Raw genomic sequence first — 545,000 nt, forward strand, 5'->3', positions numbered from 1 at the left:
AGCAGACACCTCACAGACAGTGGAACTTTCAAAGGCACACCTCTAGTGACCTTCTTCTACACTCTATGCCCTATATCTTACAGATTCCAACAGTCTTCAAAGTGGTACCCCAACCTGAGCACCAAGCTCTCACATCATGAGCCTGTGGGGAACCTTCAAGATACAAACCAAAATGCTCTCTCACTGTCAACAGCACCCACAACTGAAGACCTTTACTAAATGTTTCTATTAGACCCAGTCTTACAGAAGCCCTCTCTGCTGAGAACGAAGCCAAACTAATGAACTATTTCCTATCTGATTGTAGTATCCATAAAACATCAATGATAAATCCTCAGTAGGAAAGTTTCATGATTCTGAAGGCAGATATGGAAAAATCTAGTGGCAATCCTGCTTAAATTAAGCATAATAAAGTTGTTTTTAGAAGTGAATTATACTGAAATACCATTCATTTCCATTCTTCCACCTGGCCAAGTAAATAAATGAAATGAAATTTTATAATTAACTTTATAAACCCTTGAACATAAGTAACCACCCCCTGTTTTCTAAATTTAAGCACCACCCAAAATGAAATGGCAGGAAGAAATTTAAAATTATAAAATATATTGCAAATTGTATTAACTCTCTGAGCTGAAAAGGATAGTTTTTTTTAATGTCTCATATAATTCTTAGTATGCTTATTTTGCTTCCTGGACTTGTGAAGTCAGAACTGAGTCAATGCAGAAAATTACCAATGTCAATAGCCTGGGTCTCTGATCTGATTTTCTAGAAACTTCTTTTTCTTCTTTACTAGCTTCTTATCCATGACTTCCAAACTTAAGTTCTTTCATTAATTTTTATATTTTCTAAGATGCTCTAGTAAAGTGAGTGAGGAAGATGGCTGCACTCTATCTGCTCTACATTTATGTGTCAAAGCTGGAATCTTTACCTCCTCAAAAAAAAAAAAAAGGACTGGTTTTGGAGATGGGAACGCTATAGAGATAATTAAATTAAAGGAGAGCATTAGTGTAAGATCTTACATGGTTGCATCCTTGTAAGTAGAGGTCATTAAAACACCATGCTACACACAGGGGCAGGCACTTGAGAGCACAGAGAAGGGAGCCATCCACAGGCCAAGAGGCAAAGTCTCCAAAGAAAGTGGCTCCTAAAATAATGAAAAAATAAATGTGTCTGTGTCAGTCATCTACAGTACTTTGTTATGAGACAGTCACATACAAATAAAGGTGGATTCTTATACTAAGGGGCTCATAATTTAATAGGCACAAGAAGAGAACAGGAATGTATAGTGTGATGACTTCACTGACCTGTGAAAGTATGAGGGGGAAAATACACAGGTTGAGGTTGAGTAGGAGGCATCAGAGAAATCTTCCTGAAGAAGGAGCAATTACCAAGTCTTCCAGACCAAAGAAAGAACATCTCCCTTCATCACATCTGTGACAGTGACAGACAGAGGCTACGCACACAGGGTATTTGAGAACATGTAAGAGGCTGTGTAAGCAAATGTGGATCAGAGGAGCTGGGCAGTGGAATAGAGAAAAGAGCAAGGGTACAATAAGAGGCTGACATGACCTGCTGAGGCTTTTAAGTCTTGTTCCAGAGGGTAAGGAAAACCATAGAAAGATAAAAGGAACAGAGGGAGAGTCAACATCGAGGACATAAACTCTGGTAATCCTGAAAACAAAACGACCTGTTGCAGGGCTGTAAAACAACCCAGAGGAGGCATTCAGAGGTATGAATGAACCAGGGGTACCAGAGAAAGACAGGGATTCATCAGCCAATTTGGATTCCATCACTAAGGAAGGTGTAACCGAGCATCACTGGCTAAGAACGGGGATCCTTAGATTGTGTTTGGGAGTTGAAAGGCCAAGTTCAGTGGTACCTAAGCAGCGTGACAGTTAAGCAGGCCAATGAAACAAGTGGTTGAAGAGATAAGCCTCTAGTGTAAGATGAGCCTCACAGGCCAAAAAGATTCGAATGGAAAGAATCCAGACACTGAAGGTCACGTGATCCCATTGATAAGAAACATCCAGAAGCTTTATGAAGACCTCATCTAACTATTTTACCTTATCTATGTGTAGAATCATATCTATCTGTTACCCCTAAGATGTAAATCCTTGTGATAAAAATAGACTGGTGATTTACATGGCCGTGATTTGATCAGCTAACAATTAGCTTGTATAATTTGCTATCCTAAACAGCCTGCAGTAGCACTTTCAAAGCATTGGAGGTAAACCTTGTATTCTATTTGAGTTGTATGGGTACAATACTTATTAGAGTATATATATATATATATATATATATATATATATATATATATATATAATGTGTATGAGGAATAATCTTAAATTTGAATTCTAGATGAATGTATCAAAATTAAATTTATTTTTGCATCAATATCCAAAATACCAATTAATTAAAAATAACCTTGTGAGCAACAATTAAGCCCTTAAGATGAAGAGTATACTCAATAATCTACTTTTTGTCCTATCATCCCTATATATTTCTATATTCCCCTTCTTTATATTCAACCTCTATCTCCAAACCTAAAAAAGAAATATAAAGGAAAAAAGATACATCCCTGAGTCCAACCTTGTTTTCTCTCTGAATTAGACCAGTAGTAGCTTATAACCAACTTCCAATGAAAATAAACATCTATAGCCCAAGAAAGCAACCAAAAACCCACTCAACCCCCTTAAGGAAAATGGAGTGGCCTTCTCTCAAGGTTTCTTCCACTGATTTGGGATGAGTGATACCTTTGTAGGGGCCCATGTAAAATTGGGGAAATTTGTTAAACAAGTTAGGAATAGCATTTGTGGTCCAGTTTCTAAATGCTGAGAAATGCCAAGTTGGAATGCTGGACCAATTGGTATTGGAAGCTTTCTTTGAAGCTGTCTTAAGAGCTGTCCTGTTCTGATAGGGAACAGCAACTGAAGCACTTGCTGCTGGAACATGAAGGATGCAGGATGTCAGTGTCCAGCATGCTGAGAGGAATAAAACCTGTCAGGTCTGATCCAACTTCAATGCTGGTTCTTTTGTTCTGAAAGCATATAATTTCTCACAAGCATTATACAATCCTAAAATTCTAAATGTATAAGGTGTGTAGGGTGTACACAATAATTAAGGCTAGTTTTCTGCTCTTTGTATGAGCAGAAGAAAGACATCTGGAAATCTTCATTCATGTCATACGAAGAATGGCATCTAATCCTAAGTCACAGGGATTCTGTAACCAACAAGAAGCATTGTCTACGCATTCATGTCTCAGCCAGTCTCAGAGCTATTCCCATGTAGTGGGGTTAGCAATATAAGTTACCTGCTTGTTCTGCAGTTTAAACTCTTTATATCCTGATTATAGCCCCCTCCCTCATCGCTTCCCAATCCCACTCTCCCTCCCTCATGCCCTCTCCCTCCTTCCCTAGGCCTCAGAAAGGGGAGCCCTCCTCCCTTAACATCTGACCAGAGACCATCAAGTCTCACCTGCACTACCTGTATCCCCTTCCTCTGTGGTCTGGTAAGACCGCCCAGCCATGGGGAAGTGATCAACACTGGGGTGCCAGAGTCCATGTCAGAAGTAGAATATGGCATTTAAAGATTTTTTTTATTGCTTTAAGGATTCTTTGACAATAAGACAGGTTAACTCCTGGCCACACCCAGCCTATCTCAAAGAAAATGATGAACATCCAAGAACCTCCTTATGGAGATGGCTTCAAATGTGGCAAGCCAGCCACTGGGCAAAATGTCCTCGTTTTGGCTACAGGCAGAATTCTGCCTAAATATAGGCAAGATTGGATGCAGGCAGAATTGAAGGCCAAACTCTGCCAAGAGATGGTAAGCAAGTCCTCAATAGCTCCTGCATCACAAATATGCCTGTCAGATAGACTGGGCCAGAAGGCTGAAGATGATGCTCCAACATTATAGAGAGATTTGGGTGACTGCTCAGGCAGCAAACTGTCTCTGTCATTTTTTTTTTTCACTTTGGAAACTGCTAAGCTGCACTTCCTGTTTACTCAGGTAATTAATTTTATTCCTTCTCAAGTCTCTGGTGGGGTTTAAGACCACATAGTTTAGTCTTACAATTTACCTTAGTTATTTAGGAGTTAAGATGTTTTTAGGTCTAGATAGATGTGTTAAGTTGATAAAGATGAGACTTGATAGATATTGGTTTACATTCAGAATTTTAGACTCCCCAAGATGGGAAATATGTTTTCTTCAAGCTTGTCAAATGCAAATAGCCAAAACATTATGAATGTAACATTAACATAATTCCTGATTGTTTTGTGATTCTTCTTGCTGTATATAGTTTATTTTATATACATGTAATAATATAAATGTATATGTAAAAAAATATAATTTTTAAAAATCCATAAGAGGCAACTTCATGGTGATGTTAGGAACTTGAGGGATGGGGGCTGAGAGGGATTGCTAACCATTTCTTTCTAGAATGGGACATGTTCCTGAAATCACACAGAGTAATGATTGTACAACCATTGTGAGTAATTCTGTGCTTTAACAGAAGATGATTTATGTTTGTGAATTCATATACAGTTAGTGCTATTGAATTATATTTCAATAAAAATGGAATTATGGATACATAAAAATCAATAGTGACACAGAAGTGATTATTGAATTCATGGACTTCAATGAGTCATCCCAAAGGAAGTGTGGGTGGGTACGATTTTCCTATAAAAGCCTCAAGATGATCTTAAAAGAAGCCAACATAGAAACAAATAAGTCAGCATCCACCCTTCCCTTATCTTTTCGAAATATGAAGAGCCAAAATAATTTTTAAGCATTTCATAGCTTCTTATAATAATCTTGGATGACATGAGAGAGAGAGCAGCACACAGAAGCAGGCTTGCAGCATCCAGCCCTCACTCTGCCTACAGGCTTTGCCCTGGTGCTTTTTGGGATACACTGTTCAGCTCAATGTGCCATGCCCACATGTTGTTGGTAAATTGTAACTTCGTGTGCATCCTATTTTGATGAGTTAAAATATCATTTGATCATTAGTTAGTAACTCCTCATACTAGGGGCTGTTATCAGACTCAAAGATGCGTTATTGAGCATCCTGAATGTTTAGAAAGACCCTCTAGATCCTTAAAAGAAGGGCGTGTGGTACTGACACAATACGGACTTAGAAATTGTGTGGACAGACTTAAGGCTATAATTCTGTTTAGCAAGTGTTCATTAACTATAATATACATTAAAACAGTGGAATTTTCCTCACCTTCCATGCCTGGATGTTAGAAAATGTCTAGAGACAATTTTAATTGACAAAGACCAGGGAAGTGACCGTTCCATGGAGTGATAGAAGCCAGAGATGCTGTTACAGATCCCACCGTACAAAGCACGGCTACTCTCCATGAATTATTCAACTGACTGTATCCACAACGGCAAAGTGGAGAAATCTGACTTAATGTTGGCACATAACAGCTGTAAAACGGAGACTGTGGGTGTTTCAGGGCATTTTGTGAGTTAATCTAATGTAATGGTTTGTGGCAGTAAGATAAAAATTGAGTCAGGACTTCCTCAAACCCTAAACCACCCTTCCTACGCTTCTTCATGAAAATGTCACAGCGTTCATTATTAATACCCCAGACGGTGACGTCTGGCCACTTGTGCCGCATCATCCGCTGTTATGTCTGTGTGATCTTGCTCTCATGTTCTCTCCCCCTCATATCACAGAAAACACCATGGTTGGAGTGTGGAAGAACTTAGAGAGCAGCCCCTCCACTTCAGGTCAGTGCAAGGTCCTTCAACCTGGGCAGCCTAGTCAGCACAGAGAAAACAGACAGTGGCAGCCCTGGGACTTTCCCCCCTCTGCTTGTTTAAATTTAGAAAGGAAAGAAGTTGGTTAAATGAATGTGTGGCTTGTCAAAGTTTGGCACATCCATAAAAATGTCACCTCATAATGTGAGTTTTACATGAACATGAAATCAGCCTAATTAATCTAGACCATCTGACCTATAAAACTTCTTCCCAACAGGACTACCTATAAACCCTGGGGCGGATGCAGGCAGCTTAGCTGCTTCGCTGCCTTCCTCCTAGGGCCTCTGGCTTTCTGGTTATTACCTCCTTGTTGGTGAAGAAGAGAGCAAACATTTAGGCCATCTGGAGGCATAAGCAGTTAGATGACAAAAAAAATGATCCCAGTTTCTTGTTCTGTGAAAAGAATCCATTCCCCATGGTTTCTCCTCTTTGGGAAGAGGCAGCTTTTCTGACTTCCAGCTCCGAGCCCAAGGGGGTTTGAAAACATAGGTCCAATTTTCTATCAACTGACATCAGCTGTGGAGTGAATGTTGACAGTTGAAGACTGACGTCAACCCCATCTTCATGAGCGAGCTGCATTCCTGAGCTTCCCTTCCCCTCAAGAATCATGTGACCAGAACCTTGCTGCCTTGAGGATGGAGTAACAAAACCATAAGATGCCAGCATTTTCCAAGGAAGGAGCACATGCTTACTATGAGTGTTAGGCTCTAAGTTTTAATAAGTGAGATGATTCTCTCTCTCTCTCTCTCTCTCTCTCTCTCTCTCTCTCTCTCTCTCTCTCTCTCCCTTTTGTTTTATCATTGCCCACACAACCATGAGTTATTTAGCACATTGCTTTGGAAATAAAATGAAAATTAAAACAAAGAATAGATGATCCTGCTCACAACAGGCATCATCAGAGGCCAAAGAAACTGGAAGCCAGTTGCTTACACACATAAGCACACATGCACACATACGTATTTAAAAAGTTAGTTGCTATATATATATTTTAAGTTAACCCAAACCCCCATGCCAGCCTACTTAAAAGAACCAACAAATATGAATACCTTTAGATGAGAAAAACCCTAACATACTTTTTACAGTATTCATTCACCAACACAAAGCAGTTTTAGAAAATCTGCCAGCTACATATATTTCGGTGAATTCTAAAAAAACAAAAGATAAAACAATGAAAATCCTGTCCATGAACAGGATATCATTTTTTGTTTGGAAAAGACATATAAAATAAATAATTACAGTTGTCCCTCTGTATCTGTGGATTCATTATTCATGCACTCCAATCCACTGCACATAAAAAATATTTGAAAAAGAAAATTGCACCTGTGCTTACCAGACACAGGCTTCTGTTTTCCTTGTGACTGTGCATTTAAAAATTACATATATATATATATATATATATATATATATATATATATATATATCACAATATCACACCATGCACTTGTGTTTACATTGCATTATGTAAAATACACATGTCTAGAGATGATCTGAAACATACAGTATTGCATGGGCTCTATGAAAGTATCACTCTTTACCTAAGAGACTTAAGCATCTGTGGATCTTTGTGTCTTGGAGTAGGATCCTGGAAACAATTCCCATGGTTACTGGGAAACAAATGTATGGAGTGAAGTAAGAAAAAAAAGTAGAAAGTGAAACAAAATCTTTCTGCTACCCTCCCTGCTCATAGAATGGAGCTTACAGCACATCACCCAGAGCCATTTATGGTTTGGCTGGTGTCACTGCCTGATGCTTTCCAACAGGATCCATTTCCTTCTGCCAGAATGATCTGTTGTCACTGCTGTGGCTAATAACTCTACCCCGGAGCTGGAATTTGTTTGCCTTGTTTCCCTCATCAACAGCTGGCCTTTAAAATCCATCCAAGCATTATTTTTATAGAAAAAAAATCATGGATACTGTTTTTGATGATACCTATACATCCTTATAGCCCAGGCTTCACATGTTATATACACATTTGTCTTAGTCACTGCTCTATTGCTGTGAAGAGACATAATGACCAGGATAATTCATATAAAAACAAATAAGCAAAAACACTTTCATCACAGGCTTGCTTATAGTCTCAGAGGTGTGGTCCATCATCATGACGCTGAGAAGCATGGTGAGATGCAGGCAGATATGGTGATGGAGAAGTGGCTCAGAGCTACATCCTGATCCACTGACCAAGAGGAAGATTCTGGGCTTGACATGAGCTTTTAAAGGCGCAAAGCCCACCCCTAGTGACGCACTTCCTCCAACGAGGCCACACCTCCTAATCCTTTCAAACAATGCCACTCCATGGTGACCAAACATTCTAATCTACGAGCCCATAGAGGCCGTTCGTATTCAAACCATCACTGCGCTGTACAATTCCATTTCACTGGTCTCTCCAACTAAGTCCTGAATACCTAACATAGACTATGAGCAGTGCGTGGATTCAGAAAATAAGGAAAGGTGGTTAGATTATAAGCATCATTAAAGTTCTCTCTACAAAGTAGCATGGTGCTGTGGAACACTTGCCTAACAGTTCTCCAGCTCTGGGTTCAAGCTTTAGCACAGGAAGGAAGAAGGTTGGAAGAGAGAGAAAGGGAAGGAGGAAGTGTTGAAGGCAGGTATGGGGTGGGGCATCTACCTAGAAATCGAGCTTCTCAGAAGGATAAGGCATGAGGATACCTATTCAATATACAAAGATCCTATCCAAAGAAATGTCTAAAACACGGTAGGGTTTGTCCACCAGGATGTCAGGGAAGCATTCTTTCTCCTATTCTCAGATGGAAGGAACAAGAGGAAGAGCTTCCAAGCGACGTAGATGCAGTATGAAGCAGACCCTGCACTTGGAAACCTTTGCTAAATGCAACGCATTGTACAGGCGGCGTTGCTAATATCTCGTGAGTATGCACAACAGCAAAGGGCAAAGGGCTTCCATGGGATATAGCACTCTTCTGATGGAACCAAGGAAGTGTGGGTGGGAAAGTAAATCGGGTTGGGTGACATATTCTGGACAGATGGTTCTGATTAGAAACGTTTCCAACCGTTGAGGAGTATTTGGAAATGACACTATGACATGGAGCCAACGGCCCCTAAGCACACTAACACTGCAGTGCGATCCTTCAGTGGAAAACATTGCCTTGCTGGGACGCCATGGTGAATCAGTGAGGTTCCTCGGGCATTCAGAGTCAGGGTAAGGGTTTGGAACGTTAGTCTATTGTGAATGGGAAATACGATCCTCGCTTCTCACTTCTTTCCACAGTGCTGCGGGAAACTGGATCCCGAGGAGCCACAGAAACAGAATTCTCACTTCTACAGCAGGAGTGAGGATCAGAGAATGCTGGCCAAGAACCCCTTCGGAAATTTGTAGCGTGATATTCCCGCTGCTCCAGAGCTGCTGTGTGAGCACGTTGGAAGCCCCACAGAAGGCATCCTTCAGTCTCCTTAAGCTTTTCCGAAAGATGGAACTTGCCTTTGAAGGGAAAAGGGTAAAAAAAAACCACAAACAAACAAACCCTGCTTGACTCCGAGTTGAGATTAAAACGGGAAGACTTCATTATGTTCAGAAAAGCTACGGTTCAAAACGAGGGCATCATAAGACAGGTGTTAGAAGTCGAGCCCACTTTCAGGGGCGTCATGCAATGATACGATCGTTTTTTGCCTTTGCTGTCAGTCCCATGTGTCCTGCCAGGAAATGCAGTCCTAAGCCTTCAAGGGAAAAACCCAACAGGCTTCTGCCTGACAACAAGCAGAGCTCTAACGATGCTTCTGCAGGAACTGCAGGCTGAGCTTTGGCTGGAGGCAAAGCACTGAGTGTTTTGGGACTTGAGATTTAATGGTGGGAACTTGCATAGTTATAGCTTTATTCCTCTAACTTATGACTCAGAAAATGGGTCTGAACATAAAAAGCAAGATGATTATTTAGTAATTTGACCATTTTTGTAGACAAATTTATACCTCCAAATGGCCCTGATGTCCCATTTTTGGTGATGCTGGGAGGCAATATAAACCTCACACATCTGCACTCTGCAGATACCTAACGTCCCACCTGGGGACCAGTGAATGGCAGGCATCCATTCTGGACCTCAACCACAGAGGCAAGTTTACATTTGCGTTTGCCTAGATGATGGAATTCTGTTTTCAGCTCTGTTCTTTTCTTCTTTTACGTCACCTGCTGGTGCATATTTATTTACCTGAGCTTGAAAAAGAACTTTGAAAATTTGTAAATGTCCTTTTATCCCCACCTGGATCCTAGAAAGAGCAGCTGGCTTAGCCAGCTGCAAAATATCATGCATTAATGACTTGCATTGCGGCAAGTAGGAAAAGATTATCTGATAAGCCATATTTCCTTTTCAGGCCTCTGTCAATTACAGGCTTCTAATCTATTTGAAATAGATATATCTCATATATCTATTTATATTTCTATATATAACCAATATATTATCTATATATTTCTTATATCTATTTCAAATAGATATTAAAATATACCTATTTTATATATAACCAACATAACATTACATTTCTGAGACTCTGAGTGTAACACACTGAGGACTCACTTCTTTGTTGAGAAGTTTAGAACCAGAAAAGAATGTAGAGAGATAAAAGTAGACACAGGTTTGGATCCAATTACTTAGTTACATTAAAATAAGCAAGAAAAATGTAGTTACATTTGAATTTCAGATACACAGCATTTTAGCATCAAATATTCCCTATGCAATGTTTGTCTAAGTGCTGCATGGCACCTACTTAGACTCCAAAAATTATTCATTGTACATCTGCAATTCAAATGGAGCAGATAGCTTGTATCTTTGTTTACTAAATCTGGTGACCCTTTTCATGATGGAAAATGGATGAGCAGAGAGAGCCATTCAATTCTCAAATTCTACACATTACAAATGAACAGTCATGCTGAGACTAATGACAGCAAAGTCACAGTGTTTCCAAATTTATATTTAGCTTGGAGGTAAATTTGGTTATTTATGCTTGAACACGTGGAATTCACATCACTAAAAATTGTCATGTGGCTAACGAAAACATTGCAAGTTTTGCCCTATGGCTCTACCTCAGATCCGACTCTCTTCCAGTTATCCCTGCAATAAATAAATACAACCTCCTTCTCAAGCTAAGAGGAAGCGGAAACCTAAGCTGGAGGTGCCTGATCACCAGCTTTTCCAGAATTTATAGATGAATAAAATTCTTAAGTCATCAATGGGAATTTTCTCCACCTAAAGTCCGGTCCAAGCAGACAAGTAGATTGTGCGTAGTTTGGGCATCAATCAGGATGGAGCACCACAATTGCCTGTATGATTTTAGAAGCAAGAGAATAAAAGATATCCTACGGGTACTTTGAAATTTCAATATCTTGCAGAAATGAAGTGTTAGCTTTGGTCTCCAGTGATGCACCAAGTAGCTTTGTGCTTCTAAATAGAGCAGCAGTAAAAATTCTATCACCTGCTGGAGACTTGATGCGGTTTCCTCTTTTATTATGTGCTAGTTGGTTTGTAAGGAATCACAAAACAGCATTCATGAAAAGCAGCAAGCACTGTTTTTAAATCTTTCCTGAAAATTCTGAAGATGGACATGAATACTGAGATGCTAGGCTCCTGAAGCAAGCCTGTATTACCACAAGCTCTGCCTCCTGAGTGTGGAAACACTAGAATTGTTTATGTGTCCATAGTGCTGTGATGTGCATCCAAGCCAATTAAATAGGATTAGGTCCACAAAGCTACCTAGACAGTGTTTACCAGCCACAGCCCTTCAGGACGTGCAGGGCCAAACCATGCCTGTGGCCCTGACAGAAGTGGAGGGAAGCTGAACTAAAAGCCGGAAATGTTAGCGTGAAGTTAGGTACAAAACTGGATCCTGGGGATTTTGTGAAGAATATGCTAGAGAGGCCACATTTCTGGAAACAGCCAGATACCTGAAATGAGCCTGGAAAGCAAGTGATTGGAACCAATTGGACTAACACGCTCAATAAATGCAAGGATGCCGTCACCATCCCAGAGCGCTGATTGGCACCTTACCAGGCATGGAGGAGACTGGAAAAATACAATGCTTTAAAAATCCATCAAAACAGAGTAGGGAGTCAAAACGAAGTTACAATTATTTGAATACATACCTCATCTTACTGGAATTTGTGAATTTACGAAGATTTTGGTGAATTAGTGTACCAATTATGAATTCCTTTCTGAGAGATTGGCACAGACACAAGGGACCCCACCTTCTGCTTTCAGTCCTTCAGTTTGAAGGAGAAAGCCTGCCATTTGAAAATTTGAGATACAGCTTAAAAGTGGATTTAAAAAGAATCCTGTCAGAAAAGGGACAGGGAGTTAAATTAGGAAGTTTGCTAATCTTCGCTTTGTCTGGGAAAATAAGGACAAATAGGTCCTCCAGGCTAATCCTCCGGATTTCTCAGCAGGAGGGTCATACTGGGTCTCCAATAGCCTGCGAGCAGAGAACACCTCAGAAAGTTTAAAGGTAAAGTGATTTTACACTTTGACTTTCAACATTTAAAAATACAACTATAGAGGATCCAAGATAGTGGCACCAAACACACACCATGTCTGATCAGCAGGACAGTAGTGACTGCAAAGAGACCGAAAGACCAAACTGAGAACTACAAAACATCAGTGCTGATGATTCCCAGTTGAGAGAGTTCCACACTGTGTGGAGCATGAGGTGGCTATGGCCTCTGGCCACCTGGCTAATCCACAGAAAATTATCTGGGTCCCTGCAGGCATGTGAGCAGTCTTACAATAATAGCCATTTGTAAGCAGGTGTTCAGCAAAGCACTCTGGGTATCAGACTGAACTGGAGACTACAAAACACCAGTGTCTGGGTTTTCCAGCCCAGAGGACATCCCATGGTCTGGAGCACAAATGGAACCAACATCAGGTTTCATAGACAATGTATGGAAAATTCCCGGGTCCACACAGGCACAGACTTGGGCTCCAAGATCTAGCCACACACCTGGTGGGGTGCACATCACCCGCATTATGTGTCTCAGAAGGAACTTTTGGGCTACAAAACACCAGTGTCTGAGTCTCCCTGCCAAGAGGAGAAGTACAGTATGGAACACGGGTAGATCTGACCTCAGGTCACCCAGCTGCTCCACAGAAAGTTCCCAGGTCTGATCTCATGTCACCAGCCTGATCCACCTGATGTGTGCCCTGATCCCTGAAGGTGAGGGGTCTCAACCTATAGCCACTCACCTACAAGCTGCTCTCAACAGCCAGTGAAGAACACCAGAAACTACCACCCAACTCCAGAGACAGCAAGATGGCTAAAGGCCAGTATAAAAAACACAAACAACAAAAGCCAGTATGGCATCTCCAAAACCCAGTTATCCCAAAGCAATCATTCCTAGAAACCCTAACAACTGAAACACACACACACACACACACACACACACACACATACACACACACACACACACACACACACACACACACACACACACACAAAATGACCTCAAATCTTTCCTTATGAAGATGATAATGGGGGAAATGAATAAAATTCATAAACAAATACAGGAAAATACAGCCAAACAGATTAAGGCTCTTAGAGAGGCTAAGACAGAGGCCTATAGAGAAGAAATGAAGAAATTACTGGAAGAAATTCAGGAAATGCAAACAATCAGGTGAAGGAAATCAATAAAACAGTTCAAGATCTGAAGATGAAAATGGAAATCATAATAAAAGCACAAATGAGGAAATTCTGGAAAGAGAGAACTTAGAGAAGAAAACAGGAGCTACAGTGGTAAGCATCTCCAACAAAACAGAGAGAGAGGAAATAATCTCAGGTGTAGAATATATAATGGAAGATTTGATGCACCCATCAAAGAAAATGCTAAATCTAAAAAATTCCTGACATAAAATATCCAAGAAATCAAAGACACCAGGAAAAGTCAAAGCCTAAAGATAATACGAGTGAGGGAAGAGAAGATGCCAGGCTACAGGGCCCAGAAAATATTTTAAACAAAATCGTAAAAGAAAATTTCCCCAATTTAAAGAAAGATGTATATAAACATAGAAGAGGCCTACAGAACACCAAATAGAGTAGACTAGTAAAGAAAATGCTTCTGCCACATAATAATCAAAACACAAAATGTACAGAACAAAGAAAAATATTAAAAGCAATAAGGGAAAAAGGCCAGTGACATACAATGACAAATCTATTAGAATCACATCTAACTTTTCAGCAGAGACCATAAAATCCAGAAGGGCCTGGACAGATATCTTGCAAACCCTGAGAGATCACAGATGCCAATCCAGACTACTATACTCAACAACACCTTCAATCATCATAGATGAAGAAAACAAGATATTCCATGACAAAAACAAATTTAAACAGTGCCTATCCACAAATGCAGAAGATAGTAGAAGGAAAATTCCAACCTAGGGAGGCTAACTACACCCAAAAAACAGGGAATAGATAACTTCACTTTAGCAAAACAAAAACCAGATAAACACACAAACACTACCACAAATGGGCTGAAAAGAAATTAGGTAGGCTACACCTTTCATAATAGCCACAAATAATATAAAGTATCTTGGTGTAACTCTAACCATGCACTAAGACTTGTATGAAAAGAAAATCAACAACTTCAAGTCTCTGAAGAAAGAAACTGAAAAAGATAACAGAAGATGGAAATATCTCCCATGCTCATGGATCAGGAGAATCAATATAGTAAAAAAGGCCATATTACCAAAAGCAATTTAGGGATTCAATGTGATCCTTATCAAAGTACCTACATACTTCTTTACAGACCTTGAAAGATCAATTCTCAACTTTATATGGAAAAAACAGAATGCTAAAACAATCCTGTATAATTAAAGATCTGCTGGAGGAATCTCCATTCTGGAACTCAAGCTGTATAATACAGCAACAGGAATAAAAAATCACATGGTAAAGGCATAGAAATAGCTGGTTGATCAACGGAATCACATCAAAGACTCAGAAAACCCCACACACCTATGGGCACGCAATTTTTTACAAAGAAACCAAATCCATACAGTGGAAATAAGATAGCATCTTCAACAAATGATACTAGTCTAAGTGGATGTCTACACGTAGAAAAGTGCAAGTGGACCCATATTTATCACCCTGCACAAAACTACAGTCCAAGTGGATTAAAGACCTCAACATAAAACCTGACACACTAAATCTCTTAGGAGAAAAAGTGAGGAAGAGCTTTGAACTCATTGACACAGGAGACAACTTCCTAAACAGAATACCAATAGCTCAGGCTCTAAGATCAACAATTAATAAATGGGGCCTCATGAAACTGACAGCTTCTGTAAGGCAAAGGACACTGTCAACAGAACAAAGCAACAGCCTACAGACTAGGAAAAGATCGTCACCAACCCCATATCCAATCAAGGGCTAATATCCAAAATATATAAGGAACTCAAGAAATTAAATACCACCAAACCAAATTATCCAATTAAAAATGGAATACAGAGCTAAACAGAGAATTCTCAACAGAGTAACATTGAGTAGCTGAAAAACACCTAAGGAAATGCTCAGCATCCTTGGTTATCAGGGAAATGTGAATCAAAATGGCTCTGAGATTCTATCTTACACCTACAAAAATGGCTAAGATCAAAAATTCAAGTGACAGCAAATGCTGGCTAGGATGTGGAGAAAGAGGAACACTCCTCTATTGCTGATGGAAGTACAAATTTATACAACCACTGTGGAAATCAATCTGGTGCTTTCTCAGAAAATTGGGAATAGTACTAATAAAAGACCCAGCACATACCTGAAAGATACAACAAGGACATTTGCTCAACTATGTTCATGGCAGCTTTATTCATAATAGCCAGAATTTGAATATAACCTATATGTCCCTCAATTGAAGAATGAATAAAGAAAATGTGATACATTTACACAATGAAATACTACTTAGCTATTAAAAACAAGGAAATCAAGAAATTTGCAGGCAGATGGATGAAATTAGAAAAGATCATCCTGAGTGAGGTAACTCAGACTCAGAAAGGCATGCATGGTATATATTCACTTATAAGTAGATATTAGCCCAATATAAATATTCTCTGAGAGACTCCACCCAGCAGGGGATCAGGACAGATGTTGGGACTCACTGCTGGACTCTGGGTGGAATGCTGACATTGGTATGAAAGAATGGGTGGATGGAAGGACCCAAAGGGTTCAGGAGCTCCAAAAGGAGACCATGAAGGCTGGTGGATCTAGACCCAGGAGGCCTGCATACATTCTTGCACCAAGCAAGGACAATGCATGCAGTGAACCTAGACCCCCTCCCTGTTCAGATCTAGCCAATGGACAGCTCGTTCTCCATGGTTCTGGGTAAGATCAGTGGCTGTATCTGACAGAACTCTGGTGCCCTCAATGTGCTCTCTTCTCCTTTGTGGCAAGGCCCAGTGGCATACAAAGGAAGGGGAAGTGGGCTATCTGGATGAGACCTGATAGGCTGTGGTCATAAGATGGGGGAGGAGGTCCCCTTCTGTCAGAGGTCTAGGGGAGGAGAATAGGGTAGAAGAGGGAGGGAGGGTGGGAACAGAAAGATACAAGCAAGGGGATAGCAATCTGAATGTAATCTGAATAAATTAAAAATTAAAAAAATAAATAAAAATAAAACTGTAGGACCCAAAACTACATAAGAAAGTTTTGAAAATTATAAATGGCATGTGAGACTGTAATAAAGTCCTACAACCAAGATCAGCTTTGCTCAGCTTAGCAGGATATATACAAAGCATAGAGACACTCTTTGCCTGGCATGGTCCGAAGTGAGAACTTTTGTGAAATAAACTATCTTGATCAATTTCCATGTGATGTTTGCATTTGTTGAAAGCAGATTCTGGGAGTGGGGGAGGGCTCTGCTGTCACAGACTAAAGAATGATTATTTCAAGTGTCCTCTAAAACTCTCTGTTGTGAGCCAGGCTGCCTCCCTCCCGCCCTCACCCCCTACCCCTGGCTTTATAGCCAGTAGTGGGGGGGGGGGGGGGTTGGGAGGGTGAAGGGAAATAAAGAGTTAAGGGTAGTAAAAGGCACTATGCCCTTGGGAAGAGAGGAAGTTACTGCTGTTTATCTCATAATGTAAAGTGCCTGTGGTGAGAACCAGGAGCTGGGAGCTCATCCACAGAGAGAAAGCTAGGAGCCCAGATGGATGTTATTAGCTGGGCTTCCCTGGCTGTTTCTGTTACATGTTATGAGCACCCAATTTGATAATGTTCTGCTATGAGCGCCCCCCCCCCTTTTTTAAGCCTCTCCTAAGGGGACCTTGCTCCATGCAGGACTTTCAGCTGCAAACTCCAGCTGGTGGCCTTTACAACCAGGAGCTTCCCTAATCAACTTTTGCTTGTTGTTGTAAGTGCCTGACTTAATGTTTGCCTTCCTATCTGCCCTTCTATCCATCTCCTGCCTGTTCCCTGCTCATCATTCTTTTTATTTTTGCTTGTTGTACACTTAATGAATGCACTCATTCAAAACTGGAAATATAACTATTGATCATTCTCCATGCATAATATCTCCAAGATTGGAAAGATGGCCTAGTCTGTAAAGGGGCTTGCCATGCATGCAAGAGGATCAGAATTCAGTCCCCAGAACTCACATAAAGAGCCAAGCACAGTAGTACACACATATAATTCCAGTGCTGGGGAGTCTGGGATAGGTGGATGCCTGTGCCTTACAGGCTGACCAGCAAGCATAACCCTCTTGGTGACCTTCTAGGCTATATCAAGAGACCCTGTCCTGAAGATCAACAGAGGAAGCTGAGCTCTGACAATCATACACCTACACCTATGTGCACACAGATGCCAGTGCACCCCATACATATATATGAACATATACATACATGTGCACATATACCACACACACACACACACATACACACACACACACACACACACACACACACACACTATGGCCTTCATCTAAGGAAACCACTGATAAACTAATCTGCTGATATGTTAGCACTCAGTGTATGATATCTAAATCTTGGGCCAATAATACATCAAGGCAACAGGGGAGTGACCAGTGAAACTTAAAGGTGCCAGTGGGAAGCCAGATGTAAAAGGAAGACATGTGACAGCAGAATGAAATGACCTTAGATAACCAACTCTCTACCAAATGGATCCCAAGGCACATAGAGACCTGGGGCATGTTCCTCAAAGCTCAGCTCATGGATAACAGCGCCTCCCGACCTGTGACTCTAAGTAAAGAAAACTGGGAGTCTTGAAAGGCAATGAAAGTAAGTGGCAGTGGCCAAAAGAGAATTGAGTGGGTAGTAAAACGTGATTGTGGTTTGAGAGAGAGTAGCTGCAGTTCAGCCTATGATGCCATTTGCGAGTCATAGAACTCCCTGACACATGTGGCCATAAGGACTTTACAAGTTGCCAGCATCATTCTCCCTCTCCCAGGGTGAGACTGGATTCAGATATCGAGACCCATGCAGCCATACTTACTTACTCCATTAATAAATATTCGTAAAGTGCCTTATCATAAGCCTTCTAAGCTCTCACACTGAGGGGTAACACAATCAAACTACCCCTCAAGCTTTCTTCCCTAAAATGTGCTATAATGCACAGTTTATATCCTGTATGCTTTGTAGCTGGATTTCTTACTTCTTATGTTTTTAGCTTGACTCTAAAAGGAAGTGTTGCCTCCCACTTGAGAGCAAGATTGAATATCGAGTGATAAAGGAGGCTTGGACTTCTTGCAGGAGATATATCAATAAGCCACCACCTCAAGAGATCCACAGCCTTTCATGGGCGCTTCTCCCCTTCTGATCTGGACTCAAGAGCTGCCTAATTGACTCTCCACCTGGTAGGCACAGAAAGGAATTCTTAATCCAATACAAGCCTCTATAGCCATTTCACATAACTTTGGCAAGCCAAGGAATGGCATTTGACTTATATTTATAAAGGGTAAAATATATTCAAGAATTTAATATCATTAAAAAAAATTTTTTCTTCCCACGCACAAGAATTCACCAGCAAAGAATGTGCAAAGTGAGGCATATTCTAAACCTACACTTTCTTGAATTACTCATCTGCTTTTTTTTTTTTCTTCTTTTCTTTGAATCATTCTCACTGGCACTCAGTTCTTTCTCTGGCATCTGGTTGTGCATTAGTGCTCACCTGGAGGTGAGAAAGTCCTCCAGTCCCCTATCTCTCTTTTCAGAATTGCTCTGAGGGCACCACATAGTCTCTGTGCCAAGTTTATTGATTGAGGTGTGCGTTTATGGTTGCCAGTTGTGTTGAGTGCCTGTTTTCTTCATGGTTCATAAAGAGCATTTCATCCCCACAGCCCTCTGTATCTTCCTGGCTCTACTTCAACTGCAACACATTTGCTCACTGCCATGAGGGATGCAATTCCAAACCGGTAAGCAGGAGGCATTAAATTAGGACCCTTTACATTTATTTTCAAGTTCCATTTTTGTGCTTCATTAGTCAAAGGTTTCCAGGCAGTTCTGCAGAACACATTAGTTGTCAGTGTTATCTAATGGAATTCTGGCAAGGTGAAGATTCTTCTCTGCCCCCTCAAAAACAACAGAAGGCAAAACTAGTGCTCTCACTTCTCAGCAAGGAGAAGAGTAAAACTGGAAAATACTGGCTCGTCGTGTTCATTTCTTCACACTATTTCCTTTAGCTCATGGTGAGAGAAGTTCTAGTCTTGCCACTACCTCCACCTGTGTGGCCCAGGTGCTGCTTTCCCCTCGGTGTGTCCAGGCCCCATTGTGCACCCGACCGGACTGGCAGGGATGAAGCTTATGGGGCAGATGAGTTACATGGGCTCTCAGCTGGCTTTGAGTGCAGAAGAAACAGCCTTCTTCCAGGCAGTTTTCAGTGAAACAACTCTGTTTATTGGGGGTGAATAGGGGCTATATAAACCTTGGGGAGTGGGGAGTGGTTTTCAGGGGTGAGTATACATCATTGGCCGGGGCCAAGGTGCTGGGAAGTCTGCGTTTGCATGAAGAGGAATTCTAGGTGCTATCTGGACATAAGTAGATAGGAAGTTTAACCAGAAACTTGCCCACCAGTGACTGTCTCAAGGGTTTGGGGGGGGGAGGGGAAGGGGATTGTACAGGTTGAGACATGCAGGCTCAGAGCGTGGAGCAAACAGTGCTACTCCTGACTGTCTCAGGAGGAGATTTTCAGGGTGTGGACACTTTGAACTTGACTTTTACTCTGGACTGGCTCCTCTACTCACAAGACTTTCCGGTCCCGCAGACCTCCGCCTACTCTGATCCCAGCTGTCCATTTGGCAGGCTTCAGATAAATGTACTCACACTTCCATTACTTAAGAATGAAGTGTCACTTCAGAATATTTCCTCCTAGTGGGAAATACTGAAAAATACTCATTAATCAAATGTAATGGCTCTCTAATGGAAGGAGTTTAGGTATTGCTGACAAGTATGAAGGAAAACTATTTTGGAGCAAAAGGAAGGTCCATTGAGCCTTTCAAATTATTGATGTTTCTTAATGTTTGATGTTTATTGATGATTTAATGTTTCTTTTATGTATCTATCCTTTCCCCTTTAAAAAATGAATGTGAGGTATATCATAAAATATACCATGTAACAAAAATAGATGATTAAAACCTGAAGGTGAGGCCAGCCTGGTCTACAAAGAGATTCCAGGACAGCCAAGGCTACACAGGGAAACCCTGTCTTGAAAAACAAATTGCACAATTCTTATTATTTAAACCCTCTAAACTGACCACTGAACATCCTAAGACAAAAATCAAAGGGAAAAATATAATTAGCCACAGATTGAATGAGTTTATTAGGCATAAAACACTTGTTCAAAAGGAGCTGCATTCGGAAGTTTCTGGTTTAGCTTCACATGGCATTTATATGCATAAAAGTCATAAGAAATTAAATTCTTAAACCCACACAGATTTAGATCCTCAGCAATTCTCCACAGCTGCTCCAAATGGGAAACAGCTCAAATGTCCATTAAACTGGAAAGCAAACTGTGGCCTATGCGTTCAGTGGATCACTGCCCTGTAGTAAAGTAAAAGGGATGACAGATGAGAGCCCCAAACTGGCAACCTTAAGGTTATTATGATAATAAAAAGACAAATGTGAAAGCAAGCACAAAAAATAGTTCATAGTCACATAGAATTCTAGAAGACTGTAGTGTAGAAGTCTAATCTATAATGACAAAAAGAGATTAACAGATGAGTGTAGACAGGGATGCATGAAGAAGTGGGCCGTGAAGGGTCAGGAGGAAGCCTTGAGAGTGACAGATATGGCCTGTATTTTAATTAAGGCTATGGTTTCCTGGGTATATACATAGCTGTCAAAACTCATTGAATTAGACACATTGAGTATTTTGATTTTTTTTTTAAGAAATTAACTTCCAGGAACATTTTTCTAAGAACCAAAAACTGGAAGCAGTTCAACTGTCCACCATCACATGAATGAATGCACAAGTGGTGATGTACTCACACACAGTAACGCCGCAGCCCTCAGCAGCAAATGGTAACAGAGCAGCTGTCTGTGTGGCACTGGTGACTCTTAAAAGAACTATGCCAAGGAAAGTCCTCCTCATAACACCAGCCACAGTGACAGAATGTCCTGGGGAATAGAGAGCTTCAAAGATCAAGAGCGATAGGTTCATGGGTGTAGACTATGCCCAAATTTATGAAACTGTACACTTACATACTACACCCTCTAGTTAGGGTCACTGTGATAATGGTGCACACTAGTGATTCTGGTTTCAATACAGGTTCTGGAGATCCAAACTATGAGCCTCACAGCACTGTGGCAAGCACTTTTCCAATTGCAAAATCCTATGTGAAAAGTGTGGTGCTATATCACTCTCTACCATTGAGCAGGAAAGGAATTGTGACACTTTATATGTGCACCTGTTGGAGCATGCCCTGGCTTGTGAATAGCACTTGAATATTATTGCAGTCCCTGCTAGTAATAATTGGCATTTCTGGTGTCTACTAACCATTGTATGTTGTTCCCATCTGAGCACTTTGGGGTTGCTATAACAAGTAGTAAATTCTGGGTACCTTATAGACACCAAAATTTATTTCTTACCAGTCCACAGGTCTGAGGGTAGCTTCCCAGCACCCACTTGGCTTGGCACAAGCATCTGCAAAACTGGTCTTAGAGGATATAGCATTCATTGTCTTGTGGCCTCTGCAGTCACTGCACACATCCAGTACACGTGCATACATGCAGGCAAACACTCATATACATAAAGGTAAATAGACACAACAAAAATTTAGATGATGGCTTTATCTGTAAAACAGACAATGGTGTCTTTATTAGGCACAACTATTTCTTCAGGCATTATTTACCAAAAAAAGTTCCAAAAGAAAATAAAAAGGCCATTGCCTGCATGGAAAACACTGGTGAACTAAGAGTTGAGACTTTATCTCAAAATTTTTCCTAACATGCAAATGTTTTCTGGTTTAAAATGTTAGACTCTATTTGGTTGATCCTGAGATACATATAAGGATAAAAGCCGTGCGCGCTAGTGAATTAATGCAGTTTTTCAAGTCACAAGACCTGGGTGAAAATGCTGGCTTGACCATGTATTCATTACATGAACCTTTATTCTGTAGCACCTTTCCCCGTAAAATAAAGCAACAACAGTGAGAATAGCGTATTCCACCACTGTGCATATGGGAAAGAAAACACTGTGCAAATGAGAGTTAATTAGATTATGAAAACATTCACACTGGCCTAGGCCTGTTAATCTTTCACCAAATAATTCAGTGAGGAGTCAGGAAACATTTCACTAATTTTTTTCAGTTTCTAAACCCTTATACTAATTTAAAAGTCATTTTTTTACATTTATTTATTTACTGATTTGTTTTGTATGAGTGTGTATATATACATGTGGAGGTTGGACAATACCCCGGGAGGATTAGTTCTGTCCCTTCCACCATGTAGGTTCTAGGAATTGAACTCAGGCTGTCCAGCCTTCACCTGCTGAGCCATCGGGCTGGTCCCCATTATACTAATTTAAAAGCTATTTACTGTAGCTAAAACAAATAGAAAGAGGGCAAATGTGCTCATTTTGGGTGGCTCAGTCCACAGGCAGCATGAAATCAAGCAAAAGGCCTGGGAACTTAAGTCAGGCTCAGCAACTGGAAAAGTAATGACTTAGAGAATGCTATTTTTTGCTCTCTACCTCCCATCAGACTCCAACCTGTACCTGCTCAAATGCTCCCCTTTCTCACTTGTAATCAGACCCAAACATCAGTGACACATAAAGCAATATTTTATTTTTTAAAAATGTTTTAAGGACAAACGTGTTCAGCAGTGATTTAAATATTATACTTAATGGCGTAAGAACAACTCCAAATATAATGAGTTACTTTTAATATTTAGCCCCACTATATTAAATCAGTACTTCTATCAATATTTCTACACAAACATATTTGCATAGATAAATACATCCTCTCCCAACATTAAAAATATATGAAGAGAAATAGAGAAATCTCATTCACTATTGATGGTTTTGGTTGTCAGAACACACTCGTGATTGCAAGCCCAGAAATCTCCTTTATTCCAAAGCCAAAGAAAAAGCCATCTGGATTTTAACCATACTCAGCTCTCAGCCATGGTGAGAAACAAAAGAAAACCCAATACCTATTATTGGGATCCGAAAAAGATAACAAAGAAGTACTGAGTGCCGGCCTTTTCCTGCCTGCTGTGTTTTATACATGTAGCCTATCCAAGTTTAAACAACTAAATTCAACTCAACAAACCGAGATGCCCCCCACCACCACCCTTACTTTGCTGATTATGACTAAACTGTCCCCAAATGGATGGTAGCTGCCTATGGCAGCAAAGGATGGATTTGTTTTTTAAATACAGAATCATGTGATAAGTAATCAAGAGGTACTTTTCAACTGGCTAATTGATGGTTTGATTTTTGTCCCACGAACAGATGACTGACTTAAACTAGGAAAACATTAATAATAAAATAAACCCAAAAGATAAATGTTATAAAATAATTTTTGGTTGAACATCATCTATGCCAACAGACTTACAAAATAGTTTTATTTTAAAAACTAAAATTACTTCTAAAAACATTATTTTTCCAATTTTAATGGCCCCGTTACTCGGAGGCAAAGGTAGACAAATTTCTGTGAGTTCAAGGCTAGCCTGACCTAAATATAGAGTTCAAGGTCACTCAGGGAATCACAGTGAAACCTGTCTCACAGCAAATAAAACAATAAAAAAATTTGGTGGTTCAGTGAGATGACTCAGTGGGTAAAGGCAGCTGCAGCCAGGCCTAATATCAGTTCAGTTCCCAGGACCCATGTGATAGAAGGAGAAAAACAGCTCCCCAAAGTTTTTCCCTCACCTCCTAACATATACTGGACCACCTGCGTGCACATGCAAACACACACACACACACACACACACACACACACACACACACACACACACACAGAGAGAGAGAGAGAGAGAGAGAGAGAGAGAGAGAGAGAGAGAGGGAGAGGGAGAGGGAGAGAGGAGAGAGAGACAGACAGACAGACAGACAGAGACAGAGAGTCAGAGAAAGAGGCAGAATCAGAGAGAGACAGAGACAGACAAAGAGAGACAAAGAGAGAGAGGCAGAGATAGAGAGCTAGAGAGAGACAAAGAGACCCAGAGACAGAGAGACACAGAGAAAGAGAGACAGAGAGAAAAAGACAAAGAGAGACAGATAGACAGAGAAATGTTATTAATTTTTTAAAGTTAATGCTTCCTATATTATTAGCTGAGTGTTTTAAAACAAGCCGTTCTTTGTATACATTTACCAATTTCATTTTAAGATTGACCTTTTTAAAGAGGTGATGTACATGCAGTATGGTGTGGTGTGGTGTCTGTGTGTGTGTGTGTGTGTGTGTGTGTGTGTGTGTGTGTGTGTGTGTGTGTGTTTATGAATGCCATGTGTTCCCAAGAGGCCAGAAGAGGGTGATCTATCCCCAGGAGCAAGTTATAAAAGGGGTTGAGCTGCTGGTGTGAGTGCTAGGAACCAAACTTGAGTACTCTAGAAGAGGATGTTAAATGCTCTTAACATCTGAGCCATAGCTTCAGGCACAGCAGTTTCATTACCACACTTGCATTAGGTGTTATTTATTGGCAATTTTAATAAATACATTTTATACAGACTCATTATTTACAAGACCCTCTATAAATTGCTCAAAGTTTTATCTTAAGGTTTATAAATTTGAATCCGTTCCTACTTCAACTGACTCTGACGAAATGCCAAAGTACATCATGAGCACAGAGGAAAGTCAGTTAGTAGGGACACAGTCTTGGTATTATTTTCTTATATAAAAACATGTAAATATTTAAACATCCATAATCTCCAAGGTGATGACTTTTATCTCCTTTTAAATTTTGTAAGCTGAAACTTACCTAATAAATTGCCTAGATTTATTGACTCTTTTAAATATTTGCCAAAGTTAGACCTTGTGCAATCCTTCTAAGTTTACTTCATTTTTACAAAGAATGCAAATTTACCCAATTAAAAGCAAAAGCTATTTACAAATTGTCTACCAGACGTCTACAACTTAGACTATTTCAAAAACAGTGATGAAAATTTAAAGCTGGTAACATAAGCTCTTATCTTTTAAGTTATAGCTCTCTTGTTTTCTCAAAGACAGATTTAATGTCTCTTTGCAAACTTTCCTTCAACAGTTAAAATCAACTAAGATATTTGGAACTTGGGTTTCTTAATATCTACTCAAGAACTGCTTTCATTGAGGACTTACAACTATTTTAAATACGTCCACAGTTAAGGACTACAAGCATCTTTCTGAAGAACCAAATTTGTTACCATTATAAAACATCTTCCTGGATCTCCAACAACACACAGTATCTTTGAACCAGCCTGTCTGATATAATTTTTGTCACATCAGTTAATAATCATTATTGTTTGTAAATCTGCATGTTTCCATCATTCTATTTTCACCTGGTATTTATGGTCATATTTAAAATAAACCCTAGGCACTTAGTGTGCATTTAGATTTTGTTTTTTACCTAGTCTAATCACTTCAAGAAATAATTGTAGTTTTAGATTTTTTACATTTAATTTAACTATTGATATGGTTGGGCTTAATTTTGTACTTATCTACTGCCAATATTATATTTTTCTACTATTCTCCTTCACTCTTACTGTCTTGTATTAGATGACTTTCAGTTGAAGCTATCTATCGGGGTTTTTAGCTACATTATTTTCAATTACTGTTAGTATATTCACTTGGTATTATAATATAAATGCTTGGTTTACAACAATCTGGATATACACACACGTGAAGTTTCATATAACTGTGTGTGTAAGTTATATGTAATATATATTTCTATATAATATATAGTTTATATAATATGCATAATTCTCCTTGGTTAGTGGTTCAGTCTCTGTGAGCCCCATGGTCCCAGGTTAATTGACTCTGTAGCTCTTCTTGTGGTGGATTGACCCCTCCAATTCATTGGCCCACCCAATCCTTCCCCTCACTCTTCCACAAGACTCCCTGAGCTCTGCCTGTTGTTTGTCTGTGGGTCTCTGCATCTGTTTCCATCAGATGCTGGATGAAGCTGCTCAGAAAACAGTTATTTTAGGATCCTGTCAGCAAACACAGCAGATTATCATTAATAGTGTCAGGAGCTGGCTCTCTCCCATGGCCTGGGTCTCAAGTTCGGCCTGTCATTGGTTTACTATTCCCTTAATCTCCCTGCATCATTATCCCTGAACATCTTGTAGCATTATTGGAGGAGAGTCTAGTTCACTGTGTTTTCAGATACTGATTTCAGTGCCCTGATATTTGGTTGCAGCTCAGAAGAGCACAGTCTCACATACACCTGTCTTTGTTATGTAATTGTGTGCTGATTGGTTAATAAAAATGCTGCAGATTGTGACTTGGAAAAAGACAAGTAGGAGGAGTTTACATTCCTGGGCTTGAGGCATGAGGCAGGGAGAGGAGGCCAAAGGACCAGAAGATGGAGAAAGAGAACATGGCCTGGTAGAGCAGATCCACCCCAAAAAAGGGACAACTTAATGGTACGTAACATGGCTTGTGTAGCTGAGAGATAGCTAAATTTTGTTTAGAGGGTTGATATCTGCCCAGCTCCAGTGCTTTAAGCTTGTAAAATAAATCATAATCCATCTGTGTCAATTATTTTGGAAGCTAGTGGGGTTAAAGAAAACTTGTTTTATTTATTAAGACATATTCAACAAGGCAGGACAAATTTGGGGTTAGAGGTTTTGTGGGTGGGTTGGCATCTTCCTCCCTCCACTGAAAGTCCATCCTGGCTACAGGAGGTGGCCACTTTGGGCTCCATCTCTCCCCGCTGCTAAGCATCTCAGCAAGGGTCACCCCCCATAGATTCCTGGGAACCTCCTACATTCCAGAGACACCCCTGCCAATTTCTGTTCTTTCTCCCAGCAGCCCCCTGCTCTCCTCACATCTTATTCCCACCCTCATTCCTTTCCCCACCATCCCTCCCTCCAAGTATCCTCCCTCCATCCACCTCCAATGCCTATTTTATTTCCCGTTCTAAGTGAGATTCAAGCATCCTCCCCTGGGCTGTCTTTGATACTTAGCTTCTTTAGGTCTGTGGATTGTAGCATAGTTATCCTGTACTTTATAGCTATCGACTTATAAGTGAGTACATACCATGCATGTCTTGCTGGATCTGGGTTACCTCCCTCAGGATATTTTCTAGTTTCCTCCACTTGCCCGCAAATTTCATGATGTTCTTCTTCTTAATAGTTGAGTAGTATTCCATTGTATAGATGTACCACATTTTCTTTATCCATTCTTCAGTTGAGGGACATCTAGTTTGTTTCCAGTTTGCAGCTTCTGGTCTACACACACACACACACACACACACACACACACACACACACACATGCATGCACAGGAAGTTATGTGTATGTAAGTTATATATAATATTATATATAAAATAATACATATTATATATATAAAGACCAATGAATCTCTCTTCTACAACATATACATATGTGTGGGTACATGTGTGGGTATGTTTGCATGTGGAAGAAGGAGAGATTAAGCCAGGCATGGTGGGACATGCCTTTAATCTCAGAACTCAGGAGGCAGAGGCAGCTGGATCAATGTGAGTTCGAGGCCAACCTGGCCTACAAAGCAAGTCCAGAACAGGCAAGGCTACACAGAGAAACCTTGTCTTGAAAAAAAAAAAGAACATTCTCCACAGTAAAGTGGAGAGTGGGATATTACTTTCTCACATACTCTGGTGCCTCACCTTTGACCATGTCCCCTGGAGGGGGAGACCTGGTGGCACTCAGAAGAAGGACAGCAGGTTACCAAGAAGAGACTTGATACCCTATGAACATATACAGGGGGAGGTAATCCCCCTCAGGAACAGTCATAGGGGAGAGGAGTAAGGGGAAAATGGGAGGGAGGGAAGAATGGGAGGATACAAGGGATGGGATAACCATTGAGATGTAACAAGAATAAATTAATAAAGGGGAAAAAAAGAAAAAAGAAAAAAAGAAGGAAAGAAAGAAAAAGAAAAGAAAAGAAAAAGAAAGAGAAATTCATTTTTCTTTACCCAATACTTGCTATTCTCAAGGGTTGTTCTAATCAGAACACGTTTTCCATTTCTTACAACACCAATGGCCTTCTCTGCTTTGTTTTTGGCTAACTCAGTACTGAAGACTTGGTGAATGAATTGTGTGGGCTTCATTAAATGTGCACTGATTGGAAGCAGCAGTTAAGTTCTGAGTGACTCATCAAGTAATTATATTTACTTTTGGTATAATGAAGCTAGCAGTGGTATTAGCCACTTTCTGAGCTGTAGATGTCTAAGTTGACGATAACCATCCCTTGACTCCTTGCCAGGCCCCACTACTAAACTTGGACCTGGTAGGTAGCTCTGATCACTGGGTTGGATCCTAACAAAGAATAGTGCTCTACCCCCAGGACAGGGATGTGAGGATGATGACTATAAGGAAGTGGGGATGCATCAATTCTTAAGCATTTCCTTCTAATTCTGAAATCACCACCACAAACCACAAAAGCAAGGAGAACTGTCCTTTAGCTCTGCCTCTGGTTCCAGACAGCATTTGCTCAGTCTCACCATGTCCCAACTAGCTAGATCTTCACAATGCCTTCATGATATGACAAAAATGCACAGCCATTTATCTTCCCTCTGCAGCAGCAAATGCATGGTTAAATGAGATTATGGATTTCACCTTCAAGGTCAGAAAACAAATGGCTCCATTTCTAGATTTTAGCCACAGCTGTGTCCCAGTGCTGGTTCTAAAATGAGCATACCGGAGGCAGTGTTGTTCTCACCAAGTTCTGTGAGTATTAACAGGGCATGAGTTAGCCAGTGGATTCTGATAACAATTTTTAAAAATGAAACAGAATTTAAAATATAAGAAAATACACTTGTGTTAAGTATAAGTTTTGGTTCCTGAAACATTTATTTAATCAGTGCGTGTGTGTGTGTGTGTGTGTGTGTGTGTGTGTGTGTGTGTGTGTGTGTGTGTGTAATGTAGACTATAATATAAAGAGTATTTTACATGATTAACAAAAATCGGTAAGCTAATATATGGAATATGAGATATTTATTGGGACAAAGTAAGCCTATTTAATGGTCTGAGTAATAGAATTAAAGCAGAATGCATAAGTTGCAAAGAAGACATGTTGGCCCAATGAAAGAACAAATCTTTTTCAATAACGAAATGAAGAAATGGGTTTTCACAACAGAAGTAGCTAGGCAGGTGAGTCTGTGTGAGCCTGGGGAACAAGCATTCTTCTTCTGGAAGCAGTTGGGGATGACCTTTTTCAGATATCATCTTAGTGATTAGTGTCCTTCAATAACCCTCAAATCCCCAAGCTGCTGATTTCTACTATTGAGCTATCAAATTTTAATCTATTATACATGTGGCTTAAAAGAACAATTTTTATAACAGGGAAATTTTCCTTCACTTTTGTATAATGTCTCTTGTTTTAGAATAGTACTTTGAGGGTTTGAGACTGAGGAATTTTGAAATGGCAAAAAGTAATGGTTTTAAATGAAGCATAGTCCAGTCTATTTTATTTCCCAAAATGAACAAAACTAAATAAAATAATGCCAATCATGGTGAAAAATAGTTATAACAATACCCTCACTTTTCCGTGGATTCTTTTAGCTCAGTATATTTTAAAATAAGAAACATTTCAGATCCAGACCTGGACCTAGTATCTAATTAACAAAATTTGAACAATCAGATATAAACAAACAAACAAACAAACAAACAAAAAGCTTTGAATAGGACAAAATTCCAACCTGGGGCTGGCACGACCATTTTGGTAAAGAGATACAAGCTATAACGCTCAGGGCAGTACAACTTGAACACTACCACTTGCTTCTATGTGAAGGAGACTCCGGAAGAATAGTTGATTGTAAAGCACACAGGGAGGAAACACTGGTCATCTGGTCTACCTCCTTTTTAATTCTCTCTTCATTTCTTTTCTCTTTAAGTGCATGGTCCCTAACTGCCAAGAAAATTCAAATCACTCATCATCTACAGAGAACCATATATGACACTAGCTTATCTGCAAAACAGATAGGAACAAGTTGTAGCATTCCATGAAAAGCCGTGGAAGATGTTCTAATGATCAGGCTTTTAAAGGTCACTATTCCTTTTATATTTTAAAAATGTGTAAGCTAAAGTGCAGAAATAAGCCATGTCATTTAATTCTATAGCCAGACAAAACAGATAGTCTCCTGTATGTTTAGTCCTTGGTGTTAGAAAAAAAAGTACTCACTAATTTATTCCGGCGTGGATGCCTATGTATGTTCCTGGTGGAGAAGCCCAAACAGCTTATTTACTCCAGCTTAACATCTGCAATGAGATTTTCTTTGTATTTTAAAAGGCAATTAAGTGACATAAGGATATATATAATCTAGAATAGTCTCAGTTCTTTTTAACTGGTCAGGGATATAGAGAAGCTTGTGCTCCTGTCACATCAAAAAACAGTATTGGTCTAAAAGCAAAGATTCCATGTAATGGAAGTTTTGGTTTTCTTATGTTTTCATTTTAATCCCAAGTGCAGGATTTTAGTTTGGGCTTTAGTTTGTCCGCAGCTGATAATTTTCTCATGTAGGGCGTGGCCTCTGACAGCTGTTAATGCTCCGCTTCGTGTAGTGTGGGGAGGGGCACGGTCTAGGATGCTGAGGACGATAAATAGGAGGGTGTGGAGAGAGAAAGTGTGCCGTGGGGTGGTGGCGTGAGGTGTGTAGAGGTTTGGAGAGACCAGAGACCAGTGTGGTGGATGGAGAGAAAGATCTCAATGCAGCGGCTCAGAAGAGACTGCTTACTGTGTTTGCTGGTGACAGAGATTGGCATTGTCCCAAAAGAACCCAATTGACTCTAAGCAGCCCATCCGGGAGAAGTAAAGAGGTCTGTGCCCCCTATACCCAGGATTAAGGGGTGGTGGAAGGGAGGTAGAGACTTCAATACCTCAAATAAAATAGAGCTTAGAAACAAGCGTTGACAGTTCCAGATTGCTAGGGTGTAGGAATCCTGTTAACTAACACTAAGCTATTTTCTCCATGGATATATGTCATCAATCACTTGTCTTTGCAAACAGGTACAGGGGCTTTCAAGCCTTGCAGACCATTGTTCCTTGCTGTCACAACATCTCATTATTTTTGTGATTCTATTTTATCTTGACTATTTCATATGTGTGTGTGTATATATATATATATACATATATATAATGTATTTTGATCATATTCACCTCCTAACCCACATTAGCTTCCATGATTCCCCTCCTACTGATCCCTTTCCTCTTCCCAACTAGTCTTCCTACCACTTCTATCTTCCACGTCTTTTTTTTTTTTTTAACGTATTGAGTTTTGTGGGCATGAGGACATGGCCATTGACCTTATGAACTTGGAACATCTGTGTGTTGGCATAGTTTTAAACAACTACTTTTATTTTAGGTTGTTCAAATCTCTTTCTCCCTTCTTCACCCTAATCCCTTCCAACACCCCAACATCAGGTAAGAAAGAAAGAAGGTGAGTGGGGATAGGACATGGTTTTCTTTATCTGCTTCCTGCTGTTCGGGGTTGTTGGGTTCCTTGGGGCAAGTCCAATCCTCATTTTAGCATATCTGCAAGTTCTTTTTGTCCAACTGTATCAACAGCAACCAGGAGCAGCAGGAAGGAAGTGCCAGCAGTCTTATTCTTTCTCAGAGGTTGCCCTCAGTCTCTCTCTGAGTCTGGCTTTTATCCCCACTGACAAACACCACACCCTTGCACAAAGTAGTTTATAGCTGACAAACATCACACGCCCTCTCAGGAGGCAACTATCAGTTGTGGATAAACTGGAAGAGCCCCAATACCCCTGATACCTGGAATTAAAACAAAAACATGTTTATATATAAAACCAAAACTTCCACAACAGCTGTGACTATCTGCACAAGCCTGGGGCCTTCAACTCTCTCTAATGTAAAGGACAGATACCCACTAGGCCCATCCTGCCATGAGAAAGATACGTTTAGAAGTGGAATCTTGCTGTTAAAAACAAGGAAATCTTGAAATTTACAGGCAAATGGATGGAACTAGAAATGATCAATCATCCTGATGGAGTTAACCCAGACCCAGAAAGATACACATGGTGTATACTCACTTGTAATTGGACACTAGCCCAACATGGAGAGTCTTCACTCAGCAGGGGATTGGGACAGATTCTGAGACTTGCTATTAGGACTCCAAGTGAGAGAGGTATAGGACAATGGGGAGACAGAAGGACCCAGAGGGTCCTAGAAACCTATAAGAAGACCATCAAGGCTGATAGATCTGGACCCACGGGGCCCTGCACAAACTACTGTTTCAACCAAGGACAATGCATGCAGACAATGCATGAACAGACTGCTATTCAGATCTAGCCAATGGACAGCGCATTCTCCACAGTTGTGTGGGGAGCAGGGACTGACTCTGACATGAACTCTGGTGCCGTGTATTTGACCGCTTCTCCTTGGTGGAGAGGCCCAGCAGGCACACAGAGGAAGAAGAAGCATCCTATCTGGATGAGACCTGATAGGCTGTGATCATATGGTGGGGAGGAGGTCCTCCTCTGTCACAGGCCTCGGGGAGGGGAATAGGGTGAAAGAGAGAGGAAGGGGGAACAGGAAGATACAAGTCAGGGGATAACAATCAGCATGTAATCTGAATAAATTATTTAAATAAATAAAAAAAGGAATCAGCTTAATGCATTGGCTGTTAAAGTTTACTGGTGTAAGCGATGTCATTTTCTCTTGTGATGCAGCCACTGTTAAATTGTATGTCAGTCATCCAGTGTGTCCATGGTTTTTCTATTTTCTCATCTATGCACTTGGCTCTTTCTCCTAGTAAGAAAAACACTATTAGTTTAGTGGAACTTTATGTCCTTGTGCTCCACATGTCTCCCTGAAACCTCTGCTAATTGAAAGACACCTCTGATGGCTCCCTGCAGTCATGATTTGTTTCATAGCACTTGGCTTTTTTTTTTTTTTTTTTTTTTTTTTTGACAGCTCTTAAACTTTCTGGTATCTTTTCAGCAAAAAAAAAGTCATTTTAATTTCTTTAAATCCCACACTCAGCTCTTTGGGTCATGAGCGCATTTTACTCTGGTTGCTCCCTCACTAATGAATCTTTCCAGGCCCCTGACTCTCTAATCTCTTAGGCCTCTATAGGATTTTCCACGGTTCAGCCTGAAGCGATGCAGGCCTGCCCGCCTGTCTTTTCTTCTTGGTCAGAGGAAGGGAGTGTGCTGCGCTGAGTTTTGCCATCTCTTAGGGTCCTCCCACGTTCCTCCTTCACTCAAGAATTTTAACTCGGTGTCCCAGTGCAACAAGCCCATTCCACTTTCAGAGCTCATTTCCAAGAGAAGGTCTCCTTCCTATAACAGCTTTACACTCCTGCTACCCGCAAAAGCATGTTTATGGAGCTGTTTATGAGCTCTGGGGTTTTGTTTTTTTTCTATTCCTCTTCATTATAATCAGGATTTTTCAAGCCTCTCTCAAATATACCCACTAGTCTTAACCTGACTAACTGCCAGTATTCAGTGGCTGACATCATTAATCCCATGTGCTTACTTCATATATGCCTTGCCAGAAGGCAAGGAGCAGGCATGATGGGATAGGCCCTAGTCCTAGACCTCTGGCCTGCTGCTGGGAAGAACAGACATAAGCAGAGGTCCCTCTCTTAGGCGCTAACTCCGATTCCAGGACCTTAATGATACTGTGTTCTAACAGTGACACAATATTAGAGGGCAGTTTTGAGTCAGAGGTTTGTAGGTTACATCCCAGCTCCACCCAACCTATATGCTTTTCAGGTTCTCACTTCTGTTAGGATGAAAAGATGCTATAGACAAAGATGTCTCTGTCCTGTCCTGCACAATTAGCTGCTATTACTTGCATCATCGGGATATTAGTAACTATTTTATTGCATCTCATGCATTTATGGGAGGATCTTAATGTTTTAGACACATTCTGAGTAAGAGTAACATTCCCGAGTTTTCCAATAGGGAACTTTATATTTCTGATGCTTACTATGAAGTAGGTCACTTGAAAGAGAGTAATATAATTCACGATCACTCAGAGGAGCAAAAGTTTTGGTTTCTGCAAATTCAAAATTCAATAATTATTGTGGTTGGTACAGTGAAAATTCTGAAGAAGGCGTACTAGTCTCTGATTCTGTGAGGCCCATGACAATTCAACACACACCACACACACACACACACACACACACACACACAGGATCAGTTTGTAGGATGGACTATAACTAAGGACCTGCAGAGTGCAGCCTGACAATGAACAGGACTGTAGTTTCAGGCAATGGGCACTGCCTGTGTTCATTAACTCAAATCAATAACAATATCACTAACAACAGTATAAATTGTATGACTGGCACCTAAGACAATAATGCTCAGAAGATAAAAGTGGATCATCCTTTCCACCCAATGAGAAAATTACTTCAGGAAAGAGCTAGAGTGAGAGTGCAGTGAGGAGTACCTTTCCCCTCCCCCACCCCAACAATGGGATGACTACACAATCAAGACCTTGTGTCAAGACCTTGTGACACTCTGACTTTACTTGCCAGAGAGCAATCTTACCTGAAAGATGCCTTCTAAGCCTTTCACATCATTCATCTCTACCAATACTCTGCCTTCCCTTAGATTCTTGTCACCTCTCCTACTAATTGATTTTAAGAGACCATTAGTCCAGTGCTCAGAGTATCTGCTGGGAACAGAAGACCAACTGGAAGGTGCAGAAAATACAATTCCTTCTTCTCTGATAAGCACCTCTCCTTTGTTGCCATGTCTTGAGGTCTAAGAAAGTCTATAGCTTGAAAAAGAAACCCTCTTTAAAATCTCCATGTGAAAGAGAATGAGAAAACTGTACCATTCACCAACCTGGAGCAATATATTCAGCTATTATGGTACAAAGACAGAGAAAATCTGCATTGAGTTGAAATTTCATTATCCTACCGGATATTAAAATCCTGATATCAAGGTTGTCAACATTGTGATAACAAATACAGGCCTAAGAGCGATTGCTTCTTGGAACCCATCTTTAAAGATCATTTATAATTCAGTAATATCCCTACTACCCTGGCTGCTAATATTGATTAGCAGCCAACTGCATTAATCAACTGCATATAACAAAAAACTCAGAAGGAATCACAAACACAAGGAGAAGCCCAGAGCAACCTCAGCAGAACAGCTGTGCCAAAGGGGGGGGGGGGGGAAATTGCTTTGTTTTATTTTTATTTTTGCAACTTCTGTTCTCAGTAATAATAATAATATCAATAATAGGATGGTATCATTTCAATAGAATGGAGGCTTTTTTTTTCCTTATACCTTAGTGAGAAGCCCCTGTGACAAGATTCAAGCTGTAAGGCAGAAACTGTCTCAAAGACTTCAGCATGCATTTTCCATGCTACAGAAGGTGAAAGCCATCATGCCTAAAGCCTGAACGATGATGACACACATTGTCTCAGGCTCAATGATGGGCCAAACATGGGCTAGTTGCTTGGGTGTTGCTTTGTTTGCATTTCTCCAAAATAACACATAAATAAATAAATAAATAAATAAATAAATAAATAAATAAATAAAATCTAAGCGAGGCACAGTGGCACAGGCCTATAATCCCAGCACTCAGGGAGGAAGAGGCAGATGAGTTTCTGTGAGTTTGAGGCCAGCCTGGTTGACAAAGCAAGTCCAGGACAGCCAAAGCTACACAGCGAAACTCAGTCTCGAAACAAACAAGCAAACAAAAAAGTCTAAATATACGTTCTTCCATTTGTGCAAAGGGGCTAAGCATGTCCCCAGTATGTCTTCTACTGGATACCAGACAATAATAGTTCAGTAAACCCAAGATATAAATGTGTAGAAAAGCTGGAAATTTTTATTGGCCAGTTTTATGACTTTACAATAGCCCCAGCTATTGTCTCCAAACTTTAGACTCCAAATTTGGAGTCTATATATGGCTCCAAAAATACAGGTCAGAAATATATCATTTACATTTTTATTGTTATAATTTTTAATTGCATGCATGTGTACGTGTCCACGTGTAGGTACATACCTATAAATGCAGGTACCTGCGGAGGCCAGAGCATCAGGCCCTACTAGTACTGGAACTACAGGCGGTTGAAAACATTCCAACATGGGGTTCAGGAACCAAACTCGAGTCTTCTGCAGAGGCAGTTAAGTACAGGTAACCACTATCTCTCTCCAGCCTCAAGAATGAAGTCATTAAATCAACAGCGGTTGACTCGCCAGAATTCAAGGATGGCTAGCGTCTAAGCGTTACTTGTTCCTGTCACCAGGCTGGGTTGTGTTTTGCCTAGAAATAATCCTTGTGTTTTCTAACTGCCCCCTTATGTGCCTTCCGGAGTGAGGGGAGCTGCTATTTTAGCCAGCAAGTACTGTCTACTTTCCACCTGAACAAATGATGAACAATGGAGTAAAAAGCCTATTTGAGAGGAACTGATGAGATGCAGGAAGAACATTGGAATACATAGCATGTGGCACACAGTTGATTCAGCCTAGTGGGACTTAGGGTCAAGAAGGAACCCTTTTCCATGACTCCTTTTACTTCTAAACTCCTAAGGATTAGTCTGCTCTCTTCCGACCTCAGGGTGCATGGAGTCTTTTGTAATTTCCTAATCCTGTAATTTGATGATTTCTGAAGGCTCTGCGGGAAAATGAAGTTAATAGCATTTTTTTTTTAAGTTACGAAGTAGATTCTTTTCCTTAGGATCACTGTGAAATTTATTTGCAATCTTTTCTTTAAAAGCAACAACTTCGGTGCTGGAGAAATGGCTCAGCAGTCAAGAGCACTGGCTGCTGCATTCCCAGCACCCACATGACAGCCCACAGCCATCTGTAACTCCAGTCCCAGGGAATCTGATAACTTCTGGCTTCCATGAGCACCAGGTCCACAGACTTATACACACACATAACACCTCTATCCATAAAATAAATAAAGGTTTTGAAAGTCAATGACAAAGAGACAGCAGAAGGATCAGAAGAGCTGGCAGATGAGGGTGGGGTGGGGCGCTGTGAAATGCTGGCTTCTGGATCTGCACACATCAATGCAAAGCAGCTGAGGTTGTTACTTGCACAAGACCAAGCCAGCCAAAATTCCAGTATGGATGGGTTCCCTTGAATTTCATACCTTGGATACTGGTTACTGACACTGGAGGAAGACAATAGATTGGTAACTTGCTAGTGTCATCCTAACAGAAACAGAGGGAGACAGATAAGAGCCTTTCTATGTATGTACTTATCTGTGAAAAAGAACACTTTGGGCTAAATTTACCTTGAAAGGGACACTGTCCTAGGGCTTGCTAAAGATTTAGGTGATTCTGACAGGAAAAAAGTATGATGTCCACACTTCACAGGAGTTTTTTTTAAAAACCCTTAGTAGAAATATATCAGGAAATTTCAAGTCAGAAATCCCAGCAAAAGAGTCTAAAGAAATCTGTAGTCATTAATAGCTGTCTGTTGTTATGCAAAGTAAGTGCTATCAAGTTTTCAGAACAACACAGGCTTATTTTTCTCACAGTTTTATGAGACAGGAATCTAGATGTGGCTTACCTGGGTCACAAATGAGGAGGCTACGATTGATGGATTGATTGATGGATTGGTTTGGGTTTTGGTGCCATTCAACTGGGGAAGGAAGAGTGCAATTCTAGTGTCCTGGTTGACACCACCAGCAGTGCTTAGTTTCTTGTGTCTTGCTGAGGTTCTCAGCATCTAGCTGCCTGTCACACTCTCTCATCTCTGCCACAAGGCTCTCACCACAGTCGGGTCACTCTGAGAATCTAATACTAAGACTCCTGATGATGTTCATACCACAATGCTTTGTGGCAGCTCTACCCTTTCACATCACTGCTAGGCACACCACACTGAGATGTTGTCTGTGAGTTCTTAACTGACACACTCCCAGTCCCAGCATCTCTCACCTGGGAAGTGAGTTTACATCAGATACTAGTGATCACATCCTGTTCCCCACCCCTTCTCTGGCCCCCTTGCCTGGGAATACAAGAGCTTGGCTGTAGGTGTGTGCTGTAAGAACCTTCTCATCCTCATAAGACTATCAGAGTAGACCCGACTTCTGCTATATGATGACCTCTTCAGGGACCTCACTATGCTATGCCTCCTCCTGGGTCAGGACTTCCCTCTGAGGCCCCGCCATGCCCTTGCCTCCCCATCAGTCTGTCCATGGTGTTTACAACTCTTCTGACAAATGCCTTATCCACAGTAGTGCATCTCATGGTCCTCTCAAACCCCAGCCCTCTGAAGTCATCAGTCACAGCATAGCCATTTGTTTTGATGCCATTTGAGAACCAGGGAGGAGCTGGAAACCCAGTAAGCTGCCCGAGGCCTCTTCCTATTCCCATCCCACCCTTCTCTCTCATAGACAATCCTACAGGAACCAGAAGCAACATGGTGAAGGACAAACAGTATAAGATCTGAGAGAAACAGCTGGAATGTGTAACCATAGTCTCTTCCTTACTGTATCACACTGAGACTTAGAGGTTGTGAAGAAGAACCATCAAGAAGAAAAAAAGGAATTGAGCTAAAAATGTATAGAAATTATCTCTCAGGGTCAAGCCTTTTGTTCTTTTCCACTTTTATGTATTTTAGGGTTTTCCAACAAGCGTAAGCATTTTCCAAAATGGAAAAGGAAGAATAAAATTAAACGATATGAATTTTAGTCCAGCCACTGCTTAATTTTGCTCTTCAGGCAACTTTGAATTTTTTTTCTTAGAATCAGGGCTCTCATTCTTCACTGTGAGTCTGTGAGTTAGCTGTGAGGATTCAATGGGTGAGAGTATATACTGTATACATAGTGAACATTAGTCATCTCTATACCTAGCGTACATCGAAGATCTGGTGGACCCCATGAATTCCCATCACTTTCATGCCCATCATTAGTGGTAATGACCAGCCGGGCTGAGGAGGGGTGGGCTAGCCCAAACGTGTGAGAGATAATTACTCCTCCTTCTAACAACTCATAGCTGAGAAAGCATGGCAGTTCTCAGGAAAGCATGTACCACAGGACTAGGAAATACATGTTACAACTTCCTCAGAAAGACTGACTGTTCCAGGTGGCCAGTAAACACACGTTCATTGGAAAGTTTCATGTTTTTAAAGATAAAATACCCTGCCACAGACGATGTGTACACTCCAGATTTTCCTCATCAAAAGCAATTATTAACATCAAGTTTAGTGTCAGACCAAATAGATGTTCTTGGTCATGATGCAAACATTAATGATTATTATTCAGGATTTTTTTTTTTAAAGTCCAAGATATCACTTTTAAGATAACCAGTGTGCTCTGTGTTTCTGAAGGGGGATAGTATTACTAACGGATGAGTTAGACTTGAAGGTAAACAGTGTTAGGAATAAAAATGATTCAATATGATAAAAGAAAAACATGTAACAAAAGACCCCGTAGATCACGAACTATATGCCTAGTCCCATGTCGTGCTTAAATGGATAAAATAAACACGTACACAATGACATGCACGCAGCAGCCATCTGTGCCCTCTGACTCCCACAATCAGTAGTTAACCCTACACCCATGTTCATATGAAAAACAATAATTGGACTTAATAAGATAAGATATACTTGAGCGGGGATATGGAGTATGCCACAGGAACAGAGTGGAAGGAGAGAGCAGCGGATGGATTGAAGTGCAGTATACTTATATATGATATTCTCAAAATAAACTAATTTTTAAAGCCCTTTCCTGAGCGCACACATGCTATCTGATACAAAAGAGGGCATTTAGATCACGAAACATCACTCTTCCTATCACACACGTTTCTATGGACTATCTATATGCCCAGTCCCTCACAGATCCACAGATTTTGTTTTTATTGTTTATTATAAATAATCTTTTTTTTGGTTTGTTTCATTTTGGGAGTTTTGTTGGGGCTGGATTTGAGACAGGAGTTCTCAGGTGGGGAGCCCTGGCTGTTGTGTAACTCACTTTGTAGACCAGGTTAGCCCTGAACTCAGAGATCTCCTGCCTTTGCCTCCCAGAGTGCTGGGCTAAAAGGTGTGTGCCACTGTGCCTGGGTCATAAGCAATCTTAAGCCAGAGACACTGCTAAGAGCACTTTGGAATTAAAGTCTCCCCACACACTAAATACTTTGTTTACTGGGATATATAGTAATTAGTGCATTTAATGCGACTTACCAGGATGGGGTCTTCTGTCTTAGCCTGGAGGAAGAATGGCAGCTAGCTGCCTGCTTTGACAAGCTATCACTGCCACTCATTTGATGAGACTGATACAGCTGAACAGAGTAGGCAAAAGACCAGGGCATCAAGAGCAAACTCTTTGAGGTTAAAAGAACAAACAAACAAACAAACAAACTCCAAATAAAATGTCAACACCTGGATGCAGTAATCTTTTTAGAGGTTGTTAGGATAATTCAACGTTAACGAATCACATTTACAATCTAAGGGGAAATGGGTTATCTAAATAGATTCAGAAAGAGCACCCACTACAATTCAGCGTACACCAAACATAACTAATAAACCCCTGGTGATGAGAGATACAGAACCAGGCCAGAAAGGCGGGGAAATCACGAGAAGGGACAAGTGGGAAAGACGCTCCCCAGTCAGGAGTGTGGTTGACTCCAGCAACAGCAGAGCAGGAATTCTCTGATCTTTCACAATTACCAACTGCTCCAGGCCTTTCTCTTCTCCCAGATGAAATCCGTAATTCTCAAAGAATCACACCGGAAAGTCCATTTACAGAGAAAAGACGTGCGCTAAACTCCTTGTGGAAGCCCATGGCTCCTGGGTTTATCTTCTAGGATTATAATTCCATCCCCAGGGCCATCTAAAGCCATCTGAAGAGATGGGATGGGTGGCGGGGGATGTTTCTTATCAAGCCTCGGAGACATAACTCTGTGGTTACCAAAATGTTGTGCCATACAAGTGTTAAGAGTATTAATTGCTTACTTCCTCTTGAGGAGCCTGCATTCACACTTTCTTTACCCCCATGATCCTTTGAGAAGCACACACTTGGTTATGCCAAACTTTCTTCGGGAAGCCTGTCTTTGTCTTAAGCTTCTACTATTAGCCTGTGTTAAACCATTTTCAATAAAATTGCCAACTCCACTTCACTATAGCATCTTGCTCCGAAGTTCTCTTAAGCCTCAAAGTGACAAATCCTGGGTTAGCCTGAATTAGGGTTTCCAAAACACAGAGGAGTGACTCCACCTGCTCAGAGTGACAGCATGGGGCTATATACGATCCCTTCATCAGTGACAATATTGCTATCATTTCTATACATGTTGCTATTTACACCAGTACTATACTTTACAGTATGCTTATACTACCTAAATTTATTTCACACTTATTAAAATATTTTTCAAATCCATATACCTATAATGAAAAGAAAATAAGCTATAGAAATTAATAAATTATATAAGAGTTCACACTGTTTGAATTTGCAGAAAAGTTTAATTTTCTTTTTTAAATTTTGGTGGTGAGAATGGAACCCAGGATCTAGCTTTACATTTTATCTATTTATGTGTATATATGTGTATCTGTATGAGAATATGTGCACAGGAGTGAAAATACACTCAGAGACCACAAGAGGGCATAAAGACCCTGAGCTGAAGTTATGGGCAGTTGTGACTCTTCTGACATGGCTTCTGGGAACCAAAGTCAGGTACTTTGGAAGAGCAGCCAAACACTCTAACTACCACGTCGGGCAGATGATATTGAAATGTGTGTGTGTGTGTGTGTGTGTGTGTGTGTGTGTGTGTGTGTGTTTTCAATGTGCAGTCTTACCAACAACAGGAGAAGTGAAAAATAATTAACAGTGAAACCTTTAATTGTGTCCATCTCATTGTCAAATAGAAGAAGCAGCCTGCCTGCTCAGCATCTTCAGTAGAATTATTAATGTGTACACTTGGAATCAGCAATTTCCCCTCTACATGGAGTCTTAAGCTAATGACTTTGTATTTTCACAAATGTATCTGGATAAGAATAGTCATTGCACCATTGGTAAAAATATTAAAAAAATAAAATAAAAAGAAAGCATTGGAGAAAGTATATATTTTGATATATCCAAAAATAACCAATTATATTAACTGTGTCTCAATAAATTATCTAAATATACTGAATGAAGAAAAGTACATAGCAGATTTTGGGCAATTGATAAAAATGTGAAAAGATGGAAATATTTATTTTGCTGTTGATACATTAACACCTATTAATAGCAATAGAAAATGAAAAATGAGCCTAGGAGATGGTGCAGTAGCTAACGGTGCTTGCCATGCAGAAGTGAAGGCCTCAGTTCAAATCCTAATAACCCACATAAAAGCCAGCTGTATACCTTGAGTGTCTCTAATTCCAGGCCTTCTATGTCAAGATGGGGGTGGAAGGGGATAGAGACGGGGTCCCCAGAAGCCCCAGGGCTAACCTTCTGCAGCAGGCAAACAAGAGACGCCCTGTCTCCGGCAAGAAGGAAAGCAGAGGCCTTAGCAACCTCTGTCCCCTGACTTCTATCATGCAGACTGTAGTGTACCACACCACATTCACACACACACACACACACACACACACACACACACACATACACACACACACACACACACACACACACACGCACACACGCAGGGGCCTTAGCAACCACTATCTGCTGACCTCTTCCATACAGACTGTGGTATACCATACCACATTCACATACACACACACACACACACACACACACACACACACACACACACACACACCACATGCACAAGACACACATCTACAACACGTACATGAGTGCCCTACAACACACCACAACAGAACATATACAAGTGCGCTTACCAAACACACACACACACACACACACACACACACACACACACAGAGGGGGGGGGAATCTTTTTTTAAAGGTTCAAGGTACAAATTAAAACTAAATTGGGGTAGGAAGATAGGAAGATGATTTGAATGGCCTCTAGGGTGTGAAAAGAAAGAAAGAGAGAAAGAAAGAGAGAAAGAAAGAAAGAAAGAAAGAAAGAAAGAGAGAAAGAAAGAGAGAAAGAAAGAAAGAAAGAAAGAAAGAAAGAAAGAAAGAAAGAAAGAAAGAAAGAAGCTTGGGTTTCCTTTGGGCTTCCTTTGGGCTCCTAGGGTGAACTGTTTCCTCCTCAGGAAACATGGCTAAATATTTGGGAAAGCTGGCTCAGGGCTGCTCTGATGGTCAGTTGCTCACTTCCCTCTTTCCTATTAAGGGTTAATCAGCAGGCCTGTGTCTGGATTTAGGGCTTGCTGGTTGCTGGACATCATCAAAGGGTGTGAGAATTAGGAGCGGCGTCTCTGGTGCGGAGAGATTTCCAGATAACAAGCTTCTGGTTCTGCCCTGGCCTAGACCGACACTGTGACGAAGAAGCTTCAAGCTGTTGGAACACAGTGGAGCTGCCGCCCCCTCATCTCCTGGTGGCTTTCTAGTCTAGTGCCATAGGGTAGGGGTGCCAGTGGGACAAACAGAAGCTACTAGTCCCTCTCTTCATTGCACCCACCCCAAGAGTCAGTAACTTTGACTTCGGCCTACCATTGCCACACCCTTCAATCAGCTTTCCATCCCTACACAGGTTTTTAAGTCACTCAGCTATCCCGTGGCTCCATTTGTCCTTGTGAGCTTCTCCTCTCCCTGTCCCTGTACTAGCATTTCTGTGAAGTTTCAGAGAAGGAAAACAATTATCTGTGCCTGGTCTGACATCCTTAAACTGTAGAGATAAATATGTGCTTTTCAAACCTCAAATGTGTTGTTTTCCAGCCACCCAAGCAAACTTAAACAGAGAGTAAAACACTCCTTTGGCATCTCCCAGGTAAGTAGGCTTTTATGTGGTAGCTTGCAGATTCTACAGGATATGGCCCAGTGAGCAAAACGACACAGAAACATGAATGAGAGTTTCCCTTTAAAATGTGTGCAAAGATTTTCCCTTGGCTAGCCCCTGCCCTGCGTCCATTAACACAGGTATTTTAGATCTTGGGTTCCTAAGATATCCCTCCTGCTAAGAAGCAAAAAGGGTCCCCAGCACTTGGGAGGCAGAGGCAGATGGATCTCTGTGAGTTCAAGGCCAGCCTGGTTTACAAAGTGTGTCCAGGCCCACCAGGGCTACACAGAGAGACCCTGCCTCAAAATTTCAAAATAAAAATTTAAAAAATCAAGTGCCTCAGTAATTAACATCCTAGTCAACTAACTATCTCTCACTCCACTAATCACATTGTGCCAAAAACAAACACCAAATATTGGTGGATATTTTGTAAAATTCCACTAGAATATCTTAGCAGCAAAAATAAAGCCAAACTAATAGTTTATAGTGATAAAAGTCACTATGGCAATGATTCAAATGTCATAGGCATGTGATGACGTACACCTGTGGTCCTAGCAGTCAGTGGGCAGATGCAGGAGGATCATAGGTTTGAGGTCGGATTGGGCTACAGATCAAGAGCCTGGGTCAAAAAACATATTAATCAAAAGAGGCCTGAATCAGAAATACAAACAGTGTATGTCTCCTCTAAATATATATATGACCTCAACTTAAAAAAAAAAAAAGAAGTAGTTTTGAAAAGAGAGGAAGAAGGCCAGTGAGAAGAGAAAAGAGAAATAAGTGATGGTAACAGGAAGGTGTATATGATCAGAGTCTATCACATGTATAAAAATAACTAAAAAAACATGACTTTATAAAATAAGTTTACTTATGCTGAGCTTCTAATCTAACATCATAATATACTTATTAGAAAGACATTAAGGACAAAAAAAAAAAATGAAAACCGATAAAGAGATCTTGCTTAATACACTGGCCTGGCCATAGGCAGGAACTTGACTAAGATAAATAACCCCAGACAGTTTTTTTTTTTTAATTTGTGAAATATTTTCATTGGTTGTTGGGGATTCTTCCACAGAAACCTCTGTGCCAAGAGCTAAATGGGATAAGGTTTGGAATTTTAGGAGGCTTGGCATCCAAAATATGAAATTAACAGTCTTTAGTGATGTCCTATCCACACACCTCTCCCATATGCACAAACAAGAGAAGCTAATTATCAAAGAAAGAGCTCCCGAATGCAAGTGTGTGGGGGTTTGTTCCGTACAGAGGCAAGGGGAGCCAAGCCATCCTAGTGCTGCCCAATCATCTGGGGGAAAAAAATAACACAACAGAAGTCCTTTACATCTCAGCTTAAATAATGCAAGCCCTCTCGTCCAGAGATGACAAATGGTTTATGAACATTGTCTCCAATAAACACTACACAATTACTCCCTGTTTGAATATGAAAAAATACATGCTGCACATGGGTCAATAGCCTTCTCACCATCAGTAAAAATGAGCAGAGCTAATTGCCATCCCACAGCATGGATCTCTTCCGATAGTCACTGTGTAACTGCCATGTCCTGGTTCTGTGTGTTTGCTGCCCTTGCAAATTGCAAGGCAATGCAATTCCACAAACAGATTAGATTTCAAATTATTTATGCTTGGCCTCATTTTCTGTTCATGCCTTTCTCAGATACCTTCATTTTTTTAATTCTGAAGATCCTCTAAGGTCTCTCAGCATATATCTGTCCACCTCCACACATAGCACAAGCCTTCTATATAAAGAGATGCTTGTGAAGGAATCATTATCAACCTTTCAACACTTTCTAAGCCAGCCATCTTGCATCCTAATGCCACACGCAGGAAAATGAAAGGTTTGTGCTTATTGCTCTGGTCCCAAAGTTTGGCATCACAGCATCTTCTGGCATCCACCACAGCAGGGATAGGGGCTGCTACTCTTTACTGTTCCCCATCCTCACTACCCCACATTCTTTCATGGAATCCTCCATATTCAGGACAAAGTCAAAAACCTGGCAACCTATTATTTAGGAAGCTGAGCATCTGTATTGAATTTTGCCTCGCAGTGGGAGCTAGAAAAGAGCTAGATCTCAAATCCTTTCATATTAGTGAAGAATCTCCTGGGAAGATAGCAATGCCACGATAGAAAGAAGAGGCACTTATTTTATAGATTTTTCTGATACAACTACTGAAGCCAACAATTTCCAAACCTGTAGCCAGCAAACAAGCTGCAGCTGATGATGTAAGGAGCAATCTGAGACTAGAGTTGATGTTTCCATTCTAATGGATGACTAGATCGTTAACCCAGCTCACACCATCAGGCAAAAAGAGTTTGTCTTACTCTCAAGATTATCCTTTTAGATGAGCAATAAATGCTACTCATGTGTTGGTAGCAACCAACAGTGGTCTAATTGGACTTGAGACCCATTTAACAGAAGGGAAACCGTGCCTGGGACTGGAAACATAGCCAGCATCCCTGCGCTACTGAGGTCATGCACATTAGCAAAGAATGCTACTTTGCTAGACCAGACTAATCCCTCACTACATTCTACATCTCATCCTCCCATAGAGTTTAAGTATCACCACCCCCTCATCAGAGAAGCCTCTCTGTACAGCCACCGGAACCCATCGATTACAGTCCACCCAAGCTGGACACAATACAGTGATCAACAGATGGTGGGGAACTCAGTCACAATGGCAATGGCCACATCTACCTCATAGCTCAGGTGTCCCTGGCTCAGGGAACACCAAAGAAGAGGGGACAGAAAGATGGTAAGAGCCAGAATGTCAGGACGTCTGCTGTGAAACAGGCTCTCCTAGAAATGGCTGCACAAATAAGACTGGAACAATGGCAATATTAACAGACATATTAACGTGGATTCAGGAGAGTTTCTTGGGATCCTACACCTGGACGAAAGGGAGGAGAATTAGCTTCTCCTAATAATGAGAACTCTTATTGGCTATCTAATGCAGAATTGTCATTCTTGAAACCATATATACATAGACAATCAAAGATGGATCAGCAGGTTGTATTTATATATTTGTTTATACAAATATATATATATATAATAAAAATGTGACTATCAACTTGAGAGTGGTGGGCCATTGGAGGGTTATGAGGAAGAGTAGCTGGTTGGAGGGACTGGAAGGAAGAAAGATGAGGGGATGGTGATTTTGTATATGCAATTCTATTTCAATTTAAAGCATACTTTAAAAAAGATTAGCTTTTAATTCAAGCCATATTCGGATTTTATGAGACCCATGTATTTAAGGAAGGCAACCAGCATTGCCCATAGATATCTGTTAGTCTAATATAAAATGCCCACCACAGATAGAAGAATATGTGATTCAATAACCGGGTGCTCGCTAACAAAATAAGTTGACACATAATTAAATACACTTTGATTCAGAGTCTAGACTGTAATTTAAAATCACTTGAGAGTTGGCTTATTTGTTTTTTGGTTTTGGTCAAATTTGTATGCCAAGACAATTAAATTAAAATGTATTTAAACCAGTCAAAACTATTTTTGAAGTACACATGCAATTGTAATGTAAGTTCAAGGTTAAGAATCATGGCCCCAAAAGATAAGCCAAAGTAGAATGAGCACATGCTCTATATGGTATATCATTTGTACCTGTGTGTGGTGGGACAGGGATGGGTACAAGAGCTGCTGTAAATTGTAGATGACAAGAGAGGTAGCCAGGTTCAGAAGTTGGAGGAACTGAAAAGGAAAGCTCACAACAGAAAAGTACATGTTGCCAGCAATAGAAGCGGCTGCAGTAGAAGCAAAGCTGCATCATTGCTGGTTTCCTTGGATGACCGGTTCTTTAGTGTTGCTCTTTGGAAAGTGCCTCACCTGTTGTCTCAGCCCTCATAACAACCAGAAAATCAGTATCTTCAAATAAAGCTGTTTTTCTTTTTCAGCCAAACGTCCTGACCAACCCTTTATGAATCCTGTATTAAGATCAGTATCCCTTCTGTCTGTCCCTAACTTCCTCTTGTCCATGTTCCTAATGTAGCAATCATCTGCTATGTTATGCTAACAAGATATATCTTTAAATGAATTTGCTCTTTATTGTTTAGCTATGGACTATTCCATTTTGCCGAGATAGATCAGGGTGCTCTGACTTGGAATGTAAGCCAGAGAGAGAGAGAGAGAGAGAGAGAGAGAGAGAGAGAGAGAGAGAGAGAGAGAGAAATAGCCACATACAGCACCCCATATGCACATCTTCTGGCCACCAGTCCCATAGGGAACCTCAGCTGTGCCAAACACCAGTCTTCAAAGTAAATGAACTTTTATGTAATTCCAGTTTCTCAGCCTCAGATTCCTTCAAGTGAAATACAGACAGTGAGGAACATAACAATGTCACGATGACCCTTTCCAAAATCTAAACCTGCAAAATGTATAAACTATATGCATCTCTAAGTTTTCAAGGATTTTTATATTCTAGGAGTAACTGGAACCTGAGGCCAGACTATCATTTTCCTTATTGATTTTCATCCATTAGATGCTGTCATCATTTGTCAAATCACTGTTAAGATATTTTGAGTGGGAAGACAGCTCCCAGCAATATGCTCTATGGCATAGTTCTGAAGAGGCTGTGTCCACACAAATTTCATCAATGGGGACATGGTGAGTTCAGTATCTTGATAACATAGGAAACACAGGAATAGAAACCAAACTTTAGGGCTGGGCAAGATTGCTTGGTGGTACTTGCTATAAAACCTGACACCATGAGTTCTATCCCAAGGACCTACCTGGTAAAAGGAGGAAACCTACTCTAGACAACTGTCCTCTGATCCCCACACAGAAGCTGTGGCCCATGCATGCACACATGCACACACACTACAAATAAATAAAATGTAGCAAGAATTCAAAACCACATTGTTTTAACAATCTCTGAAATGAATACATTAGTGAATCTCAGGCCTGTTAGGTCATAAGAACATTTTTATTACTAGCGATATTTTAATGGCTACCATGAAATTGAAAATGGAGAAAGCAAGTAATAAAGAGAATCAACACCCTAGATTTCTGTGAGGTATAACATTTTACAGAAATATAATTTTATTGGTCTGAAATATTTTCTTTTTTTATATATATTTTATTCCAGCTTCAAAATAATAACAACAGTGCTTCCTGTTCCAGGCTCAGTTTTGTGGGAAATGCATAGGTGTCACTTGGGTTTCCTTGCTAACTCACCCAGAACATGAAGCCATGATTCTCCAACTCTACTCAAGATAACCTTATTGAACACCTACTAGAAATAGAGCAACAAGCTGATTCCATTTCCTTGGCTCTTCATTTCTCCACGCAGTCAACTTTCTATGGAAATGAGAACATTAAAAACAGATCTCCTGAAACAAATAGGGTGGCCCAGCCACTGGGCCATTACTAAGGCATGGTCATCTTCCTGGGAGCAACCCAACCCAGACAAACAACGCAACTCATGAGAGGAGACCGGCATGTTCATCCAAATCAACCTTTTGGGCTCATGGCTTTTCAAGGTTTCCTCACTGCTTCTTTAAACTGATAGAAATGACTGGCTACTTGGGTATTGAACAAATCCATTCACTGCATCCCTATCATGCCATGAGATATAATGGTTCTGTGTTCATTTACAGTCTTCCCAAACTAACAAAAAAGAGCATCACAATTCTTGAAACTATCTATGCTCAGAAGCACAACAAATGGTTAATCTTGATTGACAAGTTGACTAGACCAAGAATGCCCAGATTAGTAAGATTATGTGGCTATGTTTGTGAGTGTGTTTCTGGAGGGCATTTGACCACAAGGACTGATCAATGATTTATCCCATGGATGAATTCCAAAGTTTGATAGACTGTCGGGAGATAGTGGAATTGTGGAATGTAAGGCCTAATTGGAGAAAGTGAATCATGGCGGATACACTTTTGGAGATATATCCATTGGTGCTGTGTGCTCAAAAGTAAAATGGCAGTGTCTTGCCTAAAAGATGGTATTTTGCAACCTTTCTCCTCATCTTCCCATTCTCACATTCTTTCCACCCCCTTCTTCCATAAAGTTCCCTGAGCCTTAGAGACTTTCCTGCTTAGTTGCATTTTTAACTGGACATACCTGGGAAGACGAAACCTTATCTGAAAAAATGCTTTGATCTGATTGGCCTGCGCATATATACCCATAAGACATTTTCTTGAATGATGCAGAGGAGCTATGTCATCTATGGGCAGTGTCATTCCTGAGTGGGAGGAGATGTCTCTCCCTGGGATGTATGGGAGAGACAGCTGAATGTGAGCATAGGAGCAAGCCAGTGAGCAGTGTCTCTTCATAGGGGACCCTGCTGCTGCATGAGTCCTTGTCTTGACTTCCCTCAGTGATGGATTGTGATGTGGATGTTAAAGCCATATAAACCCTGTTCTCTCCAAGCTGGTTTTGGTTGGTGTTTTATTACAGGAACAGAAAGCAAGCTAGGGTTTAGAGGATGGTTAAAGTGTCTAGTTGAAGGCTCATCTCTCATTGGTTCTCAATGCCAGTGCAGCAACAAGTTTCTCTATTAACCAACATTCACTGGAAAATAGCTTCTCTGATTAGGGCTGAGAAGAGCATTTGTCTGTGGGTATACCTATAAATGTTTAGAAGGCAGTTTGCTGCTCTGTTAATTTAGCTAAACAACAGTATTCAGTCCCCCTGTAAAGCCTATGAACACTGTGCCATGAGTTTTTGATGAGGTTTTAGTGCCAGGCATGTATTTCCTCCTGTGAAGTAGTGGACCTCAAATCCAGCAAAAGAGTGGTTGGATACCTCCCATACCAGTAGTTGCACTATTGCACTAGTGAGTACCTCATGACTGGTAGGTTTGTCTCATAGTTCATAGGGTTCATAGGCATCAACTCTCTTTCTCCCATAGAGGAACGCATAGCACCTTCTGGGACCTTGGAAGCTTCCAGGGCTTGTTTTTGCTCTATTCGCCACTCAAACAAATGGCTGCTATCACGTCTAGCTGTTGTGGTTCTTCACTATTTAGAGTTGTGTTTCTCGGTTTTCATGACTTGGCTTATGAGATAAATATAGAAAGTACTATTTATCAAATTAATGATATCTGTCAAGAAGCTAATCTCATCCTGAAAGGAAAAAGAATTTGTTTCAATTTTTCAACTTATTCCTTGGGACAAAGATGACTTTCTTAGGGCATGCATGTTATAAAACAATAAGTGAACCTGGGCCTCTGCCAAGGCCACAGAGTTCATTTTTCTACTCTGAGATATGAAATGGCACTAGCAAACTATTAAAAGAAACATTAACCTTAATACAGCGTTCATGCTTAACGATATCTCAACAGGCTCATTTGTGTCATCATATATTCTACATTATTGACATGATTGATTGATCATATCATTTAGTTGGTGTGGTATACAGATTCTCATTAAAATGATCATTACTGGCAATAGACTGGCTCAGCAACAGAGTTTGTAAGAGAAGCCCTAGGTTCGATCCTTACCACTACCAAGAAAAAAATTCAATAAAATTCTAATTGCTAAAGGGAACACAGAAAGCAACTGAGTATTACTTTTCATTTCATCTTTGGACATTAATTATATTTTCGGGTGCACTTTTCAGTAAATGTACAAGTAAAAACGTTGGGAATAAGACACATATTTACTAAGCAATAAGCTCCTGAGCAATAAGAGCACACCGTCTAGGATGTACTGACAGAAACAAACCACCTCCTTGCAACTGTTCAGAAGTAAATCACTCTAAGTGAAGAAAAGAAGCATAGAAGAAGGTAAACCGAATGTCCCACTAGCTGACCGCAGTGGTCATGGGAGAACAGTGACAGATGATGGATGTGGTCAGGTGTCTCATGAAGAGAAAATAAGACTGAAAGAATAGAATTTATACTTCAACCTCCCAGTTTTAAAAAGAAATGTACTCTCTCAAATTGGGTATTTTGATACAGGGATAAGTGTAACAAATAGGCAGATGCAGGAAGCAATAACGAGCACTAATGTGCCCAGCAGTGTGTTACCATCCCTAGACCTGAAGCGATGAAGAGGAGTGGCCGTGGACCACGCAAGGGGAGAAAGCTGTGAACAGGCCTTAGACAGAGCCACTCTTGATGGCTGCACTCGAAAGGGAAGCATACACTCAGCATGTGCCTCCCTGCAACAACCTTGAAGGATTTTCCATTGGCCACACCCAACCAGAAGCCAGAGGTCAAAAGAACCAGGTGACACCTTTGAACAATCCAACATCCTAGCATAGGAAAAAAAAATCCATAACGATATTGAATGGGCAGGTGGAAACAGACAGAAAAGGGGGAACTTTTTTTTATGTACCTCCTTTATAAATTCACCACAGACATAATGAGGAGTAGGACAGTGCCTTGGGTAGCAAAGCTGGTGCATAAGCCATGTGAAGCCGTTTGTCAAATCAAAAGACCATAAGAAAGGCCATAGAGCTTTTGACTGTAGTAGATATCCTTATCTGCAGAGCTCATAGAAAGGCTTCATTTTTTTTTTTTTTGAGAAACAATGTAGAGGAAATGATAACCCATTCCTGCTTGGAGACAGAACAATGATGTATTTTAAGCCCTTTTATAGAACAGAGAGAGAACAATTCATCAGAAAGCCAATGTCCCCACCATCTACATTCACACATGAAGAAAAGCTTCCAGCCAGATTACCAGAGCTGAAAGGAATTTGTGCAATCATGCATTTTAAAATATAAAAACACACTTTCCCCAGAAACTAAAAATAACAATTGGGGGAAATTTTAAAGCAAAAAATCAGACTTCAGAGATGGCACCACTTTCAATCAACCTTTAAGCAATGTCAAATTTTAAAGGCTTTATTATTTCATAGAATTTAACTAGAATCTATTGGCACCCGTATTTCCCTCCCTCCCTCCCTCCCTCCTCCCTCTATCTCTCAGCTTGCTCTGCTGGGCCATCTTTCCTCACACTCCTTGTACTAACTTCTAACTCATACTTCCTTGTACGAACCTCTCAGCCATCTACTAGCAAGCCTTGTCAGTAGAGGTATTAGGACCTTCTCTAAAGTTATGCTTTTCTCATGTAAAAAATACATTAGATGATGATGATAGATAGATAGATAGATAGATAGATAGATGATACATACATACATACATACATACATACATACATACATACATACATACATTATAGATAGCATGTTATTCTTGCCTAAAAATTAAAAGAGGCCCTGTTAACAGTTGGTCATACCATCATTAAAAGTGCCTGATTATTGGTGAGGTTGGCAAGTAAAAACTGCTTTTGTTAAAATGTGTTGAGTCCTCACTTTGGACCCACAGGAGAACAAAGATAGGGTAAAAGCCTGACATTTCTGCCTTCATTCTGTGCCTGTCTTGTCTTGTCTGTCTGTCTGTCTGTCTGTCTGTCTGTCTCCTTTACTTCGGCTGAAGGTGCAGCCATAAATCACGATCCTTACCCTTTCTTCTTCAAGCACCTTGGAGTGAATGAATAGCAGAGCCTGGCAAGGCAGACACTTCCTACGCCAGACAAGCATCATCATCCAAAATGGTAGAAGCAAAACCTTGGAGAAGTGATCACCTTGAAAGAACCAGGTGTGTCACCTCAAATGATGACGAGTGTTAAGGACTTCTGCTTCTCCTGTTTTAGCCTAAACATCATGATAGGACACCAGAGCCATACTTGGAGTCACTGAAGCAATCTCTTCCTGCATCTTTACCATTACTAATGAGTAATGGTTTGCACACTGGGAATAGGACAGGTGGCCAAGCCTAACCCATCTGGGCTTTTACCTTAACTGCAGTGGTAACACCAAGAGGGACAAAAAGGAATCTATGCCTGGAATGGCTTCTGGCTGCATTGCATGGCCAAGTAATTGACTTACCAAGGCTGTAGTCACTTTGTTGTTAAGTATTTGCATAGCTAAGGAGCTCTTAATAATTTTCCTTATTTTGTTCTGATACTGGTACTCACAGTATTCTTATATCCAAAGCATTGGGAACTTTTCAGCCTATGCAACAGGACAGCCCCACTCAGTATTCCTCAGCACACCAAAACAGATGTCCTAGAAGATGCAGAACATCTTGTTTGGTTTTAAAGCCCCTCTTCCTATCACATCACATCACAGTTTTATCACTCAGATTTTTTCCCATGTTCTGTCATATTTACATGGATTTCTTTTTTTGTATTTTTTATTTAATGAATTTATTCAGATTACATCTTAATTGTTATCCCATCCCTTGTTTCCTCCCATTCCCCCCTCCCTCCCGCTTTCACCCTACTCCCCTCCCCTGCGTCTGTGACTGAAGGGGACCTCCCCCACATTATATGATCACAGCCTATCAAGTCTCATTTTGGTAGCCTGCTTATCCTTTTCCTGAGTGCCACCAGGCCTCCCCACCAAGGGGAAGTGGTCAAATATGGAGCACCAGAGTTCATGTCAGAGTCAGTCCCCGCTCTCCACACAACTGTGGAGAATGTCCTGTCCATTGGCTAGATCTGAGTAAGGGTTCAACGTATACTGCATGTATTGTCCTTGGTTGGTGCAGTAGTTTGAGCTGAGACCCTGGGCCCAGATCTGCCGATCATGAAGTTCTTATTGTAGGTTTCTAGGACCCTCTGGATCATTCTATTTCCCCATCTCCTATATTTGTCTTACCTAGAGTCCCAGTAGGATGTCTTCACATCCATCCCAATCTCCTGGTAAGCAAAGACTTTCATGAGACATGCCTCTTGGGCTAGTGCCCAATTATAAGTGAGTATATACCATGTAAGTCTTTCTGCTTCTGGGTTAACTCACTCATTATGATCATTTCTAGTTCCATCCATTTGTCCACAAATTTTGAGATTTCATTGTTTTTAATAGCTGAGTAGTATTCCATACTGTAAATGTACCACCACTTCTTTATCTATTTTTCAACTGAGGGACATTTAGGCTGTTTCCAGGTTATGGCTATTATGAATAAGGCTGCTATGAACATGGTTGAGCATACGTCCTTGTTGTGTGGTGGAGCAATTTCTGGGTATATTCCAAGGAGTGGAATAGCTGGGTCTTGACAAAACCCTGTCCCCAGTTTTCTGAGAAAGTGCCAGAGAGATTTTCAAAGTGGTTGTACAAGTTTGCATTCCCACCAGCAGTGAAGTCACTTGAACTTTTGATCTTAGCCATTGCGATGGGTGTAAGACGGAATCTCAGAGTCATTTTGATTTGCATTTCTCTGATGAGTAAAGACGTTGAACATTTCTTTAAGTGTTTCTCAGCCATTCAATATTCCTCTGTTGAGAATTCTCTGTTTAGTTCTGAGCCCCATTTCTCAATTGGGTTAATTGGTTTGGTGGTGTATAATTTCTTGAGTTCCTTATGTATTTTGGATATTAGACCTTTGTCAGATGTAGGGTTGGTGGCTCACTGGAATCTCTGCAAGAACTCTCCCAGAGCTTCTATCTTGGTTCTAGCTTTATTTTTCATTGATGTAGCCACAGAGCCCAAAGCATTTATAAACACTTAGCTGAAGTGCCTATTTCAGGAGCTGGAGAAATGGCTCGGTGTTTAATAATATTAGATGAGCCAGGTTTGATGTACAGCACCTGAAGGGCAGCTCACAACTTTCTCTAAGGCAGATCTTAAGGGAGGATGCCCTCTTCTGGCCATTGTGGGCACTGCATGAATGTGTGCATATTTTGATATATCCAAAAATAACCAATTATATTAACTGTGTCTCAATAAATTGTATAAATATACTGAATGAAGAAAAGTACATATCAGATTTTGGGCAGTTGATAAAAATGTGAAAAGATGGAACTATTTATTTTGCTGTCAATGTATGCATATCTATTAATAGCAGTAGAAGATGAAAACTGGGCCTAAGAGATGGCCATTCTTCGACTGAAGGATAGAGCCAGAACTTGAAAACAGTCTCACTGTCCCTCAGTTGAAGAATGGATTTACATGGATTTCTATCTGGTCCTTTTTCCAAAGTAAAAATTTCAAAGCATGCTCCAAGTGGATTCAGAACCTGAAAATTTCTCATGCACTTGGCATCCCAGAAAATATAAAATTTGGCAATGTTCAAACGCCAATGTTCTCTGACCCCAAAATGTCAGTCAGTTCTTGCTCACTTGATTCCATGGCCAATTCTTCTTGTATCCAAACATAATTCATTATCTATCAAAACAAAATTTGACTTTTGAAGGATTGCTTCGATTGCTAGCTTAAGTTCATAACAGAAATTAAAATCTCAGGTAAAGAGAACACTATAGAGATAAAATTGCCAGTGTGGATGGTTTTTTTAATTATTAAAAACTAGCTTACATGGCTATGTACTGTTTGTGGGAAATGCCTGTTATTAAGTCTTAATACTTCTCTGTCATGAGCTAGGTACCGACATATTAAAATTTCTTCCAGGAACATCACTTCGAAGACATTCTATATGAGAAAAAGATAAATTCAGCAAAGTACTGTCAAGGGACATACATGGGTAGTGGAAACCATTCCACACTACCAGATCACCAATCTCAGTCAACTGTGTGACCTGTATGACAGCATTTCCCTTCACTGGCCCTTGTTCATTACTTTTTCAAGCATTCCTTCATCTTATATGCTATGCCCCGCCACGCTGTACCTTTCCTCATTGGGGATCACTGATACTTCTGTCAATGTCAATCAACCCCAAAATAGAGGACTCTAGATTTTCTTCTGTTCTGTCATTTATGTTAAGCCTCATAATGTCATTATCTTTGCCTATACATTTACTGTTCAACAAGGTTATTTTGATCGGTTTGGATTCTTTGTGTTTCCATTCAAATTTTATGACCAGCTTGTCAGCTTCTGCTCACAGAATGTTATATGTGGATTGGACTTTGTACCACATCTAAGAATAATTTCCATAGAATTGATAGCTTGACAGAATTAAGAAGCACAAATCCTTGAGCGAAAATATTTTATTGTTTGCATTAACAAAACTTTGAGTGTCTTTTATTAGATTTATTCCCAAGAATTTAAAGTTTTTAGACCACTAAAAATGACTGTTGCAATTTTGTTAATTTTTTCTGTTCACACATTTCTGTATCACACGATTTCATCACTTGGGACTCTCTTCCCTACTTCCATAAAATAAGTTCACCAGTTCTCTAGACTGTAGGTCCTTTTTAACAAGGGCCAGCCTTCCTCCCAAGAAGAGGTAATAGGATGTAACTGGTCCCATCTTCTAAACTCCCACAACCACATACTTCCTGTAACACTGCCCACAACCTATCTGTAAGTACATGTGGCCTCCCCTGTTGGAGAAATGACTTATCTGATTAAAATAATCTTTTCCTAATTTACCTATATTGTCTCAGAGTCTAGGCTATAGTTGGCATATAATACATGATAAGCCAAAGCAACCTTTTTATCTCCTCAAGATAGTGAACATATCTGTTCTATATCTGATTACAATTCTCTAACCCTAGGTTCTATATCAAGTCAACATTTTTCATTTCACGACAAGCCTTTAATCTCAATACAGACCATCCTAATCTCAACCGCAAAGGTATTAACTGCTCTGACTGGGCTCTCTAAATCGCTTCTCTTCAAAGAAGGTTCTAAAATCCATTTGACTGAACTTACACCAAAAACATTTGACAACATTTCCAGTTACGACACACTTGTTGAATTACGTTTTTCATAAATCTAACACAATCCAATGCTTATTTGTGGTGCCTATATATCAATAGATCCATATTTTATTAGAATCTGAAACAAAGAGTGTTTGGGGTTTTTTTTTTTAACCTTAATGTACTAAATCCAAATTAATTGGATTTAGTGGTGTTTCAAAGTCTTATGATAGCCTGAAGCTCAGAAAAAGAGCAAGATGATTATAAAATGAACCATGCTGCAGGAAGCTTGGCTTGATGCATGGCATCTGTCTCCTAAGCACGAGGTGGCCAGAATGGGCTGCAGGGAGTGGAAATAGATGTTAAAAGCTTAACATTACATCATCCAAGATGAGATGTGCTGAGATTATTTGAAAACACAACTGAAGATAACTCAAAATAATTCTCTTAGGAAATGGTGTGTTAGCCAGGGAACTAGAATTGGCATTGAGGTTCATTCTCCATAGACTTGTTCAGTTTCTACCCTGTCCACACAAGATGGCCATGATCTGAAAAGGTGGCTACATCTTCTAAACAATGCATTGTTTTGAATATATCAGTGATGAATTCAGTGGCATTTATAATGCACTGGTGTTGAATTAACAAAACTGAATTAGAGAACGCTTCCCTCTGGAGTACTTTAATCAAGTGTGAGCCCAGATTTGAATTCTCTATTTTTCCTCCCCTCACCCTATTTTCTGTGACCCCTGTCTGTTGTATGAGTCTGAATCTGTGCCTTCCCGAATGGTGCCTTGTAAATCTGTCCCTGTGTCGATCTGTGTGTGTATATGAGTGTGTGTCTAACAAAGAGGAATTTCTCTGTATTTATTAAACAGCACAGAAAGCATCACATGGAGAAGGAATGAGGGGCATGTCACAGAAATCTTTATCACAGTTTACAAGAGCTTTTTACGGCACTGACTCCAGCTGCCCCAGATAACAACAGTACTGTAAACATCATTACAAACAGGCTTTGTTAGACTATATCCATGTCATATCCAACCCTATAGTGGATATCTGTTCTATAAATCTGCTTTCAACTTATTTACTGTTTCCATAATTTATTACCATAATATACATCCACACACATGTTACTCTGGGTCAGGGGCATGGAAGAGTGTGTAATTTAAGATTACAACAATGCTTTAGATTAGATTGAGAAACTGCATGAGAACTCCAAGAAAAGGAAGGTTGGCTGTTACACTGTTCTAAAGGTATGTAAGTCAAGCAGACTGGGTACATAACAGTATAGCAGTATTCAGTGACCCATGGAGTAGTACTGCTAACTCTGGCTGTGACATCCAGCAAAAGTTTGAGTCTTTCTGGCAGTGAGGGTTAAGGAGTCTGAAGTTGCCACCTCCTGTAGCCAGGTAGGACTTCCAGTGAATAGAGGGGGACACCAACCCACCCATAAGACCTTCGACCAAAAATTTACCCTGTCTACAAGAAATGTAAGGATGAAGATGGAGCAGAGATTGAGGGAATGGCAAACCAATGGCTGGCCCAATTTGAGATTCACCCCATGGGAGAGAGCCAACCGCTGACACCGTTAATGATATTCTGCTATGGTTGAAGACAGGAGCCTAGCATAACTGTCTTCTGAGAGGCGTTATGCAGCAGCTGAAAGAAACAGACCTGAGACTCACAGCCAAACAAGAGGCCAAACTCAGGGAGTTTTGTAGAAGAGTGGGAGGAAGGATTGAGGAATCTGGAGGGGTCAAGAACTCCACAAGAAGACCTACAGCGTCAACTAACCTGGGCCCATGGGGGCTCACAGAGACTGAACCGTCAACCAAAGAGCTAAAATGTGCTACACCTAGACGTCCACATATATGTAGCAGATATGCAGCTTGGTCAGCATATGGGTCCCCTAACAATGGGAGTAGGGGCTGCCTCTGACTCTGTTGCTGCCATTGGACCCTTTTCCCCTTGTAAGGCCTTGTAAGGCCTCAGTAGGAGAGGATGTTCTTCATCCTACTTGAACTTGAGGTGCCAGGGTGGGTTGGTACTCCTTGGGGGCCGCCCCCTCTCTGAGAAGGAAGAGAAGAGGGGAAGAATATGAGAGGATGGAACTGGGAGGAGAGGAGGGGGCACCGAATCAGGTGAGAGAGAGAGGGGGGAGGGAGAGAGGGAGAGGGAGAGAGAGAGATTTTCATAAGTGTATTATACCAACCATAAAATTGGCAGCCAGGACCTGGGCATAGGGTGGCCTGATCTGTATGAATAGCTGCAGTGGCAGTCACAGAATGAGTTCTAGCCACTTTGTCACTCATCAGGTATTTCATCTTGAGACAAATAAGTACAATCTTTGTTGAACAGTTCTCATGGCATAAATAGATCTTCGAGATCTATGGAAGAAGTTTTATATTCATATACTCTCTTATAGTCAGATATACAGTTATAGTGAGATACTAGCCAGAATAATGAGCAGAAATATTTCATCAGACATGATTTTTCCTCCGTTTTTATTTGATATAACCATTCCTTAGGAAACTGGCTTAAGAAACACCCACCTATTCAGGTGCCCCAGTCAAACAATACACCTGAGTTATCAGTTATGCAACTGTTATAAGATTAATATTCATAAAGCAAATGAATATTCATGAAGCAAAGTTGGATCACAAAGGGCTCAGGATGCCATACTTTCAAGGGATTGGTTATTGTCTTTGTAATTTGCAAATCAAAGAGAGAATTTTGTGAATACTAACATTCTAGATATTTTTAGAAACTGAAGTTACTGCCGGTAAGAGCAAGCAGAAGAAAGCGTAACTGCTAAATAGTGATGTGGATGAGAGTTAGTGTGGCCAGTGACATACAACAGAAGAAAAGGTAAAGATTCAAAGAAGCAAAAAATTGAAGTGGAAGTTTCTGATATCTTTGAAGACTGTTGCGTCACATAGTGTTTTGTTGAAAGCTGTCTTTTGAAGAGAAAGATTCCAGAGAACTTCTCATGCTACTCCAGCTGATTCAGGCTGCTTCCATGGACTCGTGCAGATTCCGTGGAGTCTTTCAGTTTCTGCTGGATTGTGCTAACTCTACGGATTTGTGTGACTATTTAGTGTTGGCTATTGGACTGGACTGCTGGCATCCTAACAACGCAGAATGGAACTTGCCCAAGGAACTATGTCTAAACAGGCCCACACATCCTTTTTTCTATTAATATTCTTTCTCTCCTTCCTCTGATCAGTGTGTTAGAAGTGAGGTTAAGTATTTAAGAACACTGAATAAAGTAGTTTCTTTCTTTTTTTTTCTTTTTATTTTTTTCCTCCTTTATTAATTTATTCTTGTTACATCTTAATGGTTATCCCATCCCTTGTATCCTCCCATTCTTCCCTCCCTCCCATTTTCCCTTTATTCCCCTCCCCTATGACTGTTCCTGAGGGGGATTACCTCCCCCTGTATATGTTCATAGGGTATCAAGTCTCTTCTTGGTAACCTGCTGTCCTTCCTCTGAGTGCCTTCTAAAAAAATCTAAGGGTACAACAATTAGATCATCTTCTTATGCCAAGTTCTCTATACGACAAAGGCCAAGTCTATATACTCTTTTGGCAAGACAGAAAAACATGGCAGGTGAAACGGACATGAAGTCAATGTGCACCTAGGCTAAAGCTGAGCTTTACTATTTGTGATGGTTGTGAAAAGGGGCTTATTTCTGTGCTGGGATAGTGTGAAAGCAGCCCTCTAGACAAAGGCAACAGCTAAACCAAAGTGTGAAAGATTTGTAGAGGTTAGCCAAAAATAGAAAGAGAGGAAGTTCTAGACAGAAGGATCAAAGTCCTTAGAGACCTAAATATATGGCATGTCGGAGACCCTGGGAACCACTTCTGGCAGGAACGCAGAGCTGAGGTGAGACAGTAGGAACAAAGAGGCTAGAAATGTAAGCCAGATCTATGAAGACTGGCTTCACCACCCTGTATGAAACTGTAACTTTGGCCTAAACTTGTCTCTATACCTGAGTGCTAAAGTTTGGCCCAAAGCAGCCTCCATACAGGGCAAACTGGGCTGGATGCTATCTGTTATATAACCAGATTATAACCTAACTAATAGTATCACTTTTAAACAGCAACTGGGTGTCAGTAATCAGCTGCTAAATCTCCAGCCAATAAGAAATCAAAAGCTGCCAAAACATGACCATATTAATAAGTAAAGGTTGGTCATGGCCAATCAGATCATTTATTTCACTGGCTATACATATAACCTGTACATGGGGTTATGGGTAGGGAATTGCAAATGAACTTGACTTGTGGCTTTCTGGAATGATTTGCTTGTTTCAGTGATCTTTGTTAAAATTTAACTTATCTCAGGTTTTTCTTGGTCAATGGAAAGGTCAAGAGCTTCCTAGCAGAAGGAAATGGAGCCACCAGGATGTGATCAAAGAAATGCTACGTTTTGCCTGAGGACGATTAGACAGGAGAGCAGGGAGAGGGAGGAGCCAAAAATGGGGTCCACTCTTCTGGATGACACAACCAAAGGAGTGGGAGAAAAATGCTGAAATGCAGACAAAGCACCCAACAGGCAAAGTCAGAAAGAGAGTCCCACACCACTCTCAGATTCCCAAGTCACAGCTGCAGTGGCAAGGCAGGCAGAGAGCATCACGGCGAGGCAACTTCTCCTACGCAGCTCATCAACAACCTCAAGGAGGAAAACTGCTGGCACCAACACTCTATGGCGTGCCACTAAAATTAAGCTGCGGTCCTAAAAGGCTCCGGTGCAGGCATCTAGAGACTATTTACAGCATTAAGGACTATTTCATAAGCCAAATGTCTACTCTGCCCTTTTAACATAACAGAAGGAGCCTGGAAAACTTTAGTTTCACCACAGAGTGTTGCAATACCCAAAGGGTGGAAGTCATTGGAGGTAAAAGGAAAGCTTCGGCCGTGTAGGCTCAGCATCAGTAGTGCAACGAACACTCCAGAAACCTTCCAAACAGCGCTGTCATGGTCTAGAGAGACTACAGTTTCCATGGGTGATTGGTTTTTAAGGAAACGGTATTTCTTAAAGCTTGTGTATTGCTTTTCTTTTCTTTCCCATAACTGATTTTAGTTTTATGGTTGAGACTATAGAAGCCGCCCACCTGCAAGACGCTCACTGCTGCCCTGGTTATGTGTTTCAGAAACAAATTATTATTTTTGAAAAGTTACGAAGAATGAAAGGGGAGCTAAGTTGCCATTATTGGCTGTTTTGAATGACTGTTTTGCAATGGACCCAAGGCAGAGCTTCAGACTAGAAAGCTCCCGGTCCAGCCTCAGGCACAGCCCTGAACAATTTCTGAGCAGCATGGCTTTCTCCCAAGGTGCTGCTCACATTTCCACTGTATGCTTTGCATTCAGATGCTCTTCCAGCTCGCTTATGCTTCTTATTTATCACACTCAGGAGTGTGCGGCGCCACCAGGGTGCTTAGATGCGGGCCCCTTTCATCAAGGTGCCTTATCGTGAAGCCAGATGCAGGCTTTCTTCTTTCCCTGGTTCTGTGCACTTCTCTCCTCTCTCTCTCTGTCTCTCTCTGTCTCTCTGTCTCTCTGTCTCTCTCTGTCTCTCTGTCTCTCTCTCTCTCTCTCTCTCTCTCTCTCTCTCTCTCTCTCTCTCTCTCTCTCTCTCCTCTCCTCTCTTTTCCTCTCCTCTCCTCTCCTCTCCTCTCCTCTCTTCTCCTCTCCCACAGCCACTCGTTTGGCTGTGGCCTCCAGCTATAGTCACACCAGATAACACAAACTGAAAAGAGTAAAGGCAAGTCAGTCTTCAGTCGTCAGCACACTTTTGGCAAAGATGTTTGGGTGCATTAGTAAGCATTTATTTGTGCTTACATCTATGCAGGTGATTCACATGTTTATACAGGTTCCTGTGCACATTTATACATGTGTGTGTGTGTGAGGAGCAGAAGCCATTTCTCCAGAGCCTTCCACTTGTTTTTTTGATACGGGCTCTATCATCGGGACCTGGGGCTTGCCAGTTAGGCTAGGATGACTGGCAAGCAATCTCCAAGGATCAGCAGGTACCACCCACCACCACTTCCTGTCCCAGCCCCATGCTGGGATTCTGGGTGCCTATTATCATATGCAGCTTTTTATACGGGTGTTTGGAATTGAACTCAGGTCCTTATGCTCTCACAGCAAATATTTGCTCACAGGGCCACTTTCCCAAACCTAAGTTAATGTTTATAAAGCATTAAGTAATACTGAAGAAAGCATTAGGTTTTATATTAATGAGTTGGGAGAGAGATGAGTTCAAACTTCACTGCTGTTTAAATTAAATTAGGTTACAACCTAATTAGAGGTAATATTCGAGTATGTATTTTGAACTCCATATAATAACTTTTATCAGTGATTTCCACAGTTTCTTCCCCTCACTTCTCATGCCCAGATGGGCTATCTCTATTACATCTAATAATAAGACCCACAAAGAAGCCTCAAACCATGGGACATGAGGACACAAAATTATTTCTCATCCCTCAGCAGTAAACCCCAACCGAGCAATCAGCTCTTTAGTGAGGCTCATTCCCTGACAACACGGAGTCCACAATAAATCTACGGGCAAGGACAGATCTACATTAGCAAAATGAAGCAGAGAATTAAAGCAATTATCTGCATAATTTATCATGAACCCCAGGGTAGGTAGCTGAGTGGCTTAAATGAATATTTCAAGGGGGATAAACACATTTTTGGAAAAAGTCCTTTGAAGATTCTGTGTCTTGGCTCACCGCACATAGAACAAGAAAATCGCTGTGATGATGAAGTCCGTGTAGACATGGAAGCTGCCTTTGGTTGCTATGCTGTGAAAACAGAAACTGCTCAAAAGGGATACCGTGACTTAGAATTTCGGGGATTTCGTCGGGAAAGGGAGGCAGACCAAACAACTGATCGGCTAGGCATTCTCACACTCATCAGCCCTTCTTCCCTGAATGTCCCATGGGAAAGATGGAAGAGACTTCAAGTGTGGCTCATTCCCCTGCATTCATCTCAAGAGGAGGGAGACAGGGAGGATTTAAAGTGGCTAAGGGGGAGGACATATCCATTTCCTTCCATGTGAAACAAAAGCCTCAGGGTGGGGGGGAGTTTTTTATGGTTCTAGTTTACTACTGATCTATAATTGTTCCAAAGGAGGTGGAGGGATCCAGGTCTTCTAAACAAGTCAGAAGAGCAAATGGCACAAAGTGAGACTCTTCGCAAGGAGATTCTTAGTAATAGTAACTCTGAGGCTCATGCCATGAACCCACAGCACTAGCACTTTCTAAGCATGTTAGATGGCATATACCTGACGCAGCACTCACCAGCTACATCAGGATCTAAACCAACCCCACCACCAATCTGACCACGTGTGAGGCACAGGTATCGAGAACACATGGCTTAGAAGAACAAGGAAGGAGGTTTTAGCAACTCAGCAAGGTAGATGAGAGAGGAATCTCTAGCTCCACAGAGGCCTTCAGAATGGCTGTGAGAAGAAACAAAAGCCGTGCCAACAAACTGCAGCATTGACTTGCGAGCACAGAACCTGGAGCTCAGCATCTGATGTTTCCAGCCATGTGACAGCCTGGGCCATAAGTGTGACTTGTCATAGCGAAATGTTCAAAGGCCTTGCCATTGTTCCATCACCTTAAGAGGAATGCCTGGATCCATGTCGATAACTTTCCAAGAGCTCTTCTTCTCCTGCAGTCAGGCAATTTATACAGAGGACGATGAGCACCTCATTAGAATCTGGGTAGGAGGACTGGGGTGAATTGAGGATAGATGAGAATGCCCTACTTTAAAACATTTCCTCTCCCAAGTTGAGCATGATGAAAACATGCTGTTTCCACAGTGAATATCATGTTAGCTTTGATTTAAGTGTGCTATTGCTGTCATTAATTTGATTATTTTATTGATTGATCTCTCAGACTTTGCATCCTAAGGGTACATTTTTTTTTATGAATAGAAAGCTCACTTCAAATGAATGTACAGATTCCACACATGCCTGCCTGAAACCTATTTCCTCTTGTTTTGTCCTCAGAAAGGATGGAAAACAGCTGGCTGGCTTCTCACACTTCGCCTCAGAGGGCATGACTAGGTCAGATGAATACACTTATTTTTAGCTGTACAGTACCAGGGCCAATGTTTCTTGCAGGTGATGTTAATAAACAGCCTTCTTGAGTGTGAGCTCGTGCAAAGTACAATACTCTCGATACTGCATCATAATTCCATAACAGTTCAAATTCCCACTGGATTTTACTCTCCATCCCAAGTGTCTTACCATTAAATTGTCCATACCTTAACTTACCCAGATGTAGAAAGATGAACAAACTACCTGTAAGAGTTTTGCTGAGGGTTTTATCTGAGGATTAAATGACAGAACCTATGTGGGAGCAGCACCCAGTTGGGGCATTCAGATTCCTGTAGAACTTTTATTGTTAGCTCACCATTTTCATGGCCTTCACACCATTTTCATGTGTCCAGGAACTAGAAGCAGTCATGTGACTTATACTGCAAAGCAAGGGGTCTGTTCTGACAACTTTCTATGGTAGCTCGGGCCACTGAAGAAATGCAGACCATACCAAGACTGGGCTATCAATCCATTTCCTTGTCTGCTGTTTACACCCCAACTTAGGCTATGTAGGCTATAGTTTTTACTGCCTAGATGAATTGCACTCTTGGTCAATTTTAAACTTGTCAACGCGTAAATTTAATTCCAGCCTTATTCATCACAGTGTTGGTCATGTGCCTTTAGAAAGGTTTTGGAAAGACCTCTCCAGAGCCTGAGTGGTCATGTCACCCCAATGCCTGCAGGTACCTATTCACTCATCAGCAACATGAAGGTCTCATTTGAATATTACTGTTCTGTGAAGTTTAACTGCACTTTCACACACTTAATTAATGCTTCTAATGCTCTAGGATAAAATTCTAGACACTAGATGTGGTGTTTTGAATAAGAACAGTCCCTACAGGCCTATATATTCTAAGTCATCAGGGAATGGCACTATTTGAAAGGATTAGAAGGATTAGGAGGTGTGGCTTTGTTGGAGAAAGTGTGTCACTGGCAGTGGGCTTAAGGTTTCAAATGCCCATGCCAAACCTAATGTCTTTATCTTGGGCTTCGGATTAGGATGGAATTCTCAGATACTGTCCCAGCACTATCAGTGCCACCATGCTCCCCACCATTAGGATAAAGGCCTAAATCTCTGAAACTATAAGCAAGCCCCTCATTAAATGCTTTCCTTATAAGAGTTGCCTTACTTATGGTGCCCCTTCGCAGCAATAGAACAGTGACTAAGGCACGAGTTGGTACCAAGGAACAAGATATTGCTGTGAGAAGCATGACCATGCTTTTGTTTGGAAAAATTTGGATGACTTTAGGTCTTTGGACAAGAAAACTGATTGAATGCTTTAAGCTGGGTTTAATGCGACAGTGTAATAAGATCATGGAAGACAGTAGTACTGAGAACAATGTAAATTACAATGGCCCAGCTCAAGAGGTTGGGGGAGGTGATATTTGTTAGTGGCACAGAAACCATTCTTGTGATATTTTGGCAGGGTGTGGCCACTTCTTTGTCCTTGTCCTCCAACTCTGCCTAAAGCTAAATTGAAGAGTTTTGGATTAATAGCCTTGGCAGAGATTTTTAAGACAACCTTGTATTGACACTGTCATGTGGTTATTAGTAATCACTCTTATGCAGGTCACTAAATGAAAAGGAAAAAGCTGACAAAGAGAAATACAAAATGTACAGTTTGAGGAGAAAGGGAGCACCAGGAAAAGTGATGTGGCGCCAAGTCCTCTACTCAAGGAAACAAAAGAAAAAGCCTGAGACTAATTGGAATAAGGGGAGTGGTGACCACAGGGCAAGACCCTATCCAGCTAAGCTTCCAACTTGTAAGAAGGATTTATAAAACTAGTTTAGTTTAGCTTAGTTTATTGGCTTTTTGAAACAAGCTTTTTCTGTGTAGCCTTGGCTGCCCTGGAACTCACTCTGTCAATTGAATAGGCTGATCTTGAACTCACAGAGATCCAAGATCCACCTGCCTCTGTCTCCTTTGCGCTGGGACCAAAGACCACTCAACAGCCCCACCACTCAGTTAAAGAATATTTTAATCAGTTAAGGAAACTATCGCAACAGAAAGATGATTTAATTGAAGAAGAGGACCAAGGTCCAGCTCCACTCCATAAAATAGCAGAACTTGGCATCTCAGGCAACCTGTTCAGGTATTAGTGTCAAGGATACAAGAAAAGGATTGTGGAATCTCCCTCCACGGCTAAGGAAATCTGATGAGGCCAGGCTTGTGTCAGGGGTGTTCCTTCATGGAAGCCCAGATGTCATTGCTTATAGCTGTGTAGGTGAAGCCTGTATTCTGTTGGAGACCCCAAGATGTTGGAGATGCCAGAGTTGTCGGATACCTGCCAAAGAAAGCTGTTGACTGGGTGGGGAACCATCCCAAGAGAGAGAACTATGTTGCAATCAATGGAGCTGAAAGGACTAGAGATCTGAAGAGTGGTTTGACATCAGAAATGGAGATACAACATTTGGAGTTTGCCTTGCTGGATTTTTGGCTTGCTTTAGTCCAGTATTTCCTCACTAAGCTCCCTTCCATCCCCTTTGGAATGGTAATGTATATTCTGTGGCATTGTATATTGGGAGTGTGTGATCTGATTTTTTTATTTTTATATTATAAAGGATTCAATTAACAGATTACCATAAGTCTCGGAAGAGACATTGAACTTTAGACAGTGTTAATACTGATGGACTATGGGGACTTTTGAACTTGTACTGAATGCATTTTTTTTATTATGAAATGACTACAAGCCTATGGGAGATCAAGAGTGGAATGTGGTTGATAAAAATAGCCCCTATTGGCTCATATATTTCAATGCTTGATCACCAGGGAGTAGCACTATTTCAAAAGATTAAAGGGACTAGAAGTATTGCCTTATTGGAGGAAGGTTATCACTGGAGGTAGAATTTGAGGGCTGAAAAGCTCATGCCATGCCTAGTGTCTCTCTTGGCCTATGGATCATGAAATAGCCCTCAGCCTTGCTCCAGTGCCATGCATCCCACCATGCTCCCTACTACTATGATAATTACTAAACTCTGAAACTGTAAGCAAAGCCCCAACTAAATTCTTTCTTTTATAAGAGTTGCCTTGGTCAAGAGTCACTAGAATGTTTATTAAATAAAAGATTGTCACCATTGAGCATAAGCCGTGCCCCAAATCATGGCATATTAGATGATCTCATGTTTATAATAACTTTAGGAAATCAATGCTAATATTCCATTTCTATAGTTAAGGAGGGTCAGGGAGGCTAAATGACTTACCCAGAATCATGGAAATACTTTAAAAATTGAAATTCAATTCTAAAACTCCTTCTTTGATGTACGGAAATTGTTTCACAGTGTTACAGTTACCATCAAGAGTAATATGGAAGAAAGGTTTACAGACTCTAGAGGGCAAGTATTACCTTCATTGTATCTCAGAGCTTTGCAAAAGTACCTTGAGATGTTTAAGGGGAAATGGCACTCATTTGACTTAACTGAATGTAGTTTACTACCACTACTTCATAGTAGAACAAAACACAGGCAAGCTTGCAGGCTCTGCTTTACAGTGCTCATTGAAAGTGACTAAGTGGTACCCACTTCACCATCACATATACTAAAATTGGAATGATACAGAAAAAATTATGATGGTCCTTGTGCAAGGAAGACACAAAAATTCTGAAGCAGCCCATATTTTTCAGAGGGGACCCTAGCACAGCTGTCCTCTGATTGGCTCCACCCAGTGGCAGATCGAAACAGATGCTGAGGCTGACAGCCAAACATTGGGCAGAGCACAAGGAGTCTTGCAGAAGAGAGGGGGAAGGACAGAAGGATCTGAGGGGACAGGAGCTCCACAAGAAGACCAAAAGGGCAAACTAGCTAGAGTCCAGGGGCACTTGTGGAGACTGAAGCACTAACCAAGGACCATGCATAGACTGAATCTATGCTTCCTACATGATGTAGCTGGTGGTCAGCTCAGGATTCATGTGGATCCCCTAGTAAGGAGAGCAGGGACTATCTCTAAAATGGACTCTGTTGCCTGCTATTTGATCACTTCTCCCTGGCAGGGATGCCTCACCAGGCCATAGGGGAAGAGGCCACTTTGTCTTGATGCCACTTAATGTGCTGGGGTGGGTTAGGGAGGCGCTCCCTTTTTCTGAGGAATAGGGAAAGAGGGAGGGAGAATGGGACCATGAGGAGAAGAGTGAAGGGGTTATGATCAGCATGTAAAACAAATAAATGAATAGAAAGGAAGGGAGGGAGGATGCATGGGAAGAAAGTGACCAAGTGTTATTTCATATTTGGCAAGAATTAGTACATTTTGGTAAGCTAAAAAAAAAAAAAGTGGCTAACAGGTTCTCTTCATATCCACAGTTGCTAACTGTTAAAAGTATTTGGGGAGGGAAATTGAAGTGGGTAAGTAGAAATACGTAATTGATGTCTGGGGTCAATAAATACTGAGAATCTCCAGTTTCTACAATGACACTAGTGGCCAAAAGTACATGAGAATTTCATTTTTGCCTCACTGAAATACATGGCATGTATTTCTGCTTACGGATTAGCCCTTTCTATTCTCTATGTGCAATGTCATTTTGCAGAGCTGGATTCTCTTTAATCATTTACATCATCTAAATTAGTTGTTCCATTCAGAAACTTCCTTGAGCCTCTGGCAACAAAGATGAGCAATAACAGTGACTTCTTTTCTTTTCTTTTTCACATAAAGGAAATCTGGAGGTGGAGTAATTAGGGCTTGGGTGACAACTCTCCCATGTCAACCCAAGTGCCCTCTGTCTGTCTGCCCACCTACCTTCCTGTGTATCTTTTGTTGTTAATATAGTTTAGAGTTCACTGTGGTTACTGGACTTCCAACCCTACATTTCCACATCATATGAAAGAAGGAGGAAGAAGCCAAGAATATATCTTTTGGCTCCTATATAGTAAAACCTGAGTTTCTTACATTAGAAAGAGTGAGTGGGTACTGAATAGTGGACCCACAGACTTTGTCAGTTGCTAAGACTCAAAAGGCTCCCTGTGAGTCTGTAACCTCCTTCAGTGATTAACAGTGATGGATTCGTAACCTTTTACCTGGAGAATGGATGAAAGCTCTCCCTGCCCCATATGTGTATTTTAAAGCTGAAGAATCTGACAGCCTAAAAAGCCATAGGACATGGTCGAGATTGACAGGTTCTTGAGCTATAGAGTTTATACTGGACATAGAGCCTCAGTAGTTCCAACCTGGAGTAGCAGTAATGTGTAGCACAGCACCCCACATGCCCTTCTAAAGCTCACTTCACAACCATCATGCCTCCTGTAGCTGGAGTTCGGGGATGTCTGTACTTAGGATTTCTTTCTTCTCATCCTATTGAAATATAAGAGGAGTTTGTGTGGCATGAGGTCAAATGCTGACTTGTCATTGGTAATGTGACTAGGCAGCGTTGTTATAAAGCAGACGTCCCTTTAATCAGTCAAACTACCAAACTATGGGTCAAGTGGCTTTAGCTGACTTGGGTGGGCTTCCAACACAAGGCAGGCTTTTGGAATTGGAATGAGAGAATGATACAGGAGAGCACACCAGAACTCGTGTTCCCCCCCAGGAACAGTGGCCCAAAAGGAGGAGGCTAGGCTGAGCATCCTTGCTCTGTCCGTTCGCTTCATCATTGGAACCTCTTCCCAGGGCTGGAGAGATTGCTCAGTGATTAAGAACACTGGCTGCTCTTCCAGACAGTTCAATTCCTAGCACCCACATGGCAGCTTACAGGTGTCTGTGACTTCAGTTCCAGGGGATTTAACACCCTCACACAGATGCACACAGGCAAAACACCAATGCGTAATAAATATAAATAAATAAATAAATAAATAAATAAATAAATCCTCTCCTCACCCTGTAACGTACACATGGAGGCAAGAAAGGACCAGAAGTCATTAGCTAATGGATTCTCCTGAGTAAAACGTGCTCACTTCAGGTCTAGGGAAGGACAAGTCCCTCAACACCTACACTATGCTTACCTGAGTCCTTCTTATTTCCTTTCACAGTATTCTATACAGAAAGTCAGGTGTGCTCAGTCCCTGACTTATTATGGTTCTGTGGCTTGCTCAAAGTCACTCAAAGTTGTGTAAGGCAAGATGGAGACAAAGTTAAAACTAGGGCTCAAGTGTCTGTAGCTACTTTCCTGGATACCTTCTCTACACACACCTGCAAGTGATAATCAGAGGCTTCCCAGAACACTTGCCGCCTTTATTAAATTAATGCAGTACTCCTATTGTGACAAGTGTCTTTGAATAGAAGGGTTAACTTAGCCTTACAAAGCAGCTAACAGTCTAGAAGGTAAAGCCAACAAATTAAGGATTGTGTTTAACTTCTTTTGGGTGCCAGACTATTATCAGGACAAAGCTACCAACTGAAAGCTGGCATGGCCTCATTACCAAGCATCCAAGAACAGACAAGCCTGTGTGGCAGACGTGTGAACAGGGTGCTACAACAGGGAGGGGTGGCTTTCTAAGAAGAAAAGGCCCAAAGGTAAAAGAGTACATCTCTTCCTGATAATTGCAGGTCATTTAGCATGGGTGTTTCACAGGGTGACAGTGACAGTGGTACGCGCCATAGAAGAAAATAACCTTTCCCAGGGTCACAGTGCAGGCTGATGTCGTACCTACATTAGGCAAGCATTAAATGCTTCTCAATGTGATGAGGTCACTATAGGTGCCCCAGGGGCATTTGTCACCCGAATAAGATTAAATATAGAAACAATCTGTTTGAAAATTATTTTCCTTTGATAATAATTAAACTATTCAACAGAAGAAGTACTGCAGAATTACAATCATAGTCAATTGTGGGGCCCATAGGCTGGGTGACAGGGACAACAAAGTGAGGTCAGAGATGTGTCCAATCTCCCCAAATCTCAAACCTGATATCTAAAATCTCATCCTGAGACTAGTAGGAGTAGGACTGCTTCCTCTCTGCTTCCATGCCTGCATGTCCATGGGCAGGGAGGCTGGCCACCCTCAACTCTCAAAGCAGTCACAGGTAGTCACATAGCTGACACCTACCTAGATGCCAATAGAGCATCACCAGCATGCCAGCCACAACCAATAGGATGCATTCACTCTAAGCCCCTCCCCACTCCCCAAGGTTCATATAGGGCTTGTTCACCATGGAGTAGACAGGCATAAACTGTTCCACTAATAAACGGACACTAAAGCTGAGTCACTAAAGATCATCTAAAAGTAGCTGTTTCACTGAGCTGTAACACTTGAAGGGCTGTTCCAGAGAGGGCCTTTTTCTTTCTCTGGATACTCACTACTGGATCCTGGGATCTGCCCACCCAGTGGCCTTGTTGATGGGACCGAGCTCCCTCTGTTGTCACCATCCAACTGCTCCTCTTGGCAAAGGGCTTTAGTAGCCAGAAGAGCTGTAACACCCCTCGAAAAAGCATCTCTCTCTCTCTTTCTCTCTCTCTCTCTCTCTCTCTCTCTCTCTCTCTCTCTCTCTCTCTCTTTCTCACACACACACAGACACACACACACACACAACCTGTTCCAGATTCTGCTTCATTTGTCCTGAGCTCGGTGTGCAGAGGCGCCTGTGCGGGGACACCCCAGGGATGGAATGGAACGTAGGACCACAGCTGAACCACAGTCAACAGACTTGTTTAGACTGATGCTTACTGCATTTTTCAGACTATGAGACACACCTGACCATAAGACGTACCCAGTTTTTAAAGCTATGAGATGTCCATAGTCTGACCATAAGACATACCCGGTTTTAAAAGCAGTAAAACAAGAAAAACAGTAAAAACAGCCATCGGACCCTAAGGTGTACCCTAAATGCCCCCCACTTTGGGGGGAGGGGCAAAGTATGTCTTATGGTCCAAAAAATACAGTATATTGCTGAGGGCTCTCTAGAGGAATAGGAATGATTAAATGCATGTACATACATATGTATATGTGCATATATGTATGCATACATATATGTATAAATGAAAGTTTATAGGTTGACTTTCACGATGTTGTCTGGATAACCCAGAGATGGTTGCCTTCACCCAGAGAGGCTGCAAGTCAGGTAGCTGCTCAATCCACAAGGCTGGATGTCTCAGGAGTCCTAGTTGAGCACTGAAAGGCTAAATGGTCTTCAACTAGTTGTCAGTCCATGTTGGAAGGCTTGAGAAAGCAAAGGACTGGATCAGTAGCAATAGTCCCTCATTATCAAATGGCAAAAGCAAGTAATCAAGCAACAAGCAGAAGCTTTCCCTTCAACCTCTGTATGCATTGGGCCCTGGTGGAATGTGCCACCCACAGTTGGGCTGGACTTTCCAACTTCTATAAACTTACAGTATTTTTCAGACCATAAGATACAATAAAATCAATAAACCAGTAAAATCACTTGTCAGCATGTCTCATGGGTGATTCTAGATGCTGCCAGGTTGACAATATCAACCATCGCCATGGCCTACCCAATGTTTCCCTTTACATACATATGTATATGCACTAGGGAGAAGAGCTTATTTGGTTTCTTCACAGGGACTCTTCTGTTGAGTTTTAAGCATTTTGACCTTTGTTTAGGGCACTGACTCACTTCTAAAGGAGGCCAGCCAGAGTCTGAAAGGAAGTCCAACAGTTTTGGCTCATACGAATGCAGGAAACAAGACAAGTTGAATTAGCATCAGTATCACCTCATTCTTGGTCTCTCTTCTAGGTTTAGCGTTCCCAAGATGGCCCTGTACTTTCTGTCCTAAAACATTTAAGCCATAGTTGTGTTTTCAGAGACTACAGAAGCAGGTAGTGTCTGGTTTTTTGTTTTGTTTGTGTGTTTATTTCTGCTCCCAACCCTTTCTGACCTTTCTCTGGAGACCTGGAGACAACATAATGACCCACAACCATCCTGGGAAAACACAGTAAAAGCCACTGGCACAAACTACTTGGAGCACTGTCACTGTTCCAGAAGCTAAAGAGTGCCTCTCTAATGGTCCTTCTGGAACCTTCTGTCTGCCAAGGCTGTGGGAGTGTAAGACCAATGCCCAGGCACCATGACTCCCCCCAGCCCCGCAATTCCTCGGGTTCATTTGGGCAAATCCTCAGGCAGGTACAGCACTGCAGTTGATAATTCAGCTCCAAATCCACCACACTAGGCAGAATGGCAGGTCCGTACATTCCTGGCATTCCCTTGAGTCAAGGGCATGCTTATTTTACCAACAGGAAATACAACACAACTCCTTTAACTGTTCCTCGTATAACATGGCTTCTAGGCTTGCTCATATCTGCTTGGATAGATTCCACTTTGCCACATCCTATTCTAAGAAAAACAAAAATGTAAAAATCCAATTTGTTTCTCCATTACTAGAGGGCAGAATTAGGGGGACCTTTTCTTTTTAATGGAAGAACCACATTAAGTGTTGTGCTGGGCGATTCACATGGGTAACAACTTCTAATCTCCATGTAGCCACTAAAAGGAGACTACACTGTGCACAACAACCAAATCATTCTCTTGAAAAAAAAAAAGAATCGTATGGAAGCCCAGGCTACCTATTACATTCCTCCAGGATCGGTCCTTCAGAGCTCTTTATTATTCTGCCACACCTGGTAGGTGGCATCATATTAAAAATCTGAGGAGGCATGTGTAGCATTTCCTTCTAGGTGGCAACACTGAAGACAACAAGGAAAAAGATAGGGGCCAAAGACAAGCTGCCAGCCATCTCCCATGGGAGCATGTCAGAAACTGTCACATTGGTCATACAGCCTATTGATCAGTGTCATCGTCCCACATCTACACTTAATTGTGACTATGTAGGAAACGCCCCCTTCTGTTGATGCTCATTGGATCAAGCAAAACTATTTTGCTCTGAAAGGAGAGGATATATTTGGAAGCCACTGCTGGTATCTACCATGCCTGCTGTGAGCAGGCTTGTTTGACTTAAAGGTCACAGTCCAGCATCAAGAGAAGCCAACGCAGGAGCTTAAGCAGGAGTCTGGAGGCAAGAACTGAAGCAGGAACCTTGAGACAGGATCTTAAGGATGAACCTGGAGACAGGAACTGAAACAGGTTCATGGATAAACAGCACTTCCTGGCTTTTATCCCCTGGCGTGCTCAATTATCTTTCATACACAGCCCAGGCCCAACTGCCTAGGGATGGTACTGCCCAGAGTGCACTAAAAAGTAGTGAAAATGCAAAATATTTAATGAAGCTGCTAAAAAATATTAGGTAACTCATACAGTGCTAGAGGGAATATAAAATGGTATTAAAGCCATGCACAAAACTACTTGTAAATATTCTTAAAATTAAATTTATAACTATCACATAGTCTACCAATTATATTTTTAGGCATTTAGCTTATAAAAAGCTTTTATTTGTAATAACTAAAACCCAGAAACATCTCAAACACCTTTCAATGGGGAAATTTTTACAACTTGGTAAATCCAGATCATAGACTACTACTCAATCATAAAAAGGACATACATCATGATTTGATGAATCTCCAGTAAATCACACTGAATGGAAATACACAATTACAGAGGCTATTGAATGAATGCTTTATATATATCACTGTTGTGATTAAAAAATTAATAGAGGAAAGATGAGCTATTATCAAGCGTTAAAGAGAGAAAAAAGAAGGAAGGAGCAAAGGAAGGGCATCTTTGTGATTGTGACATACATGATACAGTGACTGAGTCCATCTAGGCATCCTGGTTAGTTACTCTATTGCTGTTCTGCAAGAGTGTGGTGAACCAAATTAAATTAACTCAAATCTACAATTACTCTAAAACTAAGGTTTAAATTAAAAATATTTCAAAATAAAGTCAATATTATAACCAATAGCCCTTTTCCTGCATTTGGGGACTGAGTTCATTCAAGTAAGCTTGGCAATTCTTCATTCCAACATCTTCAAATACTTGTCTTATTCTCTTTATTTTGGACATTCAAATATTTATGCTTTGTTCTGATGCTTAGTCCAGTGAATAGAATTTAAAATTTTTCTAGCTTGATTCTTTCAGAATTAAATGTTTTAAAATTAACTTTTTATCCATTTATCCACCTATTTTCTGTTAGTTTACACTACCTTTATAACTACTAACTTAGATATACAGGCAACAACTTTCTGTTTTTGCTTATGTTTCTAGATTCCCTTAGAATCTATTTTGTTAGGTTCAGAGAACAATTCTTCATGATCTGTTCAGGGCCTACTAAACTTGTAATCAAGTATGGAGAAATTATGATATTTGCTATGCTTAATCCCCCTCCCTATTCAGGACAAGGTTCTCCACTTCTCCATAGCCTCTTTTGTTGCTTAGAAAAACCTTGTAATTTATCTACTGGACTTACACTTAGACAACTCTTGTCACTAAATCCATCTGTCCCTATGCAGATGGTGTATCCCCTCTCATAGTTTCACAGATTCTGTTTCTAGATGAAGTACTAAATAATCAGGAATAAAAAGTGGGAGCGAGGAGAGCTCAAGCTGGCAAGATGGCTCAGTTGGTAAAAATACTTGCCACCAAGCCCAATGGCCCAGGTTCAATCTCTGGGTTCCATATAGTGAAAAGAAAGTATATATTCGGGCAAGTCATCCTACACACACACACACACACACACCACACACACACACACACACACACACACACACACACACACACACACACATAAATAAAATGATAATCATTTTCTTCAGCTTTGAAATTGGTGGAAACCACTCCACGCACCTATACCTGCGTGCTGGTCAGCCCTAATTTCAGTTTCATGTTATTCCTTGTCTTCCTAGACACTGTAGTATCTAGAAGAGGCAAGATGGGCCCTTCCCAAATGTCACTGTCAACTGACTGTCTTTCTTCCACTCTGAGTATAGAGTTTCCTAATGGTTCTCGGCCGTACAAGAATTCCTTCATTAAATGTGTGTTTAGTTCCCTTTTCCATGGCAATATTGTGACATGGGATACTTTGCCCCACATTTATACAACACGTTAGCTGTGAATCCCACCCCGTGCTCTGCCAGCTCACTAACATCCTTTCACAAAAGATGAGGTTGCTTTGGAATGTTTTTCCCAGCAGTCAACACATTCCTTTCAATGTGCTCATGAGCCATCTGCTCAGGATTCCTTCCACAACCGGACCAAACTCTGACCAAACGCATTTGTCCCTAGTTGCTGTGGTCCTCTCCTCCTGAAACCTTATGACTTTCACTTGTCATCAGTGCTCACATCCCCTTGTAGTACATGATGTTTCAAACATTACCAGTGGTCACTCACTGATTACATATCTGCATTCCTTCAACACCCAGGGATGAAACTTGGCTGCCCGTGAAGACATGACCTCAGACACGAGTTAAAGCTGACCCTCCTTTTCCATTAATCTTCGGCAACAATTCATGCTTTGGTGTTAGAATTCTGAGACTTGAGGGAAACAGAAGCTGTAAAATTCCTTGCCATTACCAGGAAGATTGCTTTAATCCAGCACACACACAAAAAAACCAAACTACTTCTTGGAACGTGGTTACCAATGGTGTCCAGATTCAGGGTAGCATTTTCTCTGGTCTGGATGTTTTCCTGGTTCCCCTGTGTCAGCGCTTTGGCACCTGTCTGTTCTCTCTCGTCAGATGACCCCATATCCTCTGCTGTTTGGAACGACCCACCATTCTGAATCCCCAGCTAAAGAATCTGAACATATGCTATCTGAACATGAGCTTCTGATTCCCGCCCCCCCTGCCCCCCAGCACTTGAATTGGAACTAACCCTCAGACCTAAGGACATACTCTTTTGTCCCATTGTTTCTGGATGAATGGTCCCACACTCAGCTCTTGAATTACTAAGCCACTCCATCTTCCAGTCTGCATTGTCCTTGCTTCCAGCATTGGTTCCACTGTCTTTTCTCACTCTGACGTCTCCCACGCTGTATGCCACAATCCTGACTTCCCTCCAGAGTCTATTCCCAGCTCTGCTGGGGTCAGTATGAACTTGTCAAATCAGCATGTTAAACTGTTGGCCAAAGGAGCTGTTTCCTAGGGACATATGGGGTCCTACCCCTAGGTAGGCCCTTAGACCATAACCCATCCCATACCACTCTACCCTGGTGAATTGGGACTTGACAAAAAAAAAAAAAAAACACCCCATACGCTTGTTTGTACCCATCATAAACAGAAATGGATCACATTGAGGTAATAAATGCTTATGGAAATGTAGTGCATAACAACAATCTAACTACAATACTTTGGAGAAGGCTCTATAAGGTCAATTGGCTGCCCATTCCTAAAAAACTTATGCATCTTGCCCAAGCCAATACTATCCTTGCTGAAGCATGTGGACACATCACAGCTCCATTCTTGGTCTGTCTTAAAGTAGGACTCGTCTTCCTAGGTTGCTGCTATACTATACAGCCACTTAAACTGGATGTGATTCAGGCTTGGAGCATGTTAGGGATCCCTTGTTCAGGCTGTATTGCCTTAGCATCTTGGATCTGCCTGGTCATTGGATTGCCATCAATGGTATCATAAAGTTAAAAACTTGATAGCCTATGAGCATATACAGGGGGAGGAAGTCCCCTTCAGTCACAGTCATAGGGAGGGGAGTAAGGGGAAAATGGGAGGGAGGGAGGATACAAGGGAGGGGATAACCATTGAGATGTAATATGAATAAATTAATAAAATTTTTAAAAAACCCTTCTAGGATACATGATACGGCCCAGCAGCTAAAAGAAAACTGTCTGATTCTACAGTATTGCTGAGTTCTGCACAGAATATTCATTTTGGTGGAATGTTTATATAACCCCAAGGGTACCAGACTATTCAATACTTTATGAGTATCTCCGTCTAATCCCCAGCTCCCCTTTCAAGTAAGTCAAGTGACATCCAAGCCATTGGTAGACAGTTCTATGTAAATGCAGGCACTACTGCAAGGCTAATCAGTAGGGTATTAATTTTATTATTGCCTGTCAACCATTGTCAGTAAGGATTTGAGGGTATAAAGCAAAATTAACTGGGCTCTAATTAAATAATTTTATTACATCCATATAATAAGAAATTTCTTTGTAATCAGAATTTATCATTCTAATTATGCACACATTCAATTTGCTCCTAATATGCTACAGCAAACAGTGCTCAGGAGTAGAACACAGCTGCCCTCTTGTGTCACTTTCAGATAATTAAAGCTATTCATGTTTAACTATCAGTGATCCGATTAGCTATGCATCTTTTAAAGGTCGACATGTACCACAAATCTTCCCCTTCCAATATTCATGGTACCTAAATGGTAATTTACAAAGTTTAATTTGTTAAAAATCTACCAGGTCTCCTTATCAGTTTAAACTGAACACGCTACTATATATTACACTGTGATATAATCCACTATGTTCTGGTCCTTCTCCCACCTAAATGTTCAGAGGCCTTAAGATGCTTCTGTGCCATCTCATTATACTTAGCTAACAATTAATATTTAATCTGTTCTTAATGAATGTGTGGGTTTTTAGTAACCCTTCCCTACTGGCCAATTAATGATTCCATAAAGGATGAAATGGGAGCATGCTCTCTTTCATAGCATGAGTACCCTTCACAGAGGACCATTTGTGGTCTCTCTATTTGTTTGGAATCTCTCAAATTGAACACATGTAATTACAAACACAAATTTATTAGCTTGGTTTACACAGTTGGAGGCTACATAGGCCCACAATGGCTGTGCATATAAGAGCCAGCGAACACTGTAGCTGTTCAGACCATGAAGCTGGAAAGACTCGAAGCAAGAGAAAGAAACGATGCAACCCCAGGCCAAAGTTGAATGCCTAGAAACCCCTGGACAATTGCTACTGTGAGTCCATTTTGAAATTATGAAGAAGCGCCAGTCTGGTGACCACAGACAATGGCCACAAAATAGACAAACTTGATCATGAAAAATAAAATGGAGCTGGCTTGTGCCCACTGATTTCCTCCTTATTCCATTTTGTTCCATGCAAGAACTCAAGTCTGCTGGACAGTACTGCCCTTATTCAGGGTGGGTCTTTTCCCCTCGTTGCTGTTCCACATGCTAATCATCCTCCAAACACCCTTACCAACACAACTAGGCATATACATCACTGATCTCCTAAATGTCTCTCCATCCAGTCAAGTTGGTGATCAAGATAACCATCACAGTATTTGTGGCCCACTGTGGGCAGGGACATCTCTAGGGCTAAGAAAAGTAATTGAGCAAACCGTAGAGAGCAAGCCAGTAAGGAGTGTTCCTCTGTGTTCTCTGCTTCCATTCCTGCCTCCAGGTTCCTGTCTGAACTGAAGCTTTGGGTGTCTCCCAAGATGGACTGTAACATGAAAGTGAAAGCCAAATAAATGTGTTCTCCCTAAGTCACTTTTGGTGGTGGTGTTTATCACAGCAATGAGAAACAAATGAAGACAGCATCCCTACACCATCCATCAATGTATAGTAAAGCAGTCATCCAGCATAAGGGATAGAACTCTATATGCTATCTCATTAAAGCTTAGATGACGAAGATAGTTTCTCACCAGCATTGATACAAAGGAAGGCACTGTTTCTTTACAGCATTGTTGCAGCATGTACAACCTGAGCACTCTTAATCCAAAATGTTCCCAAATTCAAAACTTTTTAAGTATCAACAAGATACCCCACATAGGCAGTAGGAGTAAACAACTCCATATTTGATCCCATGACAGGTCACTGTTAAAACACAAGTTTACTAAAAGCATTATTTAAAACTTTTATTATGTATAAGGTATGTGTGGAAAATGTGCTTAGTCTTGGATCCAATTCTAATATTTTATTATATACACATATACACTCCAAAGTCTTTAAAGTTCTGAAACACTTCGGGCCCTAAGCATTTTGAGTAATAGATATTCAACTTATACAGATCTGAGTATGTAGTAGAGAGAAGAGCAAGCCTACAGCAGGTGTTGGTGGAAATCCAATTCTCTGGGAGACATAGCTTAGCTGCAGCAACATAGCTGGCTGTTAGGAGAAGGCCTGGCTCAATTCCACTGCTAAGGGTTGGCACTAGAAGAGGAGAGATACAAGAGTGAAGCAGGGCTCTCTGGAAGGGTAGGACAAAAGGAAGTTCTTGAGAGTAGAAACCCTATGTCCTGACACCGAGTCTTGGCTCTCTGATCTGTGTGACCCTGCATACCTAGGTATTGATACTGAACTTGGGGACCACCCATCCTCAATAAGCCAATTAAAAGAGCCAACACATTAGTGAGACACAGAAAAGGGAGATGTAGTCAATGTGACTAACCTGGAAAGAGGGAAAAGATCCAGGAACATCTCAGCTTCGGGGCACTGAAGTGTAATTAAAATGAGAGAGATCCAGGAACATGAACACCTAAATAGTCCTAGTCAAAGTGTAGTTCCCCTTCCCATTGACCCATCTTTGCCTGGCTTTAGTCTGACCCTGTAAAGTTGTCTGAAAAGTTGTTCATCTCTTCCTGGGAGGACACATTCCCTCTCTGAGTGGTGCTTTTTCTTTCTCCCAACAGGAAATTCTCGTTTCTCTGGGAGTCCATCGTTTCAATAGACTGGTAGTCAGATCAAAAGACACAAGTGTCTTTTTAGAATATCTTCATTTTTGCCAGGGCCAGGTTACAATAATTAAGGCAAAATGAGATCATGAGAGAAGATTCTCCTCCAGTGCAACTGTGTCCTTACAAAGAGAGATTAGGATCCGGACAGGTCCAGGGAGAAGACCGCGAGAACACGGAGAAGGAATGGACACCAACACCTAAGGAGTAAAACGGGTCTCGGGAACAGCCAGTTCTGCAGATACCCAGGTCTAAGACTCCTGGAACTGAGAGCTCTGAAAAATCTATTTGCTTTAACCCTCAATCTGTCCTCTTTCTGCTCCAGGTTTTCCTATGCATGCTGTCACTCATGTAGCCATTTTGCACACGTGAGCACCAAATCCTCACTGCACCCTCTCCTCCCATAAAAAAAAATTCCCTTCTGTTCTGCTAATTCCTGATTTTAACCAATGATAGTTTTATATGCAAAAACAACAATATTAAATGCACTGCACACACAGAGTTTCTGTGATTAAAAGGGATATTAGTGAAAATCAAAATGAACAGTGGTATTTGATGCCAAAAATAGCCTTGTTGAGTGAGACCTGGAGAGATAGTCCACTAAGTACAGTGCTCGCCCCACAAACATGAGAGTCTGAGCTGATCTCCAGAATCCCCCCAAAATCCAGGTGGCTATAACAGCAGGCATTTGAAATTCCTGGGGAGACTGAGACAGGAGGATTCCTGGGGCTTGTTGGCTAGCTAGTCTATCAGAGTGGGTGAGCTGTACCTAGATTCAGTGAGAGACTGTCTCAAAAGACAAGGGACAGTGACTAAGGATGATATCCAGCATTAACCAATATACATACATACACAAGTGAAGAACACACACACACATTTTCTGGGGAATAATTAGTATATACATAAAAACCTTTCTTAAAAACTCATGGTCAAGTGCTACTATTTCAGGCAACAAAGTCTAACACTGGGAAGTTAGAAGGAGGGAAAATGGACCAAAAATAAAAAAATAAAAAGCCACCATCCTCGCAATCCATAAGAGGTCCTGTTTCTCTAAGTTGGTGAATCTCGCTAAACGACAAATGAACAGTGTTTTATTAAGTGACTTAAGAGTTATAGCATCATTCTGCCTTAAAAGTCTTTTTAACTATTTAAGGAATTTACCCTAATCAAATAATAAAAACATTACAAAAATACTCACTTCAACATTTCAAATGTTATTAGTTTTTTTTTAATTTAACTTTGTGGGGCATGAGGTCATAATCAGATTCTTGTAAACAATACGACCAGGGTCTAAGTAGAGAAATAAAGTGCTCTCTCAAAAAGCAGAAGGGATATCCAGAAAGGAGTGAAAGTAAAAGGACCAAACCATACCACAAACAATTGGGAATGGTGCAATCGACTGCATCTGGCCTCAAGTGTACTGTATGGATACATGGGAGCACTGCTAACTTCACATATGAGGTATGCATAGCTGTTTAAGAGCATGCGTGAAAATGATGCCAAGACAAACTGGCATGAAGCTGCTGCGTGGGTAATCCACAAAGTACACAGGTTTGATCTTCTATGGGATGGGAGCTTTGTCTGCTCTGCTGAACCCTTTCTGAGAGAAGAAAACACAATGGGGGTAAAAACTGCACCCCAAGAAATACCCTGGAATCAACTCAGATGTCAGACATGTAGCTCTGCTGGGACAGAGCCATGGTCCCTTCATAGTGAATCTCCAGGAAAAGAGAGAAAGAAAACAAAAGGCTAAGTAAATGTCCTAGCTTCCCTTGCTCTGACTTGACTTAAAAGCCATTCATTTGGGGACCACAGCCCTGGGTGCTGCATCATTAGCTTCCCACTGGCTTTCTAATAGACAACAGCCTCTGCGTGTAACTGATGACAGTAACTGTCTAGGTTACTTTACAGAAACTTAAAGATCCCTCTTGCTAAAACCACTGAACCTATACTTGGACATGCTAAAGTCTGGCCGGTGACTAAAATTGGATGAAGAAGAGGTTTGGTATCTCTGCCTTCATATTGTGTCTGTCCCCACTGCTGCTTTCACCTTTGGGTCAGAGTTGACTGAACTCTGTATGTACTTATGCTGATGTAAGTAGGAACTGACTTGCTGCCCATTGCAGCTGGCATGTATTTCCCTGCCCTCATTCTTGTGCCTTTTCTGCACCTGAAGAACCTAACATCCCTCAACCTTATCATAAGTCTCAGACTGAACCAGAAAGCCAGGTTGTTTGTTCAAGATGATGACATCATCAGGAGGAGGAACTCAGCCATTCTTAGGCTAGGCTGACTTCCCACAGACCTACAGAGCCAAGGCAAAAATAGTAGCACACAAGAAGAAAAACATCTTCCATGGTCACGGCCAACAGAAAATTAACAAACTTCAGACACATCAGACAGAGATTAAAAGGGGAGTTCTACGGCCCCTTCTTCCACCAGTACTGAATCTTACAGACTCCCCCTGATAATTATGGCTTTGCCTATATGCCCATGACACTTGACTGGGTCCCATTTCCGTCTTATGACATTCCCCCTCTATGCTAAACAGGAAAACATTATCCAACCACCTGTCAGTATCCGGAAGATTTTGTGTTATCTCAACTTGCAGTGAGATGCCTAGTTTTTAACGAAATGAGACCCTGACTTTCTAACTATGCTCCGAGTGCCTGCATACCATCAAAACTTCTGCTTTAACTGTCTTCACTGAGATTCAGCTGATTAAAGACAGTTGGCTTCCAGGAATCTCTCCTGTTGCCAATGACAGCTGTGTCACTGCAGAGCACTTCAAGGGACAAGAACAGCCTCTGGAGGTGAGCAATTACTCTCCTCCCTGTTTAAAGTGGGCCTCATTGTAAAAAGGTAGGGAGTTAGAGAGGATCTGAGAGGAGTTGGGGAGGAGAAATCATAATCAAAATATATTTTATGACTTTCTCACATACTCTGGTGCCTCACATTTGACCATGTCCCCTGGAGGGGGAGATCTGGTGGCACTCCGAGGAAGGACAGCAGGTTACCGAGAAGAGACTTGATACCCTATGAGCATATACGGGGGAGGCAGTCCCCCTCAGGAACAGTCATAGGGGAGGGGAATAAAGGGAAAATGGGAGGGAGGGAGGGAAGAATGGGAGGATACAAGGGATGGGATAACCATTGAGATGTAACAAGAATAAATTAATAAAAAAATAAATTAAATTAAATAAATCAATGACTGAATAATATGCGACATGATAGCAAAAAAAATTAATGTAATTCTATTTCAGTTTCAAAACTTTTTAAAAACTTAAATGGAATTGGCCATTCCAATACAAACAGGGACATTTCAAAATTAGAGCTACTTTTCCATCAATGCCATAGGTATAGAGTCCCATAAATTATTTTTATGTTACACAGTCTTTGAAGCCAATTTTTTTTTCCTAAAAGAAAAATGTACATACTAGGAAATGCCTGTAAATGCCCATGGGGCTTTCCAACAGGCATTGATTAAGGGAATCAAATATGGCCAATCAATTATTTCAGATGTAAAGACCTATAACCTGTAAGCACAATGTCAGGCTTTTAAAGAAGATGCAGAGTCAACACTCTTGCTAAAATTTAAAAAGAATGCTATGGCCTACCTGAGACGAAGGTGATAGTCTAAATACACACCAACAACTTTCTTGCACTGTGAATAAATTTCCCCTGTACTGCCCAGTTAATGTGCCATACCTAATTCATACTGTACATTAGATAAAAATGACCATCCTAGAAGTTGTGAATTCTAAAGCAAGGCAGAAGTGCATGTTAATCAATGCTTGTACTGCAGACAGTACTAGATGAGGTTCAGTCAACACACTTTTTCCAAAACCATCCTGGGAAGTGATAGAAACACAGGAAAACCCACGTAACAACCAATTACACTAAGAAGATAGACCACATCTGTGAAACTTTGTTTATATAATTAACCCAAAAGCTTTCTGAGTCTTTTATTAATAGAAGTCATAATTAGAGTGATAAAGAGTGTATGAACACACAAGTTCATTTACTACGTCTTCTTTCCACCAAAGATTTAATTTTTATTAAATGTGAAAATGATGTGCCACTACTACTTAAAAATTGAGAGAAAGCTGGTATATTTCTGCTCCTGCCCAGGGTGACTGAATTTTCCACGTGTCCAGTGCTGTAAACGACTTCAACTATCAGCTCTTCACACAGCTCTCAGAGCTCAGTTCAAACACTCCCTGCTTGGATGTTTTCCAAGCCCTCCATGCAGTTGACACCTTATCCTTGACAACTCAAAGATTCCTGGACTCCCTCCCATTGTCTCTTAAACCGTAAGTAAGTAGTCAATTACAGAAATATGTAGTTAGTTGTATGGTATCAGTCTCCTGCTACCAACCTGAAAGGTTCTTTGTTCTGTGTTTTGAATACAATAAACTCAGAAAAAAATAAATGCTGAATGAATAAATTATAGTTAGTACCTCCCCTTTAATCAAGAGTTGTTACTATGTAGTTATGGAAGAATTATTTAATAAGTGTCTGAAAACAGTTCTATCCTATAGCTGACCCCAGCTATTCCTCACTTTGTCAAGCATTTAGAAATCAATGATAATGGTACAGCTGTTATGGAGGTAATCAATTACCTTTGCACTTGGATTATGGGAGAATACATACCTGGTACTGTATAATTAGTCAAATCTCATGGCTGTAGAGGACCTTGTTGCTGCTGGTTAGATAAATTCATATGGCACCAAACTATAGTTTAAGTTTTTCTTACCAATAGACAAATGCTGCTGTAAACCTTAATCAAAGAAGCCTCTATGTGTGGTGAAGTGAGCTGAGTGAAGAAACTCATGGCTAATTAAGATGCTTAGATGGTAAGCCCTAAATAGGACTTTTATACAATCCTATCTAAGTGTCAGAGAATATCTCATCTTGTGGAAGAGAGAACGGAAGGATATGGAGAAATGCTGTCTATAGGGCATGAATCAACTATTAAAAAATGTGATTTCACAGTAGTCACAATTGCCTGCCCTGGAACTTGTAAAAACTGTACCTGTCAATAATCAATCATGGATATGGGAAGATCTCAGGGGGTCCTAATCCCTTCCTGCTGAACTACTGGTAACTAAGGAATTCTGGGGAAGTCATTGTGTTCAGTTGTATGCCAAGCAGTGAGCCTACCAGTCTCCAATGGACAGTTTCAAATATCTTACTACACAGAATACCATCATGGTTAAAAATCAAATCAATACCATGATCTTGGTTAAAATCAGTGAGCCACAAAACAAAACAAAACAAAAAGGTATGTCTGTAGGGAAAAGACCTGAAGAGAGGCAGAAGGGATGACCAGAGTAAAAGGAAGATAAGAGGGCTGAGGCTAAGAGTAAATCAAATGTACCATATACATATATGAAATTTTCAAAACAAAATTAATCAATAAAAAAACAAAGAACAGAACAAATAAAGAAAACAATGACCAACATTCTCTAACTCTCCCAAATCTTATTTTAGCTTACATCTACTACTGATAAAGTTAAATTCCTACAGTTTTCAGTAATATAACCAGTTAACAGCCTTCTCTATATTTGTGATATTTAAGCAGATGGCCACTCTTATCCTTGATAGACAAGGTTTTTGGGAAGCCCTCCCGGATCACCTGGGTCTAGTCAGCTGCAGGAAGAGACATGAGTTCACGTGAGACAGAACCCACATAGAATGAGCAACAGTCTAGAACATATTTCCTTTAGTTAGCAACCACCCTGGAAAAAGGCAAAAATGTGTGACTAATGCGTGTCAAGAAAGAGCAATCTCAAAACTAATGTGAGGATGCCGGAACAGCCCCTTTCCTCAAGTAAAGTAACAATCAGATTCCACTCATTTCTCTATTTTAGTCTACTATTTATCTTTCATGTTCACTATTCCAAAAATAAAGGAAAGGCTACAAAGATCAAAACGTCATGACATAAACCCAAAGTAGCAACCAGGACCTTTGTTCTAATATTGACTTTCATCTGAGTCTGTCCTCTTACTCTCCCCTTTTCATCAGACTTCAACTGCTCAGAAATAAAAATATAATGGACAAAGGCCAAAGAATTGTGCTTAGAACTACAGAAAAAAACTTGAAGCTCACCCTTGAACTTGATCCAGTTTTCTGCCATTACACAATACTTTGTGTAGGAGAAGCAGATTACAGAAAGAAAATAATAAGATTTTTCTCTCATCTATTTTCCAGTATGTTGTATCTAGAGACATCTGTAGACATTTGTTTTGGTAAGCATCCCATGCTCAGCCACATCTCAATTCTTCAACTGACTTCACAAATTTTAAAATTAGAACAATAAAATCATAAGCATAAGATGATTGAAACCTAAATTATTACAAGATTGTTATTCATTTCCTCCATGGCCCAGATTTCAAAGAGTACAACTATAGTCATGACACTGAAAAAATTAAAAAATTAAAATCATAAAGAGGAAGGAAGGGATGGAAAAATCTTCAAGTAAAGATACCTGTGTTGTTCATGGGTATGTTTGGTTCATGATACCACAGACATTCAACCCAAACTTACAGAATATGAAAAACAGATCATTCAAGAGTAGGTAGAAGTGTTTGCTCTATTAGAAAATACTGTTTGCACAGGGGCCATGCTAATCTGCTCTGTATCGTTCCAATTTTAGTATATGTACTTGGGGGACTGACTTTCACACAAACTCTGGTGCCCCATATTTGACCACATCCCCTGGATGGGGAGGCCTGGTGGCACTCAGAGGAAAAATAGCAGACTACCAAGAAGAGACTTGATACCCTATAAGCATATACAGAGAGAAGAGGTCCCCCTCATATACAGTCATAGGGGAGGGGATTAAAGGGGAAATGGGAGGGAGGGATGAATGAGAGGATACAAGGGATGGGATAGCCATTGAGATGTAATATGAATAAATTAATAAAATATATTTTTAAAAAAGAAAATACTGTTTGCAAAGCTTCTTGATTGACCTGTTCTAAATGCACCAGCTTACACGGTTTATCAGTTTACTGTTTGAAATGATTATGCCAAAGATTTATAAAAAAAATCACACAATAAAGCCAAGATCCAATTTATTGAAATATAGATGAGGGTAAAAATAGGAGCTAGCTTGCTGTTCAATTATGAGAAAAGAAGCAATTATTGTCTATGATAAAAAGACACTCTTAGATGAAAGATCAGAGTATCAATCGATGCACTTTCCCTCCTCCAAGTCACGTCTTTCATGTTCTAAATACATGAAAACTAACGTTGGACCAGTGAAGACTTGAGTTTTGAAAAAGTTAACAATCAGGATGCATCACAGCAATACTTGTGCATAAAAAGAAAATCAGAGAGTGTGGGATTAAAAACTATATTATTATTACTTAAAATTGTGTTAGCTTCAGGGAGGAAAACACATTCTGCACAGCTTGTCAGAATCAATGCACTACTCTGTCATACATCTTTCTATGCTGCCATACATCTTTGATGCGACTGGCTGTGAGCCGCCAGGAAGAGCTCACAGAGTACTGCCTGCACCCGGTGACCTGCACTCCAAGAAACCACGGTGACAGCCAAGAAGTAGAACCATTTTGTTACATCCTGTATTTATTTAAGCAAACCAAATGTGTTGATAGGAAATTAATTCATCATAAGGGTTTACAAATACAGATAGAAGACACAGAATACCAAGACCCGGAACAGGGAATATGTGAGAACATAGTTCTATGAAAGCCACAGCCAACATGCCTCTCTAGCGTTTCCCTCCCACTGTCATCCAAGTAGTTTCAATAGACTCCAATCTGGTTTACACAATTGCTAATGATTTGGTAGCCTTGAAGGGATTGTGAGTGTCTACAGTGTAATGCATGGGAGGCCGGGCTTCCTGTGTTATTTCAATACTGCTGTACTTTATGAGGAGAAATAATGTCTTATCGCATGTTTACTGTGACATCAATAAGATGTGAACTCATTTGCATAGGTTAGTCCTTTGGACATCACAATGTGTCTCTGGTCCATCAAGGCTTAAGATTCACAGTGTAGAGAAAAAAACATGAATTAAAGCATTTCTACTAAAATATATTTTAATAGCTGGTGTTAATAACTTGCATAACAAAAGCCAAATTATACTAATAACCTTGTATCATTCCGTGATCCTCTTCCTTTGGGGGGAAAAAAACATTTAATGCTTCTTTCAAAAATCATTATGTTCTCAAAGTTAGTGCAATTTTACAAATTAGTCACAAACCACAATTGTGCATATTTCAAATACATCATTCAAATTTGCATTTTTATCACAGGTCAAAAGCCAACAGTTCCACAAATATCATGCCTGTTACACACTTGTTGCTACTTCCAAAATGCTCAGCAATTCGTTGTATGGACATGAAAGAAGGAGGCTGCAATGCAGTTTTCTCTCTTTCCTTAAAAGAAATCATTTTAACAATAATTGACAACAGTGACGTGTACTCTATGCAAACATGATACAATATATCAGACACGACCAGCATGTGGAGTTCCTATGGATATACTGAAGTTACAGATGATTGAGAAGGGACATTTGCGCAGGAAGCTGTCCAGGCTGGGGATTCTAATAGTCTTACACATCCTGGAATGATGACCCAGACATTTCAGACAACATCCTGACTTTCCTGGTCATCAGTTACTAACAGCTACCCATCTAGAACAGGGTCCTTGGGGTCATGGAATACTTCAGAGAGACTTTCATTCTTAGCATCTTTAAAATTAGCTCACATAGCTTCTTACTTAACTGACCCTTCATCATCATGTTGTATTACCCCACACAAATGCAATGAAAATTCAGATTATCAGAAGCAAACAGTTAAAATATAATCAAGTCATAAACCTCATCTTAGGCGGTGAATTTAGCTTCATAATACAACTAATCTATCTACTGTAAGTATTTTAAACCCCAAACCTAAACTTAACGCTTATATATCTCAACTATATATAAATCCACACACACACAAAAAAAACCTGACTTCTCAGAAAATTGAAGAAGTCAGCATTTTCTAAAGTTCTAAACTTTTAGAAGGAAAATACAACCAGCCACCACCTGTAACATCAGGGACATCCGACTTCCCATCACAAAAATATCAATTATGTATCATAAAATAGTTATAGAATATGCAGAAGCTGGCTGGCTTGCTAGGTTTCCTTTCCAAGACCACAATGATAAACAAGCATAATAAAAAAAGGCACCTATTTTGTATATATCTATAACATTAGTATAAACTATATCCACTGTATATAGGGCTGTGTTATTAAAGATCACACTTATTTTCCTTTTCATTTCACTGAAAGCATTCCACTGGAGGAGGGTGAACCTGGAAACCAGGTGTGTCACTTGCCCTCATTTATGGAAAAGGTTTTCTCCTAATTCTTGGAGTGCTGTGAACCCAGCACAGAATGGGTCTGGAGTGAAATGCTACAGGAAAACTGGCCAACAACATCTTCAACATCTTCAAGCAAAGGGCCAAGTGGCAAGAGGGAGAATGGGGTAGCCTCACCCACCCACACACAAGGTGCTTGGAAACTGTGCTTGGACATTCTGGGGTCCCCTGTGAAGGCTGGGAGACATGGAAAGATGCTGGGCCACCATGAAGAATGACAACCAGATCGAAACTCCAAACTGGGCGTGTGCCACAGATATGCACACAAAATGAAAGCATGGAAGTATTCATTTTGTCACGGGGTTAGAAATAGAAAGCTTTCTAAAGAACAAGAGATGTCTTTTTAAACCTACTACAAAAGCTTACAGAAAAAAAAAACCATTATATTCTGTTGCTCAGCTTTTCTCAAGAGGACTATGAACCAAAAACATTTGTCTTCAGAGCCCTTGAGGGGTGTATCAAGCGGCTGCTTGTGCTTCGGTCAAGCTTGAGAAACCATCACACTTAGGAACAGGTGCATGCTCCATGTGATTGGCATTCGGTCCTTTAACTTGATTTCTAAGGGGCTTGTTTTAAGTTCTTCTATAGCTGCCAGTGTTACATGTGAGATACTGGCTGCCAAACTGCAAGTGGGAGGGAGGCATGTGGAAAGAGGGTGTTAAGAATATAGTATCTTTTAAAACGATGCTGCAAAAGATGGTGCCTGCATGTGACACATCTATGCTTCTGTTTTCTGCTGAGATGGGTAACATCCTTACGTGTGCAAGTAACAATGCCAAGATTATCAACGCATATCTTTGAAAGCATGCAATGCCTTGTTCCACCTCCATCTGTATTAAAAAGTAACTGCCTTTTGAACGTTGAATTCTTAATTCTGAAAGGTTTTAAACATAAGTATCTTGCAAAGCTAACATTATGTGAAGCTCTACATTTAGGACACCCATTTCCTAAATATGTACTGACTTTCCCACTCATCATGTCTGACTTTGAAACTAATACGTGGCTAAAACAAGGGCTGTCGAGCTGCTACTTTATTGGGACCAGCTGATGTTAAGCATCATTTTAAAGCCAACTGGCTTCTGCTGAACTTCCTGCACACATGCTGTTACCAAAAATCATACCTGTCTGCATTTATCCTGAAGTTTTCATTAATAACTACTCTTTTTTAAAAAAAAAATAATCAGAAGCACACACACACAAATGGTCTGGCTGGGGAAGCATAAAAGACATATAGCATAAATCACCCTTACTCTTAATGTATAGATTTTTGAAAAATTATTGCAAGTGCAGTTTGTCTTTGTAGGTGTGTGTTCAAGACATTAAAACAATTAAGAAGGCTAATCATGACTGGCTATTGAAATGATAAGATATTAGGTGAGCTGTTTATTTATGAGTCTATTTTAAAAATCCAGAAAAATCTCTAGTTATTTGCAGAAGTTTTCAACTTTCTATCAGCATCACAGAAATATAGCTCATGGAAATAAAACTTCTCTTTAAGGCAATTCTAAAGAAATTAATAATTTTCAAAAGTATGGGCTCACTTTTCAAGGGTTTAAATAAACCAACTTTGGGCTTTGGCCTCATAAACATTTCATTCAAATATTTTTCATTGGTGGATGCTTCATTTATTTTCTTGAGCATCTTGCATAAGGTAGATCTTCCAAGAGTCCCAGTGTCTTCTTACATATGTGTGGACTTGCTCTCTTCAGTCTCAAATCCTCCATGAATCTGCCTTTTTGAACGCAGCCACACTGCTGACTTTAATAACAAGGATGGGCAAGCAGCTCCCATGTCACAGAAGCTTAAGTCACAGTAAGAGGCATCATGAAAAAAATGAGTTGCGAAAAATGTTGACATCCAGGTGACCGCAACTGCGGACTCCAGCTCAAATTTAAGACACAAGAGTACTGGTTGTCCTTGGGGCTGTGAACCTATGAAAACCCTGCACACTCATGCAAAAGAAGACACTGGTTTCTTTCTTAGTAAATTCTCTGTTGAACCTACCCCCAAATCACTGACACCTTTCTTATCTAATCCTGAAGATGATTTAGAAAGCAAAAAATCAAAAGGAAGCCTTTTTATGATCATACTTAGTGGCTAGATTTCCACCTTAGAATCTGAAGACTGGTTGCTAAATTCTAAGACTGAATCATCTACTTGTGGAGCAAACTTCTGCCAACTGTTTTATGCCTTGGTTTTCCCCCAGTATACTTTATAGTCATTTCCCTTTCCAGGGGCTGCTGGTCAATGCACTTCACTTTTATCAATGGTGGCATTAAGTGAATAGAACCTATCTAGTAAATACATAAATCTCTTATTTACTAGAGTATATGTGCATTTCCTAAGGCATGGGTCTTTCAAAATTAGAGTGTAATACAGAAAGAAAGTCTCAAGCAACTTTTCAAAAATGTTTTCTGATGAGCAAGCAGCTAGAAGAAAAGATAGGGAGAGATTGGCCACACTGTCGACTTTAATAACAAGGATGGGCAAGCAGCTGCCATGTCACAGAAGCTTAAGCCCATGGAGACATGCAACAGGATAGAAGCTTCTGGAAAAATAATACAGATGACATTGAACTTTGCCCTATACAGAGTAGCTGTGAAGTTACCTGGTCCTGACATTCTGGGGGCCTGAGCAGATGCTCAGAACACAGATATAGATAGTCTACACCATGGAACACATGAGAAATCACAAGCTCCTGGTCAGCCCAGGGGAAGAGGAAGTGTCTTGCCAGCTCCCTAAGGCTACGGTCAACCCGTTCTGCCACTGCTTCCATTTATTATATCAGGTGATTCTCACTTGAATTGAAAACTACCCAATGATTCAAAAGCTGAACAGATTTCAAATTAATGGCTGTGTTGCTGGACTATGAGAATTGGCTTTGGATGATTCCAAGTGACATCTAAGAAGTTTCATACGTTTGTTACATTTACGGGACAATCAACATCTCTATTAAAGTCTACAAAAATACATTTCCCAGAAGGGTTGACTAGCCAATCAAATGAAACCACAAACACAATTAGCAGCACCAGGTCTCCAGACCTAATGATTTTGCTTACAGGAATTACTGAGGATACTGCCTGTTCCAGCCCTAAGGCCATTCCTTTCTTCCTGGTACCTGTGTGTCTAATTGTCAAAGTAAGGATACATTATTGTAAAATAATTGCCAAGTTATCTGAAAAGTATCTTCTATCTTTTAAAAAGAGTGGGATTCGAGTACATCAGAATAAAGCTCAAAGGGCAAGGAGAAAGAATTAATTCACAAACTCAATGTAATTTGCTGGGAGCATGCCCGTTCTCCCGGTTCTCTGCACGGTGCCATACATCCAGCCGTCATCAATGGGCTGCACGTTGACAATGTAGTCACCATCTCGGAAGGAGACTTCATCCTCATCCTGGGCACTGTAATCGTACATGGCTCGGTAGGTCCTCTGAGAAAGGAAGAAGTGATTGCATGTTGTATTCCAAAGCAGTCACAGGTAGAAACAACAAGGGTCCCAACAAACTACCACATGCATGAAGAATATGAATGTTTTACAGGCGCCACCATCTTTGGGGAGCTGTAAATCAGGTATATCACTTAATTCTATAGAGCTTAACTTTGTCTAGAGAAAACACATTAAAGGTCAAAGCAAAGATATAGAAAGATAGCACAATAGCTTAATGTGAAAAGACAATAAATAAAATAGTGCACTTGTCTAAAAGTAGCCTTTGAAAGAGTATCACCTGGTCCCTTGGATGCCTTAGATGATGTAGATTTTCTCCTGTTCCCCTCATCCTTCAGGAGATTAACTCCTATAACAGTGGGCCCATAGTCAACTGGCTCCCTGACAATGGCTCCCCCTTGCATAGAAAGCATAATTTTCCTAATTTAAATGCTAAAAAATTGTATTGCCCCTTAAAAATATATGAAAGAAATATTTACCTTACTTAAATTTTACATATTTCAGATCATAGTGTCATAAACTTCCTATATAAATGTTCTGATTTTTGAAGTATATGTAATGACAATTGTGTTATAGTGAAAAAAATTAAATTGTGTTTATACATTTGTTTTAGTTCAAGGCTGAGTTCATTAATTATCAGTTAATCTCAAATCTAAGACTATTATAGACTAAAGAGACTGAGGAAACTAGCTGGAACACAATGGACCTTAAAGAACAGTCACCTGCATATGTCCCTGTTGTGTGGCGGAGCATTTTCTGGGTATATTCCATAGAGTGGAATAGCTGGGTCTTGTGGAAGCCCTATTCCCATTTTTCTGAGAAAGTGCCAGATAGATTTCCAAAGTGGTTGTACCAGTTTGCATTCCCATCAGCAATGAAGGAGTGTTCCTCTTTCTCCCCATCCTCGTCAGCATGCGGTGTCACTTGAATTTTTTATCTTAGCCATTTTGATGGGTGTAAGATGGAATCTCAGGGTCATTTTGATTTGCATTTCTCTGATGACTAACGATGTTGAGCATTTCTTTAAGTGTTATTCAGCCATTCGATATTCCTCTGTTGAGAATTCTCTATTCAGTTCTGAGCCCAATTTCTTAATTGGCTTATTTGATTTGGTGGTATATAATTTCTTGAATGCTTTATATATTTTGGAAATTAGATCTTTGTCAGATGTAGGGTTAGTGAAGATCTTTTCCCAGCCTGTAGGCTGTCATTTGTTCTGTTGAGAGTTTCTCCTGCCTTACAGAAGCTTCTCAGCCTCATGAGGTCCCATTTGTTAATTGTTGACCTTAAAACCAAGTTCATAATGGCCTTATTCACAATAGCCAGAACATGGAAACAGCCTAAATGTCCCTCAGTAGAAGAATGGATAAAGAAACTGGGGTACATTTACACTATGGAATACTACTCAGCTATTAAAAACAAGGAATTCCCGAAATTTGTGGACAAATGGATTGAACTTGAAATGATAATGAGTGAGTTCATCCAGAAGCAGAAAGAGTCAAATGGTATATACTCACTTATATCTGGACACTAGCCCAAGGGGCATGTCCCATGAAAGTCTTCACTTACCAGGAAAGTGGGACAGAGGGGAGAATATCCTATTGGGACTTTAGGTGAGAGAAGCATGGGAGAATAGGGAAATAGAAGGATCCAGAGGGTCCTAGAAACCTACAAGATGAAGATTATGATGGGCAGATCTGGGCCCAGGGGTCCTGCTCAAACTATGGCACCAGCTAAAGACAATACATGCAGTAAACATCGAACCCCTACTCAGATCTAGCCAATGGACAGGACATTATCCACAGTTGAGTGGAGAATGGGGACTGACTTTCGCATGAACTCTGGTGCCCCATATTTGACCACGTTCCCTGGAAAGGAAGGCCTGGTGACACTCAGAGGAAGGATAGCAGGCTACCAAGAAGAGACTTGATACCCTATGAGTATATACAGGGGGAGGAGGCCCCGCTCAGTCACAGTCATAGGGAAGGGGAGTAGGGGGAAAGTGGGAGAGAGGGAGGAATGGGACGGTACAAGGGATGGGATGACAATTTAGGTGTAATATGAATAAATTAATAAAATGTTTTTTAAAAAGAACAGTCACCTGCTTCTAAGTATTGAAGCAATTTCACCATGAGACACTGAGTATGACTACAAAGCAAGCATCTCTTCTGAACTTCAAGGTAAATGATGAGTATTTCAAGACTTCTTACAGGGATGCTTGAAGGACACTTCTATTCATTAATTTTTAACTGACATACAGTAATTGAACATATTTGGGGTGTAGCATGGCATTTCAATACCTGGATACAGTATCTATCAGGTCAGAGTCACTGGAATATTTATTTACTATTTCTTTGTGCTGAGAACATTTACAGCAATGTTAGCTGTTTTTCCTTTGTCCGTTAGACTACTGATACCATAATGGTGAAATGAAGGTTAACTCTTTAACATGACTATCACATACCTGTACTTTCTTAGGCCTGGGTGAAGATCTTAACTGGATCTTTCCGATCATGAAGTAACAATTGGGATAGTGTGGTGGTTTAAAAGATAAATGATCTTTGTAGGTTAAGGTGTTTGAATATTTGATCTCCCATTGTGAGAAGGTTTAGGAAGTGTTGCCCTGCTAGAGAACGTATGTCACTGTGGGATGACGTTGGGAGAATATAGCCTTGCCCTAGTCTCCAGGTTATTCTGTCTGCTTTGGGTTTACAACTGAGATGCGACCTCTTAACTTCCTGTTCTGGCCCCCATGCCTCCTTGCCCTGATAGGCTCTTATACAACATAAGCCCATATAAACCCTGCCTTCTGTAAGTTGCTATTGATCATGGTGTTTTATCACAGCAATAGAAAAGTAACTAAAAGGGATCTCATAATTGTAGACTTGTTTGTTTTGTTGTTTCATGTGATACTTATTAATGCTATTTTCTCTCATTTTACCTCTGTAATTGTTCTACTTCCACGGAAAGAGCTATATAGATAGTAATATGTTAATTTTTTTTCTCCAGTGCTTTGAGTTGAGCTAAGAACCTTACATTGTATGTAAGCACTCTACCACCAAGCTATACTCCCAGATTGTAGGATTGTTTGAAATTAGCACTTACTAGATTTGGTGAATGCTGCATTGACCTCATGGATGACACGCTGGTCTGGTGCATGTACCCATAGCCCTGGGAATGGCTCTGCTGGTAAGCTCCAGGAAGAACAGGTGCTGGACATGGACACACAGAGATTGCTCAGGTTAGCCTTCAAATAGTCTGCCCAAACCAAAGTGACTTCACATCACCAGTAAAAGAAAACTTCAGTGTCTTATGAAATTTGAGGACAGGCAGTCTCTAGATTAGTTTAAATCTTAGTAATTAAGAAAATTAATTACAAAATAAGTTTATCATGCAACTGTTTCTTTAAAGAATATTTTATTCTTTTAAAAATCTGTACAATTTATCTTGATCATATTCACACATACTTTTCCCCAATTCTCCCTCCCTCCCAGCTTTGAACTGTCCTCTGCTTTTGTTTTTTGTTTGTTTTAGCCCATCAAATCCGATTGTGCTGCCCAACCATTCTTGAGAGTGGGATGTACCTACTGGGAGCCACACCATTAAAGGAAATTGTTTCCCCCTCTCCCAGGAGCTATCAAGATGTCAGTCAATTTTGTTTTTTAACATTTCTATTACTCTGTTGTAGATGCTAGGCTAAAACAAAATAAATGAAACAAAAAATTATATACCCTTAACAAAAAAATTATGCTTAATTGGCCATTTAATCCAATGGGTGTTTTTCCTAACCAACAACAACAATAAAACAGAACAAAAACCATGAGGATATAAAAAGAATTTAATCTGACTGCCAATCATGACAGTGCATCCCTGTTCTCACAGGGCTGCTCATGATCGGTACGTAGAGTAGATAATTAGAGACATGCAACTTAACAAAGCTGGTGAGCCCAACATGCTTAGCAATACATGCTTCTTCAGCACTTACTATAGCCAATACTCTTTAAATAAACCTGTTATTGCTCTTTCTTACTTCTCGCTCTTACTTCTTCTCTCCCTCCTCCTTTCTCTTCCTCTCTTTCTCTGTCTCTCTCTCTCTCTCTCTCTGTTTCTCTCTGGGATACACCTCTCCCCTCCTCCTTCTCTCCCCATGCTCATACAATAAACCTCATATAATAAAAAAAAAAAGAAACCTTTTAGTTAGAACATATGGATTCTTTTAATTTTGATATAAATCAAGACTGAATAAGTCAGTTGAATTTTGATTTTTTACTGAAGATTGGGAAACCAAAGCATTTAAGTGAGGGTGGAATACTTGACCCTATAGTTATATCATCCGCTCCAATGCTAAGGGAACATTGTGGAAGATGCGGCAGAAAGGATGTAAGAGCAGGAAGACAGGAGATGTGCTGTATAAACAGGCTGTGGGGGGCCTGGCCTCATTTAGCATGTCTATAATACAACCCCTATACCTAAGGCTCAGGGAACACTCCAGAAGAGGGGCAGAACAACCCTAAGAGCCAAAAGACCAAGACATAGATTGCTACATGGTGTCTTCTAGACATGCCAGGGAAGCTGACCTATAAAACAATGTAGTTGTCTAAAGAAGTCCTCCAAAGTTATGATTCTAGCTCCCCAATGCATACGGGGAAATTTCACAAGGCCCTGCCCCTGGACGAAGACCTATAGGCCATCAATGGCATTTGAAAGGAGGAGAACAATTTTCAGAGACAAGCCCTCTGGTAGGTTATATAATTCTGTGGTTATCCCTAAACATGTGCACATATCAGCAACTCAAAATGGGTTCAGTGTGTGTGTGTGTGTGTGTGTGTGTGTGTGTGTGTGTGTGTGTGTGTATGTGTGTGTGTGTGTGTGTGTGTGAGAGAGAGAGAGAGAGAGAGAGAGAGAGAGAGAGAGAGAGAGAGAGAGAGAGAGAGAGAGAGAATAATAACTATAAATTGGAAAGGGAGTGGTGTTGGGGGCTAGGCCAATACCAAGCTTTCTTAGAGGCCCTGATGAAATGATTAAGGAATGCTAGTTGTGTGTCCTTGCTCAGGAACAGACGTGGCAAGCTATGGTCTGGAGTTGGGTCCAAGGCCCAGAGGAATTAAAGTTTTTTGTACCTGGGAAAATGAACCCACACACCCACACATCTGAAGGGCTGTTGCTATCAGTCCCAAGGTTGCTGAGTACTTGGCATATGACACACTTGAGATATCTTGTGATCCCTTTGTGCAACATTACTTGATTAGGTTTCCTGCTGGCTCCATCCCATTGTGTGATAGCTTTCTGCTGTCTCTGTCTCATTTCCCCCCTGCAAACAGTATGCAAAATGCTCTACTTTTTAATATGCTTCCTGGTAGGAGTCATCTGCTTGTGTACACCTCTTGATTCTGGCTTTCTGTTTTCTTTATTTTCTCCTCCTTGGTCTTCCCCTTCAACACCTCACCGCTCAGGACCCTTATTCTTACAGGGTTGGGCCAGAGTGGAGCAGGGGCAGAGGAGGCATCAGAGGGCACTAAGGGAGGGACTAAAATAACTACAGTGGTCACAAATGCAATTCTCCAAAAAATTAAAATTTCAGTGATAAAAGATGCCACCTGAGCATGGCATGGTCATTGCACTCAGGAATTCACTGCAGCTGTAGTTATTTGCATAAGACCTGAACAAGAGTTGGCCAGTCCACATGGATGAGAGGAGCTCTTAAGGCCCCATCCCTTCCTGAGAGATTATTGGCAGCTAATGGTTGCTTAGGGCAGTACTGCCATTTCCTCCCCAGTGGTATAACACTGATAAGTCGCCCATACTCCAGTAAATAACCCAGACCCTTGTTTATGCAGCAACGATAATCAAATTCAGGTATGCCCAGTGAGTCACACACACATAAACACACACACACACACACACACACACACACACAGAGAGAGAGAGAGAGAGAGAGAGAGAGAGAGAGAGAGAGAGAAGCACACATATGCATGCACACACACATGTGTGCACACATATATACACACACATACACACGGCATGAAAACAGGAGACTTGTCAGGAATAAAAGGTTTCAGTGGGAGGTGGGAGAAGCTAGTGAGTGCTGCAAACAACTGAAATTCATTATAAACACGAGAAACTATCTAAAAATAAGAGAAAAAATGAATTTTTAAAAGTTTTATAAGTATCATTCTCCCATGTTAAAAATACATCAAAATGACATTCGCTGGATTGTTACCATCTTCAACAATAATTATGGCAACAAAAGACAGTTTCTGAGCCAACCATGGTGACACACACCTGTGACCCCATCACTCAGAAGGCTGAGGTGGGAGGGTGACGAGGTTAAGGCCAAGCTAATCTATACAGATTGTTTTAGGGAAGCTTGAGGTACAAAGCAAGAGTCAGACTCACCAAAACAAAACACCCAAACCAAAACAAATAAGACATAATTTCTTTTTTTTGTTGTTTTGTTTTGTTTTTTATTTATTTTTTTTTTTACTTTATTAATTTATTCTTGTTACATCTCAATGGTTATCCTATCCCTTGTATCCTCCCATTCTTCCCTCCCTCCCATTTTCCCCTTATTCCCCTCCCCTATGACTGTTCCTGAGGGGGATTACCTCCCCCTGTATATGCTCATAGGGTATCAAGTCTCTTCTTGGTAACCTGCTAAGACATAATTTCTTTTCTGATGGAATCTAATTTATAGACAAACTATCCAACATTGAAGCTATTTTTAAAAAGCCCACAAACAAAAGACATGTGCTTGTATGTGGATTCCTCTATGTCTGTATATCTATAGCATTTGTAAGCAGATGAGCTAGGAGTGAAGGCATGTCAATAGCATGGCCTTCACTCTGCTTTGAATATTATATAATTCATTAGAAAAAGATGTACAGTACATTTGCTTATTAAACCCATAATAGTTTGCCATTTTAGCTTAATCAGGTTAAGCATTTGCCTATAATAGGTTTATTTATTCAGGTCCATTTTTATGATAAAAAAGAATGAGCAGATATAATTCTTGGATATTGTGAGTTTAATAATTTATAAATGGCAAATGCATTCTAATGGTGCATGAAATCAATACTTTAAAGACGTTTAATGACTGGCAGATTTAGAACTGTAATATGTTCTCTATAATAATATTAGTTTGAGTGGGGAATTCTTTTTAATAGTTCTTGAGTGAATTTATATTATTATATTATTACAAATTGCACACAGTGTCCAGATACGGCATCACAGAGAGATTGCCAAAATCTTTATTTGGATTACAATTGCTATAAACTCACCAAACTATGATTAAATATCAAATCCTTCCAGAAAACAGCCCTGGTTAAGATTATCAACTCAATTTACATATTTGACATGAAAGGTTGTCAGGAATATTATAAAAATCTACCCATGAGGACAAAATAATGAAATCAGCCTAAATATCCAGGCTCCTGCTGTTGCAAGGTGCTGCCTTGTGAGGAGCAGAGGAAGCTGGAAGAATGGTCACTTACCTCTTCAGCTCCCAGCAAATACTCCTCAGGAAATGTGCCGCTTACTGCCTTGCCTGCCATGTAGTAAGTCTTGGCAGCTATTAGAAATTATTATGACTGTCTGCTAAGTTACAGGCAGGCCAAGCATAGAGAAATGACACAACTATTGCTCTTGAGGAGCCATGATGACCCTGGGCAGCCAGCCCTTCAGTCAATTAGGGAGATGGTGCCGGGCATGTATGTAGGGCATGTCCAATTAAATACATAAATTAAGGATGTAGAGTAAAAAAATACCCCAAGGATGTTTTTCACCATTTAGTCTGGTAATTTCTTCATTAATTATTATTTGAACCTGTTCATACAGTTTAAGGATTATTTGAACAGTTTTACTCACTTACCTGAAAGAAACAGACAAAAAAACCTATATTCAAATCTACTGTTACACTGTTACAGGACTGCCCTTCAAAGGAAGCCAGTGGCTACTGTTAATACAGGAAGTAAGTAAAGGCATCCAATTTAGTCCTGAGTGTGTGTGGGTTGGTAAACAGAGACAAGATTCAGGAAGAGCCACTGCAGGGTAAGTTTCTCCCCACACCTACGTTGATTATCCTCATCTCCCTGAATTATTTAGTAGTTTTGGTGGAGTCATAAGGTTTGCTATCTGCCTTATAAGAAGTGCACTAAATAGATTAGGAATTCTCCTAGGACTGTGCAAACATCACTGAAAGCCCAGGGGAATCAACTAAGTAAAAACAAATGCCAAGCTTTTAAAAGAGGCATGAGTACTCATTCTGCATTGCTCTCACACCATTGAATACTTTCCTTGAAACTTAGAAAAATGAACAAAAAATATTAAAGGGCTGGCTTTAAAACTCAGCTTAAGAACTCAGTGCAGTACCTGGACAATGACAACATGTGCTCACGTCCCAAGGTGGATGAGGGAAATCTCACAAGGCCCCACCCCTGGATGAAGAGTTTCTGCTATTAATGGCTAATAAGAATGGGGGACCAGATAGTTTAGTTTCACAATGAAGCTTAGTTGTTTAGGGGTTAAGATGTTTTTAGGCCTAGATAGATGTTTAAAGTTGACAGAGATGATATGTGATAGATGTTGATTTATAGTCAGAATTTTAGACTCACCAAGATAGGAAAATGTTTTCTTCAAGGTTGCCAAATACAAATAGCCAAAACACTATGAATGTAACAGTAATATACTTCTTGATTGTTTTGTGGTTCTTCTTGCTGTATGTAGTTTATTTTATATATGTGAAATAATATAAATCTATATGTAAAAAATAAAAATATTACTTAAAAAAAAAGAAAAGGAGACTCAGTCTTCTGCAGGGACAAGTACACTAATAATTATCCAAACCCAAGTGGTCATCCCTAAACATATACCCACATCAGTAACACTAAACAGACTCAGAGGGGCGAATGTCTGCATGCATGTGTATATGTATGTGTGTAATAATGAACTTAGAAGGGTGTGGCATGTGACAGTGTGTGTGTATATACATATATATGTAACAATAATAATAAAAGATGAGATCATGAAGTTGAGAGGGAGTGGGGGGGTGTGGGAAGAATTGGAGGGAAGAAACTGTGGGATAGAAACAATGTAAATACAATACTCCTGTATAAAGTTTTTTTTTTAAAAAATGGTAAAAAGAAAAGAGCCCAGTGAATGATAGCTATTCTTTGTGTGATACGCCTTGCATGGACCTGCTGTTATCATAGCAAGATACCTGGCTAACTGTGACAAGCAAGGACAATTCACAAAAGCGGGAGGCAGCACGGTGGCCTTTTATGTGGCGAATGGTCAGAGTCCATGGCATGAGTACAGACGGTCATACCATGCAGTGCTTTTTAAACTCAAGAACACTTAGTCTGGGGGGCTTCCACTTCTATAACAGTAATGCCACAAAACAAAAGCTTTCCCTTCCTAAGGCAGCAACAAAACACAGCAGAGTGAATCACCTTTATTTCACATTGGTAAGATTTATTGGTCAGAGATCTGGAAGCTGGAAGCTGACCAAAGGACCAGTTCACACTCAGTTTGGAACACAACGCAATATTTAGAAAGCCAAAATGTCTCTTCCTCTGTCCCAGAAAATTCTTCCACTGGTCTGAATAATTTCTAGCTAAATGTTAATTTTTTAATTTTTAGATTTATTCATTCACATGAATACATTGCCTAAACATATATCTGTGCACCACTTGTGTATCTGGTACCTAAGGAGATCATACAAGGGCATTGGATTCGCCTGGAACTGTAGTTACAGATGGGTGTGAGCTACCATGTGGCTGCCACGTATTCAACCCAGGTCCTCTTCAAGAGCACTGAATGCTCTTGACCACTGAGATATCTCTCCAGCACCTAAATATTAACTATAAAAACTAAACAATAAGTGACTGAAATTTTAAAAGTGAGTAGATGAAAAGATCTTAAAATCTAAAAGTGAAAAGGGAGAAAAAGAACTGGAAAAAAAAGGAGGGAAGTTGATAAAGCTGTACAAAGATCAAAGCAAAGAAACGCATTCAAAACAATGGGGAAAATTAACCCCAGATGAGCCCTATTCAGGGGACGCGCCCACCTTTAGGATGCAGTAAGAGAATGAGCAAAGTTAAACACCTCGGCATGCACACTGTGCCATAGGTTGCTATTAATTATCACATCTAAAGTAAGCACTGTTGTCATGTCAATATTAAAACTGAAGGCTGGAGGCTTAGCAGGAAGGCTGGAGAAGAGTCACCTTCTGTGGAGGGGAACACAGGACAGGGGTCAAGACGGCAAAGACAAACTGGAGACTGTGAAGACCTCCCTGGATCAAAGGTTAGTGAATGGACAAAGGCCCACGGCTAAAGAAAAAAGGGGCTTCACTGGCTTCTGACATGATGTGAATTGAGAACATAATTTGGGTTTTTTTTTTCCTCAGAGGCTCACTATTTTGTACATCCACAGCAAACAGGAAACCGTCCTTCAGAAATTTCCCAATAATGAGTTCAGGACACAACAGAATGAAATTATTGTCATTATTTCCCAAGACTTCAGATTTATCAGCTAATGCGTGCTGAAGAAGTTAATGAGATTGTGTTTTGGTTTTGGTTTTAGAACAATGAATCTCTCTTTTTGACAACAAGAAAGCATTTCCAAGAAGAAAAAAGAATGAAGGTGCTCCTGGTTATTTGAAAGTGGATATTAATTAATGAGGTAAGCCCTATCTCGATCCCCTTGTGCAGGAGAAAGGTGGCTGAGACACTGGGACAGATTTTTTTTTTTTTTTTTTAAATCCCCCTTCCAAAATAAATGTAGTTCCATCATGGGGCCCATTTGTTCAAATAACTTTTAATTTATTATGTTTACTTATTAGGTAGTTGTACACCATGCCATACTTACAGAGGTCGGAGGAGAACTTGTGGGAAGCAGTTATCTCTTCCTACTATGTGGGACTCAGATATTAAACTCAGGCCATCAGGCTTGGTGGCAAACACCTTTACCTATGGTGCCATCTCTCCAGCTCTCTAATAGCTTTTAAACATATCTTTTATTTTTGAGTTTCACTTCAGAATCTCAAGGCCTGACGATACATGAGCCCCCATAAAACACAAGTGGCACCTAAATCCACAAAGACTATGCTTCATCCAGCAGCATGGTACTTTGTGATCTAAGGGAACCCTTTGCACTATGGGAAATTCTTTGCTTCTTTAGAAGAAGTCAGAATCATTACAGATAACCCCAAGGCTTTAGTTTGCTTGTTTTTGATGATGATCTCTGAACAGACAACTACTTAAAAAACAGACTTTTCACCTAGTAAACCAGGGGTTAATAGACCTTACTACAAAAAGCCATAATCTAGAATCTAGTTAAAATTGTGACATTTTGAAAGCATACCCAACCATCACTGTGGTAGAGAATAATTGTGTAAACTTGGAAATCATGTGCAGATGTGCACCCAGGAATGGAGCCGCTGCCAGCACTTGACTTTCATCCGCTCAGCCTCCCCTTCTTTCATCACACCTGCTAGGGCTAAAAGTCTGCACACAAAATAAACAACCACAAGCTTTGGGGCCTGTTGGGTAAGTCCAGAGCCCAATCTGACTGTCATAACACAAAAATAATCACAGAAGATACAAGACTGTGAGGTCAATTTCCGAACAATCACTTTGAGTAACCAGAGCCATTTTAGACTCTGACAGGGAGAGATGGAGGGAGAGGAAGAAAGCAAAGAAGACAGGGAGGAAAAAAAAAACAGGGAGAGGAAAGGGGAGAGGGAGATGGGGGAAGGGGAGAAAGGGAGACGGGAGGTAAGAAGAGAGAAAAAAATATTTTGTTTTTCATTCAGATTGCAATATCATCCTATTTTACCCAGAGAAGTTATCAGTCTAATATGTACTTGTCTACTTGATAAGCTATGCATAATGATTAAATATAATGATGTGTCAATCAGTATACTGGCTGGATTTTACATTATAAGAGAAAAGCAATCCATTTTCTATCAAGTAATTTCACAACAAAATTCCATCTATTAGTGATCAATTCTTAAAAGTTTCCTAGAAAATACTGAAGTATCACTTTGCCAGGTGTGACAACACATGCCTAGAATACCAGCATGTAGGAGTCTGAGGCAGGAGCATCCTGAGTTCCAGGTCAGCATGAGCTCCTCAGATACTGTCTCAAAATGCAAAAGGCACAAAGCATCATGACCGAAATAAGCAAGATTTTCAAATTCAGTTTTAGAAATAACACCCAAATTCAGTTGGGAAATAACCAATGAGAGTCTATAGTTGAAGTCGTTTTCTTTATACGATTCCAGTAAGAAAGAAATTAGATTGAAGAGGATGAGATTGGCATCATGAAATTAAAATATGGTTGAAAATAGACATAAGTTTATTTTTAAAATGAAGGTCAATATTTCTAGATCAGAAGTTTTCTTTTAAAAGCATTTTTATATCTGAAGTCTAAAAATATAGAAATAAAATGATTATCATAAAAGAGGGATTAACATATCCTTCATCTCACATTCTTTGTCCACTTCTGTGACAGAATCCTAAGGTCTGGCTCGTGATGTGCACTGGGTCTCTAGCAGTGTTCTTCTTGCATATCTGCTGCGTTGCACACTCTAACCGTCACCATTTTTCTTTTCTTCTTCCTTCCCTAATTACCACAGTGACCACTACTTTCTTCCCTGTCTGTATATATTTGATCTCTTTTTACCTTATAAGTCAAACAGAAATGAGATCACATGATATTCTTTCACAATGTTGGGTTTATTTTACTTGATGAGGTGTCTTCTGGCTCCCTTCATGTTGTACCAAATGACAGCATCCCCTATTAAAGGCTGAATAATATTTCTATTGTGCTTTGTTTTTCATTTTCTTTATGCATCCATCAATGGATATTAAGGTTGCTAGCCAAGCTGGAAAGAATGCTGCATTGTACGTGGGAATGCTCTATAGGATCTTATTTTGTCTCTTGTGGGTATATACATAGAAAAGAGACTACTGGATTATAAAGTATCTGTTTATCCTTTTTCAGGAACTTCCAAATTGTTTTCTGTAATTTCTGTAATACTCTACACACACACACACACACACACACACACACACACACACACACACACACACAAAGACTATACCATTGTTTCATTTTCCAAATGATTGCTTTCTTTCTTTTTGGGGTCTTTTTAGTTTTGGTTTTTAATATGGTTTTGGAGAGACAGGGTTTCTCTACATAAGCCTGCACGTCCTGGAACTTACTTTGTAGACCAGGCTGGCCTCAACTCAGAGATTTGCCTGCCTCTGCCTCCTAAGTGCTGGGATTAAAGGTGTGTGCCACCACACCCATCCAGAGGATTATTTTCTAATAGAATGGACCTGTCTAATTTAAAAACTATGCTAATGAATAGAAGACAATAGCCCTGAAATAGGGCACAGAATGTCATCTGTAAGTTTAAGACATATTCAACTGATATCATGCAAAGGCTTGGGGGCCTCCAGGTACTACTCACATTAAAAGATATTTGGAAATGCCGCAAAGTGGATGCATATCTACTGTTTGCATATATTTTTAGCTTATTATTACTATGCACTGTGTTTGATACTTCTGCTCCAAGTTTAATGGGGAGTAGATTAATGACACTGCACTGGGAAATGTATGACCCACCTGAAAGATCTTTCTTCTCTTGTGTTCGGTCTCTGCCCAGCTCCCTTCTCTCCATACTCACTATTCTTGAAGATAACTAAATGTCATACCCACGCCTCTATTGACCTCCAGAGTTCATGACCTCACAATAAACCAGAAAATAATAAGGGAAATCTAATGGGCACTTCTACGTTTTGAGTTCCTATGAAGAACAAATGTCATGAGGAAAATAAAACCCTGAGTCCTGTAATGGAAGTTTTAGTTTCTTTGTAAAATTAGTTATGTTACGCATGTTGTATAGGTATGTATGTTATGGAAGTATGTTTTTGTTTTAATCCCAGGTATGGGATTTTAGTTAGCCTTTAGTGTGTCCGTAGCTGATCATTGCCTTCTGCAGGACATGGTCTTTGCCAGCTGGTAACGGCCTATGCGCAGCATGGAGAGGGGTATGGTCTAGGACTCAATGAAAGATAAATAGGGGAGCCCCGAGAGAGAGGGAGAAAGGGTGGCATGTGTTAGGTAGGGTGTAGCAGTTTAGAGAGACCAGAGACAAATGGCGTGGAGACAGATGGAGAGAATGTTTCAATGCAGTGGCTCAGAGGAGATTGCTTGCTGTGTTTGCTGTTCATGGAAACCGGTGTTGCCCCCAATTGACCCTAAAAAGCCAGGAGAAGTAAAGGGGTCTGTGCTCCATCTCTCCACTAACATTTTTTCCCTCCTTCCTTTCTTATATAGCCCTAAAGGCTTAAGTGGTTGGTGGGAGGGATGTAGAGGCTTCAATGCCCCAAGTAAAATAGAGTTTAAAAACAAGCATCAACAAAGTTCGGAAGTAGTTACATAAAAGCAGAGGGTTAATGCAGGAACTATTCACCAGTTCTTCGGTTATAGAAGGTCATGACTTGAGATGTTTTAATAAACATAGCTTCCAATGATATGTCCCAATGATCTATCTTAATATTCTTAAACCATAAATAGTAGTGTTGTCTTCCAATTCAAGTAAGCTTTAATAAGAGAGTAATAAATTAAAAACTAATGTCGATTTTAATTGATTTAACACATGTAGAGAAGCTGCTTCTTTATATTCCAAGTTAAACTTTAATTTGATCATATTTATATACCCAGTGATATTTATTGGATGTGTGTGTGTGTGTGTGTGTGTGTGTGTGTGTGTGTGTGTGTGTGTGTTGGATCCCAATATATATTCCAGGTGACAGTCCTAGGCTAGAGATCAAACAAATAGTAACAAGACAAAAAATACTATGCTCTAATTGGACTCTGGGAGAGACAGTATGCAAACTTGCTAATAAAATGTCAATAAGTAGGACTGGAAAGATGTCTCAGTCATTGAGAACCCCAGCTATTCTTGCAGAGGACCAGAATCAATCCCTAAAACCCACATGGCAGTTGACAACTCCAGTCAAAGGCTATCCAATACCCTCTTTTCACCTTTCCTTTTCTGGCCTCCAGGAGCACCGGGCAGGCAGTAGTATACAGATGTCCAAAGGCAAGGAAATAAAGAGTTGTGGAGTATATGTGGGACACATGACCAAACAAAGTCTTCCTGATTAACTGACATTTAATCAGAGTCCTGAAGGAAGTAAGCAAACCACAAAATCATGGAAGGAAAGAGTGTTCTAGGAAAGAGGGCCAGTAATTGGAAAGGCCAGATGCGGAAATACATCAGGCAGGCTGACATGGCCAGGAGGGCTGCACGATCAGGGTAAAGAGACTCACGGAGCTGAAGGCAGAACCAGTGGGCAGACCACGCAATGCCTTGTGGACTATGGTTTCCCACTTTTAGTATAAGTCAGATTGAGAACCTTCAGAGTATTGAGAACAAAAAGATACTGAGATCAAATACAGCTTTTGAAAGGGTGTCTCTGACTGGGGCATGAGGCCAGGGCAGAGCAATGTGGCTAAGGATGGAATTAGAAGAAGCAGGAGCTACTTGGTCAGTTCTAGTCAGAGGAAATGTTCCATCACAATGTCTGCAAGAGCACAATGTATCTCATTCACCATCCAGAGAATGGTAAAGTCACTGAAGACAATAAGTGTATCTTTTATTTGTGTGTTTCAGCATCTCACCCATCTAGAAGATGCTAAATAAAAGCAACAGGCAGGCAAAGTTACCATAACACTAAACTGCAAGGGTAACTGTTCTCTTAATTGGTGCAGTGCTTTGTTGACACCTGTGGACAAGTGGGTGAGAATTTCAGAAAATACTGAAACCTCCTTTACAATCTACTCTCCTTTGAAAACACATAAACGGTACTGTACGTGCAGCTTGGCCAGGCTGGGTTAAACTCCACAAAACTCAGACATTTGCTTTGAGTCAGGAAAAGGAGGAAGGAGCTGGGGAAAGTTCACGAGGTTGGAAAGCTAAAATGTCTGTTTTGAAAAGTGCACCTGCTTTTCATTCACTGCCACACCCCTATGTCCCTCTGATGCTCCACAGAAGAAACAGAAACAAGGAAAATACCTGAAGCCAAACTGAACACACGTTCAAACTGAGGGCAGCAAAGAATAACTGCAATTGAAAACCCATTAAAAACCTTCGCAACGACAGAGGACTGCAAGTGAAGGGAAGCCAAAAAAACACAAAGCAGTACCAGGAGGCAGATACACTAGACAAGTGAAATAAAGACAAACATAAAATCAAAGGAGACCTCAGCAAAATGAGCAGAGAGCATACGGAACATGTCCACCAGACGACACATGTGTCAGGCTAAGAGCAAGCAAAACACAACCCGGGAAGGCAATAAAGATGACTTCAGCTATTCAAGAATCAAAATAAAATTGGATGAAGTTTAAATAAAATCCTCTGTTATTGAATCAAAATAGCACAATAGAGACATTCAAAGAAAACCCTCCAGTAACTTAATCCATTGAAGAGCAGCCTGGAGAGCAAAGCAAGCTCTAGATAATCACATAAGAAATGAAAATATTCAGCAATCAAAGCAAGATGGGCAACTGGCATGAGAGACATGGAGACCAAGCAATGAGAAAACTGAAAACTCAGAGAATTCTTCTAGGTTAACACTCACAGGAGGCAAACGCTGCCCCTTTCTCCAAGGAAACAAGATGACCACCTAACCCTCTGTCCTAACAGTCAGCTTTTCCTCTCAGTCATAGGAAGGACCCCAAGAACTGAACCTCACAGCTGCCTAGCCACCTCATTTGTAAAGCCAAACAGATGGATTTTAGAGCATAAACACATTGTCACAGAGACAAGAAAAAGAGAGGAAAGGAGTTCACTGAAGTTTATGGCACTTAGCTAAGGAAGCATAAAATATCTCGGAACACTCCTGAGCCTCCAGTCCTGCCTGTCGTGCACAGGAAATCAGAGCCAGGAACTGTCAGGACCCCCGGCCCAGCATCCTGATATTCAGCATAGCTTTGCCACACATGTCCGCTCTGCAGCAGGAGATGACTGAATTACATAAAAGGGCCATTTTCTAGGATGCAACACTTTTTAATCATATACAAATTCTACACATCTAAACTTAATGGGATCAAGAAAATCTTGAAGGAAAAAAAAATAACATTTGAAATACATAAGAACGTTTTCCATTTTCTTGTCCTCTACCAAGTATTGTGACACGAGTCTCAGTTTCTAGGGCTGGAAGTTTAAACAAAGGCACATGATTGACTGCTGCTGCTGAGGGCACTCATTATTTTCAGCAAACACTTGTCATCACCATAAAATCCTGTCTTGTCATCAGTCAGCTCCTCCTTACCAGAGCCCAGCACGGCAAGCATTGCAAAGGGATCCTATGTTTCAAAGCCTCCAAGTCCTTGCCAAGAAAAGAAAAAAGCAGCCCTCATCGGATTGTTTTCAGCTTTGCTTCAATGTCATCAAAATATCAAGACATTGAAACAAAGTATAAGTGTAAAAATTTTCCTTCAAGGGCTTCCACAAGAGATGTTTATTTCAAAAGATATTTCTAGGTGTGCACGGGAACACATGGAGGCCCGATGCAATGCCAGGTGTCTTCTTCAGTTGCTTTTCACTCTATTTATTGACACAAGGCCTCTCATTGAACAAGGAACTTATCAAGTGATTTCAATGGTTGCCGAGCAAACCCACGGGGTCCTGCAGGCATGCCTTCCCACCACTGAGATTACAGGAATGCTTTCTCACACCTGGATTTTTACATGGGTGCTGGGATTTGAGCTCAGCTCCTCATATTTCATGCTTACCCACTGAGGAATCCCCCCAGTGTTAGCATACTGCCCCTAGTCTGCCTAGCAACCTATGATGTCATTACTTGCCTGCATCTAGATGGGCTAGCTTCCCAGGATATAAAAAGAACAAACCCATCTCTCTCTCTCTCTCTCTCTCTCTCTCTCTCTCTCTCTCTCTCTCTCTCTCTCTCTCTCTCTCTCCCTCTCTCTCTCTCTCTCTCCTCTTCTCTTCTCTTGTTCCTCTCTTCCTCTCTGTCTCTGTCTCTCTGTCTGTCTCTGTCCCTGTCTCTCTTGTTCTTTTGTTCCTCTCTGCTGTCTCTCTGTCTCTGTCTGTCTGTCTGTCTGTCTGTCTGTCTGTCTCTCTCTCTCTCTCTCTCTCTCTCTCTCCTCTTCTCTTCTCTTGTTCCTCTCTTCCTCTCTGTCTCTGTCCCTCTCTCTCTTGTTCTTTTGTTCCTCTCTGCTGTCTCTCTGTGTCTGTCTGTCTGTCTGTCTGTCTGTCTGTCTGTCTCTCTCTCTCTCTCTCTCTCTCTCTCTCTCTCTCTCTCTCTCCTGGGATGCCTTTCTTTCCTTCTCTCCCCATGCGTCTACAATAAATCTTATACCATGTATTTTGTGTGGTGCATATTGCATATTTAACACCCAGCCCTGTGGCTTTTACTTTTTGGTGCTGCTTTAGGTTAGGGAACCTTTGGGAAACAGGACCTCCATGCAGAATGGTTCCAAAGAGGTTGGCTCTGGAACCGAAAAGCTATAGCTGACATTTAGCAAGTTATAAGCCCTGGGAAGCAGAGATTTGCAAGATGATAAAGTGTGATGGCTAGTGTTGTGTTTTAAGTTTAAATTACTGTGCTTAAGAGAGCTCATGCCTTTAATCCCAGCACTCAGAAGGCAGAAGCAGGCAGATCTCTGTGAGTTCAAGGCCACCCTGGCCTACAGAATGAGTTCCAGGACAGCCAGGACTACACAGAGAAAACCTGCCTCAAAAAACCAGAGAGAGACAAAAAGACAGAGAGAGAGAGAGAGAGAGAGAGAGAGAGAGAGAGAGAGAGAGAGAGAGAGATCTATAAAACAAAAATTTCTCTAACCTGTAAGCCCCACTTGCCCACAGACAGATAACTTCCTGGGATGCTGGGGCTTGTGGTTCACGTAAGATAACAAGGCACGTAGTTTTGTTTCTGTAAAGTTTGGTTACCCCAAATGCACAGAATGCGTGCTTCATCAGCTGTAGAGAGGAAGTTCATAGGCAGGATCTACTTCAGGATGTATGCTTGCCTCTGATTGCAAAACTGCATGAAGGGCATGGTCTTGTGAGTTTTGCCTTTATTCTAAGCTCCTGACTAGTGTGATTCAGAGCCATACACATTCAGAGCATGAGTCTTGGGTATGGACTAGCCAGTATCCATGGTCTGGCCTCTTATTTATTAAAATGTATTCATGTCGGACTGGTATATCTCTGAATGACCTCAGACCCATAACAGCAGTTTGGTAGTTGGGTGGGTGGGGGTGGAGGTGCGGTTAGTTTGAATGTATGAAGTTTGTATGTCTCTATTCATTTGAACAGACAAAGTAGGTCTCATTGATAATGCTTTGCATGCCCTAAAATGAATGAATTTAGGGGAATATTCGCATGGATCTTAAAGACTACTCTGAGGAGCATAGACACGTCCTGGTGTGGAGTCATCTGATTTGATGTCACCAAACTTAATTGTACATTTTGAGTCCTGCTCCATATCTCTATATCTACCTGCAAAACTAAGAGGTGTTCCTAAAGAAAAAGTGTATTAGGCTGGTGATGGGTGCCTACAAATGGCAGAAACTTACAAATATCTCCAAAGAGTCAATTTGACATCACAAGGCTGCCTTCAACCCCGTGAGCCATCACTGCCTGCTAAAAATCTACTTCCTGCTACCTTGCTCAGAGTAGAAAGTACCTTCATTTTAATTAGTGTTTCTGAGCTTGGCGTGTGGTAGAGTACCTGCCTAGCTGCACAACCTGCTCCCCGAATTCTGTGTCTCTGCTTTCTCAGGCTGGAATTACAAAGGGGCCACTGTACGCACTGGGCATGGATATGGTCTCTGGGAGTCCAAACTTCACTCTTCTAACTAGAATGGTAAGTGGCTCATCCACAGCACACTCTCTAGACTATCGTTCTTCCTGCACGGGCATGGTGCATGCCTGTAATCTCAGTAAATAGGAGGCCGAGGCATGAAGATGGCGAGTTACTTTAAGCTCTAGTCTTCAACAGCTAATGTAGGTGAAAGGATATCTGCTTGTACTTTTTCTCAATGGAGACATCTTCTCATTCCATTTAGCTTCACATAGGAATGGATCCTCCTTTTGAAATAATTGGAATTAACACAGAACAGTGGTTTGAAAAAGCAAGAGGAGATAATACACAATTACCAGCATCAGTGAGTTTTACAGCCTTGGGAAAGAAAAAGCAGTGACCCAAGTCAACTGGGTTATCTCTCACTACCAAAGATGGGGAGCTGAGGCCTCTGAAGTGGACCGTTCTGAATTTCCTGCATCTAAGTGGAGTCGTCCAAGATTGTAGACTTGGGAGAAGACTGCAAAGTACACCTCCAGCACAGCCTCTGAACTTTAGTGGTCTATACACTTGAATGAGTCCGTATCACAGCCTTGCAGAACTCAGTTCATTCAAGCCACTTTTCATCCTTGCAGAAGGCTTTTCTGACATCAAGGCTAAACAAAATTGCCTCTCAACTCCTGACCCCATCCCATTTGCTCGTTCCCCTGGTTCTATTTATAATTAGTAGTATCACTTTGTGACTGTTCAATATCAGAGTCCCGTCAGCAGAGTCTATGTCCCTATGGCAGATCCCTGTCTCTTGTGTTCAATGTATTACAGATCCAAGTTCTTGGCTGTTGCTGATGTACATCTAATGAGTAGGTGAGTGAATGGCAGATGCTGTGCTGTTGTGCACACAGGAGATACAAGAGCCACCACGGAAGCAAATGCCCCCATCCTAGGAAGACAGTAACTGCAGGATGCTTAGCTGAGGGATAGGCAATGCCACTGGCCAGTAGTTCTTACATCTGCTTCCTGCACTTCTCTTAGCAAGCATCAGCACTAGTATGTACACCCAGAACCTTAAAAAGCACTAAAGGAAAGTCAATATCTCCCACTCAAAAAGAAGAAAAATAATTGAAGAAGTTCTGGAAGCCTCCATGAATGGGCCAGACCCAGATAAAAGAGACCAATGTGCATTTTATCTATAATTAAAAACAAAACTTGTTTGTTCTTGTTTCTTTGGAATTGCCTAAAAGAAGATGACTGGGCATGATCTCACAGGGAGCTGCCATCTTAGTACTTGAGAGGCTACACAGGAGGACTCAAGACTGAGGCCTGACTAGGCTTAAATATAGCAAGATTCTGTCTTGGGGAAAAAAAAGGTATAAACAGGAGTCTCCCACATCCCTAGAAATCTCAGGCCAGACAGCGTTTACAGTTCAAGTATAAAAAGCATGATTGATTTTATATTCATCAGTGCATTACTGTGAGGGGCACAATGATTTGATTACAGGAGCTGTCCTTGGAAATGATACTTGTCTTCCTCAGGTATTAAACTGCTTAACTTCAAACTCCTGCCCAGCGACTTCAGCGATCTCATCTTGGAAACTCAGAGTGTGTGTGTTGTCCCCTTGCCCTCCCAGTGTACTGAGTCTTGCCTTTAATGACAGCTTCATCAGCAGCCATCATTTAACACCCCAATGGAATTCAGTGAAAGTTCTGAAAAGGATCTACCTACTTGGATGCATAAAAGAAACAGCACAGGAAAAGAAGCACAGATCACAGTAAAGTAATGATTGTTAATATCAACAATGTTTTCTACTTAAGAAAAAGAATGGTACATCCCAAGCAGCCCATGCCAGTTCTTTCTGACAAGCTCTCATTCAATAAATTTACATCAGTATTTATACACACACCAATTTATAGCAATAGCTTAACCACCCAAATGTTGATGTAAGATTGGCTTTCTCCCTTTAATAGAAACCATATAGAAATGACACAGAACTCTGATGGGCCCCTAAGACTGTGCAGACCCACAACATACCCTCCAGTCATAGATTCATGTAGCAAATCTGAGCACACTTTCGTTGTTATGGTACACTACACAGACAATAGTAAAGCATGCAAAACCACAAGTTAGTAGCTTTAAGTAAAAGATCCTTAAGTTTCAAAACATAGAATTAAAATTTCAAACACACCCAGGCTGTTTGTGCAAAGGTGAAAGCGTATAAAACACACTCCGGTGCCCATCTGAGAAGTGAGTTAATCATGAATGGCTGCAGTTTGGTACCTCCTTCATCAGATGGTCTCGTTAGCTCACTGCAGCATGAAAAGCTAGGGTAGAGCTCTGAGATCTCTGACTTGTCATCTCCCAGACCTGTACCAAAAGTGCTGCCGGAATGAGAGCAAGACAGGCGTCTCCGGTACTGACTCGCCTTTTCTACAGCAGAGAAGAATATTCAGACACATGAACAGGTGGCTTATACAACAGACAGATTCCTTAAAAGCTTCATGGGAAAGGAAAAGCAATCCCTAATTAGATAATAATCCTAATCTCTGCTATGACAAGGTTCTAGTAAACTATCCCAGACTTAGCATGGGCTGCAACACATGCATACAGGACCTAAAAGGCATTTACTCTCATTTAATCTGGCTTTACTAGGAGACATAAGGGCGAGGAGGTGGACAATATCTAAGAAAACACTGGAAAACTAAGAAATATCTTTGAAAGCAAACATTTGCTTTAAACACTGGCTTTCAAGTAGCCCTGAGTATATACTACTTGGATTTTGTTTCTTTTGAAACTAGGAAATTGCATAATAATTTTCAGACCACATTTGCTAAGCATGGCTTTAAAGCCTAAATGTGCAGCCATGTTGTTACTATACCAAATCATTCATTTCCCCCCTTTTAATGACATATATGTCACCCAAACTCAGTTGAGTAAGTCCCGATGAGAACTATTCATCTTATATTGTATGAAAATTTGGAGATGAATGCTAAATACCTGCAGGTTTAATTTGAAAGCATACATGATGCTTTAGAGAAACCATTCCATTGTTCTATGTATAATTTTTGAAACCTGATTCTAAAATACTATCACGCTGTGTTTTATGAAGCAGATCTTCTTTTTGTTCCAGAAGCTCTTTGCAATCCAAATAACTAGATCTGCAGACCCAAAAAGCCTATAGAATCATATTTGCCAATGAAAGGCAAATGTAAGTATACTCTAGACACCATTTTTAAATGAATCTAGGACAAATTAGTGTAGGATTTATTTCCAAGCTCCTTTGTAAGTTTGGTTTTCATAAATAACTAATGTTATTTTAAAGTGACATAGTGCATTTCCTGGGTTTTCTGACTGCTCAACTTTAAATTGACAGAGCATGTTTGCCACAGTGAAAGTCTATAACTCATCATCATTAACTTTCAGGACAAAGCCCAGGGAAACAGAGAGGAATGCAAAAGATACCAGAGAGCATATGGAGACTTCTAGACTGAATATTGTCCTCCAGGGGGTCAATGTCGAAGATGGAGCCAGGATCTGTGCGCCACACTTTGAGGTCTTTCACCAAAAGGAAGAAATCAAGAGATCAAGAGGGAACTTTGGAAAGCCAGCGTGGAAGTCAGTCAAGCAAGGGCAACACATTAAGAGCATCCCAGTAGAACACTGTAGAGCCCAGAGAATGGTGCAGTTGGGGACAATGGGGGGAAGGACATGTGTAGCTGCTAAAAAAAAAAGTTTGTCATCACATTTGAGCAACTCAGTTCCTTCACTGCCCAGCATGGAAGTCACCATGAAGTACCCATGACTCTCCCAAAGGCAGGTTGACACAAGGCTGCTGTACTTGGTACTACTGCATGCCCAAATACCAACACTCCTTGCTCCACCCAAGGCCAGTCAACATCTGCTTAAAATTTCTGACTGAGGACACCTGAGTATTCATTGGAAATGAGGGAAAAGTTTTTGTTTAAAACCCTTCTCTCCCTGGAACAGGAAAGAACGCTGGAAATGTAGACTAGTGGCAGGACCAGTTTTCATTCCAAGTCTGGGTCTATGGCAACAAATCAAGCCATAGAGGACACGAGTATCACCAATTCTGCAGAAAGTTTTCTTCTAACAAGGAACTACGGCAGGTGAGGGGCAGAGGTATGAGTAAAAATATACTTCTGTGTTCAGTTGGCATGCTATTGTCATAGCTTATTCTGAAGGGTCCCCCCAAAGACCCATGTATTGCAGACCTCTTCACTAGCCTATGACATTATCCAAAGTTGTGGAAACTTCAAGAGGTGATCACTGATGAGATAAAGTTAGATAACTGGGGACGCTCCCTCTAAGAATATCTTGGGACAAGTCTACCCAGGTCTCCTTTGTTTCCCAGTAGCTGTCTCCCTTTGTCACATACTCTGACTGTTATGACTGCACTGCACTGCCACAGAGCCAAAACAATAGAGCCAAATGACCTTGGGCTAAAACCTCATGCTGTCAGCCACATTAACACGTTTCTCTTTTAAGTTGGCTTCTTGAGTATTTTGTCACAATGACTGACGTCCACCAACAGACATGGAGGCCAATGTACCCTTGTTTTATTGTAGCTACAGGCAAAATTCAAACTTAATAATTTCTGAGTGTATCTGTTGTTACAATTGATGGATCTAAGAGGGCTGTGTAGCGATAAATAACTGGAAAATAAGTACTTGGCTATGACAGAAATGAGTTGAGGTTAAACTAACATAGTTAATGGCTAAAAGCAAATGCTTTCTTACCAATTATCTACTGTTGACCATATGCCAAGCACTATTCCCTGTTACGCTCTAACTCATTAAGCATCATATATACTTCTATGGACACTGATGTTGACATTGTTTCCTAAGTGATGAACCTGAGGCTCAGACAGACTGAGTAGCTTTGCCAAGCTCATCTAACTAGTGAGCAGCAGAGCCCCACAACAAAAATAGGAGCAGCACCAGCTGTCTTGGTCTTCACTGACTAGCAAATCTGCAAACATATGCTTCCATGCGTGGTATAGACCCTGGCTCAGTAGGAAGTATGGTGTTGGTTAAATGTGCTTCACTTTATGATTTCATAAGCGAGCCTTCCCAGACACTGATTTTCCCCATATGAAGAAATAAACTGACTTCTAGATTGCCCACCGAATAAATAAATTTTAGTTATACATCTTGTGTTTAAAAAATACTGATAACTGCTATTGCAAACTCTATAAACACTGGCCCTGAGAGCCCTGTCTAGATGCTTCCAACATTTTTAGCAATGATTTCACCATCATTCCTGGTCCTTGAGCTTTGTAAGACCTCAGGGTGAGATGAATCACACCACTCTCTCTGATGAGTTATTAACACAAATCAATGGACTCTTCCATTTCTGCATTACTTTGACTGAAAACATCACAATTCATCCATCCATCTTACTATGGCCCCTGTAAGTAATCAAGCTGGAAGGAGGAGTAAAGCCATCAGTAGCCTACAAATCGGTCTGGACTGGTTCCTTGGAAAATACTGTTTCACTTCAGAAATGGTCTAAGTCACTCGGAGCTTGGATGTTGGCGCTCTTGCTTTCTGCTAAACTGTTACTTTGTCAAGTACATGCCTCCCCACCTAACTCACCGTCCCATGCCCTCTCACTGCTTTGGTTCTCAAGCAGAAGCTCTTCCTCTCTAAGAGGAAGGTACCCTAACAGTGAGGTTACCAAGAAATCTGTGCCACATGTGGTTTGAATAGGAATGTCCCCCTACGCTCTTGTATTTGATGGTTGCCCCATACAGAGTGGCACTTCTAGGAGGTGTAGCCTTGATGGAGGAAGCGTGTCATTGAGGATAGGAGAGCTTTGAGGTCTTCTATGGCGGAGTTATGCTCCGTGTGGCAGTCAGTCTCTCCCTGCTGCCTGCTGATCCAGATGTAGAGCTCTCAGCTCCTTCTCCAGCACCATGTCTGCCTGCACGCTGCCGTGCTTCCCGCCATGATGATAAAATGGACTAAACCTCTGAAACTGAAAGCCAACCGCAATTAAATGTTTTTGATTTTTTTTTTTAAATAAGAGTTGCCATGGCCATGGCCAGTTAGAGTTTCACAGCAATGAAACCCTAACTGAGACCCCGCAGTTGCCAAAATCTCTCTGACCTTGATGGCTTGCAAAGTCAATCGGACGGTATCTAAAATCTCAGTGGAGACAAATCTCTGGGCACACCTGTGAGGGATTATCCTGAGTAGGTTGACTGAGGTAGGAAGACGCACCCTAAATGCAAGGGGCACCGTTCTACGAGTTGTGGCCCTGGACTGTGTAGAAGGGAGAAAGTGGGCTGAACCCAAGGACTCATCGCTCCTCATTTCCTAGCAGGGGCACAACGTGGCCAGCCACCTCAGCTACTCTCACCGTAACTTCGTGGGATAGGCTGTGCCCTTGAACTGTGGACCAAAATAAATTCCAAAATAACAAGTAAAATAAGGGGAGTGTGTGTGTGTGTGTGTGTGTGTGTGTGTGTGTGTGTGTGTGTGTGTGTGTATCACAGAGATGCTAAAAGGAACTGCATAGTGAGCTACACAGCTGGAGTAAATATAGAAACTCAGAGGCTAACTGCGCCAAAGGATGTAGGACTCAGGGTTTTGATCTGTACTGAGATAGAGTGATTTTCCTTTCTAGCCTGCTTATATTTCAATCTGATTTCCATTGATATTTCAAGCCACATTCCCTAGGATTTCCCTGGAGTGAACATAAGGAAAAGACACAGTGAAAAATGGGTTCCTGTCTAAATTACCCGGCTTTTGCGTGGCCCTTAAATATCCCAATTCAGAAACACTATTCAAAAAATGCTAATAATTCCTATTACAGAACACCCTCAGACTCTATATTTAATGATGAAAGGACATAAGCAGGAAGTGACTAAGTCTGTCACCCAGGTACCCAATGTCTACAGTGTAACACTTTCACCAAGCAAACCCACAAGCTAAAGGAAGCAAAATGGTCAACCAGTTCTCTCTGGAATGCTTCTGTTTAACAAGTAGATACTAAACAGAACTTTCTTTTTTTTCTTTTTTTCTTTTTTTTTTTTTTTTGGTTTTAGGAGACAGGGTTTCTCTGTGTAGCCTTGGCCGTCCTGGACTCACTTTGTAGACCAGGCTGGCCTCGAACTCACAGCAATCCGCCTGCCTCTGCCTCCCGAGTGCTGGGATTAAAGGCGTGCACCACCAACTTTCAAGAATAATATTGCCAATGCTATTCTCTGAAAGCCCTGGATGCCTTTCATCATGGTACGAAAGCATTCTGCCTGCGATCTAGTAAAAATTTACATCAAACCTGGGAGGTCAGATGAACACGGAAGGTAGTTCTAGCTCGGGCTAGGTCCTCTGACCATGCACACCCAAGAGAAGAGCACAGGCTCACCAACAATGATCCCCGGTCTTCGATCCATCTCCACAACATGAGGCTGGACACCCTTGTAGGCAGCATCGCTCACGACCTGGGTGTTCTTCCTCACCCGCTCCGTCACAGGGTCATCCACAACAGGAGTGAAGCCCCTTCCCTTTGTTTTCTCAAAATCTTCATGATATTTCACCTGAAAAAGAAAAACTATTATTAATGTAAGCCTGAAATTCCTGATGGTCTCACAAAGCTTTTATAAAATGATAGGTCACATAAAGTGCATGTGGATTATTACATATAATAAATATAGTATGATATAATATATTTCCTGAACTAGTCCAAAAATAATGTCAGAAATCAAGTGCTAATAATTTTACATTTTTAAACACTATAAATAGTATCTCCTTTAAATGGTATATAAACCTATATATCAGTAGGATATAAAAGACAATTACATTAAAACATCAGTTACTTCCTAAAACACAAAATTTGACTACAGATTGATTTCCTATCTTTTCATCTTCAATAGTGACAAGTTATTTGGGCATAATTCTTCAAGTGCTGTTTAAAATTAGATTAAGAGAGTTCTATAAAATTTTATATACAGTTACAGAACAGCTGTGTATATTATAAAACATACATTCTTTTCACGTTCTGAAATTCAAAGAGGGCAATAATTGAACCACTCTGAAACTATACAGATTGAACAAAACACCTTAAGTGGGTGAACTTCATGATTAAAAAAAAATTACAACATGAAACTGTTTTCAAAACACACTAAAAATATTTTTATAATGCACAAATATACCAAAATGTGTCTTAAAATTATGTAAAAAAAAAACAAAATATAGGCAAATAACACTCACAAAACATATTTGCAGTAGTCAAGTTAGAAATAAAAACACACCAAAAGTCACTGAGGGGAAGTTATTTTATTAGAATAAGTATTTTCATTACATTTCAGTGGAACTAGAGCCCCGGTGTCCCCACGGGCTCATTCACACCCACATGCGTTGTTAGCTGTCCAGATTAATAGAGAACTAAAGCCATCCAAACACAGCTCTTGCCATTCCTTAGTATGTTTTAGTCATGGAGGCAGTGTTCTGGCACATCCTACCATGGAAACATGATTTTGTGCTTCTTTAACATGTCTCAAAGCAGGTGTATCTAAGATCAGACATGGTCTACCTCTCATTTGTTTGTGGTCCTGAGTGTATTTCACCTGCAAGAGAGACAGGAGGTATCCACATAATTGGATAATTATAATCTAAAGATTGCATCACTTTTTAAAGCTTTACTCAGAATTATTTCCCAGGTAACTTTGCCTTCGGTGGATGACATTTTGTTCCACAATCGTCACCTAAAATGACACTCTTGATGCTCCCCCTTAGAAGTTAATACATAAATGACTTAAGTCTGTCAACAGGAAACAAACACGCCGACCAACAGCCAGTGAATGCCCGCCATGAAACTGCTTAACACATTTAAACAGTGCAAATTAAACGTGAGGCAGAACCTGAATGCACTGTGCCTAAGTACTTTTCTCCTGTAAGAGTGTTGAGGGAAACACAACTGATTTCCTTTATTTTTTTTTCCCCTCCCTAAAGAATGAGGGAGAACCAGGACAAATCTGTTTTCTTCTGAGCAGCTACACCTTAAAGACAATTGATGCTGAACACACCCAATATCTCTGGGTAGGAATGTGGTGAGAGACCTGCCAATTATGAATCCAAATCTCAAATGCTGAGCCTGAGGTCCAGAGGTCCTGCAGGTGTGCTGTGAGCAGAGCCTGAGGTCCAGAGGTCCTGCAGGTGTGCTGTGAGCAGAGCCTGAGGTCCAGAGGTCCTGCAGGTGTGCTGTGAGCAGAGCCTGAGGTCCAGAGGTCCTGCAGGTGTGCTGTGAGCAGAGCCTGACACGCAGATCTGCAGGCATCTGAGGTCCAGAGGTCCTGCAGGTGTGCTGTGAGCAGAGCCTGAGGTCCAGAGGTCCTGCAGGTGTGCTGTGAGCAGAGCCTGAGGTCCAGAGGTCCTGCAGGTGTGCTGTGAGCAGAGCCTGACACGCAGATCTGCAGGCATCTGAGGTCCAGAGGTCCTGCAGGTGTGCTGTGAGCAGAGCCTGAGGTCCAGAGGTCCTGCAGGTGTGCTGTGAGCAGAGCCTGAGGTCCAGAGGTCCTGCAGGTGTGCTGTGAGCAGAGCCTGACACGCAGATCTGCAGGCAGCCTGAGGTCCAGAGGTCCTGCAGGTGTGCTGTGAGCAGAGCCTGACACGCAGATCTGCAAGCATCTAAGGGAGTCCTGCAGTGGATTCTGGGACCCACCATGGACAGCTTCCTTGACTGGCTGAATCCTATATTAAATGCACTAAATGGTTTATCTTTTCTATTCTTATTTTGAATTACTCATTTTTAACTTCATCTCTGCAGAAAGCATTTACTAACTAACTCATGTTCAGTGAAGTACATCAATAAAATGTCAATTTTTAAAAACATATACATCAAAGACTTAGTTTCAAAGATACTGGTTAAAATAACATGAGTCATTGTTTAAATGAACTATACATGTAATTATATCAGTCATATCTGATATTAATGAGGGACTGCATATTAATGTTAATGCACATGTTGAGGGCTTTTGGGATTCATCTGAGATAGCATATGCATTCATTGGAAATAAACTTTACTCTCAAGGCAATAAGCAACGCAAGTAAATTATAAAGGATACATCCATTGCAATGGTCCAAAATGAATTAAAGCCACTTGCCGAGCTAATATTTTCTTGATTCTTCTTTACTCGTTCCATTTCAGGAGTTACACTTAAGGCCGTAGCCCTTCCCAGTTGACCTTTATAATAAACCTAGCATTTCAGAGAAGAAAATAGAGGATTGTGAATCACTTCAGAAGTAACAACAGCAACAAAAAGAATCAAATCATATTTAATGTTAAAGGGCTAGCCAAGGAAGAGAAACTCATTAAAACAAAGGAGAAAGCATGGAGAAGGAGGAAGAGGAGACTTAAAATGCTTTCAACTTTAAGCATCTATTTCATTTTGGCATAGCAGTGTACCTCTTCTCAACCGCTGTGGATAGGCTCGAATATATTTCCAGTAAGCCTGGAGTGAGCCTTTAAGCACACATGGGTATGAGAAGAAATGCTTTGTAGATATTACAAGTCGTCTTTGAATAGTGTGGTATTACATAGTTGTATTTTTTCAGAAATTAACTACAACAGGGGCCTCGGCAGTATGTATTTCAGCAGGTGACCATGGCAAGCCATGTAAAGACAGCATGCTTCCCTCCATGCCAGTCTTCCTTCTCCCTGACATATACTTTCTTAGAGTAATAGAGTCCCATCAGGTCTGCCTGGGAAGGAAAGAATGCTCCTCCTCTAAAAGACAGAGAGACACCTGTTAGAAATCGTATCTCATGCTAACCTGACTTTGGTTCATAAACTGGCCCAATGGCTTTATGAGTTGGAAGAATAAATGATTTGTTTGACGATAATAGAGTTCTGGCTTTCCTCTTCCAAACAACCCATTCTGTACGCTAATGGATTCCCAAGAGGATGCTCTCAGTCAGTTGTAGGTGGGATTTATACACAGAGGGATGTAGAGTGGTCCATGAGTCTAATTAAAAATGCTGCCTTGGCCATTGTTGAGTGGAGAGTGGGGACTGACTTTCACACAAACTCTGGTGCCCCATATTTGACCATGTTCCCTTGATGGGGACACCTGGTTGGTGGCACTCAGAGGAAGGATAGCAGGCTACCAAGAAGAGACTTGACACTCTATGATCATATAGAGGTGGAGGAGGTCTCCCTCAGTCATAGTCATAGGGGAGGGGAGTAGAAGGAAAATGGGAGGGAGGGAGGAATGGGAGGATACAAGGGATAGGATAACAATTGAGATGTGATATGAATAAATTAATTTTTAAAATGCTGCCTTGGGCCAAGTGCCCATTAACAGGTCCATTTCACACGATATATTTAGTCAACCACACAGACCTCACTCTTTCCCCCCAGAAGCAAAGGAATAATCATCAAGAATGAGAGAAAGGGCCCAGAGGGGCATGAAAAACAAGAACTCCAGCAGGTAGGAAAAAGCAAGAGAGCTGGACCAAGATCCCAAGAACTACCTGCCTTCCTAAGGGAGCCACAGCAATCATCAGCACAAAGACAAGATGGGCAGGACACGGCACCAATTGGAGGGCAGTCATCACAGAGCACACTGCAAGCCCTGCAGCACCTACCACCCTGACACTGTCCTCTGAAGCAACTGCCAAGACAGTGGTTCTCAACCCTCCTAGAGCGGCAACCCTTTAATACAGTTCCTCATGTGGTACCCCCCCTCCCCCCACCATACATTATTTCGCTACTACTCCAAAACTCATTTTGCTACTGTTATGAGCTGTAGTGTAAACATCTGATATGCAGGATATGCAACTTTTGTGGGAGTTGTACGAACAGGTTGAGAACCACTGCTCTACTATAATCCTCTTATCTGAATATTGAAATGTTTGCTATCATTAAATACAGACGATAAATACTAAGATGGTCACACGTTGCTGATATTCTTCTGGTTTTCTTTTACTCTCTTGAGCTCCAGCAAATCCGAAATGGAGGTTGCTGGTTTTAGCTCTCCTTTGTATTTGACCTACAGAGGATATATAGGAATTTTAATAAATACTGTAAAGGGCTCTAAATGACTACAAAAAGGCTGGAGCTTAAACCCATTCTTGATTTTTTAATAATAATTTTTCTTCTATTTAAAATATTTTATTGTGCTACAATACACATGGCATAAAATCCATCATCTTAATAATTTTAAATGCACAGCTTAGTGGTAATAAATAAATTTATAGTGCACAAATATCACTGCTCTATCTCTTCTTGGGCTGTAAAACCGAAGTTTTATGCATTACTTCTCACACATGGGCTTTCGCAGTGGCCTCCTGTTAACTGAACTCAAGTGATCAAGAAGTGTTGATTAAGCTGCTTACAGTGGCTCTTCAGTTGGGTGCTGGCGCATTCATTTAATCCCAGAACTTGAGAGGCAGAGGCAGGCAAATCTGTGGGTTAGAGTCCAGCCTGGTCTACAGAGCAAGTTGTAGGACAGGCAGAGCTGCACATAGAAACCCTGTCTTGGAAAAACTAAAAAAAAAAGTGGGGGTGAGGGGATCCTCAATAAGTGAGCTGTTCCACGCCAAAACTAATCGCAAACTCTACAGATCAAAACAATGGAAATAAGGGAGAACCCTTAAATAAAGAAACCCCAGAATGATGCCCTGGCAATAAATTGGAACAAAGTCCATGTGGCAGGCTGGCAAGGTGCTTTAGCTTGCTTCTGGCCTCGAGTCTCCACCTTTAATTGACCTTGATTTTCCTCCTCCACCTGGGAGAACTTACTCTTAAATTTTAAGGTCTTCCAAAATGCCAGTCTTGCAAGAAAGAGGCTATTCTCACATTCTCACTATTGAGGAACATTCTATAAAAGGGTTGTAAAAAAATGGTAAAAGGTAACTACTTGTAATTAGCCTAAGGAGATTTCTAAATTCCAAGGGTCCTGAGTTCAAGTCCCAGTTTTGCCCTGACTTGCCATGGCTACTTTTCCACATCCATCAGTCAAAGAAATGAGTAACGCTGAGCTCAGGTGTTGACATATATAATAAGAGAGGGACTGGCTCAGAGTAGACTTCCCTCTCCATTGTCAACTAACAGCTCTCACCACAGTCGGTTAAGGGACTGGCCGATGACTTCCATTTCATTGTATGGTGCTCGCCTTGGTTCTGCATCCTAGAGGACAGGCAAGCAAAGCTTCCCCTATCCTATCTCCAATACTGTTTTCCTTTCCAATGCATACGCCACTCTACTTCCCAGCTCCTTACCTAGATGCAATTTTAGAGATTTAGTTCTAAACTGAAAGGTTCACAAGTAAAGATGTGGCTCTTATGGATCCCTGTGTCCTGGGTGCTTAATGAAGACCTTTTGAGTAAGAAAACATGACGCAAACTTGCTTCAGTGGGCAGATGTGGCAAAGAACACCCAAAGACATCGAGGAGTCACTGATTCACAGAGAGTACTTTTTTTTTTTTAATGAAAATACTTCACGTTAGATAAAACATCAAAGAGAGCAGAATGACTTGCCGCACTCAGCTGCTCCTGGTTCTTCCTCACTCTCTCTATCTCTGGGGTCATGGTTACCGGAGTGGCCTTGTAGTTTTGATCTTTGTACTGGAACTGGGGAACAAAGCATAACAAAGTTTTGAATCATGGGAAATAAATGTGTACCACTGGAACATACTAAAGGAAATTATCATATGGCGCAGACCACTCATACTTTACCCTTTCTCCCAGGATACCAATATCATTTTTTAAACATTAATTTAATTTCTTTTCATACAGTGTGTTTTGTTCATATTCTTCCCCTCCTCCAATGCCTCCCAAATATTCCCCACCTTCCTACATATCCAGCTTTATTTCTCTCAAAAAGAAAAAAAGAAAGAAAAGAAAAAAAAAGAAAGACAAAAAAAGACTAAAGCTATCAAACCAAATACAAAACCAAATACACACACAAAAAGCAACAACATGGAGTCCATCTTGAATTGGACAACTGCTTGCAGTAACAGAGTCTGCCCTGGAGTGTGGCTGATACTTCATCAGACGAAGCTGAGTTTCTTTTTCAGCATGCATCAATCAGAAACAGCTTGTGGGGTAGCGGTGGGACTTTGTGTCCACTTCTTCCAGACTTCATCTTCATGAGACAGACACTAGTCCACAAACTTTTCCACGTTGAACGTTCCTTTCACTGTTAACTTTTACACTATAAAATTTATTGGTGACTTTCTAGTTTTTTATTTCATCCGTAATAAGGAATTAGAGTGGTGTTTACTAAATTATCATCTTAAGTTTAAAATGACTTATCCTCATTGTCCTCACATTAAATGTAAAAGAGACTCTTGCTGTCACTCGCAGCATCGAGAGCAAAGGTCACAAAAATCTTAGGCCTGCTCTTCAGTGGGATGCAGTCTCTACTAACCTTCCTCACAGGGTCTCCGTCTCCTTCCTTACCAAGTTCTAAGGTTAGAAGGCCCTGACTCCTGACCTAACACTACAGACGATGCCCTCACCTACTGCATAGAGATCTTCTTTATTAGCTGGGGGCAGAGAAGGAAGATGACTGCATAATCCAGCAATTCTGCAACATCTCCAAACACCAAGGAGCAGCAAACCCAGAGCACAGGGATGGCATATCTGTTGAGAGTTTCTGACAGCTGCAGTAAAGGCGGGAGAGAAAATCCTTTTGCAAGAAACTATACAGCGATAGTCAGTGAGTTTTTAGAGTTGAAATTCAGCCTTAGGGCCTTGCACAGGCCTCGCTCTTGAAGTGCACGCTCTTATGAATGAGCATGAAATGAAGAAAAATTTGAGAAGCCTGCAAAATAAGTGGCAAGGGTTGGCGTTCTGCCAGTGTGCCCTCTCCCTCAGGAGCAGCAGCCTTTGTACTATTACCTGTGAGAGTTTAGGCAAGTTCTCAGGACTAAAATGATAGAGTTACAGCGGGGAGCATTTCATTTAATCATTATTGGTAGAAATATCCTTCACGTTAGAGCTTGAGCTAAAGATTTGTGGGCCAGCGTTGCTGATAGGGAGAAACTACAATTCCTAGTGAACGTAAACCCAGACATCACTTCAATGAGAGACTCTTGCCCTGATTCTCCTATTCATCAATCTGTCATGCGCTTTAAAGGCAATACCTCTTTAATACTATGAGCTCTGCTTTATAGCAGAGGAAATCCCATAGGTGACAGTCTGTGAAGAGGATATAATACATGAAGTCCCGAGCTGGAGTCAAACCTATCAGCACACCAGTAAGAACCGGAAGTGCACACAGAAATTTAGACAAGACTTAAATGGACACCAAATAGGTGTTAGAAATCACCCAGTAATGCTTCAAATCATCAAAGCTCAAGCATAGGCTGGCGTGAAGCACTACTCCCTCAGGCAGCATCTGTTTTAGTGTCTGTGGGTTGAACGTGAGGAAAGGTGCCAGTATCAACTCAGACCTGAAACAGTTAATGGTAGAGTTCACTGAGACATGTTTCTCTAATGAAATTCAAAAAACAGGTCTTAGCACAGAAAGCTAATAGCAAAAAGGCTTGTCCTGGGAGGTGGAAAATGTCGGCGTGTTTAAATGTTAGTGAATGGCCTCTTGGTTTGACAGATCAGGCTAATCTTGAAAGGCCAAGTCTCCATTTGAATATTAAGCAGGGGGTTATGGCCCAATCTCAGAAATACAGAACTGCACAGTTATCGCTTGCTAGAAAAGACTGAGGGAAACAAAGTTGACAAACTGTGTTGTTTTATATGTTTTGTTAGGGTGAAAAGCCCAATGCTATTAGAGATAAAAGTTTTAACTTTTCAAGACTCAAGCCAACCATGATGGCTCACGTCTTTAATTTCAGCACTCAGGGAGGCAGAGTCAGGCAGATTGATGTAGGTTCGAGGACAGCCTGGTCTACAAATTGAATCCAGGACAGCCAAGGCTACACAGAGAAACCCTGTCTCGAAAAACTGAAAAAGAAAAAAAAAGAAAAAAAATACTTCATTAAAAAAAAAGCACAGTCATTCCCTGTAGGAGAATGACTAGACAGTATACATAATATAGTTGATTACATTAATAGGTGCATTTGAAACACTATCAATGCATAATTAACATTTTACACTTCTTTCCCGAACTATCTTCTCTGTCAGATTCAACTGGCACCTGATTCTAACTCCCATAGAACAAAACAAAATGCCATTTACTCTCATCCAGGCCTTAGCCACCAGGTTCTCTCTCTAGATGCTGTCCTCAGGACAGGGCTTTTGTCGTGGCACAGGGATTTGACTACACTGGCACTCTGTGCAGTTTTTATAACTGTGTGTTAAAATAGGCATCGCCTTGCCTCTCCTGGAATTCCAACAGACACCACCACCCGGCCGCATGCTTCGGATACCACCTAACTCTGAATTAGCACCGACACGTGCCCTGAAAGCAGTTTTATTTGGTTGGCTTAAAGGAAAGTTCAGGAAGGTTGTGTCTCCAAAACTAGAGGTGAAAAGATGGGTCAGGGAAGAAACGTTGAGGAAAGAATCATTGTCCTGCCCACAACAGGAAAATACATAGCTCAACCCCACTCCTGGAAGGACAAGAAGTATTTGCTGTTCGTGTCAACCAGTAAATGGGAGACATTTTTCCTACAGCATTAAATACCTCTCCTATCATTTCCCACTGGCAGAAGCACCACAGGGTAAGATTTTTTACAATTTATACTCAACTGATACAGTTTTTTGTTTGTTTATTTGAGGGTTTTTTTTTTAGTAAAGTAGAATGAAAATACAGCCAGAAAACAGAAATATGTGCACAGAGCTATGTCTGGGAAAGGCTCAGAAATATGATTGACACAGGACGAAAGTGACTTGGTGCTACATTAAAAAACAAATCTATGCCTTCACTTCAGCTACCAAATAAGCGTACTAAGCCCTTTGATCATTTTTCTTGAGGTAAAATTCCTTTGCTCCAAGAGGTGGGACAATATTCAACAAACCCTTTCCACGTAAAATATAACACAGCCCAAATTCTGTTCCAAAAGATGAAATGTAATCCTGGATTTTATTAAAATGGCCCGGGTCATCTTTACTCTGCTCTGCGTGAAATGAAATGGAGCTTCAGGTTTGAGGGGAACAAAGCTGTGAGTTTCACTCTGGAAGGTAGACCTTTGATGGCCGATGACATCATTTTTCAAGAAAGCGAAGAAGATAAAAAGTATCCTACTGAGAAAAGAACTGAAAACACTCGTGAAGACCCTGTCTGCCTGCGGAAGGATAATTAATGCTGGGGAGAACTTACGGAACTAATATTGTGCTGGTTTTTCTTCACTCGTTCCATCTCCGGAGTGTTCCTGACGGCGGTGCCGGCTCCCACATCTTCCTTGTAGGACACCTTCATAGTGAGGAAAGGAAAAATGAGAACTGTAAGCTTATTACAATTCAATAGATCTGGTACACAAGCAAGGCTATTTCTCGGGTTTTCCAGTAGCGAGAATACCGGTCTCATTTACGAGAAGCAATATTACATGAAGCAATGAGATAGTCCATTACGATAATAAATGCTGTCTTTGGTTTCAGATCTTATAACCTCTTAGCCCAGGTAATCCAGGCACAGTGAGTACCTTAGCTGGGGGGCACATTATTTGCCTTAAGAATGTAAGTGGCAATCCATGGTTTCCTGCTTCAAATATAGATCTATGGCACGTGCGGTTTTTGTTGTTGTTTGTTTGTTTGTTTTGTTTTTTTTACAAAAACCAAAGCACTCAGCAGTTAGCATCTAATCCCCCAAAATGGAGGCTTCAGGCCACTGCTAATCTTCCAAAGACAGAAGTCGCTCCGTGTCTCCTGGGAAAACACTGACTATATCACCAGTACCAGCCTTGACTGCGTCATCGTTCTTACCTTGCCCTTTCGCTCCACCCCTGACATCTACTCCTTCCAAACAAAAAGAAAAACAAAAGTTTGCTGCAAAAACACAGGAAAGACACATGAGAACAGAGTGATTCCCCCTACAGACACTGGCTACTCCGGTGTGCCCCAGGGGTGGGGATGATGTAAGACATAAGCTGAAAGAGATGAAAATTGGGGATCAACCCTCTCCCCAATCCTTCTGGTGAGAACTGCCATCTCGTGGCACAGCCTGGCCTGTCTCAGGGAGATCCTAGCCTTACCAGACAGCTGTCTGTCCTGAGAGTGAGTCAGCCAATTCATTAGGAAGCGGAAAGCATTTCCAAAGCCCTCCAACTTAACAGCACTTGTTTTATTATTCCCTTTGATTAGATATGTGCTTAAGTACTAAATGGCTGAGATAATTCTACATTATAATATTTGACTGTGTGGTCCATTTGATAATTTCATAAAAAAACTAAAGTTTATGGACGCATCAATTAGCAGAAGCCTACTTTCTTAACAGTAGGCGGGCAACTCCTGTTCCTCAATATAAAAACAGGAAAGTTGATGAGTTGGTTTTGAACTTGTAAGTCTGGATGTATGCCATCTGTGCAAATGAAGTGAAAACCACTTTCATCTTCACAGTAAAATCAGTGTGGAAGATTGAGACTCCTCTTGAGCTAAAATCAAGTCAACATTTGTCATTTGTACCTAATACAAAATTTGGATTTGAAACTTCAAAACAATTCTAACAGTCAGAATTTATGAGAAAAGGAAGTAGAGGCAGGTGGATTTCTGTAAGTTCAAGGCCAACCTGGTCTAAAAGCAAGTCTAGGATAGCCAAGGCTACACAGAGAAACCCTGTAATAAAATGAATTTTACTTATTTTATTTAAATTAACTAATTAATTTATCAGTTATGAGAATTAATTATTTTTATCTTGAAGAAATAAACTCATCTGATGGAATAATGAAAATTATATAGGAAAAAGTTCAGGCAATGAAGGAAAAGACACTCTTACAAAATATAATATTTTAGAAGTGGGGGTTGTTGGGATATATTTCAATGACAGAGCATTGGTTAGCATGAACAAGATCCTGGATATAATCCCCAGAACCACAACAAATAAATAAATAAAAATATAAACAAGCAAACAAACAAATAAGCAAGCAAGCACACAAACCATTAATTTAAACTGGGGGGGGGGGGAATACAAATTGAGCATCTCTAACCAAAACATCTGAAATTTAGACTTTCTGCCAACTGACCTGACTCCTGTGGTGAATTTAAGTCATAGCCCAAGTGCACTAAAAACAATACATGGAATTCACTCAGAATGTGCGCATAAAGGGTATATGAAGCACAAGTGGCTTTTATGTTTAGACCTACATCTCCTCCCCACTATAAATTATTATATATATGCAAACTTTGCAAACTCCCCATGAAACCCAAAGTGAGCCTCGCCCCAAGCTTTGCATGCCACAGCTACTCACGTTGCTAATGTTCTGTTGGGTCGTCTTGATTCTCTGGATTTCGGGAGTATCTGCCACTGTGGAGTAGCTGGAAAGCATTTTCTCAGCTTCATCTTTATACTTCCTCTGGAAATATAAAATTATCCCAAATTGAAAGCTGTGTGCGGTGGGAGGAGAAGAGGATACAGTGCCACCTACAGCCTTACCATACCACATGGCTATGACTCCTAATTCAAGATTCAACCAACTGGTGACACAGACACTAAAATGAAGGGTGTTAGTAAACAGTCTGTCACAGCAGCCCTGCTTCTGTGCAGGCCATCATACTCCAGTCCATTCAGACACCTCAGGGAGATGAGCTTCTATGTCTTTCCTAAACTGGGGACCGACTCTTCTATGTGCGAACAAACTCAGACTGCCCCAGTGTCTCCAGCACCTCTGCGTTGACGCAACTCTCTACTCTACCTTGTTGTAAGCTTCTAGATTGCTGCTTAGTTTCCTGCTTTTGGTAGAAATCAGTGGCTAAGGAAAACATGCTACTTTTTTTCAACATTTAGTTGAATATATTTATTTATTTTTAATTTTTTAAAGAATTTATTCAGATTACATCCTGATTGTTATCCCTTCACTTGTATCTTCCCTTTCTCCCTTACCTTTTTCACCCTATTCCCCTACTGTAGGCCTGTGACAGAAGGGGACCTCCTCTCCCACCATATGATCACAGCCTATCAGGTCTCATCTTGGTAGCCTGCTTCCCCTTCCTCTGAGTGCCACCAGGCCTCCCCGCCAAGGGGGAGTGGTCAAATAGGGGGCACCAGAGTCCATGTCAGAGGCAGTCCCTGCTCTGCCCACAACCATGGAGAATGAGCTGTCCATTGGCTAGAACTGAACAGGGGGGTCTAAGTTTACTGCATTCATTGTCCTTGGTTGGTACAGCAGTTTGTGCAGGTCCCCCTGGGTCCAGATCCATCAGCCCTGATGGTCTTCTTGTGGGGCTCCTGAGCCCTCTGTGTCCTTGTAGTTAAGATTATTAAACATCTCAAGTTCCTCTCCAGTAAGTAAGCTACAACGAGCTCCTTTAATAAAACCTGGGTTTATGTTATGATACCATTGACATCGTATTAAATACCCAACACATTTACTTATTCCATCAATCCCACAAACAGATATCTTTATCCAATGGGGAAGCTGAGGCACCAACCAGTGAGCACGGGAAGTGAGACTCAACTCAGGCACTCTAGAGAGTGCAGGCAACTGTGAAGCACACACTCACTTATCAAGCAGTGAGGAAGGGCGCAAAGGCAGCTGCGTTTCACTACTGACTTGTGTTTCCATTTGCGTGTTTCATGGACTTCCTTAAGACTTGCACTCAGTTTATGTAGATACAGCCAGTGTCCCCAAGTTCACTGTCTCCATGCAGCATGAAGAACGGGGGCTCTTTAATGACCTTTAAGACCATTCTAACTGCTGCACCGTCTTAGGCAGCTGAGGAGCGAACAGATCCCCCCACGTTCCCACTCCACCACCCTGACAACTCCCACCACAAACCAACTCACACCAACACTGCTTTGCCTTAGCCAGAATTTGAACAAATGTGCCCAGTTTGGGTTGAAATTACTTTCATCACTTCTAGAACGATTTCATGTTTTTCATTCAGGTAATTTTACAGCAAGGATATGATTAAATCATATATGTTTTCATCCAAATCAGATTTCGTAAGCCATCCTGTTCCTCTATAAATACATTCTCTTGAGATATTATCTTTCTCATATTTATGTTTTTCAAAAGAAGCAGTATATATCTTTCATTCATCATTATTGCCCACTGAGTTCTTCTTCCTCTTTCATTCAGTTCTTTCTTCTACACACAGCTTCCCTTTCCTGTGTGTGTGTCTATGTGTCTGTGTGTCTGTGTGTCTGTGTGTGTGTGTGTGTGTGTGTGTGTGTGTGTGTTTAAATCCAGATTCTTTATATGTGAGAAAACATGTAATATCCATCCTTCTGAGAATACAACCACCCTTATTCACACCCAGTTTTTAAAATTTTTGCAGAATATGTGACAGGTATATTTATTTGGCAATAAGTTTTACCATGAAAACTTAGAGCTTCTCATTTTTAGTTACTTTGCTTCACTGAGAGCTATTTAAAATGTTGCTCCTTGTAAAATAAAAATAAAAGATTTTTAGATTTATTTTTCTGTCCTATGGACAAATATACAATGCAAATATGCAGTGGATTTAAAAACAAAAATAAGGTCAAAATGTTCTTGGCCTCAAAAGAGGGGAACCCATGAGGGACTTTGGCACTTCATAATGGCTACTAAATTGAATCTATAGCCACTGTCCTAATTAGACATGCAAGTCAAGTTTGGTCGAGGGGGGTCTTAATAAAAGTGCACTAACTTTGAAGGCAATGTCTTCAGAAGATGGAAGGGAAAACACCCTCTAGAAGCACATAGTGACAGAATTAGAGTACATTAGTACATTACTGCAAAGTGGCATCATCCTCTACCAACCTGGCTGTAGATTTCAGATGCTCTCTTGGCTCGAAGCATGTCTGGGATGTCCATATTCACTTGCATTCCTCTCCCCTTAATTTCATTCTCCAAGTCTTTCTTATATTGCTTCTAAAAGAACAGAAAATAACCTCAGTTCTGCTTCACCCTTGGGGGCCACGTTGCCATGTATGCACTGCTTTAACAGCAAAGGGGCATTTGCACTCTTGCCAGAGCCTCGGTGCTCACACCAGCCTTACCTGGCTGGCCATCTCAGATGCCCTCTTGGCTCTCTGAACATCCAGGGTGTCCGTGCTGACCTGCATTCCTTTCCCTTTAATTTCCGTCTCCAGATCTCGTTTATAGTCTTTCTGTAGAAAATGAAACACACAGTGCTCTGCAATCATTTCAAAATGGTGCCAAGAAAACTTGGTGTCATTCTGACATCAGGACTACCCCGTTCTAAAGCTGGATTAGACCTTATTCTTTTATTTATATATAACAAGATAGAAGTCTGATGTACAGTAACACATGTATACATAACCAGAAGGTTTTGTCTACTAAGCTGCACTAAGGAAAAGTACAGAACTACATTGGGGAAATTTTTGTATTCCAATGATAAACTTGAAAATTTACTGGAGACTATATAGTTTAGTTGGTGATCAATACTGTGACTATAAGACTGTGCTATTCTCAATTATTGCAACTTGCTACATTTCCATTCTCAACCACTAGGTTTATATAATATTGGCCTAAGTGTCTGGACCCTTTGGGGCTTAAGCAAACCATTCTGTCCCATCCTTGGGTCTATGTGGTTAGTTCAGGGATGGGTGCACTTCCTTTATCATGGAGGTATCAGTAGAATCTTTCCTTTTCTTCCTGGATATAAATGACCACAGACACACCCTGTCTGGAAACTAGGTCAGGAAGGGAAACTGAGCCATACAACCTTTTAGAATGACAGGGCTCATTCTGAAAACAGTGTCACTAGGCAACTTCATCACTGTATGAACAAAACACCTGCAGACTTGGAGGGTTTAAAACAGCACATGATAACAGCTTCATTCAAAGAAAACACATGTGCTTCATTTCAAGGACACACATGTATCAGGAGAGCCTTTGTCCAATTTGCTGATATCTTGTTGGCTATAGAAAGTCACACAGTTAAGCCACAGAAATGGTACAAGTTTAACTATTGGAGGACACTGACATAACAACACATCAGATTCACATTATTTTTAAACCCTGCTTTGTATATTAAAAGTCAATAGCAAAATCTCAAATTTTACCTGCAAAGGATTTAAGAGCCTGTCAATTTGACAAGATGGACCAACAGTAATTAAGATAATATGTAAATGAGTTACCTAGAGTACAAAGATGATAGCATCTCCACACTCTCCCTGGGTCATGTAGAACATAGCTGACTCCTTAAGCCTATTGTCCCCTCAGCTGTCACTAACTAAATTCATACTATTATCCTAGTATATATTTTTTTAAAAAACCTAGTCAGTGTACAAATATGAGTAATTAAATATTTAAGCCTACTACTAGGCAGATGGATGAAATTCTAAGTTTCTATACATTCCATATTCCTTGCTCTAGAAGGATGCTTTCAGTTGGCTTGACCAGTCACTCCAATGATAATAATTTCAAAAGCTCCTTTTCTCCTTTTTCTAGCCCTGGATCCCCACCCTGCTGCAATACACTCTAATCTGCTAAAGTGAGCTAATAGTGGATGCAGTTTCTGGCTCACCATTTTAAAAGTTCATAAAAGTATAGCTGTTGTGGCAAAAAGCAAACAAACAAACAAACAAAAAGATGCACCTTATAGGTCAAGAATTGAAACGGAATCCAGGTTAGGAATTTACTGTAACTGTTGAAATTATGCTTTGCCCTACTCTAAGCAACTCCACATTTTATAAAACTGGCTTTTGGGGCTCTGGCTCATCCTCAGACATTCCATTCTACAAGAAGTTGTTGAGTATGTTCTGACTGTGGCCCCTCGGTGGACCCCAAAACCACACCCTTTATGAGGCATCACTCATCCAGCACACACTGAACAATGGCTTATTCCAGAGACTGGAAAGGGAGTCAGCCTACTAGTGGCATGCATGTGCGTGTGTGTGTGTGTGTGTGTGTGTGTGTGTGTGTGTGTGTGTGTGTGTGTTAAAATTATACCAGTGAAAATCAAGAAGTAATGGACACACCAGCTTGAGCAAAGCTGTCATGCTCTCACCTGGACTTGATAAGTGATAGATAGCTAACTCTGTGGGGAAACGGCCCCACCCAGTTCATAATTTCATACCTGGTATGCATCTGTGATCAAGGACTCCCTCCAATGGCTCAGCTCCTGGCTGCTTGACACAGCTACCCAACTGCCTCTTCATCTACCTGTTAACCCCATCTGGACCTGAACCTGACCAGCTGTTTCCTGCTCCTGACCCTTTTTCCACTCCTGACCCAGTTTTGCCTTTTACCCCTCTGATTTCTGTAGCTTTGCTCTCAAATCTCACTTCAACTCTACCAACAGCTTCACCAGCAGCTGCCTCTCTACACTGATCTGGTTTATTTTTCACCTACACAGACTCTTAGTCCACTTCTAAAACCTTTTGAACTTTGAACTCTGCTGTAGTCTTTTTTTACTTGTATTCATTTATATATATATATATATATATATATATATATATATATAATTTTATCTATATATACATGTATGTATACATATATACACAAATACATATGCACACATATACTGTGTGTGTGTGGTATATGAAAGTTAGCAGGAATTAACATTTGAATAAAGGACTTTCATTCACCTTGTCCAAGCTATCAAGATGGGTGGATTTTATTATAAATTATTGCCATTGAAACTGCTCAACCTTATGAATTTATAATTCAATATATGCTGACATTGTAGAAAGACTTAAACATGTCCACCTAAGTCTCTGTCATAGTTCCCAAGATCAAACATGATCTTATATATACAGAGACTTAAGTAAACCTTAAATGCAGTTTGAGTGAATGAATGAATGCATGGATGAATGAACAAACGAACATGGCCATTCAAGACATATCTTATCCCAAGAGCTGATTCTAGAAATCTCAAGCACAGACATAAAGCCAACAAAGGATGTCTTCTAAACACAATCACACAGAAACAAAGATTATACTCACATTAAAACTGCAATATTTGTATGTTTTCCTCAAAATGTTGGAAACACAAATATGCCAAGCAGAGTATGAGCTATCCTATAGAAAATAGACTATAAAAGAATTTATCAACCCTAGATTAACATGGAATGTGTTGTTTTATAGTAATAAAATGTGCCTCGGTATGTGTCTGTGCGTGAGTGCATGTGTGTGCGATCTATTAGAATGCCTTTTTCCAAGCTTCCTTTGATGTGTTTAAAGGCTATGAGCGAAGTAGGAACTATAAATTTCCAAATAATCATCATGACTTGAAACACACTCCATTCCAAGCTGTCAAACCGGCCCACAGAGCTCTGCGAGCTTCCACGCACTGATCCAGCTGCTGATATGACTCACTGAATACAAAGACGGGGTTTGGAGGTCTGTGTGACCCTCCCCACTCACCTCACTGGCGATCTTGGCAGCTTTTTTCGCACGTTGTATTTCAAGGGTATCGGCGTCGATTTGCATTCCCCTCCCTTTAATTTCCACCTCCAAGTCCTTCTTGTATTCTTTCTGTTAAAGCAACATTCAACACAACTTAGTCAGTCTGTGGGCAACATGGACCAACAAAACAAAACAAACAACAAAAAAAACCCTAAGCATTATTAAGTGATCGAGAGAGGGCTGCGGCGAGATGGCTCAGTGGATAATGTTATATCCAACAGAGCTTGCCATAGAAGCATCAGGATCAGAGTTTAGATCTTCCAGAACTACATGGACTAGTCTAGACAAATCAGTAAGCACTTGTTCAGCAGAGACCCTCAGTTAATAAAGCAGAACAGCAGACGCTCAACATCAACCTCCGGCCATGTACCATACACATGTACACTCACACATATGTAAACACAATACACATACATAAAGGCACACACTACCCCACCACGCCCCCCACATACTTATGAAGAAAGAAAACTATAAAGGACTAATCTCCAAGAGAATGCAATGCTTTTTACCATGTGTGATCACCCAGATCTAAGTGTTTGGTGGGGGTGGGGGAAGACACGATTAGAACTGCTATTCTCACTAGAGATGATTTTATACTGATAGGAAGGCAATTGTCCAGTGAGAGTGTTCATGGAGTGCTGTCTTAGAGGCTGAGAGACAGGCAAAAGGATGCAGATTGGTTCATACTATCAGAAGAACAACCGATAATGAGGTCAGAGCACTCAACAACTGAGCCAGCGACACTACAGCTGATTCCTACCATCCCCACCTGTCTGTGAAATAGGGATAAGCATTGCCCCCCATGAGATCCACACTGAAGGGAATGAGGCAGCAACACAGCCCAGCATCAATGGAGCTTAGGAGCAGGGGGTTGGCATTCTCTGCTCTTGCCCTCCACCCTCGCCAAGGCCTGCTCTGTTGCTTTTCCTAGTGCCATCTTGTCACTCAATTTTCCAACTGGACCTGCCATTGTAAGTATAAAGTAAACTTCCCAGATGTAACTGACACGAAATAACAAGACTGACCCCTCAATGAAGACTGCGCACAATGCTGCAACTAAAGCAGATTGTGCAGACACTAGCAGTCTTGACTGTTTGCCTGTGAATTTCAAGATTTTTTTCTATTTCTGTAAAGAATGCAAACAGGAATATTTTGACTTCTTTACTTATGTGCATCCCCTTTATTTCCTGCTCTCGTCCTATCTTTCTAGCCAACTTTCAAGTGCAGTATTGAACTCGGAAGGAGACAGTGGCCTGTCTTGCTTCTGATTTTAGTAGAATTGCTTTGAGGTTTTCTCTATTTAGCAGAAATGCTATGCTTTTGACGCATATAGCAACCTTCACAATGTCGAGATATATTCTCTCAATCCTGTTGTCTCTAGGTCTTTACTATGAAGGGATGTTAGATTTTGTCAAAAGAATTTTTCTCTATCTACAAAGATGATCAGGCATTTCATGTTTAAGTCCATTTTCATGTTTTATTACATTTATCAATTTGCATATGTTAAACCATCCTTGCATCTCTGGGATAAAGCCACCTTGGTCATAGTGAATGCTTTTTGCCATGTGTGCCTCTCTTCAGTTTGTTGTAATGTCTCCTTATCATCTCTAATTTTATTAATTTGGATCTTTTCTTTCTTTTAGGTAATTTGACTCAGGTTTGGCCATCTTGTTTATCTTTTCAAAGAATGTACTCCTCCTTGTGTCATTGGTTCTTTGTGTTGGCTTGTTTGCATATTTGTCTCCACTTCTTCAATTTCCGCCCTGGTTTCAATTATTTTTTTCCATCTACTGCTTTCAGTTTGGTTTGTTCTGTTTTCCCAGACCTTTTGAGTGCATTATTAAATTATCTCTTTGAAGTACATCTCATTTTTAATGTAAGTGCCCAGAACAATACATTAACTTCCATAGGACTTTGGTTTTTTCATTTTATCTAAGAGATTTTAGTAAGCAATATTTTCATTTTTTTATCTAATTCCAAGAACTTTTCTGTTTCTTCCTTAATTTTATCAATAGTTCAAATACCTGACAGTTGAGTAGTTTAATCTCTATGAGTTTTTATATATTCTGGTATTTCTTTTGTTTTTATTGATTAAGCTTTACTTGATTGTGGTCAGATAGAACACATGGGGTTATTTCAGTTTTCCTAAATTTGTTGAAATTTCCTTTCTGGGTCAATATATTCTCTGTTTTACAGAAACCTGTGTGGTATAATGGGTGGGGAGGGGTATGTATGTTATGCAGTGTTTGGGCAAAATGTTCTGTAAGTATGTATCCATTAGCTCCAATGTTTCCCTGATTATATTCTGTCCATTGGTGAAAGTATATATTGAAGTCACCTATTTATTGGAGTTAATCTGTGGCTTACTGCCTAATACTGTTTGCTTTATGAAGTTGGGTGCAGCCAGCTTTGGTGGACTCATGTTTAGAATCAATGTCCCTTGGTGGATTGAAATGAAGTGGCCTTCTTTGTCTCTCCTGATTAGTTTTGGCTTGAAGTCTTTTTTGCCTTAGTTCAGAACAGCTGTGCCTGCTTGTAGAATACTTTTCTCTATCTTTCATTCTAAGGTAGTACCTAGTCAAGAAAGTGAGGTTTCTTCCTTGTAGAAAACAAAAAGTTAGGCACTGTTGCTAATTCAGTGGGCTAGTCGGTGTCTTTTGATTTCGGAATTCAACCAGAGTGGACAGGCCTGAGGCTGGGTTTCTTACCAGCTGTTGGAGGCCATATTGGTCAGGCACCTGTAGTAAGGATCTTAGGTCAGAGTAGGTGCGGTCAAAGCCGAGGAAGCCAGGCTCTAACTAGGTGCCTGAGGCCAGCTGGGTGTTGGACTCCTGAGGAGCCAGGTGTATATATAGCTTTTTAAACACTACGGATGTCAAAGCCACTGTGTGACACCACAGTAATGACAGTATAAGGAATGGGAGACTGACACTGGACATTTAATTTCTTCTTATAAAGTGCATATGAAGTGAGAAGCAACGACTTTCCTCCATCCGGAGGTTTATCACTCTTAGCAACCAGATGAAAACCAGAGATGTGTGCTGCTTAAAGAACAAGACACACAAGCTTCTCAGCTGCAGCTGCTGCCAGGACACAAGGCCACACCGCCTGCCCCATCGTTTTCCCTCTCCTTGCTTTCAAATCATCAGGTCACATCTCATAGGAATATTTTGCTGATGACCCGTATTTCTCTAAAGTGACCATTTTTCTCCACAGCCTATCAAAAGATTGTGAGGATGAGATTATCTTTTCATGTTAAGACATGGCTGTTTATTACCATCTACACACATGAGCTGTGCCACACAGAACCCTTGGAAAAGCGATGTCAGGTGAGGAAAGCAGCTGACCTGCTCTCATTCTGAGCTGCTGGATGAAGTCACTCACCTCGCTGGCCATTTCAGATGCTCGCTTTGCTCTCTGAATATCAAGAACTTCTGAGCTAAGTTCCATTCCTTTCCCTTTTATTTCATTTTCCAAATCTTTTTTATATTCTTTCTATAAGACAAGAACAGAATATTTCATTTTGAAGGTATCGCAGCAATTACTTTAGCTCAAATGCCAGTGTACATGTCTTCTGGAGACCACAGACAGGAGAAAATATTGCTAGGGAGGAAAAAATTAGACACTGAACATTCTCGCCTATTTTTTCATTGACATTTCATTTTCTCCTTTACCAAACTCAAAGTGGCATCCACTATTACCCCTGTTTCAGCCTTTCTCCCAGTGTCTTTTGGCATCATACTGAACTTAAAAAAAAAAAAAGATATCTTCCCTTTAAAAGTTGGGGAAAAATCTTAAATATATATATATATATATATATATATATATATATATATATATATATATATTTCTTATTATTTGAAGTGATTTACAAAATGACTATTTGATGTGAACTTCTAACAGAACGTACTGGAAAGAATTACAAAGCCAAAGCTTGCTTTAGCCAGAGGTGGTTTTAAGATTGTATTTTATTCAAATATCTTTTAAATTTTTTTCCTTGAAATTCATAATGAAGACTTTGAATGTATGTCTTTTTTTTTCTCATTCACTCATTTTATTTTTAAAACGATTAGTGTAGTATTTGTATGTCAATATGGGCCATTTTATATCAGAGTACAAAATATACAATGCTTTTTTCATTACACTTTTCTCCTATAACTCTACATGGAAGATCAATCTTATAATGCAGATACATAAACACAGGTAAAGAAATGCACATAATCAGATTAGCAATTGAATGTATGTCTTCATATCATATTTTTAAAGTTTTAGATAGAGTCTCACACACCCTAGGCTGGCCTAGAAATCACAAGTCGACAAATACAGCCTTGACAGTCGGACCTCTCTCCCCTACTTCAGAGTGCTGGGATTATGGGTGCGGACTTCCAACCTCATCTTATGTGGTGCTGGAATGGCCACCAGGCCTTTGTGCATGCTAATCAAGCATTCTGCCAGCTGATCCCAATGTTCGATACTATATTTTAAGTAAACACAGCTGCTTTATACAGACGCTTGTATATTACTTACTTTCTACTGATGAATTATTTATTTCCTTAATTCCTTGCACTGTAAAAAAACAATACTTTGTTCCATCAAATCAAGTTTTATTTTATGACTGTTTTGCTAAACAGCAGATATAATTCCCTTTAATGATAAGAAATCAGGTTTCAGTTAATTCTGGAGTTCATGTCATGCCAACACCCACCCCCTGTGTTTTTAAATCATGTATCTTTAAATTAGCCTGACTTCTGATCAAGCAATAGCTTTAGGAGACATTGTGGAGCTTACCAGTGATTTTATAAATAGTTCTCAGTCAGATGACCTTGAATGAAAGTCACAACCTTTCTACTAATTTGGTCTTGTGACCTTTAGGAAGCCTTTGAGTAACTTAGCCTCCATTTCCAATGGGGCGGAAATCAGGCCAAATATTGCAGCAGCCAAAGGCCTTACATCAAGCATGAGTCTTAAATGAGATTTGGGAGACCCTACATAGCAATATAAAACCATAAAGTAAGGAACATAGACTCCATTTACAGCTAGGGGCTAAGATGCAGAAATGTATAATTGTGTTAAGCAACCAAGAGGCTTTTCAATTAGCTATCTCTATGTAACTAAGTAAAAGATTAGCCACAGCCATTATGAACGAAATACTTGTGTCCCTCCCAAACTCCACGTGTTGAAGGCCCAGCTCCCTCGGGAAGTAACTGGGTTTCGATGCAGTTATGAAGGTAGGGCCCACAGTGAGGTTAAAGGCGCTATAGGAAAAGAGACCATTTTTCCTTTGTTCCTCTAGTCTAGTGACAGAGAAAGCAGCCATCGTTAAGCAGAACTGGCCTCTCACCTGGAGCCAAGTCCACCAGCACCTTGATTTGGAGCTTCTTTGTTTTCAGAACCAGAACTGTTTGATTTGAAACCACTCAGTCTACTGAGTATACACAGTCTATATTTGTTAAAGTAGCCTCAAGCTGCCTGCTCCAATGAATGGTTTTGTGGGCCTTTCCCTATCCTCTTCAGACATTCAGAACCCAAAGGCCAAAATGTTTCCAACTATGTTTTAGTTATAAGAAACTCATAGCATTATTGTTCTGAAAACTTCCTTTGAAAGAATTTGCATTGTATTTTTTCCCATTAAGAAAGAAAAAAGCAATAAAGGGAAACAGTCAAAGACTAACCTCACTTTGTCACCTGTATGCAAATGATTGGAAGGTCCTGCTTTGACATGCAGACAAATGGAGACCAATAACAAGGCAATGCCATTTACTTGTTCTCAGTTTCAAAGAAAATTTACAAGAATGAGAAGTGAAAGGAAAAAAAAAAAAAAAGGAAAAGAGACATCGTATAGAAGCTATATTGCTATTCCAGGAAGTCACAGTAATTTCTTATGTCACTTAGATGGCAAAAGCCAGCTGTCATTTGCTTATTAAGAGTTCACAATGAGACGCCTCCAGATGGAAATCAGGCTTCAACTCATTCCACTGGTCTAAGAGTAAGACTTCACTTTTCTTTTCATAGGCATATTTTACTTATACATTATATTCTAGATTGCATTAACATATAATCATTTAAATGAACATGTCACAGTAGAGTTAGCTTTGAGCCACTTGGGGGAAATGGATTAAGTTTTTAAAGTGTTTAAGCACAAGTATAATATGTTGACTTATTAAAGTTAAAAAATTTAATGTTCAACAATTTTAATATATTGCGAACCAAATTTTAATTAAATTATCAAGAAAATTTCTATGGAGATAAGAGCAAAAAATAGTAATGAGTTATTCTGGTCTATATGCTAACTCTATAATTTTCCCTATTCAGAACTGAAAGAACTTTTGAATAAATCATATATTCAGACTTTCTTTCCCATATGAAAACTTCATTTCTGATATCAAATGTCATGATGCTACAAGGAAAACTGCCCAAAAAGCTGGAGGGATGATTCAGCAGTTAAGAATATGTACTGCTCATCCAGAGGACTTGAGTTAGCAGCTTCCCAGTTGAGTGGTCACACCTTCAGTTCTGGGGGACCTGATGCCCTCCTCAGGCCTCCATAGACACTGCACTCATGTCCACAAACCCACACATGTACACATAATTAAAAATTAAGATTAAAAATTCAAAGCTTAAAGCTTCTTATAGGATATGTTTTATGATAACAAAGAAAACCTAGCTTTCAAGAAAGTGGTTTTCTCAGCTGGGCAGTGGTGTCACATGCCTTTAATCCCAGCACTGGGAGGCAGAAGCAGGTGGATCTCTGTGAGTTCAAGGCCAGCCTGGTCTAAACAGCGAGTTCCAGGACATACAGAGTTGTGGCTACACAGAGAAACGTTCTCTTGAAAAATAAACAAAAAAAATCTTTTTTAAATGTGGTTCTCTCAGGACAAGGCTTATCCATTGTGCTGCAGATCCCTGAGACTGTGTGTGTGTGTGTGTGTGTGTGTGTGTGTGTGTGTGTGTGTGTGTGTGTGTAACATTTTATTTCAGAAATATAATATATTGTATAAATATATTATATATTATATGCATGGATGATAAGAGAGAATCAAGCTTTCTTTTTTTTTTTTTTGTAAAATCCAGCTGCTTCTAAGTATTCACAGACCTTCTGAGCTAGAATCACAATGCAAAAGTAGAATATCTTCCAGGTTTTCCCAGAAAATCTGAATAATTTCTTCCTTCAACAGTAAATAGACATATTAACTTACACTTTTCTATGTTAAGAAAATGCAAGGCCTTGATAGTGATGGCCAGAATAAGGAGTTCATATCTCAAATATACAACTAGTAGAGGATTGCTAAGCAGATGTTTCTGGGGTCACTTCTTCAGTTTCCCTCTTCTGTGACATCTGACGTGAACTTGCAAAGCCATACCTCCCTCATCAGGTTGGTAATGTACTTCACGTGTAGAAATGCAGGCGTCTTGTCCAGATCTAGTGAGGACCTTCCCTTAATCTCCTTCTCAAAATCTTCTTTGTAAACTTTCTGTGAAATAAGACCACATCATATTCAATGCAGGGAATTCTAGTGGGTAGAGGAAAGCAACAAGAACAACCATTCGTTCTCAGGACAAAAGTGGTGTTTTCTCATATAATTCTACCATCTCAATCTTCTTTATTATTTTTATAAACTTTATTATTAAAACACTTAAAAACAGAAAACCTCTCATAGTAAAATAAACTCGTTTTCTTAACAACAGAACAGTAATTCCAACTTTGTCAGTTACAGGGTCCTACTGAAGAGGAACAGTCACCAAACAGGACCTCCCACACTGAGCGAAGGCCTGGACATCTTAGGTAATTAATGCCACTCTATCTTACAGGAAGAATAAGACAGGCTGCTGACTGGATCCGCTGATGAATTCACTCAAAATGAAGTACATGTGGCTCATCCTCTGGAAGAAGATCTGGTGTAGAAACCAATTCTAACTCTATAGTTGTATAAATGCTCAGGACCCCGTCATCCTCAAACACAGAAAATTGATGTTCTGTTGCTTCATAACTTGAGCACTGAGAATATTTCTTTTGCTTCTCTCTCTCTCTCTCTCTCTCTCTCTCTCTCTCTCTCTCTCTCTCTCTCTCTTTCTCTTTCTGTGTAGGGTTTCTCTGTTTCAGCCTTGGTTGTCATGGAACTCACTCTATGGACCTGGCTGGCCTCAAACTCAGAGAGATCTGCCTGCCTCTGCCTCCCAAGTGTTGGAATTAAAACCATGTGCCACTGCCTCCTGGTGAGAATATTTCTTTACTACTCATAGATGTTCATATGGATAAAGCTACACTGTAGGATAGACTTGCGTAATATGATGGGTCCTTCTCTGAGAGTTCACAGCAGCAGCTGGGAGGCAGCCCATGATTAAGCACTTATCCATTATGCGTGAGGCCGGGAATCCACATGAGAAATGAACGAGAGGTGCCTATGGTGCGCCTGTTGATAAGGAGCTAAATCTATAGCAAACCTTGCCTTTTAGACCTGCTTTGACATCTTTGGCTAAAACTATAAATTCTAACACTTGAGTTACACAGTTGAAAATCAATGATAACCCATATTTTGTTTTCAAAGATTTATATATTTTCATTTTATGAGCATAAGTATTTTGGCTGCATGTATATATGGACACTATATTTTGTACACATGGAGAGCAGAAGCAAGCACTGGAGTCCCTGTATCTGGAGTAGCATAGGTTATTTGATGCCATATGGGTATTGGATACTGAACCTATGTCTTCTACAAGAGCAGCAAGTCCTCATAACCACTAAGCAACCTCTCCAACCCTAATAACCCATATTTTACAATTATAAAGATATTCTTTTCAGAGAGCAAAGTATCTATTCACTTGAATATTCACTAAACAGGAGTCATATTTTAACAAGTAATTTATTCAAAATACATCATATGGAAGATAAAAATAAATAAATTGTGCTTAAGATTGCTATTCGTGCATAGAAATAGGCTGGCTGATCAGTAGAATCAAATCAAAGACCCAGAAATAAACTCACATACCTATGGACACTTAATTTTTTTTTTTACAAAGAAGCCAAATCCATACAATGGGAAAAAACCAGCATCTTCAACAAATGGTGCTGATCTAACTGGATGGCTAATAGATCCATATATATCACCCTGCACAAAACTAAAGTCCAAATGGATTAAAGGCCTCAATATAAAACCAGACACACTAACTCTATTAGAGGAAAAAATGGGAGGAGCCTTGAACTCATTGGTACAGGAGACAACTTCCTGAACAGAACACCAACAGCTCAGGCTCTAAGATCAACAATTAATAAATGGGACCTCATGAAATGGAAAAGATTCTATAAGGCAAAGGACACTAGGATAGCAAGTTACCAAGAAGAGACTTGATACCCTATGAGCATATACAAGGGGAGGAGGTCCCCCTCAGTCACAGACATAGGGGAGAGGAGTAGGGGGAAAGCGGGAAGGAGGGAGGAATGGGAGGATACCAGGGATGGGCTAACAATTTAGATGTAATATGAATAAATTAATAAAATATTTTTTAAAAAAGCAAAGGACACTGTCAACAGAACAAAATGGCAGGCTACAGACTGAGAAAAGATCTTCACCAACCCTACATCAAACCAAGGGCTAATATCCAAAATAAATGAAGAACTCAAGAAATTAAATACCACCAAACCAATTAACCCAATTAAGAAATGGTGTACAGAGCTAAACAGAGAATTCTAAACAGAAGAATAAAGAGTGGCTGAGAAACACTTAAAGAAATGCTCACCATCCTTAGTCATCAGAGAAAACAAATCAAAATGACTCTGAGATTCCATCTTACCCCTAACCAAACGGCTAAGATCAAAAACTTAAGTGACAGCACATGCTGGTAAAGATGTGGGAAAAGGGGAACATTTCTCCATTACTGGTGGGGGTGCAAACTTGTACAGCTAGTTTGGAAATCAATGTGGCCCTTTCTCAGAAAACTGGGAATAATTCTACCTCAAGACCTAGCCATACCACTCCTAGGCATATACCCAAAAGATGCTCCACCATACAATAAGGACATTTGCTCGACTATGTTCATAGTAACTTTACTCAAAGTAGCCAGAATCTGGAAACAACCTAGATGTCCCTCAACCGAAGAATGGATTAAGAAACTGTGGTGCATTTATACAATGGTATACTACTCAGTTATTAAAAACAAGGAACTCTTGAAATTTGCAGGCAAATGGATGGAACTAGAAAAGATCATCCTGATTGAGGTAACACAGACCCAGAAAGACACACACGACATATATTCACTCATAACCAGATGTTAGCCACTGAATTCAGGATAACCACACTACAATACACAGACTGATACACCAACCAAGGACCATGGGTGATGTGGACGTAGACCCTCTTCTCAGATGTAGTAAATAAGCAGCAAAGTCTCTGTGCTGTGGGTCCCACAATATGGGGCGTAGGGACTACTTCTGACATAGACTCTCGACCCCCAATGTTGATCACTTCCTCCCCTGGCAGGGCAGCCTTACCAGGCCACAGAGGAAGAGGATACAGGTAGTACAGATGAGATTTGATTTGCTGAGGTCAGATGTTAGGGGAGGGGGGCTTCCATTTCTGAGGATTAGGGTAGGGAGTGAGAGGGGATGAGAGAAGTAGGGGGGAAGGAGGTGATGAGGATGAGGTAGGGGGCTACAATCATAATGTGAATGATTCAGTCTGCAGAGCAAGCAGGTAATTTATACTGCTAATCCCACTACATAGGAATAGCTCTGAGACTGGCGGAGACACCAATGTTAGACAATGTTTCTTGTTGGTTACAGAATCCCTGTAATTCATTATTAGATGACATTCTTCATGTGGTATGAATGAAATTTTACAGATGTCTTTCTTCTACTCATACAAAGAGCAGAGAAGCAGCCTTAATTGTTCTGTGCATCACACACACCTCATATATTTTTCTAATTTTGGGACTGTATAATACTAGTGAGAACTTATATGTTTTCAGAACAAAAGAACGAGACACTGTCATGGCATCAGACCTGGCAGGATTCATTCCTCTCAGCATGCTGGACACTGACATCCTGCATCCTTGCTCCAGCACCAAGTGCTTCACTTGCTGTTCCTAATTGGAACAGGACAGCATCGAAGAGACCTTCTGAGTCTAATTGGTCCAGCAATTCAGACTGTCCCCCACAGGACTTTAATTAAGCCTGGCATTTCTCAACATTTAGAAACTGGACCACAAAATGCTATTCCTAGCTTTTTAAGCCATTTCCCCAATTTTATTGGAGTCTCCACAAAGCTATTATTCATCTCAAGTAAGCTGGGAGAAACCTTAAGAGAATGGCACTCCATTTCCCTTTAAGGGGTGTTGGGTAGGTTTGTCATTGCTTTCTTGGGCTATAGATGTTTACTTTCATTGGGAGTTGGTTATAAATTAGTATTATTCTTATTCAGAGTAAAAACAAGGTTGGACTCAGGGATGTCTCTCTTTCCCTTTTTCTTTCTTAGGTTTGGAGATAAGGGCTAATAAGAAAGAAGGGGAAATACAGAAATATATAGGAATAATAGGACAAAAAGTAGATTATTGAATCTACTCCTCAACTTAAGGCCTTGTTATTTACAAGGTAATTTTTAATTCACTGGTATAGGATTTTGAATATTGATGCAAAACAAGTTTAATTTTTATACATTGGTATAGAATTCAAATTTAAGATTATTCTTTATACGTGTGTGTGTGTGTGTGTGTGTGTGTGTGTGTGTGTGCGTGCGTGTGAAAATATTTATTTCTCTAGCCTTGAGAAGTCGATCTGGCACAAAGAGATTCCCTAATGGAAATCCTTACTATCATCATACCTTGCCGAATGCAGGCAAAACTGGAAAAAAAAACTGAAGGGAAATAAAAGAATCAATCTAATCATCAGAGGCTATAATTAAAGGGGGAACGCATCACTGATGGGAGGGAAGGAGCAAATAGGGTGTAGAAAACAAGAGAGACTATCATGAGAGATGAGGCACTAAAATCGCAACTCTCCAAATTACCATTGTTTCTAATTCAGAAACAAGGTCTCAAAACATATTAGCCATGAATGATGAGGTAAGTGCAGGTTTGCTGGTGAGAGGATCGTTAAACAGTTCATGCTCAAAGAAATTAAGACAACCACAGCAGCAACACGATGAAGGCTTTTTCATCAAGAGTCTCTGGTTCTGGCTGAAGATACCAGGAGAGATGACCAGATTCAGAGAGCTGACCAGCTAAGGAGGCATGAGGATGCAGTCAAGGTACTCCGGGGAGTCTGTGAGGGACCATGGGAGGCTAAGGAGAGACAATAGGAAGATTAAGGGAAACATTGTGGTGAGGCCATGGAGTTGCCAAAAGGAAATTATGGAGAGGCTGTGGAGAAGCTGGGAGAGCATGTTAATGATGGGGCTGAAGCCACTCTCCAGGTGTTGCTTTCATTAAAAGGAGGGGAGGAGCTTTTGTTCTGTCTTTAGATCTTTTAGTGAACACAGGTATTACAGTTTTACAATGTTAAACTCTCAGAGAACTGGGCAAGTTAAAATCTCTCCCTGGGCTATAGGCTGCCACAGTGGCCACACACTTCCTGTAAAATGGGAAGTGCCCTTAAAAGCTCAATGCTAGCTCACATGGAAGGTAGCACTTCCGTGGAAAACAATCACAATGTCAAGGATATCCAGAAATGGTTTTTACACTAATAAAAGAGAGACACAGGATTTTGTGTCCTCTTTAAGGTGACCTCTTTGTGGGCTTTCAAACTTGGCCTGAGTTTATCAGCTCTACCAAGTCAGCTAAAACAGACAACTTGGTACCCACAGCTACTGACAGTTCTTTATCAAATTCACTAGAAGACTTAGGAAGATGTGACTGGAGAATGTAAACAATGTCTCTCTCTTCTTTGACTTCCAGAAGAACTTAACCATTGGGTCTAGTCTCAAATCATCTCAGGGGCCTTTTCCCAAAAGGATGGAAAATAGCATCTCAACAAAACAGATGACAAACAAAACCATAGCACTAATTTATAACGGTCTGGTATAACGGGCCATTTGTCCCTCAAGAGTAATAGTCCACTGGTGACCATAAAAGGTACACGCTGCCTATAGACGAAACTGTGTGCCTGGTGTCCTGAACGGAAAGACAGGAAGGCATCACCCGGTCAGAAAAAACATAATCTAAAGGGTTGCTCCCTGTGTCAGGAATATCTTCTCTTAGAAGAGAAGTAAACAAACAAAACACATTCAATATTTACTGGAGGTGGAAGGACCAGTTAAGTAAACTTACAGAAAAAGAAAGGGGGGAACGATCACAATTGTTACCAGATTCTAAAACACTGGTGACATTTGCCAGATATGTGATTTTATTTAAGATAGCTAATTTCAGTGCATTATAAATGTATGGCGTATATTCTCCTCAAGCCATTGCCTTAAGGATTAAATGAGCAGATATAGGTGAGGCTCTTAGCAAGGCAGGAGGCACCACAAAATAAGGATTTAACTATTTAAATGTTGGTTCTATACCATTATGTGGGAGGAGAATAAAAGCACCCTGGTATTCATTAGTTTTAGATACTTACAGTTTTACATTGATACAATTTGAAAGTGTTGACTTATAATCACAGATAATCTGAAAAGGACCCAGTGCTTTTCCCATGGGACGTGAGAGCATGCAGAGCACATCTGCTTGATAGCTATAGTTGTTGGTCAATAAAACTGAAAAGCAGACAAATTCAGTGACCTGTGGCGGTGAGGGGCTGGACCTAGAACAGGGATGCTGCCCTGCGGAGCTGTGCAGAGTTGAGAACAAGGTCCTTCAGCCCACCCTGCAGAGCAATGCTGGGTGTAAAATAGGGCTCCCCAAGCCTGCCCTGCAGATCAGTGCTCTTGTCTCTAGACCCCACTTATCACTGGCTGACTCTTTTCAAACGAGAAAACTTCAAGCATTCATTGAACAATCGGCAACATGCCCAGTCCCCTACCTCACTCTGCATCTTCTGAGCCTCCTTTGAAGAATGATATGATGGTGTCTCAACAAACTCAAGCATGGACTTCCCCTTATTTTTCTCATACTCTTCTTTGTATTTTACCTGTGTTGAAAAAAATATTAAAATCAAATAAAAATTGGGGTTGTGTACAGCTCAGTGTCTGAGAACATTCTTGGCAAGGGCAATGTCTTTGGGCTCAATTCCCAAAAATAATGATAACAACAACAACCAAAAGCTTATGTAGAGAGCAAAACACAATAAATGTACACAAAATTAATCATCCTGTTTTGTGATACCAAGTTATTCTGGCAGTTTAGGGTAATTAATGGGTTCCCCAGAGTTAGTGACAGACAAGAAAAGTAAATGGGCCATATATAAAAACTTTTAAGGATAAAAATTCATTTTAGCCTAACCAAAAAGTATGTAGTGTCATGACACATTAAATAATATGTTCCATCGAACACAAATAAAATATTTTTAAAAAATAAAAAAATATTTTGTCAAATAGGTAGAACATGTAGATCATTATTAAATGCATGAAATTACTTAAATATGTACTTGCATCACATATATGGGGCAGAGAAGAATGGAAGAAGAATGAAAAGGTAGAGGGATCTCAGTGATGTCTATCAATACACCATGAATAAGGATATAAAGTATATATAGTTATCTTTTGGTCAAAAGGGGGAAATGTTCCCTGAACTTTGAGTTTTTCCATAGATAATAACTAAAACATTATTTCCATTTCACTATGCATTATTTAATAATATCATATTATAGTTTACTTGTTTCAATTAAAATTAGCTTTATCTCCTTTCTGTTTATAAAGGGAAGGACATTTCCTGTTGCTTCAGGTTTTGTTTTTCCATTTTCTTTATGTATATATGCATATGTGCACATGTCTTTGGTGTATGTGTGTGGTGTGTGCACATAAGTGTGTGTGCAGGTGTGTGTACCTCTGCTTGGGCCACAAAGGCCAGAAGAGGATGCTTGGTGTCCTGTTCTGTTATTTTCTGTCTTACTTCCTTGGGAAAGAGCATTCTGGATGTGGAGTTAGGCTGGGAGCCAAGAGACCCCAGCAACCCTTCTGTCTCCATTGGCCCCAACACACACTGTTACAGTCACAGGTGCAGGCAACCATTCCCAGCCGTTGCTCGTGGTTCTAGGGCACGAGCTTGGGTCCTTGATACTTTCACAGCAAGCTCTCTTACTCACTGAGCTCTCTCACCAGCCTGGTGTCCTCTATTTCTTAAAACAAAAGCCAAAATTGTACATAAGCCATCCAAATCATTGGATTTTAACAATATTTTTAACTGAGTTCATAGAAAAGCTTTGATCATGACTCACTTCATTCAGAAACACATTTTCACCAATTCTGGGGCTTCATAATTCCTTGGGAGATTGTTTAAGCTGTATAATGATAATGATAGCTCGCTCAAACCAAAAGAAACTTTCTTGTCAGGCATGGTGGCTCATGCCTGTAATCCCAGCACTCAAGGAGGCAGAGGCAGATAGATCTCTGTGAGTTCGAGGCCAGCCTGGTCTATAAAGTAAGTCTAAGACAGCCAGGGATATACAGAGGAACCCTGCCTTGGGGGGAAAAAAGAAAGAAAGAAAATGTAATGGAGTTTTGGTTTCTTTGTAAAATCAATTATGTTATGTTAATATGATTATGTTTTAATCCAAAGCATGGAATTTCAGTTCGGGCTGTAGTTTGTCCATAGCTGATAATTGCCTCCTGTGGGGCATGATCTTTGCCAGCTGGCACAGAGAGGGGTGTGGCATAGGACTCTGAAGGAAACAAAAAGGGTTGGAGGGAGAGAAAGGGCTGCATGTGGTGGATTGGAGAAACCAGAGACAGATGATGCAGTGCTTGGAGAGGATGGAGAGAGGCATTTTAAGGTGGCAGTTTGGAGAAGAGAGGGGGGGGCCAGGAGAAACAGACAGACAGTGAGTGAGAGAGAAGCAGAGACAGAGACAGAGAGAGACAGACAGAAAGACAAGAGACAGAGTCAGAGAGATAAGAGACAGAGTCAAAGAGACAAACAAAGACAATGAATGAATGAATGAATGAATGAATGAATTTAAAGACAAAACTTGTGCTTCCCACCATTGCGGGTAGGGGAGTACTGAAGTGTCAACTGGTTACTCTCTAGACTCCCCCAGGACAGAAGCTCAATGAAGTTCTAGACCAGGCTGGCCTATGGCCATGCCTGTAGGGAAAATTTTCCTTTATGTTCATTAATGTGGAAACAGTTCATTAATGTGGGTGACATCATTCCTTAGATTTTTGTCCTGCACTGTATGAAGAAAGAGAAACGAGCTGGGCACAAGAATATGTGCATTAATTAATTCACCTCCCTTTGCTCTTCACTGTGTAACCAGCTGCTTCCAGTTCCCAACATCTTGGCATCTCACAGTGATGGACGGTAGCGTGGGAACCCAAAAAACCCTTCCTCTTCCTCGCTTGACTTGAGTGTTGGAGTACTTTGTCACAACAACAGAAAAGAAAACTCACACAGGGAGGAACTTATTTTCAAATAACCATAGGATTTATGTTCCATGGGAGGCATTAAAAAGAGTCATGTAAACGTTTACCTTAGATGCTAGAAATGGCATCATTAGCAACTATTTAAACCTGAAACGATAACTTAAAAACAGATACTGACTTTACAGTGTGCTAGGAAGAAAAAAAAAATTAAGTTCTTCTACAGAATATATTGGGTTTCATAGTTAGCAGAAACATTAATTTAAAGTACATTAGTAAGGATGTTTTCCCTTTTCAATAACACTTATAATTAAACTAGATAAATTATAATAAACCTTACGCCCAGAAAATTAACTTTGTAGCTCAAAAATGTCAAATCCACACACTGTAAAATTTTAAATCATCGTGAGATTTGATCAAAGTTTAATTAGTTCCTAGATTTAAACTTTTTAATTATATGAAGAACTTATTTTTACGTTGAAACAGTTCCAGCTGACCCAAAAGATAGACAATAGGGCCTGAGATTTTTTTTTTCCTGAAGCAGCATTAATGTTCTTGAGCACCATTCTTGAAAGAACATAGCAGTGAGCGGTGGGGAACCCAGGGGCCATGTCGGTCTGAGGAGTGGGCAGGGCCCACAGCGCACCTGACTCTGGAGGGTAGCATTGCCTTTATGGTGCAGGTGTTCAGAGGCCTCTGCGTCAAAGTGATACAATCCTTTGTTTTCTTCAAAATTCTTTTTATATTCCCACTAAAAAAAGAAAGGAAAATAAGTGAAGAATAAGAGAGATTGGTAAGCAAAATTAAGACTTAGGAAGGCAACTGGGTGTAGTGGCTCTGATCTATGCTCCCAACACTTGGGTGACTGAGACAGGAAGACTACTGTGAGTTCCAGGCAACCCTGGGCTACAAGACTGAGACTTGTAGCACAACAGTCCTTAGTAAAGCAATACAAGGCAGTGGGAGGGAGCTCAGTGCTGCTGTACTAGAGCGTGTCGTGGTAACAGCTGGCAAGGAGAAAGCTCTGGAACAAAGATAAATGGACAGTGCAAAATGGTCTCACTCTAGGTGGCCACACGAAGCGCAAAAGAAACCTTCAGTGATTAATTGTAACCGTGATATGGAGCACAGTCACAGGGTGGCGACGAAAAGTCATTAGATGGGATCCCATGGGTCATGAGTGGTGGGCAAGGTGGGGTGAAATACAGATGTTGCTTCTTATTGTAGGACAGAAATAGCATTTGACAGGGTCCTTCAGACAAGCTAGAAACAAAGAGAAAGAACAAAGTAAAAGGAAGCTGCATCTAGGAAGGCGGCTGGAGAGAAAAGCTCAGCCGTGAGCAAGAACAGAAGTGATGAAGACAAAGAGGAGCTGAGAAACAACTGAGCCAATTTTCTAAATTTTAAGGAAAGGATGGGGAGACACCAAGAAGAGGACCTGAGGAATCTGGGGACAATCCATTGGATGTTTAAGCTGAAGAAGTTGGAATAGGCCCTCTGCTATTTACACAGATATAAGAGGGTAAATTTGAAGGACACTAGAACAGTTACAGATGGCATTTTCCTCTCAATCGGCGGCAGGAAAACCAGACTTCTAGCACTAGAGACAGACGTGTGGGAACTAGTCCTCCTTGGAAAAGACTTCTACAAGCAAACAGTAGCCTTGGAGATACAAAGGTAAAAATCCAATTGTCCATGGGTTCCAGAAAAAAAAAATGGGTTTGTGTAGAGTGAAGGGAAGTGCATGCACCTTTTGAGGTGCAGCCTAAAAGAAATGGCCATAGAGACATCCATGTGGCTTTAGGAGATGCTCCAAGGACAGAGCTGTGTGAGGGGGAAGAACACGCAGCAGCAGGAACAGGAAGATGCACAGAGCCGCTGCTCCATAGGGACAAAGTCCCAGAGGGAGCCTGGCTTCCAGTGCCCCCTGTCACTTAGGGAGCAAGGGTATGTGTCACCCGATTCTAACTAGAATGAAATGAATTTGCCTAGTACCACAGGAAAGTCATGATAAAATTCACACATTACATCCAGACCAAAAACAACAAATAAATTTGGGATCCTCTGTGGGTTTTAAGTTAAATCTAATTCAAACAAAAGGCAAAGCCTAAGCCTGAAATGATATATTAAGAAATGTTATACTTTGTTTCGATTTTAAAAAATAATATCTACTTATAAAATAACTACAACTTGGCAGTTGTTAAGGCAGAACATAGTCTACTATGGAATCAAAATCCATAACTATTGAAGTCTAGGGAATTATACTCGGAGTAATGGATAAATAGGCTAAAACCAGTTCCTTTGGACTCCAATCTGCAAGACATTCCTAATGCAGGGGCCTGTTTCCCTTATTAAATAGTCTCTGTTGCCCCCTTGTGTAAGCTACATAGAATAACACAGTCTATGTTTTTAAAATTTATAAAAAGTTATAAGGAAATCGAAAGCTCCATTTTTCACAGAAAACTATTTCTTCTTCACATACTTAGTTGGTTCTGGACAGGCTTTTAAATTGGTCACTATGCTCTAGACATGACACCTTAAAAATCTGATACAGACACATTAAAATTCTGATATAGACCAATATATTTAGAGATGTTTAATAAAATAGCCATTTATAGCAACCAAGCGCTGGAGTTCAGCAAAATATCTAACATGTAATTTCTTCTTAAATGTTTTAATAAAATCTAGACACTTTTATACATCAGGTAAATTTCTTTTCTCTTTATACAAACATTTAAAACAAGGCTATTTTAACTTATGGCAAATTTAAGACAATATAATGTCATACAGTGATTCAGAGGATGTCACACTCTGGCCCAGGTGAGTGATGTAATCATTTCTGTGATACAGACTCAGGCAGAGGGGCGGTCTAAGCTCTGTGAATAATGTATAAATGGGTAGCAGGCCTTCGTCGGGCTTTCTGTTGGAGAGATGGCAGAAACTGTGTAGATTCAATTTTGGTTCTTTTCCTCTGTTGTAAAACAAACATCAAGTTGCTTGTGAAAAGCAGAAATTCTTGCTCATTTACGCATGAATCCCCATGTCCCTAGGAGAGCTAGCCTGAGTATGGGTAGGGGACAGCCCAGGGCGAACATTACCAGAAGACATAAGCCAGACTCTGGAGACTAAAGAAAGAAAAGAATGCAGGGGACAGAAAGATGAGTGTATGAGTCACAGAGAAAAGCACGGAACTGGAAGAGAAGTGCAGGGTGGCTGGGATGTATGTGTTGGTGGAGGAATGTGCACGGGTAAAGAAGGACAACGTAACCTAAGGGCCCTGACACCAACGGCCAAGTCCAAGCCAGTCAACATGGCTCTTGACCCAAAGGCCAATAGTTTTAAAATAAACTTAAAACTAACCTCTGCAAGTCTGAGCCACTTACATGCAGTACACACCTCGAGAAGGCTGGCTGTGGTGACATGCGACAGCGTAGACATAAAAATAGCAAATGGCGTTTTGCCCATGCTAAGAACCGAAGTTCCCTTAAGACTAAGGTTTAGGGACCTACCCTTGGAGAGGCTTAATGCTGAGGACAGTGCGCTCAGCTACTAAAAAGACTACCTTCACTTTTCCACACAATCTTACCCTACATGTATTTCTTCATCTGATCTGGATCTATTCTGTTAAGATAGGATGCTTTTAAGCGAATGGGTGGTCATTATTAAAATGGACATAGACCTTTGATGTGTGCCACGTAGTGAAAGTGCAAATCCTCAGTCTCCCACCACTTTGGTTTCCTATTTCTAGACTTAACAATGTCGTGAATAGCACAGCCAAGAGAAATTGATACCTGCATAGCCCATAGGAAGTAAACTGTAGAGCTCCATATTCTGGTATTGTGATTATATTGTTTTATATTTTTAAAAGAAGAAAATAATTTTTTATTTTATTTTCCCCATCTTACAAAGTATAGTGACCCCTGTTTGCATTAAATTTGAATAGACTATTTTTGCTTGACAAAAATAAATAAATAAATAAATAAATAAATAAATAAATGAAATGGGCATGGAAATAACTCGAGGCCAAACTAGAGTCACTCACTACCATGTGGCACCTGGGTATGTATAGAGTGTAGCCACCAGTGACTGAGAGTCATCAGTTATGAGAACTAGTGAAGCCAGCATCCAGATGGATGGTGGAGAGAACACAGCATCCCAGAAGGCTAGAGTTCTGAGGGATTGACCACGTGAAGAATAAACACAGATATTTCCATCAGGACATAAAGCTCTGCTTGCTGACTGGAGAGACAAACATAACATGGACTCCACCTCAAGTCTGAACTCATAGTGGCCCGTGCAATATAAGCACCTTCATGATTTCTTATCAGAAAAAAAAATAGTTTAAACTATGACTGCATTTTTACATGTGCTTACATGTAATATGTACACAAAAATGCTTGCTACTGAAGATGTACATATATGCTATGCTGGTATGGCTTTGGTAAAAGAAGACCCCTGACTGCAGGGCATGAATATTGCGTGGCTTCATCCTGACACCGATGAAGAAACGGAAAAGAAGGAAGGCAGGACGGATGCTCGCTTATACCAGCAGCCGTGAGTGCGTCTATACTCAGGAGATGTGAGGAGCTAGCAAGACCCTCTGTGGGCATCACTTTCCTCAGTGGGATAGCTCTGCCCATGCTCCAGCAAATAACCTCCAAGCCACGTTCCTGCAGGCAACCCTCAATAAAGTCAGTGTGTCAAACACACACAACGATATGAAAGTAGAAGGGGTACATGCTGGCAAGAAGGACGGGTTTGAGCAGAAGGGTGGGGAACAGGACAGGCAATATGGATTGAACAGAGTAAAACTTATCCCATACATGTATGAAACAGGTAAAGAGTGCATTAAGAAAAAGAGCTCAGCCGGGCATGGTGGCGCACACCTTCAATCCCAGCACTCGGGAGGCAGAGGCAGGCGGATCGCTGTGAGTTCAAGGCCAGCCTGGTCTACAAAGCGAGTCCAGGACAGCCAAGGCTACACAGAGAAACCCTGTCTCAAAAAACCAAAAAAAAAGAAAGAAAGAAAAAAGAAAAAAACTCTTTTATAAAGAGGCAACGGCCATGGGATTTGCACAAGCAGGCGGCTACTTTTCAGTGAGTTAGTTTTGGGGAAGGACGGGCACACAGGCACATCTAAGAAAGCACATAAGGCCAGGAGCAAATGGGAACACCGGCCTCTCAGAACTACACACTTCTACTCTACGGTGGCCACAAGACAGCCCACTTACTCCGCTGAGCATTTTGCTGGCCTTCAGGGCATGGTCTAAAAACAACAGATTCGGGAGATCTATAACTGGCTCATGCATGGTTCGAACATCTGTCTTGTACTTCACCTACAATAATAGCATGGAATAAGATAGCGTCTAGCAGAAGAGAACAGGCAGGCATTGGCATCGTTGCCTTTCTTTTTCTTTCTTTTCTTTACTTTTCTTTTTTTGTTCCTCCCCTCAGGCAGCGTCCTGGTTAGTGACAGGAGGATTTACCAGTAGCCGCTAGATGGTGCTAATTCACTACTGAATGAGTAGAACGGCTATTTATGGACTTGCAAACATTTAAATCTCTTTTACTGTTTACGTATTCCAAAACGGTGGTGTTAACACACTTAAGTAATTATAGCAGAAACTCTACTTTTGGAAAACAAGGAGAATCATCGCTTTATTCTTTCCACGATGCTATAGAGTTATTTCAATTTTACTTTGCTGTAATTTAAAACTTCTGCAGCTTTGCATTCTGTAGCCACGTAATTCTATTCCGATTGTGTTAAAGCAACTGCTTTGGAATTTAATAGTAGTAATAAGAACCAAGCATATTAAACGCTAACTGTATGCCCAACACTTACATATGTGAAGCAATCTTTGCAACTACCCTAATTGTTGAGCATTTTACTCCCATTTGACAGATGAGGGGATGGACAGCGTAACAGTAAGTGGCTGGACAGGACCACATCCCACATCTGGGCAATCTGGTCCTCAGCCTTCAGCATCAGAAACTCGATTCTAGAGTCCTTTATAATTAGCTCATTTCTAGCCCCATCTCTGTACACATTCAAAAATTATCAAACAGTAAAAAAAAAAAAAAAAAAAAAAGATTCTGATATCCCCAGAGGTTCTGAATGATAAAAAATACCCACTTTAACTTCCAGAGACAAATCAAGACTTGTTATTGAACATAAATGCCTTCTAAATATTAGTGAAAGGAAAGTAAAGTCAGTCCCAAGGAGACAAAGGGGGCTGAGCAGATGCCTCAGCAGAGCAACATTTTCATGATGCTTAATTTTTGTGATTGGAAAGGGTCTGTACACATTTTAAACCACCACAAAATGATCCGTTTGACATTGGTTTTGTTTTTATACAATACCTCCTTATAGTAAAATTTTTGGATATTATTTCTTGTCAAATAAATCCTTCTTAATTTTAAAAACATAAAAATAAATCTACAAAGACAGAATTTAGCATAATAAAAATGAAAGAAAATTTAAACCTTTAGCAGCACAATTCATGACCATGTCTTTTTGCTAAACCCTCATATAACAGGTAGTAGTTTGTAATAAACTCAATTTTGTGGGCATAATTATAAGTTAATTGTTGTCCTACCTACTAATTTGTGATAATACACATTTCTTTCCTGCAAAACTCTATAATCTATTTCTACTCCTGATCAAAGACAATCATTTTATTCATACTACTGTTCCTACTTATTAACTAATTAGTAATCAGTAACCATTAATAGCAAATTATAATAATATACTTTTCTGGGAAAAAAAGCTTCAGGAAAATATGCTTCAGTGTTTTCAACTACAAATTACTTGGAAATTACATGATCTTGATTAAATATCAGTAATTACAACACAGTTAGTTCTAGCAAAACAAGACTCTAAAGATATGGAGAGCAATTTCTGTCGATTACAACTTACATCACTTGCCAGGACAGTAGCGAGCTGGTGCTGCCTAAAAGAGGCGCTTTCCAGAGGGTTGTAATGGTGGCTTTTCCCCTTCATCTCATTATCAAATTTTTCTTTATATTTAACCTATCATAAAGAAAACAGACAGACTACATGAAATCACATATTTTGGTGGAAAAGTAACACATTAGTTTTTTTTTTTTAAGAGATCAAATAAAAGCTACCTTTCAAATGAATACTTGCAGAATTTAAATTCCTGATATTCATTCCTCCTCCATAAAGCTTAATGAGGCATTTAGAAAAATTTAATGTGCCACTTGAATATTGGTCATGAATGTCATTAGGCATGAACTCAAATTCTCTGCTCATGAGAATTATGCATTTAAAATATAATTTTTTTTACATGTCCAATTCCTTTTCTGTACTGCTGTAAACAGGATCAGTGAGAACTGAGACCATTTCTTAAGGTCTGTCATACTTAGAATATGGGTCCTTGGAACCAGAAATTGAGTGGGTTTTCCTAGACGAATTATTCCAAATAAAGAATACAGTTGTATCCACATTTTATTTGTTCAAATGTTCATTTTTAAATTGTATTTTCTGCAACATCCATATCTCAATTGTTCAAAGCCTAATTTTTAGGAAATAGATTTTGTACAATGTTCTATGCCTGCTTCCTAACATTTTTAGTTGTTTTTTTTTGTTTTTTTTTTTTTTTGGCTTTATATCCTCAACTTACTTAGCAGAAAGAAATGTTAATACTCAGTCTAAATTTTTTCTTTCTTTAGTCATAAAACAAAAAGAAAAGGACTATCAACATAGAGTTATTTATTCTTGGTTAAATAAAGATAGAAATGCGTGTTATAGACTAAAATACAAATTCTCTCCTTAAACACACAAATGAATAATACCTTAGCTACACCCAACTCACATCCCTGATGAACGCTGCCAGAAAGTGACGTCCATATTTCAGAAGCAAAAATAAACTGGTTTTGTCCATCATACTCTTTCTATAATCTTACAATATTTTGCCATGTTGTAAAATTTATTTTATTATAATATCTGATAAGGCACATTAATCCGCATGCCTTAAGGCTCTGTCTTACAGTAGTCTGTATTAAATCGAATTTAAATGGCTGCTTTCCCGGCCATGCTTGGGGTGATGGTCTTCTCTGGGGAGACCTGCCAGGTGTGTATGAGAGTGAGCTAGTGAAGCTTCGGTGGGAATACAGTATTGAAGAAGTATCTTCTGTGTGTTCTATTTGAAAACAGTTTTCTGATATCCATGCTGCCGGATACATTCGTTTTAAGTAGTTGGTAGAGAGTTTCCAAAATTAAAAAAAAAAAAAAAAAAGATTTTAAAGTATTATTTTTACCTTGAAATCAGAGACAACAGCACCAATAGAAAATGTTTAGATTTCCTTTACTGCTTTAATTGGCGTCACTTAAGGATAATTTTTACTCAGCCAAGGCCACGCTTGCCCTCCCCTTTCTGAGATGAGACTCCTTCCGCTCATTCACTTTACAGGAATTGCTCGTGGGCAGTGGCTACGCAACTAATCAGCTGGCTGGCTGTGCCACGCTGACTGGCACCAAGTGTCCAATCAATTATCCTCATTCTTTGACGTCAGCCAGCCTCTGTGTCTCCATTACATAAGAGAAAAAGTAGGTTCTTTGGCTTTTGCCCCAGAGAGTCTATCTGAATTCCTTTTGTTACTAGGATGAGCTACAGCAACAACCAAGGCAGCTTGGGGGAAGGAAGGCTTTATTTTGGCTCACAGTTCCAAGCCACAGTCCATCACTGCAAGGAGGCCACATGATTCTAGACCCTGCCATGTTGACAGTTAGCAATAACCTCCACAGCACACTTTCTACTGTTTCTGTATACCTAGGAGCTGCTAGCACAATTACACCAGACACAAAGAAAGACAATGTGTAGTTTGGTGCAAGAAAGAAAAATAGTAGCTTATCTGTTACTAAACCTGGCATTACCCACTTCCAATTAAATACATATTTCTGAGAAATAAGTATCAATCTCTTGCCCACAGCACTCCAATAATTATATTGAATGTAATAATAATAAGAAAAGCTCTCTAAACTTGCGTTTATTCTAAACTTTGGCTGCCTAAGTGATGCGGTTTCAAAAGATGTGCATGAAACAAAACCTACGAGTTTTCATCATTAATTTCCTAACACAAAATGACTTCATATGTAACGATACATTCATCAAACACTGACAGATGACTGGATCCTGCCTCATACTTTCCCTGACTGAGATTCGCACATACATGAATAAAGAGACTCAAATGGCTGGTGTGGGTCAAGTCTCTCACCTCCCACTGTCTCCCTCACTAACGGAACAGACATGTTCAACATTCTGTTCCATTTTCAGTCCACAGTTCACAACCCAACTGTCTGCTTCCCTAGTCACACTCACATCTCCCAAGAGGTCCCTGACTGTCACTGCTTACCCAAGCATAGAGCAAAGCATATACCTGCCAGTTATAAGATCACCAGGGAAAGGACGAGCTAAGTGTTGATGCTAAGGTAAAATGTCACTCCTTATACCTAGGCCCATTGTCTTAGAAAGAAATGGAGTTCAATGACTTAGTCATGAAGTCACTTTATTTACATTATGAGCGTCGCTCAAGCTGGCTCTGATATCCATCACTTTCTAATAAATATATAGAATGGTTATATAAAATCAAACTTGTATGTTCTAAAGAAATTTGACTCTAACTGGGCTTTAAGAAGTCCCTGCTGTGACTGTTAAGCTACAAAGACAGAATTTAAATGAATTCTCTAAAGTGCCTCTAGACAGAGCAAAATGGCGCCAGGAAGTGAGTCCTAAACACTACCAGTCAGGTGCCTGGCTGCCCCCACAGTATCACCTTTGCTCAGGCTCCCCTAAAAAGCCAGCAAGGAGACAAAAACAGACCTTCAGCACAGCCATAAAAACGAATGCTAGGGAAAAAATTGAAAATTTGAAGAGTGGATCTTAGTTATCACCATGAAACATATCCAGTCTTGCTGATCTTTGCAAGTGAGCTAGGAAAATAGTAGAAAACTTTACATAGAAGTCACCACAGAAAGGATCGGATTTTACATTGACTGTTACACAGAAAGCGTCTGTGCCCTTCTTTTTCCTTCCCTCCTTGCCTCCCTCCATTCCTCTTTTCCTTCCTTTCTTCTCTCTTCTATTTCCTTTTCTTTTCTTTCTTTCTTTTTTTTTTTTTTTTTTTTTTTTTTTTGTGTGTGTGTGTGTGTGTGTGTGTGTGTGTGTGTGTGTGTGTCTGGGAACTAAACCCAGAGACTTATGTGCCCTTATTTTCTTTACAAAATAATATCGCCACACCTTTGTATCAAATGTTAAGAACCAAAAGAAATTTTGCTTAGGACATCCACATACTTATCAATAACCCAGTCTATTTTATTTTATAATCCTAAAAGCTCTGGACTGTGGGGCTTGCCATAGGGTAAGTCACTCAAGTCAGTTTTAAAAACACATGCACACATGCACACACACATACATATATATGTATATATACATATATATGACTAATACAAATCATACCAAGAACTACACAGAAGTGAACAGAGATCCATTCACATTGGCAACTTGGGATATGACATTTAAGCTCATGCTTGGCAGTGTAGGGAAACTGGCAGAGTGTGTGCTTGCCAGAAAGGAAAATGGGAGCATATCCAAGCCAATTAATACCCTCTACAGTTTAAGGACACTATTTACTACTAAAATTTTACAGCAATCCATATTGGATCTTTTAAGTTTTAAACTCATTCTTATCAATTCAATAAATACAATTTTGTAACAAGTACTAAGTATTATATGTACATTATTTCTCTGTTGTTATAAGACTAGAATTTAATCCCTTCATTCTGCAGACAAGTTCCAAATATTAAATTCAGATAATATAAGGACACAGTAACAAATTAACCTCACTAGGAACCTTTAAGTTGCTGCTTCTGACTGCATGTGCATTTGAGATGCATATAAACTAGTATCTCTGTCTTGGGGCATGAAATTTTACTTTATTAAGTTGTTTAAACTACTACAACATAATAACAGGTATATCTTCCCATTTTTATATGAGAAAGTTGGGACTGGACAGATGGCTCATTTAGGAGTAAGTACTGCTCTTATCAAGGGCTAGAGTTTGGTTCCCAGCAACCATGTTAGATGGCTTACAACTCTCTCTCTCTCTCTCTCTCTCTCTCTCTCTCTCTCTCTCTCTCTCTCTCTGCCTTTCTCTCTCTCTCTCTCTCACACACACACACACCACATACACACAACATGCACACATACCACACACACACCACACACACCACACACACACACTCATACACACACACACACACAACGTACACAGTTAAAATAAATCCTAAAAATAATATTTAAAAGGGCAAGCTTACATCTGTAAGATTAAAGCAAATGCTCAAACTAGTATAAGAATAGTTTGGTACACGTAAAATCCCACGGACCTCAGCGTAGGGGTAAAATGCGAGTGAGTATCTCGCCCATTCACAGTCTGTTGTCACATCCCCACCATGCGTGCCTTGCCACTACCCAGCAGCCCACTGTCTTTCTTTACCTTCTCTCATACACTCCCTTCACCTCTTCTCCCTGCTTCCTGAATTCCTAAGCCATAGTGTATGTCTATTCCATGCCTTAGTCACTGGCTTAGGAACCAGGAAGTGCATGACCTTCAAAGTTACTGGTGGCGTGGCTGGCCTTGGTTTTGAGTCGATGCGTCTGAAAACACACATTAAATAAGCCATCTGGGACTCCTGTTCAATCTTCTGTCCATCTTTTCTCTTTCAGAAATTTATACATCAACAGAAAGTAAAGCTGATGGGTAAAGAAAAGTTGCAAATTGTAGCCTGTAGAAGTATCTGATCACTTAGTAGCTATATAATATGAGGTTGAAATATATATATATATATTAGAATTTTGAAATATATATATATATATATATTTCAAAAAACCTAAGCAGGAATCACTTGGTAGGACTCTTGTGGACTGATTTGAAATGTGAAAGTAAATATTCAGATTGAAGGTTTCTTCTAAGGACTCTCAGGAAGGGTTGGATGGAGTGAATTAAGGCTGGCGTCTATCAGGACTGCCTGCATCCTCTTCCCTGGTAAGGCACTCTGCCAGGGGAAGTGATCAAAGAGCAGGCAACAGCATCCATGGCAGGGACAGCCCCTGCTCCCCTTACTAGGGAGGCAGGGGTCAGTTGATAGGGGAGAAGACCTCCCCCTCTCTGAGGACTACAGGAGGGGCAGAGGGGGGAAGAGGGAGGGACAGAGGGAGGGACAGAGAGAGAGAGAGAGAGAGAGAGAGAGAGAGAGAGAGAGAGAGAGAGAGAGAGAGAGACTGACTGGAGTCGAAGGGCAAGTTCTGTTGCCATTGCTCTGCCTTGTATGCAAATTCATCTAAAGAAATATAGATGAGAAAATGCTTCATGTATCTATATTTGAAAATGATTCTTATGGAGTTTTGTGATCTGTAGGCCAGGTGACAATTTTAACAGCACACCCTTGACAACTCTAACAGGCAGCTACATCTGCCATCAGATCAAGCTTACAGAAATACAGAAACAAATCAACATGGCCAGGGTCACTCAGCAAGCAAGCCACAGAACCAGTAGTGTAGCCCGGGAGTCTTACTCCACTGCCAAGTTTCCCTTAGCACCAAAAGGGACCAGACTGCTTCTGTAAAATCTGCTGCATGGCGGGTGGGAACAGTCCATGCACAGCAAAGGATTTGGGGTGGTGGCGTATGCATTGCAAGTCAGGAAGAGAAATGGTGAAATGGGTAGAGGTATAGTCTGCCAAGCTATAATGACCGGAGCTTGATCCCTGGGATGCACATTATGGAATTTGTTCTCTAACCTCTACATAGGCTCCATGGCACCCACCTATGTGCGCACAGAACCCAAAGCCATCTCAAGCTCTCCTGCCTTCTTAACAAGCATTATTAGGGATGCTCACAGCTTCAATATCTACGTTAGGCCTCTCCTAGGAGTGTTGTCCAAGCATAGCCTCAGTCTGGCAAGCCTTAGAAGCCTTCTAGGCCACAGTTGTTTTCTAAGTGAAAGTGTCTGGTAAACTGTAAAACAATTAACACAAGTCACAAGTGCGTTCCTGCACCTCTCCTACACATCCCTTCCCTCTGTCTCCCTCTTCCACTATAACCATGGCGACCTCTAAGGGGTGGACCATTTCCTGTGTGATGCCTGCAATCATTCTCAGCTGGCCCATGGGATTTTCGTCTCTCACAAAGGCCAACCTTTCATGTAGAGTGTTGACATCTTAATCTGCCCGGAGTAATGGCTACATAAGCCATCTCACATGAAATTTTTCTGTGATTACTTATTTCTCACCTGAAAGTGGAAGTTAACTGATTTGTTCTTTTTTTAATTTAACTCAAAGACATGTACACACACACACACACACACACACACACACACACACACACACTGTAGCTACGTGTAAGAATTACTTTCTCTTTTCACTACTTTCATGACAGAGCACATCATTCCTGTAACAGTTGGGTTGGGAGTCAGGATTCAACAGCCACAAAGTTGAATTTTACAGAATGAAGAGTTGGACGGGTGGTGAGGGTCTGTACATTATGAATTCATTTGATACCGGTGACCTTCAAATGCTTAAGACAGCAAACAGAACGGTTGCTGTGAAAAACACCGAGACTAAATGTAACCCGGGAAGGAACGGGGTTTACTTAAACGTCCTACAGCTCCATCACTCAGGGAAGCCGGGTAATAAACTGAAGTGGAAGAGACGATGCGCTGTGTCTCTTCTAACTTGTTTCACTGCCTTTCCTATACAGCCCAGAACAACCTGCCCAGGGACAGGTCATGCCCACAGGACTTGGGGAAAATGCCCCCACAGACATGCCCACAGGCCAATCCTCTGTTGAGGCGAGTCCTCTGTTGAGAGTCCTTCTTCCCAGACACATCTACATTTCTGTCCATCTGAGAAAGTCTATTAATACATGAAATATAAGATTATGTGTTATTATATCATATAAAAGTAGCACGTTGTTTCTATTCTTCTCTGTAAGTAGTGCCAGATAGTCAAAATTAATACAACACTGACCCTTATCTCATTAAAAAGTCTCTCAAATTCTTTTTTGTGGACATAACCAAAAACCCCTTGACTCGGAAGTCGCACGGCTGTCCTCAGTCACCTTCCTGCATTCCTTTGGGACTTTCCTCTTATGCAGATTTCTCTCCCTTTAAGCCCAGCCTAGCTCAAAAACTACCTCCTACACAAAACCTTCCTAATGGAGTGTCCTTCTCCCCCACACTAGCAAGAGACAGAGTGCTGATGGGTACAAATGACATGTCACTTTAGTTCTGCTGGTACTTCTTTTTCTACTAATAAATCTGAGCATATTTGTTGCTCATTTATATTTCATCTCTGTAGAATCCTATTTACTTCACTCATCACCTTTCCTGCTGAGCTGTTGGTCATTTTTACTACTACCTTAAAGAACATATGAGGGTACTGGAGAGATAGCTCAGGAGTTAAGACCACTTGCTGCTCTTGAAGAGGACTCATATTTGATTCTTCACATGGCAGAACCCAACCACTCCACGGCCAAGTCATCCAACATGATCCTCTGACCTGCATGGGCTTTTTTATGTGGATGCACACTAGGCACGCACACACACACACACACACACACACACACACACACACACACACACACACACATACACAACAAAAATAGATTTCTAAAAAAGATCTTAGGGCAAAAATACACATTAATATATTTTATCACGTGTTTTATAGATTTTTTGTTCAAATATTTTGAGATAACTGCTCTTCCTTTTACTACTTGAAAAACTATTTTCGTTTTTTATCTGTCTGTACAAAATCCAAAATTGCGTAATTTATTCCATTATTTAATTTGATCCTCATTTGTGAAAGGACTTTGGATTTGAATCAGAATTACAAAGAGACTTTCAAATTAATTTTGGAAGAAGTAGCATTATGGTGGTGCAGAATATCAAGGATCTCAAGCCAAGACTCTAGCATGTCTTTCTAGGCTCAGGATTTATTCTATATTCCTCAGTCCTAGTTTAGACTTGTATCTATTTACGTTGCTCCATCTTGAAATATAACACAGAAAATGGATTTTTCCACAATTGAAAACTATAGACGCATTTTGAAAAACACAACACTTTGTTAATTTTATTGTTGACTCCCTGAGCCACCCCATGGAAGTGACCCAGCTTCTGACACTGTTAACAACAGTCTGCTGTGCTTGCAGACGGGAGCCTAGCATAGCTGTCCTCTGAGAGGCTCCACCCATCAACAGATCTAAACAGATGCTGAGACTCACAGCCATACATTGGGTGAAGCACAAGGAGTCTTGTGGGAAAGTGGGCAGATGGATAGATTGCCATGGAGGTGACAGGAGCTCCAAAAGAAGACCAACAGAGACAACAAGTCAGGGCCCAGGGGGCTTGTGGAGACTGAAACATCAAGGACCATGCATGGACTGGACCTAGGCCCCCTACACAGATGCAGCCAATGTGCAGCTCAGGCTTTATGTGGGTCCCCTGGTAAGGGGAGCAAGAACTGTCTCTGGCATGGATTCTGTTGCCTGCTTTTTGATCGCCTCTCCCTGGTGGGCCTGCCTCAGCCACAGGAGAAGAGGATGCACTCAGTCCTCATGTGACTTTGATGCAGTGGGGTGAACTGGGGGTTCCCATTTTCTGAGGAGCAGGGGAGAAGGGAGGGGGAAAATGGATGACACCAGGAGGAAAGGAGGGAGAGAGCTACAATCAGGATGTAAAGTGAATGAATAGATAGACAGAAAGATAGATAGATGATAGATAGATGATAGATAGATGATAGATAGATAGATAGATAGATAGATAGATAGATAGATAGAAAAAAATTATTGTTCCTTCTGAACAAGCTTCCTTGTATACTTATTTCCTTACCTCAGGTTTTTGAGACAGGATCTCAGTATATAGCCCAGTACATGGCTTTTGAGTCACGCTTCTCCTTCCTCATTTGTTGAAATGACAAGCACGGCGCATGACGTGCAGCAGTGATTTTAATTGTTGTGTAGTCGTTGTGTTTTACCTCCCGTAAGAGCCTCTGAACCTTTGGCCTTGTTAAAGTTTAAGCCTTGTGTGCTATATAATGACTCCTAAGTGTTATTTTTAATATTTTAGTTATTATATTGATATTTTTGGGTTGTTCAGTGGCATTGGTTTATTTGGCTTTGGCTTTGCTTTGTTTTGAGAATGGGGTCTCATCTGTAGTACAAGCTGACCTCTAACCTTCTGCCTCAGCCTCCTGAGTGCTGGGCTTACAGGAAGGTAGCATCACACTTGGCTTGCGATCATATTATTAATCTAGCCAAGATTCATTTTTGTATAGGGTTAAAGATGCAGACCCACTTTTCTTCCGCCACAATGGGTGACCCGTACCATTGGCACAATGTATTAACTAGCCTAACTTTCCCCCCTGGCTTGAATCAATACTTTTGCCATATGTTAAATTCTCAGACATACTAGAGTCTATTTCAGGAATGCCTGTTCTATCCCGTTGATGGCTTTACCTCTCACTATATACTGACTTATTCCATTGGTTTCCTATTACTTCCCCTTCACCAGTCTCCGTTCTCACACTGTTAAAGGCGCTTTCAAGGCAACGTCTGTCCATAGAAACTTTAAAATTATTTCAGCCATATTCTTAAAAATCCTTTTGGATATCATTGAAATTGGATGACATTTATATGATAATTCTGGAAAAAATTGAAAATTTAACCAGTCAACTCTCAATCTATTTACTTTCCAGGTTTGTAGACTCCTGGGGTCTTATATTCTGAAATCAGATTTCAAAGTGTTCTGCATTTTATCTTGTCTGCTATATTGTCTAATTAAGAAAAAAATGATTTTAAATTGAGAAGATATTTCATTATTAAGTTAAAATTGTATGTGTGCCTACCTTGTGTATACGTGCATAAACATATGACCTTTGGTATTGGCTTTTACTGATCTCTGGAAATACAACATGGCCGAACTCACTGAAGCAGGTTTGGACTGAGCCTGGAGGAAAGAAGGCTATGCTTTGTTCTGAGAATTGGCCTTTTTTTTTTCCTTTGCTGAAATTTGTAATTATTGCAATCCTAGCTGAAGTAGCTTCTGAAACGTTACCTCGGTTTATTCTTGCAATTAAAGATAGTATCTAAGATGAAATATTTTCTGTGCTCCTTGAAATAAAACCTCTGAATAAAGCCATTGAAGAGTCATTGTGCTTGCGTCTCACCTGACTAGAAAGTTTAGAAGCTTCCACAGCGTGTTCAAAATCTGGTCTTCCAATTACAGAAGGCTCTTTATTCACTGTGCCTTGCCCTTTCTTGTATTCTGCCTGAAGTGAATAATGAGAAAATTTTAATATTCCTACTTTACATTACATTAACATTAATCAAAATAAAATATAATAGTCCCTTAGCTCATTAAAAATACTTCATACTACATACCAAGTACTAAAATAGTGACTGCTAAAGCAGAAATGTATTTTATAGATACTTAAATAAATCCAAGTTTTAACAGTAAAACAATAACTTATTTTAATCTAAGTAGCCAGTCGTTATCATCTTTATAGTGATTTCTAAAAAACTAGTAGATTTTCTGCATAATTGAGAGTGCATTCTCTATATAGATAACATTTATTATTTTGTCCATGCGTATCCCAGAAAAGGGAAGACACAGCCATGGCATGCAGAAGTCAGTGCTGGTAGGAAAGAAGAGGCAAAGCCCCAGCAACAGACAGGAAGAAGCCAAGCGGAGCTGCCTGGGTGGGAATAAGAGGAGAGATGAACCGAGATAAGAAGACTGACAATCTGGCTGCCAAGCTGAGTCATCTGAATGTGATTATGTACCCAACAGTGGGTATTCCTTGTAAATTATGCTAATATTAGGTATAGTCAAGCTGAACATGCACATCCTCAATAATTGACCATAATCAAATGGATAATTCAGGACAAAATTGAGATGTTATTAATTCAAATGAATTGATTATGTTAGTTGGGTTAGCCATCCAACCACCAACGGTTGCTCCATCTCCCTCCAAAATAAAAAGAAATCACATCTGCACAAGATTAAGAGAGATAGGTTACATTGCTTATGATCTTGGAGATCTGAGTTGCCTTCTTGATATCCGGTCTGTCAAGCTCCGCTGTGTACATGTGAGTGTCCTGCGCATCTTTTCTGTAAGAAATCTGATTAAAGAGACAATTATTATAAGAAAATAGAATAAATCAACCATTTCATTTAGATACCTTCACTCCTATAGAAGTTTTTATCCTTGCCATGATAGCTTTAAGAATACACTGAACTTGGCTTTTTTTTCCATGGGTTTTGGGCAGATTATTCATTTCCATTGATATATTAACTCTTCATATTATTCCATGTCTCATCAATGTATCTAAAATAGATATATACTATTAAATACAAGAGCAACAACATGGCACAAAACAATCTGAAAGGATATTTGTATAAAGCACTCTATATAGTCTAAATGTGTCTGCCTATTGTCTCTGATACACACAGCGTCCTTGGTCCCATCCACCGCACATCCATCCATCCATCCAGGGAATGCATGGCAACCCCCTGACATACAAATACATAGTATTCCTCTCCTGGGGAAGGCAGAGGGTTTAGATGGTAACTGTATCCTCTATCCCCAGCAACTATACCTTTCTCTTCCTTCCCAACTGAACTCCTCAGATGTTCATGCCGAGGGGACACTTGTCTCCTAATAGATTAGGTCATTACTATGATCTAATTCTACCAAAGAAAAAGAGCTATGCTAAGGAGTCTTGACCCTCTGAATGGATATTAGTTCTAAACCAGTCACAGGATGAGAAGTACAGATTTAGAGAGAGAGAGAAAAAAAAAACAGACAAGTGCTAACAAAACGCGAAGTACTTTTGAGAATGTGGCATGTTTCCATTACCTTGACTGACAAATGAGTGGAAAGATCAGAACAGAACTAATACAGTCACGATGGCCAACAGCCCCTCATCCATCTGCTTCTCGGTGTCATGAAATGTGTCATCAGCTGCAGTCATAGCTGTCAGGCACAGTTCTATCTGGTAGTGTTACCAGAAGCAGTCTGACTTCTCTATTGGAATATATTCTGCTAAAGTTATAGTGCAAAGTATATGGTCATTTTAAAAATATATCTTTAATTTAAGATAGAGTGCAGACCCACAAACCACTGGACACCTGCACAAAGGACACACCATACTCATAATGCTGCCCACAAACTTTCTGCAATGGCACCATATGGTCTATTGGTTAAAAATGTACATCTATCTGGGCTCCACTTAGAGTCCTCAGTAGCAGAATCTTGGTAAGTGAGCTCTAAGAATCTGATTCTAATGAGTTCAAAACCAATCACTATGACCCAGTCTTGGTAGCATTGACCTACTTGTTATTTTCCTTTCATTTTCCAGAGTTTAAAAAAGTCCCCACTATATTTCCCACTCTTTTCAATGTCAATAACTGGGAGTAAGAACAATAGGACATTACTGCTTCAGTAGGTCTCCAAGACCTTGTGTGACTTTATTTCAGGGAAATGCAGAGAGAGCTTCTGCCGCATCCTTCTTGAGCTTGCATTTGCCTTCGTGCCAAGACTATTTTTTTTTAAACTACATTTATAATCATGAACTGGTCTGACAAGTGAAGGCAGCTTAGAGACAATTAGTATAATTTCATCAAGAACATCTGTTTTCTTTGGCCCTTAGATCACCATAAGCTGTGCCTTAACCACAAAACTTTAGGTAGGTTTTGTGCATACAAGCAGTAAAAGAAATACAAAAATTAACTGAGTTGATTTGTGCGGTAGATTTTAAATGTGTGGGACTCTTTAAAGAAGGCAATTCCATCAGCTACAAAGAGCAACACACTCTTCTCCCAACGAAAGCAACTCGGTTCCAGTCCTCACTGAGTTAAACACAAGCTGTGTAAACAAAAACCAGTTCTCAGGTGAAAACAAACCAAAATTATTACCCACCTCTGAGATTACATTCATGTGAAAGCAACCAAGGCGGGAGGGGGGAGAGAGAATGGCTTTTTGTCTAGAGAAGAATGGGGGGGGGGGAAAGATGGAAACCCACACTTTTTGAAAAGAACCACAACCTTTCAGAATCCTCAGCTTTACACGGGTTACCTAATTATATGCTGTTCCGCCTAATGACTGTGTGAAGAGAGGTGAACAGCACAAAAGCGCAGGAGCAGGATTTTGAATAGGGCCCCATCATCCATGTAAATTGCAAATTAGAGGCCATCATATGCAACTCAAAACAAATATTAAGATTGACGTGAGCTGTACATTCAAACAGGAGGACACCACAGAGCCACGCAGGAGAAAAGTGCAGGAGCTGGCTCCTCATCTTCTATAGCAGCACTGAAGGGGAAATGCCACAGGAAAGGAAGGCTGCCATCCAGGCCACTCTCAGGTAGCAAGCTCCCCATGACACCCTCTGTTAGGATAACTGTAGGGTGGCAGCATAACCTCCTGAATGGATTACTTCTCTCTCTCTCTCTCTCTCCCTCTCTCTCTCTCTCTCTCTCTCTCTCTCTCTCTCTCTCTCTCTCTCTGTGTGTGTGTGTGTGTGTGTGTGTGTGTGTGTGTAGGCTTACAAGGAGAACAACCTCAAGTGTTGGTCCTCAGGTACCTTCTGTCTTTTACTCTAGACACGTTGGCATAAAAGTTCACCACATAGGCCAGACTAACTGGCTTGTGAACCTCTAGGCATCTGTTTCCACCTCTCAGCTCTCCACTTTTAGGACTGTAGGTGTGAGCCACTATGCTGGCTTTGTGCGTGTGTGTGTGGGGGGGGGGGTTCTGGGTATCTAAACTCTGGTCTTTATTAATGAGAGGCAAGTGCTTTACTGAATATGTCATGGCCACAGCCGCTAGTGTTTGTCTTTCTGATGTCCGGGCTATCCAATCAAGTAGCATGCCCATTTAGAAAGCATGATTAGGGCCTAACCAGGATGAGACTCATCCAAAGGACCCAAAGAAGAGGGATAAAGTATCCTCTTTCTTTCTTCTAGGGTCCGCTACTATAAACACGGCTTAAGTTGGAGACAACAGCTGATTCTGAGTCCTCACAGACACCCCGTGAGTCAGAACTGACACTGGACAGGACTGAACAGAGCCAAACTATGGGACAGAAGAGGGCTTCTGGTGGGAATCTGAAGGGGTCTGTGTCCATCCAGCTCACCTGGAGGAAACCTGAGCTTTCTATTCCAGGGGGGCCTCCAACTGTAATTGGAACCATGCGCTCTGCACCTTGGATTTGGCTGTAGGCTAGAATATTTGCAAAAGAAAACTGCATTGCTACTCCCTGATTAACACAACCATTATTAGCCCAGCCATTTAAACTCAGAATTAAGTGCTCTGAATAATCCGGAGGTGGCTTAAAATAGGGGAGCAGATATTATATAAAACGTCTGAGTAACCACGAATTTTTATATGTACAAAAATCCTAAGCCCACTCCCCCGTGGATACTAATGCAAGACCATAATGAGCCAATGAACTCTCCATTTTTACGCAAGGCACACAGAGATGGATCTCTGTCACTGGCGTTAGGGACACCCATTCACGGTTTTCTGCAGAGTCACATCCATCCTTTATGACTGCCAGGAAAGAGGCGGATTCCACCAAGAGTTTGGCTCTGGATTTTGCCCCTATCGCACCATGTTCAGCTCTACCCTGGCCTCGTACTTTTAGGTTCATCAATTGTCTCCAAGTCTCCATGTACTGTTTCCATCTGGTATTTCTGCCTCTGCTGCATACAGACCATATCCTTTGTGGCTTTCTTTATCCATGTCAGTGTGTCGAGTACTGGGCATTAACTCTTTAAATCCCTACCCCATCCCTGCTGAGGATTGTCTAGACTCAACTGGAACTACATCCCTCTCCTCTTCTAGTTATGGGAGAGAAAGGGTTGATAATTGCAATGCTCACAGGATTTGAAAAGTAGAAGGAAAATGGACATTTTGCTCACTGACTAGAGGCAGACACAGATGCAGGGGTTCACTGCAAGCTCTTCTGGGTTATATAATAGTCACGTGAGACTCATTGTTTGGGGAATTCATAAACTGGTCAAAAGTAAGGCCTGTATAGATGGTCCTTGAAGGGAAAGTAATGTTGCTTGCATAGATGGTTCCAGAAGGGAAAGTGCTGCATTTGGAGAGCTGAGAAAGGCTCAGGCAGATGATGCCAAGTGCTATGCAAGCAAGCAGGAATTCCTGACGGGACAGAAACTTAGCCGCTGACACATTTTTATTAATCTTGGGAGCGTGCATACATCATGCGTGGGAAAAGCATCAAGTCTCTGGCTTCCCACGCTGAGCATTGTAATGCACGCTGAATGTACTAGCAATGCAAACTTAGAAAAGCTGACCACGCCAGTCCTACTATAACCTATAAAACTAAAACTGGCTCCTTGAGTTCCACGTGACTTACCGCAGGCTGACTGGCTGCTCTCTGTCTATGCAAGATGGATGAGAAGTAATAATGGAACTGAGGTTTTCATTACAAGCCCATCTTTTGGGGGAAATCACAGGAGAAAAATACTTCCAGTTTCTCTAATTATGTTAGAAAAATGTGCCAGGGGCACATCCCTTAAAATATGAAAGGATTTAGATCGGCTGACTTGAACAATTTTTTTTATGATAATATCAACAAGAGAGAGGTTTGGGGACATTTTTAAATTTGCCTTTCTGACCTAATGCCATCTTCCTATTTATTTCATAGCAATTTGACCCTCTGAACAATTGAATTTCTTTTTATTGGCCCTAGCTAACTGTCATGTCATCCTAAACTTTCAAATCATTTCTCATAGCTGGAGGAAGGCCAGATAGGCCTACGATTTCATGAAGAAAGGAGAACTTCTGTGGAGCTCTTCGCGGCTGTAGCCTCATTTAAAACTTGAGTGACCCCCTGGAGCTAAGTACCTCTGCTGCTCCCACTTGAGAGATATGGAAGCTGTGTTCTTTGCACGGGCAACTTGTGCACCATCACCCATGCTATTTGACAAAGCAAGCATTTTTCATTTGCAGTCTAATGCCAAATTATTTTTCTAATGTGTATCCTAGTAGAGCCCATCATGTGAATGGCCACTTGTCCCCTCCTGTAATCTCTCATTGAATTTTTGGGTTATGCAAGAGGTCACTGCCACCAACCCCTCCCCAAATACTGTTTGCCTGAGAGCTTCAAGTTCTCTGAAGGTGAGAATCTTGTTAGGCCACCAGAATAATTTTTTTCCTCATAAATATTTAGAAAAAAGAAAAGGAAAACTGTAAAAAAGAAATGATACTCTTTGGCCCACTGAAGAGCATCCTAGTGAGAGACGAGGACAGAAAAGCAGGAGCAAGAAGGTTCCAGAACACAACTGCCCAGCCTCTTTGCTAAAAGATTTTAGACAACTGATTTGATTTTTATGGATGTACCAAAAGCTAGCAAGTTGATTTTCACTGTTTATAGGATGCTCCAATTCACTATACTCATTTATTATTACAGCGTGTGTGGGCACACACATACATGCATACACGTACCTATGCCATAGCACACCTGTGGGGATAACAGACAGTTCTCTCCTTTCCACCACATGGGTCCCAGGGATATAACTCAAGTTATCAAGCTTGACAATAAGTATCTTTAGCCATAATGCCATCTTCCTAGCACCCAGCTTTTATTCCATATTAAGGCATTTATGCCCAAACATTAAAGTGGCATTCTCCATTGCAAAAGAGTAATTCTACTAAGTTCTACTGAGAAATTCTGTATCACAGTGATTTGGGATGAAGTTTCCCTGAGAATAATGTTTTGTGTTTTATAACTGGTACAAAAGCAGGAAGTGTACGCCACAGCTTCCAAGGCCTGTGTTAAACTTCACACTATAAGGACAGTGAATGCATTATCCTATGAAGTTTGGCTTGGGAAGAATATAAACTCTACCTCAAGGTAGAATTCAAATATCACTTTCACTTTAAATCTGAGTAAATAATCTTAAACAGTTTCTAAATCCTATTATATGTACAAACTTTGCATGTAAAGGTTGAGCCAAGTCGGCAGCGGAACGTAAGTAAATACATCCTTTTCCCATAAGTACACAGTATTGAGTGGAGGAGAAAGAGGCTTTATGCTCTAGTCCCTTAGTCTCTCAATGACAGACCTTTAAAAGGAAAGGACAGAGTTAAAATAATAAGCCTGGGTCTTGTGATAAGGAACATCAGTATTTGAGTTTCAGTAAGCTACAGAGTTAGGCCAGGCTTCTGCAGATCCAAAGAACGCTAGCCCCAGCCCGAGCCTACCAGCCCACCTTTGGATTCCCAGTCTTGCGTTTGAAGCCATGGTCTCTTCAGCGCCCAACAGTGAGAACACCAAGGTCTGAATTACTTTTTCCTGCACAGTACCTGAACTTAGACAGTACCTTATATTGCTCCCACCCTGTTAATTCCCATTTAAAAGCCTTGACTCATTGTCAGTGGCCTTTCAGAGGGAGCCAAGGAGTGGTGTAATGGAAAAAGAATGAAGAGTTCGATTCCTTTGGTCTGATTTCATTTGTCAGATGGGACTCACCACGGCATCCCTCTAAGAACTGGAAATGGCCATTCTTGGCAGGGTGCCCGGTATGTGGCTGAGCCGGGTAAGTGATAGCTATGAATATTATAGTCCTTCTATAAGCAAACAATACCTGCAAACCGTTCCCTTAAAATAATAGCCCTGTGGACAGTTTCAGACACTTAGCTTCTTTAGCTCCCACCATCACTAAGGCATCCATGAGAATGTTTTGGAATGAGTGGCTTCCGTGTTTGGATCATAATGGCAAGCCTCACTCTGATTCTCGCTTAAACACTGACCTGATGCAATTTAATATTCAGTAGCCATGTATACCCCACACAGAAATTGCCACAGTTTTCAAGCCTGAAATGTCCCCACAGATTCTGTCTTGGATGCTCAGTGACCAGTGTGGGGCATGATTTCCAGGGCTATGGGGTGTTTAGGAAATGGGGCCTGGCCAACAGAAGTAGATGGCTTGGCGTAGGATTTTGGATGCTATTTCTGTCCCTGAATACAGTCTAGATTTCTCTGCCTCTTAGTCTGAGACCATGTAAACAGTTACACCTTATGCTCCTGGCACTTCTGAACCGTTCCAGCGTGGCCGCAACTCCTCTACAACCATGATCCAAATACCTCTTTACTCCCAAAAGCTGCTTCTGTCGACTAGCCACAGTGATGAGAATGACAACTAAAACATAGATTCTCTATCAGACTAGGTCCTGAATGCAGACAGCAGGAAAACACTGTTTATTTTAAAAAGGAATTTCTGGATTTATATAGACCTCACAAAGAAGGCCATACAGTAGGGCAGATTCTATATCAGATGACAAAAAAAAAAAAAAAGCACCAAGAATGCTTCTAAGAAGGGGTGGGGGACTTCATAACTCACCCAGGACAGATGTATCAGTACTGATAGTAAGGCATCAAGAACCTAACCAACAGTTCATACTCTTTATGGAGACCAGAAAATTTACAATTCTGCCATAATTTCAGGAGAAAATATGTGTCTAGGCCACAATAATAATGATAATTGGTAAAAATGCATGGAAGCTTTAAAGGACTGGGCCCTTGAAAACTAAAGAAGGAAAGTGGTGTCTTTAATTAGCTTCTTCCCCCTTGGCTCCTGCTTCTAAGCCATGAGGTACCTACAGGAGTAGTTCGTATCTGTGGGGGCTAACATGTAGCAATTTGAACCCTACCAACATTCCAAAAGAAAGCACAGTAGGGGACCCCAAATGCAGTGAGAATTTTGGCTTCTTTAAAAAAACATAGAAATGTTATGTGAATGTGCTTTTGTTTTAAGCCCAGGCGTGGGGTACGGGGCTGCTTCGGATTGTCCACAGCGGGTAACTGTGATTTGTCTTACGCTCTGGCTGGGGTGTGATTTTTTTTCCAGCTGCAGATAGTTACATTTGAAGTTCTGGGGACTCTTCAGAGGTTATAGAAATGCCAGAGCCCCCCCCAAAAAGGCTGTGGTTGCTGCTCCCCTTGCTGCTGCTGCTGCTGCTGCTGCTGCTGCTGCTGCTGCTGCTGCTGCCCCTGCGGCCCCTGCGGCCCTTGTTGCTGTTTCCTGATGTTACTGGTTGCTGGATTACTGGTTGCTGGTTGGAGATACCCAGACAATGAAGATCAAACTAGCCCCCAAGGACCTCAATGCCCCAAATCAGCTGTCTAATGATATGGATGCCTCCTTTCCCCTCTGACCTTCTTCCTCTTCTGCTTAGTGTTGGGGGTTGGAAGGGACAGAGGTGGTGTAGGGAGGAGGGAAAAAGAATCCAATAAAGTAGATGAACGTTTGGCTACACCCAAAACTAGAATTTGTAATTCCTCTGAGACCACTGATGGCAGCTGGGCTCTTTTCCAGTGACCCTGCACTCTGGAGTAGAGAGCACAGCGTCTACATAATATCAAGGAAGTTCAGTAAAATGCTGATAACCAAACTGGTCACAGAATCCACATACGTCTTAATTCAGAGCAAATTTTACAGTGCCAGAACACCTCACCATTGAACTGTGTTCCACAGAGTCAATGACGGTTCGCATAGTGATCCAAATAAAAACGTGAAAGTCCTCGTGAATCGAGTGTCGTAGTATTTTAATCTCAACAAAATAATACTAAACCCGTTCGTTTTTTTTTTTCCAGAAAAAAAAAATTGTAAAGAAAGACTTGCTTACATTACTCTGGTGTCTGTTGACCTCCATGGCATGTCTGACCTCCGGTGGTTCCTTCATGTGGGCGTAATCGGAGAAGCCTTTCTCAGCATCATGCTTCTGTTTGTAGGCAACCTTCAAACACACATACAGAGCAGACCCACTTAGAAGTGTGTTACACTCCCCTGCTTTAAATTCCTATATTTTGCTGGCTGACAGTTAAATTTGCCTGAGAGTCTGTAGCAAGATAACACCCATAGTGCTCTCATCTCCTCACTGCAGTTTAGATTCACAACTCAAAACTTGCAGCTTACTTAAAAAAAAAGATCCCTTGAACAAAAGATTACAAACTTCAATCGTATTCACCTGTCTTAAATCCTGGCTGCAGTTTGGGGAAATCCCCAACAATTGAGAGCTTGCAAGGTTACAAACGACCAAGGTTTAAAATTTGAGGGAACAACTGACCAAGTGGGGAAGGGGGGGCAATAAAAACGTGTCAATATGAATTATTTACTTTTGAATATATTTTAATTATTTTTACCTATGTGTATGTGTGCCTGTGTGAGTGCAGATGCCCAAGGAGGCCGGAAGCATCAGACACCTCTGGAGCTAGAGTTACAAGTGGTTGTGGGTGCTGGGAATCAAACCCCATATGCACTCTTAGCCACTGAGCCGTCTCTTCAGTGCCATGGATTATTTACTTTTAAATGAAAGGTTCTGATTTTATATATACACAGATGATTGGCTGGTATGATATGGCAGATGATCTGGTAATCCACATTAAATTCCGCAGTTAGGGAGAGCATTTAACACACAAGCCAAGTTCTCAGATAGGCCAAGCCTTGTCCTCTATAAGGGATGCAATCATCCCAATACTGTCACTGCCAGCCTTGTCCTCTATAAGGGATGCCATCATCCCAATACTGTCATTGCCAGCCTTGTCCTCTATAAGGAACCCCATCATCCCAATACTGTCACTGCCAGCCCTGTCCTCTATAAGGGATGCCATCATCCCAATACTGTCACTGCCACCATTCTAGTTTGCTCTTCACTGGGCTAAAGAGGGGATGTGATAAAGATGCCTCAAGGGATGACACACACAAACCTGACAACCAAACTAGGAATGGAAGAAAGTCATACAGGAAATCTTCCCTTGCTCTCAGCTTTGACCATTACCTTATTTATTTCCTCCACAATTATTATTTGGTATTTAATTTTCATGTAATCACCTATTATTTGTCTTCTCTTACTGAAGCCCACAGCTGTTCAGCTCCCTAAATGAACCCACAATAGCATCTGGAACAAAAATCCACATCAACAAATATCTGGCCAACAAATTAACAAATGAATACATGAATACAGGAATAAATGAGAATAATGATAGCTGGATAAAGAAAAGCAAAAATCCATTTTGATATACACTAAGAGTCCAACTATGACAAGTGTGTTAAGTGAACCTAAAATTGCTTGGTACGAGGAAATAAAAGCAAACAAAAATAAATACCAGGATAGTATTCAGCAAGAACAAAACAGAGTCTATGCTCAGTGAAAAGAATATAGCTAAACTTACGGAAGAATTTGTCACCTATATGGAGCCCCTTTGGAAGCCAACTTTGATATCTTACACATCTTTTAATATCCTGTGCTTATCAGAGTAAATAACACAGAGTAGAAGTGCAATAAACTTTAGTAAATGAATGAATAAGTGAGTTTATTCAGTAGCCTCATAAAGTTACACTCCTCATAGAACTTTGTAAACATAACTGGCTACCCATTTAACATTAATACAGCAGCCAATAGATTAAAGTGGTAAGAATAGGGCTATTTTTCATAAAGTCATTGAATCCTACCATCTTTAAGAGCTATGAGTACAGCACCTCCATGGCCTCTCTGGCTCCACATTTAAGTGTTCTTGAAAACTTCTACTACTAAAAAGAGTGCTCGCCCTGGGACGCCACATGCTCTGAATATTGTAAGCTCTGTTCAATGTTCATCCTTTAATCAAACCCCAAGCCCGTGTCCCCAGAGGTGGATCTGTATAGACTCAGGGAGAGAAACTAGAGCTTCCAATGTGGGGATGCAACCTCCACTGGCTTCCAAGCCTCCAGACTGTCCAAACAGACTCAATGGCTGAACGTGTGCACTCCGCAGGGTGCTTGCAAAATCCGAGTGCCAATTGGCTCACCTCTTTCCTAAAGTACTGGTATTGATCTGACTTTATCTCATGAGAATTATGTCATTAAATCCTGGTTATAATCTTCGAGCAGCCAGATGATACTAACACATCTCTGGGTCATTTTCCTTTTGCTGGCTGTGTGGGAGTTCCTGGTAATTAACATACTTAAGTCTGATTCAGTCCTATCTAGTCAAGTTCCTGTATCCAATGCTGTACATTTGGTTGATTACCAAGACTCAAGGCAGCACTTCATATATTCCAGGTATAATTCATCTTGCTATGGTGTGTCCCTCCGTTAATTCTAAAGATATGCATAATTATGATGAACATCTTTACGTTCTCAGCAATTACTTAAGCAAGAAACCTCCCCACAGGGTGACAGTTCATTATCACAGTTGCCATGTTTTATATTGTGCCTCTGAGGAAATGGAGAAGTTTAATGGGTGGCCAAGTCAATAAAACCATGAAAAACTTCTATGAGATTTGTTCTTTCCTCTTAAATAAAAAGAGCCAGCATGTGTCTATCTCCTCCTTTGATGAATGCTTGCTATATTCTGCATTTTAGGCTGAATGCCACACTTGTGACTTCATAAACATAACTAACACAGCCCATCATTTTGTCAGTTATCATTGAAATTGTGACTCATCCAGAAACAATTTGAAAAAAAAAAGCACTCTTTCTTAAAGAGGATACATAATTTTCTATTCTCAGCTTTAAAATAGTCATTTCATTTATAGCTGCGGCTAAGCACTACTTTAAAACTGAGTCTGTACCAAGTTGTAGGCAGCTGAGCTTTAATTTATCATAGCAATTTTCTTCCTCTAAATAGCTAATGGAAATGACATCACACCGATATGTTTTCTGGTAAACTTAATTTTTAAAGGGTTTGTCATTTTGTAATATTTCCCTAACTTCAAACTATTTCCCTCACACTTTGAGGCCACTCACAGCGTTGTGGAGCTGCCCAGCCAAATCAGAGTACACTGCCAACAGTTTCATGGGCTCTAAATAAACATGTTTGTTTGGGTAATATTTTTACATTTATCTCATGTATTTTGTCTTTTAATAGATTTTTTTTTTGAGACAGGGCTCTATGTATCCAAGGCTAAGGTAGAACTTACCACATATTGCTAACATGATGGTGAACTTTGGTCCTCCTGTTTCTTTCCTGAGTGCTAGGGTTTTACTTCTAATAGATTTTTTTGCATCACATACAAACACACACACACACACACACACACACACACACACACACACACACACACACATGATGTGTATGAACTGCAGACACAGAAGCCTATGGCCACCACTGACACAAAGACAGACTCTCATACGTGTACACAGCTCCAGAACAGAGTGACCTGTTATCCCTGCTGTGGCACAAGAGTATACAGTCCTTGCCTGGAAACAGCCATGTAAGCAGGAACCCCAGCACTGTAAGAAACACTCCATTCCATTCTTGGGTTTCCTTATAATCTCTATTTTTATATAGCTCATAAATTGGTCTCCCATAAGCATCACGACCCTCTTTCTCGCATTTCTCCCTACCGACCACCTTCTACAAGGAAGCACAAACCTAGCTCAGCTTCCCTTTCAAGCTAGTTGCCATGGAAATGGCTGCTCTAGTGATTCTGAGTTACAAACATGCAGAAGCATCATCATCAGAAGAACTTGCCTTCACTTCAGAAGTGTTGGGGAAACTTCTCCCTTAAAGTGAGCCAACTTGTGAGGCATTCTGAATCGGCTCCTTCTCCCAGACTCCTTATAGCAGATTCCAAACTAGAACACACTGCTGCTTTTTGACTGGGCACTTTGTTTTTTTCATAACGCAGATGAAAAACTGACAAACTTGGGTTAAGCATTCAAGAGAATATGCAGGGGCTAGAGAGATGTCTCAGGGGTTAAGAGCATTGGCTGTTCTTCCAGAGGTCCTGAGTTCAAATCCCAGAAACCACAGGGTGGCTTACAACTATCTATAATGAGATTTGCTGCTCTCTTCTGGCTTACAGGCATATATGCAGGCAGAACGCTATGTATAATAAATAAATCTTTTTTAAAGTATATGCAACTTGAGTTCAAAGAAGAGTTTATGAAGGGTTAGGAGACAGTGGGCTATAAAAGTAACAAGTGAGACACTGACTATTCAAATCTGAGGATATCACGATTTTGATCCTACATAGCCAAATGTAATTATTACACACAGACACTTGCAGGTAATACATCTGCTTTCTTGCCATTTACTTCTAGGTAAACTCAGTGTCGCTATATAAACAGTAATAACAGTAATTGGCTCATATAACTCTAAAGAAACATTGTAACAGTTGTGTCAGCCTTTGAAACAGACACCTTATGGAGAATCAGATGTTCTGTCATAGAGAAAGTCACAAGTTAGTCACAGGGGAAGTGTTCATATCTTGTGGTGCATACAGGTCCGCCCATGGTGTCTATCATAGGAGAACATGGTAATAATGTACATGGTAACTTATTCTGACAAAAACATGACAGATTCTAATATACCTACCATGAATTATTTTTCATGTTATTTTTCAAGTGCTGCACTGCAAGGTTTGATGAACTATACTTACTACGTTTGCTAAGAAGGTGAGAAAGTCTCTATACTTAAAAAAAAAATCTTAGAATTCAAGCATCCTGTCTTAGTTTGAGTTTCTATGCCTCCTTTAAAACACCATGATCAAAGCAACTTGAGGAGGAAAAGGTTTATCTGGGATATACTTCCACAGTACCGTTTATCATCAAAGGAAATCAAGACAGGAACTCAAACAGGACAGGAGCATGGAGACAGGAGGTGATTCAGAGGCCATAGAGGGTGATGCTTGCTCATCATGGCTTGCTCAGACTGCTTTTTCATAGAAGCCAGGACTATCAGTGCAGGGATGGCCCCACCCACAAAGAGCTCGGTCCTCCCTCATCAATCACTAATTAAGAAAGCTCCCTGTGGCTTTGCTTACAGCCCCAACTTATGGAAGGATTTTCTCAACTGAGACTCCTTTTTTCAGATAACTTTAGTTTGTGTGTAGTTGACATAAAACTAGCCAGCACATATCCCAAACTATCACCTCACCACACACAAACATAAGAATGCATCCTTTTTCTCTCTTGCATAATTGTTACTTGTCCCACATCAAATGTTGTGCTGTAATTAAGTGCTTTGTTAAGTAGCCCATATGATCAACAAACAGCTAAGTGACCAGATGTTGGCAGGGCAAGTAGAGGACATACACATCACAGTCAGCCATGCAGAGCCTCGCCATCGTATATTTTTAGACTCGCCTTGCATAGTTGAGATAAAGTCACTGCCAAGCTGAGGACATGGTGGATGCTTAAATTTATAATAATTAATTAGTTAAAGATGTTCTAAGAAGGGTTCTATGCTTAGTATTTTTCCAGAGTAATTCATTTGGGAATTATTTGAAATCCGAGGCAGCCTCTATTGAAAATTTAAAAAAAGGAATCTAAAGAAGAAAGAAAATTTGCTTCAACAAGGCAGGTGACACATGGCTTTGTAATGCCAGCACTTGGGAGGCTACAGTGGGAGGGTTACGAGTTCAAGTTCTACTCAAGCTATATAGTGAGCGTGAGGCCAGCCTGGGCTACATTTGAGGCTGCCTCAAAAGAAAATTTGAAAATGTATTTTAAAACCGAAATGAATTTGATTAATAAGAAAGCAAGGAGTAGAAACGGCAGGAGAGATGAGGTGCAGTGTGTGCTGAGAACTGTGATTTGGAGTCCTCCTCAGGACAGATTAGCTAGCTATGTTTGTGTTCTGGCTCTGGTTTTTCCTGGATATGTAGCCTTGAGAAAGCCCTTACTCACTCCACTCCTATTTCTACACTCCTACAATGGGGATGCCTTGTGGAGTTGTTGAGAGGATCAAATGTATAAAAGTGCGAAGTCCACAGGACAGCCCCTGACCCAGCTGCTGCATGTGTGTTATCAGAGACCTACATTACATATGAAGAACATGAACTGTGTAGAAGGAAGTTTATCCTCAGGAAGGAAATCAACATATTCAACTGAACTTATAGTCCATATGTGATGAGGATTGCTCCTAGTACAGAGTAGGGAATGAGTCAGATGAGACTCTTTCACGAAGTACGAGGGGTAAATAACAGAGTACAGACTACCACCAGCATCAGTATCATCTTCATCATCATCACTACCACCACCATCATCACCACCACCACCACCACCACCATCACCACCACCATCACCATCATCATCATCACCACCACCATCACCATCATCATCATCATTATCATCATCAACAACAACAACAACAACATCATATTGTGTTGTGAAGAAAGCAGTGAGCCAGAAAGCATCAAAATATTCTAGTTTGAAGTTCTGTAGCTAGAAATTCAGGAGATGGAAGAAATTCAGAAAGCCTTGCCTGTCAATCCTCTTTAAGGAAAAAAATCAGCCCCCTACACTCCTGGGCTCAAAATGAGTTTTCATGATGACAGCTCACCCACTTGTCTGCAGTTTAGAGTCACTATCATAACAACCTTCACCTGCTGGAACCCCTGGGTAGCGGGGCTGTAGCTCACCTAACGGAAAACACATGCCACAGAAGAGGGCGCTCCTGGAGCACTGGCTGAGCAGAAGGAACATGGGCCTGTGCATGTCCCAAATCTGACTGTCACCTGCTTCCCTAACTTTGTAAATTCTACTGAAATGTTCTTGGCTTTTGGACCATACATGCAATCAGAGACTCACTTGAGAGTAGCCATCTAAAGTCCACCTATGAGACTGTCTGGATGATATTGGAATCGGGTCACTAAAGAACAACAAACGGGACATGGATAAACGGACTGGTGACTGACATAGTCTCGACACCTGGAGGTTATTTTCATTTTTTGCCGTTTCATCTCTGGTAATTGGCAGTACAGCCCAGTTTCTTCCAACTTTGGCTTAGTAAATGATAACCAGGATAAACAATGCTCACAAAATGACAAATAACTTCCACACGGTTACAAATTTGAGCTGTACCTCACTCTGAAGCTGGGACACCTCTCTTGCAAAGACACTGTCAATGGTGGCCGGCATGTGCTTATACAGACAGTTGGAAAGATCAGCTTTAATAGTGCCTTTGTATTTTGCCTAAGAGAAAAAGAGGGAAAAAATATAAGCATCCTTTTTTGCTATTGTGACTATAAAAGAAAGCTTGCTTTAGAGACATAATTGGTTTTTAAAAAAACCTTCAGGCTATTTAAATTTATGTCAATAAGTCTGATGAGCATATTCTGAAAGACAGAAATAAATCTAACTTATTAATGGGAGAGTTTTAAAGGCAATATGGAAGGACAGGAGACAGTTTCTGTTTCGATCTGTGCATTGCGGAAGTCTGTGTGTTGAGGGTTTCATGCATTTGGCCAGTGAACAAATGGTCTGAGAACAATGAGACCTTTTGAGCCACATAACATAAGTCATTAGAATTTACTGTCTAGAGTCTCAAGGCAAACAATAGTGATAAGTAGACACTGATGGTCTGTGACGTTGGATAATAGGAATCCAGACAATTAGGTACAATAAATATGTTCCAGTGTTCTGCAGAGCTGAGGGGATGGCCATAGTTCACAAGAGAGTATTGTTTATTTTATGAAAACCTAAAAAGAGGAGTCAAAGGCTGCAGACCCAAAATAAGGACAAGGAGAAAGAAACATTACCTCCCTGCATTTGCTCAGTGCCTGTCACGTGTGTTCTGAAACATCATACTCACCCCCAGATGTATGGACAATTTTTATCTGCTAGTGAAAAGTTGTTTTAGAAGATAAAAATGTTAACTACCTGTTAAATAAGAATACACTGTATACACATATAGAATTGTCATATGAAATCCTCTAAACATGTATAATATAATATAATAATTAATAATAATAATAATAATAATAATAATAATAATAATAATAAACAGGAGGAGGAGGAAAAAGAAGAGTGTTTCTTTATTAAAGCTTTCTTGGCTTCCTTTGGTCACAGTAGAATGTTGAGGCTCACTTACTCCGAGTGTATGTGTGTGTGTGTGTGTGTGTGTTGCATGTGTGTGTGTCCTCAGCCTGCACTGACTATGAACAAGCTCTATCATTACTTAAAAAGACAAACACTCAGTCACAGTTTCCTCTTGGGAAAATTAGGTTCTCGGGAACACAATAGGGCACCACTTGTAATTTTTGCTCTCCAGTTAACTCCTTCAGGAAAATTAATCAATCACAAACTGAGAACACAAAGAATTTCTCTACACAGGACAAATAATGTAGGTAACACAAGAAAAAAAATCATGTTTTTCATGCTCTGTGGATAAGGCTTCTGTAACCCTCCCTGCTCAGAGCTGATTTGGGTGTTGACTGATGGAGCATATCCTCCAAAGGCCTTTTGTCCTGACAGCTAAAGATGCTGCTAATAATAACAGAAAATGGACTGCTTTCTCAAAATTGTTTCACATTACTAGATAAACCTGAGCGTGTCGCATTTATCTCTTTCCAACATAGGTTACAAAGCACCAGAGGTCAGTCATTTACAACGCTGCTTTATTCGTTCCATTTTCCAAACCTTCAGCACGCAGTGCTACAGGAGCCACTGTGGACTTTGGCCCTGAGCACCATGTGGCTTTGCAACCAGAAAGAGAGTGTTTCCCTTGCTCTGGCTTCCGAAGCAGAGCCTCCCTCCAGCTGAGTCTTAATCCCACTCAAAAAGAGTTGATTAAAAATTATTTACCACAAACTCTGGTGCCCCATATTTGACCACATCCCCTGGATGGGGAGGCCTGGTAGCACTCAGAGGAAGGATAGCAGGCTACCAAGAAGAGGCTTGATACCCCATGAGCATATACAGGGGGAGGAAGTCCCCCTCAGTCACAGTCATAGAGGAGGGGAGGAGGGGAAAATGGGAGGAAGGGAGGAATGGGAGGATACAAGGGATGGAATAACAATTTAGATGTAATATGAATAAAATATATAAAAAATAAAAACTAAAGTTATTTATCAATGATGGTATATTTGATGAATTTAGCTGACAAACTTCACTTATTTCCAATATGGCACTTCATTATCTACCTCTAAAATGCATCCATTAGGAGATGAATAACTTGAAACTTCTAAAATTATGCTGCCAGAACTTTCTCCTACATTGATGAAAATGTTTATTTTTCAAGAGTAATTGTACATAAAGAAGGGATAATTATACATACACATATAGAGTATAACATATACAATCAAAATACACATATACAGTATATAACACCAATGAAATATAGTCAAATCAGTTTACATGTATTAACTTGGCTCATCATTAGATAATTTAAATATGACAAATATTGAGTGTTACTTTCAAAACTATTCTCCAACTTTAATGTACAGTTTTAGCTACATAAACACAAGAAAGAACCAGCAGTCCATTTTACAGCTGTTCAGACCTTACCTCAGAAATAAAAGAACCAATATTTTTTACATGGTTCAGCATAGGAGTATCAGTCACGAATGTACACTTGTCCTTAGACTTTTTATAGTCTTCTTTATAATGGATCTGAAAAAGAAAATAATTAACATGGGGGGGGGGACCCAGCTGTAGTGCACTTTTTCTTAACAGAAAGCTAAGCTACTCAATTCCATTTGCTGAAGTAAAGATTGAAATACAGGATGCCCCTCAAAACAGCCAAGTCAGAGATCTGCCTTACCACCCCCATCCTACAACCTTCACCTCCCTGGGCAGCACAAGACAGAGGAGACACTGTAGGGGGCAACCATGTATTCAATGTGTCAAGTATCAGTCTTCATTAGGGCTCAATGCTGGGGGCCTAGGGCAACAGCTTGGTGGGTGAAGGCTCTACAGGCATGAGGACCAGAGCTCAAGCCTTTGGAACCTACAGAAAAGCCAGATGACTAGCTCAAGCATCCCACATTCCAGCACCCCTGCAAGGAGAGGTGAGAAATCTGGAGAAGCTCATGGGCCTGGGGTGGGCTGGGAGAGACCCTGTCTAAAAACAAGGTAGAAGAGCCTACAATCAAGGTTGACCTCTGACCTCCACACATGTGCAATTGCATATACCTGCCTACACTCTCACTAACAGATATGCACACATACATAACATTCACAGATAATATGTTCTCCACCCCCTAACTCCCTCCTCTCTCTCTCTCTCTCTCTCTCTCTCTCTCTCTCTCTCTCTCTCTCTCTCTCTCTCTCTCTCCATGTAGATATAGATATATAGATATAACACACACACACACAAACACACACCAAACCTTGGCCTATTAGCCATACGATTTGTGGCTTGAGACAGCTGCTTAACTCAAGGTAGGAACCAAGAAGTCCTCAGAAGAGATTCTAAATATTGAGATGAAGGGGCAGAAACTACACAAATATATCACTCTTAGCATTGTTGCCTTTAGAGACTGGATTAGAGAAAGGGGCTTAAACTGTGGTCAGAGCCGGCCTATTAAATTTATCAGCACCCATGGCCTCCCTCCCACCCAGCCCCCTGCCCAGAATCTGCCCAGGATGGTCCCCAGCTGGTACAGATCATTCCAGAACCCCACTGCGCTGTGAGTGGGCAGATTCCTTAGAGCAAGCCTTGTGGAGGCTTAACTGAACACACTCAGTTTTCTCAAACTCATTGGCCAAATGAATCATTAGCAGACACTACTTGGAGAGAGGCCAGAATTATTCTCCTTCCGAGGGAAGATTGCACATGACACATGAGCTCAAAAAGTATCAGGAAGTATGAAGAAGGGCCAAAAATGTCTCACTGTTCCTGGACAGTCTGAGAACTGGGCAGGGCAGACCACAGACGGCAAGAGGATGGCAACAATTTGCTGAAATTTATGTCGTTCTGTAATAAAGTCATGTTTATCCACACAAGACTATAAATACTTAAGCTGGAAAAATGTCTCAATTCACATGATAAATTACATGGTCTTCCTAATTATAATTCAAATGTGATGTTTACTTGTACCCACCACCCAGCTCTTAAGAGGGCATGATTAATATTGATGTAATGGAATAACATTCCATGGAGATTTTCCCATATGCAAATCTTGTTGGAGGGGCCTAACCTGACCTGAGGTGTAAACAGATACAAATACAGTAAGTAATTTCAAAATTCTATATTTTTCGCTGCTGTGTCTCATAGATATTAATCCCTACCCCTTGCTTTATTCATGAAATCAACAGGAGAACATATTTATCTTATCTGAACACTAAATTACATTTTTTCCTTCTTAAAGATTAGCTGTAATTTAAGGTTCCTGCAAATCTCTCTCCTCAGTCACTAGTAATTAAATCGTTAATGGCAGGATGAGAAATACCAGGCTATTTTGATCATAGGGGGAAAAAGTATCCCTGTTATATAATTAAGTGTGAGAAAAAAATAGCCTATCATTAGGCTTAAGTTTGGCTCATTATTTTTATCTTCTGCCACCATCTCTCCCATCAGGACCACATTCTTCACTGCAGTGGTATGTGTTCCTGGCTAGAGCCCTTCTGATAATGCCTGACAGGGGCTAAACGCTGAGGACAGGAGCTGGGGATAAGAGTGAACTATTTACTTCCTTTGTTCTGCAGGCAAATAGTTCAGCCTTGCTCGCTGGGCTCCGTGACCTTCTTTGATCTTTATTAAAAAGGCGGATGCGTTCGTATCTTTAGATTTAAGATGCATTTTAAGATTTAGGGTCACAAAAAAATAATTAATTAATTTAAAAAAGATTTAAGGTCACTTGCTTATTGGTATTCATCTTATAAAATTTGACACAAATCACTCACACACACACACACACACACACACACACACACACACACAAGATTGGTGCTGGGTTTCTAACAAGTTTGTGTGTATGGCTTGCAGTGAATTTGTACACAATTCCTAATTAATTCCACAATATGCATGACAGTAGGTAAACATTAGTAAGATTTTACATAATTAATTCTATTACATATTTGTAGGATTCCTGTGCCAGTGTGATAGCAAATGACAAATGAATGAGAACAACATCAATCAAAGTTTTATTCAGATACAAATCACCAAATAGACGGCTACTTATAACCTTGTCTCCATGTGATGGTCCAAGGTTGGCTCCATGTATTGGCGAGATTTCTAAGGACAGCCCTTCACTCCAAATACACAAGCCTAGATGAGAATCAACCTCAATCCCAAGGGATGAACTGGTCTAAGCCAGGCCCCACTGCACCATTTTCTTTGACCCCAGCCCCCCCATTAGCCTGGGAGGGTATAGGGGCAAGGAGGCAAAAGGTCCACCACAAGAGACTTCATGCAACCTGCCTAGCAGAGTTCCTAATGTTTCTGGGTTAAGGGGAGAAGCTTTGCACAGCCATCTGCCATGGCAAGCTTCTATCCTCCAGTCACGGGGGCAGCAGCAGGGATGTCATGAGGTGATAACTAGGACACTGATGAAGAGCAGGCAGAAGAAAGGGATCCAGAGAGGATGAAAATGGCTACTGTGTGGAGACGGAACCACCTACCTCCAGGCTTTACATGTAGAGAGAAAATATTCTCTGTTGCACCAAGTAAGAGCCTGCTGTTACTTGCAACCATCTGTCTCGCACAAAACACACAATCCAACACATTTTCAAATTAAAGACAAAAGTGGGGCAATGCTGATGGCTTTGTGGTCAATAAGAGGTCCCAAACATTTACTTTAACCCTTTGGCTTCTCTCCCTAATCCCACAATGTCACCACTAAAATTAGAGGAAAATTAGTGCACAGTTTCTTCCTGCTCCTGCCCATGGCTCTTTCAGCGAGATTAGCTAATGGCTCAGGGTGGATGACAGACGTGGAAATGTTTGTGAATATTTCTTCTTACACGCGTGCTTATCTAGAAAGTGTTTGCCCTAATGAAATCATATCCGCTGAACTCAGTAAACCTTGAGAGCAAGGGCTACAGTTTGATCACAGTTTATGAATGAGCAGGTCAGGACCAAGGTCACTCTCCCAGGTTTTCTAATCCAGTCTGGGCTTTCTCTGGAGGAGTAACACGAAATCTAATGTTTTCATCATTGGAAGAATTTTTCCACAGAAAACAAGTTCATTTGCCTGGAAAAAAATTGTCCCAACCTGCATGCAAGTGAACACCCTGCAAAGCTCTGAAATAAAATAGTGAATCAGACAGCCCACTGATGATGCCTCATTAGTCCTACACAAGGCTCATTCAGCTGCGTTTACAGGAAACATACCAAAGATTCCTTTTCACCTACTTTTGTTGTTGTTTTGTTTTGTTTTTCAAGACAGGGTTTCTCTGTGTAGCCATGGCTAATCTGGAACTCACTCTGTCAACCAGGTTGGCTTTGAACTCACAGAGATCTGCCAGTCTCTCCCTCCTGAGTGCTGAGATTAAAGGCGGGCACCACTGCCACCACCACCCAGTTCACTAAGCACTTTTTATGACTACCTGCTAGAATGTCACTAGATCTGTGATTTTAGGATGCTCAATCCAGTAGACAAGCCTAGTTGATACAAGAAATTGATGAGGTGTTTGACAACCATATTGAAGTACCAGAGCACTTAGTTAGGGAAATAAAGTGTTACGTGCTCGAAAGGAAAACTAAAAGGCTGCCTGGAGGCTAGCTGTCCTTTAGGGCAGGGACGTGAGTTTTGTAGAGGAAACACCATAATGTGGGCAGCTCAAACACAAAGCAGAAACTGAATGGAAAATACATGGAAAAAAGAAGAAACAGAAACCTGGGGGGGGCAGGGGTGTTGGGAGGGGGGGCGGAAGAGGTAAGGAGACAAGGAAAAAATGCTTTATCCTGATTCCCAAAGAGAAGCCACTCTACCGGAAAAACTGACATTTCTCTCGGTAGAGAGTTCCACGCAGTGAAGCCTTCCAGGACCGACCCCAAGCCAGTCTAATTTGACATTGTACATACTGACTGGGCTGGGCCTGAATATAGCAGTGCCTCTGGGCTTCCAATGACCCGGTTCCCTCTCTCCCTCCTTCTCTCCATCCTTCTCTCCCTCCCCTCCCCCCACCCCGAGTGAAATGGCAAGTTCAAAGAGATGAGCCCGGGATACTCTCAAAGGTGAGGGGAGAATTCAGGAAAGGGGTTATTCAATCCATCCCTCACAAACTTACAGTCATTCACCCTGCTACAATAAAAGACAACAGGTCCAAGCTATCAGCCACAGGTAGGAAATTCGGACTGAAAATGACTCTTGTCCTCAAGTCTGTAGAGCTCCAAACAGCGTTATGAGGAGCGCTGGAAACAAACGTGAGTCTTATCTCACTCACAGTCCCAAGCGGCCCACAGCTGGACTGCTAAGCACAGTTCTGATTATGATCCTGCTCTGGACACAGATGAGGCTAGAGGGGATCCGAAGAGTAATTGGACCGATGGAGGGCATAGAGAGGTACCCGGTGTAAAGAAACCCATCACCCCCGACACCTGTGTTAGAGATGAAGCAGAGTAGAAGCTGACTGATAGCTAGGCTCTGGCACGTGAACTTTGTCCCCACCAATGCTTGGAGGGTGGTCTCGGACACTCTCTCAACTTCTGGTTGGCACACCTTTGAGTTGGAACGCATGGATCCTACACAGAGGCTTGCTGGATGTGTGTCGCGGTGCCTGGCGCGCAAGCAGCAAAGAGGAAGGGCTATCAGGATGGCTGAGGCTTGAGGGTCACACTGACCTTGTTTCAATGGCAGGGAACTTGCTAGCTCAGTGAGTTGGTGTCCAGCATAGGAGGATTTCCTCAAGCTTTAGGGCACAGGGCTCTGCTAAGTCAGCAGCCCCTCCCATGTCACTCAGCAATATCTCTAAACTCAGTAATGTGAAACAAAACTGCCCTCAAAACACCAAAAAGCAGCAAGGAAGCACAGATGCCCCTCCAGGAAAGGATGAGTGACTGAACCTCACCAAAGCTTTTAAAGGTTCCTGTTTGATTTCGGCATGAGGACTGGTGTTGTAGGTTAGATGTGGGCCACCAATCCAGCCCTGCACATTAGAAACACCATACAGGACAGGCTTAGCCAGAACACGGGTCTAATTCAATGTGACAAAACATCCATTTTATATTTCTCATTTCCCCTCTGTGACTGATGCACTTTAGACAACCAGCTAGCTACGCAACTATACAGCAGAGAAGAAAATTTCAAATTTAGAAATTTTATTGATTTGAAGAAAAAGGAGTTTCAGATTTATGGAGTTGGTTGCTTGCTCCCCATAAAACTACTGATGTCACTGAAGAAGAACAATTAACTTTTACTTAGTCACATTTGACTGGAACGTTTAGGAGCATAAACACTTAATTTAGCTCAGTTTTGTTTGTTTGTTTACTTATTTATTTTGTGGTTGAAGGCCTTGTATATGCTTGATAGAAATGTGGTGCTCATTTTATCCTCAACCTTAACGTTTGGTTTTAAATGATTGTGTAAACCCTTTCTTTAATTTTTATTTGAGAAATCAGTGGGTTTTTTCATAATTTTTATTGATCCATGTAAAAATTCTAGGAGCTAAATGATTATCTTAGTAAGTACAGAATTCTATGATGAGATAAGGTGTAAGCATACACCCAGGCATAAAGTAAGGAACAATAATCATGTTCTAAATATTTAAGTAGTACAGACATTCCGCCAGGAAAATAAATCTATAATAAACAGAAATTTCTCCCATGTGTTTGATTTCACCTAAAAGGGAGAGAAACGGCATGATCCTTGCATCCACAAAGTAATAAAAGCCATTGTGCCTCCCTACAGGAAGGCTCTTAAGTCGCCAGTAAGCAGTCCTCCCCAAAACACTCCAATAAATCACCTGCCTAATTAAAGCTACAGCCCAGCAATAATTACACTTCAATAAAAACATATCAAAGCTTGAAGAGGCACTGCCTCCAGAGCTGGCTTTAAACGATGGCATAGCTGCTCCTGACGTTAGTCCAGAGGCAGTAATAAGCGTTACGTGGATAGCCACTGTGAGAAATAACAGCCGAGTAAAGAGAAAGGGCTTTGTGTTCACCTCCCTGTTTTAATCTCTGCCTGCCTCCATCTTCTTGCTTCTAAAATGGGAGGGGAGGGGGGGAAATAGGAGACCCAACCTCACAACACCTGGCCCACGGTCCTCAATACATCTTAACTGCCACTGGTGTCAGCATCATTGCTATCATTGTTGCTTTCTTATTATCGCAGTTTCCAAAATTAACTCACGTATGTTAAGTAACTTATGCTTATGACTAAGTAATAACACAAGGACATATTAATTTAAAATTTAACTACATCACATATAATTGTAATTATAAACTAAACCCACCAGCCACCAGCATCAATAACACTGTTTAGTTGTCTTAAGTAAGTTGATCTTGGAGAACTGGACAATAAACAACCCGACTGCCCTGGAAACAAACTTTGCATGTTACAAACACCAGTTGCCACTAGTGTTGTGCTCAGCTCCCTGAATGCAGGCACAGACACAGTTCACGTCATAAAGCTCCATGGTTTTCTGTTTTTGTTTGTTGCTTGTTTGTTTTTTCGAGACAGGGTTTCTTTGTGTAGCCTTGGCTGTCCTGGACTCGCTTTGTAGACCAGGCTGGCCTCGAACTTACAAAGATCCTCCTGCCTCTGCCTCCCCAAGCACTGGGAGTAAAGCCATGCAGCATCGTGCCTGGTTCCACGGTTCTTGTCATCAGTTCTCTTACATGGTTTATGGGGATCTGGTGGGTTCTCACCCTAAGTGAGAAACAATCTTCCTTATGCATGTAGAATTCTAGTTTATTTGTTTATCATGTATGTGTACGTGTTTACATTAAATACTTCTAAATTTCCTGGGAATAGCATATAAACTAGCTGTAATTCCTAAAACTAAAAATGTTCCTTTTTAATGATATTATCATGTGAACCAGGGCTTTTAACGTATAGTTCTATCAACACACACACACACACACACACACACACACACACACACACTCACACACACACACCTTATATTGCAAAGAAATGTTGGATGCAGTTAACAGTACGTGAAGTTTCATGATTTGTAAAATTATGGCACTGGACAGAAACTTCAGAATATTAAGCACCAACCATTCATTTAAATAAAGGTCTTCCATGTTGAGAATCGTTCATTTAGATAGACGAATTACATCATTCTGCTAATTTTAAAGTCTCAGGGCTTCTCAAACAACAGGACATGCTTGATAATGCAGCACCATGCAGTTTCAGATGATGGCACAACTTGGAAGAGATGGTACCAGGATTAGGAACGAGGAGACTCACTCCAGCAGAAGTTCCCTGCCTATATGACCTTGGGGAAATCACCTAACATGTCTGGACCTGATTCTGTGATGTAGAAAATGGCTGTGCCCTAACTGATGACCTCAGGGTTTTCTCTCCAGCCCCGTGACCCTACAACACAGCCTCAGTGTGAACAAAGCAAGTAAGACAGAAGGCTTTAAAGCTACTTACATCACTGATGAGTTCAGTGCACTTTCTGGCCAGTTCCATGCTTAGATCTTCAATAACAGGTTTGGGAAACACCTATGTAAAAAATATAAAAAGAGAGAGAGAGAGAGAGAGAAAGTCCATTTTCCCCTTTGGCTGTTACCCGATTGAATTTTGTTCTGTGGGAGGTCCTTCTTGCTCACCTCATGCTCCTGTTTTTCTTCCTCCTCCATACTCTCCTCTGCAGTTTCATCTTTCACAGCCTTGAGCACAGGTGCCTTCATTTTTACCCTATCAAAATATAAACGCTTTAAACCTTGTGTCTTTCCGTGGCCAGCCGCAGCCTTGAGCTCCGACGTCGCTGGGGCACTGGAAGCAACAGGCGTGCCAGACTTGATCCCTGGCTCCTGTCACCTTCCTTATCTCAATTGTGTGTCAGGGACACCAGGATCCTTGGGGTCTGCCAGGTCCAGCCGCACAAGAGAAAAAGCAACGTCTTCTGAGGCAAAGTTCAGTTTTACAAACCTAAAGTCAACATGCTGTGGAAAGCTTAGGAAAGCCAAAACAGAAAATGTTTTTTATCTTTTAATAACTCAATTCACTGCTCCTCCACACCCCAGAAAATGGTTTAAAGGGGACTTGAAGATCCTACAAACCTACTCAGCTATAACACCCAAGATAGCACAGTGTAAAGCCAGCTATCCCAAAGATTTCTCAACTTGGTCTAAATAAAGCTTTCTCTGGAATGTCAGATGTGGCTCTGTTCCCATATAGAGACTCTGTACCATACAAATTCATTTCATTAACTTAAATTAAATGTTTTATGAGATTTTAACAAACTTCTCACATCCCCCAAAACTACTCACTTCATATTAGCTGATTAGAGGCTAATAATTTATTACAAAAAGCCCTTTGAACCACTTCAAAGAATCTATTCTGAGTTAATTATGACTGTTAATCTCAAATTAGGGAATACTGTATCACATTAATTGTAAACATCATTAAACATGAGAAGATGAAGTTAATATATGTTGATATATTATTTAAGACTTCTAGAAACATCACTGCTTCAAAACTAATGATCCTCTTTGCATTTTTCTCATTGTGTGAATTTCACAAATTCACTAGTCATTTTTTATAGTCTTACTGTAATCCACATTTGGAAAATTAAGAGTTTAAGTTATCATATATTCTATGTGGACTATCTTACTAGTTCTATAATTTAAAAAGCACTTCTCACAACAAATACTTTATTGTCAATTTAAGCAATTTTAAGACTCTATCACTCACAATGTGTTAATTTAGCTGATTAAATTTTAGGGCAAATTTGCTTTCTACAAAATTATAGCATATCAGTTATCAGTATAAGAAAAATATCCTATAGTGACTAATTAAACTAATTACATAAAATATATCTTTATCTAAAAAAATACATCATTCCAAATAGACGAATATTTTTATATCATATCTCCTTTTCAATTTATTTTAATAATCAATTACAAAAAAATTTTTTTCAAATTAAAAAACCTTGAGGAGACCTAAAGTTTATATATCCAACTGAACATCTATGGAGGTAGAACACCTGTTCTGAAGCTGTGGCGCATCACATTACATTTTACACTCTAACTACAGAACATATATTTATGTACTTATCCTCATCAAATTTTTTAAGAAAAATGTCTCAGTCTTACCTAAACTAAAAATTCTAATGAATAAGACATTAAAATTCTGCACAACCATTATAAACATACTATATCTTAAATTCTTTTCCAAACTGTTCCCAAAATGGCTGGTAAGAGAAAAAAGACATACTCTAAAACAAACTTTAAGCAACCTGTAAAAGAATTTCTACACCTGCCAGGGCGAGTGCCACATGCCACAGTGACCTGTCAGTAGCACATGCAGGAATCTATGATGCCCATCATTCAAAAGCCTACTCAGCTTACAAAATCTTTCACTTCCCAAACAGGAATCCTCTCCCCCTCATCTCATCCCAGCTACTATTCTGTCTACCACTGTCTCTTAGTGACACCCCATTCCTCCTGTGAAATGTGACGGAGAGCAACATTGTTACATCTGACTAAATGTCTTCTACAAGAGTTGTTGGCTTTCTAGTGCAACGGTTCTGGATAGAGGTCAAATGAAAGGCGTGGCAGACCCCACTTAACTAGAAAAAAAAAATTGCAATAGGAAACTCTCCCCAGAGGGCTAAATTGGGAAACCCTGAGATAACAACCATGTCACAACAGCCCTCTGGACATTTTTTTTTTGTATGTTAAACTTGTGCTATAAGGAGAAGAATGTGTGATCAGTAATAGTTTCTCTCGTGTCCTCTCCCAAGGGCTATTCTGCTATTCCTTAGAATATCCACTATACTACTTTCTAGAAGGAAATGTGTTCTATGAATGGCTAATTTCTATGAACTTTTCTTGTAAACCTCTAGAAGTATATAGAAAAAAAATACAGCCAACCCTGTCCAAGATGCACCTCTTAGCTTCCACTTCAGATGATAGTGCTCGTGTTGCTTCCGTGATGCCCGTTTCCATGGTGAATGACCTGCATGAGGCTTGGGCGGTGTCTCTTCTCATTTCCAGCCAGGCTCTGAGTTCTTATTGGCTCCTCACTGGGCTGCAAGAAGACAATCACTCAAGCCTTAGTGCACAAAAGCCTCAGAGATAGAACCAAAGACCAGACCTAATATGAGCACATGTTTTTTCTTTTGAGAGGTTGGAACCAAAATTTTAAAGTCATGTGGATCCTTAGTAAATCTTTAGGAGCCAGGCCTTATCACAGAAGCTTCCATCTCCAGCTAGTTCAGTAGATGGGAACAAAAGAATCAGGAGGTCAAGGCCAGCTCAAGTTACAGAGTGAGTTTCAAGCCAGCCTGGACAATGGAGTGAGACCATGTCTTAAAATAAACATAAAAAGTAAGAACATGGCTAAGAACATAGGTGGGTCATTATCAAATTTGCTTGATTTCTACAAGCAGACATACAGCTATGCAAAGCCTTCAGTCAGACGCCAGGGCTGAAAAACCAACACAAGCCCCCACTTAGAGTGCCTTCCTTCAGAGAGGACAAGCTAACGGCCAAGAACAGAGGCTATCTGCTTCATTTGCCAAGCGATGCGATAATTACTGTGACAGAGCACTCGTATCAGACATAACTGGGGCCCTGCTTAGTGCACAGTGATACCAGCCTGCTGGTTCTTTGCTTGGTGAAAGAGACACAATGGTAAATAACACATATCCGTGAAGGAAAAAAAGAAAACCTCAAAACTAGCTGAGTGAACTCTTTAATGGACTTTCTGGCAAGCCACATACACCAATACTTTTTATTTAATGCACCTTCTTTTCATTTACACAGGAGTATAATAAAAAAAAATTTCATGTCAAGTTTCCTCTAAGAATTTTAAGCCCTGATTTTGTTTCAGCCATGCTTTTTGGTCAATAGGTCTAAAATCTGACTGGGGAGATGAAAAGAAAGTATTCTTACAGGTAGTTATAATGTTTCAAAATTACCTATCCTTTCTTTTTTTTTTTTTAAATTCTAGTTTAATGTATACTAAGACATACTTTTACCTTAGAGTGTCCCAAAAGGAAGTATCTCTCCAGGTTCTAACTCTTGCCTACTTATATACTCTTCATGTACACTGTCTACATCTCCTCTCTCTTTAAGAGATACAGAGGGAGCTGGGCAGGGTGGTGCATGCCTTTAATCCCAGCACTTGGGAGGCAGAGGTATGTGGATCGCTGTGAGTTCAAGGCCAGCCTGGTCTACAAAGCAAGTCCAAGACAGCCAAAGCTACACAGAGAAACTCTGTCTCAGAAAACCAAGAGAGAGAGGCGGGGGAAGAGAGAGAGACAGAGACAGACAGAGAGACAGAGAGACAGAGAAAGACAGAGAGAGACAGAAGAGATAGAGAGAGACAGAAGAGACAGAGACAAAGAGAGACAAAGAGAGAGAGAGACAAAGAGAGAGTCAGAGAGAAAGAGAGAGAGAGAGACAGAGAGAGAGAGAAAGAGAGAGAGAGAGACAGAGAGAGAGAGAAAGAGAGAGAGAGAGACAGAGAGAGAGAGACAGAGAGAGAGAGAGAGAGAGAGAGAGAGAGAGAGAGAGAGAGAGAGAGAGAGAGAACAACATAGGAGATCACATTCCTCCTGGTGAAACCATGGAATTCCAAACCTGGTTGGGCCACACCTTCTACAGCATACCGTTCATTTAACCTTTCCCTGCCTCTGATCTGGCATGAGTCAGAATGGAGCTTTAATAAAAGGAAATCACTTGAACCTCCAACTACTTTGTACAGGCTAATAGTTACAGGAAAAGCAGTAGTTATCAAGAGGTCTTATTCTTTCAAATGGTGACGAAGGGCATCCCCCCAGCAGCCTCACAGTGGGAAGATAAGAATTGATTTCTCTAATTATAATTCTTAAGACTCCCTGAACTTTTACTATTATGATGTGTACCTATACGCAGGTACATTTCTATAGCAGCTGCCAAGCAAGTAATGACAATACGAAGAGACACAGCCTCTGGCCAAGAAAACACGTCTGTACCACCCTGGTGAGTCACACAGCACTTTCCAGTCCTGAGTTTCCCCAGTGTCACAAGTAACAAAGGTCTTGTTTATTCACAAATGTCCCACACTTATTCTATTCAGCTCTCCTTTCTTTTCCTCCTAATAGAATGTGTTCTTTTCTTCAGCATGGAGACAAATTACTTACATATAAAAATCCCTAATAAAATATTACAATAAATTATGGTTCAGTTCTGAGTTGAGACTGAAGACACCTGAAAATATGGTGGGTGCCTCAAACCACAGGATGTTTTAGATGGCCTGTGCTTGGGGGTGAATCAGCAGCAGCTAGAAATGGCTTTTCTTTGAAAATCCTTTATTTACACAAGAATTGGCTGTACCAAAAAGGGGACATAGTTGTGTCCGCCATGTTATTTCGTCAGCCAAAGAAGAAGAAACCAAACACCCAAAGCCTAAACAAACCTTGTCTGAGCCTATTATATTTCTGAATTCAGTTATCTCCCCTACAAAGTCATGTATTCGTCCCTAAAATTCCCTACATCATGCCTTGCTGCTTTCTCCCCTAGGAAAGGGTACATAAGCCTCTAAAGCCCATTTGTTCATTGGGTCTTCATTGTCCTATAATCTTCAACAAAAGAGGTCAATGGCTTCAATTATTTGAATATGGCATTTAGCCAGAAGCAGAGTCAGGAAGCTTTATTATCACACACAAAAAGAAGACATATGTATGCATGTGTGTATGTTTATGTAGGTACACATGTATATATATGTATACAAACACACAGTGTGAAAGACTGACATAAAAAAATGTTGAGTACTTTACCAAGTGCTTCATCATAACAATATTGTCCTTTGACTGTCTTTAAGCTATTTTGTAATTCTGCAAGCTGCTAAAAATTTATAATAATGCAAAGGATCCTTATCTACAGAAATGTACATTTTGTCTTAGAGAACGCAACTGATTATTGGCTTTGAATCTGTTTATAAATTTATTTCAGCATTCCTTGTTATTTATGTATCCATGGTTCCTCATATTCACCTTGAACCAACTGCAACATCTTACTAGTCCCCTCATTTATTAATACATTAGAATATTTGAAATGTGCTTATTTTGTGTTTTATAAGTCCCCATATTTAGCAACATATCACTTAACAGTTATGAATCTTCTATCCTCATTCCTTTAACATTTATAAAAAATTAAAGAAAAGGGGACTCATTAGAGAAAGTGCTCTGGAAGGGAAGCTGTGAAAATGTTTAGCATGCATTGTAACCAGCCTCTCATTTTGTTTTGTTTTCAAGCCTGACCTTGATTTACTATTGGCAAGTGCTATGTGCCTGCATGCATACATGTATGTGTATTCACACATACCCCAAACAACATATATACACTTAGGCCGAGTTAATTCATCACAGCTGCCAGTTCCTGCCTGAAAAGCATAAAAGGCTCCAATAAGTGCAAAGACTTAATTATTTCTCACATCTGGAAGAACTTGAACATGAGAATGGGTTTACTGAAGAAGCTCTTCGCTGGCTGTCAACACCCCATTCAGAGCCAGAACAGGCTTCATCACTCTTGGCAATTCCTTAGCCCACTCAGAAATAGATGCTCTACCAGTTAATTCATAACACAGTTTGTTTACATGATTTCTGAATTTTATGGAAGTAACTCATGTAAAAGAAACTGTTTTGTCATGTTTGGTCTTGGGGGCTGTTGTATATCAAACTGGGTAAATCTGATGAAGTCCTCCTATTCAAGCAAACAAAGGGGTGGCTTTGAGGGTGGTGTGAAACATTTGAGACCAGCCATTAGAACAATAGGTGACATAAACACTTGAAAAGCACATGAGGTGGCACTTTCTGGGGAAAGTGTAGTGCAGAAAATGGAAGTGGGAAAGCTCTGTGAATGCAGAGCAAGGCGGTTTTGCAGAAACAAGGGGGAAATACCAGGTCCATCCCAGAATAGGCGTATAAGCTGGACCTCAGCAAAGTGGTGCAATAGAGGGGATGCCTCCATAGAGCACTTGCAAAGACCCACAGGCAAGCATTGAAGGGCCACAGAGGTCAATGGCTCTGTTGCCTACAGCAGGAATGAGGGCAGGAAAAGAGCAGCAGCCACAGACCTCAGGCGAGTTCCATGAGGTCACTGTACGGAAATCACTTTATATATGCTACTGTGAGTCACGAACCTTGTATACATGATACAGTTCCTATCAGTTAACCGTGGGAGCAGCAGCTCTTCAGAAACTCTGTTCTCCCTATGTGCCTTGAACTTAACTTCTATCCTGTCTTGGTATCATTAGCCAAGTGAAATTACTCTCTCTGTAGGGAGTGTACAAACTTCTTAGTGTTAATAAGTACTTTCAATCTTATTTGTCTGTAAGAGGAAATATTCACGGAGAATTTGTGTGAATAGAAGTAAATTTGAGAGTGTTTATTACAAAAACTTCGGACATCTGCAATTTTGTGTTGTGGCTGAAATGGACAATGCCACCTACTCTGCTAAAAGTGATCTTTAGGCTTGTACTTTAAACCTTAAGCATCGAGTCATCATAACCATGCTCATGAAGGATTTCTTCTGTCTTGAAGTAATGATTTTTTCATACCCCAAACCAAGAAAATAATTGGACAACTATTATCATGTATTCATAATGTCCGCAATATCAACTCTCAAGTTTTGTGTCAATCTCCATGCAGTGACCTCATTTTGTAACTTAAAACAGAAGACAATATCAAAATCAAAATCTTCTTTTGTTTGTTTGTGTTTTCTGGTTCTGTCAAGGCAGAGTTTCCCTGTACAGCCTGGCTGTCATGGAACTCATTCTGTAGACCAGGTTGTCCTCCAACTTAGAGATCCAGCTGCCTCTGTCTCCCAAGTGCTGGGATTAAAAGTGTGTGCCACCATGGCCTGGCTTCAAAAACAAACAAAATCTTAAAGTAATTCTCTCATTCAAACACTTACCAAGGCTGGCATTAGTGCCACATGCCATTAATCCCAGCACTTGGAGGCAGAGACAGGTGGGTCTTTGAGTTCAAGGCCAGCCTGGTCTACAGAACAGCCAAGACTACACAAAGAAACTCTGTCTGAAAACAAACAAACAAGCAAAACACCCAAAAAACAAAAACAAAACCACTTGCCAAGATGTAAACAAACAAAATAATCAAAACCTAGAAGAGCAAGAGCTAGTTTAACTTACACTGGTGGTGATCTTTCTCTCTGTGTCTCTGTCTCTGTCTCTGCCTCTGCCTCTGCCTCTGCCTCTGCCTCTGCCTCTGCCTCTGCCTCTGCCTCTGCCTCTGCCTCTGCCTCTGCCTCTGCCTCTGCCTCTGCCTCTGCCTCTGCCTCTGCCTCTGCCTCTGCCTCTGCCTCTGCCTCTGCCTCTGCCTCTGCCTCTGCCTCTGCCTCTGCCTCTGCCTCTGCCTCTGCCTCTGCCTCTGCTCTCTCTCTCTCTCTCTCTCTCTCTCTCTCTCTCTCTCTCTCTCTCTCTCTCTCTCTCCTGTTGTTTGTCTCCAGTGTTTATGTGTAAGGAAAAGATTCCTTAGATTTCCTTACACAAAGTGTTATGTGGAAGTATTTCCTGTGTACTTATAAGCCAGGTGTTACCTTAATCTCTTCAATCAATGAAGAAAACTGACAAAATCTAGCCTCATCTTAATGCAGACTAGCCACACTGAAGTACTCAGAGATCACATTAACTCATGGCAGCCATACTGGGTGATGTAGTTCTGTGTATCACTATAAGACTAGAATTCTTAACAATTTTTCAGTTTGATTATGTATGCCTTAATCTAGAAAAATACATTTAATATTAAGCTTTTTAATAATTTTGGCACTCTAAAAGGCAGGCAATAAAATATCCAATTTATGTTAGCTTTCAGAACTATCTAAATCAGAATCCTCTGTAAAGAAATATATTTTTATCAAGTTTTATTATAATGAATCAAAATTTATATGACATTTTAATTAAGTTCGACAAAGGTATGGTTGCATAATTTCTTATTCTTGGTGAGAATGGCATTTAAAATAGAAAATTTCAAGATATTGACTCTTTAATCTCTACCTAAATAGCAAAAAATTCAAATGGTCAAATACCGACTCTTCACTGATGCCTCAACTTTTAATTCATAAGTTTCATTGAAAATACATGAACAATTTATTCCTCAAATAATAAACATCTATATAAACCTTTTTAAAGCCACACTGTAAAGCAAAGTCACGATAAAAATATGAGACTCTGAGAGATGATGATCACCATTTAAAGAACAGAAGTAGGAGGGAGGGAAGAATGGGAGGACACAAGGGATGGGATAACAATTGAGATGTAATATGAATAAATTAATAAAATATAAAAAAAGAACAGAAGCATCTCATAGAAACAAGACCTTCCTTTCAAAAGCTTAGTTCTCAAATGCTTGACAGAGAAGGTCTTGGACCATGAGCATCATTGCTTCACAATGTACCCAGCTTCTCTCAATGAAGCCAAGCAAATGGACGCTTGAAAGCGGCTGTAATCAGGAATAATATTTTTTAAACAACGAAGAACATTGACTCTAAAAATAGCATCACAGAAAATCACACCCAGCATCCTCCAACGCTTTGTGTCAGCCCCTCACCCCAGCTCTGCTGAGGTTCTTGGAAAACATGAGTTCTATGTGAAAATGGAATTGGGCATCGGAGAGTTTCTCAGGCACCCTCTTCCTCGCAGTGTATATAAAATCCCATTTAATCCTCCCAGCACTCATTTCACAGCTGAGGACACTGGAAACTGCAGTGGTAATTCACCCAAATTCTCACAATAAAAGATGCAAACCCAGGTCTTAACTGTTTCAATGTGTGTAAAACCTACTAGACCGGACAGCAGTGAACATTCGGTGACTTTTTATTTCTTTCTGGTAGTGATAGTATTATTTTCTATCCTCTCTTTCAATTTCCCAACTTCAAAGAATTGTCATTACTGATAGGTTATTTTAAGGAGCATACCCTTTGTGGTATGGAGACAATTTGGTCCCTGTGATCTGCGAGAACAAGACTGTAGGAATTAAGAGCAATGGCAAAAGTAGGCAACCATTACAAAGACCCTTGATCTGGAGAGAGCCTAATTTGAGAAACTTTCATGCTTAATGATAAATACACTTCCAGACAGTAGTGGACTGGTAAATGTTTAACATTCATCTCTCCTAGGCTTTAAATTTGTTTCAAAATGAAAGCACATTTTTAATTTAAAAAAAAAAAAAGATGTCCAGTTCATTAGCATAACGGCAGAACAGGAATGAGGTGTGCATGCCAAGCTCACAAGCACACATCACAGCAACTAACAACGAAAGCCAATATCTAGCATTACATGGACCAAGAGATGCCAATCAACCAGAGGCCATTCTTCCAAAGTTTATGTTTTATAGTTTTGGGGTTATGTTTTTTTTTCCTTGCAGTGCTGGGGACTGACTGACCTAAGCAAGCACCTACCGCTACCACTGAGTTGCATCCACAGCCTATTTTGATTTTTTTTTTAAGACAGGACCTCACACAGTTACACAGAGTAGCCTTCAACTTTCTATATGGCTCTCATCAGCTTCAAACTTGTGACTCTCTTGTCTTTAGCTAGGATTGATTAGCTAGGGTTACAGATGTGATAGGGGTATAGATGTGAGCCAGAGCACCTGGCTCAGTCTTCCAGAGGCAACAATGGGCATCTGAAGGTATACAATTATAGCCCATAGCTGGTCTTCTCCTCCGTTGATGAAATCAGTCTGAAGGGCAAGATTTCAAACTAGCTGGGATGGCGCTTTAGCTATTGATAAACTAAGATCAGCAAGCTTGTGTCTGGTACTCTTGCCAACACATTTACAAGCATGCGAGAGTTTGCGCACACAAACCAATCAAGCAGAAACTAATTGAAAGGTGGGTTCCCCTGTATCTGAATAGTGTCTTCCCTTTGCACAGAATCTTATTGAATTTTCTTTAAATGGGTTGCAGTACATAAAAATGAGGGATAAAGAACATGTTTGTCCCCAGCAATGTCGTAGCAGTGACTTTTACTGTACTCTCCAATTTACCCAAACTAATGAATAGAATGGACAATAAAGCTGGACCAGCCCACTGATGGAAGGAGGCTACACTGCTAGCAGGGACTCACTCCAGCATAGCTGAGCCGTGAAAGCTATGTTAAACAAATTCTACTTTCACTTGCTGCTTTTTTTTATATGCCAACATAAAAATGAAAAGTTTATTTAGCTGTATAAATCATTTTTAAATGTTGCCTTCTACTTTTAATAAATCTAACCATTTTAAAGGCAGACAGAAACCACTTTTAGGGTTTCTGTGGCAAATTATCCAAAACGGTTATTGCTTCTTAGAGCACAACTGTAGTCCAAGAAGCTCCGAGATTAATCTTTATATAGGTGTAAGGTCAGCTGCAAAGTTCTTTTCCTTGGCACACAGTGAATCAAAAAGGATTTTGTGGTTCTATATAGTAAACTTTGATGCTAGGCGGGTATTATAATTCTATGCAACATCTTGCCTGTAGACATATTAAAAACTACATGGGCCTTGGAGCAAGGAGCAAGATGGAACTAGATACCTATTTTAGCACTTAAAAAGCATTGTGCATGATCTTTCTTTGGAAGTCTTTAGAGGAAGCACAGGATGCAGCTGAAGAGCTGAAGAGCTGAACTGTATTACCCCTGTGTGTGTGTGTGTGTGTGTGTGTGTGTGTGTGTGTGTGTGTCTGTCTGTCTGTCTGTCTGTCTGTTTGTTTGTTTTTTTGAGACAAGGTTTATTTGTGTATCCTTGGTTATCCTGGACTCACTTTGTAGACCAGTGATCTGCCTGCCTTTGCCTCCAAGTGCTGGGATTAAAGACATGTGTCTCCATGGCCAGCTACCCCAGAGTGTTGTGTTGTGTTGTGTTGTGTTCTGTTCTGTTCTGTTCTGTTTTTCATTCATTCACTTTACACCCCAGTCATAGCCCCCTCCCTCCCACTTCCCCCTATTCCCCTCCCCTACTCCTCAGGAAAGGGGAGACCCCCCCCCCCGTCAACCCAGCCTAGCACATCAAGTCGCCTCAGGACTGAGTGCATCCTCTTCCCCAGCGTATTCTTTAGTGCGTAGACTTGCTGGTTTGTTCTGGCTTGGCTTATTTGGGAGAGGTTCTAGGAAACAGAGGTCAAGAGTCTCACTGCGCAAGGCTAGGCTGATGTCAGCTGCATCCCTGGATCGCGGGAGCATTCTGCTCCAGCCTCTTGAGTGCCAACTGGGGTTACAGAAGGGCACCAGCACACCCAGAAAGTTGGGGCTTTCCGAAATTTATAACAATGTTTATTTCTTTTAAATTTTTACTTTTTTTTTTTTTTTTTTTTTTTTTTTTTTTACAGATTTTCTGACAAGAAAGGCAGGTGTGACCCAGACCTGCAAGCAGAGGCGGAAAAATCAGAAGGTCTCATGGGCTTTTCCAAAGGCATACTATTCTCTTTTAACTAGTTCTTTATGTATTTCTTTACACATTAAGCATTTCTTACTTTATAAGACCATGATAATGGCAAAAGTCCTGTTTAAGTAAAATTTTTTAGCTTAAATATTCATAGATTTGTATGTTTATAAGCACCAAATGCTCTGCGGTGACTGTATTCCAGAAAGAGAAGAGACGTGATTGTATTTGGGAAACATGATTTCCCATCGCAGATTCCTGGCATCCCCAACACACCTAGGTCTCCGCTGCTCCTACACCAATAGCCTTTCTTCAATGACCCTGACCCTGTCTCGCGGGGCCAAGCCTCAGCTTCTCTCCATGACTCCTTTAAATTCTGGGACCTCCACCAAACCTGAAGCAATGTCCTCTTAGCCTCTGAGAACTCAAGGGCTTTTCCATCCCAAATTCCAGACACTTCCATAATCCTCCAAAAAACAGCACAGTCGGGTCAGGTTGGTCACATCAATACTCCACTTTTGGTATCAATTTCTATTCTGGTTTAGTCTCTGTTGCTGTGATGAAAAGCTGTGATCAACAGCAACTTGGGAAGGAAAGAACTTATTTAGCTTACGACTCTCACATTTCATCCCTGAAGCAAGTCAGAGCAATGAACTCAAGGTAGGACCTGGAGGCAGAATTGGAGGAGAAATAATGAAGAACACTGCTTACGGGCTTGCTCCCGTGGCTTCCTCCCATGGCTTGCTCCCGTGGCTTGCTTCCGTGGCTTGCTCCCATGGCTTGCTCCCGTGGCTTCCTCCCGTGGCTTGCTCCCGTGGCTTGCTTCCGTGGCTTCCTCCCATGGCTTGCTCCCGTGGCTTCCTCCCGTGGCTTGCTCCCGTGGCTTGCTCCCGTGGCTTGCTCCCGTGGCTTGCTCCGCTACATTCAGTTCATGCAATACTCATAAATCCTAGAAATTCATACCATGAGGAGTGAAGTCCAAAAGGAGCCTCAAGCCAGCATCTCCTATACGATGATGTATCACTTCACTATGATTATGTATCAACACTGAGAACTTACACTATGGACTTTGTAGAATTTGACTGTAAACCAAACCCTAAGGTTTGTGCATGGCCAAGATTGTTCATACCTGTAATCGCAGCGCTGCAGAAGCAGGGGCAAAACAATGGTGAGTTTCAGGCTACCTAGGCTACTTAGTGGCACTTGGCCTCAAGACACCCAGCCAAAAGCAAACCAAACAAACAATCAAAACACAAAGAAAAATCCACATGTGGCATGTGTGGTTAAATGGATTGTGGACTAAAACAATCATAGACCCTTTTTACCAAACCAGGTGTTTTTGATCTGTAATCTCACACATCTGTGATCCCAGCGTTCAGGACAGTGAGGCAGGAGGACAGAGTTCAATGGCATCCTAAGCTGCACAGTGATTTTGAGGACTGCCAGGGTTACATGAGAGCTGCCTCAAAAACAAAACAAAGCTAAACAAAACAAACATCCACATATATCAAAAAGAGTCCAGCTGCGGTGGAAACACCACTACCAAGACACCACCAGAGTATAGTTTTAGAGGAGCACACTGAACTCAAGCACACGGAAGAGTGTAAGTGGATTTCACACGCAGTTAACAGAGAGATGTGTCCTCAAGACATGGCCATGATCACGGATGTAACTGGGCTTGGTGTGTTCCTGCCTCTGTATTCCAAATCAATATAAATATAATCCACAGGAGATTAAAGTCCGGTAGAATCAAAAGCACTGCCTTGAAAAGCTTCTAAGCGTTTATCTCCACAGAGACTGCATGGGGAGTTCAAGCTTGATTTTCAGAAAAAGACGCTGTCCAAAGTTATAAAGAGCTGATATTTATCATAGCATTCAATCTGTTGCAAAAAAAAAAAATCCTGGCACTTTGACTCAATAGAAGACAATAAAGTTTTTGTGTCTTCAAAAATAAGGAGATAGTTATTCTGTTAGGCATTAATGTCATCTTCCAATTTAATTAACATTGTCTCTCAAGGCTAGCATAATAATAATTTTATTATCCTTCATGTGGTATTTTAGTTAAATGATTTATGTTAGTATAGATGTAAAAACCAAAAATTACTTCATAAAAACAAATAAGATAACGCACACAACTATCTTTTATATGAGCTCAGTTTGATGTTTTCAGTGGTATTAGTGTCCTGCAAAGGAATGTTTAAAAACTCCAGATTACAACATCAATGACATTTATAGGTCTGAAATTAAAAAGGTATATTGGTATTCATTATGTATATGTTATGATCAAATTTTGATTCAAAATATCAATGTGTAAACTATGTAATATAAATACATTATGTTAAACAGTTGCAAAAATAGAAAAACTGAATGAAATTGAGCTTTCCACCAAAGGCTTTATCAGTTGATGACTTCTTCATATTCTTCAGTTGGAATTGTTCTAACTGCCATGCAGTGAGAAAATATAAAGATGTCATGCAAGCACAGAGTGACGTGAGGGCTCAGAGAATGGAGAGAAAACTATTAGTAAAACTATGACATTTCACACACACATTTTGATGATGACTCAGTTTTTCTAAAGAAAGAAAACAGCTCAGGAAGACACCATGCAGACCCAATGACATTACACACTGTGGCCCCATAAGGAGCAAGTTTAGCATGACATGATGGAAATATAGGTGGAAAGAACTCTTGAAAAGCAGGCAAGACAGCTTTAAATGTCAAGCAGCCATTTTTATAAATCATTCCATCAGAAACCTTGACTCATGACATTTTACACAGGGAGCAGCACCCAAGTTCAATACAGAAAAACTAATCTAGCCACCAGGGTAGAAAGGATGTGTTGAAGTAGGAGGAAATCAGCGGGTCCCTGACAAGTGATGCAGGTAAAGGATGGAGACTTAAGGCATGGATGGGCATGAAGGCTGTTGAAGACGAAGATGTAAGATACTTTAAGGATGTTTGAGATGTAAGTAAGGGCTAAGGTACTAAGAGCTGCTCTTGGTGGAAGGGGAAATGGGCGCAGGCACAGGTATGCCAAGGCAGGGATGGACTTTCCTGGAGCACTAGTCACCAAGTAGACATACAAAGAGGATGTCATCACAGCATGGAAGTGGCCGGGAGAACCACTGTCAAGTCTTGAAGCAGGCACGCACAACCATTTTCAGTAGCATTTCCTCAAGAAAAGCAATCCATGCTCAAAAGGAAGTGAGGCCCCTTCACACCAAATGTAAAACAAGGGGTGCCTAAGACAAGATTTCTCCTAAGACAGACATCCTCTGACTCGTCTGTTTCTTAATCACTTCCATTTTTTTTTTAACAGAACGGTTGCTTAAAATATTTCTTGGAAGACTATTATATAAATTACTAGCTTAGAAAATAAAAAAGCATATTATGAGCACAAAGGGCTCTTAAAACATTTCCTATATCCCTGACTGGTTATAAAACTGATTAATGTTCATAATTTACTAGGAAGTAGTGAAAATGCATCAAACTCAAGTGTTACAAAATATTTTAGAGATTTCTGAACTTTGTCAAATGCCTTCCCAGGGTCATACGGTATATTCTATGATTTTTTGATCACTATCAATAGCATATCAACTTTATGGTATTAAACACTTCCTTCTATTAAACTGCCCTTGCATTCTTGGGCTAAATGCTGCTTATGTATGGTAGGTTTTTTTTTCCTGAATGAATCTGAATGCAAGAGTGTTTCAACACAAGCAAATCAATAAACGTAACATGTCACATTAATTGACTTACAGATGACACCAATCATCTGAACAGCTGCAGGAAGGGGTCTCACAAATCTGCCATCTCTTCATAGAGCAAGCTCTAAAGAAACTAGGAGTCAAAGAGATATACCTCAGCATAACAAAGGCCGTGGATGGCAGACCCACAATATAGGAGCTCCTCAAAAAACTAAAGATGGCCAAATATACCACTTTGGGTATAAAAAAGAGACTTCTCTGCATAGAAATAAGGATATTTGGCCTTGCTACTGATGAATGTACTGAGAAATTTACATTATAATGAGGTCCTGTTTTACAACTTTTGAAATAGCAGAAACTCTAAAACTTTGAAGACATGAGACTAGAGGAACAGCCATAGAAAAATTAAATTATGTTATTTGCAAGAAAATAAATACAACTAGTACAACTCATTTGTTATCCACCACTTGTATCTTCTCGTTTTTCCCTCCCTCTTTCACCCTATTCCCCTCCCTAGGTCTATGACCAAGGGGGACCTCCTGCCCCTCTTTATGGTCATAGGCTGTCAAGTCTCATCTTGGTAGCCTGCTTATTCTTTCTTTGAGTGCCACCAGGCCTCCTTACCAAGGGGAGGTGGTCAAATATGGGGCACCAGTGTTCATGTCAGTCAGTCCCCACTCTCCACCTAACTGTGGAGAATGTCCTGTCCATTGGCTAGATCAGAGTAGGGGTTTGATGTTTACTACTTGTATTGTCCTTGGTTAGTATAATAGTTTGAGCAGACTCCCTTAGGCCCTGATCTACCCGTCATGATGTTTCTCTTGTAGGTTTCTAGGACCTCTGGATCCTTCTATTTTCCCTTCTCCTCTATTTCTCTTACCTAGAGTCCCAGGGGGATGTCCTCACATCTATCCCAATCTCCTGGTAAGAGAAGATTTTCATGGGACATGCCTTTTGGCCTAGTGCCCAATTATAAGTGAATATATGCCCTGTTAGTCTTTCTGCTTCTGGGTTAACTCACTCAGTATGATCATTTCTAGTCCCATCCATTTGTCCACAAATTTCGGGATTTCCTTGTTTTTAATGGCTGAGTAGTATTCCATAGTGTATATGTACCACAGTTTCTTTATCCATTCTTCAGCAGAGGGACACTTAGGCTGTTTCCAAGTTCTGGCTATTATGAAAAGGCTGCTCTGAACATGGCTGAACATATGTCCTTTTTGTGTGGTGGAGCATTTTCTGGGTATATTCCAAGGAGTTAAATAGCTGGGTCTTGCGGAAGCCCTATTCCTAGTTTTCTGAGAAAGCGCCACAACTGGCGATCTTATGATGTGAAATAAGTCAAATGCAGAAAGATGAGTGTCTCATATCTTCTCTCATTGTGGGCTCTAGAATTCTTTATAGTCATAAAAGCATAAATACACTTTACGCACACACATATATATATACATATATATATATATGAATAACAATAGAACAAAAGGGAGCCTGGAGAAGAAAGAAAACTATGGAGAGGAGAAAAGAAGAGGAGGATGGACAAAGAGGGAAGAGGAAAATTGGATGTGATCAGACACATGACACATTTGAAACTGTCTACATTATACCTAGTACTGTATGTGATAAAAATATACCAATAAAGTGAAAAATCCATAGTTTTAAAAAAATTAAATGCTGGCAAAACACTGTCCTCTGTAATAATGGAATGTCATACTAGCTGCCACATTCAATTGATTTCTTTCTTCAAAGCGCTCTGCACTATTCCTCTATAGGAGCAAGCCCATGGCAGCAGCGAAGACTCCGTGCTTCCTCATACGCCTACTGAGGTCACACGGTAGCACATGTGCCGTGCATGGCTGAGCAAGGCTACAGGTTGCAGGAACTCCAGCAGCAAGGGTTTTATTTACTTTGGGCTGCACACAGGTCCACACCAGTTACACATCTGCCACTCACTACGATGTATGTCAGGCATCTTGTTGGCAACACGGAATCTAGGACAGAGGTGACCTGAGAAAAGCTCAGTGGGAAATGGAGGGAGCATGCAACACTTTATGTAATTATGTCTACTTCTCTTACAGTGGCTTCCTCCAAGTTGTTCAATTTTATTTCATTTTCAAGAATTGTCTTTGGAGAGAAGCAAAGATCCTATTAATAGCTGAGAAGCATATATTCCTAACTTCTTGAAATCTGATGAGTAACTTAACTATGCTATAACAAAGGCAGCAGCATTATAATGCAAATTGAACATAATAAAAAAATTCAAGAACAGTAGTGGCTGAAGCAGGACTATTGGGAGTCAGAGGCCAGCCTGGGCTACACGGCAAGACCCTATCTCGAAAGCAGAGCACCAAGGAAAGGAGACAGGGAAGAGAAGTGAAGAGAAATGCAAAGAAAAAGGAAAGCTCTGGAGACAAGAAACAAAATCAGCATATTTCCGGCATTAAACTACACGATTCTGGGTCTTCCCTTATATTATTATGATCCAGTTCAAAAGTTCCAAGACTCAGTCAGATGTTGTCATCATTTAAAATAAGTTAAATTGTGTATCATTCTAACTAGTCAAAACTAACCAAATATTGTACAGCAAAAGAAATTATATAGCTTGGGCCAGTTCCTTGCTGGGAGCCTGGTTGCTGGTGGTTTCTGAGAAAATCTTAGCATCTTTAGAAAATCATGCAACACAAGTAAGAAGACAGGCTTTGGTCCCACTGCACACAAGCTGGGGAATCTTAGATCAGTTTGTACAAGCTCCCTGAGCCTTTGTTCATGCCTTGCACAATAGACTCAAAGATGGCCTGTTCATACGACACCTCTAAAAATGCCCATTTAAATTAAATCCTGTAATCATGAGAATTGGGTCATTACTCTTATTTAAAAAAAAAAAAAACAACTTTGCCACACACGGTGTCTCTGTTATCAGTGCCGTATGACACTGAAGCATTCTCAGACAGAATGGATGGACAGTTAGAAACAGGCCAGAGTGTGTGCATTGAAAGCTGAGGAGGAGCAGGCAGATTCCTTAAAATATTATTCTGGAAAACCATCCTAAAGGAAAAGGAATAATAGGGACAGACTTCTTTATGTCCACGTCAACTCTAAATGTAAAATATGAAATGGTGGAAGGAAACCTGGGGGCATTCCTTTATGGCTTGAGAGTGAGACAGTATCCATGGATCAAAACCAAAGCCAAAGGGGGGGGGGTCTTAATATCATCTTGGCTGGAAAAAAGCTGGAGAGTCCATGGGAGCAAACTTTGCAAATGGTCTTCTCAAAAAAAAAATGTGATTTTACCTTTTCAATCATAAGAGCAATGAAAACTGAAGCATAAGGTCCCATTTTACACCTTTTAAAATAGCAGAAACTCTACAACTTCAATGACATATTCTGTTGGTGAGACTGTAGAGGAGCAGGCTAAGTCGTATATTAATGTTGGGAACACAAACAGCTCAAGCCAGCAGAGGGGAGATTTGGCAATATCTACCAACATTGCATATGCATTTACTTTTTAACCCATCAGTCTCTCTCGTAAAAACCAACCCCCAAGGGTACCATCGTGGTAAAAACATGGGATGATAAATGTACATTATTATTCATTGCAACACTAGTAATAGCAAAGGACTGGAAATGGCCCAAATGCCCATCAGCAAGGGACTGGTTGGAAAAACTGCAGCCCAGCCACATAATGGAGCTGTCAAAGGCACAAGGCAGACGGCCACATGCCTCAGGAGTGCTCTCCGGCATCGGGAGGCAGGAAGGAGGAGAGCCATCTACAGAAGACTGCAACCTCCACCAGTCTCACAGCCCAAGGAGAACACATACTATAGAAACACACAGGCCTACACATCAAACACCAAAAAAAAAAAAAAAAAAAAAAAAAAAAGCACATGACCCAAAGCCAATAAAAAAGAAAACAAAGAAAATCTCAAGAAGGGAGCCAACTGGGAAAGAAGAAACAAAGTAACAAAGTCAAGAACTGCCTCTCCCAATGTAGTTCATGTCAAAATTTTGATTCTGGAAATCATGTAAACATTTTATAGATTAAACAATATACATAACACACCCAAATAAAATAACAATAAATCAACATTTAAAATGACCCAAAGCAAGTAGCATGGCTACACCGAGGCAGTGCTTCACAGCACCCGTTGTCCTACAGGCAGCATGTGAGGCACTGGTCGGCCTTTTTCAAAATATTGCCTTTTCCCCCTAGAAAATTGCATGAATACACTGCTCACTGGTGTGTACAGAAGGAATGGCATCTTTCTAGCAGTGGTTCCTAATCTAAATAATAGACAGTCCTTATCTGAGATGGGGGTCTCACTATGGAGCCAAAGTTACCCTCACAAAACAATCTTCCTGCGTGCTGGGATTACAGACACACGCCACCACGGCCAGCACACTACTCTTTAGCCTCGTCTGTAAACACCCTGAGATGATCACTGAGAAGGTGAGTGACTTTTTGTAATACAGGAACCTGGATTTATCAAATCGGTAAGGAAATCCGGAGTAATTCTGTTCCCAAGTGAAATTTTTCTAAATTTTCCAAGGTAGATTTAGAAAAATGAGAAAAACTACACACACACACACACACACACAGGAATAAACCCTGTAATTTTCTATTTGCCTCCAGCCCAGTTCCCCGTCTACTTTGACTACTCTGCCCCATGTCCCAGGAGACGCCCTGACTCCTGTAGCAGCTTTGGTCACTTTCTCTGAAGTCTGGCCCACAGAAGAACAGGAGATGAGGAAAAGGCCAGCGCAGGCGTATTTCCTCCCCACCCTCCACCCGCTTTAGTGTCTGTCCTGAAGCAGCTATATCCTCAGAGAAGTGACTGTCCTGAGTGATCCGTTCCCCGGGAACCCAGTCCCGCACAGGATTCAGCCACAGCTCATGCTGTGGGATCACGCGGCCCTGAACCTACTGGCACAACTGTGCAACGATCTGACGCTTCCCCTTAGGCGAGGCTACGCAGCTTCCAGCTGTACTCTGGACAACACGGAAACACATACACCTGTGCATATATGTAATCAAAAAAGCACACATACCTATACACATGTGCACAAACAAGCACACATCAGCATATACACAGATACATGTACATGCAAAAACATATGCACACATAGCTTAGACACACATAGATGCAGACTTACTTTTTCATATTTATATAAATACACATAAATACAATAATATAAATATACATGACTATATAAAAATGTACATGAGCATGGGGGGGAGGGCTGGAAATAAATCTGACTACAATTTAATTAGAAGCTGTACCTTTCCCGAATATAAAGTAGGTAATAGTTCCCTTAAGCAGGTTCCCAAAATTGTTATGACTCTAAAATTTTATGGCTACAAATCAAATGTCTAGACACAGTAAAAGACCAAAACCCACAAAGAAGCCACAGGGTCAGGAGAAAAAAAAAGCATGTATCAGAAGGCCACCATCTTCTACAGGCTTCTCTTCTCCACTAGAGGAAGGCGTGACCTGAGTCAAGCACTCAGTGGCCTCGCATCCCAAGACTCTCTGTGCTCTCAGGGAGTAAAGGTGCTTAGCACCAAGCACCTAAGCTTGATCCCCAGAACTCACCTGAATAAAAGACAGAATGATTTCTGCAAACAACCACCTGATCTCCACAGGCATGTGCGTGCACACATGCATAGAAAGGAAATAAATATGTAAATCAGGACACAGGATGGAGGGAGTGGGGGACACCTTCCTGGGCCCTAACACCAGAAAGGCTCTGCCTACCTCAGACAACGTGAGGTTCCAGACACAGTAAGTGCTTCCGGAGCATTAAAAGCAGGAGAGGGCCATTCTAGTTAAGAAGGGTGTGTGCAGCAATATATCATCAATCTGTACAGTGGCACTTCACTCCATGATCCCCTCTGCACCAAAAAGCAAAGGCATCCACTTAAGAGCACTCAGGACAGAAATGAACCTTGACAGAAAAATTGGGTCCATTCCTTCTAATCACTGGAACTACATAATAACCATTGTGGACAGGTAGATGGTTTGTTGTATTTTTAAAGACCTCTGAGGAAGGAGATTCTACAGACGCACTCAGCGGCTGACTTGCCAATATTGTGTGTGTGTGTGTGTGTGTGTGTGTGTGTGTGTGTGTGTGTGTGTAGCCTGGCTGTTTGAAGTGGCCAGAACACAGCTGATAGTGAAGCCATCAAATTGGTCCTCAATTCTCATACCTGTTGACAGCTGTTATGAACCCAACCTTGAGCTGCATAGGTGGACTCTGACTTCATGCTAGACCCAAGACCTTACCCTATCCAGGAACCAAGCAGAAATAAAACAAGGAGACCAATGCCGCTCCTCTCTAGTGTACTGGGATATGTTTGCAGCCGTATGAAGACAATATGTAAGCTTACAGGGGGATTTACTTGGCTCCATCAACTCAGTCTTTAGCATTTGAAGAGTAATTCCTTCACATGGATCAATCCTTGGACACGCACTACCTGCAAACCTTAAATTAATTATTTTTTTTACTTTTTATTAATTCATTGTTTCACATTATCCACCCAATCCCACTCATCTCTCTCTCCCTTCATAGCCCCTCCTTACCCTTGTAAGACCCCAAGAGAAAATAGCAAACAAGCTTTTTTAAATTAAACAAACAAAAATGTAGAAAACGTCTCATCTTGGAAGCTGCAGTGTGTCCCACACATCTTTCCTTGCAGATGTTCATCGCGATGACTCATTGGTCTGGTTCAAGGCCTCTGGCATCTGCTACACTGCCAACTCTGGCGCCTCACTGAGACTCCAAATTGCTTCTTGGCCTTTTGGCTAAGACCAAGTGTAGTATCTGTTCTTATTAGTTTAAATCACTTTTTTTTTTTTAACCCAGGCGACTGTGCTCCCAGGAGACATTTAGCAATACCTACAGGTATTTCTGATGACCCCAGCCAGGAATCCGCATGCCACTGGGCGGAGGAGAGGCCCTGTAAGCCATCCCATAGCACGCAGAACAGTAGCCCTTAAAATAAAGAATTATTTGGCCACAGATGCCACTGACTTCAATGTCAAGAAGCCTTAGATTTGAATCCTTTCTCTAATACTTTGTGAGACCATGAAAGTTTTACACATTAAATTTTTAGAAGAAAGATAACCATTTTCCGTCTGTCCTCACCTTGACTTCTAACTCATCAAATATTTACTAAATGCCAATAGCCCTTTACTTGGCACATTAAATAAAGAAAAAACAATGATGCTCCTTATAAAGACATATAAACCAGTTGTACAAAAAGGTATGAAACTAAGGGTATCTTGTTGAAAGGTATCACAGTTCCCACACCACCACCAACAACAACACCATCAACAACAACAACAACAACAACAACAACTAGTACCAAGCACATAACCAGACCTATAATTCTTAGACACTTCTTGCAGAGGAGAGGTGTTCACATCTGTCTGCGTGTGTAAGGGGGGATGGGGTGGGGTGTGCAGAAACCAGAGGTCGAGCTCGGTTGTCACAAGCACTCTCCCCCTTATCCTTCAAGACAGGCTCTCTCACTGAACTGCAGCAGACCAATCCACCTAGACAAGCTGGCTGGGAAACCCCAGGGACCTCTTGTATCCATTTTTCCAGCACGGAGCTTATATGTGTGCACCACCATGTCCAGCTTTTTACAAGGCTCTGGGGACCCGAACTCAAGCCCTTTATACCAAGCCCTTTACCAACTCAACCGTCTCCACAGGACAGTTTTTTTTTTTTTTTAGACATTTCTGATTAAACTGCTCAGACCGAGAATGCACAGAGCCTCCTGGGATAAACCTGAAATCTTTATTAAGTAAGCTGTTTTTAAAGGAATGCGATACAGCGGGACATGTGCAACTGAAAAGGATTGGGTGGGGGCGACTTGGTTTGTATCCTTTCTGGAACACGGCAGCATTTCTCTTACAGGAGATATTATAAGAGTTAGTTCAGTTCTAGGCCAGCCAAGAAGAGCTAAGGGAACTGCGATCCAGCTGACGTAATGAAACTGGAGGTGTGAGAGTCCTAAACTTTATGACTTAAAAAAAAAAAGGGTGTCACAGAGTTCCCCTGACTCCTCCCTTCTTTTCCTAGCTTCCTTCCCCACCTGTGCCACCGATTCTAGGGCCTAGAAACCTTCTATCTGCTTCTTTTTTTAAAAAAAATAATAATAAAATTTAAGTAACGTACATAAAACCTTAAAATACTATCCCAGGCCTGGTCCCCAGGGTCCTTTTGCAGAGGCAGACAATATCACTATGTATCACATGCTTTCTGCAGCTACTCAAACACATACATGCATATGTAAGCTTTCAAATCCCAGGCAGAAATGGAAACATACTATGCAGGCTGCTGTCTGCTTTCGTTTTACTGATCAACTGCCTTTATCTCTTTTTGTGGCTTAGGCATGTACTACAGACCCTTTGTATCAATGTCCACATGGCTCCTAGGAGAACTACGCAAAGCAAATGTTTATTTTCCTCTCTCGCAGTAGCTGGAGCCCTGTCCACCGAGAGCCTTCCCCTGGACCAGCGCTCCTCTGTCCACCCCTGCACATCTGTAATCTAGCAAGGTGGCCTTCTTCCAGAGGGCCTGATCTGGCTTTCCTCCGTTCGCAGAACACAATCTACTTCATGCTAAGTACCTTGTACATACTAGCAATGGCTTGGAAAGAGGGTTTTACGAACTATGTTGAACCTATTACTAGAATTCCAGGGACAGCAATCACAGAAGCGATTTACAGAGTATTGTAGAGGCTGTTGAGACCACAGCGCTCTGAGTCTGCCGTCAGCCATCTTGGTCTTATGGCTCATGTGTGAAAATCCACACCCAGAAAGCTTCTTTGAACTGATGATATTTTTAGCATTTTTTTCTTCTCCTGTAGCTAAAAGCCCAATTAGTCTTTTAAAAGCTCTAAGGTTATTCACAATCCTCTTATTCTGTTGGGAGTCTGGGAAGAGTAAGCCTGCTGTCTATCCATGTGGGTTATTCATAAACAAGTTTTTTTTATAAAACACAGCCTCCCCATTCTGAGACCTGTTAGTAGAAAAATTGAGAGAGATCAGAAAAGAACATTTTTGTTTAACTAAATTCTTCATTATTCCTCCTATGAAATCCTAAGTACCATATTAAATACCAGGATCTCCTCATCAGATGCATAAAAAACTGCCTGAGTGGCCACTGGCATCATTTGCTACATTACAGGCACAAGTGACTATTCCTCTTCTACCAGGGGCAGGACTGACTCAGGCTTACTCTGAAATTATAGCCAGCTTGCAGGCAGAGCTGAAGAAAACGCTAGAATCTTATGGAAACACAGAGCTCTAGGCAAGACTTTCCAAGTGAGGAGGAGCACTTGCAATCCTCTAGGAAACTTGATTAATTTTCCTAAACAGGCTTAAACAAAGTTCTGATTTGATTAGATACAATTCTGTCTTTCACAGCCCCTCCCCCTCCCCGCCCCCCTTGGTTTTGATTGTCTACAGTAAGTTCCAGCACAAAAAGAGTGTGCCAGATGCTCTGCCTATAGCCCTGCATGAAAATGATCGTCAGTTGGTCCCAAGGCAATACGGTATCGCATATTATATCCTACAGATTTCTGTCACATCCTATTCCTAAGAGGCATATTACTATAGGACTTAGCTCAAAGAAAGCAATCTGTGTTTCTTTGGCTAAGGTAACCTGGAAGAGAATTGTGGGTAGAAGCAGGAGAGCTGAGCAGGTACATGGGGGTAGCACAAGGTCTTGCATTTTCAAGAGACTGAAGCATTGCTGCCAACTGGGCACCATTCAGTTGAAAAGCAATGCTGAGCGCCCTGTGAACTGTCTCCAGGATGGAAGAATTCAAATGAAGAATAAGTGCAGATCACCTTCAATTTGTGAGTAAAACAGATACACCACCTATGATTTTTCTGTCCACCCAGTGCAAGCTCCCAGTGACCATTGGGACACACAGCCTCCTCTAGTGAGCAAGCCCACAGTGAGTGAAAAACATGGGTGAAAAGCATCACTGCCAAGGAGCAAAGAGGGAAACTGGAAATGATGTAAGGCGAAAGGGGGCTCTAGCAGTGGCAGAAACACGTTAGAGATTCAGAAAATTGCTTCAACATGACTGATGACCTACCACAGCTGGGGTGGAGGAGTAGAGGTCAGGACCGTGTTTTCTCCTTTGGCACCTGGTTGTCTAGTGTAGACAATGTGATAAGCAATGAAGACGAGTAAGAGGATTGGAAAACGCATTCAAGTTTCAAATACGCTGTCCTTCAGGTACTCATAGGACATGGAAGTTGATTTCAAACTTTAGCCTTTCAAATTTAATATTGAACTTTCAGTTATTTCTATAAGAGCAAATAGATGTGTTCTTGTAAGGATTCTACTGAAAGCTTGACAATGCTGAGAGTAAGGGAGAATATAATCAAACAGGGAGAAAGCTCACAGCAGCCGACAATGTTATTAGATCATGACACAGAGACAGCAGTGATCATCAATTGCTGATAAACAAGAAACATGGGAGAATTGATAGTCCTTTGGTTCCGTGGAAGAGGGGAGCCTTTTAGCCTAACTAAAACTGATGCATCCACCATTCAAACAATGCAAAATCAGTAGCACCACACCAAAGCTGTACCACAAGGGCCAGACAGACGGTTCAGCTATGAAAGGCTAGGCTCACAACCAGCTCATCAAATATCCCAACAGTCATAATCTCAACTGCCTGACTTCAAGGCTCAAGCACATCCATGTAAATGCCCTCTGCTCATGTAAACATACAGTATCTCTAGTGAAAGAAGGCACAGATGGCTTCAGTGTGGTGCCGGAGCCATAGCTCAGCCTAGCCAGTCACAGAGCTGGAACCCGAGTCCCAGTCCTACGCCTTGGGACCTTGTATAAATAATACAAACTCTCAGAGGCTATGTTTCCCAAACTCTCCCAGCTCCTCCTTGGCAGGTATGGTCATTCTGAGATGGGTATGTCTCTCTCTGTGTGTGTGTGTGTGTGTGTGTGTGTGTGTGTGTGTGTGTAAAATGCAAGCTTTTCATCTTGTCAATAAAAATAGAACATGAGGGCTAGGAGTGTAATGTAGTTAATGAAGTGCCTGCCTAGCATGCATAAGAGCCTATGTTCGGCCTGTAGCATGAAATAAGCTGAGCAAAATGACTCACACGTATAATTACAGTACTTGAGAAATAAAGACAAAAAGATCAAAAGCTCAAATTCATCCCTGGCTACATAGCAAGCTTGAGGCCAGCCTGGGCTACCTACAGAGATACTATATTAAAAAACAAAGAAAGAAGAAAGGGAAAATAAAAAGATAGAGAAAAGAAGGATAATGTGATCTGCATGTTAAATTTAACCATGCTAGATGCTACTCTTAGAGAGCAAAAAATTTAAGTCCAGTAAACTTAGCAATAAGTTTAAATTCAATCTGTCCAAATTAATATCCTTCAGTGTGTGATCGATATTAAATCATTAACCGAGTGGCTTTCATGTTTTAAAGATAACTCTGGAAAATCACTGTGCAATACATCCCATCACAGAAATAAAATGTTATCAGCAATACTTGGGGAGGATACAAAATGTATACTTAAGTGATCCATAACAATATTCGTCTAATATCTGACTTGAGTATCAGTCTTTAGTTTAAATTCAGTAAAAGTAAATAGTCAATTCTTTAGTTTCAGTAGCCACATATCAAGCAACACACCATGGCTGGCAACAACAAATCTGAACAGCTTAGTGCTCAGTATTGAAACACAGAAAAGTGAAGGGGCTGGAGATGGTCCTCCATGGCACACATCTTACTTAGAAGGTCCAACTCTTGAGCTCTACCTCAGTACCAAAAAAAAATTGTTTTAAAGAAAGGAGAAACTCTGAGAGGAACTGATACTTGTTATACAAGCATAAAGACCTGAGTTCAAATCTAAAGCACCCATGTAAAAAGCCAAGTGCATCTGTAAGCCCAATGCCATGGGAAACAGGGACAGCAGGATTGCTGGAGCTTGCTAGATATGTGCCAGGTTCTTTAAGAGACCCTTTCTCAAGGAAATAAAGCATAAGGTAATTAAACAGAACACACAATGGTCTCCTCTAGTCTATTTGCATGCATTGATACTCATAGACAGACAGACAGACACAGAGAGAGAGAGAGAGAGAGAGAGAGAGAGAGAGAGAGAGAGAGAGAGAATGCACATACTGTACATACCAAAGGAGAGAGAGACATTTTCTGAGAATTACTCTATGCCAGTCTTATAGACAAGTGATGTCCTTTGCAGCAAAATCTCTCTAACAGGTTGCCCCTATTCATTGCTTCCCACCCAGCACCCCAGCAGCTTCTCTCTTAGCAATCTTAACTCTTGGTCATCTCACAAGACTCAGCTCTATGTGGTCTCTTCCCAGACCTCCTCAGGCTAGAAGAGCCCTTTGCGCCCTGGCTCTGGATCACCTCTCTGTTTACACTGTCACTAGGTGAGTTCATCTCCTTCCAGGGGTTTAAATATCTAGACATTGATGACGTCCAATTCTATACCACCATTTTTGCCTTGCCCCGTGACTTTCAGACTACTAGATAAAAGAGCTTAGTGGCTGTCTCTACTTGGATGTTCATACGTATCCAAATGCAATGTTCTCCTCACTTCTTTTTTGCCCTGCCTGGTGGGGTAATGGGAAATGGACCAACCAATTACCCATTCACTCAAAACAAAACTCTAGGAGTAACTCCCCAACTCCTTCATTACCCACATGTCTTCCTTCTGCATGGTTTTGTTGACTTCACTCACAAAGTCAACCCTCACTCTTCTTTTCTCCATCTCTATTGTTGTTCTGTTGTGGTGCTTGACGTAAGCCACCATGTCACCCTTGTCTCTTTCACTCCACACAACCCATTTTCCCCTAAGTATTAGCCCAAGTAATAGTTTTGACAATGGAACTCGAATTATTCCCCATTTCTACTTGAAAACTTCCCGTGGCTTTTATTGTTGTCAGGAAAGTCACAACTCTACCTCAGCTCTGTCTTGTGTCCTCTCACATTCTATACCACTGCCCTCTCTCTCATTTTGACTTCCATCCATGCCTTCAACAAACCCAAGGACTTCTTGAACCAGAGCTTCTACACTTGCTACTCCTGCTTTGAGCCAAGTGGATGTCTTCCACTTAGAAATGAATTGAGATGGGCATGGTGATGCACGCCTATAATCCTAATAAAGGAAAACCTAAGACAGGGGGTTGTAAATTCAAGGAAGAGTCTGGAATACTGTGGTGAGATCTCACCTCAGAAAAGAGACTCTCCTGCAATCAATCAACCAATAGAATCAAGGAAATCAAGGAAACCAACAAAAGACATACAACTGTCCTTACAAATGACTGTGTGCCTTGAATGGCACTCACAAGCACATGTGGTCAATCCAGGACCCTAATTAGAAACTGCAACTCTAGAATAAAAATATGCAAATCTAGTATAACTAGCATGCACACACATACAAAAAAAAAACCCCACAAACAAACAAACAATGTCTGCAGTATTGGAAGTCAGCCATGTCTGCTGCAAAGACAGTCACATCCAGAAACACAGAAATTAAAATCTGCACCCACAGGTAAATGATGGGAAAGAAGTTCTACTAGGATCTTGAAAAAACAAGCACAATTCTGAGCAAACAATTGCTTTCAAATTCACATCTAAATAATCTATAACTCTCTCAACCTATCTTCTTGAAGAAGAAGAAAAGATGTGCCATCCAGCATCTCAGTTCAAAACGAATGCACCAAATTCCCATGGAAAGATGCTACTTAAGTATGACAAACACACTACGATTCTCAATCCCTTCCCAACAGCTGGTGGATTTTAAATGCCTCAGATGCAGGAGGGAGCAGGGGGTGGGATTTTTCAACACATCTTTGAACTGCAAAAGTGCTATTTCAGAATTGATTTTGTTTATTCTAGTCTGCCATGAACTACTACTAACACAGGAGGCTGGGGATGCATCAGTATATAAATAAACAAGTTTATAAATGAAAAGAAACGCTTTTTTATTGAACCTAATAAATAGACTAGGCAGAATTACAAGTGTAAGAGATCAAAGAGAACCCCCTTTAGACTGCCAATGATATAGACCAGAGTGCTACAGATCAATGGACTGACAAACCTTGTCTTCTGTGACAGTTCTAGGAAGGGGCTAGGTGTCTTAGAAAGAGGGCCCAAGACAAAGACTTAGGAGGCAGGGTTGTTCATCTTGGATAAAATTCTTGTACTACAGGACATAGAATTATTCATACAAAACTTTCATAGCTAATAGTTTGTTATTTATATGGCAGTTTCTTAGAATGAATATTTTAGTGAAAACTTACTTATAGTAATGTTACTAAAAATCCTGTCTTTGATAAAGAGAATCTTCAGTAGACTTGTCTTTTACACCTGTTAGACACAGTTAAATAAAATCATTTCATTTGTCAATATTAATGGCTAGCTGTTTTTCTACATGTCTTTTCTAGCCAAGGAAATTTTTTTTGAAAGGAACAAAAGTTGAAAAGTGTAACCTCAGCAATCACTAACTTTGGGGACTTATCCCCTGGCACAAATGTTCATGCATATGCATATTTTCATCACATATGCAGACAGATGCCTTTGCATTTATTTGAATACTTGCATAAATATTAATGTGTATAAATGCCTGCATGCAGAAACTCCATTTATGAAATATCCAACTGCATAAATTAGGAGCATTAGATACTTGCTGCATTAACACTACATAAAATACATGCAATTTTCAGGACACACACAAAAAAAAGAATACGTACAACCCAGTGCAAGAAACCTTCTCTCAACATGTCTGCCATGTTACAGGCAGCAACTAGATTTTCTGTGAAATATATGGAGTCTTTCAATGACTCACAGATCAACATCTATACAGACCCTCTCGTATAAAAGACAAACAAAAAAATAAGTATTTTTGAAGGGTAAATTTGTAAATTGTTACCTATAACCCTACAAAATTTTGATTTTTTGACTCACTTGATGATGCACAGGAGCTATTCATTTTCATAAAGAATGTGACTCCAAAGTAATTGCTATACACCATCATCTTCAAAATTCTCTGAAAAGTTACCAAATAGAAATCCTAGGGTTGGGTGGAAGATATCACCCCCCCCCAAATTATTGGTTGCCAATGCTCTTGGCTGCCCACCCGAACTTGAAGCTAAGACCCAATTGCTGAAAACACCACACACTCTGGTTATACGACATGGAAAAATCAAAGCAGCACTAACCAGGAAGCTCCCTCCCTGTCAACCAGTTTTCACAATACTGGAAGGTGAGGTGCAGAGTGCTGGGGGAGAAAAGTCAACAGCTTTCTTACAAAGCTGTGGATCTGTGAGCTACGATAATGACCAGCTTGACAAGTATGTCTTGTGAGTGCAATAGTGGTACAAATGTTATGGGGGAAACCTACTGTTCTCTGATTGGATTTAAAGCCCATTCTATATGAAGAAATACATGCCTGGCCCTGAAAATCTGGCTGAGAGTCCAGGGTTGGGAAGTTCATAGGCCCTGGATGAACCTATTACTATTATTTTGCCGAATGATCATGGTATCAAACTATCATCTAAAATTGGTATTTCTCTACCCATAGAATGGTGTAGATCTCAGACCACATCAAGAACAAGTTTATGTAGTGGATGACAGTTGATGTAGAAGCTCATAGGTAAAGGTACAGAGAGAAGAAGTGTCCACATAGGACAGCCACAAGTGAAACAGGTCCTCTCTAGGCTCAGGGACATTTACAAAAGAAATGATAAAAATCACAAAAGCCAGGAATTGGGAGGGATTGCAACAACAACAAAAAATTGTCCGGACATAAGAGGACTCTGGCACCCACAATACCCACCCCTAGCTGAGGAATTATCTATAGTTCTTGGTTTCCCTAGATTAAATTTTCTCTATGAATATGGCTCCTCTTAGGTTGACCCCATAGTGGATGGAGTTGACAGGCAGCCTAAAATGGACTCGGTGAGTTATAAAAAGGAAACAACACAAAAGAATAAAAAATTAGGAAGGGAGGACTGAATCTAAGGGGAGTTATAGGAAGGAATAGGAGATAAATATGATCAAAATCAGCATATGCATATGAAATTCTCAAAGAATTAAGAAATATGTCATATTTTTAAGTTACCTGTACACCCTTATATATCTGACTCATTCTCAAAAGGGATGGGTTAACATAAGCATTAGGTTATAAAGAAGATATTAGTAATCTCCTCTAGGCAAAAGAAATGTTTGTGTAGTCATTTCCTGTGACCATTTGGTGTTTCTCAGTTCAGTAAATATCATAAGTCTTAATATCTCTACTTCTGTGTCTTTCGTTTAAGTACAGTTTGACTTATAAAGTATTTTGGCAGGGGGAAAAAAGAGTGTCTGCATTTCAGATTTGAACATTTTGTATCAAAATCTCACTGTTAGCTATATTCTGCACACCGGTTTCATTTGTGACTCCATACACTGGATGTTAGTCTCATCTGTGACTGATCCAGGCTTAACAGTAGGACTACCACTGAAACCAACAGGAAACAAGAATTCTCCACCTTAACTGTTGTTCCTGTTTGTTCTCCTCAGAAGTCAAACTGAGCTCTGAGAAAAGCCTGGATGGTATCTTAGCACCTTTAAGAATGCACACGCATGCTCTTAGTGCTATTTCTCCCTGGGCAAGAAAGATCTACCCTACTTTCCACACCAGGATGTTGATGCAACATGTGTGCCTTGTTTGTACACACACACACACACACACACACACACACACACACACACACACACACCTACTCTACATCTCTAGTTTGCTGAGGGAGTGAATCCACATAACTAAATTCTAATCAGTGAAACATGCATGGGCATGAAGTATTCAGCTAGCCAGGTCAATCACTGTATTCCTCATAGTTTTCAGTCCTTTGTCTTTTCTTGAATGCATACTGGATGCAGTTCATCCAGTGGACAGCAGAGGCACTAGACTGAAAAGGCCTGAATGACCACATGCAGCAGAGCCCTTTAGCCTCCCTCCCTGCTACCAACTCATCCACCTTTGGGGAAGAAGAAGTAAACCTTTATTGTATTCAGACCTCAGGACCGTCTGTTTTAATAGGTCCCCTCCTAGTTCATAAAGGGCAACTGTTATCATGCACAATACACCTGATGTCTCACTACCAGACTGTATTAGATATTTTTGCATTGATCTGACTAAAATACCTAGCACAACAACCTAAAGGAGAAGCAAGAACCCCACAGCTTCTGAAGAAGGTTCGTTCTGTAGTGGTTTGCCCCCATATGCTTGCACTCAGCATCATGGCAGCAGGAGCATAGGATGAATGGTGTCTGTTCACAGCATAGGAGATAGGAAGTAGAGAGACTCAAGAGGCAGCTGGGATAAAACAAAACAAACCAACCAAACAAACAAAACCCTAAAGCCAAGCCCAGCCAACCACTTTCTCAAACTTAGCCATACCTCCTACATTTCCTGACACCCTCATCTCAAAATAACTACCATTTCTGATACAAATAGTCCAATCGTAAACTATGGGGGACAGTTCAGATCCAGACCATAATATAAACAAATATTTAAGACATTATAAAATTTCTCATTTAGGAGGAAAATGAAAGGCAAGGAGCTCCAGGGTCATGGAAAGTTGGTCAGGGCCTCACAAGAATCTGGTTGGAAATGAATGTGGAATAAACTCACAGGTTGCATTCAATGAAGCAAAGTGTACATACAGTTTTGTTAATCTTTTAAGACACTTATTGACTGCCAATCACACCAGGTATCCTGTCTGATGCTAATGCTAAAAGCACAGCAAGCCACTTCCCCTAAATTCAAAGTACCATTCAAGATCTAAGCAATGCTCACCACTGAGGGAGTGTTTTGAAAGTCTCCTAATGGGAACACCTACCATCTCCTATAAAATGTAGATATGGTATATAATATACAATGCAGGAATCTGTAACAAATCAAAAAACAAGTTCATTTTTGGGTGAACAAAACAATAGAAAATTTGAATATCCCCAAGAATGTGCTAAGCATGACAAAGAGCACCTGTGAGCCAATGCATTAACAGTAGCGTTCACTAATGCTGCACATTGATCTGTATCAAAGTTGCTAAGCACAGCATGGAAAAACACATGACAGACACCAAGAGACACACATAGGAAGAACAAGCCCACCTCGTGGATGCCTAACATATTTACCTTACACGGACTCTGTCAAACCTCTTTCATAACTGTGCTGGCTGCCCAGAGCCTAATCTAGTGTGTCTCCTATGTCTTTTATTGTGTTTATTTGTCTGGGCGCTGCTGGGAGGTGGGGTCAAAGCAGCAAGCCCATGCATGCTAGGCACAGTACTCTACCACTCGGCAACATTTTGGCAAAGAGTAACATAAAATCTATGTGTTGTAAGATAGTAGAACCAGAATTAAAATGCTATCAGTTGCCTTTTAAAAATTAAAATAGAAACTCAAGCAGAAAGGAAGATTCGCTTTGCTCACATCTTGAATGAGTCTGATATTTATTATAATGCTTGGAGGGATACAAAAGCATTGTCAGGGCATTATCTAAAGACAACCTTAGGATCCTGATCACAAGCTCGGAAACAATCGACCTGTGAATTTAAAATAAAACACATTGTACAAAACTGAACTAGCAGGAAGTTTTTCTCACTTAGAAGGCACCAGAAGCATTGGGTCAGCATGCTATTCTCATTAAAAAATACCAACTTCTTTGGCAGTGAGAAGTCTATAATGGATATTAGCCCCCAGGAAAACTTTACAGCATGGCTCAGTGAAGATATTAGATACAGAACCATGATAATCAAAATAACATTGCTCCTAGGAAATCCAAATAAAATAAATGGGTGCAAATGGTAATAAATGCAGAAAACAGAAACACGGCTGCTATTTCTGAAAATATAAAAGTGAAATGACTCCTGAGAATGCTCGCATGCCAAAGTCCTCAATTTTACTTTCTTACATAATAACAAGACCAACCATTACCATGCCAACTTTTTACTTATTTCCTAAGAGTTACTATTTAATTGCCATAAAAATCTTGCAAGGTAAGTATTTTATTTCCATTTTATTTATGGATGTGGAAACCGCCATGATGAAGTAGGTGAAACGGGGTTTGTTCGGAGCTGGCTGTTTTAGGGTGATGGACGTACTTAACAGAGATGGTGGAGGCTTGGGTGGTGGTCCACACTTGCAATTCCAGCTCCCTGGGAGGCTGAGGAAGTGATTCCGAAACTCAGGTCTGGGCAGCTCAGCATGCTCTTGCCTTAAAATGAAGTTCTAAAAGGCTAGGAAGGTTAGGTAAGTGATTGAGGTTTTACCTAAGATATGTGAGGAGCCTGCGGTTCAGTCTCTCACAGAGAGGAAAAGAAGAAAGATGGAACTCAGGTCTGGTCAGTCTCCAGAGTCCGCGCCAATGCCAAGCTGCCCTAGCTAGCAAGTGGTAGGCCATGATGACACAGCTGGGGCAGGCTCTATATGACTTGTGATGAGGGCCCATGTCTCCTTGTCCAGAATCACATAGTTACCTCTGTCTCTTCCCACTTCATTGTACATTTCTTCGTCTGGCCTCACAGCAGCAATTAAGTGTGAGCTTCAATCGGATGGACAGTTTCTTTTCTAGTCTACAAACATTCCAAACAGCAGAAAGCCAGCTGCCTCTCTTTTTGGCAAGTTCCCATTCTATCCAAGTAAATAATGTGGGGCTTCCTGTTTTAATTCTCTTCAGGATTACTGCTCATCATGGCTTCATTTTTGCCCTTCCTACTTATTCCTTTATAACTGACCTTCCAAACGGTCTTATAATTCAATGCTGTCCAATAAACTTGAGCATTCACCTGCCTTATGAATAAGGACAGTTTGGCCCTTTTTCAGCACTGTAGGTCATCTCAAATAGTCTTCCCAAGAACAAAACATTGAGAAGAAAACTGGACCTTCCATAAAACATCGTGGTGGTTGTTTTTTAAAAACCATGTTATTAATCCTCCATTTCTAAAATGTCATTTCGGGAGGCCTGGGAATTATTATCCTCACTTTGCTCTCCATTTATGACCTGGAAGGATTCAAAAGAACAGCTAAGTGCAGACTGATGACATACACGCGGCCTCCCCTCCCCCACCGGGGCCACAGACACTTCCCTGACTCCCTTCAACCAGACTAAATTGCGTGTCTCATGTGTCTCAATTATGTTTTAATACAATTACAAAGGGCTGAAAAGGAGAGCCAATCATCCCTCCACGCTGCTATCTCCACAGAGCAAGCTCAATTTCATTTTTCCAGCAGAGAGCCTTGCATCTGAGTCACGCAAAGGGCTGTTCCATCATGCTCTCATTGATCTTCCAAACTTAAAATAGGCATCAAATATTATCATTCCCATTTGAGATGTGGGGGAAGAACAGGCATAGTGATTGAGATGTAATGCCTGGCTAAAATAGGTCAATTTCAAAGTTGGAGTGGCCTTGCAAACTTATCACATAATCCGCACATTGTAGGAAATTATTTCTGTGTCTTTCCCACAAGGAAAAACTAACTCCCCTTGTTTTTTCACTAGGATTAGGGCCTAACTCCTGCACAGTTTCTTGCACACACAAAATGAAGTTGTTCGGAATTGTTCAATGACCAGGGTTTTATTATTTATACTCTGACTTTAGGAATCCAGAATATAATGGTCGTAAAAGGCTATCTTCATAAACTGTCCCCAAAAAGATATTTCTAGCATCCTCATAACAACAGGGACCTGGGGTCACGTCTTGGAGGATCTCTTTCCGCTGTGCGAACCTCTGCTGACCACTGTCTAGGTGGTCTGTGCGATAAGCAAGGGATGCTTAATGTCTGTGTCGAAGCCAGCTGCACTGTAGTTTGTCATCCAGCATTTGGAAGTCTCATCCATAAGAACAAACGTTCAGCTTAATCTATACACCAGCATAATAATAGGCTCACAAGAACAGGCCACATTTCAGACACTTTAGTGAGCGAGACTTCACTCCACATTTGGATGAGAAGGAACGCAGCCCCTGCATGGGATGTTTAAACGCGTACATATTTATGTGGGTTTACACCCGCAGACCTGCCAACCTGAGACTCTCGCTTGTGCCACAGTCAGAGAGTAAACACATCGCCCTAGTTACACACCATACAGACATCTTACTTCAGTGTTTGTCATTCACTTCTAAACCCGTGCAATGAAATTGTTCACGTCACTTTTTAAATTTTTTTTCCCATGGCTTAAACATACTGAGGTGAAGAAAAATAGGAGAAGTTTCCTCGTAGTTCCCAAAGCGTATACTTACAAATACTGATGCAATAATCACCCCATGCTCAACACCCAGACCTAACGAGTGCCAAGATTCAGTGGTGACAATTACCGCCAAATCCAGCCATAAAGCGTCAAGTTACAAGAGTACTAGGTGGTGGGCTCACAACACTGAAACAAATAGTGATCCTAAAATCTAAATTGTTCCCCTAATAAAACTATGTTCAGTTATCCTTCTAGCTCCTCAGGATTAAATTAGACCTTGCAGCACATATGCATGCCACATGGTCTCACTCTTGACGCCTATTGGTGGCCAGGCCTTTGTTGTCCTCCACTCATCCCAATGCTGCTTCTGCTTAGTCCCTCTCAAGAAGCCATCTGTAAGTGAACTATAGCCATCACCATACTCCAGGTAAAGATGGGTACCTTCTTCATCATCCCTGAACCCTTAAAGCCTCCTCCATCCATCTCCTAGCCCATAGCCCTGGGCTGTGTTCTGTGTGATCTAGGCTATGGACTGGGAAGAGACCCACAGCCCCTCACATGGTGCTAAGCCCAGAGCAGGAACCTTGTGATAAGATGGGTCAGGAAAGGTAATCATCCTGGCAGAGAGAGGTAGGATTAAACCTCTTCATCACATCCCATGATAAAGCTCACTAGAGATGCCTGAGGCAGTGCAAAGCCTTCCCATATCACAGCACGTGCAAGAGCATATCACAAGGAAAGTCAAAATGAATGATAAAAGCCAGTCCCTACTGTTAAGAGATCTGAAACTTTGAAATATGGTCCTAAGGTTCACCATGCAGCCTCCGAAATGCCATTTAGGAATAATTTAATTTCTGCATCAGCAGAAGACATCATCTTTGGTGTTTGCCCTATGGCACAAGACTCCAGGTAAAACATATAACAATGGTCTCAAAATCCTGCAAGAGAAATGCAGCACGAAGATAAATGAAATAACAAACAAAAAAAGCTGTCTAGAACACGGGAATCTTCCCTCCCATCTATCTAAAGCCCAGGGAGAGGATAAAGACACAGAGATTAACAGGCTCATACCTGAATGCTGCACAGCCACGTGAGCAGGAAGAGGGCGATGTTGAAACACCCAGGCTGATCATATATGCCTTGATGGTACAAGAAGCCAATCATGTTTTCTCCAAAAAGCGTACATTGTTCCAAATGTGGGAATTGGATTTTCATTATCTCAAAAGGAAGATCTCTGCTTTTGAGAAGCTGTGGAGACACACATATTAGTGCAGGCCTTTAATCACTGGACTTCAGAAGCTAAGACAAAAAGATGGTGAGTTTGAGGCCGGTATATATTACATAGCAAGACTCTATCTCAAAACAAGAAGATAGATAGATAGATAGATAGATAGATAGATAGATAGATAGATAGATGCAGAGAGATTATTTTATTTTATTTTATTTTATTTTTGGTTTTTTCGAGACAGGGTTTCTCTGTGTAGCCTTGGCCATCCTGGACTCACTTTGTAGACTAGGCTGGCCTCGAACTCACAGCGATCCGCCTGCCTCTGTCTCCCGAGTGCTGGGATTAAAGGCGTGCGCCACCACGCCAGGCTGGAGAGATGGCTCAGCCGTTAAAGGCTAGGCTCACAACCATAAATATAAGAGAGATTATTTTATATAGGTAGATGTTCTAGAAAATGGGTGCATGGATGGATGGATGGATGGATGGAGGGAGGGAGGGAGGGAGGAAGGGAGGGACAGAAGCAAGAAGCTTATGTTGGTAGTAGCTAGTCAAGTGGTGAGCCCTCATGTTTTCCGCAAGAAAAGACTTTTCAAATGTACTAGTTCTTGAGCTGGGTGGTAAGTACAAAGTTTTTCATTTGACCACTTCTCCTTATACCATATACCATTTTGTACGTGTCATACAGTTCCTATTTTAAACAGATATACATTCTTAATACCAGGAGACTGAAACCAAGTATTCTAGGCCCAGAGCTCTTGGTTGCATTTAACTTTAACTGAGATTAACACATTTGGTTTTTTTTGTCCACAAGAAGAGATGCACTTTTCTGAGTTATTGATGATATTCTAAAGAATGTGCAGTACCCTCTGAGTGTATTTCTGAATAACTACAAACTTCAGTAAAAACCTACCCACGAGATTCAGAAGTCATGCATCCAAAACATGGCAAATTAGGCTAGACATCAGAATGTGTCAGTGCTATTCCCTAGTCTTTAATATATCCTAATTGATATTTGTTTTAAGAATATTATTGCCTGGCTGGGAAAATAGCTCAGTGGGTGAGTGGATTTGCCACAAGCCTGGCAATCTAAGTTTGTTCCCTGAGATGTACATGGTAGAAAGAGAGAACTGTCCCCTGCAAGTGGTTGTCTGATATCTACACTTATATACTGTAGCATAGAAGCAGCACATGCAGATACATGCACACAACAATGTGTGCATATGTGCACACACATGTGCATTCACACACATGCGCGCGAACACACTTGGAAAAATGTTAAACTAAAAATATACTTTACAGTCCCAGTAATAGTAATCTGTAGCACCATATGCAAACATTTAAGACAGCACTGATGGATTTAATAGTTGTTTATTATGATGGTGGTGTGCTTGGCCATTTGCAAATCACAGCAGGAGATGATTTTACTAAACCACCCCCCACACAACACCCATACACACACAGAACAGATCCACAAGGTGTCAGGAAACAAATGGAATAATGTGGGAAGCAGATGGGATGACTGCTTCAAGGGCAGACTGAGAACGCGCTCCGTATGTAAGTCAGGAACGGGGTCCCCGAAAGAGTTCACCAAGCCTGCACAGATTACAGACGACCTAGCACACCTTTGGTTTCACATCAGTGTGTGTGCTCCGTGCTTTCGAGCTTGCCACCAGCCTCAGTGGCTTTTTAAAGTTATTCCTCTGCCGAAACACCATCGTCTCTGCAGAACTTAGAATTTTTTATCAGTTTCATTCTGGCCCTTAAAGCACAAATAGTAATGGACTCAAGCTTAAGGATACTGTAAATAACTTCAGCGTGGGCCCTGTCTCCTGCTTGGTATTTCGTATGCTTTTGACCATTGGCAACAAGCCTGTGATCAGAACGTGAGATGTTAGGCCATCCACTCTAAATAAGTGGCTGAGGTGGCTCACTGACTCCTGTCAGTGACACCACAGCCCTTTAGTCTATAAGCTCACAAAAATATGCTTTTCCTCCTTAATGAAAGAGAGTAAAGGAGACTTGCCCCTCAGAGTACTTAGTAATCTAATATCTCAAATGGCCTATCTGGCAGAAAATGAATGTGAAATCAAGTTATGGCCGTGTTTACAGTCAGTGCACAGGGGTGGACTGGTGCAACTTTGGGAGAAAATGGGGGCAATAAATGGTTAACTGCCAGCACGCCAACTCATGCTCAGGACACACAAAGGTTCACAGCGGTTGTTAGATTCATTTAGAGAAACTCAGTTTATTTCTCCAGCAGAGCTCTCGCCAGCCAATCTGTATTACAACCCGCGGGAGCCTTAATATTCTCAGCAGGATCAAGATTCAGGCCACACTGATTCAGCCATTTAATCTTGCAAGCGAACAGTATTTGGCAGGAAAAGACCCCAAAGCACTGGGGGGATGTCCCAGCGGTTCGTTGTCAGCACAGACTGGGCCAACAACACCGAAGGTAGGAACTAAACTGCACAAACCAGTGCTGACACCCCTCACACCAGCTCTCCACTCAAACGCACACGGACACTGTACGCATGCAGAGAAAACACAGCATCTACGCATGGAGAGGACTACACATACTTCAGTTACAGATGTGTCCTTAAAGGGCAAAATGTCCCTTAGCGTTCTCAGTCCTGTTGTGAAAAAACTCAAAACTTAAAAAGTACTGCACTACAGGCAGGAGGAAAAAGGAGACAAACAGAAATTTACATAATTATACCTTTGACTTTTCAACTTTTTCACAGGCACAAATGCAGCAAGAGCATATGCAGAATGCTTATGAAAATATATATTGTTATATTCTTTTAGCCTTCGTTAAATTAGCAAATCAGCCAATAGTTTCTCAAAATTAGGCATTTGTACCATTTTATAGGTAATAGTATGATTTGATTAAATTCTGCATCCTGCTTTGTTGAGGAAATCTGCATTTCCCATTTTATACTTCTGCTAAGCAATTTAGGTGGTTTGATTTAATTTTGAGCATTTTCAGAAACCCGTGCTGACAGGTAAACAGGGAATTGGGAAAAGAGATTCAGAAAAAATAAGAAAACAAAAACAGAATAAACAGCACCTGCTACTTTACCAACAGTGTAAATTACTCAGTGAAATTCCTGCATGTGTTGGGGGTGGGGTGGGTGGGTGACATATATACATGTGTTTGTGGGTGTGCAACCCATGTGCAAGCAGAGAGCAGAGGAGGACTTTGGGCCCCTCCTCTCTCAGTTCCCACTGCAGCCCCTTGAGACAGAGTCTGTCACCAGACCTGGAGCTAGGCTGGCAGCCAGCAAGCCCCAACAGTCCCCCTGTTCTCCACTGCCTAGGTTACTGGAGTTACAGGCATATGAGACTACTCTCAGATTTTATAAGGATTCTGAGGATTTGAACTCAGGTCCTCATTTTTGTACTGCAATACCCTGCTGAGCCATCGCCCCAGCCCCTCAGTAAAATCCTTTAAAAATCATCTTTAAATAGCATTTCCAAAAGATTGACTTCTTTATCACCCAAACATAGAATAGTTATTTGTTTCATATTAACATAGTATCTCTTTCTATACAGCATTAATCACAACTAGGTAACTAGATATGTTATCTAACTTAGTGTAAGTGTTATTATGACAATTACCTCCTAGCATTTCAGAGGCTACTCAAGCTGCCTGAGGGCTAGGGTCCTGCCTATTTTATTTTTCATATTCTTTTTCTCTTAATTTTCCATACACAGGAAATATTTTTAAATGTTTAAGTTAATAAATACGTTTTCAAAGTGGTTTTCTCTTTGGAGTCTTCATTTTGCATTTAAAGATGCCCAAAATAGATGTGCCTGAAAATATAGTGGCTCCTTCAACAATCCTGCCTCAACAGGATCTCTCCTGAACCCTCACATGTATATGTTGAGTGTCCCAACCTTTAGCACCTGCTTCTCTCTTCAAAATACATGAGGCCTGGTGTAATATGTTCACAGCCAGTGTTTACTGAACATACATGTGTGCTCATGCAAGACACTTGGAAAGGCCACCCTTACCTCTACTTTATTCTTTATAGACAGAGCACTTGTTTTAAAAGATTTAAGTATAAAATTTACCCACGCCATGGGAGAGAGCCAATCCTGACACTATTGACAAGACTGCTGTGCCTGCAGACAGGAGCTTAGATAGCTGTCCTCAGAGCAGCTCCATCCAGCAATGGACCGAAACAGATGCTGACACCCACAGCCAAACATTGGGAAAGGCATAGGGAACCTTGTGGAAGAGTGAGGATTAAGACAGAAGGACCTAGATAGGACAAGAACCCCACAAAAAGACAGACAGAGCCAACTACCCAGGACCCAGGGGGGCTTACAGAGACTGAAGCACCAGCCGAGGACTGTGCATGGAATGGACCTACGCCCTCTATACAGGATATAGCCAATGGGCAGTTTGATCTTCACATGGGTCCCTTGGTAAGGGGAGTGGGGACTGTCTCTGACAAGGACTTTCTTGCATGCTTTTTGATCACTTCCTTCTGATTGGGCTGCCTTGCGAGGGCACCATGGTAGAGGATGTGCTCAGTCCTAAGGTGGCTTGATGTGCAGGGATGTGAAAACAGGATCCATCATTCTGCTGCATACAAGGAACACACCTAAGCAACGTTATCTCAGAATAAAGGACTGGAAAAAAGGTTTTCCAAGCAAATGAACCCAAGAAGTAAGCTGGGGTAACCATTCTAGTATCTAATAAAATAGACTTTTAACCAAAATGAATCAAAAGAGATGGAGGAAAGCATTTCATACACATCAAAAAAAATTTTTTTTCACCAAGATAGTGTCTCAATTCTGAGCATCTATGCCCCAAATGCAAAGGCACTATCATTTGTAAAAGAAACATTACTAAAGCTTAAGTCACACATCGAACCCCACACATTAATAGTGGGAGACTTCAACACCCGACTCCCACCAATGGACAGATCATCAAGACAGAAACTAAACAGAGAAATAATTAAACTAACAGGTACCATGAATCAAATGGACCTAAAGGTATCTACAGAAAATTTTACCAAAACACAAAAGAATACTCTTCTCAACACCTCACAAAACCTCCTCCAAAACTGACCATACACTTGGTCACAAAGCAAGCCTCAAGAGGTACAAAACTGAAATAACCCCTTGTATCTTATCAGACCCCCAGGGATTAAAGATGGATTTAAAACAACAACAGAAGCAAGAGAAAACCTACAAACTCATGGAAGCATTTTCAATATAGTTAAACTCTTAAGTAACACAGTAGGGATTCACAGACCACACTTTACTTAGGAAGTATTGCTACAGTTGCTTAATAAAACTAGAGAAGTTGCCATATATTTAGGCAGCACACAACAAAAAGTAGGTGTTATCAAGCAATATAAACAAGAATGAGAACATTCAAAGCAATTCCTAAAGAAGGGTTTTGGTAAGAAAGAAAACACAAAATACATTACCAACTCACAAATTATTCTCTCATTTGCCTATCCAGTACACATTTACTGGGCACGGCCTGCATGCCAAGCACTTGTTGGGCTACTGGCAACCTTGTATTGAAAGAACAGATTAGTCCCTTCCTTTACTGTGGCATTTCTCCTAGGAAAGTTTTATGATGCAAGACTGAGAAAGCCAAAACTGGTCCAAAGAAGATGGGGGGCAGGCGGTGTGGATGTTCAATTCCTTTCTTCTCCAGTTTAGCACTGTGCCGGATCTATTTTCTAAAGTCCAATGTGGGGCAAAGGAGAAAACGTCAGTGACTTATAGAAGCAGATGTCAAGAGCAGCAAGGTAGAGAGCAAGGTCAGGAATGAAAAGGGACCGGTTTGCTAGTTTAGCAGAATATAATTAACAGTGTCAGGGGTGGACTCCCTCTCATGGCAATGAGTCTCAAGCTGGACCAGTCATTGGTAGGCCATTCCCCAAATTTCTACTCCATCTTTATTCCTGCACATCTTGTACGCATGACAAATTAGAGGTTGAGGGTTTTGTGGCTGGGTTGGTGTCCCAATTCCTCCATTGAAAATCTTGACTGGTTATAGGAGATGGACAGTTCATGGTCCATATCTCCTCCCCCCCCCCCCCATTGCTAGGAGTCTTAGCTAGGGTCACCCTCATAGATTCCTGGAAGTTTTCATTGCCCTAGAGTAACTGTCATCAGAGAGGCTTCACCCAGCAACTGATGGAAACAGATGCAGACACAGCCAAACATTATTAGGTGGAGCTTGGGGAATCCTGCGGAAGAGGGGGGAAGGGATTGTGGGAGCCAAGGGAGTCAAGGATGCCACAAGAAACCCTATAGAATAAACTAGCCTGGGCCCATAGGGGCTCACAGAGATTGAACCGCCAACCAGGGAGCAAGTATGGGACTGACGTAGGCCCTTTGCATGTATTTGCATAGTTGTGTAGCTTGGTCTTCAGGTGCGACTCCCAACAGTGCGATTCTGTTGCCTGTCATTTGATCCCTTTCCCCTAACTGGGCTGCCTACTCTATCCTCAGGAGGAGAAAACGTACCTAGCTTTCCTGCAACTTGACATGCCAAGCCTAGTTGATAACCATGGGAGTCCTCCCCCTCCCCTTTCTGAAGAGAAAAAGAGGAGTGGATTGGGAAAAAGGGAGATTGCAGGGAAAGGACCAGGAGGAGAGGAAAGGAGACTGTGGTGGGATGTAAAGTTAATTAGTTAATAAAAAAGAAAGAAGGAAGGAAAGGAAGGAGGGAGGGAGGAAAAAGGAACCGCTGAGCTAGTGTGCACAAGAGGAGAGGCAAAAAGCAGTCTAGCCTGAGGCATAAGCCCATGGTGCTCAGAGACAAGAGGGACCCCAAAGCTCCAAGTTTCCACTCTCAGTAAACCAGGGATAGCCTTATTTTCCACGCAAAGTATTTTATATCTTATCTTAGAGGCAATAAGGAGCCACAGATAGATTCTAAGAGAGACCATGACACAATCAAACGTGCATTTAAAAAAAATTTTTGCAAGAGATCATGTGATAAACAAACTGGTGCAGGGCAAGACTAATCAAGACTCCACTGCAGAAACCCAGGTAAATAACAAGGACATGTCCTGGATTGAGGAGGCATCGTGCTAAGCTGTGCATTCTGGAGATTAAAACATAATTAAATAAAAGAATACACAATCTTCATTTTCTTGAAGGTAAAGAAGTAAAAATATAAGATGCATAAAATATTAATTACAACGAAAACGTGGACACTGACGTGTGAGGTGACTATATTCCCTCCTCCGAGCGCTGTCGCCATTCCAGAGTGAGCTAGAGCCTAGGATCACGAGGTCAGGGCTGCATTTTCCACTGGTGTCAAAGTGGCCTAAATAAGAGGAATGACTCACAGGAAAGTCCGGTGCGGATTAAAAGTCCAGGCCTAAAAGAAACAGGCAAAAAGTGTTGACATGCCGTGGAAGATAAGGCCGGAAATAGTTCGGGGCAATTGTGAAAGGTCATTAGAGTCCGATAAGGGCACAGGAGATTAGGCTTCGTCTGCTCAAAGGGGGAGGTCCAACAGGGGGGTTTTAAATGGGTCACAAGTAAGCTCCTGATGAAGCAAGTACTTTGGAAAGACTCGGCAATGTGTTTAAGATAATGGAAAGAGCAAGAGGTTTTTGAAAGGGGGGGAAAAAAAGACCAATTAAGGAGCTGGCTTAGAAACTGAAGAGAGATGGTGGGCCTGGAAAAAAAAGAAAGAAAGAAACAAAGAAAGAAAGAAATGGGGGGACCAGACTCTCGCAAAAGCAGGACCTCAAGAAATCCTCCCGGCATCCATAATGCCTGTCTGCAAGCGGAAGTCACAGGTGCTAATTCTCACGTTCTGGAGGGGGGTGGGGCAGGGGGCTCTTCTCAAACCTCCTCTGAAGGCAGGGCTAACTTAGCAAGAAGCCCTGTTCTTGCCACGCACAAGTAATTACTGGTCTCAGACGTATTTGTTTCTCTAAGTGACTGTGGCTAAAAAATTGGGGATAAAAAGCAGAGATCAGCCTTTGAAGTTCTGCCCTACATGAAAAAAATAAAGCAAAGCCAGGTGTGCGGGAAACCGCGGATGGGAAAGAAAAGGCCAAAAGGTAATTTTCCATATATTTTTCTCAGGAAAGTCTAAGTATTCCTTATAGAAATCTTTTCCCCAAGGAGAGAGGTTGTTCGGAGGGCCCAATTAAACAGTGTGTCAAAGTGTTCCAAAGCCTAGGAAGTATTCATGAACATGTGTTAGACATTATAAGAAAAACAGGTGCCATCGTCCCATCACATTCTTTGACAGACTTGATCTCTGCCTTCAGAAGGCGCGCTACTGACCCAGTGCTACACTGGGTCACATCAGTCTCTAGGGCAGATGAGCTGGAGGACAACTGCAGGCTCTTAAAGCAGCATGGAGAGTCACGCTAAAAAAAGAAAAAACACGAAAAAAAAAACCCCACACCAAAAAAAAGCCTTCAAGGGCTTTTATCTTAGCCATCAACTTCATAACTAATTGATGATGTTAATAAAACTGCGATGGGTTGTAATAAAATACCATCCCACTCTCCTTACTTATTAACATAGTGTACCGAACTACTTAAAACCAAGAGCTTCCATTTAATATTTTGCTTAACGATGCAAGTTATATTTCTTGTTTGAGGAGGAAAATTAACGAACGCATATCCATTTGTATGCTGCATGGCGTTCCGATTTTCGTCTTTCTCTGCTTTCAAAAACTACTTCTGTGTTTGCTGTGTACAGAAAGCAAGCAAGTTCCCCCACGTCAGTTGTTTGGTTTTGTATAAGACCTAATTGCCTCCTACAGGATCATTTTGCCACCAGTTTACAATTAGCATGCATTTCTCATGCATGACTTGACCCAATTACATAACAAATTTTACCTTTGGGGATTTCTCTTGACTGCTTGTCTTGTGTCCAGCATACAACTCAATTTCACACTGTCAGCAGCCGAACATGGTTACAGTCAGTCTCTGTCAAAATGATTTATTTAAATTACAAACAGAGACCAAATCCCTAGATAATCACCCCACGCCTCTCACACTCACCCTTACATTCAACTTAACTTTGAATCAAATCTCTTAATAGTCCGTAGACATTGTATTCAATTATTTAGTCCCAATAATCCAATATTTCTGGAGCTAACTCATAAAGTCTCGGGGAACTAAATCATCAGTGTCCTTGTGAGTTTATTAATGGGCGTATAATTTATTTTACGCTCTAAGTCAATGAAAATTTATGTGGCTATATCAAAAGAGTTAGAATTAATTACATTTCAGTATCAAATTACAGGCATCTTTTGATCTTAGCTTTCCTTGCAAAGCAAGCAAGCTTTTCTTATGAATGGGTAGGCTAGACTGCAAGGAGTAGCAAAAAAAAGTATAGTTGGGAAACAGGATACATAATCAAAATTATAGGCATTCACTGAGTAAAAGAAACAGTCTGGTAGGCAATGGTGTTAAAAAAAAAAAAAACATATATGTAGGCACACAAAACTCTTCCCACTGTACCACAAGGACGGACACAAACTCAGGCAGATCTGCTAAGGGTACGCTCACTATTTCCATCGGTCTGAGAGAGCCTCGGATCCTCTCATCGGTTTCTTTTCTTTTCCTCTTCACATGACACTTTTCTTCCACCTATGATGAATTAGAAAATAAACACCTAGTTTTTAATCTACATTGTGAAAGGCTGTAAAACCCTCTTGGGGCTTGATTTTTACCATTTTATTTTCCAGTTCATCCCCAGACTGTGTGAGTTAATTGAAAGTGCAGCCCCTATGTGTGCATAAGCAGGCACAAGGAAATACATCAGTCATCTCCGGCAGGCCACACTGAGTCCTTGCAGCAGGTACTGAGCCTGCTGCCTGCCTGCCCTGCCACTCTGCTACAGGTATCCTGAGTGCCCGCCCTGTTCAGGGGTTGGAGGGGTGGGAACAGCCTGAAACTAGAGCTGTACCAAGCTAGAGTTATATGCATGAGGTTGAAGATGTTTTAATGTCCCCCATAGGCACGGTATTCCTCAATTCACGTGCGTGCGCGCGCGCGCGTGTGTGTGTGTGTGTGTGTGTGTGTGTGTGTGTGTGTGTGTGTGTGCTCGCACACACGAGCGCGCATCCATGCGCACACATATACATATATATGGTTAATAAACATACAAAGATGATAAGGATTTGGGGGTAAAAGGAGGCATATGAAAACCGAATGACTTAATTGTGAAAGCCCATAGAACCCAGGGACCCTAAGTCAGTACTTTCCACAAAGCTCCTCAGCTGCTGCAAATAGACTTGAAGCAAAACCCGAACTTGTAAACATTGTCCTACGTGAAAATGTTCATCTCGGCCTCCCATTTAAAAACAATCTCTAAGCCCAACACATATATAACCCATCAAACTCCCTCTGCTCTGACCATCTTGAAGCAAATGGAGACAGCATCCGGAACATCACTGGGAAAATTTAGGACTTTATTTTAAAAGCCGAGTTCTGCTCCTTTGCTGTGGATAAGTACATCCCAAACCCTGCCTCTTCTTGTTCTTTCTGCAGCTACTCTGGATACTGTAGGAGAAGCACTTTAAACACCAGTGCTCCATAAATCTCCTGTGTTCACTCTGTTGTCATCATGGGTACCAAAATAGTGAAAGCAGCGCTAACACACATTTACCTCTTTTATTACACAAAATTTGAAATTTAGGGCTCTGCTTTATCCACACCCCTGTAGCATTTGCAGGCTGAGCGGCTACTTCCAAATGACTTCAGTTCCTTGACAAATGAGCAGGAGAGTGTCTGAAAATTTTTCATAACGGTGACAGACACAGACACAAGCAATCAAAAATGCCCACTCATCCATAACATATTACCCCAAACACCTAGGAGTTATTAAATTCACAGCTTCATGTCTTTATATATTTTTTTCAGTCTAAAGGGGATTAACAGCAGCTTAGAAAGTGCCACTAAACATCCAAAGGTAAAATGAGCTGGAAATATATTTTATAAAGTAGATCAAAAGGAAAAATATAGACTATAATGATCACTCAGCTTCCCCCATCACCTGGGGCCTAAAGTAAGATGCAGCTCTTCAGTCTGATCTCTTCTGTCATCTCTAGCAGGAAGATTCTAGGGTCTTCCCAGTTTAGACCCTTGCTCACTTCTTCCTCTCAAATGATAAACAATCCAGGTCACACTCAAAAAATATCTGCATGGGTTTTTGCCCAGTATTGTCCAGTGGGTTTACATTAAAACAGACTGGAAAGCTAGAAAACCCAACATGGGACTTTTCAAATCAAGTCAGATTTTTAACAGCAAGAGACCCCCAAAGTAATATGGAAAACCTGGTGCAGAATAGGAAAATTCCATGAGGTTGTGGTTTTATAAATGAGTAATAAATTCAGCAGACCTCAGAATGTCTTGCAGCTTCCCTTCTTTGGGAGTAGACACTGAACAGAAATATTGTGAAATCTTTTCTTTACTGTAATCCAAGCATCGATAGGCCTCATTTGAGGCTAACTAAAGTACTGCTGCAGTTACTACAGTTGTTGTGGCCAAGAGAATGTGAAAGGGGTATGGTTTTAAGATGTGGTCTAAACCAGGTGTTTTTCAAGCTGACTCTTTTCTATCTCATAGTCCACATCTCATTGTGGTTTTGTACAGACTACTAGGTATATGATAAATATAGATTAATACATACCTGCATTATAAGGGGTTTGCATAGTTAAGAATGGATCAGCCAACGACCTCTGGCATTGAATATAAAGTATATCCCTGCTAATGATAAAGTTCAATGAAGTGATCAGTTATTTTCTAATTACTTATGAATTTGACTTAATTTGAACACAAATGAAAAGGCCTACCTTTGATTGAACCGCAATCCTGTGTTAGCTGTCACGTGGATGTCTTAAGTAGAGTTGCTCAGTTCTTTGAGAAATACATTCCTATGCTAGTTCAACATTTGAAACAGAACTGTAGTCGGCACAGCATTTTTAAACTGAGTGGAAGAACTATCATTGAAATGCATCTCTGGCTTGTATTTTTGAAGCAAGAACAGATTTTTTGATTTAAGGGAAGAATGAATGAGGAGAAAAATGAAGGTAATTATCTTTATCATTCCTTGCTGGCAGTCCAAAAAGTCATAAAAAAAAAAAAAAAAACACAGGACGGATATCATCAGCTCTTCAGAGTCAACTCTGTCTCTTTAAATGAAAAACTCAACTCTAATGTAAATGTCCACATAAAGAACAAACAACTGGTGAACCTTAGATAAAGGGAAAGGCCTTTCCAGGCCTTGAAATAACACTTTAAAGACCAAATAGTTATGTTCTTGAATTTTTGACAAATAACATTTTCCCAAATTACATGCTAACCTCTGTCTGCAAATACATGTCTACGTATGTATATGTAGACATACATAAATATGCATGTATCTCAGGACCATGGTCCTTTATCAGTAAATTTAAACCCATCCGCTAATGATAAACATTTCCTGGAAGTTAAGGCTACGTTACTTATAGTATCTACATACATACATACATATACACTTGTAATACCTGTGACACACTTGTCACATACTCATGACATCTACAATCCTATGAAGTAGTGGTATGGGCTTCAAATATTTGCTCACAACTATACAATACGCAGCTTTTAATTTCCATTCTGGATATCTAACATTAAACCACTCCTTTGAATAAAAAAATACATTTTGACACATTTCATATAATACATTGGAAAATATACAGTCACACATATGAATTACAAAAAGTAAGAATGAACTGTTTATCCACCTTAAATAAGTAGTAAATTCAATTCTAATGTGCCTTGGACTTCTGCCAGTCCTGATTTTTGTTATTCTAGAAAAAGATGTGGCTTCCAAGTAGAAAGTAACTACACATACAAATGTTTATTTCTAAAATTAGATGTAACAGATATCTAAAGTATGCACATACTTAGAAAAGCCCATACATTTTTTTTTCACTATACTTAAACTATATATTAACTTTATATGGTTTCCTACATGGGAAGAACTATTAGAATTTTTTGTTAAACATTTAATTTTGACCAAATGTGAAGACTGGGGGACATTCAAAGTATATGAAGAGGATACCGAATTATAACTGCTAGGCTGTAGATAACGGTGATGACGTCAGAGAGCAGGCATTTAAGAGGTGACCTTGGCATCTTTTATGAGCAGACCAAATACCATTCAGCAACAGATATGCCTCACACTCACTCACTCTCACATTCCTATCCAGAGACGCACACCAGGGACACCTCATCACCAAGGGAAAGAACACCTACGTTGCTGATTTGCTCCTGGGTCCTCTTCAGCCTCTGCAGCTCAGGAGTGTCTGTGACAATGCTGAACCCCCTCCCTTTGCTTTCTTCAAAATCTCGTTTGTACTTGACCTGAAAAGAAAGAAGAAAACCGATATGTATGTGTATGTATGTTTATGTGCATATATATATGTGTGTGTGTATGTCACACACATATATATATAAATATACATATAGACATATATTCATATAAGCATACATTCATACACACCTACATATGAACAGAAAAGGAAACAGGGGAATTATAGACCCCACTTGGGATAGGCAAGGGCCCCAGAAGCTGCTGAAATTGGTAGCAATGTGTGTAATGCACAGTGCAGCTCTCAGAAAGAATCATCCTGAGAGGCATGGGAGAGGGGGAGGTACTAAGCAGATCGGGTGGTTTGTGTTCCTGAAGCTTTACCTGTGTGCCCGGTGTGATCTTCAGGAGGTGACCTAACTATTCTGAGCCTCTCTGCTTTCATCTGTTAAATGATGACAATAACAGAAGCTACGTAACTGCGTGTAGTGGGGGGGGGGGGGGGAGAAAGCAAATGACCCAGTGAGCATGTGTGGCTAATTGGTACATATAAGTAGTTCACAGTAGTTACTATTAGCACCATGAATACTTCTTTTTAAACTGCCACTGCTGGAGAAGAAAAGAAAGTAGAGAAAGGAAATTTAATATTATATTTAATTTTATAAATATAGTTCAAGGCCCATCTTGTCAATGAAATGGCAAGTCTGGGAGCCTGTGCTGCCCTGGGTAGGGGGACCGTGAAGGAACAGCGATCCCAGGCTGTAAGAAGTTTTCCCCTCTGCGTCATACAGCAAAGCATATGGAGGCAATTACACCGCGCCACACTGACAGATGCCGAGCAGATAAATGCTTATGAAAATATTTATAAAGGAGTCCACACCTCAGGATTAGAAAGCTTCTCACACTGACCCTTGATGGGCTCTGTCCAGAGGTAGATAGATGCTTATGTGAGGGCCCAATCCTGTCATTCCAACAGTCAGAAGGTGAGGCCAGAGGACCAAGATTTCCAGATCAGCCTGACCCACACAGTGAGGTTCTGTCTCTTAGAAGAAGCAGAAGGTGTCAGGGGAGGGGACTAAGATGTAACCTACCCAGCAAGGCTAAACCCTTGGTTGAATGCCAGCACTTACTTACAACTAAGTAAGAGGAATAGACTTCTTTTTAACAAGGCTAATAGTACAGTGACCTAGGGGCTGGAACAACCACAGATAAAGCTTACAAAGTTTATCTCCTGTTCATTGTATAGTGAGGTTTGGAACATCAGCTCAGTACTTGTCTTGTTAATGACTGGATGTTCACAGTATTATGTTCTTGTCATTTTAAAGCCCAAATATCAAGGAGCTATGGAAACACATGACCATAGCCCATATAATCTGCATTTTGCACTCAGAACTAAAATCCTCAAGTTAACAGTTAAATTACCACAGAAGTTGATAAAAAAAAAAAATATATATATATATATATGAGTTTGCTACAAATGAGGATCCTGAGTAGGGTTGAAAGTTCTCTTAGTGGAGTGTATAGAGGCCTTTTCACTGAGTCACATCCATATTTAGAAACTCCGTCCTGTCAAGTATTATTATTCTTGAGGCTACTGGAAGATTTTGTTTGACCAGATGAGCTCGAATTAAAACCCTTGATAAAAACAAATAGATTTAGAAAACTCATCAGTTTCAGCTTAAGACTATCTAATTTTCTCTCCACACAGTCCTTAATATTCTCCATAAATTCCTAAAAGTCTTAAGACCTTTACTTTAGCTATTGCCACAAATAAATGATCCAATAAATGGTTATATTTTTATTGCAGAGAAAATGCTGAGTGAGCTTGGCCTTCTAACCTCACTCTCCCAGAATTCATGAAGGAGTCAGGCACAAGTCTGAAGAAACACAGGCCTGTGGCACAGTCTCAGTATCTCAGTCTGCCCAAGGGAAGCTGCCGGGGGCCAGTACCGGTGATGGCCTTACACAAGCTAACTTTTCCAAGAAAGAAAGCTCTTAATACTTCGTTCTTTTATCATTTACCCATAGCATTTTTTTGTCCAGCCAATCTAATTTTGCTGCTGCACCTTTTCCTCAAGGGGCATACTGTATGTGGCCCCGAATCTTATATGCCACATGATCACCTGAGCGTATAATAGGAAGAGACTTTTAATCTCATCTGCTGTCAACTCCTCTAGCCCACCGCATCTTGTTTGCCTTTTTACGTTTATTTTGTTCCAATTATCTTGTTCCTGAGTAAGCGCAGGGGCAGACGTTCCAAGAATATCTTGGAGTCCGAGGCTCATAAGGATGTCTCTGATGTCTTTATTTGAGTCATAATCTCAGGGTTCAAGGAAGACCTTCAAGTGGGGCCAGATACGTATATCTCCCTGAAAGTGGGAGCAGTATTGTGCTCAGGAATTTCTTAGGGAAGCTTAAAAGAAGTACTCCTCTAAGAGGGCATAAGTGATTCATAAGAATCTCCCCATCATATGCATAAATTAATAAAATATATTTTTAAAAAAAGAATTTCCCTATTAGTCCAATCTCCCCAAGTTGTGCAAATATTAAAAGCCCCTGAGGCATGCAACACGTGGCGATCAAGGCCAGAAGTAGAAGAAGGCATGGTGGTGACAGCGTTGTAACGGCTCCGCTTTGCTGGGTCTTTGACAAGCAGCTGTGCTGCTTTACAAGTTCCGCTGTTCCCATTAGCTATGGCTGTGCCAGGAAGCTGGTCGGCTTAGCTGGTGGTGAGCACACTGAGAGACCGGGTAGTAAAATAATGGAAGTATGAAAAGATCACAAGGCCATGATCACAAAAAAAGCAGGGAGATCTTCCAGGGAGACCAGCGTACCAGTCACATCCGTCCATCTCTCATGGCAGCTTCCGAGAAGGCACTGTAGCTCATTCTTTCTGCTGTTTGTTTTAAGTACTGACTTCCAGAGAGAGACATAAAAAGAGAAAATATACTGAATACTGGAACTGTAAGTTTGGAACTGATTAGCATCCAGCCGTCCTCGCCATATTCACAAGACACCTACGAATAGTTTGGTTTGGGCCTGCCTACTCAAATGACTTGTTTGGAAAGTGTGCAGTCGTCTCTGTAAATGGTTCTCAGTGTTTTAGAAGCTATTTCTTCCTTTGTAATGGTGTGGTACACTCTCAACACCCACTCAAGCGCCGACCACCCAGTATTTGTTTACTATATCCAGGGAGCCATGGAACCATTAGTCAGTGCTGTCTTTTCCACATTCCCACCCACTTGCATCCTATCCAGCTACACAGCACCTGCAGTGGCTCATGGGAGTGGCTCAACAAATGTTTCAGAAAGAGACGAAAGCCAAGGAGGAAAAGAAAGAAGAGGAACCGACAAGCGAGCAGGGACTGCTAATTAAACCTAGAGATCAGAGAGTGGTCTCACAAACGGGAACTAAAAATGGCTCTCCATGGGGCTGTGTCCACCAGAGAGACACAAGGAAGGGTAAAAGCCAGGACACTTGGCTGAACACACAGGTCAGAATTTGAAAATAAATGCTACCACAGTGTGCTTATCGGTTGAAGTATTTATAGAGACTCGTATAAGTTGCCTTCTCCTGGCTCTTCCCCAACAAAACAAGAAACAATAAAAGAAGAAGAGCATGAAGCACCTTTTCTTCCCTTGTGTTCGCCATTAGCTACAAAACTTTCATGTCAGGTGTCTGTCTACACAACTGTTTCTCAAAAACAGTGTTTCACGATGATTCTACACGTAACAATGGCCTCCAAGAAGCAGCAGTCTCTGGACTTTCTCCCTTGAGACTTCATTTATTTAGTCAGTGGCTAATTCAAGCACTGTTCCAGGTGTGGAAGAAACACCTCAAAGAAAAGCCAACAATCCCTACCCTCACCCAGCTTACGTCACAAGGCAGAGATGGGGACGACACGACCTATGCAAGTGAAAGCCCTAAAGGAGATGACGCAAGACAGCGGCATGTGCCAGAAATGCTGACCTAATAGCACAGTCAGAGGAGACCCCAGACAGAAGGTGACTTTTCAGTAAGTCTTACAAGGGGTTGGGAGCAAGAAGAATTCCAGAATGGGACCTGGGGTTATCAGGCCTTCCAACTTTGGAAATGCTGAAAAGGGCTGCTTAGTTATAAGACCAGAAGTGAGGAGAGCAGCTGTAGTGCTCTTTTTTTTTAACTCTACTTTATTTGGGGTGTTAGGCCTTAACCTCCTTTCTAACTGCCCAACCATATGTAATAGAGAGAAGGTTAGTGGGGAGAGGGGAGCCCTTTACTTCTCTCAGCTGTTTAGGGTCAAAGGGTCTTTGGGGCTATACCAATCTCCAACAATAGCAGACAAGCCAGCAGTCTCTTCCAAGCTGCTGAGGCCCCCAAGTGTCTTTCTTCTCCAAACCACCACACTCTCTGTCTCGGATCTCTTCAAAACTACATGACACAGACCAGCACTGCATGCCATGCCACACTACCATCTCTCTGGGTTTTTATTTACCTCCTCAGAGCCCTTAGACCACACCCCTCTCCATGCCATACAAGAAAGGCATGAGACAATTAACAGCTTAGACAAACTGAAGTTCAAACTGAACTACCACACTTGTCATTAAAACAAAAATACATTTACATAATACAACTGAGTTTACAAGGAAGCCAAAACTTCCATTACAAGCAGTGGAAGAAGAGGGTGCAGAGGGTGTGTGTGCATGTTCAAAGAGTGTTGGCTTTTCTTCCACTTGAGACAGGATGCCTATGGAAAAGCATCAGGAGAGATGCATAACAGTTAACTTTCATTAAAACAGCAAGGGGGAAGGCAGGGCTGTCAGTGTGGGGAGCACTTCACCAGTGGTCCTTCATCAGCAAGCAGACTGAGGCCACAGGATGAAGTGCAGTTCTGGGTCCAGTCTCAGGACCTTGCCTTCCTGGAGAGCTAGGAGTCAGTTGTGCAATCTCCTCAAGTGGGTCAGGAAGGCCAAGGAGATAAGAAGGCAAAGTCAAAATGGTGGCCTGGTAATGCAGTCCTGTTTTCCCACAATTTTACCCAACCAACACTAAATAATGATACTTTGAAAAACTGCACTTTTTTTTCCAGACAGTATCTCGGCTATGTAACACAAGCGACCCCTGTGTTGATTCATGATCCTGTCTCAGCCTCTTTAGTACTGGAACTACAGGCATATTCCCACGCCAAACACATACGCACACACTGCAATTTTCATGTCAAACGTAAGAAATCCACACAACTGGCCATTTGAGATTTTAATATTTTTTTTGCAAAGTAACTTAAAGTGTTATTTCAAATATAGGGTGCTATACAATATTGATAATCTGTGTTTGTCCATGTGTTGGCATTGAGTATTTATGTGTATGGATAAATGGATAGAGATACACGCATCCATGTATTCATGGTCATATATGTGCATGTTTGTGTTCCTTACAATGCGTAGCTATGTATACTTTATACCTAGATGTGAAACAAACGTCGTGCATTGAAGAATAAAGGTTGATGAGTGTGGATTCACTCACTAGCAAAAGACGTGATCTAACCAGTGAACAAGCCTCCGCTTACAGTGAGTTGAGTCTGCCATTCTAAGTTTCTTCATCTTCATGGGAATGTTTGACTAACAGCAGAAACTAGAGGCATAAAAGCGGGGTTGGGTGGGGGGGAAGTGATGAAGAGCATGAGAGGGTGTTATATAAAGAAGATTTCAAACATGAGCTAATGAGGAATACCAGATGCTCAAGGGGGCCCATGGGATCTGTCCCAATGGGCCAGGGCAGAAGAGTAAGCAGAAGGAAAGGGCAGTTTAGCCTTGAAGCAGCTCGTCGGAATAGGCTTAATGGAAGCCTAACGCCTATGGGCGTATTTATTACTCATTCTCGCACCTCTGCTTGTGGTCTCGTGTCTGATACAATGAGGCCAATGGCCGATCCTACCACTTTACCAGACAAAATAAACGCATCTCGTTCTGCCCATGGGGAGGTTGTGATGGGGACAGCATCATAAGACTACACATAAAACTCCTGAGTGTGACGTGCAGAATGTCCTCAGCTAGGTACTGACTTGGGCAGCTCAGTAGACTCCAAGATACCAGAGAATGTGAGCCATGTGCTTCCTCAGCTTGGTGCTGTGCACACGTTAATGACCGCTACATGACTGCTTACTATTTGGTCTTGGTCTTGTGTTTTCAAAGCCTAAAATGCTCTATGGGAATTAAGTGTTACAAAGGAAAATCTGATTAAAGGTGAAGTTAATTTTAACAAATACTGAGTCAAAGAATTGAGTTCAAAGGGGAATTTGCTTTTTATAAATTAATCCCATAATTTGTAAATGTATGGTTAATTAAATAAAATTAAAGTTATAATTACCTTTTCTAAACATAATCAAAATTCATTAGAAGTAATTTCCATGAATTCTCAGCTTCAAATTAACCTTTCATAGCATAATAGAGACACTTGGAGATGTTTACAGATTTTTTTTTCAGGTTTCCATGTCCTAACATGCAACTTTATCAGATTCAGGAGTCTCTTTTCAAAAGCGAAGCCTGTATTTTATTACAAAACAAGTAATCTAAATAAATCATGATCTAAATATATATAATGATTTAATTAGTTTTTCTATCAGCTCTATAATGATAAGATACTTGACTCTGTCTGTGGTTAATAGCAGAGAGTCAGCCATGGACAAATTCAACTTGTGTCCCAGCTGAACCTCTTCCTAGCTATGTGGCCTCAGGCAGTAGACTTCACCTATCTGAGACTTTGCTTCTTCAAGTAGAGAACAATTATACTTGGAATAAATACTGACAGCACCTTTGGATGCAAATTAAATGAGATGATGATAATGTCTGGCATCAGTAACTTCTGCTATGTCCCAGACTCTGCACTGGTCAATTCTCTTACTGTGGGAGTACAGACGAGCTAGGTCCTTTGGCAAGTATTTACCCCACCCCAGTCATTAAACACCCAGATGTAGCATGCAGCCATTCAGGGTGGGGGCACCATGCTACTGGTAGCCAACTCCTTCCAGCCTCTTTTTTTTCAAAATAGAAATAAATAAATGCAGGAAATAAAAATTTAAAGGTTCTCTAATATAGCCTCAGGTAAACCCTGGCAGGTATGCATTTTGGCCCATTTCATAGAAAAAGGAAGTTTGATGTCATGAAGTTAGCAAAGGGCAGAAATCCTACCCTTCTGGCAACTTCAGTGACATTATTTTCCAGTTTGTCTGAGAATTCTTAAAAGTGCTGAATTGGAAAACGTTAAATTGAACGCCATGAGGTAAAACAACGAACATTCTGTTCACAGGCAGAGATGGGCGTGAGAGCCACTGAACAGTTATACAGGAAAGATATCAGACAAGCTGTACAGCTTAAAACTTATCTCCTTCATTACCTGTAACAGAACCAGTGGTGTCAGAAAATGACGAGGAGACTCACTCAGAGTCGAGTGTTACCCAGAGTACACTTAAACACAACCATCGTCCTGCTGATCACTGCTGACCGCAACAGTCAGCCACACGTTGAGCGGTACTGGGTGCCAATGCCCAAGGCATGGTATTGTGGCAATAGTGATGCAAAGCACATAAACAAATGAGCAAACGTGCCCACAGAGATGAAGAAAACCTGTGCCTAAATACACACAATTCATATTTTCACCAAGAATTTAATAAGTAGAATTTAATAATTTAGGCAACATTTGAGTTTTGCCTTCTGGACACAATCCTTTTAACTATTCTTTAGACAGCCAGTGTCATCTTAAAGAGCCTCATGATTGTGACTTTAGAATGCCAACAGCTTAACTCACACGCAGCACAGCATATTACTAAAATCATTTGAACTGTAAGGTACGGTGTACAGCTAAATGAAGAACACAACACCGCTTTTGGGTTATAAAGGCCTGGCAGATGAGTAGCTTCAGGCTAGGAAATAGCTAATCAAGAAGTTAGTAACTAAAGACACAAGCTATATTCCAGCGATGGTGAAGAAAGAGGTCAGAGTCAACTAAGAGCCAAGGAGATGTATACAAACAGTCGAAATAACACGAAATACCCTAAGGAAAATAACCTGTCCTTGGTCTCCAAGTGTCACAGCAGATGAAGGTGGCTGGCGATTGCGCTACCTCTTTTACACATGCTTGCTCTTAACATGTCGATACCATCGTTAACAGTGCTCCTAACAACAGCCCAGTGACACCTGCAGTGGCACGCTCCATCAGGCAACCACTGCCTGCCCAGCTATAGGGAAGCATGCTTCTTCCCTGTTTTCAACCCTAAGAGTGAAGATGAAAACTGAGGCAGAGTACAACTGCTTTAAGAGTTACTCTTCCCATGTACAGTGCACATGAGTGCTGCTAGGAATGCTCCCACACTGACAGTCTCCACCTCATGGATGGAGCCCAGCGGCCATGATGATGAATAAAAAAAAAAAAGTAAGACTGCTTTCTTAAAATTGAAATCTATTTACAGTATAAATGTAGAGAATCTGACAGGTGGTTTACAAGGTCTGTGTTACGCTAGAAATATGGTATATGTCCTGTTCTTCCATGGGACAGAAACTATTAACCATACTTGAAATGATGAAGAACTGTAGCCTTTTAGACTGCTGGATTATAGTGAAGGCTTCAGGTTGATTGGTGTTGGGGTGCTAGGGTGAGGTCGCCCTGGCATGTAATAGTGTCTACCATTTATTAAGGGCTTGAAGGTAACAGACATTGTACGAGGTACTTGACAAAAACCTTGTTGCTTGATCTTTGACAAATCACTCTGTAAAAGACCTATTGCACTATATTTTTTTAATACATGAGAAATATATGACCATCTAAATGGAGGTCCACCTAAAACTCGCCTCCTGTGCCTTCACTCCATCCACCCAGGGTTTCGTAGGAATTGCCATTTTCTTCACAGCTTACTTCCTTACCCATAGACTGACCCAACGACCATTGTGCTCACTGAGCTAGTTCAGGTCACCGAGACTGGAAGGCCTGATGATTGAGATGCAGAGCACAGAGGGAGCCTTGCACTCTGGCAGCTAGAACTGTAAGGTATAAAATCTGGATGTGTCTATGTCTATGCTTGCTTCCACCCGAACTCACAGGGCTAGATGAAGCTCCACGGCATGCCTTGATGGCCTCTGATCACCAGTACTGCCAAAACCCTAGAAGGCACGCTGCTGTTCCCAAGCTTGTGACTTGTTATTTCATGTCAATATTTGTTCGTTGTTTGGGTTTTTTTGTTTGTTTGTTTTTTTAAGTAATAAGGATTGAATTTTTTATCACATGCAGCCCAAAATCCTAATATAGGGAACTGAGGTTAACTGGCCACCATCCAAGGCTAGTACGCCACCAAAGAAGTAGAGGAACCACATGTTCCAACTGAGACCTGCTGTCCCTGACATCTTTGCCCTCCCACTCCATCATCTTCAAGACGCACATTTGAAGATCTGTGGACATCGGAGTGTCATTTAAAAGAAAATGAAGCTTTAATGAAAATGTATCAATATTTCTTTCCAAAGACGTACACACACACACACACAAAAAAAAACCCTCAAGTATTCTTTCTTTTAAGATACTTTCAAATATTCTTAAACAGTGCAAACAATATCCTAAGTAATTTTCCTATGCGTCGTAGTTGCTGGTCAGCATTGGCTCTTCAATGGCCATTTACTAGTTAGAAGTCTGAGTTACGCATCAAATGAGTAAGTAGCAGACCAGTCTCAAAATGAAGCCTGGAAGTGACTGCAGCATTGTAAGTCTGTAACATTAACTCGGCATTTCAACAGGGAAAAGTTAGACACCAAATACCTCAAGCAAACTCCAAGGTTCGTTGGGTAATTTTGCGAGAAGAGCTACCACACCAATCTATAGACTGACCGCTAGCTTTTCTCACCTGCCTTCCTGTGAAGGTTCAAATCTCATGACTCAGCGCAGTGCAGAATTCTAGGGATACTTGGAGTCTTCTCTTGTCTCTTAAGAAAGGCCCTGTCTAGGTGGGTGCATGGTGAGGGTCTAGGTAAGTACGTATCTATGTAAATCTCCCAGAAAGGCTTTATTTTCCCTCTAGAATAAACATCTCAAAAAGCAATGTTATTTTTGCCTTATAATGAAAGAGAAAGAAGAAAAATGAGACTGGTAAGAGATCTTAAAATAGAAATGAGGGGTCAGGCTCAGGGTGGCACAGGCATTTTAATTTCACTGAATAATCCTGATTTTGCAGTGCCACTCTGCCTGAGCCCAGGCACATAACACTCAGACATTTCCACATAAGTGAGAATACAGCTATTTGAGACACAGGAATACGTTGGCATTGCCAACAAGCCAGGTGGTCCCACTGTTTGGAAACCATCTGGTCTGAGTTTTCTCTTTGTCAGCACCATCAATACATCAGTAGCAAGAGCTATTATGAGAACTGTGTGTGTTTCAGTCCTTTAAATAAACTCAAACAAAACTACCCTGAATGTAAATTTGTTATTTCTTTGAATTATGCCTTTAGGCTAGAGTGAAACCCATATCTCAACAGACAGATTATACTTGAGAACCTACCTTCACCATGTAACTTCACAAAAGCACATTGCGTAATGCTAGAGATACTTCAAGTCCAACTCCAGCAGCACCCAGAGGCCACCACGTTAACCTCCACTGGGGTCTCTGCCATCTAACCCACCACTTGCAAAATGGGGTCTTTTCTCCTGATATAGCTGCCAAAACAAATCAATATATTTGGTGTGCTCCCTACTGGGGTTCAGATATTGAGAAAGTACAGAGGTGGCACTTAATCAATCAAGGCCAAAGGGGCTTTAGGAAAGTTAGACCTAATCAAAGGTTCGACGGCTCATTGTCCCATGAACGTGACAAACCAGGAATCGGAACTCACCACCCCGGAAGTCCCTGCCCTGACTGCAAAGCAGGGCACCGAGCATTTGCTACAGAGCACCTGGCTTTTCCTTATCCCTAAAATAAAGGAACCTGGCTTACAAAAAATATGCAGGCTCTCCATGGCACACACGTGCGAACAGACATTGGTATTAATAAAGCCCGTGTCCTAAGACCTTAATCTCAGCTTCAGCCAAAGATAAAGTTCCTAGGCCCAGATGTTTTTATCAGAATTCTCAAAGTCAGACCTCCCTAAATGCCAGCATCTTCTCTCCAAGGCAGGCCTCCATCTCGGTGCCCTTTAGATAGAAGCCAGAAGTCACCATGTCACATCCACTTAAGAAGGGACAAATTAAAGAGGTTAAAGTAGTGACCTAAAGTTAAAAGGGAAAGAAAGTGAGGCCATAAGAGACGGTATGTCTTTCCCCCAGCAGGTCACCCTCATCCTCTTTCTTGGTACCACTGTTTGCCTTGTCAAAACTGCCTCTCTTCACCTGCACCTGATGATATCTAAATCATCTGACAGGCACATAACCTTATCAAATTTCTAGTTATCGTGCAAATAGAGGTAACAAACCATAGCCACGGAAATGGGTAATAGCCACATGAAGCACTGGGGCCGCAACAGAGAGGATGGCCACTCCAGGCCTGCTGGCCTGAAAGCCCCTAGCGAAGGGAGGAGGTCTGGGCAAGATAAAAAGCCTCGTCCCACCAAATCCAATCGCTGCTCCGATTCTCCTGACGGAGATCAAATCAACCAAAAGGCTCCGCATCAGGGTTGAAAAGCATTGTGAAATCAATGGTGTTTATCTGCTCCAACAAGCACTTAAGCTTAAAAGGCAAATTTAACTAAAGCACCCAAATGGTACCTTTGAAAGCCCTGGGCCCACGACGGAGCTCAGCAGCTCATAGAGTGATATGACGAACTGCCATTTCCTAGTGTGCTGTTGGTATTCAAGGATCAACACAGCCTCCAATAGCTCCCTGATAGTGTTTGCACAGGACAAATGAGAAAATAGTGTTCTTCAACAAGACCATTTTAGGCAGTGGGTCACATTAAAAAAAAATTATCTTTTCATCAAAATTCACTATGTAAAAGAATGAAAATGACATGATAATAAGCATTTTCATGTATAATTCATGCTAACAAAAAGATTTTTTTTGAAAATTCATCATCTTAGAGATCAGAGGTCAGCTACCACCATTGGTCCCCACAAGCCATTTGTGCTGATTTTGGAATGGGGTCTTTCCTTGGCCTGGAGCTCATGCTGGTCTGTCTCCCAGCACCAGGACTCCAAACACACATCCCCATGCCCACCTAGTATTTTAGGTGGGTTCCTCACGAGCACATGGCAGGCTTGTCACCAGCTCAATCTTCTTCCCAGCTCAACCCCATGTTCCCTTGAGGCATGCAGATAGAGCACACACACACACACACACACACACACACACACACACACACACACACACAAATCTATTATTTGTTGTTTACTTCAAATGTTCTGGCTCACAAAATTTGTAGAAACACTACAAAAAATAGGGAATTAAATAATTTTTTAAAATGTAATGAGGTAGGCACTCATCTAATTAAAGGACAAACCCAAAATTAGATTTAACTTCACCCACGTGTACACCTCTTCCTCCCCTAGTTGAGACCTTTAAATTCTAGTCCCAGAAAAGGCTCAATGAGGCTGAAATATTCTAATCAGTACACCAAACTCTTAGTGATGATGGACCAGTAATATCCAAAAGTACACGGCTTCTGCGGTGAGGGTTCTCAATCTACCTGCCGTATTTCTTAGTAAAAGTGAGAAGCACTTAATCTCAAAAGTACGGAAAGTCTAGGTGTTATGATTGGGTTATAAAGTGGCCCTCAGAAAGTCTTGTTTTTTAAAATTTGTCTGGTCAGCAAATGGCATTATGTGTGTGGGGGTGTGTGTGTGGACCCTTTGGGACATGGTGACCCAGTTCACTGGGGGCATATTATCCCTGACTTTCCCCTTATGCTGTCTGTCCCCTAGCCCAAGCCTGTGAGGACCCATTACCACATGATCCTATCCTGCAGAGGGGCCACACTGCCACCATGCATTTCCCACCACAGTGAACTGGAATAGCTCTGAATCTGTGAGCAAATAATCCTTTCCCTTTTTAAATGGCTTCTGCCATGTGTTTTGTCACAGTGAGGCTGAAGGCCCTTACTGCAATGGGTGCTGCGGTAATCTAGGAAAGCAGTAGTGGAAGGGAAAGCCGAGCAGTTCCCAGGGCGATCTGGGTACCATTTCTCTACAGAAAACTCAGTCACCTGGATTAAAAATGGGATTTTAGCAAGGGCACTCAAATAAACAGGTTTCTGATTTGACTCTGACCTCAATGGACTGGTTCAGCTTAATTCTGAATATCAAATTGTTGCCTGCTAGAAATTAAGATGCACTTAGTTTGTGATTCAATGAGTATTAATACTTAAACAATGCTTATCAAGAACAACAACAACAACAACAAAAACCCACTATGTTACTCTGCAAGTACCATCTCAGATCCCCTGTGTCCCAAGAAGCGCTGACTAGAAAAGATGCAAAGTTCAAATACAGGCCTATTAAACCAAGACATCCTGCTAGAGGGATGTCTGACCAAAGTGACATCAAACGCCATTACATGCTGAAAGGGAGGGAGGGAGGGAAGGAGGGAGGGATGGAGGGAGGGAGGGAGGGAGGGAGGGAAAGAAGACATACAAAGTAATTTTCTTATTGGTTTCAGAAATACAAAAAAGAAAAAGAAATGCAGTCTGTGCTACTTCCTTCTTAACACTAGAGCTTTCAGCCTTTTCATCACTAGAAGTCCAATGCACTATCCATTGCAGCACAGAGCTGCAATGTAAACATTGCAATGTAAAACACTGTAGTTTTTCACAATAAACACAAAACTACTGCTTTTTAAGGTGGTGGACACTCCTTCATTCCCAGCAACCAGCATCTCTTGTTTTTGTGCGTTTACTCTTTCTGTTCAAAGTACTGCTCTTTCCAGAGAGACATAATTTGAAACTAGCTAGGTCACTACATTGGGCATCTCAGTGACAGAAGACTCGGTCAGGGTCAGGAGAACCCAGCAGCACTGCTTCCCAGGAGCCTTTCTTGCACATATCTGACAACTAGAAAAGTGAAGGCTTAAGGTGTAGCAGCCACCTTGTTAATACAAGGCAAAACAGATTGAAAAGAAGACACATCCTTGAAGATGAGACCTATCTGAGCCCTCGTGACGTCCCTGGACTCGGGCATCAGTGACTACAACTCTAATGTTGGCTGAGGTGGAAAGATCTGACGCTAGCAACAAAAAGCCCTAGCGGCTTTGCTACCTGCCACCAGCATACAAACATCTACACAGGCTCTGGAGTCTTCTAAGCATCACTCTTTTGATTTCCCCTTTTCTTTGTGAAACAGCAAGAATTCAGTTTTCTAGAATTTTCTGAGGTGTCACTCTTTGAGCCACTGGTGATGACCACACTTATCAAAGCATTGGGCTTGAAGAGTAGCTGGTGGGAGTGTTGGTGTTGTACCTTTAAGGGCCATGGTTTAAATCCTAATATAAAAGAGGAAATGGGAGGAGGAAGGAGAGCAAAAGGGAGGGAAGAGGAGGAGAGGGGACAGAGAAGAGAGAAGTTCTTATTATTCACTTCCTCTTTTAACAGATTTAGTGTGTCTGGTTGTATGTTGAGGTCTTTAATCCACTTGGACTTTAGTTTTGTGCAGGGTGATAAATATGCCAGAATCTAGAAACAACCTAGATGTCCCTCAGCCGAAGAGTGGGTAAAGAAACTCTGGTGCAGAATGGAATAGTATTCAGCTATCAAAAACAAGGAAATCTTGAAATTTGCAGGCAAATGGCTAGAACTAGAAAAGATCATCCTGAGTGAGGTAACCCAGATCCAGAAAGACAGGCATGGTATATACTCAATTATAAGTGGATGTTAGACCAGCATAGATGTCCTCTGAGAGACACTGCCCAGCAGGGGATGCAGACAGAGTCTGGGACTTGCAGCTGGCCTCTGGGGGAAGAGCTGCGAATTGAATGGTAGATGGAAAGATGGGGGGCGGGGTGTCAGGATCTCCACAAGAAGACTGTCAAGGCTGAGGGATCTGGACCAAGGGGAGCCTTCACAGACTGATACACCAACCAAGGACAGTGCAAACAGAGGCCCTGGACCCCCTGTTTGGGTGTAGCCAATGGACAGCTCATTCTTCACAGGGAAGAAAGGAAAACAGGGGACTGCCTCTGACATGAATTCTGATGCCCTAGATTTGATCACTTCTTGGCAGAGAGGCCCTGTGGGAACGCAGAGGAGGGGGATGCAGACTGTCCAGATGAGACCTGATGGGCTGTGGTCAGACGGTGGGGGAGGAGGACCCTACCGGTGAGAGGCTAAAGAGGAGGGGAATAGGAAGATAAGAATGAGGGGATTACAATCCGGATTTGGGATTTAGGTCAGTGGTAGAGAGCTTGCCAAGCAAGCATAGTCCTCAGCTCTGGAAAAAAAAAAAGACAAAATAACAAAAAGACAAGAAAAAAAAACAAACAAACAAACCAAAATAAATAAATAAATAAGGTAACAATCCGGATGTAATGTGAATGAATTATAACAATAATAAAATAATCTGTGCTCACTCCCTTTGGGTATCTTGCTCTGCAACCTGGTATTTGTTTTTCAACTATAGTTTGCTTTAGGAATGCCCATTCAAAATCCAGGTACAAGCCCTTAATCTCAGCTACTCAGGAAGCCAATACAAGGGACACCCCTGTGCCCAGGAGTCTGAAGCAGGCCTTGGCAACATTTATGTTCTATCTCCAAGGAAAGGAAATAAGAGAAGTGCCGATTTAAAACAATAACAGGTAAGCTCTGATAGCAAGTGGCCGTGCCCAGGTTTCACAGAGGTCTGAACTTAAAGCGGATCGCTGTGGGACCTCAGACGTTCACTATAACGTTCTGATGGAATCCAGTCTCAATGAGGGATAGAGAAAGGTTGAGCTCAGAAGCTGGTGTGGTGGGCAGCGCCCCCCCCCCACACACACACACCTGAGAACATAGACAGCCGCAAAGCAGCTGGTGAACGAAGCTCGGTTCCAAACCCTTCACCAACAAGGTCATAAACTCAAACCAGCCCTTCCCAGAGGGTCTTGAGGAAATCTACCCAAGACCTACCCTCTCGTCTCCTCCACAGGATTATCCAGAGAATTCCAGAAAAGAGATGGTGAGAACAATTGCTCTGAGACTAAGTCTGCGGAAACCAGTGGCTCAGCCTCGCCTGTTGCTTTTTCTTTCTTTGACTGTCTTCAAACATGAGTGGAGAGGTAAAGGGAGCTTTCTGACAACCCTCTAGCAAACAGGAACAGGGAGCCTGGAACCTCGCCTTCCTTCATTTCGACTCTCCACAGCAGCAAACGTACCAGCTGCCGTGAAATTACACGGTTGCACCCAAAATAGCTGCTCCTCTGTATTTTGAGGAACCCAGTGATAAACAGTACAGTCTAAATGTGCATGGGCCGGAGAAAATCTACAGTAATTGCCCTGTCTGGGAACAGAACCCAAAACTTGGCCTCATTAGAATCCAGCTAGGCCACAAACTAATGAGACATAGCCACTCGTGTCAGGTGTTTCAGACCCCAGAAAAATGCTACATGGGACACACACAACACAGCGGGCAGACTATCACTAAATGTATCAGACACAGAAAGACACTTGTGGTTGACTGTAAGTTATACTTTAGTTGATCAATTAAAATAATCATTTAAAATGCCTTGGGGAGCTGGTGCTTAAAATTCCTCTGCAGCAATTACTTTCTTTAAAGAGAAAGTAATTGACCCTAACTTATCTATTTAGTAAATCCATGTAGTTTATCAAGAGGTAAAAATATTAAACAGCCTACTCAGTAATTTACTTTTAATCAAAACCTATAAAAGGGAGAAAGAGCACTTTCTAATAATGAGATTTTCTAGGCAAACATCCAAAAGCCAACAGAAAACTTCGTTGTTTTTTTTTTTAAGGGTTCTTCAAACTTCTAAAAGTCACAATTGTATTAAAAGCAAGTACACAGAGAACATTGAGCTTTAAAACGTTAATATCAAGCATGTGTAAGCTACATTGATTTCTGACCTCTTTTTAAATCAAACCTCTGTGATATTGTTTCAGCTTAATAACAAAGCCATTTTTTCTAAGTTATCTGAAGGATGTAGCTGTCAATTTGTCTGATAGGATCCAAAGTACAAAGCTAAGTAAATTAATGGAATGGAATAGAATGGTTGTGTGTGTGTGTGTGTGTGTGTGTGTGTGTGTGTGTGTGTGTGTGAAACAAGATAAAATGTTGAACAAATACTATGATTTCTAGAACAAAGGCAAACTGCTTAATAAAAAAAAAAAGAAGGAGAAAAAAAACTTGCCAACTTTGAATTTGACTTTTAGGCTAGGAAAAAAAGTGTGTGTGTGTGTGTGTACATATATGTATATGTATGTGTGAGAGAGAAACAGATACACGGAGAGACACAGAGAGCACACAGCATGCCACAGCACACATGTGGAGGTCGGGGACAGCTTGAGATGTTGGTGTTGTTGAGCACTGCACACACCAGTCCAGCTGACTGAGCTTCCATCTGGCCCTGTCCCTGACTCCCATTTCACAAAAGCAAGGCTGGGACTCAGCTGTGTGCTACTGTGTCCGACCTCATGTGAGCTCAGAGAATCCAAACCCAAGTCTGCATGCATGTACAGCATGGCCTTTACCCACTGAACCGTCTCCTCAGGCCCATGTGAGGGCATTCCATAAGCTGGGGTCACTTTCTCATTCTAGGGGTGCTTTCATTGGGCATTGATATCGCAAACACCTGGAGCTAGTAAACTAACAAAGGGGTCTCTTCAGTTCACAATTTGGAGGGCCGTGAGTACGGCTCTGCATGTGTCTGGCTCTGGCGAGGGCCTGATGGCTGTAGCAAAGCACGATGGGCAGCTTCACAGGAGTGGACCGACTTGCAGGAAGTGGTGAGAAGTGCTTTTGGGAAAGTCAGTGACAGAAAGCGCCAGGGTTCACATCTCATTCTGCAGCAAGTAGCCCAGCTGAGAGCTGATCAGCCTAGTCAGCTCTGAGCTCTTCCCACACCAGTGTCCCGTCCCGTCCCGTCCCGTCCCCCCCCCCGTCCCCCCCCCCCCCCCCGGTACCTAGCCATCCTTCTTGCCACTTCTTAAAGTCTCCACCACTTCAATAGCACCACACTGGGAACCAGGCTTTAGCAAATAAACCTCCGTCAAACACACAGAACGCACAGCCAGACTATAACCAATGTATAAAACAAACCCCGAAACACCTTACCCTCAACACTTGCTCACTGCAGCCTGGCTCAATCGTGCCTTGGCACAGCCTTTGTTTTATGCACTTTTTTCAAAACACCCCCACATTTCTACAATTCCTTTTGCCAGAAGTGGATCCCAGCAATTCCATCTCCCTAGGCATGGGCAAGGTAATCAAGGAAGGAAAGCTCTCCCTTCCTGGGGATACTTTGTCCAAACTAAAGCTGAGTACACGTTAATCAGATTATCCTTACATGGAATAGCAGAGCACAGAGCAACTTGAGTAGCAGGAAATCTCAACCTAAGCTGTTGGTGAAATAGCACACTAACTTGCAGGGTTTCCTCTGTGAATCCAGCCTCCTTAGTTAGCCTGGTTAGTTAGAAATGCTTGTCTAGAGTGCGAGCCCCTGAGTCCACACAGCAGCAAGATACAGGGGAAGGAGGGAAAGGAAGGAGTGGAGGAAGGGGAAGAGAGGGAGAGAGAGAGAAAGGGAAAGGGGAGAGAGGGAGGAAAGAAGTGATGGAGGGAGGGAGAGGGAGGCAAGAGAGAAAAGGAGGAAGAAAGAGGGTTTTTTTTTTAAATACTCTACTATTCTGATTGACATAAAAAAGCAAGCAAACAAACAAAAAACACACTTGCCAAACACATTCTACTGCCTACAACCTACAAGTACTCACCCATGCTAAAGGCACAGCATGCAGGATAAGAAACTGTACTGATCATTTAAAGTCTATATAAACTATGATTTTTAAATGACATTCAAAAAAGAAAAGCATATACCCTCATATTAAAGGACCAGGGAGCAAACAAACTCATGAGTCAAGGGGCTCCCCACAGTTTCCTGTCCTTATTTCCTTTATTGCTGTTGCTCAGTTGGGTTGAGGAAAATGGACTCCGTCAGAGGAAGGCCAAGCATGAGACCACCCCACAAAGTCATGAAGTACACTGTGCTTCACTGTGCTCTTGAAAAGATCTGACTCAAATGCAGTTATGTGCCTTCATGTGCTTTTCCCAAGTGAGCATAATATAGCTCTTAGCTATGAGCCCAAATAAGCACATCTGGTATCACATATGTGTGTGCATACATACATATATGTATATACATATATTCCATACAAAGCAATACAACCATTTAAAGATTGGCTCAGCTGTTATCAAGAACCAGGGTAACCCACTAAGGAACAAATAGCAATTGTAAAATAAGACTAACAGTCAGGGAAATGTCACATCTCATCGACTTCAACAAAATAATTAGGCTAAAAGTAATCCAGGAGAATGGTTATTTTCCTCCTATCAGTCCCAGAGGCCACTAGGGCCATGACTTAACTGAGGCATCTTGATACTATTACAAGAAGCCAATTGGTTATCTCTCAGGATTTTTTGGCTTTGTGGTAGCCCTGAAGGATGATGGGTAAAAAGGACAGGACCACATGAGATCTAAAACCACCTTCAAGAGACACATTCTGGACTGGGGATGTAGCTCAGTGATAAAGGGCTTACCTAGCACACAGGTCCCAGGTTTCAGCCCCTGAGCCACAAAAAAATAATATGAATATATGAATGAATGAGGATGAATAAAAATAAATTCTGTGGTTCTCTGGCTATCTCAACATATCAAAACACAGATGTGCGTACTGGTAATTTACACATAGTCCTCGAGACAAAATAGCATCAATTAAATCACAACAAATAAGTCAGCTTCTTCATTTCATATGTTCGGATACTGACTTCAATCTTGTGTCTCTAGAGTATTAGTTTCACAATATTGTCTAACCAGAACTTCCTTGGACTTTAAAGATGAATAAGTGAGACTGATGATGCAGAAGTGTGCTCTTTCCAAGCACTGAAATAAAGATACAGAGCGACGAGCCAAGCACTTGCATCATATCTACAAGAACTTGTCTCATTCAATTGCAAGGATTGTGAACAACTGCCCCCTCTTTAAAACAAAAGAGATACTATTGACTTACTGTCTTTGGAGTCCTCTTTTATCAAACCCAATGTAACACTATGTATTTGTATTTAAAAATCCTTTCCCTAGCCAGGCATGTAATCCAAGCACTTGGCAGGCTGAGGCAGGAGGATTATGAGATTGAGGCCAGGCTGAGCTAGCTAAACAGTTGAGCTCAGTCTGGGTTACATAGTTTAAATCCAGCCTGGGATACATACTGAGACCTTGTTTCAAAAGAAACCAAAGATCTATTTCTGACCATGTATTTCTTAGGCACTGGTTAGACTGAATGCTTGCTAAACAGCTAAAAACTGAGCTACATTTTTTAGGACATTATCTCGCGTTGCCGTGTTATGGATAATTTGTCTAGCAGGTCATTTTTGCTATAGCTATAAGAAAGATAGTTCCTCTCTTGGGTAGGCATCCAAAGTTCACTAAGCCAGGCACAAACTGGGTTTTTTTTAAAGACATGGTTTCTCTTGACGACTTTCCAGTGTGGCAAGTCGGGTAGATATCACCACCTCTGAGCATCGCTGCTTCTAGGCTCCTCTTTCCTGTCCTCTCAGGTTTTGCGGGTACCAGCTGTTGCATCCCAACCTCAGCACACCCCGCCTGTATTCAATGCATCTGTTATAGTTCATTATTGCATTCTAGTTTACCCAAAGCCCTCAATTCCACTCTCTCAGATTCTTAGTGACCTCACCATCGCTGACGTAATGCGGTTCACAGCCCAGCCCCTTGATATTGGCAAGTCCTTCCAAATAGTCTATCCTTCACTCAGCTCAGCCCCCACTCACAGGAGTCACAGTCCAGAGCACATCCTCAACAGCTGTGCTACCTCCCAAATCCACTTCAGGTCTACCAAACAGTACCCTGCTTCTTTTTCAACTTACTCCTTTTACTATTTTGACTCCAACCAGAACGTCCGATGCACTCGCTCTATGTACCCTGTCCACCATTCTCAGTGTCTCTGCCCCCCTCCACTTGGAGTAGCCCCCCTTCACTCCTGGTTTCCTTTTCTGTGGTTTCAGTTAGCTGCAGTCAACAAGGGTTCAAAATATATCAAGTACAAAATTCCAGGAAGGAACAATTCTTAAGGTTGGAATTGTGAACTATTCTGAATAGCATGAGGAAATCTCAAAGCATTTTACTCCATCTCTCCTGAGTCATAATCCACCTTCTGACCTGGAACATCCAGCTCTTATACATTTCCCATCCAATGGGCACTTGGTAGACATCTGCGTTGTCAGAGTGTCTTCCATGGTACTACCAGTACTTATCCTCAAAGTACCCCTTAATTTGCTTAATAATGGCCCCCGATTGCAAGAAACAATATAAGTTATTTTATTATATTAGATTGTTACAGTTGATCTTTTTTTAATGCATGTGAGTCTTTGTTTAATGATGTATTTATTTTATTTTATGCACATTGGTGCTCTGCTTGCTTGTACGTGTGTGTGTGTGTGTGTGTGTGTGTGTGTGTGTGTGTGTGTGTTAGAGAGAGAGAGAGAGAGAGAGAGAGAGAGAGAGAGAGAGAGAGAGAGAGAGAGAGAGATTCCATGGAACTAGAGTTACAGACAGTTATGAGCTACCATGTGGGTGTTCAGAATTGAACCTTGGTCTCCTGGAAGAAGAGCCTGTGCCTCAGCCATCTCTGTGCTGAGCCATCTCTTCAGCCCCAGATCTTTTTGTTATTAGCTATTGCTATTAATATAGTACTTATATAATTTATATAAAAACTTTGTCACATGTATGTATGTATGTATGTATAAGGAAAAAAACACTTAGTATACTTAGGGGTCAGCACCATCTGAGATTTCCAGGATCCACTGGCCGACCTGGGGACTTCCGCATGATTTGCATCCTACATTCCATCATTATGATCACTCAAATACCTTTAAATTATAGCTCTCCTCCTCCCTCCCCTTCTCTCTCGGACTCTCCTAGCAAAACCACAGCCCACATAAGACCTCAGCCCTTAGTGCCTCTGCATTATATCTTAAATGCCCAATATGGTGGGGAAAAGCACACAGCTGGGCTGTCTGATCTTGCTCTAATTTATGATCTTCTCAACTGCACTCTCAGCCTTTTCTAGAGGCCTCACGCTTTATCCAAAATTTATTACTCTCCCACTTCACAGTAAAACTATTTCCACGCTGTCCTTCCTCCTCACTACCCTGCCCATGAAACCTCACTCATTCTCAATAGATAAGTATAACTTTTAACTCCCCCATGGAAAAGGGGATTACTTAAACAAAAAAAATTTTTTTTCACCGTTTTTCCACCGAGAAAAAAAATTGACCAGCCCTTTGCTTTTTATTTTATTTTATTTTATTTTCCTGGCCCACTCTAATGAATTGTCATGAATCCTTAGCTGAGGTCAACTCTTTCACTGTGCACTGGGTCCTGCCCTTCCTCACCCTTCCTGCCCTGTCACAAACTCTGCAGCAAAATTAGCCTCCCCCTTCGCCACATCTTTCTCTAACATCTCTTTTACACACCAGGCACACGTGTCACTTAGAAGCCTATCTCCAACGCTCTTTGTGGCAAACTCCTCCTATGGTTACCTACTCACAGCTTTGATGGCTGCTGCTGCTGCTGCTGACCCCGTTCTGAGCCAACGATGTCCCTCTGCAGCCGCTCTTAGGGAAACATCCACTGAACCCGGTGGTCAATTCTCACTCATCAACATCTCAGAAGCCTTTTTATGGAGTCAGCCTCACCCTCCTGAAATCAATTCCTTCAGGTACCTGCATCCCAGAACCTAGGAGTTCCTGACATACATTGGGAACTCAGTAAATACCCGTAGAGTGAATAAATGAATTGGCTTAATTTAAATTTAGACTGCTCAGATGTTTCATACTAAATAATCTCAGTATGAAATTACAGCAAATGTCAAGGACATGATTGCTTTCAGAATCTTAGCTGCCAGAATCCAGGTTATGAGTTATCTAAATAAATGGCCAATTTTCTAAAGTGATGCATTTCATACAAATGCGCAGATGATTTTTCAGTCGTGGGAGGTGTATGCATAAGAACTACTTGTCCCTTGAGGCAGCCAAAAGTTTGTAATAAGCATTATTTTCCCCCAACTAACCTAGTTCAAAAAAGTATTTCCCTGCTATATTAGTTAGTTTTCTGTTGCTGTGACAAAACACCATGACCAAAAGTAACTTATGAAGGAAAAAAATATATTTTTGAATTACAGTGCTAGAGGGTTAAGAACCCATCGCAGCAAGGAGGTATGGAGTGAAGGGGCACGCAAGGCGTGGCTGGCACGGCCTGCCCTCTACCTAGTGGTGGGGCTTCCCTCACCCAGAGACTCACTACATAAACCAGACATTTTGGTTCCACTGCTTTTGCCCCTTCCCCTTTTCCTACCTCCCTGGCCTCTCTCCTTCCCCCACCCCCAGCACACGCTTTTCCCCACCCAGCCACCCCACCCCACCCCACCCCACCCCACCCCACCCAGCCACCCCACCCCACCCCACCCCACCCCACCCCACCCAGTCTCCCGCACTGTTTCCAATAAACCTACATTTATATAGTACAGCTTCATTGCCATTAGTTCATTATGATTATTTAATCAATCAGCAGTGGGAACAGGAGGCCGGGAGTTCACATCCTCAACCGCAAGCACACAGAAAGGGTGAACTGGAAACAGCAAGGTGAGGCCACACAGCCTCAAAGCCCCACCCTCACCCCCCACCCTGCCCCGTGATGTCCTCCGCCAGCAAGGCTCCACCTGCCAGAGGCTCCACAACCTCCACAGAGCCATCACCTGGGGACCCAAGTGTTCACATCTCTGAGGCATTGGGGGACACCTCTTATTCAAGCCACCATGATTGCCCTAGCTGGCAGGTTAGCAGGGTTTTTTAAGAAAAAGGATTTCAAAAGATGCTCATCCAAACCCCATCTAGTCTTAATGAGCAATATGTGAAAACTAAAAACTATGTTGGCTGAAAACTCAATAAAAGATGAGTTTTTAAAACTAAAATTTATTCATGAATCCAATGCAACAATAAACAACATCCAAAAGGCTTGTTTTCAGAACTTCACAATTTATATGAAAGAACAAAAAGAACAAAAACCCCACATGTAGACTTAAGCATGGGCCATGGAAATGGCTGGGCTTGCAGGCAACAGGATGCTACAGGGAACTAACTAGTGAATCCCTGTCAGAGAAGCAGATAAACAGACCAACAGAAAGAACAGAAAACACAGTAACATGATCCCAGCTGCATGCAGACTGCATGTGCGCCCACTCTCCCTGAGTGATCATCCTTCTGGAAAGAGCACACAGTCAGGGAACGTTCTGTCAGGTTCTTTGGAATAAGGGTCCAAAAGGTTTAGGGATGAACTATGTAGAGAATCTGGAGACTCTAACTGAGATGGTGGGAAGGCCAATATGTTTTTAATTTGTTCTAATAGCATTTATGCCATTCATCAATGAATGGAACCTATGGCATTAACATTCATAAACTCCAGATATTTTCTTACCACATTACAGTTGCCAGCGGTACTTGCAAGGGTCACTCATACTCCTCTAAATTTGCTATTTAGCACTTTAATAAAGAAGCCATATAAACATTTTAACATTTGGATATCCATATTTTAATATAATTTATTTCCATGTGAGTCAGTGCATCTTATGCAATTAAAAACCTTCTCTCGTGGCACTGGCAACCGGCTTGGAAGGCAAAGGAGTTCACTGCACAAGCCTGGTTACCATGTGATCCCTAGAAATGATGTAAAGGTGAAGGTGAAAACTAACCCCACAAAGTTATGCTCTGACACACACACACACACTATTAATAATCATAATAAGAAATCTTAATTACCAATCCAATTAAAAAATGGCAATTTTCACTGTCTATTGTACTCCTAATATAATTCACTCACTAATCTCTAGCCAGGAAAAAACACTTTCTCCTTTTTAACCTCACTTCACACATAACTTCTTGGTTCCAGATCTTTCGTCCTAGCCAGGGCTGGTGGTGGTACACACCTTTCATCCTAATACTTGGGAAGCCAAGGAGAGAGGATCTTTAGTTCAAGATCAGCCTGGACCAAACAGTAACATCCTGTATCAAAAACAGAGGAAGGAAAACCAGATCAACGTTTTCCTCATGCCCTCTGCTCTCTTGCCCTGTTCTATCCTCTGCAGGTTCTGCTCTTTCCCATGCCCCACTCTGCTCCCATGATCCTCTTCTCTATCCATAAACCTGAGTCTTCTATTTTGCATATCTCAAATGTTCTATCCACTGACCAAGCTCAGCTGCACATAGCAAACTAGATGACATAAACATATCTAACACAAACTCTGATGTCTGATAGCGCTTCTCTACGAGGACACAGAGACTCTGATTTAATGTAAAGACTGCATAGAAGGGAGGATATTTCACAGGGATTCATTTAACAGTTCTGTCTGTAGCAGATGAAACTGTCCTCTAGGCTTCATTCCCGTTACCTTAAGAGGAAATTGAATCCCTGACTTAAAGAAGAGTGTATATAGGAGGTTTTTAGAGATGGCCAGCGCAACTGCCAGGCTCTAAAGACAGTCAAACAATGCCACCAGCATGATGGAAAGGATTTTTAAATTGAGTAGAGTTCTTTATAAATAGATAGTTTTAGAGTTTCGAAATTCCTTGGCTTACTATAGTAAACATTTGCATGCTGCAAAACTGAGAAACTGAGTCAAATTTATTATCAAAAAATTTGAGTGCATGGAAATTAAATCAGTGAGATTTTTGTGTAAAAATGAACTTTTTACTTAATATTTCCTTTTAATTAGCTTTAGCAGATGGTTAATTTTAAAGATACCTTGATAAACTACTTCTTTTCATTTTTAAACTACTATACTACTAATAATAGTGAGATATCATAATTTATAGTAGCATTTTCCATGTTTTTTGGCTACCTAATGCCTTTAGAGCACTCTTTCAAGGCATCATCAAATTGGCACATTCAAAGTGTTGTTTGCCCAAGGTCAAAGTTGTAAACCCAGTTTCCCAACCTCCTTTTGCACTTAGACCACATACTTGTGACCTAGGCACTGTTACTTAGGTGTATCTGAGTCCTTATTTCATGAGCAATGGTGGGGAATAGGCCTCATGAATACCCTCTGTTCTGTCGATATGGGTACATGGTCTCCCCATGGAAGAAGTTCCAGGACACAGACCCAATTAAAAGGCAGGAGCCACCTGCATGCACCCATCAGCAGCTTTCATGGTGTCTCTGCGGCTGCAGGAATGCACTTGGAGAGCCTGGCCCGGCTGCTTGTCTTCCAGACTCAATGCGCCTGACGTCATGATGAGAGCTCCCTTCCCAGGGCTACCTGCTTCCCACTAACTGATTTCATTTTCTCCCTAGACTAACAACAAAATCAGCTATATGCAACTTAAAAGTCTTAGAAGATTTTTAAGTAATTTAATTTTTAAAAATATAGTCTAGTGTTTTTTAAATGTATCGAATAAAAATTGAGTAACAATAATAAATAATAAGATAATAATAATAAAGTAGAAATGAAATAACAATATATAATTAGCATTTTAAAAGATATATCCATATAGTCTCCAGTCATGAAATGTTTGTCAGCAAAGGATCTACAGCCAAGAGGGACTGTTAGGTTATAAATAGCACCGATTTCTTGATAAGGTGATACCTCAGTTTACTTTCTGTTGCTGTGGAAAAGCACCATCACTAAAAGCAACTTGGGGAGGAAAGGATTATTTAGAGTTATAGTCATCAGTAGGGAATCAGGGCAGGAACTCTAGTAGGGAAGAAACTAGAAACTTTCAAAGGAGCTCGCACTGGGCTGGACTCTCCCACATCAAACAACAATTAAGAAAAGTACAAATGCACACACATACACACACACACACACACACACACACACACACACACAACCACAATCCAATCTGGTCTGGGCTGTTTCTCAATTGAGACTCCCTCTTCCCAGGTAATTCTTCAATTGGATCATAAAAATTCACCAAAACAGGTAAAATTGGGGCTAGGATTGTAAAAGAAACTTGTTGGACTTAACTGCGAAATGAAACTTTCAGAAGGACATGGAATTTGCTAGCATTCATTTAGCTTATTCTATGATTATGATACAGAAAAAAAAAAAAAACAAAGCCAGTGATGTGACGATGGCCTTCACTTGTTTTTCATGATCATGGGCCTGCAAATTAACCACTGTGTCCACTAGCTTCACACTTCAGCGTAACCTCATTTCTTCCCACCTGATCTTTCTCATTCTCCTAGGAAGGCAGCCACCCAGAATGCAGTCTTACAGTAAGTGGCAGAGGCTCCAGAAGTCATACCATGCACAGAGGAGCATCCAAGAAGACATCTGTTGAGATCATGTCTGCTCCAAATCTATTGGCTGGTATGAGTCGCACAATCATGGCATGGCCAACACCAATGGGATGGTAGTTATCTCAGCCAACAGAACACCCTACAAAGTCATGAGGCCAAGGCATAGGAAGATACGTCTAAAAGAGAGAGGGGATGAATGGAGGAAAGCATTGCACTGGCTTAGAGAAGCCACCCAAGCCATATCCACGGCATGGCACCCTCATTAACTTAAGGAGAAAATACATTGGTTTATTTTGGTATAATGGGCTTCAGCTACCTAGCACGTCCATCCTCATCTTACCCAGTGGTACCTTATATTATATGTCAAGATTAGACAAGGTCCCAAAAATGTCAAATTAGGCTACAGCCACATAAAGAACTACACCGTTTTACAACAAAACCATTTCACACACTTAAATGTTACATTTCTCCAATTACCAAATTCTTCCCACCCAGTAATTTAATCTGCCTTTCAGGCCAGAGAGCTAAATCATGTTTTCTCACATTTTGAATTACACCGTCCTAAATGGAATACACCTTGTCACGGAGTCATTTATTTGATGTCATACTTAATTGCTCTCTTTAGTCCCTGAATGTGTAGTCAATTTATCAGACAAAATGTATTTGAACTTGAAACTGATTCCATGGAAGAGAGGCTAGAGGCAAGGTACAGCTAAGGCATCTCCTGAGGGATCTTGCACTGAATTTAATCTATGGCATCCAAAAAAGAGTAATTGCATCTACTATATACATAAATCTCAGCCCTGGAAATCCCGGCAGTAATTGATGAATATGAAGATGATTCAAATGTAATTAATTTAATGTCTTTTTGCTTTCAAAATTCAGACTAAGACATAATTTGTTTCATTGGCCAGGATCTAAGAAGCCAGGGGTTTTAATGTTACATCAAGCTACCTCAGAAAAGTAATTAGGAGGTGGCCCTGTATATATAATAGCCTCTCCTGCTAGAGTTGGACTAACATTCTTGTGGATTGTGTACAATTCATTCTTGTTCATTCAAATGCTGATTTCTTGACCCCCACCATCTGGTTTCAATCCAGACATTGCATTATAATCTTTATTCTAAGTATCTCCTGTCTCAAGCTTGTGTAAACAGTAAACAGGGCATCATTTGTTCTCTGTGTTGCCAAAAAAGGTCAACTAGCCAATGCTAAGCAATAACAGAAAATAGGGCGTCCTGGTCCAGGGAGGGGAGGAGAAAGAGCAGGAAGGAGAGGAGAATCCATGTAGAGAGGACAAGGAAAGACCAGGAGAAAAGAACCAGATCAGGAATATGAGTAAAAAGCAAGTATAACATGGGAAATCTGAATGAAAAGAAATTATACTAGCTTGGAGGTTTAGGATGGAGCATTGTTCTCTAGTTTGGTTAAATAGATCCTAGTCTCTCTGTGTGGTCATTTTAGTATATGGCTGGTTAAGAGGTAACCGCTGATATACTAAAATAATAAATCAATATTAAATATTAATAAACTTCCAACATGTTAGCAAACATAGATGCCCACACTGAATTGGAAAAAAAAAAACTCTTGGGCAGTCTCCTCACTTTTGATGCAAAGAACCAAGTTCTAAACAGGGGAAAATGAAAAGAGAAATTTGTCTTGGGGGGTGGGGGGGGGAACTTACTCTCCTCTGAAAAACACACAGTACTTCCCAGTAACTTAGAGCAGGGGCCCAAGGCCAGCAAAGCCTGAATAATGGGCTCAGGGGATAAAGATGATCTTGGGTGGTAGGACAGTGGCCAGGGCTAACTTACTGGGACAGGGGTAATCTGTACTTGCATCAGGTGTGAAGACAGCTGCTCTGTCACCCTGTCATTGAGAAGAAGGGGCACAAGGGAGTGGAGGGACCAGACACGAGGGTATGACCACAGCTGCCACTTTTGTGCAGAATTAAGTCTGCCCCATAAAAAGAGAAAATGTTCCTGAGCTTAATCAAGACCTAAAAGTCGAGATTCTCCTGTTCCGTGCAATCTGAGAAGCTTCTCGGCACCACTTAGGAATACCGTTGAGCAGCTCTATGGTAACCAACAAGACAAATACATCAGCAAAAGCAAGTGGGGGGGGGGCCAGGGAGGAGAAGAGAAGGCCCCCAGCTTCACTGTTCTTTATTTCTGTAAACTTCAGCTAATACAAAGCATCCCAGGAGGGGCTCATATTGTTCTGTAATTCACAAAACATACTTTCACGGTTTATTCTTGCGCCATCTTCGCACGTCGGAAGCTGATGCAGCTGTTTCTGAGCTTTCTGCAAACACAGCTTAGTTGGAAAATCACTTCTGAATACAGGAGCTGGTGGTGCTGGGTGCGGTGAGCAGCCGTTCTCACTGCATCCCAAACAACTCCCCTCTGTGGTGCTGATGCTTCTTCCTTTACAGTGGCTGCCAGTGTTGTTTTTTCACTCCACGCTTCCACTTTTTAAGGACTTAACCAGGAAGCTCTCCCCCTTCCAAGGCCAGATTCCCTCACACATCCATCTGATCTCTTCCAGCAAGTACTAGAGAACAGCATGACCTGACTCTTAATTCAAGTGATTCCACACGGAGTCTGGGGTCCCTCATTCTCATCATGAACCTGGAAACATTGGAACTTTCTAGAAGAACGACCAGTCACAGCGATGAAACACCCTAGCTGGGAGCTACAAGGTTGCCAGGAAACACGCAGGTCGTTGAAATCATTGCCTTCCCAACAGGGTCTGCTTTATATAAAAGATGCCGCAAATAACTACATCTTCTCACACAACTGTGACTTGCTCCTTGAAATGTCTTGAAGTATGAATATGTTTTTGCTTGGATTGTTCACCTAATGTGATCTTAAATCTTGCTATTGGTTCCAGTCATTGATCACAGAGAGAGATGCTAACATATCTCAGTCGTCAGTAGAATGCTTTGCAATTTGTCAAAGTTGCCTCGGGTTTTACAAGAACCTTCCTTGCTTGTTTTGTTCACTGCTGCTCTAAAATCCCACTAACTCGGCCATTTGGGTGTGTCTAAGTAAAATAACCAAATCTATACCTCCGTACTTCTTTTTGGGGACAAGGTCTTAGTATGTACCTCTAGCTGGCCTGAAACTTGATGCATAGGCCAGGCTGGCCTTGAACTCAGACAGACCCCTCTGCTTCCCCGGTGCTGGGATTAAAGGTGCATGTTACCATGCCTGGCCTTTAAAGGTTCTCCCAGGTTGGCCTAACCCACAGCAGCCTCCTGCTTCTCTTTGTCCCTTCAGTCTACTGGCATAGTTACTTTTGAATGGCCATGTCCAAAACATCCAACAAGAGGACCCTAAGGAAGGGTTTATTTGGACTCAGTTTTAGAAGGTACAACCCATCCCAGTGTGAAAGGTGTAGTGTATGTAATGGGAATATACTGTGTGGCATTGGGGGCTCACACTACCAAACCAGGACATAGAGAAAGCGCCTGAACCAGAGTCCTGGTTGTAACCTTCAAAGGCGCACCCTTAGCTATCTACATGCAAGCAGCAAGGCTTCCCCTCCTCAGAGTCCCACAGCATCTTAACCAGTGCCACACACTCCAGAGCAAGCACTCAAACATGAGCCTATGGGAGACATTTCATATTCAGCCCCCAACAGCACCGTACTTCCTGGACCACGGTGATCACTCCTGAGTCTGTGTTCAGACTGCCTCCTAAGCTCCTGACCTTCTCCTGTTTCTCCAGCATTTTCCATAATAGGTCAGACTGTTTAATCATCTGCAATATCATCTTCAAATATTATTGTTTTTATAAATCAGAATTTTACCGACATTAAAAGTATCAGCGAGTAACACCTGCCCAGCTTTTACCGTTTTACCTTTGGGAGGAATACCACTGAGACACCTAGCTAGGCCCTGTCAAGTCTAATCCTGGTGCATCGATGTCATTTTAAATGATGTTTCTTTTAGCTCAGTGACAGAATACCTGGCTATTGCACACAAGCCCTTGTTTTCAATCTCCAACACTGAAACAGAAAACAAGAAAGCAAAGCAAAATAAATAAATAAACCAAAGTAATTAAATAAATAAAAACTTTGAACTTCCTCAAGTCAATTCCATCAGATCCTGGACCTCAAATTCTTCAGATACGCCACCTCACATGATGCATCACCACATTTCATAACTACCAACTCAAAACTTAAAATAAACTCTAAGCCACAGAACTAGTAAGAAATAGCAGGTATTTTAAAACAGAATCTGAGTCCTTGCTCTTCTGTTTGACCTTAAAGGTTTTACATGAAGGTTTTGGAGAGTATTTGCCCCCAGATGTGAGGTAAGCCAATGAGCTTTTCAAATATTGTTTCCAGAACTCTTCCTTACTTTTATATTCTCCCCCAAGATAGAGGAAATACAGTCATTGGTTTTGATACTGAATTGTCACTCTAGGTACAATGATGTGGAAATGTGTACCAGAATCAGCCATTGGGATGATGGCTGTACTCAGCATCTGCCAGGGCCTGTCCTAGAACTGCTAGCTTCATACATTACCTACCAACTTCTCAATAACCTCTTAAGAAAAAATAAAAAGCACTTTAGAATAACATTGAGAGTTTAAGTGTCCAGGGCTACATAGAAGTAAGTGGTGAAAGCAAATTTAAATCCAGGTTCATGTCACACTAAACCCTCGCTCCCCACTCCTGCAGTCCTGGGAGATTAGGCTACAGGAAGCCAGAATTTGCTGACCAAGATAGTAAACTATATATATTTCACCTTTATTAAAATGCCATATTCATTTTCTAAAAGCAGCAAGAAAGCTGTACAGGGAGAGTCCGTATATACCTCGGTTTCTAGACTAATGGCAAAGCTCAACAAATCTAAACCACAGCCTCATCTCTGGAACACTAGCACTGAGTGAAAAGTGCCACTTTTGTGCTAATATTGTTCTCTCCTCCTTCTCTCAGAGGAACGCCCAGAAGAAACTCTGAGATGTACATGTGTGCAAGCAGCCACTGCCTTGACCGTTCTGAAAAATCAAATGTTATGACTGGATAATAACCTACTCTTATCGATAAAATGCAGGCTTCTTATCCATAAATCACACACACACACACACAAAAAAAATTTCTTTTTAGAATTCACTGTTTTCATGCTAATATAGACAGGACCGTGGGAATCTTCCGTAATTAAGTCTTCCTTGGCCTTTGCCTACACAGCACTGTTTATCCATCTGCACGAAAATCACCTGTGCTGACACTCTCCAAACACTCTCAGCCATCCTGACCTCTCACTTACTCTCTCCTTTGATCCGGCAAACATTTACAAATGTGGAAACATTTACAGTGGGCCCAGACTGACCCCCTACTCTCTGTAACTCTCAACATTGCCTTGACAACAGTCACAGCTATCCAGGTCTGGTAAGTCAAAGGCATCAGTAACATCAGACGTTTAGAAATCTCTCCTAGGAGCACAACCTAGTAAGGCCTTGGGTGGGGCAGGGTACAGCCTTCATTAGGCAACCTTCCGCTACCTCAATCCAGACCAAATCAATATACAACCTTTATTTGATTGAAAAAAAAAATGGTGTGCTTGCTACATGAACACAGCACCAACGTCACTTCCTGCTATAAGTGCTCAATAAAACGTTCAAAAGCTGAGTTTACAAAGAAACCGAAGCTTCCATTACACTACCCAGTAAGTGACTCCTTACTTTAGATCATCCCCAGTGCAATTCATTTGCTACCAGATTCATCTTCCTATAAAACTGCTTCCAGCCAATCATCTGCCTGTGCAGGACCCTGTAAGTCTCTGCACCTAATGTCAAAGCCCACCTCCTTAGTGTACATCAGCATTGTCACAAAAGTCTCTTTCTCCTTCCAGAGTTTCTGTATAGTCACTACCCCCATGCATGGTCGGCCATGCCATCTACCACATCCCAGTTTCTCCTGGAGTATCCTGGGCCCATCCATCTCTCCTGACACCTGTCAATGCCCCATTCCTCCCCTCAGGCCCTACCTTCTCTAAAGAGTCTTGTTTCCTGTTTAAACTTGTAAACACTCAAGTTTTTCCTTTAATTTGAAGTTTTCCTCAGTACTATTTGCACTAGCGGTTTGTTATCTTGATAACCTGAATTTGATTCCTGCAGCCCATGCAGAGATTGAAGGAACAAACTGACTCCACATAGGCACCATGACATGCTCAACCCCACACGTTTCATACACTGCCAGGTCCTTGCTTGGCTCCTAGGGACTTGGCCTGACAAGGGGTAATGAGGGAATGAAGAAAAGACAAACACAGAGACATACAGAAGTAGCTGGGGTTGGGTGGGCTGGGCTCTCTAATAGAGAAACCTCAGCACCCTAGAAGCTCAGGTTTGTTATAGAGATGTGGACAGGGAGACAGCCTTATTGCACATAGACAAAAAGGAGGCAGGGCTTAGGGTATACATCTGGGCAAAGGAGACAGTCTTAGTTAATCTTGGCAGGTGCTATCTCTGTAGGGGCGCAGTCTTCACGTCATAAATAGGCAGAGAGAAAAAGTTATGGTGGACATCTTCTGCACGCACTGTAAACACTCACGCTCAGGCCAGAACAGCAAGCTTCGCCATTTCCCTGAACCTAGCCTGGGAAAAACTTTGCCATCTTCCTTCCCCCTCTGAGGTCCTTGACACAGCTGTGCCCAAGTCTACAACACACATTCAGGCCTTCACTCACTCGGGGCTTCCTGTACTACATATATACACACAATAATAACAAAGGGAACACTGTTAAAAGTTAACAACAACATTCTTATCTGACCAGGTTATTGTATGGATCAAGGCAGATGCTGGAGCAAATGCCTTCAGCGGCTGACAGGCTCATCTTTACTAAGTAATATTTGGTATGGATTCCAACCATTTATTCATTAATTCATCTAAAATCTTTGGGGAACACAAGTAACAAAAAAAAATCTTTACTCTTGCAGGAGCCTAAAGACAATAAGCCTGGAGAAGCCATGAGCTCCGGCTGCAAAACAAAGAAGATGTGAGGAGGTAAAAGAAAGGAAGAGAGAGATGATAGAACAATAAAAAGGAAGAAAAAAAAAAGCTATATCCATGCCTCATACTTGACATGGTAATAAAATCATGTATAACCTAGCAGATGGCAGCGAGGGAAGATAGAAATTATAAGAAAACATACAGCAATACCTACTCTCAGATCTGCACAGTACATTAAAAACCCAACTGGCTTTGTTTGTAACACCTGCAACCCGGCAACTCTGATGTCCCATAAAAGTCGTAATATGAAGTCATTTAGCTGCGTTATTCCACTTTACCTTTAAGTGACTCCTGTCCATCTACAACACCAGTCAAGGAGGCGGGACCAAAGCTGAGACTGTAGCATGCCATGAGACAGGTCACCCTCACAAGGTCTGGGAGCCAAGCACAAGACACAGCCAACTGACCCCAGTAAAAACAAACCGTACGAAGCCAAGTGAAGAAAACTCAAGCAAGCAATAACCCTTTCCCCTGGACTTGTGTTTTAATAATATATCCCTACCTGGGGAAATCCCCCTCAGGAACAGTAGTCATAGGGGAGGGGAATAAGGGGAAAATGGGAGGGAGGGAAGAATGGGAGGATACAAGGGATGGGATAACCATTGAGATGTAACAAGAATAAATTAATTAAATTTTTTTTTTTTAAATTCCTACTTGCAAAGCCATTCCAATACTACAGAGGTGGGGCGAGGATTAAAAAGGCAGGGGGGAGGGTAGTGGGCTGTGAGCAGACCATTTCAACAATTGCTTATTAACTGCCTAGTGCATTCCAGCCCTGAGATTAAAACCAGAGCCATGAGGGATGCTGCATTCTCCTAGCCTCGCAGGAAATATAGCTTACACATTTCACTTGGTCTCTGTACTTAGGCCTGAGCAACTCCAAGTTCTCTGCACTCGTGTTCTGACACAAGTTCCGAGCAGTGTGGTACAACGGCCCCACGGTGCATTATAGCCGCGCCAACCGCCTCAGAGGCTGCGAAGCTTGCTCCACTTATACGAACATAAATATGAACATTTCTCTCGTAATGTCTTTTTCCTTCCCATAATAATCTGTACTCTAATTCAGAGAAATGCAATTTCACCGTTGGCTCACCATGCTGATGTTTGAGAAAAGACCACGTGATGCAAGCGTAATGACTAAAGAATACAGTGACGACTCCACGCGTAAATGATTTCAAGCAACACAAGCACTCACTGCAGAGTACTTCCTGCTCTGGCGAAAGACTTAAAAATTGAGCTCTAACTGCCTCTCCGAACAACATGGAGGAAGACTGCCTGTGGCACTGTCAGAGTGCTTCCTGGGACGCCAACACAGTGAACAGGAATAGCAGAACGGGAAAAGGAAGCCAGGCACTCACAAAACAGCTTCCTTACTGGCCTCGTCCTGGCATAGTCCATGGGACAAGCAAAACAGCGGGTCCTTAGCTGCAATTGACAGGGAAGTTTATTTCAGTGTTCGGTGAGGCCTCATGTAAGGGGGGCGTGTTTCCTGGCAAAATGTCCCCCATCTGTCTGCAAGGCAGTGGAAGGCTCTATCTTTTGCAAATAGCAGAGGCCTGCAAAGAGAGAGAAGCTGTCCCTAGTAAGGTCACCAAACAAGGAAGCAACATGCTTAAATGACTTGTAGTAAGCAAATAACTAGTATGAAGTAGAGATCGCCCAATCCCATGCCCACGCTCTATCGCCCTCCCAGATCCTCTTTTTCTCTCTTTCCTTTCCTGGGACTCTCCTACTCTTTTGGAAATTAAAATGTGGGAGACATCAGATTCACTGAATAGGAATAGAAAAATCAAAGACAAGAAGAACTGAGAAAGGTGATGATGAGGTGACTGGGCTGGTCATGGTTGAAAGCCTAGGCCAGAGGAAGCACCAGAAGCTCTACCTAGGCACGGAGCACTGGTCTCAGGGAAAGAAGGCCAAAGCATGGAGGCTCTGAGCCAGTTCAGGAGTCTTACCTATATGCCCAAGACTCCAGGATTGCCTGTGAACGCCAGGGCAGATACCCAGTTACATTTTATAGCTCTCACTTTCATGGCAGAAAAACGGCATTCAAAACGTCAGAGCTGAAGGTGGTTAAGAATAAGGTGGTCTAGAAGCATCCTTTGGTGGCCACTGTGTCTCCCCAGAGAAGAGTCAGTGGCAGCCTCCCAGAGAAGTCAGCAAATACTAGCTTCCCATCATAGCCCATAAAAGGAAGGAGAAGGTTGGCACACCAGGAGAAGCAGATAGACATCGTGTCACGTGGATATCCCACAGGACAAGAACCCACAAGGCCATGCAAAGACAAGTGGAGACAATGTCGTGCCATTCCAGAGTACGTGATTTGCAAGGCAAGACATAGCATTATCACAAATAATCCAGGGAAATAAAAAAAAAAATGATAAGGACTACCATTGAGGAGGTAACTGGCTTTGCACCCTGTAGGTAGACAGATTGCAGGAGCTGAATGTTCTTTGGCACGTCGATGCACTCTTTCAAACCCAAGTCCCCTGTGGTAGGCAATTGTTTTGTTTTCCAACAAAAAACTAAGAACTGCTCTCCTCGCTCCATGGTAGCAATTTGATGTAGCCAGTTTTCACTCCCATTACACCACATATAATCTGAGCAGGTTCTCTAAGTTTTCTAATATCAATTATTTCTTCTTTTTGGATTTATCTAAGTACACACACCCTTAATCAGGGTGATTTGTTTAGTTCTAAGTGTATTTATTTTCTTCTTTCAAGATATAAAACGCCTGCTCATTATAAATGCCAACCTCTGAACAGAAATGGGTGCTTTTTAGACAATAAGGAAATATTTCTGATGTGGGCAGGAAGGCGTCTTTTTTTTTTCTCATGCTGATATGACATTGTTCTTTTAAATGTCAATTTATAATACTAACATGAGTCATAAAAATTATTCACAAATAATTGTAGTAGTTTTGTCCTATGCAGGGAAAAACAAACCTCTTACTGAATTGCTTTTTCCTTTGCAAGATGAGCACTAGAGCACAGTCATCCCACACCTACTTACCACCTACTGTGTGAAACCACAAAGGTACGCTAAACTGCATAATATTTACCAAGGCAAAGATCTGAGGTGTGATACTTACATCTCCTTATACACACGAATTCTCAAAACTTAGAATCTACAGAAAATTAAAGGGTGAAAATGCAATTAATCAAGTTTCTCTCTCAGTACTGTTCAGTGTCCCTTCTCATTGAGGTTAACGTGAAAGGCGTGGTCTGAAACCAGTATGATAGTTTTAATAGTTTCATGGTTATTTTCATTATATAACTTTATCAGCCTCCAATATCACTAATAACTGGTTTTCTCCAAAAGGAAGCTAATTCTCTGCTTCTTAACTGTTGGACGGGGACTGTGCATGTGAGGAGGTCTGAGGACAGCCCTCAGGCATCTCTTCCCAGGGTCTCTCTTGTTGGTTCTGCTGTTGTCCCTTCTCCCAGCCAGCTGGACTGAGAGCTTCCAACCAGTACCAGCCTCTATCCCCTATCTCCCTCATAAGATCGCAGATGCACGCCAACACGCGGAGCTTGTGGCATGAGCTCCAGGGATTAAATCCAGGCTGTCCAGCTTTGTGGCAAGTGCCCTTACCCACTGAGCCATCTCACCAGTCTCATTTCCGTTGTACGCTACCACCACTTATTATACTTTAGAACCCAGTTTCTTCATGGCACTCCCCTGACCTTACTGAGAATTTCATCAGTTGCCATACTTTGGACTACAAATGTCTCTCCAAAGAACTCTTGGGTGTAAATCAATATCTATCATATTTCATCTCTGTCAACTTAAAACATCTATCTAGACCTAAAAACATCTTAACCCCTAAACAACTAAGCTTCATTGTAAAACTAAACGATCTGGTCTTCAACCCCATCAGAGACTTGAGAAAGAACAAAAATTAGTTATCTGAGTAAACAGGAAGTGCAGATTAGTAGCTTCCAAAATGAAAAAATGACACCAAGATAGGATGTTTTTTTCAAGGTTGCCAAATTCAAATAACCAAAACATTGTGAATGTGACATTTTTATAATTCCTGATGGTTTCATGGTTCTTCTTGCTATATGTAGTTTCTTATATTTATGTGTAGTAAGTATATGTTAAAATTTTTCAAAAATAAAAAAAGAACTCTTGGGAGGGATTTCAATCAGGGAATGAGATCTCTAAAACTGTAAGTAAAAATACAGCATTTGTCTTTATAAGTCAGTTAACTCAGGTGTCTGTCACAGTAATAGAAGTCTAACTGGTATATGGCCTGTTCATCTTTAGGAACACAGGTCACCTGACTGACTTCCCTTGCCATCCAGCTTGCTGTCTTTCCTGCCTTGTTCCTGATTAGTTATCTCCTGAAAATTCAACAGAACAACGCCCTTGGCCTCCAACCCTTCACCAGCCCTACGAGTATTTACTTAAATGGCCGTTTGCTATGGGACCATGGCATAACATGCAGGTTTAAGCTGTTTTCTGAACTGTATTATTCTTCAAAAATAGAAACCATAGCTTTTTCTTCCTGTGACCCTCCTGGCACCTAATACGGAGCAGTCTTCTCGGTCGATGACTATTGATTGAAGCATGATGTCATGGGTTTCTTGCATCGACTTGGGTTGTATATATCCTGCTGAGGAGATAAAAGGTTCTCAGACAGGACCTCTCAAATCAGGCAAGGATAAGGGCTGCTGTCTATGTGGGCACAATTACACAAGGGCTATAGAAAAGTGCTCATGTAACTCTGTTGTGCCTATTAGCAAGCCTCGTTCTAAGCCTCGGTTACTCTGGGACTTTAAGTAAAGCCCAAGGTTTAGATAAATCTCAAAATTCTTGGAAATATGAAAGGAAATAAGTTACAAACTTCTGAAGAATGCTTTTAGTTCTTATCTCTGTTGCAGAAAAAAAAATTTTAAAGGAGTTCAAAGAATCCTTCCCACAGTGGTGTAATGGGTACAATTCTTGTTTTATTCCCATGGTTACAAACTACACAATTAATTTAAAAATAAAAACTAAAGATATTGGAATTTGAGCTTCAGATTGTTGACTTATTAAAAAAAAACCCACTAGAGTCTAGATCTGACCTATATTGGTTTCTTTGTCCTAGGTGTAGTATTTTGTATGTCTAGTGGCAATGATGGCATTTGAAAAAGATGTTATCTTCAGAAGACATCATCTAAGCTACAAACATCATTAGTAAGATGAATACTAAAAATTCAGAGCCATTTCAAACATTTTAAAGGAGTCATCTGCTGTGACAAATACTTAAGTACCTCAGAATGGAACCCACGCTTTTCTTCTCTCCTTTCCGTTCATTTTGCCCAGAATGGGAACAGTGGTGTGCGTTCTAAGAGGCATGCACAGTACCACATGATGACACGTGTCTCACATCACAGAGCTATCTCACACCTACCTCAGCCTGTCAGATGTGGATTGGTTTCCATGTGGCGAAATATTAAAACTCCACGTCATTCGAAGAAGGAATTCAAGAACTAGAGAGTCTGGGGAAATTCTGAGAAATAACGCCTACAAGGTCCATTATCTGGGATGAAGTGCCATGTACCCTGGTCCTCAAATATCAACACATGCATGAATGACATGGAGCACTCACTAAGCTGTGTGACTTTCTGGGCCACACACAGCATGGTTCACTACAGAACCATAGGAGGGATAAACAGGAAATGGATTTAAGGCCTAAGCTACAGAAACTTCCTTTTTCATTGAAAATTCTCTCAGGATTATTCTTCCAAGGACTAAGGGCATCTCTATGGGAAATCTAAGAAACGGCAACTGGCCATTTCATAGACACAAAAGAAGGAAACTCAGACTTCAGAGCAAACAAACCCTAGGTTCTAACTGGCATGACAGTAGCACCTTAGATGCTTCATGTTTACCCAGGAGCACTGAATAAGAGTGGAACTTAACAGGAGGAAAGGAAGCATCATTAACAAAGTGCTAAGTTCAAATGCAAATAGTCTTTAGGGTATGCACACGGACACACACACACAACAAATAGGAAGCATCATTAACAAAGTGCTAAGTTCAAATGCAAATAGTCTTTAGGGTATGCACATGGACACACACACACAACAAATACACACACAAAACACACACATACACAAAAACATACACACATACACATACCCACAAAACACACACACAAATGCACACACACATACACACATAGAGACAGACAGACAGACTGACAGACAGACAGAGGGATATCATCTCTCAGTTTTTTAAGTACTTTAAAGTACACTGCCTCATAAAAGACACTCAATATAAATATTTACTGAAATACTGAATGACTTTGAAGAAGTGACTCATAGGGAGTCCATCTTAGCAGCCAGCAAGGAAATTTCACCCAAACTAGCTAACTCAGCCCCTGAATCGTACAGTGTTGTCATAGAGAAAGAGGTAACTGCTGAGATCTTCAATCTGTAGGCCATGTTTCTTTAAACCATAGAAGAATGTATACAGATACCATCTTTGCCGGCCATTTTGTGTTTATGTACAGAAGAAATTCCAGGGGTGTAGAACTGCAGCATAGGAGTATTCTTAAGTTTCAACTGTTGTCATTAGAAGGCTTTTCTTAAAGAGATAGTAGCACAGCACTCCGATTTCCAGAACAGTTAATATCTTAATCATGCTCAGAAGTCAGGACATCTATAATCTCTCTGTGCAATATCGACAGCCTGTGTGAGGCCTCAGAGACAGTCCTCCTTCCTCCTTGGCCAATTTGGCCATACCATGTGTGTCTAGGGGTTCTCTAGGGTTCTGCCAAAGGCTTTCCCTTTTCTCTGAGCTTCTAGAAGTGACAACACAAAGTTAGGGGACTGAATTCTAAAGTTGGATGGTACTTCTATATCAAAAAACTCCAAAGTTTTCATCACCTTTCCAATCAAATTTCAAACCCAAAACAGGATAGAAGCCACAGGTCTGTCATCCTTGGGATGATAAAAAGACCATCAACCTGGCCTTTATTGTTGAGGAAGTCCAGAAATCAAACCAAAGGATTTGGGACTGGTGTGATATTAAGAGGAAGCAAGCCCTACCCATAGGGGGTGAGGAGAAAGAAAGAACAGAAAGGTTTGGGTTTTGGTTTTTTTTCCAAACCAGCTCATACATCATTTCTTCTCTGGACTGAGTTTCAAAGAAGCTTGGCCATTCCGTAGATAAAGGAAAATGGAGTCATCATTAGCTTCCTTCCTAAGAGAGGTAAACATATCCTCAGAGGATGAGAGGGCAGAGCCAAGTGAGGTTCAGGAGAAAAGGGAGGCTAGTGCTTGCAGGTTTGGGAGCATGTCCTTTGAGGAGCCTCTATAGACATGTGGAAGTTGGGGTTCAAACTGCCTTCTGATTGTTCCTTAGCCACTGATTTCTCTCCAAGCTTGCCTCAGTGCCACAGAGACAGCAACTGTGCGGCCTGAGAGAGGCTTTCAGCAAATGTACATTAAACCAATAAATAACTGAAGCAGCTTTACATGGAATCAATTAAGGGAAATGCCAGCAGGCCCTTCCGTGAGATGTCTTTGCTGGTAATGGTTTAAAATTGAGAATACCATGATTTTTTTTCCTCATTTGTAATTAATGCCAGGATGGAATTGAACAGACAATCTATGCACCCACCTCTTAGGAAAATGTCTAATTCTTCACTCTTGTAAGGCTCCTAATTTTCATGAAACGCCTTTCCATTCCTTCCCCTTCATTTCATACATCAGCATCCTTACCATTGAAGGTTATATTGTAAATCCTGACCCCCGGACAGCATGGCTATTGAATAATAACCACTGGGATTAATAAGATCACTAGCTGCTAGTTCAAAATCTGCATGAAGGAACAAAAACCAAAGTAGGCACTTTTAAAACACTAAGCAGAGCATGAGGGAGTATACTTGTAATCCCAGCAGGTGGCAAACGAGAAGATTGGAGCCAGCCTGGGCTACATTGTGAGTTCAAATCCAACAGAAGAGACAGTAAGAAAGTGAGAAGCTTGGGGTGGGACCCAGTGGCAGATCTCTTCCCTAGCATACGCAGAGGTCTGTTTTCTGTCCCCAACACTGAAGGTGAGAAAAAGAACACTGACGAAGCAGGGAGGGTCTCTTTATGTTTGTGCTTATAAGGTGGGCATATGTTCTCTGGAATAAGGAACATTTTGAGTAAATGGAAGTAGCTCAGATGTGCATATTTATGTAGTAGTCCCATAACATGGGTTTTCTCACAGCAACAGAAAGTAACTAAGACAAGTATCCAGTATCATATTTAGCACTAGTAGCAGGAAAGAGAAGATGGATATGTTTTCTCTGTCTGTTCTGTCTTTTATAGACAGCTAATGCTCCAAGTGTATGCATGCATGCATGCCTGTATATATGTATATATGTATGTAATGGGTACATACATGAGTACATGTAGGAATACTGTATATGTGTGTTATTTTCATTTGTACATCTATGCGTATTTTGCATACACACTTAAGAGTTAAGTGCTAGACCTCTAGAGAATAAAACATCCTAAAATGAAGGGATGCAGACAGTTGGAAATTAGCAGGTTCTCCCACACAAGTGCTAACCAACCTGCTGAAGGGATAGAGAGACTGGGTAAGAGCTCTTCCAGCCAGTATGGCTTCAGACACACACTCAATTCCACGATGATTCTGGAAAGAATCTGCTCTTTGTCCACTAGTACAAGGATACTTAAGCTTTGCTTTAGTGTGGGGTTTATAAACATGAGACCCATTATAGAAGTAAATCGTTTTAAACCTCTAAGATTGTTTACTTAACAGGACTCTTGGCTTCACTATTCTCAAATTCTCTGGCATAAACAGTTTCAAATCTGGCATATGTACTTGTTGGGGTCTGTCAGGAACAGTGCCACACAAATAGGCAGCGTGTCGGGCAAATCAACTCCAGGACTTCTCTACTAGTTGAAATCAAATTTGTGTCACCTTCATTTCTCATTTGCCATCTTGGTCCTGCTATCAGAAGGCAAGAAGGAAGAAAAGAGGGAGGAAGTGAGGCAGGAATGGAGGAGGGAGGGAGGGAAGGAGAGAGAGAAATATAGGAAAGAAAGTTTTAATTGCTCTCTTGAGACACTTTGTAGTGAGGAAACTCAGGTGAAAAGGGACAACCATCCAGTACTTGCAATCTCAGCCATTCATCAGAAGGACGAGACAGGAGAATGGCAGGGTTGCAGGCCAACCTGGGCTACATATTAAGACTCCTATCTCAGAAAAAAATAAAAATAAAAAAACAGTACAACCTATATTTTTGGAGGTCCAAACAGACATCTTAGCTTGTAAACAGCACATTAATTGTCCAAATGGAAGTTGTTTTTAAAAAATAAACTTCTTCCATTTAAAAAAAAAAAACAGCTTCCATAACAATTTCATTCTTGATTACTGTTTTTTTCCATTGTTTCTTCTTTGATGATGTAATGTGCTTATATGTTCCAGGCAATTTGGAGGTGAATAAATGCTGCTACTTTTGTGCAGTATTTTTTTACATATATCGCATATTTTTATATAGAAATAGGTATGGATGATGTAGCTATCAATATAGATATAAATATTAAACATCCTGCTGATAACAAACATATTTGCCCTGCTCCTAAAACATATCACAACTAAATGCTGTGAATGTTTGCCTTACATGAGGATATTCTGTTAGACACTTAAAAATGGTCCTCTGAAAGGCCATTGATTTACTGAGAGAGAAAGCTTCTAATCCCTGATTGAACAATTTTGGCATCTGGCTCCGTGAGTTGGTGTTCTCTATCTGAACTGTCTCTGACACATTTCCGTTTCTATTTGCCTGTTACTTTAAATGAAAATCGGTTCACGTATTCAGTCTTTCTCTCAATCCACAGTCGTTTTCTCTCAGGGTCATCATATCCATTGCTTTGATGCTCTTTCTTCCACTGTACCTGGTGGGTACCTTTTAAAATTAACGCCCACACTATCATATACGTTTCTATCTACCTGCATTGCTCACCAGAAGGACAACTGGTTCAAACATTTTATTTTCTCGGTTGATAATACATTTTTGTATTTTTTTTTTAAGTGAAGAAACCTCTTCGGCCTCCCCACCTCACCACCACAGCAGCAGCAGCAGCAGCAGGTCCTTGAGCTTCTCTGCACCCTTCCTTGCCTTCCTCCCTCACCCCCTCTCTCATTCTGAAACCACTGTTAGTTAACGATAGTTAGGTCAGATAACGTTTTTTGTTTTTTAAAAAAAAAAAAGACAGTAAGAATACTCTCACATACCTACGTTCTGAGGGCTGAAATCCTCGGTATTAGCCTACCATGAGCTGCTGCTGTCTGAGAGCTCTCCCAGGAGGCCTTTTCTGAGTCCAATACTGTCCTGCAGATTCAGGGTGTTATCTGACTCCAGCCCAGGGCATAGGTTTCAGAGCAACATCGAAATTCCAAAAAGTATCTGAAGAGATTGCAAGTGCATCCCAGGGTCCCAGCAAACATCCTGAGCTTCCATCACAATGCCTGTCTTCCACTGCCTTTGAGATGGGAGACTAAGCTGCTAGGAAGTACAGCTTGGGTCTCATCCTGCCCACATGCTACTCCACACCATGGTACCTTTGTCACAGGCTTGTGGGGAGGAAGGAAGAACTTCATCTTATGGTGCTGCCTCATTTGCTTTGGGGTTTTTCCTCTTCTTGCCTGATATGCCTCCCTATCTCTCTCAGAAGCATCAGCCACCAGAGAAAGAAGAGATCACATTTCAGTCTGTAGTTAATCTCTTTTAATAATTAATGGTTCTCTTAGCTAATTAATTAAAAGCATTAATTAATGTGCCTACTAAGTTAATGAAATATAAGGACACTGCATTGGCCTGTCAGGGTAAGGAAGCAATAAGAGGTACTAAACTGAAATCCAGGGACACCATACATGACCTAATCGTGGGCCCAGGGAATCAACTCAAGGGTGGGGCTCAATAAAGTGGTTTGCTTACAGAAATGAAAGTGGAGAAAAAAAAATAGCACCATAGAGAGACAAAGCCAGCCTTTTCATGTGTTGTGAAATGAGCCCAGAGCCTCATCCATGTTAAGCACACATTCTAGCACCAAACTATACTCCTAGGCTCATAAGGACAAAATTTTTATGTACATATACTACTACATAATTAAATATGAAAAATAAACAGCATCAAAGATGGGAAACTAAATAGCTAAGGAGCTCCTCAAAATATGATAGTGAGTATAATTATCCCGATTATCATCCTTACAAAATATTAAAACTCTTGTGATGCATCTAGAAAAGGTGTAAGTGGGTGCTGGGAGCTGGCTCAGCGGGTAAGAGTCTCTGCTGTGAAAGCATGAGGAGCTGAGTTCCATCCCCAGCACCCAAGTGGAAAAAGTTGGGCATCATCACATACAAACCTGTAACCCCAATACTGCTGGCTGAGGAGACAAGAGCATGGCCACCAGCCTAGATGCTGGTTCACTGAGAGACCCTGTGTCAAAGAAACAATGTAGAGTATAACAGATCAGAATGCCAATATCCCCTGACCTCCATGTACACACACATGCACACACACACACACATGCACACACACACACACACACACATACACACACACACACACACACACATACACACACACACACACACACACACACACACACACACACACACACCACAAACATACGCCATGTAAAAAAAAATAATGTCATAAATGATTTTGGACGGGGGTTAGAAAAAATTAACAACTGAAATAAGTGGGGGGGAAAAAACCTTCACAGTGTGGAATAAACTTAGAAGTGTATTTTTACCTAAAACTTGTTTTCTGAAAGGTTTTTAATGTCACATATTTTTCACTACCTACTGAAATGATAGGGCAGATTCTGTATGACTCCTGTGTCCATTAGTGTTCCTCTATAAAAATGACCATTCAAGGAGATCCAAGATGGCGGCGCCAATCACACACTGCTTCTGATCAGCAGGACAACCAGGACTCCACAGTGACCTAAAGACCAAACTGAGAGCTACAAAACACCAGTGCTGCTGATTCCCAGGTGAGAGGGATCCACATTGTGTCAAGCATGGGTAGGTCCGACCCCAGACTACCCAGCTAACCCACAGAAAATTCCAGGGGACAACCCACATTAGCTGCCATCTTGAGAAAGACTGTGAGGCACCTGTGCAGCTCTGGGCTCTCTCCGCCCGTCTGCTGCTTACCAGATCTGGGACACAGAGCAGACAAGTAGAGCTGAGTCCTGGTGCAGGCCACAATACACATTAGCTGCCATCCTCTAGCAGCTTTAGGCTGGGACCTCTCTCTGCCCACCAGCTGTTTACTGGCCTAGCCCATCTGGGACACAGCAGATAAGCAAAGCCCTGACACCCCGAGAAGGCCTGTGGAGCACCCCAGCAGCTATGGGCTCACATCTCCCTCAGTCCCCCAGCTGCCGACCATCTGGGACATAGAGCAGATAGACAGAGCTGAGTCTGGCATGGGCCACAACTCACATGTGCTGCCATCTTAAGGTCTGTGGGACACCTGAGCACTTCGAGCCCCCCCAACTTTGATGACTTCCCTCTGGCAGGGCAGCCTTGCCAGGCCACAGAGGAAGAGTATACAGATAGTACAGATGAGAGTTAAAAGGTAGAGGTCAGATGTTAGGGATGGAGGGCTCCCCTTTCTGAGGACTAGGGGAGAGAGGGAGAGCACATGAGGGAGGGAACGGGGGGTCAAAGGATGAAAGAGGGGAATACAATAAGGATGTGAAGAATTCAAACTGTAAAACAAGCAAGTAACTTATACTGTTAATCCCAATAAATGGGAATAACTCTGAAATTGGCTGAGACATGAATGGCTATGCATAGATAATGCTTCTTGTTGGCTACAGAATCCCTGTGAACTATTATTAGATGCCATTCTTCATATGGCATGAATGAATATTTACAGATGTCTTTTTTCTGCACATACAAAGAGCTGAGAACCAGCCTTAATTGTTCTGTGCATCACACACACACACACACACACACACACACACACACACACACACACACACACACCTTATGCATTTATAGTTTTAGGATTGTATAATGCTTGAGAGAAATTATATGTTTTCAGAACCAAAGAACCAGACACTGACATTAGATCAGACCTGACAGGATTCATTCCTCTCAATATGCTGGGCACTGACATCCTGCATCCTTCATGTTCCAGCACCAAGTTCTTCAATTGCTGTCCCTCATCAGAGTAGGACAGCTTTGAAGAAAGTATCCAATCACACTTGCTCCAGCATTTCAGAATGTCCTATACAGGATTCAAATTAAGTCTGGAATTTCTCAACATTTAGAAACTGGATCACCAATGTTATTCCTAGCTTCTTTAACTATTTCCCCAAATTTATTTGGGCCCCTACAAAGGTATTTGTCCCAAATCAGCTGGAAGAAACAGGAGAATAATGCCCCATTTCCCTTAAAGGGGAGGTGGGTAGGTTTTTGGTTACTTTCTTGAGTGAGAGATGCTTATTTTCATTGGGAGTTGGTTATAAGTTATTATTGGTCTTATTTAGAGAAAACAAGGTTGGACTCAGGGATATCTCTCCTTTCCTTTATCTTTCATCCTAAAGTTTGGAGATAGGGACTGAAAAGAAAGAAGGGGGGATGTAGAAATATATAGGAATTCTAGGACAAAAAAATAGATTAGTGAATCTACTTTTCAACTTGCTACTCACAAGGTTATCTCTAATTCACTGGTGTAGAATTTTGTATATAGCTGGAAAATAAGGTTAATTTTAGATACATTGGTATAGAATTCAAATTTAAGATTATTTTTCACACATTACATGTATTTCTACTCTTATATGCACTACTGTACCCATATAACTCAATTATAATACAAGGTTTACTTCCAATACTTTGAAAGTGCTATTGCAGGCTGTTTAGGATAAGTAAATTATATAAGTTCATTGTGAGGTAATCAAGTCATGGTCATATCAATTACTAGGCTATTTTTATCACAAGAATATACATCCTAAGTGTAACAGATAGATATGGGTCTATAGATAGATAAGGTAAAGTAGTTAGATAAAGTCTTCAAAAACCTCAGAGACATACAGAATATAGCATTTAAATTGTTTATATTATTTCAAAGATACATTTATAATGAGAGAGGTTAATTCCTGGAAATACCCAGCCTACCTCAAAGATAATAAGCATCAAAGAACCTCCTTATGAAGATGACTTCAAATGTGGCAGCAAGCCACTGGGAAAAATGTCCTCATTTCTGCCACAAACAGAATTCTGCCTAAATGTGGGCAAGCTTGGATGCAGGCAGAGTCGATGGCCAAACTCTACCAAGACAGGGTAAGCAAGTCCTCAATAGTTCCTGCCTCATAAATATGTCTGTCAGATATATTGGGCCAGAAGGCTAAAGATGCTGCTGCAACGTTATAGAGAATTTTGAATGACTGTTCAGACAGCAAACCATCTCTGTCATCTTCTCATTTGGGAAGCTGCTAATCTGCCCTCCCTGTATACTCAGGTAATTAATTTTATTCCTTCTCAAGTCTCTGGTGGGGTTGAAGACCAGATAGTTTATTTTTATAATTAAGCTTAGTTTTTTTAGAGTTTAAGGTGTTTTTAGGTCTAGTTAGATGTTTTAAGTTGATAATGCCGAGATATGATAGATACTGATTTACATTCAGAATTTTAGACTCACCAAGATAGGAAAGATGTTTGCTTCAAGGCTGTGAAATACAAATAGCCAAAACACTATGAATGAAACATCCTGATTGTTTCATGATTCTTCTTGCTGTAGGTAATTTATTATATATATGTATAGTAATATAAATGTATATGTAAAACTTTTTAATATGAAAAATTGTTTAAAAAAGTGACCACTCCACTCCAAAAGACATGTGGCCTGAGAAAACAAACACCCCAGTCTCTCACATCCATACTGAAGACACTACCAGCTGAATGGACATCATCATGACCATAGCTATTTTCACCTGTCTTCCTTTGTGTTGTTTTTAAACACATCTTGTGAAAACTTAGTCAAATCTTCCAAAGTGAAATGAATCCTCTGAAAAACTTTCTCATACCTAAGGGACCACACACTCAGGATTCTTTGTCAGTACCAGAGGCAGCAGGAAGCAACTGGTCCTACAGTGTTACGGCCAAATGGCATGGCTGGTCTAGTGTTCTTCTTGGACAGAATTCATTAATTGCTAACTTGAGATGTTGTACAGAAAACGTTTGTATGAAAGTTGGACATTACCTAAAATTGGAGGTAATTTTGTGAATGTGTCTGACAAACCAAAAGTTTATATACAAGGAATTGAGAAACAGAAGAAAGCTTCTATATTTCCTATACCTCTCACAGGCTCTAGTCACACTGGGATTGGAGGAATTAAATGCAGTTCCAGCTACTGAACAGAGTTCATTCCAAAAGTGTTAAGGTAATTCAGATAATTTCTGTGCTCCTGTTTCCATCTTCAGGATGGTGTCTATGTCCCTGTGAAAAGTGAGGGCAAAGGAAAGGAAAATCTTAGAGTCATTCTCACATTCCTTTTGTCCTTGCTTAATATCTTTTTGGCCTTGGTGGCATTTGTCTTCTTGGTTGCTGGGTACCCTACAGATACATGATGCCCATAACTGTGGTTGTTGACCTCATAGTGTGTGTTCTCCCTTGGTACAAAAAGAATCTCATAATAATCTGCAGATTCTGGCTCTCTTTGATGCTCATAAACTAACCTCCATGAGCACATCCCTACACAGCTAGAATAATTCTCCCTTGAATACAGGGCACCTCATTACTACATTAGCAATGTGCTTTGGAGATGCCCTGGGAGTATCCTCAACAGGCACCCTGTACCTTGTTTTCTCTTCCCACGTCATGGAAGGCATTGAGTTATGAAGAATGCAGCTCGAGCTTTCATACTGCCCACCACTGTGCAGAAGCCCCAGATCTGCTGTTAAAGTGGGAGGGCCCAGGGTATATCTTGTGGGATGGTCCTCTACTGTTAGATTTTTTTTTTTTTTGGTCCTACATATCTAAGATATCGTCTACTGTCTTTCTCTGATACTTCAGCCAGCAAAAGAGAAGCCATGATCAAAGCCTTCTTCCTAGCTACTTAGCCAGAAATAGGCAATTATTTTCCTACCCAGAGATTCCTCCTTCATAAGTGGCACTCTCTTCGTTCCCTTCTTTGGAGCCATCAAGTGGGAATACTATGGCAGAACATGATTCCAGACCATAGAAATGACAGGCTTTGTAACTGTCCCTCAATATCAATAGGAAATTAGTTTTAAGATAACCCCCTGCCCACATACTAATATCAAAACCCACAGGCACCTAAATAAAATGCTATGATACCAGCATAGCATTTTTGGATACCTTAGAACACCTAACATAATATGGATGCTACATAAATATTATGTTCTGTTTAGGGAATGGTGACAGATTTTTTTGTTTTGGTTTGTTTTTGTTTTTGTTTTTGTTTTTTGTAAGCTAATATATACTCAGACAGGTTCAATTTCCCTTGCAAGTATCTTTGACTTGCAGGTTGAATCCATATGAATAGAATCCAAAGATATGGAGGGGGAATTAGATTGATGAATGATAGATTAGATAGATAGATAGATAGATAGATAGATAGATAGATAGATAGATAGATAGATAGATCTCAAATGACAGCTTCCTGATTCTGGAACACTTAAGAGCAACAAAATAAGCTGGAGCCTGCTCACCCAAGGCAAAGTGTCCACTCCCTCCACCAAGAGCTGCAGGTGGGGAAGGAGGTTGGGAAAGCGGGGAGGTCATCAATGAACCAGCTTTGTTGGGACTCAGGAAACAGATGAAAGGTCCGTGGGTTGTTTGGGGAAACTAAAGAGTAAGGCACCAGGCCCTTGCAATTAAAGCTCCCAAACCTAGTCACAACACTTCAAAACATCTCATATGTCCTCCTGTCTCTCACTATTGACATCGTTGTCTCTTATATCATTTTAGTCAGGAGTAAGAGGGGGACAGCTGACTTATGGGAAAATGTAAGTAACAGCAAAGTCTCAAAGGTTAGAGTGTACATCTGCTCAGCATTCTCTGTTCTCTGAAAGAAGCGCACTCCATCCATGGATTCATGTTTCTCCTTTGAAGTTCTTATTCGCAGCATTCATCCCTTCCCAGATATGAGACATGATCTCACCTTATTTTCGTGGCCTCAAAACGTTGAAGAGAAACACATAGAAGCTTCTCTCCATGAACTTTTACCTCCACATCCACAGAAATATGGGCATCGTGGGAAAGAAGCTTCACCACACTGTGGGAACATAGCATCAAACAGTGGGGGGGGATAAAAGAGGGGGGGCGGCGGGGGGTGGCGAGGGGAGGCAAAGCTGCCAAAGTCAGATTCAAAGGGGGAAAAAAAACTATACGACAGCTATGAAAGGCTTATTGTCCAAGACCCCCAGAGCACAGGAGTCACCAGTAGAAACTATGTAGAGAGGCCGCTCGTGTTCAGAAGTCTGACGTAGTCCAAGAAAACAAGTGTTAGTGAAGAGCAGGCAGCTAAGATGAGGAATTGGGGGGAAGGATATATCTGCATTTAGAATCAGGTGCCATGGTTACCATGCAGCAAAGCAAACTGGGTTCATTGATGCATCTGTCTATAGAAAGGAAGTAGGTCTCCAATCCCTTGAAATTTCTTTAAAACATAATTAAGCCAGGTGTGGGGCTGATGAGCTACATCTTGCAAAACAAGCATGATAACGCAAGTTTAAGGCCTGGAATCCACCTAAAGGTGGAAGAAGAAGGAAAATACATAAAGTTGTATTCTGACCTCCACACGTGGGCCATAGCACACACATGCCCACAGATACACATATCCTCAATTTTTAAAAAAATGTTATTTTTAATTGGGTGTTGTGACCCATGCCTATAATGCTAGCATTTAAGAGGCAGCCAGCAAAGATTGTGGATTTGAGACTAGCCTGGACTACCCTTGACAGTGGGTGTTGCAGTTGCTGTACAAACTTGAGGACCTGAGTTTGTAACTCCAGCACTCAGGCAAAAGCCAATCACAGAAGCACATGTCTGTAGCCCTAGCTCTGGGAGTCAGAGTCAAACAATTCCCAAGGGCTTTTGAAACAATGAACTTCAGGATCAGTGAGAGCTCCTATTTCAATCAATCAATCAATCTGTAAGGTAGAGAGTACCAGAGGAGACCTCTGGCCTCCACATGCACATGACGAGGCAAGCATATCTGGGCCCATAAATGCAGGTACACAGACATGCACATGCATATAAAATACAACAGTATCAAGAAAATACTCTCAACTATCTCTAAAGGTCATGTTATCATTATTATTTTTCTCTTAGAAAGAGAACCAGCAAGTGGGGCGGGTCTCAGAGTCATATAAATGTTTGGCATGCACTCGGCCACTAGCCACATCTCCAGATCCCACTGAATGCCTTTCATAACGCAACTGCCACTGGAGAGAGACCTTGCTTTGGGCGATCACCAATGCCCTTTTGGATGTTTAGATGGTCAGTAACTGAAGAGGACCCTCTCGAAATGGAACATGGAATAAAGAGGTACAGAAAGGTAGTGATGGCAAGCTGAAGACAGGCATGACACAATATTTCCTGTGTGAGATTCCTGGGGCTTCTGTTGAGCATATCTCTATTACAGTCACAAATGTAGTTGACTTGCTATGTTCCCCATAAAAGCAATCACGTTCCCTCCGAATGCTAACTACTATCACAAGCTACCCTCTGTGATCGTGTTTTCTATGCCTCTGCAAAAACTTGAGAGACTAAAGCAGAACAAACAAGGAGTACAGACAATCTGTACCCTGCGCATAATCATCCTCCATCTTTTATGGCATCCTTGATCATCAACAATATAAACCCCATTAAAGAACATGGCGAGATGTTAACTTGAGAAGTGAAACACCACCAAACCAAATAACTCAATTAAGAAATGGGGCTGAGAACTAAACAGAGAATTCTCAGCAGAGGAATATTGAATGGCTGAGAAACACTTAAAGAAATGTTCAACGTCTTTAGTCATCAGAGAAATGCAAATCAAAACGACTCTGAAATTTTATCTTACACCCATCAGAATGGCTAAGATCAAAAATTCAAGTGGCACCACAGGTTGGTGAGGATGTGGAGAAAGAGGAACATCCTTCATTGCTGGTGGGAATGCAAACTTGTACAACCACTTTGGAAATCTATCTGGCGCTTTCTCAGAAAAATGGGAATAGGGCTTACTCAAGACCCAGTTATCCCACCCCTTGGAGTATACCCAGAAAATGCTCTACCACACAACAAGGACATATGTTCACAGAAGCCTTATTCATAATAGCCAGAACATAGAAACAGCCTAAATGTCCCTCAGTTGAAGAATGGATAGAGAAACTGTAGTACATTTACACTATGGAATACTACTCAGCTATAAAAAAACAAGGAATCCTAAAATTTATGGACAAATGAATGGAACTAGAAACGATCATACTGAGTGAGTTAACCCAGAAGCAGAAAGACTCACATGATATATACTCACTTATAATTGGGCACTAGCCCAAAAGACATGTCCCATGAAAGTCTCCACTTACCAGGAGATGAGGATAGATGTGAGGACATCCTACTGGGACTCTAGATAAGAGAACTATAGGAGATGGGGAAATAGAAGGATCCAGAAGGTCTTAGACCTACAAGAAGAACATTGTAACAGGTGGATCAGGGCCCAGGCGGGTATGCTCAAACTATTGCACTAAGGACAATACCAGTAGTAAACCCCTACTCTGATCTACCCAATGGACAGGGCATTCACCACAGTTATGTGGAGAGCGGGGACTAACTCTGACATGAACTCAGGTGCCCCATATTTGACAACCTTCCTTGGTGGGGAGGCCTGGTGGCACTCAAAGAAAGAATAAGCAAGCTACCAAGATGAGACTTGATAGCCTATGACCATATAGTGGGGGAGGAGGTCCCCTCGGTCATAGACCTAGGGGAGGGGGATGGGGTGAAAATGAAAGAGAGGGAGGAATGGGAAGATACAAGTGATGGGATAACGATTGAGTTGTAATCTGAATAAATTAATTAAATATAAAAAAATTTTTAAAGAACATGGCAAGGCCTAATCTCTATTACTTCCAATAGGATTGCAAACAGCTGAGCTGGTCCTATCAGCAGCTAAGTGGAAAAGCTACTAACATTTCATCTTCATTTCGAGCAGCAGCCTTTCAAAGTTGTGCCTTCTAAAGTTCAGAGTCTCCCAAAGTCCTGGAAGTGGGAGAGCAGAGGAAAGCGGGAGTTAGGGGGGAGCAGGAGTTTGCCGTTACCTGGCCTTGGATACAGAGACTTGTTTTGTTCTCTTTCCAAGGGGCAAGAGGTGGGCATCCACTCAATAACTGTTTAAAAAATCATTTTCCCGGCAATAAAAAAAAAAGCATGTCTACAGACTCCTGACCCAGAAAACTGACAATATCTGAGCATTCTCTTCCTCAAAGAGAATGTGGACCACCCAGGCTGGAAAGATAGACATTTCCTATAACAGAATATTAAGATAGTAAGCTCAGGGGAATCTCTCCATAAGGAGCTTTTCATCTGACTGGAGGGTCTTAAACAGCTAAGATTTCACCAAGTCACACGTTCGGCTTCCAATTTTTGTTTGAAAGTTAGGTCTGTGGAAGTCAAGGCTCAGTTTCTTTTTAACTATTTTTTATTACATCCATTATGTGCATGTGCATGTGTGTGCATGCATGCTCATGTACACACATGTCACAACATACACACGGAGGTCAAAGGATAACTTGCAGCATTCGGTTCTCTCCTTCTGTCATGTGGCTCCCAGGGATCGAACTCAGGACCTCAGCCTCGGGGGCAAGCGTCTTTACCTACTGAATCATCATCTCACAGCAAGACCGGGCTCACATTCTTCCCATAAAAAGAAGAAAAGATGTTGTGTTGATCCCCAGGTAAGTTATAAAAGCCTGATGGCCCCATGGGTAAATTAGAATGTTATCCGCTGGAGAGAAAATTCCAGTGGAGGTTCACGAGGACCACTGATGCGATTTCTTTGAAGTGGTTCACCTTGTGATGCCTGATGGAAGGGGAACTAGTGATGATGAAAGGGCTTTCCCTTCCTGTCTTCCCCTTGGTCCACAGGGCCGGGGAAATCCACATCCAGCACACTCTATGGCTGGCCAAGAGGCTGGCCCCAGCTGTATGCAAGTTGGCTAATGCCTGCTGCTTTGCAGTCCCAAGGTGCTACTCCCGGAGAGCTTGTTTGCTTCCCAGCATTTGATCTCGCTTCCTGACCCACAACCTGGCACCTATAGGGCCCATAAACACTTGAGGGGATGGAGGAGGAGTTAAAAAATGTTGGCAGCATTAGCAATCTTCCATAAAACAGTGGGGAGGGGAAGAAAAGAGAAAGAAAAGGTAAAGAGATAATGACATATCGCCATAGATAATTGCCTAGATGCGAATGAAAATTAATTTTGTTGTTCCCTTCCATTTTTTCTCTCGCTTGATGAATAAGCTAATGAACTGAGAGAAAGTATTAGGCAAAGAATTCTAAAAGACTTCAGAATTTGAAGACTCTGAGATATGAATCTATTTAATTCATGTAACATCACAATTTGCCAAAATAAGTGTACAAAAAAAATAATAGTAGTCAGTCTTTCTCCCAAACCAGTGAGCCATTCAGAATTGCAGAGATCAAGACTCTAAGGAAATGGCCTGTTGCAGAATCAGATCATTTAATAAGTTAAAATTAGATTCTAAAATGCCGTTACTAAGTAGTACAATTAGGGAATATGCCGTCTTGCAGCTTTTCAAAAGAGGTTCTCAGAAACGTAGCCTCTCACACAAAATACCAGTGACCTCTGGCTGCTTGTACTGTGCACAGTTCCTCCCCTACCTGTGCTGTGCATCCCTTGTGCCACACGGGCACAAGGCTTTCGCAGAGCCACAGGACCGGGACACTGCTTAAGACACTAGGAGCACACTGATCCAGGTTTGGCCCCTTATTAGGTAAGCTTGGAAAATCAAGTCATTTAAGTCCTCCATAAAATGTTTCAGGCAAATAAGAAAAAAACAACAAATGCCTGTCTCCGAGGGCTGTTTGAGAGGTATTAAAAGACTTGTAGTTCCATGCGTGGAAAACAGCAGAGATGGTGTTGATAAAGACAATGATTTTATATCCCTGACCCCTTCCCAGTTCTGTGTACATTGCAGTAAACTGGTTCATGGTTCCTGAACAGAAGTAAACTTCCCAGATTGCCTGCCCGATGGCGTGCCACCCTTTCGTTCTAGAGAAGATCACAGCTGAACAAAATCTTACAGAGAATCTGATGCCTTCAGCCGGTCACTGCCTGGGATCCCACAGCACTTTGTGGGTATCTCTGTTAGTGCTTGTCCCGCCCACTTGGTATCATCTGTTTGTTCTGTTTCCAAAGGCAGCAGCTTGCTGCACAGGGAAGAATGAAATTAGCCCGCCACAAAGCCACGAGCTCCCTTTCAGATTGTATTTTCAAAGCCATGCTTATGACAGGGAGGTATTGGGTACACCTTCTACAGCTAAAGACACCCACACCGATCACCATGCCCAAACAGAGCTGTAGGCTCATAAAAGACAGTGACAATGTTGCTGTGAGATCCTGCTCCACCTCCAAGGCTTCATTCACACCCAGACCTGAGTGTGACGTCCTACACTGTCCAATCCACACAGAGTCTATATTGTCAATGAAGCTTAGTCATTCCATACACATGCTGGTTCTCTGACCTCAAATGCTCTGTAGGCTCAGTGAGAAGAGGGTTAGCTAATTCGAAGTTATTTCCTGGAGTACCGGGGTGTGCAATGGGCAGAAAACAAGCATTTGCTTGCTGGACTTATTTCTATTTTCTGATATGTTTGAACTAATTCTCCATGATTGTCTGATGACCCCTGACTTGGAAAGAAAAAAGGCACAGTAATGTGCATAGGCTAAACATGAGTCCTGATCCCTTTGGGATGCAGAACAGGCATGTCTTTACCAACACAAAACAGTACCTTGCCTCAGCCAGTGCCCAGTTTTGAAATTATTGCCTGAGCACACCCGGACTGGCATTTTACACAAATCATACATTAGCTCCCAGCCAATTTTCACAGGGTTGTTTTGTCTTTATTTGGTTTTGGTTTTTCAAGACAGTTTCTCTGTGTAGCCTTGGCTGGCTGTCCTGGACTCACATTTTGTAGACCAGGCTGGCCTCGAATTCACAGTTATCCACTTGCCTCTGCCTCCCGAGTTCTGGAATTAAAGGCGTATGCCACCACACCCAGCTCAATTTTCACAGTATTAACCAACAATGAATTCTACTTTGTGCTCTATTCCTGTCCTCAAATGGACTGAGAAATGGTTTTGAGTCCCACAAAAACAGACTGAAGGTAATCACAAGCTCCCATCATGAGCAGATAAGCCACAACAGAAGTGAGCTGACCCTACACCACTGCCAACTCTTGTACAGAACTCTAGCTACACATTTTCAAAGATTATTAACTATCTGCCCCTTTTCTTCATAAGTTATTCTCTTTTTCCCTTTTTCTGTCAGGGGCTCTCTAGAACACTGCCATCATAAGCTTTCACAACTTTTTTCTTTCTTTCTTTTCAAAGCTCTTTTTTTTTTTTACACATTTTTATTGAAAATTAAAAATAATTCCTATTACATCTCATTTTCTATCCCATCCCATGCATCCTCCCATTCCTCCCTCCCTCCCACTTTCACCCCAATCCCCCTTCCCTATGACTGTGGCTGTGGGGGACCTCCTCCCCCTGAATATGGTGCTAGGGTATCAAGTCTTTTCTTGGTAGTCCTCTATCCTTCTTCCGAGTGCCATTGGGCCTCCCCCACAAAGGGACATGGCCAAATATGGGGCACCAGAGATCCTGTGAAAGTCAGTCCCCAGTCTCCACTTAGCTGTGGAGAATGTTCTGTCCCTTGGCTAGATCTGGGTAGAAGTTTGATGATGACTGCCCGTTTTGTGCTGGTCTAACTGGATTTCTACAAGTTCAAAGCTCTTTTAATCCCCTACTTCACATGATACTTACAGCCACCTCCCTGATGGGTAACAAGACAGATTGTCATGTTTCACAGAGGCACAAAGAACCTGGGCGGCTGACCCAGGGCCACAACTAATGAACACTTCAAGGGGCCGGCAGCCCTTTTCTTCCTACTTCTCTCCTCTCTCTTCCTTCCTTCCTTCCTCTCTCCTGGGTGCAGTTTTTACTACATCCCTGACCAATAATCTGCCAAGAAGTTGCTCAGCATCTTCCTCCACCATGTCAGTCAAGGTAACTTCTTTGAAAGAGTGCCCCATGTTTTGCACTGAGATTAGGTGTCCCCGTAGAAAACCCTGCCACTCAAAACCCTACCCCTAGACCAAGTGCTTCAACATATTGGAGGCAAAGTTGGCATCTAAACTGGTTGACTGGGAGCCAATTGCGGGGTTCTAGTCTTTGTTCGTGCTGTCAGTGTGACATATGAAAAAAATACGAAAAAAGTGACAGGATGAAAACAAAGCTGGAAGCTGGTGTGAGATGCACAGACAGAGTGTTAGTCCCCCACGCAGCGCAACTGGGTCAAGTTAACACCTTGTGTTTCGCCCCTCTCCCCACATACGCAGTATGGAAAAGCTATTTACAAAATGTTTTTTAAATATTTTGGACCAAATAAATCAATAGTGTTGCAAAACATTTACTCTGACCAGAAGTCATTTACTTGCCCTAGTCCCACGTGAATAATAAAATGGAGACTATCGAGAGCGGGAGCAGTACAGATGCTCAGCACTTTCACCCGGGGTGCTCACATGGTCCTGCTATCAGTCTCCATGCTGGCTGATGGCTGGCACGAACAATACAGTAACCACACTCTCAGAAGAATGGCTGGAGGGTCCTGTTTGGTATCAGCATCATTAAAGCAAGCATCCCGTGATTACCTGGCTCTGCAGTTCGCTTTGCTGCTTCAGACGCAGGTTCTCAGGCGTGTCTGCCACCGTGGTGAAGGACTGCTTTGGGTAGTGTCTACAAAGAGAGATTTGAAAAGAACAACATGAAAACAACATTCTAAAAAGCAATGCTTGAACACCAATTATTTCACCCGTCCCTTGTGCCACAACAGAAGCGGGGCTGGCGCCCTTGGGTAAGGTCATGTCTGTTATAAATCCTAGATCCCGTCTTTTCTCATGAGCCTCTCTCTGTCATTGGTTCTTTTCTCTCTCCCAAAATTTTTCTTTAAACATATTTTATCGATTTATTCATATTACATCTCAATTGTTATCCCATCCCTTCTCTCTCCCAAAACTTAAACCTCAGACTCTGTTCTGTTAGATACTTGTATCAAGCACTAAATCGTGCTCAAAATTCTCCCCATTTTTACTGTGTCTGCTTCACCCCACTCATCACACGAGCATGTGTATCGTCTTTCTACCCTTCAGCCAAATTTCCTTTGAACTCTGCTTCACCACCCTGTCTGTTCATCTGCTCTGGAACTCTCATCTTAACTCTACACTAGGCTTAAAGTCTATTTTTTTACGTTCATCTCACCGAAGTCACAATGACTTCCCATGGAAACGTCTAGTGAGTATCTTTTTAATTCTTTTGCTTGGCTGTCCCTCTATTTTGAAATGCCCTTTTTCTCGGTTTCCGTGACCCCACGCAGTCCCAGCCTGTCTGTTTTCCCCCTGGTTCTTCCCTCTCTTTGTCCTGCAGGGTCTGCGTTCATGTAGCACCTACCGCAGGCACCTCTCTTGGGCTATCTCCTCTGCTCAGTCCACAGCACCACCTAAGAGATCCTGCTCATCCCTGCAGCCTCCAGGGCCTGCTATTTGCTGCTTTCTTTTCAATCCAGCTTTCAGACTCAGTAGCATTTCCCTTTGAACCACAAAGCCTCTCAGCCTGCAACTCAGCCGTTCATCACCCATCCATCCCTAAAACAAATGCCTCCTCCATTTTCTCTTTTCCCATTTTTATTGGGACTGAAATGAATGGTTTTGGGGGGTGGCTTTAATATATGATACATTAACCAACTGCCATCTCTATCTGATACAGAGAGAAAGAGGGAGAGAGAAAGAGAGAGAGAGAGAGAGAGAGAGAGAGAGAGAGAGAGACAATACTTGTTGGTCTTGCCTTTCCTATCTGAATTGCTGGAATAAATGATGCAAATGCAAATCTGGTTACACTGCCAAGTAAAACCTTTCACTGGTGCAATAGTGCCTCCCTGATCTGAGAATGAAGTCCAGGCAACTATCCTCCAAGGCCCCTCTGTCCAGCCCTCTCCAAAGCTCTCACTTATCCTATGCTCTGGTTGAGAGGACTACTTCAATTCTTAGAGTTCACTCTTCTTGCTCCCATCTCCCATGGAAATGCCATTCCTCTCGCCTGGAATGTGAATCCACTTCCTTTGATAACCATGGGTATCTTTCTGGTCTCACTTAGTTGTCACCCTCTCTGGGATGCATTCTTGGCCTCCCAAGTTGGGTAGAAAGAGACTGTGAATGTACTTCCTCCCCTTGTTACAGTGTTTCACATCTTCATTCATGCCCTCTGACTGGCCTCTCCCTGCCTCCTCTGATGAAAGCCCTGTGGCAGTAAGAACTGGCTGTCCTGTGCCTTGTCAGAGCAATCCTTGGTGCCATCTCCAAATCTACTGGTGCCTGGCTTACAATGTGAGCTCAGTAAATATTTGCATGGGGGAGGGGTGGAAGGAAAGAGTATGGACAATGATACAGGGGTACAATCAGATAGAATAACTTCTAATGTTCTCCGGCACCGCAGGCTCACTACGATTGACAACAATTATTTAGCTATTTCAGAATAGCTGGCAGAGAGGACTTGAGCTGTCCCAACCCAAAGAAATGATGTATTTGTGTGGCATAACAAATATGCCAATGACCCTAAACTGATTGCTACACATTGTACATGTGTGGAACGGCCATTTTGTTCCCATAAATATATATAAATTATTATATGTCAATTAAAGGTAAACATAATAAATATTCCTGACAGAAGAAATGGAGAAATGGAGAGAAGAGAAGACAGCCAAAGCGTAACAGAAAGGTTGGCCCAGATATGTGATACAGATATACATTGTCACATTTGGACAAACATTCAGCTTGCCTTTCAATGTGACTTTCAGGTGGTGGGAAGTGGCATTTCCTCCCTTCATGTAGGAAAACAAACACTGACACAGGTACATGATCCTCTCATAACACTCATAACACAAACACCCAGCTGAAACGTCCAGGACACGCCTAGCTAAGGTGGCTCGATGCATAAAACCCATGAGGCTCAGCCCTGCTCCTCCCCCTCCCTGCCCTCTTCTTTGTTGATGTTCACCTGTGTGGCTTTCTGTGGTTTCTCTGACTCCATCAATGCCTCGTGGTTTTAAACTCTACTTTACTTGCAGAACGCTCTTGTTGTGTCCCTGCCCTGGGCTTTCTGAGAGCACAGTGATGGGGGAATCCTATTAAAGCACAAATAAACTCTCTAGAACCCATTCAGCGCTCATTAGCACTTATAAAATAAACATGATGCTGTAACCTTGTGCAGTGAGATACAGGATGAAAAGATGTGTACTCGTGCCTCATCTGTCTAGCATCCTCCAACAATCTAACGCCTCACAGCATCAATGTTCCAGGAAACTGAAGTTAACCCCAAAACTATTGAAATCATTTTAGCTATTTCTGTTCATATTCTTCAAAAACCTTTACATTTTTCTTGCTTTCTCTAAGCACACACAATCCCAATTTACATTTTTGTGGCAATTTGGAGCTGTGTTGATGTTGGATCATAATATGAGAGTCGTTCTTTCGAAGCTTACAAGGATGCTTGACTTAAATGGCTCAAGTTCATTATGGTGTCTTTCCTGAACCAATACTGTCAAGAGATCATTTCTCACATGGCCCTGGGTTGCTAGGGTCATCTCTTCCTCATCTTTCCTTCTTGTAACTCAGACTAAGAACATACACAGTCAAGTTGCTGAGCAGTGGATTCACTGACTCAGTAAGTATCTGCAGTAAATACAGTGTCTTCCTTGTAATGGAAGTTTTGGTTTCTTTGTAAACTCAGTTATGTTATGTAAATGTGTTTTTGTTTGTTTGTTTTAATTCCAAGTGTGGGATTTCAGTTTGGGCCTTAGTTTGTCCAATTGTCACCTGTGGGGAGTGGACTTTGCCGGCTGGTAAGGGCCTGCCTTGTGCAGCCTGGGGAGAGGTATGATCTAGGACTATACGGCATATTAACAAGAGAGCCCAGAGAAAGAAAATGGCTGCATGTAATGGTGGCATGAAGCACGTAGCAGTTTGGAGAGACCAGAGACCCGTGTGGTGGATGGAGAGAAACGTCTCAATGCAGCTGCTTGGAATAGACTGCTTGCTGCGTTTGCTGTTGACAGAGATTGGTATTGCCCCCAAAAGAACCCAATTGACCCTAAACAGCTAGGAGAAGTAAGGGGGTCTGTGTCCCTTCTTTCCACTAACCTCCTTTCTCTCTCACACAGGGTTAAGGGGTTGGTGGAAGGGAGATAAAGGTGTCAATACCCCAGATAAAATAGAGTTTAAAAACAAGCATCATCACTTCCTCTCCTGCTGAAGTGAAGGTCTCCCTGGGGACTAGGCCCTTCTCAGGACAACACTGCTCCAGACAACAGACAGGCCAAGATGGACAGCTAGCTCCACTGAGCTACACACTGAAACTTGAACACCTTAAGTGCAGCAACTATAGATGGCCATACTTTAGGGTTATAATAACAATTTAGTAAGATTTTTCCCCAAAATGTATTCTATGATAATACATGAAGTCTCACAGATAACTGCTGGGCTCCACTGTGTGTCTGTCATGCTGTTTGTTTTTGATATGCACTCTCGCGTGTGCTGGGAAACCTTTAGCCCACTCACCCCCAACCATATCCACTTGCAGGAGAACACTCCTTTGGGGTGGGAAAGCATTCTTTATGAAGCAATTTTCACCCACCAATCACATTCAAGTGAGAAATCACAGGAGCTTTTCAAGACCATGTTAATGTTGATGCAAACTGCTTTACTGCATGTACTGGGGTTTCTTATTTGAAAGGTAAAAATGATTTCTACCGTGCAACTTCACTGGACACTTGAACTTCTAAATTTGAAGCTTCATTTCAGGATAATCACCTTTTCTTACCATTGGAGTTTATGATGAGAGAATGTGGTGTATTTTGGCTTTTAAAATATATGCATCTAAAGAAAAACCATTTTTATATGTTTGAGCTTAGCAGCACATATGAAGTTGTATTTAGAAAGAGGGTTCAAAAACAACTGAAAATGTGGGTTTTTTTAAAGGCACAGTTTGCTAACCTGATTACAAAACAGCAGACTTACTGACAGGTTGTGCAAAGTTACAGTTATACTTACAACTATAAAAAGATGCCAAGGCATCACATTTTTTTCCAATATCCTTTTCAACCCTGCCATTCAATGATTTTTTTTCTCATAGTAGTTTAATCTATATATATATAACTTTCTCTAAAGACTGTGACAAAATAAAATTATCTAAAATCTCAATGTGTAAAGAAAAGCCCAGTTTGCTCTATCTATTTACTTATTTGTTTGTATATTCATGCATATATGCATGTATGTGGTGGGCATATGTGTGTTTATACATGTGAAAATGTGTGCCTATGGGTGTGGAGGCCAAAGGAAAACCTCGGTGTCTACCTTGTTCTGTGATACAGGATCTCTCATTGTTAAGTCTCATGAGTTAGAGCAGGCTAGCTGGCCAGTGAGCCCGAGGAATCCCATGAGTTAGAGCAGGCTAGTTGGCCAGTGAGCCCCAGGGATCCCATGAGTTAGAGCAGGCTAGCCGGCCAGTGAGCCCCAGGAATCCCATGAGTTAGAGCAGGCTAGCCGGCCAGTGAGCCCAGGAACCCTGCCTCTGTGTATGCGGCACTGGGATTATAAGCCTACTCGGCACATTTTTAAGCATGGATTCTGGATAGCCATCTCAGGTCCTCACAGTCCTCACAGTCACACAGCAAGCATGTTACTGACTAAGCTGTCTCTCCAGTCCCCTAGTTTAGTCTTATAACCAAACTAATAAACACTGAAGGAAAGAAAGTATGCCTTTCAGAAACTATCACAGATCATGAGGACTAACACAAACTAAAACTTGCAGATTTGACAAGTCAAGTCATAGGGCTAGCAAAATTCTAGAGTTTATGGTCTTCAAATAAGAATGCCTGTTAATTTCTCACATACTCTGGTGCCTCACCTTTGACCATGTCCCCTGGAGGGGGAGACCTGGTGGCACTCAGAGGAAGGACAGCAGGTTACCAAGAAGAGACTTGATACCCTATGAGCATATACAGGGGGAGGTAATCCCCCTCAGGAACAGTCATAGGGGAGGGGAATAAGGGGAAAATGGGTGGGAGGGAAGAATGGGAGGATACAAGGGATGGGATAACCATTGAGATGTAACAAGAATAAATTAATAAAGGAGAAAAAAATTTAAAAAAAAAGAATGCCTGTTAAGAAATAGTAGAAGAATCAGTCATGGTGGCACATGCCTGTAATCCCAGCACTCAAGAAGGCAGAGGCAGGCAGATCTCTGTGAGTTTTAGGTCAGCCTGGTCTACAAAGAGAGTCCAGGACAGCCAATGCTACACAGAAAAACTCTGTCTCAAAAGGAGAAGGAGGAGGAGGAAGAAAAGGAGGAGGAAGAGGAAGAGAAAGAGGAAGAGGAGGAGAAGGAAAGAAACAAAGAAACAAAGAGTAGGAGAACTTCATAAATTGGAAGCATAAGGCTCAGAAGAAATAAGTATAATTACAGAGATGGCAGCACCAATTGGATTGTATGAAGTAGTGTTCACAAAGTCAATAATTCTATCATGGATAGATCTGAAAACGCTGTCAAATGCTGGGTTTCTTGAGGTCATATCCAAACATCCATCTGAATAAATTCAACAATCTTCTCTGAAGCAAGAGTCTTATCTCCCAGCTACCCACCATTCGGCTCTATTCAAAAAAAAAAAAAAGAAAAGAAAAGAAAAGAAAGACACAAAACAAGCTAAGAGATTTGTGGTACTTGATGAGAGCCCATGAAAGAGAAATGAAACTTTCCATAGCTTCATTTCTTTCCAAAGGTGGCAGAGTCACAACTTACCATAGCTCCTTCCATGTGGTCTATTTAAATGGTTGTGAAAAGGTCTCCCCAAAACTACTATCCTCTTAAGGTAATAAGATTGATTTACCTACCAGTCTTATAAGAGACAAGTTTTTGTCCTCTACAATATTAGAAATGAGAACGTGGGATAAAGAGTAGAAGCCATGTGAAATGAATGCTCCAAGGAAAGCAAGAACCAAGTTTTTAAAGTATGAACCACACAACGAGGAGCATGGAAAGAGGTCCTCAAAGATGCAGTTGGTGGCACTTATGTCGTAGAGGCAACCGACATCTGTAAATGCCTCGTACTGTAAATCCAGTCAACTACCCTCTAACACGTTAGGTCATGAACAGAGAAAATAACCTACTGCTGCCATTTTCCTAAATCAGCATCACTTCTAACTGCATCATAAGTATTTATCCTCATATCCAAAGATAAGTAGAGTTGCCATGACTCACCAAAGAAATTTGTTGGGCAGCAGATGGAGACCATTAAAGACATCTACAACTGGTCAAAATGAAGAGAAAAGCTGACTGGGAGGTGCCTAGCCCCAGTTGATACATCTACAACACAAACCCTACACCTAAGGTCCAGAGGACATCAAGGACAAGAGGGATGAAAGACTGTAAGGGCCAGAAGACCAGAGATCACGCAAACCACTTCAAATAATGTCAGGAGTCATCGTGAGTTTTCATCTGCATGTCTACTGTCAACAATAGTAACAGAGTTAGTGGTACTACTACTCTTTTCTTTTTGCTTCCCTACAGAGCAACTTCACTCTGTATATCATAGTTTTCTACTATATAAGGAGAGTAAGTATTCCTGCCCATCTCATGAGGTTGCTGCTAGATTCTCATGCCAGAGGTTTAGAAAGGTACTGTGACTGTAAGACAGTACCAAACCCACTTAGATTTATAAGTCCCTTCCATTTGCATTTAAGGTGAAACCTGTGCTTTAATGCAATGGTTCTCAACCACTGGCCCCAGAGGACTTTTAACAACATGCAACATCTGGAGAAACATACTATCAGCATCTAGGGGGTAGATGTGAAGAATATTGCAAAGTATCCTGTAGGATCCTGGGCATTCCTACCTCCCAAAGCAGAACTTATTCTGTCAGAAATACCAACATGCTGAAGTTTAGAAGCCTCACTTTATATAACTAGATCCCCAGTAAGAAACCTAGACAGAGTATCTACTGAGATTCTCTGGTTAGCAACATTTGGCCAGTGAGCTAATAAAACTTTCATCACTTTCACAAATACTGGTGAGTTAAATTAAGAATCATTTATTTGGCTCATAGGTTCAGAAGTGTCAGTCCATCAAGCCAGGGAGGCATGTCAGAGCTGAGCAGGTGACATCATCATGGCCAGGAAGCACAGAGAGAATGCCAGCATTCACAGACTTTGGTTTTTTGTTGTTGTTGTTGTTGTTGTTGTTGTTTTCTTTTCTTTTTAATTCTTTATTGCATCTGGAACTCCAGCCTCCAGCATGTTGCTGCTCACATTCAGAGAAAGTCAGTCCTCTCTGGAAACCTTATAGCCACGCCCAGTAGTGTCCTTTACCCCCAAGAGCTTCTCAATCCAATCAAGTTGACCGTCAACATGAACCATCTCAATGTGTGTGGCTACAACACATTATTGGAGAACTAAGTGCCTCTGGTATGATTCTGCCAGAAGAAGGCCTTAAAAGCTCCCAGATTGCTTCTCCTGGATATGTCCTATGCCTCTTTCCCTTTGATGACTGTGAGTGTTATATGTTCATAACGGACCATAGCTTATAAGATAATAACTATACATGCCAAGAGACCTCCTAAAGAATGATGGGACCAGGAGGGTTTTGGGAGACCCCTAACACAAATACTTTGTGGCTGGCAAGATATCCTTCATGAAAAGGGGAATATCTTAACATCTTTTCAAATAATATCTACTTTTTTAAAACATACAATTTTAATTCTTCGCAACATTTTTTAAAGCAAAAGTTATAATCTTGTATTACTAAGTTAGCTTCTCAGATCTGCCTTTCTGGGTTATGGGAATGGCCCACCTTTGACCATCTTTCATACTCTAAGTGGCTCCACCAATGGGAGAAATTTTATCCAAAAAACAAAATCACAACTGTTTTTGGATGCAAAGGGATGACAGGGTTTTACATGTAACTTTCAGTATTCTTCTCAAATCTGAATGATTCTACTTTATAGCAATAATTCCTATCACTCAAAACTGCCCTTAAAGATAGGAAACTAGCCCATGTTTAAATAAACAAACTCGGGAAGATTACTACTCTCAGATCATTTATGAAGCTACTTATGAAGGAGCCATTTCAAAAGGAAAAATGATTACAGAAAGACAATACCAAAAAGTGGTTATGCAAGTAATTTTAAATGTACACAGTGTGCCCACATAAGAGCACAAACACACAGTGTGTCCACCTGTAAATATAAGCATACAGCATGCTCACATATACACAGAGACACACAGTGTGCCTATCTATACACACGGGCATACAGTATGTCCACATGCACACAGAGATACACAGTATGTCCACATATACACAGGTATACAGTGTGTTCACATGTACACAGAGATACACAGAGTGCCCTCATACACACACAGGCATATGGTATGTCCACATGCACAGAGACACACAGTGTGATCACATACACACACAGGCACACATTGCTCAAAACAAAACCAATATAATCATCTGAGAATTTTTAAGACTAATCTAAAATACTCCACAAGTTGAGAGCATGAAAATTAAAGTATTCTAAGGTCTTTCATAAGAAAAATTAGGATATTATTAAGTTTCAAATTTTGCTTAAATATGTGTGATAAAACTTTACAGGTAGCCATAAAGAATGGAATTGTTTTACATAAATTCAAATTTTATGAAAGTGAAAAGATAAAAATAAAAATTTTAAGGCATCAGTCTTATTCAATACAATAAAAAAATAAATAAAAAAGAATAAAGCTGCATAGAATAAACAAGTCAGATAGAAAGTTAGCAGTTGAGAAAAATAATGCTGTAATCATAAATATGTAATTGGGAAATACTTGCTGGATAAGAGCCTATTATTGTCATATTTTTCATACTACTATAAAACAACCACATTAATATAAAACAAAATCATTCGCAACAATAAAAGTGTTATTGAGTGTGCAGGTACCACACGGTGATAAAGGTTGAATTCACCAATAGAAGTATATCTTAACTGTAAATAAGCCTAATATTAGCATCAACCATGTTTAAATATCCGTGCACACATATATGACAAAGAAGAATGTAAAATTAATAAAGCAAGGGGAACTGGCATGTCCACCAACAGAAAGATTTCAATATAATTCTCCCAATTACTACGAAGCCAAGCAAGCAGACACAGAATGAAGATGTCCAACATGAGAAACACAGAGCTCATGACAACCCCAGGCAGGTAGCAGTCCAAATATGTACCCTCGGGGACTAGGGTACAGGTCAGTAGTGGACCATTTGCTTAGCCTATGAGACACCCTGAGCTTGATCCCCAGAGCCACAGAAAACGAGGAAACTGTGTAACCATAGCACATGGTCTGACGTATAAGAGCAGGAATGACTCTCCAGTGTGTATCAGTAGCCATCACCGGCTCCCATAATATCTTGTGTATAGGGTTTGTAAGGTGCCAGTGGGTAGGGTTTGCATGGTGCCAGTGTGTAAAGTTTGCACGGTGCCAATGTGAGGGTTCGCATGGTGCCAGTGGGTAGGGTTTGCACAATGCCAGTGTGAGGGTTTGCATGGTTCTGGTGAGTAGAGTTTGCATGGTGCCTGTGGGTAGGGTTTGCACAGTGAGGGTTCACATGGTGCTGGTGGGTAGAGTTTGCAAGCTGCCAATGTGAGGGTTTGCACAATGCCAGTGTGAGGGTTTGCATGGTGCCAGTGTAAGGGTTCGCATGGTGCTGGTGGGTAGAGTTTACATGGTGCCAATGTGAGGTTTTGCACAGTGCGCCTCACTCAGGATGTCTGTATTCACATCCATAGGTAGTGAGGAAAGGTAACAGTGCGAGCCTGGCATGAAGCATAGGAGCAGGAGGCAGAATGAACAGAGATGAAGAAAAAGAACACAGCTAAGACAGAGGGACCAAGAGCCCCATGCTGCCCATGAAAAGGCGGCTGACACTATAGCTGCCTCAAGAAGGCAATGCATGCAGCCAGAGTGTTCACTTGCAAAGAAAACACCGGGACCTCAAAGACAGCCGGAGGGCAGCAGATGCCTGCAGCGCCGAGGATGCTGAACAGAACCTGTGCCCACTCACCAAGAATGGAAGGCACAGGAAGTGTGGGAGATGCAGCAACTTCAGGCAGAAACATGAACCAGCAGATTTACATCTATGCGGTGCTGTGTTCTCCAGAAAACAAAAATGTTAACAGATTTGTTTAAGGAAGGCCTCCTCTGCTGCCTAGAAGATCTGAACGCAAGCCAGCTCCAAGCTGCCGCAGCAGGAACAAGAAGCATCATGGTGTGCAGCTTTTGTAAAAGCTTCATTAGCTGCCTCCGCCTATCACTGTCTCTTCCAGCGCGAGCCCAAATTTAGAAGTCTGAACCCCCCAAAGGCAAGCCCAGAGCTTCCTCCACTTGTCCTCCAAGGTCAGAGCACATCTGTGTGCACTTATATGCACACAGTGTCTTTCACTCTTCCGGAATGTGTAAGCACATTCCTTGCACCCAAACGACTCTGTTAACTTGAGAGCTGCAAAGAAAAAAATGGCATAGTAATTGAAAGACTGAGAAAACCTGAAGGTTTTTTTTCTTCCTTTAAATTGTTCCTAGGATGGGCTGAGGAGATGGCCCAGCGGATAAGATGCTTGCCTCTCTAGCACGACCATCTGAGTTTGGTTCCTCAGAAGCTACGTGAGAGCCGTAATCACACCACAGTACCCAGGGGGAGGTAAAGAGGGAAGCCCCTCAAGTCCCCAGTGCACAGGTGAGCAAGAGACCTTGTCTCAACACTGTAGAAGAGAAACAACTCCTAAATGGTGTTATCTGAACTCCACATACATGCCATCACACATACTACACAAACACACACACACACACACACACATATGGACACTACACATATATACACACAGATACTACACACACACACACACACACGCATATACTTACTACACACAGACACACACATGCACATGCTACACACATACACAGAGAGAGAGAGAGAGAGAGAGAGAGAGAGAGAGAGAGAGAGACAGAGACAGAGAGAGAGACAGAGAGAGAGAGAGAGAGAGAGAGAGAGAGAGAGAGAGAGAGAGACTACACAGAGAAAGAAATGCTTCAGCAATTAAGAGTAGCTACTGCTCTTGCAGAGCATCCAGGATAGGTCCCCAGCACTCATGTAACATCTTAGAACCTTCTTGAACTCCAGCTCCAGGGTATCCCACGTCTTCTTCTGGTCTCCATGGGCATCGCACTTTCATGGTCAAACACACGTGTACACACATAATTAAAAATGAAAGTATCACTTTTAAGCTCCTAGGAATTTTTCCTCAATAATTTGGAAAAATAATCCCATTGGATTTTCTTTTTCCAAGTGTGTAAGAGAGTGTATGAATAAAGTTCTCAGATCAAATGCGTGTGACTTGAGTCATGGCGTGTACGTGGCGTTCAGAAGAGTCTCCTGACGAGTGTATCAACTGTTCTGCATACTTCCACTAAGGATCTAATTTGAATAATGATGGAACAATTCCCCCCTCCTTGATAGGTAGTGGCATTTTAAAATAATGTATGGAGTCAACACGGACATCATTCTGTGTAACAGAGCTGGCCACTGAAGTAGGAATGTGTTGGGGAGGGGGGTGGCATTATTCAACATCATTCAAGGATATATAATTCTGATCCTAACTTTTGCCAGGAACTCCAGCTTTGATGTACTTCTTTGCCGCGCGCGCCTCTGCACTGAGGGGCACTCTACCCCTATGTCTCCCTCCACGGCCGTGCTCTCATACTTGACGTTACCACTAATCTTCCTCCCTCAGCACCTCCATAAACAACTCACACAGAATGCCGCCAGTTAGAAAACATCAATTTTATGATTAAAAAAGAAAAGAAGAGAAAGAATTAGAGCAAGCAAATGGGGAATGCCTTTCAGAAAGGAGGCTTATGAAAGCCGCTGATAGATAACACGAAAGCGAAAAATGGATTATGGTAATGGAGGCCCTCGTACATGAGATGCAAGCCCCAGCTGAAAGGAGTTAGAAGTGCAAACCCTGGCTCTCCAAAGGGCAGTCAATAACCTGTCTAGCAATTCACCAAGTCCTCCATCTGCCTCCGAGGGTCAAACAACTTGCCACCTATTGATCTACTTGCTCAGCGGGGCACCATTGTAACTCCCCTCGTGTATTCGGGAAAGGAAGGCATTATCAAAGGGATTACACGGAAAACCTGACCCGCCACACTAGGAAATGCTTATCAGCTATTGGAACCTGTCCTCTAGATTTTGAATTATGGCAGAAAAGGCAAGATATTAATATGCATGACTGTGCACATGCACACACATATACACGTGCACAGTTACACACACACACACACACACACACACACACACACACATGTCCCTGTTGTTGAAGAAAAATGTGAGCTCCTGGCAGAGACTCTATTCCCTATACTGTTGCTCATATTGATCATGGAAACATACAAACAAGGGGGTGTGGTATATCAACCAAAAAGTACTGCTGACTGCAGCCAAAAGGACCTGGGACTTGGGACTCTAAAATATGACTGTAGCCTGAAAATATATTAAAACAAAGCCCCCAAAAATAAAAAAAAATTAAATTAAATTAAAAAAACAAAGCTCATAAGAAAAATTAGAAATGCAAAAAGATAGGCTCTCACATATATTCTTTTGTTACAAATAATAAATACAGTACCAACAGGAAAAAAAATAAAAGCAAAACAAGGGAGGAAACCATCAGATAAGCCTAGTTTTAAGGAGATACTTATGTAAAACTCAAAAACATTGTAACTGTTAAAAATGTAACATTACACTCAGCTACCCCATTTCCACTGACATCTTACTTTCTCAGAGATGAACTTGTGACCAAAAGCTAGCCAAAGAAATTGTGATGGAAAAAACAATTAATAAAACCAAGAAGAACATACACTGCCTGGGTGATCTCTACTACACTCAGGGTGGACGCATTAACCACATCGCTCCGCACAAAGTCCAAAAAGGACCCAGCATTCCTCTGAACACAGTGATCCAAGCAACTGCTGACAAACGGCCCTGGACCACAGTATGAATCTCTCCGAGATTCACAGAATCCATTTATTTGATAATTTGCAAGTGGCTTGTTTCTTCCCTTTTCAGGCTATAAAAGCAAATTTTAACAAATTAAAATCTACTTAGCCATTGCTTCCACTACAGAATTAAAGAACTATCCTTGGGGAGTGTAGGAGAATCTTCAATACACTTCAATTTGTTAGCTTCTAATTCTGTGTATTAAATTTATTTTAATATACTTTCCCAGGGTAAGCAAACTGGAGGAAGAAAAGAGGAAATTAAAACAAAGCCAGTATCTCTTGCATCATTATGCATTAAAGAAAATGAACGGATCATTATAATACGGTTAGCTGCCGTGTCCCGGGCTGCTCGCTTTGTCTGCGCCACACAACTCACTAAGCAAGCCATATCCCTTCCCTAGACACTCAAGGCAGAGCCTAACCACAAAAGATACCAGCTCTTCCTTAAGTGCCCTTGTTCCTGGTCATTGATTGTATGATTACACTAAAACTCAATAGGTCATTATGCTTCTTCTGGGTTCAGTGCCCCAGAGTAGGAAGAAAAATGTCCAGCCTTAACCTTTTTCATCGCAGGTTAATGACATGGAAAAATAAAAAAGAACTTTGTGGAAGGTCTGAACTAGGTGCCATGTTTCAAAAGAAACATATCTACTGCCTTCAGAACTCATCATATATATTAGCTTCCAACTGAAATACCAACCCCAAGCCCTTCCCAGTCAAAACCCAACTGAGATAGTTTTAAATGTACATCTTCAACTCTTATACACACATACATGTATGTAAATATGCATATACATATATGTGTGTATATATACATATATGTGTGTATCAAATGTAAAATACTTCTCTCTAACACACACACACACACACATACACACGCACACAAATATACATATACATATATTTTTTTGAGACTGGTTTCTTGGTGTAGCGGGTGTCCTGGAACTCACTCTCAGAGATCCACCTGCCTCTGCCTCTCCCTCTGCCTCTGCCTCTGCCTCTGCCTCCCAAGTGCTGGAGTTAAAGGCGTGGGCCACCACACCCAGCTTCAAGGACTATATTTTTTATGTTATTTTTTTATTAATTTATTCATATTACATCTCAATTGTTAGCCCATCCCTTGTATCCTCCCATTCCTCCCTCCCTCCCGCTTCCCCCCTACTTCCCTCCCCTCTCCTCTTCACTGCTCAACTTTCTTTAGTCGGGTGGGGGACAGGTGGGTCATTAGTACCCATTGTTTGGGGAACCAAGGGTGGAGCAGCAAATGTGACTGGGGGCTGGAGGTGCAGACAGGCAGCTTCCTGAGCCAGGAAGGAGAAGCTCCAGGTTCTGGGAACACAAAAAACAAAAACAAAACAAAAGCAAGGAGGGCTGTGCTTTGTGTGCCTGGGCATCTGATGTGGGGTCTATATAGTACAGAGGTAATTAGCATGCAGGGGCCTTCTCTAGTCAGCCGTTCTGGATGTACTTTTTCTAGTAGCCTGGTCACGGTTGCTCTGGTGACATCTCTAGAATCCTCTTCTGTCAGGCTGCCTTTGTGATTGTATCTTTAGCTTTTACCTTCTACCTTCAATGTTTTTGTCCCTTTAAATAATGGCCTCTCTCTCCTTCTCTTCTGTGTGTGTGTGTGTGTGTGTGTGTGTGTGTGTATGTAAGAGAAGTATTTTACATTCGATCATGATCACGATAGTCATTCAACCACATGTGTTTGTCAAAACTCATATAGCCATATTGTAAATGAATGAATCTTTAGGTACTTTAAAAATATTTAACATTTCATTAATTAGCTCTGTCTATGTATGCTTATGGATGGTACAGGCAGAACTCAGAGGACAACTTGTAGGAGCCAGTTCTCTCTCTTTTTTTTTTAAAGATTTATTTATTTATTTATTTATTTATTTATTTATTATATACACAGTGTTTTGCCTTCACGTACACCTGCCCACCAGAAGAGGCCACAGATCTCATTATAGATGGTTGTGAGCCACCATGTGGTTGCTGGGAATTGAACTCAGGACCTTTGGAAGAGCAGTCAGTGCTCTTAACCTCTGAGCCACCTCTCCAGCCCTCAGTTCTCTTTTTGTATGCAGGATCCAGGATAAGAGCTCAGGTCATCTGGCTCAGGAGGCCAGCACCTTTACCTGCTAAGCCACCTTACTAGCCTTAAATTTTTTTAAATAACTGTATTGGAGTTTTTAAAAAAATATTTTCCTAATTAAATCTGGTTGGCATAAAAAGAAATAGGTTTCACTGTGACATTTTCACACATGTTTATCTAAGTGGTTGCTAGCCTCAAATAGACAATGGAGAGAAAGAATAACAAACAGTCAAACTGCAGTCTTTAGGGTGAATTAGAGAGAAGAAAACTCCAATAATGAAGAAGAAAAAGATAAACAATGTGAGAGAAAGGATAAGAGATCTGTGGATGATCAATTAATTTAATCAGAAAATTGTAAATAAAAATAGTAGTAAATAAAGGAGCACCTCCATCTTTATCTCCAAAGGACAAATGAAGGACCCAATAGAAAGAGAAAATATCTTGTAAGGCAGACATATTGTAAGGAACAGTTCACATTAAAAAAAAAATCAGAAAGGAGAAGGAGGAAGTATCAGGAAAGGAACAGAGCAGGGAGGAGGGGCCAGTTACAGTTGGGATAGTAAGGGTCTTTCGATCAGCAAGGTGATGCCTATCTTTGTTTCAGATAAAATGACATCTCACCCTGCCTAACAGTGGAGACAAAAGCATGACACATCAATCAAGCGTAGACTCAAGCTTACCACTCCCAAGCCCTGTGTTTAAAGAATGATTTAATATAGAGGATTTTCTGTTCAAGAAAGAAGTAAATGGTGTAACAAGTTCAGAGTCAGCTAAAAATGACCCAAAGTGGTGTTCTCAGGACTTGAGCTCATGCTGCACCCTGCCTCACAGTTCAGTACACACAGGTAGAAAATGGGAGCCTCTAGGATACATGCTGTGAAACTTGGCTCTGTTCTGTGTGATGCCCAGTTAAACGTCTCTTATTCTGGTGTATTCCCTTTTCTTTTGTCTGTTGATTTTGACCTAAGCCCATGCTCAATCCGCAGTTCAAAACAACACAACAAAGACCAAGTGATGGCCCAGGGGTTAAGAGCACTCGCTGCTCTTTCAGAGGAACTTGGTACAATCTCCAGCCAATATGGTGGCTCAAAACCATCCATAACTCCAGTCCTAGGGGTCTGACACCCTCTTTTGGCCCCCACAGGCACTGTGTGAACATGATGCACAGATACACATTCAAGCAAAACACCCATACACATAAAAATGAGTAAGTAATTTGTAAAAGACCTAAACACATACACAATCATCAAGAATTCGAAAGCCAAAGCAGGTGTGGTGGTGCACACCTGTAATCCCAGCACTTGGGAGGCAGAGGCAGGCAGATCTCTGTGAGTTCGAGGCCAGCCTGGTCTACAAAGTGAGTCCAGGGCAGCCAAGGCTACACAGAAAAACCCTGTCTTTAAAAAAAAGAATTCGAGAGGCCTCCTTCAGCCCCCCTGTTTGCCAGAAAAGTAGAATCAAGTCTCCAATAGCATCCTTTAAGCTGCATTCTCTCCCATTACCACCACAGGACAGTACCACCTTACACCTCTATGAATGTAAACTACCTCCATCTGCCTTTTGGTTTCATAAGGCATAGAAGTGAGTGTGTTTTATCAGAGCTGTTTTTAATGGTGTTTTCTTTCCAGATGATGATTGAGAAGCAAGAAGGGAAAATGTGACAAGGTACCACAACAGTGATAGGGAGGGGAAAAAACAGAACAGAAGGCCTTTGGTGAGTGGGCTGCTTCTTTCTTGGGAGAGGTTCAATGGTAGAAGGCAGTATGGCCGGACTATGTTCCTGAAACACTAACCAGAGTTTTTTTTTCCCCCTCCCTATATGTCTTTCCTGTCTTTGACTCTCTGACCTCTATCTAGTCATCACTCTTGGCAGAGGTCACAGTCAGGGCATTGGAAGACTGAGGAAAAGGGACCAAGGTTCTAAGACAGGTTCTGTACCATCTTCCCTGATGTCTAAAACCATGAAGAAGAATTACAACATGTCCTCAAGGGAAAAACTTCATAATGGAATAAATATTTGCAGGATACTATTATTGCTCAGGTTAAGACAGGAGCCAAAATAATAATATAGAGTGAGTCTGTATGATACTAAAGTATCCGAAGCCCCCAGGTCCAAGCAGAAAGGCTATCAAAGAAACAGAACCCAATGGATGCAGGCTCTGAGAGCATTCCATCACAGGGATGGAAGTGCATAGACACAAGGGAAAGCTCAGGAGTGGGCTCAAGATTGAGACCAGGCAGTAAAATCAACATGGGGCTCCTATAAGATCCTGGCTACACAACCCCCAAAAATGTAGTCACATCACTGGGAAATGAGGTAGAACACATTGACTTTCAAATGTCTTCATGAAATTTGAGCTATAAAAACTTAGACTAAGAGGAAGAATAGCAGGCTACCAAGAAGAAACTTGATACCCTATGAGCATATACAGGGGGAGGATTCCCCCTCAGTCACAGTCATAGGGCAGGGCAGTAAGGGAAAAATGGGAGGGAGGGAGGAATGGGGGGATACAAGGGATAGGATAACCATTGAGATGTAATATGAATAAATTAATAAAATATAAAAAAAGAAAAAACTTAGACTAAATGTTTCAGCCATAATGATGGTGTGGATAGATGGCATGGAAAAATGAAAGACCTCTGTGGTGTCCCTGAGTATGGGGCTGAGAGACTTCCAGTCATAGCTTCTTCTCCTAGTGAGACAAACTGTACATAGGATTCTGTAATGAGGAGTATTTGTGTGCTGTGAGATGGCTCATCAGGTAAGATTGCTTGACACCAAGCTTGAAAGCCTGATTTCCATACCTGGGATCCAAGGTGGAAGAAGAGAGCCAACTTCCAAAAGTTTTTCTAAGACCTCCATAAACACAGTGATACATTCATACACACATGTACACATACACACACACACACACACACACACACACACACACTACCATCACCACCACCACCACTGTCATCATCATCTTCATCATAATCATCACTATCACCATAGGTTGAAAATAAGAGCTATTTGTATGATGTGTCTTTCCAGTGCTATTTTTGTGTGCTTTAATTTTTCAGGATCAACTGACAGGCAAATCTCAGGAAACAATACTCACTGCATGAATTTATGGATTATAACATCCTTATTTATTAAAATGGTAAATTACTATAAATACAATACATATAAATGAAAGTGTTACAGTGCCCTTAATTTTAAGAGTTTAAATTAATTCTTAAATCAAAAGAGAATTGCTATTTGGAATCAATGTTCGGGAAGTTTTCCATTACTAACACCATACACGTTCCCAATAAATAAAATTTTTTGCCATTATTTAGACATTACAGAATTCTGACTTTAAGACTGAGCTTTGCTTACTTGTGATATCTTCAAAGTTCAGACCAAAAATAAATAATAAGAAATCAAATGGTTTGCTGAATTAAAAAAAAATCTTTGAGGGGGCTAGAGAGATGTCTCAGAGGTTAAGAGCACTGGCTACTCTTCCAGAGGTCCTGAGTTCAATTCTCAGCAACCACATAGTGGTCTTATAACCATCTATAATGAGATCTGGTCTGGTAGCCTGTTCTGGTGGGCAGGCACACATGCAGGTAGAACATTATATACATAATAAATAAATAAATACATAAATAAATAAATAAATCTTTTTAAATAATCTTTGAAGATTTTTTTTGTCCAAATTTGCAAATCCTACCCAAATGGGCCCCAGCTAATGGGAGGTGACTGGTGAGGGCTAATCAATGGATTAATCCACTAAGGGATTCATAATTTGATGACATTATTAAGAGGTGGTGGAAAGTAGGAGGCAGAGCAAAAGAAGCAGTCACAGATGCGTGTTCTAGCGTTTGTTTGGGGCCAGCCGCTGACTGCCTTTCTGCTTCCTGCCCACCATGTGGTAAGCAGCTCTTCTTTGGCACCGGCTCCTTACCATGCCAGTCTGCCTCACAATAGCCTAGAGACAAATGGTGCCAAATGGTCACAAACTGAAAACTTTCAAACCATGAGCCAAAAGGAAATCCTTCTTCCTTTAAGTTTTGTCTTTGTTTTCAGTGTTTAGCATTGTCTTTAGATAGTTTGTCTGGGGTGGGGGAGGGGAGGGAATGACTCTCATAAAGCGCATCACTGTGCACACTAGGAGGGCTAGCTGTGGCTACTGTGTGTTTAAGAAACAACATGACATAACAATATGCTATAATGCAGCTCCTCCAACTCTGCCTTCGCCAGTGTTCTATGGCTCTGAAGAGACTCTGCCTAGTGACGAAGCGGTCAAACGTATGGGACTCCAAGGGCCATTCTCATGCAAACCACGACAAACTCCCAAGTCCTGTGGTATCAAGGTGTGAGCTTGCACATGACTGACCATAGTTAAAAGTATTTTTTTTTTCACCATGGTCCTTTTCACTCCCCAGGGTGTTCATTGCTAAATACTGACCAACGTACCTCTGCGTCTTCCTGTAAGCCACAAGATCTATCTGTTGTGTTGTTTTATTTTGTTTCATTTGCTTATTTGTTTGCTCGTTGGGAACTTTTTCTGTGATGAGATCCTGCTATGTAGCTCAGGCTTGCCTCAGATTCACGACCCCCTGCCTCAACCTCCTCAGCGGTAGTAGTATAGATGTGTGCTACCACACCTAGACAATCGCAGACCCTGAGCTGTACAATTCACTCTTCACTCCAATAAGAATTACATGCTAATTATCATTAACAGAACAAAGAGCTTTCAAAGTCTTAGCTTTTACTTAGAAAGTTAAAGCATATGAAAATCAAAAGTAGTTTAATGCCATCGGATCATTTAATAATATCCTTTTGACAAAGAAAAATCACTGGCATTTGCTATGAAATAAAAGAGGAGAGAGAGAGAAGGAGGAAAGACTGCAGTGTAAGCAAACAAGGAAGGAATGTGTTCTGGACAGAATCTTCCCGTAACCCACTTATACAGTTGTCTCCACAGAGTTTAGCTGAGGAAGTAGGTCTCTCTGGTGTTGGGAGTCTGAGCGACACTGACTCCTCACCATGTACTCTCGCTCTTCCTTAGGATGCTACATTCAGCAGGTGATAGAGGCATTTCCTACGTGTTTCTTCTCTCAATAAAATGGAGCAACACCCACCAGTTGTCATTCTAGAAAAAGACGGCCCTCAGTGTAGATTAATTTAGAAGCAGCCTTGTCAGGATTTTGAAAGCCTGTAATCATACAGAAATCTAAGATCTTCAAGTGTGTTTCCTATGCACAATAAACAAGATAATTAGCCCCCATTCCTTAACTATTGAACATTCTCACCGAAGTGGGACAGCTGCAGAGACACAATTCTTCGATTTATAATTTTTTCCTTTTATAAAATAATGTATGCAGGGATTATACTTGTGCATAGAGACACACATGTGATGAAAGGAATCATCTTTTAAATTTTATTTATCAACTAAAATTTCTGATCCTTCAATAAAGAATTGTATGTGGGAACATTTTCATGGCACCAACTCGCCTATGACGAGAGCTGTGCTTGCTGTAACTGTCACTCCCCGTTAAAACATCCCTTAAACCAGAACAGCGAGGTCTCTCAAGCATTCATTCCTTCAACCAATAATTATCAGGCATCTAACAATAAAATTGCTGTTTATTCAACATAGATGCTTCAGACTATAATAATCACATATAGGACTGTGTCTTTGTTTTCTATTATTGCCAATCAAATATAAAATAAAATCTAGAGGGGGAGGAGAGAATTATACAGTGAGGTACCACACTCTAATCAATAATCTTGATACTCAGTGTCTATACCACTAGCAAAAGCTTGCTCTACAGGTTTCTTTTGAAATAGGAGAGAATATATATATATATATATATATATATATATGTATATATATATATATATATATATATATATGCTGGTGCTAGATAAAATTATTTCAGACAAAGTTCTCTAAATAGTGTGCCATGGAAACAGAGTCCACATGATCTGAAATAAGAAATAAACAGTTTTTAAGAGCTGTTAAACAACAACACCACATGCTCCATCATTGTATGTGTTTGAGCAAGGGGGGATCAATGAAGTTCAAGAGGATTTTTCAGTAGTTCCCAGGCTTTCCCTCTCTCCCCAGGAACATGTCTTACAACCGGTGTTCTATTAGAGCACATCCTGAGAGATGTTCACTCACACACAACTAGGTGTCTAAGTACAAAAAGAATGTTTTAAAGACTAGAAAGCAACTTACCATAATTCTACAAACTCTTCTCAGCCCTAAGATGGTGTCACCTCACTCTGAGTTTACCCACCCTTTACTACATGCCTATTCAAACGTTCCTGCTCCTTGGACTTTCCCGTGGTCCCTCTGTTACAGACTCACCGCACTCCAGCAACCCATTTACAACAACCCCTTATGTCTCTGTGTGTTTGTAAGCTCCTTGTTGCTCATTTCCTGTATGCTTGCCCGGGGGAGGGGGCAGAAAGGGAACTTTCAAAACATATTTCATGAATAAGAAAACATCTCAACAGGAGCCTAGCAGAGTTGTCCTCTAAGAGGCTCCATCCAGCAGCAGCTCAAAACAGATGCTGAGACTCACAGCCAAATATTGGGTGAAGCCTAGGGGTGTCTAGTAGAAAAGCAGTAGGAAGGATAAAGGGACCTAGAGGTGACAAGAGCTCCACAAGATGACCAACAGAGACAGCTAACCAGGGCCCAGAGGGGCCTGTGGAGTCTGAAGCACCAACCAAGGGCCATGCATGGACAGGACCTGTGCCCTCTAAACAGATGTAGCCGATAGGCAGCTCAGGCTTCATGTGGGTCCTCTAGTAAGGGGAGCAAGGATGTCTCTGTCATGGACTCTCTTGCCTGATTTTTGATCACTTCCTCCTGACAAGACTGTCTTGCCAGGCCACAGGGGAAGAGGATGAGCTCAGTCCTGATGAGACTTGATGAGCTAGGGTGGGGGGCAGGGCGGGCTCCCCTTTTCTGTGGAATAGGAGAGTGGAGTGGGTGGGTGGGACTAGAAGGAAAGGAGGGAGAGACTACTGCCAGTATGTGAAGTGAATAAATAAATTAATTTTAAAAAGAAAAGAAAAGAAAACGTCTGGAAAACTGACTATCCTAAAGGATGTATCCGTGAGCAACCCATCAGAAACTAGTGAAAGCATAGAGCTGGCCTGAGGTCCAGACGTTCTCAGAAGAAAGCTGCAACTCCTTTACTGGAAGGAACAGTAGCCTTTCCCTTTCAATATGTCTGGCTTATCATAGGCAGCTATCTAAGACTAAAACTACGTCAATAAGATTCCTTACATTGACTCTGTCGCAGCTTAAAGTGACTTTTTATGGCTTCTAATTGTAGAGGATACCACAGCAAATTAATAGAATCCAAAAGGGGAAAATCAGAGATTAAATCTGACCACTCAAATACAAACAATTGGAAAATTCAATTTACACATTTGGAGAAACATGTTCCCTTTCCTTCGTCTGTTTTTTAAGCCTCAGACAGCTGAAGCCATTGGAAAGCACACACACTCGAACCCAATGGACTACATGCACACTCCTAGGACACCAAAGAATTAGGAAATGTCCAATTTCTTACATGATCCATTTTGATCATGAAGTAAGACACTAAGCCAGTGCCACAGCAGCAGCAGCAGCAGCAGTGGAGGAGGAGGTCAAGGAGGAGGAAGAAAGATGTAAATAAAACAAAATTTACTCAAACGACTGAATATTAAGAAAAAATTGATTAAAAACTGGACAAAAATACAAATAACCATTTATCAAAAAATTATATTCCAAACAGCCAAGAGCACATGGGGAAAAAAATTGTTCAGTCAGAGAGGTAAACACATGCTACCACCCCAAAGGGATAGCACTTCTCAGAGCTATTACCAAAATGACAAGGCGTGAGGCTGGAGAACTGGCTCAGCGGCTAAAGACACTTGCTCTTCCTGCAGGGGACCCAGGTGCAGTTCCAGCTCCCAAGCCACTCACAACCAGCGCTTGATGTGTGTTCCAGATCCAACACTCTTTTCTGGTCTCCATGGGCACTGCACATAGTTGTGCACATATATTCACTCAGAAACACACACACACACACACACACACACACACAATAAATCAATCACTTGTAATAGAAAATAAATAAGATACAAGTATTGGCAAGGATATGGAGGAGGGAACCTGGAGGACTATGAATTTGCTTACTCATTATGGTAGACAGCATGAGCAGTCCTCAATCATTCCAAATAGAATTAGCATTGGATCAGCAATGACACCTCTGAATCCACATCCAAATGGAAGGAAGTGAACATGTGGGAAAGACATCCCCGCCTCCATGTTCCTTGCAGCACTGCTTACAAGGGCTAAGTCATGGAGTTGACCTAAGCGTCCATGGATGAAAGATGGAATAAAGAAACCACAGCACATGTACACCACAGAGTCCCACTCAGCCTTCCAGGGGGAATCTCGCCTGTCCCTCACAACCTGAATAAACCTGGAAGCCACTATGTTAAGGAAAACAGGTCAGCAAGAGAAAGACAAGCACGGCCTGATCTTATTTACATGTAGACTCTTTAAGACAATGAACTCCAACTCATAGAACCAGCAAGCAAAAGGATGGTGGCCAGAGGAGCTGGTGGAGGAGTCACAGAATTTGTGGTCAACGGAGTCAGAATTTCAGGTCTCCAAATGGAGACGTCCTAGAGGTCTACTGTACAGTGTGGTGACTACAGATAGCAAAAGGTCTTATGCTTGAAAATTGCTAGTGTTTTCACCACACCTCAAAAGAACAAGTATGTATGGCAGTGCATATGCTAAATAGCTTGACTTAGCCCTTCTCCAACTGCTTATATAGACCAAAGCATAAAGCTTAAGAAGAAAGGCAGACGTGTGACTGCTCGTTTGCACTGTAAAACAGAGATTCAGAAGTGTTGGTTTATAAAACATATTATTTTCATCATTTGCTACCTTCTTTCAATAATGTACTTGTTACATTTCTCACAGCTGTGACAAAATACCTGAGAAACAGATACCTTATGGAAGGAAAGATTTATTCTAGCGCTTGCTCTCAGGGAATAGAGTCCATCGTGGTGAAGAAGACACAGCAAAGGAAGAAGCTCCACAAGAAGAAAATATAGTGAAGCTTCTAGTGGCTTCTGGGCCTGGCAGTCAAGGGAAGGTAGAGGAAACCAGTGATGGGCTATATTGTCAAAGATCCACACAGAGTGACTCATCTCTGCCAGCCAGGCCCCACCTTATATGGCCTCAGTTTCCAAAAACAAGTGCTACCAACCAAGGAGCAAGTATTCAAACAGCCTGTTGGGGGTGGAGGGTTCAGGGGGGCGGGGTGGAAGGCTGTTCTGTTCCAACCATATCAGTAGCCAAAGGAGAAGATGTCCCTTTGTGGATGAGAAGGAAAGTAGAATTCAGCCCTGGTCCACAGTCTCTTACAGTGTTCTGTTCTCAACAGGATTAACAGGATTGGAATGGTGTGTGGCAGCCAAGCAACCTTCTCAGATACAATACAAGCTGACCCCTGGGCCACAGACTTAAACTCTGGGGAAGAATGACATCACATAATTAGTCACTTTTTCCTAACGCTTTCATTTGCTTTAAGATACCTTGTTGATTTGCTCAAGAACAAACACAAAAGAAGGTTCCATGTTCCATGCATCCATTGTGACTGTGAGTCAAAAACTAAGTTAAGACCTTCCTCTGTCAAATGTCTGCCAAGACTTGAACATGTCACATCCTTTCTTGTACCTCTGTGCCTACAGGCACTGTCGAGTCAGGCAAGCCTGGGAACAGCTGAAATATCCATGGCTTTGATGTTTCATTTCTGCAGAAAGGATTATTGATATTATAACTCATAGTTCTCCTAAATGCATTCAACCATAAACCATCTTATATTTCAAATCTCCCCTCCCCCCACACACCGGAAAAAAAAAACGTATAGATAGTGTTTTAAGTTCATGCTATTTTGTTCCATTAATAAGTTAAGTTGCATAAATAAGTGTTAGCTAATCATACATTCCTAGTAGGGAAATCCGTTAATGTTCTGAAGTTTTATAAAAATCTGGTGCTTAAAATAACTACTGCATCAAGAAGAGTCTCCACCTTTATTCTAGGCCCAGCTAGCTCTGGCCTTCTCACCCAGGAGTCTCCTCGGCTTAAAGTGCAGCGTGGGTCGGCTGTCTTTTCTGCATACCTGAGAGTGTTGTTAAAAGTGTTCACTGGAATAAATTGTGAGGGATCATATGAATCTCAAGTATTATTCACTCTACCAAGAGGACCAGTTCTCCATCCGTACCCCAGCCCACCCATGATGTTATTGTGGTATAAATAGTTAACTCTCCTTTGGTAGGGCATGCAAGTGCCATGAGATAATTACATAATAGATAAATCCCAGAGTCTGCCCAACAAAGAACTTCTGCGTAGCAAGAGCCATGTACCGCATGCAAAGGGAATGGCTTTCTCAGACAAAAATTTCCACTGTGGCAGCTTCCCTCAGAGGAACGTCCTGTGCTGAATTCCTACCACATCCCTTGTCATTTGCATGGGCAATTTCTGTCTTGTTTTTCCTGCACACTGTTCTGAACGAGTGGGTACCCCATCAGTCACCTTGACAGCCCTACATTACAGATCAATGTAATTTGTTTATTGACTTCTGAATACCAAATTCCTCCATGGAGAGTCACAGACTTGCAACATGCTTGGAAAACATGTAAATGCAGACACTTCCTGACAGCTCTTGACAGCTGCCCCTCGAAAAATCTCCCAGAATGCATTTCTTCCTTCAAGCCCACTCTACTGCCAGACGCAGTACATTTCTACAAAACATGAGGCAACTGGACAGAAACAATGGATTTAGTGTCTCTTGAACTTTAAAGCATAAAAGTTATGAATGGTTCTTCAGAGAAATGGAACCAACAGAATGGGGAGGGAGAGCAGGAGGAAGGAAGGGAAGAATAAAGAGACTGATGAATTTTTAAGACACTATAATAACCAGGTCAGCAAGCTAGAGGTGCCTTCTGTGATCTGCAGTGCAAAGTAGCCTGTAGGCTAAATTCTTCCTTCATATCCCACTTCGCCCCTCCTCTTAGCCCCTCCATGTATTAAGTGAGGGCAGTATACTATACTCAAAGTCTTCAGATTTAATTTCATCTTTGAATATATCTTCATTGTAATGTCTAAACTGGTGTTCGACATAAAACTCAGCGCTACGGCCAAGGGAAGGCGACATACCCAGTTAAGCATCTCGGTTGCCATTCACAGCTTTTCACTATGGGGTAGCGAGTAAGTTCATCCCACCCAGGGGTTGAGACCGTCTACTTTGTGCTTTCAAAGAAGAGCTTTGTAGCAGTTCCCTGTGGAGTTGGGAGGAGAATCTAGTAAGTGTACTCATTCCAACTAGGCTCACAAAAAAGATGGATCTCGGCACCAGCGCTGAAGGTACAGAGCAAGATGACATAATATACCAGGGTCACCATCCTAATTCTGCTTCTATTAACATGTCCCTTCTCTGTATGTGTTGAGAAATTTTTATCTCTTAAAGATTCCTGTCTCGTGTCACTATGTCCAAAGCTTTTCCACACCCCAAACTGGGCACAAACCTCTGTCCTATTACTCTGTCTCTCCCCTTTGCTATTGGTCATGGCATAGGTCTCTTATGCCCATCCTACAGTGCTGTGGCTCCTCTGGACAAAGTCTATGTGACACGTCTCTTGTCACTAAAATGGGGAAGAGAGTTCACTTCAAGGCAATATAAATTATTACAGAAAGAATCCCTTCACATCATTTTTTCTCTCTACTGCAAGGGTAACATCTTCCTTGTTGTGAAAACTCAGAAAAGCCTTCTCCATAATACCTTGCTCCTTAGGAGCATGGCCTTTGTCATCCTCCCAAAAGGCAAAGTGAAGACCAGCAGATGTCAATGAGCACAGAGCTTGAGTGACCTTGACAGAATGGAGAGAGAAGGGACTGATTCCTACCTGGAGCTTTTCTCAGCACTAAGTTCTAGATAATTCAACACGTTGGTCACCACTGTTCTGAGGCAGGACACACGCTATATTTATAATCGGCATTTGAGCTCTAAAATTGGAGTGTCTCCTTCCCTGAATGACACTAGGTAAATACTGATACAGTCTCACTTTATGACTTTATTTTCTCAGTTCCAACTGAGACTACATGACTACTGCTTGTACTTTTTAAACTTTTCCTCACTTTCGTCATCTCTCAACACTAGACGCCACAGGGGCATTTACATCATCACCCATAGCCTATTCGAAAAGAACCCATGTCATTTCCCCTTTTGACATATGACAAAACTCAGACATGACAGTTCTGACCACGGCATCTTGACTTTAGGATCTGCGCTCTTGCCAGGGCACAATGCTGCCTGCTGTGTGAAAAATAAAGCCTTCTGGCTTCCTGGGAATTCCCAAGTCTATGCAATATCTTTCTCTGACTTAAGGTGAGGTTACCTGCTTCCTGGCTGTCAGAGGAAAAACATTTTAAGCTCTGTTCTTTTTTCCTTTCCTCATCCATGTAGAGGCTATCTAAGAGATGCTTTCCCACTATTGGGACCAACCACACTCAGCAGGGCAGTGGAGCATCCTAAGAAGCAGGGGAGGGCAGTCTCCACAAACCAGTGATGGTGGCCGTCACCCTACCTCCCCCAAAATAGCCAGTTCCAGCCATTGTCAGGGGTTCTTGTGAGTTCGGGCCAAGTGGCATTTCAGGCTCCTAACCTTGACAGTCTTTCTTTGTCTCCTGGGCTATTTTTTTTTTGGTAGAAGTTTTATTTCATTCTTACTTTATTTTGTTTCTTTTAGTTTTATGACACAGGGTCTCACCCAAGCAGACCATCTACTCATAATCCTCCTGCCTCAGCCTCCCAAGTAAATGCTTAAGTGACAGGCATGTATTGCTATGCCCATAATTCTTTCTGTGTTTTAATAAAATTTATTTGTAACTGATAGATGCAAGCATAAGATTTATACACAATCATAGGGTATCATTTGCCTTCTCTGTAGATGTATACATTGTATAATGTTTGAGACATGTTAGTCTCATCCATCTCTTTAATATTTATCCTTTCTTCATGGTAAACACCTTGGAATCGTTTCTTCCAGCTTTTCAAAATGTGCAGTTATTGTTATTTATAATCACAGTATGGTATTACTACCCATAGTTCACCTCGTGTGTTATACCCTGTCTGGTTTCTTATTCCTCAATACCTGTAGCTTGGTGCCTGATGGTCACCCCTCCCACTCTCCTTCTTGTAGTTGCAGGATGACTTGTAGTTGCAGGATGACTTGTTCATTTGTCTACTTACTTTGCTTTAAGTCTTTACCTCAGTCTACCATGGAGACTGAGCCAGCCACACACAGAGAATGTTCGAGCACCTCCTTCTTTAGAAGAAACTATAAACCACTGAAACCGAAGCATGACTTTCAAATAGAAAGAGATTACCCATCTCCCCTGCTCTAAGGACGGGAGAGGCGCACAGAATCCTGACCCTCAAGACAGTCACAATCTCATCCCCTTCCTTGTGAAAACGAGCTCCACGTTCAGAGGTCACATTTGCTATGTTAATACTTATTAACTGAACGGTTTCGTGGCACAGGCAAGGGCAAAAATGCCCCAGTAGTGCAACTAGAAAAGTAGTATTTAGTTTTGGAGGCTGTTTTCTCCTTGAGAAGTAAATTCCATGTTACAGTGAGATTGTATTCCCCAAAAGCATTGGTTCTGAAGCTGTGTGACCAGGCATGGCTGTACCGCACATGGTTCCCTGTACAAAACCAAAGTAACCAGATGAATTCATGCCAGTCTTCCTCCTCCTCCTCCTCCTCCTCCTCCTCCTCCTCCTCCTCCTCCTCCCCCTCCTCCTCCTCCTCCCCCTCCTCCTCCTCCTCCTCCTCCTCCCCCTCCTCCTCCTCCTCCCCCTCCTCCTCCTCCTCCCCCTCCTCCTCCTCCTCCCCCTCCTCCTCCTCCTCCTCCTCCTCCCCCTCCTCCTCCTCCTCCCCCTCCTCCTCCTCCTCCCCCTCCTCCTCCTCCTCCCCCTCCTCCCCCTCCTCCTCCTCCTCCCCCTCCTCCTCCTCCTCCCCCTCCTCCTCCTCCTCCCCCTCCTCCTCCTCCTCCCCCTCCTCCTCCTCCTCCCCCTCCTCCTCCTCCTCCCCCTCCTCCTCCTCCTCCCCCTCCTCCTCATCCTCCCCCTCCTCCTCATCCTCCTCCTCCTCCCCCTTCTCCCTGCATCTTGGCCAGGTGCAATCCAAGATGTGTGTAGTTTTTGAGCTTTCTCAGAGCAAGGAAACATAAAGGGATGCTTAATTTTAATTGATATATTAGTTGTAATCTAATTTTCCACAGTTTGGTTTGTGGCTTTTATTTTTGCCTGCCATAGGTTCTCCGTAACTTTCCCGGGTTGGTCTGGTACTTGCTATGTAGCCCAGGCTACCCTCAGTGTAGCTTCTCAGGAACTAATACAGGTGTTTACCAACAAGCCCAATTTTGTTTCTCACTTTCTAAAAATTGTGACTAGATCTCCAAGTGTCTTCTCCTCACAACAGTGTTGAGGGAAACATAAGACATCTTACCAGGGCTTGTTTATGAATGGTGGAGAATTCAGGGAGCTTTCTCCTTTCTTCCTTTCTTTGTTTGAGGTATTCATAATGAGCATTATAGAGAGAAATAACAAAGCTGGGTATTTTGGGGGGGTGTTTTGGTTTGGTTTGGTTTTCAACACTAGGTTTCTTTTCTTTCTTTTTTTTTTTTTCAACACTGGGTTTCTTTGTGTACCTCTTGATGTTCTGGACTCACTCTGTAGACCAGGCTAGCCTTGAACTCACAGAGATCTGCCTGCTTCTGCCTCCCTGAGTGCTAGGATTAAAGGCGTGCACTGCCATTCCTGGCTTACAACACTGTTTACAAATATAAAAATAAATATATCTCCTGGCTTCTCTATAAACCCCTCTAAAGAGACTCTCAGGATAATGACCCCCAAGGATGTTGTAAAGCCAGAATTTATAATTTTGTCCTTAAGGCTGTGACCTGAGGCTTGGACTAAGTCAACAGGACAAATCATATGGTCATGAAACTCTAAACACTCTGGATATGGGGAAAAACAGTCAAAGTGATGAAAAATGGAGAGTTTTGTGTTTTGCTAATACTAACTTTATAATGCACTCTCTTACCTCTTCCCCCACATTCTTTCTTTCCCTTGTGGATGTGTGTTTTGAGATACAATACAGAGCTCAAGGATTCACATATGCTGGTCAAATGTTCTTCCACAATGCTATACCCCAGCCTAATTAACATTTCTGTTTCTAAATAAGCTTCTGGTCTATGTGTCGTAACATCTCACTATACCTAATGGAGTAGACTCAATACAAATAATATCCACTAGTATTTTCTCTTTCTATTTTTATTTCTGTTTGTTTTATTAAGGGGGTTTTAAAAGTGTTCATCAGCATAGAACCAGGTAGACACATTTTATGGTGTGTAAGTGACTAGCTGGCACTGTTCTAAAAACTCTGGCTCAACCATATTCTATGGCCGTCACTGCCAGATGCTCTTGCTCTGACACACCTAATCAGAGCATTACCTCTGGGGTAGTGGCCAGTGGTCCAAATTCTGGGAGTTTTGTTTTGTTTTGTTTTTCTGGCTCCAGAGCAAGGTCTTTCTGTTTTCTTTGACATGCAAGAAATTCAAGGAAGCTTCTTTTAAGTCATTTTCAATTCATATTTATATTTTCATTTTCTTGGCTGCAGATGAAAGGAAGAACCACAGAACAAATGCGTTTTCTCAACTGTCCTAAGAATTCTAAAAAGCAGCGGGGATACCAGGCTCTGCCTGAGCTCTCCATTAGTGGCCATGAGTGCATTTTATGTTCTTGAAACTCTGCATTAGAAGAAATGTATAACTCAGCATTTGCTCCAAAGCATACAGTACAATTACGGTTTCCAAAAACGCCCAATGTGTCGGTGAACTTGAGAGGTGATTGGCCTGGGCTGCTAGGTACGTGCTGTGTAAACACCAAGACTAGCTGGGGTGCCTTAAAGCTACTTCATAAAACGGCGGTGCTCTACAGCATTTTTACTTCGAGTCTGAAAGCACGAATGATTGAAGTTCTATTCCTTGTGAGAAGGTGGACTGTTCTGAAGCAGGAAAAACAGCCAGTTAACTTCTAAATTAACACACCTTCTTCCATCTGGGGAACCACTGCAAAGGAGGTGGTTTTCTTTTAGGGGTTTTGTTGTTGTTGTTGTTGCTGCTACTGCTGTTCTTTGTTTTTCCTTGGGTTTTTGTTTTCAGGGAGGTTGCAGGGGCTGAGGGGTGGTTTGGCTTGACTTGGTTTCTGCTTTTGTACAATTTTATGCTTTCTTAATTTGACCAGAAACAGTACAGCAACTTATAACTTTGAGCTAAGTCTCCAAGATTGGAAAAAAGCCAAAGCAAACCTTTTAAAATCCAGTTTCAAGGAAAATATTGACAATTCTTAGTACTGGCAAGAGTTCCCTGAGACCACAAAACATTCTAAGAGGACCAATACTCCGAAGGTAGTAATTTTCTCAATGGGTTAATCGTACTCCAAAGGGAAACGGGGCTGGGGGTGGGAAGTCTGTGGTGTCAGTTACAGGTCCTTTAACTCTGGTGTCAACACTACTTTGACACACAAAAGCTATAACACAAAACCATCAAGTGTTTACATGAGAATCCACCCATCTGCTTCCCTAGCTCCAAGGAACTGTTCAGCCTCCACCTGTTTGCAGGCTCCATCATTTCGCTAGCTCTGCCACTTGCCCATATTACCAAATGCCCCAGCGCCTCAGTTTCTTATGTCTATAATGGCAAGTCTAACACCATGGAGCTCAGAGAGCTGAAGGAGCATCTGTAAAGTGCTGTGGCAGGTCTGGCCCATGAGAGCAGTCTGCGTTTCATGAACAAGCTCATTCAAAATTGTTTCTAGCGCCCACTGAATGATAAGTCTATAGTGTCTGCTAATCTAACCAAATTGACACCCAGCATCTTACGGAAGAACTCATGACTCCACTTGGATACACCAGAGAGACACATACTAAAATTAGTCAGGATGCCTTCATTGCGCTGCCCTGAGGCTGTGTGCACAATGTTCTGTGTGTCTTGCAACATGGCAGCCTCTGGGTGGTTGTCCCAACACAGATCACTAAACTGGGTTCAGGAGGACCTGTGTTTGAAGTGTAGGAGGAAGTGCCAAGCAGTAGGTAGTCAATGATGCTGTGGGTTAGACGCCATTTCAGACATCTTGGCAAGACACTGCGGACACCGTTATCTGCTTTTCTCAGCAGAAAACAGTTTGTCATCTTGACATTAGCACATAATGAGAGGCTCCGTGACGACTGACCCCCCCACCCCCATGAGTCTAGTCTAGTTTCTGCATCTCCCATACACAGTCATCCTTTTGTCTTGTTTTGTTTTTTTTTTTCATTCATAAAAAGGTTTTCAAAGACAGAAGGGAAGCACACTCAATTCTTGAATCCAACCAAGTGTGAGATCAGGCAATCAAAACTTGTGGAACTTGGGAAAGGCTCCCTGTTAACAACCAGAAATGCAAAAGAAGATGATGACTGCCCTCTAGACAGGTGAAACGCAACAAGGAAATGTTTGAGGATGACAGGAAGAAGCACATGCCAATGGTGGGCAAATGAGGTCATGTTGGGAAAGCACAATGGCCGTGCACTTAGCAATTTTAAACTTCTGCTGCTGAGTGCTTCGTGCAAGCGCACAACTCCTGTGTGTCTCCATCCACGTTCTCAAACCGGAAGAGTCATCTCCGCTGGAACACTACACAGTGGTGAAAAAGACAGCCATGGTACGCAAAAGCCTTAGGCAGCATGGGCAGAATAGACATGGGTCACAAGGGAAAGCAAGACACAAGACACCAGCATGCAGAGCACTATGAAAAAACACAAAGAGACTGAAGAGGAGTCAGGGAGGCAGTTTCTCTGGGAAGGAGGGCATGTGGTGAGGAAGAGGTCTCTCGTCACTAGCCGTCTCTTTCTTGATGTTGATAATGACTGCAAAGGTGTGAATTTTATGACCCTCAATAGACACCTAATTTTCCAGGTTTTTTTTTCAAGTATGTGACATTTAACAACATATTTTTTTAAAACAGGTTAAAATTTCATTTACTTCTAATGCTAAAAAAAATCAGGAGTCATATGTACAATCACTCTAAAATAAGAAACTATTATAAAGGAAGAGATGGGAAGGGAAGCTTCTGTGAGTGTCTGTGTGCCAGGCAGAAAGCTGTGTGGAGTTTCAGAGGAAGGTGGAAGTTGGAGGGCCAGGTGGAAAACCTCCTGGACAGGGTCACTATCTGACTTCTGCTGTAAGGTTGGACAGTGTTCCTGAATAAGTGGCAATGGGGAGACCAAGCATGTCAACTATGGAAAGCAAAGCTTGAAATGGGGCAGGAAAGAGACCCTGGGCTTCTCAAAGAAATATCAGTCATTTAATTATGTTTTTTTTAGAAATAAAGACTGGGTAGCTATCCCAACACCCGCACTCCTGTTGAGTCCTGGTCCTAGTTAGCCACTCAACATGAGTATAGCAAATCAAGTCTCAAACAGACGCTTCCTCCAGCACCTGGAGAGGTTTGAGCTGGCCCATTTATATCTATAGCTATACTATATCTATATCGCTATGTATATCTTTATACATATATGTTTTTCCCACTGGAAGATGCAGCAGTCAACTGAAAACAGCCTAACGTCAAAGTGTTTTTAGAGCCAATTGCAATTTGATACAATTCTTCATGAATATTACCAGTAATAAATATTAAGTAGTGCTATTAACTAATCATAAGCATTGCTGATGAGGGTGACTATCTGATGAATAGCACTGGCGGGGAAGATGCTGAGTCCCACATCAGCATCCCAGTCCACAGTGCATCCCTTGCTGATCATGAGCCAGCCCAGGTCCAGCCAAGAGAAGCCTGTCTCCCTGATTCTACCAGAATCGCCTAAGCAGCAAAGGGAGGCTGTGCCTATACCTGCCATTGTGCTTGCCATATTATCTCCACGACAGATGCCATTCCATAAGTGTCCGTCCCTCAGCCCCATATCACCTGTGCTGGGCACAAAGCGAGATGTCCTTGATGAGATGCAGGATGAACACTGCAGGATGAAATGCTAACAGCAGATACTAGCAGAAACAGAATTCACAAAATACCAGAATGTTAAAGGCAAGGTCACGCTTCAAAATCCTTTAAACATGTTCGGAGAAATGAGTGAGTAACTTCTTAGCATTCAGAGGGCAATTCAGCCAACTGTGGTATATCACGCCTGGGATTCCAGGAGGCAAGGGCAAGGGGAACACTGCAGTTCCCATAGAAAGTTCAAGGACAGCCAGAACTACACAGGGAAGAAGATCCTGTCCCAAAAACAAACAGACAGGTAACAACAATGAAATCAATCCTGAAGATATGGTAGTTTTTAGCTACCATGCACAAGGCCCTGGATTAAATCCACAGTATAGCAAAATTCAAGTAATTACTTAATTAAAGTCTCTCCTGGCTGCTTCAAAGTGGGAAGAAGATATTCTCTCAATGATATAATTCTCCAAGTGTTGATATGTGATGTCATAAGCTCATATTTTCTATCAGACAGCCTGCTCTCAAGACCCCCTAGCCAACCAAGAAGAGACTTGATACCCTATGAGCATATATAGGGGGAGGAAGTTCCCCTCAGTCACAGTCTTAGGGGAGGGGAGTAAGGGGAAAATGGGAGGGAGGGAGGAATGGAAGGATACAAGGGATGGGATAACTATTGAGATGTAATATGAATAAATTAATAAAATATATTTTTTTTAAAAAAAGATCCCCTAGCCAGTTTTAACAGGGAGTAAATCAGGGTGCTCTGTACCAGCCGAGCATTTTTCTTCCCCAAGTTATTTCACTACAGCTCGAGTCATTTGCTGCTTTGGTTGAAATTCTCCATTGCCATAACTTTTTTTTTTTTTTAGTCCTCTAACTATCAACTGAAGAAAGAAGTGGGGTCATTTCCAATTTTTCATTGCATTGTTTAGAATACAAGGTCACAGGAATCATCATATTCAAGCGATAATAACGCAATGACCAGCCACAGTCTATAATGGCTCAGATTAAGTCATGTGATGGTCAGGCAAGCCAAATCAGGGAGTCATCTTTGGGAGGCTTTCAACAGAAATACTAAGCTGCATTTGCAATAAAGTTGCTATACAAAATTTCACTTTGGGCATCAGGACATTAATTTGTTATGCAATGTTTGAGTCCTGCCAGATGCAAATATTTCAAATCCTCGTGACAAGCTCTTCCTTCCACCGGGGTCTGATTCGGGGTCATCTAAAAATAACAGCTGGGGATGCTGCCAGCTCAGGCAGGCACTTCGGAGGAGCAGCAGTTACAGATTAAAGAGACAGGGCAGCTGGTGAAGGCAGGCAGAGAGATCTTCCTCCCTACAGCACCTCTCCCCCACAACACGGCCTTGCCACTTGTCCATCTCAACTCCTCTTCACACATTTGGCAGGCGCTCGTCATTCAACAGAAGGGAGTTTCCATTCTCAGCTCATAACAGAACTTCTGGGGGCTCCTAGAGATCATCCAAAGCAAATATTCTCAAATTAGAGTGTGCATCAGAGCTGTCTGAAGGCCTGTTACATACAGTGGTCTTCAGCTTGGCCCCTAGAGCCCACACATTCTCACCCACTCAAAGACATCGCTCTAAATTCTCTGCCTTTTCCTCCTACTTGCTCACATATAAAGATGTCCTTGCTTTTCCCATTTTTTATTCTTCTTCCACCACTACCCCATTTTTTTTTCTTGCCCTATAGGTAAAGCACCTCCAAAAACTGTTTGCTTTCTCTAACTCTCTTGTTCACGCTCATCTTCCCCATTTGACTGAAAGCCTCATCACTCGGATGACAACGGCTTCTGTGTTCCTAATCTAACTGCCAATATCCTTAGTCATCTCATTTTCTTAGTGAGCAGGTTTTGACTCAGTTTACCCATCCTCCCTGCCTGAAGTACTTTCTTTGTTTGGCTTCTGGGGCAGCATGTTTCTTGGTTTTCCTGATACCTTCCTGGGTGATATGCATTGACTTGTGTCCCCTAAAATATATAGATTAAGCTTTTTAAGATTTTTTTTAATTATGTCTATGGGTGGGGTAGGTGCTGAAGAGGGTAGAGACATCATATTCCCTGGAACAGGAGGCACAGTGTTGTAAGACATGTGACATAGGTTCTGGGAACTGAACTTGGGTCCTCTGGAAGAATAAACTGTGCTGTTAACTGCTAAGCCATCCCTTCAGCCAGTATACTGAACTCTTAATCTCCAAATGTTTCTATTTGGAGATCAGATCTTTGCAGATTTAACCAACTTAAGGTGAGGTTTAGGCGGCCTTTAATCTTATATGATAAGTATGCTCATTAAAGAGCATAAATGCAGACAGACCCAGAGGAAAGATGATGCAAAGTCATCCATGGGAAAGTGACTGGCTGAGTCACTGCAGTAAGGCAGGAGCAAGCCAAGAATGTCACTATTGTCAACCAACCCCTGAAGGTAGAGTGGAAAGGGAGAACTCTTATCACCCTGGTGAAACTAACTTCCAAACTCTGAGGATATTTAGTGTTGCTTTAGCCTCTGGGCTGGGGACGTTGTTACTACAGCCACAGGCTACAAATATGTCACACTCTTCCTTGGCATAGATGGGTGGTTTCTCCTCTCTCTAATGTAGGGACATCTTGGCCTCAGTCACTGCACACCTTCACTCCTTTACCACCTACCCATGCCTCATGGATCTCAGCCACTCCAAGGCTTGCAATACCTCTCCATACTTGTAGTTTGGTGCAGCTTTCCCTGATATTCACACTCAACACTCTACCAGCCTTCCTGCCACGTCCTCTCCAGTTTCTATCACAGACGCCTTAACCCAAAGCCTTGACTCTTTCAAAAAAGAAAGAAAGAAACAAACAAACAAACCTGTGCCTTCTTTGGTTTCTCCCAATTGTTCATGCAAACAAACAGAACACACAGGGCTTGCCATGTGTTTCTTCATTTTCTAGGCAGCACATCTCAAGCGCAGGTCCGGGGTCTCCATGACTTCTTCCAGCCTCCCAGTCTTATGTATAAAATGGAAACCCATCAGCTTTCAGTGGGATATTCCCAGTAGGATTGTCTCCTAGCCCGAGGGCCGCGGGGGCCCTTTACACTTCCCTCCACCTCGGAAAACAGAACTTTCCTCAACATAAATCAATCTTTTCCTCTTCCTCAGCGGAAAAGCCAAAGAAGCTAAATGGCCCCACACTTCCTCCTCCTCCTCCTCCCTGACTTCATCTTTGACATCTGTCTTCCTCCTCTCTCTTCTCATTGTTCTGTTTCCAGGACAGCAACATTGGCTACCTTCTTGCTTTTACACAAACTCTTCCCTCAAATAGTGCATCTCTTGCTACAGCTCCCATTGGGTTTCGGAGCAGATATCACTTTGTCGAAGAAATCTTTTCTGTCCGCCCTGTGCCGATGAGGGGTGCACTCGGCTGGGTTGCTTCTATGTTACCCTACCCTTTCTGTGGATTTGTCACATCTGAACAGTTTGTTTACCTGCTTTGTAACTTCTTGTTCCACTATTCCCTCTGCTTATCCTAATGAGGTCCTGAAGGCAAGAAACAGCTCTACTCCCAGCTCCTAAACTATGCCTTATACTTTAAAGGCATTCAATTTAAATGTATTTTTATGAGTTAACTTGATAAACAGGTAGAATTCTTAAAATCACAGGAAGTTTATATATATATACATGTAAATTCATCATCCTATTCTTTCCTAAAGTTGCAGCAAGCACAATTTTACCACAAACGTGTAAGTATTGTGACCATGAAAGAACACTCAACTGGGGCATGATGCTGGCGCCATCATGCCTATAACTCAGGCAACGAGGAAGTGGAAGCAAGGGTTCAGGGGTTCAAGGCTAGCTTCAGCTACCTAGTAAGTTCAAGGACAATCTGAGCTGAATAAGTAGACCCTTTCTCGAGAAGCCAAAGCAAGCATTCAAAAATACACTATAACAAACATTTCCTTAAATTATATTTTCCTCCTGTAGATAGATGGGTCCTCAGCCTAAAAGAGCTGAAGGCGATAGTAGGGCCACCAAAGTCATTTGACCATCTAGCTGGTTTCGCCCTTTTGCAGTGGGTGGGAATTACAGCTGCAACCCTGCTTTGGAAAGAAGAATCCAGACATCGCTGCCCTTCGCCCTCGCGCAGAGGGACACATGAGCACGTGTCTGTGCGACTGCTATGGCTGCTCCTGGGTGATACCAAAACCATCAAGCTGACTCTGACTTCTGTCCTTCCAAATATGCAAAATTTAACGTTGATTAACAAGGCAGCTGTGTCAGAGGTGTCGAGCTGAAACATCTGAGCAGGAAGGCTGCTCGTGTCACATGTCCCAGCAACTGCATGGTGAAGAGCGCTTGGTTTTATCACAATGACCATATTCCCTGTGCCTACTTCCCCTATGGGATTTCACCACATGCATTGGGATGAAGCAATACAGATAGAATTCCCAGTTACAGCCTGTCAAGGTGAAAAACACCGGAAGTGGGGAGAGGGAAGGCGGCGAAGGCAGCTAGAGTTACACGTTCAGAAGGAACGTACTGCCTTCCATTTGTTCTCTTATCTGGAGGATGTAGGCTGGGGTCAAATTTCTCATCCCTCACCAGTTTATTGCTACTATTACATTATCAATACATGGAAGAGAGTCCAGAGTTAGCATGGCTGGCATAGAGATTAATTTATTTTTGTAATACTTTAAGCATTTAAACTGAGAGTACCCATAAAAGAAACAGAGCCGTGAAAAAGGTACTCAACCTGGGGTAAAAAGATGAATTAGAACAGAGACTGTGCTGCAAGATCTGGAAGCCCACTCTATACATGCCAAAAGCGATTGTGCTAGCTAGTTTTACATCAAGTTAGCGCAAGCTAGAGTCACTGGAGAGGGGCAAGCCTCAGTAGAGAAAATGCCTTCATGAGATTGGGCTGTGGGGCATTTTCTAAGTTAGTGATTGATCGGGGAGTGTCCAAGCCACTGTGAGTGGTGCCAACCCTGAGCAGGTGGCCCTGAGTTCTCTGAGCAAGCAGGCTGAGCAAGCCAGGAAGCAGCACCCCTCCATGGCTTCTGAATCAGCTCCTGCATCCAGATTGCAGCCCTGTCTAAGTTCCTGTCCTGACTTCCTTCAGTGATAAACTCCAATGTGGAAGTCTAAACCCAATAAAACCTTTCCTCCCTACGTTTCTTTTGGCCATCGTGTTTCATCATAGAAATAGTAACCATACTAGGACAGTGATGTACTAGGAATGAAGGTGTGAAAAGAGCTATTGGCATATACAGCCAGAAGAATGTCAGCCTAAGGCATCACCTTATGTGCTTAATTGTTCTGAAGAGTAAAAAGTGACCCAACAAAATGTCTGATGCTTACACAGAACACACACATACACGAGAGAGAGAGAGAGAGAGAGAGAGAGAGAGAGAGAGAGAGAGAGCAGAAAGAGAGGGAGAGAGAGAGGGAGAGACAGACAGAGACAGACAGACAGACAGACGGGGGTGGGCCCTGATTTTGCTCCCTCAAATCTTTAGCCTTCCTTCTGTACTCTGAGAGCATGAATGTCATATTTGTGGCTTATTGTTTGGCTCTGGACTGACCCTCACAAGTTCATGCATTTGAATAGTTAGTCCCCAGCTGCTGGTACCATTTTGAGAGGCTCTGGAACCTCTTGATCATGAGGCCTGTTAGACATAGACCATGGAGGTGAGCCTTGAAGGGTAGAGACAGGTCCAGGTCCAGTCTAACTCTTTGCATCTTGATCCCCCCCCACACACACACAATATAAAGAAGCATCAGGGTGACCAGTCACAAGTCCCAGAACCATACACCAAGTCAGCCAAAGGGGCCACACCCATGGTAATGGACTACACTCTCCAAACCGTTAGTCAAAATAGAACTGTCCTCCTAATGCAGTGTTGGTGCTCTCTCCCCACGCACCCTTGCAGATGGACTGCATCTCCTGTCCTGGGCAGAACTAACTGCTCTCAGTTCTCCATTAGTAAATGACTTTAGACACTCAGCGTTTCAGACTGTTAGAATAACATTTAGTAAGTAGCAACTTGCCTCTCGTTGAACTTGGAAACATGGCTAGGACCACCAAAGTTCTCAAGTTAAATGTAGCAAACTAGCATTGCTTAAAATTGTCTTCTAAATACCACTGTAGCACAGAAATGCATTTAAATGTCCCTGGATTGGAGCTAGTTTTGACTAGAGTTTTTTTTTGGGGGGGGGGTTGATTTTGTTTTTCTACGCCTGTTGTTTAAGACTCAAAGCAACGATGGAGACATAAAACAGAAAGCCAACACCTACTTAAGTACCTCGTATAGGTCACAAAACAATTTGTATTCAAAATAGATTTTCTGAAAACCACATGTCTTTGTTTTATTTTCACATATTTGTTCAGTCCTTCAAAACCTTTATGCTATTTTTGGATTTTACTGCAAAGTTGAGATAAGCACTGATTTTTATCGAGTGGGGTGTTTCCTTCTCAGAACCACCCAGGTTAACAATTACAATAACAGTAAAGTCAATGGACAAGGATGTAGACCAAAAAAAAAAAAAAAAGAAAAAGAAAAAATGCATGCTTTCCCAGTGAGCAAGCAAGGTGAAACTCAACATTAAGGGAAAAATTAACAATGCACTCAGTCCCCCACTGACGTCAAGTTTTATTAACCGTTCAAAGCAACTAAAGGTTTTAACTTTCCCAACTAAGCATGTTCTGAACCTTTAGTATTGATGTTTTATTCTTCTACTGATATGGTTCTAACTACTGTTTTGAAAACTAACGAAAGCCATGGGGTTCTGTGGGGTTGGTTGGTTGGTTGGTTGGTTTGGTTTTATGTGCATGTGTATTTGCCTCCATGCATGTATATTCACCATATGCACATCTGGTGCCCACAGACACCGGAAGAAAGTGCCATGTTCCCTGGGAACAAGAGTTACAGATGATCATGGGTCACCACATGGGTGCTGGAAACTCAACCCAGGTCCTCTGCAAGAGCAGCCACTAAGCCATCTCTCCAGCCCCCACAAGCCCATGAAAATTAAACAAATCCCCAAACCCATTCACCATTGGAGACACAATATAAATTATGTTCTGTTCAACTACCCACTGTGCTAGGATGTTGTCTCCTTTACCACAGATACTATTGATCTGAGTGCTACCATCATAGCACCACAGACAGTAGAGGCAGCCTAAAATGAAAAGGAAAATGGTTTGTACAAACAAGAAAGAATGCTCCAGAAGGAGGTGGGCAAAGGGAGAGAGGGAAGAAGGAGGGAGAGAGATGTGGGAACACATGTGGGAGTAAGTATTAGGCATGAGTTATTCTCCCAAAATATCTGACTGCCCAGTGAAGAGGCAGGGTCCTGCTTTTAGTGAGCTGATGTGTCGGTCTGTTACTTGAGAAGAAGTCTTCCATACACTTGGAAGCGGGCATAAGAAGAAGAAGAAAAAAAAGCCCTCTGTGGGAAGAGATCCACAGATTCTTTAAGGGTTGTTTGGTATTTCAACCATGAGTTTGATCACAACTTTCTGTTTGATACACAAGTGAATAAAAGTACCTTTTGTCTTTTGCAAACGGCAATGTTTTGAGAAAATCTCAGATTAAAAGGAAGTGTATTGACACCAAGACTTAGGTACACAACACTAATGCTTTCAAATGAATGTATCATTAAGACAAGAGCAGGCGATTCATGATAACTAGATGAATTAAGACAAAAGCAGATGATTCATGCTAACTAACTGAATTAAGCACTTAGCCCTGCTCAGACAGCATTTGTGTCTGAAGAAAAGTGAGAAGGAAATTGCTTGTTTCTGAAATGTAAGTAGAAACTTCTAAAACACGCTATTAGCTTAACTCATGAGAATTGTGGGGTTTTTTTTTTTCTTTTAATTTCTACACCCATGACCATTTACAGGCTAAGCACATAGCTTGAACCTTTGACCTTTGCATACTAAGCACATGCTCTACCATGAAGCGGGACATCCAGCTCCCTAACTTATAATTGGCCCTGTAAAAGCTGTTCCACCTACCACCAGCGTCTTCTTCACACAAACCCAGCGGCACAAATTTGCTGGGCACCTACTACACAGGAGGAATGTCCGTTTCATATATGTCAGTCGTCATTGGCCTTTAATCCTACAGCTAAAAAAAAAAAGCAAAATCCAGAGGCTGTGAGAAGATGGGGATAGCAATAGTGTATTACCCTGCCCAGCAACATTTTCCCTCAACTGGCACATTATCCCTGGGACAGTCACAGAAAAGAAATTGCGCTAGCTAAGAACATTAGCAGAGGCGGGCTGATGGTTGCAACAAAAATCACACGCGACAAGCAGCCACCGCACACCTCCATTCTACCTGGCTTATACGTGGGCTCTCCTGGCTTTGTCCTGCTACCCACTTCGTCCTCAATCCACCCTCCTCTGAGACTAATAGTGCCGCCGACTCAGGGCCATCAATCTTTCCACAGCACCATTAAGCTGCGTGGAAAATGGAAGTGGGAGAGAGGCACAATCATGATTTGAGTCATTTCCACCCATTCTCACAGGCTTAGAGAGCTCATTTAAGCCCCTTATTTTCTCCATGCTATCTAATAAAGAGCACAGACTTATTACGGGCATCAGCTTTCCTTTCCCATGTACTTTTTGAAAAACAGGCATAGAACACAGCTGTTTGGATTGTCAAGGGGAAAAAAAAATTCTATTGGTAAACTTTTTGTAAACACACCTCCTAAATCAACGAATGTTCTGTTTCTTATATACATGAAAGCAAAGCGTGATTGGGAAAATTTTGTCTGCGCTACTGACTACAAACTAATATAAGACTTTAGAAACATAGCAAGATTTAGAGGGTGAAAGAGACCTGACTTGATGTGGAAAAGCCTGGAATGCAGTGACACACACATCTACTGAGATGCATAAGTCCAAGATATTAAACGAACGGAAAATGAGACTCATCCAGAAACACAAAATGCCAAAGCAAACAGAACTGTTGATAACAGCATTTTGTTTTGAGTCTCTGATTTCCTTTAAAAGGCAACATTTGATATCTTTGTTTACTCACCATTGATTTAAAACATAACAACACAGAACAATGAAACAAAGCTTTTTAAGAGTTCGTACTAGGCCAAGTGCATATTAAAATCTTAGTTCTGATCTGGAAAATCATTACCCTTACATTGATTTTTCTTGCATTGTTCTTTTAATAGTTTTTCAATGTAACAGAATGTGTATATTTATGGTCCACTTAAAGACACATTAGAACTATTTGTTCTGCTTATAGAATACTTTGAAATATATTTTTTAAATGTGTGAAGGCCTGTTGTTTGAAATAATTTGACTTTACTGTTCCATAAATATATGATGATTCTAAGAGGTATTTAAATTTTTTAATTTTGTAATAAACTCTTTATAATTAGGTCCAAACTGTCATTCATTAAGAAACATTAGAAGATGAATTTAATTCTAATGACTTAAATCTCCAACAACTGTCATGATACTGGGGAGGGTAGCACAAAAGAAATGACTAGGAAAATCAGTGGTGGTGACTAAGAGATAAATTGGACTTTGGGAGTACTAAGAGATTCTGGTTTGGATTAATTTTATTCCGTACATGTGCAAAGAACAGAAAAGGACCGCTGATGACAAAACCAAAGGACAAAGGCATGGGAGGTTTTGACCTACGATGAGAACCTCCTGCCCAAATGGAATCTACTGAGGGCCAGACAGACAGCCCAGTTGATAAAGGTGTGTACTGTTAAACCCGACATCCTGAGTCTGTTCCCTGGGACCCACATAATCACTCCTGTAGGGCCAGGTGTGGTGGTGCATGCCTTTAATCCCAGCATTCAGGAGGCAGAGGAAGGCAGATCAATGTGAGTTCGAGGCTACCCTGGTCTACAGAGTGAGTCTAAGGCAGACAAGGCTACACAGAGAAACCCTGTCTCAAAAAGAAAGAAAGAAAGAAAGAAAGAAAGAAAGAAAGAAAGAAAGAGAAAAATCACTTCTGTAAGTAGTCACCTTACCTACACATACATGCGTATCATGGCACACATGTACATGTGTGCATGCACATATATACACAATGAATAAATGTTCATTTAAATAAAATTTAAGATTTGTTTAAATGTTTATTAAAATAGTCTAGTGCCATATGACAAACTGTGGTTTGGATGTGTTCTGCGTATGCTCCTAAGTTCACGCATAAAGGCTTGGTCCCCATGGAGGCAACAGCGACCTTTAAAAGTGGATCTGATAGAGGGACCATCTGAGGGCATGAGGGAGGCAGGCAGGGAGACACACCTTTGAAGGAGTCTGCAGGACTTTACCCAAGCCAACCCCATTTTCCTTCCATCAGAATGTGCTGTTCTCACCAGCGGCCGGAACCCACATGCTGCCCCACCTAGGGTTTGACAAGCCAAAGCAAGCATCCCTTTGCTTCATAAGTAACCTACATTTTCCGTTATAGGGATGAGAAGCTGATTGTCACAGGAAGCAATAAAAACAACATCCCTAGAGGGTGTCAACTAGGAGCTAAAAGATGCTATGAGGTGCAGCACTGAAATGCTCCACTAGGCAGGCAGCGGGAATAGGTGAGCTCCGTGAGCCTTCTTTCTATGGGTCTACTCAAATCCGCGGAACATCTTTACAAAGTCAAGGAAGTGTAAGTCAATAGAACTGCCAGGGATGGGCATGTGTGTGTTGATGCCCATATCCACATTACCCTTGCCAGCATCAACTTGGCTTCTTCTTTGAAACACACCCTAGTCTCCCTGTTTTGAATATGGATGGCCCAACTTGTACCATTTTGGTCTTTGTCATCACAGATAAATATCCTTGTAGACAAGTCCTGAGGCAGCCAGAACATGAGCTTGAGGCCCCTCAATCCCACCGTGAAGAAACCCGTGGTCCTTGCTTCCTGTGGTAGCCCAAAATGAGCTGAGAGATGGCAAGGGGCTGATACCCAGTGATCAACCCCTGTACCTGCCCACACTTGGTCGGCCAGCTACTACGTGAGCCAGTATGTACAGACTTGCAAGCAAGCAGTCCTGGATGAGTGCCAAAGGAGGACTGCTGGGTAATCAATTTAGCTAGTCATCCTCTAATTCAGTGTAAGTTTCAATATGCAAACCTCGAAAGGATTGGTGTACCACTTGGGGAACGTTGATGTTCCTCACCACCTTTATCCTCTTATGGCCCAGTTTACGCTGGGTACGTTTTTCTCCTTCTTTTTTGTCTTGGTTGACCCTAAATCCTCACAAAAGACCCCTTCCTCCCTAAGAAAGATAAAATAAGGACCCTCCAAAGCCCTCAGTGATCCATCCAGTGAAAAGATGCCCATGATTCCTCCGGGCATGGTACCCACATGCATCTTGTCACGTACGCTATAGTCAGTAGATCAACTGGAAACGACTCCTAGGTGAACAAAACAACAGAATTGCAGAAACTCTCTGTCCAGCTGGCCCGGTGAACAACTATGAGCCTCTGTCCAGGGTTTGCCTCAAAGCCCTTAAGAGCTGTTAGCTAACACACCCTGAGTTCCTTCACGACAAATATAAGCATTCTGCATCCCTGAGTATTTTTTAAATCTTTAATTAGATTTTCCTATTTCATATTTCAAGTTTTAGCGCAACCTATATGGGCCATGGTTACAGAAATGACATCAATAAGAATCCATGTTTTCTCATCTTCTCTAGGACAAATAAGACACAGGACAAATAAGACACAGTAGAGCAATGTATTTTATCATACATTCATATCTGGGTCCTGTCTAATTTCATCTAATTATATTAGTCAAAGCATCCTTTTTTATAAAGAGATTAAAATGAGTTTCCCAAAGGAACAAATCTTCTGCCAATTGCCCTTGATAGTGAGAGGCATGTGTGAACAGCCCCCACAGTGCACTCACGGCAGCTTAGGGACAGCACGGCTGGAGCCAAGCACAGCCACTCACAACAGAAAGGGAGCAACTGGTTTGCTGCCCGCAGTGCCACCTCCACACAAAGCCTCCCACTTCGGGACAAGAAGAGGAGAATAATGCTATATCCACTGGTAGCTGCAGGGGGACTTCTCGGGAGGCAAAACGGCATTACTGGAGTTGGAATTTGGCCAGGACACTGGGGCTAAATACCAGGACTCTTACGAAAAGTGCCCTGCAATTGTTAATGCCCTCAAGTCATCGGGACCTCAGTTTTTGTGTCTTCTATGAAAAGAAAAGCTGATTAGATCGTTGGAGTCAATCTCTCGGTGGGCTTCTCTAGCCTCTGATTATCCTGCTATGCTCTAATCACCACCAGATCGCCCTGGTTAAAATTAATGACAGATTAATGGGCTCGCCAAGATATCAAAGCACCAAAATATATACCTCAATAATATAGCACATATATATTTTTTTCATTTGTTCCCCAGGGGATTAATTTAGAGCCATGGCAATTCCTACTTGGACTGAATCACGCTGTTTTAAAGAGTACATAATATACCAATTATCCTATTGCCCTTATCTTTATGAGTCTCCAAAGGGTGGGGAACCTAAGTGGGATGATTACATTTAATGCCACATCTCTGAAACCACGGTCCTGTTTCAACAGACCATCTTTTAGAAAAGAAAACGAATTGCCCTGAACATTAAATCTTCTGTGTAATTTACTTAAAGAGTTACCCATAACAAGGCTTCAAACACAATTATGCATCTCTTTTGCCTTACAGAAATCCTGACCCTATTTTAGAATTCTTAGGGGAAACGAGGAAACTCGATCTTCATTGAGGCACTAACAAAAAACCATAAAAATTAGTATAGCCATTATGAGCACAGTATGGAGGCTCTTCGCAGAGTTAAAATGACACATTTTAAACTGCCACGCATGTCCATGAAAGAAAACATTTCTCATATGGTGCATAGAGACTATATTCTTTAAAACATGGAGTGGGATAGATCATTGCAAGCACATGGGCTCCACCTTCAAGATCTCCAAATGGAGTTCTGGAGCCCAAAGTGGGAAAATTACACGTTCAAAGCCAGCCTGGGCTCTGTCAAAAACAAAGCACAAGGCAAACTACACAAAGCTCTTTCCTCCTTTCATTTTTGAAAATCTTAGTTTAAGTTGAGTCTTGCAAAAAATTCTTTTCTTTTCTTTTTTCTTTAAACCCCAGGGCCACTTTGATGAACATTCATCTCTTCAACTTGAAGATGGAACAACTGAGGGAAGATCTAGGTTTCTAAGGCCAGGCTGCACATTAAAATCACCCACATCACTTCTTAAAATAAGAAGCTTGTGGCCCAGCCCCTAGAGACTGATTCGGTTGTCTTGGGGTGGTGCCTCCACCACCTGCTCTTTATTAAAATTCCTGTGAGGTTCCAATGACTGACCTGGGCTTCTCTTGGGTTCTTCTTTCCTCCTAGTGCTGATTCCCATTGATTTAATTAACAATAGGTTAACTAACACATCCAGTGCAATTGCCATGTTGGCTTGCTAGAGTTTCCCGGCAAACTGCCACAAACAGTGGCTAGCAAGATTTCACGGCAGGTACAGGTGCTTGCCTCAAAGCCTGACAACCTGAGCTGGATCACTGCACCCACATATTGGAAGGAGAGAGCTAACTCCTACAAGATGTCCTCTGACTTTTATATGTATGTCATGGTACATGCACATGCACACACTTGAACTCGTACACACACCCAGAGCTCAGAAGCCCAAGAGCAGGAGCTAATCAGGATTCAGTTTCTAGAGAAACACAGAGAACTGGTTCCATGCCTTGCACAGTTTCTTCTGAGTACCAACAAACCTTTGACCCCCAACTCACGTTTCCATCTGTTCTGCTTCTTTAAAGGATTAGATTTATGATGAATCCAGGACACATTCATCTCTAGATCTTTGCCATCTTACATCTGTAAAGACTCCTGGTCCAAAGGCAGGTGCATCTTTGGAGGCCACCATTAACCCGTTGGTCTGGAGATGCTGCTTTTAGCAGAAGCCACCAACAAAGTACTCTAGGATTGGGCAATAGGATGACTGAAGTGTATGTTATACAGTGAAATAAGTCACCCAGGTGCCAGCTACCATGCAGAAGAAACACAGGACAGAGTCGGGGAGCACAAGAGGATCTGTTAAGGAGGCTCTAGGACAGCCCCACAGACAGCTCAGGTTCAGCTGTCAACTCATTTCTCCTCTCATTACAGACCCACTGAATCAAAAGAAGGGCACAAGCACTACAGGCTCACATACTGGTGCCTATTGGTGCACAGGCAAAGAGGTGTGTGCTGTGCAGGCTCCATAAGCAGAGACCACAACTTTTGCAAAAAGCCCACCATGGCTTCCCTAGAGGGTTTGTATTTCCAAGCACAAAGGGGGCCTTCGTGTCTTCCATCCAAAAACTTCCCTGCTTTCTTTCCCCCTCAAAATGAACAAACAAACAAACCAAACCAAACCCAAGTCCTCCGACCTAATGCGTTTTCCAGCATCCTACTGGCGAATACAAGAAAAATGGAAATGCCACAAAATGCCTGCTTCACCCATAATCTTTTTTTTGTACAATCACATGACTTCCTTCATTTAAAATAATGCTTACATTTTCTCCAAGTCAGGTCACCTTCCAACTCTAAACCCAAGACCCAACCCAGCCCATACCCATTAGCAGAAATATTGAAATAATCAAAAGCATTTGTCATTGTTAACTGTGTCTGGCTTGCTTGCTATGTTTATCTCATGTATGCCCCCCCTGCCCCCCCCCCCCGCCGCCAGCTCTCCAATCCCAGTGGGGCTGAAAGCTCCTCATAGGCAGAAATCCCACTCCTAGCTCTTACATGGTCCTCTTCACAGGGGATGATGTTAATGGACACAGCCACATTAGTCCGTCTCTAGCAACATTTCTTTTCCTTTACTCATTTAGCTATTTTCAGGACTGCATAGACAGAACAGAAACAGGAAAAAAATATATAGGATGAAAGAAGAGTTTCTATCTTCTAACATAAGGACGGCACACCCTTGGTTGAAATGCTGTGACACTCTGAATCCCAAATCCACAAAGGGGCCTAACAACAAACACAGCTGTCCCTCATCTTCACACTGTCCCAAGGTCTTCTGTGAACATCAAATCCTTAGATTTTTTCATATTTAAAAATTCTCATATCACCCTCTTCAATCTCAAACCCACTAACCTTTTGATAAACTCATAAAATATTTGGAAACCACATATTGGGGAGGGGGTTAATATCCAGAATACAAAGGGCCCTCACAATTCAATAACATACAGCAAGTCAATTCAGTAACAAACATGCAAGTCTACAAATGGGTAAAGACTTTGGCCAGACATTTTTCCAACGAGGATAAGCAATTGGCCAATAAACTAAGAAAAGATGTTCAAATCACTGGTCATCAGAACGATGCAAAGCAAGATGCATCGCACACTATTTCATGGTCAGGAGTCTTCTTTAAATGGTGTTAGTGGAGATGTGGAGAAACTGGTATGTGTGGGTATTATATATAGCCCAGAACTCCACCTCTGGATCCATCCTGTCACAAAAAGCTGAAAGTGGAAACTCAGATGTACTGTCACAGTCACAGTCCATTCATCACAACAGCCGAGATGTCAGAGCAGGCAAACAGATCACTGAGAGAGGAAACTCAACACTTGAACACGAGGTCAGCGTGTTGAGAACATTATACACAGTGAAATAAGCCAGTCACGATGGTTAAGTACCATTTTATTCTGTGCAGATAAAGCACCTGGGGTGGTCAAGTTCATAGACACTGTGGTGGCTAGTGGGCAGAGAAGGGAGAATGAAGAGTCAATGTGTCAAATAAATAAATGCTATTTATGTAACATTTGAGGTTTAAGGAAGTGGGTATCCAGCATTCTGGAGCTCTATGGCAGTGGTGACTGCACAGCAATTGGAGTGTATTTAGTAGCACATACAAGCCATTTTTAAGTGGATAAAGTGATATTATACTATTTCTATTTTAACATAACACAAATTATATGTATATAAAATAGCCAACACAGATTTTAAGGTGATCTACGTTATAATATTTGAAATTAAAGCAAGTGGTTGATATCTATCTTGTCCCCAAACAATATGGAAGGTGGAAAAGACCACTTTTCTTTATAAAATAAAAAGAATGAAAAAATAAGTTTTCTGTCTCACTCATCCCCAAATCTTCTCCTTCTCCTAAATGTAATTTTTAAATTATTTTTGACATCAAAAAGTAAAACTCTGTGTGTGTGTGTGTGTGTGTGTGTGTGTGTGTGTGTGTGTGTGTGTGTTCTGAAACCCATATTTGTCTTTTTTGTGGTTGGTTTATTTAACTTATCATCCTGTCATTTTTACAATTTTACATCCGCATCATTTTGGTTGTCCCTCCTCCCACTCCACTCCATGCGCCTGTGTGGTGGAGAAAACCTCCTCCCTCAGAGTCAACACTGTTAGATCCACAATAGAGAGGGACAACAGATTCAGCAGACCTTTCAGCAGCCCAAGCTATGGGTCCTGACACCATTAATGAGCCCAGGTAAGTGTTTCAGCTCTTAGAAAAGCTGGACCAACAGGTCAAGTTCAGAGATGATGCAGAGTCAAGGCCACAGTAAAGATGTTCTACCTCAGTGCTATTCTGAAAAGGATGTTGTGTGGGAAGCGGGGGCGGTGGATAGAGAAGAAAAGGGTGCACTCTATGGGAGGGGGAAACACAACAGTTGGGACACTGCATTCACTCACTCTTTGCATCCTAATTCAGACACAGTGGCGAAAGCACAAAAGTACACTCCTTAGTCATTGAAGGCTGGACAAGGATGAAATGAGATTTGGCATATCCTAAATTTTTTTTATCACTTCCTATTATTTATAGTATGTTTGAGGGCAACCAACCAATATTGATTTCATGAGTTATAATGAATGGTTTTGTAAGACAAATAACGAAAAGGTGAAAGGTTATAACGAATGGTTTTCTTCCCCAGAGTCCTTTATACCCTTGATACTATTTACCAGTGTTTACAGAATTTATCATCCTGAAATTTCACCAAGGTTAACACACGTTAGCAACTTCTCAAGATCCAATGCACAGTCTCCCTTGTTCTATTTTTATGAATGACCTGTATACACATATGCAAAGCCCTCTATTTCTATGACATACTCACTAGGGTGGGACTTCAAAGGCTTTGGTTGCTTAAACTATCATCCATCCAAACCTTTCAAGAGGTCAGAAGGCTCATATTCCAGATCATTCTCTCTACATGCATCCAAGGAAAACAAACTTGCTCTTATTTTTAGAGGGAAAAGAGGTATGGAGCTGGGTCCTTGGGCAAATAGCTCAGGCTACTTCAGCTTGCTTCTGCCTCGGGCCACTTGGTGGCACTGTTGGTTCCAGTTTGCTTCCTGCTCCAGGGTACATCAACAGCCAACCTTAACAAGCACACGTGGCTCTTGCCCCATGAGGAACTTCATTAAGCCCTGGCAGTCTTAGAGAGATAGCAAACATCTGTATTGCTATGGCCTCCAGATCCGAATGGAAATCACCTGGGAAGACCCTCCTCTCACCAAGCCTCCTCCTCTCACAATGCCCCTTGTTTTCTCTCCAGTCACAGAGGGCCAACTGTTCTATCCCAGTTCCTCTCAGCCTGCTTCCAGACACTCCATCCCACCTACCACCACCCCCACTCCCCATCCCCCACCCCACCTCTTTACACTATGGGCTGTGTTTCACTCTGGAAAAGTGTCTTGGGTGCCACTCTAGCAGCGCTAACAACAGGGAAGGGACTGGGGAAGGAAATAAGATTTTTTTTTTTTTTTTAGAAGAAGGGCCTGTATGTTGAGATTGTTTTTAATACAATGGAAAACGCAACACACATATTTTATTTGGTAAGTGCTTTGATTTAACCCTCCCAACATACCTGTGAGGGAATCCTATTTTGGAGCCAAGAAAACTAAGGGTCATGGGGGTTAAGCGTTTTCTTAAAAGCAGGCTCCCAGGATTTTTTGACCCAAGACTCTTGCCCAAGTCTCCAGCACCACGCTACCCTGTCAAAGCAAATATTATTTAAAAGGCTCCTATTGGAAATACATCCAGAGGCCCAGAATAGCAACAGAAGGGGCATGGGGTAGCCCACCTTTCCTTAGGGTGTGGGGTTCTTATCTTCACCTGTCCTTCTCTGCATCTGCCCCATAAACACGCTTACTGGTTTTCATATTCCCTCATTTGTTTGCTTCGAGTCTCCTCCTTCTAGATGGCCAACGTCATTCATTTTAAACGATTTCAGCTATATTAAAAACTCAGAGAAAGTGATACACACTGACACGCATCATTGTTTGGTTCCTTGTGCCTCCTGGGGGAGCTCTACCTTCATTCTATATTGATTACTCCTTTTCTCTATAAAAAAGGAATATTCTAGAAGCCTTGAGCAATGACCATGAGTATAGCAACAATTTTGCATTCTTGCAAGGAATGGCATGTATTGAGATTCCTCAGTATGAAGAACAGCATTCTGTGATGTCTTCCCTAACTCCAAACACTAAGTACCACCAGTGAAGTCAAAGACACAGGCCAATAATGCAGACAGCTGGAGAGCATTCAGTTTATGATGCCTAAAAATTACGGTTGATTAAAATGAATACCAAAGCTTTAAAGAAACATAGCACAACTCTCTCTCTCTCTCTCTCTCTCTCTCTCTCTCTCTCTCTCTCTCTCTCTCTCTCACACACACACACACACACACACACACACACACACATATGTATATATGTAGGATTTCTATTTGTATAGACATATATATGCATATATATATATAGTATCACTTCCTTACACAGACACTTTGGGTTATTATATACATATTCTTTTTAAGATTATTTTTATTATTTTTATGTGTGGATGTGTTCCTGCATGTGAGTATGTGTACATGAGTACAGGTGCTGAGGAGGCCAGCAGCACTGGATCCCCAGGAGCTGGAGTTACAAATGGTTGTAAGCTACCAAACATGGGTGCTGGGAACCAACTTTGGGTCCTCTGGGAGAGCAGCAAGTGAGTGCTCTTAACCACTGAACCATCTCTCTGCCCCATGTTATTTACATAGTCTATGCTCTTTAGACAGCCGGAAACTCGACATTCCTCTTTTGGCATTGCATTCAGTGCCTGAGACATACATTTTTTACTTTTCTGTATGGTGGTAAATATTCATATTTGGTGGGGGAGGGGGTGGATTTCAGCTGGGTCATTTGGGAGTAAAGCTGCCACATACACAGGCCAGAAACTGCTTGATGAAAAGTCAAGATTCATTCATTGAGAATTTCAGTCCAGGATAACATGAAATTAGCCCCTGTCCCCAGGGTCCTGCAGCCTCAAGGGGAAGACAAGCAGGTAAGTAAACACTTAGAATGAGAAACACTCCCAAGGAGACCTGAGCAGCCCTAGCTGCTCTGCAGCTGGGAGAAGCCACAATGGGTGTCTGGACTGCCTTGAAGTAGTTAGTTTAAAAGCAGGCCCAGGCTGCCTCACAAATATGTCTGTCGGATATATTGGACAAGAAGGCTGAAGAATACTCCAATGTTATAGAGAGCTTTGGGTGACTGTTCAGGCCGCAAACTGCCTCCGTCATCTTCTCATTTGGGAAACTGCTAACCTGCACTCCCTATATACGCAGGTAATTAATTTTATTCCTTCTCAAGTCTCTGATGGGGTTGAAGACCAGATAGTTTAGTTTTACAATGAAGCTTAGTTGTTTAGGGGTTAAAATGTTTTTAGGTCTAGATAGAGGTTTTAAGTTGATAATGGTGAGATATAATAGATATTGATTTACATTCAGAATTTTAGATGCACCAAGATAGGAAAGATGTTTTCTTCAAGGCTGCCAAATACAAATAGCCAAAACACTATGAATATCACATTAATATAACTCTTGACTGTTTCATGGTTCTTTTGCTATAGATAGTTTATTATATATGAGTAATATAAATGTATATGTAAAATTTTTTTTTAATTTTAAAGAAAACCAAAGTAGGCCAAGGAGGAGGTGATGTCAAACTCATTCAAGCCACAGCAACCTCAGTGTCCACTATGATCCAGGATGACCATCTAGGTATTTACATTATTACATGTGTTAGTTGAAAAAGTAATATTTAACATATAAACATAAACACACATTTGATGCCCTGATAACGACAAACACCCCTAATGCTGTTTGTTAATGAGATTTTTCACTCACAGGAACCTAGCAGAAATCATTAGAGAAATAGTTAATTCCATAGGTACAGGCAGGAAAAAGACCCAATGAACAGGGACATCATTTTTTCCAGAAAGCTATGCTCAACCCAAAAAATAGGGGGATTGGGACAAAGGTCACAGAAACTCACAATGTCAGGTATGGGACACTTTAAGGATCAAAACAATGGTGATACCTTGAGTAAATGTTTTTTTTTTTAAAGGTGCTAAGACATGCTGGAAAAATAAATGGACAGCTACGATATATACAGTTTCAGAGCACTCTCAACCATTCCTATCAGAATCTTGGTTGATGATGAACCTTAACATCACCAATATGGCGCCAATCAAAATCTGTGTCACTAGATAGGATGTGTCTTGGTTAAGGTTACTATTGCTGTAATAAAGCACCATGACCAAAAAGCAAGTTGGGGAAGAAAGGGCTTATTTGGTTTATACTTACGTGTTGCTGCTCATCGTCCAAGGATATCAGCACAGGAACTCAAACAGGGCAGGAGCCTGGAGGCAGGAGCTGACCCAGAGGCCATGGAGGGGTGCTGCTTCCTTGGCTTGCTCAGTCGGACTTTTACCACCAGCAGAAACACCAGGCCAGGGACGGCGCCACTCACTGTGGGCTGGGCTTTTTGCCCATCAGTCACTAATTAAGAAAATGCCTTTCAGCTGGATCTTATGGAGGCATTTTCTGGGTTGAGGTTCCCTCCTTTCAAATGACTCTAGCTTGTGTCACCGTGACATAAGACTAGTCAGCACAGGATGCGTTCAAAGAACACAGCAAGACTTCCACAAATCTCCTGCTGCTGATGCTTAGGCTGCAAATGATCTTAAAAAGGCCTGAGAGCCACTAGACACCTAAGGAATTGGCGCCTTCTGTCAACAGAAGCTAAAGCAGGGTACGAACCAAGCACAGTGCATGATACTAGGCAGGAACCTTCTACAAAAAGGGGGCAGGCAATATTGGGACCGCTGAAAAGCTAGTCACAGGATCTTAGGATCAAACATCATCGATATTAGTTCCCTGGGTTTGATGACATTGTAGGCGTCCTTGTGGGTAAGGAATCCACACTAAAATGTTTGGTTGGGCTGGAGAGATGGCTCGGCTGTTAAAAGCTAGGCTCACAACCAAAACTAAAATGTTTGGTGGTGATATGTAATTTGGGCAGGCTAATCTTTAAAAAGTGAGAGAAATGAACAGCATTCTCTGTTGTGCACCTTAAAATCTGGTAAGTTTGAAATTGCTGTCACATGAGGAGAAAAACATCATGCCTGCCACCTAGGACTTGAAAATGTATTTATTTTAAAGGAAAACTTCCAGTTTCTGCAGAAGGGATGGGCCTTTTTCTGGTGAGCCAAGGACCACAGTACAGAAGCATTACCAAGTATGGCAGGGGCTGCCAGAGCTCGTTCAGCGATTATGTAGGAACCTGGGGAGGAGGCTCACTCAGTATAATGCTCTCTGCTCACGCATAAGGACATGAGTTTGATCCTTAGACCCCATCTAATGGAAAAAAAACTGGGTGCCATAAACCCTGTGCTGGGGAGGCAGACACGTGATCCCTGCAGCTTCCTGACCATCCAGCCCAGCTCACTTACTGAGCCCCAGGCCAGTAAAAAAAAATAAAAAATAAAATAAAATAAAAAAACCTGCCTCCTAAGGAAAAACACCTGAGGCTGACCTCTCCTCTTATGTGTTCACATATGCACACAGAGCCACAGACATACAGGTGAACACACGCACAGGCACATATACAAAGTTTCTTAAAAGCCTGAAAACAAAGTTAGCAAGAGTATCAAAGGACAGCTGCCGAGGGATGCTCACAACCTGGGCAGCATTAACTTAAATTAGCTTCTTAATCAGGCTGCCGAAAGGAGCTCTAGGCTTACTGTGTTTAGCTAACCTGGGAGAGTTTGGGACCTTCCCAGTACAGATCCTGGCCTCACCGCCGTGCTTTGGCTATCTGTCAAAAGGGCGTGGGAGACCCAAGATGGTCCACCCGAGCTCTGAAGTAGAGACACAATGCTAGGCTTCTACAGAAGCCTTCTCTGCCGTATCATCACTTAGCAAAGGTCACCAGCAACCGTGATCCCTCAGAGAAGGCCTGTGTGTGAGGTGGAGAGAGAGGGCAGTGTGAAAACAGAGAAGACAGAAGCCACATTGCCACTGCGCGTCTAGCTGCCACAGATACTATGGATGTCCAAAGCCAGCACGCCCTTCATTACTGAAGCTCCTGTGTATCTCCATCATTACTGACATACCTGCTATCTTAGAAAAGGGCCCTGGTATCAATGAAGAGCCTTGGTCTTCAGTTACCATGCATTTGGGTGCTGCAGCTGCCTTTCTGGGCCTTCTGAATTAACCAGTCACTGAGAATCCAAAATGGATATTAATTAAATCCTGCATTCCTGAGACGGGAGTCACCTTGAGCCCTCCTTACTTTTCTATGCTTCCTCAAATGAACCACAAATGATCAGTTCTGTACAATATAGGGGTTTACTGTCCCGGTGTTGAATGTAGCTGCATCTCTTGCATCCCTGTCAGTAAATGCATTTACACTGCTTGTCTCCTCGGTTACACTAGAACATCTTTATGGGTAAGGATCTATCCTTCATTCCTCTCACTGTAAATAGCTGAATAGACCCTCGATAAACAAGATAGAATGTTTATAGCCAGGACAGGAGAACACTAAGGCTCAGGGTGAAGAAGGAAACAGAAGCCTGTGAAATTTTTCCCTAGAAATTTACAAGATTCCAGAGAGACTTCTAAGAAATATTTAGTGAATGAAATAACATCGTCTTCTCCCTTCTGTTCCACTGGCAGAAAAGCACAGGTCAAAGCACAGGGGTGCGCACACTAGCATGGGGCGAGCCTGCTGGCCACCAAGGCTGGACATGACTTTAACCAGCTGGCCTGGTCAGGGTTCTTGGTTAACTCATTAGGAAAGTTGATGGGGGAGGTTACGCATGACCAGTCCTGTCATACATGAATGCTTCTCAGGAAAAAGACTGGTGGGAAGCACAGAAAAATGTGAAAGGACGCTGCCAATCCCGTCCCCTGCATTCCTTGGCAGTGTCAGTGTGCCTGTCACACTTGCTGTGCCCAGACAGCTTCTTCTGAGCTTCCAACAGTAACGCTTGGAAGAAAACTGCTATAGATTTGGGAAGGTTCTCTTGGATTTCTTGACTTTTGAGGAAAAAAAAATTGTTAGTAGCAATTTTATTTCTAATGCGACAACATGTGCTGCTCTCAAAATCCCTGTATCCCTTCCAAAAGCAGAATGCAGTTCATTTTTTATGGTCACATCCACTTCTCGCTTTAGAGATGCTGTGTTTTCCCAGGAATATGTTTTTAGTTAACATATTTTATAAAACAATAACCACACCAAAGGTCATTATCCAACAGCACAGTTTCGGTTAGTATATTTTATGGCAGTGAACCCATGCATGGTCAATTAATGCATCTGAAGCCATGTTTTTCATAACCGTTAAGAATGGTTTACCTTTGCTAAAGTGAAATGTTCTACTACAAATGCACAGCCAGGGAAATGTACACAAATGTGGACCCTCGTGGCAACAAGGCAGCAAAATGAAAGGAGGTAATATATATATATATATATATATATATATATATATATATATATATATATATATTCTTCTTTTTTATATTGTTCTCTACAGGGTAGATAGACAAGCCATCCAACAATTCAGAAGACACATGCAAACATTCTAAGTGAATTAGGAGATCTTCTTCATAAGTAACATTATCAATGCCCACACTCACATACTATTCGGCAGAAAACCCTTGATGATGATCAGTGTTGAATGACACTTTAACTTGTGTTAATTGACAATGAGAAGTACATTCTGAGGAAACTACATGTCTGTACAATGTATTTGGATCGTATCTGTCCACCACTGCTTGCCTCCAACTTCTTCTAGCGGCCCACACCCCATCACCCTCCCAACTTCATGCTCCCATTTGTTGTGGTGGTTATTGTTTTTGTTCTTGATAACCCTCTAAGTCCAGTCAGTGCTGCCCGGTTATTCAATGTGTGTGCCTGGGGGCGGGGGGGGGGGGGGGGAAGGGGGGAGGGGGTCCACTAAGGGATGATAACGGACACACGATGCTAATCCGTACTTTCTTTTATCTGCCGCTATATTTCTTGGACAAGATATATTTTTTTTTAATCTCTATAAATGTTTTCAAATAACAGAAGTGAGCGCTCTCTACAGGTGTACTGATGTGACTGGCAGCGAGAGAGACTAGAGCAGAACTTCCTGACATCCACCGTCATAATTAGTTCTGTGCTGTGTATCTTTAGAGACCACAGAGATACAGCTCTTTTGCATTTGTGTTTGGGAAGTGCTAGGTATACACTACCTATGAAAGATGGCACAACTTGGGTAAGAAGAAATCAATGCATACCTGATTTCTAATTTCCTACCCATTGTACTAAAAGCCTGTCACTCGAACAACACAATGCTACTTACTGTCCTGCGGTTATAAATCAATCTCCTCTCCAACACAGACATTACTCTTTAAAGCACCAACAACCCAGGAGGATTTTGTTTCTAAAGATATAGAAATAGAAATTGGACTTCTTGTGTGAGAAGAAATCAAAGATGAATACCAGTTTGCTGAAGGATCTAGTGGCACTCCCTGTGTCTGCCAACTGAAGGAAAAGGAGCAGGCCTGGCTTCACCAAGCCTCTGTCCCTGTACCGCCTCCCTCCATACAAATACGCCATGTGCTATGACACCTCAGCACCTTAGTGCCCAGCGTCTGAGCTCTGGCTGGAAACCCATGCCTACCCCAAATGCCGAGCTCAGCCTCTTCAGTTATCTGCTAAACTATCCCATAGTCAGCAAAACTGTTAATTCATAGAGATTTCTTTTAGTCTACCAGCTTCCCTCATGGAGAAGTTGCCTCTTTCTTTTGAGGCTATCTTCAGCTAAGTATACACCACAAATTAAAATACATGCCACAGAGTATCGTCACCTTTATTATTCTACCTCTGTCAACTCCTAGAGGACAGACAGTTGGCATCTTTCTGTGTCCTCAATGATAAACAGCAGCTATTGTAGTCAATAAAAAAAGATATGTTCACTAAATTAAAGAATGGGTTTATGTGCTAGTCAACTAGTTTTCTGTCACTATATATAACAAATCTCTGAAATAAGGTATCAATAGAAAATGCTTATTTTGGCCCATAGTTTTTAAAGGCGCAAGTCTATGATCAATTGACCCTGTGGATTTTGTGTCAGTAGCAAAGTAGCATATCACATTAGATAGTGATAGCAGAATAAAATCACTTTTTCTCATGGCCATGAAAGAGGATAGAAAGGAAAAGAAACACCTCCTCAGAGAGCAAGCTCCCAGCAACCTGAAGGCTCCCACGATCCCCATCCTTGAGCCGTTCCAGCATCTCCCAGCAGTGACTCGCTAGGGACCAAGTTCTAACATAAAACTTTTAGGAGTCACATAATAGAAGTATGCATCCTGAAAATTCAAGTTTAAGCCTCTTCTGTTGGGATAAATTAATCTTTTTTTCTTGATGAACCAAGTACATTGTCAACTTTATAAAAACCCAGTGAGCCCACCTGGTATCAACACATCTTGTACTGTGTGCTAGAAACCCGAATGTCCTCCTCTTGGCAAGATCTCATGAATTCTTTATATATATATATATATATATATATATATATATATATATATATTATTAATTTATTCATATTACATCTCAATTTTTATCGATCTCATGAATTCTTGAACCCACTTCATATGTTTCTGCCTCTCCTCTTTTTTCAGACTTACTTATTTTCCAGTTGTTAGTAAAACTGCCTCTGGTCCATGTCTCCTAACTGGCAGTCTTTAATCTGCTAAGCACAAAGGAATTTGATAACTAAGTGTTAAACCAGGGTGACTAAAATACAAGTCTCTGGCCTGGTGCCCATGGGGTAGTAGCATCTTGGGACTTCAGTATTTGGAATGTATGACAATTAATTCCACCATCTGAGATCTTGGAAATGACATCTTGGGCTTTTTGGTTTGCAACCATGACCTTTACACAACTGAGAGTTTATAAAGTACTTTAGCATACTTTATCATAATCCATCGGTAGATGAAAAAGACTCACCTGGCTACGAAAATCAGAAGCTGAAAGCTTGAACTGAATTAAGTGGTTCTTGGAACATTATGAAATAAGTGAGTCAATTTTTGTACTAATCTAACCTTTGCAGAACAGACGATAGCACCAAAGTACTTTCTGTGCAAATTATGTATCCATCAGGATTGGCTCAGTTATGGTGTGGGAACAATTCACCCCAAATGTTCCCTGGCAATGGGTTTTCTCACTCAGACAACATATACTGAGAACAACTTATGGGGATAAGTTCATACCCTGGGACTTGACTTCACGTCAGGACTGCCGGGCTCTTGCAGTGGAAAAGGTTATATACATATATACATCCTGCTCAGGAAATGACCCCCCAGAGTGACACCTTTCACCTGGCCTCAATTCATTCACCAAAGCAAGTCTCGTGGTTAGTGTAGCTAAGCTGGAAGGTGGACTTTCCCTGCAGAGAAAGAAACTAAAATATATGGTAAGTTATAATGTAGTCTACTACAGTTCCTGTAAAAGACAGGACACCAGACATGAGTCATCCACAAGGAATAACGAGAGCACCCTTTTCCATCAAGATGGATTGTGCCACAGACTCTTACCTAGATATTATGGTAACCACTACCAACCAATGGACGTCAGCGAGTGAGAGAAAGCTTGTCAGCCCTTCGTTAATGAGCCAATGAGGCTAATTACTGAGGCTCATTAAAGGTTAGAAAAGGTCCATGCAAGAAGCATTCTCTGAACTGAGTGAGGATGTGCGTGATCAAAGCAGCTCATGAAGCCCTGGAGATGAGGCCAAGCCGCCATTGCAGGATATCCATGCTAACAAAGATAGGACCAAGCCAGTGTAGTGAGAGGAGTGAGGGAAGAAGTGAGACGTCGTAGGTGCTGAAGGGGTCAGTTTGACCAAGCTCAGTTATGTGGGGCTGAAGAAAGAAGCAAGAAAAGATGCCATTGGGCATTCTATTTCAGGGGCCTTTAATGACATCAACAGTCAACCAGGAGGCTGAAGAAAATGGTCTACAGGTGACCATGAGGTCTGCCCAAGGCTTCTGAGTCTAAGCTGACCAAGGAAAGCACTGCTGGGGAGCAGACTTGGAGCTTCAAAGGGAGCACTGAAGCCATCACCAGCTTGGAATGGAAGCCTCAAGCTCCCGCAGCCTGGAAGCGTTGGCCATCAGGGGCCTGGAGTCAGGGGAGGAATACTGAACAACGGTGGTGTTGTAGCTGTTAACAGAGGCAGCAACAAGGCAGATTCAAATGGTTAGAGGGGCTGTAGGTAAGGCTGAAGAGAAGCCAAAAGGAGTGAGTAATGGTTACCCACAAAAGAAGGATTTTAGTTTAACTAAAAGATCCCAGATGGAGCCAAGATGGTCAGCACTGCTTTGCTGAATGGAGCAGTGTGGAGAAGTGAGGCAGAGACAGCCAGAGCTCAGCAAGAGTCCAGCTTCCTTCTCCTCTTCCTCCTCCTCCTCCTCCTCCTCTTCCTCCTCCTCTTCCTCCTCCTCCTCCTCCTCCTCCTGCCTCGCCAGATACACATCAAATGCGCCTCAGGATAAAAAAGTTCCCATTCCGGCTGAAGCAGAAGGAACATGAATGAGCTTTTCTATAAACTAATTTTATGGTTCCGAGAGTCAAAATTAACCTGTTGCTGCTTTGTGCCTTCTTTCAAGTTTAAAAATGATTACACGTCATCTTTTATAGCACGGCCAATATGAAAAGCATGCACACTGTCTCATGTTGAGGCTTCTCAAATTCCTATTTCCAGCCAGCTCCGCGGTCCACATTCCAGATGCCCCGTTCACAGTACAAATTGAACCTGGCTAGAGTTATCCTCTGCATATTCCCTGCATGCACTGGGAACGCCAGGAAAATGGAATTTCTTTTCAGCCAAACCACGCTGTACTTAAGCTGCTCAAGAGCTACAGACTTCACAGTGATTTGCTTACAAAATAGTGTTTATCACTCCAAGAGCCTCTACCCAAATACGAGTTCTTACTGGAAACAAAACTTAATTTCTATTTTCTAGAAACATACATTTATGAGCATTTTTTTCTTTGTTTCTTTCCCTAAGCTACCAGAATGCTTTTTATAAAGAACAATTTTTATATAAAGAACAAATTGGTCACTCTTACCATTCCTTTTCATTTTAGTGTTTATCCACCTCCCTGGCTTGTGTTAGACAAAGACACATGGGGTCAAAGGCTAGCTTATACAAATTCAAAAGCCGAGTGGTCTTCCTATTATTAATAATGGCCACAAGCTAAAAGAGTGATGTCGCTGGGGCAGTTGTTGTAGTATGTTGTTGTACTTGTTAAGGCTACCTTAATTCCTATTTGTTGTTGAACCTCAGTTTCACCACACTCTTAAATACACAGGAGCCCCTTTATATATGTGGAAGATACATTCCATGACCCCAGTGTATGTCTGAAGCTTCAGACAGTGAAAATCCTATGTACACTGTTTTTCCTATACCTAACTCCTATGATAATGTTTAATTCACACACTGGGGAACACAGTAAGAAGTAACAACGACAATTGTAACAATGTGTCGTAATAAAATTTCCCATGTCACTTTGTGGTTTAGGACATCGTTAAGGAAAACAGAGGTCACTTGAACACAAGCATTGGGATATCATGGCAGCTGGCCTGGTAAGTAATAAGCTACTACATTACAACTACGTAGGAAGAGTACACCGTGTGGATCTGCTAGGCAAAGGGATGGTTCCCAGCCTAAAGCAGGCTCACACGGGACAAGCAATGACTTTATTTACCTGGAATCACTACAATCTAAAATCTTAGGAATTATTTATTCGTAGAATTTTCCACTTAGTAGTTTCAGAACTTTGCTGATTGAAGGTAGCTAACTAAAGTCATAAGAAGCAAACCCAAAAATAATGGAGGCACAGCTATACATGGGAAATGACTACACATCTACTTGGGTGCCCTGCAGACACCTTAGATGCAATGTAACTTTTAAAAATGATAAAAATAAAATTGTGTCACTCTTTCCTCCAAAAAAAGTGTGTGTGTGTGTGTGTGTGTGTGTGTGTGTGTGTGTGTGTGTGTGTGTGTTTCTCCAGGATCCCAACACTTTCCACCTAGTTCAGCTGAATAAAGTAATAAAGTTCGAGGCACAGATTTGCTTCTTTTCTCTCTTCTACACCCCCAAAGCAACCATAACTTCTTATTCTAACTTAGCCATGTATTCCCTCCTCCTCTCACATCCTGGACTTAAGATTCTATCATTTCTCTGCCGATTTCCCTAAAATAGTCCTGGCTGAATGCAAGGAAACAAGTTAGTACTTCGGGGTTGGCTAAGAAACCTTTAAATATCTGCATACGTGGGCTAGGATAGCTCAATGGTAGTGTGCTTGCTTAGCATTCTTGAGACCCTAAGTACAATTTCAACTTCTTTTTTTTTTTTTAAATGTTAAAATAAGTAAATAAACATGTGTAAGTCCATTTCTGCTGAAGGGCATGGTCCCTTGCAGTGGTTCAGTTTTAACACTTTCTTAGGAGAATACAAATCTTAAAGAGTTTCTACTGTAGCTGGAGCATTTTGATGAATGAAAACAAAGACACAAAGAATCAAGGATCTCAGGTGTCTAGATTGTTTCTATTGCACTGAAATATACCATGTACTAGCACACAGCCTACTGTGCCAACGCAAAACAAACCACTCACTTCTTTACCCAACTAACTGGCCTTCAACTTTTCTGAGCTATTTCCCAAACTCAGTCACTGATCCCCATCTCTCCAACTGAGATTCCTATCTCATTCTTGAATTGTGACTAAAATTAGTGGTTTTCTTCTCATCCTATATTCCCTAATGATATTTTCATTCATAACTAACTTAATATTAATAGCATGTCATTCTTCTAATTTGTTAAGGCCAATTTCAAATCTTTCCTATTTTAACAGTATCAGGAACTCCATGAAATCTGGAAATGTGAGGAGTTCTGTTGTCTACTCTTAACTGAGTTTACCCACAGCCATGTTAAGCAGAACTGATACTGTTAGGTGTTACTGCCTGTGTAGCCCTTCAACTAAGGAAGCCAGCACACATGCTCTATGGCTGTGACATCCATTCGCCCACTCACACACCACTACTAGACTCAAAGGAAGACACCAGCTAGATACGGCTAAGATATATGCAGCCAGTATAGCCCACTGTTCGCTAGAGTTACTCTAACACAATTTAGTTTATGCAAAACACAGTTGGTTGTTGTTCCTCTATGAGTGACAGTAAATTATGTAATAATTTTTTCTGCTATTTCTTTGTGTATTTGTCTTTCCTTTCCATGGGCCGTCTATCCTGACTCTGTGTGTGTGTGTCTGTCTGTCTGTCTGTCTGTATGTATGTATGTGTGTCTGTGTGTGTGTCTGTCTGTGTCTGTGTGTGTGTCTGTGTGTGTGTGTGTGTGTGTGTGTGTGTGTGTGTGTGTGTGTTAAAACTAGTCATACTATTTAACAAGATTTCACTCTCTTTACTTCCATAACTGAAAACTAATAACAGTGGCTTACCACCAGAGCAGCACCTGCCAGCTCCGCCAGTACTTGGCGTCCATTACTAATACAAATAGTTTCCGCTCTTCAAAGCACTTTTTAACTCTTTTTCTATTTTGACTCTCTTTACTCTCATCAAAACTGGGAACGGGTCCAGGCTCTTCACATCTGATATCTCTTATAAAGAGTGAATTGAATAAGACATTAAAGCATCTGCCTTTTCGTCAGTCTCTGTTATCAGTTTTCCAGGCCTGTCCATCAGGGACCCATTCTGAGCAACTGGTGAAGTTATATTACAACAAAGTCTTTCTAGACCTTGAAGGAATGAGCCCATGTGTAAGGGTCCAAGGCAGGCTAGTGGGCTTTCTCTCTGATGTGGGAAAGTTTATGACAGAAGAATGAGAAAGATACAGGATGTCTTTTTAATGTGTCATATTTGGATTTGGGTTCTTGGCTCCTTGAGCTAAAAGCAGGGGGTAAGGTGGATGCAAGAAGGATGATATCAGGTCACCTTCATTAATTTGGAAATAAGGCCACCCTTGCCTCATTTTAATGCCGTTAAATGAAGGTCCTTTAGGATGTGGTATCTTTTGCTTTGGCTGTAACGCCTTGGCAACTCTGTGGATACGTATTTGGCAATATCCATGGTAACACCACTGTGTACAAGCACAAAAGCACATGAGGCATCATAGCGGAGGCCCAACATTACACGGCACTTCCTGGTCTCTCTTAACTTCCCTGCGTCTCCTCTCCCTTCACACAGCACATAAGAAATCAGCCACAAAGCCAAGTCCATCAGCCCTCCTATCACCACAGGACCAACTGGTGTCCCCCTGCTTCCAAACCCTAAGCAAACACTGGAGAGCATTTCCAAACTGCCATGTTCGTTAAGACGATGAAATTGAAGAAAGAATGTACAACCTGACGTGTTCAAAATATCTTAGGCGCCTCCCTCAGGGCTAAAGGACTTTATAAACTCAATAAACCCAATTTAAAAAAATAGCTATGTGTGGCTTGCTCAGCTCCTACATCCCTCTATAGTGGTTAAATAGTATCAAGCTCACCCCCTAGAAGAAGACAAAATATTTTTCCTAAAACAACACTTTACACTTGTAAACATGCCTTCATCCTAGCTTTAGGCGCTGGTTTCAGCTCCCGAGACTGCACATGAATGGCACACACTTCTTAAGCCATTGGCTTTCTCAGTGGCCTTCCTTTACACAGAAATCTTTTCTGGTCTCATGGAGCCTGCAAAAAAAATTTTTTTTCATTTCTCCGAAGGACTTTCATTTCCAGACTTTCTCCAGAAATCCTATTTCTGGATACATTATCGTCGCTGGACTCAACTTTGTTGTATGGAGTCAGTTGTTATTTCAAACCTGCTCCCTCCTTTCTGCTCCACGTAAGGTTATATCTCAGCTTGTAAGCTCCACGTTGAAAGCACATGCCACTGAGCCAGGCGGAGCAGCTGGAAGAACTGGTCTACTCTGAGAGAGGCTGGCTTCTCGCTCACCGACCTCTCTCAAGTAACGGCAAAGGAACGGCTGGGGATACAACTCCAGATAGCGTGCTGGGCTATGAAGCCCTAGGTTCCTTGATTATAAGAGAGAGAGGGAAGGGGAACTCAGGGCCAGTCAACAGATTCTGCTAAAGTTTGGATTTGGAATACACTCCCAAAGCCAAGATGTTAACGACTGACTTGATTCTCTGCGGGGATCAGGAACCAGGGGAAAGGGGGTGAGTGGCTGTGGAGTTCAGGCAGAATCCCAGGAGGCAGGCTCCGGAGACCAGACTCAAAGTACGGATCTAACTTAGTGTGCAGTATATAAGCCTTTATGTGAGTGAAGGGCCAATCAGACCACCCCGTGCTAGCCTCAAGCACCAATAGCAATCAATCAGGTTGGTGTAGCTATAAGGAAATGTGGGGAGTTGAGGGGGCAAGGTCACTTCAAGAGACTTCCATAAGGAAGGGGAAAGCAGTCACTGCCCTAGCCTTCAATCCATATTAAAACTTCACTGGTGTGCTAGGAGTCCCTGGTAGATCAACACTGTGTGCAGCAGATCAGGATCTTTCTAGGAGCCTTAGCAGTCGCCGACACCTCACTTGCCAATGTCTATGAGCCTCGAAAGGGCTTATCTCGACACTGCTCACAATTCTCAGCTCGGAGCCTTTGGGAGGTGGTGGACACTTTAGGAAGTAGGGCATAGTGGAAGAAAGCTAGGTTGTTGGCAGGTGGCCCTTGAAGGGGATTGTGAAACCGTCGTCCCCCTTGTTTTTCTCCTTCCCTCATCGGTCTTATCTTTCCAGGAAGAGATCAGCTTTGCTCCACCATGCACTTCTCTCAATGATGGGGGAGGCTCCCCTTTTCTGAGAAATAGAGGAGGATGGAAGGGGGAAGGGAATTGGAGGGTGAGATGGGGGAAGAGGAGAGAGGGGTCTACAATTGAGATATAAAGTGAATAAATTCATTAATTCACTAAAAGATACCCATCTTCATCAATAGGCTCAAAATAGCATCATCAAACAAGACCCAGACCGCTGACACAGTGAGCTAAAACAGGCCTCTCCATGGACTAACTGATGTTCTTGAGAATTTTCACAGCAGCCAAAAGCTAATCCAGGACCGCAGGCAAACCTCCCCATCACAAAGCAAAGGGAAAGGAGAGTGAGTATCTTTAGGATTCCCATTAGCATCACCAGTTCTGACACAACTGAGCACTGAAGTTTGTGGATGACCTGCCTCCCACTGAGCTCTGACCTCACCTCAGCATTTTAGATACTCCCCAGCCTCATCTCAGAATAGCCATGTGATAGTCTAAGGACTGGGGGTCATGAAGCAGCTCCCCAAACTATGTTTCAGAACCCCTGACCTGGAAGACGGGCCTCGTCAGTGTTCCGTCCAAGAGGTGGTAAAAAGAAGAGACATTTGGCCTAAGATGGGGAGGAATAACCCAGATGAAAACTTATGAGGAAAGATGGTCAAGATTGAAATAAAAACTATCTTAAGGTTGAAATTCTTTTGGGAGGTGTTTCTTTGTTTGGAGACAGGGTTTCTCTATGCAGCCTTGGCTGTCCTGGACTCCCTTCGTAGACCAGGCTGGCCTCAAACTCACAGAGATCCACTTACTTCTGTGCTCCTGAGTGCTGGGATTTTAGGTATGCACCACTGTGCCCAGCTAGGTTGAAATTCTTAATTCTAAGACAAGCCACATTTAGGAAATAGTTAAGGTCATTAAAGTGTGATGTGAGCATAATTCTGCCCTGTAAAGTCAAACTACCAAACTGACGTTCAGACTGTGAAGGGAAACCGATACTATAGGACACTAGTCTAAAGTGTGCTCCAGGAAAAAATGGTACCTTCCTCTTCGGTCTGACACATCGGCCCTAACTCACCTTTGGTCTGAAGGTGGAGAATTTAGTGCTCAAAAACAGAAGACGTCCTAAAGTCCTATGTGTCCTGGCCACAGACAGATGTAGCCAGTTTCCTTCAGTTCTCTGAGCGGATAGCAAGGATGAAATGCTCACTTTTCTCACACCCCCATCCCCACACGCCATCAGCCTCACAGCTCTGTACAAGGGAGAACGGAAGTGGACCAATCTCTACTAACTCACACACTAGATGAGGTCAATGAATATTGGAAAGCTACTTTCCCATCAGTAAAATAGAGGGTTAGACCAGATTATCTCTGGCTCAGCCATCCTACATGGAACATAATTCACAATGGCAAGGCTGTGCTTTTTGCTTTGAATGAGACGGACCTCTCAGGCATATCAATTTATAATCTCTCCCAAAGAGAGGCGGAGTATGCCAAGAATGACGCCATGCACAGTGCTCCAATAAACCCGAGGCAGCAGTCGTCTCTCACTGACTGATTTCACAGTCTCTGGATATGTATTCACTTTGGACTGTTGGATCATATGGTAGGGTTTTTTTTTTTTTAATGTGAGTTTGTATGTGCACGCAGAGGCGAAGGGTATATGTGTGGATATGCATATGTGTGTATGTTCATATGTGTAAATGTACACATGAATCACAGAGATTAATATTGAATGTGTTCTTCAATCACTCTCTGGCTTATTTTCACAAAACAGCGTCTCTCGCTGAACATGGAACTCACCAATTCTGCTAAGTCAGTGGCCAGAAAATTCTCAAGGACCATCTCTCTTATCTCCCCAATGCTGGCATCGCAAGCATTACATGTCCCACCGGTTGGCTTTTTACATGTGTTGGGAACTCATGCTTAGGTATCAAACACTTTATGGAGCCATCTTCCCATTCCTGTAATTTAATTTTCTTAAGAGCCTCCGCACTGTTTTCATAATGGCTATGCTATCACAACCTCACCAGCACTGTATAAGGAAGAGATCCTTTGTCGGCGCAGCCCCACCAACTCGCGCTATCTTTTCAATTTATCTTTTATAAAAGCCATCCAGGTTGGTGTGAAGTAACACCTCTTTGTGAGTTTGATTTGGATTCCCCTGGTGACAGTAGCGCTGACTACTCTTCATATATTTGTTGGCCGTTTGAACAAAATGTCTATTCACAGTAGCCAAGACATGCATCAAGCTAAATGTCCATCAACAAATGAGCAGATAAAGAAACTGTGGCACATGTTTACAATAGAGAGTTATTAAGATATAAAAAGAGTGGAATTTATGGCAACACGGATGAGCCCGAAAGACGTTTTATAATGAGAAATAAACCAGGAACAGAAAGATACACACCACATGATCTCACACATACGTTAACCTGAAAATGCTGGTCCTCATGGAAGTAGACTAGGATGATGTTCGTCAGAGGCAGGGCTGGGAGCAGATGGCAGGAAGCAGGTGGACTCGCACAAAGTCAGCCTCACATCAGGCACTAGGCTCTCCTGCCGCCTGAATAGCATGATAATAATGGCTGCAGTTAAGGATAATGTGCCTGATTATTTTGAGGTACTAGAAGAAAGATGTTGAATAGTCTTATCCTAAAGAGATAGAAGACAGGGGCAAGAGACATTGCTCAGTGATAAACGATTTTGTTATATGTTTTTGTTGTTATTGTTGTTGTTCATTTGCTTGTTTTATGATGCTAAGAATAGAACTCAGGGCCTTGAATATTAGGCAAGCACCACCACTGGGCTACACTCCAAATTTCAAGACATAATAACTATTATAAATATTTAAAGTGTCATATATGCTAATTGTCTTGACTTCATATTGTAGCCCAGGAATGAATATATATATATGCATGATATATATATATCAGTCATTTTATACACACACAAATACACATACACCCTACAGAAACATACACAAGGCCAAGAACTAAAGAAAATGTAAGACATTATCATTTAGCTTATTCAAAAAATCTTAATAGTGTAACTCTGATGGAAAAGTCAGAAGGACAGAAAGAAAGAAAGAAAGAAAGTAAAAAAGAATAAAATCTGCTTTGGACCAACACCACTGAAATTATAAAACCCTCATCCTTTTATAAAATTTATTATCATTACAGTATATGAATGTGGGAGCACGTGTGCACACGTGTGTGTGTGTGTGTGTGTGTGTGTGTGTGTGTGTGTGTGTGTGTTTGTCCATGCATGCAAGTCTTATATGACAAGCACTTTACCTGTTCAGCCACTTCATTAACCCAGACTTTCCCTCCCTCAGCCTTCCTTCCTTTTGCTGTGTCCCCCTTCCCTGCTCCCTCTTACTTTGCAAAAGGCTGTAGTCAGGGCTGGCTGTAACTAGATATAAAACTTTCCTCAATAATCCTTAGCCAAGGGTTAGAGATGACTTCATGAGTGTGGGGGGAGGAAAAAGCCAAAAAGCACTTGCTGCACAAGCCTGATGACTCCATTTCAATTCTCAAACCTCACATAAAAAGCTGGCTGCTTGGAAAAGCTTACCCTGGTGGTGCAGACAAGGGAGAGCCAGTGGGCTAACCAACTCAGCTGCTACCCAGACCCAGATACAGGGCCTTGAGTTGGCCCACCCCAAAATTTACACCATCTGTGAACTGTTAGGGGCTTTAAAAGGCCAGTCCTGCTGATCCAAAACTTCAAAATCTCTGTGACTCAAGGCAACAACAGGTTAACCTGGAGGAATCCAGTGAGAATCCAATACTGATGGTGTCACAGAAGCCAGAGGCCTCGAACCAAACTAATGACTCATTGCAATGAATATTTGCAAGTGAAGATGTGTGGACAGAGGGTTATCACCACAGCTTCCACAATGAGATTGTTTCTGTTTTGTTTTGTCTAATTTTTTGTTTCTGTGTGCATGTGCACGTGAGTGTGTGTGTGTGTGTGTGTGTGTGTGTGTGTGTGTGTGTGTGTGTGTTACCAGGGCAGAAGGATTACAGGAAGATGAGTGGGACTGGAGTGTATGATGTGAAACTCACAAAGACTCAATTTAAAAGTTGAAAAAAAAAAAAAGCTGCCTGCTGTGGGATGCATCTGCAGTCCCAGGGACCACGGGGAAGTATGCAAGCCAGCTAGCCTGAAACACTCAACACGGCCCAGAAACCACAAAGTCTCTGCCTCAAAACATGGCGGAAGGAAAGAACTGACTTGTAAATGTGATTATCAAACCTATGTTGTGGCACACATGTGCCTGCAGTCACACACACACACACACACACACACACACACACACACACACACATCAATCAATCAATCAAAGGAGGAAAAAGCCTTAGTTAAGGTCAGGATTTTAGATCAGCGTGAAGAAGCTGTTAGAAGTTCTGAGATGACAGAACACTTAGAAAAACGAGCAGAGCTCCTTGGAGTGAGGAGCAGTAGAGCAGCTGCTTTCTTCACAGTAGCCTCTCTTTCCCTGTCTGCTCTGTCCCTTCACTTGAGGACAATCAAGTTCCTGGTGGATCCCTCAGTCCTTCTCCGACTTAAAGACATTCAATGACAACAACGTGCAAGCTATTCCTTTAAAAAATATGTATTTCTCAGCCTATATTTATTAAAATATACTTACAGACATTTTTCCTAAGTCTCTTCTACTTTGGCAACTTTCACCCAATTGATTGCTCCCAAATAAATTTTAAAGTAACTATCCACTGCATTCTCCCAGCTGGAACAGACTCAGTGGCACTCTTGTGCCTTCCGCTTCCAGTAGCAAGAGACCGGCCCTGGTTTCCAAGCGGCTTGAGCCAGTCATGTATATGGTCAGGCTCTGGGCCCTGGAGAACTACACTGCTTATATCATTTCCAAGAAAAGATTTAGAAACGGGCTTCCACCGCGAGCAGCAGGAGCAAGTGGAGAAGTTCAAAAAGAAATGGCAACAAAAAGGCTACACCTGGGTCAGTCCCTGATGAAACTGGAATGGAAGCTTTCATTTGCAACACCTGAAATTGATCAGCATTTCCCTAAAACGGGACAGAGACTACCCAAGGAGGGAAGACGAAGGACTTTTTTTATGGCTGTTACTAGGTATGGTTCCATAAGACTAATGGCGCAGGGCGGTTACCTACAAATAAATTCTCTCCCATTCTCGATTGATTTAGACAAGTGCCAAGTATTCACAGCCCTACATGAACTGAACATCTCAGGTATCTCTTGAATATCAGATTCTTCAGCAATCGTGACAGCAATACACTGGTAGTGACAATTACCTAAATACAGACGGTTGTGGCAAAAAGCAGAAATCAGCAAGTCAACTTGCTAGTCAACTGAAAAGAGGGGGAGAAATGCAGTGGTGGGCTTATAAGAGTCACAGAGTTAACTCTGCAGGCGCCTCTCAGGTTAAGAGGGCAAGGCAGAGCTACAAACACTAACACAAACACACACATAAGGCCTTTACATGCCCTCAGAGGAGACATAGAAAAGGAGATGTTTCCGTTTGTTCACAGAAAGGACAAACCCAGAACTGTCGCTTGTCCCTCTTTCCACCTTAGAATTCTTAAGACACACAGCCGGCGGTCAATAAATGCTTACTGAAAATAAAGCAGATTTAAGCAGGATGCCCACTGGCATTTAATAATTACACCACACAACCAACTGCCCTTGGTTCACAAACAGGATGATGGAAGAATTTCTCTACCCCGCTTAAGAGGTAAGAAAAAGCTGTCCGGACATGATGCTAACATTGAAATAACTTCCCATGCCTCCATTCCCTCTTTCATTAACGCCTTTCTTTCCATTCCATCCGTGAAGCCAAATTCAAGTCTCGTAGTCCCTCGAGACTGTTTTAGAAGAGCACAAATATCTTACCATGGAAACTAAATGTAAATGGGGAAGAATAATTGATGACGCACCCTTGGCCCCGCTTCCTCCAAACTCACTCCATCCTCTCATCCTCCGGTGACTTGAGTATTTGGTTTGCCCATGCCTGTTGCTTCAGCAAAGACAGCAAAGTCACAATTCTGCCACTTCCCTAAGCACATCCTAAGAAAGGCCTGTCATGTGACAAGACCAGCTGAACTGTAAAGCCGGGGTAAGGGCCTCAGTGTGCTGTGACCCTTAGCCCTCACACCCACGGCCTCTTTCCCCGCCCTTCCCTCCCATCCCTCATGTCCTCCCCCTGTCTAGTGCCAGCCTGCGTTCTGTCCCCTCACACCAGCCTGCCACCACTATTCCTACCATCTGGAGTCAGTTTTCAATATCTCTGTCTCATCAACTCTCCATCTATTTTAAAATATCATCTGAAAAAGCATATGTTCCCGCCCAGCCACCCCTTTCAATTTCCTCTCTGCTTTTATTTATTTCATCCTCTGACTTCCTTTTGCTCTGAAAAAAAAAAATTCATCTGATTTATTTTAGAAAACTGCTCTACAAAGGGATGGGCCCGCCTGGGAGAGGAAAAGACGGTGGTGGTCCCCCTGCCTGGAAATAGATCACAAGAGAACTCAGCACATGGCCTCCATCTTATCTCCTAGGAAGATGGAGCAGGGCCACTGGGCAGTGACATTGAAAAGGCCTCTGAGGCTGCCAGCAATTCTCCAGAAAATCCAGCAGAGATGCGAACCTGGTCTTTTCTCAAATACCTTATTTATTATAAATACTAACGCCACCCCATACCACCCCTAATAAGAAAGTTCTTGTTTTTTTTTAATTTTAATATCTTTCAATCCTATTTCCCTTCAAAGCACACCCAATCGGTGCTGTAGATTTATCTCAGTGATCAAGTGTTTGCCTGGCCAGCACAAAAGCTTGGCTTCAAGCCTCAGCACCAGAACGAAAAGGAGATACCAATAACCTGGGCTAGAAACAAAACAAAAATCAAACAAATGTAATGAAAACAACCTCCCTCCCCCAAACACAGAGGGAACAAATACGCTTCAACACCCATTTGTTCAAAACTTCTCTTTCCAGGATACCCAGCTATCTCATTGGATGGACTGTTAATTTCCCTAATAAGCCTCCGCGGTAGTGATCACACCCTCTGATTTATTATTCATGCGTGGGATACAGGAATGGGGACCATCCTCCGCCTGCTTTTCTGCCTGGTGCCGCTGGTTGTCTTTCTTTCACCTGACTTGCTTTTCTTTCTTTATCCCCCCCTCAGCCCAGCAAAGAAGCTAAAAAAAAAAATGAGGACCTCTCTCTCTAACTCCGCTCCATTGTCAGCTCAGCGCTGCTGCAGTTGTTCGGAGCCGGAAGAATCCATGTTGCTAAGCAACCCTTTTTGCGCCCGCGTCAGAGATGAAGAGCGAGATGCCTGGCTCTGTGGACAAGGCTTCCAGCTTCGCTGTGAACTCTGGGGGGCCCAAGCTCCGTGCACTGATGGAGGAATGTAGATTCTCTTAATATAGGGCTCGGAGAGCAAACTTGTTAAATTACCTTTCTTTCTCCTTTAGATCTTTTCTGATTTTCACCAAATTAACTATCACCCGGTGGGCAAAGGAACAGCGCAAAAGCCCGCTTTGGGTTTCCGAGAATAATTTTGCCACGATTTCCTTGCAGGACAGAGCTGCCTTCTTGCATATCCTTGCACGCCTCAGTTTCTCCCTTGTGAAAATGGAGATCAGCTGCTTCAGGAAATCATGTTTCTATCAGCAATGGCTTAGTCACCACCGATGAAATGATAATAAATTGCCCATGACCCTCCTCTTTGGATCCTTAGGTTTTCTCAGCCAGAGGGTCTATTACCATATATCAGCCTCACAGGGAGCCAGCTAGAGTTCTCAGAGATGACGTTAACAGCCAAAAAAAATTAAAAAATAAAAAAAAAACTTCCCAGGATAATAAAGTGTCATCCTCACTTACAGACCCAAAGCATAAGTGGACAGCGGTTGGTGATAGGGTTGACAGCTGGGCTCAGGACCTCCTCTCAGTGGGAACAAGAAATGAATGACTGCCTGACAGTATGGTCAGCCAAGTATAAGGGGAGGACTCTTGCCCCGTTTTGCTTTTTCCACAAAGCTAGGACTACGTGTCGGTCCACAAGGTCCATTCTCAGTTCTTCTAAGCTAAGACTTCAAGCCCAGCACTAGATGCCCAAAAGCAGATGACTGGATAAAGAGACTGTGACATATATTCATGCATGAGTTTTATTCACCCATAAAGAAGAACAAATTTATGTCACTGTCAGGAAAACCGATGAGAACGACGGAGATCTAAGGTTGGACAAACCAAACCAGACCTCAGATGAAAGACAAACACCACACGACGTTACTTTTATGTCACTGTAGCAAAGTACCGCACAGAAACAAGAGAGGGACGATTCACTCACATTGGGCTCTGGGTTTCGGACACTGGGTATCAAGACACGGCAGAGTGGCTTAGCCTGTGGAGGTCGGAGTACACAGCAGTCACTGTTCACAAGGTGACAGACAGGAAACAGAGACCAAGGCCCAAGCCTGGGGCTAGTATACTCTTCAAAAGCCTACCCAGAGTGTCCTATGTCCCATGCAAGACCCTGCCTTTTACAACCTTGAAAGCCAGCTGCAATATAGCATGGCCAGCTGCAAAACAGTATTCAAAGTATGAGCCTGTGGAAAGATTTCAGATCCCAACTGTAGCCTGTTTTCTCTCATGTGTAGAGTCTTTTTTTTTTTTTTTAATGATATGACATAAAAGTCGAAGAGAAACTTCCATGGAAGAGGCAGGGGACAAGTGGAAGGGAACAAGGCAAGAGAAGATAATGAACAGGAATATGCTCAAAGTACACTATATTCAAGTATGAATCACACTATTTTATACAATGACTATACACAATAACACACACACACACACAAAACCAACCTGGAGCCCAGGTTACTTGACGCTAACATAGCCAAGTAGCAGGTATAGTCAAAACAGTCCGCTGGTGCTTTTCCCGTAAGTGCCGTGAGGTAACCTGTGAGCATGGTTTGCTAGTCTCTTGACCCAGAAAACCCTACAAAGTCATGCAGTTTGAGCGCCTCAAATCTTTGTGTTCTCTTTAAGAACACCCTTGAAGCGTCTCAGGCCGTTCATGCTATACATACCTGAAAAGCCACCAAGAATCTGAGCGATGTCACTTTAGAAGCAATGTGTGCCAGCCAGTCTGGCCGTGTAATGACAGAACTGGTAGTTGCACCCAGACCAAACAGCGGAGGGGACACAAGGCCAGTAGACCACAGAGAGTGCTGAGCTATTGCTGCACATGCTTAAAAATGGTCCAAGTAGCTCATGCATGAGCTCCCATCCATACTGAGACTGTCCTCAATTGTTCCAAGGCCAGAAGAGGAGACCAAACACAAGAAGAAGATAGCCCTGAAGAAACTGAAAAAAATAGAAACTTAAGGCACAGGAATAAATCCAGCATAGGATAAATGCAAATAAAAGTCACAAATAAAAGCCAAAAATCTAGAGACGCAGAAATAGCCATTGACACTTCCTGGTGGTGGATTTTGTAGCTTCTACTCTTACTTCTTGTCAGAAGACAGGAAGGCAGCAGCTGTGAAACATCTACATGGGGTCAGACTCAAGAGTGGTGGAGGAAAGAAAAGACGGGCATGGCCTGAGTCCTGTATTGGTTACTTTTCTGTTGCTGTGGTAAGACACCATGACCAAGGTAGGCCATAGGACGCACTCATTTGTCTTATGGTTCCAGGAGGATGAGAACAGTGCATGATGGCAGAGGGAAGGCATGACAGCATGGGCAGGGAGCTGAGGACTCACACCCTGAACCACAAGCAGAAAGCAGACAGTGCAGTGGGGGTGGTAAGAGGCTTTGAAGCGTCAATGCCTATTCCCTGCAACACACTTCCTCCAGCAAGGGCACACATACCAAGCCTACCCAAACACCATTACCAACTGGGGACCAAGGATTCAAACCTCTGAACCTATGGGGGGCATTCTCATTCAAGCTACAGGTCCCTCCTGACTTCCAGAGCAAAGCAACACCTAGGGCTCAGGCATGCTTGCCAAAGAAAAACATATCTGCCTTATGGAAACCATGGTTTGGCTTCAGTAACTTGTAGCCAAATTCAAGCACTGAAAAAATATGGACTCTCATAATCTATATTCTGTCTCGGAGGTTTTCCCCAACCTGGGAAGTATCAACCTTGCCAATAAAATAGCCTCGTGCCCAAAGAAAATATGTTTAATAAGTAGGAGCTGTAAGGAGATCTGCCACACTCACGGCCCATCTTTCCATTATGCCAAGAAAGTGAAGCAGTCCTCATCTATAATTCAGATTAGGAAACATTGTGTTTCCAACCAGCCAGTGTCTATTTACTGAGCACCACTGCGTACGGTGCATTTTTTCAAGACAAGGGAAGCCACAAAGATGCCTAGGACAAGCTGCTCTTCGCTCTTCTGGAATATTCTCTCACAGGAAGATCATGAGATACCGCACTGCCTTAAAGGTATACTTGATGAGTTACTATCTTAGAAAGATCATTTTACTGCTCTATGATAAAGAGTATTGCTAAGGTCTCATTTGCTCTAAATGTGTATGTGACCATGGACACACACATATGTGGTTAAGCATACATGTTCATATCAGTGTGTGCATGTATGTGAAGGCCAGGGGTTGACATCAGGTGTCCTCCCCAATTTTTCTCCACCTTATTTTTTTTCAGACAAGGTCTCATCAATTTGAGCAAGTTGGCTAAGCAACGAGTTCCGGGGATCATCTTGCCTCTCCCCTCTTACCATAGGCTTATAGGCATGTGTCACCATAGTCAGACATTTACACGGGAGCTTGAGATCTCAGCTGTTGTGCTTCCACTACAGGCATTTTTGGTAAAAGAGCCACCTCCCCAGCCCCTGACCATAACTATTAAATATGTCACCTCAGGGTCTCCACAGCATGAATTAGGATCCGTGTCCCACGTACAGTCTAATCTTACTGTCAAAATTCTAGTTTGATAGCCACAGTAAAGCTTGATTGGTGTACAACGTATACAGCTTAGCAAGTTTTGACGTTTGTTTGCCCACGAAAATATCACCACAAACAAGATAATGAACTGCTCCACTCCTCTGGTCTCTTTGTAATGCATTGCTTTTCCTTTACCACCAACCCAAGACCAGGGCTCCACCAATAGGCTGCCTACTGTTATAGGTTAATTTGCATTTTCTAGAATGCGACTGAAACGGAATCATATAGCACATACGCATGACTGGCTCCTTGCACTCCGTATCATCACTTTAAAATTACTTCTCATTGTTGAGCGGGTTGAATACTTCGTTCCTTTTGTTGCCAACTAGCACTATGTTGCTTGGAAGCGCCAAAGTAGCCCATCACCTGTTGATGAACATTTACGTGGCTTCCAGTTTGGATGATGAGAAAACAAGGCCAATATAAATGCTAACGTACAAGTCGGTAGTCACGTGTGTTTGCATACGTTTTTCTTCCCCAGGACAACCATCTTAGAATGGAATCGAATTTTTAGATTGATTCCACAAAGGAATTTTATATACTGCTTGCATCGCGGTATGTGTTCCAGCAACAGCATGGGAGCTCCAGTTTCTCTGCATCCTTTCCAACCCCTGGCATCCTCAGCCTTCTCAACAGCAGCTGTGCCAACAGGGGTGCAAGGGAACCCAGTACGGTTTTATTTTGAGTATACCTAGTGACTGATAATGATGGGGGAAAAAGGATGTTTCTTCAGTTCTCCTGCCCACTCTTGTTGGATTCTGTTCTTACTGTTGAGTTTTAAGAGTTTTTATATATCCAGGAATATCTTTGTATGCTACATATCACATACAAGTATCTTTTCCCAGGCTCTGGCTTTCCATTTCATTTTCTTATCAGTAAATTTTAGAAGGGAAAGGTCTCAACTTTCATGAAGAACATATTATCTGTATTTTCTCTTGTGCGTGCATGTGTGTGTGTGTGTGTGTGTGTGTGTGTGTGTGTGTGTGTGTGTGTGACTTGAATACTTTGTGTGAGTTTGTCTGGCAAGCTCATGGTCACTGAAACTTTCTTACTTCCTTTCTGTTTTTCTACATACAAGTCTATGACTATATAATAATTCCAGCTCTATGCACTGAAAGATTTCCTTGGCCAACTAAATATATTTGGCAGAAATTGGTGCTTTTGATATTGTCTGGTTTTTCTTGCTACTCCTACCCTGTCCTGAGGATCTCAGCTATCAGATGTCTTGAAGTCAGCTCCTGTGAGTGCCCTAACTTTGCTCTGTTCTTCAAAGGTACGTTTTCAAATCAGCAAGTCAAACTGCAAGGAGTGTAAGTCCAGCCAGTGCACTGATAGGAGTTGTGCTCCATTAGCGAGTTTAGACAGAACAGACCTCACATTTGGGATTCTCAGATGAGGGATGTTCAACAAAGTCTATTGCAAATAATTAAAAAATTAAAAAAATAAAAATCTGAAATCTGAAACAAGTCTGCTGCAAGGAATCTGGATTTGGGATAGTCTACCTACAATGCTGAGTCATAATTTTTGACAGCATAAATTTTATAGTTGTTCAATCTGAAGTTCTGTTTATTTTTAGTAAGCAAAAGCACAAATGGTTTTTAAATACTGGCCTTAAGTCCTATGGCTAGGACTTTTTTATTTATTTTTTATTCCAGTAAGTTCTCTTTGGATTGTTTTAAGTCTATAGACAGATTTTTTCCTTCTTTTTCAATCTACGTGCTTCCCCCCCCCCCCCACTTTCTCTGCTGAAGAGACAGGAATCTCTAGCCTTTATTTTGAACACAGAAGGTGAAAGGACTATCTTCATCTTGTTCCTCATCTTAAGCAAACATTTCTGGCCCTTTGCTACTATTAAATATGTTTTTATAATTTTCAGAGATGCTCTCAACCAGGATGGATAAGTTCTCTTCTAAGCCTAGTTTCCTGAAAACTTTTATCAGGAATTAGTGTCTGATAGAGTCAAGTGTTTTTCTATATCTATTAGGATACATATATAGTTTTTCTTTTTTGGCCTGCATTATGAATGGCTCTGATTGGCTTCCTTTTCACATTAATCCAACCCAACAATTCTGGAACCAACACCAGTCACTGACCACCAGGGAAACACAAATCAAAGCTGCAGTGACAGCTCACCTCACTCTAGTTAGAACGATTATTATCAAAAAGACAAGTTCTAAGCAAGAAAGTGTTATTAGAAATGTAAATTAATACAGCCACTGTTGAAAGAATCTGGAGGATCTTCAGAATATTAAAAGCAGAGTTGTTATACGTCCAGAAACCCTAATGCTTGGTATAAATCCAAAGGAACTGAGATCTGTCAAAGAGTCTACATTCGTGTGCTTATTAAAGTACTGTTCTCCACGACCAACATATGAAGCCCAACCTAAGTGCCCACCAACAGATGAACGGATGGAGAATATGTGATGTACATACACTATGAAGTATCACTCCACCATAAGAAGAATGACATGCAACATGGTAGAGGAGGAGGAAGAAGAAAAACTATGGTCTCACTTTAATGAAAAATATAAAATGTTGACCTCACTGAAGTTAAGAATAGAATGGTAAGGCCAGGCGTGGTGGCACATGCCTTTAATCCCAGCACTCAGGAGGCAGAGGCAAGTGGAGCTCTGTGAGTTCAAGGCCAGCCTGGTCTACAAAAGCAAGTCCAGGATAACCAAGGCTACACAGAGAAGCCCTGTCTCAAAAAGCAAAGACGAAACAAACAAAAACGGGTAGAATGGCAGTCACCAAAGGCTATGGAACATGATAAGAAATGTGCCTCAACAGGAATAGTTAGAAATAACAAGGTCCAGTGTGCACATAAAGGTGACTATGTAACAATAAAGTACTGTCTCTCAAAATCTAGGAGGAAGAATCCTTAATGTTTTCACTACGAAGATATGGTAAATATTTGAGGAAACAAATATGTTTGCCATAATGTAGACATTAATACAATGCACCTACCAAAGTAGCACATGAGACCCCAGAGACACATAAATTTTCTATGTTTTGTGTACTTGCTTAAAGTTTAAATATACATTGATGATGATGATGATGATGATGATGATGATGATGATGATGGCTCTTGAGTCAGGCAACCTGGACCCTGGACTCAGGTAGCAAGATGGCTACCTCTCCCTATATGGCTCTATCTATGTGCTGTTTACCTCTGAGTCCACCTCATCTATAAATAAGAACAGCAGAAATGCACATGTACCTCAGGGCTGTTACAAAGCTTAACTGAGAAAAGACACAAGAAGCATTAACACTGTTCCCTGCTTACAGTGACTGCTCAAGAATTGCTAATGTATTTACCATGACAATTTCCTCACACTCCAAAGACAAGGCCAGTGACCCGGTGCCAACCAGACTGACACGGCATCCTCAGGGCTGTTGTCTGCTGAACCTGTGCCGAAAGGCCAGCTGAAAAAAATATCTCATGCAACAACAGAAATGGATGTCACTTCTAGATAACGGAATGTTTGTCTTTCTGCCTCGTTTTCCTCCTGTCAGGATTGGAGCCTCCCATTTACAGAAACTGTGGCCTGCCTCCCTTGGAAGGGACCAAATGTTCTTTACTCTTACTCATTCAAGTCCTCCACATGCACTGACTCTGTTTTCTATTTGCTTTTAACAATCAAATTCTGAAAGCCAGGCACACTTAAAAATCTCAATTGAAATTATCTCAGGATAAAGGCTCAGCAAGCAGCCTTGAGTATGTCTCTGCTTATTGTTCTGTTTACTTATGCTAAAGCTCTTATTTGATTTCTTTCAACCTCTTGGGAAAGAGTCTCTACAAGTACAGCTGACTTCATGAGCACAAAAAGTGGGCGAAGTTTTGTGCCTTTGTTGAAAACACTGGTGCACATTCTGTGTGTTCAGACACTGCTGTAGGGACACTGGAGGAAGACTCTACCAATATCACCTACACAAAGGCAGCTTTATTTTTCTAAATTGCATTTCTGTGGAATGACTCTTAATGAAGCCACTGAGCCCATGTGTCCTTCCATGCATATAAACTGTGTGAACCGACACAACACTGCGTGTTATAATTCAACACAATTACGCCCAAACACAGAGAGAGAAGCTTCATACATGATGCCCATAGCTCACAATATGTTCTCACACTCCTCATCACATTCCTTGTCACACCAGTCCTGGGAGGTGGGGATTCTTAACAGGAAAGGGTTAATGTTGTGGAAAGGAGAAGACTAAGAGTCCAGCAAGCAAGGTTGTCTTCTCTAAAAATGCTTAATTCTGGACCATCTCACTAACCCTCATTTCAGCATCCGTGTTTGTGCATACCAAGGTTGAATAGTCAGAGGCAGCCAGCTCAGCTTTACTGAGACCCTAACAGGATGCTGAGTTCTTATGAATGGCCAACAATTGGTCATATGTGATTAATACATGCACTCACATATAAGTGTTCAGGGATATATCAAGCACACATAATAGAGTTGATGTGACATATATATGTTCATATTTGAAATGCTGTGTTTAGATTTGTTATGTAATATGTAGATATTAACATTAAATACAATTTATATAAATCCTTTTGCATGGGTATATGTATGTATTGTAAGAGTGTGGTGTATCTGTGTGGGGGCGGTATGTGCACACATGTGTAGATGCCAGATGAGGAGATTACATGTTTTGATCTATCACTCTCCGCTTTAGTCCCTTAAGGCAAGGTCTCTCCATGAACCTGGTGCTAATCTTACAGCCACCAAGCCCCAGTGATGTGATTTCCCTGTATCCCTACCTCACACATAATCCTACATACACAGTGGTGGAGTTGCAGACACACAGCTATGCCCAGATTTTTATGTGGATTTTAGGATCTAAACTCAGGTCCTCATGCTTGTGCAGTCACAGATCTTACCCACTGAGCCATCTCTCTAGTTCCACTTTAATATAATTCATATATATGATGTCAGCTATGAAAAAAGAAATAGAATCACAACATTGCAGGAAAATAGATGGACCTGGAGATCATTTTGTTAAGTGAAATAAGCCAGACCCAAAAATATAAACACCACATATTTGCCTCCTATGTAAAATCTGTATTTAAATCTGTGTGCATAAGTATGCGCACATGTAAGAAGAAAGGGACCATGGAGGGGAGGAAGAGATCTTAAGGAAACAGGCAGGAGAGAAGGGGAGAATAATAAAACACATGTGACATAAAAACATAAAAAAGGACTGTTTTGGAGAAGGAAGAGGACCAGAAAGACGGAGGAGGGAGGATGGGAAGGAGTAAGGGGGGAGGGGAATGAAAAGGAACAAAGTATGATGATGGCACATCTGCACGGCCATGGCGTAATGAAGCCCATGCTTTTGTATGCTAGCAAAGTCTTCTAAGTGAATATTTTTTAATTAAATATATGAACAATGACATCCTCATACATATGCACAATTATCACACTCAGGAAAGTTAGTATTGATATGACATAATTAACTTGTAGTCTGTTTTGGAAGTTCCCCCAAATGGTCCCCGTGTGCCCTTTGCAGCTGTTGACCAAGTCTAGCATGCAGTCGGGAATCACACACTGCATCACTGCATTAGAGGTCATCTGCCTTCATTTCCTTTAAACCAGACAGATCCCGCACCCTCCTTGGTCTCTGATGACTGGTACTGAAGAGTAAAAGCCTTCAATCCTGGACTCGGTTCATTGTTTTCTCCTGCTGTAATTCAGGTTAAGCGTTGTGAGTAGGAACGATGCTTAAGTGATGTGGAGGGGGAGGGGAGGGGAAGGTTTGTTCCTCTTGGCTTGACTGTGTCTTCAGGGATTCTCCAGCGTCAAGGCACCTCTTCCCTTGTGATTAGGCAGTCAAGTTCTGACACTGTGGAAGTGTTCTCTACCCTACAATCTTGTCCCTTACTAATTTTAGCATGCCCTCATGACCCCTGCCAGAATCACTGTGATGGTTTATTCATTACTATGGTGGCTATCCACCATAATTTATCTTCCATCGCTCTCCTACATTTTAGTTGGCATTCTTCAAAGGTATCTCGTGGAAGCTTAAAATGCCAGGGCTTTCGGTATAAGAGTGCTATAAGTGAGAATTAAGTAGCTCCTGAAGACAGTGGGCTCTTCTGAGGAAAAGCACAAGGCCGCAGTGAGCACTGGGGTCAGTGACTTGCAGTGTAACAAGATACTTCTCTGTGGTTGATCTGGTTCAAAGGAATTCTCCACGACGAATGTGAGAGTTTACCATGTTCTTTCTGTTAGGATGATGATGGGATCCTGGCAAAGGATCTAAAGGAACGACATTTTTAAGCTCCATATGATAACCCCTAACTTCTCCCCAAAGCAGAAGACCTAGGAAAACCACACTGAGAAAACTGGACATGGGTGAAACCTTAAATCATTCCTATAGTATGTTTGGCTCTGAGACTTTAATAGTCTAGCATCCCCAAAATTGAACTCTTTCATCTTATATAGCTTCAGTTCAATGAAGAAAGTATGTGTTTCTTCCCATGTCTATCCGCTTCCCTTATGGAAAGATGCTCTGAGCTTCGGTCACAATACACCTCTGAATGCTTACACTAAATGTGTGAGGACTGACCGATGCTGTGAATGTGGTGGTAGGGCCAAGTCCAGGGCCTTCAGAGCCTACCCCCCTTTCATTCAGTTTATCCCACCAAAAATCAGAGCTAGGTCAAAGGAATATTTTGGTTGAACTCAGCATCTCTTACCTTCAGAATTTAGGACAGTGAATGCCATCTGCTTTGTTACTACTAATGAAAGGTAGCCCATGCCACACAGTAGTTCATTTCATTAATGGAAAGTTGTAAGTCATGCTGGAAACCTGAGGGCTAAGAGGCAATGTGCTTTATATATAAACCCACCCGTGTGCCATAAAAATCCAAACGTGAATGTGCTGGCTAGTTTTATATCAATTTGACACAAGTCATTAGAGAGGAAGGAAGCTTAACTAAGAAAATGTCTGTATAATATTGAGCTGTAGGCAAGTTTCTTAATTAGTGATTGCTGTGGTAGGGCCAGCTCATTGTGGGTGGTACTGTGCCTAGGCTGCCAGTCCTGGGTCTATAAGAGAATAGGCTGAGCAAGCCATGAGGAGGAAGCCAGTAAGCAGCATCCCTCCATGGCCTCTGTATCAGCTCCTACTTCCAGGTTCCTGTCCTGTTCAAGTTCCTGTCCTGACACCCTCACTGATGAACAGTGATGTGGACTTACAAGCCAAATAAACCCTTTCCTCACCAACTTGCTTTCAGTCATACTGTTTCATCACAGCAGTAGTAACCCTAAGTAAGACAACTGGCCAGTGAGATGGCTCAGTGGGTAAATACACTTTGCTACCAAGCCTAATAACCTGAATCTGATCCCCAGGTACCACACCATGGAAAGAAAGATTAAACTCCCAAAAGTTGTCCTCTGACCTCTACACACTCATCGTGGCCCATGTACACCCACACACATATACATCACACCACACACACACACACACACACTAAAATAAATAAATGTAAGCCTTCAAATTCAATAAGCTTTTTTATATATTGAACATTGAAAGTTCTACTTATCAAAAGTTAATATGCTAGCATTAAACATACATCAGATAATGTATGTACAAATATATTTAGAGATCAAGGGATGTGGGGATTTCTCCTGCTGTGTCTGTCCTGAAATAAGTCTACCTCAGAGCCAACATTTTACCATCTGTGTCTCCATCAAAGGGTCAAAGAGCATCAGTTCATTTCCTTTTCTCAGCCACAGTTGTTTTACACATCTGGGCTTCCTCAGTAAAACATATCTTCTACTCCTTCAATCTTTTCACAAGCCAGAACAGCATAGCCGTAGCCACTGAGAAACCACAAGGAACTATAAATACACAGATGTAGCCAATGGTGATGTTATAAGAGACAGAAACGGAAAAGGGATTTGGGAGAGAAAGAGTTGGAGTGTAGAAGGTTAAGGGCTTTGATGCTGAGGAAATGTTTTGAGTCTACGGCTGGCATTCCAAACAGATACGGATCTTTGTCCCAATTAGAGATAGCTGTTAAAAACTGACCAGTCAATTTCCAAAGAAAAAGATAAGAGACACTCACTTACCCTCCCCTCTGGCATCTCTGCACTGTCTTCATTTTCTAATGGCCTCCCATTAGACACTCTCATAGTCTTCTTCCTCCATGAAGAGCCAAACCTCATATACCTTCCATGTCACTTAGGGTCATAGCAGAGACTCACTAAAACCATCATGGCAGTCTAAGGACCAAAACTATCTACAAAACACCTCATGTTACTGAGGCTTTACCAATGCTTTCCTAACACACGTCCTAGAAAAAGAAGACCTTCTGCAAGCACTTGGTATAACCTTTATGTTTCTGAGGTCAAAGGAGACCTTTCACATTATGCTAATGTGAAAGCTTAAACTACTAAAAACCCATCATGCACAGGGTACCATGCTCAGATGCACTCCTTCAGAAGCAAGATCCTGACTCCTCTGGATTTTCAGTATGTAAATCTTCTGGTGCAAAGACAAAAGGAATTTTGTACCTTGTCCAATTTTAGGGCATTTCAATATATTTGAGAATATAAGTGCTTGTGACTCTATAATTTTCTTTCAACACTGGTAAAGTCTTTAAGTTACTTTATATTAACTAGCAATAATATGGTTTAGGTACAATCATACTTACTCCATATCCATACATAAAACAGCATATTCTTAAAGTCCTTTATCACCAAATTGATAAATACACTGAACCTATTAATTAAAAATTCATTAAACCTTTTATGTCACAGAAGCAGCCATTCATAGTATCCTGGTCTTGAGTCCTCACTACTTAGTGTATGTGTGTGCGGGGGGTGGGGGGGTTGTCAGAGACATGTGTGCATATGCATGTATGTGCAGGCATAGAGACCAGAGATAAACACTGAGCGCCTTCCTCTACTGCTCTCCACATTATTCTTTGAGTCAGAGTCTCTCACTGAATCTGGGCTCTGCAATTTGCCTGGACGGGCTGACAAGTGGAATCCACCTGCCTGTGTGCCCAGCTCTAGGATCACTGATCGGCACCAACACACCGATTGTTACATGGGTCCTGAGAATCCAAATTCAGGTCCTAATGCTGGTGCAGCAAGCCGTTTACCCACTGAGCCATCTGCCCAGCCCGTTAGTCCCTTGTTTTTGAGTTACCTGTGTCATTTCCCATTCTCAGTGCTCTCCTTCCCAGCTCACCTCCTCTCCACTCTGACTACCCAAGCATTTCCTTCTGTTTCATGTTGGCATCTCCAACTATCTAAACGATGCTGACAAAATTCATAACCTCCAAATTACACATACATATGTGCATATATATGCAATGAGTTATTATGCAAATCCCAAACCAATTTAAGTTTAAATTTCCTGTATTAGTCTGTAACTATTTCAGGTAAGGTTCTTCTCTTCCCCTCTCTTCTACCCTATCCTCTCCTTCCATTCATATTCTCGTTCGTTCATTCATTCGCTCGCGCTCTCTCTCTCTCTCTCTCTCTCTCTCTCTCTCTCTCTCTCTGTGTGTGTGTGTGTGTGTGTGTGTGTGTGTGTGTGTGTCTCCCTCCCTTCCTCCTTATCTATCATAGCTAGCTAGCCTGCTATCTCAGAATACATCAATAAGATATAGCAAGTTATGGGGGAGTATACACATCCCTGATATGTGTTCACTAGCCCTCAACCTTGTACAATTTTATGCATTTTAGAAGGCTGGAAAAGAGATCAAAATGCCTCTTGGTACTTATAGAGTCATAAATAATACACTATATATTTTATTATTTGATAAATGCCTCTAGATCATAGTACTAATAAACCAAAATAAATGCATTCTCTTCATAGGCAAATCTCAGAACAGTGCTATTTTAATGAAGAAAGATGAGGTAGAGCTCTTAACAATGTGGCCTAACTGTTGCTAATATCACATTGCTGCCTTCACAGTCTAAGGTAGCGTCATTGACAAGGATCGGGAAGATAACCCAGGAATAAAAAGTTTATGTGTCTTTAATCCAGGAATACAAAGTCCAATATCTAAGACATCAAAGCAGATGATATCTTGTACATCAAAACCAATAATGCATTATGCCTTATAATAATCAGACTCTGATCCTTTTTCCCATAATGGGTGATACAGTCACATGAAATGGAAGTTTGTCCCTAAACAGTAAAAAGACAGTCAGGTAATGAAACTACTTCTGGTTTGTTAGGATGACTCTGAACCAGCTAAGCACACCTACTGCCCACCCACAGCAAGAAGCAAGATCTTAAGCCAACTGGGGAATGCATAGTTTTGAAAAGTCATGACAGTGATTAGAAACAAAAAGACTGAAAAAAATAAAAAACAAGAGAGTCCAGCCTCCACTGAAGAACAACAGGCAGAAAGAAGTGCCAGGCAAGGCAGAGAAAAGGCAGGCCATTTCTGAGGAAACTTATCTCAGAAACAAGGCACAGCATGGTGAGTGAGGGGGAGATGGTATTCCTGAGGGCAACACTAGCATCTCTGATTCCTATGACCAACCATAGGTGTCTCCAGGTCTCCAGAAGTACATGTACATACTCACAAAGACACACACATGCTAGTGTGCACACACAACCACTGCAAAGTGTTAACGAGAAACCAGCACTTAAGCCTCAACAAGAATACAAACAATTTAAAATGAAGCCAGGAGCTCCTTTTTTGTAGTGTTAGACTCCCGCTAAAAGAATAAAGATACTCTTTTATAGGTAGACAGTGCTACTCTTAGAAGCTTTCGAACAAGAGCCCCAGTACCAGGTACAAGATACTTTCCTATGAATTGTTGGCAACAGAGGTCTCTGAGGCTTCTCAAAGAATTCAGGTTTCTGCCATTATTCTTAGCTGCCCACCAGATCTCTATGGTAAGACCATACTGTTGAGGACACCATGCAACTTGGTTGCAGGACACGGAGATATCAAAATGGAACTAAGATGGAAGTTTCCTCCATAGTGGACAGCATTTGTGGGGTCAGAAAGGACTATTCAGGCTGCTGGGGTAGAAAAAGTCATTAGCAGTCTCACCAAGCTGTAGACCATGTACTCTACAATACTGACCCCCCAGCAAGATATACCGACTGGTGCAATGATGGCATGGCTGTATGGGGGGATGGGTGTAACCAATCACTTTGTGATGGATGTAGAGGCCTGTTGTACAGAAGGGAACGCACACCTGATACCATAAACCTGGGCAAAAGCCTGTGCTTAGGGATGACATGGGCCCAGGGAGAGGTGGGGGACCGGGGGTGTGTTGTTCATTAAACTGCTTTACACACCACTATCTTAAATGCTGAAAACACATTGTTGTGAGAAGTAAGAAGAAACTGGCAAAGGAGTTGTTTATTGAACTGGGCCATTCAAAGCACCTCCAGGGGATCATCTGGCATCCACCCTGCAACATAAAGCCTTAATGTAGCATCAGTGGCCAGGTTGAAGAAGCAGAAACTCTAGGCTGGAAAACAAAGGGAGCTCAAGCTAGATGCAAAAGCCTTGAGAGGCAATGTTGAGTTTTGCTTGCTCTCCATCAAAAACAGTTTGGTGGATTTGTGCCAAAACTGGAAATAAAAGCCTGTTCGTTCCTCCCTGCACCATCCAGAGCCGCCTTTGAAGTCACATGTGCTCCACAGGGCACAGGCAGAAACAGAACTCAGATTCTTTTAAATTCTTATTGAAAATGGTGTGGAATGAGTGTGACCTTCGAGCATTTACCAAAAGTCCTTTGCAGCTCCCTCTGAGCTATCCTAAGCTTCTCTATTATGCCCTGGAATTTAAATCCTTGTTTCCCTCTGGTTGTACCTTCTGGTCCCAGAGACAGACTCAGTGTCTTGGCCCGGTCATCTGGATCTGACTCAGGCACCGCCTGGGTGGACCTGCTCCAGCTCCTAGCTTGTAGGGACTGGGACTGGCTTTGCAGCCACCTGGCAAGCCCTGGCTAGCTCTGCAGCCTTCTGGTCACCTCGATCAGCTCCCCAGGAGACCACGGGCCTTTCTTACTTGACATTCTGCCTCAGCAGCTTACAGGACAGTGTGCAGCTGTCTGTTATACGTGCCCAGTGCTCGATATAAGAGAAAGAAAAGTATCACATCTGAAGTCACGATAATGTCTTGGTCTATGTGCAAAAGCAGGAAGTCCCTGTTATGCCTCAATATAGCCTAAGATAAATAAGCATTTGGATTGTCTCACTTTGTTAGCTACTCAGACACTGAACTTAGAGTAAGGGACCATCCTGAATCAGTGCCACACTAACAGAAGTTAAGAGATCAGAGGGGAAAACAAAATATTTATATTCTTTGATGTGTTAACTCACTCACTGTAGGAACTCTGAAGGGAAAAAAAATCAAATGGCAGGGGCTTGTCATAAGAAATGTAATTGTCAACTATATCAGAATATGGGATCTTTATCCTGGAAGTGTGACAAGAACTGTACAGAATCTTAATGACCAACTGATTCAATAACTTAAGAAGAAATAGCTGCCCAGAAGCTAATGGTTCAGCCTGAGTACAAGAATATGTATCCCACTTGGGAGTCTCCACTGAGCAAAGATAAGACAACTTTAAGACAAAAACAAAAACAAAATGAAAAAAACTGTAATGGCCTTGAGTTTATAGGGAGTTGACAGATGGTCAATAACAATTCTTCCACACACACACCTCCAAAAAAAAAAAAAAACTACCATATTTTCCAGCATATAGAATGACTTTTTAAACCTTGCAAAATCTGTCAAAGTCTGTGGTCACCAGACACTTACCTGCAGCTTTCTTACCCTTGTTTCATAAGCTCAGCACATATAGTGGGGGGCAGGGAGTGCTGTGGCCGATTCCCCACTCTGTGTGGGGAGTATGAAGCAGGAAGGAGCAAACTGCACACATCTTCCTGTACCTCTAGGAGAATGTGTGCATGGATTAGCTCTCCACCAGAACCTGCCCATTCGACTTGGAGGGCTGTGCACCTTAACGGGGCAGTGTAAGCTGTCTGCCCACATTTAAAAATCACCTGGCTGTCTGTGCCCTGACTGCAAATAGACACATGCCTGAGTCTGCTGCACAGGGTGTGCATTGGAAGAGGGGTAGTCTTATACGGTGAGTATATTTCAAACTCTATATTTTAGCTGGAAAGGTTGGTAGTTGTCTTATACCTCCAGTCATCTTATACTCCTGAAAATATGGTACTCTATTAGCTGACCTCCACCAAAGGTCAACAAGCCTCCCAAAAATCATTGTTCTAAAAACTGATAAAGTCTGAGGGGAGTATCTTGCTTTTCCTTTTTACGCTTTATTTCAGAATAACCAAATAACTGGTAATAAAAAAAAATTGAACAGGCTGTATTTCTGTATTTAGGAATATATAAAAAGAGGCTGTGAGTTTAAAAGAGAGCAAGAGGAAGTACAAAGGAGGGTATGGTGGACAGAAAGGGAATCGGGAAGTGATGTAACTATGCTATAATCTCAAAAAGTAAAAAAAGTATTTTAAAAATTATTATATACATGAATTTGAACTAGTTAGTGTGGGATGACCAACAGGATTAGGGCATTTTTGTTTATAACTCCCAGAGAAAATGATCAATATCTGTAAGGAATATACTAAGTGAGAGGTTGATAGAAACTTTGCCAAAAGACTCAAATGATCACAACCAAGGTGACAAAAAGGCAACTTAACAGCTAGCTTAAAACCTATGGTGTCTGAAAGGTCATTTACAGGGTGGGTGAATCAGATGGCCCCATTCTCTGGTTGACCAACTTTTCAGAAACCATGTAAACAAGAGAGTAGAGTGATTGAAAGAGAAATCTACCAACCTAGAATTCTGTACCCTGTGAAATTATCCTTTGAAAGTAAAGGAAAATAAAGTACTCAAAAATTGAGAGGATATGTTACCAACACATCTACATTACAATAAACGGCTAAGTTCTTTGGAATGAAAAAAAAAATGATGAAGGTAAGAAAGAGGTCTACATGAACAAAGCTGCTCATCAAAGATGGAAACAGTTAAGTAAAGCCAGAAACATCATTTTATTTCTAGTTAATCTAGTAGGTAAGTTTTGTTCAAAATACAATAAAATACATTCTATTCTGTATGTTTCTGTGCACACATAATATGAGTGTGTGCATATGCTCATAACTGTTGATATCTAAGTAAAGAAATGGGAGAGAGGGTCTGGGTTATCTTGTTACTTTCTTTTACTTTTTTAAGTAATTTATTCAGAGTACATCTCAATTGTTATCCCCTCACTTGTATCTTCCCATTCCCCCCTCCCTCCCTCTTTAATCCTATTCCCCTCCCCTAGGTCTGTGACAGAAGGAGACCTCCTCCTCAACCATATGATCACAGCCTGTCAGGTCTCATCCTGGTAGCCTGCTTACCCTTCCTCTGAGTGTCACCAGGCCTCCCCACCGAGGGGAAGTGGTTGAATAGGGGGCACCAGAGATCATGTCAGAGTCAGTCCCCACTCTGCACACAACTGTGCAGAATGCGCTGTACATTGGCTATATCTGAACAGAGGTCTAGGTTTACTGCATGCATTGTCCTTACTGTACCTTGTTACTTTCATGCATTCACCTAACTCAGTTAAAACAACACAGAGCAGAACAATGGGAAAGACAAACGGAGCAGCATTGCAGCAAACACAGCACAAACAGAGAACAGTAGCACAAATGGTGAGGGTTGGTCCAGCTGCATCAAGCATCAGCATTCCAAATGCACTAACTGAAAGACAAAGATTGTCAAAAATGAATTAATTAAAACATAAACCCCAGGCTTATGTGCTGGCTCATGATGTAAAGCTTCTTGCTCCCAAAGCCTGACCACCTGAGTTCAGTCCTCCAGGACCCACATGGTGGAAGGAGCAAACTGATTCTGAAAGTTGTCCTCTGACTTCTACATGCATTCTATGGCGTTTGCACATCCCTACACACACTCCCACACAAAATAAGTAAGTGTGACATTTCCTAATGAATTACATCTCAATTGATTGTTATCTATAAAAATTTCACTCTAAATATATCAGTTAAAAGTAAGTTGATGGAGATAAATATGTAGTGCTACTATATCAGGTGGAATTTTGGGCACCAGATGTATAAAGTGAGGGACTAATGACTTCAGGGTATAGTTGAGGGGAAGATCTTTATTGTAGATAGGAGAGAGAGTATGGCCAGAGGCATCTAGAAGAGTCCAGAGCAGGGAGAAAAAGTAGTGCACTGAACATAACCAGTAGACTAAACAGGGCAGAAAGAGGGAGGGAGGAGAGGGAGAGGAGAGAGAATGGGGAAGGGGGAGAGAGAGAGACAGAGACAGAGACACAGAGAGACAGAGAGACAGAGGGAGAGAGGGAGAGGGAGGGAGGAGGGAAGAAGACAAAAAAGGAGGGGAGGGGAAAGGAAGAGAGGAGAGGAGGGGAGAGGAGGGGAGAGGAGGGGAGGGGAGAGGAGGGGAGAGGAGAGGAGGGGAAGAGGAGAGGAGAGGAAGAGGAGAGGAGAGGAGAGGAAGAGGAGAGGAGAGGAGGGGAGAGAAGGGGAGGGGAGAGGAGGGGAGAGGAGAGGAGGGGAAGAGGAGAGGAGAGGAAGAGGAGAGGAGAGGAGAGGAAGAGGAGAGGAGAGGAAGAGGAGAGGAGAGGAAGAGGAGAGGAGAGGAAGAGGAGAGGAGAGGAGAGGAAGAGGAGAGGAGAGGAAGAGGAGAGGAGAGGAAGAGGAGAGGAGAGGAGAGGAAGAGGAGAGGAGAGGAGGGGAGAGAAGGGGAGGGGAGAGAAGGGGAGGGGAGGGGAGGGGAGGGGAGGGAAGGGGAGGGGAGGGGAGAGGAAGAGGAGGTCAAGAAGACCAAGAGAGCTCATGGCTACAATGGCAGGGTTATACAGGGGAGAGAAGGTGGGGGAAGAGAAGCCCTTGAGTTAGAGGGTGCACGGTGAGAAGAGGCACACGGGGTGGTTGGTACACGGAGGCTGGAGACCAGCAGACACTTTGGTGTGCTAACAGGCAGCACAGGCAGCCATGTGTCCTGAGTTTCTTTTAGACCTGGCAGCTACCACAAGTGAAAGTAGAGCAAGACTTAAGCAGAGACCTAAAAGCGTAGGAATGACAGAAGAGTTGATGCTCCAAGAAACTGAAACAGACATTAAGGTGCATGTATTCAATAACAGAACATCAAAGTATACAAAATAAAAACAAGTGAAAAGCGAAATGGATGACTTCACTGTGATAGAATGCAAACCCCTCTGTCAAAACTGGACACCTGGCAGCAGTATCTCACCGAGACCTGCAGACTATTTCATTCTAAAGCAGAATAAATGCTCTAGGCTCACTTGGGACATTTGCTGATGTTGACCATATTGATCCCAACTCAACATATGCATGCTGGGTACAGAGACTCACATCTATAATCTTAGCATCCGAGAAACTGAGACAAGAGGACGCCAGTGAGTTTGAAGTCAGCCTGGGCTAATAAAAACAAACAACAACAATAATTTGAAAGAACAGAAATCATATAACGTCCACTATCAGACCACAATGGAATTAAACTAAAAATAGATAACGGAGATAACTGATAATGCGGCTGGGTTGATAGCGTGTTTATGTAACACTCGCAAAGCCCTGTTTCCATCCTCAGCAGTGTAGCGGTGAAGACAGGAAGATCAGGAGTTCAAGCTCACCCACAGCTACTTAGCAAGTTCATGAGATTCCTGACACCTGGCCTCAAAAAGAGAAGAGGAAAAAAAAAAGGAAGATTTAACTTCCTCGCCTACAAGGATGAAGACTGAGAATCCTGTACAGACTCACCTAATGAATCCTTTACGCTCCACACATGATTAAGTTGCTTCCTCACAGCTCTACACTGTCCAAAACAGTGTGAGCAGCTAACGCTACGACTTTATCTCTTCATTTCCTGACAACGAGTGCTATGGCATGGGAAAGTTATAAATCAACATGAAAGCTTTGCACCACTTGTATTATGCCAAATTAACTACTGGTCTCCCACCTGGATCCCAAAAGGATGGTGGTGGGATTTTCTACTCCTGCATAAACACTCTGAATAGGTTTGTGTCTTAAGTAATGGCCTTCCAGGTCTGAGAGCACAAGACTAAATGTAGTCACTGGTAAATTCTGGTGAGCACTTAAAAGAGAAATACCAAAATCCCATCATCTCTTTTCAGAGAATGACAGCTGGAAGAAATCTTCATAGCTCATATTATGAGAATAGCATCTTCCTAAAACAAACGCTAAGCAGACACAAAGACAGCATGTGTCCTCCACAGCTAGATCTCGGCGGACTGCTACATCACTCACTGTGCAGATTCTTTTTCTGTAAAAATAAATACTCAGAAGCAACAAAACAAAGCCAAAATGGGGAAGAAAAAAAAAACCTTGTCTATAGAAAAGCACAGCCAAGGCCAAAACTAATAAAATGTGCAGCGATGTTGCCCACTCCTGTCATCTTGTAATACATGTAGAGCCTGGGGTGTTTACAGAGTATGACATCGACCCAACCTTAGGACTGAAACAGAAGTGCCCGCCATCTTGTTTATTCTTTGCACTCAACTAATCATTTCTTTCAACCACTAAGTTCGAAAGAGGAAATGAGAAGATGAAATGAACCTCATTTGGCAAGATGCTGTATCAAAGCGTCCCTAATACCCGCACCCGGAAGAGACTTGGTAAGGGTTCCTACTATTGTTTTTTGAAGTAGTCAGAAGCAGCAGGGGCTTGCTTCCTGCTTTCCCAGGAAGGCAGATAGAGCTTTCTTTTATTATTTCTTTAGTATGAGTGTGTATTTATATTAAGATATAATCCTGTGTGTCTACCTAAAGTATACAGTTGAGTGGATCTTGAATGTTCTCCACGTCCTGTGGCATAACCCACCATGCAATTCTGGAACATTCAACAACATCTGCAGTCATTCTCCACTTTCTCCAAACCCTGGCAACCACTGATTTACTTTCTATCCTATGAATTTACCTGTCCTAGACATACATATCAATAAAATAATACAACATATGGCTCTTAGTGTCTGGCTTCTACTTAATATTTTTAAAGACTTGTTTATTTATTATTTTATATGTATCAATGTTTTGTCTGTATGTATGTCCATGTAACAGACAGGTATGAACTGCTGGGAAGTGGGTGCTGGGAATTGAACCCTGGTCCTCTGGAAGAACAAACAGCCTATGGTCCTAACCGCTGAGCCATCTCTCCAGCCCCTCTACTTAATTTTTGTTTGTTTGTTTGTTTGCTTTTCGAGACAGGGTTTCTCTGTGTAGCCTTGGTTGTCCTAGATACACTTTGTAGACCAGGCTGACCTCGAATTCATATTGATCTGCCGGCTTCTGCCTCCCAAGTGCTGGGATTAAAGGTGTACACCACCACGCCCAGCTCTACTTAATATTTTTAAGACTACATATCATAGCACAAATCAGTATTTCACTGATTTCCAAGAGTGAGTAATGTTCCATTGATTGAGGGACCACACTTGTTTGTCCATTAGTCATTCGGTGTACCTGTTTCCGTTTTGTGGCTATCATGCACAGTGCTGCTATGAGCATTCATGTACAAGCATCTGTACAAGAGTGTCTTCAATTTGGGTAGTAAGAATCATTGGGTCATTTGTAATTCTATGTTTTGTTCACTTTTTGAGGAACCAACATATGTTCTTCAAAGTAGCCGCACCTGTCTGTCTACCTTCCTAACAGCGATGTCCAAGGCTTCCAGTGTCTACACTTTCTTGCCAACATTTCTTATTGTCCATCTTTTTTAAAGCTCTTTCCATCCTCACCAGTGTGAAGTGACAGATATCTCAATGTAATTTTGGTTTGTGTTTCCCTAATTAATGATACCGAGCCTCTTTTCAATGTGTTTAATGGTCATCTGTGTGTCTGCTTTGGAGGTACCTCTTTAACAGTTTTGCCCATTTTTAACTAAGTTTGTACTTTCTTTATTGAGTAGTCACAGTCCTTTATCCATGATACAAGCCCTTTTTCGGATATATGATCCAGCACAGCATTCTAAGGGAGCCTTCCCACTGGCTCGCAACTGGCCTCTGAAGGGTAGGTAGGTATGCAACTACACTTAAATACTGATGAATTGTTTACTTTCTTTCTTCAACTTCAGGTGTCCCATATAATTACTGCCTAAAACAGGGGCACAAGGAAGTGTGTGTGTGTGTGTGTGTGTGTGTGTGTGTGTGTGTGTGTGTACATGCATGAATGCATGCATGCTTGTGTTTCAGCCCTGAACAGTCTCTGCTTCTAGATCTTTCCTTTAAGTCTTTGACCTGCCCTGAGCTAATTTTATATGGTGTGAGGCTGAGGTCTAACTTCATTCCCTTGGCGGCGTTCTTTCTGTGGCACCTTCAGGCTGATTTTGTGAAGCTGCAGCCCTCACACCATTTACCTCAGAGAAGCCACAGCTTCAAGGTAAGAAAAAAAGCAGATACCGTGTTTAATAAAACAGAATTGCTGTTTAAACCATGGGAGGGAAAAGGTGCTAACTAAGGAGACCAGGCTCAGTAGAGGGTCACCTTCTGCACCTGGGGTATATGGCTTCAGGTTTTCATTGGTTCCAGACCTACAGGGACAGAGTTCAGGGAGCTGGTGAAGAGCCCGTGCTCACAAGCCAGACTCCATCACTCTCGAGACAACTCCATCTCTCTCAGCCAGACTCCATCTCAATTCTATTCTTAAGCCAGGTGACCTGGAGTCAAATTATTCTCTATGTGGCAGATTCTTATCTTAAAACAATGATTAAAAAAATAGAATATTCTCATAGACTTAGAAGGATCATATGAGTTAGCATAGGCAAAGCTCTCAGAGCAGTGTCTGGCATACAAAACACCCAGTCCATGTTGGCTATTATTATCAGTAATGGTCTCATCCTACAACTCCTAGAGGTACAGTTTCCAAAGAAACATGTATCTCAAAATAATAGCAGCACAGATCTTGGATGGATGATATGGTTACTATGACAACATCGCTAATCCTCCCAGGTGGTTTTCTCAAATATGAAGCCTGAGCACTCCCTAACCCAGGACCACATAATGCTGATGAATTGTTTTCCTTTCTTCAACTTCTGGTGTCCCATGTAACTACCACTGACAAGTACATAAATCATTAATTTTTTTAAAAACACAAAATCAGGATAGTCTTGCCTTCATAAAGAACCAAAAGATAAAAATCAGCACTGGTCCCTTGGCCTCTCCTTCTCTGCCTCAGGTTCAGAGCACCTGCCTCTAACGGGTCCTCCAGATCTGAATTTGGGCTCAATACATTCAACTCAACCTAAGCCCAGCCCAGTCTTCAAGAGTTGTGACCCTTTCCATTAAATGGGCGTGGCTTGAGCACCATGGCTGTTCTCTCTGTCGGATGTTATAATGCCACTCTTCCTAGATATACAGCGAGTTCTTGCCCCACTTTGAGGGTCAGTACTTGCCACATTTCTTACACAAAGTCCAGTGGAACTGAGGGAATGCCACAAGCATAAGAGAAACTAACTTTCTCTTTTGTTTTCCACAGACCAGAATATTTGCTTAAGATAAAACTCAGGTCCCAAACTTCCCATGTCATTATATATATATATATATATATACGCTTAAATTTAACCAAGACATATTGTAGTGGATAGGGTCCTTCTAGTGTTTTTGTGTTACTCCTTTCAGGTCATTTAGCAGTAATGACAGAGATCCCTTTATTGGACTAGAAAATTCATACCTCTGTCTCATTTTTGTAGTGGTTTGTGTGTGTGTGTGTGTGTGTGTGTGTGTGTGTGTGTGTGTGTGTGTGTGTGTGTTTCAAAGTTTTAGGAAATCCTCTCTTCTCATATAAACTTGCATGATAAGCAAGGATTGTCATTTCTACTCTCACACCCTAATGATCCCAGTGTGGGGAATTTCTGTTTAAAGATGGCTTTCTGCCAATTCGAATCAGTACAGAACATTTTTCTGCCTGCTGTCTCAACTGTTCCCTCAGATCCTGTATCTTTAGTGACCAAGATTACATCTAATATTAGCATATGCAAAATACAATGAGATGAGGACATTTTCTAGGAGCCAATCACATACAGGTGATGACCCTGTCTGACCAACTTCAGGGTTTGCTGAACCAGAAGAAGAACTATCTCTCTCCTCTTCAAGAGTACAAGTACTTAATCTATAGTGCTTCTGCAGCTTAAAACACTTTCCGAATTCCTTCTGGGACTCAGGGCATAAGTTCAGGGCAGACTGCTGGGCTAGCACACAAGGCCCTAGCTAAGTTCCCTTGTTGGGCTCTCTTCACTGCCTGTAAACACACATCACGGGTATTTAAGTGTTTTTAGCATTTTACAAACCAAAGCTGATTGTGTTAGGCTTGGCCATTCATCTAATGTACCTCAACAGAGGGCAAGCCTTGCCCAGGTTCTGGGGCATGCGCTGTTCCCCTCCTTGGACACTGCCTGTGAGTCATTCTAATTCAAACATCACTCCCTCTGCAACAAGCCCTATTTCATCCCAGGGCCTAAGCTAAGACAGAATAGCCTGACCTGGACCCTGGGGGCCCACTCATTTACGAAAACACATTTTCTCCTTCCACACAGAATTCACTGAGAGTATACTGGGGCCTTTCTAAGCTAATGACACAAGAAAAGCATGGGGTGAGGGGAGGCTCCCAGGCCTATGCCAGAAGGTCGGCCCACCCTCAAAGAACACCCTTCTCTGGCATTTTCCTATCCTTACACTCCCACACAGCTGCTTTGAGATTTAATTTCTTCAGTCTCAATAAGCAAACACACACACACACACACACACACACACACACACACACACACACACTTTAAGCTGAGAATGGTTCTTAGCATAATACTTTTTGACAAAAACTTTGTACTGAGGAGTTACTTCTTCTGTCAAGAATCCCTGAACTCAACCTCCTAAAGCCAAACAGTATGAGCCAAATAAACCACCACAACCACAACCACAACCATGACTACACTTACACTAGAGAAAAAGGGAGCTAGGAAGATGGCTCGATCGGTAAAGAGCCTACTATACAAGCACGAGGACCTGAGCTGGTCCCCAGAACCCACATAAAAGAGACAAGCACAGTGGCCCATGCTTATAGTCCATGCTGGAGAGGCAGAGATGGGTGAATCCCTGGGACTTTGCTGGCCAGCCAGCAAGCCAAATCAGCAAGCCAAGCCAGTGAGAGCCTTGCCTCAAAAAAGATTATGCTTGAGAAACAATGCATAAGGTTGACCTCTGGCCTATACATGCATACACACACACACACACACACACACACACACACACATGCACACATTTACACACATGCATGTGTGCACACACAAGAAACACACAAAAGAAACAGCTCTAACAGACCAAACATGCCCACAGAGCTTTTCTAAACTCTGAGATGCCACAGCTCGGGCTGCTCGGCAGTTAGCGATGGACTAACTACAACCTAAGAACTAACTCTATAAGAAGAACTTCTAGGCAGGGAGAGGAGGGAGCGCCTGGGTTTGCTTGGGACTTGATATTGTGAGTCTGAAGTACGCCCTGTCATTTTGAGCACACCCCTCTCTTAGTGTCATTTTGAAGGCCTTTACAGGGTAGGCGCTGGCTTGCCTGGAGCAGAGCACTGTACGTCTAGCATGACGTGAATGGTCCCTGCCACAGGATCCTGCTGCCATGAACTTTGCCCTGCTTTCCTCACTGTGATGGACTGCGGCCCTCTGAAACTGTAAAACAAAATAAATCTTTGGGCCTCCGAAGTTGTTGCTCTCCATAATGAGAAAAGTGACTAACAGGAATCACCAAGTCTTACGGCAAAAGCCACGTCGTCATTACCTAATCTTCCATCGCTGCCTAATACGCTCTTCCTCACCTCCAAGCCAGGCCAGGACAAGAGAGGAGGCGAGAAACAAGCAAAGGAATCAGAAGAACGGGGTGGCTTGTTCTGCTCTCTAGAACATTCTAAGCCTTAAGGCTCATCGACTAGTCAGATTAGACACAGTTCTCAAAGGAAACCCTTCTTTAACAGAAGCCCCGTCAGCCACTAGCCACGGAGCTTGTGCCCAGATAGTTTTCTTGGCTGGGTGACCCCAAGGGAAATACTGCACCCAAACTTCCCCGAAGGCTGTTGTGGGTACCACTCTTTTCTAATGGAACCCAAGTTTCAGGAGCTCTGCATGCATGAGCTTATAGAATTTAGAAAGAAAAAAAAAATTACAGAAAGGAATTTCAGAAATCAGTGACTGACACCCTGGCTGCTTCTTATTCCGACTCTCACCTCATCACAAGCCAGGACCAAGAGAGTGGAAGTGCTCCGTGCAGCACAAGAAGCAGAGAGGCTAAGATGTCTCTGGGCTTCACTATTCTCATTTCTGATTTCTTTCTCTCTATCCCTTACCATCTGTCGCACAGTGGGCTGGACCACACTCACACTCACCTACCCCCTTCTCAAGGGTCTTGTCTTCCCCAAACACCTGCAGTTTCTCCTTTCCAACCATCATGTCCAACCATATAGACCATGAATTATAGTCTGTTCTGAGAAACACAATCTGGATACACTGTCACCTGGGACACTGTGACACAGCCACCTCCTCTTCTTGAGAAGAAGTGATTGTTACCCAGTGAATCAAAACCAAAAGCTAGGTAAACCAAGGACCATCAAAGGGTAGCTGTTTTCAGAGCTGATGGCTTAGCTTCTTTGTCCGTTCCTTTGTTTGTTTCTTAGTGTTGTAGATCAAAAGAAGTTGTGCTAACTTCCTCGACTGGCACAAAGCACATAAAAAGCCCTGCTGAGAAAAGGTACACAAAAATTCTGCACAGGTGCACAGAAGTGACTAAAACACATTTTTTTTTAGGTTTATAAGAGCCTAAGCACTTACTAGTCTACTAGGAGGTTTAGCAATAGACTTTACCTCAAATGTGTAAAATTGGAGATAAATAGACTACTTACACCAAAAAGTTGTAAGGGGAAAAAAAGTTGTAAGAATCCCAATAAATGGCATTTTTCAAGTTACATAAAGTTATTCTTTATGTGTCCTTATTGCTCATTATTCCCATAGCTCCAGTGCTCACTTACAACTTGGAAAAGCTGGGAAAGATGGTGGTGGTGGCCGTGATGGTTTTGTCCTGGACAGGCAGACAACGGTAGAGCTGATCCACCTATCTTCTGCTCAGTGTCTAAGAACAAACTGTGGCTACTGGAAGGATTTCCCCACTGGAGTTTTCAGCCTTTGAAATCCATTCAAGGTTATGGTTACCACATGCACGGCATCCTTGGCCACAATCTATGAGTGACATCATCTAAACAAGAGCTTAATTGGAATGTAGAGGAGCAGCAAAGCATGGTGAGAATGGAAGGAAGTGTGCTTTCTACCCGCCCATGGTCACGCCTCTCTCTGAGATGCCACGCCCACTCCCATCTCATAGAGAGGAGTGAGGATGATGACCACAGAGATGAAGCAGGAAAGATCATGAAATTGCCTTCCTCTCAACTGAGGCAGTCTTATGTTATTTATCGGTACAAGTGACAACACTGTCCTGATTTGCACTAAACACCTGAGTAATGATCCTATTTTCTTCTAGAAATGTCTAAGATCGAAAGAGCTGGAGAAGCCAGCCAGCCAGATCATCAAGTGAAAGTGCTTGCCATGCACATCCAAGGACACACACACACACACACACACACACACACACACACACACATGCATGCTTACAAAGAGGTCAACACATGAAAATAAGAGAGATGGCCTTTGGGTTCCCTGGAATTCAATGTGAATAGCCCCAGAGGATGCCTCTCAAAAGATAAAGAGAAGAAATCTTTAAGAAAAATGAAGGTGGGCTTGTGAGAGGGCTCAGCAAGTAAAGACGCTATTCTGCACAAACCTAATGACCTGAGATTATATCCTGGGGCCCAGGTAAAGGTGGAGGAAAAAGAATATACCACACAAAGCTGGTCTTTGGCCTCCAAACACACATCACACCCACTCAGTTTTTTTTTAATTTAAAATAAATGAGCCACCAACTATGTGTTTACCATGATTTCACAGTAGAGGAAAGCACTCCGCCAGTTTTAGAAGAGCCAAGACTGATCTTGATTCAACAACATGTCAGACGGTGAGGTGGGGCCGATTGGATAATGAATGACAACAAAACCCAGCAAGGGCAGCAAATGATGGGGAAACTGTCACAATTTCTTGAGCCGTCATGTACCTCAGAGACTATACTATGTTCAGGAACTGCCTGCTCGATCCTTATGACAACTCTGAGGTAGACCTTATTCACAAAACCTCTGAGAAACTCAGGAACTCACCGAGGATCACAAAGCTAATAAGCTGCAGAACTACTTCAAACCCAGGTCCACTGACTGATTCCAAACGTGTGCTTGTAATAAGCATACACGCTAAAGAAGAGAGAGGCCGGGAAGAGCAAAGGTCAGCAGAGCAGAGCATACCCACCAAAGCATGGTGACTGCTATAATGCAAGACACTCTGGGTAAGCAAAACGAAATGCAATTACCTAACATAAACAGCACATCGCAATAAGTGCCAGGCACAGTCCACGGCGTCCAAATGCCCCTGTGCATGACCTCTTCCTACTTTGATGCTATCTGTTCAGTTGTGACTCAGCCTTCAACTCTGCTTGAAAGCAATTCAACAACAAAACTGAAGAAGAGAGCACAGTCATCTCCAGTTACAGTGTGTCCATAGGGTTCTCAGATGTTCAGGGCAGAGGCAGCTGTGGGCATTTTCATACTCACACTCCATGGCACCAGGAGAGCTCCTTCTGGAAATCCAAAGTCAAGATCTAGAACCAGTAATTCGAATGAACATGAGGAAACTGGAGAGACATTTCATCAGTGTGGGCTTTCAAGCCATGGCTAAAGGTTTTGACGGGAACTGTGAAACTCCATGAGATAAAATAAGTAACCCTATGATGCTGCCACGATTAAAGAAACCCAGAGTGTAGTCATGATGTGGAAGAGATCATCTGCATCTTGCATAAGGATACAGGATGTACTCAACTCAGCTGAAACGGGGAAATAAACACCTCAACCCAGGAAGTCAAGGCTGAGAACCCACCACAATTGAAGGGTGTGGCTTACTATCTGTTGTCATGGCAATTACGCAAGGGTTAGCTGCACGTTGTCACAGTAATCATAAAATGGACTTATATATAGTTCAAAAGCAGCCTGGACAAGGCCCTCCTCAGCCCCAAATCCCTGCCAGCAAAGCACACCTGTCATGGCACAGATTATCGAACCTGTCGTCCCAAGTGTCCACACCATAACCTCAACCTACCTTCTAGGACAGATCTGATTCCCACAGCAATCTTAGGTCTTAGCAACCCTAGGAGGGGTGGAGGATGAAATTCAATAGAGGTGCTGAAGTAAATACAACCCATAATATTAACAGCGTTGTACAAAGTTCAGCAGCGTCTTCATAACTTAGGTGTTAATGTGTGTGGAATAGAGGCCGGGGAAATGACTCAGTGGCAAAGAGCACTTGCTTTACAAGCAGGAGGACCTGAGTTTGAATCCCCAGCAACCTCATAGAAAGACTTGGAACTTCAGCATCAGAGAGCAGAGACAAAGAGATCCTAGGATCTCTCTGGCAGCCAGCCTAGCTTAGCTAAGCTTCTGGTTCAGTGAAAGACCCTGTCCCAGGGAGTAAGGCAGTGAGCAACAGAGGAAGACATACAAATCCAACATCCTGTTTGTGACTTCTGTATGCATGTGCTCATGAATGCACAACACACACACACACACACACACACACACACACACACACACACTTACATCTTTAAGAATATGCAGGAGCATCTGGGTGGGGGTGGGAGGGTGGAGGGCTGGCGCACGCCTGTAATCCTAGCACTCAGGAGACAGAGGCAGGCAGCTCTCTGAGTTCGAGGTCAGCCTGATCTCCAGAGTGAGTTCCAGGATCCTGTCTTTAAAAAAATAAATAAACAAATAAATGTAAGCGCACAATCAACTTTAGACTGTACCTGAATAAAAGGGAAAAATATGAGTGGTTGTTTTTCTTTGTTATTATTGTTTTTAGAGTGTTTGTGAGAATTAGAAATATACAAGCTTAACATTTAGTTTGGTAGAATTGTTAAACGTCTTAAGAAAGTGCTAAGATCTTCAGGTTAACTTCATCAAGCTTGTAAAGTAATTAAAAAGCTTTAAAAAAAAAAAAGTAGGCTACAAAGTAGAGGATCCATGATAATTCAGTCTGTTTAACTTAAATTTGTTAGCCATTACTAGAATAGATAGCTAAAAATTATTTATTCTCATTTTACACATTACTTGCTAGGTTTATGTATAGGATAAGACATTTAAGGTAAAATAAGGACATGATGATAAAAATAAATCTAACTTTCAACTTTAATAAATCAATATTCATTAAAAATTAATGACTTAAAAGTAGTATCAATTTTAGTTCCACTGAAAGTGCCTAACATAGATCCAGCTATAAGAACATATGAGACAAATATAAAATTATAATCATTTTACAAAAATGCTACCCTACAATTTTCAAAATTGTCACTCCCATAAATAAAAGGATAGTTCCAGATTAAAGATGACCAGCAAACATGACAACCCAACAATCGGCCTGACCTGTGTTTTTCTTTCACTGAAACTGGCATTATTGTTCATCTCGAGGAATCTGAATGAAGTCTGTGGGCAGATAACACTATGTTATCAATGTTTATTTCCCAATTTTGCAAATTATAAAGTACGTATGTAAGAGAAATCCTTTGTTTTTAGGACACACATGGTGTGTTATTTAGGAACTAAGAGATGTTTTATCAGCATTTATCTCAATGGCTCAGAAGAAAACAGAGAAAATGACAACAGTATTAAAACACTGTCATTTAGAAACTCTAGGTGAGAAGTAAGTAAGAATTCCTTAGTTTTTCTTCATGTCTAGTACTGTCACAAAGTGAAAGAAGGAAAAACTAATGTTTAATAGTTTGCTTTTAAAAAAAAAATCATCCTAGGCAACCATTACCCACCAACAGGGAACCATAAAAAGATGAACAGCTAGAAGAGTCCTCCAAGTGAATACCACAGAGTTGAGTGGAACAAGAAAACTGCCACATTCTTAGTAAAAGACTGACAAGTAGCCAGGTATGGTGCTCACGCCCGCAGTACCAGCATTCCTGACAATAAGTCTGAGTCAAAGGCCACCCTGGGCTATGCAGCAAGACCCCAACAACAACAACAACAATTGAAATTGTGAGAAAAATGACCTTCACTTTGACCTCTAGGCCAGTTACCCCCCTTTAGATGAGTGCTTTGATACCAAATAATGGGGTACTGGCAGCCAATGCCTACCCACAAGACTCTCTCCGATGTGCTACCTCACATCCAGGATTGTCACCCCACCCCAAAGCAACTCAGCCAGCAAAAGCCTTTCTGCACAGTCTCCCCTTTGGCCTAATACAAATCCTCTAGGTAGAAGACAGGCACCACCCCTCCCATCCACACATCAGCTCCAGCCAGACCAGGACTAAAGGGCTTTGAATCACTCTTTGTAATAAGGAAAAAAGACCTTATTCAGTGGGGGAACTTGCAGGAACAGTCATTCTCATGGCAATCTCCTTGGTAATATAACCCGCCTTCCCCAAGCATTCGCCATTAGTGCTGCTCCTCCCGATACACAGAGAGCTGTCTTAAAACTGGCCTAGCCCTTCTCTGAGACCACAGTCAGAAAGGGCAAGCCAATAGCCCATCAATCCTTCTGGCTTCACCCCAGCTATTTCAGATTCATCTGCTGGGTTGGCCTGAGGCACCCCGTGACTATAACTCTACAGACACATGACGACATACAAGTAACCTTGAGCTGATTGAAGAGCGTTGAAGTTGAGTCTTTGCATATATGCGTGTTACAGAAATGTAGAGAGACACAACAACTACCGTTTCGTTAATTCATCACACGTGCTAAGCATAATTTAAAGTTAGGAAAGGTAGGGCTTTCCAAATGGAAGTAAAAATTCAAGCGTCTAAGTACTTTGTAAGCACTTAATGTAAAAGCTCTAAGGACTAGACAACTGTAAGGAAGGCACCAGAACTCTTACTGGAGTTGGAAACCCCACATTCTAGTCCTCGTGCTGGATTAACTGTAAACTTCTGCAGTCACCTCGTTTTCCCAGCGCTCACATTCCATACATATTAAACATGCAAATGGGAGCAGATGGCTCCCACAGTGGTTAATCTTCATTGTCACCTTGACTGCATGTATTATCACCATGGAAACACACCTCTAGGTATGTCTAGGAGGGTGTTTAATGTAGTGGGGAATTCACCCTGAATGTGAACATCACCATGGCATGTGCTCGGGGGCCCACACTGAAGGACTAGGAAGCTAACTGAGCATCAGCACTCACTCCTCAGCTTCCTGGTGGGGACACAGCATGGCCAGCCACCTCACATTCCTGCCGCCATACATGCCTTGCTGTGATGGGCCACACCTTCAAACTGTGATTCCCAAATCGGCCCTCCCTGCCTTAAGTTGCTTCTTATCAGGTATTTTGCCCCAGCCGCATGGGAAAAAAAGCAATACCAACCTCAAGTGAGCCTGGCCGTAAACAATTTTTTAAACAGTTTTTATTGTACATCCTAAGACAGACCATGGACACAGCTTTGTTCGTTATTCAAGTTTTACCCATCTCCTAGATGAAAACAAGAATTTAAAAGCTGAATTACTTTAGTTCTTTGGCCTATTTAAGATGCTTTGGGTATTTTACTCCCTCTGTGGTTAGCCTTTTACCCCTCCATTTTCTGCTCTTAGGTACGTCATTTCCTTAGTTATTTGAAGGGATATGCATGCACAGCTGCACACACACACACACACACACACACACACACACGTATCGTACGTATGAGTGAATATGAAATATTTATATACTTATATGCTTATATACTTTTTCATTTCATTATCATTTTGTTTGTTTGTTTGGGGTTTGTTGTTGTTGTTGTTGTTGTTGTTTTAGCCAATAGGTTGGATATAGTGGGACAGTGGTTGGTTGACACTCTTAATCCCAGTACTCAGGAGGTAGAGGCAGGCTGATTTCTGAGTTCAAGGCCAGCCTGGTGAGTTCCATGACAGCCAGAATTTCACATAGAAGCCCTGACTCAAAAACAAACAAAACAAAAAAAAATGGTTAGACATTAGACATCACTCACAGAGGAAGCAAGAGACACGGAGTTCATTGTAGCCCACTTGGCCAGTTCGTGATGGGACTTCAGTTGGACAAAACAAGAGCTTAAAATAAGACCATTTGGAGAAGAAAAGGGGAACCCTTTTCCTCTAGTATATTCATTTACACAGGAACAGGGAATGATAGTTATTCAATCAGAAAAATACAATTATTCAAATACAATACAGCAGAAGCTTTGTTCTCTCTTTCTTGTGAATCTTAAGAATAGTAGCATTCTCTAGGCTCTGCAAAGCTTGCTTGTGCCCTTGGGAGGCAGAAAGGTGGCACCCTACAGGGACTGTCACTCTTGTTCTCCTTTGCCTTTGTATCCACCCTGTAAGGAACAAAGACCCAGTCATAACCTTCCATCCCTCAGTAACTTTTGCTTTTTCCCAGGATTGGGTAACTCCTGCAGGCTGCGTGGAAGCAGCTGTTGGCCTTGGGAGAACAGAGCCCTGTGCCTTGTGCTAAGCACTGTGCCCTTGGGTAGCCCTGTGGCACACAGACTGTTTCCAGACATCCAGATTTCCCAGGGAGTTAACCCACCCTTCTGGCTTGCTGATCTTCCCAAAAAAAAAAAAAATTAAAAATTAAAATAAAAATAATTTTTTTAAAAACCCTCCCAAAGCCAATAACATCCAACTGTACCACAGGAGTTATTCCCAGCTGATGTCCCATCACAAACTGGCCAAGAGGCTCTAACTAAAGGCCTTGTGCCTCTTGCTTCCTCTGAGAGTGGAGGCTAATGTCCAGCCTATTGTCTTAAGTATCTCACACACATGTGGGAGTGCACACATCCCTTCAAATAACTAAGGAAGTGATGTCTGAGAACCAAGAATGGAAGGGTAAAAAAGCTAATCACAGAGGAAGGAAAAATGCCCAAAGCCATCCAAAGAAGATGTGAATAGAGGCCAAAGAACTAAAGCAAAACAGCCATTAAATTCTGGGTTTCATCTAGGAGACGGGCGAAGCTTGAATAATGAACCAAGCTGTGTCTACACGGGACTTTCTCATACATCTTGGTTTGGAAGGCAAATTGCTATTGACTGTTAGGACCTGGCAAAAAACATTCAGAAAACATCCAGAGACATCAAGGACAAAGATAGCAAAAAATAATAATAATAATAAATTGTAACACAGCATTGTTTGCAAAATGTTATCATTAGCTGGAAGATGGTTAGATCGATTTTGCAACATCTATATAGTGGGATATAAAACTGCCACTTAGAATATTAAACAGCTGTTCATCTGTTCCGAAATGAAATATCATAAAACTAGAGTAGCCCTTGGCATACCCGAGCTACTTGGGAAATACCTACTGGATAGATAAAGCCTTCCCAAACACTTTAGGTGTTCTTCATCTCAAATTCTTAGGCTACCTCAAGGCCTGAGTCACACAATGAAAAGAGGAGGAAGTTAAAGTTCACAGGCAGGCCTGGGGACATGTCCAAGGATAAAGCAGTTACTGAACAACCAGCAAGCATGAGGCCTGGAGTCTGGGTCACCAGCACTCGCATACACACCAAGTAAGCATGACAACCTGCCTTTAATTTCAGCCCTCGGAAGGCAGAGATGGGAGATTCCAGGATCAAGCTGGCCAGCTAGTCTTAACAGCGAGTTCTGCATTTAGCTGGGAGTCTCTGCCTCAGTGGATAAATAAGGTGGAAAGTGACCGAGGACTAATCCAATGTTAACCTTGGGCCTCTACATACAAGCATGTACACATCCACACACATGTTCCCACATGGGAACAGCACATCCATATGCATACATCACACACACACACACACACACACACACACACACACACACACACAGTCACTCACACAAATAAAGGTCAAGGCAGTCATGCCCCACTCAAGATTGCACACCTAAAGCAAACAGGCCAACTAAAACAAGGTCAATTGGACAAGCCCTGTTGGTGGCTACCATCCATTCTACCAAAGCCCAGGCAGCTGGTTGCCCTCAGAGAGCAGGACAGTCCTCAGTCACTGCTTGCCTATACCACTAAGTGTTCTATCCTGCAAAGACCTCGCTGGGTGAGGCCTGGACTTCTGGAATGCTGGAGTGGACAGCTAACAACAGGTCCAAAAGGAGGTCAGTCAACAACAGGCTGCCATGGAAACCCTAACACCCCCACCCCGCCCACCCCACCACCTCTAGAATAAAATGGAGTGGGAAAGCAAAGAGAAGCTTTTGTTAAATGCCTGCTATGAGCCAGGCACTATGAATAAGGAAAAACTCATCCCAGTCTTCTTTTACAAATCACCAAAAGAAAAAAGAAACTGCATTGTTCAAGAAAGTACACAGCGGGCCTACATCACCGCTTAATCTAGGTCAGTCATAAGTACACAGGAAGTTGTTGGTTTCACGTGGCCTCTGCTCCTATCATCCCTCCTACAGCTGCACATACCAGGCAGCACAGTCCCCAGGGGTGTGTGGTCAGGCCACACAGCTGTGCTGTACCAGCTGCCTTCAGCACCTGTGCTACCTGTTCATACCTGGAATGTGCCTTCCAGATGTAGGAGACAAAAAGATGGCTGATCTGGAAAACCCATGCACTGTCTGATAGGCCAGAGGACAGAGGCGTTGGGAGATCTCAGCAGAACAGCCCCTTTTCACTTTACCCTTGCCACTCCTCCCGAATTATCAGAAAACGGGGATGGGGAAAGGGTGCTGTGTTTGAGCATCGGCTGCTTGCAACTTTCATCTTAATTACAGAAGCTCTTAGTAACCGTTGCTTAGTAACAAACACATTTGAAATAGATTTGTTGACTTATTATGAGATGCTCTGAAAAGACCTCAGAGTGAAATGTACTGATGGTGGGGGCGGGGGGGGGGGTGAACGGCAAGGACCTGGTAAAGTAAAAAAAACACATTTTTTAAAATTACAACAGTACTTGTGCAACTAGGTGTTCTCGGAACCCAGAGATACGACTGAATTCCTGCAGCCGTTCATAATCCCTTCGGCTGCACAATGATGGGTTTGTTACATTCAGAATGTTTCAACTGCACTTACTGCAAGACTATATCAGAGCTCTGGAGGCAGGGATTAGAGCTCCAGTCAATATAAAACTCTAAACACTGACGTTCCTGGATTCCCCGAGTCTGCAGCCTCCTTCACAAGCGCCTGAGGCTTTGGTGGAGCTGTCGACTCAGAAGGAGAAGGCAAGTGAAGCTTTGCCTGCCTCTGTGAGGACATTCCCTTGGTACCTGCTAATAAAATCTGTGACCAAAGTAGAAATATAAATGCATCCTACACGGTCTGTCCACAAAGCAAAAAACCCTGTCTGCCCACACTCCTTGCTGGGCCCCATGGTCTCCTGTGTCTGCTACGGAAGTCTTGCCATCCGTTGTTCATCACCTCCACCACAGAAGGCAGGCTGTTCTCAGCCAACATCTCCTCGCATTCTCATCTGACCTCTTTTCCTGCTCTTCGTAACTCCTCAAAGGCAGAGGGTCTCCACTCCCTGACTTTTTTTTTCCTCACCTCCCACCTCCCCACCCTGACTCAGGATACTGCGATTTGACTCTGCCCCAAGATCCTGCCATCCAGTCACCATCTCCGTTGACTGCAAGAAAAATTACGATTAGGACAGATGCCAGGTGTCGTGGCGCACATCTCTAATTCCAGCACTAGAGGAGGCAAGAGGCAGGTGGATCTCTATGAGTTCGAGGCCAGCCTGGCCTACAAAGTGAGTCCAGGAAAGCGAAAGCCAAGGGTATGCAGAGAAACCCTGTCTTGAAAAACAAACAAAAACCAAAGATTAGGACAGATTCCAAAAACCTGTTTTCAGATCCATGTCTGTCTTAGAATTTGTAAATATATTGCTAGACATTAAATAGGGCTTCTGTCTCTATGCTGTCCCCAACGTCTGCTCCATGTAGCTCTCATACAGATGGTCACTTAGCCTCTTCTTTTTTTCCCCCATTTGTTCATTTGTTTCTGGGACAAGATCTTCCTGTGGCCTCAAGCTCACCTCAGTCCTCCTGTGTCAGTTTCCCAAGTTCTGGGGATACAGGCATGTACCATCATGCCTGGCTAACTCCATATCCGAAAACAACCCGTAGCCACCAAACTTTTCTTCCTAAACACTTCCCAATCAGGGAAGCCTTCTCCTCTATCTTAAAGCTATTGTCAGTCCATCCTCAGTGGTTTGTGTCCTGGTCCTTTCTCCTTTATACACCCCAGGAAACTCTCCAAGTTCACCAGGCCAGGCCCACCACACCCTAGGGTGGAAGGACCAGTTCCCACAGAGAGAGGGAAGTCATTATCCACTCAGTAGGCTCCCGTCCAGGATACCCTGTCTGGTTACTGAGAACAATTCAGGTTATTCACAATCTAAGTTAGTCATTCACATTGGCTGTCTGGCCATGTGGGCATTTGGACTTGAGGTTATGGACGTGAGTCTTGCTGTAATAACCCAAGATCAATTTATTCACAGATTCTTTCATAAGATGAGCATTTGTCTCTGTGGTGGTGATGGCTCAACGAGCTGGATGCTCGGCGTACAAGCATGAGGACCTGAGTTTGTATTCTCCAGCATCCATGAAAAAAGATGGGCATGGCAGGATACGTGTGTAACCCCGGTGCTGGAGAAGTGGAAATAAGAGGATGCCAGGGCCTTCCTGGGCAGCCAGCCTAAGCAAAATGGTGAGCTCCAGTTTAACAAAACCCTGTCTAAAGACATAAGGTAGAGTCCAATAGAAAAAGACACCCACTACTGAACTCTGTTCTCCAAATGGGAACATGGAAAAGCATGCCTTCACAGACACATGCACACACACACACGTATGACATAAATACATAGAACAAGATGAAATGTGAAAACAATATCTATAAGGATAAAAATCTATCAACATGTCAGGTTTTCAGGTCATGATATCATTAAAAAGTAATAATAACAACAAAGCTTCCACTCAATTCATGAAGTTCCTAAAACAAAGAACTGAGGCCGGGTGGTGGTGGCACACGCCTTTAATCCCAGCACTCAGGAAGCAGAGGCAGGTAGATTGCTGTGAGTTTGAGGCCAGTCTGATCTACAAAGCGAGTCTAGGACAGGCCAGGCTACACAGAGAAACCTTGTCTGAAAAACAAACAAACAAACAAAAGCAAGCAAACAAACAAAAACCAAAGAGCTGAATAAATTACATGTGCTAAGAAAAAGCACCAGATAAGGCCCCCCAAAATTTAAAGTAGTGAGAGGGTGGGGTTATAGTTAAAGAGCTCTTGTCTAACATGCATAACATCCAGGGTTCATCTCCAGTACTGAAAAACGATACAAGGAAAAAACAGAAAACAGAAAAAAAAAAAAAAAATAAGTAGCCAAATCAGAAATTACAGGGAGATCTTCCCACTGAAGGCTGAGCTAACACTTGGAAAGGCGTCCAGAAGCCAAAGCCACCTGGTGGGAGGAGCCCCAGGAGGGGAAGGAGGTGCCAAGCCCTGGCTCCTCCTCAAAGTATTTACCAGCACCCTCACCCTTGGGGTGCTTCTCTCCTAAGTTATATCTTGTTTTTAGCATATTGTCATTGACTTCTAAATCAGAGGAAGCCTCCCGGTGCCAAATCATAGCAGTTTTGGAAAGATTTTGGATAAAATGTAAAATGAGGGAGCCTAGATTTTCAAACACATATTTACAAAAAAAATATTTTTTCGTATTTCAATGCCCTAGTTTATTTGCAGCTTGCATCTTCTATAAACTAGGGATTTAAACCCAAGTATCGCATGCTTTCGTTTCTCATCAACTTCCCAACAAATTCTGCACACAACAGCTGCTCCTGTAAAACTGACTTTGCCACTTTCCCCCCAAAAAGTCACATTGATGGAAAATACCTTTGCCTTGCTGTTAATATGCTACAACCAATTAAAACTGAAGAGACGAGCTCCCGTTGAGGCTTCCTCCACCAACCTGAACAATACCAGTGGCATTGGAAGGGGGTGGTGGGGGGGAATGTGAGGTCAGACATGCTAGGGAACATTCCATACAGCTCCCCAAACATCATTCGTACTGCCAGGAAAAAAAAAAAAACTTGTGGGAAAGGTTGGCAGATAGGAAAACGAAATGTGAAAACTTCCGAACAATTAGTTATGCAAATAAATTTCCAAGGTTCAACATTCAAAAGGCAAAGCCATTGTGAGCTCCTAATTACCTTTTGTAGGGACACTTGGTGCACCTTCTGTACAAAAGTCATACCCAAAGCCAATAGATTGGCAAACTAGCTTATGGTATTTTTAAAACTGGCTCTCAAATAAAAAACTGTATTCAGATGTTTTCATAGGCTTTTGAGCTGCACAAGAAAATGAACAGAAGAGGAGCTACGTCAACCTCTTCACACTGACTGCAGAACCATGTTTTCTTGTCAAAATTCATTCCCACCAAGGTGACACCCTGCCTTCAGAAGAAGTGACAGGGACAATTCCCCAGCCAAGCCAAGGAAAACTAAGGACAACTCAGAAATATGTGGTAGGTTGGGGTGGCCTCCCAACTCTTGGCCATCCCCAAAGGGCGGGGTGGGGGAGGAGGACAGAATGGGAAAGTAAAACAAACAAGGTCTGTTATTGCACAGGACTTGCACAGGTTCCCTCAGGGAAACAATCCAAGGCAGTGGTTCTCAATCTGTGGATCGCCACCTCTGTAGGGGTCAAATGACCCTCTCTCACAGGGGTCACCTAAGACCATCAGAAAACACAAATATTCACATTACAATTCATAACAGTAGCAAAAATTCAGTTATGAAGTAGCAACTGAAATAATGCTATGGCTGCAGGTCCCCACAACGTGGAGAGTTGTACGAAAGGGTTGAAGCATTAGGAAGGTTGAAAACCACTGACTAAGCCAACGTTCGGGAGAAAAAGGCTCAATGCCACACAAAAAGATGAACATACTTCATGTCGCTGCACTACATGAACAGTGGTGGCTTTACCACTGACAAGGACGGAAACCTGCTAAATGGCTTCTTTTTAAAGGAAAGTGGTGTTCTCAACTATAAAATCAAAATACCAATCAGTTCTGGAAAATGCTTTCAGCCAATGAGATGGATCAGTGGGAACGGGGACCTGCTGTGCAAGCCTGAAAACTTAAGTTCAATCCCCAGAAACCGTGGTAGAAGGAAAGAATTGACTCCAAAGCTGCCCTCTAATATCTACATACACACCCTGACATGCACTGTGCATGCGCACACACACATACACACACACAATATATTCATACACACAGAAGTAATGTTTTTTTAATTGAAGATCATCTAGTTCCTACCATATCAAATATTCAGCCAACATTTAGTTCTTTATGAAAAATAAATAAACACATGTTCATCTCATTAGTATTCAAATTTGTCTTTCTCTCTTAGAAATGGAAAATGTATATGTATCAAATCATTATTTTAAAATAAATCTTTTTGCACATTTATTTAGTGTGTGTGTGTGTGTGTGTGTGTGTGTGTGTGTGTGTGTGTGTACAAGCGAACAAATCATGTGCGCTTGCATGATGAATTCCAGAAATCAAACTTGGGTCGTCAAGCTGGGCGTCCAGTGACTTTTAACTTCCAAGTCATCTTACTGACCAATAACAAATCTATGATTTATTATCAGTGAGCATTTGATTTCTTTTTTTTTTTTTAACCTAAGTTCTACTCCTATATCCCTAGGGTCACAAAAAATTTCTCTTGCCAAAAAATGGGTTATGAGTAGGAAACACTGAAGAAGCGGGGTTCACAGGCTTTGCAGATGCTCTATGCTGCACATCCTCCTTTTCACACCTCCTCATGGGGCTAGCTCACTGTTAAAGTATATGCTAGACAGAAGGTTACAAACGTTAGGGTATTATAAGCTAACTTCTTGACATCAAAGTCCACCCAGCTATACGTTAGCAAACACTAAAGTCAAACTGAGAAAGCGAGCCACAATTTGAACAAGGCATTAACCGGGTCGAGTGACACGCACACTTGTCCAATCTTAAATTAAGGAATTTTAAAATAATTTAAAAAGTAAACGAGCGGTTTTAGTCCTGTCTTTTACATTCACAAGCTCCAACAGTACCCCCACGTCTAGAAATCCACTATGTGCAACATTGTAGGAAAGTATAACCTTTTTTTTTTTTATTTAAAATACAGCACAAGCTCTGAGTGTAAATGTTAGCGACGACACACACGCATTTCCCTCGAGTATCAACATCTCAACATCGTAAAATGAATCTTCACAGCCAATCTTTAAAAAAAAAAAAAAAGTTTAAATCTAACAGACAGGAAAAAAAGGAGTTTCCTTCTCAAACTCTTATTCAAAATCTAAATCTTATACAAAATTAAATACTTTGAAACTGCACTCCAATTTGGAAAATATACATGAGAGCTTTCGAAATCTTGAGTACTGTGCGTGCCTATAAAAATTTAACACTTCAACTTTAAAATTCACACTCAGATCTCAGATAATCACTGCACAGCTACAACTCAGATAGCTGTGCCAACTACAACACTTAAACAAATTACAGCGAGAAAATAGGTAACGCGGCGCCCAGTTGTAGAAAGAAAACCAACTGGCCAAGAGACTAACTCAGGAAAGCAGTTAGATGGTCAATAGCACTCTCTTGCAATAAGGACTAGGCTAGCTCTCTGGGGTCTCTGTTGCTTGGTCTTACTTTAACCACAATTCATTTTTTTTTCTTTTTCTTTTTTTTCCCCCCTTCCTTCCATCGGTCCCTCCACGGAAGCTAAACTTACCCTGTGATCAAACAGAAGCCACCGCTTCTGCAACCTCTGAAAGCTGTAGGCTGTTTCCCTAACAGCCCCAGGCCAGAATCAGAGCCCATATTTTGGAACCGAAGTTTTTAGAAAAGTTAATAATATTCATCATGCTACAAGTTCTGGCTACTTGGAGGGGCAAAAATAGAAAAGACCAACAGAAATTATAAGGAAGAATGAATCTAGAGACCTTTGTTTGTTTTGGGGAGAGGAGAAATAAAACTCACTGGTGGAATTTGGCAGAGTAGCTGTGCCCCTGTCTCTGCTGGCATGGATGGCTTTCATTTGGCATCTTTCCAGTGTGGTTGCAAGTGCAACACACACACACACAATGGTACAAGTGTGTTTTTGTATAAAAGCACAAAGAGTAGCCCACCACAACCTAATCCAAGACTGAAACACTAGTAGTACTTGGAAGGCTTTGAATAACATCTGATGAGGAGGAAGAAAGGTGTGTGTGTGTATGTGTGTGTGTGTGTGTGTGTGTGTGTGTGTGTGTAAGGGATTTGTTTTCAAAGGCGTGTAGCAAGCTTGAGAGAGAACACAGTGGTTCTCAAAACACACATTAACTCAGTTGGTGGATAAGATTCTATCTCATAAAGTTCACCTGGGACAATCGGCTGACAAAGCAGGACAGACTCACTTCGTATCGCACACAGGATACGCTGCCGGGCATCCCTGCCTTTCTGGAGCCCGTGCCACTGACATCACACAGGCACGTCTGCTTCTCTGACTATTGAAAGACAGATGAAATGCACCAAGACTTAGTGAAACAATAAGTTTTAAGACAGAGAAGTGAGCTGAGAAAGTGCCATGATAAAATTAATAATTAAATTTTGAAATTGAAATATAAATCCCAAATTGTGGACTATTAATATTGTAAATCTCCCCGATCAGAATCTTTATATTGAACTATGGCCAAGGTCACCATCAGATTTCCTTACCCTCTTTTAAAAATCAAGAAATAAGAGCTGTGTCATTTTTTTTTTTATAAAATCTCAAGCCATATTTCTTTTTGCCTTTTCCATTTGAAACTGAAATTCATTTCCTTATAAATATTTTAATACCATTCTCCGTGAGCAGAGAATCCATCACAAAACAGTCTCCTAACTGGCCCGCAAGTTTATCCACCAAGGAAAAGTCCTGGGTGGAAGAAAGTACGACACCTGAAAAATAATGAGTCAGAAAAACACATGTCAGTCAAAGGGTATCGGGGCTGCCTTAGTTTCTTTCCCTGTTGTGTCAAAATACGCTGACAAAAGCAACTTAGGGGAGGAAGAATTTATTTTAGCTCACAGTTCAAGGAACACTCCATCATAGCTAAAAGTCAAGGCAGCAGGAGCTGGAAGCTGCTGGTCATACCAATCCAAAAGTAGAAATTGATGGATGCCTGCATGCATGCTCAGCTCACACACCCCACCTTATACAGCCCAGGATCTGGTACCCAGGGGATGGTTCCATCTATAATTAAGATGCATCTTCCCACATCAGTTAATGTAATCAAGAAAACCCTTCTCAGGCCTGCCTAATCTAGACAACCCCTCAGTGAGACTGCCTTCCTGGGGAACTCCACATTCCGCCAAGTTGACAGCTGACGTTAACCCTCAGAGTGACCAGCTTATAGTTCAGAGGAAGCCTGTTCATCTTTATTTTATTTTTAAGCTTTATAAGAGTGTAATTGGTATTTAAAACACCAGTACTCAATGCTTTCTATAAATTTCAAAGTTCAGTGTCTGTGTCTGTGTGTGTGTGTGTGTGTGTGTGTGTGTGTGTGTGTGTGTGTGTTTTCATACCACCAAACATGGAGCTAGTTTGGCTTGGTTTGATTTTCTTTTTTTTCTTAAAGTGTGTATAGCTCCCTAACCCCACCCCCTGCAAAGGATATGCTACAGTATTCCCTTTCCACTCTGAAGAAAAATATGTTAAAATCTTAAGCAAAACTATCTCAGGCTGTGATGTGACTTAGAGACTAAAACCTTACAGAAATAACCAAGTATCCGGGTGTGATGGCACGTGCTTGGATAGCCAGCACGTAGGAAACGGGACCGTGATGGTCAGGAGTTCAAGGTCACTCTTGGCTACATCAAGCTCTAGGCCTGCCTGGGCTGAGTGATACCCTAATAGGAAAGTAAGGGGAAGGAGGGAGAGTAAGGGAAAAAAGGAAGATAGTGAAAATGAGGCAATCAGTGTAACAGGCCCTACCCCAACAAAGCTGGCGGCCTTATGAAGGGGGGTGATTAGGGCCCAAATGCACACAAAGGAGAACCTAACCACGTGCAAGCCAAGGAAGGAGGCCTGGGACATCTTCCCACCCAGGCCTGGAGAGTATGCATTCTTTAAACACACACACCCTCTCCTTGCAACCTCTGAAAGAGCAAGCTAATGTCTCTACAACAGAGGCATGGGGCTGTGGTTTTCCGCCACAGGCAGCCTAACCAAGTATTGCTGGCGTGTGAGGACTTTTGAAGCCTTCCCAAGCCACCCATGCACTGACCCCATGTGAGCATTTGGCCAGGAGTGAAGGCCACACTTATTAGGCAATGATTTCTACAATCTGTCTCTACCCCCTTTTTGAAAAGCTAAATGGAAAATTTCCCTATCCTCAAAGCTCCCTCGCTTCTGACAGCTTCTCAAAATGAATAGGCAATAATAATTATAGCTAACACTTCTGTGGTGTGTCTACCCTATGTCAGCCATTCAGGCAGATTATAGCCAGTATTTCTTGGGGGCACCAGAAGAGGTAGGAAGTGTTCTTTTTACCATCAGCTGAGGCTGAGCATTCTCATCTGGCAGAAGGCTGCTGGTACATGACCATTTTCCAGGTAGGGGACCAGAGGCACAGAGAGGGACGGAGCCTAACCCCAATGCGTGCCACGGTTCACAATGCTATACTTTTGGTCCCAGGACCAAATACTGAAGAGTACTCCCAGTTGCTCCTGGATGCTGTGCTTCTGGGCGTAGAGAGTCAAACTTTCTACCAGATGAAGAGCAGCTTCGGGTTTTCTTTTCTCCCATCCGACTTTGTAATGCAAGGGTTTATGTGAGGACAAGGGCCTCACACAAGCTGGCAAGTGCTCTGTCACCGAGCTATACCTCCAGCCCCTCCTTCAAGTCCTTAGTGACATCAATCCATTTATTTTTAAATGTAATCGTATGCTTCTTAGTTAAAGACTAAAGAATAAATATGAACCCAAAACCTCTACTTGTGTCTGTCATCATTTATTATCACAATGTCTTCCCTAAACGGGGGTTCACATTTCCTGCCAAGGGCTGGGGGTGCAGAGCCCAGCCTGTCCTCTTCCACCCTGACTGTGGAGTAAAGTTTGCCTGACGCACGAGGCCCTACCTTTCAAGCCTGGCACTGAGAGGAAAATAAAATCTCTTTTCAGCGTCTCAGCTTCCAGTGTTCCTTCTCCTGTAGCAGCCTCTTCCACTGCCTCTGCCATCCATCCTCTGCACTGCGTTATATTATTCTGAGCTCAGTAAGCTACAGGGAGTTCAATCCTAGGTTGCTCTTCGCTGCAACAGTTTGGTCTCCCTCTGAAATAATGGACGCCTTTTATTTAAATGAGTTTTCTAAAGCCTTCTACCCTGCTTGAACCACCTTTTTTTTTTTTTTATCCAAAATGCCCCCAAAGGTCTGTGGGTTAAAGACTTGCCCCCCATTTGGTGCTTTCAGGAGGTAGTGAGGCCTCTAAAAGGTGGGTCCCCGTGGGACTCTTGGATCACTGGGGACACGCCTTCTTTTTGTCACTGATCATGGCTGTGGGGAAAGAACTTTGTTCTGCTGAACACCCTCTGTCTTGATGGGCTCAAAGGGTATGTCCAAACATGAGCTGACCCATCCAAAACTAAGTCAAAGTAAACCTTTTATCTATGTAAGATGACTTATCACAAGTATTTCATTACAGTACTGGAAAACTGACTAACATTTCTCCTTTTGTCTATTTGGGAACTCTTTGTAAAAGGCCAATTGTGTGCCAATGGACATACAAGGAAAAGCGTGTGTGGCCCCTGGCTGTTGTCCATGAAATTCTCAAGCCCAGGCGCCTAGAGCAACAGAGCCTTTCACACTTTCCCTTACACTACTGTAAGTTTTTCCTGAAGGCTGAGTGTGGTGTGACTTTCCTTTCATTCTTAACTTTAGCGGAACTGAGACCATTAATTTCAAAGTCATTGCTACTACTATCCTGCCCATGTAGTTATTTCTTTTCCAAGTTAACTTGAAAGCAGCTTAAAAGCAATGAAATTATAAACAAAAACAAAGCAAGGAACCCCCTAGCATTCTGCTTATTCCTGTAGCTGATAGCTAGCCATGGCAAAACAGGAAAGGGATAAAAAACAAAAAAAAGGCAGGGGGTTGCATTGCCAGTGTGTGGACACTGTCTCCGGCCCTGTGGCAGGGCCACGTGGGATCCTTTGGCTTCATTCTCGTCCCACTGTCAACCATTGTCTTACCTTCAGTTTTCACCTACACATGGATTCACCTGCCAGACATGTTTCATTTTAGCACATCCAGCTCTCCTGTCACCGTTCCTTTAGCCTGTCCCCAGCCCACGCCTGCTGTACTTCTGCAGCTCGTGTGCTTTCTTTGGCGTCTGTGCCGCTGCAGATGGGAGAGGACGGCTACATGAATATTCCCCTGGTGATCTCGTCTGAGCACCACTTGATCCCTCCTCCATTTAGGTGCCTCATTTATGTGACCACCTGTCTTCTCCCACTGCGGAATTAATTTTTAAATCCTCTGTGACAATGTCTCCCAACCCACTAGGAAATGAGAGGGGAGGGGGGGCTGGGTGGGTGGGGGGAAACTGGGCAACTGGGCTTAGGAAGCCTGCTGTCAAACACAAGCCTATTGAATCCCACCCAGAATAAACGTGCTTTTTAAGATTTTTCCTTTTAGTTTAGTTGTTGTTTTGTTTTGTTTTGTTTTGTTTGAGACAGAGTTTCATGTCTCCCAGCCTGGCCTCAAACTATCAACATAGCCAAAAATGGCCTTGAACCCCTAATCCTTCTGCCTCTGCCTCTCTAATGCTGGGGCGAAAGGTATGTACCACCATGGTCAGATTATGTGAAGCCAGGGATTGAGCCCAGAATTCCATGCATGTTAGGCAAACACTTTCCCGGCAGAGCTGCATCACCCCTTTTGGATTACAGGCATGCATTAATTACCATACGGGACTGGAATCAATACACTTTTAAAGTCTCCAAACATGTTTACTCCTCATCTGCTGTGTCATCACTGTGTGGAGGAAGAAACAACATCTGCCAGCCGGGCCATTAAGTAGAACACTTCCAGGGCACAGACCACTCAACCTTCAGGTGCTCAGAACAGAAGAGACACACAAATAAAGCAGCCCCAGACTCCCAGGCAATTAAACCCAGTGTTACATAAGAACCATTGAGGGGGAGAGGCGGGGAGGGAGGGAGAGAGAGAACAGAGGCAAACCCTCTAAACAAGGCTCCTTCTTCAGCAGCCTCAGAGGAAGAACTGTGTTAATATGCTGTTCCTATTCCCGACAGGAATAACCCTTAATTATTATGTGCCTAAAGCAGCTAGAAATTTTAAATAGAATTTCACATAACGTTAAGAAAACCGGTGAACTACGTCATTGGCAACAGGAAAGACCTTAAACAGAGACAGAAAATCAGAGAGATGGGGGTGTCGGGGAGCACACACAGATCCCACTAACTTGTCTATGAAGTTTTGGAAATGGAAAAGACAGAACATTACAGGAGAAAATAAGATCATTTAATTTTAAAAAACAGAGAATCTTGGAAATGGTTCCATCCGTGAAGCACTTAGGAGTTGATCCCAGAAGGAGCCTTGGTTGTCATCTGAGACAGAATCTTGGGACTTGCTAGCAAAGCAGCCTAACCTAGGTGGTTGGAGAAAGACCCTGCCTCAAAATATAGCAGAACATACCCGAGGAGCAAAATGGCACATGTGGACCCTTCATTCCTGAGAGAATGGATCCATTAATCCTTAAGTATATTAATTTGGAGGGGGGAATCAATATAATTCCAAGAAAACCATATACACGATGTACAAATGAATGTCTCTACAGTCTTTTATCTGAAATTCACTGTGAACGCTGCTGTTCATTGTCCAGTTGACAGAGTCTAGAATCTTATCAGAGACAGGCTTCTAGAGATACCTTTGGGGGATTGTTTTGATTGCATTGGATGAGACAGGAAGACCTACCCACTTGTGGGTGGCACCATAGCGAGGCTCCTGGACTATATAAGCAGAGAAAAGGGGCTGAACAGCAACATGTATCCCTAGTTCTCAGTTTCCCTATTGTGGATGTGATGCGACCAGCTTCCTGCCATCTTGATTTCCTCGTCATTATGGGCCAAAATAAGGACTTTCTCCATAGAGTTCTGTTTCACAGAGTATTTTATCACAGCAACAGAAAAAAACAAACAAACAACAAAAAATAAATAAAAACTAAGACACTGGAAGATTTTGGAAAATAGTCATATAACAAAGTAATTTTCATAAGCTACTTTTTAAAAATATTTTTTGTCATCCATCGTACATGTGCACATCAGGGGTGAACAATATAAACGTCAGCATTTCACCTCATCAGAAGTGCTCGTTACTGAACAATTGTACTGTTAGTCCAAGCAGGGCCAGTTCTAGCAATGACTGCCACAAGGACTCTTATGGCCAGAAACATCTGCCTTCTCACTGAGTCAGTCATTGGCTAGAAGGGCCTGGAATAAAGCTGAGCTATATGGTTCAGAGAGCCAAATGGCTCGCTGTGTCCCTGACAAAGCTGACTGGACCATCTTCTATATTAGATGTCATGTGAGCACACAGCAGGTGTCTGGATATACAGAGGCAATTAGAACCACCCCTGCCCTCTAGGACGCTTACAGAAATGATTTGTTTATAAAAGCCAAATCTACAGAGTTTCTGAGGGTCTTCCCATAGCTAGGTCCTCCCACAGAGGCAGCAATCTCTGTCTCTGTCTCTCTATCTATCTGTCTCTCTCTCTCTCTCTGTCTGTCTGTCTGTGTGGGTGGGCGTGGGTGTGGGTATGGGTGTGTTTCCTAACTTCGGGTTAAGTGACTAACTACAGATAGTGATCTTCATGCCCTAATGAGATAAAAAGGTTCGGGATCTGAACAAAGAGGACATTGATGAAGACAGGTGGAGCAGGGCTACTGCATAGAGAGGAATTTAATTGGCCTTTGTCTCTAGTTTCTGACTGGCATGCTCTAAATACTTAGATTTTCCCAAGGAATTGGAGTGCCTCTGTCCTTCATGAGCCCCTTGAACCAAACAAAACCCGTATGCTGTCAAGACAGGTCAAAGTGGGCTGGCTATTCCAAATGACCGTGTGATTCATTTAGGCTTTAAGTAGGGTTCTACCAGCCAACCACCTCCAGGGAGTAGAGAGGGTTAGAGACTGAACAACCACATGGCAAAGGACTCTACTGGTTGTACCTAAGTAATGAAACTCCAGTAAATACTCTACATATCAGAGCCTGGTGGGGAGTTCTGGTTGGTGAGAGTATTAATGTTGGGGGAAGTAACAGATTCTAGCACCACCGAGCAAAAGCAATGCATCACCATGTCCAGGGTGCTCCCAGATTCTGACCTGGGTGTCTTTTTATTTGGATGATTTTGATTTGTGTGGTTTTCCCGCCTCTTGTTGTGTTTGTATGCATGTGTGTACAAGTACCCCCATGCCCATGTATATAGCAGCCAGAGGGGACTGTCAGGTTGCTCCCCTGTTGTTCTGTGTCTTACTCCCTTTAGACAGAGTCTCTCACTGAACCCAGTGCTCACTATTTTTTGCCTAGGCTGGCTGGCAAGCAGACCCCAGCAACCCTCCCCTATCTCTGCTCCCAATAGGCATAGAATGCGGCTTCTTACATGGTGCTGGTGTCTGAACTCAAGTCCTTGTACTTAGGAAGCAAACACTTATCCACTGAGACATCTCCCCAGCTCATTGATTTGTCTTTGATGATAACATAATTTTCTTTCTAATTAGTTTATTGATAATTTCATTCAATGTACTTTTATCATGCCTCCCACAAACCCCTTGCTGAGTTCTATGAATCTTCCAAACTAATTATCATATCTGAAAGAGTTGATGTCACTCTGAGGTTTCCAGCCAGTTGGTCAGGAATGCGGGCTGCAGAGAACTCCTTAACTGTGGCTGGAATCTCAAGTAGCAACCTTTCTTTTGGGGGACCATGCCCTTCCCTTGTGAAACGACGCCAACTCCAGCACTGCTTTGCAATATTGCAACACTCACTTTCGACATCTTCAATATTTGCCAGAAACAGTCCCTCAGAAATGCAAGTCTCTTGTAGTTGACCTGCCTTTCCCTTGGCCCCAATCCCATCTCCAAGGCCAGGCTGAGAATGCCCACGTTCCAATCTCAGCAGAAAATCAAATGGGTAGCCAAAGCAACTGTGGTGCAGGATGAACCTTAAGATGTGTGGTGAGACTGAAGCGTAACAGCCACAAAGATGTTGGGGGAAGTGGCAAGATTGGAGGCAGAAGCAGAAAAAGACCCAGAAGTCAGCGGGCCAGCTAGCCTCACATACAAAGCAGTGAACAGCAAACAAGGTGCAAGGTAAGGGCTGACACTCAAGGCTGTGTCCTTTGACCTCCACATCCATACTATAACTTACAAGCAGCCATACTCATACATGAACATAGCTGCGCACACAGCCAACGGTAAAGAGACAGTAACTATCATGAACGCACAAAGGAAAAGTCTAATACTTGGATAAAAGATTCAGAGTATTTCACAGAGGTAGTCAGAGCTTTGAAGATAAAAGTAACTCTTAGACGGAGTCCTACATGAGGAAGAATAAATGATTAAATCTGGGTGTTTGGTAAACCATGGTAAAATAGCCTCAACTGTTCACTTAACTCCTTACTGTGTGCCCAAAATTTTGCTAAGCTCACTTTATTATTCCAATAAATTCTATTTCCTAAAAGAGAGTCTATAATTGTACCTATTCTGCAGGTGAAATTACTGAGATTTAGCTAAGAAACTCAATGAAGGCCTCAAACCCAGCATCCGATTGTAGCTAGAGGGAAGACAGGCAACTGAAAAAGGAAAAGGAAAAAAAAAACAAAAACAAAAACAAAAACAACTTAGAAGACAGATGACTGTGAATATCTGTCAGAAATCCAGCCTGGTCTTTTCTATAGGCAATGAAGACTACCAAATATGTCGGGAATATTATGGCAAGAATTACATACTGAGAGGTAACTATGATGGTAGGAGACATCCTCAAAGGACAAGATATGCAGCAACGATCAGGTCACTGGGAAAACATGAAAAGAAAGGCTGAACCCAGTCAGGGCCAAGAGATGAACATGTAAAGATAGAAACAAGAAGAGATGATAGAATGCATGAAGTTCAAGAACCTGGAGAGAGTGTAGGGGAGGGCAGCCTTGAAAGAATGATATACACTATCCAAAGCACCAACCCACCAAAAACACATCTGTGAAAGGTAGAGAGCCGGCTCAGAGTGAGGAGTTCAGTTTCCAGCAACCGTGTCTGGTGGCTCAAAACCACTTGTAACACCAGATCCAGAGGACCCAGCACCCTCTTCTGGCCTCTGCAGAAACTGCACTCATTTGCACATATCCACACACTGACATACATGCAATTAAAAATTACAATGTCTCTTTCTAAATACCTGTGATTAAAGTAGTCTCTCTCTCTCTCTCTCTCTCTCTCTCTCTCTCTCTCTCTCTCTCTCTCTCAGTGGTGATGATGGTGATGGTGGCGGTTTGCTTTTTATTTGTTTTGTTTAAGAGATAGAGTTTCTCTGTATAGCCTTGGCTATCCTAGAACTCACTTTGTAGACCAGGCTGGCTTTGAAATCACAGAGATCCCCTGCCTCTGCCTCCCAAGTCTGGGATTAAAGGTGTGTGTGCAACCACATCCCGGCTATCTTTGTTATTTTAATTATGCTTATTGTGGATGTCTATGTATATGAGGAGTCTAGAAGAGGGTGTTGTACCCTCTAGAGCTAGAGTGACCAGTAGGAGCAGGCCTCCTCTATTGATGCCTAAAGGCAACTGCTAGTGTGCCTTGCCGGAATTTGGTAGAAACCATTCTCTCGATCACTTAGTGGATCATGAAGTCTTATTTAAAGACTACATTCAGTATTAGCAGGCAGCAACATGTCATCCCTCTGCCTTTCAGATCTATTAGCCCCTGGCTAAGCACCATCACTCTACCGCTCCAAGCTCTCTGTGTCGGTTTGAATCTGCCTTTGATGAATAACGAGCATCAAGGGAGCTAATCAAGGATTCTTGTCTAATGTCTTTTTAAACCGCTGAGCTGAAGCAGGAACATAACAGACCACCAGTCTAGTTCCCAATCCACGTGATCCGTGTGATTTAGGAATGCACACACTGAGCCGGTTGCCTTCTAGCCCCTCCTGGAACTCAGTGGAAAAGAGCCAACAGGTTACAGAAAAGTAAACAGAAACTAAACACTGCAAGGCCACTCCTTCTGGGCTCCATTAAGAAAACGCAAAGCTAAACACAAATAAAATTAGCATTGGGCCCCAACTGCACAATAAACAATCACAGCCGTTTAAGCCTGTTTCACAATTTGCTGCTTCCACAGCTATGTCAGTGCCCCATCCAGTCTCAATCCGAGAGGACTGAAGAGCCATTTGGTTCATTAGAGGGGCTTTGCTGGCGCCCAGCAGCAAACTTGAGCACAGAAGAATCAATAACAATCCTTTTCACTCAGGCTCTGAACTGTACTGGGTTCTCAACTCATAAATATTACTCAAGATCTCACTTCTAGTGCTAAAAGCCCAGATGGACCTGGTCACACAAACCACACAGCGGAAACAAAATTCAAACTCTTCCTTAGAGACTGCAGGGGGCCCAGGGCGCCTGTGCACAGCAAGGTTAGTCTCTTTCTCACTTCCTGACTTTCTCAGGAACCCCTCTGTGAAACACTCATCTGAAAAGGTTTAAGGAAGACATACAACAGGGTGCTCTTACACCTGCCTCTGACACATAATCAATAAATCTTTAAGCGCACACATCTATATCTTGCACTGACCTCGCTTTTCACCAAGACGCACACGGTATTTCCTTTGCTTTGTCTTGGAATCTTTGCTGATCTCACGTCTCTCCACCAGATATGTCATCGCAAAGAGACAGAAGGTGCATATTAAAGGCACCTTTCGGAAATATTTCCAAATAGGCAGGAATCCCATGCATAGTTTGTAAACACACACTACCATTTCAAAAAACACACACATACAAAAAAAAAAAAAGAGTGAAATTTTGTCAGTGTCTCAGGGAGATGCTTGAGTCTCAGAACGTTTGCCATATATTCTAGAACATGTCACATGGTACAGAATATATCTTCCTCTTCTTTTCAATCAACAAGAGGAAGGAAGGGGCACATGAGGGGGTGAGGGGAAAGAATCTGTCACCCTTTAATATAAATGTCTATGTCAAGGAATAAAGACTTAATATTTCCCCTGTAGTATGCAACTTCAAGGCGGGCAAGGCATATTTTAATTGGTGCTCAGCAGAACTCCAGCATGTCACAATGTCTCTCCATCAAAGTTGTCACTTTTGAGACTGTGGCATTTTCTCCAATCTCTGAGAAATAGTTGGCCACGTCACCAATTTGCTGTGATAAATAACAGGATGGACTGGCATGTGGGTTCCTAATAGATTTGATGTATCGAAGCTTATGGACATCCCCCCCACACTACAGACATCCCCCCCACACTACAGATATCTCCCCACACTACAGATATCTCCCCCACACTACAGACATCCCCCCACACTACAGACATCTCCCCCACACTACAGACATCTCCCCCACACTACAGACATCCCCCCCACACTACAGACATCCCACACACACTACAGACATCCCACACACACTACAGACATCCCACACACACTACAGACATCCCCCCCACACTACAGACATCCCACACACACTACAGACATCCCCCCCACACTACAGACATCCCACACACACTATAGACATCCCCCCACACTACAGACATCCCACATACACTATAGACATCCCCCACACACTACAGACATCCCACATACACTGTAGACATCCCCCACACACTACAGACACCCCCCACACACACACACCCATTTAATCTCTCTAAGGTCCTCGCTAAGAAGAAACATTTTCCCACATTACAAAATAGAATGGAACTCAGAAAAGAATACGCAAGCACAGCTAAGGGATGCTTCCAGAAGGGTGACCTAGTTACACCTGAACCTTTCAGCAGCAACAGTGAGTCTCACCACACTCAAGATTGGAATTCACAAGCCTCCCCCATCAATACGGATGTTTCACCCCTTGCTATTCAGATCTGGGGGATGGGGAACACCTTTCAGGCTCCTCAAAGCCAAGCCTACGCCTAGTCCCTTCCAGATTGTCCAACTTCAGCTTGCCTTTCCTAGGAGAGACCCAGCTGCCCGTGCTGAATGAGGATGGCCCGCGGAGTCCACACTCTGAGATGTTAGCATGATCTTAATTTTAACGGAGCATCATCTAAGTGACAGGCTCCAGGAGGGAAAATCAGGTAAGCAAAAAGGAACACTCCCCTCCCCGAGTGGACAGACAGGAAACCACATAGTTCCCACACAGCATGTCATGTCTGTGCCACAGATGACCTGGGAGCTGAGGGTGCTGGATTGGCTCCCAGGAAAAGTTGGGGGGCAGGCATGACGTGAGACTGTGAAAGCAACAGCTGCTGAAGTCCGCTAAGGGACACTTCCACTCCATCAACACGCCGTTCCTCACTGTATCCTTGGGAACCTCAGTGCTCTCTGGTGCACAAGACATAACTATGAACCAGCCCTGTCTCCAGCTTTCAGTGCTCGAGTGCACTTTCGTGTTTTTTTCTGCATTTGCTACTTCTTGCCTTTCTTTTCTTCCAATTCTGGTTACAGGAATGGCATTCCACTGTGGGAAAAGCTGGTTAAAAAAAAAAAGGCTAGTGGAGTAGTTCAGTGAGACAGTGGGCCTCGGGTTTGATCCCCAGCAGTGCACACAGACACAGATACACACACACACACACACACACACACACACACACACACACACGTGTTTGTACACTTGGTCTCCAGCTGCTGGCACTGTTCTGGGAAGCTAGGGAGCCTCCATGACGCTGGACCCACTCTCTGGATACAGCAGGGAGTGGACCTTGAGAGCCATAGCTCCACCCACTTTCCGCTCTGCTTCCGGTCTGCCACCACCACGTGACTATCCACAAGCCCCACTGTAATGGCTGTGCCCTCCAGAACTGTGAGTCAAAAATCAACCTCTCCTCACTGTATTTGTTCCTCTCAGACGTTTGATCCCACAACTGCAAAAGTAAATAACACGTGCCATTGCTGTTTATGTTTTACAGAGGAAGAATTAAAAAAAAAAAATCCAAAGACTGGCTCTATAGGACAAGATGGTTGTCTGACAAGCTGCAGTTCATGAAACCACCTTCAGTAACCACTGTTCACCTAATAGCAGGAAACTCGCAAATCTCCCCTTGAAATAACCTGAGGCCAAGGAGTGTTATAGGACCAAATTTGGAAGGCGCAGACAGAGATAAGAGAAACAGGAGGTGGGGTGGGCGTGGAGCTCGGGTTTACATTTCATTACTTTTCCTTCCCTGTCCTCTGATAACCTCAGAAAGAGTACTAAGAAGGAGTTACCACAGAGAAACTCTAAGTGGGAACCAGAGGAGCACTGCCCTAGATAGCCATCCTCAGGACAGGCTGGCAGAAGTGCGCTGACCATTCTGGGTGGATCATGAGGAACAGTGCCAAGCTCAGCATCTTCCAGACTGGAGACAACCAATGAATATTCACAAGAGGAACCGCTAATGCAGCCAGAGAAAGCAAATGCAGCACACAGCCCCTGCTGTTTCCTTTTCAAAAGTCTAATAAACCCATGTTAACTGAGACTCTGGTGAGAGGGAATCTTACTGGAAGAGGGACTAAATGTACTTAGCACAGGTATCTCTGGGCCTGGGTTTTTTTGTTGTTTCTTTTTTATAATTTTATAATGAAAGATACATTTGACACAGTCAGGACAAATGTTCAGTCCCATTCCTCCCAGCCCCAAAAATATGCAAAAGGAAGGATTTAGGGAGATTATTGGCAAGGTCATATTAAACAATTGCATCATTGTCTGGTCCCTCCCTATATCTAAGATAATGTGACGTTTGGTGGCAGCATATTAAAGGGCTGTCATTGATATTGCTACTTCTAAGCAACAACGTCTTCTCAGAATATTCTAAGAACCAATGTATTTTTTTACAAACATGTAATAAATGCAAATTTGACTTTCACACACAATAAATTAAATAATTTGACAAATGGCCTTGGGGTTTATATTCTTTGAGTGGCATGTGGGGCATCAAACTGTTTGTAGTTTAGCTTGGTATATAATTCACGCGTAAATACAGGCTGTGTTTTTTTGTCTAATCATCTTGTGTTATTTTCCCAGCACCTCTAAGCGGTACAAACACGACTCAGTCCTCTTTGCTTTGCAAGTTCCAAGAGGCAGAAAATTCTGAATGTGCTAAACAAGAATCCACTGCTGGCTTATGAAACATAAAGACTTATGAAAACATGGCACGTACTCAAGTAGACCAGTTTGTTTTTAAATATTTTAATAGTGCTCACTGCTGTGTTATGAACTAAATGTACATTGTGCTCAATCTCACATCGGGTAAACACTCTATTTTCATCAGTCCATCAAAAAGATCAAAACGTAAATACCATGTAAATTATATTTTATACATGTCCTCCTTTGCATGAAAGCAAACAGAACACTTATTTCTCCTCTAAACACATGAGACTACAAACAAGTAACGCATCCAAACCCAAGAAGTATTCACTGTTTCATTTCATTAAAAAAAGATACCTTCAGGTATCAGTTACAAAGAGAATGACTGTGCTTATGCTTTCGAATTTTTAAGCACAATGTTAATATTTATTTCAAAGGGTCTCAAGTCAATTATCCATGCTACTGTCTAAAAGAAAATATATACGTACTCTGCCTGAAAACTCTCTTAAGACATTACCTAAGCCAAGAAAATTAACAACAGAAATTGAATGCTTGACATTGAACTTGTAATAACCAGGGAAAGTCAATATTTCCTTAACAACTAAATGTAAACTACGTACCTTCATTGGATCCTAAAATAAAGCATGCACCCATTCGCACCCACACACCAACACTTGACAAAGACAATCTTAGGACAATGGAAGAAACATGGGTTAAAGATGGACCAAATATAAATATTATGAAATTTTTATTTTGTTATACATGAAAATGGTTCTGTGATTCTTGAAGAAAATATCTTTATTTTTTTAGTGCATGATAGCATGTTTAGGGATGAAATGTGACAAAATACGAAACTGACCAATGGCCTAACAATATTTTTTAAATGTATAGAATCAGATACATGAGAAAAGTATGAAGTAAAATTGGCAAAAGGTTAATAAAAGTTAACTCCAGGCGAGGAGCACACATCTGACCAATGTTAAACATGTCCTCCTTACCTGTGATGACCATATCTGCAGGTTCATCTACTTACAGATAAAAATTACTGAAAATATGTGTCTATCTAAACACGTGTGCGCCTTTCTGTTATCATTCTCTAAACAACACGGTATAAGAACTATTTGCACAGCGCTTATATTATGCTTGTATAAGTAATCTAGAGGTGACCTTTATAGCACGTGGAAGGACAGGTGTGGCTATGTGCAAACACAATATCATTTTCTCTAAGGGTCTTGGGCATCTATCAATATTGCTATAGTGACAGGAGAGAGGTTGCTGGAACCTATATGCCTCAAACACTAAGGAATATAAGCATATGTGTATATCAATTACTGAACTAGGTACAGATACAGTGTTGCTACAGACAGAAAACGGTTCATTTTCTTGGAGCTTAATTCACCCAGAGGGTCAATTCACCCAGAGAAATTATGGCCGCCCTTCTGTCAGAGACTACAGGGAACAGGTGACTGATAAGCACCACCTGAATTAGAGCAGATGCGTGGGATCCCCAGAGGGGAATCCACATGGGCCAGAGCACATGGCAACACACGCCCTCAGAAAAATAGGGGCTGAGGAACAGCGGGTATCTCTGAGGCTGGAAACATTATGGTGAGCAGAAGAGGCAACTCAAGAAACCTTATTTTCTGAAAAAAAAGTATGCATGCTCAGCTAGGATGCGACCCTGAGCTAAATTAGACAAATTCAAAACACCAGCTCCCTCATTCACCCAAGAAAGATGGATTCCTACCTTCCTTTTATCTGTTCAATAAAGTGACGTGCCTGGGTCGATCCTAAGCAAAAGAGCCAGGTTGGTACTCTAAAATTCCTAGTTCAAATTACTAACAAAACAGTAGAATCATCAGAAACAACTTTAGAAAAAAATCTGTGAATATTTAATGTAGAGATATCTGAAGTTATTTTAAAAAAACAAAAAAAACAAAAAACAAAAGCTAATACTCAAGCCTATGAAGCCACACAGCAGGGTATCTCCTACTGATGGAGTTCTTCTGTTTTAGGGTCCAAATCCTAATGTTCCTGGGCTCTTACTCACTGTTAAGTCAGAGTTCAAACCAGCCCTTCCCAACCTGCTCAAACCGTGCAGCAAACTCTGTAGCTCTTTCATTAAGTACAGCTGAGTTAAGCAGAAAGCACTGAATTTTTGTGTTGGCCCAGAGCAATCAGTGGCTTCACTTACCTCTTATATTTACCATGGAGAGAGAGAGAGAGAGAGAGAGAGAGAGAGAGAGAGAGAGAGAGAGAGAGAGAACATGTTTTGAGCACGGTGTATGCTCAAACACGCTCACATTTGTGTTCATGTGCATGTGGATACGTGTCTGGGAGCATGCATGTGAAGGCCAGAGGTCAACCACTGGTACCATTCCTCAAGAGTTGTCTACATTGTTGGTTTCTGAGACTGGGTCTTGTATTAGCCTGAAGCTCACAGGCTGCTTGCCCGCAAGACCTGGGCATCCACCCATCTCCTCCTTTCCAGTGTTGAAATCACAAGCGCAGACCATGACTTGATTTTTAACGTGGTTTCTGGGGAAAGAACCCAAGTCCTCAAGATTGTGTATAAACACTTTACATGAGCCACCTACTTCTCCAGCTTCCAATTATTATTATTATTATTATTATTATTATTATTATTAAATATGTCTTTTCTTTCTCATTCAATTTCTCCATCTCTGTCACCATTGTTATCCTCCTTTTTCTGTCTGTCCTTTTTTTTTTTTTTTTTTTTTTTTTTTCTGTCTCTCACTTTCCCTCTAAGCCCTGAAGGCTCTCTGGTGAACCCAAAGACATTGCTATGGATTGGGTTAAACCCCAGGCAGCAGAACTATAAAGGACCCTTTCTGATCCTGAACAGCCCATAAAGCTGGGGCTATGAGGCCACAAACTAAACAGTCACAGGAAGGATGGTTGACTTTCCTTGACCTAAAGAACAGTGACCTTGTTTATCAGTTGTCAGCCCTTTCTCTTCTTGCTGCACCTGCCTTTGATCTAGAACCAACTGGTTTGTTGTTGTTGTTGTTGTTGTTGTTGTTGTTGTTGTTGTTGTTTTTCATCTTAAGGAAGCAGAAGACCACAGTCTCAAATCTCATTCTTGCTTTAGGTTTTCCTCAGTCACATGTATAGTCTGGGAGTGTTGAAAGCTGATCTGAGGAAGATCTATATACACTATACTTATCCAAGGAATTCCTGAGTTATCCTCAGTCCTCAAAATTCTAATTACTCAGGAAGTATCTCTCTGTGAACACTCAAGGGGGGAAAACTGTAATTCTCCACTGTTCTGTCTATGTGTATTTGCACGCATGTGAGTGAAACTTAACGTGTACACAAGGAGATACTAGTTATCACTCTGCACCTTATGCCCTTGATGAAGACTCTCTCCTGCCTAGGCTGACAGCCAGCAAGCTCCAGTGATTCCCACACCCACCCCACCACCACCCCGTCTCCACTCCCCACAATGCTTAAGCTACATGTGCCCTATACCCAAGCCATCCCACCAGCCCCCAGATATTTTTAAAGTTCTACACCAGAGGTCTGGGCACATTGTTTAGGAAAGATCTACTGACTGCGATATGCTCCCCATACAAGGTAAAGAAAGACAGAGGCCTGTGGGGCTGCTTCAAACACTCTGGGGAGAAGGAAGTTCGGCCAGCTAGAAGACTAGTGTCTGTCCAGGGGTCTCTGGGTCACCTCTAGGCCTGGTCATGACTGCAGGTGAATTGGAAAACAATACTCAGGACTAAAAGGCCACAGTCAAACTATTGTGTGACACGAAGGATGCTCAGGAGAGTGAAGAAACCTAGGCCCAAGGCAATAAAAGAGCCTTTGGAAGTTCTGCCCAGTGTGGCATCACTTGTATCCTGAAGCGCCTCCATGCTTTGATTTCATTACCTGTTGTGGAGTGGGTAATAATAGTGCCCCCCCTCCCCATTGCTCATAGGGTTTTGGTAAAGATTAAATAACCCAGTATGCATAATGTACTTGAAGCATGGCCTGACTCATGGTAAACACTGTTGATGCCAGCTAATATTGCCTAGAACATGCCCCCGGGAAGCCTGTCGAAGAAGTGCCACCGCTTTATTTCCCCACGGCCCCACAGCCATACAGGGCAGCTGGAAGTACCGCGTCTACTACAGAAGATCTACCACAGCAGGTCCGATCCTAACTGGGTTGGAATCGCATCACAATTCTTTCATTCCCTGTTCAAACACCTGAGGTGATGGGCTCAATAAAGACCAAGCCAAGCAAGACTTCTTTCCCTAGCAACTAGGCTCAGATATAAAACTGCAAGATAGCAACATCCTATGATTAAAAATGGAAATTGACATACGATTAAAATGGAAGTCTACCTGACACGCGTGTCAGAGCCCACACATTCTCAATGGGTACGTTCTGCAGCTTCCAACAAATGTCCCTGCCTCTGAAATGCTGTGAGTCTCAAAAGTTAACGTGGTGGGAAAAATCCCACATATTACCCTACACGTCAGCAGGACCTAAATGCAGTGTCCTTCCTGTAGTAAGAGACCACAGAGTCACGTGGCATAAGCAGGTCATCGGCAACCTGCACACCTAGGTGGCACAGTGAACCAGTTCTTCGGAAAAGGTATGCCTGCTAGCATAAGGGCTCACTCGGGCCATGGCTGACGTACCAAACTGGCAATACTTACGCATTGCAATAGGGCTTCTTTTCATAGCCTTTGTAGTTGTTCATGTTGAGAGCCATCTTGCAGACCTCGCAGTGGAAGCATCCTTTATGCCAATACTGAGAAGGAAAGAAAAACAAAAACAAATGCTTAACATTTCATTGCAATACCAGTTCCGGACAGAACCGGACATAAGGCAGTCCATTCGATAACACTACCAGGAAACGACCGTGGGTTGTAGGACATGTTTATCTATTTTCAGTTCAGTAAGGAAACCCTGTCTCGAGAAAAGAAAAAAAAAAAGAAAAGAAATCAGACAGCTATTAAAGTTGAGTTCTAAGGTAATCCCACCACTATAGACTCACAACGGAAGAAATGCCAAGGGTCTATCAGTATTATAGCCGAAAAGGAACCCTGAGGTCAGTTAATGGAGAAATGGGGCCCAGTAGTGTGGCCTTAAAATGAAAAGGGTTCGCTTTCCAAACGTCTAAATGTTGTGTTTGTAGGCTTTGCACACAGGTGTCCACCGGAAGTCAGACAACCCACAGGAGCAGAGGTGGACTGTGTAATACCCTTGTCCCCATCCCCTCCCAGCGTCCACTAAATTACAGAACGCCGCCGCTGTCTCTGCCTAGGATGACAGCTTACTCTACAGTGGCATTTGTAACACCAAACGCAAATTTCACTGGGACCGCCTACGGCTGGTTTCAATTGTCAGTCACCCGGGATCGCAGTGAGTCTGTCGCCTAGGCTGTTCAACTCCATCCACACCCAGGAAGGGCAGAGCTGCAAGCACCCGGCTAAAGCCACTTCCTCTGGAATTTACCCCGTGGAGCAGGCGCCCGCCGGTGGGTCAGCTTGCTACACCAGGCTGGGTCTCTCTTAGAGGGGTTATTCTTAGCACTGCGGCAGCGGCAGCGGCTACCCCGCGACATAGGAATTGCTATATGCCTTTTCCTGAAGCCACTGTCACCAGAACTGCTGGGGATGGGGTGAAGGTGTCAAGGTCCATACAGCAGGGAGGGAGGGACGGACAGACTGGACGGGAGAGGGGGCGCGGCTTGTCAAACTGCACCCCCCCACACACACGCACACACACACATCCCGGTTCCCAGCCTGGCTCCTGGGTGACTCAGCCTGGCTGCTGCTGGGTGCTCAGCCTAGCTCCTGTGCTCTCAGCTTGGCGCCGGGGACTACTAGGTTTTCATACTGGCTCCTCGGTGCCGAAGCTGCTATGCGTCCTTCAAGGAAGCTGTGTAGATGTCGCGCACCCTACACCCAGGACAAAAGCCTTTCCCAGCTCCAACATTCTTAGCATCTAATCCTGAAGGTCTCAGACACAAGAGCTGGTGTTTTTCCTTGGAGCATCCTCTCCCTGTGACAAGACCCACGAAACATACTACCCCAACATATTTCCAACCCAGGTGCCAAAACTTCTTGGAGCAGGTGCAGCCGGGCGCCCGGCAGGTCCGGGCTGGCCAGGCGCCCCCTTGCTCACCTTATCCAGGCAGTTGACTTTCTCCGTGGGATACACCACTTTTCCGCAGCGGGCGCACTGGGGATTCATTGTCGTGGTTCCCGCGGGCGGTGGCTGTTGCTTCTGCGGCGGTGGCTGGGAGCTCCGGGAAGCCTCTGTGACATCCCCCGGCGAGCCCCGCAGCCACTTCAGGGCAAGCAGAAGGGCTTCCGGCACAGGCGAAGTGGCTTGGTAGGGTGCAAGGGGCTGCGGCGGGGCCTGGGGCCGGCCGCACTCGGCGACGCTGGCACTCTGCTCCGGCTCGGGCTGTGCGCCGCTGGCTCTGCGTCGCTAGCGCTCCAGGTACCGGTGACTCACAACCATTCGCGCCCGCCCCTCGCGCTCGCTCACTCGCTCACTCGCTCCCCCGCCGCCGCGCAGGCCAAACCCACCAGCACGCACCGACCCAAGAGGACCAGCCTGTCTGGCACCAGGGGACAGAGGACGGCGAGGGGGAGGGGAGGCTAAGGACCCGGGAACTCCGTACACAGCCGCCCAGTGAGGCCCGGGAGCCGGCACCCACGGCTGCAGCAGCTCCGGGCACCCAGGTGGGCGGCGGCGACAGAGCGAGCCAGGCGGAGGAGGTCCGAGCTGGGGGTGACTGGAGCCCTAGAAAAGCCCAATGCCCGCGCACTTCTAGACCCCTTCCTCTCTCTTCTTCCCGAAATGGATGCCCTCCTCTTACGCCAGGGTAATGTCCCTGACACCCAGAGGTCGGCCAAGGATGTGCCTGAGCTCCTCCTACGTCTCAAGGGACCAGCTCTGCATGGTAGCGCCCAGCACACTGGCTAAGACTCGCTGCCTGCGACGAGGCTTCCCCTGCCTTGAGCTGAAGACGGTCCGCCGGTAACTGGGTGATTCGCTAGAACCAAAAGACTCAAGTCCCGTATACATCCCCTTGGGCCTCTTGGCTCCTACCACCACCCGCAGAGAAAAGGAGTGACGTGCCTGCCTGAAGTCCTAAGACCCTGCTTGAGGAAGCTTTCTTGGTGCCCCCCTAGTCGCCGCACTTTTTACACCCGTCATTGGAGAGCGACTGACCAGAATCATGCCTCTCTTAATTAATACAGTCGGTGTTCATTTTAAGTGAATGTATACGATACACTGTTTTACAATTAAGTACCACAAAGATCTGCGAAAAGTTCTCCTGAGCTAGGAGAAGCAATTACAAATCCATCATTCAAATCAGAAGAGCCAGAAACATCTAGCAAAGGGTAGGATGGGCCCAGACAAAACAGCAATGATTTTTTTTCCGTTTTAATAATATCCTCGGGGATATCGGATTTGTTTAAGAGAGACAAACAAATGGAGCCATATTAACTATATTTTGTGCCTGACCCTGCCACTTACTGGTTTTGTGGCGTTCTGCCAATGCTTAGCCTCTCTTTGACTCAATCTTTTCATCTTCAGAATGGGGCTGACAACGGAATTACAAAACAGCTCTGACCCCTCTGGAGTGAGGATTTAGTGAGTCAGCAGTCGGTAAGCGCTTCAACCTCCCTGGCCCCTGTAAGCACCACGCAAATCGGCTAGGATTATCATAAATTGGTTGTAACAAACACATTCCTTTCCTGGCAAGAGGATTAAGATTCAGTCATGCCACTTAGCAACTTCTGTGACAAACATTTCTGTCAGTTCAAGCAAAATCATAGCTGCACCTTTTCCGGGGACAGCTATTGATTGTCAAGCCTCTCAGGCAGGCTGCACCGTGAACGCATTCAGAGTCATGCCGGAATGTTTGACTTTTCAAAGAGGTAACTTCTTTAAACATAGTCACCAACTACAGTCGCTCTGAGCCACTCGCTGCTGTGTCCACAAACCCACCTTCAAAGCAAATAAAAGGATAATGTGCTATCAGAGAGTACCACTTACCCTTAAAAACATCTCTAAGATCATTAAAGATGCCCGTGGGCAAAAGGGTATGTGTGTAATCTCCCGAAGGGCAGCAATTTATAAATATATATATATATATATATATATATATGTATATATATGAAATGGTATTTGAGTTCTCTTAACATGCCATTAAGAAACTTAGAAACTGGCTTGATGCAGAAAACACAGAGAAACAGAGAGCCAAGAGGGAAACAGTGCCCATGAATCATTGTATATTTTATATGTGTGTGTATGTATATATGTGTGTATATATAATCATTATATATATAAATTATAGTGTGTGTGTGTGTGTGTGTGTGGGTGTGTGTGTTAGCATTTAAGTTTTTAGAACTGCCAATCATAAATATAGCCTATATTCTTTTCAAAAGCTAAGCACAGAGTTCAGGGGTAAAATGATGGTGACTTTTATAGCTGGTTAGTTTCCTTATAAATTGTATAATTTCTTACAAAATCAGTGATTTTGTACAATAAGTACTAATTAAATGTTAGCTGAGTGTATGCATGTGATAAGTGCACACCTTAGAACTGGAATTAAGCGATGTGTCGTTCTCTAAAGGATAAACAATGATTCGTGGGCACTGTTTCCCTCTTGGCTCTCTGTTTCTCTGGCTCTGTTTTCGGTATCAAGCCAGTTTCTAAGTTTTTTAATGCCATGTTAAGAGAATTCAAATAGCATCTGTCTCTAAAAAGACCTCTATTTCCCAAACCAAAGTCCTGGACCTTTGGCTGGAACCTGTCCTCTGGCCTAGCCTTCTTCCTTCAAGCAGATAAAGTGATTTCATCAGCCCACCAGTGAGACCTCTGCCTTCATGTCTTTTTTTCTTGACCAGTCAAGAAATTCTGCTTTGTGGTGCCTGTACCCCAGTACACCCACATCCAGTACTTTCTGCTGGCATGGCCACAGAGGTAAAAGAATAATAGACGATTATTAATTACCTTCATTTTTAAAAAGCTTGTTTGGAAGTTAGAGTCTTTCTTTAGATACGATTCCCAGATGTTTACTTTTCCCTGTGGGTGCTACTTTTAGAGACCATGTTATAGACAATAAGTAGTTAAGCTATATAAATTAAACACAAAATTCAAAATGTTAGAGAGTGATTAGCATCATCAACGCCTTGTCAAGCAGTTACTTGGACATGATTCTGGTGGGTTATCCTACTCCAGAGAACACAAAGGCACCTAATGTGAAGAGTCCAAAGTGATGACTATAATTTTCTGTTTTACATATTCTGCTTTTACTGTCATGGCAGTGTCATCCCCCAACATGGCATCACATAGCAGCAAACTTCAGATAACGAGGAAAAAAACTCTCTTGACGAGTGCCAAGACTCACCAAAATAAGCTCCTGGTGCCCACCCATCTATAGATACAGAGCCCTAATGGTAAGGTGAGTCTACCCAAAACCTTCCTCACTTTGGAAAGAACAAGGAAAGGAAGCATCAATGTCAAGACTTGGTCCAGCCCTTCTGGGATTAGTTTACATGATGCTATACTCTGGACATAGAATCCCCACCACCACCAAGACCTTATATCCCCCAAGCTGTGGCACTATTGAGAAGTAGACTCTTTAAGAGGTAGGGTCTAATGAGAAGTAGGTCATTTGGGTACATGCCATGCATACTTTTCTCCCCACCAGGATGTGACATCCCCAAATAAAGCCATGCACCTATGGGGTGAAACTTGCAAATCTATACTCCAAAATAAACCCTTCCTGTTTTCAAAATGGGCATCTCAAGTATTTCATAACCAGAAAGATGAATAACATACATGACAAAAGGGAATGTGCTGAGGTAATTAAGGATGCTGGCATGGAAGGATCAGCTGGATTATCCAGGTGGACTCAGTGTCATCGCAAGGACTCTCACAGAAGGAAGATGCGGAGGTCACACTCAAGAGAAGACATGGCAGTAGAAGCAGTAGTCTGAGATTTAAGGCTACTACAATACTTGCCTTGAAGACCAAGGAAAGTAATGGGAGCTGAGGAATGTAGGCAACCTCTAGACTGTAGGCGAATCTAGAGGCTGGAAAAGTCAAGGCAACAAAATTTCACCTAAAGCCAAAGGCATATAGGCCTGCTGCCATCTTGATTTTAGGCTTTCTGGTGTTCAGAGCTGTGATGGCAACCATGTGCTCTTTTTCATCGTTAGGTTTTCTTTGGTTGGGTTGAGTTTGGTTTGGGTAGGACTGGAACCGAACCTATGGCTTTGTGTGTATGAGACAAACACCCTACCACTGAACCACAGCAAGTGTTTCTATTACTTCTGTTTTAACAGCAGCAACAGAACAATAAGCCATCTATCCGTGTGAACTTTCTTTTGGCCACAATGAGTTGCAGAACTCCTGAAGGGCTAGTTTGTAAGTCAAGATGGTTAGGATTCTTCATGCACAAAGCGGGGAAATGCAACAGACGCCTGTTCTCTCACTTCCTAACAAAAAGACTCACACAATTTACCTCCCGTCATTAAGTTTTGCTCATGTAGATACAACATCAACAGTACACATGTCAACACGCATCTCTGAAATCGTTTCCTTTTCTTCTGTGCAGAGCAAGTCTCATCTTTTCAGCAAGTACCCTAAAATCAACTGAGAGTGTCCCCCTACATACTAACCGAGGCGTCAGATCCTATCAGCTTTATCATCAAAGAGTTGTTGAATCTGTCTCCATGTCTCTGACTTTGTGTAACAAATTGTGCCTCCTTTATATTTTTTCTGTAGTGACTTCCTAAATGTCTTATCAACACGCAAGCTATGGAAGGAAGTAGGACTTTACACTCCCAGACCGGAGTTAGAAATGTTACCAACAGGGCTAGGGATATAGCTCAGTTGGTGAAGTTCTGGGTTCAAACCCCAGAAGCACGTAACACCTGCAATACCACTAGGGAGGTGGGAAGAAAAGGATCAGCACAACTTTGTGGTGGATGTAAGGCTACCCTGAGGTTACATGAGACCTTGTCTCAAAAAAGAAATGTTGGGGCTGGAGAGATGGCTCAGCGGTTAAAAGCACTGCCTGCTCTTCCAGAGGTCCTGAGTTCAATTCCCAGCAACCACACGGTGGCTCACAACCATCTATAATGAGATCTGGGGCCCTCTTCTGGTGTGCAGGTGTACATACAAGCAGAACACTGTATATGTAATAAATAAATCTTTAAAAAAAAAAGAAAAAGAAAAAAAAAAGAAATGTTTGCCCAGTGGTCAGAGTTCTCGCTCTTCAAGAGGACCCAGGCTTGATTCGTTATTGAAGACCAGCTTTGACGTCAAATGGGGAAACTGAAGTGAGGCATAGATCCAGTGGCTGGCTGGTGACCCTGAAGACTTTCTCTGAGGGCAATTTTCCAGACCGGAACTCACTGTTACCAGCAAGGGCTTCGCTGGTAGTGATAAACTGAGGGGCCAGAATTAAATTGCTGGCTGCGGGCCCGTGCTGATAGCTTCCTGGCAGGGCCTTACAGCTACCATGTAAGCAGGGCTAGGGCTGATGACTCCTAGTGGGGGCTTCCACTGATAGTGGCAAAGGGTCTAAAAAGAAAGGGAAAGGGTGGCTGGATAGATGGCCCAGAGGTTAGGAGCACTGGCTGCTCTTCCAGAGGTCCTGAGTTCAATTCCCAGCAACCACATGGTGGCTCCCAGCCATCTATTATGTGATCTGATGCCCTCTTCTGGCCTGCAGGTGTACACATTACATAATGATAAATAAATAAATCTTTAAAAAAGAAAGGGAAAAGAGAGAAAAGCACCATACCCACATACAACATACATACTTACACTTGATGGTAAAGTAAGACAGAGTCCAGCAGGTAGGTTCCAACAAGCTTCTTTTCTCAAGCATCTCTTACTTTACACATTCACATACATACATGCATGCATACATACATACATATGCACACATACATATGTGCATTCACATGCACGTGGATGGTTGGAAATGAATTGTAACAACCTTACACACGAACATATATACATACTCACATCTTGGTGGATGGAACAAACTCCAAAGAGCAAATTCCAACAACTTTATTATTTCTCCCACAGTTTCTACATCCCAGCAAGATCTTTCAAACAATAACAATTCCCGACACCTCTGTGGTGGCTCACAAATGTCTGTAACTCCAGTTCCAAGGGATTCAATATCCTCTTCTGATCACTGAGGGCACCAGATATTCACATGGTGCATAGACAAACATGCATATAAAACATCCATAACATAAAAACAATTTTAAGAAATGAAATGTCATAGATAGAAAATCTGTACTTGTCCAGGTCTGAGAAGTAGCCCCACCCCTGTGAATGCTGTATGATTTTCTAAATAAAATATGGTCATATAAAACACTAAACATTGTGCCTAATGCCAGTGTCCTCTATGCTCCTTTATGCTGCTTCTGTCTACTGACCTAGGCCTAGTTCTGGAAGCTTCTATTCTCCATAATCTAATCTAGGCCTAGAATGTGTTCAGCCTCTGAGACTTACTGCTGAATAAGCTCACCCTTTCTAGTTCTTTCTGAACTCTGGCTGGCTAGTTCAACTCTGTTGTTCTGGCTCAAACTCCTCTCCAAGCTGACTGATACAATCTGGCTTCTCTCTCAGCTTCTCACTGAATTGCTCTGCGTGGCCTCATACTAACTTTGGCACTCTGTCCTAATCTTCTGCCTCCTTCTCATTCTCTGGCTTGTTCTGTTTTCACCTGTGTCTAGCTTGTTCTCTCTTCAGCCTGTCTGTGTAAAACATTGCTGGTAAAACTGCCTTTGAGCTGGGCAGTGGTGGCTCTCACCTTTAATCCCAGCACTCGGGAGGCAGAGGTGAGTTTGAGGGCATCCTGAACTACAGAGTGAGTTCCAGGACAGCCAGGCTACACTGAGAACCCCTATCTCAAAAACAAAACAAAAAATAAAAAACAAAAAAACAACTGTGTTTGAATTCCAGGAACTGAATTGCCATAAACTGGACTCCACTGCATTGCCTTTCAATTCCTTGATTACCAAACTGCCCTACCAGAACTGACTAGAAGTCTGTCTCCTGAGTGCTGAGATTAAAGGGGTGTGCCACCATGCCTGGACCTAAACTTTTACTTGCTCTATACTAGGCTGGCTTTTTGAACTCAGAGATCTGCTTGCCTCTGTCTCCTGGGATTAAAGGCATGTCTATATTCCAGGGGGGTCACACAGACCTAGAAGGTCTTTGGATGTGATCCCTTGCCAGAGCAGCCATGTTCTGAATTGAAGTTTCTCTACAAAGTTAATCAATATTTCTTATATATATTCACTGAATTACTAAGCCAAAGTTTTAAATTAGGCTCTCTGTTACATTTTAGGTTAAATCAGATGGGCCCTGACTAAGATGGTAGTTTTGGAGGGTTGTTGTTGTTGTTGTTGTTGTTGTTCTTGTTGTTGTTTAGTTTTTCAAGACAGGGTTTCTCTGTGTTATCTTAGCTGTCCTGGACTCACTTTGTAGACCAAGCTGACCTCAAACTCACAATGATCTGCCTGCCTCTGCCTCCCGAGTCTTGGGATTACAGGCATGCGCCACTATGCCTGGCTAATGATGGTAGTTGTTATTATCCTTTTCATGTATTCTAAGTCTGCTTTCTCAATCGTCTGCCTACTTCATAAATATCAAACTACCAAAATAAAATTGATATGAAGAATACTCTTCTTGCCAGGGCACAGTGGTGCCCATCTTTAGCCCCAGCACTCTGGAGGCAAAAGCAGTGAATCTGACTTACATAATGAGACTCTACAAAGAAAGAAAGAAAGAAAGAAAGAAAGAAAGAAAGAAAGGTCACGCAATTAAAAAAACACAACAATAGCAAACAAACAAACAAACAAAAAACCACTTTTCTCACGCAGAGAGAGTAAGTACCAATGGAGTAATCACAAGAACTGAACATTTATACTACATTCTCCTTCTCCCAGGACAAAAGGATCATCAGAGAAGAGAGACTGTAAGAGGAAGGGCAGGAGTGAAACATTGTCGTCTGGACCTGACAGGACTGTCAAACGCTTGAACTCACAGAAGCTGTTATTGTCTTCACAAGAGCAGCTAGTCATCATTCCAGCATGGAGGGAGGAGAGGCTCATGGGTCCCCACCCTAACTGAGCAACTATTCACCACTGAGAGCTGCGAAGGGAGGAGTCAGTTTTCTTTTAAGGTGTGGCCACTGTAGACCAAGCACAACCCAGGGAATAGATAGTCCCACACCCATGAGCAGCACTCATTGGTGGTTTATCACAAAATAAAAATAAAAAGACATGAAGTTGTGAGGTGGTGGAGGATGGACCAGAGAGAAATAGTTAAGAGGAAAGGTGAGATGTAAATATAATCAAAACACATTATATTATGTATAAAATTCTCAAAGAATAAAAATAGTATGTTAAAAATTAATAAAAGATGATACAAGAAAGAATGCACATGAGAAAAAAATCAGTATGATTGTCTTAAATGCTTTTTTCTACTGTTGTGAAAAGACACCAGGACCAAGCCAATTTATAAAAGAAAGTTTATTTGGGTCTTACAGTTTCATGGAGCATGTGCCTGACCATCAGAGTGGAGATCATGGCAGCAGGCAAGCAGGTATGGCACGAAAGCAATAGCTGAGCACTCACATCTTGATCCACAACGAGAGGTAGGAAGAGCTAACCGGAAATGCCTTGAGCCAGCCCCTCAGTGACATACCTTCCCCAACAAGGCCACATCTTCTAATCCTTCCCAAATACTTCTTCCAACCGGAGACTAAGCATCCATGAGCCTAAGGGAACCATTCTCATTCAAACCACCACGGTGATTAAGACTATAATTCACCTTTATCTCCCGTCCATAAAGCTCATTAAGTTGGAAGGTCAATTCCTAGTGTTCTGGTTTCGGGAATGAGGACTGTGGTAGAAGATGAAGTCTGCAAGAGACCATGCGGACTCAGCTCTCATAGTGACACCAGCAACTTGTAAGAAGGAACGCCAAGGTTGGTGCTTTCCTCAGGTGGAGTCTCTGCCAGAGCTAGCCCAGCATGCTGACTCCCTGACTTGTAGCCTCCAGACCATAGAAGAGCATGTGACCATTGAAGGCATTCAGCCTCAGGTGGATCTTTATGGACTCCAAGCAGACTGGACCTCCACATAGCTTATAACTAACTCAAGGAAAACATCCCTGCCTAATAAAAACAGTAACATAAATAAGGGTAGTTTTTCTCTTTCCTGGTAATGGGTTCTCATGCTTTTTTGCACCAACGCTCTGACTCACTAATTAGGATTAATCTCAAGCCACAAAGCCAAGTGGATTTGCAACCTGCTTGGCAAGAATTGCAATTATGTTCAGTGACAAACTAAAGAATCATTCCCAGCACACCTAAGAGCAAATAAAAGTTTAACTGTTTAAAAGTAATATTAAATTCTATAATACAGCCATGATCAAATAAGAATTGTTTTAGGTAGCTTTTGTTTTTAAATCTAATCCTATTGAAAACAAACAAACAAAAAAACAAAAAAATCTAATCCTAGATAAGACATAGATCGCCATCATTTTTTTTCTTCTCAATTAATTTTAGGCGGCATCAGTCAAAGTGTCTATATCCTTGTCTTTAAGACATACTATCCCTATTTCTAAGATGCAAAAAGTGAATAAGAACAAGGAAACCCTAAGGGACTGAAAAGAACATCTTGAGTCTCTGGCTGAGGAGACAGCTTAGTTGGTAAAGTGCTCACCGAGCACACTTGACCACCTGAGTTCAGTGCCTGGAGGCCCTTGCAGAGGGAGAACACTGGCTTGTAAGAGTCGCCCTCTGTTCCCTACATATGCACCATGGAACATGTGCCGTTCCCACCCATGCAAATCAATACATAATTTTTTTTTTAAACCTAGCTCATAATCCAAGTACTGGGGAGGTAGAGACAGGAGGATACCTGGGACTTGCTGGCAGGCAGTCTAGCTGAATTGGTAAGCTCCAGCCAGGTTCAGTCAAAGACCCTACCTCAAAAAGTAAAGTAGTGAGTGACTGAGGAAGACACCTGGCACTGACCAGAGGTCTCCTGCTGCCACAAACACGTACATACAAGTATGCATGCATGGGGTCAGGGTGGGGGCACTTAAAGCATAAAAACTGCCTGTTTCTAAGTGACAGTTCAAAGACTCAGGGATACACTTTCCAATAGGAACACATCAAGGGTTTTAAATATGAGCCACACATCATTTCCAACCTTCTGGTAGCTACATTTTCCAGAGCGGGAAGAGGGGGGTGGGGTGGGGGTGAGGGGGAAGGGGGAACCCAAGCAAAAGTATTTTAGTAATATATTTTATTTTAATTTGATCCAATTTATCCAAACCATTGTTTCCACATGTGGTCCACATTTGTTTTAAGTTAAGCAGAGTTTCCATTGGTTCATTGGTTTTATACTGACTCCAAACACTGGTGTCTGTTTTCATCCTCATAGCACCTGTTAGAATTGTCCTGGCACAGGGGCTGGAGAGATGGCTCTGAGGTTAAAAGTACTGGCTGCTCTTACAGAGGACCAGAGTTTGGTTCACAGCATCTGTATCACACAGCTCACAGCAGCCTCTAACTCCAGCTGCAGGGAATAGGAAGCCTTCTGGCTTTCACAGGCATCCACACCCACAGGCAGACACACAAACACGCACACAAATTTTAAAAAATAAATAAATAAATAAGTCTTTAAAGAAAAAGAGAACTATTCCAGGGCAAGTAGGACATTTATTCAATGCGAGCCTGGGCAGCATGATGTTCACACAACCGAAAAGAGAGAGAGGAAGCAGGCACAGGGTCAGGGTCGAAGACCTGGACACAGGTTGGCACTTGCTAATTCTGAAGGGCTCCAGGAAATACTGATAATCCCGGAGCTATGGAGCAAACACGGGTGCCACACTCTACTGTTGTCCAGATGTGCCTTTGCCACAGCTCGAGGAGCTGGAGGCTCACGAAGGGCCTCGCTGAGACAGAAAGACAAAGGAGACCAGAGACGGCAGAAGATGAAAGGAAGAGAAAGGGGCAGAAAAAGGCATAAACTTAATTAGGGCTGGGAGGAGAAGGGTGGCAACTACAGGGCTCAAAGGAGTTTAGCCCCCACCCCCGCACTCCCACCCACACCCCAGATAGCACACAGTACAACGTGGAAGAGGTCAGAAAAGGAAATGCAGCTCTACAAAAAGGGAAAGAAAGGACTCCCTGAACTCAGAGAAGCCTCCTCCACCTTGAGCTCAGCCCGTGGGCAGCTGAGGTCAGCCATGGACAGCTAAAGTCAGCCCAGGGCCAGAAATACATTTCATAAAAAGCCAAATGCCTGGAAAAATCAACAGAGCCAAGTCAAGGACAAATGTCATTGACATTTTGTCCTGACAGAAGCAGAATGCTTTGTTGTATACTAGCACATTAATTCCGTTGCTTAATCGACTTGAGGTCAGCTGAGTCCATGTGGATGAGGTGCTGGGGAAAGAACCCAGGGCCTTGCACATGCTCAACTTGCACTTTACCAATCAAGCCCTCGCCAGGCCTCTGTGTGTTTAAGATCAATGCTAAGAGCTGGAGCTCGGCATAGTTAGGTCAGTTTGCCAGTTTGGGAAAGCTTGCTTGCTTGCCTGCCTTAATGCCTGCCTGTCCGCCCACCCACCTGCCTGCCTGCTTTTCTATGTGGTTATATTTGTGTGTGTGCAAAGGAGGGGGGGGGCAGGGGGTGCAAAGTTGGCACCAGACATCTTCTATCGTTCTCCACTGTTCTATTTTAGACAGAGTCTATCACCGAACCCAAATTTTGCTAATCGCCTAGACTAGTTGCCCAGCAAGCTCCAGTAACCTTGTCTCTGCCTCCCCAAGAGCTAGAGTTACAGGTGTGAACCCAGCTTTTATGTGGGTTCTGGCCATCTGAACATAGGTCTCCAGGCTTGTGTGGCAAGCACTGTACTCACTGAGCCATCTCTCCAGCCCTGGTTGTTTTATTATTGCTGTCTGTTTGTTGAGACAGGGTCTCAAACAGTCAACCCTGGCTGGCCTGGAACTCTCTCTATATAAACCAGGCTGTCCTTGAACTCACAGAGATTTGCCTGCCTCTGCCTCCCAAATGCTGGGATTAAAGACATGAGACACCATGACCAGAGATTCAGTTTTCAAGACATGGTCTCAAAGTGAGTCTCAGGCTGGCCTTGAACTCTCTTCCTCCTGCGTCAGTCTCTCAAGGGCTGGGATTACAGACTTGGAAGGCAGAGAAAGTCTCCTGGGTAGAAGACAGAGAAGGTGGTCACACATAGAAACTAAGCTAGTAGTTTGTGTGACCACCTATTTTTGACATTTTCCTAGCCATACTTCTTATTTTTCAGTGGACTATGGGTTCAAGCTTGTCAAATGAAATTCTCTTCCCATTTCAAACAATGAAGGAGAAAAAAATATCTTTTTTTTTTTTTTTTTTTTTAGTTTTTTTTTTAGTTTTTCAAGACAAGGTCTCTCTGTGTAGCCTTGGCTGTCCTGGACTCACTTTGTAGACCAGGTTGGCCTCGGAGAGATGGCTCAGCCGTTAAAGGCTGGGCTCACAACCATAAATATAAGAAAAAAATATCTTAAGATAAAATAACATCAGAAGCAATCCATGCTAGAACACGGGCTTGATCTCAGCAGAAAGCCTGAGACTTCCCGTGGAAGGGGGATTTTCCTTCCTCCACAGTGACTCATCAAACAGGGAAAGTGTTGAGCCTGCTCCTTACCAACATTTTACAAACGTTCCCTGTACAGAATGTGCCCATTAGCGGTAGGCATCAGAGCAAGAAAGTGTTCTTCTGCATGAGTAATACGAATTGAGTGAAATGAATGGGACTGGCCTCACGGAGATGCTTGGAGAAAAGAGCCTTCATTATATAAAAAGGAAACCTGAGCGCCCTCGCCCGCCCTCGCCCCGCCCGCCCCCGCCCGCCCGCTGCCACTGCTTGCACAGCCTCAGCCAATAAAAACAGGTATCAGCGCTCAAATAAAACAGGATGGAGATGTAAAGTAACAAGAGTGCTGCTTAAAAATTCAAATGAAAAGGTAAAACATGTTAACTAGAATTTAATGACATGAAAAGAGGTTTCTGCTGTTTTGTTAAGTCGGTGGGGGGGCGGAAGCGGGGGGGGGGGGGAAACATGTTGCAAGATTGGTTTCCTGTGATGTCATTTTTCACTAATTTTATGTCAATATGTAGTAGAGTGATCCGCCCTAACGACGCACTGAAACCGGTAACAGAGGTAGGACTGTGCTCTGTGTTTTCCTCCCTGTCTACTTTTCCCAAACGAGTTTGTTTACTTAATTATTTAAAGCAGAGTCTCAGTATGTAGCCAGCGTTGGCCTCTAAACCCTGGCTGCCCTGTCCTTCCAGTGCCGGAGTACCTCCACGCCCCGCTGCTGATCTTTGTTTTCGCTAGAAATGTCAACACAGCAGAAGAGGGCTTTGTTGTGGAGACCGCTGTGTCCTCCCTCTACCCTCTTACTTACTCTCTCTCTTCTCTCTCCCTCCCTCCCTCCCTCTCTCTCTCTCTCTCCCTCCCTCCCTCCCTCCCTCCCCTCCCCACCCCAGCGGCCGCCTTCCCTCTCTGTCTTTCTGTGTCTCTCTCTCTGTGTGTGTGTCTCTGTCTCTCTGTCTCTGTCTCTCTCTCTCTCTCTCTCTCTCTCTCTCTCTCTCTCTCTCTCTCTCTCTCTCTCTCTCTCTCTCTGTCTCTCTCTCATTTCTTACACCACTAGTGGAGGAAAAACCTAAAGAGGAAGCAACGGCCAGTTTCCAGTTTGGGGATGGATTTGTTTTGTTCTGTTAAGGATGTGCCCACTAATAAGAACAGAAGGGCACTGAGAGGTCACCCCTGGTGACCCCACCCATTCCTGAGACTCCTGTCATCAGAGAGTGATGGAAGGTGTGGCTCCAACTCAGTGCTGTCTGAGGAGAGGTAACCACCAAGCCCAGCACACAGAATTTTAATTTCTCTTTCTGCTCCATTTCCCAGTTTTGGTGGTTTCTGCTCTAGAGTTTGTTATTTGAACGGGCCTTCTGTCTGGCCTTTGGAGGGCTTCCATTTTACTTTTCCTTTCTGTTTCAATGTGCTGCTGAAAGTGGCTGTTCAGTAACATCCCTGTGGCCGTGAGAATTTTTTTTTTTAGGTTTTCGAGACAGGGTTTCTCTGTCTAACAGCCCTGGCTGTCCTGGACTCACTTTTGTAGACCAGGCTGGCCTCGAACTCACAGTGATCCACCTGCCTCTGCCTCTCAAATGCTGGGATTAAAGGCATGTGCCACCATGCCCAGGTGAGAATTCTTGAAGTTCATTAAAAGGGATCAGAGATCCTTGCGGTGGTGGCTTCCGCTCCTAGCCATTATTTCCTTTAATTCCCATTGGTGTATATAAATGCTCACTATGTAATCAGACAGCAAGGCTAAATTACTGTTATTTTAAAACTTCAGGTATAACTATTATACATTGAGGAAAACTCACATATATCTTTACCTAGAAATCTTAGATACTTTAGATCTATGAGAATACACATAATCCTTCCCCTTCTAAAAGTACCTGCATATACACATGTATGAATATTGAATTTTCTCTACATGCATGTAAACATATACATGTTTTCATTAAAGTACCTGACAGATGTTTGTCAAGGCATTGACACCAGTCACTGTGGAATGAAGGGGGTCCATTCACTTAGGCTGTTGCAACCCAACACCATAAAGTAGACCCGTTAAAAACAAGAGGAATTTAATCTTTGCCATTCTGAAGGCTGGATAGTCCCAGAGAAGGTAGGTTCATTGTGCTATAAGGGCCCACTGTCTCACAGACAACCTCTTTGCTGCGTCTTCACACGATGTGAAAGATGAGGGCCTCTGGAGGGACGGGGTGTCCATCCACGTATGTGCAGGCACACATGTGCTCGTGTGGAGAGGCCAGAGCAACCACAGGTGTGGCTCCTTGCGAGCCATCTGTCTTGTTTTTTGAGACAAGATCTCTCATCGGCTTGGGGCTCACCGAGCAGGCTAGGCTGGCTGCTCAGCAAGCCTGGGGCTTTTGTTATGGCAGCATTACTCCCACTCATCAGGGCTCTGCTCTCAGTCTAACTACCTCACGAAGGCCTTATGGCCTCATGCTATCATCACAAGAAGCAGAACTTCAGCATAAAAATAGAAAACACGTTCAGTGGAAGGTTTCTGTCTGTGTGCATGTGTACATGTGTGTGTGTCCTCAACACACATGCCAGTTAATAGCCTTTTCTACCTGGTCTATATGCTCACATAACATGGCATGTTTATTTAACAAAATAAACACAGATCAAATTGTATCAATACACAATAGGTACTTAATAAACTCTTCCATTTCTCTCAAAATGTGGTAGTGGGAAGTGTTTACTGAGGGCTCCGTCTGCCCCAGACCCTGTAGTAAAGGTCTTACGTAAATGTGGTGTCTCGTTTAAACCTACAACAACCATTTCTAATATTATCAATATTTTAAAAGATGAGAAAATTTGCACAGAAAGTTAGAAATACAAGGACTTCCCAGAATCAGTAAATGACAAAACAAACCATAGAATAGTCCTTCTCACTCTAGGCGAGAATGGTTTCAATTATAAACGTAGATTTCCCCCAAACTTGTGCTTCTATCTATCCTTCATATTCATTAACGATGCTCTTTTTTAATTTTTATTTATTTCATTTTACATTTATGTGTGCATGTCTGTGTGAACAGGAAGTCTTTTTAACCTCTGAGCCATCCCTCCAGCCTGTTGCTTTTTTTCTTGGTATCTTTTTGCCTATTCCTCTGAACAATTGATATGAGTCTATTTTTTTAGTCTCCTCTCATCATGTCAACAGCATCTGTCTTATTTTTAGTGGCTGCCCTTGAGTTTGTATTCTACAGTTAAACCAAGCTCCCTTTTTCAAACAGTGAGAGAAATATGAGATGCTCCAGATTAGTCCTACTGTCCATTACTGCACTGTTGCCTTTCATCTTCCGTCTCCATAAACTATAATCACCGAACTGCATTGTGGGAGCAGGTAAGGATTAAGAGGATTGGGAAGGTGGCTCAATGGGTAGCGAACACTTGTCACACAAACAGGAAGACCTGAGTACAAATTCCCCAGAGCCCATGTGAAGGCAGGCATAATAGTGTGTGTGTGTGTGTGTGTGTGTGTGTGTGTGTGTGTGTGTGTGTGTGTAATCCCAGTGCTCTAACAGCAGGAGGAGAGGAGGAGAAGGAAATCCCAGGAAGTTCACAGGCCTAACAGCCTGATACCTGGATACAGTCTCAAACAACAAGAAAATCCAGGTACAGCAACTTAGAAGGCAAGCGCCAACAGCTGAGGTGGTCCTCTGACCATCAAACAGAGACAGAGACAGAGACAGAGACAGAGACAGAGACATGGGGGGAGGAAGCGAGGGAAGAGGAGACAGAGAGAGAGAGAAAGAGAGAGAGAGAGAGAGAGAGAGAGAGAGAGAGAGAGAGGAGAATACAACAGTATTTTTAGGGCTGGCAGGATAGCTCCCACCAAGCCCAATGAGTTCCATCTCCAGGAGCCACATGGTGGACGGAGGGAACTGATCCCCACAAGCTGCCCTCTGACCTTCACACTCACACCATAGAGCTTGCACACATGCACATGTGTGCACGTGCATACAATAAATAAATAAATGTAAAAAATATTTAAGAAAGTAATGTTTTCTGTTCATTTTCTCCGTATCTATCACTCTTGCTTTGTTTGTGTAGGCCCAAGTTCCTGACACTGGTAATTTTCTTTCTTTGTAAAGAATTTCTTTTGACAGTCTCTGCACCACTGGTCCTCTGGCAACAAGCTCCTTCTATAAAAAGCCTTTCTCCCCACTTTACTTTTGAAGGATAATTGCACTAGGTACTGAATTGTAGGGAGAGGGCTTTCTCCCTCCAAGTTTAAGGATTTGATGCCATCCTTTTTGCTCTTATGGTTCCTGAAGAAAAGTCCAGTTTAACCCTCTCCTTCCTCCTCCATAGCTGGGGTGTATTTTCTGCTGAGTTCCTTCAGGTTTCCCTTATCATTGATTTCCTAAACTTTGAGTATATTTTTTGTTTGTTTGTTTGTTTAGTTGTTGGTTTTTTTTTTCTTTAATTCTACAAAGCATTCCGCGCATCTCCCACACCTGTGATTTGGTCCATCATTAATTTAAGAAGTTCTCAAATGCTGTGCATCACACATTTCCTTTGCTCTTTTCTTCCCATTTTCCTTTGGTATTCTCCTAATTCTCCCCTCATTCTTGGCTGTGCTGTTTGTCTCTTTCCTTCTTTTTTCCCTTTAAGTTTGTTCTGGAAGACTCTACTGACACTTCCAGAAAATCACTGACTCCTTCTGCAACGTCAAATCCACCCCTGAGCCCACCAAAAGCACTATTTGATTCCTTCTACCTTTTCAGCTCCACTAGCCCCTTGTTCCTCCATACTGTCCGCCCTCCATACTGTCCACCTTTTCCATTAATCTCTTAGAATATTAATGTTTGCTTGTCTTAAATATAGCAGATATAATCAGAAAACTGCAATATCTCTGCCCTCATTTTTGTTTTTTCTGTGCTAACTACAGCCATCTGGTTTCCCTTCCTGAAGATTTCATTGAAAATAAAATCTAAGAGCACAGTTATTTAGTTGTGTTTCTTTATTCCGTATGTTGATAGTGAGGCATGAAAGCATTTCTCTTGTCCCATGATTGGGTTTCAGCATTTTAAAGAGCTAAAATTCTTGACTGTGGACTTCAGAAGCATGTCACACGTACCTGCCCATCTTTCCCTCAGAAGAATCAGGAAGGAGATAGGGCCAAAGTTGGGAATTTACCCCTTTCCCACGGGGGCTCAAGCGCCATAAAACTCTATCTGTAAGGTTCTGATAAAATAGTTTCTCTTGGCTTCTCTTTGCTATGAACAGCAGTGAATGCAGGCTGGCTGGCTGTGGTGCTCTCAGTGACTGCTGAGTGGTCAGCCATAAACAGGACATTTATGCCACCTCCCCTAAGGCTTGGAAAACACAGCAGAAAAGGGGGCAGAAAGAATGGAAGAGACAGAAGATGAGTGCAAGCTGCAAAGCACTGTCTTCTGGCCTGATAGCATCACAGCAGCCATAGCTGCCTGCACTGAACCAGTACAAGCCTGGGCCTGCCAACAGTCTGTCAGGAGGGACTACAGTTCTCTGTGAAACTGCTGGTAATTGATGGATTCTGGGGTCGGGAGGACTCATTGTCTTCACTGATGAGCCCACTAGACTCCAGTGGCAAGTTCCGCATCTGTGGTCATGTGCCAAGCCCTGGTTCAACTGAGTGGGCTACGAAACAAAGCAAAAAGACATGAACTTTAGAAGGGGCCCACCAAGAACATGGGGGTTCGCTGCAGGGATCCTGCCCTTGTTTTTGCTTCCTCTGTACTGACCACTGTCTTCTGTTTCCCTACCTGAAGATCTCCTCGAAAATAAGACCTAGGAGCACAGTTATTTAGTTGCATTTCTTTATCTCATGAGTTGATAGTGAGAAAGGAGAATCTTTCTCTTGTCTGGAACACAAGGGGTTGATGGAGGAAAGAGGGTAGAGAGTGGTTGTAATCAGAATTCATTATGCACATATATGAAAGAATAGATTTATCTAAAACAAAGTACCAACGAATACATTTAACTAAGAATAACAAAATAAAACAATACTTTTTCTTAAAATTGTTTCTCTTGTTAACAATAACATGTTCTGACTACTTCAAAATGGTTCCTTTACTATTTCCTACCAGAAGTGCAGAAGATTTTTTTTTTCCTGATCTTTACCAAAAGAGCCGGAAAACGAAACTCACAAAGCATGGGTTGGCTGCAAGATGAGGTCCCACTGAGGTTTTCCCACAGCTCACCCTGCCTCAGTGCCAAGCAGGCTCTGTTCGTGCCCTCTGCTCCTTCCACTGTGACTCTGTATTCACCTCTCTCTGTCTCCAGCTCTGAAAGCAGAGGCTTGCTACTGACCGGAACTTCCTAAGACTTTGGACAGCTTTGTGTTGTCATGTGGATGACAGCACAGTGTAATGTAGATCTTTGCCATTCAATCAGAAGAAAGGGCTTGCTGGCTAACTCTGTCCCTAGGGCCCTGATGGCACATCTGTGATCTGGGCACAACTGGAATCTCAGTGGCTCAGGAGCCCTGTCACAAGTGTGACATAGAAACAAAATGTTTGACACAGTTAGCTGAGCTATGTCACAAGGTGTTTCAATCTTTTTAAAGCACCAGCAAGAGGCAGGCATATAGCCTTTTGAGGTTATAAAGTCCAATCTCTTTGACCTCAGAGTTTGATATGCTACAGTAATAACATGTGCACTTGTACTTAACAGCTGAAAAACATACAAATCCAAAAAGAAATGAAAGCATCATGATAGGTAAATGACTTAAAAACATTCAGAAATAGTCTCAAATATTCACATAAGTACAGAGGAGAAGTAATTGAATGGTTCGGCATTACAGTTGGTTTAGGGGACACGCTATGGCACTAATATTTTAATAAGGTGCATGTAATTTTTCTGACAGTGTTTTTCATTCAAAAAATATTTTAAAATATACTACAAATAGCGAGAGTAGATTATCAGAAAAGGTAGCATACACCTTAATCCCTGACATTGATGAACGCGACCTTATTTAGGAGGGAGGGACTCTTCCTGTGAAAAATAAGAGATCCTGAGGTAAAGAGAGTAGGTTCTTCCAGAGAGCTCAAGAGGGAGGGAGCGCAAGCCTGCTGATACTTCTTCCACACCAGAAAAGGGAGGGCTGCGACTGCTGCTCTTTTAAACAAACAAGTTCACAACCATTTTTTTTAAAGTCACCTGTGGATACTCACCTAGAAATTTAAATGAGTTTTCTAAATTGCCCATCTCGCTCAGTCTGCACCTCCATTTTAGGATCCTTGTTTCTGTCATAGCATCTCACTGGTGGCTGAGGCAACAATTGGCTAACTTGAATTACTCTTTCTCTGAACCCCAGACACGAAGCCAGAATTGAGGTGTTTTCTGATCAGAGAATAAATAAATAAATAAATAAATAAATAAATAAATAAGCCATCTCTCTTAATGAATTATAAACTTTCTGGCTTCTGGAATAGTGTGGCTAATTCTTCCTGCCTCAGACTGTAGTGTGGCCCATTATAAGCACTTAATATTTGATTGTTAACTGCCTGAAAAGACAACCCAGCATCCTGGATCTGGTACACCTTCTGATTAGCTAATGAGTAGTTGGCAAGAAGGATCATCTAAAGCTAATTGAAAGCGGATGGCTGTTGATTACTAGAAATGAATTGAACTAATGTAATTAATCTCCTAATGCGTGTCAGGTGCCATCCTCTGCAGCCACCAAACAAGATCATTAGGAACAAAAATGCAAGAGTCCATGCTGCCACTAACATGGAAAGATCCTTACATAGCACCGAATAATTGTTACGATGCCTTAGGATTAGGATGCGTGCGATGCTGACTTACTCAGTAAGTAAATGATGCTATATGACAGTCACGTCCTTTGCATAAGCAGCCGTATTTCAGGGGCTGAGACAGTGACAACTTAAGGCATCCAGTTTGCCTTCTCAGAATTAAACTTTCAGCAGAGTTGAAATCTGGAGGCACACAACTGTAATTCCAGAACTTACGAGGCTGAGACAGAAGGGTATGGAGTTCAAAGCCAGCCTGGGATACACAAAAAGTTCAAGGCCAGCCTGAGTTACACAGTGAGTTCCTCTCTCTTTGAACTGAAGGCTAGGAATGTAGCTTGATGACAGACTATGTGCTAGGCACTGGATCCTGTCCCTAGCACTGACAACCAACACTGATATTTGACGTTCTGTTTTCTACGAGTATTCCCAAGTTAAAACAGGAAGTGTGGGCCTTGCTTTTGGTTCAGGTTTTTCCTGTTAAGCGACCTCTTTTATAATCACTAATACTTTTTGTAAGTATTGCATTGTCTATTCATAAAAGAATCCTTCACACCACTTGGGTAAGATGTTCCTTAAAATAGAGGGGGGTACAGTTTTCAGTATGCTCAGCATTTTGTTTGGACGCGTCCACGTGTATTCTAACTCAGTTTTCCAGTTCACACATAGGATCTCACTCCCAGTCATCTTAAAACTGCCATGGGGGCAGTGGATACTGGAGAGATGGCAACAGTTATAAGAGCCCTTGCTGCTCCTTCAGGGGATCTGGGTTCACTTCCCAGGACCCAGGGTCAGGTGGCTGGCAACCACCCGTAACTTCAGCTCCAAGAGACCTGATGCTATTATCTTCTGGCATCTGGGCACCCACGTAGATATTGCCAACACTTACATAGACACATGTACACACAGTTTTTAAAAATCAAATAAAAAAGTGCTATGGATCTGGTCAGGACTCAGTTGGGGCTAAATGCTTGTGGAGCATCCGAGTTCTATCGCTGAAATTTGTCCTCTGCCCACCACATAGGCACCTCGGCGTTCATGCACCCCAAAGCACACGCATTCGTGCAAACTAATAGAGACGTTGTTTTAGAAACTGGCATCAGTCAACACCTCTTACTTGGTTAGGAGGCACTAGGCATTTGTCTTAGCATTTCAGGTGCTACTCACAGCATCTTTCCAGCCGTGCGGACTACACTCACAGATGAGGAAAGTAAGGTACATGGTGGTGGGGGGCAGGTGGGGGGGGCAGGGGGGGGAGGGGCGGGCATCGTCCCAAGTTCACACAACTACCTCAGCAAGACCTGGATTCCCCTCCAAGCCACTTGACTCAGGAGTTTGGCTCCTCGGCCACTGTTTAACACCAGATGAGCTGAAGCTTCTTGACAGCAGCAGCAGGTGAGGGAGAGGCTAAGCATCTTTCCCAGCAACAAAACCTCTTATCTCTGGAGTGTTGTGTCCTGGCCGCAGGACAACACCTGAGCTTAGTGACTGGGACTTGTGTTGTTATTTCGGTAGATGTAGGAGGAGCCTACTCAACAAGGCGGGCTTGGGCCTCACATCTGCTCCCGGCTTCTATAGCTCCATTATGTAACTATTTGACTACAGGCCCAAAGCCTCTGACAATAGGTGCATTTTCAAAAAGATTGTTGTTTTTACCCAGAGGCATTCTACACCATGAGTCACTCTCACCAAAAATAAATAAATAAGACAAACCCCCATCTACTCTAAGATCCTTTCCCAGCCCTTCTTTCTGTGGGCCCGGCAGGCTTTTCCCACAAAAGCATCTGATGACAGAGAGCTTCCCCGGCTTGTAAAACTGGAAATGGTGCAGGAGCTGTGGGGCCATCGGAGGCATGAAAGACCGGCAGTCAAATGTCTGAAAGACCACTCTTTAGAATTTCTCTTCCAGGGCTTAGTGGGAAGACATGGAGAACAGAGTTATTGATTGCTCTTTTCAATGGGGGCCTCGAGGCCTTTGTGTCTTTAATGAATCGTGCCTGAGGGTGTCCTTTGAGTCGCCATTACTACCAGGTGGAGTCTCGCACGCAGGCAAGGCAACATCTGGATGCTTCATTCACTTCATTTATTCTTTCAATTCCACAGAGGTCCACATATGTGTGGTTATGCCTGGGTGTGTTATATATTCGTGTACATGAAAGCGCATGTGTAGACTCATGTGCATGAGTGTGTCAGTGCGGGTCTGTGAGTCCATGGAGGTCAGAGGTCAACCTGAGGTATTGTTCCTCAGGAGACAGCCACTTTGTTTGTACTTTGCCTAAACCTGTGGTTGTTTATGATGGAGGCACACGTGACTAGTTCGGAGGACAACTTGGGTAAAGGCAGGTCTCTGTTTCTACCATGTGGGTCCCAGGGTTATGAGGCTAGGCAGCAAGCACTTTTATCTAATGAGCCACCTTGCTGGTCTTACCTTATTTTCTTTGAGATAAGGTCTCTCGCTGGGACCCAAGGCCTGCCGGTTAAGCTAGGGTGACTGATCCGTAAGCCCCAGGGATCTGCCTGTCACTGTCTCCCCAGCACTGAGAGTAAAACACTATGCCATCATATGACGATTGTTTTGTGTTGGGGGGCTTGAACACAAATCCTCAGGATTGCACAGTAAGCACCCCACCACAGGGTGCTTTAGGGTGTTAAGGAGCTGTGGGACCCCAGTCCCTTCCTTCTTCCCCTTTTCATTTCTGGATTTGCTCTGCCATGTGCTCCCACCACTGCAGTCTGCTGTTACCAAGGCTTAAAAGCAATGGGGCCAACTGATCAAGGCCCAAAACCTTCAAAACCATGAGCCATCATAACCTTTTCCCTTATAAGCTGACTTTCTCAAGCATTTGTCATAGCAATGTAGTGGTTTTGCTCTTCCCTGGGGGGTGAGGGGGACCTGTTGGCCACCAGCCCATGGAGGCGAGGGGAGCAAAAGGTGAGACGCAGGGCCCAAGGCAATAAGCACAACAGAGAACTAACTCTCTGGGAACCACTTCAGGTTCCACTTTACTCAGGCAGAACAAAGGCTATATACTCCTTGGGGAGTGGGTGGAGCCTTCCAGGATAGGAATTCATAATTGGTTGAAACCAGGTACTTTTTTTGCATTTGGCAGCACACTCCTATCATATGAATGGGAACACAGTGCCTAATTATCCCATAGAAGCAGGGAGGGGAGAGCTAGCAGAGAGCTGTGTCAAGGGCCATAGATGAGGTGTAGCTAGGGACATCTATGTCTAAAGACTCCATCCAGATGAGGTCACGCAGAGAGCTGGAGGCCCTGCTGGGGAGAGGGAGTCCTGCACCTAACATGAAACTTAAGAGTTGCCATCCAGACATGGAGGACTGCAACCTCCATCAGAGTGGTCCTTTCCAACACAATGTGAAGATAACTGGCCCAGTTTGGGGGAGCTCTGAGACCAATCCCAACCAGATTCTCTATGAGCCTTCACACTGGTCATCCACTGTTGAGTGATGGAGTCCAAAGATGCATTAGGCTTGCTGTGTGAACACTGGTTCAAGTCCTCCAAACCTCTTTACAGCCAGATTGTTGGTCCAAAGCCCTGCTCTGAGCTAGAGGATGTAGCTGAGTATGTGAAAGACCCTTCTTTCCATCCTCAGCACCTCGAAATCCTTAAAGGAGAGAAGGGTATGGATTCCATAATATAAGACTACTAATTAACAGCCACTGTAACTAGTCTTAATCAGGTGCAGGAGCAGATGCTCAGACATTCCTCCTGCATGACATCCTTGAGCCTTTATATGATCTTTTAAGGAATTCCATGGTAGACAACCTTAGAGCAATGTGCATTTATTTTTGTAAAGATTTCATTGACACAAAAAACAGCTGTGGTTGAAATGTAGCTGCCTCTGCATACATGTAATTAAGAAATATTATAAATTAACCATTGGAGCACTACACACACACACACACATTGAAAAGTGAAAGTATCTCAAAACTAATGTATTTCAAGATATTTAGATTCTATGAAATTCCACAAGAAATACTATTAACATCAGAAGTCTTTTTAAAATAGTAAGCAAATTATTAAACTTTGATCCTAAAAGCAAGATGTATGGGCATTTTATAAGAAATCATTAAATTATTGAGAATTAGTTCACTTGGAACTAATTACTAATTTTTATGATTTCATATTAAGCCATTAATCTGGATACCTTTACCAAGTGGCTTTGTTATCACTGATAGTAGACATTTGAAGTATGTTGGCTTAAATATTACTTATTTAGATAGAAGAATTTATTATTTAAACTTCAATTTCACAAAGCCATTATAGTTGGCTCCAATATTCATGGGTTCTATATCCATTGGTTCAACCAACCATTGATAGAATATGCTGGAATAATGAATGTGTGTTGAATATTGACAGACACTTTGCTCTGTCATTATCCCTGAAAGAAAGAGAAGAAGAAAGAAAGGGGGCATGGGAGGGGGGAAAGACATGACTGCTCCTAGGAATGGTGGAAGAGAAATTTTACTATAAATATGTAGGAGATCATAACCAGAGGTAGACATATCCGGGAACGTCCAGAGTGGTCATGACTCTAAGCCATGTGGGAAGATGAGAAGGGGAAGAGGGAGAGGGAAACTAAGTACAACAACAGTACAAAAGGAGCAACAAGAGGGTAGGTAACCAAAATGGCTAGACTATATAGGGGAGAGACTCTGGAGAAAGGGGCTGGAGAGTTCAAGGTTGAGGACAGGGTATGTTAGCCATATCCTGTAACAGGTAGGGCCTGGCAGATGCTGGGAGAGTCTGGTAGCCAGGTCTGCTTTGATATGTTAAAGAGGCACCTCAGCTGCTTGCCCTGGGTTTGACACTTAGCAATCCCCTCAACAACACAATTTAACAAGCACCTGTATGTTACTGCTTTAGTTGGAGGTGTGACCTGAGAGAGTGGAGCCTAAAGTTGAAGCAGTCTAAAACCTCACGCAATAGCCAACTGTATTCAGAACATCAGACAATTTACCTTTTGAGGGTAAAAGAAGATCACAGGAGTTTAGGCTGTATATAGTCAAGAGGCCCACCCATGCTTGGAAACATCTTCTAAGCAGTAATGGTAAAATCATGGGTAATCTGGAGCAGACCCCACTCCTGTTTACTACACCTGGGAGGGACAGGAGAAGCACATTCCAAGAACAGCCTGTTATGGAGGAGCAGAGGTTACAAGACACTTGTCTCGTTTGCTTGGAGTTTTCTCACAAGCTCTCAGAAATCTCCTCATGAACTGTGTCCTGACACCCATACAGGACTTGTCACCAAGAATAGAGAGGGACTGAAGGTCCGCTGCAGGCTGTTTATGGTGCATGAAAACACTGCACCATTTTATACCAGACATGAGCATTTGCAGAGTTGGGTATCTAAGGGGGTCCTGAAGCCAATCACTCAGGCCTGCTGAGGGACAAGTCTATATAGGACAGTCAAGAAATAGGGGAGAAGCCTGATCTCCACCCTGTAAGGCCCCAGAAAGCCTATCCTAAGATCTAACCTCCATCATTCAGCTGAATGAACTAAGAACTCCCCGGCCATTCCTTTCTATGAAAATGAACTACTCTGGTTCACGTGTTTGGTCAAGTTACAAAGGAGCAGTCACCTCACAAAACTCACTCCATCCAGAGAAATCAAATGGGGGGAGGGTGGCAAGTGACAGAACCTAAGAAAAAGAAATAGGGTGATTCAGACTTTAGAGAGACTTCAGAAAAATTTTAAAGACTTTGGGACTTTAAAAATATGGAATATGTTTTATATTATGAATATTGCTATTAATATGTGATCTTAGTGATAAGAAAGGAAAGATTATGGTTTTATAATAATGTATTAAGTGTGTCAATTTGACAGTGTCAACTGTCCTAGAAAGGAAAACCTCAACTGAGAAAATGTCCCCATCAGATTACCTATAGGGCATTTTCTTCAAACCGTACAAGGTTTCTCTGTGTAGCCCTGGCTGTCCTGGAACTTGCTTTGGAGTCCAGGCTGTCCTCAAACTCACAGAGATCTGCCTGCTTCTGCCTCCTGAGTGCTTGGAATAGAGAGTTGTTCTCTTTTTGTTTTCTTTTTGTTTTGTTTTTTTTGTTTGTTTGTTTTTTTGACATGGAAGGGTTCAGCCCACTATTGGTAGTGCCTATGTAGTAAAAGAAAGTAAGCTATGGGGAGCAAGCCAGTAAGTACCTCTCCTCAGTGGGCTCTACTCCAGGTCCTGTATCCATGCTCCTGCCTTAAGTTTTTGCTCTGGCTTCCCCTCAACTGTAGGTTGAAACAGTTCTTTCCTAGCCCCTCCCAAAAAGAGATGGGGTTCTGCCCAGATGGCTCAGTGAGGGAAGGCACTTGCTGCCATATCTAATACACTGAGTTCAATCCCTAGGATCTACACGGTTAAAGAAGAGAACCAAACTCCTAAAAGTTGTTCTCTGGCCTCCACAAACATGTTGTGGTACACATGTCACACACACACACACACACACACACACACACACACCACACTACACCACACGACATCAATAAATAAATGAATTTTTAAATTTTAAAAATACAGAAATGGACTCATGAAGTAAGCAACAGACAGATTTAATAGTTGGGCCCTGAAGACCAATGACCTACAGAAAAATGGCAAGGGCGTGTCCTAAACAGATGTCCATTTCTTGGCTCATTTTAAGAGTTTCATAAGTTTTTAACTGATTGAAATTAGATATCTCCCAGGCCTGGCCCACCATCCTCTCTCCTAAGAAGATTATTGTCAAGTTAATCCAAATAATCACCCTGGAAATGCCTGGTAGATATAGCCATCTTTATGAAAAAAAAAAAAAAAGACAGTTCTCTATGTTTTGGGAGAGATATCACTCAACAGAACTGAACCACAAGGGGAGGAAAAACCAGACTGACATAAGTGAGGAACTACACCTGGCTCAGTTTGAGTGACAGCCACAAAATTAACCCGGCTTAAGATGTTTTCTAAAAACATAAATCCTCAAGTTGTCAGGGTGAGGCTCAGCATAAAAACCACAGCATATCCAGACACACAACACAGTCTAGTAATTAAATTGACTACCTGTCACCAGAAAGGACTTTTATTCCCTCAGAATGTATCCCATCTATGAACTTGCCAGGCGGCAGCCTCAAGCATGAGACAGGTGCTTTCAACAGCCAGCTAAACGCTGGATGTCAGCCACTTAATTGCATAACTATAATTCTAAGAGGTAAAAAACAAACTCATCCGCACTGTTTTGAAAGCATGTTAGCCACACACCTTCCCAACACCCGTAGAGCTTAAAATGTGCACACTTCTAGGTAAACTCAAAATGCCAAAAATACTGTGATCAAACAGGAATGGTATCGGTGCAAACAGGAATGGTATCGGTGATATTTGACAGCATATGAGGATATGCAAGACAATGTTTTATGTATTTAGGTAAGGTTTCTGCATACAGCCAAAAGTAAGGCAACCACTTGAAGTTGACTTCTACAAAGTCCTCCAAAGTGTTGAGGGTTTGTTTGTGTCATTGACTTCATTTCGACACTGTTGAGGATGGAGACAGCTCTTCGTTTCTGAATAATTCTACTCCATTAGATTCAGGGACAATGTTTGGACTCTATGTTGTGCTAGGACACTGTGTGTGTGTGTGTGTGTGTGTGTGTGTGTGTGTGTGTGTGTGTGTGCACGCGCGCACACGCACTGTGGATTACTAAGTATATATTCTACCACCTAACTACATCTCCTGCTCCTAGACCCTTCATCATCATCACCACCACCACCATCATCACCATCATCATCATCATCGCTCTGTTGGTGTCACTTTGACCCATTCTGTACAAACAGAACTGAGCATTCTTCAAAAAGCAGGGGCCTTTAATCTAAATTTCCCCTGTAGTCCTATCCGTTACTACACGCCCAAGTTTCACAGCTAAGGAAGCACACTGCAGCATTTTCTATCTGGTGCAGTTTGCCGGGATGTGATCTCGTTTTTCTCACGTTCCCAGTTAGCAGCTGTGGTGCATCTCAGACTTCTAAACTAGAACCATGATGAGGATACATTGGCATGGATTCTGCTGTTTAAAAAAAAAAATCATAACGTATTTAATTTTTGCTCTTGGCCATGTGATGAGAGGAGCGGTTCTTTCTCTTCTGGTGAATTTTATCAGCTGGTTTTTCTACAGCATGGCAGTCAGCCCTGGCTGTACATCAGAATCCCTGTGAGGTTGTTTAAACATTCAGAAGCCCAAGGCCTCGCTGCCAGAAATTCTGAGTCTGTAGCTGGCGTTTGTACATTTAAGAGCTCTGCAGGTAATTTTGATGGGCAGCCAGGGTGGAAAATGCTGTTCTACAATATGTCTACAGGCGCTTCTTCTGTGGGGACTGGGTGCAAAGACAAATTCACTCCAAAGTTTTGCAAGTGGCAATTCAATATTGACCCATATATTTCTGTCATAAGAGACAGACGTTATTACGGTTTGACTGTGAAATGTCCCCTGTAGGCTCTTGTTCTGATGATTTGGTTCCTAGCTGGTGGCATTATTTTGAAAGGAAATAGAAATATGGAGTCTTGGGTAGATGAAGTAGGTTATGGGGGATACTCTCCTCTCTCTAGGAGACTCTCTACCAAGTCTCCAGTCTCTCTGTGTCTCTGTCTCTGTCTCTCTCTTCCTCCTCCCTCTCTCTCCCTCTTCCTGTCTCTTCTCTCTCTCTCTCTCTCTCTCTATCTATCTATCTATCTATCTATCTATCTCTCCCTCCCTCCCTCCCTCCCTCCCTCCCTTCCCCTGCCCTCTCTATTTCCTGATTACCATGGGGGAAGTGCACAGTTCCCCTCTGCCACACATTCCTTCCACCATGATGTTCTGCCCCATTGTGTGGGCCAAGCAACCATGGTCTCAACACTCTGAAACCATGAGGCAGAATACCTCATCCCTCCTTTAAGTTGTTTCTGTCTGACATTTCACCATAGGAGCAATAAAGCAGCCAATACAGAAAAGAGGCAGGATGATAACCTTGTTCCACTATAGAGGCCACTCTCCCACCAGCCCTCTGAACCTCAGCTTCTCACCCACGCTTCATCGCTGTCTGCTGCCCCTGGTGTGACGCAGCTCTTCCGCCTGCCGGGCCACCCTGTTCCCTAAGATCCTGATAAAATGAATTCAAATTCCACTAATCAGGGAAAGCTCAAAGAGTTTCATCACATCTTTGAGACGTGCTCAAAGCAGAAATCGGAGTGGTGCCACCGTTTCCCCTAAACTCTTGGGGCTTATTGGTCTTTCCTGGGATTCTCCTCTGCTCTCTGGTTCTGCTTCTGTGCACATGGTCCTCTTGTGCCATGGCTCCCCAAAGCTTTGATGGCCGCATTCCCTGAATCACAAAGAACACTAGGAAACTTTAGGTGTACGTTTGGGTAACTCAGCATGGAGGAGCTAAAAGATCTAAGACTCTTTGTTTTAGAAGAGCCCCTTGACCCTTCCCATTCCACAAACCCTTCTACTTCTGCCTCTAGGAAAGTCCCGCCTATTCCCACATCACTTTTATAGTCTCCTAGCCATTTCCCTTCAGCCAGCAGCTGCAGCCTCCAGTGCCTACTGTTTTTCCTATGAAGAAGAAACGGAAAAGTCAGCTTTCTCTTACTGTAACAAAATACCTGAGAGACTCAGCCTAAACGGAGGATATGTCCATTTTTGGCTCACAGTTTTGGAGGTTTGGGCTGGTGGCCACTTAGACTTACTACTGACTTTACACCCTATCGCACGGCAGTTCGTCATAGGTAGAAGAATATAACAGTTGAACAAAGATGTTCACCCCTTGACCAGGACACACAAGGCGAGAGAAGGGTCTGGAGTCCCACTCTTCCTTTCAAGGAGGTACTCTGACTAGCTAATGCCTCCCGCCTGTGGAACTCCACTTTTTAAAGTCAAAGTCTGCCATTTCTAGACAGCCAACTGAGCTTGGTCTATTACAACAGACTCCCTTTCTCAGGGGGTTCTCTCTTCACATGATTTGGGAACCCCCATCAGATCCCCTAAGGATCATTACATAGCCCTCAGGGAATATTAAAGACCTGATCCTTTCTTGATAGAACCTGTTCAGACAAGGACTAGAGGATTCCTGGAAATAGCCCACCCTGTGCTACAGAGATCTTTAACTGTACCTGAAAGTTCTTCCCCCACCCATAGCATAATTAAGTACTGTGTTCTTCTTCTTGTGATAGGACCCTGTGCTGCCGCATGTAAATGATACTGTACCACTGCATGTAAATCAAGTCCTGGCACCTCTAGCCCTACAGAATCAGACACATTCACCCACAAATTCCCTCCCCACTGCCCAAGGTTTATAAGTCCCTGGCTCACAAATAAAAGTTGGCTGGCTGTTTCTCATGCTTGTGCCACCCCTCCATTATGACCATCTGAGCCTCGTCATTTATTCTGGGGAAGGATCACTGCTGGATACCTGGGGCTTGACTGATGATCAGACAGCAATGGCGGAGCTGCCTCGGCAGCCACTTAAACCCCCTCCATCATTGGGGCTAGCTTGGTGCTGACTACTGGAGAAGCAGGCCCCCCTCCCGGGGCTGTGTCTCCCTGGACCTGCCTTCTGGCCAGTTTTCAACATCCGCCTGCATCCTCTGCCTTGCCAAACATGGCGCAAATGGCTGTAACACTTTGGTATCATCACAAGCTTGTGAAGCTTCTGAGTCTCCACTGATGGCTGGCACCAACAATCTCATTCTAAAAGAGCTAACTGTAGCACCCAGTGGAAAACTCATCTCTACCCCCCCCCCCCAACACACACACCATCCCCATGAGGCAGGGAGCCTTGCTTACTGCAGGGGCCTCACCCTGAGCACTCTAAGCAGCCCCTGAGTGAGAAATGAGACCTTTGACCTTGAGGTCCATCTGTTCTCATCAAGAAGCAAGCAGCACCTGGAACAGGCCACCAGCCATAGAACCCAGGCCATCACTGGACAACGAATGACACCTCGCAAGTTCTACCATCTCCCAGTAGAACCATGGCCTAAGAAACAAATCTTCAACATACGGGCCTCTGACATTCCAGTTTCAGACTAGATCAATTTGGCTCTTCTGGCCCACCAACCTCACAAAGTTTATATTGTTGTTTAATGTCGTTGGGATTAATGTCAGATTAAATGTGAGCAGAACTTTATATGGTAACAACTTCTAAAATTAATAATCATGGGGCCAGTAAGATGGACCAGCAAATTAAGGCACTGCCAAGCATGAAGATGTTGAGAAAATATCTTGTGTCTGTATGGAAACTTCACCTGTCAGTAATAAATCTGATGACCTATAGCTTAGGCAGGAAATAGGAGGTGGGACATACAGCAGCAGAAAGGGTTCTAGGATAGAGTCAGAAGTGGGAGATTCAGTTGGCAAGATGGGAGGAGGATAGATGCATGGTACCTGAGCAGAGGTAACCAGCCACGTGGCAAAATACAGATTAGGAAAATGGGTTGTTTTAAGTTGAAGAATCCAAGTTAGCTTAAGTTAGCTATAGCTCAGCCATATTACTTATATGTTTGCTTCTGAAAGTAGCCAAATAGCACAAGTTAAGAAAAATTTCCACTGCTGCATCCTATTGCTTCTACCCCACCCTACTCAGAACCCACTAGCTCAAGATGGTTCCTAGAATAACCACACCTTCATGCCCATCCCTATCTCACCCTGACATATGGATAATCACACCCACACACATGTATGCACACACCATGCATGCATTTAAACATACATACATATATACACACCCACATATACATGCATATACACTCACATGCGCACATGTATACCTATCCACATGCATATATATATACACACCCACATATAATACATATATGCACCCATATCCACATACACACATACACACATACACAAAGAAATAATAAAGAGCCAGGCATGGTAGCATATGCTTGTAATCCCAGCACTAAGGAGGATCCCATGACGGAAGCCAGCCTGGGCCACATAGTGAGTTACTATCTCCAAAACCAAAACAAATTAATAAATAAAAGCAATCTGTTCGTATGGCTTCTGCCTTCAGTCTACTCAGACCTGGCTAGTGGGTTTGCAGGTCATCTTTTGAGTGGCTATGTCTGATAAAAAAAAAAAAAAACACCCTCTAAACCAGTGATGCTCTGCACCACCCCAGTCTTGGCATATCTCCATAGTACTGTCTTCACCAGATACAGCTTCTTATCTGCCAAGCCTCCAAAACTGTGAGCTGACTAAACCTTTATTCTTTTTTTTTTTAAGTTATTTATTATTATGTATACAGTGCTCTGCCTGCATGCACACCTGCAGGCCAGAAGAGGGCATCAGATCACATTATAGATGGTTGTGAGCCACCATGTGGTTGCTGGGAATTGAACTCAGGACCTCTGGGAGAGCAGATAGTGCTCTTAACTGCTAAGCCATCTCTCCAGCCGCTAAACCTTTATTCTTTATAAAGTACCCACCCATGCCACCAATTACAGCAGCTGAAAACAAAGTCAGTTTCTTTTACCATTGTTATTTTTGCAAGATTAACTTTTTTTAACTTTAAGAAGACCTGCCTGGGAGTGGAGTGTGTGTCTAATTGCCTGAGCTCTGTTTTCAGCCCACTTGCATTACAGAAACACATATAATAAAACAACGGTGACAGCTTCGTAAGAGTCAACTTGGTTCACCTTCTTATTTTTCTTTTAGCTTTGTAAAGTATGCATTAAAATATTGAAAATGAATTTGTTTGGGGGGGTTGTGTTTTATTTTGTTTTGTTTTGTTGAGACAGGGTTTCTCTGTGTAACAGCCCTGGCTGCCGTGAAACTCTATAGACCAGGCTAGCCTCATTCACAGAGATCCACCTGCCTCTGCCTCCAGAATGGTGGGATTAAAGTTGTGTGCCGCCACCACCCAAATATATGTATTTTTCCCCCAGAGGGTTGTACTTGAATCAAGTTTGAATATTTGTTTAAAGTAATTGATGTGTGGGTTGGAGAGACTGCTCGGTTGGTAAAGTGCCTGCCACACAAACGTGAGGCCCCAAGTTCAATCTCCAACACCCATGTCAAAAGCTGGGGGTGGCAGAGCACACACTTGATACCAGAGTTAAGAGACAGACTCTAAGAGGAAGGCTACTGGGGCGCCCTGCCCTGCTAGCCAGGCTAGCTGAACAGGCAAGTTCCAGGTTCAATGAGAGATGATGTCTGAAAAACTAAAGTGAAGAGCAATTGAGGAAGACATCTGATTTTGACCTCTGACCTCTGTACCCATGTACACATACATGCTTGGACATCTACATATATGTGCACATATACACTATAGTACCATTACAGCCACATAACACTTCAGGGTGCTGAGATGGGAGAGGTGGGAGGTTGACATTAGCTTATGCAACATGGGGGGTGGGGTGGGGGGGGAGAGAATAGGGAAGGAGGAGAGCAGGGCAGGAAAGAAAGTAGGAAAAAGGAAGAATGAGGGTGGGAAGGAGGGAAAGAAAAAGGAGGAAGAGGGAGTGGGAGGGGTGGAGGGAAGGAAGGAAACAAAACTGGGAATGAGGACTCTGGGAATCAAATCCTGGTACCCTTGAAATCCCTGGATGATCTCACTCCTGTGGATGCTTTTTATTCAGGCGCCTGAACATTTTGTCTATGCACCATATGCATGCCTAATGCCCTTGGAAGCCAGAGACGGTGTTGGATCCCCTAGGACTAGAGTTCCAGACGGCGAAAAGCTGCTAATATGGGTGCTGGGAATTCAACTCGGTCCTCAGGAAGGGGTAGCTGGTACTCTTAACTGCTGCTTTATCTCTCCAGCGCGTCTTGTGGATGCTTTTGAAAAGATGCTGCCCGTTCTGCAGGCAGAGCTGTTCCCAACATCGCAGAATGCCATGGCACTGTTCAGTCCTTACCAACAGTCATTTCCTTTCTCCCAGGACTTTCCCGACACCCGCGCCATTGTTGGGCAAGCCCAGATGGCCAGAGCCCATACCAGAATTTGAGACACCCTAAGCTGGGTACTTTCCCTAGACCCAGTTCAGATGAGTGAAAACAGACTGGGAAATTGCTTTTGTAAAAATGATGGAACCTCCATGTATGTTGATCTCACAGAAGAGTTTTCCCCCTGTTCCCCAACCCCACTACCCCAGTCTAACAGTGTTGGTACATAATTTTCCTCTTCTATAAAAACTGCAGCCAAAGTCTTAGTACTCCCCGTAATCGAAAGAGTGGAGAGATGCACACAAATAGAAAAAATAATGTGCAAACTGAGTTTTAAAAATTGTCTGAAGACAACCGGGCATATTTGTTTTACTTTTTTAGTTTATGTTTGCTTTTTTTATGTGTATGGGTGTATGTACACCAAGGCTCAAAAACAAAAATCAAAGGAAAACTTACAGAAGTCGATTCCCTTCTTTCCACCACCATATGGGTCCTGGGGATTACATTTAGGTAGCCCATGCACAATATATTTTCATCGAGGGGAGCTAACAATCCTGTGAAAACATGGAAATACCTCTGCATCCTGAGTGCTGGGATTAAAGGTGTGTGCCACCACATGTATTTTTTGACTGCCTGGTTTCTGGAGGGCCTTTCTGCCCTAACAGCATCCTTTCCTGAAGCGGCTCTGTCCACCGAAGGCTCATGTATTGGAAATTTGGTTCCCAGGCCCTAGAAATTTGGATTTGATTTTTGTATTTTTCCCCAGAGACTGGGTTTCTCTGTGTAGCCCTGGCTGTCCTGGACTCACTTTGTAGACCAGGTTGGCCTGGAACTCACAGCAATCCTCCTGCCTTTGCCTCCCGAGTGCTGGGATTAAAGGCATGCACCACCGCGTCAGCTTGGAGGGAAATTCTTACACTGAGTATTACTATCCCATCCCCTTTCTTCCTCTCCTTCAGGGGCAGCCATGATCTGAGGAGGCTCCTCTAGCATGCACTCCTGCGTGATGTGTAGCGCCATCACAGGCCCCAGAGCTGCAGGCTCACCAAAGATGGATCGAAACCTCCAAAACTGAGACAGAACAAACGTATTTCTCTTCATAAGTGGATTTTCACAAGGAGTTTGTTAGAGTAATAGAAAACTGACAAATGAAACACCTAATGGGTCAGAAAGCTTACTCACTGTGCCATAGACTGCTTTCCTTGGCTCTCTTGTAGCCAGGATACAGGCAGATGGGGTCATTATCGTCTGCCAACCTTGATCCTAAGCACCAGAAGAAGGGAAAACTGTGGAGCCGGCCATTCCTCTGACCTCAGTAGCAGTCCTCTTTCATCAGTCTCTTATCTTAAAACTTATTCCACGTCAGATTCTCTGAAACCAGACCTTGAGATAAAGCTTTGAAGGCAAATTATGTACTTAGGATGTGAGCTTTGGAAAAAAAAAAAAAAGCTGGTGGGAAAATTTGGGAACAACTATAAATCTTTATGAACAGTTTATCCCTGTAAGCACCTAACAGAGACCCCTAGAAGACAGGTCAGAATGAGCCTCACAGTAATCCCCACTGAAACTTGAGAAATTCAGACTGTTTAATTTTGTTGTGATATAACCACTCCCGTCCCTCCAAAACATGTTGACTGAAGCCCTAAATCCAGTCTAACTATCTTCTGATTAAGATTAAATGAAACCATAAGGGTGGAACCCTAATTCTTGCATGATGTGTAGCGTCATCACAGTCCCCAGAGCTGCAGGCTCACCAAAGATGGGTTGAAACCTCCATGGGGAAAGGCCACGTGAAGTCGCAGCATTAGTGGTCATTGGTGAGCCAGGAGCATAGCCCTCTGACCTGAAGCCAAGTCAACCAATACCTTGCACTTCCACCCTCCAAGGCAGTAAGATTGAAATTCCTGTTGTTTGGGCCATCAGCCCAGGCATCTGGTAGAGCAGCCTGAGCTGATAACTATGCTGGCCAATCCGTTGTCCTGAAGGCATTACTGGTCCATGATTCCCAGCCTGCCTCACTTGTGTTGGGTTTATATGCATTGTGGGCAGCTCAGGAGGACAACCTTGGGGACTTTCAGAAACCACAGGAAAACATCACTGTTATCATTAAAAATGAGATGCCACAAAACCAATATGATATAGAGAGATTTATTGTAGAAGGGGAGAGGGGAAAGAGGGAAGGGGAGGGGTGCCCCAGGGGGACAGAGAGAGAGAGAGAGAGAGAGAGAGAGAGGGAATATATAAGAGAGACAAGGTGGCAGGTTGGCCCCTTCATAGTCTGGCACACACCTAGAGGTGGCACATGATGACATCATAGATTGCTAAGCAACCCAGAGGCAGCCACTTATATGCTAACAATCATGAGTGTCTAGGGCTGTAGAGGAAGCCAGCATGCAAGAACAGTATTTACACCCAGCTGCAGAATGGTGAGGTTCATCAGCCCATCCCTTCCTTGGTTTCTTCCTTTTTTATGGTCCCCTAATGCTGCATGGGATCCTGGTCTCCAAAGGGCACGGCTCACGTCAATTACTCTTCTGCTGAGGCCAGGGCTAGCTGCTGCGTGTGTAGCTAAGATCACTAATCACACACTCCAACAAGGTTTGCCTGTCCCATTTGTACCTACAAATCCCAAGCTGCAACCACAAAGATGTCTATTTGAACTGAAACAATTCAAGTAAATAGATGACCCTGAAAGGAAACCGTTTTGCAAAGTAAGATGTCCTTAGCCACTTCAAATATATTTGGAAAAAAATAAAAACATCTCATTAGTTTAAATAACAGTTTTGTTTCAAGCTAATATGTCTCAAGAGGGGCCAAAAGTGAGTAAGTATGTTGGATAACATTGTAACAGCAAATAGACAAATAAATAGAAAGAAAGAAAGAAGCCAGAACCAAACTAAAGAGATAGCTGAGTCATTTAGAGCACTTGTTATTCTTGTTGAGGACCCAGTTGAGTTCTCAGCATCCAAGTGGCCACTTACAACTCTCTGCAACTCCAGCAGATCTTATGCCCTGTTCTGCCCTCTGCACGCACTACACATGTGTTATGCACATGCATATATGCAGGTAAAACACAATACATAAAGTAAAAATAAAGCAAAATTATTTTTATTTCAAAACAAATCCAAAATCCAAAATCAGGAGAATATGTGAATTAATTGCAATGTGTCTACAATATCTTCAAAGATTTAGTTTGAAGATATTAAAAGTGACATTGCACATGCACCATTCTCTTTTAACACTAAAGAACTTTGAAAATGCCATATGGAAACATGCTACTATAAAAGCTTCCTAAAATATGTACATATACACATACATAGACATATACAAATGGGGTTTTTAATAGAATTACCCTATAATAAGAGGACAATGTTTCCAGACCCAAGGTTTTCCTCCGGCCTCCACATGTGCACACATGTGGACAAACAGATACACACATACCAAAAATAAATAGATAAATAAGCAAGCTAGGCATGGTGGTTACTACTGAAATCCTAGCACTTTGGAGACTAAAACAGAAGAATTTTGAATTCAAATTCAACCTGGGCTACAGAGTAAAACACCGACACAAAACAGAAAGAAGAAAAATAGAAAGAAAAAAAAGAAAGTGTGAATATTAAAGAAAATTCTAAAAGAATATATGCCAATATACTACCAGAAGTCATATTTGGGGAGTAAAATATAAATATTTTTTATTACCACCTCTTGTTTATAATATTTATGACAGTTCAACAATAAGCATTAGTTATTTACAAGTTTTTTACAAAAATAATACCTGCCCTGCTTCTCTTACAAAGATACTCCAAGTGCAGGGCAGTGATGGCGCACGCCTTTAATCCCAGCACAAAGGAGGCAGAGGTAGGTGGATCTCTGTGAGTTCAAGGCCATCATGGTCTATGACTGTTTAGGACAGCCAGGGCTCCACAAAGAAGCCCTATCTCAAAAAAAACCAAATGAACAAACAAAAAAAATGATACTCTGGGATTAAAATATATATATATGGTTATCACTAAAATTTTATGAGCACGCAGCTAAAGAAAGCATCTGCTGGAGAAAATCTGCAGAGATCCTAGGGACAACTTAGCACACACTCTCACAATGCACTCCTGGGTCTGCTGTGATTAATATCAGCAACACAGAAACAACATGAACATCATGCATGAACAATTAGCCGGCAACTGGGAACCAACAAAGACCCAGAGCACAACCTACAACAATCTCCCGCATCAAAATTGCATTACGAGTGCTCTGGAATAAAACCAATTACAAGAAATCAAAAAGTCTTGCCCAATAAAACAACTGTTGGCATATATAAGAGTATTAATTGAGCAGTCGATATTGCAGACATCATAATTGCTATGAGAAGAATGCCTTCAAATTCAAAAGAGGTAGAAATGGATAAGCTTCTTGAACAGGAATTAGAGCAAGAGAGTGTTCCAGATGCTCCTAAATTAGGTTCTGTCGTCCTGGCAACTCTAACGCTTTGATAAGTAACTAATTCGACATCTTACGGATGGTGCTGCTGAAATCATTTCTCTGATGTGCCTTTCACATGGTCAAGAGAATTGCTAACTAGCCGTGTACTCCGCCTGAGTAGAGATGAGTCAGGCAGAAACTATACAGCATACAGCCTCCATCACCTGGGAAAACTCGGATGAGGTGTGGGTGTGGACTCCTTGCACACTCTCCTAATTTTGTTCCATCTTTATTGACCCTGGGAGCCTTCCCTTCGTGAACTGCATCATGCGCTCTTGTGACCCTCAGTTTCTAGTTGGGTCTGGACCATAGGGATTCCCTGAGGGAGTTCACTGGACAGAAGGACAAGGGCAGGTATTCCTTGCTGCCAAACCTGATTTGCCCAACAGTGATGACAAAGGAATTCTCCTAGGGCTGGAGAGATGGCCCAGTGGGTAAAGTGCCTACGGCACAAGCATGAGAACCTGAGTTTGGATCCCCAGCACCCACGTAAAATCTGGGCGTGGCTGTACAGGGTAATACAGGGTAATGCCAAATTCTGAACGTGGTGGAGAAAGGAGGATCTCTGGGGCACATTGTTCAACCAACCTTATCTCACTGGTGAGCTCCAGGTTCAAGGACAGAGCCTGTCTCAAGAAACAAATAGGGAGGGCTGGAGAGATGGCTCAGAGGTTAAGAGCACTGACTGTTCTTCCAGAGGTCCTGAGTTCAATCCTCAGCGACCACATGTTGCCTCACAACCATCTATAATGAGATCTGTTATCCTCTTCTGGCATGCAGGAGTGAGTACATGCAGGCAGAGCACTGTATACATAATAAATAATCACTAAAAAAACAAGTGGGAAATAATCTAAGAAAATACCTGATATAGATATTGCAGGCTTCCACATGCAAACACATACACATGTATGTGTACCTGCACGTGCACACACACACACACACACACACACACACACACACACACACATACACACATACACACACACACAGAAGCAGTGTTCCCTAAAACTTCCTCTGGCTGTAAAGAGAGAAGTCCTAGATGTGGAGTTGTTCACAGCACCACTGGTGGAACTTGCTGGTAAAGAACACAAAAGACAGCAGACAGATGTTCTACTAGCGAGGACTCACAGAACATGGATTTTAAGAAGTTTGGCTCAAGGCCAGCTCTTTCCGGTGTCTTCTTTTTTTTTTTTTTTTTTTAACTTTTTTTTTCTCCTTTATTAATTTATTCTTGTTACATCTCAATGGTTATCCCATCCCTTGTATCCTCCCATTCTTCCTTCCCTCCCATTTTCCCCTTATTCCTCTCCCCTATGACTGTTCCTAAGGGGGATTACCTCCCCCTGTATATGTTCATAGGGTATCAAGTCTCTTCTTGGTAACATGCTGTCCTTCCTCTGAGTGCCACTTCCGGTGTCTTCTGAGGCAACTTCATCGGTGGCTGAGCATTGTTGAGATCTTGGCTGGGGTTCATTTCTGCTAGAAAAACCAATGCAGCTGGGTCGTCACTGAAATGTCAGGGCACTGTGTTCTTTGGTTGGGACACTGAACGCCTGGCTGAAAGCAGGACCCTACCATGACAGCTCTTCCCTAGCTCCTTCCTCAAAGGCTAACTGCGTTGCACAGCTTAAGATCAGGACACGAGAAATACAACCCTTTCCTCAGACCGTCTCTTACCACACACCTGCCTCTAGGTTCTGGGAATGGTCCACAGAGCCATCTCCAGACACAGCAAGGAGGAGGATCTGCTGACCCTGGCCACAGGGCATTCATTGCCTCTTCCACGGAATCCCTGTACGTCCTCTGCCTTTGTAAATAGTCGTAGCTATTTTAACTGATGATCAAATCACTAAACTGAGAGTGCCATTTCTTGGCTTTTGGGACTCATCTGCCTCAGGGAAAGCTGGCTGCATCCCCAGCTCCAGGAATTTACCAGAGTTTGTTTAGCCAATCAGCACATTCCATTGATTAAGGAGTGGGCAGAAGACCTGGGAGTGTGTGGGCATGACTCTCAGATTCCTGCACGGCCTCTGTTAGGACAGATAATGTTGACACAGCTGACCCGAGCCGTCCTACTGTTTCCAAAACAAGACAGTTGCTTCCTTGCTCATAATGTAGTGTGATTAAATTGTGATATACTCCCAGTCATAAGGAGCCCGGGCTGCTCTCCTGTGGTATTCTCACCACTTCCCAGCCCGCCTTGTGCTTACCACAGGAGGAGAGAGCAGGTGTACCCAGCCTCCAGCCTGGAAGTTACACGTGTTCCTTCCACCCCCCCTTAAGGAGCCTGAGCCCAGGCACAGGCCCCACCCACCTGCAGAAGGACCTAGCCCAAGTCCAAGCAGAAAGCGGAACAAGGCTGAACAAGGGTCAAGGTCAAGGCCATCACCAAGCCTGGCAAGTTTAAGGCCAGCTTAAGCCATGGACCACTCGGTCTCCAAAAAAGAAAGGAAGGAAAGGCTGGGTGTTTGGTGGTGGCGCACATCTTTAATCCTAGCACTCAGGAGACAGAAGCAGGCAGATCTCTGAGTTTGAGGTCAGCCTGATCTACAGAATTCCAGGACAGCCAAGGCTACACAGAGGAACCCTGTCTTGAGGGGAAGGGGGGAGTAGAGAGGGAAAAAAGGGAGGGAAGGAGGAAGAGAGGGAGGAAGGAAGGAGAAAAAAAGAAAAGTAAAAGAAAGCAGAGTCATCTGTTCAGCAACTAGCCGAATACATCATTCTTCAACAAAAGGGAGCTTCATCCATCAATGCATGTGACCAAAAGAGAATTCTAGTGACTTAATTATAAGGGTTTCCATTAGTCTATTGGAATAGACACCCAGAACTGTCCGTCCCCCCTTCCTTCTCAGCAGTCCTTAAAACACAAAGCATGCCTCCCGGCTGCTAGGTAGCTCCAGTCTGCTCCAGTCCCACAGAGCAATTCGGTACATGAGCAAACTGAAACCCAAGGGAAGGAAGCCTGATAGAGCCTCTAGCTTCTCTTTAAAGCAGGAAGGAGAAAGCAGATGACGATACAGGCTTTTATTGGTGAGGGGAGGGGGTGATTCTGGCAGAGTGGGGTCTCTAGTCTAGGAACTAGAGCCTGCCATCTGCTTATAGGCTAGGGCAGTCCTAGGGAAGAAAAGGGGGAAGTGGGCGACTGAGGACGACGTCTCTTTTTTGGCCTGCAATTGGCCATTGCTGGCGGGGAGCTGAGGAAATAAGTGGTGGGTAAAACAACATCCAGCTGCGGATAAACATCTCCCATGGTGACCACTGCTAGGGCAGATAGGCAGGAGAGGCAAGATTCCAGGGAAACAAGGTGCGTTAGTTCTGAGGACCAGTTACGTGAGTTTTGGGGGGATTTTCATTGTTTAGCCAAAATGGAGAAGCTTTATCAAATTGTAGTCAGTTATCTTCACCACCAATTCCAAAGGTCAAGGGCTCTGGATGTAGGTCATTTATAGGGAACTCGGAGGTCATTCTAATCAATGTAAAGCACAGACCTTCGACTTGGTGGCAGCTGATACTGCAGTTTCCTAAAAACAAGTTGTAGGAATCACCCGGGGAGTTTGATCACAGTGTGCAGACCACCGGGTACCCCACCTGCACTAACTTCCTGCTTCATTCTGTAAATACCCATAGGCCCTGTCCTCAAAGGAGGAAGATTTGCTACAGGATCTGCTGTCTCCCTGCACACTGGACTAGCTCCCCAATAAACTTATTCTTGTAAAATAATCGGTTCAGCAGCAGGCATCCTGTGCCTGGGCCAGTAACAAATGGACACAGAGCAAAAGGAATATGTCTGGCAAAATAATGATCCATTCTTTAAGCTCTTCTGGGAACCCTTACATTACAGCATCTTTTGGGACCACACAACCTTTAGGGAAGTCTGTCTGATGGGAAGATGTCAGACAAAATGTAAGGCTTCAATCGACTCTGACTTTCAGATCACCAACAGTGATATTCATGCATAAGGATATCCAAGTGTTGCTAAGTCTGGAAAGTATAGCCTGAAGAGAAATGTGATTCTTTTTCTTACATTCTCTGTTTATTTTTGTGTATGTGTGCTTGTGCGTGTGGGTGCCTACAGAGGCCAGAAGAAGGCATCAGAGTCCCTGGAGCTGGAGTTACAGGGGGTTGTGAACTACCTGACTTGTGCTGCTAGTCAAACTCTGCTCTTCTGCAAGAACAGCAAGCACTCTGGACCACTGAGCCAACTCCCCAGCTCTACAGACACACAGTCTTTAATGAATCCATTGCCTGTCTAAAGAATGTCAACCTTCTGTTGATAAGGAAAACGAGAAAATGGACCTTAAGTAGACAATGGGAAATGTAAGCCTCTGTAGCCAAGTGACATGATATTTAGCAAAGCACGCAGGCAGAGATCTGGCATGGCTTCTGGGAGATTCCATTTTCCTCCCATTACTAGTAAGCATGCTTGATTTTTTTCTCTGAACCACAGGCTGAGCAGCCACTTACACACCAAGAAGTGACAACATGTGAACCAAAACCCCCAATACAGAGCAAAGGAAGAAAAAGGTGACAAGAGCTTAGACATAAAGGGGTACTACACCCTCATACCCTGCTGGATGCCCTGCCCAACCTAGGCAGTTTTGTTTCATTTTTATGAGACATGAGGTCACTCTCTTCCTCTGTACTCCAAGCCTATGGATATGGAGCAATGGGTGCTATGCCTCTTGGTCTCCGTGACATCCTGAGAATTAGACCAAAATGAACAATTTAGAACAGTCAGTAGAAATAACACACACACACACACACACACACACACACACACACACACACACACACAGAGGCAGAGCCGTGTGCACAGCTGATCCTTAATGGCCACCATACTTACAGATATAAGTCAACATCATCTTCAGACCATGTGAGGCATGCTTCCTGTAACTCATATGCAAAACAACCTAATAAAACCAGGTTCTTTCACAGACTGCATACATGTCTAATGGCTTTGACAACACTTCTCTCATTATACCAAGACAGGGAGAAAAAAAATCAGCATGAGGTCTCATGACATGGCAGGTGTTTTTTAAAATGGGAACGTACATTCTCAAAAACAGAATTTCAAAGCGAAGTCACAAACGTAAACGTATCTGTCAAGTTGCTTCTCTCCGCTGGTCTGTGAGTCTTGTAAAACCCGTAAATAGATTAAAATTCGTGGTCTTAATTATTCCCACGAGTTCTGTCATCATGCGCTAAAAATGCTGCATTCTTAAGTTTCAATAATTGGACTCCTGAGACGCACAGAGAGGAGGAACAAGCGTTAAGATGTCACATTCTATTCTAGACATGTGGCTTTATTATTTTCCAACATCATAATGTTTGTAAGTGTACAAGCTACATGCTGGTTTCCGTAAGCCTTGACAATCTTCAGCCTGACATTCATACCTATTCTAGCCGTCAGGGGTTAATTCTTAGCTGGGTTGTACCCACTACTCATATGTGTCCCCTGGATCTTTAAAAACACACCACGATGTTGTGGTACTCATATGCATTATGCACACACATACATATGTACACACAAGCATGCACGTGCGCGCGCGCACACACACACACACACACACACACACACACACACACAGAGCTGTTCCATATCTACAGCCGGGTTCTTCACAACAGGAGCCGTATCAGGAAGAAAGGCCATGAGGGGGAAAAGGAGAAAGACTGAGTCTCAAGTTGACACCGACACAAAAGTGATTCAATCACTTCAATCGATGCCACAAAGGGAAGAAACAAGCAGGTCACTGTTTGCTAAGCTGATGATGTGTACAGTTAAAATCTCTTTTTCTAGCAGCCAGCAACAAATGCTGGTAAGGGTGTCAGATTGTCCTTATACACTGCTGAAGAAATGTAAACTTGGGCAGTCGCCATGGAAATCAGGATGAGGCCCCTCAAAAACTAAAAAAAGATCTACCATGCGACCTAGCTGTGGCACCCCAGGGGACATATCCAAAGCAATCTAAGTCAGCATATCACAGAGGCACTTGCATATCTAAATAACAGCAAACATGACTTCCTAATGTAAGGGTTGCCATGCTAGCAAATGCATTTCAGGGTTTAAAATTACTGTTTTCTCTTATTCCCTATGTTTATATTATAATCTGTGTGAATACTATATGTTGGAAAACCCTGCTATTAAGGTTGCAGTCCACCATGTCTGGATAGCAAAATGGAAGGCTTCCTTTCTCAGCGGGCCCTCGTCTCCTCTGCCTGACCTTACCTGGAGAGCGGCTCTAGGCACAGATGCCTGGAGGATGACCTCCCCCCCCCACCCCTCACTGCTTCATGACTTAGCACGAGTGCTGCTCCTTCACTCTGCCTGTATGATAATTAGGTACTGTGTTTTAACCAATCAGCCATTTCCACCCATAACCCTAAGACTCTTTATATACCTTACCCCTAAAACAATAAAATTAGCCGCCTCTCTAAAGCTGATGCCCGGAAGTCTCGTCTTACAGCCTCTTGAATTCCATTCCTCACGTCAGCTCCCTTTGTCCTTGTGGGCTGGTAGCCAAAGATCCCCCAGGGGAAGGGAGAACCACAACCATATGTTGTGTGTATGCTATCATGTACATGATATAATTTGCACTGTATCATACATATACAATATATATGGAGTAATATCTATGTATATCTTAGAGAGAATACCACATATAATGTATGTAATACTAAGCATGTTACCTGTGTCTCAAACATGTTATTTTATATTGTATATACCATACCTATGCATCAACTTGTACATATTATGTGCCAGTAATGTGAAATTATTTTTTTAATTGTTAAGAAAATGTATTGAAGGGGGATAGAGAGTTGGCTCAGCAGTTAAGAACATGTGTTACTTTTACAGAGGACCCAGGTTTGATTCCCGGCACTCACCCTGTAGCTCACAACTCCAGTGCCAGGGGATCAGACTCCTGCTTTGACCTCCACTGGCACAAGACATATGCATGGTACACGTAAATACAGGCAAGCAAAACACTCATAAACATAAAAGAATTAAACCTTTAAAGAGTTTTTTCCTAAACAAAACCCACTGAAATTTGAACTCATACACAGGTATTTCCCAGTTATTGCAAACTTGAGCCCAGTCATCCTCAGCTGGCAAGCGCATTTAGGAGCTCCAAGCTCTGGATGGTCCCTGCCCAGCCTCAGAGATCAGAAGAAGGAAGGAAGGCAGGGAGGGAGGGAGGGAGGCAGGGAAGGAAGGAAGGAAGGGGGAAGGAGGGATGAAGGAGGAAGGGAGGGAGAGAAGGAGGGAAGGAGGGAAGGAGAGAAGGAAGGAGGGCAGGAGGAAGGAAAGGAGAGAGGGAGGGAAGGAGGGAGGGAGGGAGGAAGGAAAGAAAGGAAGGGAGGGAATGAAGAAGGAAAGGAAAGAGGGAGGGAAGGAAGGAGGGAGGGTGGGAGAGAGGGAGGGAGGGTGGGAGAGAGGGAGGGAGGGTGGGAGAGAGGGAGGGAGGGTGGGAGGGAGGGAGGACCCACAGTGGCCAAAGGCCAGAAGGACTGAACCACACACTTATGATTTCCCGGGCAGTGTTGCCCTCCTTGTCTGCTTCTTCACCAGGAATCCAGGAAGCTTTGGGGAAAGGGCTGAGGGGAAAAGGTCTCTATGCTTCCTTAGCTTTGATGTGTGACCTGGAATCTCTTGTGACTCATTTCCACATCTGTCTCCCAAGACAACCCTTGAGCAGGTGTGTTGCACTGGCCACGGGCTTCCCTCCCCTCCCCCCTTCTATTCTCAGCTTTCTTTCTCCATCTCTTGCCGTGTCTCATGGTACTGAAGAGCTGGCTTGCCTACAGTTCTCACTTTTAGCTGCTGTGTCAATACTTCAAAACAGGCAGTCAGTTAACTCAATTCAGTCAAAAGTTGTCACAATGTTTAGCATTGTGTTGACACAGCCCATGGCATTGGAGGAATGCGACTCATTAAATTCTTAGTGGGTTTTTTTTTTTTTTTGGCAGGGGGGGTGGGGGGTGGGCAGAGCTGAGCCCGGTAACCACTACAAATACAAATGACCACCAGGAAAGATTAAGGAAAGGAATTCATCTCAGAGTGACATAGAAGGCCAGGCACCATGTTAGAATTTCCCCCACATTTTACCTCACAAAAGCTCCTGCTGATCCTAGGCCTGCATCTGACAACCCTGGGAGCTGGATTTAAAAATGACAGCTTACTACAGGGCTCCTGTTTCCTCAGTGGTACTCACGGGATGCAGAGTAGAACAGGAACGCTGTTCCGCTTACTACCCTGAGCACCACGGCTCCCTGTCCAGGAATGCACAATGGTCGGCCTCAATATATCATCTGCCCAGAGAGAGTGGGCTTTAAGGATTCAAGAGGGGCCGGGCATGGTGGCTCACGCCTTTAATCCCAGCACTCGGGAGGCAGAGGCAGGTGGATCACCGTGAGTTCGAGGCCAGCCTGGTCTACAAAGTGAGTCCAGGCAGCCAAGGCTACACAGACAGACCCTGTCTCGAAAAACCAAAAAACAAAAAACAAACAAAAAAACGGATTCAAGAGAAGAGTGGGTACAGGGAGTACAGGTCAGAGTTAGGGCGCTTGCCTAACGTGTGAGAAGCTCCAGGCTCGATCCCCAGTACCAGGGAAGAAAAAGGGGAAGAAAAAGGAAAAAAAAAAAGACGAGAAAAAGAAGCAAGCTGAGTAGCAAGGCCGCTGAAAAAAGAGAGTGAAGAAAGAGCTGCCGGGAGGCAGGAGCTGCATACTAAATGCTTGTCAATAAATGCTTGTTCAAAGCAGCACTGAAATGACGCCTACTGTATGCACTTACGTGACCAGGAGGAGACGCCTGCTTGCTAATGAGTAACCAGAGAGTGTTAATGAGGCATTTAGCCGAGGTGCCTCAGGATTCTGAAGGAGAATGTCCTGAGGCACAGAACCAGGGCAAAAGGAGGCCTGGGGCCACCAGGAACTCAGAGAGCAGAGCTAAAAAGCCGGAGAAACCACCGATAAGCAACCCTCCTCAGCTGTAATGCAAATACAGATGGAGTTTTAAACGTATTGTTCTATTTTAGCTCTAAGCATCTGTCTTTAGAAAAAAAAAACAAACTAGTAAATAGAAACACTTGATATACCTCCTGCCTCCCTGACGTACACTCAGAGGAGCCTCAGTCCAGGTGTGTGTGTGTGTGTGTGTGTGTGTATGTGTGTGTGTGTGTGTGTGAAGTGAAGGAGCTAAGAGCCCTCCCTAAAAGCAATGAACTGTCTCTCCTGGGCTTTCAGAAGCATATAAACCTGGTCAGGGAACTGACACCGACAGAATAGATTTGGCCCAAAATTATAAAAGTCAGCAGTTCTAAGTCTTGTGTAACGATGACATAGACAAATAATAGAGCCTAGGTTGGGCCTCAGCCTTCGGTTCCTTCAACAGCTCACTGGCCATTCACCTGTGAGCTTCAGGTTCCAGACCTGTGATTTACACACACACAAAATGCAAGTCCAGCAGCAGTCCACACTAGCCTATGTTTTTCCAACTTAAAAGCTGTGTCTGGCAGAGCCAGATGGTGCATGTCTTTAACCCCAGCACTCAGGAGGCGAGGCAGGCGGATCTCTGAGTCTGAGGCCAGACTGGTCTACACAGTAAATTCCAGGGCAGCCAAGGACTACACAGAGAAACCCTGTCTTGGAAAAAAAAATTAAAAAGTTGTATTTTAGCTGGGCTTCATGGGGTACACTTGTATCCCCAGAATGTGGAGGAAGAAGAGGTAGGAAAGATACACAGTTCCAAGCCAACATAGTAATATAAGGAGTCTCAAGCCAGCCAAGATAACATCAAGAGCATCTTGTCATAGGGAAAAAAAAATTACTTCTGTATCTTGCCCACATTTTTTGGTGTGTCTGTCTCACATGCATGTATATACGCATGTGAAGGATCTTAGAGGCCAGAGAAGGACTTCAAATATCTTCCTTTCAGACTCTCAGGAAACCCCTGGGATCCATTCCTACTCTGGATAGCCAGCAACAGTCTCTACAGCATTCTGCACTACAGAAAGATATTATATAACGGGACAGCGTGGGCACCGTGGTGGGCCCGTGTCAAGGTGTAACACCCCCCCCCCTTGAGGAATTACACACCATATAACAGATCTGGTATAAAGGAAGTTTGTTGTGGGAAAGAGGGAGGGGCCTGGGGAAGGCATAGTATGAGTGGGCCATGAAGATAGAGAGAAGGCAGGGAGGGAGAAAAAGGGGTAGCCTGTAATAGAGGGAGAACAGAGAGAGCTGGGGGTGGTGAGCAGGTCCTTTTATCCCCCCCCCCCCACACACACACCTGGGCACCTGGCGGTGGTGGCAGGTGATGATGTAAGCCATTGCTAGTGTTAAATATGAGGTAAGATGCCAGGCAACAGATATGATATGGAGAAGTTTATTGTAGAAGCGTGGGAGAGCAAGAAAGGGGGAGGGGTAGCCCAGAGAGAAAGAGAGAGACAGACAAAGACAGCAAGAGAGAACAAGAGAGAGGAGGAGAGAGAAATGAGGTGGGCTTGCCCTTTTTATATCCTGGGCAGCTGGCACACCTAGTCACGGGCAAGTAATGAGATTATAGCTCGCTAGGCAGCCTGGGGACAGGCTTGTGAAGCTGCCTGCACGCCAATGGCTAGGTCCTGGGGCAGGCTAGTGGGACTGCTTGTACACTAACAGATGCTGCATTAAAAGCCCAACGTGACTTTCTTTTAACAATATCTATAGGTACCCCATAGCCATTCCCTTACCCCCTCGCCAACCCCCAACCTCCCCACAACTCTGGAGGAGCTATGACAGGGAGAAAGAGGAAAAGAAAGAAATGTCCTTAGCCAACTACAATTAAAATATACGGTGCTGCCTTTACTAAAATGACTACTATAGAAGCAATGCCTTGAGAAGGGGCTATGACCCCAGGGACCGTGGATCTCAATAATTTCCACCTGTGGCTCCCTGGTGTAGCCATCCCTGATGAGGACTTGGTGAAGTAACCTGAGAGCCTAAGGACTGAGAGTGTTCAGTCAAGTGGGGCAGTGTTTACAGAATTTGCATGAGAGGTCCTGGAGTTGAGAAAGACCACAGGAACAAGAGCCCCATGTGACAGGGGACAAAGCATTGCACTCCCAATTATAAGCATAGATTTGCATAGAGCAGCTTCCGCCAGGGTAGTAACTATTTGGCTTTAACCAAGAATGAGGAGTGGCAGCTTCTTGTTTATTTAATGGGGCGGGGGGAGCGTCCTCCCAAACCCTGCCAACAAGGCTAGGGAGTTCTAAATACAACCTGCCTCCCAAGACTTGAAAACGTTAAAGTCAACAATGCGCCACTGGTGGAGAAAATGCAGGCTTCAGACATCATCATGCATTGGGTTCAAAGCCATGGTCAGTACTGGCTGGGTGACCTCCAGTGAGGGAGTAGCTGCTTGGAACCCCCGTTTTTCCACTTAGAATGTCACTTCATATTTATCCCACAGACTGAACTTTACACACTGATTTTGTGTCCTCTGACCTCTCTGACTTCATGTACTAAGTCTAACGCTTTATACCTGGCATAAGAATAGAAGATCCAGGAGCTGGAGAGATGGCCCAGTGGTTAGGGCACAGGCTGCTCTTCCGGAGGAGCCAGGTTCCATTCCCAGCACCTGCATGGTGGCTCATAACCATCTGTAACTCCAGTCCCAGGAGATGTGATGCTCTCTCCTGACCTCTGCAGGCACTAGGCATGTATGTGGTGCACAGATATTTACCAGGTAAAACGCCTATGTACATAAAATAAAATAAAATAAAATAATTTTTTTAATAGAGACTATAGGATTAGGATAGAGCTCCGTGGCAGAACATTTGCTCAGCATATGGAAAGCTATGAGTTCCATTTCAGGCAGGGGAGGGGTTTGGGCATGGAGAGGTAACAGAAGTGAATCTGCACATTTTTAGACAACTGATGTTTGTAGGACAAAGGTACCAAGAATACATAACAGGATCCTCAACAAATGGTGTTAGGGAAACTAGTCACATACAGAGGAATACACAGCAAAGGAAACAACTGACAAAGTGAAGAGACAAATTATGGAAGAAGAGAGAAGTACATATGGATGGTACATCTGAAAAGTTAAGACGCAAAATATAGAAGAAACTCAATAATGGGAAAAATAAACACCTCGATTTTAAATTAGGTCAGGACCAAAGGAGGCAGATCTTCAAAGAATACGTGCAAACATCCCACATGTTTTTGAATAATACTCACAGGTCATGGGGAAATGCAAATTAAGATAGCAGTGACATGACACCTCATACCTGTTAGAATGCCCATTACCAAAAGACCAAGAATACAGAGTATTGACAAGGATGTGGAGGCAGGAGAGGCCCGAGCACTGCCTGCCGAATGCAAATTGCTGCAGCTGCTATGGAAAACAGCTTAGAGGTTCCTCCGAAACCTAACACTGCAACTACCTGGCTGGCTGCGGCGGAAGCAAAGGCAGCTGGAGTTCTAGGAGTCTGAGGCTAGCCTGGTCTATATGACGAGTTCCAGGTCCACCAGATATACACAATGAGACCCTATCTCAAGAAAGAGAGTGACACAGACAGACAGGCAGACAGACAGACTCTCTTATCCACTGCTGGTTGGGTTGTCTATACAAAGTCAACATAGTGAAGATATCTTCACTTTACATTCACTGCGGCAGAAGCCACCTGTGTTTACTGCAGCCGGTGTTCACAATAGTCAAGATATGGAATCCACGAAAGTATTCACTGATGGATGAGTGGACAAAGAACAATACGCTCCTGTGCACAAGCACACACCGGCTGCTGCTACTCAGCCTTTGTGAAGAAGGAAATCTTGACATTCACTAAGACGCGGATGAACCTACAGGGCACCGTGCTGAATGAAATAAGCTAGGAACGAGAAGGAAATGCCACACCATCAAGTTCACGCATTGAATCTAAAACTTGAACTCGTGGCAACAGAGAGTAGAAGATAGTTCCCAGGGCCAAAGGGGGATGGGCAGTCATTGCCTAAAGGGTAAGAAGAGTCTCAGTTAGACAGGATGCTCTATTCCATAGCATGCTCCCTGGCGATGTATTCTGTACTTGAAAGTTGCTGAGGGTACATATAGATTTTAGAAGTTCCCACCACACACACAAAAAGAGCAATAGTTGTGGGAGGAAATAGATAATCTAATTAGCCTGATTTAATCATGTCACTATATAGACACATGCCAAAATATGGTGTTGTCTGCCACGAACATACGCTCTTTTGTTTTGGTTTGGTTTTGAGTCAGGGCTTCATAAAGCCCAGACAGGCCTTTAACTCACTACACAGCCCAGGTGACCTTGACCTCCCGATCCTCTTGCCTTCGCCTCCCGAGTGCCAGGATTGCAAGCATGTGCCACCACTTCCAACTCAACATTGTATCATTTGTATCTGGAAATTGTACCTTTTAACGGAGCTAAGTGATCAGGGCTGTGGTGGCTCAGGCCGTTAGTCCCAGCATTCAAGAGGCAGAGGCAGATGGATCTCTCTGAGTTCGAGGCCAGCCTGGTCTACAGAGCAAGCGAGTTCCAGGACAGCCAGGGCCACACAGAGAAACCTCGTCTTGAAAAACAAACAAACAAAGCTGAGTGAAATTTTTAAAACAAACCAAAAACCCAGAGGATGCTATAAGTATTCCTAAGGCTCATTTGGCTTTGCCAAGAAATATTGCACTGTACCCAGGTGCAGTCCTACCAATCATCCTGAAAGGTATTTTTCGGTGTTTGGTTAGTTGGTTAATCGTTTTAATTTTTGGCCTCAGAGCATCACAAGAGAGATCTGATAAAAATGTCAGTAGGAAGAGATTGGTTGATTGAGTCCTCTGTTTAGTGTAGTCTATCCAATTACCACAAGTCTCATATCATAATTAATTTTCAACTAAGATAATTTTTAGCCAGGTGAATGGTGGCACATAGGCAGACAGATCTCTATGAGTCTGAGGCCAGCCTGGTCTACAGAGTAGGTGCCATGACAGCCAGGGCTACACAAAGAAACCCTATCTGGGGTAGGTGGGGCGGGGGGTGGGGGTGGGGCAGAATTTGGTAATTCTATTTTGGAGTAATGTTTTAAAACCAGAGTGAACAAGTAGCTTCTTTTAAGAACGGTATGCTGCCTTTGACATCCGCTGCTTGTGTTCATCCTATCTGATTTCTGATTTCACTGGCATGCTACTGACACTTTTTTGTTGTTGTTGTTGTTCATTGACCTTTTGCCCGCACGCATGTCTGTGTGAGGGTGTCAGATCTTGGAGTTACAGATAGTTGTGAGCTGCCACGTGGGTGCTGGGAATTGAACCTCGGAAAGAGCCCGTCGGTGCTCTGAACCGCATAGTCTTCTCTCTAGCCTTCTTTTTAATGTTTTATAAATTTAGTTATTTATTTTGCGAGCATATGGGGGAAACACATGCCATGGCACACATACAGAGGAATGGGGACAACTTTCAGGAGCCAGTTCTCGCCTCTCACAATGTGGGTTTCAACGATGAAACCCAGGGCGTTAGGCTTGGCAGCAGGGGCCCTTACCCACAGAGCCATTTCGCCGGTCCTGTCTGGCCTGTCTTTGAGCTAGCTCTCTTTCAGTCACTGGAGAAGCAAGGCACGCAGAAGAGTTCCGTTCCCTGTAGCTTCGCCTCTCGTCTGTGTCTCTCGCAGAGGGGAAACATACCACGGGCTGGAGTGCAGAGGCGGATAGCCTTCTTCCGTCGCAGCTGCGTCTGACGCCACATCACACACTTTCATACGTTAAATGGGAAAAGTGGGCTAGTATAGAGCTTGGTATGAGGTGACTGGCACCGAAGGAAGTCCTTGTGGTGTCATCAGCGATCACACGGAGTAAGAGCCTTGCCTTCGATATTTTACCCACACTGCGCGGCTCTGTGTCCCGCTGGGGTTAGCCGCACCCACAATGCACTTGGCAGACAGTCTTTTCCAAAAGGGAATCAACTCCCCAGTTCATGGCTCATCAGATAATTCCATCTCTTGGGTTAGAGATCCCCGCTGTGCTGTTTTTAGATGCAGAGATCCAATTTCATTTTTAAATGAGAATTCTGATAGCCTATAAAAATAATTCAAGTGTACCTAGGAAATTCTCCCCATAGTGTTCCCCACAGGAGGCAATTTAAGGACAGAGAAAGAGGCTGAGTTGGGGGAAGGGTTAGGTCAGTGGTTGAATTCCAGTTCCGTCCTTATCTGACCTGTGGGGAGCATGGAAATTCTCCAAAGTTCAACTTCCTTATCTCTAAGATGGTTAGTAAAACACCCACCCTAGCATGTCCTAAAAATGAACTGAACGGTTGGAGAGATGGCGCAGTGCTTAAGAACACTGGCTGCACTCGGATGGCTTACGAGCATCTGTAATGAGAATCCGTGCTCTCTTCTGGTGTGCAGGTGTACACACAAAACAATCACTCGTATACATAATACACACACACACAAATACACCTATAAGAACGTGACCTGAATACGCATGCTTAAGCAGATTGATTAAAATGTAATAATCTCTCACTTGAGAAAGAAGAAATGGGGAGGATGCTACTTTCTTTCCTGTGCTCTGTGTTTGAATTTCTGACCCAGCTTATTAAATTTTAAATTACTGTGAAAAAGAAGAAGTAAAAAAAAAAAACTGTGAAGACTGTGGGACTTTCAGGACCGAACATGCCAGCAATCCCTCAGCTGGCCTTCTTTTATCATTAGAACTCTAACTTAGTTTGCAAACTAAGAAGCCAACATTTACCTAGAATTCCAAGACAAAATACAAACCTCCATGTGGCCTGCTTCTTCTCATTCAATTAAAGAGAAATTTACGAAAATCTTGCTTTATCTTTTCTGTCCAAAAGAAGCAGGAGCCACCCTTGCATCTTTAGGAGGAAGGAGAGCACTTGCCGTTTGCTCATTCACTGGTTCCTATTGGCTAAGGAGAGGCAGTGATGAGCAAGAAAAATAAAAAAGCTGCCTTTGCAGGCCTTAACTGCAAGTGGAGGAGCCAAGCACATGTTTGAGTTAAGGAAAAATAAGAGGATATAGAGGTAGCAAGGATCTGAGTGTGAATAAAGAGAAAACATGAGAGGGAGCAGAGAGCAAGAGCAGGGCACACTTCCAGGAAAGGAACGAGGCAGAGAAAAATCTGAGACAAAGTCAAGTCACAGAAAGCCAGCCGGAGTAGCTCCCAGGACACAAGGAGGAGGAGGACAGGAAACAAGGCTACAGAGCAAAGCAACAAGCATCCAGGATGAAGGTCCACAGCCCACGCTACGGAACTGGAAGCCGAAGGGGTTTGGGAGCAGGAGAATGACGGGACTTGAACTGGCTCCTCAAACAATCACTTCAGTTTCTACCCAAGAACACATTACACAATCACAAAAGCATAACCTGGGTCCATTCAGTGATGGATCACTGCCTAGCATTCACTAAGTCCTGGATTCAATCCTTAGGGGTGGGGAATGAGATGGCGGGGTGGGGGGGAGGGAACAGGGGGCCTCTATAGAAACCTGGGTTGCTTCAAGAAAATTCAGAAAGTGACTCCAACTCAGACTGAAATGATGATATCAGGAGAGATAAGTGACCATGTTGGGGACCATTTTTTTTTTTTAAGATTTATTTACTTATTATTATGCGCACAGGATTCTGCTTGCCTGTACACCTGCACACGCACACCAGAAGAGGGCACCAGATCTCATTATAGATGGCTGTGAGCCACCATGTGGTTGCTGGGAATTGAACTCAGGACCTTCGGAAGAGCAGCCAATGCTCTTAACCTCTGAACCATCTGTCCAGCCTCTATTGGGGACAATTTTAAAGATGGAGTGAACAATACTTGTTAAATGACCGACAAACAAAAATTTGGAACAAGACTGAGATTTTAAGTATGAGCAATGGTTGTGGCTAGACTCTAATGCATCTTCCATTGCTTTGTATTCTGAGAGCTCTTTCCCTAGCTAGTGGTGCTAAGAAAAATGCTATGGAACCTTTAGAGGGTGGGGTCGAGGCTGGCAGAAGCAGGTCGCAAGGGGTGGGCTCTGGAGGTTGCCACCTGGTCCCTGGAAGGCTTTTCTCTGCTTCCCAATCCGCCATGATGTGAAGAGTCCCTGCCACGTACTCTTACTCCAAAACTTTGCCGCGCATCCCCCCCCCCCCACCATGACAAGATAAAGTCCCCTGAAACCCTTAGACAAAATATATGCCTCCCCCTCCCTTCGCATTTTAGGTTGTTTCTGTCAAGTATTCTGGTCACTGGGACACAAAATAATAAAGACAGAAAAATGATAGCAGAAAAAGAGAGTTGCCGCTGTGCCGCCCCTGACCGCGTAGTTCGTGGGCCTTCGGAACTGTTTGCCCAAGGAAGGGTTTGGAAATGCCGGGGCTGGAGAGGCCCTAGCGTGGTGTGAGCCGGGCATAACGGGCCGTTCTGATGGAAGTGTGAAAGCCAGCGTGACAATGAAAACAAGGACAGCAAAGCCTGCGACCATGAGGGTCCGGATGGGAACGAGGACTGCTCAGCCAGTGTCCACTCAGGTAATACTCCCGCGAGGACGCTGCCTATGTATTCCCTGGCTGGAGGTTTTCAACGAGGCTGGATTCAGCATGTAATGTCCTGATTTACTTAGCAGAAGGGTTTCAAGGCAGCGTGGCGTTCAGATCAGAGCATAGTTAACACTACCTGCATCCAGCCAGGTTTACAGGGAGACTCCAGAGAAAAAGCAAAACAGAAGGGTGTCTAGTTTGACCAGAAAGGAGTGCATATGAACTTATGGGCAGAACAACTGGGAACAAAGAATATGCCGTTGTTAACTAGATTATTAAAAAAGAACCGTGTGACTGCCACTGGAGTGAGAATGACTTGAAGGGAAGACCCCACGCGTCGCAGGCCCTGGGGTTCGGAATTGAAAACCCTTTTGGGACTTGCTTTTGAAAACAGGTAGTGGGGCGGTGGTGGCGCAAGCCTTTAATCCCAGCACTCAGGATGCAGAGGCAGAGTTCGAGGCCAGCCTGGTCTACAGAGTGAGTTTCAAGACAGACAGGGCTACACAGAGAAACCCTGCCTCAAAAAAAGGGGGTGGGCTAGGAAGATAGCTCTGTGGGTAAAGTGCCTGAGTGTAAGGACCTGAGTTTGGAGGTCCAAAGCCCATGTTAAAACAAAACACGGTGACACATTCCTATAACCCCAGCCCTGAGGAGACAGAAACCACCAGATCCCTGGATTTCACTAGCCAACCAGACTAGCTGGTGAGGGACCAGGTGTTGGGATTTAAAAGTGAGATGGCACGCATCAGATATGAATATGGGGAGATTTGTTGTAGAAAGGGAAAAGGGAGAGAGGGAAGAGGGGGAGGGACAGACAGAGAGACAGGGGGAAAGAGAAAGAGAGAGACAGAAAGATGGGGGAGAGAGACAGAGAGACGGGAGGAGAGAGAGAGACATGAGAGAGAGGAGAGAGAGAGAGAGAGAGAGAGAGAGAGAGAGAGAGAGAGAGAGAGAGCCCCTAGCACTCACCTGGTGGATGGCTGTGATGATGTCGGAGGTTGCTAAGCAACCTAGAAATAGGCATGCTAACACCGCACTGGGTTCATGAGAGACCCTGTCTCAAAAGCTAAGGTGGAAAAACCACAGAGGAAGACATCTGAAATCAACTCTTGGCCTCCACATGAGTACATATATGGTCACACATGCCCATGTGCAGATATCCAAGGCCAAAGCAAGATGGTGGGTGCCATCCCTATAACTCTCCACCTCACCACCTGGAGATAGGGTCCCACTGAACTGGACACTCGTGGTTTTGGCTAGGCTGGCTGGAACATGAGCTTGACCATCTGTCCTCACCTCTCAATGCTGGGGTTACAGGCATACATGGGCATACTGGGTTTTTTCATGGATGCCAAGGATCCAAACTCAGGTCTCCATGCTTGCACAGTAAGCACTCCTACACATTGAGCTAGCTACCCAGCCACAGACTGATATTTTTTAATTGTTTTACTTTATAGTATGCTGTCTTAGTTACTGTTCTATTGCTGTGAAAAGAAACCATGACCAAGGCAACTTTTATTGTGGTATTCCCTATCCGGGCAGTGTGCAGCGGGTCTACCAAAGTCTGGTCCAGTATCCAGAGTTGCCCAAAGGTTCGGTCTGAGTCCCGTGTTCCTGAGGCTCCAGACTGGGTCTGTACAAGTTGGTCCAGTTGCTGCTTGCTTCCCGAAGAGAACAAGAATGGAAATGGGTAGACCTCAGGATCAGCAATTCCATCTCTCTTTCAGGGTCGGCTAGAGAGCTTCCAGGGTAAGCTTTTGGCTTAGGCACAGAGCCACATTCCCAACCTCTCCAGGGGAAGCAGGGAATGAGTGTTACAATAAGTTCCTTTTCAGAACAAGACTGCAGGACTCAATAGGAATTTGGAATTCAGGAATCCTACAAGCGTCACAGCTCTTTGGTTGGTCTACCTCCTCCAACATGACAGGGGATGCAAACATATGCCTGGACCCCGCAGGCAGGCAAGGTGAGACTCAGCTTCCCCAGGGCTCAGTACTGAGCTGTCATCGGCAGTGGCTGAGCAGACCCCAGGCAGCTGCAAAGGCAGTTCTGCCGGTGCAGCCTGATCACCAGGCACATAGCAGCAGTTCCCCCAGAATAAGTGGAGTGTCAGATGGTCATAGTGGAGTGAAAAATCAAAACCAAATTTACTTGTGAATTGGGGATTTATAAACTTTGGGCAGGGAGGGTAACTGTGTCTGATTCACTAGGGTTAAGAGTGCCAGGATACTTCATCTACGTTCAGTGATACAGTGCCTCCACTATATGGTGCCTTTATCACAGGAAGGAAAACAGTACTTAATTATCCTATGTGTGAGGGGAATGGTGCCTAGGTGTAATTAAGTACCATTTGCTTGAGAATAGGATCTCAACACAGGGTGGAGTACGTCCTGGAATTCCCTGTGCTTGTTACCAGGAAAGGTCAGGTCTGTATTTTTCTTTTAGGACTATGTGACTCTCCTTACAAAATCTGGAATCGCCAGGTCAGGTGGAGCAAGGGCCCTGCTGAGGAAGGGAGTCTGTTATTCATAGACCAAGCATGAAACTGGCTATCCAGAGAAGTCGGATTTGGACCTTAACTGGCAGAGTCCCACATCTTATAAGATAAAGCACTTAATTGGGGGCTTGCTTCCAATTTCGGAGGATCAATCCATGATCATCATTGTGGGAAGCAGATAGGCATGGCACTAGAAAACTAGCTAAAAGCTTTACATCCTGATCTGCAGGTAGAGAGGGATTGGTCCTGGTGTGGGCCTTTGAAACTTCAAAACTGGAGGCTGCAGAGATGGCTCAGGGGTTAAAGAGCCCTGGCTTCCAAAGGACCCAGGTTCAATTCCCAGCACCCACACAGCAGCTCACAACTGTCTGTAACCCCAATTTCAGGGGGTCTTACACCCTCACACGTACATACAAGCAGGTAGAATACCAATGAAAAGAACAGAAAGAGAGAGACAGACAGTCAGAAATTTCAAAACTCAGCCCAAGTGACACACTTCCTCCAACAGGGTCATACTTCCTAATCCTGCCCAAACAGTTCAACTAACTAGGGACCAAGAATTCAAGTATATGAGCCTATAGAGGCCATTCTTATTCAAATCGCCACATTCCACTCCCTGGACACCATAGGTTTGTATCTAGACCAACTTCAAAAGTCTCCAAAGTCTTTCACTGTGGGTTCTCCTCTTCATTGGGGGTCGGAGGGGCTGATGGCCAACAGCCCACCAAGGCATGAGGAGTAGAAGGCGAGGTATGGGGCTTGGAAGGCGCTAAGCATGATGGAGATCACTCTAGGAATCACTTCAGGAGCTAGTTCAATGTTAGTCAGGGAGAGCAAAAGCTATATAGCCCTTGGGGAGTGGGTGGGGGGCTTCTAGGATAGGTGCACATACCTGGTTGAAACCAGGGACTTTAAGGTTGTCTGTTTTAGATTTGGCAGCATGATCCTATCATATGAACAAAAACACAGTACCTAATTTGTTTTTTTCTTGTTTGTTTCTTTGTTTTTGAGAATTTTTTTTTATGTAATTTCTTACTGCTTGCTCCACTGTCTCACTTCTGTAAACATGCTTTGCAACTGCTCATGATTTCACTCCTTTAAAGTGCCCTAAGAAACAGGGCTCAGGGCTCTCTGTCTCTCTAACCCTACCTAAGGGTTAGAGAGGCAGTCACCAGCCAGCTCTCAGGTGCACACAATAAAAATCAAGCTTGCTTCAAATTTGGCTCAAAATATGTGGTACTGATTTTACTCTCACCCGGTGTGATTAATAGCGACAGGCAGAGAGGCAGGGGAGCAAGGAGAAAGGGAGGGAGGGGAAGGAGAGGGAGAGAGACTGGGCTTGCCATGGGCTTTTGAAACATGAGCTCACCACCAGTGACACGCCTGCTCCAACAAGGCCACACCTCCTAATCCTTCCCAAGCAATTCCACCAACTGGGGACCAAGCATTCAAATGTATACACATACAAAGGTCATTCTCATTCAAACCACTTAAATGTGTATGAGTGTTTTCCATGCATGCACATCTGTGTACCACATGCATGTGTGGTGACCCCAAAGATCAGAAGAACAAATCAGGTCCTCTTAAGTTGGAATTACACTGTTGAGCCACCATGTGGTGACCGAGACCCAAACTCCAGTCCTCTGAAAGAACAAGTGCTCTTACCCACTGAGCCATCTCTCCAATCCAACCACAATGAATACTGATTTTTTTGTTTTGTTCTGTTTTGTTTTGTTTTTTTGTTTTGTTTTTTGGTTTTTCGAGACAGGGTCTCTCTGTGTAGCCTTGGCTGTCCTGGACTTGCTTTGTAGACCAGGCTGGCCTCGAACTCACAAAGGCATACAGAATGCAAGGAAACTTTGAGGATCCATGTAGCACAGTCAGATTCTATGCAGAGAGCCCATTCCCAGGCTGTGCATCAAGGTTTGAGAGTGAAGTCTACATTGCGATGGAGACCACAGGATGTTGTAGATGCTAGGAACATGAGCCATCTGTCAAGGAAAACATCAGGCCTTAAGACAGACTATGTATACTGCGGGAGGAAGGCCTGCAGCGACAGGGTCCACACCCAGTAAGCTCACATTGTGCCATCATATGCCCGGGATGCCAGGCATGGAGCTACGTAACTTCATGTTCACCCTGGTGGTCACCACTTGCGTTGGTTACTTCTCTCTTTACTGTGACAACGTACCTGACAAAATAACTTTCCTTACAACCTAGTAGGAAAAGGTTTGTTTTAGCTTATGCTTTCAGAAGGTTAGGGACAGGGGAAATACAGTTACCATTCAATGTGTAGAGTTTTAATCTGGGGTGAAAATTCTAGAACTAGATGATGGTGATGGCTACACAATAAACCACTGAGATTAACATTCTAAATTGTTCAGATACTCAAAGTTTGCTGTGTTATATTTCCACACACACACCCCCAGTGGAGGCTGGGTAGATGGCTCTATAGCAAAAACTGCTTGTTCTGGGAGCAGGAAGACCTGAGTTGAGTTTCCCAGAATCTATGTGAGAAGTCAGCCATGCCTGTAACCTCAGCATTGGTAGCAGAGACAGGAGGATCCCAAGAGCTGGCCCCAGCCTGGCCAAAATGGCGAGCATCCTAGTTAGTGGGAAACCCTGTTCCAAGTTAGTAAGGCAAAAAGCAGCCAACATCCTCCCTCTGGCCTGCACATGAGAGCACACAGGTACAATGACATGCCACTCGTGTCTATAAAACCCTCAAAACCCAAAACTTCCAAAACACACACACAGAGTTGTTTTTATTTTCTGTTTGATTTTTGTTTGTTTGTTAATAGAGGAGCTAGGCATACCAATGTATGCCTGAAATCTCAGTACTTGGGATACTGAGTAGAAAAGTTTAATTCAAGGGAAGCCTGAGCCACATAGACTCTAACTCCAAAGGGAGAGAAGGAAGGATGTAAAAAGTTTCCTACAGTGTCTCCTGATAGTATGATACTACGCTATAATTATACAAGATGCTACTAAACACTGGGGGAAGCAGAGAGTGGGGGAGTGCGCAAAACACTGTATTTGCAACTTCCTGTGAGTTTCTAATTATTTCCCCAAAATTCTCAGGCAACTCCTAAGAATATCAATTAAAAAAACAAAAACTTCAAAGGCTGCACAGGGAAACCCTGTCTTGAAAACAGCAACAACAAAACTTTTTTCTATCTAGCTCTCACTCTGGCCCTGCTAACAGAACTCTCTCCGGGCTGGTGGGATGCAACGCGGTGTCCATGGATGACAACCAACACCCATTTTCCTAGCTTGGGTCTGACCACATTTCTAGCTTTGCTCCAGAGGCTGAGCTTGAGATGTGTTTTGTCCTGTCATCTTCACTGCTTACAATTTAGAAAGAAACCTTCTGTTCAAGCACACACCCAGCATAAACACACACCTCCAAGGCAGCTATCCAGTCTGGCGACGATTATCTTTAGGATTGGAAATATACGGAAAGAGGCACCTGATGGAAGGAGCTGAGCGGATTTGACTTTCCTGTGTATTGAGAGTCAAAGAAATCGGGTCATTGGGTCCATTCCATTAAGATCCCGGTTTTGTTTGTTGTGAGGAGAGCAGAGGGGAAGTTAAGTGAACACATGCATGTGGAGACCAGAGTTAGATAGAGTACTTGCCTACACTAACTACCCAGCAAACTGCAGATACCCTGCTGTCTCTGTCGCTGCCTCCCTAACACTGAGATTACAGCCACAGGCTGTCATGCCTGAACTCAAGTCTTCACACACAAGGTGCATAGCGAGCACCTTGCTAAGTGTCTCCCTGTCCCCTTACTGTGCTTTTGGGGATAGACTCTCACTTTGTAGGCCAGGGTAGCTGGAACTCATGGTCCTCTGGCCTCAGTCTTTTGAGTGCTGAGATTATAGGCGCGCACCACCTCCCTCAGATCCCCATTAGGTACCGGCGTGTTCTTAATGTCTGTATCGTTGCTTGACTTCAAAGTAACTTCCGCAGACTTGGATCACTAAAGGAGCTTTCTAAACAGAAACCAAGCCCACTTTAGTGGCTCCTGAGTTTCACCTGAAGCCAGACAGTGGCTTCCAGTGAACCCTCCCTCATTCAACTGTATTCATGCCTTAAACTTCAGAACACTAGGAAGTAATGATCTGCCTGCAGGCAAGTGACATGAACAGCTGGCTTCCTCTGGAACAAGTCAAAACAAGGTTTAGCGTGAGATGTGGCCAGCACTAGAGGCCTCTTTTACAGACAAGGGGGCAGAGGTGCCCCTGGAGATCAAAGACAAAGGGCCAGGGAACCATCACAAAAACTCAGCCAAAGGTCAAAAGAGCTGGAGACATGAATGCTTTCGGAGCTCAGCAATTGTTCTCCCTAAAGTGAACATGATTCCAAGCAAATTATCTGGCATCGACAACTAAGAGCTGCTAATAAAAATATCTCGGACCAATAAAATTCTTACAGATTGCTAGCTTTAAAAAAAAATTACCTATTGTCACCTATAATTAGGGATCAGAGATATCAAGACAGAAAAGGGAGTTGCTCCATAATGTATTGATTTATAGTACAACTCCATCCTCTGAGACGTGGAAATTGTTGATACTTCCTCAAATACAAGCCACCAGTTGCTCTCCCAGGACATATTACAAAATGGGAAATAAATGACTTTATAACAGGAGGCAGAAGCAGAGAGATCAATGTGAGTACGAAGCCAGCCTGGTCTACAAAGTGAGTTCAGGACAGCCAAGGTTACACAGAGAAACCTTGTCCTAGAGCAGGGGGGAGGGAATGGCTTTATAAAATGACATGTTGTACAGACTTTATAGCACTCTATGGTTGCTATGGGTTCACGGCCACACTGGCTTTGGTGGTATTCCTTATAATTTTTATTAAAATGCAAAATAGAAGTTGCTCTTTCAGCACACTGATTTTTTTTCCCTCCACTGCAAATTAACAGTCTGAAATTCTTTCCAAGGGTATTTGTGTCTCATCAATTCATAACAGCTACAGTCTGGGGTGGGACAGCGTTGCTAGTGACTTGAGACTGTGGTTAGAAACAGAGCAACAGAAGGACTATGCCAAAGACATTAAAAATTAGATTTTAGAATATTGCTGTTTCCTGATGCTTTCTTGTTGTATTACTTATCTTTTAAAGATAACTGAGGGGGTCTGGAGAGATGGCTCAGTGGTTAAGACCACAGGGTGCTTCCAGAGGACCCAGGTTTGATTCCCAGCATCCCCATGGCAGCTCACAACTGCCTGTAACCCCAGTTTCAGGGGATGCCATGCTCTCTTCTGGCCTTCATGGACACCAGCCACACAAGTGGAGCACAGACATACATGCAAGTAAAACACCTATATGCATATACTAAAATAAAGTTTTTAAAAAATTTTTGAGAGGGCTGGGGCAAAGGCTTACTCAGCCACATTTGCCTTGCAAGCATGACAGTCTGAGTCTGACTCCCTAGAACCCAAATTTTAAAAAAGTCAGGCACAGTGATGCCAGGAATAATGGTACCACTTGAAATTCTAATGCTGGGGAAGTGGAGACAGCTCTCTGGGACTTGCCGGCCAGCCAGTCCAACCTACTTGGTGAACTCCAGGCCAGTGAGAGAACATGTCTGGAAAAACAAACTAACTAACTAACTAACTAACTAACTAACTAACTAAATGAAATAGAAGGCTTCTGGCCTTCACATGTACTTGCACATAGCACAGGCAGGCATCCATATAGAAAAAAAAAATGTAATAGTCCCCAAACATCTATCAAACTAAACATAATCCTAACTCTGCTGTTTCAGACCACTACAGCTTCTCCTGAGTTCATCATCAACAGCCCGCTAACCTCAAACCACACGATCCTCCTAACTACCACTAGGATAGGCACCACTTAATCCCCATCAGGCGACAAACGGAGAAGTTACTGAGTTCTCCGCAGTCGCAGTGAAGAATGCAGTAGATCTGGGATCTACACTCGGGCAGCCTGAGAGCTAAACCCAAGCCAGATCCCAATCACTTCCGTCTCTCTTGTCTATTCCCTTCACCCAACCCTACCCTGAACATTTTGAACACACTCCTCCAAAGATACCCCGGCATCAAAATCCCATCAAATACTACAACTCCCATGAGCCTTCTTGTCTGTTCCCGTACAATTTACATCCCATAATCCTTAGAGATCAAGTAGCATATTCCCCACTTCCCGATCTTCCTGTGCTCCTGATCGGTCTGACTCCATTTTATTAGTTGTTGGGTTTCTTGACTTGGGCCGCTCAGTTGTCCATAAACCATCAGTCCACATCCTATATTCTTCACCTACCTACCAGCTAGCACACGCCTTGGAAGATGAGGAACTTTTCACAAAAAAAAAAAAAAAAAAAAAAAAGCTTAAAAGAAAGAAAAAGGCAGATGCAGTGGCTCACACCTGTAATCCCAGCTCTTGTCTGTCTAGAAGAGGCCGACCAATCAGGAGTTCGAGGCTGTAGCAAGCTTGAGACCACACCTGAGCTGTGTGAAATCTGGTCTCAAAAACAAAAGGACAAGTCTTTTTACCTTCTGTTAGCTTGTGGTGTTGCGGGGCTTTCGAGAATCCCGCTTGCGGTTTAGTTAAGGCATGGAGACTTCTATATAGCTTAAAGCTGTTGGCCTTTTGCTGGGACCGTCTTTCAGCTAGCAAGCTAAACTTACCCTGACTTCCCCGCCATATCATCTCTCCACGTGGTTCTCACTGCCTGCTTTCAAGCTACCACCCGGCGCCTCTTCCAGTCTCCTGTGTCCTGCCTGTGTCTCTGCCTGCCCCAAAGTCCTGTCCTTGTACTTCCTGCACCAGCTCGGAACCTTCAACCATCCCAATCTGAACCAATCAGCAGCAAGACAGCTCACGAGCCATCTTTTATGGATTGCTTTTTGGCATTTACAAACAGAAAACCAGCCAGAGACGAGGGGCGCACGCCTTTAACCCTAGCGCTTGGGGGGCAGAAAGTGAGTTCTGGGACAGCCGAAGGTATACAGAGAAACCCTGTCTTGAGAAACCAACTGACCAACAAAAGAAATAGAAAACGAGTGTTGAGCAAAAGAAATAGAAAACGAGTGTTGAGCCGTAGTAATTACAATACCAAAATCCTGCCAGCACAGAATTAACAAAGTATAGGCACATACCTTCTTAATGTGAGGGATGGTCACCCCAACACTGTAGAGCTCTTAACATCCCACACAACCCGAGGCTTGGTTCTCTTTCAAATGTGGAGGTGTGGGGGTCTTAACAAATCGGCAATGCACTAAGAATAAGATAGTGCAGAGCACTAGGCTCTAAATTCAACGTCTATTTCTTAACCTCTGCCCCCATCTCAAGGATCATTGCAGAAGAGATGGTAAAAAAGTATTTGCCAGACATGGTAGTCATCACAGTGTGAGCCCACAATATCTGTGACTATGCATGCATACGACCTTCACAAGGTTAAGCCAACCAAATGCTCACATGGATGTGGGAGGGGATTATGAAGCCCCACCCCTGCCTGAGGAGGTCCCACCCCTACCTGGGGAGCTATTAGCAACAGATGCTTGCTTAGGGAAGAAAGTCAATGTTCTCCAGGGATACAGCTCCTAAGATGAGAAGCCGAACATACGGACAGCACTAAGTGGACTCAGTGGATTTTAAATCAGAGCATCACAGCTGTCAGACCTCATCAGAGAAATGTGTTTGTGCAGTTGATAGTGATTAATGCAGAAACGCCTCTGACTCTCAAGTGCTGCGATTAAAGGTGTGACCCACCACCACCCAGCTGAGTATTTTTTTAAGGGAATGGCTTTTGGTAGAGCCCCCTGAGATCCTATGATGGCCCCACACCTGGCATTATATGGTCCCCACAGATAGGACTTGGTGGGTTCTTTTTAAAAAGATGGGAGGGACACAAAGTTGGGAAGGGTAGAGGGAGGGAATTGGGGGGATTTGAGAGAGGAGTGAGGGTGAATACAATCAAAGTGCTTTGTATGAAACCCTCGAAGAATTAATCAAAACATATTTTTCAAGAAAAGCAGATGAAGTTGGGAGGAAAAAAGGGGACAGACTTTATCAAAACATTATATGAATATATGAAGTTCATGAACAAGTAAAAGAGAAATAAATAACAATAAAGGAAAAATCTTAAAGGTATTTTCTTTTTCTTTCTTTTCCTCTTTTGTTTTGTTCTTTGTTTCTTTGTTTTTTTGAGACAGGGTTTCTCTGTGTAGCCCTGGCTGCCCTGGACTCACTTTGTAGACCAGGCTGGCCTTGAACTCACAGAGATCTACCTGCCTCTGCCTCCCCCACAGTGCTGGGATTACAGGTGTGCTCCACTGTACCTGGTTTCTTCTTCTTCTTCTTCTTCTTCTTCTTCTTCTTCTTCTTCTTCTTCTTCTTCTTTTTGTCACTGAATGGATCTTCCTTTCTTTTTTTTTAACTTTTTTATTATAATTTATTCAGATTACATCTGATTGTTTCCCCCTCAATTGTATCATCTTGTGTCCCCCCCCCCCCCCCATTCCCCTCCCCATGCCAGGTTCTGAAAAAGCATTTTCATTGGCTGGAATTTGAATCAAAATTTGCGTCTGTGATGGAGAATGGAATTAACCTGGGCCTTGTTCCCCTCCCCACAAGAAAGAACGAATCAACCTGTTCTAGTCTAGGTTGTATTACTGTAATAACCACCATGAGCAAAAGCACATTGGAGAGCCAAGAGAGCAGCTCGCAGTGACCATGCAGTGGGCGGGCCCTCCTATGTCAATTAGCCATTAAGAAGATGCCATGACCACCACCCCCACCACCTGCACACCCAGACATGCCCACAAGCCACTCTGATGGAGGCAGGTCCTCAGCGGAGGCTCCCTCTTCCCAGGTGTCACTAATTTGTGTCAAGTTGACTGAAGCTGGTTAAGTTCCTAACTTATCTGTCTCACAGCTAAATTTACATTTACTCTAGACTCTGCTTCATGACTCCCTATAACCTGTAAGATGGGCATGAAATATTCCCCACAGTGAGGATGAAATTAAAAGTTAGACTATCCACCAACATGTAGTCCAGATGGAAATAAATCTATTGTCTTTTAAGAACAAAACAAAACTAGGGGGGGGGCACATAAATTTTAAGATGTTAAAAAATAAAAAATAGGTAACTATGATAGTCTGGTTTTCTTGGGATACAAAAGAAAATTAGAAGCAGGTACAGTATCTGAAGGCCTAGTCTTGCACAACACCAACAACAACTGGGAGGAATCTAGGTAAATATTTCCACATTTTCAAGAAGAGTCATTTCAGGGAAGAGTAACTATATGGCAGTCACTAGGTAGCAATATCTAGGTGTATATCTAAAAAGTGGTACTGTTTCCTAAGAGCTTAGAAATATCTCCAAGCTTCCCAAGTTCATGAGAGTATGGAGTTTTGCCCTTGAAATGAAAAAGGCAGAGGGGCTATCAGATGTCTCAGAGGGTAAGAGACACTTGGTGACAAGCCTGATGACCTGAGTTCAATCCCTCAATCCCACACAGTGGAATAAGAGAATCAGCTACTGCAAGTTGTCTTCTGGTCACGTACATACTCTCTATAGATAGATAGATAGATAGATAGATAGATAGATAGATAGATAGATAGATAGACAGACTGACAGATAAGAGAAATGATAGATAACTCCTGCCCCTCTGTGTCTCTGTCTCTGTCTGTCTCTGTCTCTGTCTCTGTCTCTGTCTCTCTCTCTCTCTCTCTCTCTCTCTCTCTCTCTCTCTCTCTCTCACACACACACACACACACACACACACACACACATCTGATGATGGTGAAGAAGGCTGGCCTGGAGGTGTACTCAGTGGGAGAGCACGTACCTAGTGTGCATGACGCTCTGGATTTCATCTCCAACACCATTTTTAAAAGAAAGAAGAGAAAAGAACTGTTTCTTCTAGAATATTTGGCAGGTGGCTGAGGAGCTAATGTACCAAGCATCGCAGGCGTTAGTTTGGCAGATTCAAGTTACCAAGCAAAAGGAAGTCTCCAGTTCCTTTAACAACACAGGAAACTCCAGGCCAGAGTATATTTGGGTCTAAATCCCCTTCGGTGGCCTTAGCCGAATTAGTGCCATTTTATACGAACAGCATGCCCCAAACTCTTGTTTCTAGGACAGGTTATAACTGCCCAGGAAATGCTTTTCAAGGTAAATATCTTGTTTCCTGGATAATGATACACAGCTTTAATAATTCTAATATGCCAAGTCTCATGTCTTGAATTGCCTGGGTTGGTTATCTCTCCTACTCAGTTCCATTCCAGTTTGCCCTAGTGATAGGACAAACAGAACACATTTCTGGTTTTGTTGTTGTTGTTGTTGTTGTTGTAACTTGGCCCTCCTGTGAGGATTCTGGTTTTGTTTGTTTTCTTTTATTTTGTTTTCAAGACACAGGGTTTCTCTGCATAGCCCTGGCTGTCTTGAACTTGCTTTGTAGACCAGGCTGTCCTCTAACACAGAGATCCACCTGCCCCTGCATCCCAAGCGCTGCGATTAAAGGTGTGTGCCACCACTGCCTGCACTGTGAGGATTCTGAATAGCATACTCTTATTCTTCATTAACAAAAAAAAAATTTAAATGCCAGGAAATGGTCATTTGAGGAGATGGAATTCTTTCCTCTGGGATCTAGTCACCTGCTATTGACCACAGGGAAAACAGATACAACAGTGTCCTACCCCTCCCCCATGTCCTGGCCACCTTCGCTCTCCCACCTGAGTCACCCAGCTCCTGCCATGCTTGCTGGAAGGACCCGCCTACACCAGGGAACCCTGGAGAGCTACACCCCTTCTACCATATGGCTTCTATCCCCAGAAGAGAGAGAACCGACTCACATAAGCTGTTCTAGAAGCTCCACACATGCACTTGTGCCACACGTGTACGTACAGACACAGACATACACCCAGGCAATGACAGAAAGAGACAGATACACATAAAATAACTGGCATAGTGAGTTCCACTTTCTGGGTTTCCACAATCAGATGTCTTGTTTCTTCTATGCTTTGTTTTTATTGACTTTATGGATTTGTGAAAGGAGAAGTTCTTCCCAGACTTAAGTATGTTTGATTTTTTTTTTTTTCCTTTCATGAGTTTGTTCCCTGGAGTGAGTTCTAGCCTGTTTCCCAGTTGGGGTTAGCACCTGAAGGACGGAAGGACCCTCTCGGTCAGAGTTCACAAAGTGCTCATAGACAGAGAAACAGAAAGTCAGCCGACGGGAGCCCCATGAACTTTGCTAGTTCAGGACAGAGATGTGTCCTTGGACTTTGCTTCCAAGTCAGTCCTTCCCCTGCAGGACGAGATGTTTTGAGATCCAACACATCAACCCTCACTTAAACCATCATGGCTGCCGTTTCTGCTTTCATCCCAGAGCAATGTGCTGAGATTTGTCAAAAGACAAAATTATGACAAATTTAGTTTGAACATCTTAACTGGCTGTCTTTGGGAGTCTAGACCTGAGCAGCATCACATTCTATCAAACAGGATGAGGGCTGGGAGATAGCTCCATCAGTAACGGCTCATTCCTCCCAGAACTCACATCTTGAAACCAGGCTGGCAGCTCCTGCTTGGGTGACAAGTGGACCCCAACAGCTTGTTGGGCAGCCAGTCTAGTGCAAGGGAGAGACCTTGTCTCAAAAATATATAATGAAGAGGGGAAGGAGGAGAAAGAGGAGGAGGAGGAGGAGGAGGAGGAGGAGGAGGAGGAGGAGGAGGAGGAGGAGGAGGAGGAGGAGGATAAAAGGCTTCCTTGAGCAATAAGAAGCTGAGGAAAACAAAGAACAGAAAGTAGATTGGTTGTTTAAATTTTTTTCTTCTTGCAAGGCAGGGACAAGGAAACAGATCAATAGAAAGTGACTGGTTGGCCTGGTGGTGGTGGAGCACATTTTTAACTCTAGCACTTAGGAGGCAGAGGCAAGTGGATCTCTGTGAGATCAAGGCCAGCCTGATCTACAGAGCAAGTTCCAGGACAGCCAGGGCTACACAGAGAAATCCTGTCTCAAAGAACAAAAAACAAAACAAAAAGACTGATTGGTTGACATCAGGTTACCTTGACTTAAGGATTAAGAGTAGGAACCTTAAGCCGGGCATGGTGGCGCAAAACTTTCATCCCAGCACTCGGGAGGCAGAGGCAGGAGGATCGCTGTGAGTTCGAGGCCAGCCTGGTCTACAAAGCGAGTCCAGGACAGCCAAGAGCCCTGTCTCAAAAAAAAAAAAAAAAAAAAAAAAGAGCAGAAACCTCATCATCAGGGAACTTCATAATCATTGTGACAGAAACTGACCTGTTTGGGAACTTGCCTATTATCCCTCATTCTCTTGATTTCCCAGAGGGACAGATGAGCAGTTCTGCTTTGGCACAGAGATTTAGCATGAGTGATTCCATTTTGGGTTGGTCTATTCGGCCTAGCAGAAGCTCAGACAAAGTAGTGGCTTCCTGTAAATGCTGCACAGCATTATGTTCTTACTTCTCATTGCCATGTTCACGAGGAGTCACTTGCTAGAGACTGAGCAAGAGAAAAGAGCACATAAGATGCTCCTCTGGATCCAGAGGGGCCATCATAGGCAGGAGCAAGCTGCAGCGCGCTGAGCCAGTGTGGGCAGCACTAAAGGAGATTCAACAGGTGCAAAGCCTGTGGTGGTTTGTAAAACAAAATCTTGGTTTTTAACACTGTGCTTGATTGCTTTTACTCTTTATAAATATCTTAGTTGTAAAATACTAGGCTTCCTTGCAACATTTTTCAGGCGTAAACATCCCTATACCATGCTCATTTTTGTTCCCTCTCCCTCCTCCCACTAGTCCCTTCTTTCCTTCTGCTTTCATGTGAGCATGTATGTGGGTATATGTATGTATACATTCATTCCACCTCCTTCTACTTCCAGTATATATATATATATATATGTATGTATATATATATATACATATATATATGGATAGATATAATAGATAGATAGATAGATATAGATATAGATATATTTTATATTATATTTTATATATTATTTATATATAATATATAAATTAAGTATATGTATATTTAAATCTAGATTCTGGATCTGAGAGAAAACATGCAATAAAGCACTTGATATTTGTCTTTCTGAGTTGGCTTATTTCCCTTAACATGATGATCTTCGGTTTCCTGTACATGATATGATTTCTCTCTTTCTGACAACTGAATAAAAAAATCCATTGTATGTACAAGCCACATTTTCTCTACAGACCGGAGACTCCACTTGTCTTGTATACTCCAGTCCTTAAAGTGACCTGTGTCTCAACTAAGCCATGACCTAAAAAGGGTCACTGGGGCACTAATCCTACAGGTTGGTTCATATTGACAAGGGATTTGTAGCATTTGAAGACAGTAAATGGACTGCATTGTTTTTCAAGCTAGGACTAGACAAAGACCAGACTTGTCCAAACACCTTTATCAATGGAAGCTGTAAACCAAATCACAGGCAGAGCAGTAACTCGAGTGCTGAGCAAAGGCAAGAGGCAGGATGGGAAGGACAGAGAGAAAGAGCAGGAGACCCTGACTTATCCTTGTCTTGAGAAGTCAGGCAGGAGCCTCTTGGTGCCAGGGTTTTGAGAATGTTCCTTATCTTTGCAGAGCCTCAAAGCCCTTTAACCCTTGCCTCTTCAGCCATGAACACCTGAAGGACTGGATGATCTGGGTGCTGGATAAGAATACTGCACCGTCACACCCTTGTGAGTCCCCACTGGGAGCCTGCCACAGGGAGAAGTCTAGCAAGTGAGATTAAAATTACTGGAGACTCTCATTCAAATTAACCAAGCAGGAACTGGGAGTGTAGGCCAGGGATACGTGCTTAAAGTGCAGGGGTCCTAGATTGGGTGCACAGCACCTCGATTTAGTTTTTTTTTAAAAATGCTCAGGCTTTACTGAAAAGGGATTTGCCAAGTCTGTCAATCTGGAAGATCAGGCGAGGGAGCTGGCCCCTTTGTCTGCAGCTCTCCTGAGTGACCTGTCATTAATGTTGTCTAACAATGTACATTGTGTCTTTACAGCTGCTATGAACAAAGGCTCCAGGAAAGAGAGCACACCTGCAAAGGTGGATGGACTGATAAGAACTTCAGCGATTGTGACAAGGTTGAAAGGTTGCAGGTTGAAAGGTTGCAGGTTCAGAGCCTAATTACCATCTTGGGCTATCTTTAGCCTCTTTAAACGGCCACTTACTGTCCACCTCTGTGTGTAACCTAACATGAAAAGCTAAGAATATTGTAAAAGAGCATCTGAGCCCAGAGCAGAGGTTTCCCCACTCTGCTACAGCCCTCCTACCTGGTTTACCCACTAACATACTGAAAAGTGTCTTGACATACGACTTCCTTTGCTCTGTTACTATGAAAACTTCATGAATTGTTACCATGTTAGGACATAGAATTTGGGGCAAACTAAATCTGTGTCCCATGGCTATGGCCACTCCCATTCGGCTCCTTGATAAACTCTTAGCCCTGCTGTGGTTAGAGCTGGGTTTGTTTGGTTGGGTTTTTTTTGACTTGGTTTAGTTTGGTTTTTTGTTTTTGTTTTCAAGACAGGGTTTCTCTGTGTAGCCCTGGCTGTCCTGGAATTCTGTAGACTAGGCTGGCCTAGAAGTTATCTAATATTTCTGATATCCTTGAGTTGTTTAGTTTGGTTTGGGTTTTGTTTTATTTGTGTGTGTGTGTGTGTGTGTGTGTGTGTGTGTGTGTGTGTGTGTGTGTTTGAGACAGGGTTTCTCTGTGTAGCCCTGGCTGTCCTGGAATTCTATCTGTAAACAAGGCTGGCCTCCAACTCAAGAGATCTGCCAGCATCTGCCTCCCAAGTGCTGGGATTAAAGGCATGCATAAGAGACCTCTGCCTGGTTTGATAGCCTTGTTTTTAATTGTAGTTAAACAGCTGGATCAAAGCAACTGAATTTGGAACAAGTTCAATATTGTTTCTTTTATAAATTAGTTTATCTTCTTGGATTCAGATATGAACAAGCAACATAGGGTCACATCTGAACCCTATATATTTATTGACCCAAGAAATTTCTAATTTCAACAAAAAGCATTTTCCAACTTAACAATGTTGATGAGGATAAGAAAGACAAGAAACATATACTGTTAAGGATCTGTAAATTCAAAATACTCAAGCAGGCACAAGAGTCCAACAAAGCAAGACTAACCAGTCAGGCACACTGGCACAGACTCGGGAGCTGACTGTGTCTTTGAGTGTTTAAGCAGAGGACAAAGATTTACTGAACTCAGACCGGTACTGATAGATCAGGGTTGCAGAACAGACTCAGGAGCTGAGCTATGACCCCGAGCCACAATGTAACAGAGTTTTGAAACTCAAAACCACAGACAACTGAGCCAAGTTATCCCACCAATCAGGCGTTGGGAATAGGCGACTTCCTTAGGAACGTGTCTTTGCGGTACACTTACCTGCTCCGATTGCTTGGGTTCTTCAACTGTGGCGGGGCCACCTGCCTAGCATTCATGCCACAGGATGTCAGTTACCCTGTACATGTCTCTTCTGCCACGCAGGAAGTCAGTTACCCTGGGAGGTCTTGGGAACTTAAACTTTGTTTGCTCCCTATTCAAAATGGAAGTTTTACTCAAAATGGCTTCAGTTTGGTTCCTTCATAAGGTACCTCATCCTCATTCTGTAAAGGAAAATCAGAACAGCACCTTGGACTAAGTTCTACCCCAGTGCACCTAAAGGTTCCAGCAGGTTCCCTGGGCCCTTCACTGTAGCTCTGAGGCCCTTCAGAGTGAGGCCAGCATTTTCTGAAGTGTTGGCATCAGGATGCTGCAAAGCATCTTCATTGCTTCAGTACGCAAAGGGGGTGAATGTGATTTTAATTTTTAACTAAAAAGACTACTATAAAAACTGTCCATCTAGGGCTGAGTAGATGGCTCAGCAGGTGAAAATGCCTGCTATATGAGCACAAGGGCCTGACTTCCAACCTCAGAACACGGGTAGGAAATCAGACATAGCCGCACACATGCCTGTAACCCCAGTGCTGAGGCTCCAGGTCCAGTGAGAGACCCTGTGCCAAAGGAGTCATGTGAAAAGTAATAGAGCAAGACACCACACTGTTATCTGAATTGGGAACACGTACACAACACATACAGAGGTGGTGGTGGGGGAACAGGGAGAATTGACAGTCATAGAGAAGGATCCATCCTAACCTAGTGTGGTAGCTCACACCTTTAATCTCAGCACTCGAGACAGAAGCAGGAGGATCTCTGTGTTCAAGGCCAGCCTGGTCTACAGAGCAAGTTCTGGGACAGCCAGGGTTACATAGAAAAACCCTGTTTCCAGAAACGAAAATAAGTACTAGTAGTAGTAATGCCATCAGTCCTCAATCCTTACCTTTTCTATTCTTCCTCAAACTCTTTTGTTCTAATTTTTTTTTTTGAGACAGGGTTTCTCTGTGTAGCCTTGGCTGTCCTGCACTGGCTTTGTAGACCAGGCTGGCCTCGAACTCACAAAAATCCACCTGCCTCAGCCTCCCAAGTGCTGGGATTAAAGGTGTGTGCCACCACCGCCCGGCATCTTCCTCAAACTCTTGCTATCACAGATATAACCTCCTTAATCTTATATTCATTTTTGTATACTCAAACTTGCTTTTTCTGTTATATGTGGGTTTCTCAACATTTTATAGTTTCTGTTGTCTTCCCGCTGTGATGTATAACACGCAGCTTTTACCCATAACCATCTTCACTTTCCCGTTCCGCAAGCACCCCAAACCATTCCATAACAAGTTTTGATTAAATCAATATTTTATATTTCTACTTTTTTTTTTCTTCTACAGTCCGCACGTGAGGCAAGCACCCTCCAGGGAGCTATACCCGTGGCTCTTCCACCTTTTGTTTCAGGGGATCTCCCTAAGTGTCCAGGCTGACCTCTCTGCAGCCCAGCCCAGGAAGATTTTGAATTTCCAATCCTCCTGCCTCAACCTGCAAATTGACAGGATTACAGACCTGTGCCACCAGGCCCCGCTATATTTCCATCCTTTTGGGTGTAGGAACAGTGTTCTGTCCCACAGCTAAGAAGTAGCCTGTAGTTATGTTTCTTAAGTATTCATCTCTGGTGACTAAGATTATGGGTTTTTCCCACCTAGGAGAACATGCTCTGAATATAGCACTAAAGATCAGTTATCAAAAAAAGGAAGTCAATTTTTGGCACTCCTGGGTTTGTGGTCTGAAAGTTTGTATCCACTCTACCTATTTGAGAGATATTTTTAAAAGTGAGGTTTTAAGAAAATAAACACCTTGCCTAAGTTCACACAGCTGTTAAGGCACCTAACTTTCGTCTGACCTGGGAGCATACACACTAACATTAAGGTTGGAGGCCTATATGCTTAACAACGGTTTCTCCCGTGCAGCTCATACCAACACCCGGGATAGTTTTCTAAAGGTCCAATCTTATAATATAGATCTTGGATACCTTTAAACCAGCAGTTCTCAAACGCCAGCTGGCATAAGCTTGTTAGGACGGTTGCCTGGGCCTCATGCCCACATCTTCCACTTCCTTCGGTTGGAGAAAGGTCAAAGAGTTTGTGCTTCCCACCAGGTCAGAGGGGCTGTGTGCGCTGCAAATCGAGGACTCTTCTTTGAAGGAACAAGAACCATCCCAGCGTGGCCGGAGACATTGCGTCCCGACAGAGAGGAAGGGTATGCGAAACCCTGGCCAGCTCCACCTCACGCAATGTGTGGAGTTCAGCAGGTTTTAGGCTGAGAGGTTTGGGAAAACGCATTCCCACACAGTACCTGAGTCAGAGTGCCATCATTAATACCTCAAAAAGTTACCAGTTTCTTCAGGAAAACCATCCCATAAAGCTAGTGTAATGGAGATGCTGGTCATCAAGGGGTTCACTGAGCTCATTCTCTGGCAAGGACAAAGATCTGAACATCCATAGGGACAGAAGATCACGCAGCAGAGAAAGGGAACACGTCGGCTTTGTCGTCTTGGGGTAAGAGAGGCTCAGGGCTTAAGGTCTGCTAAACAGAAACTGGCTTGGGTAATTTAAATTGCCGGTGGGTCCTTCCCTTTCCCTACTAGACACACGCACGCACGCACGCACGCACGCACGCACGCACGCACGCACGCACCCGCCCACACACATTAAGCTCAAGCTCAGAGGGATCCCTTTCTTTTCACAGAGTCTTCTGAGAACAAGCCACCTTCTCCTGGGAGTCCGCTGTCACTTGTCTTGTCTACCTGTGTGGCTAACTCTCCTTCACTAGGCCTCCATCAAAGACATCAAACAAAAAGCCTGGAATCTGGGAGGCGACCATCAACTTCAAACGGGCCGGCCGCTAATGGCCACTGTAAAACGGAAGAGCAAACTAGCAAAGAGAAGTGTCAAATGGGTGTCATCTCGCACAGGGGGCAAAGCCTCTGAGTAGCGCCCAAATGGGGAGAGGGGCTCCTTACCATACAAGCCTGGTGCTAAAACCTACCTATTAAGGAACTAGTTACAAGGAAGTGACAATTTACCCCTGTATTTACTCATACTTCCTGGCCACTGAGCTCTGTCATAGGAGTTACCTTCTGAGAGCAGAGCCGCGCTGACAGAGACGAAAAGAGTCAGATGTCCAATTGCCAAAACCAAAAGCCTACGGCACACTTTACCTCATACGCAGAGGGAAGGTTTAAAACTAGAGTAAGGACACAGGCACAGAAGAAAGAGGACTCATGGGGAGCGGAACAAGACGGGATGGGGGTGGGGAAGTGGGGGGAGGGGGGAAGATAGGTATTAACAAGTTTTCTGTGTGAAAATCTAGATTGAAATATTTTTTTTTAGATTTTTAAAAATTATTGATTTTTTTTTTTTTTTTTTTTTTTTTTTTTTTTTTGGTTTTTCGAGACAAGGTTTCTCTGTGTAGCCTTGGCCATCCTGTACTCACTTTGTAGACCAGGCTGGCCTCGAACTCACAGCGATCCGCCTGCCTCTGCCTCCCGAGTGCTGGGATTAAAGGCGTGCGCCACCACGCCCGACTTATTGATTTATTTTTATTTCATGTACACCAGTGTTTTTTCCGAGTGTACGTCTGGGCGTTGGATTCCCTGGAGCTGGACTTTCGGACAGTTGTGAGTTGCCCTGCAGGTGCTGGGAACTGAACCCCGTGTAAGAGCAGCCAGTGCTCTAAACTGCCGAGCCATGTCTCCAGCCCCACCCCACCACCTCCTTTTAGATTTTTCAAATCTCGTTTTATATGCATAAGTGCATGTATATACATATGTCATGTCTGCCTGGTGGCTACAGAAGCCAGTAGAAGGGATCGGATCCCCTGAAACAGGCGTTAGGGATGGTTGTAAGCCACCATGTGGGTGCTAGTGGTCTAGGCGTCTCATACAAATGAGAGAAACAATGCTTTTCTGTCTGGCTTCTTACATTTAGCAAGTCTTCAAGGTTCTGTGTTATAACATGTTAAGAATTTTTTTTTCATTCTTGCCAAATAGGTGTTTCTCGACAGAAGACACAAAAAAGATCAACAGATCTATGAAAAGGCATGAAAATACAAACTATCAGACAAAAGCAAATTAAAACCATAATGAGGTATTCTCTGGGTTTATCTAAAGCTTTGTATCTTTCTTTTTCTTCTTTTTCCTTCTTTGAGACCGAGCCTCAGTATGTAGCTCTGGCTGGCTTAGAACTCACAAAGTCTGGCTCCCTCTGCCTTCCAGGTGCTGGGGTTAAAGGTTTGTGCCACCACACCTGGCTTGCAAAACAATTCTTACTTTGAAAATGCATTCCTTTCATGTCAGGTAGTGGTAGTGCACGTTTTTAATCCCAACACTCGGGAGGCAGAGGCAGGAGGATCTCTATGGAGTTGGAAGCCAGCCGAGTCTACAGAGGGAGTCCCAGGACAGCCAGAGATACTCAGAAAACCTTGTCTGGTGAGGCAGGGGAAAGGTATTCATAGACATCTTTAGGATCTAACTGAATTTTTTGTAGGATAGAATCTTCTCCACATATTCCAACCAGTATCTAATATGTACTTTTAGCGGTGTAAAACTCCAATTCCAGGGGATTTGGTGTCCTCTTCTGGCCTCTACAGGCACCACATATATGCAGGCAGAACTCATACATATAAACATTTTTCAAACTTGTAAAAATATAAATTACATATAACTGCTATGATGCAGGAATTACATTTTTAATTTGATTCAAGTTTAAATAGCCCTATGTGACTAATGCTACGATATTAGAGATTTCAGTGCCTGGATTTTTTTTTTTTCAGAAAGTAAAATATTTATGCCATACGATAGCTTTTCATGCAAAAGCCGTCAAGAACCTCAAATTAATACTATATTGCTAGTTTAAGGCTGAATATAAAATTTACAAGGTGAAAAACATGCTTTAATTTCCTACAGAAGACTATTAAAGAATCATACTCCAAACTAGGCAGTGGTGGTACATCCCTGTAATCCCACTTTTGGTTTGGTTTGGTTTGCTTTATTTATTTTTTTTTAATTTCTGCATCAATATTTTTATTTGTTAATCCAGTTTTAAACACTTGTAAAACTTTTTAGAAATGCAATATGCTCTTTTAAAGAAATAATAAGTCTGAAGTTTGTTTATCTTTTTTTTTTCTTTTTTTCTTTCTTTTTTTTGGGGGGGGGGAGAGGAAACTAAAAGCTAGGAAGAACACACTTTCCTTAAATTTCATTTTGTTTAAAGATTTTGTTTTTATTTTACCGTGTGTGTCACATGTGCGCAGTGCCCACAGAGGCCTACAGAGGGCATCCGTTCCCCCTGGAACTGGAGTCAACAGATGGTTGTGAACCTTCCTGTAAGTGCTAGGGCTCAAATGAGGATCCTCTGCCACAGCAGCGCCGTGCCCTTGAGCGCTGGGCCGTTCATCTCTCCAGCCCTTTACACCCATTATTTTCATATGTTCAGTTTTCCTTTTCCTTTTTCATTACATGGTCCCTCAAGCCGTAATCTCTCTGCTTTGGCGCTGTACCACCTCAGTTGTGCCGACTTGACTGTATTTGTCTCTGTTTCGTTTTAGATTGGTAGCCAGATTCACAGTGGCTCAGCAACCTGAAAGGCAGGCAACACTACAGAAATAACAGATGCAAAGACTAATTAACCTGCCAATTGCTAGGAATGTAGTTTAATGGTAGTGCCATTACATGTGTGCTCAGGCCCTGGGTTCAATGCCCAATGCTGTAAATAAAAAAAATAGACAAACACACTTTGCTGATATGACATATCTCTGCCTCCTGAGAGCAAAATAATCAATTTAAATAGAGACTTTTTATTTAACAGTGGTTAATATTTCCTTCACAAAGGCATAGGTTAAAAAAAAAAATGTCTCCAAAATTCTACCCAGGACCTGTGAATGAGATCTTATTTGGTCTATTCAAGGTCAGTAAGGCCTTCTACAGTCTGAATGCTTTTGTAGACACACACACACACACACACACACACACACACACACACACACACACAGAAAGAGAGAGAGAGAGAGAGAGAGAGAGAGAGAGAGAGAGAGAGAGAGAGAAGATGGTCATGTATGAAGCAGAGAGGAAACTGCCAGCTCCTTCCTCTTAGACTTGTCAGCCCCAAGAACCTAGCAGTTTTCTGATGATTATAGCCGTGTTGCTCATGTCATTTTGTTGCAACAGCTCGAACAGACTGAAACAGACCTCAGATCAGGGCAAAGGTACAAGCCCACTGGGCAGCTTCTTCCCTCCCCATACCAGCCCCACACTGGTTGCCAGTCCAAGGATGGACGTCTGGAGCCATGGCGTCTGGGTCCTCCACCACTCTTCACTCTGCACTGGGGATGACAGCTCCCTCTTCTCCTACTGCTCACCTACATCACCCCTGAGCGAGCGTCCAGGAAGATCTCCAGCCTCTGACGCACCAATGGGAGCTTAAGAAACCAAGAGAATACTTCCTTTGTTCCAAAGTCTGGCCCCCTAGTCTTGCTGTGAGCATCAAACATTTAACATTGATTCTTCTTTCATTCCTGTATAATGATCTTAATCCTCCCCGTGGCAATTAAATGCCCTGGGCAGAATCAGCATGTTAAGTCACAGGACCACCAAAGGCAGACAGGACAAGCAGAAACACACTGATAGATTAAACATATCAGTAAATAGATAATAGATGGATGGATAGATAGATGATAGATTGATTGATAGATATGGATAGATAGATAGATAGATGATAGATTGAAAGATAATCTGTGTAATATTAAGGTGACTTGTTTACAGATATTGTAATTTTTAAATATATATATATACAATTTATTTTATTTTTCTTTATGTGCATAGGTTGAGGACATTAAATCCTATGAAACTGGAATTACAGACAGTTGTGAGCTGCCATGTGGGTGCTGGAAATTGAACCCAGGTCCTTTGGAAGAGCAGACAGTGCTCTTAACCACTGAGCCATCTCTCCAGCCCTAGGATATTGTGATTCTTATTGAGAATTTTTAAAAAATGAATCACAAACCATCAAGATAGCTGAGGTGTTTACTGCACAAATCTTATGACCTGAGTTCAGTCCCCAAACCTACCTAAAAGTGGAAGGACAGAGTCAGTTCCACTCAGCTGACCTCTGGCCTCCACACAATGCTGTGGCACACACACACATGTACATGTTGTGCATATACACACAATAATTAATAAATCCTAATTCTTTTCATCTTGTCAAATAAAATCATTGTGAATTTTTTAAAAAGAAAACTGAGCCTATCTCTAAGAACACAACCTTTCTATATAAAATAATGGCAACATTTCCAACTCTGATTGCAAAAATGTCAATGTTTTTAGTCTCTTTTGAGACAGGATATGACTGTGTAGCTTGAGATAAACTGGAAGCCATAATCCTTATGCCTCAGTCTCCCAAGTGCAGAGATTATAATCATGGGCCATCAGATATGCCTCCAAAATGTCAACTTTTAAAGGAGATTTTCTCAAAATTTCAAAAATGAGACACCAAGGGAAAAAAAATTCATCAGTTTTAAATGAAAAATGGTTGTGTGAATATGTGCCAGTAAATGGAAAGTAAGTCATTTGTGTGGGGGGCATGTGTGTTTGTGGGTACATTTACATATGTGTTTGGGTATAGGTCACAGGTCAACAGTGGATATTTTCCTCAGTCACTCTCCACCTTATTTATTTATTTATTTATTTTTGGCTTTTTAAGATGAGGTTTCTCTGTGTAATAGCCCTATATGTCCTGGAATTAAAGGCATGTGCCACCACACAAGGCTTCCACCTAATTTTTTGATACAAAGGGGGGTTTTTTGCTAAACCTAGAGCTCACCAATTTGGCTGGAGTGACTGAGCAGTAATCCCCAGCCATCCACCTGTCTCTTCCTCCCCTAGGATGGAATTAGAGGTGTACATTGCCGCAGACAACTTTTACATGGTTTCTAGGAAGCAAACTCGGACCTTCACGATTGTACATCAAGGACTTTTCCAACTGAGTCATTTGCTCAGCCCTTTAAAGTCATTTTATATCTATCTAAAATGTACAGCAGTGAAATATTTAAAGACTCCATTAATTATCCATAGTTTTTATTGATAAATGTAATATTGATGCATCTTCTGATAATATGGATGGGTTTCTGAGCCAACTGGACCTTCTCGTGTATAAAATTTCAAAAGAATAATGGAACCTTTTATCCATAGAGCCTGTGCATTCTGTTAAGACAGTTAACCAGGGCCTGGCTTAGACACAACTACCAGGATGGCACAGACCAAATAGACAGAGGTATCCAATGTATGCAGCACAGAGCATCTGATATCACCTGTAGCTGCACACAGCAGAAATCCCAGGCAAGACTCCACACACCCCTGCTGGGATCCACGCATACATCCCCGACTTCCCAGTCCTGGGGCTGGACCTCACAGATCTGCAACTTTAACTGCCATGCCAGGATTACTTGTTTTGAACAGGCACTGACTTGCTCTGTGACTGGCTGAAGGTCAGTGTTCTAATGGTACACAGTTCATTACCTCACACGGTGTGCTGTGCTATAACAGCACAGTGCCATTGCCACAGGAGCCCTCAGCCCAGGCACTCATCACAGGACAGTCTACCAGACTCTGCTACCCAACCCCCAGCCACCAGCTTGACACTGATGGTGACTGCCCTACGAGCTACAGCCCAGGCCACTCTAAGCTGGACGTCCAAGAGATTGACATTCATAGACACTGGTGTAACTCACAAGTGACACAAATGGGAATTAGAGCGAGGACATCATGTCCAAAGGCCAGATATGAGAATCAGCTGACTGTGTTGGAGATAGAGAAAAGCCCAATGGAGCTGGGTAAAGCTACCACATAGGAGAGGAGGAGATAAAAATAGGTAAGCTAAGGCAGCCAGAATCGTGTTACACAAGCTGAGCCAAAACATAGTTTAAGTATAAAGGCCTATTGAACGTTATACGCAAAGTGTAAGCTGTGTGGTTCCACGCAGTTTGCTATTGCAGCACATCTCTGGGAAAACCTGCCAGGGACTGTCCAGACAGCATTAGCTAGAGAGGAAAACACATCTGAACGTGGGCAGTGCCACCCCAGCATCAGAGGGAGCCCCTCAAATAAAACAAGTAAAAGAGAAAACACAGCGGAGATCCTCTCTCTCTCTCTCTCTCTCTCTCTCTCTCTCTCTCTCTCTCTCTCTGTCTCTCTCTCTCTCTGTCTCTCTCTCTGTCTCTGTCTCTCTGTCTCTCTGTCTCTCTCTGTCTCTCTCTCTCTCTCTCTGTCTCTCTCTCTGTCTCTGTCTGTCTCTGTCTCTCTCTCTCTCTCTCTCTCTCTCTCTCTCTCTCTGCCTCCCTCCCTCCCTCCATCATTTCCAGCCTCCCTGACGTGAGTTGTTCCATTCTGCCATGCCCTCCCTGCCGTGATGAACTGCCCCCTCTGAAACTATGGGACCAAATAATGCTTTTGTCCCTTAAATTCTTGTTCAGTTATTTTGTGATGCCAATGAAACTTCTAAGGCAAGAAGTGCATGATGCCTAAACCAATTAGCACGTTGATTTCAAGAGTATAGCTCAAGCTGGGCATGGTGGCACATGCCTTTAATCCCAGCGCTCAGGAGGCAGAGGCAGGTGGATCTCTGTGAGTTCGAGGCCAGTCTGGTCTACAAAGAGAGTTCCAGGACAGCCAGGGATACACAGAGGAACCTTATCTTGAAAACAAACAAACAAAAAAAGGAGAAGTAGGGACTTACGGTGGAGTAAGGAGACTTTGGTTTGGTGTTTGAGGGAGGGACATGCCTTTGCGTGCTCGCTCTCTCCCTCTCTCTCTCTCTCTCCCTCTCTCTCTCTCTCTCTCTCTCTCTCTCTCTCTCTCTCTCTCGTGCCCTCTCTCTCCATAGCTGGGAATGCGTGCCACCCTAAAGGCAATTGGCATCCCCCTTATAAGCAAGAGCACAGCCAACCTTGGAATAAATGATACACCACAGGAGGCCGAGAGAAAGCAAGCCAGTCTTTCATGCTCTCACTGAGCCACGAGGTCCAGCCAGCCCTGCCCAGCCTTACTTCTGGGTTTTCCTGGGAAGCAAATCAATTTTGCTTCCTAGCTGCTTAGCTGACTTGTTTGGGTTGCACTGAAACAGATGTAAGCCCTCGGTGACCAAGGCATACAGGCAGCCTTAGTGCTGGATAACACCATCCAAGAATCCAGGCTTCTGCCGCCTCCTGGGCCTGCGGAGGACAGTGCCAGCCAAAAGTCAGCCGTCCAACCCTGATCAGCTTCAGAGCCACTTCCCAAAGGCCCAGAAGGCTCTGGAGAGTGCCCAGGGTCTGTGGTGTGCCAACCTCACCGACAGGGCCTGCTGAATCCAGTCTCGTGGGCCCCTTTATTGGATTATTATGTGTTTTGCTGGTTTGTTTACAGTCACAAGCATTTACTTTTAATTTAGGCAATTCCCCCCCTTTTTCTTTTGCCTGCCTTTAAAATCGGTCTGCAGAGCAGTGCTGTGTTACAGACTGCCCTTGATTTCTGTGCTCATTTGTTAAGAGTATTTGCTGTATCTGCAGCCAAGAAGCCGTAGGCACCGGATCGTTATGTTCCTGTTTTCCCTTTTCAAGGATTCTGTTAAAAATCCATAATGCAACCAGACAAGCAGAACTTTCCAGCATTCTTCTGAAGGTCAAGCCCTCTACCTCTTCACCTCCAGTCAGCTTCTCCTTCATAACTGGCATCTCCTAAAGAGAAGAACGCTGCCCTTCCGTGTGCCCTCACTAAAGTCCCAGCTGCACACAAAGCAGTGTGTCCATTAGCCCAGTGCACTTTGCTTTAGAGAGTCTTCCAAAGGCTCAGCAGCAACAAGCAACAAATAGCAAACAAGCAACATCTGCAGAACAGCAACACAATATTGTATGCTTAAAACCTCAGGGAGGGGAGGCAGAGGGCTGGGGTGGGCAGGAAGCATGCCACTCAAGTTGGTAAAGAGAGATAGTTGCTGGTGAGGAGCGCTTTGATCTGCTGAGCCCCTTATCGGATTTCTCTCTGTGATTCTGCTTATGGGGAGAGGTTTTTTTTCTCTCGCATCACTAATACTTCTTGCAGGTCCTGGCTTATATCTATTAGACTAAACACACCCTGGGGAAATAGTGGCTAACTCCAGTCTGTAGACATCTGAAACGTCAAAAGCAGTGGGGATCTACAGAGCTCCAGGCTTCTCTGATTAATGTCACCGACATGAGGCGCCCAGATTCTGTGAAAACAAAGCGACGTTATTTCGATTCCAACTTCAGTTCTGGCCTCCAGTAAAGGATGCTGAGAATCACAGCGGGACTGTTTCCACCCCCAGCGTCTTACCTTCGAAATAAAGAGGTGTGTCACCTCTGACACACACCCACATGCCTGTCTTGCTGGCCCTGTCTCTCACTCCCCCAGCTGTTGCCATGGCTCGCTCAGAAGAGCAGGTGCCCAGAGACAGCACGGAAATGGAGCGCACACTGAGTCAGTCCCAAGTCTCGCCTAGGATAATGAGCAGAGGTCTCGGGATTCTGAAAGCCAAAAGGCCCTCTCTTTTGTAAGGCTGCCCTCAATGGAAAATGCGGCGGGGGGCGGGGGGGAGGCCAAAGTAAAACAGACTTTGTCTTATTAACCTGGCGCACACGCCTGTGATCAGTGGCTTAGCTGGCAAATTGCAAGGACCTCGATGGGAGATTCAAAAAATGCAACAAGTGGGATGTTGCTATGGAAACAGAACAAATGAACCCCAAGAATGAAGGACCTTGGACTGGGAGAAGTGCTGGAGGAGGGTAGATGTTGCTGAATGCTCTGACGTGCAAGGGAGAGAGCTTCAAATATTCTTACTAACTTGGCATCCTGAAGCCGACATAGAATGTTAGAAAAAGACCATGTCCTCTGCCCCTCAGCTGGGGCCCACACTGCACGAATCTCCCCTACTCCCAAGCCTGCTGTCCACCGGGACCTAGGAAGTGTGCCCCAGCTACAAAAGTACCCAGCCCCACCATCCCTTGATGCCAAGGCTGGAAACTCTGGGTGAAACAAAAAAAAAAAATAGACAAGAACTCAGGCCTTTGGCTAACTCCAAGAGTGAGCAGTTAAGCATACAGGAGGGTTTACTCTCAGAAAGTCATCACATTCAAGGTCGTAGTCCCAGCCCCCCCTCCCCGCCCCCCCACACACACACAAGAAATGCCTCGTTTTCTGGATAAAGTGGGACTGTGTCTGAGCACACTGGATGAATTTAGGGCTCCACCCCGAGGCTAAGGCTGGGGACAGAGCTGGACTTAATACTATCTGTCATCCCTTCCAGTCCTGTGACTCTGTGATGATCGGCTGGCGAGCGTGCTGCTTTCCCAGCACACCCCTGATTACAAGGCACTCGTTAAATGCACCATGTAGACCCTCCAAATAGCACAGTTGTCGGTAATTACCCAGTTGGAGGATTATATAAATGGGATAACTAATAGAAGAGAGGGTCCCCTCTCAGAGTCAGGGGACCAGAAAGGTTCTCTGAAAGTGAGCGGGCAGCTCCTGGGGGCCCTGAAGGACTCTGCTTCCCATCTCTGCTGTGTGCACAGATGTAGCTCCATGTTTGGTGCGCTAAGCATAAGAACAACCATAACAGCCACAAACAGAGAGAGATACTGAATCCTAGGCTTGATCCTAAACCCAAGCAGAGCGCCCCTCGTGAGAGTCCAAAAGTGCTCCCAAATCTGCACAGGCTGAATGGCCACAAGTCACGACAAGTCGATGTCGCAGTCAGTAAGCACAGCTTTGTTTCAAGCCCAAATGTATGTAAAAACATAGTGTTAAATTGCTCTTGGACTGTGTGTGTATAAAGTATATATGCAACACAAGTCTTAAGTTTAAAATTAAGCATCTGTCTCAAGCTAGTTCCCTACATGGATTCGAATGTTTCAAACTTCTGAAACATTCAAAGTCTGGGCTTTGGAAGATAGCTTAGCTGGTCAAAGCTACAAGCATGAGGGCTGGAGTTGGGTCCTGTGGTGATTTGGATGAAAATGGCCCCATAGGTTCATTGAGTGGCACCATTGGGGGTGTGGCCTTGTCAGAGTGGGTGTGGCCTTGTTGGAGAAAGTGTGTCATTGGGGATGGGTCTTGGGTTTCAGACTCCTAAGCCAGGCCCAGCGTCACTCTCTTCCTGCTGCCTTCATATTCAGATGCAAAACTCTCAGCCACCTCTCCAGGGACATGTCTGTCTGTGTGCCACCATGCTTCCTGCCATGATAAAAATAGACCTCTGAATGGTAAGCCAGTTAAATGCTTTGCTTTATAAGAGATGCTAAGGTCATGGTGTCTCTTCACAGCAACAGAGCACTGACTAAGACAGGATCCACAGGTCTCAATAGTGCACTGGAAGGGCATAGAATCCCGCATGAACCCCACATGTAATCACAGCAGAGACAGGCGCCCTTGAAGCAAGCTAGCCCACCCTTGAGTTGGTGAGCTCTGGGTGATGGATCCTATCTCAACACACAAGGTGAAGAGCAATTGAGGAAGACACTCATAAAGCCAGGTGCAGTGGCACACTCCTTTAATCCCAGCACTCAGGAGGCAGAGACAGGCAGATCTCTGTGAGTTTGAGGCCAGCCTGGTCTACAAAGAGCCAAGCACAGCTAGGGCTATTACACAGAGACATCTTGTCTTTAAAAAAAAAAAAATAGACATAAAAACACAAAAATCTAAAATATATCTGGTGCCAAGCATTTGAAGGAAATACTTTCAACTGTCCATGTGATGTGTATACCCATTAATGCTGCAATAAGGGGAGGGGATGGGTCTGGAGTTACAACTTATAATGTGCTTAGAAAAATTAAGATGTATGTTCATATTTATAGGATGTGTTTTCACCAGTCAGTGGATTTTAGTTGCCATAATCTGATTGATCAGTTTTGATTTTAGATACAACTCAGCGATAGAAAACTTGTTTATCATGTACCCAAGATACTCTAAAGTATTCTCAGTTTTCAGAATCTTTATTTTAAAAAATACATTCTGAATCTTATCCTGCTACCTTCACTTCCTGTCCCAGAAACACATAAAACCTGGCGTCGTGGTACATATCTGTAATTCCAGCTCCAGGGGCATATCAGTGGGAGAATCAGGGGTTCAATGTCATCCTCAGCTATATAGTAAGTTCAAACCCCACCTGGAATACATGAGACCCTAACCAACACACACACACACACACACACATGCACACATGTACGCATGCATGCACGCACACACACATTGTTTTAAACCTAAGGGCATAGTGGCACATGCCTTTAATCCTAACACTGGGGAGGTAGAAACAAGTGGATCTCTGTGAGTTCAAGTCCAGCCTGCTCTACAAAGCAAGTTCCTGGCCAGCCAGGGCTACATAGTGAGACCTTGTTTCCAAAACAAGGGCTGGAGAGATGGCTCAGTGGTTAAGAGCACTGACTGCTCTTCCAGAGGGACCTGGGTTCAATTCTCAGCACCCACATGGTGGCTCACAACCACTTCCACCTCCACTTCTACGGACCTGACTCTTCTGGCCTTCACAGGCCCTGTACTCATGTAATGCTCAGATATCCATGCAAACAAAACACTCATAGACATAAAAGAGAAACAAAGAAAACTGAAAAAAAAAATAATGAAAAACAAAAAAAACAACTAAGGGCTAGGGATGTAGCTCAGTGGCACAGATCTTACTGAGTATGTGCAAAGCCTTAGGATTGCTGCCTGACACTGCAAAAACAAATGAACAAACAAACAAACAACAAAAAGAACAAACAGTAGCAACAACAACAACAACAAAACCAAAGTAAGTGCTCAGTAGCTTCATGAGACTAGTGGCAACTATCAAAGAAACATTTTCATCATGACAGATTATGAAGCAGAGCTAATCTGTGATGTATGGTGGCCCAGACCACATACTTATTTCTAGGCCATCACTGGCAAAGGAGATAACGCTCCCAGGATTGGCTTCTCTTGTCCCAACCACGACACAGCTCCACTATTTAAAATGCATCCTCCCCACAACTCGTGGCTACTCAGAAGAGAATGGAAGCTATTTAGGAAGATATATATATATATATATTCCATGATATATAGCTACCATTTTATATATATGAGGGTGATGCCAACAAAGGGATGGGGTGATTTGGAGTTAGCATACAACTTGTAATGTGCTTGGAAAAATTAAGATATGGTCCCACTAGTTTATATGGCATGTAGACTATAATAACTACTCAGTGGGTTTTTGGGTTTTTTGCTTGTTTGTTTGTTTGATTGATTTTTCGAGACAGTGTTTCTCTGGGTAGCCCTGGCTGTCCTGGACTTGCTTTGTAGACCAGGCTGGCCTCGAACTCACAGAGATCCGCCTCCCTCTGCCTCCCTGAGTGCTAGGATTACAGGTGTGCACCACCACACCCAGCTATTCAGTGGGTTTTAGTTACATAATCTAATCAATTTTAGATCTTAGAACTAGTTCAGTGATAGAATTCTTGGTTAACATATGACTGAATTCAATCCCAACACTAAAAATTAATAATAATAATAATAATAATAACAACAACAACAATGTCTTGCTATAATCAATGGCACATACCTTGAGACCCATCTACTCTAAAATATTCTAAAAGAATAAAGTAAGAAAATTACATCAGCCCTGGAGTTCAAGACCCGCTTGGGCAATAAGGTGACTCTGCCACTCGATATAGTAATAGTAACAATAATGACAGCAACAGTAATAGCATTGAGAGTGTGTTTTGGCCACTGTGAGAGGTGAGCGTTTCACGAGAATGTAAAATAAGCAATTCCTCCAGGGAGCAAGAGAAATGAGGACACTTGTCACTTGCCACATTTCCTTCTGGACGGGAGTGGGCTATGTAGAGCCGCACCGTAAGCCAGACAACTCCAACCGCTGGCTCTGGCAGGCTGGACTGCAGCCAACAGGCCCACCTCCTCAGACAAGTGTGAAAACAGCGAGAACGCCTGTTGCAGCCACCTCCCGATGTTCAGAGATGAGATCGCCCGGATAAAACCCTGCAAGAGCTCCGAGACTCTTGAGAGCACAAGGAACGCAGTTGCTTTCATCTTCCTTACCCTCTAAAGAGTGGGTGTTTAATATTCCAAAGTAGGCCAATTTGTTAGACAAAATAATAAATGTTCATGGTTAGAAACACCCAGCCACACCAGAACATTTTTACTTCAAAGGTTAGCTGTTCCTTTATTATCAAAGATTACTAATATCAACACTTGAGGTAGGAACCCACAGCTCATTAATGCTGCATATAATTGCACCAAGCTGTCCATACTAGCTTTTCCACTGGGCTAAATCTGTTGTTTATCAAGCCTCACTGAAGGGAATGTATTTGCATATTTTAGTGAGAGTAAATGTCTCAGAGAGTAAAAAGTTTACCTCCAAGGTGGTGGTCCCCCTCTTCCGGCCTTGGTCTCCAGGTATAGATCCATGCCAGTTTCCATTAATTTCTAGTCACATGGCTTGCGCAGAGCAAACACAAGGAAAAGCAAAGACTTGGCTTAGCAAATGAATCAACGTAGAGAATTTACTTAAGAGTCTTCCTCTGTTTTCTGATTCTCCATAGCTAATATGCATGAACTCTGTGCAGAACTACAGTAAGGAAACTGTTGTCTGAAATAATTAAAGTGTCTTTCATGGCATTATTTCAAATTTACAACAATTATACTATCCTCCCCAAAGCCAAACCATCTACAATTCCACTGAATAGTGGCGTCATCTGGTGGACAATGGCAATAGTGCACCTCCCTTCCGAGTTTGTTGTCAGCCCTCCAAGAGAAATGTTAATTTCTTAATTGTGTTACTTTTTTAAGGAACCTATAAACCACCGAAATAACTTCTGTTAAGCATTCTGAAGTAAGCCTCGTGTCTCCAAAGCATTTCAGTATGTATAGATAAATCTTAGGTAATGAACTTTTCTAGTCCTTGCCAATTGTTTTAGCTACAAATTTTATTTCACCTCAAAAGGTCACGCACTACTTGAAAGCCAATCTTTCAGCTTTTTCTTATCTTTTAAGCTTCCTACTGTATCAATGGGCTCTTGGTAATTACTGGGCAGGGGCTATTATAAAAAGAGAGAGAATGCTCTTAAAAATGTACAGAATTTGCAAGTCAAATGCTAGCGTTCCTTTTGTTCACTTTGGGAAAAATTAAAAATTAGTGTAGCTATTATGGGAAACAGTATATGTTCCTCAGAAACCTAATATTGAGACTATCAAAAAATTCAGCAATCTCACTTTGGGAAATATGGCCTAAAAATGCAATCTATATCTTAAAGAAATATCTTTACTTCCATATCTATTGTAGCATTGTTTACAGTGGCTAAGATATGGGAATAATCTAAAGGCATGTGAACCAACTGACAAGTAAAACAAATTACATATATAATAAGTCATATATATATGCATATTCAAAGAAAGAGTTTTCATGCATAAAAAGAAGGAAATCATGCTATTTGCAGCAAACCCAAATGATGCTGAAAGATGTTATGCTAAGTGGAAAAAAGCCAAGCACGCGTGCGCGTGCACACACACACACACACACACACACACACACACACACACACACACACAAAATGGATACTGTATTATCTAAAAAAAATTTTTTTTGAGATAAGGTTTCTTTGTGTAGCCTTAGCTGTCCTAGGACCTGCCTCTGCCTCCCGAGTGCTGGGATTAAAGGCATGCGCCACCACCTCCCAGCTTTTCAGTGCTGTAATAAAATGCCTGAGGAGAACAACTTACAGGAGGAGAGGGTTATTTCGGCTCACAGTTTTAGAGGTTTGGATCTCTGCTGGTGGGGGACATGGTAGAGCAGAGCAGTCTCACTCCATCCAGGACCCCACCCTACTACAGTCTCCAGGGAAACCCCAAAAACAGCTGTACCACGCCCAGGTTCCTGCTCTATAAGCACTGAGATGATACATGTGGTTTAAGATGCTTGGTCCATTTAAACCTTTGATGAGAATGCTTGATCTCTGGGTCTCTCACCCTTAGAACATTTCCTATCACAGGGGCATGATTGGCTCCCAAGAAGTAATGCAATAGGGAGCAAAGCTTAACCATTGGCCAGTTTGCAGACCTGACAGATGATGCCAAATGGAAGCACTCGAAAGATCCTGAGCAGACTAAACCCAGTTGCCTGGAGAATGCTAAGTCATATAAATGCCTATCTTTTATCAATTACTTGGTCTTAGGTATTTTGTTATAGCAATAGAAAATCAAATTAAGATAGGGATTGTGGGAATGAAAGGCACTGTCACTAGCTTGCACAGGTTTTTTAAAATGATTTTTATAATTATATACATTTTTGTGTGGGTAAATACATATAAGTATAGTGCCCCTGAAGGCCAGAGGAGTCGGATCTCCCTGGAGCTGCATCAAAGGTGGTGATGAGCCAAGTGACATGGGTGCTGGGAACCAAACTCAGGGCCTCTGCAAGAGCAGTACACACTCTTAACCCCTGACCTTCTCTTTCTCCCTCTAGCCCGTGGGATAGTTGTAAAAAGCCGTAATTTTGAGGTCAATTAAAACTATCTGTGTACTTTTAAGAACATTTGCTGCTCTTGAAGATGACCCTGGTTTAATTCCTAGCACCATGCCACGGCTCACAGCCGTCTATAACTCCACGGGCAGGAGATATGGCATCCTCTTCTGGCCTTCATAGGCACCAGACACAAAGTACACATACACATGGCAGGCAAACATCAGAGACGTAAAATAAAGAAATCCTGGGGAAGTGGGGGTGGGGTTTCTCTTGCTTATTTTTGCAACCGTACTTCTGTGTTGACAAGTCAATTCCAGATAGACTTTCCAAGCTCTTCCTAGGCTTTTCTGCTATGCGTGCAAAACCTCAGCTAAGCTTTCCCTACTTGGCCTTTCTACCTTGATGACCTCTTTGTAGCGATGAGCATACAAGCATCGCTCCAGTTGCAACCAAAGGATGTGTGCCTTAAACTCAGCTGCTTTCCTCGGCGGGCCCCACTCAGGGAGGACTTCAGCGCCACCTTCTGCAGCCAAGGTTCAGTTCTGTGCAGACGCTACGGAGCCGGCTCATTATTCTCATTTCTTCAGAACAGAACCCAAATACAAATAAGATGAACTTGTGCCCTCTAACTTTTGCAGGTAGGTATTCTGAAACCCCAAAAGGTAGAGCCCTATTGCATTCTGGGTAATCAGTGAGGTTTGGTGGACCTGAAACACCTCACGCTTGGCCAGCGGTCCTTGTTAGTAATCAGGCAACAATACAGTCGCCCCTGAAGGTCCTGATGACGGTGGGAAAACAGGCTACACGTCACCACCACCCCCGCCGGCAGGACCCGAGCCCTCAAGCCACCTGTTCACCTTCTGCGCATGTGCTAGATAGTTTATAAAGGGAACTCCTCCCATTTTTCTCTCTCCCTCTCCACCTGTGTCTCCAGAGACGGTTGCTGTATCTCCCTATTAAACCTCTTAAGTGGATCTGGCACATTTTGAAGACTCGCTAGCCACATGTGACTGATGGCTACAGTGTTACGTATTTCCATCACTGCAGAAAACTCTGTTGGAAATTATGAAGACCTCAGTGCCCAGGCTTCATTCTAGAGCAATTAAAGGGGAACCTACCATTAAGAGGTTTTGGTTTTGGTTTAGTTTTCTTTTTCAACTTCTTTGGGTTTTGTTTGGTTGCTTGGTTGGTTTTAGTTTTGTTTTTTTAAGACAGGGCTTTTTTCTCCGTGTAGCCTTGGCTGTCCTGGACTCACTTTGTTAGACCAGGCTGGCCTCGAACTCACAGAGATCCGCCTTCCTTTGCCTCCTTGAGTGCTTGGGATTACAGGCCTGCGCCATAATTATGCGTGTGGCTGTGTGTTTATTTGGGGACATTTGTGTGCGGGTGCAGGTGTTCACAGAGGCCAGAAGAGAGGATTGGGTCCCCTGGAGCTGGAGTTATGGGGGAGTGAACTGAGAGAGGGGTAAGGCTATGAGGTGGCGGCATACTCCAGCACCGCTCCACCTCCTCCTGAAGGTTCCACAATCTCCTCAAACAGTGGCACCAACCTAGGACCACGAGATCAGTATGTGAGCCTATGGGGACATTTCTCAACCAAACCACCACTTGTGCTTTTTAATTCAAAAAGCTGCCTGGCCGTAAAATTGGCCATAGCAGCAAACTACCTGCATGTACACCCAATCTTTACACTGCCTAGGATATATATATACATATATATAATACACACACACACACACATACACACACACACACACACACACACACACACACACACACATATATATATATCCTCCACAAGACTCCAGAAACCTTACCTTCACTTTTATAAAACAGTATGACTGTGGTGCCTCTCACCAAGCTCTTGTCTATACTAAATGACAAAAGTTACCTCAAGGGCTTAGCCTAGTCTCTGGCAAGCAGAAAATACTCAGAAAATTCAAGCAGTTCCACTGTCAAGAGCATCTGAGTAATGTGTAGTCTCTGCCCTAGTCAGGGTTGCTATGGCTGTGATGAAACATCAGGATCAAAGGCAGTTGGGGAGAAAAGAGTTTATTCGGC

General features: G+C 42.2%; 1 protein-coding gene and 1 long non-coding RNA gene across 12 annotated transcripts; one reads left to right on the forward strand and one right to left on the reverse strand.

Moving 5' to 3' along the window:
- Positions 1 to 89,747: 89,747 nt before the first annotated feature.
- On the reverse strand, positions 89,748 to 452,167 carry NEBL (nebulette). Of its 11 annotated transcripts, none has more exons than XM_084782452.1 (32): positions 250,985 to 252,418; positions 250,822 to 250,895; positions 248,697 to 248,777; positions 248,022 to 248,111; positions 239,019 to 239,195; positions 203,514 to 203,654; positions 201,230 to 201,317; positions 201,051 to 201,122; positions 193,066 to 193,170; positions 190,642 to 190,752; positions 183,479 to 183,589; positions 174,840 to 174,941; positions 173,987 to 174,088; positions 163,664 to 163,777; positions 161,979 to 162,083; positions 157,394 to 157,498; positions 154,254 to 154,361; positions 147,664 to 147,774; positions 143,687 to 143,797; positions 140,261 to 140,371; positions 136,927 to 137,037; positions 136,688 to 136,798; positions 134,195 to 134,299; positions 132,112 to 132,204; positions 128,367 to 128,459; positions 124,990 to 125,082; positions 123,349 to 123,453; positions 122,253 to 122,424; positions 118,326 to 118,418; positions 117,144 to 117,293; positions 98,130 to 98,236; positions 89,748 to 95,009 (listed from the first exon to the last, which is right to left on the reverse strand). In XM_084782452.1, exons 6-32 carry the CDS (start codon positions 203,612 to 203,614, stop codon positions 94,833 to 94,835), a joined length of 2,967 nt encoding a protein of 988 aa, XP_084638578.1. In that variant the 5' UTR covers positions 203,615 to 203,654; positions 239,019 to 239,195; positions 248,022 to 248,111; positions 248,697 to 248,777; positions 250,822 to 250,895; positions 250,985 to 252,418; the 3' UTR covers positions 89,748 to 94,832. The 11 variants fall into 11 exon arrangements, with proteins under 11 accessions (XP_084638578.1, XP_084638577.1, XP_084638576.1 ...); XM_084782451.1 differs by having other exon boundaries at positions 250,822 to 250,898; XM_084782450.1 differs by lacking the exons at positions 250,822 to 250,895; positions 250,985 to 252,418 and adding an exon at positions 126,784 to 126,876 and having other exon boundaries at positions 248,697 to 249,181.
- A 74,949-nt stretch (positions 452,168 to 527,116) lies between these two features.
- On the forward strand, positions 527,117 to 532,529 carry LOC311597622. Its single transcript, XR_014779284.1, has 4 exons — positions 527,117 to 527,633; positions 528,434 to 528,530; positions 530,609 to 530,916; positions 532,322 to 532,529. It is a non-coding gene; the product is annotated as an uncharacterized lncRNA (long non-coding RNA).
- Positions 532,530 to 545,000: the final 12,471 nt, after the last annotated feature.

This window comes from Acomys minous, assembly GCF_964271855.1.
Source record: "Acomys minous genome assembly, chromosome: 5".
Lineage (NCBI taxonomy): Eukaryota > Metazoa > Chordata > Mammalia > Rodentia > Muridae > Acomys > Acomys minous.

Coding starts and splice junctions, on each gene's coding strand:
- NEBL (XM_084782450.1), bottom strand. CDS start 203,614: ATGAGAAGAGACACCGCCCAAGCCTCATGCAGGTCATTCACCATGGAA. Junction 163,778..173,986: donor CTTCTAAACTTTCTAGTCAG/GTGAGACGCAAG, acceptor TCTTTATGATAG/GTTAAATATAAAGAAAAATT. Junction 118,419..122,252: donor AAGACCGGGGATCATTGTTG/GTGAGCCTGTGC, acceptor TTTTGGTGAAAG/ACCTCAAAGTGTGGCGCACA.